The 576,716-nt window shown below is 40.2% G+C and overlaps 1 protein-coding gene across 1 annotated transcript; it reads left to right on the forward strand.

Annotated features, from left to right (window-relative positions):
• The first annotated feature begins 210 nt into the window (after positions 1 to 210).
• On the forward strand, positions 211 to 436,985 carry LHFPL3 (LHFPL tetraspan subfamily member 3). Its single transcript, XM_052638387.1, has 3 exons — positions 211 to 652; positions 436,430 to 436,734; positions 436,971 to 436,985. Exons 1-3 carry the CDS (start codon positions 211 to 213, stop codon positions 436,983 to 436,985), a joined length of 762 nt encoding a protein of 253 aa, XP_052494347.1.
• Positions 436,986 to 576,716: the final 139,731 nt, after the last annotated feature.

A 576,716-nucleotide genomic window follows, 5' to 3' on the forward strand; every position in this document is an offset into this window, starting at 1 on the left:
GGCTGTGCCAGGCGAGCCGGAGGGGTGCTCGGCGCTCCCCCGCCCTCCTTCCGGGAGCGAGGATGCAGACTCTGAAACTGGCGCTACTGGGCTGAGGAGGAGGCAGGGGAGTTGCAGCTCGCCCGGCTCGGTGAGTGTGTCTCCCGAGCGCGGAGAGGCGGCGGGGGGAGGCGGAGGACGAGGAGGAGGAGGAGGAGGAGGAGGGGGAGAATGCCCGGAGCCGCCGCCGCCGCTGCCGCCGCCGCCGCGATGCTCCCGGCTCAGGAGGCTGCCAAGCTGTACCACACCAACTATGTACGGAACTCGCGGGCCATCGGCGTGCTGTGGGCCATCTTCACCATCTGCTTTGCCATCGTCAACGTGGTGTGCTTCATCCAGCCCTACTGGATCGGCGACGGCGTGGACACCCCGCAAGCTGGCTATTTCGGGCTCTTCCACTACTGCATCGGCAACGGCTTCTCCCGGGAGCTGACCTGCAGGGGCAGCTTCACGGACTTCTCCACGCTGCCCTCTGGCGCCTTCAAAGCCGCCTCCTTTTTCATCGGCCTCTCCATGATGCTTATCATTGCCTGCATCGTTTGCTTTACCCTCTTCTTCTTCTGCAACACGGCTACGGTGTACAAGATCTGTGCCTGGATGCAGCTCACCTCCGGTGAGTGCGCGCTCACCTCAGCGGAGGCTGGGGGACCCGGGGAGCCGGAGCCCGGGAGGGGCGGGAGTGGGAGGGACGCTGGCAGTGCGCGCCTCTGGGGGCCCGAGCAACTTAATCCGCTCTGGCGGGAGCCCTGGGAGGCCGGAACCCCCAGGGTTCCTCAGCCTCAGCCTCAGCGCCTAGACTGGGGCTTTCGAGAACCTCCCAAGTACGGGGGACGCCACCCAGAGGGACACGTCAGGGGCAGGGCGGTTGCTGGGCCGAGTCCGCTAAGAACTCGAGGTAGGGAGAGAAAGCGGCCGCTTAAGGCGCGAGCAGAGAAACTAAAGGAGGGGCTGACGGCGTGGCGAAAAGCGGATTTGGAGCGACTGTAGTGGAAGGAGGGTCAGCCTGCTCAGTCCCTCTCTGGGACTGTTTCAGTCATTGCTTTCTGAGCGTGGTTGGGGTTGGGGGCTGGAGTGAACTTGTTTCTCTCTGTCCCAGGAAGTTATAAAATTTTTATCATCAGTCTGGAGGTGAATAAACCTGAATTCTGTTTTGGGATTTACCCGTTTAAGAAAACTGTACCGTAGGATGTTCCTTTGTAATTCCCCAGTGTCAGGACTTCTGTTTGCTTCCTTGTCAGAGCAAAGGTCCTTGCATTCCATCTTTAAACAGAAATCTTGAGGGAATCAAGTTCTCAAGATCTCAGTTTTGGGGAAGTGGCTTTAGGAAGATGGACACAGAGGAAAGCTTGTTTCTTCGGTGTCTCTGATCACTCTTTGCCTATGGATGATAGATTGTTGCTAGCTGGAGAATGTGAAAGTACTTTTTCTGAGCGTCCGAGTTACTTTTAACCCAAAAAGGAGGGTGCATTTACTGGTGGCTCTGGAGAGTCCTGAAACTGACTCCTTTCTCTGCCTCCAGCTGTGCTGATTCCCTTTCTGCTAACCACCTTCGATGCCCTGCCTTCTAAAGGTAGATTCTATTCTCCAACACTGGACACCTTCTTGTTGCAACATGGTGGGGGTCCTTTTGATGTTATGGATGATCTGGTTGGAAAAGTAGAGGATATCTCAGGTAGCCACATTCTCATTTGTGTTTTAGTTTATTGTTTTCCTTCTTTAAAGGTATTACTTTTAAGCTTTTGTAGTTTTTCCTATGCCTGGGAAGGTTTTCTAGGGAGTAGGGCTTTGATCCCTGTGTTTACCAGAATGTTACAGGCTGATTAAGTTCTGAAGGGTGCCAGACAAGAGCATTAAGGTTCATGATCTTATGCTGCTAGTGAACTATAGGAGAAGCTTGTGGGAGAATAAACTTGTTTGGCAGTTACTTGCTTTGTGTTAATTGTGCTGCAGCTGATTTCCATTTGCCATATACTGTGAACATATGCATGAGAAAGGGGATCTTGCTAGTAGGGACCCGTCCCCTGCATATAAGTGTATACCATTATTCTTCTGAAATACAGTTTTCTGCTTTTCCTTCTGGACTTCCACTCTCAACTTCTTCAAGCATCCCTCCTCATGATTTTTCTATATAATGTTGTCTTTTATGGCCATCTCAAGAGCAGACTAACTTTGAGATTTGGAATAAATTAATATATTATTGTTGTTCTTGACACTTAGCTCTGGTTTGACTTTGAAGACAGCAGAACATTGAGGATGCAGATGCTTTAGCTATACAGGGTCAATTCTTTTTCTAATTTTAATTTTTCTGAGTTAAATGACCTATTTAGACTGGTGATTCAAATTAAATTGTTTTTTCAAAGGTCTGAAAGTGATTGTGGGTGATTTCTCAACATATTACAAGGTGTTTTACTTTTATGAGATTTTGTGTCTAAACTGACATTGTTGTTTTAAAAAGGAAAGAAAGTAAACTGTCTTTGGGAAAGAATTCCCTGCTTTGAAGTTAATACAAATTGCAACTATTACGATTTTTTTTCTTTTCTCTTCCTGGAAGACAGTCCCAAAAAAATCATTTATTCTTCAGTAGTGAAATATGATGTCATGTTTTCAGAAGTTTGACATTAGTATGCTATCCTGTTTCCCATACATCAGTGTAAAATGTGATGATAACTTGTACTGATGAAGCTATAAGGATGTTTACTTCATTTTCATGTAAGTTCAGATCCTTAAATTCTTGGCACTTATTTGCCATTTATATGGTATTTTATTTCTAGGTAAACCACCAAAGGACATAATTTTATTTATTAATGAAGTATATTAATTAAAGAATTGATTATGACTCAATTATATTAAGAGTTAAAGTTAGTTGTATTCACAGATTTTTTAAAAGATGGGATAAAGAAGGTATTTCTGAAGAAAGTCACATTTAATTTGCTTTTCAGATTTTTTACAAAAGTCTCAATATTAACAATATATTTGACATAACTGTAAATTACTGTCAAAGTTTAGTTCCTAACCTTTAGACTATTTCTTTTTAATATTAAGAATAAATTCTTATAATTTACCTAGGTCTCTCAACTGTAATTTGTTAACTATTAAAGATGAGACTTAATGTGCCATTTGCTTATCAGAGACTGTTTAACCTTCATTGGAAGTCAAATTATTAAGTTGTGTATTTAGTTATCTAAGCATTTTAATATAGTAACCTCATAAATTAGAGCCAGGTAGACTATAAAATCCCATATTAAATACTATACTAAGATGAAAGCAGAAGACTTTCTTGTGGCAATACAGCATCAAGAATTATTCTTTTATGATTCTGAACAATGAACTAGGAAACGAACTTAATTTATTGGGCCTGAAAATGATGTTGCTTTCTACCTAGATGTGCGAAATGACCATAATTAACGGTGCTATTATGAACACCTGCCCCCTCCCTCTTCCTCTCCCCTCTGAATCATTATTAACCTCAGTGGAATGAAACTACAGACTTAGGAGCTAATATGTCACACTTCTTCAAGATGTAATCCTATGCATAGGGACTGTGCCTAACATAAAGAGTGAAGACATAAAAATAGTGTGTAAAATAAATAATAACAATTAGAAATGTAAAATTTCCCAAATCCACAAGGAAATAATTTCTTGAGGAGAGAGTTGTTTCTTTTTTGTTTGATTTCTCTACTAATAAAAAGAGGTAGATCTGTAATTGGCAAGTAGGGCAATAAAGTCCAGATCTTTAAAAAAAAATCTGAATGGAAAGGGGATTTTGTCTTCCTGGGAGCGTGATTCTCTGATTTCATGTTTTTGTTTTCAAATCAGTATTTCAGTCTCTGTTTCCAAGTCTGTTAATAGCCAAGTCTCGTAAAGGTGGAGTTTTTTTGTTTTGTGGACTGTAAGTCATTATCTTATTTTCAGAAATGCAAGTTTTACCAATTACAAGCCAATGAGATCTTTCTTTTTCTTTTCCTTTTCAGTTCTTCCTCTGTTTATGGCTCCCAACCCATCTCCCTCCACCCCCTCTCCTGCATGTGTGACCCCATGGACTGCAGCCTGCCCTCAGGCTCTTCTGTCCATGGAATTTTACAGGCAAGGATACTGGAGTGGGTTGCTATTTCCTTTCTTCTCCATCTTTTTTTTTTTTTTTCTTTTTAATAAGCTAAAGCATTGAAGCAGAATTTGAAATTTTTAGACATCTACCATAAACTTTGGTGGAATATAGCAGATGAGGAGGGTCTTGGTTTCACCTGGGAAGAAGGAGCACCTAATCCTGATTGGATTTCGGTATTTGGGAGGGGTAAGATGGGAAGCGGTGGGGGGGGGGGGGGGGGGGCGGTTTGCATTCACTAGATCCCTGTCGCTAGTCATTCTGAGTTGTACCAAAAAGAAGGGCCTCCAATAAAGTGAGCCTTGATTGTATGGCAAGTATGGTAAGAACTGAAGACTGAATTGCTTACTTACCTTCCCCAGCTTCCCAGCCTTAGTTTTCCTCAGCTCTTTTTAATCAGCTTGCGTTCTTCAGTTTTATACCTTTCCATTTTGGTGAGTTGAGAATCACCATAGGTAATTATCATACTTCTTAGGCAGCAGGAAGAGCCTTGGCATTGTTATACCATCCTATCTCAAGGCACTGTGCTCTTTTCTTATATATCTTATCAGCATTTGGGATTACAAATGTGTTCATTTGTTTAATGTCTGCAGTACATTGAAAGTTCTACAAACCCATGTCCTTTTCTCATATATCATAGTGGTCAAGATCATGGACACTGGAGTAAAAAAAGGTGGATGTGAACCCTTGCTCTGGTAAAGGTGGAGTTAATTAATCTTTCTGTACTTCAGTTTCTCATCTGCAACGTGAGCATATAATTGTACTTACCTCAGGAGATTGCTGCAAGGATTAAATAAGCCAAGGTGTATAGGAGAACAGTGTTTAGTATATAGTGAGAGTGAAAGTCGCTCAGCTGTGTCCGACTCCTTGCAACCCCATGGATTGTAGTCCACGGAATTCTCTAGGCCAGTATACTGGAGTGGGTAGCGTTTCCCTTCTCCAGGGGATCTTCCCAACCCAGGGATCAAACCCACATCTTCCTCATTGCAGGCGGTTTCTTTACCAGCTGAACCAATGGGTAGGGTTGCTGTTCTTATTATTACTGCTTGTCATACAGTAGTATCTATATGTATAGCACATAATAAGTATTCATTTTTGTTAAGTTAATGAATTAAAAAATGAATGATTAATGGCATGAAGAATGGGAAAAAAAGGAAGTTACTTAAAATATCCCACATGCCAAGTTGAGAAGTAAATAATACCATATACTTTGAAAGCCATGATACTCATTTTCCTCATGGATTTGTGACGCCAGCAGTAACTGCACTAAAGGAATTCTTCCAGAACTTTCTGATGGCCTAATTTATGATGAGCTTATTCCTAAATCAAGGGTTTTTCTGATGCATAGGTAATGATCTTTATTACAGTGCTGGGATATAATCAATTATGTATTAGGATCCAGCAAATTTCCTCTTACCTTTTAGTTTCTCATGAAAAAATATCATGTTATGAAAAATAGAGTTTTATGTAAGAATCAAAAGGTTAGACTTTCTTTTTTAAGACTGAGGACTCCTGTTCCACATTGGATTTCCTTACATGCCTGTAGGAGCAGTTGGCACAGAAGAGGGTATGTCTTCCAAACTTTCCTTTCATAATTTTGAGCATCATTGTAGATGTGCTCTTCTTGGATATGCAGGCCTGCTCAGCTGTGTGGCCCAGCATGTGCAGAGCTCTGATGGTGGAACTCTGAAGAGACAAGATCAGGATTTACTCAAGTTCAGAACAGTCACCAGGTTTCACCATTTGGCTCGTGCTGAGCATATGACAGGAAAAGGCAATGGCGACCCACTCCACTCTTGCCTGGAAAATCCCATGGATGGAGGAGCCTGGTGGGCTACAGTCCATGGGGTTGCAAAGAGTTGGACACGATTGAGCGACTTCACTTTCACTTTTCACTTTCCTGCATTGGAGAAGGAAATGGCAACCCACTCCAGTATTCTTGCCTGGAGAATCCCAGGGACAGAGGAGCCTGGTGGGCTACCGTCTATGGGGTCGCACAGAATTGGACATGACTGACGTGACTTAGCAGCAGCAGCAGTAGCAGGGCATATGACAAAGTAAGGTCTTGCCTCTTAGAGATGCTAATCCATCCTAAGTTCAGAGTTATGGAATGGCCCTGAAGGGGGATTTTCCTCTGCTAGAGCATTTCAAATATTCCCCCAGGTGCAGAGAAGAATGTGTACCTTCAGGAAAGGTGGTTTTCATTTTCTAACAACATATTTCACTTACAAGAATTTTCACTCTGCCAAGCCAAACTTACAAGAAAATGATTTTAAATGAGAATTTTGAAACTTTTTTCTTTGCTTTTATGTAGTGTGAGAATTGAAGAGATGTTGGAAAATAAGTAATGTGAATATCAAATGAATTTTTATAACTGTGAGATTTTAAGCAAATATTTGCAAAAAATAATGGGCCCTATATAACCCATATCATATTTTATTACATGTTTTCTTTGGTGCAAGGCTACATGTACATGTAAAAGCTTTTTTCCATCATCAAATGTTAAAAAGGTGCTTATATATTTTTATAAATAACAAATATGTATACATACATAACTAGAACATTGTATCAGATGCTTAATATGGAAATGAATTTTTAGTGATTGGTGCTTATGTTTTGTGTGACTATATCATGCAGTAAAAAGAATTCAGATGTCCAGGCCAGTGTATTACATTTTATATCTTTACTTTAGAAACTTTTCAAAGTGAGCAAAGTTTTCAATGAAAACAAAAAGACCCAAACCTAGCAGAGCATATAGCTGTAGTTGCAGCCTGTGGCTCAGTGCCCTTCTGTGTGTGGTATGAGGAGATAAACCATGGGGACAGGAGTAGAGAAAACTTCATCTCACACTGCATGAAGCAAAGAACTCTCCAGGAGAATTCCAATTTGGGGGCTTGAAGAAGGCTGAGTGCCAAAGGATTGATGCTTTTGAACTGTGGTGTTGGAGAAGACTCTTGAGAGTCCCTTGGACTGCAAGGAGATCCAACCAGTCCATTCTGAAGGAGATCAGCCCTGGGATTTCTTTGAGAGGAATGACGCTAAAGCTGAAACTCCAGTACTGACTCGATGGACATGAGTCTGAGTGAACTCTGGGAGTTGGTGATGGACAGGGAGGCCTGGCGTGCTGCGATTCATGGGGTCGCAAAGAGTCGGACATGACTGAGCGACTGAACTGAATAGGATGATAATTGGGAAAGTTTTAAAGTGTAATTTCCATAATATATATGAAATTTGAGGGTCAACACAAACTTTCATTAATGTGATTTTTTTTCCTTATAATGAGTCAACTGGAGTTTTTATTTAATATGAGGAAAGACTAAGAAACTGACCTTTATTCTTAATAGTAACAAGAAGATATTACCGATGACAGAAAACTAAGAGGCTGGTTCACATGGCAAATAGTAGATAAGTTATTCGGTGGTTTAAACATAAACCTGTTATGAAAAATCACCAGGGCATTTCAAGAAAGGAAATAAGCAAAACCATCCTCCCCCAGCATCCTATACATTTATGCAACTATTATCATACAGCTCTCAAATTATTACTTCAATTCTATGACACATGTACTGCACAGGATCACAGCACTATCCTTGTTAAACTGTCCTAAGTGTAATCTTGAGCACATTTCTCATTACTTCTACTAAAATAAAACAGAAGAATGAGTAGCTTGCAAGAGGAAGATAAATACTTTTTTGATCAATATAGACATGAACCATATCTAATTACTATTGAGCACAATGAAAGAAGATAGCAAACCTTTTTGAAAGAGTTGCTGACATAGAGTTACCAGAATGGGTCTCTTGTGCCTGGATTCTGCTATCTTTCCTAATGAAACTAGGTGTGCAGCAGTGTAGGGACTGTCTATGTGTTCTTAATAGGAGAAAATATCCTAAATGATAGGCTGTGTGAAGTTAGTCTAGTTGCATGAAATTTTGAGATTATGACTTATCAATGAAAGGGCTAGTGGAAGAGTAGTGAAAGGTAGTAAAATGAATGAGAAATAGTTGTAGATCAGAAAAAAGGCCTTAGCTCAAAGGCAGACATGAAGAACTTAACTAAGAAAGAACTTAACTAAGAAAAATTTCACATTAGAAAATCATGGCAGACAGGAGTCGGAAGGGAACTCAGCTTTGGATTTAGTATAGAATGCATCATAAACCCATTTACTCAAGTGTCTGGGAAGCCCTAGGGTGTTCTGCATGGTCTTTTTGGTGTCATACGAGAAGTTGTAAAAATCAGAATGGGAAATATATATCATCATTGACATAAGGCTCAGTATTTGAAACATAGGGAAATACATCCAGGTATGCAGAATGACCGGGATGTAGAAGAGTGACAGCAAAAATAAATGAAATATGAACAGAGAAGACATAGAAATTCAAGGCTGAAAAGCCTGTGAACTTGATAACATCAAAAGCCTGTTGAATTTGATACTATCAATAGCTTAAAAATATATTGACATGGGACAAACAGAGAGCTGAAATATGCATTACAGTCCAAAACTGTGAGCTAATCCCAATTATCAAGAAAGAAAAATTATGACTACACCCCCCTTTTTTCCCATAAGAAGTTGCCATAGATTCTGGGATAAAGGTATACAAAGAAAGATGATAGAACTTCTTGTATGATAGATGCAAACATGGAGGATTAAAATAATTCAACCTAAGAAAGAAAAAGTCATTGTAAAATTGGATAAAGAACATTCCTACAGTTTCTCTTTGAAATTCTAGTTACAGATTGTGAAGCTAAATTGATGTCTATAATGCCTTTAGAAGAAGAACTAAAGAGCCTCTTGATGAAAGTGAAAGAGGAGAGCGAAAAAAATTGGCTTAAAGCTCAACATTCAGAAAACTAAGATCATGGCATCCAGTCCCATCACTTCATGGCAAATAAATGGGGAAACAGTGGCTGATTTTATTTGGGGGGGGGGGGTTCCAAAATCACTGCAGACGGTGACTGCAGCCATGAAATTAAAAGACACTTACTCCTTGGAAGGAAAGTTATGACCAACCTAGACAGCATATTAAAAAGCAGAGACATTACTTTGCCAACAAAGGTCCGTCTCGTCAAGGCTATGGTTTTTCCAGTAGTCATGTATGGATGTGAGGATGGGACTATAAAGCAAGCTGAGTGCCAAAGAACTGATGCTTTTGAACTGTGGTGTTGGAGAAGACTCTTGAGAGTCCCTTGGACTGCAAGGAGATCCAACCAGTCCATCCTAAAGGAGATCAGTCCTGAGTGTTCATTGGAAGGACTGATGTTGGAGCTGAAACTCCAATACTTTGGCCACCTGATGTGAAGAAATGACTCATTTGAAAAACCCTGATACTGGGAAGGATTGAAGGCAGGAGAAGGAGGGGACGACAGAGGATGAGATGGTTGGATGACATCACTGATTCAATGGAGATGAGTTTGAGTAGACTCTGGGAGTTGGTGATGGACAGGGAGGCCTGGCATGCTGCGATTCATGGGGTCGCAAAGAGTCAGACACGACTGAGTGACTGAACTGAACTGAACTGAATGCCTTTAGTGGGAAAAGGGAACTTATAGTGAGCATTTAGGGTAAATATATTTCTAGAGCATTTTAAGAGCATAATATAGTTATAAGCTAGATTAATCGAAGTTGTCTAAATTCCAGTTGATTAATGACCAGGCAAATTGTGATCTATGTGCGACATATTATTTAACTGAATGTACATTTTTTTTTTCTTTTTGAATGTACATGTTTTAAGCAGCTGACTGGACAAGAAGTAGTACTGACTAGTTGACGTTTTTAAATAATCTTCATAGAGAAAGAATTGCTGTACCATAGTGTTTTACAGATAGTGGCTGGTGACCCTTCAATGGGTCATGATATCAGTTTAGTAGATAATAATCATCATTAAACCTTAAATTAAAAAAGAACAGAAAATATGAATGCAATGCAGATAGTTTGTGAAACCTGTATTTCTTATTTTTTTAAAATATTTGTGCATGTGTGTGTGGATTAGATTGCAATGGGTTGTAATCAAAATGTATGAAACATACTATTCCAGAGAAAAGATGATATAGTATGAATTTAGAAAAATAATTATTTCTTGTTTGGAAAATTGTGAAAGTTTTGCACCAATTCATAGGTGATTTTTCACTAGAGGATAGATTAGGTAAAATATACTTAATCTAAGCAATTTGAGACATTTTTCTTATCTCACTTCCACTAATGACTTAATGCTAATGTACCCCAATTGGATTGTGGGTTGATTGAAAATAAGAATTATTTTCTCTAGATGTGATTTGATTGGCCTTTCATGCTATAAAAATGACATGGTCATTAAGCAACAATCTGTTAAAGCAAACATTTGAACAAGTGTACTTAACCCAGTGCCAAGTAGATATAGACTCATGTGTATGTGCACACTAAATTGCTTCGGTCATGTTTGACTCTTAGTGATCCTATGAAACGTAGCCAGCCTGGCTCCTCTGTCCCTGGGACTCTCCAGGAAAGAATATAGGCTTTTAAAAATTGGAAGGATATGAAAAATTATTTAGTAGTCTCCTCATTTTCTCAATAAAGGATAATAAAGGTAAATACTATTAAGCAACTACTATTTGCAAAGACCTTAGTATATTTCAGTTCAGTTCAGTTTCGTTGCTCAGTCATGTCCGACTCTTTGTGACCCCATGAACCGCAGCACACCAGGCCTCCCTGTCCATCATCAACTCCCGGAGTTTACCCAAACTCATCTCCATTGAATCAGTGATGTCATCCAACCATCTCATCCTCTGTCGTCCCCTTCTCCTCCTGCCCTCAATCTTTCCCAGAATCAGGGTTTTTCAGATGAGCCAGTTCTTCACATCAGGTGGCCAAAGTATTGGAGCTTCACCTTCAACATCAGTCCTTCCAATGAACACTCAGGACTGATCTCCTTTAGGATGGACTGGTTGGATCTCCTTGTAGTCCAAGGGACTCTTAAGAGTCTTCTCCACACCACAGTTCAAAAGCATCAATTCTTTGGTGCTCAGCTTTGTTCATAGTCCAACTCTCACATCTATATATGACTACTGGAAAAACCATAGCCTTGATGAGATGGACCTTTGCTGACAAAGTAATATCTCTGCTTTTTAATATGCTGTTTAGGTTGGTCATAACTTTCCTTCCAAGGAGCAAGTGTCTTTTAATTTAGTTAGTATATTTAACCTTTACAGTAAACCTACAAGGTTAGAATTTTTTTTATCCATTTTATATATGAAAAAATTGAAGGTTAAAAATTGTTCAAGGTCACAAAGCCAGTAAATGGCTTGAGCCAAAATCAGATTCTCCCCCTATCCAACAGAATATTTTGCCTCTGAGGCTGAGATAAGTTGTCTTGGCAAAATTATACCTTGATAGAGTTGAAACTAACACATCTGATTTCCAGTGCAGTGCCTTTTCTATCACTTTCTTTGCCTCCTAACTTGAATGTTCATTTGCTTAGCTTAAATCTTCAGTATGTATTTGCAACATTTTGTATCAACATGAAGAAAACGAGCTGGTATTTACAGGGAAATATCTAGTACATGTTTATCAGGCTTCCCTCTTCAAGCATGCTTACGTGAGATGAGGTACTCCTCATCCTATTTGTTTTCATAACCTAGAGCCTGGGTGGTTCTTTACCCATTATATCCCCTTGGTTGTACCTCTGATCTCCTCGCTATTATTAGTGTGAATTCCTGTAGGAATGTTGGCATTGCTGGCTCTGTGACATCCATTTCTGCCCTGCATCAAATGTAGAAATCTTCTTAGTAGATTTGTTTATTGATGGTGATGATAAAGGTGGTGATGGTAGACAGGATTATCAGGGCACAGACATAGTTAAAAAAGGGTAAAAATAGACTTAGGCAGCTTTAGGAGGCATTAGGGAACTGGGTGTAGATTTGTAGTTTGACTTGACTGTTTATTGGCTGGATTATTTGGGGCAAGACATCTAACTATTCTTGATTTTTTCGTTTTCTTGATGTTATTTTTCTAAAGTTTACATTAATTGTATTTGGGATACATAGAGATTGCAGGTTTTATGGACATTAAAACATGTCATCTGCTAACCAAGTGTTGCTACCTTTACCAATAAAGTAAATATTAGGAAAACCATCAAACACAGGGTGAAGTTAGAAGAGAAAGCAAGTAGGAAACAATAATAAATGTCTAGAGTTAGATTTCCTCAATATAATGGGACTTTAAGTAAAATCACATAGCACAGCGCTGTGTTCTTCAGTTCAGTTCAGTTCAGTCGCTCAGTCGTATCCGACTCTTTGCAACCCCATGAATCACAGCACGCCAGGTCTGCCTGTCCATCACCAACTCCCGAGGTTTACTGAAACTCATGTCCATCGAGTTGATGATGTCATCCAGCCATCTCATCTTCCGCCGTCCCCTTCTTCTCCTGTCCCCAATCCTTCCCAGCATCAGGGTCTTTTCCAATGAGTCAACTCTTTGCATGAGGTGGCCAAAGTATTGGAGTTTCAGCTTCAGCATCAGTCCTTCCAATGAACACCCAGGACTGATCTCCTTTAGGATGGATAGATTGGACCTCCCTGCAGTCCAAGGAACTCTCAAGAGTCTTCTCCAACACCACAGTTCAAAAGCATCAATTCTTTGGTGCTCAGCTTTCTTCACAGTCCAACTCTCACATCATATATGACCACTGGAAAAACCAGAGCCTTGACTAGACGGACCTTTGTTGGCAAAGTAATGTCTCTGCTTTTTAAAATGCTACCTAAGTTGGTCATAACTTTCCTTCCAAGGAGTAAGTATCTTTTAATTTCATGGCTGCAATCACCATCTGCAGTGATTTTGGAGCCCCAAAAATAAAGTCTGACACTGTTTCCACTGTTTCCCCATCTATTTCCCATGAAGTGATGGGACTGGATGCCATGATCTTATTTTTCTGAATGTGGAGCTTTAAGCGAACTTTTTCACTATCCACTTTCACTTTCATCAAGTGGCTTTTTAGTTTCTCTTCACTTTCTGCCATAAGGGTGGTGTCATCTGCATATCTGAGGTTATTGATATTTCTTCAGGCAATCTTGATTCCAGCTTGTGCTTCTTCCAGCCCAGTGTTTCTCATGAGGTACTCTGCATATAAGTTAAATAAGCAGGGTGACAATATACAGTCTTGCCATACTCCTTTCCCTATTTGGAACCAATCTGTTGTTCCATGTCCAGTTCTAACTGTTGCTTCCTGACCTGCATATAGGTTTCTCAAGAGGTAGGTCAGGTGGTCTGGTATTTCCATCTCTTTCACAATGTTCCACAGTTTATTGTGATCCACACAGTCAAAGTCTTTGGCATAGTCAATAAAGCAGAAATAGATGTTTTTCTGGAACTCTTTTGCTTTTTCAACAATCAAGCAGATGTTGGCAATTTGATCTCTGGTTCCTCTGCCTTTTCTAAAACCAGCTTGAGTGTCTGGAATTTCACGGTTCACGTATTGCTGAAGCCTGGCTTGGAGAATTTTGAGCATTACTTTACTAGCATGTGAGATGAGTGCAATTGTGCAGTAGTTTGAGCATTCTTTGGCATTGCCTTTCTTTGGGATTGGAATGAAAACTGACCTTTTCCAGTCCTGTGTACACTGCCGAGTTTTCCAAACTTGCTGGCATATTGAGTGCAGCACTGTCACAGCATCATTTTTCAGGATTTGAAATAGCTCCACTGGAATTCCATCACCTCCACTAGCTTTGTTTGTACTGGTGCTTTCTAAGGCCCACTTGACTTCACATTCCAGGATGTCTGGTTCTAGGAGAGTAATCACACCATCATGATTATCTGGGTCATGAAGCTCTTTTTTGTGCAGTTCTTCTGTGTATTCTTGCCACCTCTTCTTAATACCTTCTGCTTCTGTTAGGTCTATACCATTTCTGTCCTTTATCGAGCCCATCTTTCATGAAATTTTCCCTTGGTATCTCTAATTTTCTTAAAGAGATCTCTAGTCTTTCCCATCTTGTTGTTTTCCTCTATTTGTTTGCATTGATCGTTGAGGAAGGCTTTCTTATCTCTTCTTGCTTCTTTAGAACTCTGCATTCAGATGCTATATCTTTCCTTTTCTCCTTTGCTTTTTGCTTCTGTTCTTTTCACAGCTATTTGTAAGGCCTCCCCAGAGAGCCATTTTGCTTTTTTGCATTTCTTTTCCATGGGGATGGTCTTGATCCCTGTCTCCTGTACAATGTCATGAACCTCATTCCATAGTTCATCAGGCACTCTGTCTATCAGATCTAGGCCCTTAAATCTATTTCTCACTTCCACTGTATAATCATAAGGGATTTGATTTAGGTCGTACCTGAACGGTTTAGTGGTTTTCCCTACTTTCTTCAATTTAAGTCTGAATTTGGCAAGGAGTTCATGATCTGAGCCACAGTCAGCTTCCAGTCTTGTTTTTGCTGACTGTCTAGAGCTTCTCCATTTTCTGCTGCAAAGAATATAATCAATCTGATTTCGATGTTGACCATCTGGTGATGTCCATGTGTAGAGTCTTCTCTTGTGTTGTTGGAAGAGGGTGTTTGCTATGACCAGTGGGTTCTCTTGGCAAAGCTCTATTAGTCTTTGCCCTGCTTCATTCCGCATTCCAAGGCCAAATTTGCCTGTTACTCCAGGTGTTTCTTGACTTCCTACTTTTGCATTCCAGTCCCCTATAATGAAAAGGACATCTTTTTTGGATATTAGTTCTAAAACGTCTTGTTGGTATTCATAGAACCATTCAACTTCAGCTTCTTCAGTGTTACTGATTGGAACATAGGCTTGGATCACTTTGATATTGAATGGTTTGCCTTGGTAACAAACAAAGATCATTCTGTCATTTTTGAGATTGCATCCAAGTACTGCATTTCAGACTCTTTTGTTGACCATGATGGCTACTCCATTTCTTCTGAGGGATTCCTGCCCGCAGTAGTAGATATAATGGTCATCTGAGTTAAATTCACCCATTCCAGTCCATTTTAGTTTGCTGAGTCCTAGAATGTTGACGTTCACCCTTGCCATCTCTTTTTTGACCACTTCCAATTGGCCTTGATTCATAGACCTGACATTCCAGGTTCCTATGCAATATTGCTCTTTACAGCATCGGATCTTGCTTCTATCACCAGTCACATCCACAACTGGGTATGTGCTTTGGCTCCATCCCTTCATTCTTTCTGGAGTTATTTCTCCACTGATCTCCAGTAGCATATTGGGTACCTAATGACCTGGGGAGTTCCTCTTTTGGTATCCTATCATTTTGCCTTTTCATACTGTTCATGGGGTTCTCAAGGCAAGGATACTGAGTGGTTTGCCATTCCTTTCTCCAGTAGACCACATTCTGTCAGACCTTTCCACCATGACCCGTCTGTCTTGGGTGGCCCAACATGGCATGGCTTAGTTTCATTGAGTTAGACAGGCTGTGGTCCATGTGATCAGATTGGCTAGTTTTCTGTGATTATGGTTTCAGTGTGTCTGTTGTCTGATGCCTCTTGCAACACGTACCATCTCACTTGTGTTTCTCTTACCTTGGACGTGGGGTATCATCATGGCTGCTGCAGCGAAGTACAGCCACTGCTCCTTACCTTGGACGAGGGCTATGTCCTCATGGCTGCCCCTCCTGACCTTGAATGTGGAGTAGCTCCTGTTGGCCCTCCTGCACCCTGCGCAGCCGCCACTCCTTGGACGTGGGGTTGCTCCTCTCGGCTGCTGCCCCTGACCTCAGATGTGGGGTAGCTCCTCTCGGCCGCCTCCCTGACCTCGGGAGTGGAGCTGTGTTCTTAGGATTATTTAATTAATGCATGTAAAACACTTAAAACTGGACCTAGCACACAGTAGTTCAGTTCAGTCACTCAGTCGTGTCTGATTCTTTGCAACTCCATGGACTGCAGCATGCCAGGCTTCCCTGTCCATCACCAACTTGTGGAGCTTGCTCAAACTTATGTCCATCGAGTCTGTGATGCCATCCAACCATCTCAGCACACAGTAAGCACTCAATAAATGTTAGCTATAATTGCTGCACTAAAGAGTGCAGGCCTGGAGGAGTGGTCAGTATTCAGAAAATTTAGTAGACAGAAAAATTGGCCTCACAATACACAAATTAAAGAAGGACAATTTCATTTCACAACTTGTATGTTTCAGATCTACTTTGTCCTGAGGATCGAGAAAGAGAATGGCTATGAAAGCCTTTCAGAAACTGCAGTGTTATATAAATGCCATTGTGATTCCTAGAATGAATTTCGTACATTACTAAGAAAATACCATATTCAGTTAAGAGTTTAATTTTGTGTTGACAGGGTCTAGCTCTTCCATTTTATTTATCTACAATAGTGACTCAGAAGTAACAAGAAGATGTTGTAGAGATATGTTGAACTGTTTAGTAAGTTCAGCTGAACTAATCTAAAAAACAGAAGCCATGTTTTGAAGGCAATGTGGACCAGACAATCTTTTGATTATGTCAAATACTTAGGCATTCTTGTGAAGTTTCACCAAATTACAGAGAAATATTATTCGTGTTACCCTCTTCACAGTTATCAAAAGAAAAAAATTGAATATTCTTTATCTCTAATAACATCATGTTATAGGAACAAATCAGAAGCTGCATTTTATTATCTGATATTTTAAAAGTAACTGTAATACACTGAAAATTAGGTTTCTCAATATGATATCTGTGAATCATTATTTTTCTTCCTAGGCAAAAAAAGTAGGATTTATGGTCAAATGAAGATTGTGTTGCTCTTTCATTAACATGTTAATTCTTTGTATTTCTTTAGCTTTTCTAAAGAATATTTTTAAAGCCCAACATTGCTTCTTATTAATATTTTCCTTTCATATTTGAAGTCATTAGTTTATTGAAAAATTAGAGTATTCATTTGTTATGACTACATCTGTGACTATGACCCAGACTGCTAGATTGAATAATGAACAAATGAACATTCTCCGTTCTATATCCACAGTATCAAGATCCCTTTTGTGGTGAGTATCCAGAGTTGAGATTGACAGGAGAACTTGTAAGCATTCTTGCTCAGATCATTTGCTTCTAAAGATGCTGGTGAAGAGATTTTGGTTAATCTCTTCTGGGCAGCCTCCAAATTACATCCTTCAGGGCATGGTGAATAGCTCTGCCCTTGCAGACCTCTTCATCTGCTGGAAAGGGCTCTTCAGCAAGGTGAGCTGGGATGGGGAAATGGGCAAGGATCCGTCCAGCCCTAGGTCACTATACTGAAGACCCCTCCATGCACTGCAGGATGGGCTCTAGAGGGAGCTCCAGCCTTGTCATCTTGTGCCTCTCAGAACTCTCTTTTTTATAGAGTCAGATCCAGTCATTTCCCCACTAACACTGTGTGTAAGATAGCATCTTGATGATGGAGGGTGGAGGATAAAATGTGAAGGGTGAAAAAGAATAAGAAAAGGCATTCATCCAGAATCCAGGCAGTAGAAGGAAACACTCAGAAAAGGTCAGCTCCTCCTGGACTTTTTTGCAGTCCTTTGCCTTGATATAAATTCTTTTAAATTACTCTCTATAAGGGGACAACAGAGGATGAGATGGTTGGATGGCATCACCGATGCAATGAACATGAGTTTGAGTAGGCTCTGAGAGTTGGTGATGGACAAGGAAGCCTGGTGTGCTGCAGTCCGTGGGTCACCAAGAGTCAGGCACGACTGAGTGAACTGAACTGACAACTTACCTGTCTTGTTAAGAATCTGTTGTGACTTTCCACTGGCCTATGTTTTTCAGAGGACTCATTGAATTGGTCTTTCTCCCATCTGAACATTTTGGTTATTGTTTCTCAGCTGGAGATGGACACTTTGGAATAACTTGGACATCCCTGGAGAATTAGCAGCTCACTGGAGACCTGCTAATAGTAGGTTATTGTAGAATTCAAAAAAAAGCTGAGAAATTCAGAACTGGAGGATTCTAAATAGCTGTTTGATTTTGGTTGTCACAAACTATGCATTATAATTGTGGGTCTCTGTGTTACTGAACCTAATGAATCCACACAAAGTAAAACCAATCTGCTAACATCAGGTTGTTGTGAAGCAAAGTACAACATTTATTGCAAGGTGCCAAGCAAGGAGTTCAGGATAGCTAGTGCTCAAAACACTTGAACTCACTGATGATTTCAGCAAGGCATTTTTAAAGGCAAGGTGAAGGAGGAAAGTGCATGCTATCAGCTTATGTGCGATTTTCTGAGTGGTTGATGGTAAGATAACAGGGTTGTAGTAGTGTAATGTAAGTCGCTCAGTTGTGTGACTCTTTGTGATCCCATGGACTGTAGCCCACCAGGTTCCTCTGCCCATGGGATTCTCCAGGCAAGAATACTGGGGTGGATTGCCATTTCCTTCTCCAGAGGATCTTCCCGACCCAGGGATTGAACCCAGATATCCTGCATTGCAGGCAGATTCTTTACTGTTTGAGCTACAGGGAAGACTAACCGGACTACAGGGAAGACTAACAGGGCTGTGTCACAGGTTACCTTTATCAATCCTTAGGTGCTAGTAGGTCTGGGGGCTACATGCTCATGATCATCAAGTAGTTAATTTTTTCCATTTGGTGGTGGTTTTAGTGTCTATAAAATAATTCAGGAAATGTGTAGCAGATATTAGGGGCTTCAGAGAGGAACTACAGCAGAGAATATGGGGGAGGGGCCTTTCCCAGGAAGAGACTCCGTAAGGTTCTACTCTGTTGCATCTGCAGCAGCCTGATCATATTTTGAAAATTAAAAAAAAAAAATAAAAGTAAAATTGGGAATAGCATTTCTTGGGAAGCTTTAGGGACTTAGCAGACTTTAAAAATAATGTTTACAGTAACTTAGAACGTGGACCCCAGCCATAGGCAAGTCATGCTTCATATGATCAGAATGAAAACTTGGGCACCTAATTTCATTACTACTGTCTACCTACATATTCTAGTCCTTAAACACAATGACAACAAAAAGGAGAAAATGAATGAGTGCCTACTTTATTCATATATACCTTACTCTGCTGGAAGCCACTCAGAGAACACACAAATTCTGTTCCTTTGTCCCCTTTTCCTTTTAAAAAAAAACAAACAATGGAACCTGAACTCAGTGTGGTTTCTATTTTGTCTTCTGTTTCTACTTTGGGGACCAGAAGTTCAGAAAGTTCTTTAGAGGAAGGCTTTTGAAAAGCACACTTCCCTGCTCAATATCAAGCCCCCTTTTCCATCTCATACTCAGAAAACATTCTTGTTAATCCTCCTCAGAGTTCCCCCTCATTAGCCCCATTGCTCCACTCTGGCTCCAATTCCCACTAAAGTGTCTGTGCCTGAAGAGACAAAGCAGAAAATCTTGAACTGTCTGAATACTGCGGTTTGATACATCACACTAGCATTGCTCTTAGGATTTGGTCTCTTAGAATTTGGCCTCTTAGAATTTGGGGGCTGAATATAATGTGCCTAGAACAAAGGGGAAGAATTCTGCAATCAATGTGAGTTCATTTGATGAAGGCTGTTCCTTTCCTTTGTGTACTGTTAAATAATTGATTTCTTTGCAAAAGGTTTCTAAAAAAACCAACGTAATGATGTGGAAAGTGGTCCCTAAACATAAAGTTTTAATTGTGATAGATTTACTCAGGAAATAGAATGAGTCTGCACATATAATTCTTTTTAAGTCTTCATGGAGATGTGAGCAGTTCATTTGAAATTTATTCCCAAACATGTTAAACTATGACCTTAGTGTACAAATATGACTTACATGAAGACAAGCTTGAACTTGTACAATGGAAGATAAAGTGATTTAAATTTCTATTATAGTTATAATATTATTTAGACTAGCCATCATTCTGGATTTGTTTAACATTTGCAGAATGAATCATTGTTTCAGTTCATCTGCAAACATGTTATGAATAATATGTTTTATATTCTGGATATGTGCTTGTATGTGTTTGTCTATAATGACCCTTTGTGTATCTACCGTCCATTATCCTGATTATAACCACCCAGACGTAGCCATTTCTCTGAGTTTTGTGTTGCTACCCTATATTTCTTAGTTTTATCACTAAAGTACATATTCCCAAGTAACATGTTTAATTTTTATCTTTTTCTGTTTTTAAAGGAAATGTTTTTAATATTTCACTGTGACACTATTCACTATGACATATGCTGTAGATTTTTTTTGCAAATGCTGTTTATTAGGTTAAGGAAATTCTCTTATATTCCTACCTTGATAAGTTTTTAGATTGTGAATATATATTGAAATTTATCAAATGAATTTTCTGCATCTTTTGAGGTGATCAAATGACTTTTCTGACTAGTATATATTGATGAGATGAATTACAATACTGGATTTTCTGATGTTGAAATAATGCATTTTTAAAAACACAGCCAACTTTCACATATCTGATAAGACTTAGCAGTCTCTAGCATTTTATTTATTATTTTTACAGTATTTTCATGAGTAAGAGTTTTGATTTTTTGCTTTGTCATACTGTCATTATCTAGTTTTGATATCAAAGTTATGTAAGATTCATAAAAGTAGTTGAGAAGTCTGTTTCTTTCCTTTGAAAGACTTTGTGAACCATTGGAATTATCTATTCTTTGAATGTTTAATAGGATTACTGTGTAAAACTGTCTGGGCCTGGTATTTCCTTGAGGAAGACTTTAAACTACTGATTGCATTTCTTTAATTGTTATAGAATTATTCAGGTTTTTCATCTTCAGTTTTTAAAGATATATTTTTCTAAGGATTTGTCCATTTTATCTACCTTGTCAACTTTGTTGGCATAAAGTTGTTCACACTATACTTCAAAAATCATTGAAAAGTTCTTCATTGATGTCTTCTCTATTTTCTCTAAGTGTCAACTTTGCCAAAAGTTTGTCAAATTTATGAGTCTTTTTAAGAGAACCAACTTTATCTTTGCTCTTCTTCTCCATTACATTCCTCTGTCCTATGTGGCATTAACTTTTGCTTTTATGTTTTACTTCCTGTTTTCCATTTTCTTTGGGCATATTCTTTTATTCTTTCTCTAACTTCTTAATTGATTACCAAGCTCATTGATTTTTAGCTGCTACAAATTTGTAGAAAAAATGGCTTATCCATAGTGAGACTTTTGAAAATATCATCTTTAAAAGATTTTATTAAGAATTATATGCAACTATCTCAAGCATGACATAAAATGAAAAAATATATACGTTCATGAAAGAAAGTTCAAGTTACTTTAAAAATATTTGCAGGGACCTTCCTAGTGGTCCAGTGAATAAAACTCTGGGCTTCCACTGCAGGGGGCACAGGTTCAGTCTCTGGTCGGGGAACTAAGATCCCTGAAGCCACATAGGGCAGGAAAAAATAAAAAATTAAATTAAATTTAAAAAAATCTACAAATTTTCTAATGTCAAGTTTATACAACTTCAGTATATTTAGCATTGAGTATTTATTCAATATATTTAATACTTTATATTTTATTTTTCTTATGTGAAGTAAATATGATGAATGTTTTTGCAGTTACATATCAGTGCTCCCAAATACTCTCCCATTTTTTTCTAGCAGTTGCTATTATAATAATTTCATTTTCTACATGTATCATGATATGAAAAATATGAGGGAAAAAACCTCAGTCACTAAGGGTCAGTTAATGCCACCAAATTGCCAACATCCACTGGATCATAGAAAAAGCAAAAGAGTTCCAGAAGAACATCTGTTTCTGCTTTATTGACTTTGACTGTGTGGATGACAACAGACTGTGGAAAATTCTGAAAGAGATGGGAATACCAGACCACCTGACATGCCTCTTGAGAAATCTGTATGCAGGTCAGGAAGCAACAGTTAGAACTGGACATGGAACAACAGACTGGTTCCAAATAGGAAAAGGAGTACATCAAGGCTGTATATTGTCACCCTGCTTATTTAACTTATATGCAGAGTACATCATGAGAAATGCTGGGTTGAATGAAGCACAAGCTGGAATCAAGATTGCCTGAAGACATAACAATAACCTCAGATATGCAGGTGACACCACCCTTATGGCAGAAAGTGAAGAGGAACTAAAAAGAGCTTCTTGATGAAAGTGAAAGAAGAGAGTGAAAAAGTAGGCTTAAAATTCAACATTCGGGAAACTAAGATCACGGCATGTGTTCCCATCACTTCATGACAAATAGATGGCGAAACAAAGAAAACAGTGACAGACTATTTTTTTGGGTTCCAAAATCACTGCAGATGGTAACTGCAGCTATGATATTAAAAGATGCTCCTTGGAAGAAAACTATGACCAACCCAAACAGCGTATTGAAAAGGAGAGACATTATTTTGCCAACAAAGTCTGTCTCGTCAAGGTAATGGTTTTTCCAATAGTCATGTATGGATGTGAGAGTCGGACTATAAAGCAAGCTGAGCACCAAAGAACTGATGCTTTTGAACTGTGGTGTTGGAGAAGACTCTTGAGAGTCCCTTGGACTGCAAGGAGATCCAACCAGTCCATCCTAAAGGAAATCAGTCCTGAATTTTCATTGGAAGGACTGATGCTGAAGCTGAAACTCCAATACTTTGGCCACCTGATGTGAAGAACTAACTCATTTGAAAAGACCCTGATGCTGGGAAAGATTGAAGATGGGAGGAGAAGGGGATGACAGAGGATGAGATTGTTGGATGGCATCACTGACTCAATGGACATGAATTTGAGTAAACTCCGGGAGTTGGTGATGAACAGTGAAGCCTGTTGTACTGCAGTCCATGGAGTCACAAAGAGTCGGACACAACTGAGCAACTGAACTGAACTGAATGCCACCAAGGTCAGTGTTAGTATTAAGTTGCTTCTCTGAATTTTTTTCTTACTTCTAAGTATTTCTCTTACTTAACAATTGATAAGTTATGCACATTAAAAAATATTTTGAAATTTTATTCAACATTTTCAGATATTCTATTTGTGCCATTTTGTGGGGGATATCTGATCTATCATGTTGCCCAAAATGTAAATGTTGTGGATAATATTTAGTTAACATTTCTCTGTTCTATGGCCATATGTCCTTCCTGGTGGCTCAGCTGATAAAGAATCTGCCTGCAATATGGGAGACCTGGGTTCGATCTCTGGATTGGGAAGATCTCTAGAGAAGGGAACAGCTACCCACTCCAGTATTCTGGTTTGGAGAATTCCATGGACTATATAGTGCATGGGGTCTCAAAGAGTTGGACACGACTGAATGACTTTCACTTCACTTCACTTTCATTGGCCATATAGAATCTAAATTTCAAAGTGCCAAGTCAAACAATTTATGCCATTGCTGAAAGGGGCCATGATTGGCAAAGTGTGGATGGATGCATGTAAGCCAGTTTTAGTTTTTGAACCAACTACTCAAAACTCATGAATCTCCCATGGTGGAAATATCATATTTTTATTATTTTATTTTATTTTATTTTGTAATTTTTATTTTTACTTTATTTTACTTTACAATACTGTAGAATTCTATATTAGGAGCAAGGAAGTGAAGGTCTCCACTTCCAATACCTTATGCATGCAATGTATATTTTCTTAGTTTTAATATAAAAGTATCAAATTTAGTATAGAAATACTGTGATTTTCTCAATTTTCTTTTATCATTTCATTTATTCATTTATCCTTCCCTGTTACATGCCTGTTACATGTATTAGAAAAATATGAAGACTAAAATGCTCTCTAACATTAAGGATCTCTTTGTGATTGATTTTCTTCTCAAGTTTGGAAAGAATTTTGCACTACTTAGAAGAACTTGGACCAATTTCTGAGCCTATTATACCTCAGTTTCCATATCTGTAAAATGAGGATAAAAATAATACCTTTCTCATCTGGAACTTCAGAGAAGGCGATGGCACCCCACTCCAGTACTCTTGCCTGGAAAATCCCATGGATGGAGGAGCCTGGTAGGGTGCAGTCCATGGGGTCGCGAAGAGTCAGACATGACTGAGCAACTTCACTTTCACTTTTCACTTTCCTGCATTGGAGAAGGAAATGGCAACCCACTCCAGTGTTCTTGCCTGGAGAATCCCAGGGACAGAGGAGCCTGGTGGGCTGCTGTCTATGGAGTTGCACAGAGTCGGACATGACTGAAGTGACAGCAGCAACAGGAGCATCTAGAACTTGTAAAGAAATAAAGTGAAGTTGCTCAGTTGTGTCCGACTCTTTGCGACCCCATGGCCTACCACGCTCCTCCATCCATGGGATTTTCCAGGCAAGAGTACTGGAGTGGGTTACCGTTTCCTTCTCCAGAGCATCTTCCCGACCCAGGGATCAAACCCAGGTCTCCCACATTGTAGGCAGTAAAGGCATTGTCTCACTTTACTGTCTGAACCACCAGGGAAGTCCTGGTGGAACTTGTAAGAGACCCAAATGTTAGATAATAGTATCACCATCATCATCTCTGTGTTATCATTATCACTCTGGAAGTGGAAAGTATATAGTAGGTTGCTGTTCCATAAAAGTCTTATATTACCTCAAAATTTTATTTCTCTCTTAAACTAGAAGAGGAATCATGTACATTTTGAAGCTGTCAATCCATTGTTAGTCCATTTTTTGTTCAGTAAGGTTAACCCTTTCCATTCTAGGCTTTTGTGAGAGCTTTATGATAGTAAATGGAGAACAGAGAAGGTTGTGGAACCTGCCTGAAGTGGATTCCCTTTTAGCCCTCTTTTTGGGTTTGGAGATTGAAATCTGTAGAATCACATCTTTGGGGGTTCAGACAGAAGTGTAGCAATTAGCAGTTTAGCTCCTTGTGCTCTTCTTACTGGAAGCCTCCTGAGGACAGGGATCATGGCTGTTTTATTCACCATTGCATTTAGTGCCTAGGATACTTGTTTTAAGTTCGCTTTACATTTCAATGCTTTAAACTGATGCCACAACTCAAAGCGCTGTCCTAGGAACTGATCTAATGACAGCTTCTTAGCTCTTTTTAGAGAGGGATCAACATAGTGATTTCCACACAGGGTCAGTGCAACTAGAGATCTTATCACTTCTATATGATTTAAGCATTTGGAAAAATAGGTCCTATTTTTTATTTCAAGTTTCAAAACAATGAACTATGAACCAAACTTGATTATGCCTTTATATCTTATGTGTGTAAATATGGAAAGACACATTCTAAACAGCTCACGTTGACCAGAGCAATATGGCACTGAATAAACAGATGTTTTATTAAAATCAGATCTGTGGACCCCATGATTTTGATTTTTGACCTTAACATGAAGGATGAAAACACTACCAAACCAAGTAAATGTTAACATATGTGAATATAAACCTTGTTTTTAAACAATTTTCCAAAAGAAATTCTTTCAGCTCTCAGCCTTTAAGGTAATGACCATCAAATCTGAGAGTAGAGCAAGGTGAGATATTCTAGAGAACAAAGGAGAAAGGCAAAAGAGAGCAATATAGTTCAAGGAACTAGATAGATGGGTCTGGCATGTGAAAGAGGCATGTGTGGCCTCTGCCATCCCTGCTCAGGTTATGGACATTTATATAATGGTAGCAAGAGAAGAGCTGATCAGGTAAAGTCTAATCAAGGAGCAAAATAACCTTTTTTAGTTCTCTTCTCCCCCATCCTCTTCTCTTTTGCAGTTTTGACTTGACATTCAAATTCTCTGGGAAGAAAGAAAAGTATGAAGTGTATAAAGAAAATAAAACCTGCAGAGGTTGTGAAAGTCATCTCATTTGGAGGCTCACAAAAATACAAAATACTAAAAAAATTAATTCAAACCTCCTTCAAAATACAATAACGTCAGTTTGCTGCTTCCTTGGGCAATAATAAAGTGGTGTCACAAGCTATCCTTCATAATCCTGTTTTCTTATAAAATGATCATTTTACCATTTCACTTTTGTGAGTTTTTAAAAGACATCTAAATAGACCCTCAGAAATAAAAAAGAAATGTGTAGAATCTTGGGTATAAAGTAGAGATGGGAAACTTGGAGAAAAGTGTTGGGAAGTGAACTATCCTCAATGATAAACACCAGACATAGAAGGGAGCCCTTTTATGATATTGCTTAGTTAACATTGTTCACAAGGATTCTTTAAGAAGATATTCATTGTCTTTGATTCTGAAATGACTTTGTAATGCCTGGCTGCTATGGTAACTGTTCTTTTATTAAAGAGTAACATTACAGTCATTGGAAGGACTGATGATGAAGCTGAAACTACAATACTTTGGCCATCTGATGTGAAGAACTGACTCATTAGAAAAGACCCTGATGTTGCACATAATTGAAGGCAGGAGGAGAAGGGGACGACAGAAGATGAGATGGTTAGATGGCATCACTGACTTGATGGACATGAGTTTAAGCGAGCTCTGGGAGTTGGTGATGGACAGGGAACCTGCCGTGCTGTAATCCGTGGGGTTGCAGAGTTGGACATGACTGAATGACTGAACTGAACTGAACATTACAGTCAACTAAAATTGTCAACTTGTTGGCATGTGATTCTAGATTTCTTTTACATTTACCCTATTTTCTGAGTTATCACATATTTGATATAATCTTACTTTCTGGAAATGCCTATGTTTCTATTTACTTATTTATATGTTAGATTAACATTGTTGTTATGTCTGGATGATTCAGTGTTATTGCAAAGCTAGCTCCTTTTGCCCACAGTAGTACCACTTATTTAGAGCTCAGTATGTATCAGGTACTTTTTTATGGTCCTGCATATTGTCTGATTTACTTCTTACAAAATCCTATGGGTGCTCCTATCATTACTGCAATTACTATTATTGCCATTTCACTAATGAGGAAATGGAGGCATAGAGAAATTAAGAAATCTTCTCTAGGGTTACACAGCTATAACTGTGCTATGTAGTACAGTAAGCGCTAGTTACCTGAAGCTACTTAAATTTACATTAAAGTTAAATGAAATAAAAATTAAGTTCCTCAGTCACACTAGCCACACTCGAAGTGCTCAGTAGGGCCACATGCCTCATGTCTACTGTACTGGACAGTGTAGAAAAGAAGACTTGTATCATGGCAGAAAGATCTATTGGACAGTGCTGTCAAGGAAGCCGAGAAGCCAAGCTTGAAGCCAGGTGGTTTTGTTCTGGTGTCCACACTCAGAACTACACTGAACTGTCTTATTTTCCCCCTTCCATCAACAATAAAGGGACTGGTACCCAGAGTCTATGAATTGATGTTAACCTGAAGGAGAAAGGAAAGCTCATGACTAAAGATGGCATGGGTCACCATTCATTCTACAAATATTAATAGTGCCCCTGTGGAGTGATAGATACTGTTCCCGATGCTGCTGCTAATGCAGCAGTGGATCAAAAAGATGGATTCTCCTACCTCACAGAGCTTACGTTCTACTGGGAGCAGACAGACACACAACTAAATGTATAGCATACTGTATTAGGTGGTGAAAAGCACTATGGAGAAAGCCAAGCATGGTAAGGATGATGATGGGGAGTGCTGATGAAAAGTCTGTCTGATAAGACCCCGTTTAAAAAGAGACCTGGGAGAAAGATACACAGAGAGGTGAGAGAGGAACAAGCCAGGCAATGGGAGCAGGGATCCTATTGGATCCTGTTGGATCCATCTCATACTTGGTGCTATGTCACCTTTCTTCCCCAGTTTCTGTACAGTTTCCTTTGAGTCAGATAGTATAGATTTTGCTGCTGGCAAACTTTGCAACAGAAAGCAAATCTTGACACCCTTCTATGATTAACCTTTCTCAATGGGATAAAAGGATCATATTTGTTGGAAAAATGTTTCTGCTTATCATGGTCCCCTCTCCCCAGTAAATAGAGAGGAGCCTACCAGATTACAAGTTACTATATATAAAGCCAGATACATTTTCTTCTTTTTAGAAGAAAATTAGTGACTGGGATAGAGAGAAGTTAGGAGTTTGGAATTAACATATGCATGCTATTCTATATAAAATAATCAATAAGAACCAACTGTATAGCACATTATTCTGTAATAATCTATATGGGAAATCTGAAAAATAATAGGTATACACACACACACATATATAAGAAAATAACTGAGTCACTTTGCTGTATACCTGATACTAATACAACATTGTAAATAAACAACACTCCAATATAAAATAAAAATTAAATTCAAAAAAGGAAATTAAGATGAAAAGAAACTGAGTCATAGTCTAAAATTTTACTTCTAGAATCAACAGTCTTATGATTTTGTTTATAGTTTCATCAAACATAGAAAATGAATCCCAAGCTTCTGAGTAAATTTGAATTTTTTAAGACAGCCACTACTGTGGCACCCCATAAAGATACATTCAGCCTCTCATTTGGCAAGTATTTGCAAAGCTTGAATTCATAAGGCAATTCCTAGAAATTTCTGTGCACCCTCCCTTCTTGACTATGGCACTGTTCCTCCATTGGTCTCTACGTCCTGTAAGTCCAAGTACATACTTTCCTTTTCTCTATAAAGATCTAGTACAAATTACTCCTTTCTCTTCCTATTAATAAATTAATAGACAAAATAAATTAATGAATTAATATAAAGTATTAATTTTATATTTATATTCCAAGCATTTTACATGTAAGATACTTTTACATGCAAAATTATTTGCATAGTACCAAATACATTGATATTATTATAATGCTAAGAGCTCCTTATGTGTTAGTTGTCATCATTACTCCCAGTACTCTAATCCCGTCCTCTGGGTTGTTTAAGACCTTAAACAACCTAGCATCCTATCCTTTTTTACTGTAGCCTACCTATATCTTCCGTCCCGGCCCTGTGTCCCTGATGGCTTACACACAGAGCAAATCTCCTTTGGTGAGCACTGATTCTCCTCCTAATTCTCCTAACCTGTCTTGCTAATGGCTGTTCCTACACCCTGAAAACTCTCTGATATCCTGTATGAAGCACTGTTAAGATTTCACCTGTTTATAATCTAAAGGGAAGACCTCAAGACAGAAGACAATAAGCCTGTTTCTCCAGAGTGGAGCTTTCTCCATCCTTCCCTCAATGTAGGGGGAGGATCATGTGGGCCCATAACCCAGACTCCAGCCATGAGTCTGGGTCCAGCAAGTGAGGAGGGGTCCAGGTAGAACCAGCCACATGATCCTGGCTAATCTTCCAGTAACAGCTGGGGCTCCCCAACCCCATTTAAAAACAGTCTAAAAAAGCTTGAAAGTTGGCAGCTGAAAGGAGGTGCATCTCCAACTGCACTGGACAGGTGCCTGATTTCAGTGGGGTGCCTGTGAAGGCTATGCAGAAAGGCTGTTTTTCCTCTGCAGTTCTGGATGCCTGACAAAGGCCCTGAAGGGCTTGAAATGTACTGATTTCTGTTTGCAGTGGATTTGTGAGGAAGCAGTAAAAGCTCTGAAACCAGGCATTTTTGTCTAGTTTATATTATTAAATGTCATATGTGTATCATTTATATGTAATATATATGCATTATGTTGCACTACAACACTATGGACCACTCTGTGAGGAAGGATAAGTTATGCAACAGGAGCCAAAGCTGGAAGAATTCACATTTTAAAGCTAGCTGAGCTTATAGGTGTGTCACTGAAGAGGAGTAAATCAGGGTGTGCCATCCTGCTGGGGATGTTAGCTGAGACTAAATGAGGAACATCATATATGGAAAGGATCACCATTTTCTCAAAACTTAATATTCTGTCATTGAATAACATTAATTCTTTTTATTTATGTTTCCTCAGGCCTTAGTTTGGGTCTGTGTTTCTGATAGATACAGTGATAAATTATTCATTTGCATAGTATATAAATAGAGAGAGCAAATTCTGGATGGAAGAAGTATTTGCGAAGGGAGAGTAATTCCTGTAAGACCAAGGATAATCCTTTCAAACTACCTAAAATCTGAATCATGGCACCTTAGTTTCTTCATCAAGGCCTGATTAGCCTGGAATTAAACAATCTGTGAACATCAGTGCCTAATAAAGAGTAAGAGGATGTGCTTCAGAGGGTGTGCAGAACCTGTATAAACTCCAAGTGATAATCACTGTTGCTGTTTTAGGAGCCCCGGGATATACCAACACTGTGCTTGGTGCTTTATTTGTGGCACCTTTACTTTTACTAGCAGTCATTCAAGTAGATTTTATTTGCTGACGATGTAACTGAAATTCAGAGAGCTTATGTCATTTGTCTTATATAGGCACCATATGAGCGTGTACTAAGTCACTTTAGTCGTGTCCTGCTCTGCGACCCCATGGACTGTAGCCCACCAGGCTCCTCTGTCCATGGGATTCTCCAGGCAAGAATACTGGAGTAGGTTGCCATACACGCCTCCAGGGGATCATCCCAACCCAGGGATTTAACCCATGTCTCTTATGTCTCCTGCATTGGCTGGCAGGTTCTTTACCGTTAGTGCCACCTGGGAAGCCCAAAGCACCATGGAAAGTGCAGAAGCATGACTTGATTGTCTCTTTTCTTTGATATATTTTTTGGTTAACCCCTTTCCCCCTCATTTCCAGCTCCCATTGTCTTCCTCACCCACTGGCAAACCATTGTAAGAAATCTGCAGTATATCCTTTGGAATGTATAGATACTTCTTTAAAAAAAAAAAGATTTCTCTTTTGTATTTCTCTAGTTTTTTAAATTTCAGTAAATGGTATACTGCTATAGATTTCTCTCTGTTACCCATTATCTAAGTGAAACATTTTTTCGTGGAACCCCAGGTTCTGAAGATCCATCCATTGGCTGTAGGGACTTGTGGTCCATTGTTGCTGACACCTGCACAATACTCCACAGAAGTATTTGCCACATTTTATCTGGTGACACCTGGATTGCCTTTAGATCTCCACCTTGCATTGAGCATCTTGTCCACATCCCTTGATGCATCTGTGTGGGATTGTTTGGGAACTGAGGTCCATAGGGCATGCATATACTAACTTTGATCATACTGGGTCAATTTGCTGTCTAGGCCAACTGCTGCAGTCCACACATCCACCTTCAGGGAGCTCTCCTCTACCCTCTCATCTCCACTGGTACCTTCAGTTTTCTCAATTTTATAATTTCTTCTTTTTGTCAGTCTGTATATGTAACTGATATCTCACTGTTTTACCTTTCTCCAGATTTTTAATGGTTTTTAAAGCTCATCTTTTCATATACTTGTTAGCTGAACTTTTTCTACTGTTATACTGTGTTCCAGTTCATGAGATGAAGGTCATGGTCAGGGCCCTGCCCATCTCTCTAGACAAACACTGCTCATTCAGAATGTAAGCTGTATATATAATTTCTAATTCTGTAGTATCCATAGTAAAGAAAAAGGTAAAAAAAGAGAATTGAAAGCATTTCCCCTAAAGTCAGGAACAAACAAGGATGCCCACTACTATTCAACACTACTATTCAACATAGTTTTGGAAGTTTTGGCCACAGCAATCAGAGCAGAAAGAGAAATAAAAGGAATCCAGGTTGGAAAAGGAGAAGTAAAACTCTCAGTTTGCAGATGACATGATCCTCTACATAAAAACCCTAAAGACTCCACCAGAAAATTACTAGAGCTAATCAATGAATACAGTAAAGTTGCAGGATACAAAATTAACACACAGAAATCCCTTGCCTTCCTATACACTAACAATGAGAAACCAGAAATAGAAATTAAGGAAATAATTCCATTCACCATTGCAATGAAAAGAATAAAATACTTAGCAATAAATCTACCTAAAGAAACAAAAGACCTATATATATAAAACTATAAAACATTGATGAAAGAAATCAAAGATGACACAAATAGATGGAGAAACATACCATGTTCATGGATCGGAAGAATCAATATAGTGAAAATGAGTATACTACCCACAGCAAGCTATAAATTCAATGCAATCCCTATCAAGCTACCAACGGTATTTTTCAGAGAATTAGAACAAATAATTTCACAATTTGTATGGAATTACAAAAAGTCTTGAATAGCCAAAGCAATCTTGAGAAAGAAGAATGGAGCTGGAGGAATCAAACTGCCTGACTTCAGGCTATACTACAAAGTGACAGTTATCAAGACAGTATGGTACTAGCACAAAGACAGAAATATAGATCAATGGAACAAAACAGAAAGCCCAGAGATAAATCCATGCAGCTATGAACACCTTATCTTTGACAAAGGAGGCAAGAATATACAATGGAGAAAAGACAATCTCTTTAACAAGTGGTGCTGGGAAAACTGGACAATCACTTGTAAAAGAATGAAACTAGAACACTTTCTAACACCATACACAAAAATAAACTCAAAATGGATTAAAAATCTAAATGTAAAACCAGAAACCATAAAAATCCTAGAGGAAAACATAGGCAAAACTCTCTCTGACATAAATCACAGCAGGATCCTCTATGACCCACCTCCCAGAGTAATGGAGATAAAAGGGAAAATAAACAAATGGGACCTAACTAAACTTAAAAGCTTTTGCACAACAAAGGAAACTATAAGCAAGGTGAAAAGACAGCCTTCAGAATGGGAGAAAATAATAGCAAATGAAGCAACTGACAAAAAATTAATCTCAAAACTATACAAGCAGCTCCTGCAGCTCAATTCCAGAAAAATAAGTGACCCAATCAAAAAATGGGCCAAAGAACTAAACAGACATTTCTCCAAAGAAGACATACAAATGGCTAACAAACACATGAAAAGATGCTCAACATCATTCATTATCAGAGAAATGCAAATCAAAACCACAATGAGGTACCATCTCACGCCAGTCAGAATGGCTGCTATCAAAATGTCTACAAACAATAAATGCTGGAGAGGGTGCAGAGGGAAAGGAACCCTCTTACACTGTTGGTGGGAATGCAAACTAGTACAGCCACTATGGAGAACAGGGTGGAGATTACTTAAAAAGCTGGAAATAGAACTGCCATATGACCCAGCAATCCCTCTGCTGGGCATACACACCGAGGAAACCAGAATTGAAAGAGACACGTGTATCCCAATGTTAATCACAGCACTGTTTGCAATAACCAGGACATGGAAGCAACCTAGATGTCCATCAGCAGATGAATGGATAAGAAAGCTGTGGTACATATGCAGATTGGAATATTACTCAGCTATTAAAAAATGCATTTGAATGAGTTCTAATGAGTGGATGAAATCAGAGCCTATTCTATAGAGTGAAGTAAGTCAGAAAGAAAAACACCAATACAGTATATTAACGCATATATATGGAATTTAGAAAGATGATAACGATGACCCTATATGTGAGATAGCAAAAGAGACACAAATATAAAGAACAGACTGTTGGACTGTGGGAGAAGGCGAGGGTGGGATGATTTGAGAGAATAACATTGAAACATGTATATTATCATATGTGAAATATGTCACCAGTCCAGGTTCAGTGCATGAGGCAGGGTGCTCAGGGATGGTGCCTGGGATGACCCTGAGAGATGGGATGTGGAGGGAGGTGAGAGGGAGGGTCAGGATGGGGAACAGATGTACACCCACGGCTGATTCATGTGAATGTATGGCAAAAACCATCACAACATTGTAAAGTATAGCCTCAATTAAAATAAAAAAGAAAGAAAGAAAATACTACTTGTTGAGTACTTTCTTAATTCTCTAAGCCAGGCTTCAGCAATACGTGAACCATGAACTTCCTGATGTTCAAGCTGGTTTTAGAAAAGGCAGAGGAACCAGAGATCAAATTGCCAACATCCACTGGAATCATTGAAAAAGCAAGAGAGTTCCAGAAAAACATCTATGTCTGCTTTGTTGACTGTGCCAAAGCCTTTGACTGTGTGGATCACAATAAACTGGGGAAAATTCTGAAATAGATGGGCATACCAGACCACCTGACCTCCCTCTTGAGAAACCGTATGCAGGTCAGGAAACAACAGTTAGAACTGGACGTGGAACAACAGACTGGTTCCAAATAGGAAAAGGAGTATGTCAAGGCTATACGTTGTCACCCGGCTTATTAAACTTATATGGAGAGTATGTCATGAGAAATGCTGGGCTGGATGAAGCACAAGCTGGAATCAAGATAGTCAGGAGAAATATCAATAACCTCAGATATGCAGGTGACACCACCCTTATGGCAGAAAGTGAAGAGGAACTAAAGAGCCTCTTGATGAAATGGAAAGAGGAGAGTGAAAACGTTGGCTTAAAGCTCAACATTCAGAAAACTAAGATAATAGCATCTGGTCCCATCACTTCATGGGAAATAGTTGGGGAAACAGTGTCAGACTTTATTTTTCTGTGCTCCAAAATCACTGCAGATGGTGACTGCAGCCATGAAATTAAAAGATGTTTACTCCTTGGCAGGAAAGTTATGACCAACCTAGACAGCATATTAAAAAGCAGAGACATTACTTTGTTAACAAAGTTCCATCTAGTCAAGGCTATGGTTTTTCCAGTGGTCATGTATGGATGTGAGAGTTGGACCATAAAAAAAGCTGAGTGCCAATGAATTGATGCTTTTGAACTGTGGTTTTGGAGAAGACTCTTTAGAGTATCTTGGACTGCAAAGAGATCCAACCAGTCCATCCTAAAGGAGATCAGTCCTGGGTGTTCATTAGAAGGACTGATATTGAAGCTGAAACTCCAGTACTTTGGCCACCTGATGCAAAGAGCTGATTCATTTGAAAAATCCTGATACTGGGAAAGATTGAGGGCAGTAACAGAAGGGGACGACATAGGGTGAGATGGTTGGATGGCATCACCAACTCAATGGACATGGGTTTGGGTGAACTCCAGGAGTTGGTGATGGACAGAGAGGCCTGGCATGCTGTGGTTCATGGCGTTTCAAAGACCCCTGCTTATTTAACTTATATGCAGAGTACATCATTGAAATGCCCAGCTGGATGAAGCAGAAGCTGGAATCAAGTTTTCTGGGAGAAATATCAACAATCTCAGATATGCAGATGATACCACTCAAATGGCAGAAAGTAAAGAACTGAAGAGCCTCATGATGAGGATAAAAGTGGAGAGTGAAAAAGCTGGCTTAAAACTCAACATTCAAAAAATGAATCATGGCATCCAATCCCATCACTTCATTGCAAATAGATGGGGAAAAAGTGGAAACAGTGATATAATTTATTTTCTTGGCTCCAAAATCACTGCAGACAGTGACTGCACCCATGAAATTAAATGACACTTGCTCCTTGGAGCTCCTCTGGTGGCTCAGACGGTTAAGCGTCTATCTATAATGCGGAAGACCCAGGTTCGATCCCTGGGCTGGGAAGATCCCCTGGAGAAGGAAATGGCAATCCACTCCAGTACTATTGCCGGGAAAATCCCATGGACGGCGGAGCCTGGTAGGCTACAGTCCATGGGGTCGCAAAGAGTCAGACACGACTGAGCAACTTCACTTTCACTTTTGCTCCTTGGAAGAAAAGCTATGACAACTTAGAGTGTATTGAAAAGCAAAAGTCCATACAGTCAAAGCTATAGTCTTCCCAGTGGTCATGTATGGACCATAAAGATGGCTGATGCTTTCAAAATGTGGTGCTGGAGAAAATTCTTGAGAGTCGCTTGGACAGCAAGGAGGTCAAACCAGTCAATCTTTGGGAAATCGACCCAGGATATTCATTGGAAGGGCTGGTGCTGAAGCTGAAGCTCCAACACTTTGGCCACCTGATGCAAAGGCTGACTCATTGGAAAAGACCCTGATGCTGGGAAAGATTGATGGCAGGAGGAGAGGAGGGCAACAGAGGACTAGATGGTTGGATGGCAATTCCAACTCCATGGACATGAGTTTGAGCAAACTCCAGGAGATACTGAAGGACAGGGCAGCCTGGCATGATGCAGTCCATGGGGGCACAGTGAGTTGGACACCACTTAGCAACTGAACAACAACGTTGATAGAAAATAAAGAAGTGAATGATGTTTGAATACCTAAAAAAAAAAAAGAGAGATGAATGAAATTAATTTCAGTAATGTATCTTATTTAACTCAATAGGTATAAGTTATGGTTTGCATATGTAATTGAAAAAAATTATTCATGAGGCATATAATATTATTTTTCCATAATGAATCTTCAGAATCTCATATGTATTTAACAGTGAAAGTACTGTTCAGATGCTAAATTTTTAAGGACTGAAGTTAAATGTCACTTTATATAAGTAAAGTTTTGTTTAATGGAAACATACTTTACATTCTTAAGAAAATATAGGATGTCCTGATTTTAGAAAGTCAGTCTTATATTGAGCCCAAATTGGCATCTCTCTAATTTGTATACATTTGTCTAATTCTGCTTTCCCAGCCACACATAAAATATGTAGTCTGTCTTTGAGAGGACATTCTAATGACCCTTGGATTATGGATCTTGAATTTCACTTTCCTCATGACATCTTCTCTTCTTGGTTCTCGTCATCCGCATTTCCCTGAGTTGTGCCTCACGTGACATAGTTCTTTCATTTAATCACACTGGATCCTTGGGCTGATTACATTCCAGATTGTCCATTTTATTTCTAAGATGGGGCACTGGAAGCAGAATGATTCTTTAGATGGATGGAGCAGTGTCCAGCTGATTTCTAGCTCCTCTGACCCAGACACTCTGCTACCATCACAGTAACCCAAAATTAAATTAGCTTTTAGTCCATTCACATTTGGCCTTGGTTAACAATTTCTTGTTCTCTGATAATTCTTCTGTTGGTATTTTTCAAGCATCCCCTGTATGTTTAATACAAAAGTATAGATCATATGTGACCTCCTACTCACAATATCTAAGGGAACAGAATTAAGCTTATAAAAATAAATTTTTTTAATAAAATAATAATACCCCTACATTAACTAGCAACACTCCCCCCCCCCCAAACTTCTCAGAAATAACTATAGCGTGTCTTAAGTGACTGGAGAAACTTCTTGGACATTAAATTAGTAGAAAACCTCTTCCTCTACCAGCATCTATCCAGAATGAATTAGTAGAACAATCTTTGAATATTTTAATCTAATATAAGGATTAGTTAGAGGATTTTACTGCACAGGCAAAGCCAGTGCACAATCTTATTTTACTAAGAGAAATATGATATAGAGAGATAGATTTTCATCTTGATGTTATTGATATAGTTCATTACACAGATGTACCAAATTAAGAAATAATGATATGCAATATGGCAAGCATTAATAAAAAAGAGAGGTTGAAAAAATGTTGGATAAATGCAGTATCAGTAAAATGATTGTATCCAGATATAGCTTTTATAACAGAAGGAAATATGCTGTAACAAAAGGATGAAAAATGTGGTTGCTTGCAACTTGCAGTCACTACTCAGCCCTTGGGTGAATAGAAATGTTCAGAATCCAGACTCAAGGCAAGAATATAACAGATGAAAGTATTTTCTTCCTTGTTTTCTCTAATCCTTAATGTTGACCACAGACTTTCTATGACTAGATATCCAGAAAAAGGGGTAATAACTTTAACTGTTAAACTTGGTGAGGACCAGTTTGAGAAACAGGTGATGGAAAGGAATAATCAAGAAAATGGGAAGATATGTGTGCTTGGAGTCATCCTTACTTGACCCTTTTGAATTCTCCCATTTTTCTTTTTATCATTTCCAGGAAGAGTTTCATTTGGATCACGGCAGCTGTGGGATTCAAGTATTTCCTTTCAGTTCAGTTCAGTTCAGTCGCTCAGTTGTGTCCAACTCTTTGTGACCCCATGAATCACAGCACACCAGGCCTCCCTGTCCATCATCAACTCCTGGAGTTCACTCAAACTCATGTTCATCGAGTCGGTGATGCCATCCAGCCATCTCATCCTCCATCGTCCCCTTCTTCTCCTGCCCCTAATCCCTCCCAGCATCAGGGTCTTTTCCAATGAGTCAACTCTTTGCATGAGGTAGCCAAAATATTGGAGCTTCAGCCTCAGCATCAGTCCCTCCAATGAACTCCCAAGACTGATCTCCTATAGGATGGACTGGTTGGATATCCTTGCAGTCCAAGAGGCTCTCAAGAGTCTTCTCCAACACACAGTTCAAAAGCATCAATTCTTTGGAGCTCAGCTTTCTTCACAGTCCAACTCTCACATCCATACATGACCACTGGAAAAACCATAGCCTCGACTAGACAGACCTTTGTGGCAAAGTAATATCTCTGATCCTTTAGTTTTGGTAAAAACAGGTGACAGGGAGAGCAGGCAAAGGAGTGAAGGAGCAGAGAAATGATGAAGAAAAGACAACCCAGTTCTGACCCAGAGAGATTAAAGATGGGCTCTCATTTCTCCCCAGACTCCTAGGACTTAATTCACTTCAGCAGACAATCTCCTAGTAGACACTGTGCTAGTCTTCATGGGATCCCAAAGATGAGTGATCCATCACTCACATAATCTGATGGGGAGGAGATGGCACCTTCACATGGACAATGAAAATCAAGGGCAGACTATGCTGTGTGGTCTAAGAGAGGCATAATGTGTTGTAGGAGTTCAACAGGAAGCCTTCACATTTAATTTAATTTGGAGATTTGGAATGAACTATTGAGTAGATTGGTCTTTGAGGTGAATTTTAAATGAGTCAAATTTCCATAAACAAAGATGAGCTGGAAAAAGCACGTGAGGCTTCTTGTTCCAAGTGGTATAATGAAGCCTGAATTCTTTGCTCACTGTACTTGGAGTAAAGGGCTAATGAGTGAAGGCATTCATTTCTGTGCCCTGCATGTCTCATAGCTTTGTGAAGATAACCCAGGGTAATCTCAGAGCTCTCAAACAAGTTGTGTGTAGTATTGGCCAGAAACCTGGGCCCCAAGTATGAATCTAAACCCAGGATACAGAGTCAGACATTTTTCTTCCTCTTAATGTCAATAGTTACTGACAGAGGCATCTGGACAAAGACTATCTAAAACAACTATTTAAGAGCTCTGTAAGCACTAACTTTTAGGTAGCCAACTTCAGTAGACTAGAAAATTCAGAATACCCTGTATTTAAGCCTCTCTTTCTCCTCCTGTGTCAGTCAGGGTTCAGCCAAAGAATCAATACCAGTAGGAGATACATGTTAAGAAAGTATATAAGTCAGAGAATTGGCTTACATGGTGGGGACAGACTAGGCAAGTCTGAAATCTATAGGGCAGGCTGTCAGGAAGGACAGGCAGTAACTCTTGGGCATGAGCTGAAGCTGCTGTTTATGGTGGAATTTCTCTGTCATCTTCAGGTAAGCCTCAGTTATGCTCTTAAGGCCTTTGCTAACTGATTATGGACTTTAATCACATTTATGCAATGCCTACATGGCAACACTTAGATTAATGTTTGACTGAATAACTGGGGCTGTAGCCTAGCCAAATTGACATGTAAAGTGGACTACCACATCTCCTTTAGATGAGCCCCAGTGTTAAGGGGAGAGCAGATAATATTAACAGTGGAATAAGTCATCTCATAGTGATGGCAGAGAGGATTCAATCAGAGATAATAAAACAGTATTATGTGAATCTATTCCTAAGAATATCTGGAATAGATGAATCCACAGAAATAGAAAGCAGATTTCTGGGTGCCAAGGGCTGGGGGTAGTGGGGAATGGGGAGTGAGTGCTTAATGAGTACAAGTTTCCCTTTAGAGATGATATAAAAGCTCTGAAACTGAGGCATGGTGATGGCTGCACAACCTCATAGGTGTACTTAATGCCATTGAATTGTATGTTTTAAAATGATAAATTTTATGTGAATGTATTTTTACCATAATAAAAATAATTAAAAGGAACTGTCATTAAACAGTGCTCTGCACAGCCAACTGCAGAGGGTCGGAAAACTGGAACACACCTGTCATTGTGGATTGGTAGGATGTAATTTAGAAGTGCCAATTTAGTGTGTTTACCTTTGTTTAAGCAAGGAATTCAGGTTCTTGACAATTGGCAGTTTCAGCTCCCTGACGCACTTGAGATGGACATTGTTCAAGTCTATTGTTCTGAATTCCCAGCTTATAATGTGAGGGCACAGGTAGGCTTTTCTTAGACTACTTAAAAGTGTATTGAGTAATAAAGACAGAACAAGATTGGGTGGCTTTCACAGGGCCAGTGATGGAGATCTTCAGATACAACGAGCTTCTGTTTAGAGTGTGTTAACTGGGAAGATGGTCATGAATCTCTGGGCTGTCAGAAAGAAAACTGAGATTTAGCTTGGCTGTTGTACTTGGGTTCCTGGGAATATTTTACTGCCATGGCTCTTTTATTCTCAATAAATGCTTTTCAGACTTGCTTTTTATTGGGAACTGTGATGTGTATGTCCTTTCCTCTGTGTATAGCATGAGCTTTTGCTTGGTGTATGGTGGATGTCAGCATAATGATCCTTTTGCAGTGGTGACAGTTCAGAGAAATGTTTTTCAAATTTGTTGCTACTGACAGACATAGATGAATTCCCAACCAGAGTTATGGATCACCAAGAAAATGGGCTCTGACAGTGCCCTGGGGCCAGGGAGTGAAATGGGCCTTCCCTGGAAGAGGCTGCATGGGGCATATGTTCAGAGCCGATGTGCAGAGCTGCACAGAGAGGGCCAGCCTGGGATGTCCTTCTGTTCATGTTCATGCTTCTTCCTTCTTAACTGGAAACAACATATTGCATGCCTAATGTTCTCAATACAGAGATTTCTCCTTGGAAATGTTTCCAGCTTTTTTTAAGAAACAACATTAAGTATTTGAAGCCTTGAAGGAAAATTTATTTACTAGTGTAAGTGGGACTTCAGGCAACTGACAGAATCTTTGGGAAGTCTTGTGTTGGGCTTCCTTCATGTCATTTTTACAAGTTAAAAATGAAATGTAAAAGATACTATTAACCATCATATTGCTGATTTCATAATAGCTGATTTCAGCCTTTAAAAAGCAAATTTTAGACAAAATTAATTTTTTGAGATGTGAATGTTCCCATCATTAATGACTCAATAAATATATCAATTTATTTATCAAAAAGCTAAGTATAATTTAATGTACAGTTTTCCACAAAACTGAATCAGCAAATTTACACATCTTAGGCCTCCACTGACTTATTCAGGTCCCTGAGTCCTGCACATGGGGACCTAAGGAGCAGCTTTATAGAGGGAGAATTCTGCCCAGCTGTATCACTGGTGCCACAATTAGGCTCCATGCTTCAGAATGGCCTAACTCTAGGGGTCATCTTTTAAAAGATGACTGTTTGAGTGTGATGTAGTATGTTGGATGTCTAAAATGTGCTAGACACTCTTTACATATGATTTTACTTTTCTTTTTTAAAATATAAAACAAATATTTTTTCTATCCTTTAATTTCCAAAGCATGCTTATTCACATTTGACTGACAATATGTGAATATTCCTGGAATGTGAAGTCAAGTGGGCCTTAGAAAGCATCACTACGAACAAAGCTAGCGGAGGTGATGGAATTCCAGGTGAGCTATTTCAAATCCTGAAAGATGATGCTGTGAAAGTGCTGCACTCAATATGCCAGCAAATTTGGAAAACTCAGCAGTGCACACAGGACTAGAAAAGGTCAGTTTTCATTCCAATCCCAAGAAAGGCAATGCCAAAGAATGCTCAAACCACCACACAATTGCACTCATCTCACATGCTAGTAAAGTAATGCTCAAAATTCTCCAAGCCAGGCTTCAGCAATACGTGAACCGTGAAATTCCAGATGTTCAAGCTGGTTTTAGAAAAGGCAGAGGAACCAGAGATCAAATTGCCAACATCCGCTGGATCATGGAAAAAGCCAAAGAGTTCCAGAAAAATATCTATTTCTGCTTTATTGACTATGCCAAAGCCCTTGACTGTGTGGGTCACAATCATCTATGGAAAATTCTGAAAGAGATGGGAATACCAGATTACCTGATTCCTCTTGAGAAACCTGTATGCAGGTCAGGAAGCAACAGTTAGAACTGGACATGGAACAACAGACTGGTTCCAAGTAGGAAAAGGAGTACATTAAGGCTATATATTGTGACCCTGCTTATTTAACTTATATGCAGAGTCCATCATGAGAAACACTGGGCTGGAAGAAGCACAGGCTGGAATCAAGATTGCCGGGAGAAATATCAATAACCTCAGATATACAGATGACACCACCCTTATGGCAGAAAGTGAAGAACTAAAAAGCCTCTTGATGATAGTGAAAGAGGAGAGTGAAAAAGTTGGCTTAAAGCTCAACATTCAGAAAAATAAGATCATGGCATCTGGTCCCATCACTTCATGGGAAATAAATGGGGAAAAAGTGGAAACAGTGTCAGGCTGTATTTTTCTGTGCTCCAAAATCACTGCAGATGGTGATTGCAGCCATGAAATTAAAAGACGCTTACTCCTTGGAAGGAAAGTTATGACCAACCTAGATAGTATATTCAAAAGCAGAGACATTACTTTGCCAACAAAGGTCCATTTAGTCAAGGCTATAGTTTTTCCAGTGGTCATGGATGGATGTGAGAGTTGGACTGTGAAGAAGGCTGAACGCCGAAGAATTGATGCTTTTGAACTGTGGTGTTGGAGAAGACTCTTGAGAGTCCCTTGGATTGCAAGGAGATCCAACCAGTTCATTCTAAAGGAGATCAGTCCTGGCTGTTCTCTGGAAGGAATGATGCTAAAGCTGAAACTCCAGTACTTTGGCCACCTCATGCTAAGACTTGACTCATTGGAAAAGACTCTGATGCTTGGCAGGATTTGGGGGCAGGAGGAGAAGGGGACGACAGAGGATGAGATGCTGGATGGCATCACTGACTCGATGGATGTGAGTTTGAGTGAACTCCAGGAGTTGGTGATGGACAGGGAGGCCTGGCATGCTGCGATTCATGGGGTTGCAAATAGTCGGACACGACTGAGTGACTGAACTGAACTGATATGAATAGTCTTTTACAGTAAGCCAGGACATCTATGTTATCCTGATTATACAAAACTAGATACAAAATAATGTTGAGACTTCCTTGTCTAAAATTACAAGACTAACCATGTGTGCATATATTTAAAAAATCTCTTTATTTCCATTCCATCCTTTTGGCTAAATTTTATTAATACAATATCTATCCTTCTTCTTATATTCCTCTCTCTTGTGGAATGCATCACTATCCAGTCACCCAAGCCAAATCTCCTTTGTCATCCACTCCCCCAACTCCAGTAGTCATTAAGTGCTAATAAGACATCTTCATAAATCTCTCTGGAATTGATCTCTTCCCCGTTAGAGTTCCCTTTTGCAAGTCCGTTTCTTCATAAGTCTGACAGTGAACTCTTAATTGCTCTGCCTCAGTTTTCTCTTCTTCAGTCAGTGGTAATAGCATCAGTTTCAGCTTATCCACCTCTGCCTCCATGTTGAGTAGTTGACATTCCTCTGATTTTACTTTTTCTAACATTTTATGCACTATGTGTCATATCACAAAACTGGACACTCAGAAAAGTGAATAACTTGCCAAGCCACACAGATATTAAGTGTTAGAGTTGGCCTCAAACCCAGGACAGTCTGATTCTCAAACCTTGTCACTTTGCTTTGCATCATGCTAACAAGTTTTAGCTATGAAGCTAATGTCTGAGTCTCTTTGGGCTGCTGTAACAAAATGCCACAGACTTGATAGCTTATAAACAACAGAAATGTATTGCTCACTGTTCTGAAAGCTGGAAATCTAAGACTAGGGTGCCAATATGGTTGAGTGGTAACTCCCTTCAGGATCACAGACTTCTTTGTGTATCCCTGCCTGGTGGAAGGTGCAAGCAAGATCTCGGGGCTTCTTTTATAAGGCACTAATCCCATTCATGAGGGTTCTACCCATAAGCACCATCCTAAGGCCCATTTCAACATATGAATTTTGAGGGGGACACAAATATTCGTCCCATAGCAGCTAGTCACCAGAAAACAAGACATGGGGCACCTACAGCTGTAAAGGAGACAGGGCAGTCCAGATGTTCCCTGAGAGAAGACCAAGGCAATGGCTAGTGATACGCTTGAAGGGTTTCTGTTCTTTAGAAAGCACAGCTTAAGCATAACCTCCTCTTTGGAGCTTTGCATCCCCAGGCGTCATGTCCAACAGTTAACCACACCCTCCTCTATACTGGCTGTACACCTGACCAAGTGTCTGCAGCATACACTCATCGTCCTGTACGGTGCCTGGCACAGAGCCTGTCGTAGAAGAAAACCTGAATGAGTGCTTATTGAATTAATCAGTTGAGAGCATCCAGGTGCATTCTGGTGGACGGGATGGCTGGAGGGAGACTGGACAGGGGAAGTAGGTGACCAGACGCCTCTAACCAGACTTGAAGACAAGTCACCAGTTTCTATGCCTGAGGATGGATCAGCTGGCACCTGAAATATAAATGCAGTGACAGACTGGAAGATGAAACCCAGGTTTTCTATTCATTGTATTTTCAGCTTTGAGGAAGTTGACTTCCACAGAGGATATATATATTTTAAATAAGTGCTTTCTGTTTTGTGTGTGTGTGTGTTTGAACATTTACAAACATTTTTGCCCAAGATGAAAACAGTGACAGAGTGTGGAGAAAGACTTCAGGGAGAGTAAAGATGTGGAGATCATCTGTGCTGAAGATTCAAAAATCCCCATTTTGGTCTCTAAGCTAATAGTCAGGCAACTGTATAGCCTGTGGGCCAAATTACTCTTGCTATCTGTTTTTCTACAGTTCTACAAAAACTGAGCTAAAAATGGTTTTTACATTGTTTAGTGGCTGAAAAAATAGAAAGAAAAATATTTCATGTCTTGAAAATTATATGAGATTTAAATGTCAGGTTCCATAAGTATAGTTTTATTGGAACCCAGCCATGTCCACTCATTTATGGCTGCTTTTTTGCTACAAGAGCAGAGGTGAGTAGTTGCCACAATGATGTTATGGCCCACAAGCCTCAAATATTTACTGTTTTTTTGCATAAAAAGTTTACTAACTGGTGCTTGAAGCCAGAGTAGTGTCATCCCCTTATAAGGCTGGTGGGAAAACAATAGCATTGTTTCCATTGTTGCAGGAATCTTCCAGCAGAGCAGAATGATTTTGTTTATAGATTTCTATTGATTTTATGGTGTAACTTTAATCTGTGTTGGCATGAAAGTCTGGAATAATTGCTGTACATTGTGAAGGTACATTCTAAATAGCATCTGGAAAATCTCTCATGATTGATTTTGGTAAAATAACTTTAATTTTTAAATTGCTTTTGAGCTTTTCCATCTGAAAGTAGGCACGGAGGAGAAAAGAGGGATGGTTACTAGCAGCTCTCGCCCCACACTACCTCACGGGCTGTCATGAGAATTAATGAGATAATGTATAGGCAGTGTTTTTGCTTCTCGAGGAAAAGTGGTGATCAGTATAAGACATTATTATTAATGACACACAGAAGGCCTTGAGGTAATGATCTTCATCTCTGACTCACAAAATAATAGGTTTCTAGTAAAACAGTGCAGATTTCCTGATTAAATGCATGTTTGTAATGGGGCCAAACTAGCAAGGAAATCTTGGAGCCATGAGAGAGACTATTGTGATTTCAAGATACATAAATCTGTTTTGATTGGTAAAAAGACAGTTTTGGGGAGGTACTCCTGGGAAATAAAAATAAGGAAGATGGAGATTAGGAGAAGGAAGAGGAAAAGCCAATAGAAGGTGTTTTCCTGGGATAAAATCCAGGTGTTCTATTCAAGTCTATTCAGGGATGGTTAACCTGTGGACAACCTGGGCTCCATCTTCTAGATTAAGCCTCGGATTCCTAACAATGTTGAAATTAGTAAACTAATCATGTATGACAGATATGACCGTTACCAGGTTTTGAGGTCGTACATTGTTCCCGGATGTTTGTCTAAGTAGTTTTGTTTAACTCTGGGGGAAAAAAATCTGAAAAAGTATCTTTAGTAATATTTTACAACCAGACACTGAGGAGTTAGTATAAATTACACAGTCACTTACTGGTAAGCATTAGCCCTAGGATCCAGGTCCAGATCTACCTAAAAGCCCTGCTCATGCTTTTTCCTCTATGCTGTGTTAGAGTTTTTCCTACAAAAACTCTTAAGTTGTTTTAAATTTGTAATGTTGGGAGGATGGGTGCATGTTGGGAGTTTATGCTCCAGTAACAAATAACCCTCAAAATCTCAGTGATTTAACCACAACTTATTCCTCTCGCTAATGTCCATGTGGGTGGCAGGGTGGCTACATGGGAAGCATCTTCCCTTAGGGATCCAGGCTGATGGGGCAGCCCTCTCTGGTGGGGCTGTCTTTCACTCTCAGATCATATAAGTGCCAACCTTACATTTATGTGGCTCTGTGAGTACCTCCTAGATTTTACACCATAGGCTTCTTTGTTTATCATAGTCCAGTCCAAGTGGCAGAGGGAAGAGGGTCTGGTGAAGTATATGTAGCCACTTAATGCTTTTCTCCAAGGTGACAGAGCTGCTTCTGTTCTCTTCCTATTGAAAAAGTGGGAAGACCAGAAAAAAATTAAAAAAAACAAACAAACAGATGTTAGAGAATGATAATGAGAGTCTCCCAGAGTAGATTTGATTTAATTCATTTTCACAAGTTTCCTCCTTTTCTTGTTACTAGGTTAACTAGTTTAAGCAATTAGAGAAATCATTACAGCTAGGTATATTTTTAATTCAGATGTTGACCTTCCTATGTGGTGTCATATAAATTCAGAGAAACCAAGTGCTACAGCTGAAAGTTCCTATATTTCAGTCTTAGAAGTTGAGTAACAAATAGGTTGCTCTGTAAAAATTCCTGCCCCCAGATCAGCAACCCACAGCTAATCTTAGGTTTTAGCCATTTCCAAGATCGCCTGAAGACAGAGGATACAGACAAGCAATTATTACTCAAAGATTTCATTCTAAACATGTAATAATAGCCTTTGGCAGTAGGCACAGTTTGATAATATTACTGCATGATGGTGGTGGGGGGCTTGGGTTGCCCTTTTCAGCCTGTGGTCTAGTAACTTCTTTTGTTGTGAGCTGTATTTTTTCTGTGAGTCGGAAACACAACCAAACAGAGTAAATGTGAAAGGAACATTAACCACACACACAACACACACATTTTGAAGTTTTGCAAGAAGAAAAATGGCTTTGAACAAGTAACAGCAAAGCTGATAGTAGATATTAGATTTTTATGTCTGTTTAGCACTATTCAGAAGTCCAGAGAACCCAGATCTTCTACCAAAATTGTACTGTTGTCTCGGAGGCAAGTTCTAGGCATGGAAAATGGTGTTCACAATCATGATTCGAATTTAGGCACTGGAGGAGAGAGTAGTGTTAGGAGGAAGGAAGTTATCAGGGTGAAGAACTGTAGTAGTATCCTTGTGTTTGGGTCCAATTCTCACATGCACAGATTATGTAACCAGGACATTTAACTTTGCTTTCTTCACTTGTAAGGTGAAACTGTAGAAGATTGAAGCTCTAAAATTGGCAATGAAAATAAAGGGAGGGATTGTGAGTTTAGAGGTACAGTAGAACTGAGAAATTTCTTTTTTAGGCTAAAAGAGACTTTAGAGTATTTTTACTTATGCTGAGTTAGTTGAGAGAGTTACTGAAGGTGTAGGAGAAAATTTCTGCCATAGCAATCTTGTGAAAGAGGTGGGAGAAAGTGACATCAGGAGATCACTCTGAAAGATTCAGTCCAGAAAGGTGAGGCAGGCTGGTGTGGGGACACAGTGGGTGGAGATACAGGTAGTGAGGAGGATGAGGCAGCGTCAAGAAGATAAAAGGTCTTGTACCAGCTTGGTCATCTGCTAGAATATGTGAGTAGGGAGGGAAGATGGCCATAGTAGAGAAAAAGTTTAGAACAACTATGTGGAGAGATCAAGAAAGTTACCAAGAAGGGAATAGCAACATTTTGGAGGACATCAAGGACTCACCTGAAACTAAACAACAAGAATGGCAGTATAATCATTTACTGTATTTTCACGCTTCAAAACACAAGGACAAGTGCTGAGGAGGTCTGAATGAAAGATGGGGCCACTTTGAAATGATTGCCCTTGGCAACTTGGCTAGGAAGGGCAGCAGAAGAGTTTGAAGTTTCCTGTGGTCTCTAGAAGAGGGTAGAGAAGGATCAATTGAAAGGAAAGTATAATTTGAATATGCAGGAAATACTAGAGGCAAAACAATACTCAGCAAAGATGCTCTAAGACCCCTGAGTGACTGAAATAGCATGGAAATTACTTTCTCCTTGTGAGAAGGTTGAGCAACAAGGCAGAGGGCCCAACTATGAGCCCAATAAAGCCAAGGCCAAAGTCGCTTTTATTTTGATATCCCAGGCCTTAGTATGTTGTCAAACACAGAGTAGTTGCTCAGTTGATCATTTTGGAAGCAAATTAAGCTGAATGTAATCTATGATGATGTAAGAAGATGAAATCAGGAAAAAAAATTCTTCAGTGACTGGGATGTAGGTTGACACACAGAGTTCTTGTCTCATTTAGAGGAGGTGATCTGTTTATCCTGGCAAGTACCCCATCATGGGCTTTCCTTTCCTCTCTATGACTGGCTCCACACATAAGGGGTAATTTCCCTAACTATACCAGCCCCACTTCTATAGGAAGGGTTTCTGCTCTCGTCTTGATAGAAAATTATATTCTTTTGCTTGCCTGTATGAATACATTTTATGGTTATGGATTTGAATACATTCTTAATAGTCATTTCAGGAGATTCAGATAAGATATAAAAAATGAAACAGAAATGAGAACCCAACTAACTTATATTAGAGATGGGTGAATCCATTTGTGGGTTGTTGAATTTTGAAAAATAGCCAGGAAAGAAAAGACAAATCAAACAGCCAGCCCTGCCAAATGTAAGATTTTTTTCCATTTATTTTGCTAAGTGTGGATGATTATTACATATTTATGAAAATATTCACAGCTTAGTTGTGAATGTCCTGAAGCATTTTTTTCTACATGTAATGAAGTCTGGGCTGCATGGGGCTCTCTTGCTCCATTATTCTGCCCTTAAAATATATCTGAGAAGTGTTTGAGGTTTGATACAGAGTTTATGGGTTAATTAGGGGCTTTGCTGGTAGCTCAGCTGGTAAAGCATCTGCCTGCAATGCAGGAGACCTGGGTTCAATCCCTAGGCTGGGAAGATCCCCTAGACAAGGAAATGGCAACCTACTCTAGCATTCTGGCCTGGAGAATTCCATGGACAGAGGAGCCTGATGGGCTGTCCATGGGGTCACAGAGTCAGACATGACTGAGCAACTTTCATTTCACTTATGGGTTAATTATATTGGAGTAGGTTTAGCTAGGTTCTGACAATCAAACTAAAATACCAGGGAGACATTTTTAATTTTTGAGAGATACTATGAAGTTTCTACCTTTAATGCATACAAGTAACATGTTTGATCATCAGACAGAACTATTTTGATGCTGAGTTCTGAGGGCTTTATGAGCTATAAATGTAAGTATAGCACTTTTATTTCCAGCTTGGGAACTAAATACCCTGTGTTTAAGTCATAACCTGAACAAGCATCTTTCTTATTCTATTTCTTAATCTATTTCTATTAGAGAATTGGTGCGTTTTTATACTCAAGCTCTGTCTTAAGATGGGATTCAACTTTAATTTCTATCTAGTATTAATGTTAGGCCAGATACAATGGGCTGTTTGTGGCTTTGGGATATAGATTGTTGAATATTAAGCAGGTGCAAGAGGGAAGCTGCTGTCATGGTTGTGACCACAGTTAGAAATAGTGGGATTGGAAACATCAGCACAGTGGATGTGTGTTTTCCAACTTGGAAATTCTAGAGCTAGAAAAAAATGTATTTGGGCTTATTTGTTTGCTTTTGGGTACCCAGGCAAATAAAATTGAGTTATTATGACTTGCAGATGAAAGTGGCTATTGCTGAGAGATTGATGGAATTTAAGGAGGGAGAGTATCCCACAGTAAAATTGTTTTTAGAATTTCATGTAAAGACACAAGGAAAAATTGCATCTCTGTAATTGTCCATTTACTAAAAGTAGCTATATTCCCAGTGCTTACTTTCCTCTTGTACTTCTGAACTTTAAGCCTTTAGCCCAGGAGCACTTAGGAATTTGTCATTGTAATTCTCTGGCTATCATTTCTTGCCTGTGGACCCAGCTTTCCTCTCCTTGGGCAGTCAGTGCTCTTGCTAGGTTGTTTATCCATAGAGAGTAGTATAGAGTCAGCTCATTAGCAGTGGGGCATGTGATTTAGGTGTACTGTGGAATTCAGGAGGGCTGTATTAGGAGACTCACCAGACAGCCTTTGCCGTGGGCGCTGCACTTTATTTTCCCCAACAGGACAATTTGGGTTTAAATAACATTTTCCTTGTGGTCAAAACCTCCCTCCAGCTTCTTTTGGGGAAAAAAAAGTGTTGGGGAGAAAGGAAGGAAGAAAGGAAACTTGATGGTTTAGTTTGGAAATTTCAAGGCTCTGATTTTAGCTTAGCAAGAAGCTGCAAGACCTTGGCCAAGACAGATGTTTATAGACATGTACCTGCCTGAGTAGCAGGGGGGAGAGAGGCGGGGGACCCACTTTTCTGGTTTGCAGTCTGTTCCTTTATGCTCACCAGTACTTCCTGCCTTTCATTTATATCTTTGCTCCTGCCTCTGCCTCAATCTTTCCTCTCCTTTCCTGTCTTTGACTCCTAGCCCAGTATATTTGTCCTGTTTTGAAATATGGTGTGTGTGTATGCATGTGCTGTTTTGTTTTTCTTTGCATAGTATTCCCACAGACCAGTGATTCTGTCATTTCAATATGGATACCTCCATACTGGCCTTTTACAAGGGCATGGTCAGCTTGTTCTGCACTGATACCTACTATGTGCCAAACAGTTTTCCAAGAGCAGTATACATATAGTGTTTAATTCGTGGTAGGACAAAGTAATATAATTAAGAGTTAACATATACATAGCACTTACTAAATGCCTGATGCTATTCTACACACCTCCTTGTTGTTGTTCAGTCGCTCAATCATGTCCAACTCTTTGCGACCCCATAGGCTGCAGCACACCAGGCTTGCCTGTCCTCACCAACTCCTGGAACTTGCTCAAACTCATGTCCATTGAGTCAGTGATGCCATCCAACCATCTTGTCCTCTGTTGCCCCCTTCTCCTTCTGCCTTCAATCTTTCCCAACATCAGGGTCTTTTCCAATGAGTCAGTTCTTCACATCTGGTGGCCAAAGTATTGGAGTTTCAGCTTCAGCATCAGTCCTTCCAATGTATATTCAGGACTGATTTCCTTTAGGATGGACTGGTTTGATCTCCTTGCAGTCCAAGGGACTCTCAAGAATCTTCCCCAAAACCGCAGTTCAAAAGCATCAATTCTTCAGTGCTCAGCTTTCCTAATAGTCCAACTCTCACATCCATACATAACTAATGGAAAAAGCATAGCTTTGACTACATGGACCTTTGTTAGCAAAGTAGTGTCTCTACTTTCTAATATGCTGTCTAGGTTTGTCATAGCTTTTCTTCCAAGGAGCAAGCATCTTTCAATTTCATGACTATAGTCACCATTTGCAGTGATTTTGGAGCCCAAGAAAATAACATCTGTCACTGTTTCCATTGTTTCCCCATCTCTTTTCCATGAAGTGATGGGACCAGATGCCATGATCTTAGTTTTTTGAATGTTGAGTTTAAAGCCAGCTTTTTCACTCTCCTCGTTCACCTTTATCAATTTATTTTATATTCACAGAGATCCTATGAAAGTTATATCTGTCAGATCTGTCCAGGAGACAGAAACCATACTATTTTAATAGCTCTGTTGGGTACAGTTTTATACACCATAAAACTTACCATCATAAGTTTACATCATAAGTTTATATAAGTGATTCTTAGTAAATTTATAGATGTATATAATTATCACTATAATCTAGCTTTAGAGCATTCCCATCACCCCCCAGAACTCCCTAGAGCCTGTTTGCAGTCTGTACTTGCTCCCATTTCCAGCCTCATATGCTCTGTATCTGTATAGATATATTTTCTGGATATTTCATAAGTGTGAAACCCTATAGTCTGCGGTATTTTGTGTTGTTGTCTTTCACTATTGTTGTTGTTTAGTTCCTAACTCATGTCTGATTCTTTGTGACCCCATGGGCCATAGTCTGCCAGGCTCCTCTGTCCATGGGATTTCCCAGGCAAGAATATTGGAGTGGGTTGCCATTTCCTTCTCCAGGGGATCTTCCAGACCCAGGGATTGAGCCTGTGTTCCTGCATTACAGGCAGATTCTCTACCACTGAGCCACCTGGGAATCCCTTGTCTCGTGCTGGCATAATGCTTTTAAACATCACACATGTAGTTGCATATATCACAGGTTCATTCCTTTTTATTGCTGAATCGAATTTTCTTAGAAGGATATACTTACTACATTTTATTTATTAACTCCCCAGATGATGGACATTTATGTTTTTTAGTTTTGACTATTATGAATAATGAGTGGGCATGTGTTGTCATTTCTTTCAGATAGATTCCTAGGCCTGGAATTACTTGGTTGTATGGTAAGTTTATAAACAACTTTCAAAGAAATTTCCAAACTATTTCCATACACCAAAATGGTGTATGTACCATTTTGCTTCCCAGGTGGCACAGTGATAAAGAGCCTGCCTGCTGATGCAGGAGATGCAAGAGACAGATGTGGGTTCAATCCCTGGGTTGGGAAGATCCCCTGGAGTAGGAAATGCCAACCCACTCCAGTATTATTGCCTGGCAAATTCCATGAACAGAGGAGCCTGATGGGCTACAGTCTATGGGATCACAAACTAAGCACTGCACAGCATGTCCCATTATACATTCCTATGAACAATGTGTGAGAGTTCCAGTTTCTTGTACATTCTTGGTTCAGTTCAGTTCAGTTACTCAGTCGTGTCTGACTCTGCGACCCTATGAATCGCAGCACGCCAGGCCTCCCTGTCTATCACCAACTCCTGAAGTTTATCCAAACTCATGTCCATCGAGTCGGTGATGCCATCCAGCCATCTCATCCTCTGTCGTCCTCTTCTCCTCCTGCCCCCAATCCCTCCCAGCATCAGGAACTTTTCCAATGAGTCAACTCTTTGCATGAGGTGGCCAAAGTATTGGAGTTTCAGCTTCAGCATCAGTCCTCCGGTGAACACCCAGGACTGATCTCCTTTAGGATAGACTGATTGGACCTCCTTGCAGTCCAAGGGACTCTCAAGAGTCTTCTCCAACACCACAGTTCAAAAGCATCAATTCTTTGGTGCTCAGCTTTCTTCACAGTCCAACTCTCACATCCATACATGACCACTGGAAAAACCATAGCCTTGACTAGATGGACCTTTGTTGGCAAAGTAATATCTCTGCTTTTGAATATGCTATCTAGGTTGGTCATAACTTTACTTCCAAGGAGTAAGTGTCTTTTAATTTCATGGCTGCAGTCACCATCTGCAGGGATTTTGGAGCCCCCAAAAATAAAGTCTGACACTGTTTCCACTGTTTCCCCATCTATTTGCCATGAAGTGATGGGACCAGATGCCATGTTCTTCATTTTCTGAATGTTGAGCTTTAAGCCAACTTTTTCACTCTTCTCTTTCACTTTCATCAAGAGGCTCTTTAGTTCCTCTTCACTTTCTGCCATAAGGGTGGTGTCATCTCCATATCTGAGGTTATTGATATTTCTTCTGGCAATCTTGATTCCAGCTTGTCTTATTTGGTAAATTGCCTATTAAAGTCTCTTGCTTGTTATTAATTTATTTATTTGGCTGGGTTGGGTCTTCACTGCTGTTCAGGCTTTTCTCTAGTTACAGAGAGCAGGGACTACTCTTTAGTTGTGGTGCACTGGCTTCTTTGCCATGGCTGCTCTTGTTGCTGAGCACGAGGTCTGGGGCACTTGGGCTTCAGTAGTTGTGCCCCATGGGCTCAGTAGGTGCAGCTCCTGGGCTCTAGAGCACAGGCTCAGTAGTTGTGGCAGGTAGGCATAGTTACCCCATGGTATGTGGGATCTTTCCGGATCAGATATTGACTCTGTATCTCCTGGATTGCCAGGCAGATTCTTTACCACTGAACTACCAAGGAAGCCCTTATTGTCTTATTTTTGAGTTGAAAGACTTCTTTATATATCCTGAATGTAAATCGTTTATCAGGTACATAATTTGCAAATGCTTTCTCCCAAGCTCTAGATGATTTCTTCATATATCAATTGTTTTGAGATAATTTAATATGAAGAATTATTAGCCGTTTTAACATACACATTAACCATGTACTGAAAGGCCGAAAAAGAGTGCAAAGGCTTCATGGAGGCAACCACTGCAAGAAGCAGCAAACACCTCTAAGGATGGAGAACAAAGGGAAGAGGTTAAAATCATAAGACTTAGAAGCCCAGAGAATGAGCTTAGTCCTCTCGGGAAAGGATGCATCCTTGTTGGTGCTAGTCTCTATGGGGAAATACAATGAAGGCTCTTGGAATGTTGGAAAACTGCAAACTGGAGTCAACTGCAGGCTTTGAAACTAACTGCCACTGATGAGAAGAAGAAAAAGATTAGAGCAACTGACAAGAAGGTCAACAAGAAGTCCCATTTTCCTCCTCTGACCTTCCAGGCTCCTCCCCCTTCCACATTGGCAGAGCCTAAAATGGGCAATATGACAAAGCAGAAACGTGCCTTGCAGAGTTCTATCCTTAGCATTAAAGATTAGAGTATAAAAGGGAGGGCTGATAGAATGTAGCTTAGTAACCAGCATGTGTAGATGGAGCAAGGAAATTACATAACTTTCCCAAGATATTAAAGCTGATAAGGAACAGAGCTGGATTTGAACTCACATATCTGGCTCCAGATTTCTTAACTGCAACTAGTCCATTTTCTTAACAGCAATTATTCTGCCTCTCTCATCCAACCACATGTTTTAATAAGGCATGCCGTTTACAAACAGTTTTTCTTCCTGTTTTGTACTCTTGGATCTTCTGTGATCCTGTGATCTTGTTAGCTGAGAAAAGCTACCATAATTTTCTGGAATTCTTGAATGCATAAGAGAATCATAAAATTCTAGACCCTAATTAGAGAGACCCCAGACAGTGAGCTTTGGCTTCAGCCTTCAAAACAATCCAATCTACCTGATTTATTCCTTTTTTAAAAAAAACTGTGTCTTTTACTTTCAACTCTCAGCTTCCTACAACATCAAAATGATTTACTAACAAGAGCAAATGTTTTTCTCCCAGAATGACTCATGGGGGTTGGGAGAACTTAGCATGAGGATATCATATCATTTGGATATGATTCTCTCAGAGGGTAAGAGTCTAATTCACTTGGTTCTGTGTTTTCCAGTTGATCATGTCTTTCCTATTTTTTAGTTGCTTTCTAGTTCTCTGAGTTTCAGAATATAGTTCACCGTTTTTACTTTGGACTTGAACTTGATGCTCTCATTCCTTAACTTGCAAGTTCTAGAGTAGTAATATTACCATCAATTTCCCCAAATGAGAGATTTGGCAAATTTTCTTTGTTTCCAGATGAGTCACAATATAGATATTATACATAAATAATTGGTTCACAGGTTGTTTGGTAGCTTTATGCTAAGATTTTGAAAGTGACATTAGAGAATACTTACAAGAGTACAGGTACATAATTTAGCACAGACAAAATAGTGTTGCAACAAAATTAAGTAAGCTGTCTGGGATATGCACATAGTAAATGAACATCCTCCAATTCTATGAATTTACCTGTAGGATTTATCCAGACCAAAATCTGGACCAGAATTATCTCACTACACATTGAAAACATCAGAAAGGATAAAATTTAATTTAGTGAATGGCTTGTTAATGGTCAGTTAATTCCTTTTTCCTTTCAATGAAAGTTGCAGTCCATTTAAGAATAATCTAGCTCTTTCAGAATAATTTCCCCTTTGGTGATAAATTGTTACTGTTTCAAACAGCCATTAAAAACAATATGAATTCAGCCAAACCAGTCAGGACCTAAAAGATGACTTTAGTTTTGTAGCTGGAAATACTCAGATGTCCACCCACAGCATAAACGTCTCTAATGGTCTGGGAGATGGTGAGGAAACTACTTTCTCACATATACTTTGACTTTTAGGATTTTTGTCCTTTTCTGGCCAGGGAGCCTGTGAAAGGAAATTCAAGGGTTGTAGGTTCTGAATATATGACGTCTATGTGGGACCAACAGGAGTAGTAAATCTGGTACTTGCATCTGAGTATTAGCATAGTTCTTGATTCATCATTGGCTTCAATGTTTCCAGGATCTTGTTCACATGTGATTTGTCCTAGGGTCAGCTGGTTGTGATTTTATTATACATTTACCAGCAAATGGTTGATAATGAATTAATACAAATAAAACACTCTGCCTGACATTGACTATACTTCTGAGTAAAGGAAAATGTCCATAGCTTAAACATGCAATTTTTTTCTTAGATACTTTTTAAGAAAAATATTTCTATAGGCAAATGAGTTTGTGAATTGCTGCATGTCTCTTGCTCTACTAATGATTCATAAGCACACGAATATCTTAAAGGTTCTGAGAAGTCCCACAGTACCTAGTGCTGGTGGATTTTGTTAATCCAGTGTGCTCACCTAATTGACTTTCTGTTTATTGATGGTGTGTTATAACCTGCTACCCATCAGCTCCCAAACATGTCTTGAATATTTGTTTATTTGAAGAATAATTCTGTTATCTATGAATGAATATTAAAGTTTCTTTGTAGAATAAGGATGGGTGGGTGGGAGACACATATGAAAAATGGAAAATAAGATGGCAGGAGAAGTCTTATCTGGATGTTGTCTGAGATGTTAAAAACACACCGGGCCCTGCCTTGATCTAATGGGATGGTTTTGTAGTAAATTCTGGTGAATGGTATCAGAGGGATTAATGCTATGCAAATAGTTTGGAGCCCACTAGAAGTATGGGTTCTTCCATCAGACTATGAGCTTCTTAGCACTGACTTTATGTGGGTTTTTTTGTCTCTTCTATCCTAGCACAGTCCTAGGCACATGGTAAACATGAAATTATTTTTTTGAATTTTCAATAAATCAGTAGAATTGGAAGCAGAATGTTTTGATTCCCACCTGTCATCATATTTGTCTCCCTTACTAATGTTACTTTCTTAGAGCAATAAATACACACTATTAGTTTATTTAAAATTCACAGTGAAATAAAAATTCAAAGTGAAAATGAAAGTGATAAACACTGCATATGGTAAAAATTGGCAAACAAGTTGTAGGACCAAATCTGTTTGGTAAAATTGAAATTCGTAAAAATTGACCTGGGAAAAACTGGACTTGATTAAAAGTAATCAAAGTAATATAAAACTAACGAGACTGAAAACTACACATTTCAATTTTTTATTGGTGGAGAGTGCTTGACAACATTTAGCTTTGTAAGATTTGACCCCAGAATCTGGTAGAAACAGTGTGTGCAAAGGAAACCTCATAGTTACTATCCTGGGTCCACCACTTCAGTAATGTGTTTCTGGAGGCAAACCTGCATGGACTAGTATTTTTTCTTACTCCGTTTTCCAGATTGTGCATTATTACTGCTCTCTAGTAATCCTGCACTGTCTTACCATTATCATAGCTGCCTGCCTTCATCTTCTGTGTTAAACTATACACAAGTAGAAAGTATGTATTTTCAGATATGCTAACTCCCATGAATGAAGTATAAGGATGTTTTCATATAGAACCTTTCACTGTATCATCAGATACCAAGAGCCTACAGGAAGCGTGATGTTAGATGAGATCTCTGAAGTCAGTCATCTCCCCAGTTAGGGCAAGGGTAACATTAGAAGTTGTCTCCTTTCCATTCTCCTGATGATATCCCTGCTGCTTTTCTTGGGATAAGGTTGTCATGGTGATAAGGCTGAACTGGCAAGGGGTTGTGAAAAATTACATTGTGAGAAGGAATTTTTGCCCTATAAAAAACTGTCAGAATATGCTCCTTGGGTGGACATCAAGAAGAAAATAAAGTTGGTGAAGTGTCTGTGTTATGCCCAAGTCGTGAAATCTCCCAATGACCACCAGGGAGCCGATATCCGATGCAAAAGCAAGAGTTTTTATTACCAAGCTTGAGCTGGGGCTCCCACCGATACCGACGCAGCGGCTATGGGGAGGAGCCCCGGGTTTTGGGTTACATTGCTTATATAGGGAGTATACATGGAAAAAAAAGGATTTCTAGGTAGGGAAATGTCTGATTGGTCACTTTCTTTTGAAGGGTTGTGTGTTGGTTCTTGATTGGTCCCTATTGTCTAGGTAGACCACAAGTTCCTGAGCGTTAAGTCAGGAGATTTTGGTCTGGGGTCCGATTGGCTCGTGGACGGTGGGGTGAGGTCAGGGGATTTCCAAAGGAAAGGCTCTTTTCCTGGAACCTTACAAAGTGGAGTTTTTCTGTTAACAAAATGGAGTAGCTTAGATTCTTCATCTGCAGGCCATTCTCTATTACTCAAGGCTGGGCAGGGAAGTTGTGGCTATGCTCCTCATCCCCATTGCTAGAATATATTGATGAATTATGCTATTCTAGTCATCTTCCCAGTAATATTTATACATCTATAATTCAGAATATGCAGTTTTTTCCTTAAAAGTTCTAGGAATCCTACAAAGCAAGATAGCATTGTCATTGTTATGTAGTATACCTGGGTTATGACTTTAAAATTTTGATATATGATGTAGGAAGGAAGTTTTGCTTGGTGAGGGCAAAAAGGAAATATCACAGGTTGGCTACATTTCCCCAAATATCTGGACAGTTTCCAGTTCCCGACTAACTCTATTAGGACTGCGGGAAGGTCAAAAATATCCCTGTTGTTGTGGGTGGCAGGGGATGAATTCACCATGACATCTTGTAAAGTTCCACGCCTTTTGTAATCACAGGAGAGAAGGGAAGAATTTGCTGAGTCACCTCTCATCCTCGCAGGTGCCTGATTTAAACCATTGCTATGAAAGGTGACCCAGAGAGGGATCCTGGAGTGCTGATAATCCTGAATACCTCTTGCGAAATACATTTGATTGTTAAAATGTCCTAGTTTCCCTGCTTTTTTGTTACTTGAAGGGAGACATAGCTCTGTTCTTTATTGGAAAAGAAAAGAAATCCGATTTTGATGTGTCACAAATGCACACATAGGTAGGAGGAAAGGAACAGGAAGAGTTTAAGGAGTGAAGCAATTCAAACCGAATGCTTTGGAAAAGCATCTCTTCATCACAATATCTTTTTATTCTTTGGAATCAATTTTTAAAGAAATGACAGAAGCCTCATTGCTTGGAATACTTAAAACTGTCTATTGGCTTTTCTAAAGAATCAGCTTGCACCTGTGAGAACTGGGTCGATTAGCATAAGTTGTCTCTCACCATTTTCTGTGACAGTTGGCACAATAGTGACTGCTCCTCCTTTCACATTTATCCCCTTCCCAAATCATCTCAGTGTCTTCTCAGCAGTACATAACCCCTGGGAAGGAGAAATCTGCATACTAAAAAAAAAAAAACAAAAAACCAAAAAACTAGTAATGCTTCCTGACTTTTCCTGTGTCTTCTCAATAATGTTAGTTAAGTTTTAATTTGCCTTCAACTTAGAAATCTAGTTTCCTTGCTGGTGGCTTATTCTTATTGTTGTTGTTCAGTCACTAAGTTATATCTAACTCTTTGCAACCCCATGAACTGCAGTACGCCACGTTTCCCTGTCCTTCACTATCTCCTGGAGTTTGGGCAAACTCATTCTTATAAAAATTCTAAAAAATGAAATGGGTGGAGCACTGCAGTAGAATTCTGAGATTTACTTTCAGCTTAGTTAAAAAAAAAATTCAACTCTTTGGGGGTATAATTTTCATATAACAAAATGCACGTATTTCCAGTGTGCAGTTGTGAGTTTTGATAAACTACATGCCTAAATACTTATCACAATCAAGAGGTAGACAGATTTTTTCATCCTCAGATCTTTCCTTTCACCCCTTTGCAGTCATTCCCCTCATCCTTGACTGAGGCAACCACTGAGCTACTTTCTGTCATTATAAATGAGCTGATATTTTCTTGAATTTTAGAGAATTGGAACATGCAGTGTGTAGTCTTGTGCTTCTTTTGCAGAGCCTTTTCAAATTCATCAGGATGATTGTGTTAATCAGTAGTTCATTTCCTTTCATTGCTGAATAGTGTTCCTTTGTATGGATGTACTACTTTTTGTTTTTCTGTTGATGAGCATTTATGTTGTTTCCAAGTTTTAAATGTTGTGAATAAAGCTACTATGAGCATGCATGTGCAAGAGTCTAATGACTCATGCTTTCACTTTTCTTGGGTAAATACCTAGGAATGGAATTTCTTAGACATAAGGGTAAGTGCATGTTTAACTTCTATGAAATTTCTAAATTGTTTTCCAAAATGGCTGTGTCACTTTACATTCCTACCAGCAGTGTACAAGAGTTCCACTTTCTTCACATCTTCAGTCACACTTGGCATTGATAGTCCTTTGTATATGGCCATTCAATGGATGTATCATGGTATTTCATTGTTTTAATTTGCATTTCTCTGATGACTAATGATGATGTTAAGCATCTTTTTATGTATTTCTTGGCCACTAGTGTATCTTCTTCAGTGAAGTATCTTTTCAAATCTTTTGTAAGAGTTTGGTGTGAGAGCTCTTCATGTACCCTTGGTACTACTCCCTTGATATAAATGTAGATCTTGAATCTTTTCTCCTAGTCTGTGAATTGCTTTTTCATTTTTGTTAATGGGGCCTTTCAGTTCAGTTTATCAATGTTTTTCTTTTACACTTTGGGTTCAATTTATTCTTGTCTCTCATCCAATATATTGCTCCTGAATTCTGAAACCAAGAACCAAATTATGTCTGGCAAGAATCTTGACTTTTATTTTATAAACTTAGCATAGAAGTTTTGAAAAAAATAGTGCCAGATGGCCTGGAGGTACAGACCTTGCTCCTTCTTGCCAACTTCAGTGCAACCAACTTGACTTCTAGAGCAGACTTGAAAACTGAGATAGTTTCGCAGGTCCCTGATGCTGCTGCAGGACAAGACCAGGTTGCCAAATTGCTCTGTCAGGGAATGTGAGGTAATTTGGGGAAACTTTGTAAAATTCCTGGGCATTGCTCATTGAAGACTGGCCTGAACCAGAACAAACTACCTGCTGACGTTGGTAGTACTTCCTGTGTAAGTTTGTAAATGTGCCTGTCCATTTTGATGTTTTCTTGAGTATGAAAATGGAATTCCTTCCTTATTTCAAGAGGCCGGTAAAGGTTTCTTAAGGATCATGATGTATCTGAGAGAAGCAGTGTATCTGAAATAAAAAAGTGCTCCTTTTCTAAGATCTTGAACAAGTCAACTATTTTAATTTTCCAAGCTGGCGGTGAGGAAGTAGGACATCTGAGGAGGAGAGTGGCATAACAGACAGACACATTAGCTAATGGACATTCCTGGAGATGCATCAACTAATGCTTGTAAGACAAGATCTAATAGAGAAGAAAGCCACTGAACTATCAATCACAGGAAGTCACAAAATTTCATGTGTATGTGTAGATCCATTTTCAACTTTAGGGGAAATAAAGATCGGGGAAGAGGGCTGCGCGTCGCTGTAGAGGAAGAAGTGGATGTGGTTGAAGCCACAGTCTGGGACTCTTAGTCATAGTGCTATCCTCCTGCTGCTAAGTCGCTTCAGTCGTGTCCGACTCTGTGCGACCCCATAGACAGCAGCCCACCAGGCTCCGCCGTCCCTGGGATTCTCCAGGCAAGAACACTGGAGTGGGTTGCCATTTCCTTCTCCTATAGAGCTATCCACACATGGTGCGGCCAAGAGGAACTACCCCACGTCTGAGGGCAGGGGCAGAAGCCGGGAGGACCCCATGCTCAAGGGGCGGTGGCCGAGAGGAGCTACCCCGCGTCCGAGGTCAAGGGTGGTGGCCGAGAGGAGCTACCCCGCGTCTGAGGTCAGGGGCGGCAGGTGAGAGGAGCTACCCCACGTCCAAGGAGTGGAGGCTGTGCTAGCGCAGGAGGGCCTAGCAGAGCTATTCCACGTTCAAGGTCAGGAGGGGCAGCGGTGAGGAGATACCCCTCATCCAAGGTAAGGAGCAGTGGCTGCACTTTGCTGGAGCAGCCATGAAGATATACCCCACACCCAAGGTAAGAGAAACCCAACTAAGATGGTAGGTGTTGCAAGAAGGCATCAGAGGGCAGACACACTGAAACCATACTCACAGAAAACTAGTCAATCTAATCACACTAGGACCACAGTCTGTCTAACTCAATGAAACCAAGCCATGCCTGTGGGGCCACTCAGTATAGGCAGGTCATGGTGGAGAGGTCTGACAGAATGTGGTACACTGGAGAAGGGAATGGCAAACCATTTCAGTATTCTTGCCTTGAGAAGCCCATGAACAGTATGAAAAGGCAAAATGATAGGATACTGAAAGAGGAACTCTCCAGGTCAGTAGGTGCCCAATATGCTACTGGAGATCAGTGGAGAAGTAACCCCAGAAAGAATGAAGGGATGGAGCCAAAGCAAAAACAATAGCTGTGGATGTGACTGCTGATAGAAGCAAGGTCCGATGCTGTAAAGAACAATATTGCATAGGAACCTGGAATGTCAGGTCCATGAATCAAGGCAAATTGGAAGTGGTCAAACAAAAGATGGCAAGAGTGAACATCGACATTCTAGGAGTCAGAGAACTAAAATGGACTGGAATGGGTGAATTTAACTCAGATGACCATTATATCTACTACTGCGGGCAGGAATCCCTTAGAAGAAATGGAGTAGCCATCATGGTCAACAAAACAGTCCGAAATGCAGTATTTGGATGCAATCTCAAAAACAACAGAATGATCTCTATCCGTTTCCAAGGCAAACCATTCAATATGACAGTAATCCAAGTCCGTGCCCTGACCAGTAACACTAAAGAAGCTGAAGTTGAACGGTTCTATGAAGACCTACAAGACGTTTTAGAACTAACACCCAAAAAAGATGTCCTTTTCATTATAGGGGACTGGAATGCAAAAGTAGGAAGTCAAGAAACACCTGGAGTAACAGGCAAATTTGGCCTTGGAGTACAGAATGAAGCAAGGCAAAGACTAATAGAGTTTTGCCAAGAAAATGCACTGGTCATAGCAAACACCCTCTTCCAACAACACAAGAGAAGACTCTACACATGGACATCACCAGATGGTCAACACCAAAATCAGACTGATTATATTCTTTGCAGCCGAAAATGGAGAAGCTCTATACAGTCAACAAAAACAAGACCAGGAGCTGGCTGTGGCTCAGACCATGAACTCCTTATTGCCAAATTCAGACTTAAATTGAAGAAAGAATGGAAAACCACTAGACCATTCAGGTATGACCTAAATCAAATCCCTTATGATTGTACAGTGAAAGTGAGAAATAGATTTAAGGGCCTAGATCTGATAGATAGAGTGCCTGATGAACTATGGAATGAGGTTCGTGACATTGTACAGGAGACAGGGATCAAGACCATCCCCATGGAAAAGAAATGCAAAAAAGCAAAATGGCTGTCTGGGGAGGCCTTACAAATAGCTGTGAAAAGAAGAGAAGCTAAAAGCAAAGGAGAAAAGGAAAGATATAAGCATCTGAATGCAGAGTTCCAGAGAATAGCAAGAAGAGATAAGAAAGCCTTCCTCAGTGATCAGTGCAAACAAATAGAGGAAAACGACAAAATGGGAAAGACTAGAGATCTCTTCAAGAAAATTAGAGATACCAAGGGAACATTTCATGCAAAGATGGGGTTGAGAAAGGAGAGAAATGGTATGGACCTAACAGAAGCAGAAGATATTAAGAAGAGGTGGCAAGAATACACAGAAGAACTGTACAAAAAAGATCTTCAAGACCAAGATAATCAGAATGGTGTGATCACTCACCTAGAGCCAAACATTCCGGAATGTGAAGTCAAGTGGGCCTTAGAAAGCATCACTACAAACAAAGCTAGTGGAGGTGATGGAATTCCAGTCGAGCTATTTCAAACCTGAAGGATGATGCCGTGAAAGTGCTGCACTCAATATGCCAGCAAATTTGGAAAACTCGGCAGTGCACACAGGACTGAAAAACGTCAGTTTTCATTCCAATCCCAAAGAAAGGCAATGCCAAAGAATGATCAAACTACCACACAATTGTACTCATCTCACAAACTAGTAAAGAAATGCTCAAAATTCTCCAAGCCAGGCTTCAGCAATATGTGAACCGTGAACTTCCTGATGTTCAAGCTGGTTTTAGACAAGGCAAAGGAACCAGAGATCAAATTGCCAACATCCGCTGGATCATGGAAAAAGCAAGAGAGTTCCGGAAAAACATCTATTTCTGCTTTATTGACAATGCCAAAGCCTTTGACTGTGTGGATCACAATAAACTGTGGAACATTCTGAAAGAGATGGGAATACCAGACCACCTAACCTGCCTCTTGAGAAATCTGTATGCAGATCAGGAAGCAACAGTTAGAACTGGACATGGAACAACAGACTGGTTCCAAATAGGAAAAGGAGTATGTCAAGGCTGTATATTGTCACCCTGCTTATTTAACTTCTATGCAGTGTACATCATGAGAAACGCTGGGCTGGAAGAAATGCAAGCTGGAATCAAGATTGCTGGGAGAAATATCAATAACCTCAGATATGGAAATGACACCACCCTTATGGCAGAAAGTGAAGAAGAACTAAAAAGCCTCTTGATGAAAGTGAGAGTAGAGAGTGAAAAAGTTGGCTTAAAGCTCAACGTTCGGAAAACAAAGATCATGGCATCCGGTCCCATCACTTCATAGGAAATAGATGGGGAAACAGTGGAAACAGTGTCAGTCTTTATTTTTTGGGCTCCAAAATCACTGCAGATGGTGACTGCAGCCATGAAATTAAAAGATGCTTACTCCTTGGAAGGAAAGTTATGACCAACCTAGATAGCATATTCAAAAGCAGAGACATTAAATTGCCAACAAAGTTCCATCTAGTCAAGGTTATGGTTTTTCCAGTGGTCATGTATAGATGTGAGAGTTGGACTGTGAAGAAAACTGAGCGCCGAAGAATTGATGCTTTTGAACTGTGGTGCTGGAGAAGACTCTTGAGAGTCCCTTGGACTGCAAGAAGATCCAACCAGTCCATTCTGAATGAGTTCAGCCCTGGGATTACTTTGGAAGGAATGATGCTAAAGCTGAAACTCCAGTACTTTGGCCACCTCATGCGAAGAGTTGACTCATTGGAAAAGACTCTGATGCTTGGCGGGATTGGGGGCAGGAGCAGAAGGGGACAACAGAAGGTGAGATGGCTGGATGGCATCACTGACTCGATGGACGTGAGTCTGATTGAACTCCGGGAGTTGGTGATGGACAGGGAGGCCTGGCGTGCTGCGATTCATGGGGTCGCAAAGAGTCAGACATGACTGAGCGCCTGAACTGAACTGAACTGAACTGATAGTGCTCTCCTAGGTTTTACCAAATCTCATGTTAATCATGATGGGAAATGCCATATATTTATATTTACATTTATATTTATTGGATTGATTATATGAAATTCTCTGACTAGAGCAGAAATATTAAATTCTGCTTATGGCATAGACCTAATGGGAAAAATACTTTCTGCTTATCCTATAAAGTCTTATCTGTTTCATTATGATATATATCATATTCTTATCAGTAAACATAGTGGTTAAGAGCACAGCATTAAAAATCGAGAATAATTGCCTTCCCATCATAACTCCATCCCTTACCCACTGTGCAGCCTATATCTTCTCTGAGCCTTAAGTTTCTCAACTGTAAAATGAGGATACGACAGAACCCATTGTCTTATGAAAATTCATTCAGATAATTCATGTTACTAGCATATGGTAACGGAGAAGACAATGGCACCCCACTCCAATATTCTTGCCTGGAAAATCCCATGGACGGAGGAGCCTGGTAGGCTGCAGTCCATGGGGTTGCGAAGAGTCGGACACGACTGAGCAACTTCACTTTCACTTTTCATTTTCATGCATTGGAGAAGGAAATGGCAACCCACTCCAGGTTTCTTGCCTGGAGAATCCTAGGGTCGGAGAAGCCCGGTGGGTTGCCGTCACACAGAGTCAGATATGGCTGAAGCAACTTAGCAGCAGTAGCAGCAGCAGCATGTGGTGAATCCTTCCTAGATATTAACCATTATATTATTTAAAATAATATCCTTGTAGATGTGTGTGTGTGTGTGTGTGTGTGTGTGTGTGTATAGAGAAATGAGAATTAAGAGATGTTAGAGGTGGAAATGAGAAACCACAGTCTAGCTTGTGGTAATTGATGTTTCTAAATAGAAGGTTCATGAAGAAATGGAATGTCAACAAAATTCATAGATATAAATAGAAAGTTTTCCAAGGTCCTAGAAGATCTGAATCTACTGAATGAGTTTATTGTATTTCAGGAAAAACTAATGAAAATAGCTGTAGTCTAAACATATCTGTGTAATTTTTTTGAATTCCAAGAGTAAAGAAAAATTCTGACAAGCATTCAATAAGGAAAAAAATAAGTTTCCTACAGTGGAATAAAAAGTCAAATAAGTCTTAGAATCTCCATAAGATGAAAACCATGTGTCAACAGAATTTTAGGAGACACATTTGTGACAGAGGAATTCTAAGCCATATTTGCCTGAAAGAAACAGAAAGACATTCTCAGATTTAGAAGGCCTTAGAAAATATGTCATTTATATATAATGCTGAAAATTTTTCTTACAGGCATTCTCTAGCCAAGAAATAAATGAATAAAAACAAAGAAAACAAGAAAGGGGAATTCATGTCATAAAAGGAATCACTAAGAAAATTGATTTGTGCAGATTTAATTCTTAATTGTGAAAATGTGTTTACTGGGAATGTAATTGTAATAAATCTTGAAAGAAAACAAATACTAGTTTATTATTTATAAGCTTATTGGGAAATCCTAAATTATTTTTAAAATAGCAAGTGTGAGGAATAGTAAGGAGAAAATTAGTAAATAAAGGGCTTCCCTTTATACTGACTTCCCACTCTAGTATTCTTTTACTTCTCTGGTGGCTCAGGTGGTAAAGAATCTGCCTGCAAAGCAGGAGACCGGGGTTCGATCCCTGGGTCAAGAAGATACCCTGGAGAAGGGAATGGCCACCTATTCCAGTATGCTGGCCTGGAGAATCCCACGGACAGAGGAGCCTGGTGGGCTACAGTCCAGGGGGTCTCAAGAAGTTGGGCATGACTGAGCAACTAACACTTTAACATGAAGAGAGGGAGTTAATACTGTTTCACTCTCCTGCTGATAATTAGTATCATAGGCTCAGTGTATTTTCTAAAGCTGAAAGCTACTCACAAGTAGAATTTGAAATAGAACTATACCTTCCAAAAAACAGAGAGACTGCAGATAGGCATGTATAACAGGTAAATTTTAAGTAATATAAATTGTACTACAAGAAAGCTGTTTTTTAAGTGTAGAAAAATAAAACATAATCCATGTTGCAGAAACAGACCATAAAGGAAATATTAAACTACTATATAAAGTAAAAGTCAACCCACTCTAGTACTCTTGCCTGGAAAATCCCATGAACAGAGGAGCCTGGTGGGCTGCAGTCCATGGGGTTGCTAAGAGTCAGACACGACTGAACGACTTCACTTTCACTTTTCAGTTTCATGTGTTGGTAAAGGAAATGGCAACTAGCTCCAGTGTTCTTGCCTGGAGAATCCCAGGGACGGGGGAGCCTGGTGGGCTGCCGTCTATGGGGTCACACAGAGTCGGACACGACTGAAGTGACTTAGCAGCAGTAGCAAACTACTATATAAAGTAAAAGTCATAAAGCCTGATGACAGGATTAAAATCCAGTGTTCACATATGACTATATTCACTTTTGGCTATAAATTAAAGTGGATGTCATTTCTCTGTGTGTTGACCAAGATTTACAGATCAAGTCAATTAACAGGAGAGTTCAATGGAATACTGTATATAAGAGGAGACAGCTTCTAGTATTTCTGCCTTATATGTTAAAAGTTTTTCTTTTCCATATTTCCATGTTATGCATTTCAATACATAAGGGTCAATGACTGTTTTCTCTTTATTGTGGACAATATTAACTTAATCGTCTTTGCTCCATTTGTTGTTTTTTGCCTTGCATCATGTTTCTTTCCTCTCTTTCTCCTCCTCCCGTCCTCCCTTCCTCTTCTGTTCAATGTACAGCTCTTGAATGTTTGCTGTGTATCAGGCACTGCACTTATTCTGGACATGAAGTGTAAGTGAAACAGATATGTCTTTGCTGTCATGGAACTTAGAATTCAAGGACAAGTTAGGACTGTAACTCCTCTTTTCACTATTTGCTGGATGAATCTCTGCTTATCCATTAATACAAAACATTTTTGTAAATGAATAGCAGTAAGTGGGTTGCAACTTAAAAAATATCCAATCTGAAAGTTTGGTGTTGAATGAAATATTACTGCTTTCACCAGAATCGATGCACTGGAATGGTGAGAGACACTAATTTGATTAAAAGTACCAAAGATGGCCATAAAAATGTCAACTTTTGAATGAGCTTTAGGAGAAAAGGTGGGCAGGAGTGTGTTTTGTTCCCTACTGTGTCTCTAGACTCCAGTCTGGTATAATCAGCTCCTCCTGTCTCTGCATACACTCATCCTCCTACTATGTGCGGCTCCTCAGACTTATCCAGGAAAATTTCTAGAAATGCACATTCTCAGGTCCTATCCCATCTCCACTGAATTAGAAACTCTGGGGTGGTGGGCAGGGGGAGGGGGATGTGTGGCAGAAGTTTGAATTAACAAGTTCCTCCAGTGATTCTGACCTGACAAGGGTGGGGAGCTTTACTAACTACTGATGAATGGGTCCCACCTCCAAAGATACTGGGTTTAACTGTTCTTGGATGTAGCCTGATGATCAAGAGCTTTGAACTTGTGCAGCGAGATTTGAGTATCCTTGACCTAGATCTTTTCGGATTGTCATTCTCTTTATACCTTACATCTGACCACAGTTTACATATCCTGTGTCCCATTTCCACAAAGAAATCTGAAAAACATAGCAGCCAGCTTCATAAGATCTTACTATGGGGAGATGATAGGCAAAGTGCATGCCCGGGTTTGGAGACAGATGGCCCTGATTGCTGCTCAGGGATCTGGCAGAACTGCTGTGTGATTTTCAGTAGGCATCTTACTTCCTTATGGCTCAGTTTTCTCATCTGAAAAATAATAACCGAAATAATGGTTATGTTCTTACCATGTGCTCAGTTCAGTTCAGTTCAGTTCAGTCGCTCAGTCGTGTCTGACTCTTTGCGACCCCATGAATCGCAGCACGCCAGGCCTCCCTGTCCATCACCAACTCCCGGAGTTCAATCAGACTCACGTCCATTGAGTCGGTGATGCCATCCAGCCATCTCATCCTCTGTCGTCCCCTTCTGCTCCTGCCCCTAATCCCGCCAAGCATCAGAGTCTTTTCCAATGAGTCAACTCTTCGCATGAGGTGGCCAAAGTACTGGAGTTTCAGCTTTAGCATCATTCCTTCCAAAGTAATCCCAGGGCTGATCTCCTTCAGAATGGACTGGTTGGATCTCCTTGCAGTCCAAGGGACTCTCAAGAGTCTTCTCCAACACCACAGTTCAAAAGCATCAATTCTTCGGCACTCGGCTTTCTTCACAGTCCAACTCTCACATCCATACATGACCACTGGAAAAACCATAGCCTTAACTAGACGGACCTTTGTTGGCAAAGTAATGTTGGCAAAGCTTTTCAATATGCTATCTAGGTTGGTCATAACTTTCCTTCCAAGGAGTGTCTTTTAATTTCATGGCTGCAGTCACCATCTGCAGTGATTTTGGAGCCCAAAAAATAAAGACTGACACTGTTTCCACTGTTTCCCCATCTATTTCCCATGAAGTGATGGGACCAGATGCCATCCACTCTTAAAGGCAACTTATCTGTAATAATTAATCTACTGCTCACAGCAGTGCTAAAAGTACATTATTTGCCCCCTTCCACAGATGAAAAGGGCTTCCCTCATAGCTCAGTCGGTAAAGAATCTGCCTGTAATGCAGGAGACTTGGGTTCGATTCCTGGGTCGGGAAGATCCTCTGGAGAAGGAAATGGCAACCCACTCCAGTATTCTTGCCTGGAGAATCCCATGGACAGAGGAGCCTGGCGGGCTACAGTCCAGGGGGTCACAAGAGTCAGACACAGCCGAATGGCTTTCACTACCACTACAGCTGAGAAAACTGAGGCAAGTAAGGTGCTAGGCCATGACAGATCCAGGCTTCAAGTCCAGTTAGTCTCCTTGTATAGCCCGTGCTCCTGACCAGCAGGCTGTAATGGCTTGTCTTAATGACAGTAACAGTTGCATCTCAGGAGATTTTTGTGAATATCTTACGTAGTGATAGGATCACTTGTAGTCACAAATGTGAAAAACCCCTCATAGGACTTTAGTATCTATGCTTTTCCTCCCTGTACCTTTTTTTTCCTCTTGTCAGTTGTTCATATTTTAGTGTCAGTTCTTATGGTGGCTCCTAACACAATGCCTTCCCTGGTGGCTCAGTTGGTAAAAAATCTGCCTGCAATGTGGGAGACCTGGGTTTGATCCCTGAGTTGGGAAGATCCTCTGCAGGAGGGTATGGCAACCCACTCCAGTATTCTTACCCGGAGAATCCCCATGGACAGAGAAGCCTGGTGCACTTCAATCCATGGGGTCACAGAGTCAGACAAGACTGAGCGACTAAGCACAACACAACACAGTGACAACGTGTGGAGGTTTCAAGTACCAAGATAATCTGTGGCTGGGGTCTTAGACACAGGATTGCCAGCATCCCTCACAAATTAGCACTTTCCTAATCTGTTTAGACATAGGCTGGCCTTGTCAATCATCATTAAAGTTAATGTTTAAAATGTCCATGCTAATTGGCCCCTGTGAGTGTATTTATTTAACTATAGATATTTATTTAACTAGATATTCAGATAGTTGAATCAGCATTTGAAGGTCTTCAGTTTGACAGTTTATGCCCTGAGATCTTAGCATTCCATTAGCATTTGCTGATTAAATACACAGCACCTGGCTTCTCTTTCAAACTGTTTCTATGAAGGAAATGGTCTTTTGTCCTAAAGAGCAACGTTTTAAATTCATTTGATTTCTAGATGGAAAAATATTGCTTTCAGTAAGCCTGGACCTTGTTGCAAGTTTGTTGCTCTTTTTGACAGTCTTTAAAGTCTAAAAGTAAGATTGCAGGAATTGCTGTCTTGTTTTTTTTTTTTGAAAAAAAAAAAAAGCTATAAATATGCAAGAAAGTGACACTCTTTTCATTCTTTTCTCATCAGGGAAATGGAAAAAGTCCATGGGCCCTCATTAAAGGTTAGTTTTGAATCTTGAATGTCAGTAAGGCTTGTTTCTGTGTGTCCTGTGGAATTATTTTTGAGGCAAATCATCAGTTGTCTGACTTCTAGCCATAGCCCCTTTCAGCAGTTTCAGAGGGTGTCTTGTGAATCCTGGAATCATGGTGGACGTGAGTACTATTCACTTCACTTTTCCTTTTCCATCTGCAACCTATGCAAGTGGGAAAAATGGAAGTGAGGGACATTTTGAATAATTAGAGCAGAGTGTGTGGGGAGAATAAGTTAGAAAGTGGGCAATAATGATGGCAACAGAAACCAAGTGAAGCCAACTGTGAGGCTGTTGAGGAAGGAAGAAAGAGAAGACCTAGTGAATAAGCACATTAGGACATGCTATCAGCATCAGCAACTGAGGGAGACTGAATAAAAGATTTAAGAATAAAAGGAGCAAAGAAGACTAAGCAGAGTGTACAAGGTGGTGCTAGGGATAAAGAATCTGCCTGCCACTCCGATAGTGAAGTGGGTTCCCTTCTCCAGGAGGTCTTCCCAGCCCGGGATTGAACCCAGGTCTCCTGCATTGCAGGCAGATTCTTTACCAACTGAACCACCAAGGAACCCCAATAAAAGGAACATAGAGGACTAAACAGAGGGCACCAGGTGCTCTAGTGGTAAAGAACCTGCCCGCTAATGCAGGAGACACAAGAGACACAGTTTGAATCCCTGGGTTTGGAAGATCCCCTGGAGGAGGGAATGGCAACCCACTCCAGTATTCTTGCCCGGAGAGCCCCAAGGACAGAGAAGCCTGGTGGGCCACAGTCCACGGGGTCTCAAAGAGTCAGACACTACTGAGGAGACTTGGCATTCACACAAATGGGAAAGAGAGAGATCTGAAGTCTTTTTAGACAGTTATTTTGAGACTAAATGGCTCAGGAACCTGTCTGATGCAGATGAAGTAGACACAAAACTGAGAAGCAGGATCAAGAGGTGGTGATAAAATGAGACACCTCCTAGAGCTTGGGTTGGAGCAGCTCTGTTATGGAAACAAAGCAAGGCTAAAGAATGAACACATCAAAAGAGGGATTGTTCAGAAATGGTACATATTAAAAGAGGGATCGGCAAAAAGGACCTTGATGAGAACCATTTAAACTTTGCCCAGGAGAAGGTAGTCTTTCGCACCAGAAAAGTGAGGAGCAGTTGGGAATTTAAATCTTAATCATATTTTCCACTGAGGAATTCTACAGATTACAGGGAATTCTCCAGGTTCTAGAGAAGTTGGGCCTCCCATTTTTAGTCTGCCTTTACTCTCATAGCTGGAACGGTCCATTTGAAACTTGGGGTTTCTAAGCAGATAGGTACTAAATGCTCAGCTTTCTGAAAGGGGGCTGTGGGCCTCGGCTACTTGTAGAACCACTTTCCCAAACTCTGTCCCCTCTTTACCTTTCTCAGGCTCAGGGAAATCTTGTTCTCCCCAGGTCAGACCACTTCCTCTTCTCATGCAAGGATCTATCTCCCTCTCCATCACAACTGGGCCCATGCCAGCCTAACTCCATGCTGGGCTCAATTTTCTAAACAAAGACTGTTGGTGCCCCCTCCCCCTGCCAAAAAAAAAAAAAAAAGAAGAAGGCATTTGTTGCCTTTCTTTCATTTACCTGTCTACTAACTCCCTCCTCCAGGTAAAAAGATCTTAGATCTTATATGGTGAGATTACCTTTTCATTATTTCTAGTCTCCTAAGCAACAGGAACAAGGCAGAAGCTAAGTTTTAATAGATTCTCAGGCCTCAGTAGCTCACTGTCATTAAACATTTGTGTTTTATAATAATTCTTGTTGTGTTTCTGTGTGCACCTGGCAAACATCTCAAAAGGATTTGTCTTTCCATCTAGATCTACCTCCAAAGAGAAAATGCACTAGGCCTGCTGAATAATTATTGTAGTCCTCATGGTATTTTGGCATCCCACTCCAGTACTCTTGCCTGGAAAATCCCATAAACGGAGGAGCCTGGTGGGCTGCAGTCCATGGGGTCGCTAAGAGTCGGGTGCAACTGAGTGACTTCACTTTCACTTTTCACTTTCAAGCATTGGAGAAGGAAATGGCAACCCACTCCAGTGTTCTTGCCTGGAGAATCCCAGGGACAGGGGAGCCTGGTGGGCTGCCGTCTATGGGGTCTCACAGAGTCGGGCACGACTGAAGCGACTTAGCAGCAGCAGCGACAGCATGGTATTTATAGTTTATATAGTAAATTAATAAGTTGACTTTCTGATCTTTCTCAGCTGGGTTAATGAGAAGCTGTCGGAGGGATGTAGCCCCACTTATAAGCTGACAGACTAGCTTTAAGCTGAGTCTGCAAATCCAAAAGCCAGACTTGGCATCAGGGTGAAATCACCAAGATAATAATTGCCTCCCTAGAAGGCATCTTGGTAGGCTGCCAGCCTGCCTCGCTTGGTCACACTTGAGCTTCTGGGGAGGAAGGACATTCATCAATTATGCATGTGTTCACTCATTCATTCATTTATTTAGTCAGGCACCAATTCAGTCATTCTGTCCTTCAAGAAATAGAAGAATGAGTTTTACTTTAATGTTAGGATGAGCTAAGGCAACTGTACTTTCTTACCTGGATTAGAATACTGTGAACTATAAGTGTTTCTAAATTGAAGATCATTGTTTCAAATGTCATGTTCTCATTTTTTGTTATTTTTAGTACAGGAAAAAGTTTTACAATACTTATTTTTTAAAGTGTAAAGGGATGAAGAACTTTGGGAATGGGTCTTTAAAAATTACACCTCCATAAAAGCAGTGAGATAGCTAGCAAAGTTTATCAAAATCAAATTTTTCAAAGCTCTAGAAGGTAACCAAAGGCTTACAAAAATCTGAGAAGCATCTATTAAAGAAAAACAGCTGAATCTCAGTAGTAACAGTGACCTTTGTGGCATTCTTACTTATCCTATACTCATTCTCCTTCACCCAGTTCTGTGGTAGCCTTGATTACTAGGAGTCTCACAATTAACAACCTAGTAGCCACTGGGCTAATGGGTTTGAAACTCTCCAAAACATCCTCTCTCCAGAGTACTGTCATTACTTGACTTTTTCCACAGTTACCAGGAAAAGCTCTCTTCACAGGGCATTTGTAATTGACTGATTTGGAGCTTGCTGCTGCTGCTAAGTCACTTCAGTCGTGTCTGACTCTGTGAGACCCCATAGACAGCAGCCCACCAGGCTCCCCCGTCCCTGGGATTCTCCAGGCAAGAATACTGGAGTGGGTTGCCATTTCCTTCTCCAATGCATGAAAATGAAAAGTGAAAGTGAAGTCGCTCAGTCGTGCCCAACTCTTAGCAACCTCATGGACTGCAGCCTACCAGGCTCCTCCTTCCATGGGATTTTCTGGGCAAGAGTACTGGAGTTGGGTGCCATTGCCTTCTCCGGATTTGGAGCTTACTATCTAGGAAAATCACTGTCCTCTAGACGTGTGTAAAAGATAATCATTGGCAATTGTTTAATGCTACTGCTGTCCAAGGCTGCAATGCTGATTGGGACAACCAACAGCCTGACTACAAACTTAAAAGGAAGATGTGGGAAGCAAGATGTCCATGGGAGTTTTTGTAAAGCTTTTCCATAGTCTTGGGGACATACAAGGCTACACACGTGTAAGGCTGTGGTCATGTCAGGAAGGACCAGAGAATGTCCTGATTTATCATGTCTGACTGACTCTGAGGCTCTGTACAAGCAGGAAGTGAAGGCACTAAAGTTAGAGTTGTAAACTTCCAGTGCCTTGCAGCTCTGCCCCAGTACACACATAGAACCCCTCAACAAAGGCTGGGAAACTTAGTTTAAGGCAATTAAGAAAATCCCTGTCCAATTATTAACCAGCCATTAGACTAACTGAGCAGAGAATTCTGTAGCTACACGTAACCTACAATACAGACTCTATAGAATTAGTTCCGGAAAGTCAGTAAACAAACAACAACAGCAGAAACAAAAAGAGCAACAGCAAACCCTGGAGAGGGGTGAGAATCTGATTTCCAAAGTTGCTACAGTATATTACTTAAAATGTTTACTTTTCAACAAAAAATTGTAAGACACACAAAGAAATGAGTAAGTATGGTCCCTACAAAAGAAGAAAAGCAGTCAATGGGAACTATTCCTGAGGAAGCCAAAATGCTGGAATTATTGAGCACAATTCCTTTAGCTATTATGTTTAATAGACTTTAGCTATGTAAATATATTCAAAGAACTAAAAGAAATCCATGTCTAAAGAATTAAAGGAAAATAGAAGGATGATATCTTACCAGATAGGGGCTATAAATAAAGAGCAAGATTGTAAGGATCTGAATAGTAACTTTGGAATTGAAAAGTACAATAGCTGAAATGAAAAATTCAGTAGGGAGTTCCAAAGCAGGTGTGAGCTAGCAGAAGAAAGAACCAGCAGAACTGAAGCAAGCCCAATTGAGATTATCCAGCCTGAGAAACAAAAAGAAAAAGAATGAAGAAAAATGATCAGAGTCCCAGAGACCTGTGGATGTTATCAAATGTATCAATACATGCATAGTAGGGGTCCCAGCAGGAGAGATGTGAGAGAAGAGAGAGAAAAAGGAAGGGACAGAATATTTCAAGAAATATTGGCAAACTTGCCCCCAGACTGATGAAAAACATCAATCTGGGCATACAGGAAACTCAGCCAGTTCCAAGTGGGATAAATTCAGACATCTACACCTAGACAAATTAGTCAAATCATTGAAAGACAAACAGAATCTTGAAAGTAGCATGAGGAAAACAGTTTATTATATATAATGGATGTTCATTCACTAAGATATACAGCTCACTTTTCACTGAAACTGTTAACTGGAAAACCAAAAATGATGTAGAGTCCCCAAAGAATGTCACATTAGTCCTTCATAAATTTATGTAAAAAAAGAACTCCCAACTCAGTCTATGAGAGCAATATTACCCTGATATCAAACTCAGGAAGACTCACAAGAAAACTATAGACCAATATCCTTTGTAAATACAGACACAAAAATCCCTAACAAAATACTAGTGATGTAATATATCTTATTAATAGAATAAAGGACAAAAACCACATGAGCATTTCAATAGACACAAGAAAAGCATTTGATAAAATGTAACATTCTTTCATGATAAAAGAAAAAACATTCAACAACCTTGGAATAGAAGCCTTCAACTAACATCATACTTAAGAGACTACTAAAAGCCCTGAAAGATTGAATGCTTTCCCTGTAGGATCAGCAACAAGACAAGAATGTCTGCTCTCACAACTGCTCTTTAATATTCTACTGGAGGTTCTAATCTGGGAAACAGGGCAAGAAAAAGAAATAAAAGGCATCATGATTGGAATGGAAGAAGAAAAACTTTATTTGCAAATGACATGGTCTTGTATATTGAAAAAGTTAAGGAATCTGGAAAAAATAGAGCTAATGAATGAATTTATCAAAGTTGTAGGATAAAAAATTAATATATGTCAGTTTTATTTCTGGACACAAGCAACCAACATGATGGAAATGAAATCAAGAAAACAATTCCATTTTAATAGCATCAAAATATACTTAGGGACAACTTTAGCAAAAGAAATTTAAGACTTGTACGCTGAAAACTACAAAACATTGTTGAAAGAAATTAAAGGACTAATATGGAAAGGCATCCCATATTTATGGACACAAAGACATGATATTGTTAATACAGCAGTACTCCCCAAATTAATCTGCAGACAATGCCACTCCTGTGAAAATCTATTTGCTTCTTTGCAGGAGTTGGCGTGTTGATACTAAATGTCCTGTAAGTGTAAGAGACTCAAGAAAGCAAAAATATCTTGAACAAGAGCAGAGTTAAAAGACTCACACTTCCCAATTTCAAAACATGTTACAAAGCTTTATTATTCAACACAGTGTGATACTGGGATATAGATCGGGAAATAAGATTGAGAGTCAAGAAATATTCCTATACATCTATTTATGGTCCACTTAAAATGACGTTAAGAGTATTTAATGGGGAAATAAGTCTTTTCAAGAAATGGTAGTGGGACTAGTGGATATCCTCATGGAAAAGAATAAGTTGGGACTTCTACCTGACACCATATACAGAAATTAGCTCGTAATAGATCATAGATCTAAATGTTAGACCTAAAATTGTAAATTTTTAGAAGAAAATACAGTTGTAAATCTTTCTGTCCTCGGATAACAGTTTGTTTGCTATGTTTCCAACAGCACAAACACAAGAGAAAAATATATATAAATTGAATTTCATCACAGTTTACACCTTTTTTGCTTCAAAGAACATCAAAAAGAAAGTGAAATTACAACTCCTAGAATGAGAGAAAATAATCATTTATTTGTTAATGGTCTATATTTTAAAGAACTCGGTAATAAAAAAGACAAATCAGTTCAATTCAGTTCAATTCAGTCTCAGTCATGTCTGACTCTTTGCGACCACATGGACTGCAGCACGCCAGGCCTCCCTGTCCATTACTAACTACCGAAGGTTACTTAAACTCATGTCCATTGAGGCGGTGATGCCATCCAAACATCTCATCCTCTGTCCCCTTCTTCTCCCGCCTTCAATCTTTCCCAGCATCAGGGTCTTTTCAAATGAGTTAGTTCTTCACATCAAGTGGTCAAAATATTGGAATTTCAGCTTCAACATCAGTGCTTCCAATGAATATTCAAGACTGATTTCCTTTGGAATGGACTGGTTGAATCTCCTTGCAGTCCAAGGGACTCTCAAGAGTCTTCTCCAACACCACAGTTCAAAGGCATCAATTCTTCTGTACTCAGCTTCCTTTATTGTCCAACTCTCATATCCATATGTGACTACTGGAAAAACCATAGCCTTGATGAGACAGACCTTTGTTGGCAAAATAATGTCTCTGCTTTTTAATATGCTGTCTAGGTTGGTCATAGCTTTCCTTCCAAGGAGTAAGCATCTTTTAATTTCATGGCTGCAGTCACCATCTGCAGTGATTTTGGAGCCCCCCCCCCAAAATAGTCACTGTTTCCACTGTTTCCCCATCTATTTTCCATGAAGTGATGGGACCAGATGCCATGATCTTACTTTTCTGAATGTTGAGCTAGCTTGAAGCCAACTTTTTCACTCTCCTCTTTCACTATCATCAAGAGGCTCTTTAGTTCTTCTTTGCTTTCTGCCATAAAGGTGGTGTCATCTACATATCTGAGGTTATTGATATTTCTCCTGGCAATCTTGATTTCAGCTTGTGCTTCATCCAGCCCAGCATTTCTCATGATGTACTCTGCATATAAGTTAAATAAGTAGTGTGACAATATACAGCCTTGTCGTATGCCTTTCCCAATTTGGAACCAGTCTGTTGTTCCATGTCCAGTTCTAACTGTTGCTTCCTGACCTGCATACAGGTTTCTCAAGAGGCAGGTCAGGTGACCTGGTATTCCCATCTCTTTAAGAATCCCTAATTTAAAAACAGGCAGAGTCTGAACAGACATTTCTCTGAGAAAGATATACAAATGTCCAGTGAACATGTGAAAAGATACTCAGCATCATTAGCCATCATTGAAATGCAAATCAAAACCACAAAATACCACTTCACACCTACTGTGATGCCTAGAATCAAAAAATTCAGATAATAACAAGTGTTGAGGATGTGAAGAAATCAAAAGTCTCATATACTGCTGGTGGGAATGCAGGATGGTGGAGTCACTTTGGAAAACAGTCTGGCAGGACCTCAAACAATTAAACATAGTTACCCTATGACCTAGCAATTCTATGAAAGAGAAATGAAAATATACATTCACACAAAAGCTTTTACATGAATGTTCATAATAGCCAAAAAGTGAAAAAAAAAAAGTTTATCAGCTGATGAATAGATTAACAAAATGCCATGTGTCCATATAATGGGGTATGTTCTTGCTTGGAGAATCCTAGGGACGGGGGAGCCTGGTGGGCTGCCATCTATGGGGTCACACAGAGTCGGACATGACTGAAGCGACTTAGCAGCAGCAGCAACAGTTCATCAATAAAAGGAAATGAAGTAGTGATACATGCTACAACATGATGAATATTGAAGACATGCTAAGTAAAAGAAGCTAGCCACAAAGATCACATATTATATGATTTTATGTATGTGAAATTTCCAAAATAGGGAAATCTTTAGGGGCAGAAATGGGTTAATGTTTACTGGAGACTTGAGGGTAGGAGCAGTGGGGAGTGACTGCTAATGATAATGACAATATTCTAAAGTCATATATTAGCAATGGCTCAACAACTCTATGCATATACAAAAAGCCCATTTGTATATTTTAAAAGGTTGATTTTTATATAGCATGGAAATTGTATCTCAATAAAACTGTTATTAAAAATTCTGGTTCAACCTTTTGTCAAAGCAGACTGAAAAATCTACCTAGTATAGGAGTTCTCAACTTTTTAGTGTAGTCTGGGAAGGATAATTTCAGGAATATCAATTAATGAACCTAGTGATGTAACATAGGTCATTTAAATTTTCTTTTTTATACCCTTCTAAGTTTTCTGATTCTTTGAAAGTTTTTTTTTTAAATAATCAGAAAGATACAAATAGCTATTTCTAAAAAGGAAAAGAAGTCTTCTGCGAGCATGTTATACTTGTTTTAGGCTAGTGTTAGTTTTCCTTCAGTCCTACATTTCTGTCAGGATAATTAATTTTGTAAAGAAGTTATGGGTGAATATTTAAGTATATAATTAACATTATTATTATTTTTAGATTACTTTTTAAACATTCTGGTTATCATTAATAAGTCAGTTGAGGTTAATTAGTTATGATTAGTAGCCATCATTTTCTAAGGCTCAACACTGCCACATGTTGTGCCTAGTTCTTGTCCAGTGAGCTAATTTTATATTACGATGACCCCACATCTACTCTATGCCTCATTGCCATGAAAGACATCAGAGAGGAAGAGATTCTAAAGATTTGATTTAGAACAAGCTTGTAGTTATTTTATTAAGTACTGGATGGATATTTTAGCATGATCCACAAACACGGAGATTTTAAAATTAACTCTAGTTTTTCCTAAATATGTGTGTCTAGTCCATTAACAAAGCTGACTTCAGAGCTGTTTAGCTGTGACATAGCTGTATTTTCCCATTTGCTGACATGCCCCTCATTTTTTGAGTACATTCAGTGACTTTCTTGTGTGCTCTAGCCACTCTGCCACTTAGTGTCACTCATATCATTACAGGCAATTTTTTTTTTTTTTTCTGAAACTGGCAGCCAGTTTCTTTGCCACCCACTCTCAGACTTCCTCTTCCACTCCTACCCCAGAGACACTCTCCACAGGTTTTATCTACTTAGTTATCAGAAGGGCTGGTTGATTGACAAGAGAAGCAATAGTTAGGAGATGTGGGAGGAACTGGACAACAGGTGGAAGAAATAAATTGCCCGCCACTGAGATACTGACATTCTTCTGCATTTTTTTGTCTCAATTTCTGCTCTGCCTCAAATATACTTTATGAGACTAAATTTCAATACTTGATGAGAGTAAATTTCTTCAGCTTGGATTTTTCTAGGGTGCCAGGTAATTTCATATATTGGATTAAGTCATAGTGAGATTTGCTCTTTATTTCTAATGTGGATAGTGTTTATCGAGCTTTAGATTTTGCAAACCCTCAAAAATAACTTTGCTTTTTATAAATGTACATGTACTAATAAAAGCTATCTCTGGCTAAACGTGGTAGAAATAGGCAAGTAAACCTAAAACCCAGAGGGGATCCACATTGTCTCAATGGCACAACACAGGAAGGCACATGGGCCTGAAAGAATGACATATTGGAAGAATGCCAAGGCTCCTCTTCTTCCTTTTCTTTCTCTGTAGGGCAGCTTTCCTGCGCTTGAGTCCACATAGAAAGCATAGCAACTCTATCACCTCTACTGACCTGAAATAATAATAAACTGCCAGACATTTCTCCTACAAAATTGAGTTTATTTGGGATCAGCAGAGAAGTGCAGTCATGGTCTGCAATTATGAGCCACATGCAAGTCTCCCAAGGGCAAGGGAAGGAGCCGCTCTTTTCGAGGGGAAAAGGAAGTTGGGAGGGCTCAGTAAACAAAGAGCCCATGGGTTTTCATTGGTGGAGTCCTTGCCAGGGAAGAATTCTTCCAGGTGGACTCTGCTATGGTTGCAGGGTGTGAGAGCTCCCCCTTCTGGTCTCCCAACTCTGTAATAATTGAGGTTTCTGTTTATTAATTTTTTGCACCTTTGAATTAATGTGCTCTTAATCCTATATATATATATATATTTGTATATAGGATTCTTAGTTAACTTATATGCAGAGTGCATCATGTGAAATGCTGGACTGGATGAAGCACAAGCTAGAATCAAGATTGCCAGGAGAAATGCCAATAACCTCAGATATGCAGATGACACCACCCTTACAGCAGAAAGCAAAGATCAACCCAGGTCTCCCACATTGCAGGCGAATTCTCTACCAGCTGAGCTACAAGGGAAGAACTTCATGGCAAATAGATGGGGAAACAGTGGAAACAGTGCCTGACTTTATTTTTTTGGGTTCCAAAATCACTGCAGATGGTGACTACAGCCATGAAATTAAAAGATGCTTGCTCTTTGGAAGAAAAGCTATGATCAACCTAGACAGCACATTAAAAAACAGAGACATTACTTTGCAAGCAAAGGTCTGTCTAGTCAAAGCTATGGTTTTTCCAGTAGTCATGTATGGGTGTGAGAGTTGGACTATAAAGAAAGCTGAACGCAATTGATGCTTTTGAACTGTGGTGTTAGAGAAGACTCTTGAAAGTCCCTTGGACTGCAGGGAGGCCCAACCAGTCCATCCTAAAGGAAATTAGTCCTGAATATTCATTGGAAGGACTGATGCTGAAGCTGAAACTCCAATACTTTGGCCACCTCATGTGAATAACTGACTCATTTGAAAAGACCCTGATTCTGGGAAAGATTGAAGACAGGAGGAGAAGGTGACGACAGAGGATGAGATGGTTGGATGGCATCACCAACTTGATGGACATGAGTTTGGGTAAGCCCCAGGAATTTCTGATGGACAGGGAACCTGGGGTGCTGCAGTCCATGGGGTCGCAAAGAGTCGGACACTACTGAATGACTGAACTGAACTGACTCCTATGTATTCAGCGACACTAAAATAGGACCCAAATCTCTCTTGGGCTTACTCAGTTTTTTCAGTTGCTCGCCTTATATTTAGTTCAGTTCAGTTCAGTTCTGCCACTCAGTCATGTCATGGACTCTTTGCAACCCCATGAATCACAGCACGCCAGGCCTCCCTGTCCATCACCAACTGCCGGAGTCCACCCAAACCCATGTCCATTGAGTCGGTGATGCCATCCAAACATCTTCTCCTCTGTCATCCCTTTCTCCTCCTGCCCTCAATCTTTCATAGCATCAGGGTATTTTCAAATGAGTCAGCTCTTCACATCAGGTGGCCAAAATATTGGAGTTTCAGCTTCAAAATCAGTCCTACCAATGAACACCCAGGACTAATCTCCTTTAGGATGAACTGGTTGGATCTCCTTGCAGTCCAAGGGACTCTCAAGTCTTTTCCAACACCACAGTTCAAAAGCATTAATTCTTTGGCGATCAGCTTTCTTTATAGTCCAACTCACATCCATACATGACTACTGGAAAAACCATAGCCTTGACTAGATGGACCTTTGTTGACAAAGTAATGTCTCTGCTTTTTAACATGCTGTCTAGGTTGGTCATAACTTTCCTTCCAAGGAGTAAGTGTCTTTTAATTTCATGGCTGCAGTCACCATCTGCAGGGATTTTGGAGCCCAGAAAAATAAAGTCAGCCACTGTTTCCACTGTTTCCCCATCTATGTACCATGAAGTGATGGGACCAGATGCTATGATCTTCGTTTTCTGAATGTTGAGCTTTAAGCCAACTTTTCCCTCTCCTCTTTCACTTTCATCAAGAGGCTCTTTAGTTCCTCTTCACTTTCTGCCATAAGGGTGGTGTCATCTGCATATCTGAGGTTATTGATATTTCTCCTGGCAATCTTGATTCCAGCTTGTGCTTCCTCCAGCCCAGCATTTCTCATGATGTACTCTCCATATAAGTTTAGTAAGCAGGGTAACAATATACAGCCTTGATGTACTCCTTTTCCTATTAGGATCCAGTCTGTTGTTCCATGTCCAATTCTAACTGTTGCTTCCTGACATGCATATAGGTTTCTCAAGAGGCAGGTTAGGTGGTCTGGTGTTTCCATCTACTTCAGAATGTTCCACAGTTTATTGTGATCCACCCAGTCAAAGGCTTTGGCACAGTCAATAAAGCAGAAATAGATGTTTTTCTGGAACTTTCTTGCTTTTTCCATGATCCAGCGGATGTTGGCAATTTGATCTCTGGTCCCCTGCCTTTTCTAAAACCAGCTTGAACATCAGGAAGTTCACGGTTCATGTATTGCTGAAGCCTGGCTTGGAGAATTTTGAGCATTACTTTGCTAGCGTGTGAGATGAGTGCAATTGTGCAGTAGTTTGAGCATTCTTTGGCATTGCCTTTCTTTGGGATTGGAATGAAAACTGACCTTTTCCAGTCCTGCGGCCACTGCGTTTTCCAAACTTGCTGGCATATTGAGTGCAGCACTTTCACAGCATCATCTTTCAGGATTTGAAATAGCTCAGCTGGAATTCTATCACCTCCACTAGCTTTGTTCGTAGTGATGCTCCCTGAGGCCCATCTGACTTCACATTCCAGGATGTCTGGCTCTAGATGTGTGATCACACCATCGTGATTATCTGAGTCGTGAAGATATTTTTTGTACAGTTTTCTGTGTATTCTTGCCACCTCTTCTTAATATCTTCTGCTTCTGTTAGGTCCCTACCATTTCTGTCCTTTGTTGTGCCCATCTTTGCATGAAAATTTCCCTTGGTATCTCAAATTTTCTTGAATAGATCTCTAGTCTTCCCCATTCTATTGTTTTCCTCTATTTCTTTGCATTGGTCGCTGAGGAAGGCTTTCTTTTCTCTCCTTGCTATTCTTTGGAACTCTGGTTACGTTGTGTGAAATGGCATTCAGAGACCATTTCTACAGGGAGACATGAAGGGGGTCAAATATAGTGAAATAAAGATGGTACAAAATGACACAAAATGGTATTGACATAAGAGAAATAATAGTCCAGAAATGAAAGGCTCCATGGCAGTGATTATGGTAAGGTACTGGAGAGAGTTGATGTTGACGGAAAGCAGAGGGCTTAGCTAGCAAGGGTAGAGTTATGATGCTATAAATCTGAGTTTCTCAAGGGAAGGAATGACAGAGCTATTACATTAAAGGTTTGTCAAAGCTCAATCTAGGAAAATCAAAGACATCCTCTTTTCTCAAACCCATGTTCTTTATTAGATCCTCTGTTTCTACAATGAAATATGGTACAAAAGCACAACACTGAAGAGTTAAGAAAAACAAAGGTGGAAAATATGCAGAGATCTTACTCTTTTTTTTTTAGTTGTAGTGTTTTGCTTGGTTGAGTTAAAAATCATTAGATTAATATATCCAAGGAGTCCCAGTAAAACTCTGGAAATCAAAGAAGACTGAATAAAATCAAATGCAAAAGTAAATTTCTTAGAGCATGAAGAACATTCTTATAGCACTTGAAACACATTTAAAGTAATTAGTAATAAGTGAATTTTCTAGTAAAATTGTACAAATTCCATTAAAGTAAAATTTATAGGCGATAATTTTATATCATGTAATATTCTCATCTAAAAAATTTCTCTAGAGCTGTAGCACTAAGAGTAGAGAATCTTATTATTGTTTTTTGGATTTTGTTATGTGATAAATCATTTCACCATGTTCTTTTTAACTTCCATAGTTATTTCATTAAAAAAATATTTTTTATAGGCTTACCTCAGAGATATCACAAGTTTGGTACCAGACTATGGCAATCAAGTGAGTACTGCAATAAAGCAAATCACATGAGTTTTTTGATCTCCCCGTGCATATAAAAGTTACCTTTATATTATGCTGTAGTCTGTGTCTAAAAATGCATTATGTCTAGAAAGTAAATAGCATTATGTCTAAAAATGTAAGTACTTTAATTTAAATATAATTTATTGCTAAAAAATGCTAGCAATCATTTAAGGCTTCAGTAAGTCATAATCTTTTGTAATTCAAAGATCACCAAACAGAGATCACCATCACAAGTATAATAATAATGGAAAAGTTTTGATAATTGTGAGAATTACCCAGACCTGATACAGAGAAGCAAAGTGAGCAAATGCTATTGGAAAAATGACACCAATAGATTTGCTCAATGTAGAGTTGCCACAAGCTTTCAGTTTGTAAAAAACAAAACAAAACACAGTAAAGCAAAGCAAAATAAAAGGAGGCATGCCTGTATATGAATCTCGATTAATTTTTGGCTGTCTCATCACCCACACCACCTAAGAAAATCTGAGACCCTTGAGAAGTTCTGAGACTTCCTGGGATGCCATGGCTTACAGTGGAATGCTTACAGTGGAACCATAGAAGGAAAATGTAACTGTGCATCAGGGAGTTTTCAGCCACTACATCACATTATCCCCTCCCTTCCCCCAAGTTACCACACTGTCCTTTGTTTCCCTCTTCTCTACAATCTGTCTTTCTCCCCCTATACGTACCTCATGGTATGAAAAGAAGGCACATTTCTTACCCTCCAATAACCCACTTATTCAGCAAACACTTACAGAGCATCTGTTATTTGAAAGGCAGAAAGAGGAGTGTAAGCAAGCAGAAAAGAAGCAGTGTCCTAAACCAAGGTGCTTTGAACTAAACCAAGGACCATTTAGCTCAAAAGGGACTTGAGTCTTGAGGGAGAGTGGGAATTTGATAGTAGACAGGGAATAAGGGTTCCATGTTAAGCAAATAGCACAAATAAAGGCTCCCATGGTTTAAAACTTTATCTTGAGCCCCATGGAAAAGGGGTTCTGGCAAAAACCAGAAACACTTCAATAGTTTCTTGTGATGATAGATGGGGTGAGCCTGCTCGACAGCTGCCATATCCCATTCCTCTCCCTTACTCTCTGTTCTTCACTGGCAAACTTCTCTTTCCCCTCCTTCAGGAAACCTTTCCTAACAAAAAGAGCATCCTCTAGGTACTCTCTTGGTGCTTCCCAGGTGGCACCAGTGGCAAAGAACCTGCCCACCAATGCAGGAGACATTAAGAACAGCGGGGCCGATCCCTGGGTCAGGGAGATCTCCTGGAGGAGGGCACAGCAACCCACTCCAGTATTCCTGCCTGGAGAATTCCATGGACAGAGGAGCCTGGAAGGCTGCAGTCCATGGGTCGCAGAGTTGGACATGACAGAAATGACTTAACACACACGGGTACTTACCGAAGCTACATGTCATTGTTTCACAGCTCCTATCACACTGTTTTACTATGATTTGTTTGTCTGTGTTTTTCGCTGACCTTAGTGGCCAAGACACTTGCTGGCCTTAGTGCCTTGAGAGCATGTGTTAGGTCTTATTTGTTTCAGTGTCCTCAGTGCCTCCCATAGGGTCTGACATATAGTAGATATTTACAAACAGTAAGGGGCTTCCCTGATAGCTCAGTTGGTAAAGAATCCGCCTGCAATGCAAGAGATCCCTGGTTTGGGAAGATCTGCTGGAGAAAGGAAAGGCTACCACTCCAGTATTCTGGCCTGGAGAACTCCATGGACCGTATAGTCCATGGGGTTGCAAAGAGTCGGACATGACTGAGTGACTTTCACTTTACAAATGGTAAATTCCCTTTCTGTTGACTGGGGTTTTAGTCATAGGTCATAGTGGGAGTTCAGTTCAGTTCAGTCACTCAGTCGTGTCCGACTCTTTGCGACCCCATGAATCGCAGCACGCCAGGCCTCCCTGTCCATCACCAACTCCCAGAGTTCACTCAGACTCACATCCATTGAGTCAGTGATGCCATCCAGCCATCTCATCCTCTGTTGTCCCCTTCTCCTCCTGCCCCCAATCCCTCCCAGCATCAGAGTCTTTTCCAATGAGTCAACTCTTTGCATGAGGTGGCCAAAGTACTGGAGTTTCAGTTTTAGCATCATTCCTTCCAAAGAAATCCAGGGCTGATCTCCTTCAGAATGGACTGGTTGGATCTCCTTGCAGTCCCAGGGACTCTCAAGAGTCTTCTCCAACACCAGAGTTCAAAAGCATCAATTCTTCGGTGCTCAGCCTTCTTCACAGTGCAACTCTCACATCCATACATGGCCACGGGAAAAACCATAGCCTTGACTAAATGGACCTTTGCTGGCAAAGTAATGTCTCTGCTTTTGAATATGCTATCTAGGTTGGTCATAACTTTTCTTCCAAGGAGTAAGTAAAAACACCAATTTCCAGAAGCTTCTTTGCACTGCTGAAAGATGGCAAGGTACTGGGAGGAAAAAGTCACTTCCTGGAGTTTTCGGAGGGATGGAGAATTTCTGTAAGCTGGCCCAGAAGCTGTTAGCCCTGTTGTCTCTCACTTCCCTGGACATCCTGTGTCCTTGGGTGGGCAAGGCCGTGGTATAGCTCTTAAGATGCTAGAGTAAGCATCTAGGTACTAAGTTGTTGGAAATCAGAGTGAATGTTGGTATTTTGTACAGTTTTAATTTTCTGGGTAATTTAAGACTTTCACTTATCATTTATTATTGCTCTAATGCTGTTTTTCCACATCTGCTCTGTTCACTGAGATCACAGTTGAGAACTCCATTGCATTTGTCTATTCTTAAGGCAATTATGTTACCCTAAAGTGGCTGCCCTGCCCAGGGGTTATATGGAGGGCTATAGAAGGACTCTCTGAGAGAACTAGGACTTGATCTGCCATGTGTTTTCACAGATTGATGTCTTTCAGCAGTCATCCAGGGTCAAGTTCCTTACTGACACTCTAAGAAGATGTCTATTCTCAATGGTGATGATGAACACTAGAAGTGTCTGAACCTGCCCATTAACTATTGTTAAAAAGAACAATTTGGCATAAATTATACTGTAACAGAAGTTGTTTCTGGCAGATTTTTGTTCATCACTTAATGGGAGAATATAATTAGCCGTATCTGGTAGGTCAATTCTTTCAGTTACTTAGGGGCATAGTCTTAAGGTTATTCATATTGACAAGTCATTTGGTTGCCATTTTGCTAAAGAAAATCAAATATTCTACATAGAGTATACTGAGGTTCCTTAGTTTATGAGTTATGCTTGAAAAATTCCAGATTTCAATTACTTGTCATCTGGTTTTTACCATATTTCATAAATGTTTTAAAAAAAATCTAGACATTTGACCTCAAAGACAATATCCTTTCTACTGAACCAAATTAACAAATTCAAATATGCTTTAACACTATCTAAAGCAACCCAGCCTCTATAATTTCTGTGAAACACACAGACATTTCAAATTTTTTCTCAATATTTTTAGCTCAAAAATTTTAACCCTCTTCTTCTCCAAACTGTTCATGAGAACTATTTGTGAATTTTCCATTTTACATCATTCTCCTTGATGGTGAAGGACAGCCACCATCTGTAAAGGTTTACTGGACTATCTATGTGTCTCATTACATTGTTTTAAGTAATTTAGAGCTATGAATTTTATACTGATATCTGCACTGAAGTGTATGTGTGTGTGCACACGCATGCTCAGTCACTCAGTCGTGTCAGACTCTGCGACCCCATGGACTGTAGCCCGCCAGGCTTCTCTGTCCATAGAATTTTTCAGGCAAGAATACTGGAGACTGACTGGGTTGCCATTTCCCACCCAGGGATTAAACCCACATCTCTTGCGTCTCCTGCATTCTTTACCACCTAGCCACCTGTGAAGCCTCTCATTTAAGTCCTGTAGAAGTAACAAAATGTATATTTTCTTGTCCGTTATGTACAGAGGAAGTTCTAGGGTCATTTGTAGTCTGGGGCTGGGCTCCAGTCTTAGGTGTGGCTGTTGGGTCACTTCACCTCTCCCCTCTCATCGGACAGGACTCTCACCCCCTGTGTAGTGTTTGGAAGTAGTCCAAACAGTGAATTATATGTTGAGAAAATAAAAATTCTCAGCTGCAAACTCTAAACACAGTATAGCATGGCTACTATTGGCTCATTCCTAGTATTCATTCCAAATGTGTTTATAAAGATTCTTGAAATTCTTGGAGGAAAAGAAAACCTCAGAGAAAATATTGTTTTTGAACATTTTTCAAAGGATGGAATTTTTAGAAGTGTATTTGGCAGAATATTTAAGCTAACATTTTCATTAAATAAAAATAGCCAAATTACTTTCAGCAGTATTCAGTAGACCAAAAAGTAAGTTGTGTTTACCAAATAGAAAATGACAGAGACCAATGGGGAAGGGAAAAAAAAAAAAAAAAAGTGAGCACAGCCGTTTGGGTGATTTAGAATTTGAGAAACAAACGCAAAAATCCTAAACTCATATTTTATATAAGGAAGAAGAAGCTACCCAGTGCCAGATATTTTTCAGAAATTCAATTTGGAAAGGAGAATATTTAGAAAATATAAGTCAAGAGAAACTAGGTTTATACTAAAAGTACCCATCAATAAACTTCTATGTTCTCTATTTCTGCTATTGGTATTTGAGTGGCTCATGTGTGGACATTTCATCAAGAGAAAGATTCAGAAAACTGAAGATAAAACGCCATGAAGAGAAAACAAATAATAAGAATTATTAAGGGAACAATGGAATTAAATTACGAGGAAAGATTAAAGTAGCAAAGAATGTCTAGCTTTGCTTAGAAGTGACTCAGGGGAATGACAATAGCAGTATACAAACATTTAAAAGGTGTAAAACACTGAGAGAAAGAAGAATTATTTAGCATTATGCCACATGGATACAATAAAAAATTAAAGGATAAACTCAAAAAGGTTATCGAAAAAAGCCTCCAACCAGTGAATACTTGTGGATGACTCAATGTTTACTCCCACTAGAAGCGCTTCAGGTTTTAAACAGTGAACTTTCTGAGCAAATAAATCAGAGAAATTCCTCTTTGTTATTACTTATTAGTCCCTTCACTTGGGGGAGATTCCACAATCTAATTAAATTTATATGAAAGTTTAAAGTAAGGAATTGGCTTGCTTAGCCAAGGGCTTTTGCCAGTAGACTTTGCTTACTCTGTTCTGGTTCACCTTATCTGGCAAACTCTTTGAGGCTCAGCTCACATATCCTATGAGAAGGCTTTGCCACACAGGCAAGGAGAGGGCCTTTGAGTTGGACCCTCCCAAGGCAGAGGAGGATCCCTGCTCCCTAGCACAGAGCACAGAATGTGGCATCTGAGTTTACTTGCTTGTCTCACCCACAGCACCCTGGTCTCCTTCAGGGCAAGGACTGTGTTCTTACACCTCTCTGTACTCCTGACATTTCTCAAGGCATCAAACACAGAGTAGGCACTCTGAGAATTTTATCACTTGGATGAATGAATGAGAAAAAAATATATAATTAATGATGGAGCTATTTAAATTTCTCCTTTTGAGTACATTACTTTGGTCTTTGGATAACTTTGATAATGTTTTTTACAAGTGTGCTTAAAGATGTCTTTGGAGGGGAAAAAAAAAAGAGAAAGAATATGAAGTGAACCTCAGGATCTCTCCGGAATAGATTGTAGTTTTGATGGCACTACGGATCAAAGCATGTCCTTTGTGAGCCTAGGTGCTCGATTTCTGTTATTACCAGACAGTAAATCTATAACATCACAGTCCTTTGTGATGGCTAGAAACAGGGTTGGATCACTATAGCTACCTGGCCAAATTTGGTCTACCACCTGGTTTTGCATGGCTTAATGTCTAAGAATGATTTTTATATTTTTACAGAATTGAAAAAAATCAAAAGAATAGTTTGTGATATGTGAAAATTACGTGAAATTCTTATTTCAGTGGACATAAAGTTTTACTGGAACACAACCCTACTCATTTGTTTACATATTATCTGTAGGTGCTTTTGTAACAGCATAATTTGAGGAGCTGTGGCAGAGATCATATGGCCTGAAACTTCAAAGATCTCTCTGGCCCTTTAAAGAAAAATTTGGCTGATGCTTGTTCTAGAGAATAGTTTTACCATACTCTTGAAAAGGGCTTCTCTGGTGGCTCAGATGGTAAAGAATCTGCCTGCAATGCTGGAGACCTGGGTTCAATCCCTGGGTTGGGAGGATCCCATGGAGAAGGGCATGGCAACCCACTCCAGTATTCTTGCCTGGAGAATCCCCATGGGCAAAGGAATCTGGCAGGCTACAGTCAATGGGGTCGCAAAGAGTCAGACATGACTGAGCGACGAAGCACAGCACATACTCTTGAAAAGAATATGTTATATCACAGTCGATAAATTAAATCTTTAAACATTTATTTTAATGAGATCACTTAGACAATTATTTTCTGGTTTTCCTACTTTCTGTAATAGGGGTGAATAACTACGCTTAAATTTGACACTAAACATTTAAAAAATTTCAAAATATAATTACATTTAATTGAATGTCTTTGGAGTTAGACTCAGCCCAAATGAAGCAAAGATTTCTAAAAAAAAAAAGTGATTGTGTGTTTCATTAGAGATCAATAATGATGTGATTCTGGTCTATTTTTGCTGAAGTAGAGTTGTTTGAGAAATGCACAGTATATTTCAGAGAGAGTACTTTAAAAGGTAAAATCTGGCTTGAAAATCAAGGTTACTGACTTTTGATTCTGGTTAGTAGCAGTAAATCACTGTAGTCACCTCTTCAGTCATAAAAGGAATCAGAATAGAGCCGTAAAAGTATAAGACAGAATGCAGTGGTTCAAATAAGTACTTTGTCTCCATGGTTTTCTGTCTCTGTGTCAGACAAGAACTTTTTTAGGAGGTAGAGGAGCTGAGCTCCATGAATCTGACCTGAAAAACTCAAGTGAGTGGGTGGCTTTTTTTTTTTTTTTTTGGCTAGAAACCAGCTACTTGTTAACTAGGTAAATATTTATATTGAAATACTTTGTATTTTCATCCTGTGTTACCTTATAGGGACTCAAAGTTACTTGACTTCATAGCTTAGTACTCCTATAGTTTAAGTAAAAATAAACTTCTCTAGAATTACCAATGCAAAGAAGATGAAAATTAGGTTGTTCTCAAGCTGGTTGTTTCACCCTGGTCTTTTATTGATATTTGGCATTAACAGATCAGACCCATCGAAACTACTCAACGAGTTTTTACACTTACTTTAGTTACTTGAGTTTTTAAGGAGGGGTGTGTGGGTGAGTGTATGTGTGTACATGTGTATGATTTATATGTTTCTAAATTCAGATGTATAGTTTTTCAAAATAGTATTGATCCTTTTTGTGAAATCTTTTTTTTCACCTAAGGTAAAATCATAATGGGCTTTGTCAATATACTTTGTTGTTGTTCAGTCGCTCAGCCATGTCTGACTCTTTTCAACCCCATGGACTGTAACCCGCCAGGCTCCTCTGTCTATGGGATTCTCCAGGCAAGAATACTGGAGTGGGCTGCCATTTCCTTCTCCATCTACTTTTCTAGTGATTAAATTTTTGAGCCTAGCAAAATTATTTCAGTACTATAGAATTAGAGAATGCAGAAAAAATGACACTTGAGATAATTATTTTCTCCTGTTTATATTTCATGGTATAAAAACTATTCTCCTCCCTTGCACTTTTACTTAGTAATAATGTAAGATTGATGGGAAATAAAGTGTTTTTCATTGCTGACTTTAGTAATGCATTTAACACTTCAGTTATCAAATGAGTGGCAAAGTAAGAATAAAATCCAAGAGATCAGCTGTATGGTAATGGATGGAAAGTCATTTTTTGGTGGTAATCATGCTTTAGTGCATATGGAAATATGAGTGGAATGTTGTATACATGAAACTAATATAATGTTATAAACCAGTGTTACCTCAATTAAAAAAAAAACAAGTACATACCTGGCATTCTCCGAAGTGCTCAACATAAAGTTTTACTTTATCCCATCAGTAGCGTAATGAACCGAGTACTCTATTGTCTTCCTCATTTTAGAAGCTTGGCAAAGAGTGTAAGTTGTCTAAAGTCACACCGTAATGGTGGATTCAGTTTTCAAATTCAAACTCTTTAAATCAAAAGTCCAAGATTTTAACTACTATGCTATATTACCTACCAATCATTCCTGGCAACTTTTTAATCATAAATTTTGGTTTTAGATCTTTGGTACAAAACATAATATTTAAAGCATGAATATGTTTGAGAAGATATAGTCGACATATATTGAGAGTTTATTATATGTTAGACTGTAGGCCTGTGGCATTCACTTCTTATAATTCCCTTTATTGTACACGAGAGCATTGAAATGTAAGATTCATAATTCCTGTTTATGAAATAGGAAATGGAATCTTTAGGAGGTTAACAAGTTTCCCTGAATTAAACAGATAAAGTGACAGCTAGAATTCTAGCACAGAGTGACTCATTTCTGGATGAATCTGGCTAGGAATTTCTTTTCCCTTTATTGTCCCCTAGATAAGGATTCAAACCTTTTCACAAGCATGCTGTCAAGTCATAGTCATTCACAAATTTAAAGCTTTTCATTTATAACCCAGCCACTCCACTCAGATCCTTGCCAGCTGGGAGCTTCCTAGTGAGCTGGGACCCAACTGAATGGCAGTGTAATTGTGCAGCAGATATATTCCTATTTATGTGGAGAATTTGAGTCCAAAGATCATAGACTTGGATAAGCAAAGCATCTCTGCAGGCAGGAGAGAGAGGGAGCGTTTTACCTGCAGAATACAGGCTGAGCTGGACATGTTAAGAGAACAGTTTCATAGCTGACATCAGCAGTGGTTATCCAAGGAAAGGTCAAAGAGATAGCGAATATGCACTGCTGCTATAGACTGAGTTTTTGTGTTCCATCCTGCCACCGGCCAAATTCATATGTTGAAGCCTGGTCCCCAGTGTGATAGCATTAGGAGGCTGGGTCATTAGGGGATGATTAGGTCAGAAAAGAGACTCTGGAAAGTTCCCTCATTCCTTCCATCGTGTGAGGACACAGCAAGAAGATGATCGTCTATGAACAGGAATCAGGCCCTTCAGTTCAGTTCAGTCGCTCAGCCGTGTCCGACTCTGAAACCCCATGAATCGCAGCACGCCAGGCCTCCCTGTCCATCACCAACGCCCAGAGTTCACTCAGACTCACGTCCATCAGGTCAGTGATGCCATCCAGCCATCTCATCCTCGGTCGTCCCCTTCTCCTCCTGCCCTCAATCCCTCCCAGCATCAGAGTCTTTTCCAATGAGTCAACTCTTCGCATGAGCTGGCCAAAGTACTGGAGTTTCAGCTTTAGCATCATTCCTTCCAAAGAAATCCCAGGGTTGATCTCCTTCAGAATGGACTGGTTGGATCGCCCTGCAGTCCAAGCGACTCTGAAGAGTCTTCTCCAACACCACAGATCAAACGCATCAATTCTTTGGTGCTCAGCCTTCTTCACAGTCCAACTCTCACATCCATACATGACCACTGGAAAAACCATAGCCTTGACTAGACGGTCCTTAGTCAGCAAAGTAATATGTCTGCTTTTGAATATGCTATCTAGGTTGGTCATAACTTTTCTTCCAAGATGCCAAATCTATGAGTGCTTTCATCTTGGGACTTCCTAAGTCTCCAGAACTGTGAGAAATAAGTTTCTATCATTTAGACATCATCCAGTTAATAGTACTCTTTCAGCAGCCCAAACAGACTAAGACAATTGCCTGTCTATCAGGTACCAGAAAATTCATGTATCAAATTCTACAATCAGTTCTATTATTGATTCCTCAGAATCACCCTAGGATGTGGTTATAACTATGTCCACTAATTGAAATTGTTTCATTTAATTGATACATGAATTAAAGTCAGAGAGCAAATAACATTCCTGTAGTTGTGTAGTTAAATTCAAATTCAGGCCATCAGACTGGAAGCCAGTGATCTTTCTACTGAACTAAATATGTTCTTTTGGAGAAAGACATGGGTAAGTGTGCAGGAAGAAAGTGTGATGTCATTGATGCTGTGTGACAGCCAACTCATGTCAGATATGCCAGGTGAAATGAAATGGAGACAATAGATACTCACTGATTTTTTCTTGGAGTTAAAGGCAGTGTACAAAAACCAGAGGGATTCAAAAAGACATGCAACACACACTCTGCTTTCAAGGGATTTATAATTTAAGGAATATTTAAGGGTATCCATATTGTTTGTCTTTCTGGAAACCTGTGCTTGTTAACCTCTATTTGTTGGTAGAGGTTGGAGTTAGAAAGGCCTTGGACTTTGGAGTCCAAGAAATGGGTTGGTTTCCTCCTGGTCATTTAATAGCTATTGGATTGTGAGTACCCTGAGGAACCCTTCTGATCCACAGATGCTGTGTCTGTAAAATCAGAAAGACCTACCTCATGAGGCTGAAGTGAGAGTTCAATGACATCCCATATAAACAACCATGTCTGACCCTCTGCTGGATAGAAGAAGTTCTTTTCCTTTCTTCACCTTACTCTCACTTGGATGTTAATTCTAAAAGATTTAGAATTCTAAAAGGTCACCCTGCTAGGTTCTGTGGTTGGTGGAAGATTATAATACATAATCCTTGTTCTTAAGTGGGTGTGGTTGTGTTGTTTTTTTTTTTTTTTTTTTTGCCATACCATACTACATATGGGAGCTTAGTTTCCCGACCAGGGATCAATCCTGTGCCCCCTTCAGTGGAAGCACATTCTTAACAAATGGACCACTACAGAAGTCCTTGCCATTATGTAATTAAAGTTTTAAGGGGATAGTCAAGAGCAAAAATAGCTCTAATGGCAGATAAGATAAATTCTATAAGAAAGGCACAAAGACTGCTATGTGGATCTTAGGAAGCAAAAGAAATGGTGGATGGGGTCTTGAAGGATGTTTAAGATTTCTACATGAGAGATGGTGGGAACATAATCAGTAGAGATCAACTAAGTTCTTTGTGCCTCAATTCCCATTTGGGGTGAAATAGTTTTATTTAAATTATCACATTGTCTTACATGGCAACCATCTGGAAATTTTAAGTTAAATTGGACAACTTGGATATGAGGTGATATCTCATTGTGGTTTTGATTTGCACTTGCAAGAAAAAGGAGGCCAAAAAGGCAAAATGGTTGTCTGAGGAAGCCTTACAAATAGCTGTGAAAAGATGAGAAGCAAAAGGTAAAGGAGGGAAGGAAAGATATACCTATTTGAATGCAGAGTTCCAAAGAACAGCAAGGAGAGATAACAAAGCCTTCCTCAGTGATCAATGCAAAGAATTAGAGGGAAAAAATAGAATGGGAAAGACTAGAGATCTCTTCAAGAAAATTAGAGCTACCAAGGGAAAATTTCATGCAAAGATGGGCACAATAAAGGACAGTAATGGTGTGGACCTAAAAGAAGCAGAAGATATTAAGAACAGATGGCAAGAATACACAGAAGAAGTATACAAAAAAGATCTTCATGACCCAGATAATCACGATGGTATGATCACTCACCTAGAGCCAGACATCCTGGAATGGGAAGTCAAGTGGGCCTTAGGAAGCATCACTATGAACAAAGCTAGTGGACGTGATGGAATTCCAGTTGAGCCATTTCAAATCCTAAAAGATGATGCTGTGAAAGTGCTGCACTCAATATGCCAGCAAATTTGGAAAACTCAGCCTTGGCCACAGGACTGGAAAAGGTCAGTTTTCATTCCAATCGCAAAGAAAGGCAATGCCAAAGAATGCTCAAACTATCATACAATTGCACTCATCTCAAATACTGGTAAAGTAATGCTCAAAGTTCTTCAAGCCAGGCTGCAACAATACGGGAACCATGAACTTCCAGGTGTTCAAGCAGGATTTAAAAGGCAGAGGAATGGGAGATGAAATTGCCAACGTCCACTGAATCATCGAAAAAGCAAGAGAATACCAGAAAAACATCTGCTTCATTGACTATGCCAAAGTCTTTGACTGTGTGGATCACAATAAACTGTGGAAAATTCTGAAAGAGATGGGAATACCAGACCACCTGACCTGCCTCCTGAGAAATCTGTATGCAGTTCAGGAAGCAACATTTAGAACTGGACATGGAACAACAGACTGGTTCCTAATGGGAAAAGGAGTACATCAAGGCTGTATATTGTCACCCTGCTTATTTAACTTATATGCAAAGTACATCATGAGAAATGATGGGGTGGATGAATCACAAAGTGGAATCAAGATTGCCAGGAGAAATATTAACAACTTCAGATATGCAGATGACACCACCCTTATGATAGAAAGTAAAGAAGAACTAAAGAGCTTCTTGATGAAAGTGAAAGTGGAGAGTGAAAAAGTTGGCTTAAAACTCAACATTCAGAAAACTAAGATCATGGCATCTTGTCCCATCACTTCATGGCAAATAGATGAAAACAATGAAAACAGTGAGAGACTTTATTTTGGGGGGCTCCAAAATCACTGCAGATGGTGACTGCTGCCATGAAATTAAAAGACACTTTCTCCTTGGAAGAAAAGTTATGACCAACCTAAACAGCATATTAAAAACCAGAGACATTACTTTGCCGACAAGGTCCATCTAGTCAAAGCTATGGTTTTTCCAGTAGTCATGTATGGTGGTGAGAGTTGGAGTATAAAGCAAGCTGAGTGCCAAAGAATCGATGCCTTTGAACTGTGGTGTTGGCGAAGACTCTTGAGAGTCCCTTGGATGGTGAGGAGATCCAACCAGTCAATCCTAAAGGAAATCAGTCCTGAATATTCATTGGAAGGACTGATGCTGAAGCTGAAACTCCCAATACTTCAGCCACGTGATGCAAAGAACTGACTCATTGGAAAAGACCCTGATGCTGGGAAATATTGAAGGCAGGAAGAGAAGGGGATGACAGCAGATGAGATGGTTGGATGGCATCACCGACTCAATGGACATGAGTTTGAGTAAACTCCAGGAGTTGGTGATGGACAAGCAAGCCTGGCATACTGCAGCCTGTGGGGTCACAAAGAATCAGTTATAACTGAACGACTGAACTGAACTGAAGAAGGTAAGAAAAGTTTAGCATCTCTCATCATCTTATTATCCTGGTTTAAGTACTGTGAGCACGTGTTTTCTTGTTAGCTGACTGTCAACATTTCTCATTTGTTCAATAGTCTTGAAAATAAAATGAATGCATACTATTTCATTGTATTTATGATTAGAATGTGTAATTATTGCCTTATCTTTGGATGTCTAGGTGATTTCAATTATTTGCTGTCATAAATAACATGATAAGTATCTTTGGACATAGATCTTTGCCTGTATGTTTGAGAATCAACTGGATAACTAAAATAATGAATGTGTAAACAAGTTAAAAGCTAACATAAATTTAGTGGCAGAGGAGAGTAATAATCCATAAATTGAAATGATTCACCATTAAACTGGCTGACTAAGTCATTTTTGGTTATAACACATCTTATTAAAGATTCAAACAAGGTCATGCAAAGGACATAGTTCAGTTCAGTTGCTCAGTCGTGTCCGACTCTTTGCGACCCCATGAGTCGCAGCACGCCAGGCCTCCCTGTCCATCACCAACTCCTGAGTTCACTCAGACTCACATCCATCGAGTCCATGATGCCATCCAGCCATCTCATCCTCTGTCGTCCCCTTCTCCTCCTGCCCCCAATCCCTCCCAGCATCAGGGTCTTTTCCAATGAGTCAACTCTTCGCATGAGGTGGCCAAAGTACTGGAGTTTCAGCTTTAGCATCATTCCTTCCAAAGTAATCCCAGGGCTGATCTCCTTCAGAATGGACTGGTTGAATCTCCTTGCAGTCCAAGGGACTCTGAAGAGTCTTCTCCAACACCACAGATCAAACGCATCAATTCTTCGGCACTCAGCCTTCTTCACAGTCCAACTCTCACATCCATACATGACCGCTGGAAAAACCATAGCCTTGACTAGACGGACCTTAGTCAGCAAAGTAATGTCTCTGCTTTTGAATATGCTGTCTAGGTTGGTCATAACTTTTCTTCCAAGGAGTAAGCAAACAGTGTAGTATTTTGCAGCAGAGAAATAAGTATGTGTAATAATGTACATAATATTTTGCTGATTAATATGGATCATACAAAGATAATCAAATGATCTTAATAACTCTACAAGGAAGCAGCTAAAAAGGATATTAGTAAACATGTAAATTAAAACATTTGAAGGATGGATTGGCACAGCAAAATGTCTAATAATGAAGAATATTGAGCATCTCAATGTGATTTTGAGTGGTTTTCAGAAATGACTCATTTCCTCAATCATGTAAGAGTATTATAGAACCCAACCAGAAATTATTTTAATGGAAAATTTCTTCTGTGCTTTAAACACTGCAGAATAGAGAAGGTATATTGACTATGTCCTCATAAAAATAAACTCTTTCCAAATGGATTGTTTTCAGTGAGGGTATTTAAGGGCTTTCCTCATAGCTCAGTTGGTAAAGAATCCACCTGCAATGCAGGAGACCCTGGTTCAATTCCTGGGTTGGAAGATCCCCTGGAGAAGGGATAGACTACCCACCCCAGTATTCTTGGGCCTCCCTTGTGGCTCCGCTAGTAAAGAATCTGCCTGCAATGCGGGAGACCTGTGTTCAGTCCCTGAGTTGGGAAGATCCCTTGGAGAAGGGAAAGGCTATTTTAATTAAAAGGCAATATGAGCTTGTTCAGTTGCTAAGTTGTGTCTGACTTTTTGCAACCCCATGAACTGTAGCACACCAGGCTTCCCAGTCCTTCATCATCTCCTAGAGTTTGCTCAAACTCATGACCATTGAGTCGATGATGCCATCCAATTATCTTATCCTCTGTGGCCCTATTCTTCTGCCCTCAACCTTTCCCAGCATCAGGGTTGTTTCCAGTGAGTTGGCTGTTCACATCAGGTGGCCAAAGTATTAGAGCTTCAGCTTCAGCATCAGTCCTTCCAATGAATATTCAGGGTTGATTTCCTTTAGGATTGATTGGTTTCATCTCCTTGCTTTCCAAGGGACTCTCAAGAGTATTCTCTACCACCACAATTTGAAAGCATCTATTTTTAAGTGCTTCACTCTGTTCTCATGCTTATTGGTGATAAGTTGGTTTTGAATATGTTAGTTCAGTTCAGTCACTCAGTCGTGTCCAACTCTGTGACCCCACGAATTGCACGCCAGGCCTCCCTGTCCATCACCAACTCCCAGAGATCACCCAAACTCATGTCCATCAAGTCGGTGATGCCATCCAGCTATCTCATCTTCTGTTGTCCCCTTCTCTTCCTGCCCCCAATCCCTCCCAGAATCAGGGTCTTTTCCAATGAGTCAACTCTTCGTATGAGGTGGCCAAAGTATTGGAGCTTCAGCTTTAGCATCATTCCTTCCAAAGAACACCCAGGACTGATCTCCTTTAGAATGGACTGGTTGGATCTCCTTGCAGTCCAAGGGACTCTCAAGAGTCTTCTCCAACACCACAGTTCAAAAGCATCAATTCTTCGGCGCTCAGCGTTCTTCACAGTCCAACTCTCACATCCATACATGACCACTGGAAAAACCAAAACCTTGACTAGACGGACCTTTGTTGGTAAAGTAATGTCTCTGCTTTTGAATATGCTGTCTAGGTTGGTCATAACTTTCCTTCCAAGGAGTAAGCGTCTTTTAATTTCATGGTTGCAGTCACCATCCACAGTGATTTTGGAGCCCCAAAAAATAAAGTCTGACACTGTTTCCACTGTTTCCCCATCTATTTGCCATGAAGTGATGGGACCAGATGCCATGATCTTAGTTTTCTGAATGTTGAGTTTTAAGCCAACTTTTTCACGCTCCTCTTTCACTTTCATCAAGAGAATGTGTTAACCTCTCAATTTATGACTTATAATTTCAGTTCTCAGTTCTAGTAATTTTTTAAATTAAAAATTAACATTTAATTTTAATTTAATTTTGGTTACTTATGTTTATGAAAGGAATAACAATATAATAGATAGTTATGGAGCCATTGGCTGTATTATGAATATCTTGATGTCGTTGTTCAGCATGGCATTTGGGCTAGGTATATTCTTCACAGGAGAACAACCAAAAAGGCTTATTAGTACAACTTTTTGACAGAAGGTGGTAGGATGGAAAGATAGTTTATATGGCTTTTGTATGCTTTTGAAATTTAATAGTCTTAATTCTTTGAAATATGCAGGTAATATGGATCTTCATAAAGGACCCTCATCACTCTTTTCCTAAAGTCATCCATTATGGACCTAATTGAAATTTAGAAGTAAGTTTCAGAACAATAGAAATAGGCTGCCCAGAAGAAGTCCTCAGAAAATTAAATTTGCTCTTTTCTACTCCTTTAATGATTGTGGATTTGTTCTAATTTCATTGTTGAGTCTATCAGAGTATCAGCAGGACAAATAGCACACACATGAAAAGCAGTTCAGACAAGGGCAATATTGAAAACAAACCAAAGAAATTTTTTGCCTTTTAGAAGTAATACTGCAGTACTGCAATTCAGATGTTAGAAAGTAAAAACATTTATTTAAATTGGTGGCAATCTGTTGAACTAGATATGCTAACTCCAGAAAACAGATACAAGGCAAGTAGCAATATTTTATATATATTTATTTTAAATCTGCTTCGAAAGATGTGACTGAAGTTCTACATGCAAATTTCTTTTCTGATTGTTCAAATCAGAACAGGAAGCACATTAGCATAAAATTAAGGTGAAAGGAACAGGGTCTTTCTTATTTTACTATCTCTTTCCTCCCTTTTGTCTGCCAACAAGAGGCACTGATCTAAAATTTAGTAAGATCTCTCCCTAATTTCAAGAACTGTGATTTAGCAAGTGTTTACTGTAGTTTTAGGTGCTGTATTAAGCCATATATGTATATATACACACACACACATAGTTAATTTCATCCTCACAGCAGTCCCTAGAGTGACTCTCTCCATTTGACAGATGAGGAAGCTGAAATGAAGACAGATTAAATAGCTGATGCAGAATTGTGAGAGGTGGTGTCACACCCAAAGCCCCTGCTCTTTTCCAATCCACTCTACTCTCCCACCTCCCTGTGTGTGGTTGCTATGTAAAGATTGTCATAGAGAGGAAACAAATGAAACTAGAATTTTTATCAATCACTCAAATACAGCTAGATTAACACAAAACAACAAATAGTGAAATGTTACACATTGTAGAAAAAATAGTAAAATCTTATCTAGTATCAGTTACACTAATAATTGGAGAAGGAAATGGTAACCCACTCCAGTATTCTTGCCTGAAGAATCCCATGGACCTGGTGGGCTATGGTCCTTAGGGTTGCAAAGAGTCAGACACGACTGAAGCAACTTAGCATGCACGCACTAATAATTGTAAGGATTCAAGTAGTTGCAGGGCACAGACAAAGCAGGAAGTGGTCTGGAACCTCCAGTTTGCACCCCAGGTCTTTCCTTGCTGCACCAATATGTATATCCTGGGCCAAGATAAACAGGTGTGTAAGTGATGTGTGCAGTTTGCATCACTTAGAAGAATCTCCATTGTGTGCTAGAGAGTTCCATAGTTTATGTGACATTTTCTATCCCATAAATCTATAGATTCCAAGTCTGTTTACTATAAGCAGTCCTGGGTAGTCCAGGTACATCTTCCTATAAGTATTCTATAGATAAGGACTTTTCTGTTAGTAAATACCATTTGTTTGTTTGTTTGTTTTTAATTGAAGTATAGTTGTTTAAACAGTGTTAGTTTCAGGTGTACAGCAAAGTGATTCACTTGTACATACATATGTATCTTTTTTTTTCTAAGTAAATACCGTTTGTCATCAGAGGTCTGTCATTAGCATGTTGACAAGGAGATTTCTTTCTGAAGTTCTTCATCCCCTTCTAGTCCACTCCACAATTCATACACAATAACAGAAGAGAATGGGTTGCAAACCTACTCTTTGTCCCTTTTCTACCTGCAAGCTTAGAGGAAGAAAAGGTAGCTAGTGTTCTCACTTCAAAATCAACTACTGGGTTAGAATCCGTCAGGCAAAGAAAAGGAAAAGGGTAGGCTCTGGCTTATTGCCACCTGCAGATTCCTTCCTCATCAGACCAGTCAGAGTGAGATCCCAGGTTGTGCTAACCAACTTCTTTTCTCAAATGGATTTGATGTTTTTAAGCCGGCATTGGCATAAAGGGATGTGATTACATCCCTACCTTGTTTGCCTAAGATGTGCCTGTTTCTCCAGTTGACCCCTGCCATTTGGTTCTTTTCTGAATCCTCAATGTCCACAAATAATTATACTAAGATTTAGAAAGCGCTTATTTGTCAGGTACTCCTCCAAACTCTTTTTACAGTAGCTCATTTAATATTCAGAACAACGCTGTGGGGAAGATGCTATTTTATCTGTTTTATAGGCAAGGAAACTGAGGCACAAAGCAGTAAGATAACTTGCTTACATTAAGGTCACATAGTCAGTCAGAGGTAGAGTGAGAACTGGAACCCGGTGGTCTGGCTCTAGAGTCCATGCTTTTGAGCACTGTGCTCTTGCTTTCTCTATGAGGACAGCTCTGTGTGCCTCTCCTCCGGTAAAACCTTTCTGGGATGCTCCAGGCAGCAGTGTGTTTTGCACTACAAACAGTGTTTACTCATGAAAACACCATCTCATGTTGGTTTTAGTATCTTAGGGTCATTGTTTACAACTCTTTTCTATTCCCATCATAGTCAAACACGAGGCAAAGTGTCCTATTCGTGGCATCACCTCTTTTCCTCTAGGAATCTTTTTTTTTTTTTTTTTTTTTTACCACATGACCTGCTGGTTGATTAATTTCTTTTCTGTAGAAAAAGTGATTTAAAATATAAATCTCTCTTGCTTATTAGATAGAGACATTTTTAAAAGTACAATTTACAGTAGAGATGGGAGAGTTAAATGAATCCCTTTATCTCCTCTAAATGTGGCACTGTATTTCTCCATTACGTCAGTGAAAGAGAATTGTGTGATACACAGTGTATGAACTGTGTATCACACAAAAGTTTATTTTTCTTTGAAACCTGTTTGAGGGCATTAGTGTGAACAGTAGGTAGAGAATGATAGTTATACTAAAAATGGTTAACCATCAGACATAGTAGCTTTCATATTTTATCCATGTAAAAACAATGCTCTTAATTAGAATTTCTCTTTTGCTTTTTAAGAAACACATACAGCTTTAGGAATAAAAAGAGGAAATTGCAGCTGATGAGTTTTTCAGGATCTCTAGCAGAGGAATTTCTGTGTGGATTTTTTAAAGGATTCTGTAGAAGGAACATTGTTAAGCATTTCACAGAATTTCTTAGGAGCCTCTATATTCTGAGCAAAACATGATTGTGCCTCAATCTGAGGACAGGGAACTCTGAAATGAAACACAGCTGGCCTGATATTTTTAAGAAAATTGTAAGGGAGACACTATTGCAATCAATTAAATTGTTCTTTTCCCCTTTTCAGAAGACAAACAAATTGTAAAAGCGGAGTTGCTGCTGAGAATGTAAATTGGCTAGAGTATCTGTTTATGCTGTTAGATTTATGCATAAACTGTAAATGGCACAAACAAAGTCTTATTGACCTTAGTAGCTAAGCAGTGATCCAAAACAGGCTTGTTGCATACAGTTTCATGCCTTAACATTTCAATTTTGAGGGTTGAATTCTCTTACCGATTTAAAAAGAACTTTGACAAGTTCCTATAATGTTGCTGTCTAAACATTTTTATTCACCATTTCAAATGAGTGTATTTCCAATGTTTAATAATGGCATTGCCCAGGATGTGTTTGGATTTAATGGTTGTTAGCATTCACTCACAAGTCAGCCTGAAAAGAAAACAGATTGCCCCATATCATGATACCACTAGTAAATGTTAACTCCGGTTAGCATATAATTGAGATCATGATGAAAAACAATCAGCGCAGAAATTGATTTAAGAGCATAAATTTCTATTCATCAACTAGTGTCAGTTTGAGCAGAGCCAAGAAATTGGAAATTGAAGTAGAAAAGTGGGAGAATACATTCTTACTCCCACATCAAGGACGCTTGCTTACTCACACAATTATAAGTGATTTAACTGTTCAACAGCAAATACTTAAGCACGTTCTGTCTGTGATGCCTACGCTAGGTACGAATAACAAAATAGTTAAGATGCAATTTCTGTCTTAAGATCTTGGTTAAATGGCCATCACTCTTAACCATTCTGTGAATGATGCTTGATATTTTTTTCTTAATACCAAAGTGGTAGATGGATTCTCTATCCCCAAACACTGGTTTGAAATTCCTACTAAGAAAATAATAAATTATAGTATTAGATTGGAGGTACTCTGAGTCATTGTTTCTTTCCTTCTCACTTCTTCCAGAATTTTTGAAAATTAAGAAAATTATATAAAATTAAGAAATTTTTGAACATTATATAAAATTAAGAAAATTATATAAAAATATGGGAGACAGTTGTGAAAAATTAATAAAACAGAGCTGTCACCCCAACCCCAATATAATATTTCCCTAATTTCCCTAAGTACAGATATTTCCATATGCTTACAATCATATAACATATTCTATTTTCCATCCTGCTTTTTTTTTTCACTCGATGTGATACATAATTATACATTTTAATTAATAGATTCTTGGGGAACAGTTTTAGGTTTACAGTAGAATTGGGCAAAAGTATAGGGAATTCATGTATTACCCTCACCCCATGCCCCTTACAGTTTACTCTACTGATTTCTTGCATTAGTAAGGTGTGTTTGTTACAATTGGTGAGCCAGCTGTACATTGTACATTGTTAACTAAAGTCCACAGGATACATTGGGGCTTACCCTGTGTATTCTTTGATTGATGGATAAACAGTGGTACATGTAGAATATTATTCAGTAGTAGAAAGAAGTCAAGAAAAGACATGGAGAAATCTTGAATGCATATTGCTAAGGGAGGGATACCAATATGGAATGGCTAAACACTGTGTGATTCCAACTCTATGACATTCTGGAAAAGGCAAAAATATGGACACAGTTTAAAGAGGTATCAGTTGTTCCAGAGGAGAGGGGGAAGGGAGAGATGAATGAGTGCACAGCTGGATTTTTAAGACAGTGGAACTTTTCTGTATAACACCATAAGGGTAGATACATGCCATTAAACTGTATCAAAACCCATAGACATATAATTGTTGTACTTCTAAATAGTGTACAGCATTCCTGGTTGAAAGCAACAGAAATGTAGCTAATTTAAGTAGAACATAACTATTAAAGGGTATTGCTACTGCTAAGTCACTTCAGTCGTGTCCAACTCTGTGCGACCCCATGGACAGAAGCCCACCAGGCTTCCCCGTCCCTGAGATTCTCCAGGCAAGAACACTGGAGTGGGTTGCCATTTCCTTCTCTAATGCATGAAAGTGAAAAGTGAAAGTGAAGTCACTCAGTCGTGTCTGACTCTTAGCGACCCCATGGACTGCAGCCTATCAGGCTCCTCTGCCTATGGGATTTTCCAGGCAAGAGTACTGGAGTGGGGTGCCATTGCCTTCTCCTTAAAGGGTATTAGATAACTTCTAAAATTGCCAGGAGGGCTGTAATTGGCTAGAAAGCCCCAAGCAAGGTCCCAGTCAGGTCTCCAGCATGAGGAGGAAGCCACCAAGCACTAGACATTAAAGCTTGCACTGCAGATAGACGGGCATTGATTGGTAGATACCACCTGTAATGGGTTGCATTGAAGCGAAGTGAAGTGAAGTGAAAGTCGCTCAGTTGTGTCTGACTCTGCGATCCTATGGACTATACGGTTCACAGAATTCTCCAGGCCATAATATTGGACCAGGCAGCCTTTCCCTTCTCCAGGGTATCTTCCCAACCCAGGGGTTGAACCCAGGTCTCCCACGTTGCAGGAGAATTCTTTGCCAGCTGAGCCACAGGGAAGCCCCTGTAAGGGTTGCATTGGGCCCCGCAAAAACAGAGGTTGAAGTCCTAATCTCCAGTACCTCTGAAAGTGACCCTGTTTAGAAATAGTTACAGAAGTAGGTAGTTACGGTGAGGTCAGACTGGAGTGGGGGCCCTGATCCAATATGAGCGGTACCCCTGTAAGAGGAGAGAGACACATAAGGAAAAGATGGCCACATGAGGATGAAGGCAGAGAGTGGGGGCCAAGGGTCACCAGCAAACATCGGAAGCTAGAATAGACAAGGAATTATTTTCCCCTACAGGTTTCAGAGGCGGCATGGTGCTGCCCACAGTTTGATTTTGGACTTCTGGCCTCTAGAACCATTAGATAATAAATTTCTGTTGTTTTAAGTCACCTAGTTTATGGGTCTTTGACATAGCAGCCCTGGCAAACTAATACACTACCGACCACCACTGTCTCTAGAGAGAAACCTTCCCTGGCTCCTCTTTCTGACTCAGCAGCTCCTCCTTAAAGCATGGCAGGAGCATCTGAACAGTGACTTGTAGGACACATGTCCATGCCCTAGCTATAGGGAAGGCTGGGAGAATGAGGATCTGGCATTTTACATTTCTATAGCCTCTTACTGACACTCATAAGATATGGAATTCTCCCAACATTAGGGAGGGGCTCAGATGCCAGGCAACCGAAAGGAAGGACAGGAATCTGCTATAATTGACTTTATAGTTATGAATTTTAAGGGCTGTATAATATTCCATCATGTTGATGCCATTTCTAAAAAGCTTTTTCTATTTTTATTGGGCAAAATAACTTCCAGATTGATATTATTTTATGTGGTAACATATTTTGCCTGTATGATTTTGCTTCTGTTGGGCCATGTCTTGAATGGAATATTAGAGCCTTCATGACTCCCAACTACATATTCATAGATTTATTTTCAAAAAATGTCTTCTCACTTTATAACTTAATGGATAGTATGTGTGTGCCTGTTTGATCATTATCTTAGGTTATATTGCTGAGGTTTAGTTGCTAAGTTGTGTCTCTCTTTTGCGACCCCATGGACATAGCTCGCCAGGCTCATTCTAGTGTTCTATTCACTGGCAGAAGAGACTGGTGGGCTACAGTCTATGGGGTTGTAAAATGTTGGACACAGCTGAGCATCATCATCATCATCATTTCCTTAAGGCTGTGTTGACTTGCATTTACTTGACCTTTAGAAAAGATAGATGTTTTTCCATGCATAGTTTAGTGCAAGTCACTCAGTCATGTCCAACTCTTTGTGACCCCATGGACCATACAGTCCATGGAATTCTCCAGTCCAGAATACTGGAGTGAGTAGCCTTTCCCTTCTCCAGGAGATCTTCCCAAATACATAGTCTACAATTTGAATTTCTTCTGATCTGATTTTATTGGTGCCTTGCTATTTCTTGAAGGCTGTATTTAAACAAACACTTTTTAGGTATTAGTCCTGAGAGGCTTTAAGTTGCTGCCAGTGTTTTTGCTGAGAATCAAACAAATTGTATGTGAAATAGCTAAGAAAATAATCCTTTTCCCCCCAAGTTGTATTAATTAAAATACATGAGGAAGTCCTATTTTTACGGCATGCCTAATATGCCATAAGATGCTTAACAGTGCCTGACCTAGGGGAAGTACATTGACATACTCAATAAAATATCAATAAAGCCTAACTTTCATGTTATTTTTATGTTGTGGGTATTTTCTATTTTTCTTAAGGGAAGTGAAATCAAAACTTTATTAATTCATTGTTTAAACAAATAATTCCTGGAGTCAAGAGACTGCAGCAGCACAATAGATGATTCAACAATGAACATGGGTCAAGTGGCTTTGAACTGAGTATAAGAAATGAGAAAACTTGCAAAGTTTACATTGTGATAGTTTCTTAAAATGAAGAACTGCGATGCAATATGATAAGCCTCTTAAAAGTTATGCAGATTTTCTTAGGATTTTGGAGAAGGGGCAAGTCACTTCAGAGCTTAATGAGTCCAGAACACTTCTTAGAAGGGAAGGATTTCAACCTAGTCTTTAAATGAGAGTATGATTTCAATGAACAGAGATGGAGTGGAAGCATTCCATGCAGTGGGGATGGCATGGGGAAGACATAGATAGGAAAGCATAAATCATGCTCCAAGAAGGAGAAATAATTAGTAGTATTCTAGATAAAAAAAAACTCCCTGGTGGCTCAGTTGGTAAAGAGTCTGCCTGCAGTGTGGGAGACCTGGGTTCAATCCCTGGATCAGGAAGATCCCCTGAAGAAGGAAATGGCAACCCACTCTGGTATTCTTGCCTGGAGATTTCCATGGACAAAGGAGCCTGGTGGGCTACAGTCCATGGGGTCATAAAAAGTCAGACATGACTGAGTGACTCTCACTTTTCATTCTAGCTAAAAGATAGTGAATCCCTTCTAATGTGTTGGGTACTGTGCTAATTCTGCACTTAAATCCTTACAGCAAGCTTATAAGACAAATACCATGATTGTGTCCATTTTATTGATGAGAAAACCATAGCTCAGGAAGGTTATACAGACTACAAATGATGAAGTCCATAGCTTGAATTCTTATCTGTCTGACTCTAGAGCCCAAGCTCTTTACTCTGTGTGAGGAAATTGCTTTAAATAGTAAAACTAGCAGATCCAGTTTGGTTGCAGTCTAGAATGCAAGTTGGATAGCAACGAAAGAGAAAACAGAAGAAGAGGTATATTGGTGGAAAACCATGCAGGGTGCCAAAGTGTCAGATGAAGAGGTTTGAACTTCATTCAGCAGAGACTAGAGTGCCATGGGTGTTCTGAGTAGTAGAGTGATAGGTTCACAGTGTTACTTTGGAAGGGCAATCTGGTGACATTGTATAGGATTACTTGAAAGAGAAACCAGAGCTAAAGAGATCAGTTAAAGAAAGAAATTGTCATTGTTAAGGTAACAAGAACTTGAAATACGGTTGACAGATTGATATAGAACAGTTGTGAATTTGAAAGACACTCCTAAGATGAGTGAGCAGAATTTAGTGACCCTTGGAAAACGGGAAAGGGAAAGAAAAGGAAGAAGTCAAAGATGGATTCAGGTTTCAGATCTGGGTGACTGGAGGATTATAATACCACTAAAAACAGATCTAGATATTAAAAAGGAGAGTGGATTTTAGGGGGAAGATTATGAACTTGGCTTTAGACATGTTTATTTTGACGTGGATATCTTCAGCAAAAAGTTCAAGATTCCAAACTATAACTGGGAAGAAGGATGAAACTAAAACTACAGATTTAGGGGTCCTCTGAGTGGAGATTTTAGTTGAGGTCAGTGGCCATATATGTTTGCTGAAGGAAAGGCAGAATAGGATCATATTAAAGCTAGAAGTTCAGGAATATCACAGTGAGAGGAGGGAGGAAGAAAAGGGGCCAGGAGGAACATAGAGAAGTAATCATCTTCTCTGTGTTATGAAGGCATGAAAATATGATTGAGCTGGAGTAGGGCACTAGAAATTTCCCCATCCTATCCTTGACAAGTTTACTCTCATCCTCAAATTCCAAGTGAAAAGAAAAAGTTCAGAGAAGGCAAAGAAAAGCAGAGGAACACTTACTAGTAGAGAGCTTTGGCTCTGACCCCAGGGAGAGTTTCAGGGGCCCAGACTTGGTCATACAGAAGACTGTGTCTGCCTTGGCTGATAAGCCTTAAGAGCCAAGAAGCAAAGCAGAATGGAAAGCGCTTTTCTGGGCTTTCTTCCAGGGGTCACAGCCAGACCTTCTTCCTGCTTTTCCTGCACAGGAAGGAGAGAACCAGAGGGAGCCACACTAGTAATGGGCCCCAACCCACCGGCACAGTGCTCAGCACAATGTCTGTGGCAGCCTCTCTCCCTGGCAGGTGGAGTAGAGGCACCAGATAGAACCCTTATCACAATCCTCTGCCTTTTATTTAATAAAGAGACAAGACAGGTAGATGACAAGGAGGCCTGTCAAAGAAGAAGAGGAGAGCTGAGAGGAGAGGTAGTGGTAAGTGTTGAATTCCGTAGAAGGGTGGAGGAGGATGAAACCTGAAGACATGTTGCATTTGAGACATCTAAAATTAAAATTTAGATGGCTGCTGGCAGCCTTCCCAGGGTTGGATTTAGTAGAATAGTATACTTAAAACATAGTGACAGGACTGGAGAATAATCAGGTGGGACGCATGGAGAAGAGTAATGTGGATTACACTTTGGGGTAATTTGAGTTAAGAAGAATGAGAGAGATGACCAGGAAGTCAAGGGCACAGTATGACAGACATTCGTAGTTGCTAACTGTTCGAAAGATCAGGAAGACTGACAGAGGGAGAAAACAATAAATGTAGTAAGTTTGTGCAAAAGAGAAATACACACTTTATGAAGTAAGACGCTGGACGACATGAGAAAAGATAGCATTAGAAAAGGATTTGTCGTTGAAATTTTTTAAAAAAGGAAAATGCTGTGAGTTTGAGATATAACTGTAGTAGGTGAGCAAGAATAGCTTTGCTAAAGTAGATTAAAGGAAGAAAGATAAGATATAGGCAGATTTGGTTGAGTGGAAGTAAGTCCTAACCAGATGAGAGGCACTGGGGAAGGGGAAAACTGGATGTGCTGCAGATGGCCACCTGTTAGCAGCTACTTTTATGGAATGTTATCAGAGTCTCAGGAGTCAGAAAGAAAAGACCCAAAGGAGCACACTGGAGAGAAGAAAATGGACTGCAAATGTGAGATGAGGTCAACGAACATTACATAATGTTGGGGGCAAGTCACTTAAAAATCTTCTTGGAAAGAGGCCATGAAGATAATTTTTCTGCAGCATCTTAAACTAGAGGAAATGAAGTCTTCACTGAGTATTGGAAAGCCTCAGCCAGGGAAGCCAGAGAGGATGATGGCTGTCAGCACTGGAGATCAAAGCACTGGAAGAGAAAAAGTGCTATAGAAAAATAAGAAAAGGGGAATAATAAGTTAAGTTGCCAAGATGAAAAGGAGGAAGAAATGGATTTGGAAATTGTTCAAGTGCAGAAAGCAAAGATTGCCATAGTCCTAATGCTGATCTCTCTAGTTTCCTTCTCCCCAAATGCATTAAAGTAGAGCTGTGTGGCTTATAGAGATTTACTTATCTTCAACTAACTTTTATAACACAATGGTTGAAGAAGAATTCTAGAGTGAAACTGCATGGTCTTGAATCCCAACTCTGTCATGAATTGTCTATATGACTTGGACAAGTTACTTCATCTCTGTAAGCCTTAGTTTCTTCACCTGTACGAAGGGGATAATAATGTAATAGATCTCTCATGGTGAAGATGAAATATGGTATTGTACCCCCCCCCCAAAAAAAAGGGTTTCAGAGCTGGCAACTTGTACACATTCATTATTATCCCCCATTACCCTGATGATGGTTATGGTGATGAAAAATACATTGGGAATTCAGAGATAAATAAGATAGATCCTTAAACCCAAGGACTCAAGGGCTATTGGGAAATATATTAATACCTTTGAGTGAATCAACAATTATAATCAAATTAATTGATTCACTGGACAAATAGTTATTAAGCTCCTTACAGTGTTTCAGGTGTTGGGGATACATTGTTGAGTGAAACATACCAAGATTCTCAGCCTTCATGGAACTTGCATTCTACTGAGAGAAAGAAAAAAATAAGTGTTAGAGTAAATAACTCTAGTCCATTAGGAAGGACACATTATGTGTTGTGAGAGGAAAGGAGAATAAGGTAATGGTGATAGAGACCAGTGTGGGAGAGGTGGTGGGGATGCCAGTTAAAATAAAGATTAAGGGTAAGGTAGGCCTCATTGAGCAAGATGTTTGGGGGTTGTCACTGGGACATTTATAATGAAGTCATCAGGAAGGCTGCTGCTCATAGAAGCAAAGAGGTGAGCTATCTAACTTGGCCCGGCCTTGGAGGAAAGGCTAAACTATTAGGAAGGGTTAGTTATGGTGAGAAAGGCTGGCAGAACCGTGGAAAACAGTACAGAGGTTCTTCAAAAAATTGCAAATAGAAGCAATTCCAACTGTGGATATAAATCCAAAAGAAATGGAGTTATTATCTTGAAGATGTATCTGCACCCCCATGTTCATTGCAGCATAATTTACAATAACCAAGATGTGGAAACCTAAATGTCCATGATGAATGGATAAAGAGAATGTGGTATATATATATATATATATATATATATATATATGCAACAGAATTACTCAGTCATTAAAAAGAAGGAAATCCTTTGTCATTTGCTACATTGTAGATTAACCACAAGGATATAAATCAGGCAAAGCAAAATACTCTATGATCTCACTTACATAGGAATCTTAAGAAAACCCATCTCATAGAAACAGAACAGATTTGTTGGAAGTGGGAGAGGCTGTCAAAGATACAAACTTCTGGTTATAAGATGAATAAGTTCTGGGTATCTAATAATAGAGCTTCGTGTCTATAGTTAAGATACATGGAATTTGCTAGGTGGGGCAGTAAAATGTTGTTCAATCAGTAGATTGTAGAGTCCAGTGAGAGAAAAGGCATGTTGTAATCATGGTAGAGAAGGAGATGAGATGGAAAGCAGATGTGAAGTTGGAGGCTGGGGATGCTTGGAATGGGGATGTTCAAAGGGATTGTCCAGGTGTTGATATTGACAAAAGGACGTATGTGTGCCACGTACACATAGACCTGAACTTGAGTGTCTATTCCAACATGTAGTAGTTTGTAATCTTTCTTAACTTCACTGAGAATAAGATTTTATCTGAAAAAAAAATTGCCTCATTTGCTTGTTAGGAGTAGTGAATGAAATAATGTATGCAAGCTCTTAATATGGTACTACCTGGCACATATTAGGTGCTCAATAAATATCAGTTCCTATTATCACTGTTATGATGATTAGAAAGACAACTATGGTTTTTAGCTATCTGTTATCTGAGGGAAAAGAAGGACAGGTAATGAAAGAAAAAGAGTTCAGATGAAATGCTTTTCTTAAAGATTCAGCTTTCTTCTTAGCTCTAATGTCACATCTGTAGGTGATTAATTATGTTACTAATTTCTATTTTTAGTAATGAAGTTGTTTTGATATTTTCACAGTTGGGAATGCCTGAGGGATTATCTAAACTCTGGGAGATGATTTGGTGAAATTATTTCCTAGAAGCTTTTTCTGGTGATTTTTCATATAGAGGGCTAAATGAGGTATTTCTTCTATCTTCTTTTTAACCTTTTACTTACAAAATAGATACATTCTTATCCTTTCCCAGCTCTCCCTTCCACTGGGCTGGATATTCTTAAAATAAATCATTATACTTAAGAGAGACATTTCAGGGAAGCCTCTGTGTCATTTTAACTGCTGTTTCACCAACAGTACCCATTACTTCTGTTCACAATGGTAAAATTATAACTTAGCACCCATAAAATAGTGTAAACTATTTCCATTGCCCTATTGATGCTGGCGCAGTGTGGCACTAGGATGTCTCCTAGTTTATTGGCATGGCATTTTCTACACTGTCCATTTTAGCATTTTATTCTAATATATGGAGGGATTTCAATTTTAATTTGTCTTGCTTGTTAAGGATTGGAATTTCATCAGCTAACTTATATGTGACATTTTAATTTTTATTCCTGTGTTCTACACTATGTTCCAAAACATAGTGAAGCTCTTAAGAAAATGAAGTCAGTGTTTATGAAGGAAAGAAAGAAAGAAAGTGAAGTCACTTTACTCGTGTCTGACTCTTTTGCAACTCTGTGGACTGTAGCCCACCAGGCTCCTCCGTCCACGGAATTTTCCAGGCAAGAGTACTGGAGTGGGTTGCCATTTCCTTCTCCAGGGGATCTTCCCCACCTAGGGATGGAACCCGGGTATCCTGCATTGCAGGCAGACACTTTACCAGCTGAGCCACAGGGAAGCCCAGTGTTTATGAAAGGAACCCAAATAAGAGCAGATCAGAGAATTTAAAAATAAACGTGCCAAGGGTAATTTTGTTAGTTCTCTATCTTATATACATTTTCCTAAGAATTCTCTTTCCACAAGACATCCTTTGTTCTTTGGACAAACCTCATGCTTTTATTTACATTATTGCGTTAAAAAATGCTTTTCGATGAATGGCTTAGCATTGAACTCCACATTGCTTTATAATTAACCTCTGTGGTCTTTCGTCTTTACTAGATGAGAGAGGAGGAACTATGTATTATTCACTGCTCTCACTGTCACCCCAGCCACCCCCCAGCCCAATGTGTGACACATAAACTTTCAAAAATTTTTATTGAGTAAAGTTAAAGTGATGAATAATTAGCAAACCTTTTTAAAGTACCTACTGTGTTCTAGGTACTGTGCTAGGGATTCAAAAACATTTTATCTCAAGGTGTTCATAGTCTGTCTAGTCAAATCCAGGAGAGACTTGTCCATTTTCAACATTCAGTAATGTTTATGGAGAGATGGAAGGCAAAGTAGAAGAAGGGAGGACGGAGAAAAACAGTGTCCTTGAATATCTTCACGGCGACCAGTCCTGTTCTCCCATGAAACCTCTTGAACTTGAAAAGCTGGCTTTATGGGTTAGTGAAATATCATTATTCCTATACCTCTTACAGTCTACACTAAACTATCTAAGTGGAAGAGTTTGCTAAGAACTTCACCATCAGAGAGCTTCCCTCCTAATTCCTAAAGGAAGCAAATTATTCTTTTAAATCTGTTAGTTGCTTATATAAAATGAATTGTGCCAATGTCAGATCATTCTTTAAAGCAGGCCTGGCAGGGTCATTTTTGTCAACATGTAATTTGAATTCCTATGTAAAGTTAATAGAAGCAAACTACATAACTTAACAAAACATTCTATGATCAGATTTTGCACTGACTTTGCCTGACTTGTATCCTGATTGATTTGCTCTGCGTTAGGGCTCTTCTTTGCTGTGAGTTGAAATCATTTGTACTCTCTCTATCTGGGGTTATAAGCAGACCAGAGGGTTGTGTGGAATCAGTTTTAAACCCTGTTTCAAATTCAAATCATCTAGTTTTTCAAGTATTTGACATTTTTATATGCAGGGTCATGAACAAAGTAGCTTCGATTGTTCACTTCAAGCAATCACAACTTGAAACACCTCATGCATCAGTTTTGGCTATGATGAGTATCAGGGATGAGGACTATTGCCCAGCAGTCCCAACTGCTCTTTCACAGTATAAAAGCTGAGGTTATGCAGCATATGCCAGGATACGACTTGTCTAATGACAATCGATGGAAAGTGCTATCCCGGTAAAGCAGCAGATAATACATTGTGTCATAATGCATCATGTAGGTAATGATAACATTTCACCCTGCTCGTTTTTAAATGGTCATTTAGCCCCTTGGAGTTGCCCTTTGCCTAACATCATCCTAAACGATGGCCATCTTGAAGATGTCTGTCCACAATTATGTTAAAATCTGGATATATAACCCAATAGTGTGATCCCATAGTACCAACTTTTCCTCACTTAGGAAGAGACAATAGAACAATGCATGTATGAAAATGGGATCCTAACATAATCATTAATTAAATTGTTTCATCATATCTGAGAATCTGCACTATTATCTCTGTACATTTTATTGTAGTCAATATTCTTTTTTCAAAGATGAGAACACTTGGATCTTCTTGAAAACTAAGGAAATAACCAAAGTAGGCATTTTCTTTTCATGTTTGATAATTTAGCCAATTCTGTCACCAGTATCTGTGTATATGTATTTGACACATTAACAATCGCTGTCCTGATTATGTTGTCTGATTAATGTTGAACCTAAAATGTTTACTTAGATGTTCACAGAGCTTCATATAGTACTGAGAGGGTAACAGGCAGGAAGGCCAGGGGTCTCCAAAGGAGGAAATAGCCTGCAAGTGGCAAACATTTTTTTCTCTCTTAAGCGGCAGGAGGAAACAAACTAGTGATATTTTTTTCCTTCTCTATACAAATTTAAAAGAAGGTTTCTCTTAAAATACTGTGTTGCCATAATGACACCTGGTTTCACCTGAAGTTAACTATTCTCAGACCTTGAGATAACCAACGCATTTTTCTTATGGAAATGTTTGTCTTAAGCTATGCTAATATACTATGGATTTACCCCAAACTGTCTTCAAGTCCGTTCTGCCTAATGGCTCAGAACCTACTTGAAAAACCAGCATGTTATACTCAGATATTGTTCCCCTAATCTATGTAACCGAAACTATTTGTATGGTGATCTGCCCGTCTACAAGATTTAAGCTAATCATTTTATGGCCCGGGATGAACCTTTTGGTGCCAAGATTATCTCAAAATGCATCTTATGGGTGAGGGGCCTGGTGCCATTCTGAGTTTTAAGACATTCCTTTCTTTCATTAACAGACTGCTAGTGACTATATAACATCCAGCTGAAGACTAGCAGGGCGGTACCCTTTCCTCCCCCTTCTGATGCCTATGTCAGAAGCTTTCTCTAGCTCCTTTATACTTTAATAAAACTTTATTACACAAAAGCTCTGAGCGATCAAACCTCGTCTCTGGCCCCGGATTGAATTCTTCTCCTCCGGAGGCCAAGAATCCTGGTGTCTTTTCGTTCAGCAACAACCTTTCAGTACTAAAACGTCTATCTCAAGTCCAAGTCATGGCTTCTGGCTTCTTGCTCATAACCTGTCCTTGTGGGACTATTAGAATTAACCACTTAAAGTACAGGGAAAATTGGACAGCTACATGTAAAGAATGAAATTAGAACATCCTCTGACACTATGTACAAAAACAAACTCAAAATGAATTAAAGACCTAAATGTACAGCTAGACACTATTATACTCTTAGAAGAAAGCATAGGCAAAATACTCTTTGACATAAATTGCAGCAGTATCTTTTTGGATCCACCTCTTAGAATGATGATAAAATTTTAAAAATGGGACCTAATTAAACTGAAAAGCTTTTGTACAGCAAAGGAATCCATGACCAAAATGAAAAAACAACCTGCAGAGCAGGGGGAAATATTTGTGAGTGAAGTGACCAACAAGGGATTAATCTCCAAATATACAAACAACTGATAAAGCTCTATACCCAGAAAACAAACAACCCAATCAAAAAATCTGTAGAAGATCTAAATAAACATTTGTCCAAAGAAGATATACAGATAGTCAAAAATCATGCAAAGACGCTCAACATTGCTAACTATTGGAGAAATGCAAATCAAACTGTTGCAGGAAGGGGGAACCCCTTCCAGGGCCTGAAACTGGGCTCTTGTCTAACACTCGGAAATGAATTGTCCGAGGAGACACGTGCTGACAAAACAAGAGATTTTATTGGAAAAGGGCACCCGGGTGGACAGCAGTAGGGTAAGGGAACCCAGGAGAACTGCTCTGCCACCTGGCTAGCAGTCTCTGGTTTTATGGTGATAGGATTAGTTTCCAGGTGGTCTTTGGCCAATCATTCTAATTCAGAGTCTTTCCTGGTGGTGCACACATCGCTCAGCCAAGATGGATGCTAGCAAGAGGGATTCTGGGAAGTGGACGGACACGCCGTGTCTCCTTTTGACCTTTCCCGAACTCTTCTGGTTGGTGGTGACTTATTAGTTCCGTATTTCTTATCAGGGTCTCCTGTCATAAAACAACTCATGCAAATGGTTACTATGGTGCCTGGCCAAGGTGGGCGGTTTCAATCAGCATGCTTCCCCTAACAAAACCATGAGATATCCCCTCACACTGGTCAGAATGGCCATCATCAAAAAATCTGCAAATAATAAATGCTGGAAAGGGTATGGATAAAAGAAAACCCTCCTATACTGTTAGGGGAATGTAAATTGATACAGCCACTATGAAGAACAGTATGAAGGTTCTTTAAAAAACTAAAAGTACAACTACTATGTGATCCAACAATCCCACTCCTGGGCTATATCCAGAAAAATACTTAGTTCAAAAAGATGCATGCACTCCAATGTTCATTGTAGCACTATTTATAATAGCTAAGACATGGAAGCATCCTAAATGTCCATCAACAGATGAATTGATCAAGAAGATATGGTACATATATACAATGGAATATTTTTCAGCCATAAAAAAGAATGAAATAATGCCGTTTGCAACAAGGATGAACCTAGCGATTCATATGAACCTAGACTTCATATACTCAGTGAGGTCAGACAGAAAAAGGCAAATATATGATATCATTTATATGTGGAATCTAAAAAAATTGTACAAATGAATATATTTACAAAATAGAAACTGACTCCCAGATTTAGAAAACATTCATGGTTACCGAAGGGGAAAGATAGAGGGGAGGACTAAGTTAGAAGGTTGGAATTAACATATACATACTGCTGCTGCTGCTGCTGCTAAGTTGCTTCAATCATATCCGACTCTGTGCCACCCCATAGATGGCAGCCCACCAGGCTCCCCCGTCACTGGGATTCTCCAGGCAAGAACACTGGAGTGGGTTGCCATTTCCTTCTCCAATGCATGAAAGTGAAAAGTGAAAGTGAAGTAGCTCAGTCATGCCCGACTCTTAGCGACCCCATGGACTGCAGCCCACCAGGCTCCTCTGTCCATGGGATTTTCCAGGCAAGAGTACTGGAGTGGGGTGCCATTGCCTTCTCCATATACATACTACTATATATAAAATAGATAATCAACAAGGACCTACTGTATAGCACAGGGAACTCTACTCAGTACTCTGTAATAACCTATGTGGAAAAAGAATGTGAAAAAGAATATATATATATATGACTAAATCACTTAACTGTAGACTTGAAACTAACACAATATTGTAAATCAAATATACTGCATTAATTAATTAATTAAAAATAATTAACCACTTAGGATTATAAATTTTATGACTCTAGAAAGTTTTATTTTGTAACTATTTTCATATTTCTATTTTTTAATTGTTTAGAAATGCATAAGAAAATAACTTTCCCTATCCAAAAGTCTAGCTGAAATGTGACATCAGTATGTTTTTTTTTCTGGCAGGAAAATAGATTATAATTTTTTATTTACTTATTTATTTAAATTTTTTTTTCTTTTTAGTGTACTGAGTCTTCATTGCTTGTGGGCTTTTCTTTAGTTGTGGAGAGAGTGAGCTACTCTCTAGGAGTGGTGTGCTGACTTCTCATTGCAGTGGCATCTCTTGTTGCAGAGCACACACTATAAGGCATGCAGGCTTCAGTATTTGCGACTCATGGGCTTGGTAGTTAGGTTTCTGGGCTCTAAAGCACAGGCTCAACAGTTGTGGGTGCATGGGATTAGCTGCTTCTCGGCATGCGGGATCTTCCTAGAACAGGGATTGAACCCGTGATTCCTGCACTGAGCCAGCAAAGAAGGCACAGATTATTATTTAAAATAACTCACTTGATAGGAAGATATTCTTGGAAGATTTCCTTGTGTATATATACTTGCCTCTGGGAATTAAATACTGGTGTCAGAGCTAGGTTTAGAATTTGACCCAAAATAAGCAAGCAAAATGCTTGCACCAAAAGAAAAATCCCTGTGATAAACTGAAAATCATTAAAAAATCAATAACTACTAGTGATGTTATCTATTTTTCTTCTTAGTTATGAGTATTTCTCATTTTAATCAGAGATGTATGCTTTTATTGATGAAATTGTTGGTGTGCAAACATTTAAAAATTATCCTCCCAAAAGGCAATTGAGGTCACATCTGCCCTATTTTAAAACAGCAGCCTAGCTTTTTTCTTTAATATAGAAAGATAATATAACACAACATTTCACGTTCCATCTTCCGCAAGAGTGGGGCAAGTTTTCACCCCTTCCTACAGAAAAAGTTGTCAGCATCTATCAATGTGTCCCTAGTCTTCGTTCAACTTTCTGAAGCAAACAAGAAGTGCCTTCCAAAACAACCATAGGATAGACATTTTCCCTTCACATTCTCACTAGGTACTGTGAATAGACTTGCTCTTCTAGCTAGAAATTTATGTTAACCATCCCTGATGTTATTTAAACCACCGTCACCACCAACAAACAAACAGACTAACATAGAAAATGCCAGAGCAGAGCAACAACCATTTAAAGACCCAGGAAAAGATCCAGGGACGTACACTCAGAGGCCTATATGTGTTATTCCTTAATCGTTTCTTACAAAAAGATTGGAATCTCAGCACTACTCTTTGGGCTATAATCAGTACAACTCAGGCAAGTTACTCTGATTTTATTTTTCCTTATCTATAAAGGTAGAGTAAATAACAGAGTTGTTTGGAAACATGAAAGTGAAACTGAAGGTCGCTCAGTTGTGTCCGACTCTTTGCGACCCCATGGAATTCTCCAGGCCAGAATACTGGAGTGGGTAGCCTTTTCCTTCTCCAGGGGATCTTCCTGACCCAGGGATCGAACACAGGTCTCCCACATTGCAGGCAGATTCTTTACCAGCTGAGCCACAAGGGAAGCCCAAGAATACTGGAGTGGGTAGCCTATCCCTTCTCCAGTGGATCTTCCTGACCCAAGAATCGAACCGGGGTCTTCTGCATTGCAGGTATTCTTTACCAACTGAGCTATGAGGGAAGCTCTCATTTATGTATGGAAACATAAATGAAATTATATATGTATATGAATTTGAGACATGAAATGAGGCAAATCAACAAAGGAAAATGAAGGTAGACTTAGAACTTTAATCCAGGAAAGAAAGAAAACAGGTAGCTAAGGTGGATGCATGGTTTATGAAAAGGAACATGCCTATTGATATTTGAACTATTCTTTGAAGACAAGGCTCTTGTTCTACTTGAGATTGGTTCGGTTTAGTTCAGTCACTCAGTTGTGTCTGACTCTTTGTGACCCCATGGACTGCAGCATGCCAGGCTACCCTGTCCATCACCAACTCCTGGAGCTTACTCAAACTCATGTCCATAGAGTCAGTGATGCCATCCAACCATCTCATCCTCTGTCATCCCCTTCTTCTCCTGCCTTCAATCTTTCCCAGCATCAGGGTCTTTTCCAATGAGTCAGTTTTTCACATCAAGTGGCCAAAGTATTAGAGTTTCAGCTTCAGCATCAGTCCTTCCAATGAATATTCAGGACTGATTTCCTTTAGGATTGACTGGTTTGATTTCCTTGCAGTCCAAGGAACTCTCAAAGAGTCTTCTCCAACACCACAGTTCAAAAGCATCAATTCTTTGGTGTTCAGCTTTCTTTATAGTCCAACTCTCACATTCATACATGACTACTGGAAAAACCATACCTTTGACTGGACAAATCTTTGTTGGCAAAGTAATGTCTCTGCTTTTGAATATGCTGTCTAGGTTGGTCATAGCTTTTCTTCCAAGGAGCAAGCGTCTTTTAATTTCATGGCTGCAGTCACCATCTGCAGTGATTTTGGAGCCCAAAAAATAAAGTCTGACACTGTTTCCACTGTTTCCCCATCTATTTCCCATGAAGTGATGGGACCGGATGCCATGATCTTAGTTTTCTGAATGTTGAGCTTTAAGCCAACTTTTTCACACTCCCCTTTCACTTTCATCAAGAGGCTCTTTAGTAGTTCTTCGCTTTCTGCCATAAGGGTGGTGTCATCTGCATATCTGAGGTTATTGAAGTTTCTCCCGGCAATCTTGATTCCAGCTTATGCTTCATCCAGCTTGTGTATCTCTACTTGAGATACAAAAGGACAAAATCAAGGAGAAATGGCTCAATGGCTCCTCAGACTGCTCTGGTCTTTACTCCTAGCAGGGCTTCAGTATCAACTGAATGTGATGGCGATAGCATTTAGAAAACATGAAAAAATAAAAGACAGTGGAAACAAGATAGGAAAAAAAAACTAAATTTAAGATATTCTTTTAAAAATATGGTTTGCAAAAAATGCCCTTTCAATCTTTGTCTTGTCTGCTTTCAAGTTGGAGTAGCTGATGCCTTACCGAGGCAACATCTCTTCTCTGTGGAAAATGATGAAGACATGGGAGTAGAAGAGTGATGGACCAAGGCAAGGGCTTGGCCAGCTCCTCTAGGGCCTATTGCACCATCTGTGTGGATGCAGATAGAGGTTATAATTGAAATTCATGTTTACGTGGGTTTATTTTTAAGCAAATTGCTCTCTTTGATTGTCTGCAAGGAAGCTCGGCACAGTCCTCCACTTTACAAGTGTATAAGGTATGCATGGTGTACATCTGATGACTTAATTTCCCCTTTCACTTCCCCTTTATCCTAATTTGCTCGTCTGATTTGTATGTCTTTCAGAAACACCTTAAATCTATTTTGTGATGATAAATAAAATAAAAAATGCTCACTTCCTTCCCATCTCAGAAGCCTTCCCTCAACTCAGGGTTTTCACCTATCTGTGGTTTCCTCTGTCTGTTCCATAAAGGCAATTTCACAAGAGTTTTCTGCACTTGTCTGTTTCTTCATCTCTTGGTCTTTCCTAAATCCACTGCTGTCTGGCTTTTCTTAAATTGATCATCCAAGTAGTCTTAAATTGATTATCCATACATATAGTCAAGAATGAGCTCTGTCAGCAGACACCTCTCAGGCTTTCTCCTGGCCTCTCTGCCATAATTGTGCCATTCTTACTGTATTCATAGTTATCGAATTCTTAACCTAGCATCACCCACAGCTTTCTCCAATGAGACACTGTCATCCTTTTAGTGACCCCTGCTCCATCCCCACACTATGTTGGTATCTTGTGATATTTAGAACTGGATTGTTTGGGGCTATAGTTCGTTTTTCTGTTTCTTTTCTTTGGTCCTTCCCTTTTTAGAGGGTAATACACTTTCCTAATTTTTTGATCATTTTTATTTCCTGTATCTCTTGGAGGATTCTCATGAATTTATTTCTTGTCTTTTTAAAGTACTTCCTGTAAGAATATTTCCAAAGTGGGCCTTTGAGGTGCAGTTTCTGAGACCTTATCAGCCTGAGAGCATATTTATTTTACCGTCACAGTTATATAACAATTTGTAGGACATAAAATTGTAGGCTAAAAGTTTTTCCTTTCAATACTTTTAAATATTACTTTATTCTCTTTCTACATCCTTGTTTTCCTATTTGGAGACATGGTTTCATTATCCCTTTGGAAATGATAAGCTCTTTCTTCAAGGCTTTAGAGTTTTCTCCTGTGTTTCATTTCACCGTCATGCCAGTCTCCTTCATTTGTCATCATTCAATCCTGGAGGTTTAAAGGGGAGAAGAGGAGGAATAAATGTCCCAGGGTCAATCAGCTTCACTGTTGTACTCCAGCTCCCTGCCCCACTACGATTCTGGGTGCATGATGTTATACCCCAGAAACAGGCTACTTGTGCTGGTTTTTGTGATCTTCCACAGCATTGCCAGATGGAGACTAGAGCAGAATTTAAAAGCTTCGACTCAACCTGTCCTCCCATTGCACCAGACTGCACTTGACCTTGCTGATTCATGATAGCTTTTGGCATCCCCACGTGTTTCTTTGTTTTAATGTTCCTGATACCTACGTAGTTTCTCCAGGGTTGATTTAGGGGAAGGAGCTCAAAGATCAGGTCTGGTTTGTCATCTTGCCGGAACTGGAAGACTCCTTTCAGCAGTGTTTTGTATAACTGACTCATATCTTCTTCCTAAAACACCCTCGCCTTACCTTCCTGATAGTACATTTTTGCGTTGCTTTTTTTCCCCCTAAGAGTCCTTTTCTGCCCACTCCTGTTTCTCCTAAGTCTTGCTTTCTTGTCATGTTCCACATTCTCTAGAGATGATCCCATCTCCTTTAAAGACTTCAGTTACCACTTACATGCTGAGGCTACCTAACAATCTAGTTCCAGCTCTAGACACTACTGCTCTCCAGACTTGAATAGCCAGCTCTCTAGTGCACATGACCAAACAGATGTAAAACACACCCCAAAAAAATCATCCTGCTCCTGAGAGCTCCTCCTGGTTGCTCTCTCTGTGAGGCTTCCACTTAACTTTCAAAGCCAGAATCTGAGTGTCCTTCTTGATCTCTCCCTTATAGCCTACATTTAATTAATTACTAAATTCTGTTGATTATGCCTCTTCAACATATCTTAGACTTATCTCCTTTTCTCTGTTCCTACTTTAAGCCTTAATCCAGGTCATTGTCATCGATCACCAATGATGCAAATGACCCTCCTAACTGTTCCTCTCCTTCCACCCCTGTTCCATCCTATACAGTTGGAGTGAAACCTTTAATTCAGCAATTCTGAAATATTCTGGTCTCAGGAAACCTTTACATTCTTAAAATTTGTTGAGGGCTTTGTTTATGTGCAATGCATAGATATAGATATAGTTACAGATATTTACTTCATTAGAAATAAAAGTGGGAAAAAAAACCAAGAATAACACAGGAACATCAGATCAATGATGTCATCACTCAATTTGTAGCCTCTAGAAAACTCCAAGGTACGTGAGAGAATGAGAGTGAGAAAAGTAAACAATGTCTTACTATTACGAAAATATTTTTGACCACACAAACCTCTGAAAGTTTTACCAATGTCCTAGGGCTTTGTGGACCCCAGTGTGGGAACCACTGCTTAATCCATTCATCCCTTTGCTTCCCAGTTTCAATCACTTTATTACCTCGCCACAGTCTTTCAGGATGGAGTCCAAAAGCTCCAGCAAGATATGGAAAATTCTTTATAATCTGGCCTCTACCCATCTCTCCAGACCCAGCTCTTATGGTGTCCCCATTTTGACCTCTGCGTCAGCCAGGTTGACGAGCTTGCCAGCCTCAGCACTTCCTCTCTTCGCAGGCTGTCACTCCTGCTTTTCTCATGACCTGGGATGCCTTGTGTCCCTACTCATTCTTCTGGACTCAGCTTCATCTTCAGTTTTGCCTAAAACCTTCCCTGAAAACCAGGCCCCTCCTCTGGTTTCCTTCTGTTATAACTGTTGTTTACTTATGTTTCCTTCATTGGACTATAAGCTCCTTGGGTCTTTGCTGTAGCTTTCTAGTGCCAGACAGTATGAGTTCAAAAGCACTGCCGCATCATTGGATGAAAAAAGAGATGTATAGTAAATAAGGCTTGTATAACTGACTTACGTATTTTTCCTTTGGACGTTTAGTAAACTGACATTATGGTTTTCTATAATATATAGTAATTCACCCCTTTTGTTAAAAAAAATTCCAATTAAAAAATGCCAGTAAAGCATATACCCCAAGGATATCATAATTGAAAAGAAGACATGTACCCCAGTGCTCACTGCAGCAGTACATTAGCTAGGACATGGAAGCAACCTAGATGTCCATCGACAGATGAATGGATAAGGAAGATGTGGTCCATATAGACAATGGACTCTTAATCAGAAAAAGAGATGCATTTGAGTTAGTGCTAATGAGGTGGATGAACCTAGAGCCTACTAAACAGAGTGAAGTAAGTCAGAAAGAGAAAAACAACTATCATATATTAGCGCGTGTATGTGGAATCTAGAAAGACGGTACTGACAATCTGGTTTGCAGGGCAGCAAAGGAGACACAGACATGGAGAACAGACTTGTGGACACAGTGGGGGAGAAGGAGGGTGGGATGATTTGAGAGGGCAGCATTGAAAACTGTACATTACAATATGTAAAAGAGATAGCTAGCGGGAATTGCTGTCTGACTCAGGGAACCCAAATCTGTGACAACCTAGAGGGGTGAGAGGGGATGGGGGAGGTTCAAGAGGGAGGGGGCATATTATACCTATGGCTGATTCATGTTGATGTATGGCAGAATCCAACACAATATTGTAAAGTAATTATCCTCCAATTTAAAATAAAACTTAAAAAAATAAAAACACCAATAAGATGTTAGTGTGATGCTACTGGGTATATACTATGGACAAACTTATTTGATAGTTACAGATAACTAACTGTCCCTAACTGAGTCTACCTTCCCCCTACCAACAAGGTAATTGGTATGGTGGGGCTAGGGCATAAGGAGAAGCAGTTGCCTGTGTGTAACTACTTTCTTGGCTGGTAGAACTATGGAATGTTTGCCTATGGGTGATCTTTCTGTGCCACCAGTAGATTAACCTAGGGTTAGAGGAGTGAGGAGGCACAATGAAAATTGCATAATTTTTCTAGCTTTCCCCTTTGAAAGGGCTCAAGGATTCAGAAAAGGCTCAAGGATCCTGAGAGACACTTTACAATTAATGACTTGCTTTTCAGTGTGTAATGGGCTATTTTATTTTCAATGAAAAAGAGTGAACTTAGTGCAAGATCTATTAGTATCCCAGGTCCATTTTACGATTGCATGTTTATACCTACTATGATTCTGTGAGGATTCTGTGTTGTATTTGTAGAATTCTGTACTGTATGTAATGTAAACTGAGGATGTGAGTGTTTCTAAATTAGACATTTACTGTGCAAATAGACTTTAAAAATGATTAGAGGAAAATGAAGACCTAAATTTTCAGGTTAATACTAATAAGTCACATTCAAAATAGCCGTATGCTCAGAAAGTTATTTTGTAAGAACAAAGTTCAGTTATTGATCAATTCTTTAGACAGATAATTTCAAAAAATGAATATTTTTCAAAAATAATATTTTTCATTAACAATCTGATTCACTTTATTAAATATTTATTTAAAATTAATTTATTTATTAACATATTATTAATTATTTATTGAGTATATTCAGTGTTGATTAAATATTTTATTTTCATCTTGGATATATCTTTTTTGCTAAATATATAATTTTCTCATTTGATAGCACAACAACATTAAATGAAAGAAGAGTAAGCATCTAAAAACAAAAATGGATGGGAAAAAATGGGATCAAATGCTTTCTATAATATTCTTTTCAGTATTTATTTATTAAAAACCTTTATACTTTGCTTTTTCCCTCCCAGATTAGATTTCTTTACTTATTTTTTATCACCCCTTCCCACCTAAGGTTTACACACTAGTTTTTATGATTGAAATATATTCTGGATTTTTTAGAACATAAAGTGTCCTTAATCATGGCTCCTTGCTTGGATTGTTTAATACCTTTCATTTTTTTACCTATTTTGAAAGTTCACCTCAAGAAAGTCTGTTTCTTATTGAATTCCTATCTAAATATACATTTCCTTCTGACTGATTATTTACAGACTAGCCCCATGGCCTGTGATTCAACCTTGTAAGGTCAACTGGTTGCTTATGATTTTCAAACAACAAAATAAGGCCATCGCCAAGATCCAAAAGGAGAAGTAGCAAAGATAATACTATAATAGTTGATCTGGGAATATGTTTTGGATTTGAATTTGAATGTGAGGATGACTGGTGCTTTGAAAACTATAGTAGTAATAACAATACAAATTTTCAGATTATACCTATTGTATGTTTATTATCTTCTAGACCTGCACTGACCAAATATGATAGCTCCTAACCACATATAGCTACTGATCACTTGAAATGTGACCCATGCCACATGTCAAAAAATAATATTTTGGAGGGTTTCCCAGGGGGTGCTAGTGGTAAAGAACCCACCTGCCATTGCAGGACACATAAGAAATGTGGGTTCCATCCCTGGGTCAGGAAGATCCCTAGAGAAGGGCATGGCAACTCACTCCAGTAATCTCGCCTGGAGAATCCCATGGACAGAGGAACCTGGTGTGTTACAGTCCATAGGGTCGCAAACAGTTGGACATGACCAAAGCAATTTAACATGCATGCAATATTTTGGAGTTATAAGGTTAAATAAATTGTACTATTAAAGCTGTTTCACCTGTTTCTTTTCACTCTTTTAATGAGGCTACTAGAGTATTTCAAAGTTATATGAGTAACTTACATTATATGAAGTTATATAATGTTAATTATAATAACAATATAAAATAATTGTTAATATAATGATACATAATAATATTTTTAAAATAAAATTACATAATGACCTTGAGTGATCTAGGTAGTTTAAATGCATTTTAGTCTCATTTAATCCTTACAACAATCCCTAAGAGGTATATGTTTTTAATATTCTTATCATTCATAGAAGGAAACTGATTATTAGAGAGATTAAATAACTATCCTAGGATTATTTATGATAGAACCAGTACACAAACCCAATTTGTGTTATTAACCAGTAGTCTCTTAGCTTTTTGATAGCATCACCTGTCAGTTCTTTTTTGCTACCAGCGACAGCAATGTGATTGAATAGGCTTCTTTATTTTTTTAAATCTTGGTTTCTTACTTTGTGATGGAGCAGCTTGAAAGTCTCATTCATTTTAAAGATGTGTGCATTTAATGGCTCTGATGGCTGAAATACAGATCTATAACAACATGTGCATCATGTGAGGAGGGGCACCACTGACTGAGTGCACTTACTAAAGCATGATGCTCAGTTTTTTCATCTACTAATTAATTATGCAAAGGCTTTTATTGAAATTCAGCTAGTAGATTTCTATCTCTTCTCATGTCATTAAGTTGTTCTGGCACACTAATTGGATGATGTTGCAGTTTTATATTTCAAATGGTTCCTACTAAAATTCTTTAAAAGATTTTAAAACAGGTTTAAAATGATGTGAGACTTTTTAAAGGTGACACATAATTTTTATGAAGAAAAAAATGAAAATATTTCCATATGTTATTTCTTAAAATCCATATTTTTAAACATGTCCATATGTTTGTCTTTCAAATGTTTCTGCTCTCCTTGCTAAAAATGACACCTTTGCTTTGAAGAGACAGATTAAGTGTAATTATATTTTTTCAAAGTATCTGCTATGTCACATACTACTTGTCATTACAGAGAAACTTGGAAGATTTGTAACATTTGTCCTTTGTCAAAAAAATGTGCAACATCTTTATGTTTGACAATTTTCTTCAGTTCTGCATTTTTCCACAGGATACTAGAGATGAAACAAATTTTATGGTTAGCAGCAATCTTTTTTAAAGTACTAGGAAGATTTTACCAAAGTATTGTGAAGATTCTACCAGGTTCTACATTTTTAAGAATGTTTATTCAGAATGAACTGCATTTGATGACACTGATACGTTGTGCACCTGGGCTGCTCTTAGTGGCATTAGTTTGACTGCAGTGAATGATTTTCGTGTCTGGTGCTTTCTCTGAAATGTGACCTTGGAAATATTTCTTTAAAAATTTAATTTAAAAAGTTACTCCACCGCTGGTTATACTTGCATAGATTTGCAAATAATTCACATACTATGAGCATATAGATTTTCTTGTATAGCTTGCCTTTAGAGGCTTATGAAAATAATTCTTCATGATTTTGTCTTTGTGTAATTTGTACATGAAGGGAATTAGAAAATATTTAAAACTGGATGAAAATGAAAACACATCATAACAGTTTGGGGATACAGTTAAAGCAGTGCTTAAGAGGAATTTGTAGTTTTCAATGCTTATATTAGAAAGGCATTATATTGCACATGGAACTATATTCAACATCCTATGACAAACCATAATGGAAAAGTATGTAAATGAATACAGAACTGAATCATTTTGATGTATAACAGAAATTAACACAAAAATCAATTATACTTCAATAATTTTTTTAAAAAAAGAAAGGAAAAGCTTAAAAATCAATGATTTACATTTCCTTGTTAAGAAGGCAGAAAAAGATGAGCAAATTAACCCAAAAGTAAGTAGCAATGGAAGAAAGGAAGTAATAAATCTTAAATAGAATGCAAACAACAGAGAGGATTAACAAAGCCAAAAGCTGTTTTTCAAAAACATCAACAAAATTATTACATTTAATTATGCTAATTATTATAATTTAATAATTATGTTAATTAGTAAATTTCTAGCAAAGCTGTTCAAGAAAAAAGAGAGAAAATGCAAATTACCAATATCAGGAAGGAGAGGGGATTTCACTACAGATTTTACAAACTAAAAAGAATAAGAAATAAATAATATGAACAAGTCTATGTCAATCAACTCAACAAGTTCAATGAAACGGACATTTTTATGTCAATCAACTCAACAAGTTCAATGAAATGAACATTTTTTGAAAATTATAATATATCAAAATTAACACAAGATGAAGTAAAAGATATGAACAGGCTTATATCAATAAACAATGTTAAATTTATTTTTAAAAAATCTCATAAAGTAAACTTCAGATCTTTGTAGTTGCACTGATGAATTTTATCAAAGAATTAGGAAGATATAATAAGCTTTAAAAAACAGAAGCAAGAAAAAGAAATACTTCCTGACTAATTTATGAAGCCAGAGTAACCTTGGATACCAAAGTCAGGTAAAGATATTACAGAACACTACAAATGAAATCCCTCATAAACATAGACATAAAATCAATTTAAAATTAGCAAATCAAATCCAACAATACAGATAAAATACTATGTATGAGATATATAATATATATGAGATATATATGGGCTTCCCAGGTGGCACAGTGTTGAATAATCTGCCTGTCAATGCAAGAGACACAAGACGCAGGCTCAATCCCTGGGTTGGGAAGATCCCATGGAGAAGGAAATGGCAAACTGCCCCAGTATTCTTGCCTGGAAAATTACATGGACAGAGGAGTCTGCTGGGCTGTAGTCCAGGGGTTTGCAAAGAGTCAAACATGTCTGAATGACTGAGCATATGCGTACACACACACACATACAATATGTGTATATATATGTATATATATATGTGTATATATATATATATAAAATAAGCTTTGAAAAACAGAAAAGAAATACTTCCTGACAAATTTATGATATAATATATATAATATACTAATATATGTGTGTGTATGTATAGATAGATGATGAATATAAAATGTATATGTATGACACCATATACATATATATAATATATATATATATAACCATCAGAGCTTTATCCCAGGAATGATTCAAAAATCAAACAATTTTACTTACTGTATTAACAGACTAAAAGTTAAATATCATGCAATTATCTCAAATGATAGAGAAAGACCATCTGACAAAATTCAATGTTCATTTCATGACGTAAAAAAATTAACAGTCAGTAAACAAGGAATAGAAGTAAACTTCCCCATCTGATAAAGTGCATTTCCAAAAAGCCTATGGTGGCGCTAGTGGTAAAGAAGCCACCTGCCAACGCAGGAGATATTAGACGCAAGTTTGATCCAGGGGGTCAGGAAGATCCCCTGGAGGAGGGCATGACAGCCCCCTCCTGTATTCTTGCCGGGAAAATCCTATGGACAGAGGGGCCTGACAGGCTGCAGTGTGTTCTAGAACTGACAGGCTACAGTGTGTTCTCAAAAAGTGTGAAGTGACTTAGCATGCAGGACGCATAGCTAAAATAGTAAAAGATGAAAGTTAAATGTTTTCCCCCTTCAGATCAGGAACAAACCAAGGATGTTTACTGTCACCATTTTTATTCTACATAGTAGTAGAAATCCTAGCCAATGAATAAGATTTTTTTTAAAAAAAGAAGTAAAACAAAATTGGTAAGAAAGAAATAAAGCTATCCCTGTATATAAACAACATGATTTACAGAGAATTCTAAGGAAGCAACCACAATCTCAGCCACCATGACAGATCATACTAAAACTACTATATGTTTCACAATTCAAGTCAGTATACAATTATTGTTGTTGTTCTTTGGTCACTAAGTCATGTCTGACTTTCTGTGACCCCATGGACTATAGCACAGCAGGCTTCCCTGTCCTTCACTGTCTTCTGGAGTTTGCTCAAACTCACTGCCACTGAACCAGGGATGCTGTCTAGCCATCTCATCCTCTGCCACTCTTCTCCTTTTGCCCTCAATCTTTCCCCAGTGAGTCAGCTCTTTGCATCATCAGGTGGCCAGTGTATTGGAGCTTCAGCTTTGGCATCGGTCCTTCCAATGAATATTCAGGGTTGACTTCTTTTAGGATTGAGTGGTTTGATCTGCTTGCTGTCCAAGGGACTCTCGAGAGTCCTTTCCAGCACCACAATTTGAAAACATCAGTTCTTTAGTGCTAAGCCTTCTTTACGGTCCAACTCTCATATCTGTACATGACTACTGGAAAAACCATAGCTTTGAGTGTACCAACCTTTGTCGGTAGAGTGATGCCTCTGCTTTTAATACACTGTCTAGGTTTGTCATAGCTTTCCTTCCAAGGAGCAAGCATCTTTTAATTTCATGGAGATGGTCACCATCTGCAATGATTATGGAGCCCAAGAAAATAAACTCTGTCACTGCTTCTATTTTTTCCCCTTCTATTTGCCATGAAATTAAGGGACCAGAGCCATGATCTTAGGTTTTTGAATGTTGAGTTTTAAGCCAGCCTTTCACTCTCCTCTTTCACCCTCATCACTAAGCCATAACCTCATCACCCATAGAGTATGGTTTTAAATGAAACAAAGTATAAGTTTGGGCATATGAAATTTTGAGCAACCTGAACAGCAATTATATGGAACAGCCTAATAATGAGGGGAGGGGAAATTTGAGAAATTGAAAATTTGCATGTAGCTCAAGCGAAAAGCAAAGGAGAAAAGGAAAGATATAAGCATCTGAATGCAGAGTTCCAGAGAATAGCAAGAAGAGATAAGAAAGCCTTCTTCAGCGATCAATGCAAAGAAATAGAGGAAAACAACAGAATGGGAAAGACTAGAGATCTCTTCAAGAAAATTAGAGATACCAAGGGAAAATTTCATGCAAAGATGGGCTTGATAAAGGACAGAAATGGTATGGACCTAACAGAAGCAGAAGATATTAAGAAGAGGTGGCAAGAATACACAGAAGAACTGTACAAAAAAGATCTTCACGACCCGGATAATCACAATGGTGTGATCACTCATCTAGAGCCAGACATCCTGGAATGTGAAGTCAAGTGGGCCTTAGAAAGCATCACTACGAACAAAGCTAGTGGAGGTGATGGAATTCCAGTGGAGCTGTTTCAAATCCTGAAAGATGATGCTGTGAAAGTGCTACACTCAATATGCCAGCAAATTTGGAAAACTCAGCAGTGCACACAGGACTGGAAAACGTCAGTTTTCATTCCAATTCCAAAGAAAGGCAATGCCAAAGAATGCTCAAACTACTGCACAATTGCACTCATCTCATGTGCTAGTAAAGTAATGCTCAAAATTCTCCAAGCCAGGCTTCAACAATACGTGAACCATGAACTTACAGATGTTTAAGCTGGTTTTAGACAAGGCAGAGGAACCAGAGATCAAATTGCCAACATCCGCTGGATCATCGAAAATGCAAGAGAGTTCCAGAAAAACATCTGTTTCTGCTTTATTGACTATGCCAAAGGCTTTGACTGTGTGGATCACAATAAACTGTGGAAAATTCTGAAAGAGATGGGAATACCAGACCACCTGACCTGCCTCTTGAGAATCCTGTATGCATGTCAGGAAGCAACATTTAGAACTGGACACGGAACAACAGACTGTTTCCAAATAGGAAAAGGAGTGCGTCTAGGCTGTATATTGTCACCCTGCTTATTTACCTTATATGCAGAGTCCATCATGAGAAACGCTGGACTGGAGGAAACACAAGCTGGAATCAAGATTGCTGGGAGAAATATCAATAACCTCAGATATGCAGATGACACCACCCTTATGGCAGAAAGTGAAGAGGAACTAAAAAGCCTCTTGATGAAAGTGAAAGAGGAGAGTGAAAAAGTTGGCTTTAAGCTCAACATTCAGAAAAAGAAGATCATGGCATCTGTTCCCATCACTTCATGGGAAATAGATGGGGAAACAGTGGAAACAGTGTCAAACTTTATTTTTGGGGGCTCCAAAATCACTGCAGATGGTGACTGCAGCCATGAAATTAAAAGACGCTTACTCCTTGGAAGAAAAGTTAAGACCAACCTAGACAGCATATTCAAAAGCAGAGACATTACTTTGCCAACTAAGGTCCGTCTAGTCAAGGCTATGGTTTTTCCTGTGGTCATGTATGGATGTGAGAGTTGGACTGTGAAGAAGGCTGAGCGCCGAAGAATTGATGCTTTTGAACTGTGGTGTTGGAGAAGACTCTTGAGAGTCCCTTGGACTGCAAGGAGATCCAACCAGTCTATTCTGAAGGAGATCAGCCCTGGGATTTCTTTGGAAGGAATGATGCTAAAGCTGAAACTCCAGTACTTTGGCCACCTCATGCAAAGAGTTGACTCATTGGAAAAGACTCTGATGCTGGGAGGGATTGGGGGCAGGAGGAGAAGGGGACGACAGAGGATGAGATGGCTGGATGGCATCACGGACTCGATGGATGTGAGTCTGAGTGAACTCCCGGGTTTGGTGATGGACAGGGAGGCCTGGTGTGCTGCAATTCATGGGGTCACAAAGAGTCAGACACGACTGAGCAACTGAACTGAACTGAACTGAACATATTATTGTTGTTTGGTCACCAAGCTATGTCCAACTCTGTTGCCACCCCATGGACTGTAGCCCACCAAGCTTCCCAGTCCATATTTCTCAGGCAAGAATACTGGAGTGGGTTGCCATTTCCTTCTCTCAGATGTCTTCCTGGCCAGGGATCGAACCCATGTCTCCTGCATTGTCAGCCAAATTCTTACCACTGGACACCAGGGAAGCCTGTGTGTGTATAGTCATAGACACATAAGCCAATGACATTCAACCTACAGTTTAAATATCCTCTCTTTAGCAGAAAATTAGTTGGAGGAGAAGAGGTGTGAGGAAAAAGGAAGAGAAGTTGCATAAACTATTATTGCATGTTGATTGAATTAGAATGCTAAGTAGAGAGTTCAGGAAAGATGACCACTGAGACTTTCTGATTGATTCATGACATATGAACTATGGGATTCTATTTCTAAAGAATTGTGTGACTGCATAAATTAAGCATGAATCCTAAGAAAGATTGGGTATGTACTTACTGAATATTTACATACACTAACATCTGATTTACAACTTAGACATGTGAATGGTTCATTTGAACTCCTTTTCTTTACATTTTTAAAAACAGCTTTATTGAGATGTAATAAATACAAAAAAATTGCACAAATTTAATATATGTCATTTGATGAGATTAGAGAGATAAATACATCCATAAAACTATCACTACAATCAAGACATATCAGTTACCTCTAATAGTTGCCTTATGCCTCTTCTTTCTCTGTTTTGTGTATGTGGTAAGAATCTTTAACCTGAGATCTACCCTCTTAATAAATTTTTTAAGTGTGCAAATAGTGTTGTTAAGTATAGCATGATGTTGTGTGGGCTTCCCAGCGTCTCAGTAGTAAAAAAAAATGTACCTGCTAGTGCAGGAGACGCAGGAGACATGGGTTTGATCCCTGGGTCAAGAGGATCCCCTGGAAGAGGAAATGGCAATCCAATCCAGTATTCTTGCTTTGAAAATCCCACGATCTTTCCTGAACTCTCTACTTAGCATCCTAATTCAATCAACATGCAGTCACAGTTTATACAACTTCTCTTCCTTTTTTCTCACACCTCTTCTCCTCCAACTAATGGATGTGAGATAATATGTCATTGTGGGTTTGATTTGCATTTTCCTGATGATTAGTGATTTTGAGCACCTTTTCATATAGCTATTGGCCATTTATTTGTCTTCTTTGGAGAAACATCTATTCACGTTTTTAGCCAAGGTTTTGAGTTATATATAATATTTGCTATGGTAGGAGTTCCTTATATGTTTTAGTTATTAACCCCTTATCTGTTTCACTTCTATTTAAAAAAATTTTAGCCTTACTGTAATTCTTCTCCATTTCAGCCTATGTATAAGAGACATTTACATGAAGCTTTGGTACAAGGATTCTTGCTTTTTAAAAGATAAAAGAAATGGCACATTGTATGTTGAATGAACTGGATGATAAATTTATAGAAGCTGAGGGACAAAAATCTAAAAGAGTAGATTGCTGAGGTTTTGTGAATCATTATTATTTTCATGAAGCAGTTTATATCTAGGAACCTAGATTTGTAGCCTACTGGGTAGAATCTAGGTTTTTAGGTTGATGGTTTTCTGAATATTTCTTTGGCCAGATGGTTCTGCAGGCTGGGTGCCATCTGACCAGGCAATGTTTGTTAGATTATTTAATTGTGTGTTTATTAAACCTTGCTCTTTCTGGCAGCATATTGTACTTTTTTTTTTTTTTTTTTAGAGTCTCCTTGGCAAACTGCTGGGTTTGGGTGGTGATTATTTTTTTAGGTATATCACTGAGGCTGCCAGAGATCACTACTTACTCTCCTCTGCTCTAGAATGCCAAAGAATAGGACTTCCTTATCTTTAGAACTCACTGTACTTCTGCAGAGATACTTTTTATTTTTAAGCCAATCTTTCATTTTTGTGATATTTGGAATTGTCCTTTGGAGTGATTGTCATAGGTGATCTGCTGCTGCTGCTGCTGCTGCTGCTAAGTCACTTCAGTCGTGTCCGACACTGTGCGACCCCATAGACGGCAGCCCACCAGGCTCCCCCGTCCCTGGGATTCTCCAGGCAAGAACACTGGAGGGGGTTGCCATTTCCTTCTCCAATACATGAAAGTGAAAAGTGAAAGTGAAGTCGCTCAGTCGTGTCCGACCCTCAGCGACCCCATGGACTGCAGCCTTCCAGGCTCTAGTGATTGGTAATTAAATCTTGAATCACCCTTGTTGACTTGGGTTATCTTGGAGAGTAAGAAAGTTTATACCTAACAGCTGGAACTATGTCAGGACCCCATTTTTAGAAAGTGTGGTTAGGAAATTAAAAGACAAAGATCAGTATGGCTAGCAGAAACTTGGGAGACTTTTTGATCTTTTTTAGCCAGTGAAGAGGGTGAGAGCCAGGCAAGATGCAGTCCTAAGCCTGTCCCCAAAGCAAACAGCACAGTGTTACACAATACTCACGTCCCCCAATAATACCCATTTATCAGGATAGTACCCGCCCTGGATGGTGCACTTGGGTGTAAATTAGCAAGAGGAGTCAGGAGGAGTCCATGACCATTATTTCCAATGTGTGGATCCTTGACCTCCAGGGTCTGTGTTCTGTGGGCTTGGATTATTTTGTGACTGACCATTAGCACTGAAGGATACAAACACCATTAGTCATCTTTGCATGAGTCCTTTGACCCAGCTGGCCCACCACTCATAGATCAGCAAATGGTTCAGAAATGTCTAGAATTTTTAAGGCTTCCCTAGCACCTCATCTGGTAAAGAATCTGCCCACAATGCAGGAGACTCTGGTTCGATTCCTGGATTGGGAAGATGCAATGGAGAAGGAATAGGCTACCCATTCCAGTATTCTTGGGCTTCCCTGGTGGCTCAGCTGTTAAAACATTTTTAAAGACCCTCTGTAAATGTCACAAGAAAATTCAGAAGCATTCAAGATAAAAGTTATGGAGGCTGGCCCCACATGCTTCTGTTTAACCACCAAGGATGTGTAATTGTAAAATTCCTTAATCTCAAAGCCACTGTGACTCTTGACCCCTGTTAAGTGGTCTAGGTGAGGAGTCTGGAACTCCACCCCATTTCAGTCTAATGCTACTCCATGATATTCTGAAGATACTGGTGGTCTATACTTTTGTAGGTTTTTTGCAAGAGCAATTCAGAGATGTTCTTCAGTGGTCAGAAAAAGAGGTATGGGTGTATTATCTTTGGAAACTGGAAGACAATAGTAGAGGAGCATACAGAGAGGATAGGAGAAATTATAGGGTGCTTCCCTGGTGACTCAGTAGTAGAAAATCTACCTGCCAATGGGGGTTTGATCCCTGATCCAGGAAGATTCCACATGCCATGGACCTACCAAGCCCATGTGCCATAACTATGGAACTCGAGAACCCAGGAGCCGCAACCACTGAGTCCATGTGCTGCAATTACTGAAGCCCACGCACCACAGAAGCCCACTTCTCTTGTTGCTCCACAAGAGAAGCCACAGCAAGGAAAAGCCCATACACTGCAAGGAAGAGTAGCCCTGCTCACCCTACTTGCTGCAGCTAGAGAAAAGCCTGCACAGCAACAAAGAACCAGTACAGCCAAAAATAAATAGTAAAATTATATTTTAAAAAAAGATACAGAGGGGCATGAAAGAATTAATAAAAATTTTTAAAGAAAAATTGTAATAATAGGAAGATGACATATTGAAATCAAGCATCTCGATGGACTTATTGAACTGAAATGTAGATTAATGCAGTATTCATCCCCGCTAAAGTTGACTGATGATTACCATAAAAAAAGGGTTGTTGGCAAATTAATACAACCTTTGGGCATTTTAGAGAGGATGGAGAAACCGTCATTCCACCTGCAGTTAACAACTAACTGAGAAACTGGATTCCTTGAGTGCACTTCCTTTCTCAGGCATGATTCAGAACAGAAGTAGAGAGAGAGATACCAGCCAGGGCCATTTGTAACCAGCAGAATATCTGTGACATGCCTGCAGAGTGACTTCACCACTCATTGAGGGAGGGAGATCCATGTGTGTGTTCTAGCCAGGTGCACATCCCTATAGAGAGCAAACAATAGCTTTTTTTTTTTTTTTTTTTTTTTGCATTTTCAGGACAATTAATATGTGTGACAGTGAAGTGAGTGCTAGGTTATGTTTGCTGTGAAATCCCTTGTATTAAGTGTTATTTTAATTGACCCACTTTGTGAATGTTTCAGAAGCCATTCTTTTAAGAGATTTGTTGTTTATGGATTATGCTTAAAGGACTTTTAGAACTTTTCATGGAAGGCTTGGGGTACCTCCACCAGATTGGTTTATAGAATACCTTCTGTCAACCCAAAGTTGTTCTTTTCCAATAATCATAAATATGGACTGGCAGAACCTAACAACAAGGAACCTGATTTAGGTAGGCGATGATTCTTTTTAAAGAATATTTGTTAATAATGCTCTATAGTTGCTCTGAAGTTTTGTGTTCCCTAGGTAGCTTTTGATTTGTTTGTTTTTGGTTTATAGTAGTTATTGTTTTTATTTTTAATACTATATTGGTCATCTGGCCAATATGTGGTAGTCTTGTGTATTTATTTGTTCCTAGGACACTTAAGTGCCTTATATTATTAAAACACAGGTAGGCATTTTATGGAACTGAAATATCAATTTCACAAGCATTAGTGTATAAGGTAATGGTATAACATGATGGATAAGAAGGCTGGAGTCAGCCTTCTTGAGTCCAAACACAGCTTCCCTTCTTACTAGGTATGTCCTTGGGCAAGCTAGTTAATCTTTCTGATCTTTGGTTTCTTCATTGTTAAATGGGGATATCAAAGAGCATCTACCTTGTAGGGTTGTTGTGAAGATTAAAGAAAGTAATACACTTAATACAAGGACCCAGAATACAGTAAACGTCCAATAAACTTTTATCATTTCATCTATTAACGTTCTCAAAGCTTGAGAAATGGTACCTGTCCCTAGAGTTAATTCTCCCTTTTCTGGTTACTGCATTTCTTTTAAGGAAGTGGCACAAAACAATCAGGCTTCTAGACTAGTGCCTCCTTTCTCTACAGATAACTTCTTCATCTATAACAAGCAAACTTGTATGTAGACAGAGTTGACGATATCAGACATGGAAACAGTTGATTGCATTTGTTTATATGTCTTTTAAAAAGAGAGTTTTGCATATTGTAATACTGCAGTAATTTTTCAAATTCCACCTCACTTAATATCTCTCCTGAATGTTAGTAGTAGCAAAGGAGAGAACGAAGACGAATTTTTTTCTGTCCTTTGATTTAATCTGAGCCTCTTGACCCTGTGAGCAGGATATTTCATCTTCTGCAGGAGCTGCTAATGAAAGTCAAGTGTTATATGACATTGTTTTAATCACCAGGAAGGTTTATTAGTTAGTACCTTCTCAGAGGGACACAGGGATTGGACAAAGCTGGATATTTATTTCATAAAATACCTTGTAGGTCAGTTTCTATCAATTTTTTCTCAAGAGGAGTGGAATTATCCCAGAAATGAAAAAAATTCTTCGGGCTTGAGAAGTAATCTTCAGTAGAAATTGGCTTAAGGGAAATCAGTTCTGTTTGTGTTTTCCGCTTTCTAATCACTTAGAGTGATACCTTGCATTATAGAAGGAGGGGGCAGGTGGAAAAGCAGATTAAAAACCAAAACAGTGAAGATGTGGCCACCAGAAGATCACACTGAGTGTTCTATTTTCTTTCTGTATCTATAAACCTTTTCAATAGGAAGATTCTTCATCAGAGCTATTCATAGATGACAGTTTTATTTGGCATGCATATCATATTTAGATCTTAGCATCTTAAGTGTTAAGTTTTTTTCAAATTTAATCAACTGTTTTTTAAGCTATCAGTTACAAGATAGCATACATTCCTCTGACTGGTTAATAGTAATAGATAAGAAAATTCTTAACTTTAGGAGAATCTTAGTTTTCAGTCACAAAGATATGGAAGCTGTCACATTATGAGCAGTATTGAAATCTGTAGTTGTTATTTTGCATTTGGGTTCTGATTGCAACTTCATAGTATGTTTTGTCCTTTTTCTACAACTTTTTCTAATGTGTTATATTGATATAATTGATATAATTGAATATCAAATTGCATTTGAGCTTGGCTCTCAGACTGCAGAGTGTGAGGACTTGACCATATTGTGGAGATAAACACTAGGTGAAAAACCACATTTCTAAAACTTCTGATGATAACTTTAATCAGCAGTGAAAGAAAGTTTCACTCCCCAGTTGTCTTTGGGATTCATTCTATAAATAATGAATTTAAAAAGAAAATGCTTTCTCTAACTGGTCGATCAAACTACTATTTTTTTTTAATTTATTGAAGTTTTTGGTCTTCCCTGTAGCTCAAACAGTAAAGAATCTGCCTGCAATGCAGGAGACCTGGGTTCGATCCCTGGGTTGGGAAGATCCTCTGGAGAAGAGAATGGCAGTCCACTCCAGTATTCTTGCCTGGAGAATCCCATGGACAGGGGAGCCTGGTGGGCTACAGTCCACGGGATCACAAAGAGTTGGACACGACTGAGTGACTAACACTACACTGTAGTTGAGTTAGTTGTGTTAGTTTCATGTGCATAGCAAAGTGGTTAAGTTTTGGATATATATATACCTATATAACTATAATACGTGATATATGTTTATTCTTTTAGCTTTCTTCCCCCTACAGGTTATTAGAAGGTGCTGAATATAGCTCTCTGCACTGGACAGTAGGTCCTTGTCCGTGATCTATTTTATATGTAGTAGTGCATGCTCAGCTGCTCAGTCACGTCTATTTGCAACCCAATGGATTGTAACCCGCCAGGCTCCTCTGCCCGTGGGAGTTTCCAGGCAAGAATACTAGAGTGAGTTGCCATTTCCTACTCTAGGGGATCTTCCTGACCCAGAGATGGAACCCATATCTCTTGTGTCTCCTGCATTGGCAAGGTGGATGCTTTACCACTGAGGCATCTTGGAAGCCCATATATATAGCAGTATATATATTATAATCCTAAACTCCTAATTTATCCCTCCCTGCTTCCCCTTTGGGAACCACACATTTGTTTTCTATGCCTTTGAGTCTGTTTCTGGTCTGTAAATCAGTTCGTTTGTATCATTTTTTTTTTCAGATTATCAAAACACTTATTGAACTAGATGAGAGAATCAAATAATTACAAGTTTATCACCTTCCAGAATTTTTTCATTTAATTGATAATACAAGTGAAAAAGCCAGTTAGGCTCTATATAAGTCAAGGCCACAAATAGTCGTTAAGTCCAATGGCATTTGCTTACTACTGCTTTCTGTAGCTCTCAGGCATGTTTAACACCAATGCCTGCTCTTCATTTGGGGAACCCTAGGCTGACAATCTCTTACCTTTCTCACTTTTGTGTTTCCTAAATAGAGATTTCATCAAGGTTCATATCTTAGGCATTTTTTAATTCTCCCTGAAACAAATATTTGTTTCTAAAAAAATGCTTTAAAAACATTACTTTATACATTTTTTTTCTTTTTTCCATCAGTCAATTTAGATAAATGAAAATATCCACTTACCTGGAAGTAAAAGTTTGGGACACATGTATGATATTAAGTCAAATCATATAAAATTACTATTTTTGTAAGTCAGGAGTGGTCAAATACTGGCAGTTTCCTCTTTTTCTCTTATATTTTATTGGTTTTTTTCCTACTATGTAGGAAATCCATCTTCTGCTGTATAAGTTGAGATATGATTTACCTTTAGGCTTTCCAATTCATGGTAATGAAAAAATTCTCATTTTCAGCTAAATTGATCTATTTTGATTTAATGTTTCCCTCCTCAAGACATGTGGGTAACTTCCATTATCATTAATATGGTACAAATATTGCAAAGGAAGATGGCATCCTTGCATTCTTTCTCAGTAAAATAATTTATTGGAATCACAGTCTTAACTGGTAAACTTCTTTTTCTCCTAAAAAGTATTGAATAGTGAAAATGACAGGGAAATTCTTTTCCTTCTTTTACTTTACTTCAGGATATAGTTTATTCATTCCTATCTGCCGTGCCAGAATTAGAAATAACTGTGGCCAAATTTCAAGGTCTCATCTTGTAGCAGGTTCATCTCGCTCCTTGGCAGGCACAGACAGTGCTTTATATGATGACTCTATAATTACTCAGTTTTGGTAAACACATATTATTTAGCCAATACAGCAGAATGGCTCCTTCAGAGCCATTACATTGCAGTTCATCAAGTAAATAGTGATTTAGCCATTTTCATGAAAAATGTGTGTTATTTTGTTGATAGCCTGTCAATCCACAGCATTCAGTTAATTCCCTATCACCCTTTATGAATATTTTGGAACCTGTTTTTGAAAACCATCCTTGTACTAAATGAACATTGTACAAGGCTCTGTTTCAATGTAAAAAATCACCTAGTGTTATTGTTTTTATAGATATTTCTATTATGAATCTCTTAGTGTCAGAGATACCAGGACACAGTGCTCAGACTGTTAATGTGAATTGCTTTGATAGAAAAGAAAATGGCTTTGATTGCCTTTAAAGAATGGGAAGAAATGATTTTATAATGTTTAGGCCCTAACAATTTTTATTTGATCATTTAAATTTGAAATAACTTAATGACAGAAGTGGGGGCTTCACTGATGGCTCAGCAGGTAACGAATCTGCCTGCAGTGCAGGAGATGCAGGAGACATGTGTTTGATCCCTGGGTGGGGAAGGTCCCCTGGAGAAGGGCATGGCAACCCACTCCAATATTCTTGCCGAGAGGATCCCACGGACAGAGGGGCCTGGCGGGCTGAGGTCCATGGGACCACAAAGAGTCAGACACAACCGAAGAGACTGAGTATGCGTGCAATGACAGAAGTCTGAAACCCATTTAAGAAGATATACTGAAGTGTCTATTGTTGCTTTTTGAAAGGAGGTGTGCACTGGCAAGATTGAGCTTTAATACTAATAGATGTAGTTTCACAAACCAAAATGCCTTTCATATTAAAATTAAGATGATGTCTTTATCTTTCGAAAGGGTTCATTTCCTTTCAGATGAAATTACGTTGTGGAGTTTTTGGTCTGGCTTCCTGAGGAGACAAATGTGAAGAAGTAAACTTCAGAACTCAAAGACAGAATTCCATGGAGACAGTGGTGAGGAATCTGTGCTCATTTGTTATTGGAGTGATGCATCATGTGAGGATTTCTAACAAAGCCATGCATTAGGATGTACAAGGAATCCCTGCCCAATGTAATTATTTTTTTTCCCCCCTGAGAGCCAAAAATAACTGCCCTGCCACACTGTGCTGCTGGGCTTTGATGGAAAATGTCATGCTGTTTCTTGCTTCTTCCCTTGATGGCATGATACATATACTGAGTACAGGTGTGACAATCTCAGTATATTTAGCAAGTCTCTGCAGGGCACAGAAGTGGGGAATTAGAATGGGATCATGTAAGGATTCTGAAATGGAATCCCATAAGTCACATCAGCCCTTGCTGCATTCAATAACTCAGTGAGGACAGGGCAAAGAATAAGATTTTGATTGCTCTTCACATTTGTGGTTTGTGGTATCTCAATGTATCATTTTAGGCCTTTGTGTGAGGGTCTACCTTGATCCGTTTACATTTCCAAGGGAAGTCCTTCAGTCCATCTTGCTAATCCGTGTGTGATTTAATCAGGGTGGAAAACTGAGTTTGAGGACAAAGAGCATCTCTCCATGGTGCTTTCCCATCATTCCTCACAGTGATAATGGCCTTAAACTCTGCTTTATCTCTCCAGCTAGTGATTCTGGGCTCTTTTCCCCAAGAACGTGAAGTGTCAGTAACATTTTCTGTCTCGGATGACCACTTGCTTGGGTGTCTGCTTGAATTCTCTTGGTAGGTGCATATGAGGAGGCTAGTTCCTTCACTTTCAGCTGCTTCCTTCAGGTCATACAACTTTCTGGTTTTGTATTTTCATCCCTCATTTGAGTGGAAATATTCAAAGAAAAGGGGCAAAAGAAAACCCCCTCATGATGGATGGATACCTTAAGGCAATTAAATTTCTGTTTCCTCAGAAACATCTGTGGTCTTCTGGGTTTTCCTAAGGACTCTGAGGAAGAAAAAAATCACCTGAACCTATCTGAGAAATCTAGAGAGTAGGGTGAGGCAGAAATGAAAGAAAAAAGATGTTCTGCTTATGGAGTTTAGCATCAGAAGTGCTATCCTTGGGGTTAAACGACCCTTCCTGACTTACAGATTTTAAATAATGTCTTTTAAAAAGCAGTTTATGGAAACAAAGTCAATCTTCTCGAAAGAAACAAAGAGAAAAGGAATGGCCTCTGACTCTGTGTTTGCCCTCATGACTTCCCTGGGAATGTCCTGTCTCCATTCTGCAGTGAGCTCTTTCTCTGCCCGCACACCTCTCTGAAAAGCCCTTACTAAATTGAAGAGACAAAGTAGCGTGGAAATGAAAAGATCAGGCTCCTATAAACCCTCTGCTTCTTCTCTTCACCCTTCTATCCAGGGCAGGTTCTCAGAGGTGCAGGGCTTATAATAGGTGGACCAGAGCCCTTTCTTAAAATCCAGTGGGATTAGGACCAGAGAGAACTGAAAGTGTAATCAAAACTTTAGATTTTCTTTTCCCAGAAAGCATATGTATGCAATGGCTCATTATTTGTTTCATGGAGAATGTCAGGGAGAGTGTCTTATGACTCATACATTTTAGAATGTCTTCCTGGTGATAAGCTGGCAAGACTGGAAACGGTACTTGGCTTCCATGTTCCAAGTTAAGATAACTGAAGGAACTGGAGTCAGTAAGGCAAGCCAATCAATTATAAATTCATTTAAGTATACCTAATCTTTAAAGTACTAGGGTATGAATAAGGAAGGAAAAAAATGTCTTTTTGCTTTGCTGGTGATGAAGAGGTTTTTTTTTTCTGTTTGTTTTCTAATGCAATGGCTTTTTCTGATTTTAAAAGTACTATATTTATGAAACCAAACAATATAGAAAAAATATGAGAAAAGTTAAAATTAGTAATCATTTTATTGATGGATAACTATCAACACTTTGGTTAAAACATGTTGTTCTGCGCCTGAATATATATGATAAAATTGGTTTTAGAATATATATTCTATATTTAAAATATTTTTATTGAGTTGGCAAAAATGATGATGCTCATTGTTTAACATTTTCAAATAATATAGTCAAATACGAAAGAAAGAAAGTAAACATCTTCTATAAGTCTCACCCAGAAATAATCACTGTTAACATTTTGGTGTTCTTTCCTTAGAATCCTTCCCCTATTGATGTGTAGGTATGAATTGATTTATGTGACTTTCCACAAATGGGATCTGCTTATTTAACTCAAAGTGTAACAAGGCAACTTCTCAAGTATCAGCTTTAATGGATGCATTATATCTTAATCAACAGGTGGGGAATTTTAATTTACCATGACACTATTGATGTACATTTAAGTTGTTTATAGTTTTCATGGAGTGGTACAGTAGGCATCTTTACACCTTTTTTGTTAAAGCTCATTCTTTCTTTTATTTTCTTTTTAAGATTCTTTCCCCTTATAGGTTATTGCAAAATATTGGTTTAGTTTCCTGTGCCAGACAAGTTGGTCCTTCCTATCTACTTTATATGTGTAGACACATATAAACAGACACAGTAATATGTGTCTGTTCATCCCAAACTCCTAATTTATCCCTTGCTTCTCCCTCCTTTTGCCCATTGGTAATCGTAAGTTTGTTTTCTATGTCTGTGAGTTTATTTCTGTTTTGTAAATAAGTTCTTTTGTATCATTTACTTTTAGATTCCACACATAAGTGATATATGATATTTGTTTTTTCTCTAATTTGTTTCACTTAGTGTGATCATCTCCAAGTTCCATCCCTGTGGTGGCAAATGGCATTCTTTCATTTGGTTTTATGGCTGAGTAACATTCCCTTATATATATGTACCACATGTTCTTTATCCATTCCTCTGCCGATGGACATTTTGGTTGCTTCCATGTCTTGGCTTCTGTAAATAGTGCCACTATGAACATTGAGGTGCATGTATGTTTTAGAGTTATTGTCTTCTCTGGATCATGTCCAGGAGTGGGATTGTTGGATCATGGTAGTTCTGTTTTTAGTTTTTGAAGGAACCTCCACAATATTCTCCATAGTGATTGTACCAATGTATATTCACACCAACAGAGTAGGAGGATTTGTACCTTTTTTAATATGTAAAAGTTATTTATTTAGTAGATATTAACCTTGCGTTTGTCATATGCATTTCAAATACTTGTTTTGTTTGTAATTTGTCTTGAAAACTTACTTAATAGAGCCTTTACAGTTGGCTGGCTCTTGATCTAAGTAAGACTTGCTTACATAAGAGAAGAGTTGCAACTGGATCAGCTAAATAGGCAAGGAAGACTTTATTCAAGACTGTTGTAGTATGGCAGAGAGATTGAACTCAACTTCACTGAAACAAAAGGTAGTGAGTTTAAGCGCTGGAATGAACTAGTGGAAAAGTACTGGAGGACTTCTGGGATGAGAGTAGTTAGACTCTGTGATTCAGGCCGTACATGTTTGCTAATTGGTGCTTTTTTTTTAACATAAATTTATTTATTTTAATTGGAGGTTAATTACTTTACAATATTGTATTTAATTGGTGCTTTTTTATGTTAGGCTCCAGCACTCCCGCAGAGACTGAGAGATGGGGGTTGTATCTTTCCTGATGATTACATTTTGAAGGGATGGCTCCCAGGCCCTTGAGAAAGATGTTCATGCATTGTAGAAGACTTAACATCTCAAAGGGGCAGAAAAAAAAAATTCACAATTACAAGTTTTCTAGAGTAGATGCCCTAAGAAAAGAGAAGTTTAAAGGGCCTATCATCAGGAAGAAACCTGTCTAATGGTTAGTAAAGCTGAGGGGGCTGTTAAGACTGTCTTGGTTGGTAACACCCATCACAGGAAGGTGATCAAGGAAAGAGATAGGGGTGAGATGAATAGCTCTGACTTTTCCATTGACTGGTTGAAGTGCTTTTCAGGCAGAAGCTAGGACTGAAATTCATGTCATATGTGTACAAATGGTTGCTGAAGAAAAAGGAAGATGGTGAGGAGGGGTATCAGTCAGACAACAGTTACAGTCTTACCCATTGCTTATCCTCTGAAACCCTCCACCAAGGTCAAGTTGTGGTAAATAAAGCAGGCAGTCAAAATCTATCTTGTAAGATTGGTTCTAACCTCTGAGAAATGAGTATTGTCCTTGGGCACTCAGAACAGGGATTCTGCTAGTTTCTACTCAGTTACTATATCCTCATCTGCCACACATTGTAGCTGTCAGGGGTATGCATAACATAGCAAAAAGCTGGAGTCCTGAGACATGCAGGCCTAAGTTCTGGTCACAGCTCTGTTATTACTATCCTGTAGACAAGTCATTTAACCTCTGTGAGACTCAGTGTCCTTCCCAGTAAAATGGAGACAGTTTTATTCAAGACTTTTAGAATAATTCAGTGGGATCTTGAATGTAGAATGCCTGGCCCAGATCCCTCACATACAATGAGCTCAAATAATTATTGTTTCCTTCCTATTCTGTTGCCTCCCCAACCCATTAATGCCATCCCATTGCTTTGATGAAAACACATGAGGGGCATAATTGCCTAACTGTTCTATTTTTTAATTCCTCTATTGCCCAGCTATATATTGTATAAATTGTGTGGAAACCCTATCCTTTGGTATCATGGTCTAGTCTATACTGTGTGAATGATGAATGAAAAGGAAATGAGGTGTGTAACCCGCTTCTTACCTCTTGTCTTAATAGGTGTGATCAGTTAGCTGATCTCTTCCTTGTGCCTCTGTCATTTGGCCTCAGAGCCTCCTCAGTGATTTTCCTTTGTAGTTCCATTTAATCTTAATCTACGAACTAGGTGTGGATTGCAACTTTTCACTTCATCATCATTACCAGCATTGACTATAGGCAGCCCTGTTCACTGAAAATGGATTTTGTGATTTAAAAATGCACATTAATGATCATTTTTCTTTTAATGAGTTACTGGTGATGAGGTAAATTAATTGAGTCACAGAATGCTTATCTCAGATCTATAATGTGCACATTCGTTGATTCACAACTAATTGAAAAGTTTATGATCTGAAAATTCAGACAGTGTATGACAAACACTTTCAAATCTAAAACCCAATTCATAAAAAAGAAGGACTTAGAATTTGAATTCTATGTATTAATGGTTATTTCTCTCAAACTTCTAAGAATTAGCAGCTCAAGATAATGACCAAGTATACTCCTTATAGATTGTTCAAATATTTAGCTTATTTGTAAGAAAAAGAAATTCAAAAAGTCAGCACAACCTCTATTTTCATAAATTATTATATGTATTATTTTGATAATTATTTTATATTTTAAGTGTTCACAATGGGAATTTAGTTGATTATGAAGATTTTGGTTTCATTTTGTTTTCTGTTGTCCAACAGAGCATGGAGTTTCTAAGTGCCAGGAATACTCTTGTTATCTATGTTTGTTAGTGCAGTTGCAGAGTCAGTTTTTAGTGAGTTAACTATTACAGTTCTGTATATATAAATGAACATTGTCTTTTGCAATTTTATGTACTCTATTAGTGAAGAATATATAAATATACATGTACATTTAATTTATAAAGTTTTATTTATACAATGTGCTGCTTTAAGTATTTTTAAGCTCAAAAATTTTGATGAAATAGTTAACTCAAAATAGAGCTATTAAGATGCTCTCAGAAAAACTTTATGTTTCCCTGAAAGATTGAAGGGTGGAAGGGGATAATGCATAGATAGAGGACTAATGGTATACACCTTTAATAATATATTTACAAAATTGAAGTACTAGTGAAATATATGTGTGTTCAGACTGCAGTTTCAAAAATAAAAAATTTCTGTATTAAAAACTAAGTTGTGAGATGTTGCCAAAGATCTGGAAGGATCCAGTGGCTTCACATTTAGGCTTTAAATACTTTATGATTGTTTTCAACTTTATCACCAACTCAGTTTTAAAGGGTCTCTCTTCTGCTATATTTAAAAAACCCTGTATTCTGTTATTGGCCTGTTTGCTCTCAACTAACCTGTGCTCTTCTAGGTCCCAGCACTCAAATTGTGTTGCTCATATCTTGTTATCAGTGGGCTTTCCATGAGGTTCTGCTAATGAAAGACATTGTTAGGAGATGGGGAGATAGGAAGAGGGGAGGATTTCTAACAGTGCAGGAGGGGTAACAGCATCATGGCCTTGGCCACAGGGGTGAGGGGTTGTCTAGACAGCAGGTTCCTGGGCTCCTGCACCCATAACCAAGCTACAGGGATAGCCGGAAACATACCACATGGAGCCCTGGCCCCGAGAATATTCCTGTTTCTCCAGCCCTGGGCAGCAGTTAATCTTTGAGCAACGTCTGGTTTGGCTTCTAAGATGCTTCCAACAACTGCATAACCAAATATTAAATTTCTTCTTTTAAAAATATATAGAGTGGTTCCTGTTTTCATATCGGTTCATAATTTACTGTGTTCAGCCCCACATTTAAGTATCACTTGTTACTTCTTAATGTGTCCAAATCCTAGTATGCTAAGTAGTATTTTATGTATGCTAAGTGAATTTTACCTGAAGTAACAGATTTAAACCCCAAATAAAATTACAACCTTGGCTTCATTCATAAGGCTTCACTCTGAGTCTTCTTCAAAGAAGCCTGTATAACAAAATGGAGAGGACAGAAATAATGGTTGGAGGAGATCAAAATTCTTACAAACAGCCACCATTGACCATCTAAAGAATACTTTAATGTTTGGCTGTGAAGAGTGTAGAAGGTAAGAATTTATAATGATCCAAGTACTTTTATATCTGGTTCTACCCATCTTGTTCCTGGACACATCACATCACCCCCAAGCTATAGCCTTGACAAGTGGGAGAAAGAGAAGTGTCCCGTTGATGACAGGTACTGGAGAGGAGATAAGTAGCTAGGGAGTGATATACTTGTCTTTTTTGTTCCAGAATTAATAATGGAATCTAAGATTTGAGCAAGGTATCCTCCTTTTTGTATATTATTTTCCAGGGACATGTTAACTTTAATTTTAAAGAAGAATTCATCTTTACTGCTTAAACAGATTTACCAAAAAACTGTATCAGTGATACCTTTCAGTTCAGTTCAATTCAGTCACTCAGTCGTGTCCGACTCTTTGCTACCCCATGAATCGCAGCATGCCAGGCCTCCCTGTCCATCACCAACTCCCAGAGTTCACTCAAACTCATGTCCATCGAGTCAGTGATGCCATCCAGCCATCTCATCCTCTGTCGTCCCCTTCTTCTCCTGCCCCTAATCCCTCCCAGCATCAGTCTTTTCCAATGAGTCAACTCTTCTCATCAGATGGACAAAGTATTGGAGTCTCCGCTTTAGCATCAGTCCTTCCAATGAACACCCAGGACTGATCTCCTTTAGAATGGACTGGTTGGATCTCCTTGCAGACCAAGGGACTCTCAAGAGTCTTCTCCAACACCACAGTTCAAAAGCATCAATTCTTTGGCGCTCAGTTTTCTTCACAGTCCAACTCTCACATCCATACATGACCACTGGAAAAACCATAGCCTTGACTAGACGGATCTTTGTTGGCAAAGTAATGTCTCTGCTTTTGAATATGCTATCTAGGATGGTCATAACTTTTCTTCCAAGGAGTAAGCGTCTTTTAACTTCATGGCTGCAGTCACCACCTGCAGTGATTTTGGAGCCCCCCAAAATAAAGTCTGACAGTGTTTCCACTGTTTCCCCATCTATTTCCCATGAAGTGATGGGACCAGATGCCATGATCTTCGTTTTCTGAATGTTGAGATTTAAGCCAACTTTTTCACTCTCCTCTTTCACTTTTATCAGGAGGCTTTTGAGTTCCTCTTCACTTTCTGCCATAAGGGTGGTGTCATCTGCATATCTGAGGTTATTACCTAACAATAATTGACATATCTGAAAACTGACATCTCTTTAACTATGGCTATTAAGAGTATGCAAAAAGAAACAAACTAAAAAATTCCTAGTGTATTTACAATAGTTAGGACATGGAAGCAACCTAGATGTCTATCAGCAGAGGAATGGATAAAGAAGCTGTGGTACATATATGCAATGGGCTATTACTCAGCTATAAAAGTGATGCATTTGAGTCAGTTCTAATGAGGTGGATGAACCTAGAGCCTATTATACAAAATGAAGTAATTCAGAAAGAGAAAGACAAATATCATATATTAATATGTATATATGGAATTTAGAAAGATGGTACTGATGAACCAATTTTCAGGGCAGCAGTGGAGACACAGACATAGAGAACAGACTTGTGGACCCATAAAGGGGAAGAAAAAGGTGGGACAAATGGAAAGAGTAGTATGGAAACATATAAATTACCATATGTAAAATAGATAGCCAGTGGATATTTGCAGTATGACTCAGGGAACTCAAACGCATTCCCTGTGACAATCTAGAGGGGTGGGATGGGAGGCGGGGTGGGAGGGACATCCAAGAGGGAAGGGATATATATATATATATATATATATATATATATATATATACCTATGGATAATTCATGTTGATGTATGGCAGAAATCAATACAATATTGTGAAGCAGTTATCCTTCAATTAAAAAAAAAATTCCTAGTGCTGTTGGAAATTGTAGGTATGTTTCTGATTTCAGCCTACTAAAAAAGTTGTTTTGGGGGATTTCCTAGAGGTTAGGGATCCATTGCAGTTCATCTGAACTGCAGAAGCTCATCACATTAATGTGTTTTTAGACAGTACTTACATCTTTATCCTTCCTCAGGAAAGCAGGAAATGTCAACATTGGAAAAAACAAATAAGTGGACTGTGTTTCCATGCTTCAGACAACTGTGGGCATGTCTTAGTCCAATCAGGCTGCCTTGACAAAATACCACAGACAGAGTGGCTTATAAACAACAGAAACTAATTTCTCACATTCCTGGAGGCTGAGAAATTCAAGGTCAAGGCACTGGTCCCATGTTCGGTGAGGATCAGCTTCCTGATTCATGATGGTGTCTTCTCACTGTGTCTTCACAGGGCAGAAGTGGCGAAGGAGCTCAGTGAGGTCTCTTTTATAAGAGCACTAATCCTATTCATGAGGGCTTTGCCCTCATAATTGAATCACCTTTCCAAGGCTCTACCTCCTCCTAATACCATCAACTTGGGAGGTTAAGATTTCAATATATGAATGGGGGGAGACACAAACATTTATTCTGTAGCACTACACTAATGCTACTACTGGATTTCCCTGGTGGCTCAGTGATAAACAATCTGCCTGCCAAGCAGGAGACACGGGTTTGATCCCTGGATTGGGAAGATACCTTGGAGAAGGAAATGGCAACCCACTCCAGTATTCTTGCCTGAGAAATCCTATGGACAGAGGAGCATGGAGGGCTACATTCCATGGGGTCGCAAAGAGCTGGACATGACTTAGTGACTAAACGACCACCACCAATGCTACTACTAAAAATACCTGGGTAATTTGGGAACAGTCTGCTCTTCCATTGCTAAAAAGCAACTGTTGTGTGTTTTTGCAGTCTGCAGAGTCTGGTTGAGTGCCCATGGTGTTGTCAATTCTTGTTCAGTCATAGCTCTGCTAGTATTTCCAGCAGTTCTACTTGACTGAAGCAAACTGGCTTTTATGTTGTTGTTTTGTTGTTGGGTCAAGACTTTATGGATAAGTGGAACTGGATGTTTGACCTAGATCTAATTCCTGTCTATGGATTAGAAAGGACTTTAGCTGGAGTTAAAACTCTTCTGATGAGAATCAAACAAAACCATGGTTTAGGACTCCATATGTTCCAACAGCATAGCATTTACCCAGAATTATCATCTGAGTTGGATCTTATTTCCATTTTTCTGTTTCTCAAGAACTATATATCTGATGCTCTCTTTTAATTCTACCTCCCACCCTCTAGGATGCTCACCACAGTAGGAATCAACGCATCCTAATAATTCTCCAGTGGTCATCTCTGTTATTAACATCACCACACACATCAATGCCCCTCTTTCCTAACATTCTGTATAGAATTAATTATTTTTATTTTTGTACTTGTATCTTGGAAGTCCAGTGGTATCTAAAGTTAGTTGTAAGTCAGGATAAAGGCAGTGACTTGTTCTTTGATGGTGTCAAGATTTCATTGTAAAAATGCCAGGGGAGTCATTCCTTGCCCTTACTGTCTCACATGGTTGGTGTGATGGTCAAGCAAGAGTAAATAGGATGCACTTAGGATTGGGAAAAGGACAAAAATCTTTAGCTTAACTCACATTTCTGCCACACAATAACATGGGGTCTCCTTGAGTATCTATTCCTTCCATGGTCAAACAGGAGTGAAAATAATTCCTACTTGTCTATTCCACAAAATTGTATTAGGAGCAAGTGAGAAAGGGTATATGAATATCCTTTGTATTAATACACTGTAAAGTGCTAAAAACTCAGGTTATATAGGCTTATCTCTGTTCAGAATAAGAGTGGCAAATTAACTATGTGGAGCTAATCCATTCCATTATCCCTGTATTAGATTGTGCTGCATGACAAACAAGCCATCTTCTGTTATTTGGCAGATGGCATTCAGATGCATATCCAATTTAATAACATTTCTTGGGTTGATTTCTCCTCATCCAATCAAGAAATTAGATGCATTTGGACAGGAGCATATTTGAGAAGGGACAGACTGAAAACACGGATTGGCAATAATTGAGAGTTTGCATTGAGCAAATTATCAATTTGGGCACCAAGTCATTTGGTTTCTTTCTTTCCTCCTCCCTTTCTTTCTCCCTGCTTTATGTTCTTCTTCCTCCTCTCTCTCTCCCTGCCCTGCCACTCTCTCTCTTTCTCTCTTCTCCAGATTGTTTATGATGTTTTTCACTGGTAGACTGACCCATGAATCTCCTTAGTGTTCAGTGTTTTTGTTTTCCTATAACATTAGCAGTAGAGGGCAGGTCTTTGTCCAGCTTTCACCCAGGAGATGGCCTTGTCGGTTTTCAGTGTACTTGAGATATTTTAAAGAGAAGAATTTAGTATAGAGACGTAGGTGTTTACAAAATTATCAGAAGAGCAGGAGGAGCAGAAATCAACTGGACAATTGATTTTGAGGTTAAAATACCATAGCTGCAACCCAGAGGTCAAGAAGCACAGCTGCTTTCCTACCCCACCTGCCCCCTTCCTCAGTTTTCTTACACCCTTGAAGCTGTGGAATATGGAATATGGAATCCAGTTCCCGAGGTTTTAACGACCTATGTTGCCAGCAAAGGCATCTTGTTGGCAGAATATATATTGCATCCAAAACCTTAGCTTCTAAGGAGTCTAGAAATGTACTTTTTAACTTCCTACCTTCTTCAAGAATGGGGTGAAAATGGAAGCTATTGGCAATAGCTTCAGCTTGGGAGGCTGGCTGGCTTATATTGGCAGGCCATCCTGAAGTTTTCAGAAACAAAGTGGGGGGAAATAATGACTTTCCGTTATATATATTAAAAAAAAAAACACAATAAAATGGATGCATCATTTGCACTCCTATGTGTTGAGAGCAAAGATGTGAAGATCTGCTCTCAGATTGAGAGATGTATAGGCATGTTTCAACATGGAGCAGTTTCCATGGAGAATGACAAATTCCCAAGGTAAGGAGGGCTTGTCAAAACATTTCCTACCTTCCCAGGAAAGAGAACTTTGATTCACTTAGCTTTCCTGTCATTCATTCCATGGGAGACTCCAACTTAATGAGCTCACATCAGACCTTTGCCCTCTGGACATAGGGATGGTTTGATCTAACCTCTGGTCACTGGAGTAAATAAAGTGTGTCGACAGCTTCAGAACGGATGGATTAATGTCAGAAACGGCTGCCACAGATTATTGTAAGTGCTGTGTAGAAACAGAGAAGCAGGGGGGCTCAAAGCAGACCTCCATCCTGTCCCCAGCTCATCAGCATTGTTTTATTCAAGTAGAGAGAGGATAGGACCCTTTTAAACCCCTGCAACCTTTTGTGCCCTGTCATGTGAAATCATCATGTCTGACTGGTATAGCTTTACAGCACTGTGCAGGGGGCTTCATTTTGTATTTCCTGGGACGCATTAATTGGAAATGGTGCCAAACTGGGTTTTGTTTACTGGTATCTTAATGAATTAGCTTATTTTTTCTTCATTTGGCTCCTTCCCAAATAAATAGCCTATTAACTGTTCTTAGTATTATTTAAAAGGGTTCAAATAGCTCATAAAACTTGGTATAAATCTTCTCCAAAGGCTGGTCTTGTGACTGAGATACACATTAACTGAAAATATGCATTTTCCATCAGTTTTCCTGCCCATCCTATTTGAATTTAGCTCTTGAAGATTTCCTGTATTCCTGATGTTACCCCCTATAGAACTCCATTCCCTAATAGTAAACATTCAATTTTGTTTCTTGTTTTTGAGAAACCCATAAAAAAATGGTTATCAGAGAAACTTTAACCAACTCAAATCAATGTAGCCTTTTTTGTTGACATTGATTAGAGACAGTTGACATTTCTTAACTTTGTGAGCACAAATGAGGTACAATCCATATTCTATATGTGAGATGAATAATGTACTAATCTATCCCTAATCTGGCACTCCCTTTGAGCACAATTATAGCACAGATACGGAAAAGTGTAGTGAAGTAAGTGGCTGTACACTCTGAGAATGCTCACACCCCAGGTGAGAGCACTGTGTGGGGTCAAGTGTTAGATTAGCACGTACATTGCTTTGTGCTTATTTTTGAAAGGACAGAACAGTTGATGAGAGGTTGAATAATGGACCAGCTGGGAGATAATGAGAAAAGGAGAAAGTGTATATTCTTGGCTTTTTTCCTCTCTCTGTTCTTAGTGTCTGTCCTCATATTTTCAAAAGCAAGAAAAGCAAAAATAATCCATTACAGTAGTATTCTTAGCCAGAATTGGCCTTTGTTGATAATTCCATGCCATGTCTCTTGCAGGATTATTCTGAATTTGAGAAAATGAACTGTTTCACAAATGGGTTAATCTGTATTGATCCTCTTATTTTTATTTCACTCTTTGTAAGCCTCTATTTCCCACATGATCTCATTCATATAACATACTGTGTGTAAAACAAGATTTTGAAGTGTTTTAACCTTGACTGAGAGAGCAGCTCATCTTTGTGACCTTCTCCATGCCTGGCCTGGGAACAGTCCCAGCGTGCTACATTTACCCAGCACTTAAGTTTTCGCTTTGTGCAATCACAAACCGCACTACAAATACTAATTTGCTGAATTCTGATAACAACCCTATTACTCTCTGTTGTACAGATGAGAAAACTGAGGAACAAAGAAAGTAGGGAAGTTGATCAGGGTCACATAGCAAAAAGACACTTGTTATATTCTCCTCACTGATGCTTTCTCTTTGCAGCCATCTCTCTGGCTTTTCCATCTCTTCCCTTTCATCCCAGCCATCATTTCCATAATCTAATTTCTGGTGGGATCTTTTTGTCCAGTCCACGTGTCACAGCCAGAATACTGCCTCCCATCAGTTCCCAGCCCAGTTAACAGAGTAATTATTTCTACCCTTTGCCTTGTTGAAGCTTTCTCAGTTTCAAGTAAGTCCAAGAAATCTCAGCTTTTCTACAAAGACATCTGTCAGCAATAAGAAGACAGTTTTTCTTTATAAACATGAAGGTTCCACAATTTTCTCACTCATTGTATTCCTGATGCATGATCATTATGCTATACAATGACAATTACGTACTTCTTTCTAGAGGATATGCCTGATTATTTTGGTTTATTTTCTATGTGTTTTTATTAATGTCTGCTGGACTCTAGAAGTCAGGAATAGTCTTTGTAATTCACTTTAGAGCATCCCATGGAATATTCTAAATACATATCTCTGATGGCAATGGTAATAGTTATCCACGATGACAATACTCAGTTTCAGAATAGGATATGATGTTTTATTGTCACTGTTGAAACAAAGTGATGTGGCTTCCTCCTTGTTTCTATCTTATCTTCCTTCCTTTCTTTCTTTATTTTGACCATGAGCTTATACTGTACCAGCCACAGTGATAACTTGTTTCGTTTAAGCTTCATCACCAATATAAGATGAATGTCATTACTCTTGTGTTACACATGAGTGAACAGATGTTTAGGTTACTTGCCCTAGTTTGTGTATGGCAATGCTAGGGATCAGAATCAAGACAATGGCTTCAAAATCTGTGATCTTGACAATTGCTGTGTATAGTTTACAGAAACCTTAATCAACCTCAGATAGAAGGTTCTCTACTCTGTGACCTTTGGCAAGTTACATAACCACTCTGTACCTCATTTTTCCTGACTACATTTTATTTTTATTAATAGAATCTAAGAGCTGCATGATACAATTTCACATTTAATACTTTTCATTTGGATTAATATATTGAATTTGAATTATATTAATAAATGCATATAGATGCTTTTGAACTGTGGTGTTGGAGAAGACTCTTGAGAGTCCCTTGGACTGCAAGGAGATCCAACCAGTTCATTCTGAAGGAGATCAGCCCTGGGATTTCTTTGGAAGGACTCCAGTACTTTGGCCACCTCATGCAAAGAGTTGACTCATTGGAAAAGACTCTGATGCTGGGAGGGATTGGGGGCAGGAGGAGAAGGGGATGACAGAGGATGAGATGGCTGGATGGCATCACCAACCTGATGGATGCGAGTCTGAGTGAACTCTGGGAGATGGTGATGGACAGGGAGGCCTGGCATGCTGCGATTCATGGGGTCGCAAAGAGTCGGACACGACTGAGTGACTGAACTGAACTGAACTGATAGATACTATGAGAAATCTTACACTAAGTTGGATTGTTAATGTTTTGATCAAACATTTTACTTAATGTAACATTTTCATTCCTCAGGGTTAGTAAATGTATACTGTTTTAGTCACTGCTGCTGCTACTGCTGCTAAGTTGCTACTAGAACTGAGTAAAACAATATAGATCAGATTTGTGCCACTGATGAATTTTATGTGCTTTCAAGAGGGAAAGATGAGAGGTGGAAAGAAGCTACATTTTTAGAAATCCACTCTCACTTTCCACGAAATGGATAATATGAAGTTCTGTCCTGAAAAGCCACTTCATTCTATTTTTAGTAACTTTAAACACTAGGGGTTTCCTAGAATATTAGAAAATATAAGCAAGCGAAAATTAAAAAATATGACATTCTTAGAACTCAGAAATCATCACTGTAGTATTCTCCTGCATGTGTTTTCAAATCCCTTTGCATGCAGATATGCATATGAGTATTTCCAAATATTCATTTTTAACTAATCAAAATGTTATCCTATTATGCCCACTATTATGTAATCTGTTACTTTTACAACCAATGGTTTCCTTTTCATTTAGATAAAATTTCATCTCATCTAAATATGGACTTCTAAATCAAGTCCATATTCATATTTTTCCAATTGACCCAATATTTTTCTGTATTTATTTAAACCAGTATCATTATATTTGGTTATTATCCTTTAAGTCTCTTTTAATTTAACACAGTCCTTTTTTTATGACACTGGCTTGATTTAAAAAATGCAATTTCATTGTAAAATGTCACAATCCAACCCTTGATTGAAGATTTTGAACCTGATCAAAGGACAATTTGATGTGGCATTACAGGAGCCTCCTATGTTAAACCTTCTCGGAGACTGATAACAAGTATTAATGATTCTAATAAAAGAGATTTCTAATTTCAAATAGCTCTAATTTAAACAAAACTAAGATTTTATCCTTTGTGGACCTAGAGGCAGTGAAATGGAGAACTGTTTTCAAAGAAATGGCTCAGAATTATACTGACATTCTATGAAATAAAAAATCCAACCAACATATTGTCCATGGTGAGAACTACCAGAACCCTAAAGGGAATAAATGCTTTTTTCAAATGTAAGTTTTACAACCTGTTAAAATATTTTCCAGTGCAAATTATGGCTGGTCTTTCTAAAGCTTTCCTCTTAATGACAATAAAGATTTTCTTTATGAGGATTATTCCCATTTGGACTTTTCAGTCAAGCACCCAACATACCCCACATTTTTTTTTAACTTGTATTCTACTACAGAATGAATAGCAAATGACAGGCAAGTCAACTAACATTATAAAAGATTTAACACAATTGTGCTTATCTTATAATCTTCCTGTCTTATCAGTTGATTCAACTCTTTGCCAAGAAAACAAGTATTTATTCAATCCTAACTTTGTGTATTTCTATTCATGCACGTGGTGCAGAAGTTGAGGCTGTGGAGTCAAAACAGCCTTGTTTTAAATCTCTTCTCTGTGTGTGACATTGGGCAAATTATATAAGCACTCTGTGCCTTGTTTTTCCTGGTTGGAAAATGACAATGAAACAGTCTTTATCTTGTGGGGTTGTTGTGGTGATCAGATTAGATACCCATGCCAAGCATTTAGAATAGTGCCTGGCACATAATAAGCACTAAATAAATCTTAGAGTAAATTTATTTTAGAAATTGATTTTGACAAATGGCATCATCCTTCACTAAATAAGAAAGAAGTAAAACATTTACTTGAGGTAAAATATTTATAAAGCTCTGTGACGTACACATCCTCTTTCTCCCACCTAGACACACACACACACACTCTGTGCAGTATTTGCCAACAAGCTCACCATGCTTCCTTCAAACCTGCCATTATGGAGGGACAGGAAAACATACCAAGCCAGGAGGCACAAGTGATCTACTCAGCAGAGTCATATAAAATAAATAAATAAGACCTCGTCTTCTACCCACATTCACCACAGTACAAGAAAATCATTGCAGCTGGTTTAGCTCATCCCTTGCCTTGTGGAAGATGCAGCCATAAGTCATCCCTGAACAGTTAGAATTCAGTCTGCTTCTAAAAGACCTTCAGAGGAGGTCTATCTAGGGATTCAGTTGTACTAACTTTTGAGTATTTATTATGAAAAGACACTGTGCTAGGATTAAGGTGAATAAAAAGATTAAGGCATTATCCTCAACCTCAAAGACCCTGTGGCTCTGAATAGTGGATGTAATAGCAGAATGAATTATGTGCTGAAAAAATAAGCAAGATATCATGGAGAGGCTTTACTTCCTGTTGCACAGAGAAGGTGGCTTCTTCTTAGTGGAGAACATGGAAGAAGCCCATGCTCAGATAAAATCATAAAAAGAGATAGAGGCACTGAGATCTAAAAATAGCATACAGCAGACAGAGGACTAGCGGGATGTATGAAGCAGTGAGTACTGAGAAAAAAGACTAGAAATTTAAACTTGGACAAAATCATGGAGCCACAAAATACTTACAAAGAAACTTATTTTCATGTTTTAGGCCATCAGAGTCACTGCAGAGAAGAAACATGATACAATAAGTTTAACAATAATTTTCCATGGTAATTCTTCCTTATATATAAAACAGCCCTTGTAAACTATAAGCTTCCTCTCAAGATGTTCTTAGTACAGATGGAAAAACCATTGTTTCTAATAATATCAAAACATTATTCCCTACTTTTGTTCTCTGAAACTCATGCCTGCATGCATGCCTGCTAAATCGCTTCAGTCATGTCTGACTCTTTGCAATCCTTTGATGTAGTCTGCCAGATTCCTCAGTCCATAGGAGTCTCCAGGCAAGAATACTGGAGTGGGTTCTGAAACTCATGATAGTAATGATAATCAATAGAGACTTTGAAGTAATGGTGCAGATGGGGATTCAAAAAGATGTGACCCATTATTGTCAAAGAAAACCGCTAAATAATTTTAGTTAAATCATCCACTTCATCTGTCCTGGTAGTTTTAATCGTGTAACTAATCCAGATTTTTTTTTTTAGCATATTACTTGAAAACTTGTTTTTTGGTATATTAAAAATCATGTCTTACATAAGTAGAAAGGTGGTTGCCAGAAAGGTGGCTAATGGGGAATGGGGAAGGAGGAAATGGGGAAATAGTTGTTCAGTTTAGCAAAATGAGAGAGTTCTGAAGATCTGTTGTACAGCAATGTGAATATACTTAGCATCACTGAACTGTACACTTCAAAATGTTTAAAATGGTATATTTTATATGTTTTTTAATAACAGTTTTACATTTTTAAATTAAAAAAAATCATGTCTTACAGAAAGGGCTCTGTGGTTAAGTATGTTTGTGAAAATATGCATGTTTATAATTCCATTTTGGTGATGTCAGTCAGTCAGTCAGTCAGTTCAGTCGCTCAGTTGTGTCCGACTCTTTGTGACCCCATGAATTGCAGCATTCCAGGCCTCCCTGTCCATCACCAACTCCCGGAGTTCACTCAGACTCACATCCATCGAGTCAGTGATGCCATCCAGCCATCTCATCCTCTGTCGTCCCCTTCTCCTCCTGCCCCCAATCCCTCCCAGCATCAGAGTCTTTTCCAATGAGTCAACTCTTCGCATGAGGTGGCCAAAGTACTGGAGTTTCAGTTTTAGCATCATTCCTTCCAAAGAACACCCAGGGCTGATCTCCTTCAGAATGGACTGGTTGGATCTCCTTGCAGTCCATGGGACTCTCAAGAGTCTTCTCCAACACCACAGTTCAAAAGCATCAATTCTTCGGCGCTCAGCGTTCTTCACAGTCCAACTCTCACATCCATCCATGACCACAGGAAAAACCATAGCCTTGACTAGACAGACTTTTGCTGGCAAAGTAATGTCTCTGCTTTTCAATATGCTATCTAGGTTGGTAACTTTCCTTCCAAGGAGTAAGCGTCTTTTAATTTCATGGCTGCAATCACCATCTGCAGTGATTTTGGAGCCCCCCAAAATAAAGTCTGACACTGTTTCCACTGTTTCCCCACCTATTTGCCGTGAAGTGATGGGACCAGATGCCATGATCTTAGTTTTCTGAATGTTGAGCTTTAGGCCAACTTTTTCACTCTCCTCTTTCACTTTCATCAAGAGGCTCTTTAGTTCCTCTTCACTTTCTGCCATAAGGGTGGTATCATCTGCATATCTGAGGTTACTGATATTTTTCCCAGCAATCTTGATTCCAGCTTGTGTTTCTTCCAGCCCAGCGTTTCTCATGATGTACTCTGCATATAAGTTAAATAGCAGGGTGACAATATACAGTCTTGAGGTACTCCTTTTCCTATTTAGAACCAGCCTGTTTTTCTATGTCCAGTTCTAACTGTTGCTTCCTGACCTGCATATAGGTTTCTCAAGAGGCAGGTCAGGTGGTCTGGTATTCCCATCTCTTTCAGAATTGTCCACGGTTTATTGTGATCCACACAGCCAAAGGTGTTGGCATAGTCAATAAAGCAGAAATAGATGTTTTTCTGGAACTCTCTTGCTTTTTCGATGATCCAGCAGATGTTTGCAATTTGATCTCTGGTTCCTCTGCCTTTTCTAAAACCAGCTTGATCACCTGAAAGTTCACGGTTCACGTATTGCTGAAGCCTGGCTTGCAGAATTTTGAGCATTACTTTACTAGCGTGTGAGATGAGTGCAATTGTGTGGTAGTTTGAGCATTCTTTGGCATTGCCTTTCTTTGGGATTGAAATGAAAACTGACCTTTTCCAGTCCTGTGGCCGCTGCTGATGTAACAGTTCACAAAGGCTCTGATAAGTCCTGCAATACAGGGCACCATTTAATTCTGTTTAGTGCTAATTTTTGAAATATAGTAGCACACACTAGTTTTTCTCAAAATATTCAGGAAATGCTTATCTAGATGTTGTGACTAGAAAATAGTTTTCTGTTCCTTCTTGAATGGAATATATGAAATTGATCAATGTTTTTTTCAGTTAATTTTTAGTCTCTTAATTTTAAGAAAAATTCTTAACACATATTGTCACTGACACTTGTCTATCTTACAAGTAATTTTTCTTCCTGCCTGAGTGTAGCATGTCTTGAATCTGTGTGTACTGAGCTTAGAGAAATTAGACTGGTAACATGTGTTTATTATTGCAAACGTCTATTTGATGTTCTCCTAAGCATTTTTCATTGACAAACATCTATCTTCTTCCATGTAGAATGGACATGCCCAAAGGAGCTTCTTTGTTATTATGAATAGGAAAATAAAACAAACACAAAATCCCATCAAAAGGTTTTCTGACTGGAAATACCACATGGGAGACATAAAATAGCAAAATAATGTGACAGGACTTTTCTGGTGAACGGATTTGGAAACTAGATTTCAGATGATGTTGAGTATTGATATTGTTCCTGACTTTTGTCACCCTTTGAGTATTCTAAGATCCAAATGTTGAAGGGAATGGATGTATATAAATGACTTTCACTGAAAGTTTGAAATGACTCCTTAGTCTCCCTCTCCATTTTATTGCTAAAGGCAAAGAAAAGTTTTAGAGGAATTATTTTCACTCAAGTCTTCATATTAGATAAGCTAAAAACAAATATACTTCATAGGCACACACATTTGGAGCAATATTAACTTTAAAACAGAAGAGAGGTCATTTGATAAACTGCTGTTGATTTGTGTTGAACATTTCATTGTGATCCTGGTCTGTATAGATCATAATTTCTTATAGGTACTTTCATTCATTTTTTTACTCATTCAGTAAATATTTATCAGGTATTTGCTATGTGCCAAGAATTGTGCTATCAATAGGCATAAGTTGGTGAGCAAATCAGGTGTGGGTTCTCCTCTCATGCAGCCTTCCATGAAGAGAAGATGAACATTAATCCAATGATCATGCCAAAGAGTGGGTAATTACAAGCACAGTGATGTGCTTTAAAGGAAGGAATGGTGTCCTACCCTGAGCATTTGACAAAGGAGTCCAGTGCATCCCAGACGGCTTCACTGAGAAAATGACACTTAACTGAGATTCGAGGGATGCCGAGAAATTCACCAAAGGGGGAAGAAAAGCTTTCCAGACTTATGAACAGCTTATGAAAAGTGCTAGGGGCTGGTCCATGTTGAGCCCCATGCCATGGGAATTAATTACTGAAATCTCCAAAGCTCTCTCTACATTTTGCAATGGAGGAAAGATTGGCAGAATAAGAATACAAGGTTAAATGTAAATTTTAACCTTTCTGTTTTTATCATTTTATAATAATGAAGATAATATTTTTAAAGTTGAAAGTTATCAAAATTCTCATGAATCAAAATGGGGATTTATTAGATTGATATTTTTATAGGAACCCATTGTGAGGCTCCATTATCTTTAAACAAACTTCTGACTGGTTGAGGAATTATTTTAACTTCCACAAAATTACCTGGCACGTGAGGATGTATACTCTTGTTGGTTTCTGGGTCTTCAGTCTCTAAGGAGTCTTAGAAGCCATAGCTCCTGAATGAGTAAAAGCCAACATGATGGACCTTGGGGCAGTTTTGATGTTTCCTTCTTTAGTATTCTCTCCACTGCTGCACTTCCCTGGACCCAGAAAATCTTAATGAATCCTCCAGGGGGAAACTGGCAGGGGTGGGGGATTGGGAAGAAACAGGCACCTCAGCTCGTCTTCATCCCTAACTGGCCAGCACTTTACCCTTTTACTTGTCTTTGTCTCACTCATGTCCCTGGTATAAGCGTCCTGTTGAGCTGGAATTTGTTCTGTGAGTGCTGCTGAGAGGTATGCTCCGTGTGTTCTGTCCCTGCATCTTAAATCTCTCTCCTAGGGAAACTCAGGTGGATAGTTAAAGGCTACTAGTAAGGAGCCTTCTCCAGTTTCAGGCACTCCCTTGGTATGCTGCTGCACAGTTAGCTCTCGGCTATTATTAGTCTTAACTCCAAAGCATGATAAATGTACCCTGGGCAGCAAGAATGTTCAGTGGAAACAGTGAGCACTGACTGAGGGTTGGGTGGTAACAGGACAACATTGCTCCAGAACCCAGAACCTGATGAAAACAGGTTGTTGTTTTTTTCTTGTTAAAAAGATTTTATTCAAGTATAGTTGATTTACAATGTTTTAATTTCTGCCCTACAGCAAGGTGATTCAGTTATACATATATATTCTTTTTCATATTCTTTTCCACTATGGTTTGTCACAGGATATTGAATATAGTTCCCTGTGCTATACAGTAGGACCTAGTCGTTGGCTAAAATAACTTTTTGAGAGCTGTGCAAAGTGACAGGTGAAACCACACCCTTGTGTTGTTCAGGGAGATATCCCTCCACTGTTGAATAGAACTGTTTCAAGAAAGCCTGCCTTGGCTGGAGTCTGCACTGCTGCTGGGCTCAGCTGAGGCTGGGCTCGGCTACTGTCTCACATAGTACAGAAGGGCTTCATGCTAGAAAAAAGCTCTAAGAGCCCATAGATCCATTATCTGAAAGGAGAGAATTTGACTTACTCAAATCTAGTCACCATAGATCCTTCATAGTGGACAGTAACATATAAGCAGTTTTCATTAAGGAGTTATTACTTTCTTCAGGTGCTTAACTCTCTAAAGGCCATTCTGAAGGGTTCTGTAGGAGCTCTTAGGTCTGATAGTTCTGTACCACCCTTGAACTAACTCAGGATGTTGAGTGGTCATCTTGGGTGCTTCTTCCACTTCTGCTGACATTCAGCAGCCCCAAGGGGCAAATCTTCAATTCCCAGACTTCCTGTGTCTGCCAAACCTGCCAGTTTTTTGAGCTCTCCGTGCCCCTAGCATCTGTTTTCTACTCCCAGCCCCCACAGTTGAGCCTACTGTAACTATATGTAGAAGAACGCTTCCCATATGTGTAGCAGTTTATTATTTTCTGAGGCTTTCTTATTGATCATCTCATTTGTTCCTCACAATTAGTTTGTAAGGCTGTAAATTGTAATGAAACAGGTTTCATTATTGTCACATGCAAAACAGAAAGTGGAACTTTAGGATGAAGTTTATAATGTTTGGTATTTACTCATCACAGGTTTATACCAAACAAAATTTTGAAGCATTCTGTCATGGAAACAGGTAGGGAGAGAAGAAAATATCACACAGGAGGGAAATCAAAGCCTTGGAGCAAGACAGACCCCAGTGTGAATCCTGGTGCTCTGGGACCTGTGGTTAACCAGTGACTCTCTGAGCCATGCTCCTTAACTGTAAAATCAGAATAATGATTCTGCCTCACAGAATTGTCATAAGGATCAAATGAGATTAAACATGCAAGTCATTTAGTTCAGTGCCTGATGCATAGCAGCTGCTCATCAAAGGACATTCCTCCTCCCGACCCCTCCCTACCATCTCCCCAATTTCCAAAAGGCATAAAGTGACAAGATACTCAATGCTTAATTGTGAGTAGCTGGTTGCAGGCAGTCCTTTTCACCTGCAGGTGAAAAATTATAGAGAAAATACCCTTCCATGGAATGGAAAGTGTATCTCAAATAGAAAAGAAAATAAACAACTTTACCTGGACAGTTTGGAGTGGACTCTTCTGAGAAAATACTCCCAGGATGAGTAATTGTGAGGCCCAGATATGTGTGCTTATGCCCAATTGCCATGTTGAGAGTTGCTCCTTTGTGCAGATTTCTGTTGTAGGCTATTTTGAATCACTTCATTACAAAGTTAAGCATCCGCAAAAAGATAACAAATTATGAAACATGTCGTAGAATTGTTCTACAGATAGAGTGTCCCAGAGCTGAAATTATGGCCAGAACAGAGCCATGCATAAAACAGGTATTCAGTATGCAAAAAAGCTAACAATAATGAAATTCTGACTAACCCGTGGGCAAAATTAGGAATTTTTTTCAGTAGATATTTGCAGCTGACATTTAAACTAGAGTTGCTGAGAACGGGGGTGTTGGGAGTTCTGATTTACTTAGAAAAACCATGAGACTCAGCCATTCATGAAATAAAGCACTAGGTCTAGTCTTTTAAGGAACCACTTGTGGGAGAAATACCAGACTGAAGCAAGGAAGCCAGCTCTCTAGTCTCATTTCTGCCACTGGTCAATCATGTCACTTTGCCTTCCTAGGGGACATGATCCTCGCCTATTAAACTCGGGGCTCTCCTAACACATATTCTGCACTTCCATGAATAAGGCCCATGAATAAGGCCATACGAGGCCTTCCATGATCAGGCTCTTCAATTATCATTCTTGTCTCTTCTCTCACTTTCACTCAGCCTAGGCTTCAGCCACATAAAATTATCGATACTTGCAGGTCTCCAGCTCACCTGGGTGCATATAACTGGCAGTTCAGAACCCAGAGACCAAACTCAGTTAATTTTGTGGAGATGAATGTGTTTTGAAAGGAGACGCCTTCTCTGTGGGGAAAGTACCGAGCTCTGTTCTGCTTCCTTGTCCTTCCTTCTTTATAAAGTGTGGATGCTGCCAATGAGGAGCAAGTAGGCCAGAGCAGGGCAAGCCTCATGAATCCAGGATGACATGGAAAATGAAACATGGGGGGAGGTTAGGAATCAGAAAAGAGGATGAGAGCATGTGAGCTGGTGAGGGATCTAACGTGTTCATGAAAGTATTTGAAACAGTATTGCTCTGCATAATGGGAAGTTGAAATTTATATAATAAATGTCTCATGAGTATAAGATATATGATGCCCCACTTCAACCACTGAGTGGAAAAAGAGCCATTGCTAGTGAAGACGGCTCTTTTATTTGTTTTTTAATAATTTATCTCTTTATTTCTTTTATTTTTGGTTGTGCTGGGTCTTCGTTGCTGCACGTGGGCTTTCTCTAGTTGTGGCAAGCAGGGCTGCTCTTTAGTTGTGGCGTGTGAGCTTCTCATTGCTGTGACTTTTCTTGTGTAGCATGAGCTTGAGAGTGCACCGGCTTCGGTAGTTGCAGCTTGTGAACTCTAGAGCAAAGGCTCAGTGATTGTGGCACATGGACTCAAGTGCTCCTTGGCATGTGGGATCTTCTAAGACCAGGGATTGAACCTGTGTCCTCTGCGCTGGAAGGTGGATTTCCATCCACTGTACCACCAGGGAAGTCCAAGATGGCTGTTTTAGAAAGGATGTAGGGTCAAGGACTAAGTGGTTGACCTTGCAAGTCTAGGATGCGCCACGCTGTGTAGCACGTCGGTAATGGGGCACCCACCTACTCCTCTCAGTCTGTAAATGTTAGCTGCTATGAACTCACATTTGTACCTTTCCCTGGAGAACTGCCCTTATTGGAGGATAATTGCTTCCTTCCCTTCATAGGTGGCCCTCCCCTGTCATCTCCTTCCTTCCTCATTTCCTTACAAGTGTTTCTCTTGAGAATACTCCTCATAAATCACTTGCAAAATTACTTGGCTCTGGCTCTGCTTCTAAGGACGCAGTCTAACCCTCTCGTGGAGGCAGACTTTCCTGATCACGGGGCTCCAGAGGATTGCTGTCAGTTGTGCATTTGCCCAGATGGAGCCTCTTTTAAGCTACACTTTTCATCCCATTAGTGGTGTAGTTAGCAAAGTTCTTTTCTAAGTTGGATCCATCCTTTTAGGCTCTTAGGTGTTTATGCCCTGGTGACTCTCTTCCTGCTGCAATGTCTGTAGTAGGTAAATGAGTCAGTCATTCATCACGAAAAGGGCTGAAAGAAGATATTGCCTTTCCGAGCTTTGCTTTTTCTTGTTCCTTCTCCTTGCCACCTCTTCAAACCCTGAAACAGCAATTGCTTTCATCTCATGAACACTGAACAAATTTAGGACCCAAAAGGCGGCTGGCAGGTTGCCCAGTGTGCCATCTGCCATTCTTCCCACACTAGGTGGGCCCCCTCTTGACTGGCAGCTTGTGGGCTGGCTGTGATCCAGGCTGAGGATTAGAGAAGGCCTGGAAGATACGCTCAGCATCATTCTTTGCAGAACCAGGTCTCCATCTGGGTTTTAATTTGTTGGACAGTTTTATTATCTGCCCAAAGGGAAGGAAATGTACATGGGAATACAAGTATGCAAGAATATATATAATATACAAGAATATATTTTGTGAACTGATGAAATAGACACATGTGAAACCACATGGATACTCTCAACCTTGGTTTTGCAGAGAGACTGAAGTGTTCGCTGAACTGAGGTATTGACTCCGGAGGTGGAAGTCATTAAATTCTGTGAAAATGTGCTCACGGCGACCAAAACAAAAGTTTGAGGACCCGTCCATCCACTGATCAAAGGACAGGAACCAGTCATTTAATTCCAGTCTTACTCCTGATTTGTTTTGCAAGATCGATTCTGTTCCTTCATATGCCCTTCTTGTCCAAAAGCAGGGTGGCAAATAATCTTCAGCAAGTGGTAATGCTTAATTAATTGTTGATAAATTGTTTGGGGATGATGGAATTATACAGAAAATGTATGAATCATGATGATGCCTCTTTCATTTACCATTTTATAACTTTTATGTTCAATTATGATACCTTTTCTTAACAAAAGGACAAGATTTTTAAATCAATGATCCACAGACTTCTAAAGCTATGCAGAAAGTTGTTTGTCTCCCCCAAAAATGTGTATCATGTAAAGGAGATGTAAGAGTGAATATGTGGGTGAGATACCCTTGATACATTTTGAAATATTTGTAGTTGTTCCAAGTAACTTAGTAAACAAAAAAATCTTAAACTTGTTATTTTGGACATAGTCATTTTACATAAGATAATTGGTTCCAATAAATGAGCAGAATTGGCTTATGTGGCAACTTTATTGATTTGTCTCTACACAGTATCTTTGAGATTTTCACATCTTATTGATCATAGTAGGTCTGGAGATTAGGATTGTTAATTCCTTCCCCCCCCCCCCCCACGCCCTCCCCCCACCCCCGCCGCCTTTCCTCTCGTTCAGTGATTTGGGGCTCTTTATTTTAAGTTATCATGTCCTTTCGCTATTAAGAAAGCTCATCTGTGAAAGTAGAGGCGTTCCATTTCTTCCTCCATCTGATTTTGAATGGTACTTGCAGGCTCCAAAAGATCAAGGGAAGCAGGACTGAGCAGACAAGCAGTAGTGACACAGAGGGTCTCAAAGCTCACTCCACACTTACCCACCCTGACATGGAGGCATTTCCACCTCCTTCGCGCCATCCCTCAGAGCATGAACATTCCTGGGACAAAGTGCTGAGGATACAGCATGATGACAGGCGAGAAGGGGAGGAGGTTAAAAGCTCTGGGTCTGCAGGAAGCGTGCTCCTGTTGATCCCTTTGGCTTCTGGATTCCTTTTGGACTTACCTCCTTAAGCCTGTCTTCCCTACCGAGGCAGGTGAGGCAGAGGATTTAAGGCCCCTCATACATGGCTGGAGGGTTTACTACAGGTGAGAATGGGGTTGTGGACAGAAAGCCTGATGAGAAGGCCGTTTCTTTCTTAACGTATTATTCATACAGTTTTTAATAGGTAATTCATTCATGCTATTTAAACATCATGAAGACAGTGAAAAATCTGTCTCCCATGTCTTATTCCCGTCCTCTCAGTTTCTGGATGTGATGTTGACTTTTGCACTAAGAGAAATATATTTTATTGTGAAAGTCAGTGTCTTTAATTCTCATTTCAAGGAATGTTCTTTTTTAAAAAAATTGAAAGTGGTGCTGATCCTATATTTTAATTTTCTTGAAACTACTAGTATGATGAATTATATTAATATAATTCTAAATATTAGATCATCTTTTTATCATTATTCCTTAATGTACTGTTGGATTCCATTTACTAATATTTTATTTAGGATTTTTACATTGACATCCATAAGAGACATTGACCTTTGGGAATTTTTTGTGGACACTCTATCATCTTTTGGTATTAATATTATGCTTACTGTATTAAAAGAATTTGGAAATGTCCCTCTTATTGTTCTTTCCTGGAACAGTTTAAGTAGCATCACAATTACATTCCTTTTCAGGGTTTGGTAAACTTTTCTGGTAGAAGCATGTTGGCCTGACTCTTTTTAGGGATGGGGGAGATCACTTTGATAGTTTCCTGTGAAAAATGGATACTATAGATTTCCTATTGCTTTTTTGAAAATTGAAGGCAGGAAAGGATAAGAGTTGTACTGCTTGATAACTGGGATTCACAGACCTGCGGCTCTTCTTGGCTTCCTGTATATACAGCTGTGTCCGTGGTTGATGGTGTAGCTCCTTCTCCTTTGCTTCTGTGAACTAGACCAGGTCAGCTCACTCCCATTTCTACCTGCAGCGCTGCAAGCACAGTCCTCTTGGAATGGGCCTCTTGACTTAAGAATGTGTATTTTTGTTAACACTTTCTGAGACCACCATAGCTGAGCTCTTGCATAGAAATCGCTGCCTGGCTCCTCTCCAGTTTCTTTCATGCAGCTTCTGAGTGAACTTGATTGTTTTTGGTAACCCCTACAAATATTTTAGAGTTTCTTCTCCTAGTTTTGCCAAAAATTGAGTGTGATTTTGGATGACTTTCAAGAGGAAAAAGGAAAATGCTGACCATGTACATATTAAAAGCATGTACATATCAAAACTCCGTGTTGATCTTTGGGGAGCAATACTATTTTCACTGATTCACTTTTCCTTTACTAGTATAAAAGGGCCAAGAAGGCCATCATACTACTTTTCATCTGGTCCACTTGAGTTTGGGATCCTGAGACATTTCTCTTCAGCCTAAGGGAATGACTTCATGATATCTCTCTCTCTCACCCCCAGAGCCTGAAGAATTTGGAAGGTCCAGGACCTGAATTATACCTACCCTTTCACCCCCTCAGGCGGGTGTCAGATGGTCAAAGGAGGAGAGAAAGTCCATCCATCTGACTATGAGAGAGGTCCAGCTAATGGGGGCTGTGAGAGGGCAGGTCTACATATAGCAACAGGTTGCAGGGGTGGTTCTGTAAGAATGTAGTGTCAGGGAACCCCAGCTTCAATGACACAGGTTTGTCGAGAGTCTAGAGCATGCAACAAAGCTCCAGGCAGGCAGCTAAGTCTGCCAGCATTAGCAGGATCCAGAGTCTCCACTGAGAATGAGGGGCAAGTGATGAAAGACATGTTCTGAGATCTTGGGAGACTGGACTTTAGGCAAAGAAATAAAGGTTGTGTAATTAGGGCTGGCTTCCTGGGCATGCAGCCTGTGTCATGACTGTTTCAGGCTCAGAAGGGGCCCCCATGATTTACTGCCCTGCTGTCCCCGTCTTGAGATCCTTAATACTTTCTGAACAAAGGGCTCTGAAAGTTCATTTGCACTGAACCTTGTGAATTCCGTGGCAGGTGCTTGTGTGTAACTCAGGATAGAGCTCAGGGAATTCCTATGCATCCTTTATATTTCAGTTCAAGTCTTCAAATATATTCTATCTTCCTTTTTGTCCTCATCATCTAGTGTGCCTCAGTAAACATTCAATAAATTAGTGTAGTGGTCACCAGAGGGGGAGCACAAGGTTTGGGTAATTGCCCTTGGGCTCTTTCAGTTCCCCTTTGTCAGGACTAAGATGGAACTCAGAAGCTGAGTTGGGAATAAACCCCAGGTTTCTGAACTCTAGGTAGTGGGATGTGTAAGGACCAGGAGCTGGCCCGTTGAAGGTGCACAGATGAGTGATGCAGTGTGGTACCATGTATGTGATGTATGTGGTACCCTAGTACCCTAATACCTTGCCCCCAAATCCAGGTAGATATAGCACTCTAGTTCAGCGGAAAAGTTTGGAGATGAGGAATTTTTGTGGAGGATTAGCTTATTCTTATTTTCCATGTGGCTGGTACAAATAGTTCTGCAGTTTAAAGCCTCTTCACTGTTGATGCCCTAAGTATTTTCACACTGTGGCCCAGTGTAGGCTTCCTGAGTGCTTATCAGGGGAGCCTTTTTTTATGTGCCAACCGTTCTTCCCTGGTGGCTCAGACGGTAAAGCATCTGCTGCAATGCAGGAGACCCAGGTTCTATCCCTGGGTTGGGAACATCCCCTGGAGAAGGCAATGGCACCCCGCTCCAGTACTCTTGCCTGGAAAATCCCATGGACCGAGGAGCCTGGTAAGCTACGATCCATGGGGTCGCAAAGAGTTGGACACGACTGAGTGACTTCACTTCACTTCACATCCCATAGGAGAGTGTGGGGCCAGTATGGGACTTGCACTGAGATCTCTATGTCTGCCTCATTATCAAGCTCTTATTAAGTGGTTTTGTAGCTAACTTTCAGATAGTTTCTGCATTTTTATAATCAGTCCCACCTTTAACCTTCCTAGCAGCCCACTATCTTTTTCTTTAGAAACTAGGTATTCTTGCCTAACCCTCTTTTCTTTTCTTTTTTTTAATAGGTAAGATAAACAGAATCCACAAGTGAGTGATCAACATTCCCCCATCCTTTTAGGTACTTCCTTTTTGTTCCTGTACTACCGTGGGATACATAGAAGCAGCCCAAATCACCCCCAGTAGAGTGATATTTTTTCTGAATTTGTAAGAGATTTTACAAATAAATAATGACCCTTCTTTAGAGAAACCAGATGGAGTAGGACATGCATAGGGATGTTAATTCTTCTTGACCCCAGCAGAATATCTGAAAATCAACCCCTTACTCAGATCCAACAGTTCCCCCTGGTCATATTCAGTTCAGTTCAGTTTGGTTCAGTTGCTCAGTCATGTCTGAATCTTTGCAACATGGACTGCAGCACACCAGGCTTCCCGGTCCATCACCAACTCCTGGAGCTTGCTCAAACTCATGTCCATCAAGTCGGTGATGCCATCCAACTATCTTATCCTCTGTTGTCCCCTTTTCCTCCTGCCTTCAGTCTTTCCCAGCAACAGGGTCTTTTCCAATGAGTCAGTCCTTCACATCAGGTGGTCAAAGTATTGGAGCTTCAGCTGGTTGTATTAGGTAGCCTTAAAATTTTTTGGAGTTCTCCACTCTCCATTGGGTGCATGGAAAACCACAAAAGGGCCTAAATACCTAAAGCTACTAAAATACGAAAAAGCAATTCTCTGTATGTTTAAAATATATTAATAATGATCCGAAAAACATGCAGGAAAAGTTGATTTAAATGTTTTGCCAGAAAGCTTGCTCTAATTCTTTTTCCAGGTAGAACAATGTATAATATAAAACCTAAGCCTCTTCTATCTAAACACTGCTGTCTGGAATTCACTCTTTCCTCCTCTCACATGTTTCCTTGTGGGGTGCCACCTCCTGTTTTTAAGAACTCCTTATGGAGCTGCAGTTACAATGGCCACAGATACCCATGCTTGGTCGTCCTCCTGCCGTATCCTAGGTGTTGGTGACCCCTGTAGAGGGTCTAGAATTTACATTCATTTACATACTGAGTTCATCTGGAACTCAGTGAAAGTACCCAGGGACCCAGAATTTATGCTGAGGGGGCTCAGAACCAGAAGAGTAGGTCTCAGAGAGCAGGAGTCTTGGGCTTGACTCCAGCTGTAGCTCTGACAGATAATACAGGGTTTAGATTGGACCGGAGACTCAGATATGCAGCTCTGTTGTTTCATTTCTATCCTGACTCCTTAGATTTACCTTTGCATCAGCAGTCAGTTAACTACAAATGCTGGCAATACTCTGCTGCCCCACAGAACATAGAGTTGAGAGAAATGGACTGGAAAATGACCACTTTCAGCCGAGTTTTAGGGGCTTTTTGATGTGTTCATAGGTGTGTGTCTCCCGTTGTAGATCATGGTCTATTCCAGCTGAAGTTCCACATTCCTATTCCTTTGTAGGTATTTTCCCTTAGCATTGCAAATAAAGAGATGACCCTATCAAGCTTGGCAAGATAGCAGGAACTTTTCCATGTGCAAAAACTCATTGTAGATTGAGAGGCATTAAAAACAGCAACCCACACATTGCCTCAGGGAGGGCAGGCAGATATCAGGGCTCTACCAGATACATGCTGGGGAGCAGTACATCACTGGGGAAGACCAGCTGCTCAGGGCTCCCCTACCACCCGCCTTCAGTGTAGAGGTGGGGGCCTAGAGGCATACAGTAAATTAAAGTACAGAATTGCATTCCTTTTACATGTAAAAGTGATTTCCATTGTAGTCTGTTTATCTCATCCAAATTAAACATTCTAATAGTATATCCAAAATAATCAATAAGTTTTCCTATGCAAACTAATATGACCAACACAGCACACAAAATACAAATCTTCCAATTAGAAGTGTTTTATGCTTACCAATTTACAATTTCATTCCCATCACATTTAAACAGTATTCTCATTAGCTTTGAATGTTTCTTTCCTTTAGTATGTGCTTATTCATCAGGAGTTAATTTAGTTTAAAATTATTACAGGTTTTTTGTTCCTGCATAAATTCTCAACTAGCAAATGAGAACTATAGGGTCATTTGAATAACAATGCTATTAGGAATTGGACTTTATTGTAAGATTTTGGTTTTGCATTTGTGTTTCATTAAGTGATAGTTTCTCTTTTCTTATTTACAACAGTTGACAGGAAACAACATCAACATTCCTGTGATAGAAACAGGATGGTTTAATTCTTGAATCACTGGACTGTCCTACCCCAGATTGTTTACTGACTCATTTTAGGGAGAATGTTTCAGTTTCAAACTGATTATCTCTGAAATGGATTCATTCAGAGCATGCCTGAACCTAGCATCAGACCATAGACCATACTGAATTTACCAAAGAAATGGTGCTTTGCAGGGAATACTGGGCAATAGCTGTGTCTTCAGGCTTTGCCTGGCGCATGCAAACTGTTTTCTTGGCTGTGCTTTCCATTTGGAAACTTGTACAGTTACACAGAAGAGCTTAATAAATATTGTATAATAATAAATATTCAAGACATATGGTTCCGGTTCTTATGTAAATCACATGAAAATATATTCTGTTTTCACATTCATTTATAACTACCATGTCCACCAATTTAAAGGATCTATGACTTGCGAGAACCCTCAAATTTCTTGCTTTCCAATTTAAAACGGCTGTCTTAACCTACCCTCTCTCCCTTCTTTTCTGTCTTAAAGAACAATGTAGATGTTCACCTGTTCCCTCCACTTGCATCTTTGTTCCCTTTCCCGCCTGCCTCTTTGAGGGCCTTCATCTGTCCATCATCACTCGTTCATTTCTCCTTTGCCACCAAATCATTCTCTTAAGTCTCTAAAGAGGAACATAGTTCACTAATCCTAAAAGACAAAGCATCAAACCTTCACTTTCTCCTTCAAGCAATTCTCCTGTATTCCTCATCTATTTATTCTTCAAATTTATTTAAAGAGTAATATATGTGCTGTGCTCCACTTCATTTTCCACATGACCTTTAACCTTCTACAATTGGCTACAGTTCCCCCTATGACCTGGGATCCTGAAGGATTACCAGTAATCTTGTTAAAACCCCTCCATGTCCATATCTCTCCATAATAAAATCTTCCCTGTTTCCCATGCCAAAAAAAAAAATGCTCCCCAGCTCCTTTTGGAGAAGGAAATGGCAATGCACTCCAGTATTCTTGTCCGGAGAATCCCATGGACAGAGGAGCCTGGCGGGCTACAGTCCATGGGGTCAGGAAGAGTCAGACATGACTGAAGTGACTTAGCACAGCTCCTTTAATGCTCTGTGCAGTGTATGCAGATTGCTCCATAATCCTCAATACGATCATGCTTGCACGATCCCTTTGTCTTTCAAAATCCACAGCAAGAAGTGGAAGCCAAGATTACAGTCGGTTTCCCAATCTGTCACCCTGTTTCCTCTATACTTCTTTCTCTTATAAGGTGTTTATCTAGTTTACACATCTCTTCATGGACGCCCACCCCCTTTCTCTTCTACCCCTACTGGTCAGATAGTTACTACCTTCTTTGGCTTTTGTGGACACCTTTTACTTGAGCAGTGTTTCAGTTCATATTGTTTCTCAGTGTACGTCAGACACTGTACATTAACTCACTTAATCTTCACTTATTACTTCACTTTGCAATGATAAACTAATGGTCAGAAATCGCACAGCTTGTAAATACAAGAACCAGGATTTTAAACAATATTTGGAATCTTGCTGGTTCCAAAGTCTGTGTTAAGGCATTAACCTGTTTTACTTCAACTTAAATGTAATTAATACATGCCCTTGAAAATCTATCTTGTCCCACTCATCAGGCAGGAACAGTGCTCACCCTCTGGGCCCCAGCGCAGACCATTCCATAAATAGGACGTGAATACAAAGCATTCCCGGAAAGGGAGGGAGCAGAAACCTAGAAAAACTTTAGTCTAGATTCTTATAAACTCTCCTGTTCTTATGAACTTTTCTAAACTGCTTTTCAGATATCATTTCTGCCTTTTTATGACATAAAATTAAAGGCCTAAGTGAAGAACAAGATTTCTTTTGCTCGTTTTATCATTCCTGTCCTGAACATCTTCCTGTCTCCATAGAACCAAGGGAAATCATCCCACGGACTATTCTGTGATCAGAGACACTGGTTGTTATAGGTGATTTGCTGGGTAGCTGGGCTGCCGGGGGTGTGAGAATGGAAGAGAAAATGATCTGATTACCGTTATTATAGTCATCAAGTATGACTGACAAAACAAAAAACAAAAGCATTCTTCCCACAGCATGTTTTATGCATTTGCAAGGTTTACTTATGTGTCAGAACAAAGCACTGCTAATTCATTTCATAAAGAAGATTCTTAGGTTTCAACCTCCCAAAGTAAAATTTTCTTTTGAACAGTATTATTTAAAAATATATATATACATTGTGAGGATATATATATATAGTCAAAAAGCATTTGTAATTTATCTAATAAGAAAGATTCTTTGATTTCAACCTCAAAAAGTAAAATTTCCTTTTGAACATTATTATTAAAAAATACACAGGTATACATAATGTAAATATATATATATATATATATATATATATATGATGGAACAATAGTAAAGCCAACTGGAAGTAACCTTACAAGGCTTTGTCTTCATCTGTGAGGGTAAGCAGATCTGCCACTTTATTAAATAGCCTATGATATGCATTTTCAAGGTGAAATATCATTTCTCTTACTTTTCTGTTACTATGGTAACCCTCCTACAGAATTTCTGCACACACCAATAAAAAAGGAGGGAAGAAAGCATAAACATAAATTTCAATATTAACGCCCTTCCCTAAGTGTGTAACACTGGATACAAGATATGCTGGAGTGTGGAACGTGCTGGTCATTCCTCCTTCCAATGATGGCTTTTGCTGGGAACCTGCCTGGATCCTCTTAACTCTTAACTCTGGTGGGCAGAAATCTCTTAACTCTGATGTCCCAGTCTTTTCCACCAATCCCATCTCTACTGCCACCAGAGAAGGCAGCAGATGCCTCGGGGCAGAGAGGCAGGGGCAGAGAGGCAGAGCCAGAGCCCTGCCTGGCTCATGTTGATAACAGAGTCTGGATGCCTGAGTCACAGAGTCCTAACCTGTCAAAAGCAGCACAGCCACCCTGTGAAAAGTCAGGATCCAAAGGCCTGGGTTTTAAGGAAGACAGAAGAGCTAGGCCTGGGGTGAGGTAGGCATTGGTGCCCAAGACCCAAGTGATTTTTGCCAAGTTTCTTTTTTTAAGTCAGATTTATCTTTGATCTTCAGTTTCTCGATCTCTAACAGGACAGAAAAATACTTACCATAGAGTTATTGTAAAGATTAAGTGAGGTAATCACCATGGATGTTTTTTGTGGACTTACAGTACTATAAAATGCAGTTTTTCATCGTTGTGCTTATGATTGCTACTATGATAACAAAATCAACCACAACTACCATTACTGGGGGAAAAGAATCCCCATGTGCCCTATCAAACCCTAAGTCATTGGACCCTAAGTCTTCCTTGTTATCTGCCTCTGTTCTTTATTCCAGATGTCTTATCTTTGCACTAGAAGATAATTGGTCCAGGATCTTTTAATCTGAAATGAATTTTAGTCTTCATTTGTTGCATTCATTTATGCTTCACTGTCTGTACATGGCCAGAATGTTTAATAAAATTTTCTTTTCCCTTGGCAATAAGAACGCTTAAAAACACCAGCTGGTAGGATGAAAAGGCATCCACTGTCAATTCTAAGCTAAAAATAGAAAGTGTAAGTAAATTTTTAAATGGAAAGGTGTATTTATCTATTTCTCCTTTGAGGATCAGTTCCAAAACTGTTCAGTGAATTTCCTCCCATGAGGACAATGGGTTTTGGGCTTTCGGCATGAACATTCCAAGTATAATAACTCATAGAAGGTCAGATTCAGGGAAGCATGAATGAAAGTCATTTTTTACTCCAAAAGCAATAGCATAGAACATGGTTAGAAAGTGTTCTTATTGTCTTAATCTTATTCTTGAAGGGAGTATTATCATGTTTACCACTTTATGGGGAAAAGAAAGATATAAGGATAAGAGTCAGGATTCATGAAATCCAGTCTCCACTGTGACATCAAATTTATGGGTGACCTTCGGAAAACCATTTAATGCTTGTTTACCTGTTTCCTCATTTACAAAATGAATCAAAATTTCCCTACTCATATTAGCAGAGTTCTTGTTGTAAAATGACTGGTGCGATGTACTTTGAAAAAATAATTTTTAATATATTTCAAACCTTCATAGTTTAACTTTGTGTCAGCATTTGCTCTTAAGGGAAGAAGCCCATTCTGTTTACAATGAAGCATGACCCAGCTCTTATTCTTTTATACCCTCCTAATAGCACCCTGGCAAGTCCTGTTGAAAAGTTTTTCACCAGCTAGTCTCAGTGGCTCCCAGGCCTTTGGAGAAAGGCCTTCAAGAGAATGAGGGAGTATGTTGTGCTTGTGTTAGCTTTCAGTGCACCAATATTGTGTCATTAATTACAGAATGTTTTCCCTCCCCAAAGAGGCCTATTGAGTAGTAATAAGATGAATTAGCTCATTCTGTTATGTTAATTTCTTTTTATTGGGAGGTTTAAATCATTAAACTAATGATCTCATCTATATTTTGAAGCAAGATAATAAACCATATGCAGTTATAATCATATTTAACACCAAAACTGTTCAGAATTTGGTAAATTGCTTTAAAAGATTCCATTATATTTTAATAGTGCTTTCTTAATGTAAAAGAAAAAGGGAAATACTGATAGAAATAAAAAAAATAATGAAATGAATCAACAGGAAGATGTTTCACAACTTTTATTCTTCCAAATGCAATAAATGTATTATTGTGTAAAGGAATTCTTTAACAGAATAAATAGAGGATTGAATCATAAAGATGAGTACAGTACATGTAAGTGGGTAAACACTGGCTGTACATCATCCCTCATTGGATGGCTGTTTCCAGGACTGATTCAGCCCTAGAAGAAATGGTAATGTGGGTGAATATTGGTGCCTCAAAGATTCCACAGGTAATCATAAATCTTTGTGACAAAGTTCTTCTGAGGTTTGTTCTTCTCAGAGATAGTTGAGGCGATTAGACAGCTTCTTTTTTTTTTTTTTTTTACTTTTTTTTCTTAAATTTTACTTTACAATACTGTATTGGTTTTACCATACATTGACATGAATCCACCATGGGTGTACATGAGTTCCCAATCCTGAACCCCTCTCCCACCTCTCTCCGCATATCATCTCTCTTGGTCATCCCAGTGCACCAGCCCCCAGCATCCCATATCCTGTATTGAACCTAGACTGGCGATTCGTTTCTTACATGATAGTGTACATGTTTCAATGCCATTCTCCCAAACCATCCCACCCTCTCCCTCTCCCACAGAGTCCAAAAGTCTGTTCTATAAAATCTATTTCAGTAGGCCTGCTGATTTTAGCAATATTTTGGTGATCCCTTCTAATTATGTCGAAATCAACACTAGATATTTTGAAACATAAAATGAAAATAATTTGTTACAAACTAGTTTGTGATTTTATAAAGAATGGGTTACTAAAGTTTGCTTCATAAAGCTGAAAGTATGTTAACATTTATAATATATTTAGTATAACAATATAAAATTATATAACAATATAAATATATATGTTTATTATATATGTATATAAAATTACATATTAATATGTAATGATCCTTTGATATGTGGATGCGGGTTGAAGTCCTTGTTGGTTTTGCACTATCTCTTAAATCCACCCATCTTCTCTCTTTTCTTGTACCTTCCGGGCTGCCTTGGGCTTTCATCCTCTCTCACCTGAACCACTGTAATTAGCCCATATTAGTCCCCCTGCCTCGCATCTTTTGCTCTCCTACACCCTTTCCTCTCCACAGAATACAGAGTGAATCTTCTACAAGCAAATCAAATCAATCCTGGCCTAAAATTCTTGAGCAAATCCTTGCCCATGGGATAAACCCTCTTTTCTGTTCATGTGTGACCATGCACAGTTCTGGGAATGGTCTATGCTCCTCTATGTCTCCCAGCCTCCCTTCCATGGAATATTCTTATTGACCTTTCAAATACCTTTAAGCTGTCACATGTTTCTGAGATGCCTTCTCAAACCTGCCTGGTCTAACCCTACACTTCTAGTAGCTTTACCCTCTAGCTTACTTGACATTTAGTTGTCTTGGTCTATACATTTATCATTTCATATTGCAACTTTGTATTTACCTCTTGCCTTCTCATCTTTAATGACTTAATATATCCTCACAGTTTTTCACAGTGTCTAATTAAAGTGCAAATTAAATGTGTATTGACTGAAAGAAGGAAAGAATAAACGAAAGAACAAACTTCTTCATTGGTGTAGGACTGGAAAAGTTTTCATTCCAATCCCAAAGAAAGGCAATGACAAAAACTCCTAAAACTACCCCACAATTGCACTCATCTCATATGCTACTAAAGTAATGCTCAAACTTCTCCAAGCCAGGCTTCAGCAATATGTGAACCATGAACTTCCAGATGTTTAAGCTGGTTTTAGAAAAGGCAGAGGAACCAGAGATCAAATTGCAAACATCTGCTGGATCATGGAAAAAGCAAGAGAGTTCCAGAAAAACATCTATTTCTGCTTTATTGACTATGCCAAAGCCTTTGACTGTGTGGATCACAACAAACTATGGAAAATTCTGAAAGAGATGGGAATACCAGACCACCTAACCTGCCTCTTGAGAAACCTATATGCAGGTCAGGAAGCAACAGTTAGAACTGGACATGGAACAGACTGGTTCCAAATAGGAAAAGGAGTATGTCAAGGCTGTATATTGTCACCCTGCTTATTTAACTTATATGCAGAGTACATCATGAGAAACGCTGGGCTGGAAGAAGCACAAGCTGGAATCAAGATTGCTGGGAGAAATATCAATCACCTCAGATATGCAGATGACACCACCCTTATGGCAGAAAGTGAAGAGGAACTAAAAAGCCTCTTGATGAAAGTGAAAGAGGAGAGTGAAAAAGTTGGCTTAAAGCTCAACATTCAGAAAACAAGGATCATGGCATCTGCTCCCATCACTTCATGGGAAATAGATGGGGAAACTGGAAACAGGGTCAGACTTTATTTTTGGGGCGCTCCAAAATCACTGCAGATGGTGACTGCAGCCATGAAATTAAAAGACGCTTACTCCTTGGAAGGAAAGTTATGACCAACCTAGATTGCATATTCAAAAGCAGAGACATTACTTTGCCAACAAGGGTCCGTCTAGTCAAGGCTATGGTTTTTCCTGTGGTCATGTATAGATGTGAGCGTTGGACTGTGAAGAAGGCTGAGTGCTGAAGAATTGATGCTTTTGAACTGTGGTGTTGGAGAAGACTCTTGAGAGCCCCTTGGACTGCAAGGAGATCCAACCAGTCCATCCTAAAGGAGATCAGTCCTGGGTGTTCATTGGAAGGACTGATGCTAAAGCTGAAACTCCAGTACTTTGGCCACCTCATGGGAAGAGTTGACTCATTGGAAAAGACTCTGATGCTGAGAGGGACTGGGGGCAGGAGGAGAAGGGGACAACAGAGGATGAGATGGCTGGATGGCATCACTGACTCGATGGACATGAGTTTGAGTGAACTCTGGGAGTTGTTGATGGACAGGGAGGCCTGGCATGCTACAATTCATGGGGTCGCAAAGAGCTGGACATGACTGAGCAATTGAACTGAACTATGAATTTCAAATATCATTCCTTGGTTAATAATAAGTGTCTTTGCACAGACTGTTTACAAAATTGTAACGCAATTCCATATACTTCTTTACTGCTGTTTTTCTTTCAACAACATTCATTCTACTAATTTAAAAGCTATTAAGTAAGATGAAGCCTTCAAAACTAGTCAACTAAACCACTCCGGTCACTTGTGAGCAGTAACTGCGCTATACAATTGCTAATATGGTTTAAACTGAAGGCAAACAATTTTATATTTGAAGTTAATAGCAAATAAGATGTTAATAAAATTTGGAGCTCCATCTAAATGAAATTTTTCCTGTGGTTTTATTGTTGTGAACTGTAGAACTGAAGACATATATCCCTTAAGATATATTTATTGAAGGGAGCAATATATATTTATATTGCTAACTGAAGACCCCTATCCCTTAAATGTAAGGGTGAGCCTTATTGACAAGCCACTCACTCCTTTTCTGGGGGTATGGGGGCTGTATTTCCCAAGGCCTGCTCCCCTCTGATGTCTACCTTAAAATACCATGAGTTCCAGAAGTTCTGGGCTAATTGACCTGTCAGAGCCTAGGGCTCAGGTATATTAACAGAAATAAAAGAGAATTCTGGAAGTGACAGGTTTCCATTTGAATTAGAGGGAAAAGGAAAGATTGTAACTCAAGGAAAATCTCAAAGAAAATAAAATTTATTCTGGAGCTCTGTCTACTCTCTGTTATTGAACTAGCTGTAGCGTAGTTGATTTCATGGTTGTTGTTCTTTTTCTTCTCATTTCTCTTTCTGGCTGTAATAACTGAATTTCTAAACAATAAATTAGATCAATTTTACTGTGCTTGGAATAGGATTAACTGAAAGAATTTGAAAATTTTGGGTGAATGGCATTGAAACATGTATAAAATCATATAAGAAATGAATCGCCAGTCTAGGTTCAATGCAGGATATAGGATGCTTGGGGCTGGTGCACTGGGATGACCCAGAGAGATCGTATGGGGAGGGAGGTGGGAGGGAGATTCAGGATTGGGAACATGTGTACACCGTGGCGGATTCATGTTGAGGTATGGCAAAACCAATACAATATTGTAAAGTAAAAAATAAATAAATAAAATCTGGAAAAAAAACCCAAAAAATAATAATAAAATAAAATAATCAGATTGGGTCTGCTTATTGTAAATGCATTTGGTCAAAGGGGTAGAAATTAGATTCCTAAAGATACCTATAAAGAAAATGATTCAGTGAAAATAGACATGAATCATCAAACCTTCACATATCATTATTGAGATTTTAGGAATATTGAAACAATTCAGAATTGTTCATGTCTACCAGACCAGTATAGTACTTTACTTTCTATGTTATATATGAAATATAATAGTGTAAAACACAATTGACTTGCTATTAATGACACCTGAAAATTTGTCATCTTTGTCCACAGTTTGGAATTTGGAAGTAAATGCCACTTTTACCTAAAAAGTAGGGAAGAAGTCAGTTTTTAAAGCTTCAATTCTTAAAAGATATGATGCTTACCACCAAATTGAGGAAAAAATGGTATTAAGCTCTTCTAACTTGAAGTCATAAAGATGTGCAGAAAAAGACCACAGAATCAGAATCCTTGTGTAGGCTAAGTCATGTGCCTACTAGGTTTTTACAGAGTTCTTGACTCTATTGGCATGAATGATAACTGCCTCACATTAAGATTACAGAAGATTGTACCTACTGTCCAGGGTAGATCCAGGATGCTGTGTTCTACCTGTCCTCATCACATAGATCACTTCTTCAGGTGTTTGAGTATGCTCTTTACAAGGAAGGTGAAATGCACTAATGTAGTGTAACTTGTCTAAAAGTGTCTTTCTAACCCTTACAACTCAAAAGGTTTCCAATAACCTTTATTTTTCCAGTGTCAGTATTGTTAAGGCATAGTTAATATTTCTTACTGTTTATTCAACTCTATTCTATACTAACGGTTATAGGATGATTCTGGTATGTCTGGTTTTCAGTATATTATGTTTAAAGTTGTAATACTCAGTTATATCTGAGTTTTTAGAAAAAGTCATTCTTTCACACTGTCAGTGGTATTAGCAATCATTTCAGATTTTATCAAAGATAATTAAGAAATAGTTACTGATGCCCTTAGAATTTGTTTTTTTCTCAACAATAGTTATTTTACTTTGAAGAATTTCTTGATTATAGAAATATATAGAGAGAGTAGTTCCCACGCATTCTATCACCTAGTAGGAGAATTATAAACATGTCTTTTCTCTTTAGCTGGAATGTTTTGGACATAGAAAATTCCCAATCAAGCTGAAGTTCTGTTTGTGTCTTTCTACATCCTTTCTATTTGCTAGGCAAAGTCAAGTAACATCTTAAATATGTTATATACCTTTAAAGTGCATGCTTTTATATTATTGCCACATGTGTTTATGCATAAGTTTATATTTTTAATTTAAAAACATGTAAATTCTGCAAATCCTTGATTCAACAATTTGCTTCTAGAAATTTATATTAGAAATATGGCTTTGATCCCTATGTCAGAAAATTAGATTATATATATATATATATAATATAAATTTATATTAGAAATATAATTATATATAGCTTCGATCCCTGGGTCAGAAAAATCCCCTGGAGAAGGTAATGCAAACCCACTCCAGTGTTCTTGCCTGGATAATTCCATGGACAGAGGAGCCTGACAGGCTACAGTCCATGAGATCACAGTCAGACACAACTAAGCTTTCACTTTAGGGGACAGTAGAATACTATAAAGGTGTGAAAAAGTGTTCAAGTATGATTTTAACTGGAGGGATAATTCGGTCAAAAATAGAACAGACAAAGGTATCCTGTTTTGCTAAAAACACAACACACACACACACACACACACACACACACATATGTGAGAAAACAAAGACTGGAAGGATTTAGCTCTCTCTAGTTTGTGGAATAGATGCTTTTTATAGTCATCTCTTTTGCTCATTATTTTTTCTAGATTTTCTATGATGAATGCTTGTTTATTATATAAAAAACAAAAAATATTTTTATGCGCTCGAGGCAATGATTTGCAAAATGTTTTCAAGTAATTCTATTTCATAGTTTGATATTTTCCGTATTTCATAAAAAAATTATCTGTCCAATATTTCTTTAACATTCATGGTAGCCCATTTCTTTTCATTCGAGTCTTGTTTTATTTTCATTTGATTAATAATGAAAATAACTCTTCGGCACACTGACATGATCCAGCCTGTATTTGAAAATAGTAATCAAGCCCCCTATTACTTATTTTTCTCCCCAGGCCTAAAGTGACCCCATTTATTTCATCTTTCTTTGTGAACCAGTTTTCTATTCCTTTCATCTTGATTTTTCGCTCTTCTCTGACTGTTCCCTACTTCCTTCACGAAGAATTTAAAATGTAGTAACTGAACTAGAGGCATCCATAGAAAAATGTAGCTAAAACCAACTATAGTGGAAGGAATTATCCTTAACCCTTAGCTCTTCATGAACATGTTTTTTTAATAATCATTGTTACTTGTGCATTCACTTTATATTTATAAACAGTTAATATTTCCCAGGATATTCTTTTTTTGATTTTTAATATCTGCTGGTAGATTTTTGTTCCAAATGTTCTCTTATTTATATGCTTACCCTTATGGCATTAAATTGCATTCTTTTGATACTAAAATATCTCAGAAGTATTAAAGTATTTTTGAACACAATCAGTGGTATTGAGAGCAGTAACAGCCCTTCTGACTGAGAATTCGCCACAGGTCTGTAAGTGCATTTCTGATTCTGGGTCATAAATGTTGAATATAAATACAGTGGCCTCAGGACTGATTCCAATACATACCATACCACCTCTTCCACCCTGTTCCATCCTTGATTCAGGTATCTGCCCCCATTGTAAGAGGGCAATAAACACCTTACTTTCTACCTTGTTGATGAGAAATGGCATGTAATGGCATTAAAATCACTGCCATATTTCAAGATAAATTACTTGTGTCACTATTTCTTTGTTTTTTCTTGTGTGGCATTGATGTAAAAATAAATGTAATTGGCTTAGCATTCTTTAGTCCTCAAAGAGTTATTGTGGTAGATTTCGGTTGGCTGATCCTCAGCAATGACCCGATGAAATTTCCCTAGTCTTCAAGAACTGCAAAGTCACACTGCTTATAGGTAGGAAGTAGTGCATCAGAGCAGAACTCTTCAACATTTGCAGTTGTATCAGAGTGACACTGGCCCCACAAATCAATATTCAGAAAGATGGGCATTTAAGAAAGTATATGTTATTTTTCTGCCTGTGGGATATAAGTCATGCTACTAGTGGAATTTGTGTCTTCTAACTCCATGACTGCACTCAGTCATGAATGGGGAGAAAACATTTTACCTGGGCTGCATTTATTTTTAAAGTCATCACATTAAAATAAGATATGGAAATGGAAAGCTCTTATATTGCCAATGTTGAAGAGCAAGTTAGAAGCAAATGATGATAATTGCAAAGCACACTGTGCATTCTCCTATAAGTACTTAGAGGTAATGCGAGAGCAGAGGGTAAAAAGTTGGAAATGGTTAAGATGGAGAATCATGAACTGTAGGTGAGTTCTGGATGAAAAAGGTATAACAGTGGTGCTAGATGTTGTAGGGAAAACTGTCTGAGCATAGATGACTGAGTTGTTTTGTTCATGAAGTAAAAAATTAAAACTCCTTGGGAATATTGAAATTGGCCAGTTATCATATATATAACATATTTATATATCCAAAAAAGATAAACACAAAATGATGAAAGAATGATGATAGTAAAAGAACCTAATCAAGTATTCAAATAAGAATCAATGCAATTAATGGAATTAGTCACCATTATAATTATGTCATTGTAATATAAGAGCTAATCTGTCTCAAATAGATTAATGAAAAGTCTTTTAAAAGTTACTCTTTTCCATTTTCAAAAATCATGGTTGTAGACCAAAATTACATAGTGAAAAGACATTTTGTACGTATTTCTTCCTCCAAAGCTGAGAATCGAGTTGATTACACATAATATATACACATTTCTTTGAAAGTGAACCTCACTTTCAGCTTGTTGGAATAGCATGAAAGCTAGTTTCCTGACTTTATAAGGAAAAGATTCTCTTTTTTCTAGTACCTCAAAGTATGCAGAGCATATCCCATATATTATCCCATCACTGAACTCCTACTCATACATCAGAACTCAGTTTATATCTACTTCCTCTGAGAAGCCTTGCCTGAGCCCTCAAGTTTCCTAAGTGTACCCATGACATTGCTGAGCATATAATGTTCCCTTCCACTTATCCCATGACCTGTTCACTTATCTCTATCTTAGATTAGTTCAAGTCCTTGAGGCTGTATTATGTTGTATATCCAGAGCCAACCATAGTGTCTGACACTAATTGATGTTCATTAAATAAATATACGTGATATCACTTGGGCCTCAGTTCAGTCCTAAAAAGTATAGGTCCAGATTATAACCCCTATTTTTTAATGAAGATAAATGAGACAATGATTTGCACAAAGTCGTATCGACAGTTAGTGAAAGAGCTGGAATATATAATGTTAACAGCAGTAACCAAACAATACTAAATGCAGCAGACACTTGGATTTACTTTAAAGAAAAAAGGTTTGGGGGTGAACTGGTAATCTTTGAGAGCAGTCTCAGTAGAACTGCAAATCCAGGAAATTTAAGGAAAACCAATTGCAGTGAAGTGGAAGTAATAGACATAACTAATTCAAAAGTTTTCTGGCTATGGCCATAAAAATGTGAAGGTTACTGAGGTATACTAAGAAATTTCTTTAGAAGGAGAGACATGGTACACATTTAAAGCACAAAGCCAAGTTCCACCTCAGAGAAGATGATTTTCCAAATACATTTGATTTATTTAATAATGTATTTATTACATTTTCCAAATATATTTTCCAAATGCATTAGATTTATTTTCCATATACATCCAAAGCACCATGGGGGCAGCCCAGCAAGATAGAAAACTTTTAGATTCCCAAGTGGCACTAGTGGTAAAGAACCTGCTGCCTGTGTAGGAGAGGTAAGAAATGCAGGTTTGATCCCTGAGTCAGGAAGATCCCCTGGAGAAGGGCATGGCAACCCTCCCCAGTATTCTTGCTTGGAGAATTCCATAGACAGAGGAGCCTGGAGGGCTACAGTCCATGGGATTGCAAAGAGTCAGTCCCAACTGAATAACCTAGCATGCATACACAGTCCATTCCAGCCAACATCACAGAGGAAACTGTGGCTCCACCTCCACCCATGCCAGCAACAGCCAACTGGAGGCTTAGATTTCCACTCTATCCACGCTTTAATTAGTCCTTACCTCAAATTGCTTCGGTGTCAGTGGAGACCACACAGGAAACCTGGACTTCCATCTCCACCCAGCAGTAACCAGGTGCTTTTATCCCTCCACGCTATGTGGTATCAGAGAAGGTCTAGTCTAGAGTCAGAACTTACATCATCACCCAGTAGTAACAAAGAACCCACACCCTTGGGTGTCAACAGATCTAAGTAGGGAACATGGAGTTCTACCTGCAACTACCCCTACCTCTGCCAGAGTGATGACAGAGAAAACCAGTTAAAACAGGTTTAAATGAGATCCAGAGCCTCATAACACAACATGAAAAGTCCAGATTCCTACTAAACATTACTTGTCATACAAGATCCAGGAAGATCTCAAACCAAGGGGAAAAAAAGAAAATCAATAGGTGCCAACATCAAAATTACAGAGATATTAGAATTATTTGATCAAGATTTTAAAGCAACAATAATAAAATACTTCAATGAATAAATACTAATAAAATTGAAACACATGTGAAGATAGAAAGCCTCAGGAAAGAAGTATAAAGTCCCAGAAAAATAAAGACTATAAAAAAAAGGTAGAGATTTTAGGACTGAAATACTCGCCAACTGGAATGAAAAGTTCAATGGATAGAATCAACAGCAAAATGTAAGGTTTGGAGTATCAGTGAACTGAAAGACAACAAAAATTACCAAATCTAAAAAACAGAGAGGGAAAAAGAAAAAAAAAATGAATAGAGCCTCAGGGACCCATGGGATTATAACAAAAAATCAAATATTTATGTCATCAGAGTCTCAGTCAAAAAGGAGAAAGAGGATTGGGCTGAAAAAGTACTTGAAGAAACCTTGTTGAAACTTCCCAAATTTGTCAAGAGACATAAACCCATTGATTCAGGAAGCTGAGCAGGGTAAACAGGATAATTAAACTTTTGAAAACTAAGAAAAAAATGTTTAAAGCAGCCAGAATAAATGTCACTTCACCCATACAGGAAAAAAAAAAAAAAAAAATCAAATGGCAGTGAATTTCTTTTTAGAGACCATGGAGGAAAGAAGGTATTGGAATACTATTTTTCAAGTGCTAAAATAAAAAACACCAAACCGGCAACCCCAAATTCTGTTCCCTGCAAAAATATACTTCAAGGATGAAAGAGAAATCAAAACAATGTCAGGTAATGAGAAACAAAGGTAGACCTATCCTAAAAGCATGGCTAAGGGAAATTTTTAGAACAAAAAGGAAACAAGAGAAGGAGTGTTAGAACATTCAGAAGAAAGAGAACATGATAAGCAAAAATGTGGATAAATATGATAGACTTGTTTTCTCCTCTTGAGTTTTCTAAATTACATTTGACAATTGAAGTAAAAATTAAAATACTGATGCAGTTTTCAATGAATATAGAGGAACTATTGAAGACAATTTTATAAATAAGGGAGACTAAAGGGATATCGAAGGAGGTAAATTTTCTATACTTCAGTCAGACTCGTGAAATGATGATAATGGTAGACTGTTATCAATTAGTTATGTATAAATAATGGAATACCCAGAGCAACCACTAAAAAATCTATACTAAGAGATACACTCCAAATCACTATAGATAAATTAAAATGGACTTCTAAACAGATGTTCAAGTGACTGTAGGATGCCAGGAAAAACATGACAAAGAAGTAAAAATGAGAGAGAACAAACAAAAGATTAAAATGACAGACTTAAGCTGTAACATATCAATAATTACTTTCAATGTAAATGGTCTAAACACAGCAAATAAAAGATTGGCAGAGAGATATTAGCAGAGGAATAGATGGAATAAAATAAAAAAATTCATACTGAAAAAAGGTACAAAAGCAATTTAATGAGGAAAGATAGCTTTTTCAACAAGTAATGATGAGGCAGTTGTACCTCCATAAGTATAAAAATATATCGACCTAATTCTCACACCTTATATGAAATTATTTCAAACTAGATTATGGAATTAAATGAAAATTTATAAGATCTTTTAGGAAAAAAATCATAGAAGAAAATCTTTTTGATCTAGGGCTAAGCAAAGAGTTTTTAGACTTGACATCAAAAATGAAATCCATAAAAGGAAAAATTTACATTGGATTTCATCAAAATGTAAGACTCTTGCTCTGTGAAAGACTTGTTAAGAGCACAAAAATTCAGGCTACACAGTAGAATGCATTTTGAAAACTGCATATTTGACAAAGGACTAGTATCTACAACAAATAAAGAGCAATCAAAGCATTCACATTCCACAGTAAAGATATGAAGAATCCAATTAGAAAACAATCAGAAGACATGAAAAGACGTCTCATTGAAGAGGATATACAAATGGCAAATAGACATTTAAGATCTTCAACATCACCAGCAGCTAATGACATGCAAATTAAACACAAGACATCACTAGACCCCTATCAGAATGGCTAAAAAAAAAGATAATGACACCGTCAAATTCTGGCAAGGATATGGAGAAATTGCATCACTCAAGCATTGCTAATGGTTATATACACTGGTGGTATAGCCACTTTGGAAAACAGTTTGGCAATTTCTTATAAAACTAAATGTTTAACTATCATAAGCCCCAACACTTGTACTCCTAGACTTTTCTCCCAGAGGAATGAAGACATATGTTCACACAAAATCCTACATACAAGTATTCATAGCAATATCATTTATAACACTCAATAACGGGAAACAACTCAGGTTGTCTTTTAATAGGTGAATGATTAAGGTAAACAGTGGTACATTCATAGCGTGGAATACCATTTGACGGTTAAAAGGAACAAACTCAAAGCAACAACCTAGATGAATCTCCAGAGTGAAAAATGATAATCCCAGAAAGTTATGATTTTATTTACATAACATTCTTTCAGTGACAAAATTGTAGCTATCGAGACCAGATTAGTGGTTGCCAAGGGTAAAGGAGTACGTGAGGGTAGAGGGAAGGGGCTGTGTTATTAAAGGACAAGATGAGGGATCCTTGTGATGGATGTTCTGTCTTTACTGTATCCCTGTTGCAATATTGTACTACAGTTTGTAAGATATTACCTTTGGGGGAAATTGTGTGATGGGTATTGAAGTTTATGCATAATTTCTTACAACTGCATATTAATCTATAGTGATCTCAAAATATACAATTCTAGCTTTTAAAACAAAATGCACTGAGTCAGTAGAAAGGGCAAGATTAAAGATGAGAAGAGAGAATGTGAGGGAGAAACAGGAGCAGGGAGTTTTACTTTTCATTTACGAGCTCTTCCTGGTGTTCCTGCAGTTTTAATTCCAATCCAGCTGTTCATTAAGAAGTTATAACACAGAGGAGAACTCCATTACATGTTGAGTTGTTATGCATCCAGTGGAGGCAGTAATTGAAGATGAAGAAGAGCAAATACAAACAATTTTTCTGTTCACTCCTTATATTTTCCCTGATCAAATCCTCAACCTAGAATAGGGATTCTCAATCTGGGCTGTACACTGGGACCACAAGAAGGTGTTTAAAAATACCAATACCCTCTCACTCCCTCCCTAAATTCTGATTAAATTGATCTGAGGTTTCTCTTTAGCATTAGTGTTTTTTAAAATCTTGAAGTAATTGGACCTGGTAGCCAGAGGCTGAGAATCAGTGCCAAATCCAAGGTCCACAGTCTGTTTGAATCGTATTCGTGGGTTCACATCTTGTGTTTGTTTCAAACTGAAAGAAAAGGGACAATGTCATGGTACATGTGACTCTTTTCACTATTTCTACAGTGAACAGGTTAAGTCCATCTTTTAAGGTAGGGGTTATATTGTAAATGAAATCAATGAACAGAGTTGGTTGTTAGCTCCCCCAAGACTTCCCTTCCTGTCTCACTGGCCTTCTTTCAGTTCCTGGAACTGTTCTCTCGTGCCACAGATGCCATTCTACACAGATCAGGAAGTCCCTTCTCTGCCCTTTAGCTCTCTCACCCCCTGCCACCTCTCCCCGCTCTTTCTCTACCCCCTCCCCAACCCCTTCTTCTTTTTCTCCTGTGCCAAACTGGTCTCATTCATATCATGTTCAGTCTTCACCTCCTCAGGAAAGTCAGCCTCTTTTGCTACCATGACCCTCTCCTTCTCAATACTTAACACAGTGATAATTTTGCCATTATTTTATCACTAATCCATTATGTCTGTCTTTCCCACTAGACCATAAACTCTATAAGGGCAGAAATCTCATCTGTTTCGTGCACTATTTTATCCTCAGCTACTAGCCCAGCATCTGGCATATTGTAGATGCTCTATAAATAATTCATAGCCTGAAGGAACCAGCTAGTCTCTTGTTTAGAAACTTGGGGAGTGTTCACCAGAGACAGAGGATGTCAGAAGAACTGTTGCCTAGGAATGGTTCCACTGAAAACCATTTAATGTGACCTTGGACAGGTCACTAATTCTCCCTGGGGCTCCATGTATTTATCTGTGAAACAGAGATCGTTCTCAAACCCTGCTGTACATTAGAACTGGGAAAACTTTTGAAATACCAGGGTCTGGAAGACTCAACACAGATGTTCTCATTTAACTGATCTGAGGTTGCATCCAGGTATTAGACATTTTGAAATGCTTTAGGAAGACTGAATATGCAATCAAAATTGAAAACCACTGGACTTAGCTTAATGGTGCCTAAAATCTGGCACAATGATTCTAGGATCATATAAAACAGCCATTTCCACTTCTTTTTTTGGCAAATAGTCCTTCTTTTCTGTTAAAATTATTTGCACCCAAAAAAAACCAAGCCCGTGGTAACACAGGGACATACATAAAGTGAAAGGTCTTTGTAACCTATCACAGTAATGTTTGCTTGCTGTTTTTACCTTCAATAGTGGTAGTGTTTGCACTGCCATCTTTCAACAGGCTTGGCTTGCTGGGATTCTGTAAAGTGAGATTATGGAATGGTGCTGTGTGAGGGATAAGTAAATTGGGAATTAATTATTGGCATAAAAACAGAGCAAGTAAAATTTTGCTCTTTTGATTTTTTATTTTCTGATTTTCAAAATAGCAGTTTAGAAACACATTTTTCTATCCAAATGCCCAGAGGGGCTAATCTGCATTGAAGATTAATTCCTTAAGATATTTCACTCTTTAACAGTCTCCTGGTTTGGTTTTCAATATTTGGCACTAAAAATAAAGTCTGATGACAAATTTCATTTGTTGTCACTTTTTAGCTGTAATTGACTCTAAGATCTAAAAGAACTCACTGGGTTCCATGACTTTTATCCATAACAGACCAGTGCCCCTGTTCAAAGAACTGGGATCACAAGATGCAAATTAGGAAAGAGCTTGTTACCCAGGCATAGGAGAGGCTGCTCCAGAAGTAAAAACCCAGGGCTGCACCCTCCAGCTTCCTCCAAGTTGTATTATTTTTAGCTCTTGTTTACTGGGATTGTAATATAAATCTCAGCTGATTAGTAGAATGACTAGAATATTTTTTTTAATTGTGCTTTGAATTATATGATTTCTTTCTAATTAGAAAGTTCATTGGATAAGAAACAAAAACATTATGAAGAGGAAGAATATTTGAAATTAAGTGTACTTCCATGATGGTCCATTCACAAGGTGTATGAGGAGAATGCCAGGACAATTTAAGTTGTTGGGTGTCTATCAGGAAGATTTCTCCTCTTCATTCTTGAGCAGTGTAGACAAATATATTTCCTTCTCTGCCTGAGTCACTGATAGCCAGGTGAGTGTCTAGGAAACCTGTTCATTTCTTGAAATCAGAAGGATACTATCTGAGCTCATTCTTCAGTAGTTCAGTTACTTCTATCATGCCTCCTTAAGTGTTTGACGTACTGGTAAAAGATAAAGGCCTGAACATACACCCAGTTCATCTCAGTTCAGTCACTCAGTCGTGTCCGACTCTTTGCAACCCCATGAATCACACCATGCCAGGCCTCCCTGTCCATCACCAACTCCTGGAGTTCACTCAGACTCACGTCCATCGAGTCAGTGGTGCCATCCAGCCATCTCATCCTCGGTCGTCCTGTTCTCCTCCTGCCCCCAATCCCTCCCAGCATCAGAGTCTTTACCAGTGAGTCAGCTCTTTGCATGAGGTGGCCAAAGTACTGGAGCTTCAGCTTTAGCATCATTCCTTCCAAAGAAATCCCAGGGCTGATCTCCTTCAGAATGGACTGGCTGGATCTCCTTGCAGTCCAAGGGACTCTGAAGAGTCTTCTCCAACACCACAGTTCAAAAGCATCAATTCTTTGGTGCTCAGCCTTCTTCACAGTCCAACTCTCACATCCATACATGACCACAGGAAAAACCATAGCCTTGACTAGACGGACTTTAGTCGGCAAACTAATGTCTCTGCTTTTGAATATACTATCTAGGTTGGTCATAACTTTTCTTCCAAGGAGTAAGTGTCTTTTAATTTCATGGCTACAATGACCATCTGTAGTGATTTTGGAGCCCCCCCCCAAAAAAGTCTGACACTGTTCCCACGGTTTCCCCATCTATTTCCCATGAAGTGTTGGGACCAGATGCCGTGATCTTCATTTTCTGAATGTTGAGCTTTAGGCCAACTTTTTCACTCTCCACTTTCACTTTCATCAAGAGGCTTTTTAGTTCCTCTTCACTTTCTGCCAAAAGGGTGGTGTCATCTGCATATCTAAGGTTATTGCTATTTCTCCTGGCAATCTTGATTCTAGCTTGTGCTTTTTCCAGCCCAACGATTCTCAGATGTATTCTGCATATAAGTTAAATAAGCAGGGTGACAAGATACAGCTTTGACGTACTCCTTTTCCTATTTGGAACCAGTCTGTTGTTCCATGTCCAGTTCTAACTGTTGCTTCCTGACCTGCATACAGATTTCTCAAGAGGCAGGTTAGGTGGTCTGGTATTCCCCTCTCTTTCAGAATGTTCCACAGTTTATTGTGATCCACACAGTCAAAGGCTTTGGCATAGTCAATAAAGCAGAAATAGATGTTTTTCTGGAACTCTCTTGCTTTTTTGATGATCCAGCGGATGTTGGCAATTTGATCTCTGGTTCCTCTGCCTTTTCTAAATCCAGCTTGAACATCAGGAAATTCATGGTTCATGTATTGCTGAAGCCTGGCTTGGAGAATTTTGAGCATTACTTTACTAGCGTGTGAGATGAGTGCAATTGTGCGGTAGTTTGAGCATTCTTTGGCATTGCCTTTCTTTGGGATTGGAATAAAAACTGGGCAATTCCAATTTTCCAGTCCTGTGGCCACTGCTGAGTTTTCCAAATGTGCTGGCATATTGAGTGCAGCACTTTCACAGCATCATCTTTCAGGATTTGAAATAGCTCAGCTGGAATTCCATCACCTCCACTAGCTTTGTTCATAGCGATGCTTTCCAAGGCCCACTTGACTTCACATTCCAGGATGTCTGGCTCTGTATTACTGATCACATCATCATGATTATCTGGGTCGTGAAGATCTTTTTTGTACAGTTCTTCTGTGTATTCTTGCCACCTCTTCTTAATATCTTCTGCTTCTGTTAGGTCCATACCATTTCTCTCCTTTCTCAACCCCATCTTTGCATGAAATGTTCCCTTGGTATCTCTCATTTTCTTGAAGAGATCTCTAGTCTTTCCCATTCTGTTCTTGTCCTCTATTTCTTTGCATTGATCGCTGAAGAAGTCTTTCTTATCTCTTCTTGCTATTCTCTGGAACTCTGCATTCAGATGCTTTTATCTTTCCTTTTCTCCTTTGCTTTTCGCCTCTCTTCTTTTCACAGCTATTTGTAAGGCCTCCCCAGACAGCCATTTTGCTTTTTTGCATTTCTTTTCCATGGGAATGGTCTTGATCCCTGTCTCCTGTACAATGTCACGAACCTCATTCCATAGTTCATCAGGCACTCTATCTATCAGATCGAGGCCCTTAAATCTATTTCTCACTTCCATTGTATAATCATAAGGGATTTGATTTAGGTCATCCCTGAATGGTCTACCGGTTTTCCCTACTTTCTTCAATTTCAGTCTGAATTTGGTAATAAGGAGTTCATGATCTGAGCCACAGTCAGCTCCTGGTCTTGTTTTTGTTGACTGTATAGAGCTTCTCCATCTTTGGCTGCAAAGAATATAATCAATCTGATTTCAGTGTTGACCATCTGGTGATGTCCATGTGTAAAGTCTTCTCCTGTGTTGTTGGAAGAGGGTGTTTGCTATGACCAGTGCATTTTTTGGCAAAACTCTATTAGTCTTTGCCCTGTTTCATTCCGCATTCCAAGGCCAAATTTGCCTGTTACTCCAGGTGTTTCTTGACTTCCTACTTTTGCATTCCAGTCCCCTATAATGAAAAGGACATCTTTTTTTGGTGTTAGTTCTAGAAGTTCTTCTAGGTCTTCATAAAACCGTTCAACTTCAGCTTTCTCAGCATTACTGGTTGGGGCATAGACTTGGATTACTGTAATATTGAATGGTTTACCTTGGAGACGAACAGAGATCATTCTGTCGTTTTTGAGATTGCATCCAAGTACTGCATTTTGGACTCTTTTGTTGACCATGATGGCTACTCATTTCTTCTGACGGACTCCTGCCCGCAGTAGTAGATATAATGGTCATCTGGGTTAAATTCACCCATTCCAGTACATTTTAGTTCGCTGTTTCCTAGAATGGTGACATTCACTCTTGCCATCTCCTGTTTGACCACTTCCAGTTGGCCTTGATTCATGAACCTAACATTCCAGGTTCCTATGCAATATTGCTCTTTATAGCATCGGGCCTTGCTTCTATCACCAGTCACATCCACAGCTGTGTATTGTTTTTGCTTTGGCTTCATCCCTTCATTCTTTCTGGAGTTATTTTTCCACTGATCTCCAATAGCATATTGGGCACCTACTGACCTGGGGAGTTCCTCTTTCAGTATCCTATCATTTTGCCTTTTCATACTGTTCATGGGCTTCTCAAGGCAAGAATACTGAAGTGGTTTGCCATTCCCTTCTCCAGTGGACCATGCTCTGTCAGACCTCTCCACCATGACCGCCCGTCTTGGGTTGCCCCGCGGGCATGGCTTAGTTTCACTGAGTTAGACAAGACTGTGGTCCTAGTGAGATTAGACTGACTAGTTTTCTGTGAGTATGGTTTCAGTTTGTCTGCCCTCTGATGCCCTCTTGCAGCACCTACCATCTTAGTTGGGTTTCTTTTACCTTGGGTGTGGGGTATCTCTTCACGGCTGCTCCAGCAAAGCACAGCCGCTGCTCCTTACCTTGGACGAGAGGTATCCTCCTTACTGCCATCGTTCCTGACCTTCAACGTGGGATAGCGCCTCTAAGCCCTCCCATTAGGTTAGGTAAATCTTTTTTTTTTTTTGGTGAGTGGGAAGGAATCAGGCCAAGGGCTGATTTTCAGTTCTGTATTTGGGAAGGAAGAGCAAAATAGGAGAACACCCCTTTCTTACTTCTACCTCTCAAGTAAAATAGCTCTGTTCATAATCCACCAATAACTCATCTTTGAGAATGAATGCAATGTCAAGGAGAATTAAGCTTTTTAATCATTCACACTTTACCGTGAATTAGAAAATCAGGTCACCTTCTTCCTCAGGGAAGTCAGACATAAAGAATGACTGAGAGTTTGGATTGGGAGGGAGATGAAGAGTGGGGTTAATTTCAAGGCATAAGGAAAGTAGATTCAAATGGGGCTCCAGTGTAGGGAATTTCAAATCATTAGAAGCAGTCTGAGAGCTCCTGAGATTAGCCATGGGACTGTGATCCTGGAGTTGGGTGTGTTACCCTCAGGGCAAATTAGAGGCCTTTTAAATAAGATTTGTCTACTTTGTTCTTTTGCCTAAATTTAACTATTAAACTATGTGTCTGCAAAAATACATACTTCCTGATGCACTGAGTGTGTACTTTGCTGCTGGCAAAAAAAGAGGTTTTGTTCTCTTAACCTGAAAATTAGGAGGCATGACTTCTTTAGGAAAACCCGTGCAGTTGGCCAGAATGTACCAAGCTGCCCTCTCAATTTCTCTGATTATAAGCACTGCCTTCCAGCCTTCCTTTGGTTTCCTAAGGAAAGAGAGCTCCACACCTTTGTTCACATGCTCCTAGGACTTGCAGAGGGTGTCCATGAAGTAAGCACACACAAGGGAATCAATTTCTGGAGTGTCCATACAGTCTTTACTAAAACTGATCTACCGAACAGGAGATTGTAGCCAGTATGTCTGTCTGTTATGAGAGTTCTTCTTTCTCATCTCCTCTTTCATGCTTGCTCTTTTCCTGCTTTATAAAACAAACTCTCTTTAAACCCTCGAAAATCTCACTGTGGTAACCCCCAAAATGTCAAACAAAAGGACAACTGGACATATTGAAGTTGGGTAACTTCCGTTAATCAAAGCGTTTAGGTAGGGCATCTTCCCTGTTTTAGACACATTTCTGTTACAGGCCAAGCATAGTGTTAGAGGCAAGTGTGCTGGTCCTTGTTGAGATAGTCTGGATCCAAAGTGATGGTAATCTTTCTTTAAGGACCTCATTGTTTCCATCCCCCACTATTATTAAAGAAAGCATTGTTCCTGAGGGAGAGTTCTTTGAGAACAAAGCCAACAAAGCATAAAAAGAAACAGTGAAGATGGCAGTATATTATTTCACCCTTGCAACAAACTCTTGGCAGAACTCCATGCCCTATCTACCTCTTAATCTGAGAATTAAGAATCTGGAATGAGGTGGCTGTACATATTAACACATTTGTTAGAAGGTAAACATGAGGCCAAAGTGTATCTAACAAAAAGCGTGGCCGTCAAGCCAGTTGTTTGACAATAAGGACTACTTAGCCAACTGCATTATATCACAGCCAACTTTCATAAATTGAATGAGCTAAATCTGCAGCTCCAAAGTTATGCCAAAAATTTAATTGTCATGTTATTGTTTAAAAATCGGTTGGCAAATGAGTTTTGAAATTGATGATAGTTTACCTCCTCCAGTCATTTCTGAGTACACTGAGATAGATAAGATGTCTTTAAGTGAAAGGGAAACAGTTACAATTGACAGTTATTTGAAGAATCTTGGTAAAATCTTTCTGGTGTACTTCCCAGAACCCGATAAAGTTAATTACTCTAATGAATAAGTATCAAATGCTTTTGTAAGATGAGTTTCTGTTTTCCAAAATAAATTAAAAATTGCTAAAGGTAGGGCATGGTGGTAGGTGAAGTGAGTGAGGCAGGTCAAAAGGTACACAGTTCCAGTTATAAAATACTAAGTGTTGGGAATGTAATGTATAGCATGGAGATTATAATTAATACTACTGAATTGCATATTTGAAAATTGCTAAGAGAATAGATCTTAAAAGTTTTCAGCACAAGAAAACATTTGTAACTATGAAGGGAGATGGAGGTTAACTAGACTTACTCTGGTGATCACTTCACAATATATACAAATACCAAATCATCATGTTGTGCACCTGAAACTAATACTGTATATCAGTACACCACAATTTAAAAAGTAGATTAAAAGATAATAAGCATTTAAATTATTTTAAATAATTATTAATATTAAATTTAATTGACAAAATTTTAATGGTTAATTTTATTAATTAAATTATTAACTAACTTTAATAATAAATCACCCTGTGATTTGGGGCATATGACTTAAAATTTGTTCAAATAATTGGTTGGAATTACTGTAATACAATCCCATCCACTTATTTACGTGAGCAACATTTCATAGTATATGTCTATAAAATGAAAAAGAGGAATCAAATTTGATAATGAACTCTATTCATTCCAATAATAAATATTAATCTAGGAATGTATAAGCTAGATCAACAGTAAAAATAACAGACCATTAGAGCTGCATTTCCAGAAGCAGTTTACTTTGATATTTTATCAAAACTTAATCTACAGGTATCATTTTGATCTCTTTTATAATACTGATAATATTTGTGTATTACTACCAATAATTATCAATATTATTTCTTTATTCAAAAGAAAAATTTTAAACCTGTTGCCACCTGTAGTAATAGGACATTAAAAAATTCTAATTCATATACTTTTTTTTTCAGACAGCTATGATAAAATCATAAAAGCTTTCCAAAGATGAAAATATAATATTTTTGAATAATGACTAGAGGGGAAGTAGAAGGCAAATACAACTTAAAGGAGCAAAGGAATGGCATAAAAACTTTGACTAAGAATTTGGGTCTAGTTATACTAAATAAATGACAAAGATTATCCAGTCTCTATGCTACTTAAATTCCACTGGATATACTTAAAAGAGTAATATGAGAGTGTTTTGTTTTAGAATAGTAATATACTTCCTTTATAGCTGTTTCATTTTGTAATAAATTATTTAAGATGTTTAATCTAAAAATTTGCAAAGGGGCACATAATTTTTCAAAATTTGAAGGGATTGGGATATATGAGCAAAAATGTTTTGGAGACCCTCGTCTTAGGGCTCTCTTTTCTCTTCCAACAAAATTCACCTCCTCCTGTTCCCTCAGGACCCTCACTGCTTCCTTCTAGTCTGACATGGTAGCACCCACTTTGGTGTGGGTGACTGTTTTGTTGTTGCTGTTGTGGTTGTTTATATTGCAGTATATTTTATTTACAATGTTGTATTTCAGGTGAACATCAAAGTGATTTAATTTTATATATATATATAGTTTTTAACATATATGTATATATATGTATATCTGGGCTTCCCAGGTGGCACTAGTGGTAAAGAACCCACCTGCCAATGCAGAAGACATAAGAGACAGAGATTCAATCCCTGGGGCAGGAAGACCCCCTGGAGAAGGGCATGGCAATTCACTTCAGTATTCTTGCCTGGAGAATCCCCATGGACAGAGGAGTCCGGCGGGCTACAGTCCACAAGGTTGCAAAGAGTCAGACACAACTGAAGCGATTTAGCATGTAGTCATACATATAGCTATTCTTTTTCAGACTCTTTTCCCATATAGTTATTACAGAATATTAAGTAGAGTTGCTCATGCTGTATAGCAAGTTGATTATCTATTTATATATAGTGGTATGTATATGTTAATCCCAACCTAATTTGTCCCTCCTCCCCCTACATTTCCCATTTGGTCATCATAAGTTTATTTTCGAAGTCTATGAATCTATTTCTGTTTTTTAAAAAGTTCATTTATATCATTTTTTAAAAATTACCTCTATAAGTGATACCGTATGCTACTTGCCTTTCTCTGCCTAATTTGCTTCACTTAGTATGATCATCTCTAGTTCCATTCATGTTGCTGCAGATGGCATCATTTCATTTTTTATGGCTGAGTAATATTCCATTGTGTGTACATACCACATCTTCTTTGTTCATTCATTTGCTGGTAGACACTTAGGTTTCTTCCATGTCTTGGCTATTGTAAATAGTGCTGCAATGAACATTGGAGTGCATATATCTTTTCTATGTATGATTTTCTCCAGATATATGCATAGGAGTGGGATTTCTGGATCATATGTTAGCTCTTTTTTTAGTTTTTAAGGAACCTCCATACTGTTCTCCATCGTGGCTGGCTATTCCTATTTACATTCTGGTGTGGGTAACTGTTAATCAGTTATTCTAACCCCAAAAGCATTTGTTCTGTACAAAGACTCCCTGGAAATAATGATGTAACCTGAAAGAATGATGTTAGGTTCTTTTCCATGAGAATTTTCAACCAGACAATAAAGGCATTTGAGGGAAGAAGGAAAGTTCCCAAAACTTATACGGGTGTTTTGAGATTTGCTGGGCCTTCTTGATTGCAGGTAATGCAGAATGTTCAGAATTGTCCAACCACACAGACAGGAGCCATTGGCAACTTCATGTACCAAATCAAATTTTGGCTAAATTCATGACTGAGAAAATTAAACTCACTATATATGTGTTTCTTTTAGTATTTTAACCATGATATTTCTGATATGACTGTTCCAGTATATGTGTGTGTGTTAGTAGCTCAATCGTGTCTGACTCTTTGCAGTCCCATGGACTGTAGCCTGCCAGGCCCATCTGTCTGTGGGATTTCCCAGGCAAGAATACTGGAGTGGGGTTGCCATTCCTTCTCCAGGGGATCTTCCTGACCCAGGGATTGAACCTGGGTCTCCTGTATTGCAGGCAGATTCTTTATCATCTGAGCCATCAGGGAGATATATAGATACTGAAAATATAATTGAAACTAATTCAGTTTGGGGGGCTTCCCTGGTGGCTCAGACGGTAAAGTGTCCGCCTGCAATTCGGGAGACCTGGGTTCGATTCCTGGCTCTGGAAGATCCCCTGGAGAAGGAAATGGCAATCCACTCCAGCACTCCTGCCTGGAAAATCCCATGGACGGAGGAGCCTGATAGGCTACAGTCCATGGGGTCGCAAAGAGTCAGGCACGACTGAGTGACTTCACTTCACTTTTAGTTTGGGAGTAGAAGGGAAAGCAGCACCTTTAAAAGAAGCTGATCATTTGTGTCCTTGGGTTTGTCTTTTTAAATTATGTTAACTCAACCTTCCCCCAACCGTACTCTGTGTCCAGAAAACACCTCTGATTTCTTTTTCCATTACAAAAATATCCAAGAAGCAGGCCAAGATTATGGCTTTGATTATGTGTTGACTATTAATTTTATGTTACTTGGAAGCTATAGACAATAATCAATACAGAGGAGAGAAGCCAGCTGTGCACACATGCCTCCAAGTACTTGTGGGGAAACAACTGTAAATGTATTGAAAGGTAGTCAGGAGCATCATTTTTACAAGTGAAGAATTAGAAATCATACATATGGTTGCCCTTGGCACTTGTGAAAGTTGTCCTGCCTTTTTCTCTGGACTTCTGCAATTGTCAAGGTCTTATAGCATCTCTCCCAGGATTATCTTCATGCTTGTCAGTGTTTACTGAACTGAACTGAACTGACTCTAGGACCCTGATAGACTCTGACACATGGTATTGCTCAAGAGTCTTATAATATCCACCAGAAAAAATTGTGTTTTAATTTTGGAATACTCATTACAATGCTACTTAGGATAAGACCAAGAATAATGGGGACTCAGTGCTGAGTCATATTTGACCCACAATTCTTCCAATTTCTTCCAAAATGTATAGATACTGTGCCTCTCCTAAAGTATTGTTTTATCCCTGTTAATCTCATTTTTATGCTCCACAGTTTACTTTTTAAAAAAATCTTCATTCATTTTATTCTGGTTTGGCTTCTGCAGTACTTCAAGCTACTGAAAAGCTATATAGCCCCAGTATTTCTGCTGTGATTCCAGCTTTCTAGAGAAGCAGACTGTGCTGTGGACATATGCATCATCCTGGAAATATGAGAACTGATTCAACCGCTCCTTCAGCTTGCATTGGAGTTTAACAGCTCCCCTTAAAGTAGCAGTGGGTGTTTGTTTCCCACTCAAGAGTTGAGCTCCTCAATGTGTATCACACTTCTTAAATCTCAATATGCTGCTCACTGTTTTAGCTCCCAAATCATTCCAAGAAAAGCAGTTTCTCTCCTTTTCCAACTGCTCATGTCACCATTTCTATATGTACTTATTCACTTGTAATGAAACATAATGACATTAGGCATTCTGAGGATTAACAGCGTCAGTATAAATGTATATGATAAGGGCTTCCCTGGTGGCTCAGTGGTAAAGAATCTTCCTGCCACAGCAGGAGACATGGGTTTGATCCCTGATGCAGGAAAATCCCACATGCCACACAGCAATTAAGCCTGTATGACACAACTATTGAGCCTGCGCTCTAAAGCCTGGGAGCCACCAATACTGAGGCCACAAGCTACAGCCACTGAAGCCTGCACACCCTGGAATCTAAACTTCACAAGAAAATTCACAGCCATGAGAAGCCCGCACACAACTGGAGAGCATCGCCCACTTTCTGCAACTAGAGAAAAGCCTGCGTGGCAGTGAAGACCCAGCACACCAAAAATAAATAAACTTTTAAAAAAATTTTTAATGTATATGATAAAGATTCTAGTAGCCTTCTAGAGCCTCCTGGGCATTATTTTACTCTGATTCTTATGGGCATTATTTTACTCTAGGGTAGTGAGGATTCTTTTGGAAGTGACAGAAACCCAAGTTAATGAATTTAATCAAAAGGAGAAAGTGTTGGTTCCTGCAGCAGAGAGGGCTCTGAGAGGATTCACAAGACTGGAAGAAGACCTGAAGGAATCAAGTCACAGGGACCAGTCCACAGGAATTGCCTCCAAATCTCTTGAATCTCCTTATCTCTCCTTGGCTTTATTCCGCAGGTTGGGAGCCTCTCCCCATATGTGAAAAAGATGGTTGGTGGAAGACCCAGATTCATTCTTTCCAGATCAGCAACTCTAGTATAAAAAGCATCTTTTTCTCAGCCTTCATCTAGCAATCCAAAGCAAGATTTGGATTGGTCCCCTCATGAGCCCTTTGCCTACCCCTCTAATCAAGTTTTCTGACCTTTTACTATGCATAAGAATTATCTTGAGTACTTTTGAAAATTCAGATTCCCAGTCCCCACCAGCAGAGATTCTAATTTCAGTGGTTAGGAAAACCACATGAAATGGGGAAGAGGTGGTTTTCCAAAACATAGTGAGAGTAACCAAACAAACACAGAGAAAATATCCATAAAAGAACTTTACTTAGTATATGTAACTATGAAAATGTCAACAAGCATCTTTATGGCACAGCAGTGAGACCATACAAAGATAGAGGTGGGCAAAAGGTATGGAGCTTTTTGTATGGAAGTGTCATAACAGTCTTCACCTCTCTAGTTGAAAATGACAAATTCATTAGCTATTTACTTAAGTAACATGAGTATATAATGACCAGTATCAACCTGAAAATGTGACACACCCCTTTTTGATGTTAGTTGGTGGCGCTAGTGGTAAAGAATCTGCCTGCCAATGCAGGAGACATACGATCAGTCCCTGGATCGGGAAGATTCCCTGGAGCAGGGCATGGCAACCCACTCCAGTATTCTTGCCTGGAGAAACCTATGGACAGAGGAGCCTGGCGGGCTATAGTCCGCAGGGTTGCAAAGAGACAGACACAACTGAAGTGACTTAGCACGCATGCACAAGCATTTCTTTAGAATGTTGGTTTCTGTGTTCTGTGTGTTTGTATTCCCTCCCAAATTCATATGTTGAAAATCCTAATGCCTGACTGGTATTAGGAGATGGTACCTTTGGGAGGTGCTTAGGTCATGAGGGTGTGGTGTTAATGCCTTTGTTAAAGAGACTCTAGAGAGCTCCCTTGCCCTTTCCGTCATGTGAGGAAAGAACAAAAAGGCACCAGCCGTGGAACAGGAAGAGGCCCCTCACCTGACTATGCTGGTACCTTGATGTGGGCTTCCCAGTCTCCCAAACTGCGAGACATAAATTTCTGTTGTTTAAGACACTGGTAAACAATCCTATTGACCCACTTGAGAAATGTTATCTAGACTTTTGTTGATACTGCATTTAAGATTTCTTGGTGTGCTGATATCAGAGGCCAGGAAGCAGTTTTAAGATCTCAGAAACTAGTTCTGATTCTGTGGACTCAGGATTAATACCAAGGGATTAATCAACAAAGACAGGCAAGATCTCATTCAATAGTTGTACTGAGTAACTAGTAGGTGAGAGGCACTATCCCGTGATGAGGAAGACTCAGAATCTCTACCCTCATGGAACATACACTGTAGTCAGGAGACAGGCAGTAACTAAACACACTTATGTAATAAAATGCCCAATAATGCTGAGTACAATGAGGAAGAATGAAGCTGGGTAATTAGAGTAACAAGGGTGCTAGTTCAGCTGAAGGGTTAAGGAAGGCTCTTCCAAGGAGATGACTCAGGAACGAAGTGAGGGAACAAAGCAAAGGCCTTGTTCTGAAAACAGTCTCAGAATGTTCACAGCACTGTGGCTACAGCAGTCTGTGGTGGATGATGATGTTGGAAGGGCAGGAAGAGAATATATACTGTAGGGCCTTTTAGTCCTTTGCAAGGAGTTGAAGTTGTGCTCTAAATGTGGTGGAGACCCACTGGAAGATACGGCGGTGATCATGGTGAGAAAACTTTACAATTTTTAAAGAGCTCTCTGGTTTTTGTGTAAGGCATAAATGAACGAATGATTTGGTGGAAGCTTTCATAAAAGTTGTCCTTAGGTGGTAGCAATGGAGATGGTGTTTAGCTTGGACAGATTTGGATGTATTTTGAAGAATGATGCAACTGGGTTGGAGACCAAGGGGAAGGGAGTTTCAATAAGAGAAGGATAGTAACAAATGTTAAGAATCACCCCAAATAAGGAGAGTCAAGACTGAGAAAAGGGCCTTGTATTAGACAATGGTCAATTTTATTTTTAAATAGAAAGAAGAATAACAGTAGTGACTGGGGAGAGGTACAGGTAGGATTTTGGGGAAGAAGCTAGACAGAGAGGTGAGAGGGCAGCCGCAGGTGATGAGGAAGACCAAGCAACAGGCCCAAGGTGTCCCCAGTGAAGGTTTTGGCTTCACTATGGCCATGAAGCTTACTTTGTCTTCAGTTATAGGTTGGAATACAGGGGAAAATTCACTTCTTATCTTCTAAACTCTTTAAAGAATATCTATTTAGTTCTGCCTCCCCACCTGATAGAGGATAGCTTGGAACTAAAAAAAAAAAGTGGGGGGACAAGGGCAGAAACTGTACTTTTAAAAAAGGGTGACCATGTTTATTTAAGTGTAAATCAAATAACAAAATTTATTCATGGTTATCTTTGGGAACATTGATCTCTGTTCTTCTCTATCTCTTGGAAATGGATGTTCCAAATTAATTAAACTCTCAAGAAGTAGAGGATTTATGTAGAAGGCTGATAATTAGATTAATAGCTCCTTAGACATTGTGATCCATTTTTCACAAAGGAAAATGAAATAAGTTGCTTTTACATCAGAAACTCTGTTAGTTTGATCATTTCATAGGGATTGATGTTTTCCTTTTGGTTTCAGCAATCATCAGCAGATTCATCAATGCATTTCAATGCAATTAGGTGAGGTGCTTTGATTGGCAGAAACATATACAAGAGCAGGAGAGTTAGCAATTCTGTAAATAGAGTTGTTTAGCTTCCTCTTCAGAGAAGACAGTGGCACCCCACTCCAGTACTCTTGCCTGGAAAATCCCACGGATGGAGGAGCCTGGTGGGCTGCAGTCCATGGGGTCGCTAAGAGTTGGACACTACTGAGCGATTTCACTTTCACTTTTCACTTTCATGCATTGGAGAAGGAAATGGCAACCCACTCCAGTGTTCTTGCCTGGAGAATCCCAGGGACGGGGGAGCCTGGTGGGCTGCTATCTATGGGGTCGCACAGAGTCAGACACGACTGAAGTGATTTAGCAGCAGCAGCAGCTTCCTCTGTGTTGTGAAAAGGAAATTGAAACTAAACTTGGTGAGAAGGGTTCACAGTCTCCAGTAAAAGAATTTTGCCTTTTTTCTCAGCCTTTTTACCCCAGGCAGTTAAGCAATTGAAACACACCTACTGTATCCTCAGGACTGTGTGTTGCACACAGAGTTGTGGTCCCGAGTATCAACAAGAGAAGAGCTAGCTGAGTGAACAAGACAGGTGTCTAAGAACCAATGATAAACTGCCTAAGGTAACATATAGTGAAGGGCTATAAACCATGTGCAACAGACCATGTTAACAAATGTAAATCAAACAAATCTAGTTTTAAGGAATGGCTTATCATTCCCTAAGATCACCAGGCCTTTCTTCAGGATTATGAAAGGTTAATTATAACTTTAATATTAAGAGAGTCATAACTATGTAGATCCCATACCCTCACATGTTCTTTTTATCTTCTAGAGAATTAAGTCCAAATACCTTGTCTGAAGACTTTTGGGGATGTAAGGCAGAGGTCCCCGACCCCTGGGCCTTGGGCCAGTACTGTCTGTGGCCTGTTAGGAACCGGCCACACAACAGAAGGGGTATGGCAGGTGGATGAGTCAGCCAAGCTTTATCTGCTGTTCTCCATCACCCCCCATTGCTTGCGTTACTGCCTGAACTATCCCCCACATCCCCACACCCCAGCCTATGGAAAAACCATGTTCCAAGAAACTGACCCCTGCTGCCACAAAGGCTGGGAACCATTGCAAGGTATAGGAAACCAGCTCTGGTTTTGACAGAAAAGGAAATTGGTTAGCTCATATAACCAATCTAAGATTGGGTCTGTTTTCACACATGGCTTCATATAGGAGCTCAGTTTCTCCGCATGAAGCCTTCTCCCTCACTGCTTTCAGTGTCTGACCCTACATGTTAGCTCCTGGCAGCCCCAGGCTCATAGTCCCAGGGAACAAAGAGCATGTGCTTTCTTCTCTAGAGGTTCAGCAAAAGGTTCACGGCATCTCTTGATTCTGATTGTATCACATGTCCAACTCTGAACCAAGGACAAGAGTCATAAGGATGTGATGCTCTGATCAGCCAGACCTTTTAAACACAGCTTCCCTTGGATATTCTTTTGTGGGCTTTGGGACAGCAAAACCACACATCTTAAACGCAAGATCCTCCCTTAGGCCTTATATACCCAACTTCATTTCTTGCTGTTCCTTGTTCAACCCCCAGTATTCTTATTGCAAGGAGTTAATTCCTGTTTCCTAAGAACCCCAAGCCCTTTTCAGAATGATGAACCTGTGTTTATATAGTTGCCGCTGCCTGTGTTGTCATCTCCTCTTTTAGGAAAACTCAGTCTCATGTTCAAGATCCAGCTCCTGCCTGACCAGAGCTGGTGACAGGTCTTACAAGAAGTGTGATAAAGAACATACATCAAATATTGGGTATAACACCCCCTTCAGTGAAAGTAGTGGTGAAGTGCTTCCCATATCCTGTCTGTGGGTAATGACATCTCTTTCTCTACAGAAGGCCAAAAGTCACGTTGAAAGATTTGGCCGACAGTTTGAGGGCCAGACTCATAGAAGAAGTAGCAGGCAAGAAGCCAGGCAGATTCTTCAGCTGGAGCATAGCCTGATGATCCAGAACAAGGGTGGAAAGTATCTGTGCAGGGTCATTCCAGAAAAGGCTTGGTCAGCACAGGAGGTGGAGATACTGGATGGGAGCTCAGTATCTTATGACACTGAGACTGAGTAACAGCCTCAGATGAGGCTGGGGTAACCCAACAACAGCAAATCTGAGAGTGAGACCCAGCATGAGTCAGGCTCTGAAGGGAGTATAGACACAAGAGAAGTGAGGATGAAGTCACAAAACTCGTCCATGAGAGTATTGCTTTAGTTACTTCTCATCCAAAAATGTAGAATGTGATTTTCTCCTCCCAGACTAAATGGTCCTCAGTACAACTTCTGTTGAAATGTTAACAGTAGTGTAATGTCTGAAGGGGGCCCTGACATTAGGAAGGAAAAGATGATGCACTGAATAATCATTATTGATTGCAAGTCAGTTTGAGATTTGGGCCTATAGTTCTAGATCTAAGTCATTTTATATCCCTTAGAAATGAAAGCAAGTGAATTGCCACAGACTTGCATGAGATATTAGTTCTGTTTTCCAATGACTCAAATACAGCCCAGATCACTTTGCACTAGAGGCCATGTAGCTCTTTATGGCCACAAACAGCAACCATATGGCCTAGAGAGCACTTTCCTACCCAGCAGTAATATTTCCAGTCCACCCGAGGCCCAGAGCAGCCACAGCTGTAATTGGCAGACAGCTAGTGTGCCTGGTTGTTCACTTGTCCTTGCAAAATTGAGCGTGACAAGCCAATGAGGGGTGGAGCTGTGCTTGGTGCAAACATACTTAGAATTCAAGAAAAGCAAAGTGTAGATTTGAGAATTTGATTTGTGATGCTCATAGCTATTCATTCATTTCTTAACCATAGTTCATTAAATTTAACAGTTTTGTGACTCTGAATTCACAGATGACAACAGCAGCATATTTTAGGCCATAAATTACTAACTGCTTTAAGAAAGGGGACTGATTTAACAGCAAATTGTAGCATAGTAATAGAAGCACTAAAATCTGTCTTTGTACCTCCAAGGGTTTTGTTTTAAAGGTTTGTATTGCAACAATAAACATTCTTCTAATTCTTACCACACAAGCAAGTCCACTTTCAGAGGCAGTCATTTACTTGTCTTGTAATAAAAAATAATTTATGATACTCAGTATCAATTTACATTTATACTTTCTCTCCATGGCCAGGGCATAATGGTCTTTGGTTGTTCTGGTAGAAAGTGCTTTACAATTATGTAAGGTCTGAAACAACCATATTGCCTGTATTTAAAAGATAAATTAAAATTCTGAAAGTAGAAACACAGTCTGGAATAGGTCTGAGTTACAAAGTCTGAAGTCAGCCCTGAAGGATGCCCACTTAATGTTTACTTCTTGCTCTAAACCACTGATGTTCATTTTTACAACAATTATTGCATCTCTTTTCATTTGATTTTATTCCTATCAGTGTTGAGTATTATTTTCTTTCCCCCAACAACCCTTTCTTCTTCCCTGAAGTGTCCAAATTAATCAGTTCACTTTGTCAGCTGAGAATTTCAGGGAGTAGTAGGACTCCAGTGAAGATACAAGTAGCTCTCACAAGCCAACAACCACAACATCTGTTAACCGCTAGATAAAATAAAAGTTGGCAAAGGCCGCTGGGTCTGAACTGATTATTTTCCTAGTGGGAGAGTTAAGCGTCTGCTGATTAACACACTCAGGATCCTGATTAACTTTGTGGCATGAAGCTAACATAATTACGTCATTGGCCTTAAAATGAGACTCTTACTTTCAGAGATGCTCCAAAGGCAAGTGTTTTACTTTTTTCTGGAGCATGAGACCTTCACAAAGACGGTCTGGCCCACCTGTTGTGTGAAAGCCTGTCTTTTAGGATTTCCCCAAGAATCATATCTAGACATATAACAAAGGGATTCATGTGGGGAATGTGGGTCTGAATAGAGGGCCACAAACTCATGAGTACAGGAGATACCATGTTCCTTTATTTTTTAGTTAGCAATTTAATTCTGACTATTCTTAGGTGGCACCAGTGTTAAAGAACCCACCTGCCAATGCAAGAGACTAAGAGATGTGGGTTTGATTCCTGGGTCAGGAAGATCCCTGGAGGAGGGCATGGCAACCCACTCCAGTTATCTTGCCTGGAGAATCCCATGGACAGAAGAGCCTGGCGGGCTACAGTCCATGGAGTCACAAAGAGTTGGACACGACCGAAGTGACTTAGCGTGCAACACATGATACACTACATTTTGCTGGACTATAAACTCAGCTATCCATAAGTCTTTTCCCGCCATGGTTTTGCCAGGAGTCAGGGAGGTCCCTCAGCCATCATATGTCTGTCCCTACATTATCCTAGCTCATGTCATCAAGCCCATTGATTGATGGCTTTGGTCTGACGCTGAGCACACAAGAAGCCGTGTCAAGGCTGGTCCTGGGCTGACTTCTCCTAGGCTCTGTTGTACTCAATACCGGTTCTTCATAGTTTCTAAAGCCCAAGAAACCATACATGTGTCGCTTCCTTCCAGCATAGATAATGTTCTTGGCTTTGGGAAATATTTCCCTTTCTTCCTATTTCCATCAGAAGCATGCACACAGCCTTTTCTTTCTTGTTCCTCTGACTCTGGGGAGCCTATCTTTAACTTGGGAAAATCTTTCTCTCTTTGTGTTTTCTTCACGATACCCCTATCTTCTGACACCCCATTACTCTCAATGGATTTTGCTTCTGGAAACAAGCCAAGAAGAGAAGTTTTTAATAGGCAGTCTTGGTTTCTCTATCTGTAGAGGAAGAAGAAATAGGAAGTATGGAGCAAAAATTATAAATTAGCATCCCAAAAATTATCCTACCATAGACACATACGTATATTCTCAAAAGTAGATGCCTGACTGATTCGTTTTTGCACTGAGCAACGGGACAGACAGACAAAACACTAGACAAAAGAACCTACAAATCTCATCACATTGAGTAATTTATACATTTGTCACAGTGTCCAAGGTAAAAGAGAAACTAAGTTTAGTTTAGTGTGTCAGTGAGGAGAAAGTGAAAAGATCAGCTTCCCAGTAATCTTCCCAGGTACTTATAACTGCCATGCTTCCACTTCCAAATTAATAGTTTTATTTATATGATTTTATACATGCCATGCTGCGCTTAGTCACTCATTCGTGTCTGACTCTTTGCAACTCCATGGACTCTAGCCCACCAGGCTCTTCTGTCCATGGGGATTCTTCACGCAAGAATACTGGAGTCGGTGGCCATGCCCTCCTCCAGGGAACTTCCCAACCCAGGGATCAAACCTAGGTCTCCTACATTGCAGGTGGATTCTTTACCAGCTGAGCTACCAGGGAAGCCCATGATTTTATATATAATGCAATGATTTTTATAGTCATCTATTATCTATTAGATTTAGACAAGTCCTCTACATTATACTGTTTTTTAATAGAGGTACATGTGTATAAACAGAAACACCATAAAAAAATGAGCCTTCTTGTGACGTTTGACTGTGCTTGGCATGAGTGATCACTCTTTTGTGAAACTCTCTCTCCTGCAGACTCCAGAGAAGCACTTTGTCACAGTTCTTGTCCTGCCTTTTCCGATCTTTCTTCTTTGAAATCCTTCATGAGACTATTCCCTTTATCAGCATCTGTATATTCATCCCTGTACAAATCCAGCCTTCCGTTCTTGGTCCTCTGTTCCTTTCACAAGGTGATCTTAATCACTCTCCAAGTTTTAACCACCAGCCATCTGCTAATGACTCACTCCTGCCCAGCCCAGTGCACTCTGGACCCTTACCTCCAAATGTGCCCTGGACACCACCATTTGAATGGTTCCTAACACTTCAAGCTTGATCTTTCCAGAGCAGATTGCCTCAACTTCTATCCCTCTAACCTGTATCTCACTTTAGGCTTCTTTTTATCTTCCACATGATTATAATTCCCCTCCCTCCTTCTTAATCTTGACCAGTCCACTCACGCACACGAAATTTATACTTGTTCTAAATAGTTGCTACATTCCCTGGCTCCTTGCTATTGCTGTCACTCAGCTGGCTCTGGGATGCCAAGTTTAATTTCATCTTTATTTCTACCCCTGCCAGCTTGGTAGTCTTTGGTCTCCCTTTTTGCTTCTTGGACTTCAACTTCTCTTTCTGACTCTATCTCTCTGATTATTTTGTCCCATACAGTCTTGGAAGAAACTCCCTAACTAGTTTCTAGTGAAAGATGGTGGAGGATGTCTTAACTTCTAGACTTGACTTGAAATCTTGGCTCCTCACTTTCCTTCACGTCCTCAAACTGCTAAGCCATCATTGAACATGTTTTGGATTCTCCTTTATACTCTTTCTGACACTGCCTTAACTTAAGCCCTCATCCCCTCTTCCCTGGGTTATTCAGGCAACTTCCATGTGGTTTCCAGTCTCCAATTTTGTTCCCCACGTGGCAGCCAGAATGATTATTCTAAAAGGCAGCGCTGATTATCCCTTTGCTTAAAACTTATCAGCAAATATTTGCAACCCTAATATCTCATCAGGAAAAGAAATTCCATGAAATGTTTCAAATATATTGATTTTGGCTTTGACTTCAAAGATGCTAACTCAGTAGATCAGAGACAGAAACTTGGCACCAATGTACTGGTAGAGCTTCTTGGATAACTCTGATGTGCAGCTTCCTTAGCATGGCTCCCTAAATCTACCATGACCTACCTGTACCCACCTTTCCACCTCACCTTCTGTTCTGAAAGAGCTGGAGAGTATTTCTTACCCTTGTCTATCCTGGGGCCTGTTTAGTCTTGATATTCACTGACCTGACTGGACAACTGTAGGATGACAGCAGGTAGTATCAAAGAGCCAGAGCTGTTCTTCAGGTCATTAAGTAACCTGGGACTACAGCTTAAGAATTCCTTTATAATTGTTCACGATATAATTCAGCGTATTCCTTTCCTTAATTCTGTGTTCAGTGCTATTTCTGGAGAGTACTAGACAAAATAATTCCTCACCCTACTTGGTATTTACACCTTTAAAGTATTTATAGGCTGCTTTTATACCCTCACTTAGTCATCGCTGAACTGAGAAGTATGCATTTTGCTTCTACACTATTAATTTAGAAATCTGTTTCTCTATAAGGTGATAAATTTCCCAAATTATTCCATTATTTTACGCTAGTCTTTAACTGTGGTTTTTCTGCTTTGAATAACTAGACCGCAAGCCCATTGAGGATAGCAAACAGGACTTACAATTATGATTTCTATTCCATTGTTGCCTCTTCCATGCTGGACACAGACCTGGGCATAAAATATTGGGTGAGGAGGAAAGAGTCAATTTACCAAGACTATATACAGACAGTAAGTCCTGACTCCCTTTCTGTCCTCTTTTTGTCCTGTTAACCTGTATTTAAGATACTCATTAATCCTATCACCAGGTATTTTAGGCATAAGTATTTCTCTGACTGAGCTGCAAATGAATTATTCAAGATAAATTATTCTTTGATCAGAGAGAAAACCTAGGAGAAAAATGAAATACTTTGTGTTATTTTTACATCTCTCAGAAGGGATTGATCATATTACTTGATGAGAATTTGCGAAAAATCCAAATGATGCTTCTGTCAGGCAGTAAGAATTGTCATTCTGGATCTGTATTACATGAAGTTGTATTTGGCTACAATCCAATGAAATGCACCCAACTGCAATTTGTAAGGCATTCAGAAATGTACCCTTCATTTTATTCTGTGCCTGCCCATGGAATATCTGGAAAATATTCATTTTCTATTACTGAGTGAAATAATAAAGGACCCACTTCAATAAATCCATGGTAACTTATAGACACCCTCCTCACCAAGAGCCCCCTCAAGAGTCTGGTTCTGCTGTAAACATGGTTTCAATTTGAAAAGGACCTTTACCAGCCGAGGAGTAACCCTTGAGCCCAGCAACAGTGAAATCCACAGAACACCTAAATTTCAGACAGGGAACACTGAGATTAGTTGTTAGGCATATTACAAAGAAAAGGAAAAAGAACCCCATGCCTGTGCAGTAATGTATCAAGACCAGGCCAACATTTGAGAGCTAAGGAACAGGAGAGAAGCATGGGCATCCAAAGAGACAAGAAAGAAAAATGCAGAGAGAAGAGAGTGGTGAGTATAAAAATCAACAGGGATAACAAGCTGTGCAAATCATAACCTTTTTCTAGATGCTGGGAATGGAAACCAGGGAAAGAAAGAAGAGAGAGTATTGTAAATAATCCATAACCATAAAGAGGACCCAAAGTCAAACCAAGATCAAATGGCATTTTGTTTTCCTGCTTAGGAAAGTGTAGGTGTATTGATACATATTATACCTTTCTAAAGATTTCTAATTATAAAAATATTTCGAGTAGTGGTGTGCTTGTGTTCCTTTCTGTCTAGTTTTTGTGTATCTGTCATAGGTTTTTGATTTCTGGTTATCATTGGTTTCAGTTATGTTGATCTATGACTAGGGGGTCGCACAGAGTGGGACACAACGGAAGCAACTTAGCAGCAGCAGCAGCAGCAGCATGACTATATTTAATATCTATCTCTAATGAAACTGGTAGACATCTGTAACTCCACAGTGCAGTAAATGAAGATGGAAAGTAGATGAATGGGAGAGGACAGTGAAGTCAAATTTTGACTAATTCACATGCTTTTTAATGGTTGACTTGGGAATTCTTGACATTTCATCTCCAGGTCAACTTGAAAAAAATCATCTAGACACAGTTTCCCAGACCATTACATCAATCAAGTCTTTCCCTAAAGTAGGAGTAAACAATTGGCTCTTTTTCAATATCAATTAAAGTTGTTCAGTCAGAGAAGCTATTGATCTAATCTTCTGTGATCTGATCTTGCTCAGGAAACATGAAATGTGATTTTTGACCTCTGATTCCTCATGTGTTTCCGCTGGAGTGCTGGCCTCAAATTTTCCATTTAATGTAATCCTTTTACACTGATGATAAGATGCCCCTATTGTTGATTTCCCTTATCCAGCTTGTGCTGGTTATTTCAGAATGGTAATAAATTAAGCTTGAATTTACACAAAACGTCTTCCGCTAATTCGCTTCAGGTCAATACATTAAAAAATTTTTTTTATTGAAGTATAGTTGCTTTATAAAGTTGTGTTAGTTTCAGGTGTTTAGCAAAGTTAGTTACATATACATACATATACCACTCTTTTTAAGATTCTTTTCCATCAGGGAAACCCCATGTATATACAAAAACCACTCTTTTTCTCATATAGACTATTAGAAAGTACTAATAATAGACCACAGCAAAACATTCCAAAGAACAACAGCATTAGGCTTAAATAGCCATCCTTTAAACCCATTCTTTTTTATCCATATGCTTTCCTGTAGTCCTTGATATCAATATTGTGGGCTATTAAATTGCCCAACTCTGGTCAACCTTTTTTTTTTTTGGTTGCAGAAGATGCTTCTGTCCCTCAGAATGGGAGGCTAAAAAGGAATTTTAGCTGCTGAACCCTTGCAACTTCTTTAATGAGCCTGGCTGATCTTTAACCTGAGAAATCAGTGGTCCATCTGTTCAAGAGGAGCTTGACTCCTGCAATTGTTTGGCAAGCATCACAGAAGGCATTTGAATACACAGCCTCCATCTGGTCACTGCTGCTTGCTAATCTAAAAAGATATGGGAATGTGGGAGAGAATGACATTTCCACTTAGCAGTAATTATTTCTAAAATCTCTCAGCTTCTTTTCACGTTACCTCTTCCTTCTGACACTTCCATTTCCCATGGAGAACTTTTAGAAAATGAGGTTATTAGTAGAGCCTTTGAACTATTTATTAGAAAGATATTCTTATGCTAAATTTCCTGTTTTAGGCCACTTTGGTTTTGCTTTTTGATTGTTTATCTGTTATCCCTTCTATTCAATTGTTGTGGGTTCCAGCCCAATTGTTTGATTTTGCTAGGTAGATCGCCCATATCTGAAGCACATTATGAAACCGGGTGATCTCACTAAGCCTACATCTGAACCTCAGCCCCTCTAGCTGTTTTATCTGTCTTGATGGTCAATAAAAGTTGTGTATGTGAATCTATGATGCATCTGTTTTAATTAACATGGATAAAATTGTTGGATTCTCTCCTTCATGGATATGAACATTTTGAAGCTCAGATAATCATATATAGGTGGAAGATTATCATCAATGACACTTTGCTACTTAAGACAGCACTCTCAAAGGTAGCATATATTTGCGATGGAATATTATTCAGCCTTTAAAAAGAAGGGCATTCTACCATGTGCAAAAATATGGATGGATCTGGAAGGCATTATGCCAGGTGAAATAAGCCAGATACAGAAAGACAAATACGGCATGATCTCACTTAAATCTAAAAATGAAATAGTTAAACTCATAGAGGCAGAGAGTGAAATGGGGATTGTCAGGGACTGAAGGGCAGGGGAAATGGAGAGTTATTGATCCAAGCATATAAAGTATCATTTATGCAAGAAAAATAAGTTCTGGAGAGCTTTTGCACAGCTTGGTGTCTATAGCTAACAAACCTGTATCATACTTAAAACTGCTTAAAAGGTAAATCTTAAATGTTCACCCTATCAAAAAAAAAAAAGTGAGAGAGAGACAGAAAGAAAATGGTAGCTTTGTGAGGTGATGGATATGTTAATTAGTTTGATTGTGCTGATCACTTCACAGGTATACATATATGAAAACATACTTGTTAATTATACTTCAGCAAGGCTGGGGGGGAAAGGAAAGAGCTGTCTTTCCCTAGTAGTCTCTAATGCAAGTGGATGAGAGAAATTAGAGAGACTTATCTAGGATATACAGCCCTGCCTCTAAACAGATGATTTCTTTAGAACCTTGCCTCCAGGGTCTTCCTCAGGTAGGTGAAGACTATTCTGAAGTCAGGGGCAGTTTTTAGTATTGTCTGACTGGCTCAACAGTCTGTAGATCATAGTGAATGGAAATCATGGCAAGGTTTCTACTGTAAGAAACAGTCTCTACTAAGCCCTGCTAGAGAAAAAAAAAGCTTAGTAACTCTAGATTTTAGTTCAGTTCCAATTAGTTATGAATTCTGCCACAGAGGCCTTACTTACCATGCACTATTATATTAATTAAACCTTGAAGTACCCAAGCCATGAATCACCACTGTATAATAAATGCTAAATTTTTAAACAAAAATGGCCCTTCATACTCCACACGGGCTTTGCAGATCGGAACCCTGTGACAGCTAAAGGGAAGCTTGTGAGAAATGTGTTCTTAGATCAAAGCTTAGGAAGCCTAACTGTGTAAGGTTCCAAGATGCTAAAAATACATTGGCAACTAGGGATGAGTGTCACCTTACCATGCAGAGATGAATTACAGAAGCTGGAATCCAATTTACAAGAGTGTCTTTCAGATGTCTCATATGACCATGAACACTTGTCTTTGAACACAGAACCACAGACTCATACAGGGGCTGGTGGAAAGCATCAGTGCATTTTCAAATGCCATCTAAAATGTACTCAGAATAAGGTACTTCATTGCCTCATCACTTGCTTCGCATGGTGGCCATCCACAGCACAAGACACAGGTTTTCCATCACTTTCTTCATCGCAAAGGTATTAGAGGGAGTTTTGTGTCCACATAGAGCTAGCTTCAAATCCTGATTCTATCATCTATTATTTTTGTGATTGTGAGCAAGCTTTAGATGATGAGTAAAGAGTGAGGAATGTGAATTGATAAAGAACAGTGAAAGTGGGTAAAGATGATGAGATAATAGCCTCAAAAAATGTCCACAGCCAAATCCTCAGAACCTGTGAACATGCTGCTTTCTGTGGTAAAAGTAACTTAACAGGTGTGATTAAATTTAAGGAACATGAGGTAGAGGTATTCACCTAGATTAGCCAAGTGGGCTCTATATCATCACATGCATACTTACAATCAGAGGACTTGTTATGGCTCAAGTCAGAGTCAGAGAAAGATGTGACTATGGAAGAAGGGTCAGTGAGATGCAATGTTACCAGCTCTGAACATGGAGGAAATGGGCTCTGGGCCAAGACATTCAGGTGGCTTCTACAAGCTGGAATTTCGGGGAAAAACAGCAAATGGAATTCAGCCTCCAAAAAGGAAAACAGCCCTTCCAACCACCTTGATTTAGGCCCCAGGAAACCTGTGTAAGACTTCTAACCTATAACTATGAGGTGGTAAATTTGTTCCATTTTCAATCACTCAGTTTGTGGCAATCTATTATGGCAGCAATAGAAAACTAGCAGAGTAGGTATTCCTGGTGGAAGCAATGGAATATCCAAAGCCAGAGTCTATCCAATCACTTGATACAGCATGCACTTATTAGATGCCTGCTATTTACCTGCAGGGTCAAAGGTGAGGAGATGCTGCTGGTTATAGCCTATGTAAACATTCCTCCAATAGGTAGACTATGGAAGTTCTCCAAGAAGTAAAGTAAGTAAGAGAAAGCTTGCCTCTGATTTGGACATAATTTAATTTCTATATGCTGACTTTGGAGTAGGAGTGGAAGTTTCCAGCAGAGATGGGTGGGAAGAGCATATTGGGTGGCTGCATACAGAAGCCCATGGGCCAGGAAGGTCTGGTCAAAGAAGAAAGAACCCTAGTCTGGTCAGCCTGGAAATGAGACTGGTGGTTTTTGGAAGCTGCTCCATGATGAAAGCTGTACCAGTTTTCTCAGAAATGAGGAAAATAAGAACAATGTTTTGAGTCCTTTCATAAAACTAAGTTCAATCCATTTAAATTATTTTCTTTTATCCCGAGATTATGTTCTTTTCTATTTTTCTGAAAATTTCCTTTCACAGAGTGATAGTGGGATGCTTGCTGCTGTTATTGTTATTGAAATGTTACTACCTAGAAAAATAAAGTTGGTGAATCTATGTTGGTTTTCTTTGTGTGGGTGAGCTGAGGTTGAAGGTGGGGCGGGGAGAGGCCCTAATCTACAAAATGTTGAAGTCTGGAAGTATCATGGCAAAGGATGAATTGGGGAGGGAGGGTAATAAAAGGAGATAATGACTCTCAACTGGAGAGTTAGAGGGGCTAGGCCTTTGCAGTATTGACTGCATGCTAGGAGTTTGGGCTTTAATCTCCTGATAATAGCGTTGATGAAAATATCATTCAGTGATATTCAATGCTGTGTTCTTGGTATTGTATATGGTGTGGGAAAAATTAGGTGGTATGAAATGAGAATGAGATTGTAAGATACTTACCTGGCTAGAGTGGTGGTCCATGGAGGAAAGTAACCAAAAAATCTGTATTTGGAGGGATGGGAGGTGGTATTGAAAGTCTGGCTGGCTAAGGGACAGGAAATCCTAGAATAATGGTTCTAAACTACAGCCATTTCCCACTCCCTCCTCTTCAGGTTGTGGAGAAATTTGGCAATGTCTGGAGACATTGTTGATTGTCATCACTGGGGTTGGGGTACTCCTGGCATCTAATGGCACCTAATCAGGGAACAGGCCTGCATCCACAACAATGAATCATCAGGCCCCAAATCTCAGTAGTGCCCAGACTGAGAAACATTGCTCTACAGGAAGTTAATTTCAATATAATCAAATAGCATAGAACTGCTGTGTTCTGGAGTAAGGTATTATAAAATCAATAAAATGTTTGAAGAGGGAAAGAAGTGAAAATTTATTGGCAACTATCTATTCAGGCATTCTCATATGCAGCAAATCCTGATTTACCATCATAATGATCCTGGGCATTAGTTATTGTTATCTCCCTCATAGAATGAGGACACTGAGGCTAGGGAAGGTTGTGATTGGCTTGCATCCAGTTAATGATCAAGATCAGATCTGAGCCTCTGTTCCATTTAATCACTCGCCAAGGCCAGTCAATTATTGATCATTCCACTTCCGTCCATCCCCACTGCCACTGTCTTAGTTCAAAACCACCATTATCTGTTGCTGGTTACTGAATTCAACAGCCTCCAAATGACTTTCCTCTCAATCCTTTTTCTAACTATAGTCAGAGGGAGTTTTCTAAAGAGAGCTTCTGACCTTATCACTTTCCTGCTTAAAACCCTGTGGTGAGGAGACTGGCAATTTCTCTGCCTCATTGTGCTGATGCTTGTTTTCCTCATGTGCACATCCTCGCTGCAACACACACACACACACACACACACACACACACACACACTCACACCTCTGCTAACTCTTGCTCCAATTCTTTCAGTCCTCACTGTCAGGGGTAGAACTTCTCTGATCCCAAGGCTAGTGCCCTTCCCGTGTTCCCACGGCACCTGTGCGTATTCCGTTATCGCCTTTACCATCCTCTAGTGCTTTGTTCATTTTTATGCCTCTTCCACCAAGATATCAACAACTTGAGAGCAAGGGCAGTGTGATTCCAAATGGCACTAGGCATGTAGTAGGCCCAAATGATATGTGTTGAGTGAATGACCCCCACCATCACTCTGTATGAACATTGACTTGGGCTCAGTATTCTCCACACCAGAGGACCAGGTAAAAGTCTGTTTTCTCCCCAGAGGCAGAAGGTGATGAGGATCTTGAATAAGATTTTGACCAGGAGGAAGGAAAGAGGAGGTGTGAAAAACACAAAAGAAGCACGTTTTTAAGACTTGTTGACAGATTGGCAATGTGGGCTAATGGAGAAAGATTACTGAGGAGGATTCTTAAGTGAATGAGTGTGTACAACCAGGATATTAAGGTTGTCAAAATGATAATATAGAAGCATGCCCCTGCTTTGCATAATCTCAATAAATGTTAAATGAGTAAACATCAACATTTTTTCTTTAAATTTGAGAGCCATCTAAATAAAACATAGATGACATTTAAAACCACAGGAATAAATGGGATCCCCTAGGGAGAACATCCAGCAAGGCAGAGAAAGGAGCCTGAGATGAAGCACAGGGAATGCCAACAATCATAGGTCTTTAGAGGAGGAGCCTGAAAAGGCAATGAAAAAGCATATGCCAAACAATCAGAGAAAACCAGAAGAGTGAGAGCCTGCAGGGGAAGACAGAAGATGGGAGTGTTTGAAGAAAGAAGTGATCATCTCATTGCAGTGCAGCTGCAAGCCTGAGTAAGATAAGGGAGAGAGGTGACTAGTCAGCAGAGCTTCCCCTCGTGGTAAGGAGTAGTACCAGGAGTGCTAGCAGACTTGGAGAGAAGAGAGACAACAGCTACAGGGGAAGGCAACTTGTATTTTTTTGGCCCCAGTTCCAGGACTTGGTCACAAAAACTCAGTTTTGAAAATTTTCCTTTCTTGTATCGCTTTGACTTTGTTCCCCTGAACAAGATAAGGCAATTCAACTAGTGAAGATTAAAGCTCTTCACTGGTCTGAATGGTCTTAAGGAGCCAGAGAGTACTTATTCCATAATTTTAATGGAAAAGCCAGTGAGGAGTAGCCCCATCTTCTGAAGAACAGATGCAGTATTTGGACTGCCATAAAACACCTGAGACCCAATCTCAGCCCTGGGCTGCTCTTTGAGACTTCCCAAATAAGTCCCATACAGAACGTGCTTTGATACCCCAGTTCTATCGTTCTGTCTTCCCCAAAGTGGAATCTTGGATAAAAGACTCTGCCCAGACAAGTCATGGTCTTCAGTGAGACATTGCCCTTGCCTCCTCCCCAGATGCACCCATTCCCACATGGGAGGCTGCTAGAACCATCCCAGTGCAACAGGGAGGGAAGAGACAGTTGATGCTGTTTTCTTTTTCACTGACTTTTCTCAGTGCAAGAACTCTTTTAATAAATATCTTCTTTTTGGAGTGTTCAATTCATTCAACCCCAAAAAGTGGGTGAGGAAGTACAGAACTATCTGATTTTAATTCTTCTAGTTAATCTAAGTTAACTAAGTTCCATTCAGAGAAAATGGAAATAAAACCAGTATATTATACCCAAATACTGATGGTTATAAAGCATCACTAATAACTGGAATTTCAACCCTCTTCCAGTGAATTTTAAGATCCCACTTTTAGAGGATGAAAGTAACTCCAATAGTAAATTCAAACTCACATTTACAAGTTTGGGGGAAGATGTGCATGGCTCTATAGTTATCTCAGGATATAAGCTAACCACGCACACAAGTCACGAGTAACACGTGGTGGTTAGGCAAGCAACCCCAAGATTATAATTTGCCTTCACAAAGACAGAAATTTGGAATATTATAGGGTCAGATGTACTTTGATGGGACATCTGTTTTCCTATCTCAGAAATGTAACATTTTCTTTTCCCAATAACCCCAAGGCCTGAAGTCATTTCTCTTTCAGTTCTTTCTAGGACAACCAGAAGTTTTAGATGAGAAATGATGAATGAGAGCTCTTGACAAACAAAAACACCCCCGCCATGGGTCAGTTCCCTGCCACTCCATCCCTTCATACTGCAAATCTATCTGCAAAAATGATTTCTGAAGGGAAATAGGTCCGTTTTATGTAGTAAATAGATGGTGATTTGAGGATAAGGAGTGTGCAGTTGTGAAATTCTTTAAAATGAGAGATCCTCTTCCTGCCCTTCCCCAGAAGCGAAACTGTTGTTATAAAACAGGCTCTGGAAAAAGAGATTCAGCCATTTGAAAATGTGTCTGGTTTAATTGAGGGTAACATCATTTAAGCCTCAAATATAGGATTTCTGGATTAGTTCCATTAGATAAAACCTGACAGTTTGTCCATTGTGACTTATACTAAAATGAATAGTGCCTCTATCTTATCTTGAATTCAAGCCTTTCTGTTCTTCAGTTCAGTTCAGTTGTCACTCAGTTCAGTCGCTCAGTCGTGTCCAACTCTTTGCGACCCCATGGACTGCTGCATGCCAGGCCTCCCTGTCGATCAGCAATTCCCAGAGTTTACTCAAACTCGTGTCCGTTGAGTTGGTGATGCCATCCAACCATTTCATCCTCTGTCATCCCTTTCTCCTGCCTTCAATCTTTCCCAGCATTAGGGTCTTCTCAAATGAGTCAGTTCTTCATATCAGGTGGTCAAAGTGTTGTAGTTTCAGCTTCAACATCAGTCCTTCCAATGAATATTCAGGACTGATTTCCTTCAGGATGGACTGGTTGGATCTACTTGCTGTCCAAGGGACTCTCAAGAGTCTTCTCCAACACCACAGTTCAAAAGCATCAATTCTATGGCACTCAGCTTTCTTTATAGTCCAACTCTCACATCCATACATAACTACTGGAAAAACCATAGCCTTGACCAGATGGACCTTTGTTGGCAAAGTAATGTCTCTGCTTTTGAATATGCTGTCTAGGTTGGTCATAGCTTTTCTTCCAAAAAGCAAGAGTCTTTTAATTTCATGGCTGCAGTCACCATCTACAGTGATTTTGGAGCCCCCCAAAATAAAGTCAGCCACTGCTTCCACTGTTTCCCCAACTATTTGCCATGAAGTGATGGGACCAGATGCCATGATGTTAGTTTTCTGAATGTTGAGTTTTAAGCCAACTTTTTCACCCTCCTTTTTCACTTTCATCAAGAGGCTCTTTAGTTCTTCTTCACCTTCTGCCATAAGGGTGGTGTCATCTGCATATCTGAGGTTACTGATATTTCTCCTGGCAATCTTGATTGCAAGTTATGCTTCATCCAGCCCAGCATTTCTCATGATGTACTCTGCATAGAAGTTAAATAAGCAGGGTGACAAGATACAGCATTGACATACTCCTTTTCCTATTTGGGACCAGTCTGTTGTTCCATGTCCAGTTCTAACTGTTGCTTCTTGACCTGCATACAAATTTCTCAGGAGGCAGGTCAGGTGGTCTGGTATTCCCATCATTCAAGAATTTTCCACAGTTTGTTGTGATCCACACACTCAAAGGCTTTGGCATAGCCAATGAAGCAGAAGCAGATGTTTTTTCTGGAACTCTCTTGCTTTTTTGATGATCCAACGGATGTTGGCAATTTGATCTCAGATTCCTTTGCTTTTTAAGCTTGAACATCTGGAAGTTCAGGGTTCACATACTGTTGAAGCCTGGCTTGGAGAATTTTGAGCATTATTTTGCTAGCATGTGAGATGAGTGCAATTGTGCAGTAGTTTGAGCATTCTTTGACATCGCCTTTCTTTGTGTTTGGAATGAAAACCGACTTTTCCAGTCTTGTGGCCACTGACGAGTTTTCCAAATTTGCTGGCATATTGAGTGCAGCACTTTCACAGCATCATCTTTCAGGATTTGAAATAGCTCAACTGGAATTCCATCACCTCTACTAGCTTTGTTCATAGTGATGCTTCCTAAGGCCCACGTGACTTCGCATTCCAAGATGTCTGACTCTAGGTGAGTGATCACACCATCGTGATTATCTTGGTCAGTGAAGCTCTTTTTTGTACAGTTCTTCTGTACAAAACTGTACTTCTTTTGTAGTTCTTCTACAGTTCTTCAGTTATTCTTGCCATCTCTTCTTAATATCTTCTGCTTCTTTTAGGTCCATACCATTTCTGTCCTTTATTGTGCCCATCTTTGCTTGAAATGTTCCCTTGGTATCTCTAATTTTCTTGAAGAGATCTCTAGTCTTTCCCATTGTTGTTTTCCCCTATTTGTTTGCATTAATCTGAGGAAGGCTTTCTTATTTCTCCTTGCTATTCTTTGGAACACTGCATTCAAATGGGTATATCTTTCCTTTTCTCCTCTGCCTTTTGCTTCTCTTCTTTTTCAGCTATTTGTAAGGCCTCCTCAGACAACCATTTTGCCTTTTTGCATTTCTTTTTCTTGAGGATGGTCTTGATCCCAGCCTCCTGTACAATGTCATGAACCTCCATCTATAGTTCTTCAGGAACTCTGTCTGTTTAGCAGATCTAATCCCTTGAATCTATACACTTCCACTGTATAATCATAAGAGATTTGATTTAGGTCATAACTGAAAGGTCAAGTGGTTTTCCCTACTTTCTTCAATTTAAGTCTGAATTTGGCAATAAGGAGTTCATGATCTGAGCCTCAGTCAGCTCCCTGTCTTGTTTTTGCTGACTGTTAGAGCTTCTCCATCTTTGACTGCAAAGAATATAATCAATCTGATTTCAGTATTGACCATCTGGTGATGTCCATGTGTAGAGTCTTCTCTTGTGTTCTTGGAAGAGGGTGTTTGCTATGACCAGTGCATTCTCTTGGCAAAACTCTATTAGCCTTTGCCCTGCTTCATTCTGTACTCCAGGGCCAAATTTACCTGTTACTCCAGGTATTTCTTGACTTCCTACTTTTGCATTCCTGGAATGTAAGGTCCATGAATCAAGGCAAATTGGAAGTGGTCAAACAGGAGATGGCAAGAGTGAACACTGACATTTTAGGAACCAGTGAACTAAAATGGACTGGAATGGGTGAATTTAACCCAGATGACCATTATATCTACTACTGTGGGCAAGGATCCCTTAGAAGAAATGTAGTAGCCATCACAGTCAACAAGAGTCTAAAATACAGTACTTGGATGCAGTCTCAAAAACTACAGAATGATCTCTGTTCATTTCCAAGGCAAACCATTCAATATCACTGTAATCCAAGTCTATGCCCCAAACAGTAATGCTGAAGAAGCTGAAGTTGAACAGTTCTGTGAAGTTCTACAAGATCTTCTAAAACTAACATCCAAAAAGATGCCCTTTGTGTTCTTATTTCCCCTGAAAAGGTCTCAAATAATTTTTACCTTTGAAAGTTGTCCAACTCCTTCTTTGGTGTGATTAGGGTCACTGAATAATGTGAAAATTATTCCCACATACATCATTCTTGTAAAAATGCACTCTTCTCCACAGTCACAGCTTTTAAAAAGTTTTAGGTGTAATTAGAATGTAACATTGCATTAGTTTCATATCTACAATGTAAAGATTCAATATTGGTGTACCCTGGACATCACAATGTCTAGTTACCATCTTCAGTTCAGTTCAGTTCAGTCACTCAGTCATGTCCCACTCTTTGCAACCCCATGAACTGGAGCATGCTAGGCCTCCCTGTCCATCACCAACTGCCGGAGTCTACTCAAACCCACTTCCATTGAGTCGGTGATGCCATCCAACCATTTCATCCTCTGTCATCCCCTTCTCCTGCCCTCAATCTTTCCTGGCATCAGGGTCTTTTCCAATGAGTCAGCTCTTCGCATCAGGTGGCCAAAGTATTGGAGTTTCAGCCTGAACATCAGTCCTTCCAATGAACACCCAGGACTGATCTCCTTTAGGGTGGACTGGTTGGATCTCCTTGCAGTCCAAGGGACTCTCAAGAATCTTCTCCAACATCACAGTTAAAAAGTATCAGTTCTTCAGCACACAGCTTTCTTTATAGTCCAACTCTCACATCCATACATGACTACCTGAAAAATCATAGCCTTGACTAGATGGACCTTTGTTGACAAAGTAATGTCTTTGCTTTTTAATATGCTGTCTAAGTTGGTCATGACTTTCCTTCCAAGAAGTAAGCATCTTTTGATTTCATGGCTGCAGTCACCATCTACAGTGATTTTGGAACCCAAAAAAATAAAGTCAGCCACTGTTTCCACTGTTTCCCCATCTATTTGCCATGAAGTGATGGGACTGGATGCCATGATGTTAGTTTTCTGAATGTTGAGCTTTAAGCCAACTTTTTCACTCTCCTCTTTCACTTTCATCAAGAGACTCTTTAGTTCTTCTTCACTTTCTGCCATAAGGGTAGCATCTGGTATTATACAAAAAAAGGTTTTTCCCTTGTGATGAGAACATTAAAGATTTACCCTCTTGATAACTTTCAGATGTGCACTACAATATTTATTAATCCTTTTAGCTTATTTATTTCATAACTGAACTTTTATACACCTCTTGGCCTCCTTCACCCATTTTGCCCATCCCCCAAACTCTTTGCCACTAGAAGCTACCATTCTGTTCTTTTATCTATGAGTTTTGTTGTGTTATGTGCTGCTTGTTTGGATTTGTTTTTTTGGATTCCACGTATAAGTGAGATCATACTGTATTAGTCTTTCTTCTTCTGACTTATTTCACGTAAGGGCACTTTGGGGGTCCCCTCACAGTCCACTCATGCCACCCAAATGGCAAGATTCGTTCTTTTCTAAGGCTGAGTAGTATTCTAGTGTATATGTACCACACCTTTGTACAGTCATCTACCAATGGACACAGGTTGTCTCCATATCTTGGCCATTGTAAATAATGCTGCAGTGAATATAGGGTGCATATATTCCCAGAAGTGGAATTGCTGAATCATGTGGTAGTTTTAGTTTTAATTTTTTAAGGAACCTCCATACTGATCTCCATAGTGGCTGCATCCTTTTGCATTCTCACCAACAGTGCACTAGGAATCCCTTTTCTCCATATCCTCTCCAACACTTGTTATTTCTTATCTTTTAGATAATAACCATTCTAACAGATGTGAGATGATGTCTGATTGTTGTTTTGATTTGTATTTCCTAGGTAATTAGTAATGTTGAAAATTTTTTCATGTGCCTATTGGTCATCTGTATATGTTCTTTGGAAAAAAATGTCTATTTAGTTCCTCTGCCAATAAAGAAAAATCAGATTGTTTGTGTATTTTGGCTATTGAGTTTTATGAGTTCTTTATATATTTTGGATATTAACTCCTTATTAGATATATGATTTGCAAATATTTTCTCCCATTTAGTAGGCCTTTTCATTTTGTCAACAGTTTCCTTTGCTGTACAGAGGTTTTTGAGTTTGAGGTAGCCCTGTTTCCTGCTTTTTACAATTCTTTTTGCTTCTGTAGTCTTTGCTTTTGGAGTCAGATCCAAAAAAGAAAAAAACAAATCATTTCCAAGACTGATGTCAAGGAGCTTACTGTCTATGTTTCCTTCTAGGAATTTTATGGTTTATACATTCAAGTCCTTAATTAATTTTGAATTAACTTTTATATATGGTGCAAGATAGGATACAAGAATATACAGTGGGAAAAGTCTAGTTGCATTGTTTGGCATATAGCTTTCCAGTTTTCTAAACACTGTTTATTGAAAAGAATATCCTTTTCCTATTGTATATTCTTATATCCTTTGTCATAAATTAATTAACCATATATCCATGAGTTTATTTTTGGGCAGTGTTTTCTGTTCCGCTGATCTCTATGTCTTTTTTGGTGCCAGTACCATATGGTTTGATTACAGTAGCTTTGCAGTATACTTTGAAATCAAGAAGCATGATACCTCTACCCTTGTTCTTCTTTCTCAAGATTGTTTTGCTACTCATGATAATTTGTGGTTCCATACAAATTTAGAATTGTTTGTTCTAGTTCTGTAAAAATTGCCACTGGGATTTTGATAGGGATTACATTGAATCTGTAGATTGCTTTGGGTAATATGTGCATTTAAATAATATTAATTCTTCCAGTCTATGAGGAAGGACTATCTTTCCATTTGAGTCTTCTTTAATTTATTTCATTAATGTCTTAGAGTTTTCAATATATGGATCTTTTACCTCCATGGTTAAATTTACTCCTCTGTATTTTATTCTTTTTGATTGTAAATGAGATTGTTTTCTTAATTCTCTTTTTGATACTTCATTGTTAGCATATGGAAACATAACAGATCTTTGTACATTTGCTTTATATCCTGCAACTTTATTGAGTTTATTAGTTCTATTTATTAGCAGAGTCTTTGCAGTTTTATGTATATAAAATCATGTTATCCACTAATAACAACAGTTTTGTTGGTTTTTTTCCAATTTTCATGCCTTGTATTTCTTTTTCTTGCCTAGTTGTTCTGGCTAGGACTTCCACAATAAAAGTAACAAGAGTAGGCATCCTAGTCTTATTTCTGATTTTAAAGGAAAGCTTTGAGCTTAATTATGATGTTAGCTGTGGGCTTGTCATATATGACTTTTATTATGTTTCAATATGTTCCCTCTATACCCACTTTGTTGAGAGTTTTTATCATAAATAGATGTCCAATTTTGTCAGAGGCTTTTTCCTTCATTTTGTTAATATGGTGCGTTATATTGATGGATTTGTGAGTATTTAACCATGCTTTCATCCTTGGAATAAATAGAGAAGAACTATAAAATAACCAGAAAACAATGAACAAAATGGCAATAAGAACATACCTTTTAATAATTTAAATGTACATGTACTAAATTCTCCAATCAAAAGACATAAAGTGGTTGAATGAATGAAAAAAAAAAACCTATGTGTTGCTTTTAAGGGACTCATTTGGTTGGAATAAGGACACACAGAGAATGAAAGCGAAGCAATGGAAAAAGATGTTCTACACATATGGAAACAGAGCCAGGTGATCAAGACGCATGCCCTGTGTGTACTCCGCATGCCTGCTGGCTTTAGCAAGTGCCTGGAGAACACAGGGCTGGGCACACTTGCCAGTGCTATAGGGCAGAGTGAGCGCTTTAAAGTGATGCCCGCCAGCGCCTTCACCCTGAGGAGAGCCCCATCAGCCCCCTGATATCTGGCAGGCACTGAGATTAGCAAATGAATCTCCTTCACATATAGTCTAGTCACTTCTCAAATTGTTGCTTTTGTGTTGGTCCCCAGAGTGAGAGAGAAGCTTCAGTTCCCTACAGCACTTTGAGTCTCCTGGTCATGAGCCCCATTTTGTCTTCCAAAACAGATGTTCTTGGGGCTTATCTCTCCACTGCAGGTCCCAAGGGCTACATGTTTGATGTGGGGCACAAACCCGTTGCTCCTCAGAGAGAAACCCAGATGTATGAGCTCCCTCCTGATTGGAGCTCACCATGCCTCGGGTGGAGTTTCGGCAAGACTTCATCTCTGCCTCTGCTACCTGTGTTGGTGTGGCCCCTTTACTGTTTGTTGTGAAGGAACTGTTCAGCTAGTTTTCAAGTGTTTTTAAAAAATAATTGTGCCATGTGTGGCTATAGATTCATTGAGTATGTGGGAGGAGGTGAGGTCAGGATCTTCCTACACTGCCATCTTGGACTGCCCCGGTTCCTTTTTCCTGTAGTTCACTACCTTTTAATTTTTGTCCTTGTCTGGCTTTGTTTTTTGTCACTGAGGAGAATGATCAAATATCAAATTAGCCTCACCAAATGGTACCAGCCCTGGGCTTTTAAATGTTCGTCCCTGCCAGTTTCCGTCACTCCCTAGATTCTTGTTCTCCTCTAATACTGACCTCCAGGGAATATCCAGATCTTGTTACCAGTCAACTCATCTGCATCTTTCCTGCATGCTCTGAGTAGAGTATGAAGAGGGGTTCTAATGTTTCAAGAGCTTTCTTCAAGGTGAGTTTGATCAGGTTGACTTCTGGTAGAATACTATGGAAGCCACTCCCTCCCTTCCAGTTGGATGGGTAGTCCCCAGAGATGTCAAGGAGACAATTTAGCCTACTGCATCTTTCCAACCAGCAGCTCCTTCCTAGCACTCTCCAAAGGGTCCCATAATTGGAGCTTACTGCTTTAGCAAATCTATTTGAAAAGTCTAAGAGCAAGGAAATTACACATTCAGTCTTCCTGGGTCAGCCTCCTGCCTCCACCTGGCCTTCTTCCACTAGGGCATTGCAAACTGAAAAGTTTACAATAGGCAAGCACCTCTCTTTTATATGGAACAGGCAGGCAATTTTCTTTCTTCCTCAACTTGTGTGAAAATATGCACACACTGAATCTTAATGGATTCCTGATTGCCTTTGAGCCTTCTGTGAGTCAAAACTCTTATGAAGGATAATACGTGTACACAAACACACACACACACACACACACACACACGCACACATACACACACACTGCCAAGGAGGAAAATTTTGACCTGGTAATAGCAAATGAAATTTTTGTTTCAGAGGCTGTTTCTGAGCTGTATTGCAGTGTGTTTCATTATAACACAACTTTCTGAACCACATCATTTTTAATGGGTCTTAGTGGATGAATGCTGTTTGCAGCTTGACTTTTAAAGAAAGTATCCCAGGGAAGGAACCATGGAATTTAACACCTCATTTGTAGTTTGTATTTAATTGTATATTTCTAGTGGAAATACATGAATCCATAACAAAATATTTAACCTAGTACCTTTGGGTCAGTAAATTTATCTTCGAAATCCCCCTGATTCGTAGCCCAGACTCATTGCCAACTATTATTAATCACACATTGCAGAATAAAGGTTAATAAGGCAGCAGATAACAAATGGAGTTTTGTGTTTTGAGAGGCAGGGGGAGAGGAAAGTCAATCAAATAAAGTCAGGTAATGAAGCTAATAATTGACATGAACACTGATCTTTTAATAAATGGGCTCCTCCCTGTAATGAAAGTGACAATGTAGAATTCATTGTAGTACAAATTGTTACTATTGCTAATGTCCTTGGTAACACACTGAATTAAAGATTCACTGTAGCTATAGAGGATTGTATAGGGCCTCAACACCTACAGTAAATTCCTGAGTCCTGTAGAAGGTGTGTAACTGAGTTATGAAAGTTCTTACTTTGGATTTGGAGGTTTGGGTTCAGATCTTGGCTCCATTGCCTGGTCTCAGAAAGCTATGTGACCTTGGTCATTATTCTGAGTCATAGTTTTCTCTTCTATAAAGTGAAGGTGGTAATATGTACTGACCTCAGAGGGTTGTTGAGAGGATTAAGTGAGATAATGTAAGGTTTCTGGCACATGTACTAATAAGAATTCAACAAATGCTGGCTTTAAAGAAGTATAGTCTATGCCAGTTTAATTCTTCTGCTTCCAGGTGGAATTAATTTATTCACTTGTCAGTGTAGATAGCTGCATTGGTTACTTTACAGTACTTGAGGGATATATTGTAATTATTTTTCAGTAGTGTATTCCAGGGATTGGAATCTGGACTTGGGAGGGAGCATGAGAATTATAAAGGGTGTTTATTTGAATTATAATGATGTGGTTCCAGAATGATCCCTCAAGGTTCCCTCTTGAATAGATAAGCAATTTGTATGTATATGTACCCTCTATGGGCTTCCCTGATGCTTCAGTGGGTAAAAGAATCCACCTGCAAGGCAGGGACACAGGAAACATGGGTTCAGCCCCTGGGTCAAGAAGATCACCTGGAGGAGGGCACAGCAACTCAGTCCAGTATTCTTGCCTGGAGAATCCCATGAACAGAGGAGCCTGGCAGGCTACAGTCCACTGGGGTGCAGAGCTGGACACAGCTGAAAGATTGTTCATACACATATCCTGTATAAATAAATCATGACTGTGATGATAAGAGTAGACAAGATTCCTTGGCTGTCTAGAGGCACATGTTCTGGCAAACTCCTCTTAGAAAACTTCTACATGGTACACTGACCTTCCAGTTCATTGGCCTTTCTCATTCCACAGGACATGAGGAAAGTAGGAGAATAAGTGGAGATTTATACCTTTCCAAGTTTCAGGAGCCTGAAAAGCTTATGGAAGGAATATTTGGGCCATCCCTCTTTAATTTTCCTTTATATTAAATACATCTTTCCTGGTGGTTCAGCAGTAAAGAATTTGCCTTCCAATGCAGGAGACATGGGTTCAATACCGGGATTGGGAAGATCCCCTGGAGAAGGACATGACAGCCCACTTTAGTATTCTTGCCTGGGAAATCCCACAGACAGAGGAGCCTGGCAGGAGCTATAGTCCATGGGGTAACGAAGAGTCAGACAAGACTTGGCAACTAAAAAACAACACTATAATAAGTAATATGACAACCAGCTAGATTTTCAGTATTTTAGAAAAAATATTTTCATTTGCTCTCACGGTAAATATCAGCAAATACAAGTTAAATTCCAGCTATTCCAAGTCTGGAGAAAATGGTTTAATATTACATGACTTTTCAGAAATATAAATACATCTAGACAGCTGTCTTCAAGACCAAGATAATCACGATGGTGTGATCACTCACCTAGAGCCAGACATCCTGGAATGTGAAGTCAATGGGCCTTAGAAAGGATCACTACAAACAAAGCTAGTGGAGGTGATGGAATTCCAGTTGAGCTATTTCAAATCCTGAAAGATGATGCTGTGAAAGTGCTGCATTCAATATGCCAGCACATTTGGAAAAGTCAGCAGTGGCCACAGGACTGGAAAAGGTCAGTTTTCATTCCAATCCCAAAGAAAGGCAATGCCAAAGAATGCTCAGACTACTGCACAATTGCACTCATCTCACACGCTAGTAAAGTAATGCTCAAAATTCTCCAAGCCAGGCTTCAGCAATACGTGAACCGTGAACTTCCAGATGTTCAAGGCGGTTTTAGAAAAGGCAGAGGAACCAGAGATCAAATTGCCAACATCCTCTGGATCATCGAAAAAGCAAGAGAGTTCCAGAAAAACATCTATTTCTGTTTTATTGACTATGCCAAAACCTTTGACTGTGTGGACCACAATAAACTGTGGAAAATTCTGAAAGAGATGGGAATACCAAACCACCTGACCTGCCTCTTGAGAAACCTGTATGCAGGTCAGGAAGCAACAGTTAGAACTGGACATGGAACAACAGACTGGTTCCAAATAGGGAACGGAGTACATCAAGGCTATATATTGTCACCCTGCTTATTTAACTTCTATGCAGAGTCCATCATGAGAAATGCTGGGCTGGAAGAAGCACAAGCTGTAATCAAGATTGCTGGGAGAAATATCAATAACTTCAGATATGCAGATGACACCACCCTTATGGCAGAAAGTGAAGAGGAACTGAAAAGCCTCTTAATGAGAGTGAAAGAGGAGAGTGAAGAAGTTGGCTTACAGCTCACCATTCAGAAAACATAGATCATGGCATCTGGTCCCATCACTTCATGAGAAATAGATGGGGAAACAGTGGAAACAGTGTCAGACTTTATTTTGGGGGGCTCCAAAATCACTGCAGATGGTGATTGCGGCCATGAAATTAAAAGATGCTTACTCCTTGGAAGAAAAGTTATGACCTACCTAGATGGCATATTGAAAAGCAAAGACATTACTTTGCCAACAAATGTCCGTCTAGTCAAGGCTATGGTTTTTCCTGTGGTCATGTATGGATGTGAGAGTTGGACTGTGACGAAAGCTGAGTGCCGAAGAATTGATGCTTTTGAACTGTGGTCTTGGAGAAGACTCTTGAGAGTCCCTTGGACTGCAAGGAAATCCAACCAGTCCATTCTGAAGGAGATCAGCCCTGGGATTTCTTTGGAAGGACTGATGCTAAAGCTGAAACTCCAGTACTTTGGCCACCTCATGCGAAGAGTTGACTCATTGGAAAAGACTCTGATGCTGGGAGGGATTGGGGGCAGGAGGAGAAGGGGACGACAGAGGATGAGATGGCTGAATGGCATCACTGACTCAATGGACGTGAGTCTGAGTGAACTCTGGGAGTTGGTGATGGACAGGGAGGCCTGGATTGTTGCAATTCATGGGGTCGCAAAGAGTCGGACACAACTTCAGACTGAGCTGAACTGAACTGAGACAACTGTGAGAACATATACACAATTAATTATTACTTAGTGATTTAAAAGTTCACTACATTTTTAGAGTGTTATTTTATTCTGGGTAACATTTTGTCCTATGCTTAAACTCAATAAGAATTAAAATGTCTGAAACCAATATTCATCTAAATGATAAAATTCTTTTGAATAATTAATGCAGTTTTCCTCTCAGTCTTGATTACTTGTTTTATTATAAGCATTTGTCCTCCAGTTGCATGTCTGTGTATGAACACATAAATAGTTCTGTGCTGCAAAATGAAAGTAACAGAGGGAAAGGAGCAAATGGAGAGCTCTTGTAAATGTAAATTTGTATTATCTATCTATATCCAGAAATTTTTTTTTTTTAACTGGTGACTTTTTAAGCTAATCATTATATTTGTATTATTGTAGAAAATTCCCTTCTGTAAGTGTTCCAATAGTGATCTCAGGTGACCTTGGCCTACAGTTGGCTTGAAGCAAGATTTCAGTTCCTCAGCCAGAGAGTGAAGTCAGGTTGTGGCAGCAAGAGAGCTGAATCCTAGACACTCGACCTCCAGGGCCAGTGGCCAGCGCAAGGCCCCTGGCCTGTCCGCTTTGTAGAGATGAATTCCCACAAAGAGACAGAAAGGGCCGAAGCAAGTAAAGTGTTAAAGAGGAAAAAGAGTGCATGGAACAGGCGCACACAGGCAGACTTAGTCAGGCCTTTTTGGTAGTTTGAATCACTTACATGAAGTATTTCTTCTGAGTTTCCTCTGGCCAGTCTTCTCGCTTTGCCTGATTCTGAGACTGTATTTGGTTTATCTCGGGATCCTCCTGTATCCACAATCTCAGTTAAGATTGATTCTAGTGAAGAGGCCTATGGGTAGGTTGACATCACCTACTGTGGGGTGGCACCCCCTCCCTTTTTGACCTCTAAGGAGCCTTTCTGTGCATGTGCAGTTGGTAAGGTCTCCTTGACCTCAAGAATGAGAATTATGTCTCTTTATATTTATCTAGGCAGGACTCAGCTCCTCTCTGCCCCTGCCATTACTGTTAAAGTGTCCATGGAAGGCAAAGTCCAGCTATTTACCCTGTTCCTGTTATTCCTATCTACAAGTATGATCAAGAGGCTGGCTGTAGATGTCTCACCTGGAGCCCATATATCTCCTGCCTCAATAGGCATCCCGGCCCAGGAGAGATACAGTTTGGCCAAACTTGCACTGATTAGCCAGCCCAAGTGAGTGGTAGGAAGAAAGTGGGGCCCACAACTCTTTTCTTTGTCTTCCTGTGAGAGAGACACAAAGCAGCAGTTCTCTGACAATTAGCACACAAGTACTAGCACAGACTGTGAACCGGCCCTGGGAGGAAATGAGGCAGTCGCCATTGTTCTTGCTTTCCTATACAAAACAGCTAGACAGTAACTCAGTGCATTATTTTAATTGTTTGATAGCGCTCAAGGGATTCTTAGAGCAGAACGGTAGAGTCAAGAATATTTTGGGAAAACTGGACTTTACTTCAGCTTTGGAGAATCTGGTAGGTGGACCTGTGGGGGAAAGAGACATCTATAATGAGCTCTAAATAGGAAATAATGGGGGAACTTGGTGTGTGAGTGGAAAAACAAATAAGTGGCAAAGATTTAAAAAGTAGCATCAAAGTTCACACTTGATGCAAGAATCAAGGTGGGCTGCTGAAGTTTCTTGATCAGGAATGATACTTTCTAGTCCTTACCATATTGTAAGTATACATATACTATACATATATACGCATATATGTATACTTTTTTATTTTGTTTTAATCATTTTCCTGATTACAACCCAATGAAGTGGATATTGTTAAGCATTCAAGCACAGATAGGTAAAGAACACTGCTCTAGGTTGTACACCTAACCTATAATGGAGTTAGGATATGAATCCAGGCAGTTGGTTCCAACTTTCAGCCACTGTCTTATGGTGCTTGAGGTGAAGTGCTGAAAGGAACATGATGAGTGGTGATTTTCTGTCATTGGGCTCAGTTTAGTATAGGGGATGATTAGGAAACTTGTCCAGGAAACCTGAAGAATCTTAATAAAAATCATGTGCAAATGAAAGCTCAGTTTCCTGCCATGTAAAATTATATAAGATGAAGATGCAACTGTTTTTAGTATTCTTCAGTGCTAGGCACATGATAACTATCATTGCTTGGCACGGAAAATTGAAACTGATTAGAACAGGGCTAGAGGAGTCACTAGCCTAGTATTTTGGTACACTCTTTCAGCACCCCCTGACATGCTTACATATGCAATACTCTTTTGGTATGTACTTCTTCTTCCCAAATATGTATTGGGATGATAGGAACCCACAAGGGATATTGCTTTAAGGGTTTTGCTTTTGTAATTGGCACATAGTGAGGAAGAAGGGATGAGATTTAAAAACAGAAAAATTATAGCAGCTTTTTTTAATCTGAGGATGTCTTTACACAATGCAGACATTTTTTGCTTAACTTCTGTATTTATCTATCTGGAGATCTTGATTGTTTACAGTTCAACTTATTATGTACCAGGCACTGTGGTGAGTGGACACTGTCCTCTTGGAATTTACAGCTGAGGGGAGGACAAGGATGTTGATAAATATGAAAAATATTCTGGGTGTTATTTTATGGGCCTGTAAAAGGTACAGTGGTGGCCAAAGGGAAGAGACAATCATTTTTGCCCTGGAAAGAGGAACAAAGGGTGAGACGAGCTGTAAGTGGCGGTATTATTGAGGAAATAACAGTTCAAGGATAAGGAAGAGTATACAGATAATGTGGGTTCACTTGTCCAAGGTTCACAGTTATATCACAGGTCATTTGAAGTACCACAGAATGAGTGGGAGTAAAACAACATAAGAGGGAGCTGGAAACATAAGCATTGGCCAGAAAACCAAAAGCCTTGATTACGTGGCAGAAGGTTGTTGGACTTCATCCCACAAGCCATGAGGAGTCATTGGGGTTTTAAACAGCAAAGTACACCAGTCAGCTGTTGTTTCAGGAAGGTCACCCTGACCTCGGCTCTCACAAAAGCAGCAAGATTACCAGTTCTATTTAAACCTGTGAAGATGATTAAAGTTTCTTAGAGAAAAGATAGACAAGAGGAACATAGCATTATTTGTATGATTTTCTTCAACAGTGAGAAATTATTCTAGATTTCTCTCTAAAGCTATTTGTCTAAGAAGTTTCAGTTGTCCTTGATACCTCTTTTTTGTCAATCATACACTTCATAAAAAGAGAATAAAATCCCTTCACCAAATGTTCGTATCTTCCAAACAGTGGAAAGCCTCTCAAAATTTTCCAGAGTGCTCCTAACTCCCTCTTACCAGGTTATATTTAGCTCAGCTATAGACCTTGACCTTTTCAATAGACTGCACAACATGATATACTAATCAGAACATTTCTTAATAGACTTGAATGAGGTTAGTGGCCCCAACCCCGGCCCTGTCCACATGCATGCATGCACACACTCATTCATGTTTTGGAGTATTTTGGAAAAACAGCTTTTAAGTTGGTCCAGAGGAAGAGAGATGTTTTGTGATTTGGGTCACAACATAGGTTTTAAATAGTCTTTATTTCTTTGAGCTTAGGTGAGCATAGATTTGCATTTCATTTTTCACAGGAAATTTCTCTGTTTGAATAATGTTGGCATGTTTATAATAGCTATAAATTTTGGATAGCTCACCCTTGGCTTCTATTTCTCAGGTATGGTTTGATTTGCAGGCAGGATCTACATGCAGAGATTGACCTGCAGGAGTGTAGTGTTTCTCCTAGGAACACGATTCCTTCCCTCTTGTTTGTGCCCTCCCCAACTTTGCTGCACTTTTCCTGTGGATTGATTTTGCTCAGGGAGACATCTGTCATGTTGTCAAGGTACTTTGAATGCAGAATCAAATTTTTTTCTCCCCCATAAATGCCTCTACTGTTTATTTATTATTGTAGTATTCATAGTAATAGTAATTACAGTGTTGGTGAGAAGATGGGAAAACAAGCATGCCTTCCTATCCTTGGCAACATTAATACTTAAAACTTAACCTAAACTTAACAATCCTATTTAAAATTTAGGTGTTGGTGATTCTTGGAAATAAAAATAAAGGAAGGTTGAATAATCAAAGGAAATGCTGGTAGTTCTCCCAGGGAAGAGCATGAGAAAAGGAAGAAGGACTCCTTTTGAAGCACACTGGTCTCCAAGAGGAGATCCTTTCTTTATAGAAATGTGGACAGCTGGCCATTTGCTCCTTTCATGGTGTGCTCTCATCAGTTCAGTTGCTCAGTCGTGTCCAACTCTTTGCGACCCCATGCACCACAGCATGTCAGGCCTTCCTGTCCATCACCAACTCCCAAAGTTTACTCAAACTCATGTCCATTGAGTCGGTGCAGTGATGCCATCCAACCGTCTCATCCTCTGTCATCCCCTTCTCATCCTGCCCTCAATCTTTCCCAGCATCAGGGTCTTTTCAAATAAGTCAGTTTTTCACATCAGGTGGCCAAACACTGAAGTTTCATTTTCAGCATCAGTCCTTCCAATGAATATTCAGGACTGATTTCCTTTAGGATGAACTGATTGGATCTCCTTGCAGTCCAGAAGACTCTCAAGAGTCTTCTCCAACACCACAGTTCAAAAGCATCAATTCTACAGCACTCAGCTTTCTTTATAGTCCAACTCTCAGATCCATACATGACTACTGGAAAAACCATAGCTTTGACTAGACGAACCTTGGTTGGCAAAGTAATGTCTCTGCTTTTTAATATGCTGTCTAGGTTGGTCATAGCTTTTCTCTTAGGAACAAGCGTCTTTTAATTTCATGGCTGCAATCACCATCTGCAGTGATTTTGGAGCCCAAGAAAATAAAGTCTGACACTGTTTCCACTGTTTCCCCATCTATTTCCCATGAAGTGATGGGACCAGATGCCATGATGTTAGTTTTCTGAATGTTGAGTTTCAAGCCAATTTTTTCACTCTCCTCTTTCACTTTCATCAAGAGGCTCTTTAGTTCTTCACTTTCTGCCATAAGGGTGGTGTCATCCGCATATCTGAGGTTACTGATATTTCTCCCGGCAATCTTGATTCCAGCTTGTGCTTCTTCCAGCCCAGCGTTTTTCATGATGTACTCTGCATATAAGTTAAATAAGCAGGGTGACAATACACAGCCTTGATATACTTCTTTCCCTATTTGGAACCAGTCTGTTTTTCCATGTTCAGTTCTAATTGTTTCTTCTTGACCTGCATACAGATTCCTCAAGAGGCAGGTCAGGTGGTCTGGTATTCCCATCTCTTTCAGAATTTCCCACAGTTTGTTGTGGTCCACACAATCAAAGGTTTTGGCATAGTCAATGAAGCAGAAGTAGATGTTTTTCTGGAATTTTCTTGCTTTTTTGATGATCCAGCGGATGTTGGCAATTTGATCTCTGGTTCCTCTGCCTTTTCTAAAACCGCCTTGAACATCTGGAAGTTCATGGTTCACGTATTGCTGAAGCCTGGCTTGGAGAATTTTGAGCATTACTTTTGTAATTGTATTGTGCTCTCATCAATAGCCACCATATCTGCTCCAGAACTCTCAGTTTCACAGTATGGCTCTTCCTGCCTGTTTCTATGCAGTGTTTAAGCCTTGTAGACCTTTATTCATGGAAGTGATTCTATGTGGAGGTTGAGGGTATGATCTTTGCTGCTGGCCTGGCTGGGCTTGAATCCCAGCTTCACTACTTACTAGCCATAGGCCTTGGCAAGTTACTTAACCTCCTTGTGCTTCAGTTTCCTAATCTGTAAAGCCCTGCCTAAATAGGCTACAGGGATGAAAGTCATCCACAGCAACATTGGAAAGGTATCAGGGAGCAAGACATGAACCAAGTAATGGAGATGAAGAATTATAAATACCAGCAAGACCAATGTGAGTAGCCAGGCTCAAAAAGAGATCAGCATCATAGACAGCTCCATGTGAGCCAGCTGTGAGTTCCTTTTCCAGAAAAGAATGGTTGCCTTTATGACTTACCACTGCAGTGATTTCCTTCTAATTGATTAGGCCTCATCCTGTCCGTGGTTGGGCTGTTTGAGATCTTCCAACTTGACAGATGTTGCTGAGGGTCCTGTAAGAAGGGTTTAAGTTTCCTCAGAGGGGAGTAGGAATGGGAAGGCAACTCTTTCTCCTCTCAGAAAATTTATTTTGGGGACTTATTGTCGCTTTTGGATTAAACAATAGAGGTCTGAATCAAGGTTGGAGCCTTATAAGGAATAAATTCAGTTCTTGACCATTTCTTAGAAAGTGCATATATTACCTATAATTAATCTGTTATGAAATTTATGTATATGTAGATTTTATAATTGATATATCTTTAAGTGTAGCGTATTTTTAAGGTTAATGATTGTAATCTAATGAATCCAATGATGAAAATTACCATCTCCTAATTTTCTTCTTTCTTAAGCTACATTTCTATAATCTTGAACTATGGAAAAACGCATAAAGCTTATGTTTCAGATTCTGGTTCACCCTTTTATTAGCTGTGCGACCTGGGCATGCTACTTAACTTCTCTGTTTTAGCTTCCCTTCTTTAAATGATTATGTGAGTGGTATGTATTTTGTGTGTTATTTTGAAAATTGGATGTATCTATAAAGGACTTAGACTGCTGCCTCATTAAACATTAATCTGTATTATAATTATGATTATTTATATATTAGATTTCTTTATTGGAAGGTGCTTGTCCACACTCTCAGCTCGGTGTGTAGCTTTCTACCATGTTTTTTTGACCCTGAATCTAAACTAAGAATTCAGGTCTTGTTCTATAAATGTTTTGCAATATCCTTGCCCAAGAGAAACAACATTTCACATTCTCAGAGTTCACACCTTTTGAATTGAAGCCAGAGTTTGGCCTTCAGATTAATAACTCAGGGCAGAAAGCAGCCCACAGAAAACTATGTTGTAACACAAGAATATGCTCTCCTCTGCTGCTTTGCCACCTGTCTGTTTGATAATAAGTTATAAAGGACCCAATATCCTCAGGCTAGATAGAGTTAGGTCCTTTCATAACATAGATGGGAAGGAATGACTTGAGACCATTTACTACTTCTTAACCTTTGAACATCTTTCAGAAAATTTTAACCCTAACTCTCCCCATTCAATATGAAACTGCCCCTAGGCCCAGTGAATTTAGGAGTGTGAATCTTAAATGTAAGTGGCTTGAGGTCACCTTGTTCTCATTTCTCATTTCAATTTAACTTTTGTTTTGCTGTGCCTTACTGATATGTATCACATTTTTCATGAGACTAAGGTGATTTACAAATTAAAACCACAGAATATTGAGATTATTTCATACCCTAAAAATAATGAAATCCCTTCTGTTGCCATATTAACATCCCAGCTGTTATTAACATTTTGTGCTGAGAAGTAAACACTGGAACTTAATTAGTCCAGGCTTGGAGGAATCTTCCTTTTCCAGTAACTAGTGTCTGGGCAGACTGACTAGAGGCTCAGGTGTTGACTGTGTGAATGTGAATTACTCTGGATTGTGTATTCATTCTCATTCATTGTGTCCCCTAGTATTCACTTGTGATGTCTCTGCTCTTGAGTTCTTTCCATGTGATACCTAAGATACTTTATGATGTGTCTATTTCCGGCTGATGACAGTTCATCTAAAAAATCTCTGATCTTTTGCACCATACTTTATATTGTCCATCAGTCTTACAATGAGTTATTCTTGTCTATTTAATTTTGATAAATAAGTCAATATTTTGGGGTTTTGTTTGCTTCCCTGGTGGCTCAGAAGTTAAAGCCTCTGCCTGCAATGCGGGAGACCTGGGTTCAATCCCTGGGTCAGGAAGATCCCCTGGAGAAGGAAATGGCACCCCACTCCAGTATTCTTGCCTGGAGAATCCCATGGATGGAGGAGCCTGGTGGGCTACAGTCCACGGGGTCGCAAAGAGTCGGACACGACTGAGCGACTTCACTTTAGGGCTTCCCTGGTGGCTCAGACGGTAAAGTGTCTTGCTTACAATGCGGGAGACCTGGGTTCGATCCCTGGGTTGGGAAGATCCTCTGGAGAAGGAAATGGCAACCCACTCCAGTACTCTTGCCTGGAAAATCCCATGGACAGAGGAGCGTGATGGGCTACAGTCCACGGGGTCTCAAAGAGTCGGACACGACTGAGCGACTTCACTAACCAATCTTAGTTGATTTGACATTCCTGTCTTTATCTAGGAAAAGGACTATAATAACATTATAATTGTTTTCATTAATATTTATTTTTCTTATCATGCCTTCTAGATGTTTTCCAAATCTGACTTGTCATCAGTTCTACATTGTGCAAGGCAACTAACCAAATTTCAAGCTGACAACCTGATTGGAAGATCCTTGGGTTATGTTTTATCGCCTTGAAGTATAGCATTTTATCTATAAAAAGAATTGTTAAAAAATCATCTGGCTAAGCAGAAATATTAAAACTGGCATTCAGCCAAGAACTTAATGATTATTAGGTAAATGGAGTTGCAATAATTGACCTTGCTGTCATAGAAGATTTCTAGTAACTATAGTACTAGCTACCACTTATGAGTTCTAATTCACTATTAGTATTGTATGCTTATTATGTCAGGCATTATGTTCAACACTTCATATGTAATATCTCATTTGATCCTTTCAACATTCCTATGGTATAGCCGCTATTATTCCATATAAGAAGAACAGAGAGATAAAGTAATCTGGCGAAAGTCACGCACCAGATAGAATCAAGAATTTAAACTTTTTTGTCTAACTTTTGTGTTCATAACCCCTAGGTTATGTGATTTATTGGGTCTCCTTTTACTGGTTGATGTTCCGATGTCAAAATTACAGTCATAGCTTTGCTTGTCATAGTCAAGACTTAGTAATTCTTGATGTGATACCACTTTTAGAAAATCCTTCCTTGCATTACAAAATATACCACTAAGACAGGTAAACTAGCCAGGAGTAGGAAATCATGACATTAAATTATATTTCATTTATTTCAGCTAATATTTATCAAGGGCCTGTGGTGTGTAGGCTATAAAAGTTGATTATTGCTAACGATAAGATATTTGAATAATGTCATAAACTCATCTAGGTACTGCAGTGAATCTGATCACCTAAATAAAAGTTTTTATATGAGAAAGAAACAAAACAGGAAAAATTAGACAGAGAGAAATGTATTTTTCTGAATGTCTTTCTAGTCTGGTTATGTTCTATGACCAAGACAATCAGAAGTGACTGTGCAACCAGTTCATTTCAGAAGGCAAGGGAAGAAGCTGAGGATGGGAAGGTTGACCTTGAGTTAACAGACATTGCTGAGTTCTCTGGTTCTGAAGTCTGGGAGAGCCACCCCATAACACCCAGCTTGTCCATGTAGGAGAAAACTGTGCCGATTCCCAAAGTGAGTAGAAGACTGGGGAGGAGGGCACCATCTTTCTTTTGGTGCTGGAGCCAGAGGCTTGGATGCTGGCTGTGTGTTGTGAATTATTCATGCTCACTATTCCCATTAGTAACCACTCTCCAGTAGTGACAATGAAATATAAACTGAAAGAAGTCAGTGATGGAATCTTGCAAAAATGGAAAATTAAAAAACAATGTGTAGCTTACATATCTAGAAACTCATTTTTCAGATGGCTTATCATCAATAGAAAATATTATTAATGAGTTAAAATTACAGACAACTAGTAGACTTTTAGAAAAGTGTAAATAAGTCTTTACAATCACCTAAACGTTCAAACATGTGAAACATATTTCATGAAAAAATGTTTAAATCCTGTGGAGATAACCTTATTTAGTGTGTGACTCATAGATATTTTGAAAGAAACTGAAGCCCTCCAGAAAATCAAAAATTTCAGTCTACCTCCTGTTCAGAAAGCTCTGTGCTTTAAATAACACATGGAAGGGACTAATGCAGAAGATGAAATGCTGCTATTTACTTGAGTACTTTATTTAAAAAAAAAACTGTATTTAAGAATCAGGACTAAGCTGGCCTATTAGTTAAATTGGTCTAACTTGTCTAAAACAGATTTGTTCAGTAGATATGAGGGAAGGTTGTGTTAAGAGAGGAGAGAAGAGAAGAAAATTGACAGGGAAGACAGGAGGAGAAGTGAAAGCTGTGTGAATGTTTAAATCCAGGGAAAATACTAACTTAAAATCAAATTACTTATTGCTTGGCACTTGAATGAAAGTCATTCAGCATATCCATGCACTTCATCCAGATGAAGATAGATAATAGATACCGTCCTTTTATTTCTCAAGTTACCCAGTGTTTGTATAAGTGACACCTTGCTTTACCATCCTGTCTCAATACAATTTCCAATAATCTTGTCATGTGACCCACCACTTAAAAGATCAATTCTGGAACAAGGTATGTCTCATGTGGCATCTTGATTCATTAGAGGAATGATAGTAAGTGGGTTTTATATAAAAATTTGGTCTGTCTTCCCTGGAAAATCCCATGGATGGAGGAGCCTGGGTAGGCTGCAGTCCGTGGGGTCGCTAAGAGTAGGACACGACTGAGCGACATCACTTTCACTTTTCACTTTCATGCATTGGAGAAGGAAATGGCAACCCACTCCAGTGTTCTTGCCTGGAGAATCCCAGGGATGGGGGAGCCTGCTGGGCTGCCGACTATGGGGTTGCACAGAGTCGGACACGACTGAAGTGACTTAGCAGCAGCAGCAGCACAGGTATTGAAGACATTTCTAGTCCATTCTTTTTGTAACATTTATATTATCAGTCAACACATCCTCAAGGCTCCCATTCTGAGGAAGCTGCTGGTGAGTGATGATCATTTGGGACTATATGTGGCAGGGCCAACAACATGATGCATTAAGGCATACAGCCATCCACTCACAAAAGGGAAAATGTATTTTAATTAGAAGAGCTAAACAGAGGTAGGAATTGGGAGGTAACCTCTAATCAGTTTGGTGACTCAGAATCTGCCTTCTCTCTGCACTCAACACCTACCCTCAACTTCCACATCTGGAAATAAAAATACTCTGATTGGTCATGACAAGTCAGTTTATTCATGTTTAGAAACTGAGTTGTCAGTCATAAATTTTATACAAGGGCTTTCAGGGTTTCTTTTTAAAAGAGGGAAAAATAATGAATTTTCAAGTAACATCCAAAGATTATGCGTATTATTAAAACTGAGAGATGTACAGAGGACCATGACAGGACACAAAGCCTTTTTTCTGACCTCTTTCCCACTGGTCAATCCATGGCTCTGAAAGTCTCACCTTTCTTCCCAGTGGCGACAATTATGTTTGTATATAATTGTATATTTTTTTAATGAAAAGTTTTGAGGAAGTACTACATGAGATGGAACCAAGTCACCTCTATACCATTTGCTGATTCCTTTCTCTAAGCACCAAGGAAAAACATTATTTATCTCTTACATGCAGTTTTCCATTTCATAACTATGTTGTATGAGGTACTTCATAAGGAATAAAATGTTCTAACTTTCAAGTGAAACCAAAAATTCTCCTTGATCTTCTGTCAGGGTTTCTGTTTTCCAGATAATGTGTTTGTAGCTCACCCCTCAGACTCTTGTGTGCCAGTCTTCCCCCAATGACTGAAGTAATTCTAGTCAAATTTGGTTTTATTTGCAGCACTTCTTCTTAGACAGCTATGTATTTTCTGTATTTTGTATACAAAATGGAGTCAACTTTATATCAAACTAAAATTTTTAAGTAGTAAAGTCTTTCACTTAACTTCTGTGACAGCAGTTTCCAAAGAGAGAGACCATACTTATTCTGTTTCCTTTATCAATGAACTCAATGACTTCTTCTCAATACTCATATCCAAAGGAACACACATGCAGTAATGCACTGCTTAATCATAGTAATGTTTTAGACCCTCTAAAAAAATCATTCATTCTTGGCTTGTGCCACTGACTTGACATGTATTCAGAAGGTTCCAATACAGCTTTCATTAACCTTGGTTATGTCTATGCCCCAACCAGTAATGCTGAAGAAGCTGAAGTTGAATGGTTCTATGAAGACCTACAAGACCTTTTAGAACTAACACCCAAAAAAGATGTCCTTTTCATTATAGGGGACTGGAGTGCAAAAGTAGGAAGTCAAGAAACACCTGGAGTAACAGGCAAATTTGGCCTTGGAATGTGGAATGAAGCAGGGCAAAGACTAATAGAGTTTTGCCAAGAAAATGCACTGGTCATAGCAAACACCCTCTTCCAACAACACAAGAGAAGACTCTACACATGGACATCACCAAATGGTCAACACCAAAATCAGATTGATTATATTCTTTGCAGCCAAAGATGGAGAAGCTCTATACAGTCAACAAAAACAAGACCAGGAGCTGACTGTGGCTCAGATCATGAACTCCTTATTACCAAATTCAGACTCAAACTGAAGAAAGTAGGGAAAACCGGTAGACCATTCAGGTATGACCTAAATCAAATCCCCTGTGATTATACAGTGTAAGTGAGAAATAGATTTAAGGGCCTAGATCTGATAGATAGAGTGCCTGATGAACTATGGAATGAGGTTCGTGACATTGTACAGGAGACAGGGATCAAGACCATCCCCATGGAAAAGAAATGCAAAAAAGCAAAATGGCTGTCTGACGAGGCCTTACAAATAGCTGTGTAAAGAGAGGCGAAAAGCAAAGGAGAAAAGGAAAGATATAAGCATTTGAATGCAGAGTTCCAGAGACTAGCAAGAAGAGATAAGAAAACCTTCCTCAGCGATCAATGCAAAGAAATAGAGGAAAACAACTGAATGGGAAAGACTAGAGATCGCTTCAAGAAAATTAGAGATACCAAGGGAACATTCCATGCAAAGATGGGCTCAATAAAGGACAGAAATGGTCTGGACCTAACAGAAGCAGAAGATATTAAGCAGAGGTGGGAAGAATACACAGAAGAGTGTACAAAAAAGATCTTCACGACCCAGATAATCATGATGCTGTGATCACTCATCTAGACCCAGACATCCTGGAATGTGAAGTCAAGTGGGCCTTAGAAAGCATCACCTCAAACAAAGCTAGGGGAGGTGATGGAATTCCAGTGGAGCTATTTCAAATCTTGAAAGATGATGCTGTGAAAGTGCTACACTCAAAATGCCATCAAATTTGGAAACCTCAGCAGTGGCCACAGGACTGGAAAAGGTCAGTTTTCATTCCAATCCCAAAGAAAGGCAATGCCAAATAATGCTCAAACTACCGCACAATTGCACTTATCTCACATGCTAATAAAGTAATGCTCAAAATTCTCCAAGCCAGGCTTCAGCAATACATGAACCGTGAACTTCCTGATGTTCAAACTGGTTTTAGAAAAGGCAGAGGAACCAGAGATCAAATTGCCAACATCCTCTGGATCATCAAAAAAGCAAGAGAGTTCCAGAAAAACATCTATTTCTGCATTATTGACTATGCCAAAGCCTTTGACTGTGTGGATCACAATAAACTGTGGAAAATTCTGAAAGAGATGGGAATACCAGACCACCTGACCTGCCTCTTGAGAATCCTGTATGCAGGTCAGGAAGCAGCAGTTAGAACTGGACATGGAAAAACAGACTGGTTCCCAATAGGAAAAGGAGTATGTCAAGGCTGTATATTGTCACCCTGCTTATTTAATTTCTATGCGGAGTCCATCATGAGAAACGCTGGACTGGAAGAAGCATAAGCTGGAATCAAGATTGCCAGGAGAAATATCAATAACTTCAGATATGCAGATGACACCACCCTTATGGCAGAAAGTGAAGAGGAGCTAAAAAGCCTCTTGATGAAAGTGAAAGAGGAGCGTGAAAAAGTTGGCCTAAAGCTCAACATTCAGAAAACGAAGATCATGGCATCCGGTCCCATCACTTCATGGGAAATAGATGGGGAAACAGTGGAAACAGTGTCAGACTTTATTTTTGGGGGCTCCAAAGTCACTGCAGATGGTGATTGCAGCCATGAAATTAAAAGACGCTTACTCCTTGGATGAAAAGTTATGACCAACCTAGAGAGTATATGCAAAAGCCAAGACATTACTTTGCCGACTAAGGTCCATCTAGTCAAGGCTATGGTTTTTCCTGTGGTCACATATGGATGTGAGAGTTGGACTGTGAAGAAGGCTGAGTGCTGAAGAATTGATGCTTTTGAACTGTGGTGTTGGAGAAGACTCTTGAGAGTCCCTTGGACTGCAAGGAGATCCAACCAGTCCATTCTGAAGGAGATCAGCCCTGGGATTTCTCTGGAAGGAATGATGCTAAAGCTGAAACTCCAGTACTGTGGCCACCTCATGTGAAGAGTTGACTCACTGGAAAAGACTTTGATGCTGGGAGGGATTGGGGGCAGGAGGAGAAGGGGATGACAGAGGATGAGATGGCTGGATGGCATCACCAACTCGATGGACATTAGTTTGAGTAAACTCTGGGAGTTGGTGATGGACAGGGAGGCCTGGCGTGCTGCGATTCATGGGGTCGCAAAGAGTCGGACACGACTGAGCGATTGAACTGAACTGATGCCCACATTTTATCAGAAGATGTAGACATTCTTATGTTCTTCTTGCTAATGTACTGACATCCCCAAAACTGATATGTCGGTCCTTCTATGGTGTCAGATGTGGATCTGGACAAGCTTTAGAGTCAAAACCAATAGATAACTAGGACAAAAGCATTCCTCTAGTCATAAAACTATGTTTGTCCATTCCTCTTTGGGGAGGAATCCTTTTAGACAGTATAAGAAAGCTGTTTTGTCAGAGACCAGACCACAGTGAAGAAAGTGACTGGTGCCGATGATAATGGAGGGGGATTCTTTCCTTATAATTTGTATCATGACTGTGCCTCAAGGATCTAATGCATCCTTCCACATGCGCCTATAGATCCTGGCTTTGTAGAGGCCTTACCTTCAGTACAAACAGATGAACCCTGCTATTGAACTAATTGTTATGCCAGCTGCATTGTCCTGTGGACCCTCACACCCCTTTCACACCTACGACACTTTTCCTCCAATCCCTCTAAGCCCTGGACCCTAATGCATATCTGTTACCCTCTCGATCAGGTCTTGTAGTACCAATAATGGCTTCCCCAGGAGCCATGCTTGGTTCTTCTGTAGGTTCAAAGATATCAGGTTCGAAGGAGCCTGAGGCTCATACTCTTGTCTAAATTACCCTCCTTTTCATTCTCCACATCCTTCCTATGGGCCCTGAAGGGACCCTGGAGACAAAAAAAAAAAGAACGAACAAACCAACTTCTAATAGAATCCTTAATGGGTATATACCTTAGGATTAACTTGGGGAGAATTTTCAAACTCAGGGTCCACAGAGAGAGGCTAACTTGGTGGTTTCCATTCAAAATTGAAATCCCTAGGTGATTCTGATGTGCAATCCCAGTTAAGTGTCTGATGCCATGCAGCACTTTTCCTTTTGTGCTAAAGGTACTTGTGTTTTCCCATCTCCCTCACTAAACTGGAGGCAAGGCCCATGTCCTATTCTTCAGCTGAGAAAGCCAAGACTGGTGAATGTTAAATGACTTAACCAAGGTTACATATGGACTTTTTGCACAGTTAATACTAGGACTGTGATCATCTCACTTACAGTCCATTCTTCTTTCTATTATTCCAAGACTGACATCTTATGCTCACCCTGTAACCTTATAGTATCCATTGAGCTTCTCTCTTGTAGGACCTAACTGATGCCTGGCTGTAGCCTGTAAAACATGCTAAAAATCATACCACCTTTCTGACAGCTTCCTTTTCCTTTCTGGTTGTTTCTGCCTTCTTACCACCAATGATATGGTACAGATTCTTGTGTCCCCAAAACTCAGTGGTGGTTTCCTACCAAAGGCCAGAGGGACCAGAATTCATTCCCTAAAACATTATAAATCAAGAACTAAACTTTTCAATCAGTTCCTCAGATTCCTGTTCAATTTCCCATGGCTCTATTCCTTGAGATGTAAAACAACATAATGTTCGTTTTTAAAAAGTGGGCTTTTTTTTTAAGTTATGTGAATTAAATGAGAAAGAAACTTTGTTTTGAATGAAACATATAATCAACATACATGAAAGTGACAGGCTAACATAAATATAGTTTAACAAGAACAAAAAAAAACCCCTAAGAATTAATAGAATTGATGATTCAGTTCAGTTCAGTCACTGAGTCATGTCTGGCTTTTTGTGACCCCATAGACTGAAGCACACCAGGCTTCCCTGTCCATCACCAACTCCCAGAGCTTGCTCAAACTCATCTCTATTGAGTTGGTGATGCCATCCAACCATCTCATCCTCTGTGTAATTGATTGATGATTCAGTTCAGTTCAATTCATTTGAGTTCAGTCGCTCAGTCGTGTCCGACTCTTTGCGACCCCATGAAGCGCAGCACGCCAGACCTCCCTGTCCCTCACCAACTCCCGGAGTTGACTCAGACTCATGTCCATCGAGTCAGTGATGCCATCCAGCCATCTCATCCTCTGTCATCCCCTTCTCCTCCTGCCCCCAATCCCTCCCAGCATCAGAGTCTTTTCCAATGAGTCAACTCTTCGCATGAGGTGGCCAAAGTACTGGAGTTTCAGCTTTAGCATCATTCCTTCCAAAGAAATCCCAGGGCTGATCTCCTTCAGAATGGACTGGTTGATGATTAGTCTTCATTGAAAGATTCAACACCTCTATTGCCATATTTTTATTAAATAATGTTTTTCAACTCATCTTTTATGTTGTAGCCCTGAATAGTATAGACTGTGTAGTGACTGAAGGACAGAGAAGCAGAGGATGAAGTTTTCCTCTGCCCTTACCTTCCTTCTTTGGACCATGGGATCTCTGACATTTATCTCCAGGGTAGCACCCATGACATTGTACAACAAGTATTTTTATGACTGTGTTAGTTCCTCTGTTAGACTCTGAAGAACATAAGGACAAAGAAATGCCTTATATGTCTTTATATTACTGGCATCTCACTGATACTCAATACACATTCAAATGAATGGATGACATTTGACCTGTAAACTAAAGATAAATATTCTTACTTTCATGACAAAGGTAGAAAGAATTGTACATGACTGTCCATACCTTCTCATTCATCATCTCTTAAAAGCAACAATTGTAAGTGTATTATTCATAATGACATCTATTTATAGAGGGTTTATTATGTGTCAGGCACAGTGCTTAGTTTGGGATGTTATGTCATTCAATTCTGATAGCAGACCCTATGAGGGGGATGCCATTGTTTCCCCTGCATACATGATACAAAGCAGGTTTAGAAAAGTAACTTTCCCAGGTTACATAGTCTCTAAATAAGATCCAGACAAACTCTACTTTCTGTTTGAGACTAAAAACTATCTTCTCAACCATTGTGCTATATATACTATCTTTCATTCCTTGCCACCACCCAATTTTCCTGATTATCTTCAAGGATAATCTTAAGACAAGCTTATAAGAATCATAAATATTTGCTGTAACAGAGACATGACTCACTGTGTTTTGGAGCATAAGAGTCTTATATGAAAATGCTGATTTCTCCAAAATCTGTTTGCTCTTACATGTTTAAAGTGCTGACTTAAATTAGACTGTTTCTGTGTTATGAAAGCTCTATTTTCCAAAACCACTGAAATATTGTGGGATGGGTAAAATATATCTTACAGAGTAAATATTCAATTGATTTTGATAATTGAATGATTGACACCTTCCCACTTCTACCTTTTGCCTGCTCTTGTCAAGCCTTGCCCATGTTGAGCAGTCATCAGCATTGCTTACATGCCTCATGACAGCACCACACTTTGGCTAATGACAGCTCATACCTTTCCTGGCGACGTATTACAGGAATGCTTCAGCTGGAAGAAGGACTTTCTGCAGTGAAATTTCAGAGCTCAACTGGCTATGTCCTCAGTGACACTCAGTCAATACGTTTGGTAGTGCATGCATACACACTAAGTCACTTCAGTCGTGTCCGACTATTTGTGACCCTATAGACTATAGCCTGCCAGGCTCCTCTGTTCATGGGGATTCTCCAGGCAACTAATTTCAAACTGAAATTTGAACCTGATGATATGATTTGCATTTTTTATTATGTCACAAGCCAAAAAGATGGAGCAATTTTCTTGAATTTCAGTCTCCTTGATAAATGAGCAGATGCTCTATCTGAAGCAAATAAAATAGAAAGCAAAGCAAATAAAAGCAAAAGTTTATTTCCAGTACCTGTCCCTGTTTATCCAGGAATGAGGGCCTAGCAGTTGCACTGTCTCTATTATCATCAATTTCCACGAATTGAATTGCTCCTAATAAGCTCTATGCTGCTTTCTTATGAACTCTTCTATGTAAATATATACCCTACCCAAATAACCCTTCTTTTCCTTCTAATAATCACTCTGAAATAGTGGCTGTTCTTACCTTACAATTTATCAGACATTTTCACACTTGTCAGACATCCTGCACTCAGTGTTCCCCTGGTAAAAAGAGCTCTTTTTGAGAAACCAGCAAATGTGAATCAGAGTAGCATCTGAATTAAAATATTAATTTGATTGTATTTCATATTCTGCTTAAATTCGTCTTGCCTCAGTGTTTCAAAACCTCCTTCAGCAGCTCCATCCTAATGGTTTATGATGTCAGTAATTCATACTTCTCATTTTTACATGATTCCCTCAAGTGTCTACTTTAGACTATATAATAAAAATGGCCATGAAAAAGTTAAGAATTTGTCATTTCATCCAATTAAGAGACCAAAAATAATTTTCCATTAAATTAAACTCATTCCTCTGTTTTTTCAATCTTCAATCAATGGCAGATGATGAGGTGTGGAATGAAGCTATGTGTTTCAGCACAAATCAGAGAATCTTCTATTTGGAAGGAGCCTCCAAGTTCATGCTCCATTCTCCATCCTTGACTTCCTCACACTGCAGCTGCCTCATCTCTGAAGCCCCTGGCATGTGGTTCCCAAGTCTTTTAAGTACATTTAGTGAACAGAAGCTCATTCCTTTGAAAGAAGTGAAAGCCACTGATGAGTGGCTCAGGTTATAAGAAAAATGTTCCTTGAATAGAAACAAAAATCTGTTTCCCTGCTATTTCTACCAGTTAACCTGAGTTCTGCCTTCAGAAGAAACACCACTCCATCTTAGGTATTTGCAGACAACCAAGTCTTCCCAAGGGTAAATATTCTCACACTCTCATTCCTTCCTCAAAGGAATGGTGTTAACTATATTTATCACCCTGATAGTTCAATGGATGCATTCTATTCTTGTTTTTAAATTATTTTTTAAAAATTATAGTTCTTTATATTTTTTAGAAAACCTAACAATATGCAATATGTAAAACAGAATATAGTTCAGTTAAGTTGCTCAGTCGTGTCCAACTCTTTGCGACTCCATGAGCTGCAGCAATCCAGGCCTCCCTGTCCATCACTAACTCCTGGAGTTTACCTAAACTCATGTCCATCGAGTCGGTGATGCCATCCAGCCATCTCATCTTCTGTCATCCCCTTCTCCTCCTGCCCCCAATCCCTCCCAGAATCAGGGTCTTTTCCAATGAGTCAACTCTTCCCATCAGGTGGACAAAGTATTAGAGTTTCAGCTTCAGCATCAGTCCTTCCAATGAACACCCAGGACCGATCTCCTTTAGGATGGACTGGTTGGATCTCCTTGCCGTCCAAGGGACTCTCAAGAGTCTTCTCCAACACCACAGTTCAAAAGCATCACAATTCTTCAGCGCTCAGCTTTCTTCACAATCCAACTCTCACATCCATCCATGACCACTGGAAAAACCATAGCCTTGACCAGACGGAACTTTGTTGGCAAAATAATGTCTCTGCTTTTGAATATGCTATCTAGGTTGGTCATAACTTTCCTTCCAAGGGGTAAGCATCTTTTAATTTCATGGCTGCAGTCACCATCTGCAGTGATTTTGGAGCCCCAAAAAATAAAGTCTGACACTGTTTCCACTGTTTCCCCATCTATTTCCCATGAAGTGATGGGACCAGATGCCATGATCTTAGTTTTCTGAATGTTGAGCTTTCAACCAACTTTTTCACTCTCTTCTTTCACTTTCATCAAGAGGCTTTTTACTTCCTCTTCACTTTCTGCCATAGGGGTGGTGTCATCTGCATATCTGTGGTTACTGATATTTCTCTCAGCAATCTTGATTCCAGCTTGTACTTCTTCAAGCCCATCATTTCTCATGATGTACTCTGCATATAAGTTAAATAAGCAGGGTGACAATATACAGTCTTGAGGTACTCCTTTTCCTATTTAGAACCAGCCTGTTGTTCCATGTCCAGTTCTAAATGTTGCTTCCTGACTTGCATATAGGTTTCTCAAGAGGCAGGTTAGGTGGTCTGGTATTCCCATCTCTTTCAGAATTGTCCATAGTTTATTGTGATCCACACAGTCAAAGGCTTTGGCATAGTCAATAAAGCAGAAATAGATGTTTTTCTGGAACTCTCTTGCTTTTTCCATGATCCAGCAGATGTTGGCAATTTGATCTCTGGTTCCTCTGCCTTTTCGAAAACCACCTTGAACAGCTGGAAGTTCACGGTTCACATATTGCTGAAGCCTGGCTTGGAGAATTTTGAGCCTTACTTTACTAGCATGTGAGATGAGTGCAATTGTACAGTAGTTTGAGCATTCTTTGGCATTGCCTTTCTTTGGGATTGGAATGAAGACTGACCTTTCCCAGTCCTGTGGCCACTGCTGAGCTTTCCAAATTTGCTGGCATATTGAGTGCAGCACTTTCACAGCATCATCTTTCAAGATTTGAAATAGCTCAACTGGAATTCCATCACCTCCACTAGCTTTGTTCATAGTGATGCTTTCTAAGGCCCACTTGACTTCACATTCCAAGATGTCTGGCTCTGTGTGAGTGATCACACCCTCGTGATTATCTTGGTCAGTGAAGCTCTTTTTTGTACAGTTCTTCTGTACATTCTTGCCATCTCTTCTTAATATCTTCTGCTTCTGTTAGGTCCATACCATTTCTGTCCTTTATCGAGCCCATCTTTGCATGAAATTTTCCCTTGGTATCTCTTATTTTCTTGAAGAGATCTCTAGTCTTTCCCATTCTGTTCTTTTCCTCTATTTCTTTGCATTGATTGCTGAGGAAGGTTTTCTTGCTTCCTCTTGCTATTCTTTGGAACTCTGCATTCAGATGCTTATATCTTTCCTTTTCTCCTTTGCTTTTCACTTCTCTTCTTTTCACAGCTATTTGTAAGGCCTCCTCATACAGCCATTTAGCTTTTTTGCATTTCTTTTCCATGGTCTTGATCCCTGTCTCCTGGACAATGTCACGAACCCCATTCCATAGTTCATCAGGCACTCTGTCTCTCAGATCTAGTCCCTTAAATCTATGTCTCACTTCCAGTGTATAATCATAAGGGATTTGATTTAGGTCATACCTGAATGACCTAAAATGCCTACCATAAATGCCTACCAAAAATGACCTCTAGTGGTTTTCCCTACTTTCTTCAATTTAAGTCTGAATTTGGCAATAAGGAGTTCATGATCTGAGCCACAGTCATCATAAAACAGAATATAAAAACTTTGTAAAATCTTGAATACCCCTCCCATCCAGGGATAACCACTCTGAGTCATTGGCTGGTTTGGTGGGTATTCTGGCTGTCAATTTGCCTTAAAGTACAGCTTTTAACTGAGTCATTATGTTCCTCTCAAGAGATGTACCATATGAGTTTTGAAAGAAAGAAATCTGTTAGATGAAAGGAAAAAACTGTGGTGCTGTTTTTGAGTATTTTTCTCACAGATTTAAATCTATATTTTGTTATTAAAAAAAATAACATACAATTATAATTTTAGGATCATCTATGGTCCAACTATTAGAGATGTCACTTTGGAAGCAAGAGAGAAATACGGAACTTGGTTTGGCAAGTGATCAAGTCTGTTTTAGTTCAAAACAATGTTTATTTGAGAAGAATTTTACAGCACACGGATACAATTGGAAGTGTCCAAGCATAGAGAGATTTCCTTTTCTTCAAACACTGAGAACATTCATAATAATGTTGTCCAACTTTTTTTTATACAACCCATTTTCACAAGTACATTTTCTATCTTTCTTTGAAAACTGTGATCTACCATATAGTACATCTCCCGGATTATTTTACAGAAGAGTCTTACTGCTCTGCTTATTTTGTTGTTGTTGTTTAGTGACTAAGTTGTTTTCAACTCTTTTGCAACCTCATCACTGTAGCTGGCCAGAATCCTCTGTCCATGGGATTTCCCAGGCAAGAATACTGGAGTGGGTTGCCATTTCCTTCTCCAGGGGAACTTCCCAATCCAGGGGTTAAACCTGCATCTCCTGTGTTAGCAGGCAGATTCTTTACCACTGAGCCACCTGGAGAGCCCTGAAGTCTATCATATGCCCCTAACTACTTTGAAAAAATCAACCTGGAAAAGAAATTTGGAGATTAGTTTACTTAAAGACTATGGTAATAGAAATTGACTATGACTAGCTACACAATTCTGACTAAAGTTCACTGAAAGGGTTATGTGCATTTTGAATATATTGTTGACAAATAAGCCCATTTTTAACATGTGGGAAGCGAGTGATAAAATAGCAGATAATATTCCCAATAATTTTAAAAAACAGAAGCAAACAAGCTGCCTAGGCCCCTGTGGTAGGCTTTTTCGCATTACCCTTGAAACATGAAGAGGGAAACTACTTTCCCCTACCCCAGCTGTTCTTGATCTGTGGTTCTTGAAAGCACTATCTCCAGAACTTCCAAACAGAAGGGGCTTGAGTGAGGCCATTCTTTTAGAATGGGTGGTTAAGGAATTTGTCTTGTAGCAAAGACTGCAAACACACTGTTTATATTTAGGCTGTATTTTCGTTTTGAGTAGTATGAGGAAGAAAACGGATGATGATTATAGGCAGTCACAAGAACCACCAATATCCCTCCATTGCTAGACATTGTTATTAATTCTTCAGCTTCAAGATTGCCTTCCTATCTAAATAAAGGCTAGATTTCTGTGTCCCACCACCATGGTAAACACAGGTCTTCCTCCCAGGGGAGACCTGTGGATCCTCTGTCCTGTTGGAGAAAGTTGCTGTCCTTTCTTACAGGACTTGTACTGTTTCATGGGTTTCCCTCGTGGCTCAGATGGTGAAGAATCCGCCTGCAATGCAGGAGACCCAGGTTCGCTCCCTGAGTCAGGAAGATTCCCTGGAAAAGGGAATGGCTACCCACTCCAGTATTCTTGCCTGAAGAATTCCATGGACAGAGGAGCCTGACAGGCTACAAAGAGTTGGACACAACTGAATGACTAAGACACACTATACTGTTTCATGGACATTCCTTCCCCAGCACCCCTTAGTCAACAGTTTTAAACCTTGACCTTCAGTTTCCTTGAGAAATAAATAAGTTGTGGCTATATCCATATCACAGCTTAAACAGGAGAATGACGAGCACCAAATTTCCAAAAGCCATCAGTTTAATCTGCCATCACTTCCTACGGGTCTTTATGTATGTATTAATCTCTCTTGACACTCTCTCACTGAGTTCTTGTCCATAATTAATCTGTCTCCAAAGATTCTCTCCTTAACATTCCTTGGGCCTTGGGCTTTAGCTTAATCTTCTGTTTAATCAGTTGCCTTCTGAAGATTCTTACTTTTATGAAGCACATCAAAATCAGTTGAATCCATATAGCCTCAGCTTTCCTGTATTTCATGAAAAGGCTCCAGTGGTTCATTGATTTATTCATTCAATATACATTTACTGAACCTTAAACATGAATCAGAAACTGCAGTTCTAAGGATATAAACATTCAGTTCTTGTCCTCAGGAAAGGGACATATTTTATAAATGGGAGAGCTAGACATATTAAATAATCAAAGATAAGGTGCTCTTAGAGAAGCTATGGGAGTGTGTAGAGAAGCAAGTGGGAGCATGGGCATGTCAGGGAGAGCTTCCTGGAGGAAGTCACTAGTAATCTGATTCTTAAGGGATAAACTTGCTTGAAATAAAGGTTAGCGAGAGAAAGGTGTCCAGGCAGAAAGAACAACATAAGCAAAGGTCTGGATGTAAGAATCAGCACAGAGAATATGGAGAATGTCAACTCGTTCAGTGTTTGTAAACATAAACTATCAAATTAAGAGGACGTGAATGACTCGGTAATCAGTGGGGAGTTTTAAGCATGGGAATAGTCCAGAAGCTCACATTAAAGAATTAGATGTGCAAAGTGGGAAGTAGAGAGATAAGTGAGGAGGCTGTGGCTATATCTAAAGATAAAATTATAAGAGCCTGAACTAGACAAGGGAAAAGACAAATATAAGAGCTATGTAAGACTCAAGATAGGCAAGCTGTGGTGATTATTTGGCCTTGAGATATATGAGAAAAAAGCAGTTGTGAAATTAGGACCCTGCTTGTTGTAAGATTTCAGTAGATGGTGAAACTCCTCACCAGGGAAGTTAACTTAAAAGAGGAAGGAATTTGGAAAAGTGAAGTATCACCAGTTTGATGTTCAATAATGTTTGAGTATTTTAAAGGCTGAAGGGCTCCCATTAGATTTTGCAAGCCAGTGCAGGAGGATTACATAGGGTGGGCAGGGAGAGTGTGTGTGATAAAAGCCAGATTGCAATGGGCATGTATGTGAACGGGGGTGGAAAACGACTAAGGGTGTATTTGAGAGTTTTAATGAAAAGGGAAGAGAAAGATGAATCTTGTAATTAGAAGAAAACTAAAGGAAAGAAAAGAATTGTAATGATTGAAGATAGGGGCAAGGGATAGGGAATATAAGATAAAATATGGTTCTAGAGTTTACTGGAGAAGATATGGTCAAGGGCACAGAGTATTGGACCTGACCCGTTTCATTCTCTGAAACCTGAATATGCATATGAGGATGAGTTGAATGTAGGTAAATTGGGGGGACATTAAGGAGAACCTGTTGCTTGAGATCATTCCCATTAACTGGCCCCTTGTGAGGTGAGTCTAACATTCCAACTGAGGGGGAAAGAGAGAAGGAGTTGACTGAAGACAAGTCAAGAGATTGATGGGAGATAATTCCCCGGGCATTTCTAGGCACTTGGGAGGCAGGGATATTGATGCTGGGCCCAATTAGTAAATAAAGGGCCAGAGTGGTTTTCCTAGTTTCAAAGACATCCCAGTAGGTGATGGCAGCAGAGAAGCCGTGATGGGGTCGGGGTTGGTGCTGGGATGAAACAAGTCACTTTTCCAGGAGAGGGAAATTTATTTGAAGCTGGCAATTGGGAAATAAACCTACTTTTATGGTGATGTTTTGAAGATCTGCTGTCAGTGGGAAGCGTGTGTGTGTGTGTCTGTGTATTTGTGTATTAACTAGTTGAGTTTAATGTTGTAGTGTAACATAGTTTAATGTTGTAGGCTTCTTATTCTCCTCTCTTTATTCTAACCCCTTCTTTCCCTGCCTCTCCTGAGTCTTCCTCTTCTGGATCTAAATTTGTTCTATGATTCTTAATTCCCTGCACCATGAAAATAAGAGCTTAAACCATTTTTGTTCTAATGTCAAATGTATTTTTCAATGATATCAAAGAAAAGTATTTGATGTCCAAGAAAGTGTTTGAACTCTAGCAGTTAAAATTCAAGCATCAGCCTTCACAGGGCTACAGACTGGCAGTACCTGCACAAGGTTTCTTTCTCAACTGTGACCTGGCCTGTCCCTTGTTGCAAAATAGCTAGTATATCAGAGACACTTTTTACTTAGTGGGTCAGATACCATCACAAAAGGAACAAGTGAGATTGTTTGACTTGAGCAGTTCTCCCTTCTAAGAATACTTGAAAAATTCAGAATCGCTGGTCCTATTGACTTCGTAGTTTGCACATCAGTCAGAATCAAGGGTAACCATCACTGTAGAGAATGTTTCTTCATCAGTTTAATTGTTGTGTAAGCCATCTACCCTCATATTAAAACCATCAGGAAATAAGAGCAAAGAACGGGAGTTCCACCAAAGTCCTTGGGGAGAGTGTCTCCTTTGGAACTCATGATCTGGAAACTTTCCACACATTTAGATTGTATTTTCTTTAGTTAATTAGCTAAACTCCTCCTTGAAACATCCTCTTTGAAAATATCTATCAGTTCTATTATTCAGCAAACCTTTATGAACACCTGGCATGTGCCAGACTGTGGACTGGGTGCATGAGATGTGAAGGTGAGCAAAAGAGGAGCCTGGCTTCAGGGAGAGAGATGTGGCCCCATCCATGTCCTTGTGTGTGATGACAGCTGTGACAGCAGGATGTTTGGGGAAATAAGTGATAGTGCCACCATCAGATTTCTGTTCTGAAACTCATTCTTCCTTAGAAATTTAAGTGGTCCAGAGCCAAGACTCATAAGCCCTTGGCTGATATTACCCAGGAACAGGTAGTATGATCAGGATTGGAAGATCCCCTCACAGTTTAGTGAGAATATGGTTTACTAGATTTTCTGATTATCTCACCTGATGGGATACCTACAGAACTGAAGAAGTGAAGTCGCTCAGTCGTGTCCGACTCCTTGCAACGCCATGGACTGTAGCCCACCAGGCTCATCCCTCCATGGGATTCTCCAGGCAAGCGTACTGGAGTGGGTTGCCATTTGAACTGAAAATTAGGGCTAAATCTCTATCATCAGCACACAAAGGATTGAAGCTCTCAGGCAGTCCCCCTGCGTCTCAGTTTCTGTATAGCATGAAAGTGAAATGGCAGTGGAGCCACTGCTGTCTTGTCTCAGATAAAATCCTCAGCCTGCTTTTCTTTCCCATGGTACTGGGTTACACATGACCAGCCTATACACAAGAACTACCCTTAATCTTGTCTCATAATTCAATCACCTTGTGTTAATCACTTTGCTGCGGCAGTTCTTTGAATTCAGGCCAATATTTTTACCTCATCTGACACTGAAAGCTCCATGTTCTACTTAGAGTTTTCTTGATGTGTGTGAAGAAAATAATCATAACCTCTACTGTGTTTACCTTTCTGTTTACAGAGTCTTAAACTTCTAGCCACTATAGTTGCATTTTACTATAGAACCGCATGTAATTTACTTTCTTTCAATGTTCCCAAATATTTTAACCTTTTCTAAGGATTTTCTTTCTATTCAGTGTCTGCAAACTGCATTATCTAGTCCCTTCTGCCTTATAAATCAGTACTTCCCAAGTGTGAATTAACTCCTATTGGATGATAAACTATCCAAAACTTTAATCAAGAGGTTTGATCCCTTTTGGTCATGTCAGAGAAATTTATTTTTGTATTCCTAAGCTGTATTGTTTTATTTGTGAAAATCCACTCTTGCCTCTCAATAGATTGTGACTAGTAAGAAGCACTTGATCTTTTAAGGGGGATCAGATCAAGATGGCGGAGTAAGAGGACATGGAGCTCACCTCTTCCCACAAACACATCAAAAGTACATCATGTAGAGCAATTCTCACTGAAAACAAACTGCAAACTGGCAGAAGGACTCCTGTACAACCAAAGCTGTAAGGAAGATCCTCATGTAATTGGGGAGAAAGGGAAGAAAAAGGATCAGATCAGGACCTGTACCCCTGGGAGGAGACTCAGAGGAAAAGAGAGAGAGTTACACAGGCAGACACCTGCCCTATGGGGTGAGCAGTCCAAAACGCAGATTTGGCGCACCAGTTCTGGGTTCAACATGAGATAGACAGGCCCTCTTGTTTGGTTGGAGAACCACAGAGAAGGGCAGTGAAGAGGACAGATTCCACTCTCGAGCTAGCTGGCTCGCCTTTGAGGCAGGGGAGAGAAAGGTATGATCTAGCATCTTCCAGTTTTCCCACAACTGCCTGGCTAAATGCCCCAGCTCAAACTGAGCAAATGCTCCTTATCACACTACAGCGCTGGATCTGGGGCAGCCATGACTGAATAAAAGACTCAACTAGGGGACAGAGAGGCAACCTGGTCCCAACAAGGAGCTGGGGGGGAGTGGCAGCGGCCCTCTTGGTGCTTCCTCAAACAGAGCCCCAGAAGCAGCCCAGATCACTGACGGTAGTTGCTCTACCACAGCTCATTCCCTGTGATTCCATATAGGGCGATGGCGGCAGAGGCTGGGGGCAGTGATTGGCTGTGAGGGATAAAGGGGACTTGCGCTTAACACTGTGTCTTAGCAGAGTGACAGGCCCCTGTGCATGCATAGCAAAGGATCAGAACTCTGTCTGTGGCCAGCACAAGTCAGGAGCCACATGTGAATTTTATCCATTCATGATAAAAATTCTTGTCAAAGTGGGTATAGAGGAAAAATATCTCAGCATTATAAAGGGAACATATCTCAACAAAATATGACAAACCAACAGATAGTATCATACTCAACAGTGAAAAGTTGAAAGTCTTTCCACTAAATTTAAGAACAAGACAAGGATGCCCACACTTGCCACTTCTGTTTAACATAGTACTGGAAATCATAGCCATAGCAATCGGAGAAGAGAAGAAGTAAAGGTCATCCAGATTACAAGAGATGTATTAAACTGTCACTGTTTGCAGGTGGTAGTGGTGGTGGTTTAGTCACTAAGTCGTGTCTGACTCTTGTGACACCATGGACTGAAGCCCATCAGGCTCTGCTGCCCATGAGATTCTACAGGCAAGAATACTGCAGTGAGTTGCCATTTCCTTCTCCAATTGCAAATGAAATGGTGCTTTATAGAGAGAACCCTAAAGTCTCTGCACAGAATCTATTAAAACTAATAAATGGATTCAACAAAGTTTCAAGATACTAGTTTAATATACAGAAGCCTATCATTTTTCTAGATACCAATAAAGAACTATCAGAAAGAGAAATCAAGAAAACAATCTCATTTCAAAACAAATCAAATAGAATAAAATACCTAGGAATAAATAACCAAGGAGGTGAAAACCTATCCTCTAGAAAATTATTGGAAAGAAAATAGAAGACAATAAAAAGAAGTGGAAAGATATTCTGTACTCTTTAATTGGAAGAATTAATATTGTTCAAATAGCCAAGGAGAAGGCAATGGCAACCCACTCCAGTACTCTTGCCTGGAAAATCCCAGGATGGAGGAGCCTGGTAGGCTGCAGTCCATGGGTCACTAAGAGTCAGACACGACTGAGTGACTTCACTTTCACTTTTCACTTTCATGCATTGGAGAAGAAACTGGCAACCCACTGCAGTGTTTTTGCCTGGAGAATCCCAGGGATGGGGGAGCCTGGTGGGCTGCTGTCTATGGGGTCACACAAAGTCAGACACGACTGAAGCAACTTAGCAGCAGCAGCAGCAAATAGCCAAACTACCCAAAGCAATCTATAAATTCAGGGCAATCTGTATCAAAATATCCATGACATTTTTCACAGAAACAAATAATCCTTAAATGTGTATGGAACCACAAAAAACTGAATTGCCCAAGCAATCTTGAGAAAAAAAGAGCAAAACTGGAGGTATCACTCTCCCAGACTTCAGACTATACTGTAAAAACTACATTAATCAAAACAGCATGATTTTGGCACAAAAACAGACACATAGATCAACGAAACAGATTAGAGAGCCAAGAAATAAATCCAGGTCTTTAACAGTTCAGTTCAGTTGCTCAGTCATGTCCAACTCTTTGTGAACCCATAGACTGCAAGCACGCCAGGCTTCCCTGTCCATTACCAACTCCCAGAGCTTACTCAAACTCATGTCCATCAAGTCAGTGATGCCATCCAGCCATCTCATCCTCTATCGTCCCCTTTTCCTCTTGCCTTCAATATTTCCCAGCATCAGGGTCTTTTCCAGTGAGTCAGTTCTTCACCTCAGGTGGCCAAAGTATTGGAGTTTCAACTTCAGCATCAGTCCTTTCAATGAATATTCAGGACTGATTTCTTTAGGATGGACTGGTTGGATCTTCTTGCAGTCTAAGGGACTCTCAAGAGTCTTCTCCAACACCACAGTTCAAAAGCATCAATTCTTCAGTGTTCAGCTTTCTTTATGGTCCAACTCTCACATCCATACATGACTACTGGAAAAACCATAGCCTTGACTAGACAGACCTTTGTTGGCAAAGTAATGTCTCTGCTTGTTAGTATGCTGTCTAAGTTGGTCATAACTTTCCTACCAAGGAGCAAGTGTCTTTTAATTTCACGGCTGCAGTCACCATCTACAGTGATTTTGGAGCCCCCAAAAATAAAGTCTCTCACTGTTTCCATTGTTTCCCATCTACTTGCCATGAAATGATGGGACAAGATGCCATGATCTTAGTTTTCTGAATGTTGAGTTTTGAGCCAGCTTTTCACTCTCTTCTTTCACTTTCATCAGGAGGCTCTTTAGTTCTTCTTTGCTTTCTGCCATAAGGGTGGTATCATCTGCATATCTGAGGTTATTGATATTTCTCCTGGCAATCTTGATTCCAGCTTGTGCTTCATCCAGCCCAGCATTTCACATGATGTACTCTGCATATAAGTTAAATAAGAAATATACAGTGACAATATACAGCCTTGATGTACTCTTTTCCTGATTTGGAATCAGTCTGTTGTTCCATGTCCAGTTCTAACTGTTGCTTCTTGATCTGCGTACAGATTTCTCAGGAGACAGGTAAGGTGGTCTGGTATTCCCATCTCTTTCAGAATTTTCCACAGTTTATTGTGATCCACACAGTCAAAGGCTTTGGCATAGTCAATAAAGCAGAAGTAGATGTTTTTCTGGAACTCTCTTGCTTTTTCCATGATCCAGCAGATGTTGGCAATTTGATCTCTGGTTCCTCTGCCTTTTTGAAAACCACCTTGAACAGCTGGAAGTTCACGGTTCACGTATTGCTGAAGCCTGGCTTGGAGAATTTTGAGCATTACTTTACTAGCGTGTGAGATGAGTGCAATTGTGCAGTAGTCTGAGCATTCTTTGGCATTGCCTTTCTTTGGGATTGGAATGAAAACTGACCTTTTCCAGTCCTGCGGCCACTGCTGAGTTTTCCAAATTTGCTGGCATATTGAGTGCAGCACTTTCACAGCATCATCTTTCAAGATTTGAAATAGCTCAACTGGAATTCCATCACCTCCACTAGCTTTGTTTATAGCCCATTCGACTTCATATTCCAGGATGTCTGACTCTAGGTGAGTGATCACACCATCGTGGCTATCTGCATCGTGAATATATTTTTTGTATAATTCTTCTGTGTATTCTTGCCTCCTCTTCTTAATATCTTCTGCTTCTGTTAGGTCCATACTCTTTCTGTCCATTATTGTGCCCATCTTTATATGAAATATTCCCTTGGTATCTCTAATTTTCTTGAAGAGACCTCCAGTCTTTCTCTTTCTATTGTTTTCCTCTATTTCTTTGCATTGGTCACTGAGGAAGGCTTTCTTATCTCTCCTTGCTGTTCTTTAGAACTCTGCATTCAAATGGATATATCTTTCCTTTCCTCCTTTACCTTTTGCTTCTCTTCTTTTCACAGCTATTTTTAAGGCCTCTTCAGACAACCATTTTGCCTTTTTGTCTATTACAAATGAGGCAAAAGTATACAATGGAGAAAAGACAATCTTTTCAGTAAATGGTGCTTGGAAAACTGAACAGCTGTTTGTGAATCAGCGAGATTCGAACATTTCTTCACATCACATACAAACATAAAATCAAAATGTTGTAAAAACCTAAATGTAAGTCCTAAAATTAGAAAACTCTAGAATAGGACATAGGCAGAACACTCTGATATAAATTGTTGCAATATTCTATTGGATTTGTCTCCTAAGGCAAAATAAATAAAAGCAAAAATAAACATATGGGAACCAATTAAACTTAAAGGTTTTTGCACAGCAAAGGAACTCTCTGAGGAAACAAAAAGATGACCTACTAAATGGGAGAAAATATTTGCAAATGATATGACCAACAAGGGGTTAATATCCAAAATATATAAACACTTCATACAATTCAAAATTTTATAAAGCAAATAGTCCGATTGAAAACTGGGGAGAGGCTATGAATAGACATTTTCCTAAGGAAGGCATACAGATGGCCAACAAGCATATGGAAAGATGCTTACCATCACTAATCCTCAGAGAAACGAAAGTTAAAACCACAATGAGATATCACCTCACACCTGCCAAAATGGCGGTCTTCAAAAAGAATGTAATAACAAATGTGGTGAGAACGGGGAGGAAAGAGAACCCTCATATACTGCTGTTGGGAATATAAATTGATGCATCCACTATGGAAAGCTATATGGAGACTCCTCAAAAAACTAAAAATTGAACAATATGACCCAGCATTTCTACTCCTGGAGAATGCAAAACCATGAATTTGAAAAAATGGCCATAGAAGAGAATGAACTTCTGTCACTTGCAGCAACATGGATGGACCTAAAGAATGTTGTACTTAGTGAAATTCAGGCAAAAATAGACAAATACTGTATGATATCACTTGTATATGGAGTCTAAAAAAATAATATAAATGAAGATATATTTCAAAGCAAGCAGACTCAAAGACTTAGGAAACAAACTGGAGGTTATTCGTGGGGAGAAGGAAGGGAGTGGGGAACATTGGGGTAATGGGATTAAGAGACACAGATGGATATGTATAAAATACACAAGCAATGAGGATATATTACATAACATGGAATTATAGCATTATCTTGTAATAACTTTTTGGGGATAATAAATAATGTAATAATTTTTAACTTTTATTTACAGTTTATGCAAATGGTAAAAATGCTGTATACCTGAAACCAATATGATATTGTAAATCAACTATATTTCTATTAAAAACTTTAAGATGTTTTCCAAATAAATTTATCCTTATGAAGTGCTTCAAAGACTGGGAAAATAGGCTGTCATATCAGAGAAACAAAAGATTTCCCTATATACAAACTGCTTGACGGTCCCATCAGGCTCAAAGGTGTGTTATGTAGCACCACCCTTTAAATGATGTCATTCTGGTTTATTTGATAAATAGCTAAATACCTTGTTGTTAGCTAAATAGCATTCACTCACCTAGAATTACTTCTGTTGATTAGATCCATTTTCAAGAAAATTTTGATTATTATCAAAGGCAGTATATTTTATAAGAGGCTTCCGAAGAATATTAATGAGAAAAGGCATCCTTGAAGGCAGTGAAGTTATGTCCTTGTAGTTTCATCCGAGGATAGAAGAGTCAGGACTGCATGGCAATTCAGCCATGGACCTCCTCATGATTTTATTTCTTTTAGTTTTAACAAATCAACATTAGGAGCTGGTAGAAGCCTGGGAGCTCACTTTGTTTACTTTCTTTTGTAAATGAAGAGCCTGAGCTGCAGGTTGGCAAGCTTTCAGCCCAGGGGAGAACCTGGTCCTGAATTCCATACTGTGTTGATTAGTCTTAAAAAATATCATCCACACAGCATTTTGATATTCTAAGCCAAGAATCAAGACCATAGAGGCATCTGATTGAACTAATTGAGGTATTTTTTTTTTCCATTTCAACTATACCACTTGACATTTCAAATTTCTATTTCATGATAACTTTGGAAAGAACTAGTTCATTTTGTTTAATTATTCAGCAGATGTTCACTAAAGACCTAGTCTGTATCAGTCATTACGTTCAGTGCCTTATTTAGTCTCATTAAATGATATCAAAATACCTTAAATTTAATCGATGGTTTAACTTGGCCTCTTATTTAAAAAGTAGCCAATAAAGGTTCACATAAAACTTTCTTCTGTAAGTTCATCATTTATTTGGAGATTAATTCTATAAATTTTTATTCTCTGTATGTCGTTTGGAAGGGCCATAGTTGTGGGGTTTAAAGATACAGATATCAGAGGAGAGGTTTTTATTATGTGCACCTCAGAAATGCTGGTCTGTGAGGGTGTCTCTTACGTGACCAGGGTACCAACACAAGTGCCAGAGATATAGTCATTCTGTCCTTTTTGCCAATAGCTCACCCAGCCAAGTGGAACCCCCATGCAATGTTGCAGGCTCATTCAGTCATTCGTTATAAACATTCCACCTGCCTCCAAACAGAATTTGAGGAGCCAACAATACAAAACAGATACCATATCTTATCAATTCTAAGAATGCATTTTTTTCTCATTTTTCTCTCTCTGAAATCAATGTGTGTTTTAATATCAACAGATCTTAGCATAGTTTCTTGGGCTAATTGACAGAATTTTTTCTTTCTTTGTGGTTCATAGACTAATATTGTTTTATAATCTTAGATTGATAAAATAAAGCAAATTAGGAAAATTATAATAAGGATTTTTAAAAATAGATGAAAAATAATTAGAAATGAAACAACCGAGGCTAAGGCTAGCTGCTGCAATGCAAGTGTAAATTTGACTCTAGGTTTTTCTAAAAACATACCAATTAAATGTAGCAGTCTTCCCCTGAAACCCCAATAAAATGACAGGGCAGGAATAAAATAATACAACTACCACCTACACACTCTGTGCAAAAAACTAGAAAGACCACTTCAGTAGATGAAAGGTTTCAACATATTTTCACAGGATAGAAAGTCAAGCATGTACAGAAGTGATCACTGACACGGTAGAGCCAAGGTGCATGCGTGCTCAGCCATATCCGACTCTGTGCAACCCCGAGGACTGCAGCCCACCAGGCTCCTCTGTCCCTGGGATTCTCCAGGCACGAATACTGGGGTGGGTTGCCATTTCTTCTCCCAGGGGATCTTCTCAACCCAGGGATCGAACTCTTATCTTCTGTGTCTCCTGCATTGGCAGGTGGATTCTTTACCACTGAGTCACCTGGGAAGCTCAGTGCCAAGGTAGTAGTAATCTAAACCCTTAGAGAAGGGAAACTAGTGATCATGGTATTAAAATGCAGTTTTGTGGAAGTGTTTCTAGGGGCAACTAAAATTAGATAGCTCATGTAAATGAAATTTTCATAAGTACCTGGAGGGTCTTTCTAATCATGCCTTGAGAAGAATTCTCCAAGCTAAGAGCACGGAGGTACGGGAAGCAGGACACAGGCAAAGTAGCTGCATACCTTCTCTTGTGTCCATGCTGAAATATGTTTCCAACCAATGTAAATCTGATTTGTACTATTAATATCTCACCTTTAATATAGCTTTTAACACTTATTTAAGATTTTATTTAATTTGGAATAGTTTTAAAAGTCTAGTCAAGTAGACTTACTATTTCAAAACACATCACATTCTACACTTGGGAGGATTGGCTACAGTGGTTTAAATTCCAGCATTATGTAATGTAAATATGAATATATATAGTTTGTATATTTATAAATGTATGTATGTAAACATATGGGTACATGTGTATAAGTGAATATGTGTGTATGCAAAATCAATTATTTCATATAGAAGTTCTTAGACCTATAGATGGTATCCCCTGCTCTCCTTCTGATAATCAGTTTTGTTAGAAGTTTCATAATCTGTGCCTTCTATAAATGCTAATGGCTAAGTTGGAGGTGGACTTTATTCTCCATAATGCGAGGCATATTGAGCTGTGGCTTCTGTGAGTGGTCACTCTCATTACCACCCTGTATTCTCTAGAAAACCATCACTGTGCCCATTTTGTCTCAAGGCCCCTAATGCATTCTGACATCTTTAATAAATACTTAAAGCTTTTCCGCAGTAATACAGATTCTCCTTCTGCCCTCAACCATGAAAAAGTGAGAAAAATACATTTGGGTCTGTTTTTCTATGGAAAAACAAAAAGAAATTCTGCTGGCATATCGTCTTCTATTGTGGCATATATAGAGTATCAGGAAAAATGGTACCTCAGATAAAGAAATGCAATAAAGGATAATTATTTAAGACTTTTTTCTAAATCACTTAATATTGGCTGTTTGTGTGTCAGATGTCAAGAAAAAGTTATAGTCAGTTGGGAAAGAGGTTTCGGAAAGAGTCACTGTGTTTTGTGTTTGAAGATTCACAGTATTACAGACTTCTTCTGAAAAGGTTTCTTCCAGGCACAGATAACTCCTAGTGAGCCCCCCTACTGAGAGGCCCCAGTGGCGCTGCCTTGTGATGAGCCCACTTCAGTTGTAATCCTTGTCACTTTCCATCCCACTTCATGAGACATCTGAACACGGATTACCACCTTTCACAGACAGATTCTGCCTTTGGCTGTTATATCCACACCCCCAGTCCCCAGCCAGGGGTCCTGAAATTGTTAACTATTGATGTTAGATTCTGTGCTATAAGACCTCTCAATGTTCAGTTCTAAGTTGAAAGGTGATATACCCAGGGGTGTACTGGCAAAGACTCTCATGGAAATTAAAACACTCGCTCATCTTTAGTCAAATAAGTTCTGAGAATTTTTTCATGCTTAATAAACTCCTTTCAGCTGACCAGTCAGGTTTCCTCTGAAGTGCTGACATAAGCTAATTATCAGTGACTATTTGTGTAGCCCAGGAGCACAGTCTATCACAGGCAACAATTGTAATACATGTTATTATTTTTTCCTATACATTTTATTATGAAAATTTTCAAACATAGGCAGAGTTGGAAGATTGTGCAGTAATCACCCTTGTACTTGCCATCTATATTCTAGAATTGTTAACATGTTAGGCTTTATCCTATACCTTTCCATCTATCAATCCATCTTACTTTTTAGACATTTCAAGATGAGTTGCAAATGTCAGTGACTTTCACACCTCCACACTTCAGCATGCATATCATTAGCTAGAGTTCAATATTTCATTATAAAGTATGGATCTTAAGCATACCATTCAAATGCTGTAACTCAAACACCCATAAAAATGATAGAACATTTTTATCACCCCAGAAAGTTCACCCACACTCTTCTCAGTCAGTCGTAACTTCTACTGTCCAAGGCATCCACTGTTTTGATTTTTTCCACAACAGATTACTTTTGTGTGTTCTAAAGCTTCATATAAAATATTGGATGAATTCTTTCGTGTAAGGCTTCTTTCACTAAGTGTAATGTTTCTGAGATCCATTCACGTTGTTGCATGTATCCTAGTTATTTTTATGTTGATTAGCATTCCTGTGTATGAATGTCTGTTTACATACTCTCCTGGGTTATTTCCAGTTAACAAACATTGCAAATAAAGATGTCATGAATTTTTTTTCATCTTTTTGTGAATATGTTTCATTTCCCTTGTGTAACAAACTAAGAATGAAATTGCTAGGTCACAGGGTAAGGTATGTAAGTGACTGCCAGAATGTTTTCCAAAGTGGTTGGACTACTGCACACTTCCATCAGCAAAGTATGAGAGTTCCACATCTTTACCAGCATTTAAAGTTATCAGTCTTTTTAGTGTCAGCCATTCTGGTGGATGTGTAGTGAAATCTGGTGGATATTTAGTGATATGGTTTCATTTGCAAATCCCCAAAGCCTAATGATGTTGAGCACTTGTTCATGTGCTTATTGGCCATTCATATACCTTCCTTTATAAGGTTTTGATTCAGGTATTTCTCATTTTTATTGATTTGTTTGCCAATTATTTTTGAGTAGAAGATTTTTTATGATCTAGATATAGGTTCCTTGTCTTACGCATGTTTTATAAATATTTTCTCCCATTGTGTGGCTGGCATCTTCATTTTCTTAGCAGTGTCTGTTGATGAACAGAGGTTTTAATTTTAATGAAGACTTTTTACAGGTTTTACAATTTATCAGGTTTTACAATTTTATGCATATTTACTGTATCCAATCTAAGAAACCTTTCCAACCCCCAGTTTATATAGATATTCTCCTATGTCTCCTTCTAGAGGTTTTGTAGTTTTAGCTTTTACATTTGAGGCTATGATCCATCTTGAATTAATTTTTGTGCATGATGAAGTTTACAGATATCCACTTGTTCCAGTCTTATTTGTTGAAAGACTTTCTTTTCCCTGTTGAGTTATCTTGGTACAACTTATCAAAAAGCAAATAACCATATAAATGTGGGTCTATATTTGGGCTCTCTATTCTGTTTAATTGATCTGTTTTTGTCTATTCTGATGAAATGCTACACTGTATTAATTAATATAGCTTGATAGTAGATTTTAAAATATTAAAGTCCATTAACTTTGTTCCTTCTTTCCATGTTGCTTTGGATGGTCTAGATACTTTGCATGCCCATACAAAATTTTTAATTAACTTGTTTATTTTGTCAAAGAAAGCCTCAATGGTGTTATTATAAAAATTGCATTAAATCTATGACCAGTTTCAGGAATATTGGTATCTTACCTGTCTTCCAATCCAAACATACAGTATGTCCCCTGTTTGTTTAGTCTTCTTTAATTTCTCATGATGGTACCTTGAGTCTTTAGTACAGAGGTTTACATCTTTTAAAAATCTGTTCCCCTTTTCAAATCATTTTTAAATTGTTATTTGAAACTCATATTAAGAGAAATAATCTCAATTTTCATTGCTAATATATAAAAATGTTATTGATTTTTCTGTGTTGACCTTAAAACTAACTTACTAAATTCTAATCATTAATTTTAATATAGTTTTGAGGTATAGCTGATGTACAATGATAGTTTTACTTCTTCCTTTCCTATATGGATTCCTTTTGTTTTTTTCTTCTCTGATTGCTGTCGTTAGGACTTCCAATACTATGTTGAGTAAAAATGATAAGAGTGGGCATCCTTGTCTTCTTCTTTACCTTAGAGGAAATGCTTTCACCTTTCCACCATTGAATATGATGGTCACTGAGAGCTTCAGTTCAGTTCAGTTGCTCAGAGATGTCCGACTCTTTGCGACTCCATGAATTGCAGCATGCCAGGCCTCCCTGTCGATCTCCAACTCCCCGAGTTCAGTCAAACTCATGTCCATCGAGTTGGTGATGCCATCCAGCCATCTCATCCTGGGTCGTCCCCTTCTCCTCCTGCCCCTAATCCCTCCCAGCATCAGAGTCTTTTCCAATGAGTCAACTCTTCACAAGAGGTGGCCAAAGTACTGGAGTTTCAGCTTTAGCATCAGTCCTTCCAAGGAACACCCAGGACCAATCTCCTATAGGATGGACTGATTGGATCTCCTTGCAGTCCAAGGGACTCTCAAGAGTCTTCTCCAACACCACAGTTCAAATGCATCAATTCTTCAGCAGTCAGCTTTCTTCATGGTCCAACTCTTACATCCATACATGAAAACGGGAAAAACCCTAGCCTTGACCAGATGGACCTTTGTTGGCAAAGTAATTTCTCTGATTTTTAATATGCTATCTAAGTTGGTCATAACTTTCCTTCCAAGGAGTAAGCGTCTTTTAATTTCATGGCTGCAATTACCATCTGCAGTGATTTTGGCCCCCCCCAACACTGTTTCCACTGTTTCCCCATCTATTTCCCATGAAGTGATGGGACCGGATGCCATGATCTTCGTTTTCTGAATGTTGAGCTTTAGGCCAACTTTTTCACTCTCCTCTTTCACTTTGACCAAGAGGCTTTTTAGTTCCTCTTCACTTTCTGCCATAAGGGTGGTGTCATCTCATATCTGAGGTTATTGATATTTCTCCTGGCAATCTTAATTCCAGCTTGTGCTTCTTCCAGCCCAGCATTTCTCATGATGCATAGAAGTTAAATAAGCAGGGTAACAATATGCAGCCTTGACATACTCCTTTTCCTATTGGGAACCAGTCTGTTGTTCCATGTCCAGTTCTAACTGTTGCTTCCTGACCTGCATACAGGTTTCTCAAGAGGCAGGTCAAGTGGTCTGGTATTCCCATCTCTTTCAGAATTGTCCATAGTTTATTGTGATCCACACAGTCAAAGGCTTTGGCATAGTCAATAAAGCAGAAATAGGTGTTTTTCTGGAACTGTCTTGCTTTTTCCATGATCCAGCGGATGTTAGCAATTTGATCTCTGGTTCCTCTGCCTTTTTGAAAACCAGCTTGTACATCAGGAAGTTCACAGTTCACGTATTGCTGAAGCCTGGCTTGGAGATTTTTGAGCATTACTTTACTAGCGTGTGAGATGAGTGCAATTGTGTGGTAGTTTGAGCATTCTTTGGCATTGCCTTTCTTTGGGACTGGAATGAAAACTGACCTTTTCCAGTCCTGTGGCCACTGCTGACTTTTCCAAATTTGCTGGCATTTTGAGTGCAGCACTTTCACAGCATCATCTTTCAGGATTTGCAATAGCTCAACTGGAATTCCATCACCTCCACTAGCTTTGTTCATAGCGATGCTTTCTAAGGCCCACTTGACTTCACATTCCAGGATGTCTGGCTCTAGGTGAGTGATCACACCATTGTGATTATGTTGGCCATGAAGATCTTTTTTGTACAGTTCTGTGTATTCTTGCCACCTCTTCTTAATATCTTCTGCTTCTGTTAGGTCCAGACCATTTCTGTCCTTTATTGAGCCCATCTTTGCATGAAATGTTCCCTTGGTATCTCTAATTTTCTTGAAGAGATCTCTAGTCTTTCCCATTCTGTTGTTTTCCTCTATTTCTCTGCACTGATTGCCGAGAAAGGCTTTCTTATCTCTTCTTGCTATTCTTTGGAACTCTGCATTCAGATGCTTATATCTTTCCTTTTCTCCTTTGCTTTTTGCTTCTGTTCTTTTCACAGTTTTTTGTAAGGCCTCCCCAGACAACCATTTTGTTTTACATTTCTTTTCCATGGGGATGGTCTTGATCCTTGTCTCCTGTATGATGTCACGAACCTCTTTCCATAGTTCATCAGGCACTCTATCTATCAGATCTAGGCCCTTAAATCTATTTCTCACTTCCACTGTATAATCATAAGGGATTTGATTTAGGTCATACCTGAGTGATCTAGTGGTTTTCCCTACTTTTTTCAATTTGAGTCTGAATTTGGTAATAAGGAGTTCATGATCTGAGCCATAGTCAGCTCCCAGTCTTGTTTTTGCTGACTGTATAGAGCTTCTCCATCTTTGGCTGCAAAGAATATCATCAATCTGATTTCGATGTTGACCATCTGGTGATGTCCATGTGTAGAATCTTCTCTTGTGTTGTTGGAAGAGGGTGTTTGCTATGACCAGTGCATTTTCTTGGTAAAACTCTATTAGTCTTTGCCCTGCTTCATTTCGTATTCCAAGGCCAAATTTGCCTGTTACTCCAGGTGTTTCTTGACTTCTAATTTTTGCATTCCAGTCCCCTGTAATGAAAAGGATATCTTTTTTGGGTGTTAGTTCTAAAAGGTCTTGTAGGTCTTCATAGAACCATTCAACTTCAGCTTCTTCAGCATTACTGGTTGGGGCATAGACTTGGATTACTGTGATATTGAGTGGTTTACCTTGGAGACGAACAGAGATCATTCTGTCGTTTTTGAGATTGCATCCAAGTACTGCATTTCAGACTCTTTTGTTGACCATGATGGCTACTCCATTTCTTCTAAGGGATTCCAGCCCGCCGTAGTAGATATAGTGGTCATCTGAGTTAAATTCACCCGTTCCAGTCCATTTTAATTTGCTGATTCCTAGAATGTCAGTGTTCACTCTTGCCATCTCCTGTTTGACCACTTCCAATTTGCCTTGATTCATGGACCTAACATTCCAGGTTCCTATGCAATATTGCTCTTTACAGCATCGGACCTTGCTTCTATCACCAGTCACATCCACAACCGGGTATTGTTAAGAGCTTGTCTTATATCACCTTTATTATGTTGTCTTATTTCACCTTTATTATGTTGATGTATATTTTGTCTATACCACTTTATGGAGAGTTATATCGTAAAAGTTAAATTTTTTCAAAAGCTTTTTCTGCATCTATTGAAATGATCATATGATTTGCATTCTTCAATTGTTAATATGATGTATCATATTGATTGATTTGTCAATAGTGGAAAATCTTTACATCCCGAGGATAAATCCCACTTGATTATCATATAAGATCCTTTGGATATATTACTGGATTTGGTTTGCTATCATTTTTGTTAAGGATTTTTACATCTATGTTTGTCAGTGATATTGGCCTGTAATTTTCTTTTTTTTATGATATCTTTGTCTGGTTTTGGTGTCAGGGTGACCTGGCTTCCTAGAATGAATTTGAAAGCATTCTTCTCTCTGTAATTTTTGGAATAATTTGAGAATGAGAGGTGTTAACTCTTCTCTAAATGTTTGGTAGAATTCACCTGTGAAGCCATTTGGTCCTGGACTTTTGTTTGTTGGAAGTTTTCTTCGTTACTGATTCCGTTTAATTACTGGTAATTAGTCTGTTCATATTTTCTATTTCTTCCATGTTTGGTCTCAGAAGATTGTATATTTCTGCAAACTTGTCCATTTCTTCTAGGTTGTCCTTTTTTTTTTTTTTTTTTAGCGTATACTTGCTCTTAATAGTCTCTTTTTCTTTGTATTTCTGTGGTGTCAGTTGTAACTTTCCTTATTTTGTTCCTGATTTTATTGATTTAGGCCCTCTTTCTTTTATTCCTTATGAATCTGGTTAAAAGTTATTTAATTTTATCTTTTCAAGGAACCAGCTCTTAGTTTCAATGATCTTTTCACCTTTATTTTATTTCTACTCTGATATTTATGATTTCTTTCATTCTTTCCTCCTAACTTTAGGGAATTTGTTGTTGTTATTGTTGTCATTGTTTTTCTAGCCTCTTTAGATATAAGGTAAGGTTGTTTATTTTATTTTTTTCTTATTTCCTGAGGTAAGCTAGTATTGCAATAAACTTCCTACTTAGAACTTCTTTTGCTGTACACCATAAATTTTGGATCATTGTGTGTTCATTCATTTATCTCCAGGTATTTGTTGATTTCCTCTTTGATTTTATCAGTGATCTATTGATTCTTTAATAATAATTATTTTTAAATTAGTTAATATATTCTTCTTAAATAATTGTGCCGTTTGTAAATAGAAGTAAGGTTTTAAACTCTTTTCAAACTCTAAGCCTGTTATTTCTTTTTATTACCTGAATGCCCTGACTAGTCTCCAGAACAATGTAAGCAGTGAGAATGGACATCTTTGTTTGGTACCTGGTTATTGGAAATGTACTCCATGTTTCTCCACTGAGTGTGATGTTGTGTGTGCTAAATCACTCCAGTCATGTCTAACTCTTTGTGACCTTATAGACTGTAGATTCTCCAGGCAAGAATACTGGAGTGGGTTGCCATGCCCTCTTCCAGGGAATCTTCCTGACCCAGAGATCAAACCCTTGTCTCTCATGTCTCCTGCATTGGCAGGCAGTACTTTGCCACTAGTGCCACCTGGGAAGCCCGAGTATGATGTTACCTGTAGGGTTTCATAGATACTCTTTACTGGATTCAAGAATTACTCTACTATTCTTATTTTTGCTAATATTCATTATGAACCAGTTCAGTTTAGTGGCTCAGTTGTATCTGACTCTTTGCGATCCCATGGACTGCAGCATGCCAGGCTTCCCTTTCCATCACCAACTCCCAGAGTTTGCTCAAACTCATGTCCATTGAGTCAGTGATGCCATCCAACCATTTCATCCTCTGTCATTGCCTTCTTCTTCTGCCTTCAATCTTTCCCAGCATCAGGGTCTTTTCTAACTAGTCAGTACATCACATCAGGTGGCCAAACTATTGGAGTTTCAGCTTCAACATCAATCCTTCCAATGAATATTCAGAACTGATTTTCTTATGATTGACTGGTTTGATCTCCTTGCAGTCCAAGGGACTCTCAAGAGTCTTCTCCTACACCACAGTTCAAAAGCATCAGTTCTTTGGTGCTCAGCTTTCTATATGGTCCCATTTTCACATCCATACTAGAAAAACCATAGCTCTGACTCTATGGACCTTTGTTGGCAAAGTAATGTCTCTGCTTTTTAATATGCTGTCTAGGTTGGTCATAGCTTTTCTTTCAAGGAGCAAGTGTCTTTTAATTTCATGGCTGCAGTCACCATCTGCAGTGATTTTGGAGCCCCCGAAAATAAAGTCTCTCACCATTTCCATTGTTTCCCCATCTATTTGCCATGAAGTGATGGGACCAGATGCCATGATCATAGTGTTTTGAATGTTGAGTTTTAAGCCAGCTTTTTCACTCTCCTCTTTCACCTTCCTCAAGGGGTTCTTTAGTTCCTCTTTGCTGTCTTGCCATAAGGGTGATGTCATGTACATATCTGAGGTTATTGATACTTTCTCCTGTCAATCTTGATTCCAGCTTGTACTTCATCCAGCCCAGCGTTTTGCATGATGTGCCCTACATGTAAGTTAAATAAATAGGGTGACAATATATAGCCTTGATGTACTTCTTTCCCAATTTAGAACACGTCCATTGTTCCATGTGCTATTCTTACTGTTGCTTCTTGTCCTGCATACAGATTTCTGAGGAAGTGGGTAAGGTAGTCTAGTATTCCCATCTCTTTCAGAATTTTCCACAGTTTGTTGTGACCCACACAGTCAAGGACTTTAGCAGAGTCAATGAAGCAGAAGCAGATGTTTCTCTGGAATTCTCTTGCTTTTTTGATGATCCAGCAGATGTTGGCAATTTGATCTCTGGTTTTTCTGCCTTTTCTAAAACCAGCTTGAACATCTGGAAGTTCAAGATTCATGTACTGTTGAAGTCTAGCTTGGAGACTTTTGAGCATTACTTTGCTAGCGTGTGAAATGAGTACAATTGTTCAGTAGTTTGAACATTCTTTGGCATTGCCTTTCTTTGGGATTGAAATGAAAACTGACCTTTTCCAGTCCTGCAGTGACTGCTGAGTTTTCCAAATTTGCTGGCATATTGAGTGCAGCACTTTCACAACATCATCTTTTAGGATTTGAAATAAATTACCTGGAACTCCATCACCTCTGCTAGCTTTGTTTGTAGTGATGCTTCCTAAGGCCCACTTGACTTTGCACTCCAAGAGGTCTGGCTCTAGGTGAGTGATCACACCATCGTGGTTATCTGGGTCATGAAGATCTTTTTTGTATAGTTCTTCTGTGTATTGTTGCCACCTCTTCTTAATATCTCCTGCTTCTATTAGGTCCTTACCAGTTTTGTCCTTTATTGTGCCCATCTGTATATGAAATGTTCCATTGGTATCTCTAATTTTCTTGAAGAGATATCTAATCTTTCCCATTTGTTGAATTTTGTCAAATACTTCTTTGTATGTATTGAGATTATATGTCTGTTTGGGGCCTGTAGTATGATGAATTACATTATTTTGGTAAGGGTTTTTTTCATTTATTGTATATTGTTTTTAATAAAACCAGATAAAAAACTGACAATCATTCAGCAGCTGGTCTGCCACTTCTAGAACCATCTTACAGAGTATCTGGATAGGTGATATTTTAAAGTACTGCCAAGATCGACTTGTCCAAACCAAAACATTGCAAACATTCCTTTTTACCCCTTTAGTCAAGCAGGTAAATAGAAAATAATGCACTAAATCTTTATTAATAAAATTTTAACATGATTTTATTCTGTTTCCTAGCATTTAACTAAAATTATCATTTAAGTAGGTACCTAGAAGAAAAAACTCACTGGTCATAGTGGTCCGCAGAAGAAACAGGAGTCACCAAAGTAGCTCAATGAATTTGATGAACCTAAATCAACTAGGAAATGTTGAGCAGGCTTACCAATGTAGATGCCATCTTTTGGATTTTATTTTGGTTTTATGTTTTATTTTTACACTAAACCCTTCTGCACATACATCAGTCAGTTCAGTTCAGTTCAGTTGCTCAGTCGTGTCCGACTCTTTGCGACCCCATGAATCGCAGCACGCCGGGCCTCCCTGTCCATCACCAACTCCCGGAGTTCACTCAGACTCATGTCCATCAAGTCGGTGATGTCATCCAGCCATCTCGTCCTCTGTTGTCCCCTCTTCCTCCTGCCCCAATCCCTCCCAGCATCAGAGTCTTTTCCAATGAGTCAACTCTTTGCATGAGGTGGCCAAAGTATTGGAGTTTCATTTAGCATCAGTCCTTCCAATGAACACCCAGGACTAATCTCCTTTAGAATGAACTGATTAGATCTCCTGACAGTCCAAGGGACTCTCAAGAGTCTTCTCCAACACCACAGTTCAAAAGCATCAATTCTTCGGTGCTCAGCTTCACTGTCATCCCTCAGTGGCTCCTGAGCCTCATGTGTGTCTGCCATGATTAGCACTTTTTCATTTCTCATATACTCTCCCTTCTCTGCTACTAACAATCTTGTATCATCTGCTTCCTGTACTTCCTTTCTTCATTTTATTTTCTGCCTTCTGTCTCTTCTGTACCATGGGCTTGTCACAGATTCTTGTAGCACCTGGTGACTCCCATTCTACCCACAAAAACATTTCAGCTAACTATTTGTTCCTCTAAAAGAAGATGTTGACATTTACCATGAGGTGGCTCAGATGGTAAAGAATCTGCCTGCAGTGCAGGAAAGCTAGGTTTGATCCCTGGGTCAAGAAGATCCCCTGGAGAAGGACACAGCAACCCACACCAGTAATTTTCCCTGGACAATTCCATGGACAGAGGAGCCTGGCGAGCTACAGTCCCTGGGGTCACAAAGACTCGGACATGACTGAATAGTAACACACACACACACACATACACACACACACCATGAACAGGCCTTACTTTTGTCAAGATCTGCATGGGGCTCTTCAGCACTCTACATCACTTGCCTTATCAATTTAATCCAAAGCTACTGTATTTGAACATGATGCAGCTCGTGCTGGAAGTGGAATAATGTACTAGGGAAACATACCCACACACACACACTAACTTAGCTTTGTCCCCGACACACACACATACACACATGCATACTAACCTGGCTTTGTACTGGGATAAGGGATGAAGAAAGCAGAAGCCTTTGCATGAGGACCTTGGCAAGTTACATTGTTCTACAATTTATCAGCTGATAACTTTTGCTGCCTCCAAGTCATTGTGTTTTCCCAAGTGAAGAACCTTTGACTGAGCCCTGGAAATATACACACTGCACAGAAATGAAAAGTTATTAAACCAAGACTGCAGGGGAATTCAGAAGATTGTTCTGCTTATAATTCTGGGGAAAACAATTTAGAACATACTTTTTAAAGCTTAGCAGAATTACTTAAAATCTTGCAGGGAAACAACCAGCCTTTTAAAAATCTGGTCCCTAAGGATTTAATTTATCTTTCATATCTAGTTACTGCAAAATACTGATAATGCACAAATTCGGTGAGGTGTTAGTTTTGCGTCTACCAATGACTTGCTGAATTAATCAAATTACCTTAAAGTTAACACAGCCAGTGAGAAGAGTTTAATGATATTCAAAACCTTCATGGTAATAATTACAGATGAAGAGGGTCAGTCAGTTGAGAATTAATGTGAAAAATGAATAGAATGAAAATCTGAATTAGGATATCAGAACATGTATAAATTATGGGGAAGGTGAAGCATGAAAATAAAACTCATTTATGTTCATTTGAAAGGAGGACATAAAAGAAGGTGTGTTCGAATTTGAACCTAGAGAAGCCTTAAGAATTAGACAGTTCTAATGAAGAAAGAGAAAGGAGGAGTTGAGGGTTGTGGGGAAAGCATGATAGAGAAGGTCAAGTGTTCTTTCATCTACTTCTTGCATCTTTTAGAGAGCCAAAAGCAACTTTTATAATTCACATACAACTTGCCCCCCGCCCACTAGTTTTTCTTCCCTGATGTTATCTGTGCCCACATTTTTCTTCTATATTTTAAAGAGAAGAGATAACACAACATATAAATTATCCTTCCTGCTCAAAAAATAATTGATTGTACAAAGTATTACAAAGTAGGAATTTGAAATGACTTAAATTATGTTTTTTTCATCTCCCCTGTCCCAGATTCCCTTTCTTTTTTCAATATTTATTTATTTGGCTGGGCTGGGTCTTAGTTATAACATGTGGGATCTAGTTCCCTGAGAGGGATTGAAACTGGGCCCCTTGCATTGGGAGCTCAGAGTCTTAGCCACTGGACCACCAGGGAAGTCCCCAGATTCCCTTTCTTAAAAGTTGTATACTTTTTAAGAAAATTTAATTTAAATATTCTATTAAAATTTCCAAGGAGTGAAAACATCTTAAATATTTGAGAATTAGCATTATCTATTCACTTCATTTTTATGGAAGGCAGTCACAACAGATGAGTGTAGTAACTTTTTAAAAAGTGATTGATTTGGTAAACAGAACTTCCCTGTTGGCTTAGGGGGTAAAGAGTCTGCCTGCAGTGAGGGAGACCCAGATTCGATCCCTGGGTCGGGAAGATTCCCTGGAGAAAGAAATGGCAACCCACTCCAGTACTCTTGCCTGGAAAATCCCATGGATGGAGGAACCTGGTAGGCTACAGTCCATGTGGTCGCAGAGTTGGACACGACTGAGCGACTTCTCTTTCCTTTTCCTTTCACTTTATAAGTCTCCTATGTTATATGCCAGGCAATATAGGGGTGTTTTATAAAAAGCTCTTCTAGCAGAGCACAGGAACCCAATCTGTAGGCCCCAGATGAGTCAACTGGAAAACTACTGGAGAAGTTGGTAGGCACTTCTGGCAGTATGTGAAATGTTGAAAAGGACCTTTCTTTTCAAATGTATCTTGTTGAGAGATTCTTTTCCATATCAGAGACATAAAACTTGGAGGTTAGTTTGTGTGTGAAAAAAAGAGACAAATTATTCTTATTTTGATGCCAAAAATAACACAGAGAGAAATGCTCATTGGGTTATTTATTTATTCATTTAGTCTGCTTGAGCATCTACCATATGATATGCACTTGAGATGCAGAAATGGATATGAAAGTGGCCCCAGACAGGAGGCCTCTAGGCCTCTGTCTAAAATTCAGAGATATCTTTGTTAACTAACAAATTCAGTGACACCTTATGCATGCCTCTGAAGAAGCGTGTACAAGGCCATCCAGAAAGGGAGAGTCAGAGACTTGTTCAGAGTGGAGTCTTACAAGATAAGTGAATGTTCAATTGCTCAGCAAAGGGAGGAAGGCAAAGGAGACAGATAAACAGCAGCCTAGGGCCCCATGAAGTGGCCCAGTTGTGGAAATTACAAGTAGCTGAGTTTATGCAGAGTCAAGTCTCTAAGGGGATGACAAGTTGCAGAACTTCGTAAGTTTCAAATTATGAAAGCTGTCTTAAGCTCTGTCAAGGTGTGGACTTTATCTGGTAGGTATTTGACAGTCCTGAAGGTATTAAGCAGGAGGAGTAATACCATCAGTTATAATATCAAGATGACTCTGGTGATAGAAAAGAGGACTTAAATATAAGCTACAATGTTTAAGGATATTTTATTTTTACCAGAAATTAAACATTCAGCAATCGTACTGTGAAAGTCATCTGAGTGACATGGAGGGCAGGTCACAACACCCACCATGACTGCAGAAGCCTTGCTGCTTGCCAGTTTTCTTGCCTTCACCTGGGAGTTCTAAGGCTGCCTAACTTCCTATTGCTTCTCCACCACCCAGCTCAACAAACATAATATTCATTTATTCAGTGAGTGCTTGTATACCAGGCCCTACAATGGGCCCTGGAGATGGCGAGACAAAGTAGCTTGTGGTCCCTGCTCAGAAGATGTTCACTGGATCCATCCCCAGATGGTCTCTCTGGAGCCAGACATGGTCCATGAAGAGTCGTAATCTCATTCCTTCCCATGTAGCCACACCTGAGCTTTCCTTCTACCTTCACAAAGTCAGTTTCATTTGTTGCAACATCATTTTTGTGCACCAACTGAAAAGTGAGAAGATGCACTGGGAATAACCACAGCGACCAGTTCCATTTTGAGAGTTGCCAGCAGCATATACACACTGCAAGCATACTCAGTCGCTCAGTCATGCCCAACTCTTTGGCAACCCCACGGACTATAGCCCACCAGGCTCTTCTGTCCATGGAATTTTCCAGGCAAGAATGCTGGAGTGGGTTGCCATTCCCTTCGCCAAGGGATCTTACCAACCCAAAGATTGAACCCAGGTCTCTTGATCTCCTGCATTGGCAGGAGGATCCTTTACCACCACCTGGGAAGCCCTAACATACACAGACTACTCTATATAAATATAGATAACCAACAGTGACCTACTGTATAGCACAAGAAACTGTGCTCAATGTTTTGTAATAACCTATAAAGGAAAATAATCTGAAAAAGAATAGATATGTATGTATCAATGAATCACTTTGCTATATAACTGAAACTAGCCCAACATTGTAAACCAACTATACCTCAATTTTAAAAAAATGAGAGAGACTTGCCATTAATGGAAGGGTGGGAGTGTTGAGTAAGGGGACTCTTAATGGTCTACTAGCAAGCCAGAGCCTCATACACCAGTGGAAATAGTTTAAAAGATGACTCTGCTTTTCACAAAGTTGCTATATATGAATTTGCAAAAAGTTCTATGTATCACTCTGTCTCTCAAGGATTCAAAAGCTTCAGATGCCCATAATGGAGTTTTAGGTTAACATATTAATTATTGTTTTGGTAGCTAGAAAAACCACCCACTCAAGCAAAAATCAGAGTGCAGACTTGATTACATAAGCCACTGGCTCACTTAGTATTAGAGAAAGATAAAAATCATAAAATGTGGTGTGAGGGTAAGAGGAGTCATTAAGCCCAAAGAAATATTATTTTATAATCATTTTTTTTTCTATTTTGAGCCTTGTTATAATAGGATAACAAGCTAGTACAAAGAGCACACTTGAGTAAGAGGGTACTTTTGATTTCCTGACAAATCTTTCCTACTTGGTTTGGTAAATTAAACTATAGCGAAAGGTGTGCTGCGCATGGAGTGAAGGGAATCATATTTTGGACTACCCTGCGTATGGATCATTTGCCACAGTTTTAGACTGTTGTAATCTGCAGTACATATGACTAAATTCACGCTCAATGGTATAGTTTCCCCTTGTATGCTCTCAGTCTGTGGGGAACAGCTTCAGAAATCTCTTGACAACTTCTTGGGGTCAAGTTGCTCTAAGGGCATGAATTTCTTGGATACTGACTCTTAGTAGTGTGAAACAATTCCTGCAGGACTTACACGGCACACCTCATAATAAATAGAAACTTGTCTTTGAAGCTGCTGTAGAGCTCACAGCGTAGCTTCCAGCAGTGAAAACTTATGATCATAGCCTTGAAGATATCATGGTGCCCTTGTCAGCTTTGGCAAAAGGCTAAAGAGCCCATGCTGTTGCATTATTAATTAAGCAATCATTTATTAAGAGCCTACTATGTGACAGGCAGTGTTCCATGCGCTGTTTTCTGTGCCTCCCCCGCAACCCCACTTCCACCTAGTCATTCTCCAGGTCTCTACCTAAACATCAGGGGAAACTTCTCTCAGCCCTCTTGACCAAACTTAGGATTCCTGATGGGTGCTCTCTTAGCCCTCCACAACTCTTCTTAAAAGCACTGAGCACTATTTACAATAGCTAGGACACAGAAGCAACCTAGATGTCTGTCCATTGACAGATGAATGGATAAAGAAGCTGTGGTACATATACACAATGGAATATTACTCAGCCACAAAAACGAATTCATTTGAGTCAGTCCTAATGAGTTGGATGAACCTAGAGCCTATTATACAGAGTGAAGTCAGAAAGAGAACAATGAATATTGTATATTAACACATATATATGGAATCTCGAAAGATGGCACTGATGAACCTATTTGCAGAGCAACAGTGGAGACACAAGCATTGAGAACGGACTTATGGACATGCCTGGGGTGGGGAGGAAGGAGAGGGTGGGAGGTATGGAGAGAGTAACATGGGAACATACATCACCATCTGTAAAATAGACAGCCAATAGGAATTTGCTATATGACTCAGGGACCTCAAACTGGGGTTCAGTAACAACCTAAAGGGGTGGGTGGGGAGGGAGGTGGGAGGGATGTTCAGATGGGAGGGGACATAGGTAAACCTATGACTGATTCATGTTGATGTTTGGTAGGAACCAACACAATGGCATAAAGCAATTATCCTTCAATTAAAAATAAATAAAGTTTAAAAAAACACTGAGCACTATTAAAATTTTGAAATTCTTTCTGTAATTCAGATGGGGAAGCCCATTTTCCCCACCAGACTATAAGCTTTGTGTTAATGGGAATTGTTTGCTTTTTTTACACTTAATAGCATCTGGTTAGGAGAAGGCAATGGCCACCCACTCCAGTACTCTTGCCTGGAAAATCCCATGGATGGAGGAGCCTGGTAGGCTGCAGTCCATGGGGTCACTAAGAGTTGGACATGACTGAAGTGACTTAGCAGCAGCAGGCCAAAAGTAGGAACAGTGAAGTATCAAGCGTGAAAATGAAAACCTTATTTTGTAATTAAGTTCCATTTATAATACTATGATTACAATATTTCCAATGAGTAATGTTGTAATAAGTAGCAGAGACTCCTAAGGTACATCATATGACTCTCTATTTTTTAAACAATCAAGATTGCTGAATGCTGAGTGGTATGAACTGCTTTGATAGAAACTGGCTTTTTTAAAAAATAGTTTTTGAATGGAATACTCCCACAAAATGCCCCTTCCTCTTGTGGAATCTGCTTCAAACATCCTTTGCTGGCATGTATGAAAATAATGGCAGATATGAGGACAGTTGTTTACCTGATTCTTCTGAAAATGGTTTGGAGCAAGCCTTCCCTAGGCTTCCCTGTCACTGCAGGCAAGAGCCCTCTATCTAGCTGTGATGTACCCAAACTTCTAATTGCTACTGCTACTGCTGCTACTGCTAAGTCGCTTCAGTCGTGTTCGACTCTGTGCGACCCCATAGACGGCAGCCCACCAGGCTCCCCCGTCCCTGGGATTCTCCAGGCAAGAACACTGCAGTGGGTTGCCATTTCCACTCCAATGCATAAAAGCGAAAAGTGAAAGTGAAGTTGCTCAGTCATGTCCGACTCTTAGCGACCCCATGGACTGCAGCCTACCAGGCTCCTCCGTCCATGGGATTTTCCAGGCAAGAGTACTGGAGTGGGGTGTCATTGCCTTCTCCGAGTCTCTTATGTCTCCTGTATTGGGAGGCAGGTTCTTTAATTGCTTCTTTAATTTTCATCACATAGGATCCAGTCTCCCTGCATAGGACCTTCTCAGAGCTCATAAGCATGTGTTTAGTCAATAGGTGTCAATGAAGACCTTCACCGTGAACTCCAGTTCCACAGTGAGCCCATGACATACTTAAATATGTAGAATTGATCAGCTGAGACAGATCACATAGATCCTACTCAGAAGGAACAGTATCTTCATGAAGTGTAGTTTCCTCCATTTGTGAGTTTAATCTCAAGTTGATTGGTGAGTAGCTACTAGCTACTAGTCTAAGTGAACACTTTTCAGGTTTCTTTGTCCAATGTGAAAAAGAGATAACAATAGCAATCCTGTATCTTTTAGAATGTTATCAAAGATTAGGAAATAAAAATCACTTTATTCAGATCTGTTTGTATCAAGGTAGATTAAAGGCACATTAATGACAAAACATAGCTCATGACACAAAGCTCTTCATTGAACTTCATTCATACCTGCCTTGGTGATCATAGGATCTACTCTTACAGATGGAGGTTGCATTCAAATACCTAATAATACAATTTAAATCTGCTGGATCGTGGAAAAAGCAAGAGAGTTCCAGAAAAACATCTATTTCTGCTTTATTGACAATGCCAAAGCCTTTGACTGTGTGGATCACAATAAATTGTGGAAAATTCTGAAAGAGATGGGAATACCATACCACCTAACCTGCCTCTTGAGGAATCTGTATGCAGGTCAGGAAGCAACAGTTAGAACTGGACATGGAACAACAGACTGGTTCCCAATAGGAAAAGGAGTCCGTCAAGGCTGCATATTGTCACCCTGCTTATTTAACTTATATGCAGAGTACATCATGAGAAACGCTGGGCTGGAAGAAGCACAAGCTGGAATCAAGATTGCCGGGAGAAATATCAATCACCTCAGATATGCAGATGACACCACCCTTATGGCAGAAAGTGAAGAGGAACTAAAAAGCCTCTTGATGAAAGTGAAAGAGCAGACTGAAAAAGTTGGCTTAAAGCTCAACATTCAGAAAACTAAGATCATGGCATCTGGTCCCATCACTTCATGGGAAATAGATGGGGAAACAGTGGAAACAGTGTCAGACTTTATTTTGGGGGGCTCCAAAATCACTGCAGATGGTGACTGCAGCCATGAAATTAAAAGATGCTTACTCCTTGGAAGAAAAGTTATGACCAACCTAGATAGTATATTCAAAAGCAGAGACATTACTTTGCCGACTAAGGTCCATCTAGTCAAGGCTATGGTTTTTGCAGTGGTCATGTATGGATGTGAGAGTTGGACTGTGAAGAAAGCTGAGCGCCAAAGAATTGATGCTTTTGAACTGTGGTGTTGGAGAAGACTCTTGAGGGTCCCTTGGACTGCAAGGAGATCCAACCAGTCCATTCTGAAAGAGATCAGCCCTGAGATTTCTTTGGAGGAAATGATGCTAAAGCTGAAACTCCAGTATTTGGCCACCTCATGCGAAGAGTTGACTCATTGGAAAAGACTCTGATGCTGGGAGGGATTGGGGGCAAGAGGAGAAGGGGACAACCCAGGATGAGATGGCTGGATGGCATCACGGACTCGATGGACGTGAGTCTGAGTGAACTCCGGGAAATGGTGATCCACAGGGAGGCCTGGCGTGCTGCGATTCATGGGGTCGCAAAGAGTCGGACACGACTGAGCGACTGAAATGAACTGAACTGAACTGAAGATTTACACTCTTAGACTTGGCCAGCATTCACTGCCAGAAGATAAATGGCTAGACCTTTGCACTCTTTATTGGAGTGACTAATGAGCTCTAAATTATTATCTTTTGTATGTCCATCCTCCCCAAGTGACTACAAGCTCACTGAGGGAATCAGTGACCTTATCTTGTTCTTCTTGTTTATCCCCAGAATCAATCCCAATGTCTAACCCATATTTGAGTACTGAATAACAATGTTGGTTGAACTAAAGAATTCACAAATACTATCACTTCTGTTCTTCCCTCATTAAAAGCAAATATAGTCATCTGCCTGCCAGACAAATTCATGCAGAGTGTAAGTCACAAAGCTGCTGCTGCTGCTAAGTTGCTTCAGTCATGTCCGGCTCTGTGCGACCCCAGAGACAGCAGCCCACCAGGCTCCCCCATCCCTGGGATTCTCCAGGCAAGAACACTGTAGTGGGTTGCCATTTCCTTCTCCAATGCATGAAAGTAAAGTGAAAGTGAAGTCGCTCAGTTGTGTCTGACTCTTTGCGACCCCATGGACTGCAGCCTACCAGGCTCCTCCGTCCATGGGATTTTCCAGGCAAGAGTACTGGAGTGGGTTGCCATTGCCTTCTCCGAAGTCCCAAAGCTATGGCATGATAAATGGATATATGAGGTGACACAGCCAATAATACTTTGCTTGATAGAAGTAACATTCTCTTATTAATTTGTATACGAAGCATGTTAAGGTATTTCTTGCCATTTAAATTTGTTTTTGCATAACTGTTCTTTTTGTATGTCTTTTCCACACTGCTTAATTCAACTCAGTCATTCTTTTTGTGAATATTCGTTAAAGCTGCCTTTAGAATTAGCTGCAAAATGAAGTTTCCACTCTACATTTCAAGCTTTGATACAACTGAATCATTAAGCACTTTAGTTAAGACTTGCAGATGCATCTTTAAATTGATCTGCCTTGATTAAAGGTAGATTGCAGGCTTGCGATAATAGTCATACCAGAAGAAATTAAATGCTTATTATTCTCATTAGATTATCAAAGTCTACTCTACTTTACGTCACTATACATATAAATAGACAAGTAGAGCCTGCCTCTACTGACATATGTGGAAGAAAATAAAATGTGGTTACTTACTTGCATTAATTCAGAGGGAATACAATTGTAATTAATTAAAGTTTGAAATAGACTTAATTTTTAAGGAACTGGCGTTATCTCTGCTGGAATTCTGACTAGAATCTGTCCTCTTTCAGTCGGTATATAAAGTTGCTTTGTTTATTCACCATACTGGCTGCTGCTTGCATTGTGATTTCCCCTTTTGCATGTATGTGAATGCTTCTAAAGGCCTTGAAGGCTTTTCTTTACTAGGTAAATATTCTCCCAACCGTGTCTACTTTTTATTTTTAAAAGAGAAAACTTTGCTCTTGCTCCAATCTGAATGATCACAAGTTGAGAGTTAGTGACATAATAAATGAGAGTAATTCCTATAGATTTCTACTAGTTTGTGTGATTTTTAAACCTATGTATGTAGAATCACCATAATTACCACTAATAGTTTCTATCACAGAAGGGTTCCATATTTACTGTCCTTTTATTATCATTTCAGTTAAATGTGGCATTCAAGTCCTATTTTGGAAATAAACTTTTTCTTATAGGTGTAACTGAAACTCTTGGACTGGCTATAATGGGGTAGAAGTAGTAGGACAGAGTAACGATGTTAGATGTTCCTTAATTGATTGATGAATCCTTTGTCCTCTCTTTAAAGTGAGAGCAGCATTGGGGTTTGAGAGTGAAAGAACCTATCACACATTTTATCCATTCTCTCCCTCATTCATTTAACCAGTATAGAACCTTTTCTATGCCAGAGATTTTGTCCAGCATTGGGGATGTGAGGATTAACTAAGCACCTATCACTGTCTAATGACAGAAATATCAAAAATTTAATACTTGAATATGCTGAAGAAGATCTGTGTTGTAGATGAGTACTAGGTGTTATGACAACATCACAGAGGACCTACACCGGGCTTCTTTTCCTTGTAGCAGTGGTGAGAAAAGGCCAGGGACCCAGTCTCTTTTTTACCCGTCCAAGCAACCAAAGTGCCAAACATCAACAGTGACTGATGTGAAGCCCCATGATAACCATAGTCTGGTTACACAGGCAGTCCTAAGCTGCTCTAGCTTAATTTTGTAAAAGCCCTATACCTCTTAAACTAGACACCACCCAGAGTTTCCCTTGTCCTGCAACTACAGCTCATGGCACTGATCCTCAGGCTCTGGCCCCAGCCAGGCTAGTAGACTCCCCATCCTCTACCAGGAGCCACAAGAAAGGACTCAAGCCTCTTTGCCCTTGGCCTGATGACTGCGTAGGGTAATGTACCCAGGCCTTCCTCACCACTCTTTTATTTTGTGTTTAACCCTTGTAACTGTGACCCACTGACTCACACATAACGCTGGGAAGTGAGGGGAAAGTAAGATATCTGGATTCATAGTAAAAGAATTGTTTAGTAGATTTTATCACCATAACATTACTTCACTATTGAATACTTTCTGAGCTGACTACTTTTGAGAATTAAGCCCCCATTCTTTCCATTCAACAAATATTTATTGAAATATTGAGCTCTGTTTTGTGGAGAATACAAACCCTCAGAAGTATATGGAACTTTCATCCTTTATACTTTCCAAGCCACCAAGTTGATTTATGACTGAAAGATTATTGTCATGCAGGTTCTAGTAGGACCTTTACTGTTTATCTGAGTTGTTACCAGAGCCACTGAAAGCATCATTTTGATGTTGATGGTGGTGATGACAAAAAACTCACATTTCATAATACTTTTTACTTTTAGCATTTTCCAAACCTTTATTTCATTTTATCCTCAAAGTGAAGAAGTAGATAATGCAGATAAAATCCTCTTTTTACTGATAAAGATTTAAAGACACCAAAGACTGATGTAGTCACTTAGCTCATGACAAAACCAAAAACAGAGCCTCATGCCTGAATGTTCATAAGAGGGTGTACTGTTATTTCATTCATTCTTCACAGTTTCCCCATGAGTTGGAGTTAGTACTCTTTTACAGATAAGGACACTGAAGTACATAGAAGGGCTATAGCTGCCCAAAGTCATGCATATTCATATCCAGCTAAGAGGTATCAAGATGCTACTTTGTGTCAGACACTGTGCTGAGTGCATTCATATATAATGTCTTATCTAAACCATAATGGTCCATGAAGTAGGTACTGTTATCCATATCTGATGGAAGAACAAACCAATTAATTACCCAAGTGTCCATTTACTGGTAGTAGATGCAGTTCTGAAATTCATTTCTGATGTTCTTTCCATTAAGCCAGAGGTTTGCAGTATTTTTCCCATCTCCAATCCATTTATAAGCCGAGCACATGGTCACTGATAATATCTCTTCTTACACTACGGAGATTTTTCATAAAGGATTTGGTCACCTGAAAGATATATCAGAATCTGTTGGTAGAGGAAGGGGGTGAGGAGAGAGGCATTCAGGAGACAGGATAGTTTAAGATTCTTCCTTTCCCTATTAGCGACTAAACTTATCTCTTAACTCTTGTAATAGGCTAAAAAGCCTATTTTTCTAAAAAGAAAAAAAAAATCCAACTTAATTTTATCCTTTCAACATAAAGTTTTTGAGTATTTACATGTGCCAAGTGTGTTCTAGGTGCTGAAATTGCAACAGTAAACAAAATCCGCGTGGCTCCAGCTCTCATGAAGCATATATTCCAGACAGTGACAAGTTCTCCGAATGAAATTAAACAGCATAAGGAGATAGACTTTGGGAGAGTGGCTGCTGGATAGAGTGGTCAAGAAGTCCTCTCTGAGGAGGAATCAGACCAAGGCTTGAACTTGGCAAAAAGCAGGCAGCCATGTGGAGAGCTGGAGTCAGGTTTTGGACATTTTTTTTCCCTACAGCTGGCACTGGCAATGCTTTTCCTCATCCCACAGAAGCACCAAGCATGAACTCAGACCACTCAACTCCCAGCTAGGGCTGGAATGCCAAGAGCACCAGGCAAGCCTGGTCGTCACAAGCCATTCTCTATGTCAGAGCCTACAGCTGGCTCTGGTCCACATGACCTGAAATCGTGGCTGCCTTGCACTTGGCTCCACAGCTCCCCAAACCCATAGAAAAACGCATTCCATCTTCAGCAAGGGTGGGAACCTATACACAGAGAGCCCCTGATTCGTGATTTTTTAAAAAACTGAAAACCATTTACATTGGAGGCTTATTTTTCTGTAAGCAGTTTGATTTTGTTAAAGATCCAGATTCTTTTCTTTCATTGCCTTCTGAATGGAACTTAATATACAGGAGGCAAGCAGCAACTGGAGTGGGTAGAAGTAGAAGATTCCAGAAAGCAGTTTGCCTCTTGAGTCCTTGCTTGACATGTCTGTCCCTGGTGTCCTGTAAGTTTTACATGTAAGGTGACTGGCAACTGTGATTCCATTCAGTTTTTATTATAGAGGAAGGCTGAGTGGTGAAGTTCCCCATAATTAAACATCAAGGACACAGAATCAGTGGTGCCTTCAGAATGAGGTCAGTAGAAGTGATTTGTACAAACCTATCACTGAAATACATTAGTCAAGGACTTACAGTGAATGTTTGTATAAAACTGAAAAATAGACTTTAAAACATAATCTAAAAGATTGGGGAACTGGAGGGGGTAGCAAAGGAGGTGATGACCTTTAAGGAAATTTTTTAAATTACTCCATTCTTGCCTTGTGAAAAACCATGATGCATATACTGGGGATATGACTCCTTTGGCAATAGTCATTATACTCAGTTCTGTTATTCATGGTCTGTGTTGGAGCAGAAAGAAAACTCTGGAACCTATTTGAAGAGCATTTTTCACAAAAACAAGCTTTAAATAAATTATAACTTGTAGAAACTGCCAGGCCAGGGTCAGGATTTATACAATCTTCTCTGATGACCACAAGTTGGAATTAACACACTCCCACCCTTCCACAATACTTGCTGGGTCTACAGTGGCACCTCTGTATTACATGGCACTTAGTATCTTTCCCTTATGGCCCCACAGTGCCTTGTACACAGATGCTGAAGATTTGTTGAATACAATTTCTTATATTCAGACCCAAAGAAATTTCTGCATTTGGACAAAATTCTGAATGTCTACGATAAGCTTCTCAAATGGGGCTTGGACACTAAATTGGTTTATTCATCCCTTCAGCAAGTATTCATTAACATGTACTATGTTGATCAGCTTACACCTCCATAGATTTTTTAAAATAAAATATAACATACTAAAAGCATACTAAAATATAACAGTTAATTTTTTTTTGAAATCTGTATAAGTTCTGATGATTTAATTTTAAGGTTTTTATGACTTAAAATGCTTAAGTGTATAATTTGAATCTACCTGGATTGGCAGAAGCTCTGAAATAAGCTCCTCCAGGATAACATGAAAAAAATGTGTCGGTCACGAAGATAGGTTTTTTTTTTTCAACTTCTTGGAAAAGCAAATAGCAGGAAGATCAAATTCCTTCAATAATGGATTTTTCCACTCAATTATTCAGCTGCTGAAGCTGCTGGGCCATGCAGAACTGGTTTCAAGACTGTTCCCCTGCCAGATGAAGCTATCAGTATTGTCAGTCTCCAGGGAGCTGATGAATTACTTCAAAATGGTCACAAAGGACCATCAGAATTAAATGGACTTTACTGGGGGGAAATAGTTGTTTTCCTACTGGGATTTACCAGCCATCTCCTTCATCCTTTAAGGTTCTGAAATGCCTCTCACTAAACACAATTCTGTTATTTTCAGCTGTTCATACAAGGTATTGATAACTAAATACTCAAATAACCTGGGTTTTGGCAATGTAAATTCAGAAACTATCCTTTCTTTTAACCCATAAGAAAAAGTCTACACATCTAATAAAGTTCTTAAACCTTTGACAGGTCTCAGTCAGAATAATAACTTTCCATTTATTTAATAAGGGCAATCCTTTTATGTGCCTCTCCTTTCTAATAATCCAACTTTACAAAGAATTCCATCCTAGTAATGGAAAAAAAGAAATGAAAAGTTTTCTCCTATCAAAGCAAGTGAAGAAAATGGTCAGTTCTTCTAATTCCAGTGACAGTGATAAGCATGTATATTAGTTTTCTAAATGGCTATACAACCTGTATTTGGTTAAGTCTTTCAAAATCATGCTCACTCATATTATAACTACTGTAGTAGCACAAACTTATAACTTAGTAATTCTGGCTACAGAGTAATGAGTAAAAAATATTTTATCATTATGTACTTACAAATTATACATGCATACACAGAGAGAGAGAAAAATTCTAAGGTCTACTCTGGTTTGATATTATAACACATCAGTAAGTGATATTTCTTATCAAAGCAGTCTTCACTTTAAGAGCCTCCATCACATTTTTGGTGATTCAGTTTACAGATAACTTTCAAGAACATCCCCGATACATAAAGCAATATTTATCACTGTTGCTATATCTACAGAAATGACACCAAACTTACTTTCATATTAAGAGAGCAGAAAATCCAAGCTGCTTTTGAAGCTGATCAAAATCAAAATGTCAGTTACTGAAAAGAAACATCATAAAAAATATTTAAAAGCTACCACAGATTTTGTCAGACTCTTGTTTTTTAATATAAATATGTTGGTTACAGCCAATGAAGAACACTTTAGATGACAGAACTAGAGGCTCGTGGGGACTGGAAATGTATTGTATGAACCACACGCCCATCATAATTATCCATCTCTAGTGATAGGGTTCCATCAGCATGGTTGGTTTTTGACCAGACAGTAGTGAGTGGGATTTGGAAGTGAGACAATAAGCAGAGATATCAGAAAGCAGTATTGCTTTGATCATGTTGTTGTCGTCATTTTCAAATCCATCATTTGTTCGTGTCTACAGAAGAAAAAAAAAAAAAAAACTAGCTTTGTTGTTTTAAGCAGCCTGACATGTATCCAGGGCTGACTTGCTTTGACTCTGTATTTGAAATGCTTCACATTTTGTGAGCTTGACAAATCACTTATCCTCTTTGAATATCACATTTCTCTAAATATGTAAAAAAGGGAGATAATGAGAATACTGCTCCTGCCCGCCTCAAAGGATTGGGAAGAAGGTCAAGTAAGATTCTATATGTTAAGGGACTTTGAAAACCACAAAACACTGCACAAATGTATGGTTTTGTTCTAATGGTCTCAGGAGAGTTGTCTGCCTGAAATGCACCAAGCAGTCCCTGAAGCTAACTACTTGCAAACCCCTGTGTTCAGATCAGAGGCCTTTGTGTGTCTGCCAAAGGCTTTGCAAAGCTCCCTGTGTGATGCCCCCTCTATAAACCATCACCATGGCTAGGTCCAGCATGACTGAAGATTGAGAGCTCATGGCAGAGAGTCAGCACCCACAGAGGGCCAACCCTGAGGCCAGAGGCATCACGGCTGGCATTTAAAAAAACAATAATATTGCCTTAGAGTGAGTATAAAGAGTAAAAGATGCTGACACTGTTGTGAACATTGTCAGTCCTGTAGGAAGTGTTAGGACACCTCTGGTAGAAATCCAACCTGTTAAGCAAATGCATGCAAGTCTAGGCATGGTAATTCAGTCTTGTACAGAACACAGTTTAAAAAGTGAATCCTGCTCAATCTACCTTTGTGAGCAAGTTACATAACCTCCCTGTGCCTTGGTCATATCATCTGTGAAATGAAGATAATCATAATGCACATTTAATGGGGTTGTTAGTCAACAAAAGAGTCCAAAATGCAGTACTTGGGCAAAACCTCAAAACCGGTAGAAAGATCTTGGTTCGTTTCCAAGGCAAACCATACAACATCACAGTAATCCCAGTCTATGCCCCAATCACTGATGCTGAGGAAGCTGAAATTGACTGGTTCTATGAAGACCTACAACACCTTCTAGAACTAACACCAAAAAAAGACGTCCTTTTCATCAAAAGACTTTGGAATGCAAAAGTAGGAAGTAAAGAGACACCCAGAGTACAGAAAATTTGGCCTTGGAGTGTGGGGTAAAGGCTAACAGAAATTTGCCAAGAGAACACACTGGTCATAGCAAACACCCCTTTCCAGCAATGTGAGAGATTACTCTACACATGGACATCACCAGATTGTCAATTCTGAAATCAGATCAATTATGTTCTTTGTACACAAAGATGGAGAAGCATTATACAGTTAGCAAAAACAAGAGCTGGAGTTGACATTGGCTCAGATCATGAGCTCCTTATTGCAAAATTCAGGCTTAACTTGAAGAAAGTAGGGAAAATCACTAGGCCGGTCAGGTATGACCTGAATCAAATTGCTTATGATAATACAGTGGAGGTAATGTATAGATTCAAGGGACTAGATCTGGTAGACAGAGTGAACAGAGTGAACTATGGACACAGAAGAACTATTGTACAGGAGCCAGTGACCAAAGTCATCCCAAAGAAAGAGAAATGCAAGAAGGGTTGTCTGAGGAGGCTTTACAAGTAGCTGAGGAAAGAAGAGAAGCAAAAGGCAAGGAAGAAAGGGAAAGATATACCTAACTGAATGATGGGTTCCAGAGAAGAGGACAGAGAGATAAAAAGACCATCCTAAACGAACATGCAAAGAAATAGGGAAAACAAATAGAATGGGAAAGACTAGATATCGCTTCAAGAAAATTAGAGATACATTTCATGCAAGGATAGGCATGATAAAGGACAGAACCAGTAAAGAACTAACAGAAGCAGAAGAGATTAAGAAGAGGTAGCAAGTATACATAGAATAACTACACAAAAAAGGTCTTAATGACTCAGATAACCACAGTGGTGTGGTCACTGCCCTAGAGCCAGAAATATTGAAGTGTGAACTTAATGCTCAAACTACTGCACAATTGCACTCATATCACATGCTAGTCAAGTAATGCTCAAAATTCTCCAAGCCAGGCTTCAGCAATACATGAACCGTGAGCTTCCAGATGTTCAAGCTGGTTTTAGAAAAGGCAGAGGAACCAGAGATCAAACTGCCAACATCCACTGAATCATTGAAAATGCAAGAGAGTTCCAGAAAAACATCTATTTCTGCTTTATTGACTATGCCAAAGCCTTTGACTGTGTGGATCACAACTGTGGAAAATTCTGAAAGAGATGGGAATATCAGACCACCTGACCTGCCTCTTGAGAAACCTATATGCAGGTCAGGAAGCAACAGTTAGAACTGGACATGGAACAACAGACTGGTTCCAAATAGGAAAAGGAGTACGTCAAGGCTGTATATTGTCACCCTGCTTATTTAACTTCTATGCAGAGTCCATCATGAGAAACACTGGACTGGAAGAAGCACAAGCTGGAATCAAGATTGCCGGTAGAAATATCAATCACCTCAGATATGCAGATGACACCACCCTTATGGCAGAAAGTGAAGAGGAACTAAAAAGCCTCTTGATGAAAGTGAAAGAGGAGAGTGAAAAAGTTGGCTTAAAGCTCAACATTCAGAAACAAAGATCATGGCCTCTGGTCCCATCGCTTCATGGGAAATAGATGGGGAAACAGTAGAAATAATGTCAGACTTATTTGGGGGGCTCCAAAATCACTGCAGATGGTGATTGCAGCCATGAAATTAAAAGACGCTTACTCCTTGGAAGGAAAGTTGTGACCAACCTAGATAGCATATTCAAAAGCAGAGACATTACTTTGCCAACAAAGGTCCATCTAGTCAAGGCTATGGTTTTTCCAGTAGTCATGTATGAACGTGAGAGTTGGACTGTGAAGAAAGCTGAGGGCTGAAGAATTGATGCTTTTGAACTGTGGTGTTGGAGAAGACTCTTGAGAGTCTCTTGGACTGCAAGGAGATCCAACCAGTCAATCCTAAAGGAAATCAGTCCTGAATATTCATTGGAAGGGCTGATACTGAAGCTGAAGCTCCAAACTTTGGCCATCTGATGAGAAGAACTGAAAAGACCCTGATGCTTGGAAAGATTGAAGGCAAGAGGAGAAGGTAACAACAGAGGATGAGATGGTTGGTTGGTATCACTGACCCAATGGACATGAGTTTGAGTAAGCTCTGGGAGTTGGTGATGGACAGGGAAGCCTGGCATGCTGCAGTGCACTGGGTCGCAAAGAGTCAGACACGACTGAGAGACTGAACTGAACTGAACTGAAATCAGTGCAGTCGGTGACTGCAACCATGAAATTAAAAGATGCTTCCTCCTTGGAAGGAAAGCTATGACAAACCTAGACAACTAATTAAAAAGCAGAGACATCACTTTGTCGACAAAGGTCCATATGGTTTTTCCAGTGGTCATGTACGGATATGAGAGTTGGACCATAAGCTGAGTGCTGAAGAACTGATGCTTTTGAATTGTGATGCTGGAGAAGACTGTTGAGAGTCCCTTGGATTGCAAGAAGATCAACCAGTCAATCCCAAAGAACATCAACCCTGAATAGTTAATGGAAGGAATGAAGTTGAAGCTCCAATAACTTATCCACTTGATGCAAAGAGCCAACTCACTGGAAAAGACCCTGATGCTGGGAAAGACTTAAGGCAAAAGGAAAAGCAGGAAGCAGAGGAAGAGACAGTTAAATAGCACCACAGACTCGATGGATATGAATTTGAGCAAATGCTGGAAAACAGTAGAGGACAGAAGAGCCTAGTGTGCTGCAGACCATGGGGTCACAAAGAGTCAGACACAACTTAGTGACTGAGCAGCAACAACAACAATGGGGTTGTTGAAAGGATTAAAAAAAATTTAACAAGCAACAGAGTGAGTTTTCAATAAATGTTAGCTACAGTTATTATTTTTATTATCTTAATTGGGATTTAAAGTCCTGCACTTCTATTTGTCCATCTATAATATAAATGCAAGAAACTTCTCATCTCCTGCAAGTAGAGGATTTTTTCAGTAATTGAGATATGTCTTGAGATACATACATAGATATTTTTTTATTTTGAAATAAATAATATTCAAAATAAATATTATCTTTGATTTGAGAGGTTGGGTATGACAAGGGGCTTTAGCTTAAATGAGCAGGAAGAAGCACAGAATCATCAGTAATGGAAATGGCAGAGAGTGTAAAAACCCATGAGAACAGTAAAGTACATTTAAAATGACAGTATTGGTATTATACGGTGCCCATAAACAGTTAAACATGCAGCTCCTGCCAAGCTTTGTTTGCCATCACTTCCTAAATTTGGCTGGTAAGCAAGGAAGCCATCTGGAGAAATAGTTAAAACAAAACAGTGTCTAATTAGTTTTAAAATATTTTAGTTAAATAGTACAGTAATTAGATAATGCAATTCTGAAGATAAAAGGAAGAGACTCTTCTGGGAAGATATGATATTACATTCTCAGACATTGCCAGTGGAGACATTTAGGGCTTATGAGGGAAGCATAGTTATTCTTTAATTTTTCATAATGAAACTATTCAAACTAAGAAAAGTACCAAAAATAAACATCTTTCCCCCAACTAAGATTAAATAGACATCATTTTGCCATAATTCCTTCATAGAATTATTGCGAAAACCAAAATTATATCTCATTAACATGTTAGCAATGGACAGGGAGGCCTGGCATGCTGCAGTCCATGGGGTCGCGAAGAGTCGGATAGGACTGAGCAACTAACTGAACTGATCGTGTTAGCTGATCCCTATTCTAGTATTGATTCCAGTTGGCTGTATAACTATTTTCTGTGACTGGAGATGCAATACAACAAATTAAAGCTTGGGAGTAAATGTTAGACTTTGACTTGTAAATAAGAAATCCTCCTTGTATCCTGAATCTTCTAAAAGACTCACTAAATATCTGGGTATCTTTGATTGAATTAGTCAGGTTTGGTTTTTTTTCCCCCTTTTAATTGACTAAAGCAAAGCCAACTCTCTACATTAGGGAGTATGATTTTAAGTACCATAAAGGGACGTCCCTTGCAGTCCAGTGATTAGGACTCCAAGCTTTCACCGCCAAGGGTACAATACCTGGTTGGGAAACTAAGACTCTTCAAGCTGCATGAAAAGGCAGAAAAAAAAAAAAAAAAACCAGTAGTGCAGGAAGAGTGAGAAATAAAGCAGCTCTTAGCTGTATGGGGGGCTTCCCTGGTGTCTCAACGGTAAGAATCCGCCTGCAATGCAGGAGCTGCAGGAGATGCAGGTTTGAGCGCTGGGTCTGGAAGATCCCCTGGAGGAGGGCACAGTGACTCACTCCAGTATTGTTGCCTGGAGAATCCTATGGACAGAAGAGCCTGGCAGACTACAGTCCATACGATCACAGAGAATCAGACATGAAGCAACTTAGCACAGCTGTGCTGCTGCTGCTGCTGCTGCTAAGTCGCTTCAGTCATAGCCAACTCTGTGCGACCCCATAGACAGCAGCCCACCAGGCACCCCCATCCCTGGGATTCTCCAGGCAAGAACACTGGAGTGGGTTGCCATTTCCTTCTTCGATGCATGAAAGTGAAAAGCGAAAGTGAAGTCACTCAGTCGTGTCCGATTCTTCGAGACCCCAAGGACTGCAGCCTACCAGGCTCCTCCATCCATGGAATGTTCCAGGCAAGAGGACTGGAGTGGGGTGCCATTGCCTTCTCCAGCACAGCTGTATGGACCAGGAAATGTCAACATAGGCTGATAAGGGAGTTGCGGAAAACCCTAGGATGATGATTGTAAGTGTTGCGTGATGGTAGTGGTGGTAAGGATAGCAGATACTTTATTAAATGATCGTAATGAGTTAAGATAAGATGATAACACAAGTTTTATTTAATTATCAGAGCAACCGTATGAGGCATGTACTATTACTGTCTCCAGTTTACAAACAAGGAACTTGAGATATCTGAAAGTTAGATCCAGTCACAGGTCAGTTACAGAGCTGGAATTCCAATGCACCATGTGATACTGTTGGAAGGAGATATCAATACGAGGCAGCAGGCTGCATGGGGAGAGATCCAAGCAGAAACTACTCCAGGGCACACGTCATCCTCTACACAGTTTTGCCTTAGCTAATTAGAGGAAGGGTGTATTTGTTAGAACACTTGAAAGTGTCTGAATTAAAAAGCAAGCAAAGAAGACTAGGGTCTGATGTTTATCTCAACTGAGAAAAGTTGGCAGTGCAGATAGTTGATTGCAGCAAAAGAAAAATAAAGGGAAAGAGTAAAAGAGAAATAGAATCATCTTTGCTCAATCTCCCTATCCTCATACTTGAAATTAATTATAGAAGAGGAAAGAGAAACATCAAAATAAGAGAGTTGATTAAAAGGCAGAAATGTTAGAAAACAAAATTTAGATGGATTTCTATATAAGGATAATGCTAGAATGAGGGTATTATAAGTATCTGAAGTAAATCCCAATTTAAATAATTTGAAAGAAAGAATACAAAAGTGCTGAGTTTTGTACAATTAGATGATGTAATCCTGGCTGCCTTGTACACATCAGCTTGTCTGTAGGCTCTTTGGAAGCATGTCATCCGCAGCTGACATCAGCTTCTGACATAGTAATTTGCCTACAGTCAGTACTCAGTAAAATATTGTCATTCTCCAACATTGAATTGGATAATTATCACAATAACTCCTCTTCCATCATCAGGCAATAAGCTGATTTTGTTCTTTTGGAGTTACATGGTGTGGGAAACATTAGGGAACAATTACATAAGTAGGTTTAGAAATTCAAGACCAGAGATTAAGAATATAGACTCTATGTGTCTTAATGTGTCAAACCACATTTTTAATCCCAGATCCTTTGCCTTTTAGCTATAGGACTTTTATATGTTATTTAATCCTTTGTACCTCAGTTTGCACATCTGAAAACTAGTGCTGATTTTAGCCAACTGCCAGGTTGTTGAGGAGTGAATAATTATGTTAAGTATTATCCTGATGATTCAGTAGTGATAATAAATGGATGGATGGTCTGATGGATGGATGGACTGATTGCCAAGAAGCAGAACAAAACAATGAATGCCTCAAAAAGAATTGAGTGCACTTACAAATACGAAAGTTTAGAATAAAGAGAAGTCCCTCTATTATAGCCATTAGTAGGTTTAGAAGTATTTGAATGCCCACACAATGTGTTTGGGCTTCTAAAATTCATCTATGAATTAAAAAGAGTACTTGATGAAAGCCCCACAGTGACATGTGCTCAGATCTAAATTTTCACACCTCTCAACCAATTAATCATGTAGTTTGGGGCCAGTACAGGGCAGTGGAGGGCTATGAAGGATGAAGGCACGGCTTTACTTAGAGAGACTGACATTTCGTTTTCCTAACTGCCTTGCCCAGTGATTCTCTTCCTCCTCTTCCATAAGGCTATCTTTGAGAACCCAAATGCTGTGAGTTAACCTATGCCATTAATCATAGCTTCTTTGTTCCTAAATTTTTCATATCAGTGTTTTCTCTTACCACACTCAGTTCTCATGTGTATGACCGAGAGGTAGAATTTGAGTTCAGTTCAGTTCAGTTCATTTCAGTCACTCAGTCGTGTCTGACTCTTTGTGACCCCATGAATCGCAGCACGCCAGGCCTCCCTGTCCATCACCAGCTCCCGCAGTTCACTCAGATTCATGTCCATTGAGTCAGTGATGCCATCCAGCCATCTCATCCTCGGTCGTCCCCTTCTCCTCCTGCCCCTAATCCCTCCCAGCATCAAAGTCTTTTCCAATGAGTCAACTCTTCGCATGAGGTGGCCAAAGTACAGGAGTTTCAGCTTTAGCATCATTCCTTCCAAAGAAATCCAGGGCTGATCTCCTTCAGAATGGACTGGTTGGATCTCCTTGCAGTCCAAGGGACTCTCAAGAGTCTTCTCCAACACCACAGTTCAAAAGCATCAATTCTTTGGCGCTCAGCCTTCTTCACAGTCCAACTCTCACATCCATACATGACCACTGGAAAAACCATAGCCTTGACTAGACAGACCTTAGTTGGCAAAGTTATGTCTCTGCTTTTGAATATGCTATCTAGGTTGGTCATAATTTTTCTTCCAAGGAGTAAGCATCTTTTAATTTCATGGCTGCAGTCACCATCTACAGTGATTTTGGAGCCCCCAAAAATAAAGTCTGACACTGTTTCCACTGTTTCCCCATCTATTTCCCATGAAGTGATGGGACCGGATGCCATGATCCTCGTTTTCTGAATGTTGAGCTTTAAGCCAACTTTTTCACTCTCCTCTTTCATTTTCATCAAGAGGCTTTTCATTCATCCAGAAATAAATATTCAAAGAAAGGTACCTAATGATAATCGTGCTTGTAAAACTCCTCATATGTGGAATCCAAAAGGTCAAACTCAAAGAATAAAATGGTATTTACAAGGGATTGGGGCAGGGGTACAGTAAGTGGGGAAATGTTGGTCAAAGCATACAAGCTTTTAGTTGTTAGACAAATAAGTTCTGTAGACATAGTATACTACACAGTGCCTATAGTCAACAATAGTGAGTTGTATACTTAAAATTTGCTGAGGGAGTAGATCTCATGTCTTCTCACTACACACCTCACCCCCCACATACATATGGGGGGTGACTATGTAAGGTGGTGGGTGTGTAAATTAGCTTGATTTGTGGTAATGATTTCACAATGTATGTGTATATCAAAGCATGTTGTACACCTTAAACATATACAAATTTTCTTTGTCAATCATACCTCAGTAAAGCTGGGGGTGGGGTGAAGGGAGTCAGTATTAAATGATGCTAGAGCCCCAGAACTTTTTAAAAGCTCAATGCCCAGATGGGAACTTCAAAGATCAGCTAAGTGAAAAGCAACTTTAGCTATTTAAAAATTTTAAGAACAAAACCTTTATTACCTTGAATCTTAAAATGGCTTTCCTGTGTAATTGCAAATGAACCTCAATGCCATTTAATTGCTGCTGTCAAAGAAAGGAATCCAGGGCTTATAAAATGATCATGCTTTTGAAATTACCTCTTCAGAACCAGTGGGAAGGCTGAAATTGACCAAGGCTGATGAAAGGCTATGACAAATAATAATGTATCCCTTCTAGCCTTGCATACCTCCTCCATCCCCAACACCAACCCACCTACACTCCACTCATCCCCCATCAGCATTTGCCTAGATAATCTAACTATCAGACTTGTCTTAATCATCACTTTCTTTGTGAAGCATCGCTAGCCACTCTGCCACTCAAATTAGATCATTCCCTCAAAGAAAAACTGGACCATACAAGTTGAACTGGCAGAGAAGACTATTCAAGACTACTGCAAGGGATTGAACTCAGTTCTATTGAGAGAAAAGGAGGGAGAGGTTTCAAGTACTGAAGTGAGCTAGAGGAAAGGTTGGTGAATGTGATTAGGCCATCTATGTTTGCTAATTGGCAGTTAAATTAAGCTTCTAAACCCCTTCACGACCCAAACTGGGAGATAAGCGTGCTGTCTTTCTTGATGAGTACACTTCCAAGGGATGGCTCGTAGGTCCTTGAGAAAGACGTTCTTACCTTAAACTAGCCAGAGGTAAATGCTGATGTAAATGTTCTAAGAAAATCGCAGCAGCCTGTCTAAAGTTTAGACCAGTTAGGAAGAACGCTAGAAACATCTTGGTCGTGGTCCTTCCGTATGTTCTATGCTTTCATGGCACTTTCATAATAGTTGCTTCAATTACAGTTACTTGTTTGGGCCTCTTCAAGTTTGTGAATTTAAAAACTTAAGTAGAGGTTTTGATAAGAGCCCCAAAGGTACCAGTCTTGAGTATGTTTAGTGGACAGGAACAGGCTCACTCTTTTGTTTACCACTGTGTCCTTAGTACAGAGCACCCGACACATACGAGACTCTCATTAAATATTTGTGGGAAAAGGAAACATTTCAAAAAGAATCCGGTTTCTTCAGAATTCTTCCCTGCTCTTCTTTGTTATCACAGGGTTAAAGGTCCATTTGGATATTAGGTAAAAGAAGAAGGACTTCATTTGTTAATTTATAAATATTTATTCCCATGACTACAGCTCTGTCATGTCTGAATAGCATGCCTTTTATTTTCCCTTGGTAAGTCAAGTAAACACTGATAGAATAAAAGTCTGCACAAAATATTTTTTTTTCATATGTATGAGCTGGCTCAAACTAATGGATGAGCCCTGATAAATGTGGAAAAATTTTGCATACCCTCTTCAAATTTATAAAGATGCTTTCAGGAGATAAATGGCAATATGTCTCTTTTAAAATTTACTTGGAAACATTTGTACTTATGTCATTTTTCTTCTCTCAAAAATATTTCCCCCACAGCAAGTAAAAGCATTTGCAGTTACCCCATTCATCATTGTTTTTCAGAAATAGTCATTGTAGTTTTATAAACATTTTAAATTATCACTCAAGTCTAGCCTTGGACTAGAAGAGTGAGTTCTGATAGAAGAGTTAAAGTGTTTACAGACCCTGGAATACAGCCTCCTCAATAAGGATACTTCCCCTAAAGTCAGTGATTCAGCTGTCTTTTAAATAAAATAAAGATGATTGTTAACTGAATGTGAAGCCATGAAACAGACTTTAGTAAAATAAATCTAGAAATTTAAAATGTTTTTCTAGCCACCAAGAATCAGCTTTTCATGCATGACATGAAACAACAGCATTCTTAAAACATAACACAAGACTTTCTTCTTCTAGGACTCTCAGGGGCCTTGTAAAGACAACAAAGCTAATTTACTCCTTTATATATTTAATTGGTTCTTTCCAAAGCTTCAGATTTGGAAGAGTTCTAATAATGACATCTTATATTTCTTTTGTTTTTCCTAGATATAATTTATGTTTACATAATGCTAAAACACCTGAATGTAAATTTAAAAATCCAATTAAGAGCTTTATTATTTTTCCTAGATAATATCTACTCTCCAGATATTTCCAGATACCTGAATCACAGCAATACACAGATGTGAAGAAATAATTATTAAATAAATGATTTGCCTTTCATCCAAATGGTTTAACTTTGAGTAGCCCCTGAGTTTACTACTCCTGTGGCTCCAGAAATGACTTTGAGCTGAGATTTTAGAGTTTTATGGCTTTCTTTAAGATATTTATGACAATAGTAATCCCTACTTTGTTGAAGACAAAATCCTAGCCAATTGTCTGTGTATGTGGAGGAAACATGCAATCTATACATACTGTATCAGTTACAGTGCTTTTCCTGCCAAGCAACAGAAAATGAACTCAGAATAACTTTGGCCTTAAGCTTTGATAATAAGAAATCAAATGATCTCACTGAGCAAGAACTCACTGGTGAGGCAGTACGAGACTAGTTGAATCTGCAGCTTAACAATTTCATCACTGTCCATTGTTTATGTTCTTCAGTCTTCCAGGTGTCTTCCTTGTCCTCAGGAGCAAAAGGCAACTGCCCCAGCTCCAGATACTATGTTGAGGGAGAAAGGACTTCTCTTCCTATATGTCCCTTTTTTATCAGCCAACTTTTCCCAGCAATTTTCATATTGCATCGTATTATTCAATCATTTATGCAGGGCTATACTAGTCACTGACAAGAAGAAAGAGACTATGGATGAAGGAATAATCAGGAGTTTCCCTAACTGGATGTCCAGGTTCTGCCATCAAAGAAGGAGGGGTGGCTTTGGATATTCTGACATCCTATACATATGCAACTATTTTCTGAGTGCTTACTTTAGAGACAGAGGATAGAGCAGTGAGCAAAACAGATTAACCCCTGTTCATGTTAAGTTTATGGTCTAAAGGCAGGAAATATTTAAAAACAGAAACAAAACAAAAAGCAAGTAGTCAAAGAGATAAGTACCTTGGAGGGGAAAAGGGAGGATGAAGGGGTTGAGGGATTTCTGGAACAGGTACACATTGGGGACAGGAGGTAGGAGATACTGCTGTATTATATGGGGCATTTGGGGAAGACCTCATTGAATAAGGCATCATTTGAGCAGAGACTTGGGATGTATTTCCGAGTGAGATGAGAAGACATTGGAGGGTTTGTACAGAGAAGTGATGTGATCTCACTTAGTATTTTTAGAAAGTAATAAGTGGACAAAGGCAATGCAGGAACACTCTGAAGACACCAAAGACATTCTGCAATGAGAAATGATGAAAGTCTTCTTCCTCTATTCAGTGGAGGAAGAAGAGAGAAGTGGTGGCATTCTGGACACATTTAATTTTGGAAGATTGGGCATGGTGTGTGAGAAATATAGAAAGTCAAGGATGATTGGAGAGACTTTGGGCTAAGCAACCAGGAGGACAGGATCACCATTAACTGAGACGAGAAAGATTGTTCAGGGACCGGCCTTGGGGGAATAGGAGCAGGTTTGGATGCCAATCACTGGACTTAGAATCGAGAAGGTCATTGGTGACTCTGACAAGAGGTGTTTCTTTTGGTAGAATGGTGAGGATGGACATCTCACTGGGGCACCTGCATACTCCTATGGAATGGGACTCTGAGAAGGACAACTTTGTGTTATGAAACCTTAAGTAGTGAAAAGACAAGCCCCCCAGTCAACACTCTGCCCAGTAATGTACATAGGTCAAAATCATGTCTCTCCTGCCAAAACACTTGATGTCTGCAGAAACCAACAGCACATCCTGAAGTTGACATTAGCAGCTTGCACCAGTGTTCAGAGGTTTGGTAGTGATGGTATTGTTTTAACAGGGGTTCCACTTTCCCAACAGCATCATGAGCAATTCCTTTATTTTCTTTTGTGCTACCTGTTTTATTCACCATTGTATCCCAGCAACTAGAACAGTGTTTGGCACAATATAGTATTTCAATACATATTTGTTGACTGAATACATGTTTCTTCACAACAGGACTCCCAGGTGTGACTGAAAGGATTATGTTCAGTCCTTGTTTGCTGTTTTTGTTTTTTTTTTTTTCCCCATAATCTCTTTTCATACTAGCTCCATAAAACAGCTATTCCTTTTTTCTTAATAGTTTTTTATTTTTTTAATTTTAAAATCTTTAATTCTTACATGTGTTCCCAAACATGAACCCCCCTCCCACCTCCCTCCCCATAACATCTCTGTGGGTCATCCCCATGCACCAGCCCCAAGCATGCTGTATCCTGCGTCAGACATAGACTGGCGATTCAATTCTTACATGATAGTATACATGATAGAATGCCATTCTCCCAAATCATCCCACCCTCTCCCTCTCCCTCTGAGTCCAAAAGTCCGTTATACACAGCTGTGTCTTTTTTCCTGTCTTGCATACAGGGTCGTCATTGCCATCTTTCTAAATTCCATATATATGTGTTAGTATACTGTATTGGTGTTTTTCTTTCTGGCTTACTTCACTCTGTATAATCAGCTCCAGTTTCATCCATCTCATCAGAACTGATTCAAATGAATTCTTTTTAACGGCTGAGTAATACTCCATTGTGTATATGTACCACAGCTTTCTTATCCATTCATCTGCTGATGGACATCTAGGTTGTTTCCATGTCCTGGCTATTATAAACAGTGCTGCGATGAACATTGGGGTACATGTGTCTCTTTCTATTCTGGTTTCCTCGGTGTGTATGCCCAGCAGTGGGATTGCTGGGTCATAAGGGAGTTCTATTTGCAATTTTTTAAGGAATCTCCACACTGTTCTCCATAGTGGCTGTACTAGTTTGCATTCCCACCAACAGTGTAGGAGGGTTCCCTTTTCTCCACACCCTCTCCAGCATTTATTGCTTGCAGATTTTTGGATCGCAGCCATTCTGACTGGTGTGAAGTGGTACCTCATTGTGGTCTTGATTTGCATTTCTCTGATAATGAGTGATGTTGAGCATCTTTTCATGTGTTTGTTAGCCATCCGTATGTCTTCTTTGGAGAAATGTCTATTTAGTTCGTTGGCCCATTTTTTGATTGGGTCGTTTATTTTTCTGAAATTGAGCTGCATAAGTTGCTTGTATATTTTCGAGATTGGTTGTTTGTCAGTTGCTTCATTTGCTATTATTTTCTCCCATTCAGAAGGCTGTCTTTTCACCTTGCTTATATTTTCCTTTGTTGTGCAGAAGCTTTTAATTTTAATTAGATCCCATTTGTTTATTTTTGCTTTTATTTCCAGAATTCTGGGAGGTTGTTCATAGAGGATCCTGCTGTGATTTATGTCGGAGAGTGTTTTGCCTATGTTCTCCTCTAGGAGTTTTATAGTTTCTGGTCTTACATTTAGATCTTTAATCCATTTTGAGTTTATTTTTGTGTGCGGTGATCTAGTTTCATTCTTTTACAAGTGGTTGACCAGTTTTCCCAGCACCACTTGTTAAAGAGATTGTCTTTACTCCATTGTATATTCTTGCCTCCTTTGTCAAAGATAAGGTGTCCAAACTTTTTTCATCTTGGCTTCTTACTGCAATATGATACCTGTTACTGTACTTTGATAAAGATTATGTTTTATAAACATGAAAAAAGTGAAGAATAAAGAAAGTCTGTAATGTAGAGAACAGATTTGTGGTTGCCAAGGGGAAGGTTGGGGGAAGGATGGATTGGGAGTCTGGGGTTAGCAGACACAAACTATTATGTTAGAATGGATAAGCAACAAAGTCCTACTGTATAGAGCAGGGAATTATATTCAATGTGCTATGATAAACCATAATGGAAACAGATATGAAAAAGAAAGTGTGTATATGTAACTGTATCACTTTGCTGTACAGCAGAAACTAACACAACATTGTAACACAACTATATATAATTTTAAAAATTGACAAAAAATTCCATGATGAAAAAAAATAACACCATCAGTGCTTCCATGAACAGATGCTTGACTAACAACCCCCACTCTATGCAGTGTTTATTCTAGGTTTTACAACACAAGCTCATATAATCCTCATCACAACCCTATTAATAAGGTACTATAAATTGTCCTCCCCATTTTACAGATGAGGAGGTTGATGTTTCAAGGGGTTAAGTGCCTTGTCCAAAGTTTCATGGCTGGTAAGTGCCAGAATCAGGATTCAAACCCAGGTAGTCTGGCTCTAGAGCTCTTGTTCTTAACCACCATGTTTGGCTGCCTCCACTTACACCCCTTTTAAGGCCCTACCTCTTCCAATTCATTGTATATTGTTTGATTATGTTGGCTTTACTTGTCATCGCATTTTTTAATGATTCACTTGGACTAAGTCACAGACCTTAATAAACTAGAGTAACTACTATTTCTTTTAAAAATAGTTCTTATTTTCAGAGAGAGGAGCTCTATACTAAACTCTGAAAAGGAAGTGTAATATGAAAAAAATCACTAGATTCAGATTATTTGATTCAAATGGGAAACTCTTTAAGATCCAGAAAGGTCATACGATAGCCAAAGGAGTCCCACTCCTCTTAATAGAGCTAGGACTAGTACACAAATATCTGGCCAGCTACTTTGCTGAGTTTAGGGAGGGTTACCTTCACTGAGTTCAAAATGATGTCTAATCCCCTTTCCACGAGCAGAGCAGATCACTAGAATTCAGGACAGCTGAAACAACAGTGCCCTTGGTAGCTTCTCAACTCATCCCCACCTAGTAATCTTTTACTCTTTGACCAAATAAAGCCATCAGTTTTAGTTGTCTCAGGAGCACTGTTTAGGCTTAATGCCCTCCCTTTGGACTCCAGGAGAAATGAGGCAGCATGCTGTGTGTACTGTGGAGAGTAAGACACTGGAGGCTTTTTAAGATTGTACAAAGGGGTGTTTTCAGATGTAAATGACTTTAGTAAGAATAATATTCAGTCTCTCATATGTAATCACAAATTACTGTCTCTTTTATTTGTCACTATTAATGTTTATTTCTGATACTATTTTTAGAACACAGTGTGAAAACTGTTCTTTCATTAATTTCATTATCTTTAAAAAAAAAAAAAACCCTCTTTACTTCTGTTACTGTTCATGCACTCCTTTACCATGACTTTTTCTAAAATTTCTAGTCTAATGCCACTGATATTTTAATGCTACATATCAGGTTGCAAATTGTAATCCTTGTTCTAGTTTTAGAATTTTTTTTGGCCAGTGCTCATCATATTAGCTTTATAATTTAATTAAAGTTTCTATTAATTTGGAATTATTTGTGTGAGAGATATCCTGGTTAATAGAATAATATGTATTTATTCTAGTTGGTAGAATGCTACATTTTTTTCATCTATCCTCTACTATTTTATTTTTTAATATAAATTTATTTATTTTAATTGGAGGTTAATATTAAATCAATATGCTGAAGTATCAGTTTTCAAATAGTGCAAATTAAATATACCTAATCACTTAATGCTCATTAATTTTTCCTTTAATCAGAAAATATGTATTAGTTGAATCAACCAGTGTTCTAGATATTGAGAGATTAACAATGTCATAATGTCTTTATCCAGGGAGTGTGTGGTCTACTTGGGAGCTACGCAAGCATCATACAATATGGCAAGTGTCGTATGGTAAGGGTAAGAACACAGCGCTTAGGGGACTTTCAGACAAGCCTGTGACCAGGCTTGGGAAATTAGAGAAGCAGGAAAATCTTGTTAAGTACAGTTTGATCCTGGAAGACCCAAAGGACACTCACAGGTCTAATAGCACTTCAGACTTATTAGAAACAGTTGTCACTCTAGCATAGATTCATAAAAGTGTTTAAGAGTTTTAGATGGACCAATTATGCAAAAACCCTTTTGTCTGTGTAGATCGTGTTTCATATTTTTTGCTTCTACCTCATCTTTTGCTGTATAAAATTGTGCAGTTTTTGCTTCCATTTTGACCATTTATCGCTGTGTGACAGTCAGTGCTTTACTCCTTCAAGTCTGTGATTCTTTGAATATATTCATAAATCAACATTCATTTCATTTCTACAGGGACTCCTTATCAGTTTTAACCCCTCATCTAATTCTCCAATTTGGTCTTTTGTTGCACATGGCAACTCTAGCCAAATAGAAATACTTTTTATCTTTAGTGTAGCACTTTTTCCCTCCAGTGAATTTCCACTTTTAGTTACATAATAATCCAGACTCATCATTGAGGATCTTGAAACCAATACTTTCTGTGCGTCAGAGCTCAGTTTGGGAGTTTATGATTAACAAGAAGGCTAAATGAAGTATCTGACTGCTTTTTTCATAGCCAGAGTGCAAATATAGAGAAAGATATCATGTAATCATGACTGAGGTTGACCTTCAGATGCCCTGAGGTTGAGGAACCTGTCTTGTTTCCTTCCTCAGAAAGAAAGCCCTCTGTACAGTCCTTCACATGATACATCTCCACCCGTTTTAGGAAAACCCATCCTCTGCTCCCAGAAGTCAGCTCTGCTCAAGCATTTGTCCTCCATGTCCTCTCTTACACAGACAATCCAAGGGGCAAAGTGAGGATTACGGTTTCAAGTTTCTTTATCTTCCTAATCGGAGGACCCATCCCCAGATCTCCAAAATTTCAGTCTCCAACCCTACCCATTAAATAATCCCATGAAGCATCCGCTGCCCATCCAAAGTCAAATGAGATCTGGCTCTGAAAATTAATTTGAGGGCTCTTGAGATTTAGTTGAATTGTTTTTTTCCCCCCCTCTTGAGGTATTAGGAGAAAAGCCTAATATTTCCATGAGAGAGGTTTTACTGAAGGAGTTTGCCACTTCAGAAACAAGAACGCTCATGTTTTTATATGTGACCTTTCCTAAAAGCACGATGCTAATATGTAATTTCCCAGAGTTAACACATTTCCAAACTGAATTACTGCCCACTCCATCAGATTCATATGAAAAGAAGCAGCCGCAACAAAATGATGACGAAAACCAGGGAACAGTGAGCTGGGCAAGAGGGGCACCTAGTACTTCCAAACAGAGGTGATAACATTGACACCTTTCCCTCCGTGAAGCTGGGAGACCACTTAATCTTACTGCCATCATGAGGATAATGACAGACTAGGGAATTGATCTCCCTCACACAAGGGGATTGTAATTGGCTTTTTAGTTGCATCTGTAACTAGGGTAAGAGATGGTAGTATGTACACTCCAAATTCAGTTCTCTCATTTTATCATAGAATGTTAAAAGGAAGGAGGGCAAGAAGAGAGGATCCCTCCACTGACAGAGGTCACAAAACTTTAGCTTTATAACAACTTTGAACTCAAGGTCTCCAAAGAATTTTTTTTTTTTTTAATAGGCCTCTCATGCCTAGTCTTCTGGCCTTTTAGTAATCCATGCTGACACAGAAAACGTCATCTTCTACCTACCAAAAAGTACTTCTTCCCACTCAAGATGGTAAAGCATATGTGTTTACAACTTATTAAATTCCCTAGATTTCTACTTATTGTGGCATAAACAGTGAATCCCTCTGAGAGTGGTAGATTGCGTTTTCAAAGATGGCTGCAACAATATCCCTCATCCCACTAAAATCTTTGTTGAGATATAATTTATATACCTTAAAATTCACCTAAACTGTACAATTCTATGGCTTTAATATAGTCATAAGTGTACAACTATCACCACAATTCATTTTAGAACATTTTCATTACCTTCTCTCCGCCAAACCTCATACCCAATCACTTTCCCTTTCCTCTCCATCCTTTGCACCACAGCCCTAAGCAATCACTCATTTACTTTTAGTCTCTATAGATTTCACTAATGTATATTTCTGTACATTTCATATAAGATGGAATCATACCATATGTGTTATTTTGTGATTAGTATCTTTCACTTAAAATTAATCCATGTTATTCCATGCCTCAGTACTTCATTTATTTTTATTGTCAAATACTATCAAAGAATCAGACAGGACTGAGCAACTGAACTGAACTGAACTGATTACACTGTATGGATAGACCACATTTTTTACATCTCTACCCGTTTTAGGAAAACCCATCCTCTGCTCCCAGAAGTCAGCTCCAGTATTCTTGCCTGGAGAATCCCCTGGACGGAAGAGCCTGGTAGGCTACAGTCCACAGGGTCACAAAGAGTCAGACACGACTGAGCGACTTCACCTTCACCTTCATCAGCTAGTGAACATTTTGGTTGTTTCCACTTTTGTGTTTTGCTATTATGAATAATGCTGCTCTGGATATTATGTATAAGTTTGTGTGGTCATATATTTTCATTTCTCTTTGTTTTATACCTATGACAGTAATAGAATTGCTGGATTACATGGTAACTCTTATGTTTAATCTTTGGAAAAATTGCCAGACTGTTTTCCAAAGTGGTTGCAACATTTTATATTCCCATCAGAATTGAATGAGGATTCTAATTTCACCAATCCTTACCAGCACTAGTTATTATGTCTCTATTTCTGTAGCCATTTTAATATTTAGGAAGTATTCTCAAATTGTGGTTTTTATTTGCATTTCTTTGATGACTAATAATACTGAACTTCTTTTTGTGTGTTTATAGGCCACTTATGTATCTCTTTTTGAGAAATTCCTATTTAAATCCTTTTGTCCATTTTTAATTCGGTTATTTGTATTTTATTATTGAGTAAGGGTCTGTTATATATTTTAGATACAAATCATATATATGATTAGCAGACATTTTCTCTTCCCACGAACTCTTTTGCAATGTGATTTTGACATTCTTTTTTCAATCTGGGCTGACTCTTTGGCTCGTTTGACTGATACATAGCAGAAGTGACTCTGAGCAACTTCTGAGTCTGAGTCTGTATCTTAAAAGATTTTCAGACTATGCCTTCAAATACAGATAAGTTTCCTCTTGGAACCTAGCTGCCATGCTGTGAGAAATCCCAACAGCCATGCAGAGAAGTCCTCATGAAGGATAACTGAGGCCTCTAGCCAACACCTCTAACTAAGCTCCCAGCCAAAGTCAGCATCAACTGCCAATCATGTGAGTGGGGCCATTTTGGATCTTTTGGGAATTCTGCTGCAATGTGAAGCAGGAGAACCATGCAGATGTGCCCTGTCCAAATGCCTGACTCAGAATCATTAAAAAATAAGATGATGTTATTTTAAACCACCAAGTTTTGAAACAGTTTGTTCTGCAAATGTAGGTAACAGAAACACTGAGGAAGTGACTATGTCTAGTTCACAAATAAAAGGTTATGTTTACTGAAGAATTTACTATAAAAAATGATGTTCTTTGGCATTATGATTGTGATCCTGAGTCTTGAATATTGTGGATGCTGGAAGTTTTTCAGGCCTTTAGGCAGTAGTGATCCCTCAACTGCTTGCTACATCACCACAAACTTAAACCAAATATCCTGAGACTTCTACACACATCTGAAAATGGAGCATCTACTTTTAAAAACAATTCAGGGTGCAGTTTGTGGAGCTGTAGCTATGATCAACAACCCAGCTACTAGCTAAATACCTGATATTGAGATTCAGAGGCTTCCTCTAATTAAATTCTGTGGTTAGTATATAATAGAAGACCGCTGAAAGCCAGGAACTCCTATAGGATGCTAGCTGTTCTAATAGTCACTCATGGATTAGTCACTTCATCTCCTTGGAACTCATCTTCCTCCTGAACTCCACGGAGTCCCATGGGGTGTATGGTAGTGCTTCAGCTACACTCCCAGAGGGAAGAAGGGGTGAGAAAGAAGGATGAGGCCAGTGGGTGGGCCTCCTCATCACCATCCCTACAGTCAAAGCAGCTCTGCTTTTTTTCTGACTTAAACACTGGAATAAAAGAAGGAGTCGTTTTGAATTATTATTATTTTGAAGAGAGAGAGGGTGGATGGATAGATAGAAAGGTGGATATGAGTAGGGCTACATGTCTGAATGGATAGGAGAATGGATAGAAGGAAAAATAATATTCTTTGAGAGACCATTTAGTAGTATCCCTTCAACTTAAAAAAAAATGAAGGTTTACAAAAAAGGTTGAAATTTATTAGATTTTCTTCTGTCTTTCCCTAGTGGGAAGTGTCTTTGGTTTATCATATATGAGAGACACTTATCTCCAGAGATTGATTAAAGAGCAAAAGGAGAATAAATCTGAGTTCTGGTATAAACTTGAACTTTCTCATCATATGTAGTGTAAATCATTAAGTTGATTTATAGATAGTAAGCACTGTGTTTTCACCTCCTTAAAGATTATGATGAATTAAATATTCATGTGTTAGTCACTCAGCTGTGTCCAACTCTTTGTGACCCCATGGGCTATAGCCCACCAAGCTCCTCTGTCCATGGAATTCTCCAGGCAAGAATACTGGAGTGAGTAAGCTATTCTCTTCTCCAGGGTATCTTCCCAACCCAGAGACTGACCTGGGTCTCCTGCATTGCTGGCAGATTCTTTACTATCTGAGGCACCAGGGAAGCCTTCCCATATTCATTTTTCATCTTTCCATAATCATTTATGTGACAGCTGTATGTAGAGGCCCCTTCCTGCTTCTAATTTATTAAAACATCCCTGAAAATCATACATAATCAGATAAACTCTTTACAAAGATAGTCCTTGCATTAAGTTTCCACCTAGTGTTAAGTATCACGCAAAGACAGGAATTACATTGAGTATGTTATCTCCCTTCACCAAACAAAATGTGTGGAAAAGGTGACAATTCTGACCTAAGTGTGACATTTATTTAAAAACAATAACTATAATTCCATTTGACATTTTGTGGCCTATCACATGAAACAGGTAACTTAAACAACAAACTTAAAATTTTACCTTTTTGTTCTTTAAGCATAATGCCACGTGTCTCAGTTCCACAGTACAGGGGACCAGAATCCTCCCATTCATGACCCAAAATCCAACAGCAGTAATAAGTGTGGCAAACGAGCAGAGAAAGTAGCCACACTTGGCATTTTCTCTGGACAGAGGAGCCTGGGGGGCTACAGTGCATGGGGTGGACACGACTGAGCACACACACGAGCACACTCTCCAAAGCATCCACCATGCTTTCCTTAGTTTCGTACCTTTATATCTTATCCGTAAGACCGTATTTTTCTTTTTATCATTGATAATTTCTGTGAAGACTACCATCACCAGGCATTCGTGATGTGAACAGCAGCCTCCCTTGCTCATTGGCTGTCTTCCGTCCCCCAGTTACAAATAACTTTGAGTCACAAAGGTCCATCTAAACTTGAAATCTTAAGAGGAAATTTTTACCAATCTGTGAATTCTTCCCTAGGGTCTTTCATGTCCTGGATGTGACTTTATCAACCAAATACAGTCAAGTTTGCCCACACAGAAATGGCAATGTTTAAAATATTCACACAGTACTCACATCATGAAGCTTCTTCCAAGTTTCCAAAATAACACCCCAGCCAACTAGCTGTCATCTTCCCTCCCATGGCCCTGCCAGAGCCAATTTTCCTGACAGGCCTTAATAAGCTCCACTTTCACACTTGGCATGTACTCAGAAAGAATAAACAACACAAATGCACTATAGTCATTCCTTTCATATAAATAAGACAGCAATATTATAGGAAAAACATCTCCACACTCATGTAATTTTTTCACTTTAATCAATATATGTGCTAACTCCAGAGCCTCACATATTTGACCTGAGTGCCTGTTTCTTACAAGATTGCTTTCCAGAGAGGGTGGTATATGTGACTCATTTCAACCCCCAAAACACGCAGGGCTCTGAGCATCAGACTTCCTGCCTCTAGAGTCCAGCTGTTCACAGTTACAGGTGTCAATGTTAGAGGCAGGCGGTTTTAAGCTTCCATTCTGTTTTTTCAGTTTCCCAAATAAGAATCTACAATAAACTGAGTTGCTCTGATTTGCATAATGTACTCTCTCTGTTCTCTTATTTAAGCACTTTGAAATACTTACCTCCCCTCCATCCCTCATTTTGTGGCCCTCTTTGTTGTGATCTGGGGTCCTCAGTCTCCAGGACTTCCCTAGTGGCTCAGACAGTCTGCCTGCAGTGAAGGTCTGCCTGGAGTGTGGGAGACCAGGGTTCAATCCCTGACTGGGGAAGATCCCCTGGAGAAGGAAATGGTAACCACTCCAGTATTCTTCCCTGGAAAATTCATGGATGGAGGAGCCTGGCGGGCTACAGTCCATGGGTTGCAAAGAGTTGGACACGACTGAAGGACTTCACTTTCCTTTCCTTTGTTGTGATCTGGGGTCCTCAGTCTAGGATACAGATCTTTGTAATATAGAATTTTTGACATATGGATGCTGGACACTGTAAAGATGCAAAAGAATTTGAGATATTGTAGGTATTGGAGTGTCTTTGTTGGGAACATCTAGAAACTAAATTATTTAGTTGATAGAGCACTATTCCTGCTGCTTTTATAACCAAACTACCTTTTGGTTATTATGGTAAGAGAAGGAACATCTTCAGGAAGAACTAGAAGAAGATATTGTAATATTGGACAGATCTGGGGTGAACAGGATTCACCACAAAATTAGGTCTCCTCCTGAGCTGTTTTTCCAATGTAGAGACCTACTGATTTTGCTTAACTTCCATGAAGAGACCATCGCTTTCATTATTGCACTGAGTGTTCTTGTGAATAACAGACTAGGAAGAGGTCAGCACCAGGATGGTTCCTTGCATACATCAGCTGCTATATGTTGGGAATCTGGGATTAGAACTCTGGTTTCTAAAATTTAATCTACAGACTGCCAACCTATATTGTAAACATGAATTATCCAAATCAGATGTCTAACTCCGTTAAAGCTAGTAAATTTATGACCCTTTTCATCTGGAATCTTCAGAGCAGAGGAAGTTCGTAACATTCCTCTGGGGTCAAGGATGCCATGCCCTGAATCTTGAAGTCAAGGTAACTTTTGATTGAATGCCTTAGATGGAAGGGCTTGTAGAGTAGAAAGAGGGAAGCACAAGTCTGGGGTATATGACAGTGATAACTGTCCTCTTGTCCAGTGAAAGTCAGATACACATGGCTCACTGCTGTCTACATCAATACTGACAATTGTGCATGAGTATAAAACCTCATTGGAGGTAACGTTGTATTAGGTACATTACTGAGCAAACTTCAAATAGAACAGTACTTTATTGCTACAGTGACTACCCTAGACTAAGGCTTTCCTAAATCACTGCCATATTCAGCTAAGATAAAGCACCAGAAGCCAAAATACAGCACTGCCCTGGAATACACAATCCTCAGACACTGGCAAATCAAGCTGTAGAATTTGATGAACAGCAAAAATCCAATGCTCAATGATTTGTTTTAATCTGATGATGTATGAAGGATCCTCCTATGTTTACAAAATATCTCTTGGGAAGATATCAGAGATGATGTAAATAATATTTACTTTGAGAGTGTGATGCTAGAATATTAAATTTCTTTAATAAATCTTCCCTTGTGGTTCCATCAGGTGAAAACTGCCAAGGCTCTTACTGCATGTACAGATTGCTAACTTATTGCAACGAGTGGCAGTCTTTTCCGTTCAGTGGAAATAAGTGGCTGTGTGTGAGTGTGTGTAGTGAGAAAAGGAGATTAATGTTACTGAGATTCCCTACACTTAAACTTAGGCTTTTTCAGTTAAAATTAAATGAACAATTTTTATAGAATTTTTCTATGTAATTTTAATTAAAGTTTGGTTCTTTTTAAAGAACTTAAGAACTGACCCCAGTTCTACTCTTATGGTTGGTGCCTTTGGACATTGAGGCCCTAATTTGGGCAGGCTTTCACATTAAATGGGAATGTTTCTTGATTTCACATTTGAAGCAGACTTCTCAAGTCCAGAAGATCAATGACTGTCCTCAGCACCAGTTATATTAACCTTAAGATATCTTGAAAATGTTTTTGCTTAAGTGTCTGAGTTCAGTTCAGTTCAGTTCAGTCGCTCAGTCATGTCTGACTCTTTGTGACCCCATGAATCGCAGCACGCCAGGCCTCCCTGTCCATCACCAACTCCCAGAGTCCACCCAAACCCATGTCCATTGAGTCGGTGATGCCATCTAGCCATCTCATCCTCTGTCGTCCCCTTCTTCTCCTGCCCCCAATCCCTCCCAGCATCAGAGTCTTTTCCAATGAGTCAGCTCTTTGCATGAGGTGGCCAAAGTATTGGAGTTTCAGCTTTAGCATCCAATGAACACCCAGGACTGATCTCCTTTAGGATGAACTGGTTGGATCTCCTTGCAGTCCAAGGGACTCTCAAGAGTCTTCTCCAACACCACAGTTCAAAAGCATCAATTCTTCGGTGCTCAGCTTTCTTCACAGTCCAACTTTCATATCTATACATGACCCCTGGAAAAACCATAGCCTTGACTGGATGGACCTTTGTTGGTCCAAAAATAATGTCTCTGCTTTTGAATATGCTATCTAGGTTGGTCATAACTTTCCTTCCAAGGAGTAAGCGTCTTTTAATTTCATGGCTGCAATCACCATCTGCAGTGATTTTGGAGCCCCCCAAAATAAAGTCTGACACTATTTCCACTGTTTCCCCATCTACTTGCCATGAAGTGATGGGACCAGATGCCATGATCTTCATTTTCTGAATGTTGAGCTTTAGGCCAACTTTTTCACTCTCCACTTTCACTTTCATCAAGAGGCTTTTTAGTTCCTCTTCACTTTCTGCCATAAGGGTGGTGTCATCTGCATATCTGAAGTTATTGATATTTCTCCCAGCAATCTTGATTCCAGCTTGTTTTTCTTCCAGCCCGGCGTTTCTCATGATGTACTCTGCATAGAAGTTAAATAAGCAGGGTGACAATATACAGCCTTGACGTACTCCTTTTCCTATTTGGAACCAGTCTGTTGTTCCATATCCAGTTCTAACTGTTGCTTCCTGACCTGAATATAGGTTTCTCAAGAGGCAGGTCAAGTGTCTGAAAATATTGCTAAATAAAATACCATCTTGCCTTCTATCACATAAATTTTGTTTAGATTTTTTTCTCTTGTGTAATTGTAGTACTATCATTTAAGCCACCAAAAACATCTTGTATGTATTATTACTTGCTGCTGATGGGAAATGTTCCTCTCTCCTTTACAATGTCAGTTCTCTCTTATTTCTTCTGACATCTTAGACTTGTCTCCTCACTTCCCTTTGCATTCATAGAAGGATGCTGTTGACAACTCTGAGGCTCATGTGCTTTCACACGGTGATGAAGAGTGATAAAGAGAGGTCAGCAGCTCCTTACTTATTGCATTTTCTGGAAAGTTAGCTGTTGACTTGGTCACTGTTCACAATTCTGCTTATTTACTCTCTAGAGTTTGTGGTCCCACAGTTTAAAATGATTTACTTGGCATCTGAGGGCCACAAGCGAAGCTGACTAGCTTCTGCAGTATTTACAGTGTAGGTAGTAGCACCTAGCTCTTCCTTAAGAAGTCTTTGCCACATTTCTTTTGCCTGCCCTCATGTCCCCACATGGAAGCTGGCTAGCAGTCCTTGTGTTATCTGTCATTTGTACATTTCCAATCCTGCAGAACTGACACTATTCCAAGCCTGGCTCCAGTGCTGATAGAGTGGCTGTGTTCCAGCTCACCACTCATGACTCAGACGTTCCAATTAATGCATAAAATGTGTTGAGTAAACTATTTAAGGGAGAAGGCGATGGCACCCCACTCCAGTACTCTTGCCTGGAAAATCTCATGGGCAGAGGATCCTGGTAGGCTGCAGTCCATGGGGTCGTGAAGAGTCGGACACAACTGAGCAACTTCACTTTCACTTTTCACTTTCATGCATTGGAGAAGGAAATGGCAACCCACTCCAGTGTTCCTACCTGGAGAATCCCAGGGACAGGGGAGCCTGGTGGGCTGCCGTCTATGGGGTCGCACAGAGTCGGACACAACTGAAGTGGCTTAGCAGCAGCAGCAACTATTTAAGAAACTGCTTATAGTAGCTATAGCCAGTGTGTATCCCAGCCATATTGTCTCTTAAACATGATTATTCCCTACTCTGTAACATTTTGCTAACTCCTTAAAGCAGAGACATTACTTTGCCGACTAAGGTCCATCTAGTCAAGGCTATGGTTTTTCCAGTGGTCATGTATGGATGTGAGAGTTGGACTGTAAAGAAGGCTGAGCGCCGAAGAGTTGATGCTTTTGAACTGTGGTGTTGGAGAAGACTCTTGAGAGTCCCTTGGACTGCACAGAGATCCAACCAGTCCATTCTGAAGGAGATCAGCCCTGGGGTTTCTTTGGAAGGAATAATGCTAAAGCTGAAGCTCCAGTACTTTGGCCACTTCATGCGATGAGTTGACTCATTGGAAAAGACTCTGATGCTGGGAGGGATTGGGGGCAGGAGGAGAAGGGGACGACCCAGGATGAGATGGCTGGATGGCATCACGGACTCGATGGACGTGAGTCTGAGTGAACTCTGGGAGATGGTGATGGACAGGGAGGCTTGGTGTGCTGCGATTCATGAGGTCGCAAAGAGTCGGACACGACTGAGCGACTGAACTGAACTGAACTGAACTAGCTTGACACAGTGTTTATGTTACACTGCATGAATGCTAAGTCACTTCAGTCATGCCTTGACTCTTTGTAACCCTATCGACTGTAGCCCGCCAGGCTGCTCTGTCCATGGGATTCTCTAGGTAAGAAAATTGGAGTGGGTTGCCATGCCCTCCTCCATGGGATCTTCCCAACCCAGGGACTGAGCCCATATCTCTTAAGTCTCCTGTGTTGGCAGGCAAATTCTCTACCAAAAGTGCCACCTGGGAAGCCCTTATGCTGCACTGCATGGGGTTATTTCTGACCTGTACTCTTAAGTGGGAAATGTATAAACTGGACCATAGGCACTGCCTCAATGTCACATATACCCCAAGGAATGGATACGTCTTTGGGCATATTTCTTTTCCTGCAGCAGTTGTCAGCACATCATTTGTCAAAGAACTGACAAAGAACTGAAGGTTCTGGCTGTCCGTAGTCATTCAGCTAGCTCTGACTAAGTAAGAAACCTCCAATGAGCTCTGTACCAGGCCCCTCCAAGAAAGACACACAGGACAAATTAAAGACAAAGTCCCTGCCTTTGAGGAGTTTGTGATTTACTGTCAGAGTTTAAACAGACTTAAAAAAGAGACTGCAAACATTTAAAATCCATACTTTACATTGTACATGTACACCAAAGCCACAAAAATAGCAACATCAGATGCAGGACAAATGAGCAATTAAAATGTGATAAAAATTGATTAGAAGGTTTTTTTTAGAGGAGTGGAATGGTAATCCAAGTTTATAAGGAAATAAGACTGGTTCAGAGGAGGAAAACAAGCATTCAAGAAAGAGGTAATCACATGCAAAAGAGGCAGAGATGGGGCAGAGATGGTTGTGAATATAGGTCACCTTGTGGAGAACAGCATACAGATTTGACTGCTGACAGGAGAAATCTGAAAACTAAGATTTCTAAGATGGTAGCGACTTCACTTTCACTTTTCACTTTCATGCATTGGAGAAGGAAATGGCAACCTACTCCAGTGTTCTTGCCTGGAGAATCCCAGGGACGGGGGAGCCTGGTGGGCTGCCCTCTATGGGGTCGCACAGAGTCGGACACGACTGAAGTGACTTAGCAATAGCAGCAGAGCAAAAATAGAGACTGTCAGTGGGAGGCCTGGAGCACCATGCACAGAATTTGAAACTAGCACCTCAGAACCACTTGATTCAGGACAGGGAACAGCTCCATTATTTTCTTTTGCCACCTTTGTCAGGTGTTATGGAGATATTTACTTGCTTGATCTTTACAAACTGGAGCCAGTTCTTTTTCATGACCCTTGTATTACAGTCAAATTCCAATTAGGAAAAAAAAATCACACAGTAACTTGAACCGGAATGTTGAATATAAAGAACTGTTATTTCTAAAGGGGATTGGCGCAACAAGAGATTGACTAGTAAAAAAATAAAGAGCTCTACTGTTGTTATTGTTGTTTAGAAGCAACTGGACAATAACAAAAACGCTTAGTCATGTCTGACTCTTTGCAACCCCATATACTGTAGCCCTCCAGGCTCCTCTGTCCATGGGATTTTCAAGTCAAGAATACTGGAGTGGGTTGCCACTTCCTTCCCCAGGGAATCTTTCCTACCCAGGGATCAAACCTGCATTGGCAGGTGGATCCTGTACCTGGGAAGCCACCTGGGAAGCCCAAAAAGCTCTAAAGAAGATAAGAAAATCAGATATAAGGAGTAGCCACTCCACTTAGAGCTTAGAGTCCAAGAAAAAGTCTCCCTATCCTCTACTCTTGCCTGAGGATTAAAATCCAGACCTTGTTGAAGAGGGACAAACTGTGGCTCTCTGAATGGCAGAGAAGTCACTGGGGTCCCATGATGATGGGACTTGCTAGAAATCTGCTCTCGGAGTACCGAGAAAAGCTGTTCACAAGGAGATGTCTCGTCCCCCTCAGTATCTCTGCAATACCTTTTACTGACCAAGCTTAACATCTTACTAGCTGACAAAATAAAATATTTAAAAGGTCCAGCTCAATTTTTGCAAAGCAGGTGATAAATATGAATTTGCAGCTGAGTAATAAATTGGTAACTGGAATACCTTGACTTCTCATTTCCTGAGAGTTTTCCAGTGTCTCTTTTTTATTTTTCAAATATATGACCATGTAGACTATGCTTTTAAAATTAGTCACCTGTGTGTCATCCAGTCACCCAACTCTGCCCCCTCCAGAGATCCTGATTAGTCCTTGGAGGGGAGCATGACTCATGACGGGGAATCAGTAGTCTAAACTAACATGCTTATATTCAATAGGACTGAATTCAAAGGATGGAGGGAGAATGGATTTGTCAGTTTTGTGATAAAGATCTGGGAGTAGAGGGTTAGTTTGCTGAAAGTACACTGTGGGCCCACAAAATGATGTGATCCCTTAAAAAAAAAGCAAATTCAATCTTAGGATGCATTAATGGGATTCAAAACAAGAGAGATATTGGCCTAGCTTTTATCTGTAGAGCTTTTGCTATAGCCTAAATACTGCATTCAATTCTAGGCACCACATTTTAAAGAAAGACAATGAACTGATTCAAATGCATTCTTTTTAATAGCTGAGTAATATTCCATTTTTTACATATACCACAGCGTTCTTATCCATTCGTCTGATGATGGACATCTAGGTTACTCAGCTATTAAAAAGAATGCATTTGAATCAGTTCTAATGAGGTGGATGAAACTGGAGCCTATTATACAGAGTGAAGTAAGTCAGAAAGAAAAACTTCAATTCAGTATATTAATATATATATATGGAATTTAGAAAGATGGTAAAGATGACCCTATATGTGAGACAGCAAAAGAGACACAGATGTAAAGAACAGATTTTTGGACTCTGTGGAAGAAGGTGAGGGTGGGATGATTTGAGAGAATAGCATTGAAACATGTATATTACCATATGTGAAATAGATCTCCAGTCCAGGTTTGATGCATGAGACAAGGCACTCAGGGTCGGTGCACTGGGATGACCCTGAGGGATGGGATGGGGAGGGAGGTGGGAGGGGAGGTTCAGGATGGGGAACACATGTACACCCATGGCTGAGTCACATCAATGTATGGCAAAAACCACTACAATACTGTAAAGTAATTAGCCTCCAATTAAAATAAATAGATTAATTTTTAAAAAAGAAAAGACAATGAAGAACTATGGCAGTTGCAAAACTGCATATTAGCCTAAGAAAATGAAGGCAGAATGAAGGTTCCAGCCTTTATAAGCTCCCATATCAAAAAAGAATTTTAACTTATGCATTATCATCCCAAAAGGCAGAAGAGGAACCATCAGGAATACATTATAGGAAGGGACCTGAGACCTAATCCAAGGAGGACTTTCTCAACACTGGCATTGCTTAGAAAAATCAGAGACTGATTTAGTGGGTAAGGAGTCACCTCTCTTTGGATCGAGATGGGACACATTTATTTGAGATTCCTTCTTTCTCTAACCCTTTATGAGATTCTATGAACAGGCCAACGTGACCCTGCTTATTATCCAATGTTCCTCCAAAGAGACAAGGCTCAAATCTCATATTTAACCCATCCTCTAAGTTATTAATGCCTGATGAGGTCATAGCTCTTTTAGAAAGAAAACAATGAAGAAATCACTAAGCCCAGCTTTTCATTTATAGACAGCAATAAGATTTGCAGTCTTCCTAGTCCTAAAGACACAAATGATTAAATTCCTGTACATAACTAAGTTGCATAGAACCATTCTAATACCACTACTTGAATGTGGTCTTCAGAGTATAGATATTATTATTACAATAAAAGGAAAGGATTTGGTGGTTCATTTTAAACTATTATACAAATTCTTAGCCTAACGATTATTACCGTGTTATAATGTGAACAATTTATAATACACAACTACTGTGAAATAACCTAGTTACATTTTAAAAGGTGAACAATGGCTATTTTAGAAATGTTTTCTAAGAAACTTGACTCAGTGCCTCTAGTTTTCTATACAGATAACCCTTTTAAATTAAGTCAGAATTATATACAATCCAGGGCACCAGGTTAAATGTTAAATGTTAAAGGTATGGATATGAAAACTGTGAATATTATCCAAGTAATCGTATAGCATTACTAATGCTTCAAGCACCTCAAAATAGGCATTTTTTGGTAACCACAAAGGGTGATGATGATATTAATCATGAAATCTACAGACAATTTTTAGTGCTGTGAGAGGCTTCTGAAACTTTTCCAGCCCTGGCTAAGCCTTCTATTTTTATAACTATAGTATAAAAATAAATATAGAATAAATATAAAACTATTTTATAACTATTTCCAACTATTATAACTTGTTATAATACTTTAAAGTAACTATTGACCAAGTTACTCAATTTATCAATGTCAGATATTTGAAAACATCAGTCAATCCTGAATACTAGTTAAACATTTGGAGGAATAATTGAGTGATTTATGTTCCATTGTAAATTCCCAAGATTATAGTCACCAAAAACAACTTTCTAGAGAAACAATGTTCATTTGTTCCACAACCCATACCTCAGTACCTACCTTGTGGGACATTTTGTTTGTCTGTTTCTATTCAGGTGACTGGGGAAACCACTGGTAAACTGAAAGCAAACATAATTTTGGACTAAATAAGTCTATTCATGACCTTCCCCTAGGGTGATGATCATAAGTGGCCTATAGTACCTCCATCCCCAACAGACTGGCTGAAGGTTACCACCATAATGAAGCAGGAATAATTTGGGGTTTTTTGTTTATTTATTGGGTACAGTTGCTTTATAATGTTGTGTTACTGTCTGCTACACAGCAAAGTGAATCAGCTTTATGTATACATATATTCCCTCTTTGGGGTTTTCTTCCCGCTTAAGTTACCAGAGCATCCAACAGAATTTCTAGTGCCGTATGGTCAGTTCTCATTAGTTATCTACCTTATAGAGCATATCAATAGTGTATATATGTCGATCCCAATCTCCCAAACCACCCTGCCTCCCCTTACCCCTTTGGTGTCTGTACATTTGTTCTCTATTAATTTTGTTTCTATAAGCATAGAAGCCACCCAATATCTTCATCATTGTAGCTTCCTTCCTAAAACTTGATATTAGATGGAATGGCCACGTGTTTTATTAGACTGTGACAGTAAGGGGTCATTTTTCCAACATGTACAGCTTGTTACTGTGTTACATAATTACATTAGTGGAAACAATATTTAATCCATCTTTTTAATCTGTCCTAGATATAAACCTTCTCACTTGGGAAAACTTGCCATCTGTATATTTCCATCTTCTTAAAAGAGTTTCATCTTTATTAAAGTAATGCTAAAGCTGCCATCATTAGGCTCATTTATTTCACTACGGAGTAGCCATTTTTTCTACCCATTCTCCACTCATTTCTCTGGCACCAACCTTGTTGGTCCAGCCCACTTGTGATACCTGACAGCTGGCGTTGGATATAAAGACCACTTTAGTAGTGTTAACCTCTCCTGTCTGTTCACCTATGTAATTCAGTGATTCTACAATAGCACTAAGTACCACTAACATCCTAAACTTTCATGGCTACATAACAGATATCTTTCTTCACTGATACCTTCTTTATTTTCTGAAGTAAATATGTAAGTCCAATAGCTAATTAACATTTTTCATAAAACATATAGTCACTATAAATATATTAATCAGCTTGAGCTTCCATAACAAATCCCATAGACTAGATGACTTCCAAAACAGAAATTTATGTTCAGTTCTGGAGGCTGAAAATCTGAGGTCAGGGTGCCAGCATGGTTGGTTTTGGCTCCTGGTGAGTTTTCTGCCTTTGTAGACAGCTGCTTCCCACTGTGACCTCATGTGGTGGACATAGAGAATTCTGGTGTCTCTTTCTCTCCTTATAGGGGCACCAGTCTATCAGGTTAGGGCCCCACCCTTATCACCTCCTCACAGACCCTATCTTCAAATATAGTTATATTGAGGGTTCAGGCTTCACCATATGAATTAGGAAGGGACACAGTTCAGTCCATAACATCATGTCTTTAGGATTCCCATACTATTCGCTGAAAAGTCCCAGACAGTGTACTAAAAATTTTACATATATTCACATAATCCTTACTACAACTCTGAATTTAGTAGTAATGCAGAGAACTTAAGGTCAAAGAGGTTAAGATAATCAGTGTGCTCTAATAATTTTCTTCAATGGAAGGATCCACCAGAATGTAGAACAAGAAAAAAAAAAAAGAGACGGGGAAAGGTAAGAAAACAGAGTATTAACTCAGAATGCCCAACACCCAGCTAATAAGAGTTACAGAAAGAGGAACTTAAAAGACAGTGAGGAAGACACTTTCAAAGAAACGAAACAGAATTTCTAAGAAGGATGGTGTTGATTTCTAGTTTGAAAAGCTACCAGGTACTCAGACAATGAATGAAAACAAGGTATCCTCCAAGGTACATGATAATGAAATTTCAAAATACCAGGGAGAAAGAAAGTATGCTAAAAAATCTTCTGGGGAGAATAAAGGGACAAAATGTAAAGGAAAAGGAATACAGGAGTATGGAATTTCTCTACAGAAGCATTGGAAGCTGGAAGACAATAGAGCGATGCCTTCAAGATACTGAAAGAAAATGATCTTTAACAGAGAATGCTATAACCAGACTATCATGTAAAGAAGATAGAAAAAAGACATTTTCCGACGTGGAAGCACACAAAAAATTTTCCCTCTCTGCACCATTATTCAAGAAGTTACTAAAGCATGTGTCCCATGAAACCAAAGAGAGTAAACCAAGAAGGAGGAAGACAGGTAGAGATCGATAACGGGAAAGCAATGAAGGAGAGCGTGTGAGAGAGAAAGGAAATCCAAGCATGGTATCTCTCCCACCAGCCAGAACACAGTCATCCAAGACTGGAGCAGGAAACTAGAGGACCCTAATAGGTATATCTCCAAGAGAGAGAGATGGACCCATAAATTAAATGACAGTTTGACCATGTTGAAGGTCATACTGAAAGGCATTTTATAGAGCTGTTGGAGGTTGTGAGAAACATTTAGTCAGATGCTCCCCCATCATGAGTAAATAAAAAAGGGAGTTATAAGCTACATGAACAATAAAATATAATTCAAATAAGGAAATGGAATAATATTAACTGGTTCAGCAGTGAACAATCCTTATGTTGTCATTATAATGGGAACATTGAATACATATGGACCTAGCCATAATTATATTAGCAGGAGAAGAATATTTACCCATCATAAAGGAAATTAAGCATTTTTCAATAGTCAGTGTCTAAAGCAAATGTATTAAGAGGTAGCAGTATATATATATACTTAGAAACATGGAAGTTAATGCTAGAAGAAACAGCTCAAAGAGTTGAAAGGGTTTACCTCTGAGGGATGGGGGAAATTTTTATGTTTGGTATTGGACCGTATTACTTGATTTTAGAAGCATATTTGCCCCTTATACGGTGCTTCCTTAAGTTGACTCATATTAAAGACAGGTCTGCTTCTCCTCAACATATCCTGTGGGTGGGGGGACAAGAATAAGGCACATTGCATTGAAAGTAGTACAAGGAATAAGTAAGCATGCTGACTGTATTTTGGTACCACATATTTTCCCAGACAGTATCTTATTTCCAAGTGAGATGCCAAATAACTTGAGAAATATCAATAACGGTGAATGTCCAAATAAATCAGGCATTATTTTTGATCACCAGCAATGCACAAGATAGGGGAAGTTGGCAATATCAGACTTTTAGATCATCAGCCAATGAGTTAAATTAGAATCACTAGTAGCTTCACTTGAATGGGACTATGCAATTCCCTCTCTTATTGCAACTTGGAAAACATTGCATGCTCAGCGAACTCTGTAGAGAGGATACATGAGTGAGCCAGTTTTTTACAAAAGAAGATCCAGCTGATTATTTATGCAGTAATTACTTCTCAGTAAATATCCTTCTGTGGTCCATTTTCATTCCAGGTAAACTTGGGAATCAGAACTTATTTAGATACCTCTCTTTCTTGGCTGTTTCTTTTAAGTAAAACATGAGAGGGTTCCTTCAGGTGACTAATTATCCTTTTTTTGCTCTGGCCTGTCATTTCAGTGACAAATTCCTCCTTAAATTGAGTGGGAAAAGTTTTATATGAAAGGAGAAATAGATGGGAGAGATTATAGAATATTTGGAAGACCACTCATTCACATCCTCAGAAGATTAGCTTCTGAATGACATTTTTTCATGTTGCACTTCTTAATTACCATAGCATTGTACATATCAGAACTTTTAAATTATTATTATTTACAGGCATAGAAAGAAGACCTTATGAAAGTGATGGTTATCTGTTCTCTGCACCTCATTATGTTAGCCAATGTTTTTGAAGTAATATGTAAATGGTGAAAAACAACCTAAGTTTTTATAACCAGACGTGACAAAATAGACATGAAGAATAATAAATCTTTTGGTTATTGCTCTTAAAGATTCCTCAGGAACAATATTTAAATTGCTTCACACTGAGATTTTTCTGCTGGTCCATAACTTCCAAGTTTCACAAATTAGTTTATTTTCTGTTCCTCCCCTAGAGTAATTTGGTTGTTCAGGAATAAATATGGTAGAGAACAAGCATAAATGAGAATGTTTCCAAACGAAAATTTTGTTTTACTCCTCGCTTCCATTTTCAGAGCACAGTACTTCTCATGTTTACAAAATGAAGCTTCTTGCTTGTGAAGTTTCTCTCTTCCTCCTCTTTCTTGTTAGTCATAGGAAGAAGGTATTTTTTTCCCCTCCAAGTGAAAATAAAAGCCACTTTTTACCCCCTCCCACATTCTTCTCAGTAACCTGGACTCCCACTCTCCCATGCAGGGTGTGATAGGAGAGGACTGGGGAGCATCCTGCCTCCACCAGCTGCCAGATCTGATTATAAGACCTCAGCTCTAGAGGTCTTTCCTCCTTACCACCTGGCATTCTGAACACTAATGCATTATCGAACTATAACCCAGCAACTGTCTCTTGAGCTGTTATTTTCAAAATCCTGTAATGCACAGTGATTTTTCTTTAGTTTCATGAAATTAAAAGCTTACCCCCTTTTTAGTTCAACTTCAGTGATACTTAGCCAAGGGACTTGTGAGCTTATTTGCTTGTAAGCTCTACTGTTTTAGATTGTTTTTTGCAAAAACTCAGCTTGATCTTTACAGGGAGGTGGAGGGCAGGTAGGCCCACAAGAATCTGATGTCTAAACATCAGGTACAATTGGCTCATCAGGGAGGCATTTACCCGTCAGATCTCCTCTGTCGGTGTAGCCTTGACTTCTTTTCTGGGCTCTGTCTGCAAGAAGGCAGCTCTCCTGGCCTAATCTCCTTCTGACCCCTTCTCTACCAAGTTCTCACATAGGAAATAAAAGAGGGACATGCCAAATAAAGGGGCTTCCCAGGTGACACTAGGGTAAAGAACTTGCCTGCCAGTGCAGGAGATGCCAGAGATGTGGGTTCGATCTCTGGGTTTGGGAAGATCCCCTAGGGAAGGAAATGGCAACCCACTCCAGTATTCTCGCCTAGGAAATCCCATGGACAGAGGAGCCTGGTGGGCTACAGTCCATGGGGTCACAAAGAGTCGGACATGACTGAAGTGACTTAGCAAGCACTCATGCCAAATAAAAACTTCTCTGAACGTTCCTGCAAACTCTTACACCCTTCATAGCCTCAGTTTTCTTATTTTTAAAGTGAAGGTAACAATAGTACCTACCTCACATGACTTTTCTTATGACTGAATGAGATAATTCATAGTATTAGTTTTTTTTTGTTGTTATTCTTAACTGCTTCTACTACTTAGTACTACAGGGCCTGTTATATATAGAATCAAATATCTTCTGTATACGTTATATACACTATGATTATCATACACATTATGATTCTTCTGGATAGATTGTCTTGAAAATTTCCTAGCAATTTTTGCATGTATCTTGCTATCTCCAGGGTAAAGCAGGAGCAGTGGGAGAAATTGAGTGACCCATGAAGAGCTCTAGGCTATTACTGCTTAACCCTAGTCACACGTTGGAATCACCTGGAGAGTTTTACAAACTACTGTATTGATGCCTGGGCCCGACACCCAGAGGTACTTAAACTGTTTGGCCTGGAATAAAGCCTGGATCTTTTAAATGCTCCCTTTGTCATTCTAATGGGCAGCCAAGGCTGAAAACATTTTTTTTTAAGACTTTTTTTTTTTTTTTTGCTGCACCACACAGAATACAGGATCTTAGTTCCCCAGCCAGGGATCGAACCAGCAGCCCCCGCAGTAGAAGCACAGTCTTAACCACTGGACCCCTAGGGAAGTCCCTGAAAACTCTACTTTTGTTTAAACTTAGATTCAAACAATCTGAGCAAAATCCAGTATGGGGTTCTGTCTTCAGGAAACAGCTTGTAAAAATGCCAGCATAAAGCCCATTCACATAGGAATGCTTCAACTACTTGTGGTAAAAAATTGTAAGATTTCCTTGTGTGGCTATTGAACTATGATCTTATCCATGAGAAACCTTGAAAAATCTATTAATGAGTTCTTATCCACTAACATAGTTCAAATCCAAGCCCCGTTAATGGATGTCAGCTACTAGTTCTTTGCTGAATGTTAACCTGTACCAGGAGACTGCAGCCACTGATAAGACATTTCTTGTTTTTGAATTGACAGTAGTCAAAATAATTTGTCATTGATTTCACAGATTAGTCAAAATACTAATTATCAAGTTTCTCCTTCATCACCAGTCAAATATTTCACTGATGCACTCATAAATTGCAATTGGTGTTTCTAACAGGCTCAGGGACCTATGTCTGTAGAATGATCTGCTGCTGTAGTTGAGAGCTTCACTTGTCTTCCACACCCTCTCACCTAGAGCTCTTGCTCAAACACCAACCCAGGCTCAAACTGCTAGCACTGTGAGAGTTCTTTACTAACTTTCTTAAACCCAACTCTTCCCAAGAAATCTCTTTTTTCACACTGCCCATAACATAGTCATTGCCATATAAATAGTAGTGGGTGCTTACAAGGGAGCAGACATACACACACACACACACACACACACACACACACACCATGGATGAACTGGCAGCACCCATGCTCACTCTTGGAAAATCCGCCAAGCTGAGCACTTTATGGTGATCAAGATGATTTTCTCAGTAGAAAGGCTTCTTGATATCTGGCAGTGTGTGACATCCAACAGGAGTAAAAGCTTTCCATCTACCTAAGAAGTAGGTTCAGTGAACGGGGATCTGTAAATTTAACGGACGAAAGACTGCTTGCTTCTCTACAATTATTCTCTTGAAGCCCAGGCCCTCTTTTCTTTGTTAAAAAGGGTATATAACCTCATCTAACCACTTCTTTGAGTTTCACTTTTTTTCTGTGAACTCCCATGCGTGTAAAAATATTAATGCACTTGTCTTCCTATCAGTCTTTTATTGGTTAAATTTACAGACCCTTGTTCACTGAACATAAGAGGATAGAGGGAAAGATTTTACTCCCCAACAGTATTATTACCCCTCTCTTAGATAACCAAGCAATCTGAGGCTCAGAGAGATTAATTACCTTATTATTGGTTAACTGGCTAGTACAAAGTGCTGCCTGGAGGCAAACCTAGCCCTCATATTCCCCTAAGCCATGGTGCCTGGAGTGTTATGTAGAACCTTCTGCATCAGGCACTGCTCTGCTTTTTGAGGATGAGAGATCCTGATTTTGAAGAGCAATAGTATGGAAAACCTACCCCCATTGAGCAGAAATGTCCAGAAATTTACCGTATATCACGGGAGGAGCTGGACAGTATAACTGGGAAACATGCAGCTTCATGGTATCTCAGTGGTAAAGAATCTGCCTGCAGTGCAGGAGATGCAGGAGACCCAAGTTCGATCCCTGGGTCAGGAAGATCCTCTGGAGAAGAAAATGGCCACCCACTCCAATATTCTTGCCTGGAGAATCCCATGGACAGAAAAGCCTAGTCGGCTACAGTGCATAGGGTCACAAAGAGTCAGACACTATTTAGTGACTAAACAAAGCAAAGCAAACTAGGAAATATACGGGGGAATTAATGGAAGATTAGTTTATGGAGACTCACAAACACATGAGACTCTTGGTGCCAGCTCTCCATCTCCAGTGATAAGGGTCATGCCCCTCATCCTAGAGCAGCAAAGGGGAAAATGTGTGCCCTATTCTTAGGCAGACAAAAGCCCTCCCCATATCTGTTGTTTCTTAATTGCCTTCAGTTCAAAATTATCTTTGTCAAAGGGCACATATGGGGATGGCATATCCTGATCCCCTTCAATGACTATGTGAGACTTGAGTAAATTTTGAACAGCAAACAGCTCCAATGCCAGGTGTATTGTAGTCAATAAATCAGTTGTTCAGTTTATACACTTGTATTTTAGAGAATTTGTTCACTTCCACTTTGGTTGCTAGTTGCTCACTGAGGACTCTAAGGTTTATCTTCTGTAGCACACTCTGGAACATTCTTTAAATGATCACCAGTATCATTGTAAAGGAAGGAAAATAGTGCTGTATCTATGTGCAATGAGGAATTATGATTCAAAGTTATATTTCTGTGAAATAGAATATAAAAATTCGCAAACAGCAAGAAAAGAGACCTGAAATCTTTTTAGCTGCATTATCCAGTTTCCATTAGAAAAACAGATCATAAAACTCAATAAGAAAATTGTTTTAACTGGAATGACACTCCAAGTTTACTTGTAGTATGTATTGTACTAAAACAAATTAAATGGGCAGGCACAAATTGTAGTTGTCCTAATCAAAGATAAACATAATTATACAGGACTGCGCTATTGAATGTTTATATAATATAAATCATTTGTCACTAAGATGATTTTCTGCAAATATAATACATTTAGAGTACAGCAATGAGATTTGAATTACCAACTCACTATTAATAGAAATTACTCCATTTATTCAGCATTTAGCAAACTTCTGTGGAGTATCAGATTCTGGGCTAACTGCTTAAATACAAAGTTGAATAAGCACGGTGCCTGCTCCCCCCAAACTCCTGCCCTCAGGACCCTCCCCCCATGGAGTTGTGAACATGAATACCTTGATTCAGTCCACTGAGTACAGTGGACGCTTAGAAAGATTGATTATTGTGGAATCACAGACCCCAACTGCTGCCTAGTGAAAGAGATCAGAAATTGCTTTGGGATACCCAGGACAAGCTAGGAGTCTTAGGGGAAGTCTCACTTATTTACTTCTTTTCATTCAGCCTGATGAAAGCACAAGTCTTCTTATTCATTTGTTTCTTTTACTATTCATAATATAGTTGCTAAGATGTACAAGTTGTGAACCTGAGTTTTTCAGAAAAAGAATTCATCTGTTTGGATCAACTCTAGATAGCTTCCTCCTTAGTTCATAAGGTTCAGGTCACCCAGAACCCCAAGTGAAATGATCTGAACTAAGTAAGGCTGACATATGTCAACTTAAGATTGGACCTTGGATAGCTGAGTTTAGCTTGAGCTAGTGGTTCTTGCCTAAGGAAAGTGTTCATTTTGCCTCCAAGGAAACAGAGTGAATTGGGGCTGGATTTATGAATATGAGTTCTGCAGGGATCTAGGAAGAGTCTGGAATAAGTAGTTAATTTGTCTTCCTTTTGTTGCATTAGCACATATTGGTAGGGTTTATATGACAAATATTAATTTTTAAAGCACCACAATGTATTTATTGTACTGTATTTATTTACTATTGAAGTATAGTTGATTTACAGTGTGGTGTTAGTTACTGCTATACAGTAAAGTGATGCAGTTATACATATATATAGATAGATTCTTTTTATATTTTTCATTATGGTTTCTCATAGGATATTATATACAGTTCTTTGTGCTCTGTAGTAAGACTGTGTTGTTTATCCATTCTCTATATATAAAAGTTTCCATCTGCTAACCCCAACCTCCCACTCCATCCCTCCCCCTAGGCAATCACCAGTCAATTTTCTGTGTCCAGGATTCTATTTCTGTTTCATGGGTAGCTTCATTTGTGTCATATTTTAGATTCCACATGTAAGTGATACCATGTAGTATTTGTCTTTTTCTGATTTACTTCACTTAGTATGATCATCTCTAATTGCATCCATGTTGCATTACTTAGATATTCATTTAGCTTCAAGTAGCAGCACCCTCCAGGGCTTCCCAGGTAGCTCAGTTTATAAAGAACCTGCCTGCAAAGCAGGAGATGCAGGAGATACGGGTTCTATCCCTGCATTGGGAAGATCCTCTCGAGGAGGGCACGACAACCCACTCTAGTATTCTTGCCTGGAGAATCCCACGGATAGAGGATCCTGATGGGTTATATAGTCCATCAGTCGCAAAGAGTTGGACACAACTGAAGTAACTGAGCACGCACAAGCACAAGCAGCACCCTGCACTAGAGTGACCTAAGCAAAGAGTTTTCATGTAACAGTACTGGAATGTGTTTCAACAAATCTACAAGGCCAGTGCAGAAATCTCCTTGATTCTCTGTCCTCTCCTCATAATCACTGAACAGCTGCTGCAGTTCCTGACATCTTTTTCATGTTCCTTTAGGAAGAAGGATGAAGAGGAAGGGGCAGTATCTGTATCAGAAAAATAAAAGCTCCAGGAAGCCTACAACAGGCTTCATCTGGCAATTCATTGAGTCAGAAAGGGAAAGGGATTTGGGAAGGGATGAGTCAGTCAACCACCAGTGTCTGCTGTACACTCCTCTCATCATTGGAGTGGATGATATTGAAAGAAGTGTAGAAGTGGGCTCAGTTCAGTTCAGTCGCTCAGTCGTGTCCGTGTCCGACTTTTTGCGACCCCATGAATCGCAGCACGCCACGCCTCCCTGTCCATCACCAACTCCCGGAATTCACTCAGACTCACGTTCATCGAGTCAGTGATGCCATCCAGCCATCTCATCCTCGGTCGTCCCCTTCTCCTCCTGCCCCCAATCCCTCCCAGCATCAGAGTCTTTTCCAATGAGTCAACTCTTCACATGAGGTGGCCAAAGTACTGGAGTTTCAGCTTTAGCATCACTCCTTCCAAAGAAATCCCAGGACTGATCTCCTTCAGAATGGACTGGTTGGACCTCCTTGCAGTCCAAGGGACTCTCAAGAGTCTTCTCCAACACCACAGTTCAAAAGCATCAATTCTTCAGCGCTCAGCTTTCTTCACAGTCCAAACTCTCACATCCATACCTGACTACTGGAAAAACCATAGCCTTGACTAGACGGACCTTTGTTGGCTAAGTAATGTCTCTGCTTTTTAATACACTATCTAGGTTGGTCATAACTTTCCTTCCAAGGAGTAAGCGTCTTTTAATTTCACTGCTGCAATCACCATCTGCAATGATTTTGGAGCCCCACAAAATAAAGTCTGACACTGTTTCCACTGTTTCCTCATCTATTTCCCATGAAGTGATGGGACCAGATGCCATGATCTTCATTTTCTGAATGTTGAGCTTGAAGCCAACTTTTTCACTCTTCACTTTCACTTTCATCAAGAGGCTTTTTAGTTCCTCTTCACTTTCTGCCATAAGGGTGGTGTCATCTGCATATTGATATTTCTCCCAGCAATCTTGATTCCAGCTTGTGCTTCCTCCAGCCCAGCGTTTCTCATGATGTACTCTGCATAGAAGTTAAATAAGCAGGGTGACAATATACAGCCTTGATGATACTCCTTTTCCTATTTGGAACCAGTCTGTTGTTCGATGTCCAGTTCTAACTGTTGCTTGTTGGCAATTTGACCTCTGTTTCCTCTGCCTTTTCTAAAACCAGCTTGAACATCTGGAAGTTCACAGTTCACATATTGCTGAAGCCTGGCTTGGAGAATTTTGAGCATTACTTTATTAGCATGTGAGATGAGGGCAATTGTGTGGTAGTTTGAGCATTCTTTGGCATTGCCTTTCTTTGGGATTGGAATGAAAACTGGCCTTTTCCAGTCCTGTGGCCACTGCTGAGTTTTCCAGATTTGCTGGCATATTGAGTGCAGCACTTTCACAGCATCATCTTTCAGAATTTGAATCAGCTCCACTGGAATTCCATCACCTCCACTAGCTTTGTTCATAGCGATCCTTTCTAAGGCCCACTTGACTTCACATTCCAGGATGTCTGGCTCTAGGTGAGTGATCACACCATTGTGATTATCTTGGTTTTGAAGATCTTTTTTGTACAGTTCTTCTGTATATTCTCACATTTCTACTAATTAAAGCAAATTGACTCGTATCAGCAGTGATACCTGACTTCTGAGGAAGGCTTCTATTCTAATGATTGGAGAGTGAAATATCTACCATTTCTATTAGATATTTAGATATGTGTTCTCCACGTTCTTAACTGAGTAACTGGGCCATTTCCATCTAACAGATCTGAACATCAGTGTAGTTATCCCTGTAGAACCTTTGCTATGTAGGATGCCAGTAGCAGAGATGCAAGTCCTGAAGTGTGCTCTTCCCATTCCTGGGCCGCTTCTACTCGTAATAGTGATAATAGCATCTCCATGTACTGAGCACTTCCCCACTGCCAAGCACTGTGCTCAGGAGTGAGCTTATCAGGAATGGCCTAGAATTCTCTTGTTTTTTCTGTAATCCAATGGATGTTGGCAATTTGATCTCTGGTTCCTCTGCCTTTTCTAAAGCCACCTTGAACATCTGGAAGTTCTCGATTCACATATTGTTGAAGCCTAGCATGGAGAATTTCGAGCATTACTTTCCTAGCATGTGAAATGAGTGCATTCATTCAGTAGTTTGAACATCCTTTGGCATTGCCTTTCTTCCTCAGATTACCATGGTGCTTATATAGCATGTGGTAACAACCATGTACAGAGTGCTTGCTTGGTGCCAGGCACTGACTAAGTGCTGGTTTAGAGAAGCCCATTCCATCCTCACAACAGCTGCTTGTGACTACTAGTGCTGGTGAGTACCAGTCCTGTCGGGAGAACTGGCTTTGAAAGTAAACCTGCTCACTCAGATGAAACCCAGGATGTCTAATCCCACACCCCATACTCTTCACCATGATGCAATAGTGGCTCGTAGAGTAGCACATGGGGATGTTTAATTCTGCTGTATGAGACATGTCTTGTCAACCCCCCAGCCCAAACCATAGGGAACTTCATGAACATACCCTGGCCTTCCATCCTTTGAAGAGCTCCTCCCATTTCTCTTTATTCCGTGAGCTTCAGTACAGTGGGTCAGTGGACAGCATCACTTGGATCTTGCTTACCTATGATCTAGGAGTTGAGAAAGGATTTGACTGTTCTGAAGAGCAAATAGGTTAGCTAGCAGAATTCACTTTATTGCATTAATTTGGAGATCAAGGAAAGGCATTGGGATTGATGCTAGGAATGATAGGACACTTTGCAGGCCCCTCAAGAACTCACTGGTGGCTCAGACAATTAAGAGTCTGCCTGCCATGCAGGAGACCCAGGTTCAATCCCTGGGTTGGGAAGATATCCTGGAGAAGGAAATGGCAACCCACTTCAGTATTCTTGCTTGGAGAATCCCATGGACAGAAGAGCCTGGCAAGCCCAGTCTATGGGATCACAAAGTGTCAGACACGCCTGAGTGACTAACACTTCACTTCAAGAACTCACAGTCTGGAGGATACATTTGGGGAATAGACACAGGCAAATGAACAAAATAAAGCAGATCTTTCCTGGAAGCTGTTGGAGCACAGAGAAGGATGCCAGGCGGCCCTGCCTGGAGGAATCTAGGAGGGCTTCCCAGAGGAGGTGGCATGGACCTCTTGTGCCTAACAGCAGAGGAGGGGAGAGAGGACTCCTGGCAAAGGAGTAGTGTATTCAAGAGCCTTGAGGAATGACAGAGCATGGAGAGTTTGCAGGGTCCAAGGGGCAGGACCTGGCCTATAGCAACCTCTCAGCCAGGATCGGTCACTTAGTAGGTGATTAGAACTAGAGGGGAGACAAGAGACCAGCCCAGAAAGATAAGTTGTGATGTTCACTGCATTTAGGATTTTGACAAACTGAATACAAGCTCTTGCTGAGAGGGTACACCTCTGCCAAAGGTGGGTAATCCAGGGTAGAGGATGGATTTGTGTATGACTAGCACAGAGGTTCCGGAGAAGGCAATGGCACCCCACTCCAGTACTCTTGCCTGGAAAATCCCATGGATGGAGAAGCCTGGTAGGCTGCAGTCCATGGGGTCACTGAGGGTTGGACACGACTGAGCGACTTTACTTTCACTTTTCACTTTCATGCATTGGAGAAGGAAATGGCAACCCATTCCAGTGTTTTTGCCTGGAGAATCCCAGGGATAGGGGAGCCTGGTGGGCTGCCATCTATGGGGTCGCACAGAGTCGGACACGACTGAAGTGACTTAGCAGCAGCAGCAGCAGCACAGAGGTTCATGGGATTCATGGTGAGGGACATGGAGGCCTGGCGTTCAGCAGTCCATGGGTTTGCAGAGTCAGACACGACCTGATGACTGAACAACAACAAGCACAGAGATGTGAGTGATGGAGAGCACCAAGAGCAAAGAAGGTGCCTGTACATCCCAATGGGACCATGAGCTTCTGGGAGGGATTCCCTCCCAGAAATTTTAATTTCACTGAAGCTAATATCTTATACTCAAAAGTGTATTTGGTGGTTCACATTGGCAACACCTGGAAGCTTGTTAAGGATGTAGAAGCTTGGGCTTCCCCGGTAGCTCAGTGGTAAAGAATCTGCCTGCTAATGCAGGAGACACAAGTTTGACCCCTGATCCAGGAAGATCCTATATACTGCTGAGCACCTAAGACCATTTACCACAACTGTTGGGCCGAAGATCAGCAACAAGAAACCACCACAATGAGAAGCCTGCTGGCCACAACTAGAGAAGAGCCCCCACAGCAGCAAAGACCTAGAACAGCCATAACTAAATAATTTTTTTTAATTAGGGGAAAAAAAAGGAGATGTAGAATCCCAAGCCCCACCTAAGATCTGCTTATTCAATCTGCACTTCTGGTAAAATCCTCAAGTAACCCACATGTTGTTTGACATTTGAGAAGCACTGCTCTAGTAAATGGGCAAGAGAGAAAATTTTTATCAAGGAATCTATTTTAAATCCCATCCAAGAATGGGCCCCAGTAGAAGGCTTTTACTTGAGGGGAGACAGCAACTAAGAATGGATATCTGCCTGTTGCCCACATAAGTGCAAAGGAGCCTGAAATGCCAGGATCAGATGCCATGTGCTCCTGCACAGTGATCTGGAGAAGGTGTGTATAATAAGAGGCTGCAATTAAGCCACTGAAACCAGAAGACACAGCTTCTCCCAGGAGCAACTGAGTCATCCTTTGAGATGGATGCACATGTCCCCAACAGCCTCAAAAGTTGCTAGAAAGCCCACAAAATGGGGCCAGGAGAGGCACTCTGGTAGACAGCTCCCAGATAATAAGGATGACGGTAAAGATCATCCTCACTACTTCTTTCTTTCTTCCTCCTTAGCAAACAGTCCCTTTTGTGGGAGTGAGCCAGTTAAATGCTTCAAGATTTTATGATTCTAAATTTATTAGAGGAATGTTTCATAAAGGGCTAATAATGACAATGCAGAACTTTACATACAAAATTCAGATTATTTCATTCAGATTGGTGAATCCTTTGCTAAAAGCATTGTTTTCTTTATGCCCGAGTGCCTAAAGAGTTTGTAACCTTCAGAAAGCATTTACAACCTGAAGAAAGTGAGCTCTTCAATGCAAAAAATTTCTGAGTACGCCTTCTCTTGTCAACACAAGCCCGTTTGGAGAGGGGTAAAAAATCCGCAGTGTGGAGGGGGAGTTGCCCTTGACACTGCAGAGAGATGCAAAGGAGGTCTGTGGCAGGAAAGGGGGGAAAGCAAAGTGGACAGTCACTTAAGGTGATTCAAAATTTCTATGGGGCATCACAGTGAAACTTCTAAAAAGAATGATTCATACTCTGAAAGAGAGTCTGGTTAAAAAAAAAAATCTGACTCAATAGTGACTTATTTCGATAGAAGTCTATCTTCATCTCAAAGGACTTATAAGAATCCAATTGTCTTCATGTGACAGGGTCACCTCTGAGTGTAGTAGGGGGTGGGGAAGCTGCTGCTATGAGAATAATCAATCAGACTATTTAACACCCCGTGGGGTGTGGGAGAGGGTGAGTTTAAGCCAAGTCAGTGAGGGAAGATATTTGTAAGTGGGGAGAAGGCTGCCCTTTAATGGTCTATAAGGAGAAGCATCGTCCCTGGTGATGTTTCTTCCCTGAGCTAGAAATCCAAGCTTCCTCAAGCTCTGAAACTGATATAAATTTGAACAAAGCCTTGATTGTCTGGGCTCCTTATGGCTATTATTCTGGAATAAACATTTTAAGCCATAAGCTATCTAGCTGGATGGCACTGTGAGCTCTGGGAACCCGAGCGTTAAGTATCCCTGGGAAAACATGTTCGTGTGCAACCCTGAGCCCCCGGGGCCTTGGCCCCTGCTTCCAGGTGCCTCTGTGCCTGGCAGCTGATCAGATGCTCACATGCCCTCAGCAGTGTAGTTTGTGAAAGGAAGGCAAACGGGGCACTTGCCTTTGTTTTTTATTCAGACTGGGCTGAGCTAGACACAAGAAATCCAGCATCATGATTCTTTCATGTGCTGTGCTATGCTTAATCTCTTGGTAGTATCTGACTCTTTGCAACCCCATGGGCTGTAGCCCACCAGGCTCCTCTGTCCATGGGGATTCTCCAGGCAAGAATACTGCAGTGGGTTGCTGTGCCCTCGTCCAGGGGATTCTTCCATAAAGGTGTACAAAAGAAATAAAAATGATTTCAGCCATGTCCTCTTCCTTCTGCAAGATGATACATTTCTGGTTCCACTCTCTGTGCCTCTGGCATATAGCACCACCTTGATTTTGCCTGAGAAGCACATCAGGGCATATGCTCTAGAATCACTCTGCCCTCATTAGCAGTAATACCTTGAGGAAGGTATTAATAGTAACGTCTCAGCCTCAGTTTCCTGATCTCTGAATGGTGTTTATAGATTATGAGGATTAAATGACATCACCTAGGTGAGGTGTCTAGCATTTCTCTGACCCAAAACAGATGTTCAATAAATGTCAGCTACCTTATCTATATCATCCAGATGATGGAGAGGTTTTGTGATAAGATGTGGGAAAGGAGCAGAAGAGAGGTGTCTGAATTTCTAAGCTTGACAACTAGGTAAATGGAGTTACTTTTAACTGAGAAAGGAAATGTAACAGGAGGAAGAGGAAGTCTGAGTGAGATGTTTCATTTGACACATCGCTGAGATTAAGAGGAGGAAATGTTCAGACACACGTGAAAAGATGAATCAATATCCTGGGACAGTAGATGATGTTGGTTGTATAGCCATTAACAAGGGTGAGTAGCATGTGGAGAAAAGGTTAAGGAAAAAGCCCTAGAGATTGCTAACACTGAAGGATAGATTGGAGAACAGAAAGCCAGATTAGTTAGCAAAGTAGGAATGGAACCAGCTCATGGCAATGCCCTGGTTTCTTGGGACATTTCAGAAGGAAGATCTTTTATGGGGTCAGGTGCTGCACACACATGGGAGGAAAAAGATTAAAGGAGGTCACTAGGAGGACAGTCTCTCCCATTCTATTTTTTCCTCTATTTCTTTACATTGATCACTGAGGAAGGCTTTCTTATCTCTCCTTGCTCTTCTTTGGAACTCTGCATTCAGATGCTTATATCTTTCCTTTTCTCCTTTGCTTTTTGCTTCACGTTTTTTCACAGCTATTTATAAGGCCTCCTCAGACAGCCATTTTGCCTTTTTGCATTTGTTTTTCTTGGGGATGGTCTTGCTCCCTGTCTCCTGTACAATGTCATGAACCTCTATCCATAGTTCATCAGGCACTCTGTCTGTCAGATCTAGTCCTTTAAATCTATTTCTCATTTCTGCTGTATAGTCATAAAGGACTTGATTTAGGTCATACCTGAATGGTCTAGTGGATTTCTCCACTTTCTTAAATTTCAGTCTGAATTTGGCAATAAGGAGTTCATGATCTGAGCCACAGTCAGCTCCCTGTCTTGTTTTTGCTGACTGTATAGAGCTTCTCCATCTTTGGCTGCAAAGAATATAATCTGATTTTGGTGTCGACCATCTGGTGATGTCCATGTGTAGAGTCTTCTCTTGTGTTGTTGGAAGAGGGTGTTTGCTATGACCAATGCATTCTCTTGGCAGAACTCTATTAGCCTTTGCCCTGCTTCATTCTGTACTCCAAAGCCAAATTTGCTTGTTACTCCAGGTATTTCTTGACTTCCTACTTTTGCATTCTCAGTTCAGTTCAGTTCAGTCACCCAGTCGTGTCTGACTCTTTGCGACCCCATAAATCACAGCACGCCAAGCCTCCCGGTCCATCACCAACTCCCAGAGTTCACTCAGACTCACGTTCATCGAGTCAGTGATGCCATCCAGCCATCTAATCCTCTGTCGTCCTCTTCTCCTCCTGCCCCTAATCCCTCCCAGCATCAGAGTCTTTTCCAATGAGTCAACTCTTCGCATGAGGTGGCCAAAGTACTGGAGTTTCAGCTTTAGCATCATTCCTTCCAAAGAAATCCCAGGGCTGATCTCCTTCAGAATGGACTGGTTGGATCTCCGTGCAGTCCAAGGGACTCTCAAGAGTCTTCTCCAACACCACAGTTCAAAAGCATCAATTCTTCGGCGCTCAGCCTTCTTCACAATCCAACTCTCACATCCATACATGACTACTGGGAAAACCATAGCCTTGACTAGATGGACCTTAGTCAGCAAAGTAATGGCTCTGCTTTTGAATATGCTATCTAGGTTGGTCATAACTTTTCTTCCAAGGAGTAAGCATCTTTTAATTTCATGGCTGCAATCACCATCCACAGTGATTTCGGAGCCCCAAAAAATAAACTCTGACACTGTTTCCACTGTTTTCCCATCTATTTCCCATGGAGTGATGAGACTAGATGTCATGATCTTTGTTTTCTGAATGCTGAGCTTTAAGCCAACTTTTTCACTCTCCACTTTCACTTTCATCAAGAGGCTTTTTAGTTCCTCTTCACTTTCTGCCATAAGGGTGGTGTCATCTGCATATCTGAGGTTGTTGATATTTCTCCCAGCAATCTTGATTCCAGCTTGTGTTTCTTCCAGCCCAGCGTTTCTCATGATGTACTCTGCATAGAAGTTAAATAAGCAGGGTGACAATATACAGCCTTGACGGACTCCTTCTCTTATTTGGAACCAGTCTGTTGTTCCATGTCCAGTTCTCACTGTTGCTTCCTGGTCTGCATACAGATTTCTCAAGAGGCAGGTTAGGTGGTCTGGTATTCCCATCTCTTTCAGAATTTTCCACAGTTTATTGTGATCCACACAGTCAAAGGCTTTGGCACAGTCAATAAAGCAGAAGTAGATGTTTTTCTGGAACTCTCTTGCTTTTTCCATGATCCAGCGGATATTGGCAATTTGATCTCTGGTTCCTCTGCCTTTTCTAAAGCCAGCTTGAACATCAGGAAGTTCACAGTTCACGTATTGCTGAAGCCTGGCTTGGAAAATTTTGAGCATTACTTTAGTAGCGTGTGAGATGAGTGCAATTGTGCGGTAGTTTGAGCATTCTTTGGAATTGGAATGAAAACTGACATCTTTTTTGGGTGTTAGTTCTAGAAGGTCTTGTAGGTCTTCACTGAACTGTTCAACTTCAGCTTCTTCGGCCTTACTGGTCAGGGCATAGACTTGAATTACCATGATATTGAATGGTTTGCCTTGGAAACGAACAGAGATCATTCTGTCGTTTTTGAGACTGCATCCAAGTACTGCATTTCGGAGTCTTTTGTTGACTATGATGGCTACTCCATTTCTTCTAAGGGATTCCTGACCATAGTAATAGATATAATGGCCATCTGAGCTAAATTCACCCATTCCAATCCATCTTAGTTCACTGATTCCTAGAATGTCAACGTTCACTCTTGTCATCTCCTGTTTGACCACTTCCAATTTGCCTTGATTCATGGACCTAACATTCCAGGTTCCTATGCAATATTGCTCTTTACAGCATCAAATCTTGCTTCTATCACCAGTCTCATTCACAACTGGGTGTTGTTTTTGCTTTGGCTCCATCCCTTCATTCTTTCTAGAGTCATTTCTCCACAGATCTCTACTAGCATATTGGGCACCTCTGACCTGGGGAGTTCATCTTTCAGTGTCCTATCTTTTTGCCTTTTCATACTGTTCATGGGGTTCTCAAGGCAGGAACACTGAGTGGTTTGCCATTCCCTTCTTCAGTGGACCACATTCTGTCAGACCTCTCCACCATGACCTGTCTGTCTTGGGTGGCCCCATACGGCATGGCTTAGTTTCATTGAGTTAGACAAGGCTGAGGTCCATGTGATCAGATTGGCTAGTTGTCCGTGACTGTAGTTTCAGTCTGTCTGCCCCCTGACCCCCTGTCTCAGTGCCTGCCGTCTTACCTGGGTTTCTCTTACCTTGGACATGGGGTCTCTCTTCACGGCTGCTCCAGCAAAGCACAGCCGCTGCTCCTTACCTAAGGCAGGGGTAAGAAAAACATCTATTTCTGCTTTATTGACTATGCCAAAGCCTTTGACTGTGTGGATCACAATAAACTGTGGAAAATTCTGAAAGAGATGGGCATACCAGACCACCTGACCTGCCTCTTAAGAAACCTGGATACAGGTCAGGAAGCAACAGTGAGAACTGGACATGGAACAACAGACTGGTTCCAAATAAGAAAAGGAGTATGTCAAGGCTGTATATTGTCACCCTGCTTATTTAACTTATATGCAGAGTACATCACGAGAAATGTTGGGCTGGAGGAAGCACAAGATGGAATCAAGATTGATGCTTTCAAACTGTGGTGTTGGAGAAGACTCTTGAGAGTCCCTTGGACAGCAAGGAGATCTAACCAGTCCATCCTAAAGGAGATCAGTCCTGGGTGTTCATTGGAAGGACTGAATTTGAAGCTGAGACTCCAATACTTTGGCCACCTGATGCGGAGAGCTGACTCACTGGAAAAGACCCTGATGTTGGGAAAGATTGAGGGCAGGAGGAGAAGGGGATGACAGAGGATGAGATGGTTGAACAGCATCATCGACTCGATGGACATGGGTTTGGGTGGACTCCAAGAGCTGGTGATGGACAGGGAGGCCTGGCGTACTGTGGTTCATGGGGTCGCAAAGAGTCGGACATGACTGAGCGACTGAACTGAACTGAGGAGGACAGTTGGGACTTCCCTGATGGCTGAGTTGGTAAAGAATCTGCCTGCAATGTGGGAGGCCTGGGTTTGATCCTTGGGCCAGGGAAGATCTCCTAGAAAAGGAAATGGCTACCCACTCAGTATTCTTGCCTGGAGAATTCTGTGGAAAGAGGAGCCTGGCAGGCTACAGTCCATGGGGTCACAAAAGAGTCAGACATGACTGAGCAACTTACACAAACAAGGAGGACAGTGGGGACTTTATGGAGATAGCACTCTGTTTTCTGGGGACTGAGGAGTGGGTGGGAGGTAGGAACTTGGAGGTAATAAGCAAGGACCATTTGGCTGATAGATGAAAGTTTTGGGAGGCATCAGAAAGAGAAGTTAGATGTTAGTAAAAAGCAAATAAGGCTGATTTTACTCAGTAACTACCATAGTAGGGAAGAGAGTCCAGTGTAAGCTGAGCTCAATTTTTATCTGTGTAGCGGTGACTAGATATTTTAAAAGTAGAAGGAGGGACTAGGCAAGGGCAATGATTAGGGCTCAAGCTGGAAAAGTGGAAAATTACTAAACACAGGTAAAGCGGCAGCTCTCTGTAAGTAAGTCATCTGGACTTGCTGACATGCTTATCAGAGGTAGGGTTTCTGGTGTTGGCTGGGATGCAGTAAATTTTTTGGCAGCCTTGAGCTTTCTCAGACATGAACTTAAGAGGGGATGGAGACGAGGCCTTGAGCTGTGAGAAACGAGTTGGTTCAAGTCTCTGGTGGAGCAGAGGAGGATGAGATCCTTCACTCTGAGTCTGCTGTCTTTATAGGCCAAGATTGAGGCCTCATCTAGAAGAAGGCTCAGAGGAGCCTGAGTTTGGCCAAGGGCAGAGTCTTTCAAAGGAGGCAGGGTCTTGGAAACATAAAGATATTTTTAAGCTGAGTGGAAAGATCCAAGAGAGAAGCAAGACTGAACCAGAAATTGAGGAATGACTAAAAAGCACAAGTGATCAAATCCCCAGAATGGGACTGAGGCACAGAGGAGTCCTAAGTCCCTTACCAGTGGCATTCAAACCAGGGATCAGCAAATTTTCTCTGTAAAAGGCCAGATAGTAAATATTTTAGGTTCTGCAGGCCACATATGGGCTCTGTCAAACATTCTTCTCTTCTCAAACCTTTGAAAACGCACAAGTCATTCTGGTTGTATGAAAACAGGTTGCAAGCCAGATTTAACCAGCTGTCACTTGCTGACCCCTTTACTGAGCTCTGGCTTGACCACATATGTGTGTGGAGGTCACTCTTTTCACCCCTCAAATTTACACAGAACACTTTGACATTCCCCCATCTGTGGGGACTTTCTCAGACCATTCACCTGCAAAATTTCATCCCCTCCTCCCCGCCAAGGAAAGGAAATTACAACCTCACCTACTGGATGCAGAACTAATTTGTCACTTGGCATCTCTCCAAATCCTCAGGCCCAATTCATTCTCTTAAGCTGCATGCTAGCAGCCTCCATTCAGAGCCAGGTGATGCTGCCTCCCTGGAGATGGCCGTTTTTTGCCCACTACTTAAGCTTAATTGGGAGCAACTTCCTGCATGACAATGCTCACATTAAAAATATCTTCAGATGGTACCTAAGGTCTGCCCATTCACTGTGTGCCAAGAAATTTCTGACTTGCTTCCAAAGAGAAACCACAAGTAGGAAGTTCCCCTTGGATTGCAACTCCACATGCGATTTAATTAGTAGGTTTCTTAGTTGCATTACCTAAGAACAGAAATAGGAAAGTAGATGTGACAGCCGTCCATGGCATCATGCTGGTCCTTCTGCCCCATGTCATTGGCAGAAAATGCAAGAACTGACCCAAAGCATTTGCTCCTTTTGGCTAGTGATAATAATGTCTGAGCGTTTTTGTTTGTTTTAAATATTCAGACATGTTTCTAGGATCAGAGGATATAGGTGGGCTGCCATGAGTAAATAATTTCCTGAATCTTGCACCCTCTGAAATGTACCTCTAAGGAAAGCAGCAGGTTATATTGGGAACATTTGAAATTGGGAATCAGACTTGGTTGTGAATTCCAGATTCAATTATCTGTGTGACCTTGAGCAAGTGACCTAAGTTTCCTGACCCCAGACTCCCTACCTGTGACATGAGGATGATTGTGCATACCTTGCAGGATTATCATGAGGATTAGACATAATATCTGTAACCTCTGAGTGAGGCATCCAGCACCCAGAAGGCACTCCATATATGGTTGTAATAATATTTGTAAGGTCAAAGAGTCTCATTTCAGAACATGCTGAAAGAAACTAAGTACCATCTATGCCCAAGAGTCTGGCTATTACTCTGCCTGGAGATGAGTCAACTAAGCAATGTGACTTTTCTTCAAAGTCTGTTTTAGTTCTAGTTCTATAAACTCCAGGTTTCTAACCACATGTTTCTTTACCCCACAGCCCTTTCTTATAGGGCAGCTATACTCCATATACCGGCTAAGTGAACCTTACACATATGCATACAGACACACATACATTCACTCTCTTACACTAAGTACAAATTGTTCTCTCCTATTAGCAAGCATTCACACCTGAAACGTTCCCTACCTCAGGGGCTTCTTATGCTTCTTTCCATCTTTGCTTCCTTTTGTGTCTCCAACTGGTTCAGGAAGCCATCCATGAGTGATGACAACCCTTGTTCCAGCTCTCCCACATGTATGTATGGTGCTGTGTAGCTGGTTTTGGCAAAGTGTAGTTGCTATGTTTTCTCTTGCTATTTTTCCAGTTGGATGTCTTTTATCTTTTCACTCCATATGTCTGTTCTGTCTCTTATGGTTATCTTGCCCCAGGATTTTACATCTTATTTCTTCTCTCAGTGCATGGTGGCATCCTGTGAATGCATTTGACTGATAATTAAAACTGGAGAAAGATGACTCTGTGGCAGATATCTGGATGCGCATCATGAATAGATGCAGTTGATAATGTTATTATGTTCCAGGAATGATAACTTGGCAATCACACAGCAAATGAATATTTTGGCAGGAAAGAGTGTTTAGTATGCACTTTGGGGTGACAGCCCTTGAGGGCAAAATTGGGGATATCTAAAGGGCCTGGGATTTCTTTGGAAGGAATGATGCTAAAGCTGAAACTCCAGTACTTTGGCCACCTCATGCGAAGAGTTGACTCATTGGAAAAGACTTTGATGTTGGGAGGGATTGGGGGCAGGAGGAGAAGGGGACGACAGAGGATGAGATGGCTGGATGGCATCACTGACTCGATGGACGTGAATCTGAGTGAACTCCAGGAGTTGATGATGAACAGGGAGGCCTGGCGTGCTGCGATTCATGGGGTCGCAAACAGTCGGTCACGACTGAGCGACTGAACTGAACTGAAAGGGCCACAGGCAAAATGAAATATTAAATGGGTTTTATCATAAACACAAATCTTCTGTGGACTAAGACCAAAAATAAGCATTGCTTGTGTTGAATTGTTTGTGGCAGGTGATTTTGTTACAAGAACTCAGCAAAATGCAAATAGAGATGGTACTAACAGGATACCTGAGCACAGGGCATCTTTTCCTGCAGTGGGATTTAACCTGTGTTCCATTCTTTCTCCTGCCCGTTCTTGTCTTCCTTTGAAAGACAGCCAGCCATTCACTGTTAGTTTCCTTGGTTACCGATGACTTTCAATTTTTCATTTGTGGGTTTCTGATGTTAAACAAAATATGTCTGCTTTTGTGCTGCATTGACAAAGGTTAGAACTAATGATGTGCTTTTGTCTCCAGAGAAGCACCGCATTTTGTTTCTTCAATAAAATGAGTACAGTAACAAAAAAACAGAAAATGACTGGTAGGGGTTTTCTTTACTGGGGAAGTTTTATTTCTCTTGTCACAGATTTTATTTTATTATTATTATTATTAATATAAATTTATTTATTTTAATTTGAGGCTAATTACTTTACAATATTGTATTGGTTTTGCCATACAGCAACATGAATCCACCACATGTGTACACATGTTCCCCATCCTAAACCCTCCTCCCACCTCCCTCCCTATACCATCCCTCTGGGTCATCCCACTGCACCAGCCCCGAGCATCCTGTATCATGCATTAAACATGGACTGGCGATTCATTTCATATATGATATTATACATGTTTCAATGCATTCTCCCAGATCATCCCACCCTCGCCCTCTCCCAGAGTCCAAGAGACTGTTCTATACATCTGTGTCTCTTTTGCTGTCTCGCATACAGGGTTATCATTACCATCTTTCTAAATTCCATGTATATGCAGTAGTATATTGTATTGGTGTTTTTCTTTCTGGCTTACTTCACTCTGTATAATAGGCTCCAGTTTCATCCACCTCATTAGAACTGATTCAAATGTGTTCTTTTTAATGCCTGAGTAATACTCCATTGTGTATATTACCACAGCTTTCTTATCCATCTATCTGCTTATGGGCTATTATAAACAGTCCTGTGATAAACACTGGGGTACATGTGTCTCTTTCAATTCCAGTTTCCTCGGTGTGTATGCCCAGCAGTGGGATTGCTGGGTCATATGGCAGTTCTATTTCCAGTTTTTTAAGGAATCTCCACACTGTTCTCCATAGTGGCTGTACTAGTTTGCATTCCCACCAACAGTATAAGAGGGTTCCCTTTTCTCCACACCCTCTCCAGCATTTATGGTGTGTAGACTTTTGGATCACAGCCATTCTGATTGGCATGAAATGGTACATCATTGTGGTTTTGTTTTGCATTTCTCTGATAATGAGTGATGTTGAGCATCTTTTCATGTGTTTGTTAGCCATCTGTATGTCTTCTTTGGAGAAATGTCTGTTTAGTTCTTTGGCCCATTTTTTGATTGGGTCGTTTATTTTTCTGGAATTGAGCTGCAGGAGTTGCTTGTATATTTTTGAGATTAATTCTTGGCCAGTTGCTTCATTTGCTATTATTTTCTCCCATTCTGAAGGCTGTCTTTTCACCTTGCTTATAGTTTCCTTTGTTGTGTAGAAGCTTTAAGTTTAATTAGGCTTCATTTGTTTGTTTTTGCTTTTATTCCAATATTCTGGGAGGTGGGTCATAGACGATCCTGCTATGACTTACATCAGAGAGAGTTTTGCCTATGTTCTCCTCTAGGAGTTTTATAGTTTCTGGTCTTATGTTTAGATCTTTAATCCGTTTTGAGTTTATTTTTGTGTATGGTGTTAGAAAGTGATCTAGTTTCATTCTTTTACAGGTGGTTGACCAGTTTTCCCAGCACCCAGCACCACTTGTTAAAGAGATTGTCTTTTCTCCATTGTGTATTCTTGCCTCCTTTGTCAAAGATAAGGTGTCCATAGGTGCGTGGATTTATCTCTGGGCTTTCTCTTTTGTTCCATTGATCTATATTTCTGTCTTTGTGCCAGTACCATACTGTCTTGATGACTGTGGCTTTGTAGTAGAGCCTGAAGTCAGGCAGGTTGATTCCTCCAGTTCCGTTCTTCTTTCTCAAGATGCTTTGGCTATTCGAGGTTTTTTGTATTTCCATACAAATTGTGAAATTATTTGTTCTAGCTCTATGACAAATACTGTTGGTAGCTTGATAGGGATTGTGTTGAATCTATAGATTGCTTTGGGTAGTATACTCATTTTAACTATATTGATTCTTCCAATCCATGAACACGGTATATTTCTCCATCTATTAGTGTCCTCTTCGATTTCTTTCACCAGTGTTTTATAGTTTGCTACATATAGGTCTTTTGTTTCTTTAGGTAGATATATCCTTAAGTATTTTATTCTTTTTGTTGCAATAGTGAATGGAATTGTTTCTATTTTCTCATTATTAGTGTGTAGGAATGCAAGGGATTTCTGTGTGTTGATTTTATATCCTGCAACTGTACTATATTCATTGAGTAGCTCTAGTAATTTTCTGGTGGAGTCTTTAGGGTTTTCAATGTAGAGGATCATGTCATCTGCAAACAGTGAGAGTTTTACTTCTTTTCCAATTTGGATTCCCTTTATTTCTTTTTATGCTCTGATTGCTGTGGCCAAAACTTTCAAAACTATGTTGAACAGTAGTGGTGAAAGTGGGCACCCTTGTCTTGTTCCTGACTTTAGGGGAAATGCTTTAAATTTTTCACCATTGAGGATAATGTTTGCTGTGGGTTTATCATATATAGCTTTTATTATGTTGAGCTATGTTCCTTCTATTCCTACTTTCTGGAGAGTTTTTATCATAAATGGATGTTAAATTTTGTCAAAGGCTTTCTCTGCATCTGTTGAGAAAATCATATGGTTTTTATTTTTCAATTTGTTAATGTGGTGTATTACATTGATTAATTTGCGGATGTTGAAGAATCTTTGCATCCCTGGGATAAAGCCCACTTGGTCATGGTGTATGATCTTTTTAATGTGTTGCTGGATTCTGATTGCTAGAATTTTGTTAAGGATTTTTGCCTCGATGTTCATCAGTGATATTGGCCTGTCGTTTTCTTTTTTGTGGCATCTTTGTCAGGTTTTGGTATTAGGGTGATGGTGGCCTCATAGAATGAGTTTGGAAGTTTACCTTCCTCTGCAATTTTCTGGAAGAGTTTGAGTAGGATAGATGTTAGTTCTTCTCTAAAGTTTTGGTAGAATTCAGCTGTGAAAACGTCTGGACCTGGGCTTTTGTTTGCTGGAAGATTTCTTATGACAGTTTCAATTTCTGTGCGCTTGATGGGTCTGTTAAGATTTTCTATGTCTTCCTGGTTCAGTTTTGGAAAGTTGTACTTTTCTAAGAACTTGTCCATTTCTTCCACGTTGTCCATTTTATTGGCATATAATTGCTGATAGTAGTTTCTTATGATCCTTTGTATTTCTGTTTTGTCTGTTGTTTTCTCTCTATTTTCAGTTCTAATTTTATTGATTTGATTTTTCTCCCTTTGTTTCTTGATGAGTCTGGCTAATAGTTTGTCAATTTTATTTATCCTCTCAAAGAACCAACTTTGGCTTTGTTGATTTTTGCTATGGTCTCTTTTGTTTCTTTTGCATTTATTTCTGCCCCAATTTTTAAGATTTCTTTCCTTCTACTAACCCTGGGGTTTTCATTTCTTCCTTTTCTAGTTTCTTTAGTTGCAGAGTTAGGTTATTTATTTGACTTTTTTCTTGTTTCTTGAGGTATGCCTGTATTGCTATGAACCTTCCCCTTAGCACTGCTTTTACAGTGTCCACAGCTTTTGGGTTGTTGTGTTTTCATTTTCATTCGTTTCTATGCATATTTTTATTTCTTTTTTGATTATTTCTGTGATTTGTTGGTTATTCACCAGTGTGTTGTTCAGCCTCCATATGTTGGAATTTTTAATAGTTTTTCCTCCTGTAATTGAGATCTAATCTTACTGCATTGCGGTCAGAAGAGATGCTTGGAATTATTTCAATTTTTTTGAATTTACCAAGGCGATTTATGGCCAAGGATATGATCTATCCTGGAGAAGGTTCCATGTGCACTTGAGAAAAAGGTGAAATTCATTGTTTTGGGGTGAAATGTTCTATAGATATCAATTAGGTCTAACTGGTTTATTGTATCATTTAAAGTTTGTTTTTCCTTGTTAATTTTGTTTAGTTGATATATCCATAGGTGTGAGTGGGGTATTAAAGTCTCCCACTATTATTGTGTTATTGTTAATTTCCCCTTTCATACTTGTTAGCATTCGTCTTACATATTGTGGTGCTCCTATGTTGGGTGCATCAGTTCAGTTCAGTTCAGTCGCTCAGTCGTGTCCAACTCTTCGCCACCCTATGAATTGCAGCACGCCAGGCCTGCCTGTCCAACACCAACTCCCGGAGTTCACTCAGACTCACGTCCATCGAGTCAGTGATGCCATCCAGCCATCTCATCCTCTGTCGTCCCCTTCTCCTCCTGCCCTCAATCCCTCCCAGCATCAGAGTCTTTTCCAATGAGTCAACTCTTCGCATGAGGTGGCCAAAGTACTGGAGTTTCAGCTTCAGCATCATTCCCTCCAAAGAAATCCCAGGGCTGATCTCCAGAATGGACTGGTTGGATCTCCTTGCAGTCCAAGGGACTCTCAAGAGTCTTCTCCAACACCACAATTCAAAAGCATCAATTCCTTCGGCGCTCAGCTTTCTTCACAGTCCAACTCTCACATCCACACATGACCACAGGAAAAACCATAGCCTTGACTAGACAGACCTTTGTTGACAAAGTAACATCTCTGCTTTTCAATATACTGTCTAGGTTGGTCATAACTTTTCTTCCAAGGAGTAAGCGTCTTTTAATTTCATGGCTGCAATCACCATCTGCAGTGATCTTGGAGCCCCCCAAAATAAAGTCTGACACTGTTTCCACTGTTTCCCCATCTATTTCCCATGAAGTGATGGGACCAGTTGCCATGATCTTCGTTTTCTGAATGTTGAGCTTTAAGCCAACTTTTTCACCGTCCTCTTTTGTGTTATTGTTAATCTCCCCTTTCAATCTTGTTAGCATTTGTCTTACATATTGTGGTGCTCCTATGTTGGGTGCATATATATTTATAACTGTTATATCTTCCTCTTTGATTTATCCTTTGATCATTATGTAGTGTCCTTCTTTGTCTCTTTTCACAGCATTTGTTTTAAAGTTTATTTTACCTAATATGAGTATTGCTACTCCTGCTTTCTTTTGGTCTCTATTTGCATGTAATATCTTTTTCCAGCCCTTCACTTTCAGTCTGTATGTGTCCTTTGTTTTGAGGTGCGTCTCTTGTAGACAACATATATAGGGGTTTGTTTTTGTATCCATTCAGCCAGTCTTTGTCTTTTAGTTGGGGCATTCAACCCATTTACGTTTAAGGTAATTATTGATAAGTATGATCCCATTGCCATTTACTTTATTGTTTTGGGTTCGAGTTTGTGCTCCCTTTTGTGTTTACTGTCTAGAGAAGATCCTTTAGCATTTGTTGGAGAGCTGGTTTGGTGGTGCTGAATTCTCTCAGCTTTTGCTTGTCTGTAAAGCTTTTGATTTCTCCTTCATATTTGAATGAGATCCTTGCTGGGTACAGTAATCTGGACTGTAGGTTATTTTCTTTCATCACTTAAAGTATGTCTTGCCATTCCCTCCTGGCCTGAAGAGTTTCTATTGAAAGATCTGCAGTTATCCTTATGGGAATCCCCTTGTGTTTTATTTGTTGTTTTTCCCCTTGCTGCTTTTAATATTTGTTCTTTGTATTTGATCTTTGCTAATTTGATTAATATGTGTCCTGGGGTGTTTTGCCTTGGGTTTATCCTGTTTGGGACTCTCTGGGTTTCTTGGACTTGGGTGATTATTTCCTTCCCCATTTTAGGGAAGTTTTCAACTATTATCTCAAGTATTTTCTCATGGTTTTTGGTTGTTTTTTTTGTTTGTTTGTTTGTTTTCTTCTCCTGGGACTCCTATGATTTGAATGTTGGGGCATTTAACATTGTCCCAGAGGTCTCTGAGATTGTCCTCATTTCTTTTAATTCGTTTTCCTTTTTTCCTCTCTGATTCATTTATTTCTACCATTCTATCTTCTACCTCACTAATCCTATCTTCTGCCTCCGTTATTCTACTATTTGTTGCCTCCAGAGTGTTTTTGATCTCATTTATTGCATTATTCATTATGTATTGACTCTATTTCTTCTAGGTCTTTGTTAAACCTTTCTTGCATCTTCTCAATCCTTGTCTCTAGGCTATTTGTCTGTGATTCCATTTTGTTTTCAAGATTTTGGATCATTTTCACTATGATTATTCAGATTTCTTTATCAGGTAGATTCCCTACCTCTTCCTCTTTTGTTTGGTTTGGTGGGCATTCCTGTTCCTTTACCTGCTGGGTATTCCCCTGTCTCTTCATCTTGTTTATATTGTTGTGTTTGGGGTGGCCTTTCTGTATTCTGGCAGCTTGTGGAGTTCTCTTTATTGTGGAGTTTCCTCGCTGTGGGTGGGGTTGTACAGGTGGCTTGTCAAGGTTTCCTGGTTAGGGAAGCTTGTGTCAGTATTATGGTGGGTGGAGCTGGATTTCTTCTCTCTGGAGTGCAATGAAGTGTCCAGTAATGAGTTATGAGATGTCAATGGGTTTGGTGTGACTTTGGGCAGCCTGTATATTGAAGCTCAGGGCTATGTTCCTGTGTTGCTGGAGAATTTGCACGGTATGTCTTGCTGTGGAACTTGTTGGCCCTTGGGTGGTGCTTGGTTTCAGTGTAGGTATGGAGGCGTTTGATGAGCTCCTGTCGATTAGTGTTCCCTGGAGCCAGGAGTTCTCTGGTGTTCTCAGGATTTAGACTTAAGCCTCCTGCTTCTGGTCTTCAGTCTTATTTTTACAGTAGCCTCAAGGCTTCTCCATCTGTACAGCACCATTGATAAAACATCTAGGTTAAAGATGAAAAGCTTCTCCGCAGTGAGAGACACCCAGAGAGGTTCCCAGAGTTACATGGAGAAGAGAAGAGGGACAAGGGAGATAGAGGTGACCAGGATGAGATGAAATGGAATCAAAAGAGGAGAGACGAAGCTAGCCAGTAATCACTCCCTTATGTGCGCTCCACAGTCTGGACTGCTCAGAGATGTTCACGGAGTTATACAGAGAAGAGAAGAGGGAGGAAGGAGACAGAGATGGCCATGAGGATAAAGGGGAGAATCAAAAGGAGAGAAACAGATCCAGCCAGTAATCAGTTCCCTAAGTGTTCTCCACAGCATGGAATGCACGAAGAGATTCACAGAGTTGGGTAGAGAAGAGAAGGGGGAGGGAGGAGATAGAGGTGACCTGGTGGAGAAAAAGGAGAGTCCAAAGGGGGAGAGAGCAGTCAAGCCAGTAATCTTGCTCCCAAGTAAAAATGGGTACTGAAGATTGGGTTCTTAAAGGTACAAAATTGATAACAAATACCAAAAAGCAAAGATTAAAAATCTAGAGTAGAGGTTGTATTTTCAAAAATACAATATTAAAGAAAAAAAAAGTCACAAAATTATAAAATAAATATATATGAAGTTTGCTTTAAAAAATAGGGTCTCTCTTTTTTTTTTGCAAAGTAATAGTAGGTTATAAAAATGAAAAAGGATAAATAGAGGACTTAAAAGAAAATTTTTAAAAAATTAAAGAATGATAGTAAAAATAGTAAAGATACATCTAAGACTTTCTCTGGTGGTGTTGTGGGCAGTGTGCTATCAGTTCATTTTCGGATAGTTCCTTGATCCGGCTTCTATTTCTCAAGCTCTACAGGCCCCTTCCTATGTAGTTGGTACTAACTACAGGGTTTTAATCTATTGAACCTGTCACTTCCAAGGAGGTTCCCTCTGGTTTAGCTTCTTTTGTTTGCTGGTCTCTTCAGTGTCTAATTTCCACCCTGACATAAGGGGGCGGTGGTGGACACTTTTTTAGGCTCACTTGTTCAGTCGTGCTGTGGGGAGGGAGGGATACTGCAAACAAATAACACTGGCGTGTGCTGGCAGTGTCTCAGCCACACTGGGTTTGCCCCTGCTCACGGTATGTGTGCTTTCCCTGTCTATGCTGCTTAGGCTCTAGGTTGCTCTGCCAGGAACTGTCTGAGGCTGGCCCTGGGTTTTATGGACTTCCCAGGTCTAAGCCACTCAGGTTCAGGTACTCGGGTAGTCCTCAGAAGCGTAGGCTTGGTTGGGCCTGCGTTTTGTGCCCTTCCCAGGTGCAAGCAGCTCTGGTGACCAGGTGTTTGGCGAGCATGGTCGCTGCAACTTATCGCCTCCCCTGTCCCTGCCTCTCGGTTTTCTGGGTGTACAACCAGCGCACCTTCTCAGGCGGATGTTGACGAAGCCTTCTTGCAGTTTGGTAGATGATGCCTCTCTGGGGTCGCGATTGCCTCCTTCTGGCTCTGGCTGCCCTCACCTGCCTGTCACTGGAGGGGGATGGGCTGGCCTGCATCCGGCTAGCTCTGCTCAGTCCTTTGTTCTGTGAGCGGGTCTGACTGTGTCTTAGGTTAGGGCTTTTCGCAGGGTAGCTATCTCACAGTCTGGTTTGCTAGCTCAAGTTAGTTCCCTCAGATTGCCCTCGGGGCATTCAGGCCCAGTCCTTACTCTAAGCAATGCACCCGCGCCTCCCTGCCCAGCCCCCACTTGCTAGTGGTGGATGCAGGCATCTGCGCTGCTTCTCCTCTGGAGGAGTTACCGTTGGGCACGTAATCTGTGGGTTTTAATTATTTATTTATTTTTCCTCCCAATTATGTTGCCCTCTGTCACAGACTTGGCAGTGAGAGTGTTTCCTGGTGTTTGAAAACTTCTCTCTTTTTTAAGACTCCCTTCCCAGGACGGACCTCTGTCCCTACCTCTTTTGTCTCTCTTTTTATCTTTTATATTTTTTCCTACCTCCTTTCGAAGACAATGGGCTGCTTTTCTGGGTGCCTGATGTCCTCTGCCAGCATTCAGAAGTTGTTTTGTGGAATTTACTCAGCGTTCAAATGTTCTTTTGATGAATTTGTGGGGGAGAAAGTGGTCTCCCTGTCCTATTCCTCCACCATCTTCTGGAATATCTCTTGTCACAGATTTTAGAATTGAGACATTTTATTTAAAACTCTGTATAATCAATTTAGTTGTACAAAATAGTAATTTTGAGCTCCTCCACCTAAGTAAAGTAAACAACATGTCTATTGCAATTTTTTTATTATTATTATTATTCCTTCCAATATCCCTGAATTGGCTAATTGTGTGTTACATGATTCCACGGGAAAATAGATGCGATTGGAGCTAGGGTGTGCAGGGGAAAAGCCTGTTCCATTGAGGCTTTCTTTGTTTTTGCATGATCACCATGTACTCTTCTATACAAGTTCAGTTCAGTTCAGTCACTCAGTCGTGTCTGACTCTTTGCGACCCCATGAACCGCAGCATGCCAGGCCTCCCTGTCCATCACCAACTCCCGGAGATTATGCAAACTCATGTCCATCGAGTCAGTGATGCCATCCAGCCATCTCATCCTCTGTCGTCCTCTTCTCCTCCTGCCCCCAATCCCTCCCAGCATCAGGGTCTTTTCCAATGAGTCAACTCTTTGCATGAGGTGGCCAAAGTATTGGAGTTTCAGCATCAGTCCTTCCAATGAACACCCAGGACTGATCTCCTTTAGGATGGACTGGTTGGACCTCCTTGCAGTCCAAGGGACTCTCAAGAGTCTTCTCCAACACCACAATTCAAAAGCATCAATTCTTCGGTGCTCGGCTTTCTTCACAGTCCAACTCTCACATCCATACATAACCACTGGAAAAACCATAACCTTGACTAGATGGAAATGAGCTTAATTCAGATGCATCCATTAGTCTAGTGAGGCCTGCTGTAGGTCATAGAGGAGGGCAACATAAGCTGGAGTGGGTCTTGCTAGGAAATAAGTGTCTGTGAACTAATCTGGGGGCTACTTCCAGCGATGTGATACTGATGATCCCCTGTTCCCAACCCCACTTCTTGATGCTGTCTAAAACCTAATGACCAGTCTCTTGGCATAGGAGTTGACACACAGAAGACTCCTCCCCCTTCATGCTTCCTGAAGAGGGTGGCCCCTTAGTCCCACTCAGCCTGAGATGGGCCTGCCCACAGGAAACCCACTGGCCTTGTACAGGATTCCTCTGCCCACCGTCCTCACAGCATTCTCCTCCTACCTCTCAGACTTCTTCAGGACTCCCTGAGATGAGGAAGACCTGTCTGGATGAATATCTGCTGACTGTAAGACCATTTGCAATCACATTTTATTTTCTTTCTAAGATATTACATGGATCTTCTCATTCTCCATCTGGTCATCTTTTTTAAAAAGTTCATGGGTGTCTACCACTTCCCTTTGGAGCCCATGTTAACTTATGAGGTTGTCCACGTGTCCACATGCCTCAGAACAATATGCCTGGCTAGAAACAGAGCCCTGCCCTCCCATTTACCCTTTTTTAAGGGTAAGAATAGGGGTTTGGCTGATTGTGATGACTCACTTTCTCTACATTCCCCTTTTTATTTTCTTTCAATCATGTATAATCTAGTGGAACATAATACATGCTGAGCAATCTTATGTGTATGCTAATTAATTTTATGGATCCCTCTCCAAGTGGTTCTTAAGAATCAAAATATCCCATCATCAACATATTTTCCAACTCTATATTTTAAAACTGGTAGCTGTTGGCACAACCTTGCCTTTGAAGAATTCAAACTAGATGAAATGCCACCAGAGGGAACCCTGGTTCCTGAAAGCATGCTCTGCAAAGCCCACCTAGCAGTGCTTTCAACTTCTCTAAGTCATATGTAGCTAATGACTTCGGAAAGGTCAGGTTTAAGTTTGATTCTTCAAACAACAAAGCATTGGTTGAAATTCATTCTGAGGATTAAAAATAAAATCTAAGGTCTCTTTTTCTTACATTTCTGTTCTATATACCAGTGATTAGTCTTAATAGTTATTAGTTACTAAACATCTAGTATCTGCAGAGATTGAATCCTCATAGCAGCCCAGCAAGATAGACAATACTCACTTTACTGAAGAAATTGAGAATGCTATTATTAATTACCTTGCCAAATGCATGAAGGTGCCTGAGTGTGAGTATGGATTTTATTCCAAATCCCGCACTCTTTCTGGTATAATTGACTCTCCCTTGAAGCGTTTCATTCTCACTCACCCTTCTGTCCACTGTCTTCCTTCCTTTGGAAGGAAGCTTCCTCTGGAGCTTTGCTTCAGCCCCTTACAGACTTCCTCTCCCCCAGCTCCCAGGTCATGGCTTTAAACTGTCTCTTTCCACCATACTGAGAACTTCCACAATCACAGTCAGCTTGAACGGTTTCAATGATAGTAAATCCTGAGTCTTGACAGTTGAATAATATCCCATTTTATTTGGCTACTAACTTGCCAGTAGAAAGCAATTACAGTGATATGTGGGCCCATTTAATCAAGTATTTTTCCATAGATACTAGTACAATTATTTTCAATGCTACGACTTTGGCAGAAAAAAAAATAAGGCCATAATATTAAATCACCAAGTGTTCGTTGAAAGAAAATAATACATGATTTGAAGTAAAATTATGGAGAGCCTTCAAATTTCTTGCTTCCTTGCAGTTAGAATTGCTTGGTATTTAATGCTGACTTTGTAAAAAGAAAATATGCATATAGTATTTTATGCACCATTAAATATATCTTTATACATATATATGTATTATTGCAAGTTCTCAGCTCTGACTTCTTTTAAATATCAAGCTTCTTTTAAATATCTCAAGATAGACTGAGAAGAAAGACTTTAGGGAAATACTTTGCCCAATCTATCTACACAGACATCTTCCTGATTTTTTTTTTTTCACTTCAGCCCAACTTTGAAAACATGCTGACTTAGTCCTTTAGCTACTCAGTGAGTCTGTGAAGTCAGGTTAGCTCTTTCAGAATTGCTCAGAAACACTATAGATGGCATCGGTGGTTCTCCATCTTTAGCACCTGGAGTACTTACTGAAATGTCATCTCCTTGGGCTGCACCCCAGATTCAAACTCAGGGTATCTGGGTTGGAGCCCAGATGTCTGCCTTTTTGACTAGTAACCCAAATAATTCTGATACAGGTTATCCCCAAACCCTACTTGGAGAAAAACTGGAAGAGATATAGGAGCTAGCATAACAAACATTACATTATCTTATTTGTTTCTCAATACACGCCTGTGAGGTGGAAATTTACCAGTGGAAAATCTGCACCATCTGGTTACCTGAACCCATCACATACCTTTGCACACAACCTTCTTGTGACTGGAACCCCATTCATCCTTCAGCACCCATGGCTCTATGTGAGCGGAATGCATCATCCACTCCTTGCCCTTGGCTTGCTCTGATGGTTTGGTATGTAGATGCCACATTTAACATGTTTCATTCTTCACCTGTCTGTGCCCCTATAGACTGTCAACTCCTCCATGGAAAGCTTCATCTGAGATACCCTGTGCCTCCCTCTGTGCCTAGAGCATAGGGAGTACTTCCTACATAAAGCACTCAGGTTTTAGAGCCAAAATCTGAAACACCATCTTCTGTCAGCCCTTCAGGGCTCTTTCCCTCTCACCAGGAAATTCCAGGCTGTACCAGCAGGGCAGGAACTTTCAGATGCCGACGAGGAGTGCTGCATAACATGCAGAATAGCCATACGCTTTTTATGGATGCTTCTGGTGGTGGTAGGGAATTCTTAGTAGGATTCGGGAAATGATTTGAGGCCCTGTAACAGACCAAAGAGACTACCTTTTAGCACAAAAATTGAAACCGTTAACATGGGTACCTTAGTGAAATGTTCTAAATAAGCAACTGAACAGAATGGTGCTGCTTCTCAAAACTTCAGACAGTGAAGTCAGGGAAGAAGTTGTGCTGCTACCATAGAAAGCTGTCTTGCTTTGATCTGAATTAGCCAGGAACCCTATTTCTGAGCCAACTAACACTAATATTAGCAAGAAAGGGTTTAGTTAGAAGTGGTCCCCTATTGTGCCCTGCTGGCCCACTGTCCCCCAAAGAAGGTCCTCGTTGTCACTTTCTTCCTAATCATCATGAAATGTTTCAGATTGTTTCCTGGTCCTCAAGTTTCCCACAGTAACTTTTTTTGTTTAATTGAACCTAATGTAACAACAAGTTCAACAAGTGATCCGTTTACCATCCGCTTTGTCAGTGCAACCAGCCCGACTCTGTCCATCTCCAACCTCAGGCTGAGATCTCTTTCCAGTTGATTGTGGCTTGGACTGATAAAAGGGGGGTTTTTTTCTTCCCTCAGTCAGTGTGGGGGTGAGTGTTATTCATACCATGCTGCCTGTTTTTACTATGCCAAGTTGTCCATTTCTATCAACTAGATGCAAATTTAGCAGAAGGTACATGATTTCCATGTCAGAGTGGGTTAGAAAGTTGCTGTATCAACAACCCCATGTGAACTTCCTAGTCACCTTCTGTTGTATGTACAGGTGTTAAGGAAATAGATTGCTCTCTAGTCAGTGACAATTAAATCATCGTTAAAGACTTTCATCTTTGCTTTGAAGGTTATATTAACAGTCACATTTGCATAGCTCTTTTTGTTTTCAAAAACCTCCACATTTGGCCTCTCAGCAGCCCTTTGGGCATCAATATTCATCTCTTCTTTCATAACACATAAAAGTCAAAAGGTTTTCCCAAGGTCATATACTCTATTGTACACCATTTGTCTGGTCCCCTTTTCATTACTCTCAAACACATTCTCTGAAACTAGATGCCATACATCTCATATTATACCTATAAAGGTAAACTTGGATGGGGTTAAATCTTAAAAGTGGTGTTGTGCTGACTGGGAGTGTGGTCAGGGAGACACCACACTTCTTTAGTAGTACAACTAACTTTCTTAAGGAAGTAGATGCTTCCATATTGAGATCATGTGAACATTGATATCAACCAGGCTTAAGAATGGTGCAGTAATGGTCCCTGAAGTTGCTGGATCCAGAGCACAGTAAACCTAATTAAGACAATGGCAAAGGAAATTCAAGTTTCCGTGAGGTGGTGATGGCAGCTGTATATAAAGATGTAAACTACAGAGAACTCTCCTTAGCCTCCAGAAGCAGTGTTCTGCTGACTGAGGGGAAGGTGGTTGCCCTAACCATTCTACCCAAGTACACTTTTCCCTGGAGTCTTTTCCCCAAATAGTTACAATATCCATGACGATATTAGTAACTAATTGAGCTAACTCATATTAGACCAAAGCAAGCCATCTGAACTGCTCTTCTCTGTGTTGTTGTTATGCTTAGTGGCTTCAGTCATGTCCAACTCTTTTCGACCCCATGGACCACAGCCTACGAGGTCCTCCATCGATGGGGATTCTCCAGAGGTCCTCTGTCCGTGGGATTCTCCAGGCAAGAATCTCCTTCAGGGGATCTTCCTGAATAGGCAATTAATTCAGGAATCCAAAATGCCTGTATCCTGACTTTTTGTCTTGTCTACTTGATTGAGAAGATAAAAGGATATTTGTATGCCATTTTGGGATGGGGACAGGGAGAAATAGATGATAAATCCAATATGTGTTTACCTCATAATATGTAGATACTAATAACTGTGATGCCAGGACGTGGCTTGTGTTTATGGTTCAGTTCTGGTGATATATTTGAACTGAATCATCTTACAGATTATTATTACAGTAGAAAGCAAAGAGGAACTTAAGAGCCTCTTGATGAGGGTTGTGGGAGGAGAGTGAAAATCTGGCTTAAAACTCAGCAGTCAAAAAACTAAGATTATGGCATCCAGTCCTATCACTTCATGGCAAACAGAAGGGGGAAAAGTAGAAACAGTGACAGATTTTATTTTCCTGGGCTCCAAAATCGCTGCAGATGATGACTGAAGCCACGAAATCAAAAGACACTTGCTCTTCGGAAGGAAAGCCATGGCAGTCCTAGACAGTGTATTAAAAAGCAGAGACATCACTTTGCCAACAAAGGTCCGTATAGACAAAGCTATGGTTTTTCCAGTAGTCATGTAAAGATGTGAGAGTATATTTTGGCATAAACTCTAACTCTCCTTGGTTTTCCCATGACAGTAAGGCTGTTAGCAGGGCATATGAATATTTATAACTCTATGAAAGATATATGTTTCATATAACTTTCATATGTTGTATATGAATTCTCCAACCAGATGGTATAGCTATGTTTCACTTGAAGTTAGCAGTCTGGATCTATATACTCAGTTAAGGGTGAGTGAGCCTGTAAAGAAGGTTGAGCCCTGAAGAATTGATGCTTTTGAACTGTGGTGTTGGAGAAGACTCTTGCGAGTCCCTTGGACATCAAGGAGATCAAACCAGTCAGTCATAAAAGAAATCAACCCTGAATATTCATTTGAAAGATTGATGCTGAAGCTGAAGCTCCAATACTTTGACCACCTGATGAGACTAGCTGACTCACTGGAAAAGACTCTGATGCTAGAAAAGATTAAGGGCAGGAGGAAAAGGGGATGACAGAGGAAGAGATGTTTGGATGGCATCACTGACTCAATGGACAGGAGTTTGAACAAACTCCAGGAGATAGTGAAGGACAGGGAAGCCTGGCATACAGCAGTCCATGGGGTCACAAAGAGTCAGACACAACCTAACAACAGCAATGTTAGTATTCACTATTTACCTTCACCACTCCAGATTTTTTAACTAGATTATTTCATTGAATCTTCCTAAAGACTCAATGATGTAAGTACTATTATTAATTTCCATTTTGCAGATGAAGACAGTGAGCACAGCCATCTTTAGTAACTCATCCAAGGTTACACAGCTAATAAACGGAGCTGTCTAGAATCAAATTCAGGGGCCTTGACTCTGGAACCTAGTCTTTTTAACTATGTGCTCCTTGAAATATGATAAGTGATACCCAACTGCCAGAGTAATGATGGTGATTTGTAGGCACTTTAATGAGTATTTGTTGGAGGGATGATACAAGTGAGTGAACAAACAAACAAAGGAATATTCAACCAGCTTGCAAAGAAAACAAAGAAGTTTCTTCTTTTAGGACTTGTAACTGTTGACAGAACCTATCTTCTCAAATATTGGATCAAAATAATTTAATAAAAGCCAAAACTCTGTAGAATTACCATTAGATGATCAATCTTCAAAGTTTTAAATCAAAATATATGGTTGTCCTGAAACAATCTTTAGGCATTTAAAAAAAAATAAACACTTTTTACTATTTTTTTTTTTTTTGTCTGTGCTGGGTCATTGCTGCTTCATGGGCTTTCTCTAGTTGTGGCCAGCAGAGGCTACTCTCTAGTTGCAGTGTGCAAGCTTCTCATTGAGCAGCTTCTCTTGTCGTGAAGCATGGGCTATAGAGTGAATGGGCTTGAGTAGTTGTGGCACATGGGCTCTGGAGCACAGGCTCAACTGTTATGGCACACAGGCTTGGTTGCTCTGCAGAGGGATCCTCCCAGATCAGGGATCGAACCCATGCCTCCTGCACTGGCAGGCAGATTCTTTATCACTGAGCCACCAGGGTAGTCCCTGTCTCTAGACATTTTTAACTGATTCTCTCAGTTATCTCAAATAAATCATGCTCTTCTGTATTTAAAAGTATTTTCCTCTTCAATGCAATTTAAGTCCCAATTCCTCATGTAAACTTTCTTTACAAATCCAGTCATGACTGGTACTTTTTAAAATATATATATTTAATTGAATGCTTATTCTTCCAGTGTTAACTTCAGAATATAAAAGAAAATAATAACCTTGATCATAAACTCAAGAACTTGAAGGTTCAACCTCTTGAGTTATATAATCAAACTTGTTTACAGTGCATGTGAATTTGAATCTGAAATGCTGTAAGGATTTTAAAAACAAGTTATTTTAACTATATTCTAGAGATCAACTCAAACACTGAGAGAAAAGAAACATCAGAAGTAACATATATCCAACACATAGAATCTTCATCAATTTTTCTTGTTTTCCTCGACATCGATGGGCAGCAAATGTTAACATTTCAATCCAAGAAGAACTGAACTTTTATCTGAAGAGATTCAACTAAAGAAAACCATGCATTAGCTCTGACTTGGAGCTCCCTGTCTGCAGGAGGATCCAAGGCTCACTCACCCTTAACTGAGTATAGATCCAGACTGCTAACTTCAAATGAAACATGGCTATACCATCTGGTTGGAGAATTCATATACAACAACATATATCTTTCACAGAGTTGTAAAAATTCATATGCCCTGCTAACAGCCTTACTGTCATGGGAAAACCAAGGAGAGTTAGAGTATATGCCAAAATTTTCTGGGTTACCATATGGGAGATCAGTTTAGGAAACTACATATTTTATGCTAAAAAAAAAAAAAAAAAAAAAAGAGCGACCAGAAAACTAAAATAGCTGAGATTTCGTGGTGTATTACCAAGATAAATTTGTATTTACTATCATAGAATATCACATTTCTAGATTTGGATCCATTGTATCCATTGTAACGTTCCATTAAATATAATACTGCATGTAATATTCCATTCTATATATGTACTACATTTTCTTTATCCATTCCTCTGTATTTAGGTTGCTTTCATGTCCTGGCTTAATGAGTATTGGGGTGCATGTATCTTTTTGGATCATGGTTTTATCCAGGTATATACCTAGGAGTGGGATTGCTGGGTCATACGATAGTTCAGAAAACTAAGATCATGGCATTTGGTCCCATCACTTCATGGGAAATAGATGGGGAAACAGTGGAAACAGTGGCTGACTTTATTTTGGGGGGCTCCAAAATCACTGCAGATGGTGACTGCAGCCATGAAATTAAAAGATGCTTACTCCTTGGAAGAAAATTTATGACCAACCTAGATAGCATATTGAAAAGCAGAGACATTACTTTGCCAACAAAGGTCCATCTAGTTAAGGCTATGGTTTTTCCAGTAGTCATGTATGGATGTGAGAGTTGGACTGTGAAGAAAGCTGAGTGCTGAAGAATTGATGCTTTTGAACTGTGGTGTTGGAGAAGACTATTGGGAGTCCCTTGGACTGCAAAGAGATCCAACCAGTCCTTTCTAAAGGAGATCAGCCCTGGGTGTTCATTGGAAGGAATGATGCTAAAGCTGAAACTCCAGTACTTTGGCCACCTCATGCAAAGAGCTGACTCATTGGAAAAGACTCTGATGCTGGGAGGGATTGGGGGCAGGAGGAGAAGGGGATGACAGAGGATGAGATGGCTGGATGACATTACCAACTCGATGGATGTGAGTTTGAGTGAACTCTGGGAGATGGTGATAGACAGGGAGGCCTGGCATGCTGTGATTCATGGGGTCGCAAAGAGTCGGACACAACTGCTGAACTGAACTGAACTGACTGATGATGGTTCTATTTTTTAGTTTCTTAAGGTCTTTGGAATTGGATATTCAACTAGGCAGTCACTCAGACTCTAGGTATTCATTCACCTTGCCTATAAGACCAACACAATTTGAAGCAGGCAAAAGTTTTTTACTGCATGCGTTTTCAGCATTAGGGGACATGCTAGTGAGCAGAACTGCCTGGGGATTTTATCTGATTTTCTAAGAGTGTGTTCGTTTGTTTAATTTCCTTTTTACTGTTGATTAGTAGTAGATAGAGAATAACTTTTAGAAAATTGATAGTGATGGAAATGATTCTTATCCGATGGCAATCCAACTAATTTTATAGAGTAGAGATAGAAATTAACTTATGTCCCCTATTCTGTCCCATAGAAAATATAAGCATTACATTTTTTAAAAAATTTATTGGAGTATAACTGATTTACAATGTTGTATTACTTTCAGGTGTACAGCAAAGTGAATTAGTTATACATATACATATATCCACTCTTTCTTTTTTAGATTCTTTTCCTATATAGGCCATTACAGAGCACTGAATAGAATTCCCTCTGCTATACAGCATGTTCTTATTAGTTGTCTATTTTACATATACCGGTGTATATACGTCAGTCCCAACCTCCCATTTTATCTCTCCCTCCCATCCCCTAATAACTAGGTTTGTTTTCTACATGCATGACTCTACTTTTGTTTTGTAAATAAGTTCATTTGTATCTTTTTTTTTTAGATTCCACATATATCAGTATCATATGATATTTGTCTTTCTGTGTCTGACTTACTTCACTCAGTATGACAATCTCTAGGTTCATCCATGTTGCTACGAATGGCATTATTTCATTCTTTTTATGGCTGAGTAATATTCCATTGTATATATGTACTACATCTTCTTTATCTATTCCTCTGTATTTACATTGCTTTCATGTCCTGGCTTAATGAATATTGGGGTGCATGTATATTTTTGGATTATGGTTTTATTCAGGTATATGCCTAGGAGTAGGATTGCTGGACCATATGATAGTTCTTTTTTTAGTTTTTAAAAAAAAGTCTATGCTAGTCTCCATAGCGGTTGTATCAGTTTACATTGCCACCAACAGTGTAGGAGAGTTCCCTTTTTTCTATATCTTCTCCAGCATTTATTGGTTATAAATTTTTTGGTGATGGCTATTCTGACCAGTGTTAGGTGACACATCATTTTCGTTTTGATTTTTATTTCCCTAATAAGTATCAATTTTTAGCATCTTTTCTTGTGCTTTTTTGGCCATCTGTATCTCTTCTTTGGACTCCCCTGGTGGCTGGGTGGTAAAGACCCACCTGTGAAGGACCCGCCTTCCCTGGAGATGTAGGTTCGATCCCTGGGTTGAGAAGATCCAACTCCAATATTCTTGCCTAAGAAATCCTATAGACAGAGAGACCTGGTAGGCTACAGTCTGTGGGATCACAAAGAGTCATACATGACTTAAGGACTGAACAACAATGTCTTCTTTGGAGAAAGATGTCTATTTAAATCTCCCACCCATTTTTTTGATTGGATTATTTGTTTTGCTTGGTTTTTATACTGAGCTGCATGAGCTATTTGTATATTTTGGAGATTAATCCCTTGTCAGTTGCTTTGCAAATATTTTCTCCCACTCTGAGGATTGTGTTCTTGTTTTGTTTATGGTTTCCTTTGCTATGCAAAAAAATTTTAAATTTAATTAGATCTCAGTTGTTTACTTAGATCTTTGTTTTTATTTTCATTACTCTAGGGGGTGAATCAAAAATTATCTTGCTGCAATTTATATCATCAAGTGTTCTGCCTATGATTTCCTCTAAGCGTTTCATAGTGTCTGGCCTTACATTTAGGTCTTTAATCCATTTTGAGTTTATTTTTGTGTATGGTGTTATTTAGTGTTCTTATTTCATTCATTCTTTTACATGTAGCTGTCCAGTTTTCCCGGCACCACTTATTTAACAGACTGTCTTTTCTCCGTTGTACATTCTTGCCTCCTTTGTCATAGATTAGGTGACCATAAGTGCATGGGTTTATCTCTGGACTTTCTAACCTGTTTCATTGATCTATGTGTCTGTTTTTGTGCCAGTACCATACTGTTTTGATTACTGTAGCTTTGTAGTATAGTCTGAAGCCAGGAAGCCTGATTCCTCCAGCTCCATTTCTCTTTCTCAAGACAGCTTTGGCTATTCAAGGTCTTTTGTGTTTCCATACAAATTGTAAAAATGTTTGCTCTAATTCTGTGAAAAATTCCATTGGTAATTTGACAGTGATTGCATTGAATCTGTAGATTGCTTTGGGGAGTATAGTCATTTTCATAATATTGATGCTTCCTATCAAGACCATGATATATTTCTTTCCATCTGTTTGTGTCATCATTGATTTCTTTCATCAATATCTTATAGTTTTCTGAGTACAGGTCTTTTGCCTCCTTAGATAGGTTTATTCCTAGGTATTTTATTCTTTTTGCTATGATGGTAAATGAAATTGTTTCCTTAATTTCTCTTTCTAATCTTTTATTGTTAGTGTATAGTAATGCAAGAGTTTTCTACGTATTAATTTTATATCCTGCAACTTTACCAAATTTGATTCATTCTTGTAGTTTTCTGGTAGCATCTTTAGAATTTTCTATATTTAGTATCATATCATCTGCAAACAGTGATAGTTTTACTTCTTCTTTTCCAAAAGGTTACATTTTTGTTGTCCTAAAACATTAGCTAATTTTGCACCAAATTTCATTTAAGCATTCTTTCAGCCATATAAAAACTTTGGCCTTCCAGTTCTCTTTGAACATATGCTACAATAATACAAAAAAACTTTTACTTAAAAATTTTACAATGCCTCAAATGCAAAAGTTTATTTCTCTGTCACTCCTTTAGACCCAAAATGTGTATTTCTAATCAGGCACTTTTCCTCATGATGATGCAAGTAGGCAGGCTCATTTCATACTTTGTCTCCAGTATTCCCTATGACAAGAAATGGCAACTTTTTTCTTTAAAGAGCTAAAGAGTGAATATTTTAGGCTTTTATGGCTACATACCCCTCTGCCATTCCTCATTTCTGTAGTTGTAGCACAGAAAGTAGCCATAACATGACTAAGCAAGGCTCTATTCCAATATAACTTTATTTACAAAAACAAGTGGCAGGCTAAATTTCCGACCAGTATATATTTTGCTGACCCCTGTCCTTGGGTCTCAGAATCTTCTCAAAAAATGCAGAGAACACACACACTCTTTACTGAGTCATCTTGCCTTGAAAGTGTCATCACTGACAGTTTCATTAGTGAGAATTAATCCAGGGCTCCACCTAGATGCAGGGGTGCTTGGGAAATGTAGTCCCTGGCTGAGAAGTCACTTCCTGGCAACACTCTTACATCATGAAAGTGAAATATGGGTCCCTGATAGACATTTAGCCACCACAGCCATAGGTGTATCATACACATAACTACTATTCTGCTGGTCCTGTAAAAGGAATGTATGTTGAATTTCAGATTTCTTAAAAGCAACACAATTCATGGGATGAATTTTAGCACTTAATTACTAATTTACTAGTTATGAATTTCTTGCCCTAGATTGCTATTATAAAACTAACTTTCAAAAGAGGTTAATTCATTCTATGTTGAAATAATAGGTCATTTTTATGGAAACATTTTTTGTTATCTCCAAGTGTAGCACCTATTGGAAAGTGGTGGTTTGCATGTCTATAATTAACTGGTGACTTTTTCTGTATAGTTTTCATCAGAACTCTCAGTAGGTGGGTCCATAAATGAAGACTGGACATTGAATTGTTTCCAAAGTTAAAATGTTTTCTTCAGAAGATGAGGAAAATATGGTTCAGAGATTTAAAATGCAGATTTAAATTTAATCCATTCAATTTAAAAATAAAACCATATTGAGATTTTATTTGTAAAGAAAAAAAAAATCCAGGAAAGTCCAAACTGTAGTCTCCATGGTCACTTTGACTTGTCTTTGTACAGAAACTCTGCTTTGCATAACTGCAAAGCAATTATGTCAAGATAGAGTTGTGTCCAAGGCAGCAAGAGCTAAATTATAGACACCCTAATTCCCATGTATCCATTGTTCGTAACTTGAATGAAAGAAAATGTGATTATTTTTTTAGTGAAGCTTTCCATAGGTTTTATCTCTGCTTAAAGGTGAGTTGTTTCAGATGGATGAGCAAAGAATGACCTAGCTAATGGACTTGCAATTGAGGAAAGAACTGATCTGCTATTTTTTATTTTGTCCAGTGCCTAGATTGACAGATATCTTCCTAATCTCTTAACTGTCAGAAAAGACTGCCTGACTCAGACAGTGTGAGGATGGGAGGTCTCCTGCTTTTCACTTCTATTTCTGCATGGAGTTCTCCTTCTGGGCACAAAAATCACAGACTCCAAATGCATTGCAGGTATATCTTGCTTTATTTTTACAAAACCTGTTTAAAATATTCCATTATAGTTTCTAAATGATTTTAGGTGAAACATTTTTAAAGGTGCAAATTCTCAATGAAAATATCTCCTCCTATAATTATCCTTTTTTTGTGTGGGGAAAAATCCTTAGTTGGCTTACATGGCACCTGGTATATGTGAGTGCATAAAGATGTTTCATGGTGGCTATGCCACATTCTTGTAATCACAAATCACTTTCACACTCCCCGCCTGTATTAAACATCATCACATGCCATGGGCCATTGCTGTCACTTTATAGATTTGACTTTTCAGGGCTCACAACCCAGTGGCTGCTTCCATCATCCTGGGTGCTTATGCTTATAATTTAGATTAGTTGCCCCAGCAGGATCAATGTTTCCTGAGTGATGAACTTGCAGTCAGATTAGCCAATCTTCCTCCAAAGCCTTGTAATTGGACCAAATGTCAGCATTAATGAATGTTTAGTGTACAACACTGAACTTCTCAAAACAGCTAAAAGTAAATAGTGACTAAGGTTAACATATCGTTATATTTGCAACTTACAACTTAGAGAAATAATTAAACAAATATAAGGAAAAATTACAGGCTCTCCATTGTATGATTATATAATGATATCAAATTCTGGTTTCAGCACTAACTAGTTATGTAAATTTGAACAAATTGCTTAACCTCTTTGAGTCTGTTTCCTCATCCGTTAAAAAGACTTTGAGTCTCCATTTATTCAGGGCCCTGTAACTGCTAAGTATGGACATAGTTGGTCTACATCCTTTATTTAGTTTATTCCTATTAATAACCCAGAAAATGTTATTATATGCATTTTATAATTTAGTTGAAGAATTGATGTTTGATTTTTTTCTCTACTAATATCAATGTTCTTTCTTTTGAAAGAATTATTCTTTCTTTTCATTATTTTATTGATTATGATGGTAGTACTAAAGAGCAATTTATAAAAGCAAGTGGAAGAGTGTTGAATTTTTTTCGTAAAAAATTTCCCTTCTTTAATTCCCAAGTGCATATTTTGTTGTATTGCTGCTGCTGCAGTAGTTACTCATCCAAATTTCCTACTTGAAGGGATGTTTTCAGGGCTGACATCCAACCAGTAGGCAGAGGAAGGGCCTAACTGATGGGTTATGGATTGATTTTTTATGGCTGCCTCCCCTGTGACTCAATAAAACCATATTAATAAGAGAGTAAATATTTTTAATATCATCACAGGATAAATGGTCTGAGTCCACAGAGTTCCTCTCTCCTAGTTGCACTAACCATCTTGTTTTATAATATACCTGCTAGGTGTGTTTTTCCCCCTTCTAGACTGAGGGCTTATTGGGGCCAGAGTCCATATCCTTATTCATCTTTCTGTTGTTGATTCCAAGCACATTGATTGATACAATGAATATGATCAATAAATGTTGGATGAATGAGTAAGTGGCTAAAGAGTGATTGGCATGCATGAAAACAAGGCTCAGAGAAATGAACAATCTCTTCAAGGTCAAATGCTAAGAAATGGCAGTACCAACTCTGACTCTCCTCCCCACTCCTCTCTTGATGAAAGAACCAGCATCATAAGACTGTGATGTGCCTAGGATATGCCTTGCACTTAGTGGGGACTCAAACGATTTTTCCCTTCCTCTGCTATACCAAAGTACAGTTAACTATCTCAGTCCCAGACCTGGGTTTTTGAATCAGAACTTAATCTAGTTTTGTCTTCTGTGGAGAAGCACATCTTTTCAGTTCATCCTGAATCCTCATGGAGTTTGTGCTGATTTCCTTCACCTTTCTTCTTCTCCCAACATTTTGGTTGATCCCAGGAATGAATTACTACCGTCTTCTTTAGAATAACTGGGCTCTCAGGGTCCCCATGTCATTTTTCTCTACTCAATCAGTAAAGGAAAAAATGTGGTCATTTCTCTACATGACTGTTTCAAGACATTTTATTCCAATGTGAATGAAATAATGTTCCCCCCACTTTTACTTGACTTTAGATGTTGATTCCTTGCAGTACTAGCTCACTTACTGATTAATTTATATTTATGTCTAATCTATGATGACTTTCAGCAGACCCCCTGCAAGTTCACAGCCTGCCCTGTAAGTTGGCTCTATAAATTTAAAGGCTGAGAATGACTTGAATTATGAACTAAATTAATCTTTAATTTTTTTAAACACTTGAGCAAAACATAAAAAGTGTCTATACATGGGTCAAAAGTTACCTAGCCACACATACTATGAAGTTCTTCAGTTCAGTTCAGTTCAGTTCAGTCACTCAGTTGTGTCCGACTCTTTGCGACCCCATGAACCACAGTACGCCAGGCCTCCCTGTCCATCACCAATTCCCGGAATCCACCCAAACGATGTCCATTGTGTCAGTGATGCCATTCAAGCATCTCATCCTGTCGTCTCCTTCTCCTCCTGCCCTCAATCTTTCCCACCAACAGGGTCTTTTCAAATGAGTCAGCTCTCTGCATCAGGTGGCCAAAGTATTGGAGTATCAGTTTGAACAGCAGTCCTTCCAATGAACACCCAAGACTGATCTCCTTTAGGATGGACTGGTTGGATCTCCTTGCAGTCCAAGGGGCTCTCAAGAGTCTTCTCCAACACCACAGTTCAAAAGCATCAATTCTTCGGCACTCAGCTTTCTTTATAGTCCAACTCTCACATCCATATGTGATTACTGGAACAACCATAGCCTTGACTAGACAGACCTTTGTTGGCAAAGTAATGTCTCTGCTTATCAATATGCTGTCTAGGTTGGTCATAACTTTCCTTCCAAGGAGAAAGCATCTTTTCATTCATGGCTGCAATCACCATAGGCAGTGATTTTGGAGCCCAGAAAAATTAAGTCAGCTACTGTTTCCACTGTTTCCCCATCTATTTCCCAAGAAGTGATGGGACCAGATGCCATGATCTTCATTTTCTGAATGTTGAGCTTTAAGCCAACTTTTTCATTCTCCTCTTTCACTTTCATCAAGAGGCTATTTAGTTCTTCTTCACTTTCTGCCATAAGGGTGGTGTCATCTCATATCTGAGGTTATTGATATTTCTCCCAGCAGTCTTGATTCTAGCTTGTGCTTCCTCCAGCCCAGTGTTTCTCATGATGTACTCTGCATATAAGTTAAATAAGCAGAGTGACAATATACAGCCTTGACGTACTCCTTTTCCTATTTGGAACCAGTCTGTTGTTCCATGTCCAGTTCTGACTGTTGCTTCCTGACCTGTATACAGGTTTCTCAAGAGGCAGGTAATGTGGTCTGGTATTCCCATCTCCTTCAGAATTTTCCACAGTTTACTGTAATACACAAGGTCAAAGGCTTTGGCATAGTGAATAAAGCAAAAAATAGATGTTTTTCTGGAAATCTCTTGCTTTTTCCATGATCCAGCAAATGTTGGCAGTTTGATCTCTGGTTCCTCTGCCTTTTCTAAAACCAGTTTGAACATCAGGAAGTTCACAGTTCATGTATTGCTGAAGCCTGGCTTGGAGAATTTTGAATTACTTTACTAGCATGTGAGATGAGTGCAATTGTGCGGGAGTTTGAACATTCTTTGGCATTACCTTTCTTTGGGATTGGAATGAAAACTGACCTTTTCCAGTCCTGTGGCCACTGCTGAGTGTTCCAAATTTGTTGATATATTGAGTGCAGCACTTTCACAGCATCATCTTTTAGAATTTGAACTAGCTCAACTGGAATTCCATCGCCTCCACTAGCTTTGTTCATAGTGATGCTTCCTAAGGCCCACCTGACTTCACATTCCAAGATGTCCAGCTCTAGGTGAGTGGAAGTGATCACACCTTCATGATTATCTGGGTCGTGGAGATCTTTTTTGTACAGTTCTCTGTGTTCTTGCCACCTCTTCTTAATATCTTCTGCTTCTGTTAGGTCCCTACCATTTCTGTCTTTTATTGTGCCCATCTTTGCAAGAAATGTTCCCTTGGTATCTCTGATTTTCTTGAAGAGATCTCTAGTCTTTCCCATTCTGTTGTTTTCCTCTATTTCTTTGCATTGATCATTGAAGAAGGCTTTCTTATCTCTCCTTGCTATTCTTTGGACTCTGCATTCAAATAGGTATATCTTTCCTTTTCTCCTTTGCTTTTCACTTCTCTTCTTTTCACAGGTATTTGTAAGACCTCCTCAGACAGCCATTTTGCTTTTTTTCATTTCTTTTTCTTGGGGATGGTCTTGCTCCCTGTCTCCTGTACGATGTCACGAACCTCATTCCATAGTTCATCAGGCACTCTATCTATCAGATCTAGTCCCTTAAATCTATTTCTCACTTCCACTGTATAATCATAAGGGATTTGATTTAGGTCATACCTGAAGGGTCCTAGTGGTTTTCCTCACTTTTTTCAATTTAAGTCTGAATTTGGCAATAAGGAGTTCATGATCTGAGCCACAGTCAGCTCCCAGTCTTGTTTTTGCTGACTGTATAGAGCTTCCCCATCTTTGGCTGCAAAGAATATAATCAATCTGATTTCGGTGTTGGCCATCTGGTGATGTCCATATGTAGAGTCTTCTCTTGTGTTGTTGGAAGAGGGTGTTTGCTATGACCTGTGCGTCCTCTTGGCAGAACTCTGTTAGCCTTTGCCCTGCTTCATTCTGTACTCCAAGGCCAAATCTGCCTGTTACTCCAGGTGTTTCTTGACTTCCTACTTTTGCATTCCAGTCCCCTGTGATAAAAAGGACATCTTTTTTGAAGTTCTTGGGAAACACTAAATTAGCATTATCTTGTTGGTTTGCCTCAGGAAGTTCCGAAATAGAATATTAAGTATAAAATTATTTGCCTCTGTTATGTGCTCTTCCCTGACATTTGTTGGAGAGTCACTGATTTTGTGTAATCTTATCATTAAGATTAGAATGACTGTTGTATGATCAGAGAGCTTTGTAATCAAAGGCAACATGCAGGGACCCTTCTGGCTGGTAGTTACTGCTTGTCTTTGCACCTTTGTTGCATGCACTGTGTGAAATGTTAGGTCAAATCAAGTCAGATGTGATGCTTTCTGATATTTTCCAAAAGCTGTGTGCGTTAAACTGGAGAAAAAAACCTTTCTCTTTGGGGCAATAGGGCATAAAGGTATGGAACAATGAGATAACAGTCCAAAAAAGAGGATACAATGAGAGAAAAAATTGCCTACTACAGACTGTGAGTGTCATGTAAAGTTAGAGACATTGCTTATAGTAAGCTCTGGATATGATGGCTTGAAGCCAAACCAACCTTAATCAGTGGCAAAAGCTCAGAACTGGGTGAGAACAATAAAGACAGTTATTTGTTTTGAAGTTAGATCCTCAGACCTGGGAAAGCATGCCCACTCTGTGTTGGAGCTATGTCTGTGTGATACTTGCTGCCTGTCTATATATTTCATCAATAATATTGCTCAACCCATTTAATAATGGAAGAAACTGGGTTGCCAGTGAAGACTTCTGCAGGACTCTTAGATTCCTGATGAGCAGACATGAAATGGAAATAGCTCAGTTCTTCAGCAAGGCTTCTGGGCCACATTGAGGCTTTTCCAAAATCAGCTTAGAGAGATGAGAATCCAGTAGCAGGCGCATCTTCTAATTTGTCCATGATTTGAAAAAGCTCAGAATGCATACTCTTCAAATATCAAAACCAATTATGTTCTAGAACCCCTGGTTTCTTCATCTTGTTCTGGTCAGTTCTCACATACCTTGGTCTTATTGTCAGCTACTCAATCTTCTTGTCAATTACACCATACAGCAAAGGTCTCAGATAGACTGAAAAGTTAAAAAATTTAAGAACACTCTACATGAAAGCATATGTGATTATGTTATTAAATTTGAAAGGGGAAAAAACTTCATAAGGCATAAAAGTAACTAAATAAATGATAAGGAAGAAAGATTGACACACACAACACAAAATTTTAATATTTCTATACTTCAGGGGGTATCATAAGTAAAATTTTAATGCAAATCAAAATCAGGAGAAAATGTTGCCCACAAAGTGTAAATGTTTCCCAAATATAAATCAGTCATTTAAACAAGAACACTAAAAATTTGAAAGAAAAAGGAATCAAAGATCTGAGCAATTCAGAGAAGAAGAAATAGAAATGTATTCATTAAACAAGGCAATCAAAATAAAGCAGAGTAGAAACGGTAAGGAATCCCAGGAATTGGGAGGTTGTGTGCCTAAAAAGATAACATTTGAGCAGAGAAGAGGAGGAACTGACTTTTTGGATATCTAAGAACAGAGGTTTCTGGAGAGAAATAGCAGCTATAAATAAATGCCCTGAGGCAGTGAGTACTTCGTGTCTTCAATGTAAGAGCTACCAGTGTGGCTGCGCAGAGTGGACAGAAAGGACAGCAAAGGACAATGAAGTCAGAAAGACAGTAGATAAGAATGGTTCTGCAGGATCTTCCTGCTCACCCCTGCCTTTGCTCTGAGTGAGATGTGAAGCATTTGGGAGATTGGAACAGAAGAGAGACATAGTATGGCTTAAAATTTAAAAGGATCATCATTCTGTAGAAAAAAAGATGGAGAGGACAAAGTCTAAAGAAAAGAAAGCAATTAGCAAGCATTTGTAACAACCCAGATAGCACATGAAAGTTGCTAGGTCTAGGATGATAATAAAGAGTTGTGAGAAATAGTCAAATTTTGGACATATTTTGAAGGCAGAGTCAGCAGATATTGCTGAAGGATCCAATGTGGGGGTGAGAGAGAGAGGAGCCTCTAAAAAGACACAAGGGTTTTTGACCTGAGTAGCTAGATCAGTAGTTTGTAGCATGAGGGAGTTTGTGGGGGAAACTGATTTGGGAGGAAAACCCAGGAGTTTACTTTTACACATGTTATATTTGAGATGTCCCTCGAAAGTGGTTGTATATAAAGTCTCGAGTTCAGAGGAAAGGATGGGACTAGAGGTGGACACTGGGAATCCTCAGCATATGGGTGTATTTTTAAAGCTGAAACCAGATGTGATCTTTGGGAAATACTGAAGAAGTAGAGAGAAGGAAAGCTGTCTGAGGCTGAGCCTGGGGCACCCTAACCTTAAGAGCCAACTAATGAGGAGCAGCCAGCAAAGATAACAGAGAACTATACAAGAGTAAAAATTTTATGTGGTCAGATGTGTCAAGGTTTGCTTCGTGGTTTGCCTGGTTGCTTTTATGCTCCTTTAGTCATTTTTTGAAAGCTAGTTTTATCTGTTTATTTATTTTTGGCTTTGGTTGGGTCTTCATTGCTTGCAAGGGCTTTTCTCTAGCTGTAGCAAGCAGGGGCTACTCTCTAGTTGTGGTGCGTGATCCTCTCATTGCAGTGGCTTCTCTTGTTGCAGAGCACAGGCTCTAGGGCACATGGGCTTCACTAATTGCTGCTCCCAGGTTCTTGAGCATGGACTCAGCAGTTGTGCTGCACAGACTTAGTTGCTCCACGGCATGTGGGATCTTCCCGGATCAGGGATCAAACCCTGTCTCTTGCATTGGTAGATGGATTCTTAACCAGTGGACCTCCAGGGGAGTCCCATCACTTAGTGGGGTGTCCACTTAATCATTTTATTTTTATTAAGAGTTCTCTACTTCTAAGTACATTGCTAATTAAGTCTGAAGGCAAAAACCAAGATCAGAGGAGAAATTTTTGAGCAAAGGTTTAATATTCCTGATATATTTAAAAACTCAGAAATGTCTAGGAGGAACACTAACACTTCAATGGTTAAAAAAAAAAAAGGTTATACATGTAAACAGATGTGAATTTAGGAAGTCATAGCTTCAAGCTTATCACCTTTTAAAAAAATCATCTTTGGCTTCCAAAGGAGTGAAAAAAAATAGTATTTTAAGCATATAAAAGCAAAGATGTAGATAAGGTGTCCATAGGTGTGTGGATTTATCTCTGGGCTTTCTATTTTGTTCCATTGATCTATATTTCTGTCTTTGTGCCAGTACCATACTGTCTTGATGACTGTGGCTTTGTAGTAGAGCCTAAACCTACCTGTAGTAGGCAGGTAGATTCCTCCAGTTCCATTCTTCTTTCTCAAGATTGCTTTGGCTATTTTAGGTTTTTTGTATTTCCATACAAATTGTGAAATTATTTGTTCTAGTTCTGTGAAAAATACCGCTGGTAGCTTGATAAGGATTGCATGAATCTGTAGAATGCTTTGGGTAGTATACTCATTTTCACTATATTGATTCTTCCGATCCATGAACATGGTATATTTCTCCATCTATTAGTGTCCTCTTTGATTTCTTTCATCAGTGTTTTATAATTTTCTATATATAGGTCTTTAGTTTCTTTAGGTAGATATATTCCTAAGTATTTTCTTCTTTTCATTGCAATGGTGAATGGAATTGTTTCTTTAATTTCTTTTTCTGCTTTCTCATTATTAGTGTATAGGAATGCAAGGGATTTCTGTGTGTTGGTTTTATATCCTGCAACTTTACTATATTCGTTGATTAGTTCTAGTAATTTTCTGGTGGAGTCTTTAGGGTTTTCTATGTAGAGGATCATGTCATCTGCAAACAGTGAGAGTTTTACTTCTTCTTTTCCAATTTGGATTCCTTTTATTTCTTTTTCTACTCTGATTGCTATGGCCAAAACTTCCAGAACTATGTTGAATATTACTGGTGAAAGTGGGCACCCTTGTCTTGTTCCTGACTTTAGGGGAAATGTTTTCAATTTTTCACCATTGAGGATAATGTATGCTGTGGGTGCGTCATATATAGCTTTTATTATGTTGAGCTATGTTCCTTCTATTCCTACTTTCTGGAGAGTTTTTATCATAAATGGATGTTGAATTTTGTCAAAGGCTTTCTCTGCATCTAATGAGATAATCATATGGATTTTATTTTTCAATTTGTTAATGTGGTGAATTACATTGATTGATTTGTGGATATTGAAGAATCTTTGCATCCCTGGGATAAAGCCCACTTGGTCATGGTATATGATCTTTTTAATGTGTTGTTGGACTCTGATTGCTAGAATTTTGGCAAGAATATACAATGGATTGAAGACAATCTCTTTAAAAAGTGGTGCTGGGAAAACTGGTCAACCACTTGTAAAAGAATGAAACTAGATCACTTTCTAACACCATACACAAAAATAAACTCAAAATGGATTAAAGATCTAAACGTAAGACCAGAAACTATCAAACTCCTAGAAGAGAACATAGGCAAAACACTCTCCGATATAAATCACAGCAGGATCCTCTATGATCCACCTCCCAGAATACTGGAAATAAAAGCAAAAATAAACAAATGGGATCTAATTAAAATTAAAAGCTTCTGCACAACAAAGGAAACTATAAGCAAGGTGAAAAGACAGCCTTCTGAATGGGAGAAAATAATAGGAAATGAAGCAACTGACAAACAACTAATCTCAAAATTATACAAGCAACTTATGCAGCTCAATTCCAGAAAAATAAACGACCCAATCAAAAAATGGGCCAAAGGACTAAATAGACATTTCTCCAAAGAAGACATACAGATGGCTAACAAACACATGAAAAGATTCTCAACATCACTCACTATCAGAGAAATGCAAATCAAAACCACAATGAGGTACCATTTCACACCAGTCAGAATGGCTCCGATCCAAAAGTCTACAAGCAATAAATGCTAGAGAGGGTGTGGAGAAAAGGGAATCCTCTTACACTGTTGGTGGGAATGCAAACTAGTACAGCCACTATGGAGAACAGTGTGGAGATTCCTTTAAAAATTGCAAATAGAACTGCCACATGACCCAGCAATCCCACTGCTGGGCATACACACCGAGGAAACCAAAATTGAAAGAGACACGTGTACCCCAATGTTCATCACAGCACTGTTTATAATAGCCAGGACATGGAAACAACCTAGATGTCTATCAGCAGATGAATGGATAAGAAAGCTGTGGTACATATACACAATGGAGTATTACTCAGCCAGTAAAAAGAATACATTTGAATCAGTTCTGATGAGATGGATGAAACTGGAGCCGATTATACTGAGTGAAGTAAGCCAGAAAGAAAAATACCAATACAGTATACTAACACATATATATGGAATTTAGAAAGATGGTAATGATAACCCTGTATGCGAGACAGCAAAAGAGACACAGATGTATAGAACGGACTTTTGGACTCTGTGGGAGAGGGAGAGGGTGGGATGATTTGGGAGAATGGCATTGAAACATGTATACGATCATGTAAGAAACGAATCGCTGGTCTATGTTCGATACAGGATACAGGATGCTTGGGGCTGGTGCACGGGGAAGATCCAGAGAGATGATATGCGGTGGGAGGTGGGAGGGGGGTTCAAGATTGGGAACTCATGTACACCCGTGGCGGGTTCATGTCAATGTATGGCAAAACCAATACAGTATTGTAAAGCAAAATAAAGTAAAAAAAAAAAAAAAAGCAAAGATGTAGAAAAAGTTTCATTAAGAAACTTATCATATTATGCACTTATGATGTGCAAATTCTTTTCTGGTAGATGATATTTCTGGTACCATATCCGGTCTTTCTAAAAATTATCTGAAAACCACATTGGATGAAGCAAAGCATCTTAGGCATACCATTGGTAAAGACTTGTAGATGTTTAGCCTCACTAGTAAATAAATACATATGAATGAAATTTAATTTTCCTCTTACCAAAGTGGCAAATAACACAAAATTTTTAAAAATCCACAGCTTACTTGGAAATAAAAGACAGGGTCCTTCTGAAATAGCGTTGGAGGGTTTGTCAATTAATGTACATATTCTGGAAGACATTGTGTCAATTTGTATCAAAAACCTGAAAACTTTGGTATTCTTTGACTCAGCAGTCCCAACATTAGAAATACTGATTCTAGAAATGTATTAAAGGCAATACTAATTGATTTATTAAACAATAAATAAGTTAACTATGAGAATGTACACTATATCCAAAATTAGGGTGGTGATAAGTTGGGAACAGCATGAACAATACAGAAATATCTATATGATAAAGTCCTGTGCAGCAATTAAGATGACGTCATGACCGGGACATATGAAAATATTGACATAGAAATGACATAGAGAAATATCTCTCTCTCTCTCTCTCTCTCTCTCTCTCTCTCTCTATATATATATATATATATATATATATATGTATGTATGTATATATGTACACACACACACATACACAATACACACACACACATTCTATGACCTACTTCTCTTTACATTTGCTTGGAAAATAGACTGGAAGGAAATAAGCCAAAACATGGTCATCTCTGGGTGATGTCAGATAAATGATCTTAATTTTCTTGAATTTGCCTGTTTAAGTTTTTCTGCTTTTCATTTATTAGTTACGTTGGCACGTGGAGCAATGACAGAAGACAAGGCTGGGAACTTTTCATGGAATAGCACAGAAGCAGCATTCTAGAGTAGCACATCCATTAGAACCTTCTACAGTGATGAACATGCTCTGTCCCTGTGCTAGGCAGCAGCCTCATGTGGCTCCTGAGCACTTAAAATGTAGCTAGTCCAACTTAGAAACCTGTTCTTCAGTTTAAGTTAAATCTGCAGAACCAAGATACAAGTAATGGCCACGGTATTGGCCAGTGGGGTTCTATGGCAGTTTGACATGGGGCATGAAGGAAAGCCTCTGCAGACCCTGTTCAGTATGAGAAAAGACAAGATCCAGAGTAGATGAGATTCAAGACTATCAACCCCTTTGGAGTTTGGATCCCATCAGTTTCCTATGAGAAACTGGAGGTGCACATAATTTAGGTATAAATTAACTGTTAAATGAACCATATAGAGTTCTCATTTCATAATGTAGGTTTTTTTCTTAATTTCTATAGTTGGTAGTTGTCATTAAATGCATAATTATAGAATTATTCTGGATCCTGGTACAGATAGAATTCTGTACAGGGTAAACACTATCCTAATTTTACAGGCAAGAGTCTAATGTTCGGAGGAGGAAGACAACAGCACTTCTCAAATGTTTTTTTAAAAAATAGGCTTATTTCTTGAAAATCAGAAGTACAGTGTGGAGTTCGCTGGTGATCTATTGGTTATGATCTGGTGCTTTTACTGCCATGGCCTGGGTTCAATCCCTGGTTGGGGAACTAAGATCCTGCAAGCTGTGTGGCACAGCTGGAGGAAAGAAAGACAATATTTACAACAACAAAAAGCTACAATGAAGTATCACCTCACACCAGTCAGAATGGACACATCAACAAGTATACAAATAATAAATGATGGAGCGGGTGTGGAGGAAAGGGAACCCTCCTACACTGTTGGGATAAATGCCAATTGGTACAATCACTCTGGAAAACAGTATAGTTTAGTTCAGTTTAGTCGCTCAGTCGTATCCAACTCTTTGTAACCCCATGAATTGCAGCACACCAGGCCTCCCTATCCATCACAAACTCGTGGAGTTCACTCAGACTCGCGTCCATCGAGTCCGTGATGCCATCCAGCCATCTCATCCTCTGTCGTCCCCTTCTCCTCCTGCCCCCAATCCCTCCCAGCATCAGAGTCTTTTCCAATGAGTCAACTCTTCACATGAGGTGGCCAAAATACTGGAGTTTCAGCTTTAGCATCATTCCTTCCAGAGAAATCCCAGGGCTGATCTCCTTCAGAATGGACTGGTTGGACCTCCTTGCAGTCTAAGGGACTCTCAAGACTCTTCTCCAACACCACAGTTCAAAAGCATCAATTCTTTGGCACTCAGCCTTCTTCACAGTCCAACTCTCACATCCATACATGACCACAGGAAAAACCATAGCCTTGACTAGACGGACCTTAGTTGGCAAAGTAATGTCTCTGGTTTTGAATATACTATCTAGGTTGGTCATAACTTTTCTTCCAAGGAGTAATCGTCTTTTAATATCATGGCTACAATCACCTTCTGCAGTGATTTTGGAGCCCCCCAAAATAAAGTCTGACACTGTTTCCACTGTTTCCCCATCTATAGAGATTCCTTCAAAAACTAAAAACAGTCACTGTATGATCCAGCAATCCACTCCTGGGCATATGACAAAAAACTCTACTTTGAAAAGATATTTTCAACCCAATGTTCATAGCTACACTATTTATAATAGCCAAAACATGGGAGCAACCAACCTAAGTGTCCATCAATAGATAAAGAACATATGGTGGGTGTGTGTGTGGGGGTGTGTGTGTGTGTGTGATGGAATGTTACATGGCCATAAAAAATAATGGAATAAAGAAAAGAGAAAACATTATGGTTATGGAAGGAAAAAGAGGAGGTTGAGGGATAAATTAGGAGTATGAGATTAATAGGTACATATCACTATATATAAAATAGATAAGCAAAGATTTACTCTGTAACATAAGGTTATTACTATCTTCTAATAACCTATAATGGAGAAGAATCTGAAGCTACATGCCTGAAATAAACATCATAATGTAAATCAACTGTAGTTAAATTAAAATAAATAAATAGGTTTGTTTCTGTCTGCATGTGCTACATGTTAGAGTTACAGATGAAGAACTACCCTCTTAAAAGAAGGAGGGAAAAACCCTTTATTTTCTGATATTTTGCTTTGTGCCTGGGGTTTTAAGAGCTATTTTCTTCTTGTTAACATGTTTAAAAGCTTCCCCCCAATCTACTGCCATCTCTGTTTTTAACTAGAAGAAAATGGCAGAATTCTTAATTCTCATCAAGATTATATAGCATTTAACGTAATGTAATTATTATATTCTGATGGGAGAATAATATTTTAAAAATAATGAAATTATGGCAGAAGCATTTAGATATATAGCCATGAAAAACTTTAAATTAGACTTTCTTTACTTTGAGGTTAATTCTGCTGAACATTGAGATTTGTGTGGCCTTAGGTTTCACTTGTTTCTTGCTTTTCAAAAATAACAGGAAATCTTTTTTTCTTTTTGTTTTCATATTAATTTGAGGATACTCATGGAAAATTTTATTAAAATCTAAATAAGTTTTCTATAAAATAAGCAAAAAAGTAAAAGAAATATACTTTATGACTGATAATTGTACATTATAATCATTATTTATTGCTGTGTAAAAAATTAACACAAAACTTTGCAACCTAAAATATGTATTAATCACAGTTTTGAAGGTGAGGAATCCTATGGCAACTTGGCTGGGTGGTTCTAGGTCAAGGTCTCTCATGAGATGTTAGTCAAGCTGTCTGACAGGCTGCAGGCATCTGAAGCCTTAACTTGAGCCTCCAAGTGGAGCATCCACTTCCATTACGGCTGTTGGCAAGAAATCTCAGTTCCTTCAGGGCATTGGCAGAAACAAAGACCTCACCACATGGATCTCTCCCCAGGGTTGCTTTACTATCTTCACCACATGGCAGTTGACTGCTGCCACAGTTAGTAATCCAAAAGAGAAAGTCTGAAACTTCATTCATCTTCTGTGGACCATCCTGGAAGTCACACAGCCATGTGTGTGCTTTATTCTGTTCATTAGAAGAGTCACTAAGTCCAGCCTGTATTGAAGAGAGAGGGAATAAGAGTCCTCCTCTTGAAGGCTCTAAAGCAGTATCAAGGGATGTGTGTACTTTAAATCAAAACATACATGAAATTAGCCTGTTAACTAGCTTGACTGGTCTGTGTTTATTATACCTTTGTCGAATAGCAAAAGACAAAGCCATACTTAGAACCTGAATAGAATTTACAAGCCAAGGTTCATAGTCAAATGTCAGATTTACAATATACTTTTTCTCCCCCATGTTTCTTAAAGTTCTGTTATACAGTAATTGTAATTTTGTGCATGACACATTTTTCCCACTAAGAATGTACCTTTGTGAGATCAAAAGTCCAAAACTGCATGGTACTGTCTGTTTCCTAAGACTTCTTCTAGGCTCATTGTGAAAGAAGAGCTCAAAGAAATCTCAGATGGTCTCTCAATTCTGAAGGACAGGGGCAGAAAAGTCTCACAGTGGAAGCTCTACAGCTTGGCTTTGGCAAATGGAAGACATTTTATTTGAAATAACTCCTTGTCCTCTGTTTTTCCCTATCTGTATTCTTTTTCTGGGTGATTTCATGCAATTCAATGAGGTTCAATTTTATTATTCCCAGGCCAGACCTCTCCCTGATCTTCAGACTTATATATCCAGCTGCTTCCTCAACATCTCTGCTGAGATGATTAATTGGCTTCTCAAACCTGCCATGTCCAAAGTAGAATATTTCCTTCAGCGTCATGGGGAAGAATAAAAGCAGTGAGATAAGCATGCAGGACAATGAGCCCTCCTTGCTTCACCTGAGAATGGGCTGTTTCTGCCCACGTGGAGTCATGGCTACTCAGCCTGCCATCCCCACCACGCTGCTCCTTATGCAGAGGGGACGAGAGGAGATGTATCCCACTCCTTTGACAGCAAGAGTAATGTCCTGACTGGTTTCCAAGCTGAAAATAGATTTCCCCTATTTGGACATCATGGCACTGCCTATGTGACGGCATTCATCACCCCTCATGGCTATAGAGATATTTGCCTACACAGGGGATTACTCATCAATCACTTATGCTCAGGATTGTGTGGGTGACATGATAAGAAATTCTGATGGTGTGACTTGAGGATACTTGAAACCCTCTTTGCTCCAAAAATACCTCCCTATCAAGTCCTACCGTTTTCTGGTTCTTACCATATCATTCATACCTCCATAAAAAGGAACTCCCCTTGCAGGACCTAACAATTTTCCAGTCCTTCCAGGGAAGTTTGTCCCAAAGGCCTATCATAGGTTTTGTTCTGTGAGTATAGGAAAGACTATTCATGCTATAAATGTATACATTAGCCAAGACAATTGAAAATGCAATGCTTACTGTAATAAGAGATCCTTGCTTGGAAGAATCAGGACCAAAAAAAAAAAAAAAAAAAAAGATAGACTTGAAGGAGATGAAAGAAGAAGTAAAGAAGGGAAGCTTGGGGGTGCCCACACAAGGTAAATTCTACCAGAGGAGAAAAACGTAGGAAGGGAAGCATCTAAAGGAGGAAAAATTAGTCTGGTTTAAATGTTTATTGAATGAAAGAGTTGCTGACTGAATACATAGAATGATAGTATCCATACAACCTAAACTAAGCTTATAAAATATTGCTGTTTCCTATGGAAAAGTGAGCATGTACTTGAATAGATTGTGTTCCATGAGACACAGCCTCATTCCCCAGTGTACTGATAATATTTTAATTTAATAAGCAGTTATTAAGTGAAAGGCACTGTTGTACATGCTTAACATATTTTACTGGTTTTGAGAGGCTGGCTTGTTTGCTTGTTTGGCTTTGGCAGGGGTTGGCGGGGGCCGGGGGGCTATGCCCTGTCTGTTGTCTGTTTCCTCCAATAGAATGTAAAGCCCATGAGGATGAGGACAGGGATTCTTGTCCGTCTCATTTACTGCCATATCTCTAGGCAACATGTACAACAGTTCTTGGCACAGAGTATGCTTTCAAACATTATTTATTGAAAGAAGAAGGAAAGGGGTCAAAGGGCGCAAACATCCAGTGAGAGAATGAGTAAGTCCTGAGGTCTAATGTATAGCATGGTGACTTTAGTTCACAATACCGTATTGTGTATTTGAAAGTTGCTAAGAGAGTAGATTTTAAATGTTCTGTCCTCCAGAACAACAAAAATGATAATTATATGAGGTGAAGAATATGTTAAATAACATTACTGGGATAATCGTTTGTCAATATATATGTGTATAAAAGTGTCACATTGTATACCTTAAACTTATAAAATGTTACATGTTATGTTTATCTTAATAACACTTGGGGGGTAAGATGAAGGAAATAAAAGAGGGAGGGAGGATAAAAGAGAGGAAGCAAGAGACAGGAACGAAGGAAGGGAGCAAAGGATGGGTTAATAGAGGAGGGAAACATCATCACATTTAATCCCCACAAGACCTTTTTATCCCTGTTTTACAAATAAGAATATTAAGGTTTAGAGAGGTTAAGTAATTTGCCTAAACCACACAGCTACCAAAGGACTTGATTTTAACATTCAACAAATACCATTCTTCTAATCTTTAAAAGACAACACTAATGAGATGGCTGGATGGCATCACTGACTCGATGGACGCGAGTCTGAGTGAACTCCGGGAGCTGGTGATGGACTGGGAGGCCTGGTGTGCTGCGATTCATGGGGTCACAAGGAGTCGGACACGACTGAGCGACTGAACTGAACTTAACTGAAGGCACTTGTGGGCCAGGTCCCACCCACATTATCCTGGTCTGTGTTCTCATACGTGTCTGTATATAATACTTGTGTTTAATACTTTCATAGTGTAAGTTAAATCCAGATTCCACCATCAGCCTACTATAAAGAACTGAAAATACTGTATACAATTAACTGAGCTGTGATGATAGTTACCTCCCTTCAAGATAAATTGTTGGATGAGCAAATTAATAGTTACAGAAAAGCTTTGAAAATATAATGAACTACATAAATTGTCAAGCATTGTTATTAGCAGCCTGAATAGTTATGGAAAATAATTCATCCTGGGAAAGCTAATGTTTCACACATCCATTTTTCAAACTCATTTCAGGTTTGTTTTTAAAACAATCAAAAAAGTAGAAAGCTACACCCACACACATTTTATACTAGCTGTTTGACTTGGACAAGAGACCTCCCTCTGGAAACCCTTGCTCCTCAAAGTATCACTGTTGGGGGAGTGGAGGGGTAGGAGGGTGGGCAGAGGCTAGCAGTACAGGTTTTGCCTGGGAGCTTGTTAGAAATGCAGGCCCTCTGGCCCCACCCCAGACCCACTGAACCAGAAACTGCATTTTAAGATCCCCAGGTGACTCACAGACACATTGAGAAACCCAGCTGTAGGACTCAAGGACCTCATCTGTCAACATAGTGTCTGACAGTGCTCAATTGAATTCTGTTCCTTATACCCCATTCTGTTCCCTACAATAATGGGGAAACTTGAATCTCTGGGAAGATCAAGTGTTCTGGTGCTACAGAGTCAAAGTAAGGGGCTTGCTTTAGAGAGTCTTGGACTGGGACTATGCCAACAGGGAGGACAATTTTTAGATAATTAGGCCCCTTTCCTCTGCTTCAATGTATATTTGCAAGTTTATTTTTATCCTCTCAACTGCTGAGCCGTTGTTAGGATTTGATTGTGTCATGTGCTTTGACATTAATTTTAATAGGCAACAGTTTGAATTCAAGTTTATATTTAATTCAGATGGGATGTTGTTTTCTTCTTATGGTACTTATTTATACCTGACTACAAAAATAATACATGCTTATTGTAGACAAGTTAGAAAATACAAACCACTGCTGCTAAGATGCATTTCTTATCTATCTTAATTTAAGCAAAAGTGGTATTATATGGGTGGATTTTGTGACCTGATTTTTTCACTTTTCCTGGACACTTTCCCACCCCATATAATTTGAAGATAATTAAATGGATCTCTATTATTCTACTTTGTGATTATTTCAAAATTTAATTACCCCTAATTGAAAAGGTATATGGTTTCTAATTTTGTTTGCTATTTAAATCATTGTATGGTGAATGTTCTTCTTTATAAATCTTTGTCCATGATTGTTAATTTCTTAGTATTTGTTCCCCTACCCCACTTTCCTGAGTCAAAGGAAATTGATATCTTTACTTTGAAACATAATGTCAACTTCCAGAAAGACTTATGCCAACCCCTGGTCCCCAAAGCAGTTTAAGTACTAATCTAAATTATATTTCAGAGTTTCTACTAATAGGGAGGTAATGCCAATATAGTACTTACTTATTTTAATTTGCTTTCATTGTTTCTTAGTAAACTTCAACATTATCACCAAATTACTAAAACAAAAACAACTATCAAAAGTCCATGCCCCTTTAATTTGGTTTGGGAAGAATTTACATTTTTACAACAGTTAGCCTCATTAGCCAGGAACTTGACATTTCTTTCCATTTATTCAAATTAAAGACTTAATCAAAAAATTTTTATCAGCTTTTATGTATGCTGTTATTATCGATAAAGAATTATTTCTCTCTGTAATGTTTGTAAAAAGGACACATCTATATTTAGGGGGCGTACTTAACCCCCTATAGTAAAGAAAATGCTATAGTAAATGCCAGGTTACTTCTTTTAGGACTTATTTATTTTTGGCTGTGCTGTGTCTCCATTGCTGTGTGCGGGCTTCTCTAGTTGCAGAGAGCAGGGGCTACTCCTCACAGCAGTGCTCAGGCCCCTCATTGCGGTGGTTTCTCTTGTTGCAGGGCATGCACTTTAGGCGCCAGGGCTTCAGTAGTTGCAGCACTCACGCTCAGTAGTTGCAGCTTGCAGCCTCTAGAGCAAGGGCTCAGTAGTGTGGCACTGGGGCTTAGCTGCTCCACAACATGTGGGATCTTCCAGGACACAGGAATTCTCAGACATAGGAATCAAACCTATGTCCCCTGCATTGGCAGACAGATTCTTAACCTCTGGGACCACCAGGGAAGCCCCAGATTACTTTTGAAGTTTTAGTTTCTAGAACATATATCAGTGCCGTTTGTTAATCCACAACTCTGAATTCAAGTTTTGCTTTCTAGTTATTTCCTTTTATTACCATATTGTTGTTCAGTTAATAAAATAATAATAGGTGTAAGTCAATCTGCATCACTCAGATAATAAACATCACATTTATTTTCTCTCTCTAGATCTAATTTGGTCTACCATGAACCCCAAGTGATGGTGAATTTCACCTCAATCATTATGGGCATCCTCTCACCAGAGATAAGTGAAAATCTCCTAGGGCTCTCTAGTCAAGGGTTCATGATTTATAAATGGGAAGATAATGAATATCTCAGGCTTTACAGGCCATCGTGGTCACTGTTGGAATTGCTTGGTTCTGATACTGTAGAAACCAGCCATAGACAATGCATATGTTAACAAATGAATGTAGTTGTGTTTTAGCAAAACTTCATTTATAGACATTGAAACTTTGAATTTCATGTAAATTTCAATTATCATTGTGTAGGAGAAAACTTGGATTTCCCAAGTGGTGCTGGTAGTAAAGAACCTGCTTGCCAATGCAGGAGATATAAGAAACATGGGTTCAATCCCTGGGTTGGGAAGATCTCCTGGAGGAGGGCAACCCACTCCAGTATTCTTGTCTGGAGAATCCCTATGGGCAGAGGAGCCTGGCAGGCTACAGTCCATAGTGTTGCAAAGAGTTGGACACCACTGAAGCGACTTAGCACACATGCATGCAAAAGAAAGCTTAATCCTCCTTCCTCCTGTCTTTCTCCTTTGCTCTCAGATTATTACACAGTCACAGTACTTCTGACACCATGTGTGTGTGTGTGTGTGTGTGTGTTTCCCCACTCCAAGTAATTTTGTGACACCAGCTTGGTGTCCTACAATTTAACTCAATTCTGACTTTATCTACCTGGAGATATCATCAGATCCACAGATTAAAGGCTGAGTCCACAAGACTCCCCACCCTCAGATGCTGGTCACATATCCAGGTGGTCACTTGTGCTTCTGATTGACTGGCCATAACACAGAAGTTCCAATACCCCCCTTTTGATTTGGATTAATTTGCTAGAGTGGCTCACAGAACTCAGAAATAACAGCTTATTTATTTGTTTACCACTTTATTATAAAAGGAAATGACGAAGATACAAATGAATATCCTAGGGTGGTGTCATCTGAGTATCTGAAGTTACTGATATTTTCTCTTGGCAATCTTGATTCCAACTTGTGCTTCATCCAGCCTGGCATTTCGCCTGATGTACTCTGTATATAAGTTAAATAAGCAGGGTAACAATATACAGCCCTGACATACTCCTTTCCCAACTTGGAACCAGTCTGTTGTTCCATGTCCGGTTCTAACTGTTGCTCCTTGACCTGCATACAGATTTCTCAGGAGGCAGGTAACGTGGTCTGGAATTCCCATCTCTGTAAGAATTTTCCACACTTTGTTGTGTCTACACAGTCAAAGGCTTTGGCATAATCAATAAAGCAAAAGTAGATGTTTTTCTGGAATTTTCTTCCTTTTTTGATGATCCAATGGATGTTGGCAATGTGATCTCTGGTTTCTCTGCCTTTTCTAAATCCAGCTTGAACATATGAAAGTTCATGGTTCATGTACTGTTGAAGGCTGGCTTGGAGAATTTTGAGCATTACTTTGCTAGCATGTGAGATGAGTACAATTGCACAGCAGTTTAAGCATTCTTTGGCATTGCCTTTCTTTGGGATTAGAATGAAAACTGACCTTTTCCAGTCCTGTGGCCACTGCTGAGTTTTCCACATTTGCTGGCATATTGAGTGCAGCACTTTCATAGCATCATCTTTTAGGATTTGAAATAGCTCAACTGGAATTCCATCACCTCCACTAGCTTTGTTCATAGTGATACTTCCTAAGGTCCACTTGACTTCCCATTCCAGGATGTCTGGCTCTCCTTATCACACCATCATGATTATCTGGGTCATGAAGATCTTTTTTGTATAGTTCTTCCACGTATTCTTGCCACCTCTTCTTAATATCTTCTGCTTCCATTAGGTCCAAACCATTTCTGTCCTTTACTTGAATGAAATATTTCTAAACTTAGGGGAGTACTTTCTGAAATGACTCTCTATTTAAACGGGTACATTCTGAAATTTTTGGTTAAGGGAATAAATTTTTACTTGAACTCCTTGCACTCTGCACTTCTTAGTGCCTTGCCCCTCTTTGGAGAAGAGCTATAAAAGCAAAGTTCCAAACACTCAGCAGATGGTACAAGAAGTTCTGCTTGATCTTCAAGGCCAGGTTCAGAATAAATTTCCCCATGTAACTGGTATGTCCAAGATTAACCAGGCTCTAAATGTGAATGGCCATCATTATGCTCTTCACCTCAGTCTTGCTACAACCACAAGAAGAAGTCTGTCTCTTTCTGGATTGCAGTCCACAAATATCTCTAAGAATGATCAGATGCAAATGGGCCAAATCGTTTCTTCGCCACCATCTGAGGCCTCAGACTGAAGTTAGGCTTCTGCTTCCAAAACCTAGGTTCCAAGAATAAGTTTAAAGTCCAAGAAACACAACAGATTCTCAGAAAGCAATAAGGAAAGAAGGATTCTTGCGTGGTGTATGCATTTTAGATATAAATGGGCACACCTTATTAAATTCACAAGCAGTGGTTACCATTGATTCTTAAATGGGTAGGCCATGCCTTGCTCTATAGAAATACTTTTACCAACGGAAATGTGTTAAGTTTAGAAATTGTTATAGACAAAATGTTAAAAACTAGTCCTTTAGAGTGAGAAATATGCACCCGAGAATAGATGAGACCCTGTTTCAGAATGGTAACTTACATTTGTTCCTCTAGTCTTTTACGTTACCCTTGCTTTTTCCATATTTGGGGCAGCTGGGCAGAACTCTGCCTTCACTCCCTCAGATAAAGGACAGTTTAGCAGATAACAAGGGTCAAATTCTTGGCTTTTGAGTTTCAAAAGCCTAAGCCCTGGTATAAGACAAAAGATGTGAAAGGAACACTGTGAATAGTGAGAGCAAAGTGCCTTCAGGATGTAAGGAGGGTTGAAGGGAGTAAAGGGAGCCCCTAAAGAGAAGTCCTGTTCCTTATCACACCCCAGGACCATGTCCTCAGACCCTCAAAGTGGGCAGAGGTAGCAAGAGCCCAGTCCTACAAGCAGCACGAAATAGCAGACAGGTCCCAGACAGGTCCAGGTCCCCTGCACCACCTGCTAGGCATGCCCAGTGAGCCCTGATGCCAGATTGGAATAGAGAGGTGGACTCATGGCAGCAGCACCATGAGGGAGCCTCCCTATACATCCTACACACTGAGTGGAACCGCTGAGGACAGAGAGCTTTGCAGGTGGATATCAAGAAACTATGGGCTTCCCAGGTGGCACAATGGTGAAGAATCTGCCTGCCATTGCAGGAAACACAAGAGAAGCAGGTTTGATCCCTGGATTAGGAAGGTCCTCTGGGGTAGGAAATGGCAACGCACTCCAGTATTCTTGCCTGAAAAATTCCATGGACAGAGAAGCCTAGCGGGCTACAGTTCATGAAGTCGCAAAGAGTCGGACATGATGAGCGACTGATCACACACACACAAAGAGAATATAACAGTGCCCTACCTAAACCAGCAGCTGGAAGACAGGGCATCTCAACAGATACCAGTCCTGATAGGAAATTCAAGACCAGAGGTCTGTAAGCCTGCCTGGAGTTTAAATGAAACCCCAGAGAAAAGAGGAGTGACGGCCTTGGGTTGCCTGATATCAAATGTCTACCACACAGCAACTGGGAGAAAGAAATAGAAATTCCTTTCATTATAGAAAAATACAGAAAGTTGGGTTTCTTGTACACCTCAGTTTTTCATCTGATATTCTTTTTTCCTTTTTTAAAATTAATTTTAAAAATTTATTAAAGTATAGTTGATTTACAGTGTTGTGTTAATTTCAGGTATACAGCAAAGTGAATCAGTTATACATATATATAGACAGTATTTTTTAGATTATTTCCCCATATAGGTCATTACAGAGCACTGAGTAGTTTCCTGTGCTATACAGGAGGTAGTTACCTATTTTATTTATATATATATATAGTAGTGTGTTTGATCCCTGAAGTGGGAAAATCCCCTGGAGGAAGGCACGGCAACCCACTCCGGTATTCTTGCCTTGAGAATTCCATGGACAGAGGAGCCTGGCAAGCTGCAGTCCGTGGGGTCACGAAGAGTTGGACATGAATGACTGAGTGACTAAGCATAGCACAGCACAGTATGTATATATGAATCCCTATCTCCCAATTTATCCCTCCCCTCCCACCTTACCACCTGGTCACCATAAGTTTTTTTTTTCCAAATCTGTAACTCTTTCTGTATTGTAGATAAGTTTATTTATATCCCTTTTTTTTTTGCATTCCACATATAAGTGATATCATGTGATATTTGTGTTTTTGTGTCTGACTTCCTTCACTTAGTAGGATAATCTCTAGGTCCATCTATGTTGCTGCAAATGCCATCATTTCATTCTTTTTTATGGCTGAGATATATCCCATTGTATATATGTACCACAGCTTCTTAATCCATTCCTCCACCGGTGTACGTTTAGTTTGCTTCCATGTCCTGGCTATTGCTGCAACGAACATTGGGGCACCTGTATCTTTTCAAATTATGGTTTTCTCTGCATGTATGCCCAGAAGTGGGATTACTGGATCATCTGGTAGCTCTATTTTTAGTTTTCTAAGGAAACTCATACTGTTCTCCACAGTGGCTATACCAGTTTACATTCCCAACAACAGTGTAGGAAGGTTCCCTTTTCTCCACACCTTGTCCAGCATTTATTGTTCGTGGATTTTTTCATTATAGCCATTCTGACCAGTGAATTGGTACCTAATTGAAGTTTTGATTTGGATTTCTGTCATCTGAGATTTTTAATAACCACACACATAATTAGTAATTGGTTTATAGTCTACATAGCTGAGAAGTAGCTAGGTCTAGTGGTAGGGTCTTGAAACAGAAGGAGAAATAAGGAGTGTTTGCCTCTCCTTCCCTATTCAGAAACGGCAGGAATCATAAAAACTGTTCTAGAATTTTTTAACACCTAACCATAATGTTGTCAAATTTACCTTGGTGGTGTCTGCATTCATTATCAATGGAGGCAATATCAATTTACAGCAATCTGTGAGCCCTTCCCAAAGGGCTGCAACTTATAAACAGATACAGAATGCACTTTGGTATTAAAATTTCTTGTGAAGGGGGCAATTAAGAAAAATATCTAAAAATGCTCCTTCAGTTCAATTCAGTCACTCAGTTGTGTCCAACTCTTTGCAACCCCATGAATCGCAGCACGCCAGGCCTCCCTGTCCATCACCAACTCCCAGAGTTCACTCAAACTCATGTCCATCGAGTTGGTGATGCCATCCAGCCATCTCATCCTCTGTCGTCCCCTTCTCCTCCTGCCCCCAATCCCTCCCAGCATCAGGGTCTTTTCCAATGAGTCAACTCTTTGCATGAGGTGGCCAAAGGATTGGAGTTTCATCTTCAGCTTCAGTCCTTCCAGTGAACACCCAGGACTGATCTCTTTTAGGATGAACTGGTTGGGTCTCCTTGCCGTCCAAGGGACTCTCAAGAGTCTTCTCCAACACCACAGTTCAAAAGCATCAATTCTTTGGCACTCAGCTTCCTTCACAGTCCAACTCTCACATCCATACATGACTACTGGAAAAACCATAGCCTTGACTAGATGGACCTTTGTTGGCAAAGTAATGTCTCTGCCTTTTAATATGCTATCTAGGTTGGTCATAACTTTCCTTCCAAGGAGTAAGCGTCTTTTAATTTCATGGCTGCAATCACCATCTACAGTGATTTTGGAGCCCAAAAAAATAAAGTCTGTCACTGTTTCCACTGTTTCCCCATCTATTTCCCATGAAGTGATGGGACCAGATGCCATGATCTTCATTTTCTGAATGTTGAGCTTTAAGCCAACTTTTTCACTTTCCTCTTTTACTTTCATCAAGAGGCTTTTTAGTTCCTCTTCACTTTCTGCCATAAGGGTGGTGTCATCTGCATATCTGAGGTTATTGATATTTCTCCCGGCAATCTTGATTCCAGCCTAGACAGGAATAATAAAAACAAATGTTGAGAAACACTGATCTATTGCAGTATGGAAGCCTTGGGAACTAGATTTAATAGTCTTAACCCAAGTACACCAAAAAGAATAACAATTATTAAAGGCACTGTGACAATTATATTGAATTAACAAAATTGATTCACTTATCCAAAAAGCCAAAAAGCCCCCCTTTTTTTTTCTGTTTCTGAAAGTGGAAGCAGTGGTGATAGAAATCTGTGTCAATACAGACCTAATGTCAAAATAGAGTGAAAAATTCAGATTTGTATGGAGGTCTACCACCACCACCCCTTCCCCAAAAGAAAGGGAAAGAGTTTGTCAGGTTTTTAATTGAGTAATTGAATCACTTAACTGTATTAATTCAATGTAATTGTCACTGATGGGTCATCTCCAACCAGAACTGAGTGATACAGTGAAAGATGCAAAGCAACAAAGAAGTAAGAAGACAGAGAGACTCTTATCAAAAGGGTAAGTATTGTTTGGGTTTCCTTGATTTTTGAATCCTCAATATTCTGGTAAAGACAATTAGCTGGAAAGAAATTCAGATGAAAAGGAGCAAATATCCTAATTGTAAACAAGGCCAAAGAAGCTGCTGAGACTAAGAAAGTCAAGGGCTTTGCACATGCATATTTCACATCTGGAATATTTGCACACTATTTCTGCTGAGTGAGATCTGTGTAACAAAAGATGAAGTAAGGTGACAGGAGGAATATAAAACATCCAGAATAAACTTACCACTTACCCAAGGGACCTACAGCACTAGCAGTAAATGTGCTAAATCTAGCACGTGTCTACCTTAGATAGACAAGGGCTAGCAATGAGCCGAAGGCCTGGAAATTGTGCAGAACACCAGGTACAAATGTTGTGGGCTAGAGTAGAAACAGCAGCAGGCTTGGGCTCACCTTCTTGTTTGCCCACTTCTGAAATATGCATGCTCTTTGCCAGATGATTTGACTCCCAAGATTCAAACCTCTCATTTTTAAACCAGGATTAACTCCTACTTGTGCTTCCCTGGTGGCTCAGACGGTAAAGCGTCTGTCTACAACGCGGGAGACCTGGGTTCGATTCCTGGGTTGGGAAGATCCTCTGGAGAAGGAAATGGCAATCCACTCCAGTACTATTGCCTGAAAAATGTCATGGACAGAGGAGCCTGGTAGGCTACAAACAGTCCATGGGGTTGCAAAGAGTCGGACACGACTGAGCGATTTCACTTCACTAACCCCTACTTACAAGATCATTTTGAGGGTTAAATGTGAACTGCAAAAGCAACAGGGTGTAAAATATATGCTCAACAAATGGGAGTTTAAAAAGAGATAAGTTTAAAAGGATAAAACAGAAAATAAATTGTGTCACTGAACATTTATGTGTGTGTGTGTGTGTACATACTTTGTACGTACAAATTTAAATTTTGTAAATTTACCAAATTTACTTTATGAAGGCTACTGAGAATATGAGCTAAATTAGCTAAGGGAGTGGGGAGGAAGTCTTAAAAAGGAAGATAGAAACAAGTGTAGGTCCCTGCTTCACCATCACCAAAGAAGTGGACTGAACACAGCAAGAACTGAAAAATTCAAATGTGTGCCACAAAATATAAAAGAAATCGATGGCTCTGAGGAATTTTCAGCATCTGGTAAACTGGGTATTCCTGTAGAGTTCCAACCCAGGAATTTGTTTAGGGAGTTGGTATTGGAGCTGCTTGATAAAAATTAAATGCACAGTGTTAGGGTAAAGGTCAGTGGACAGGCTCATTAGAGAGGGGTCTCAAAGGATGGGAATGAACTTGAAACATGGCACTCTTTGGGAAAAGGTGAATAGGAAGCATAAGGAAAGATAAGAGTCTTTCTTTAAAGCCAAATCAGCTGGTGAAGTTAAAATGAAATAATCCATCATTTTATCCTTTTATTAGAAACTGTTTCCATAGACAAGCTCTGGAAGAGGATTTCCCTGGTGGTCCACTGGTTAAGAATCTTCCTGGTCCAGGAATGTCGTCGCCCCATATGCAGTGGGGCAGCTAAGCCTGTATGCTGCAACTACTGAGCCTATGTACCCTAGAGCCCGTGCTCTGCAACAAGAAAAATCATTGCAATGAGAAGCCCATGCATTGCAACTAGAGAGGAGCCCTCACTCCCAGCAACTAGAGAAGTGCCCACGCAGCAACAAAGACCCAGTGCAGCCAAAAAAGAAAATAACAAGCTCTGGGAGAGGCAGGTCAAGTCATTCTGGGTAGGATTTCTCTCTTCCATGTCAAAGGAATCTTTCCCACAAAAAGGAAATAGTTATCAGGTCAGGAAAAAAGGGAAATGATGCAAAAAGAAGATACTCTCCTGAAATAAAGACAAGCATTAATGGCTAATAAGAGATAAGCTCTGAGCAAGGACTTATCAAACAGTTTGAGTTCAGCATCTATGTGAAAACCTGGAGTTTATTTCAAATTGGCAGATATATGAGGAGGTTCACATGATTTATATGCTTTAAGAATCCATAAATAAGGATAGAACAAATATACTGCCTGAGAATATTAATAGGACATGATCAAAAAATAAATAAAATATACAGTGATGTTTCCTGCCAAAAGGAGTTTTATAGCCTTCTTAGAAGCATCAACAGAACAGAAATCAGATTTGCGGTATATTAAGCCAAAGAATGTAAGTGTAATAATTCATAATTCATTTGCCTTTTCAAAAACAATGAGTATGTAGTATACTTTGGAGATTGAAACAATTTCTCCATACCTGATTGCAAAAGTCTAACAAAACTAAAAGAGCAAAGCTTTTATTTTGAGCTTTTCATCTAACTTGTCTTTATAATTGAGTTTTACCCTAGTGCCAATGCAATATTTATGCTCTCAAATACGAAAGGGAAAGAAAGCCAGTTCGTCAGGTTCTTTAACGTGGCATTCCTGGAAGCAGAGCAGCGCAGAGAACACCCACTTAATGAACTTGTGTCCCATGGATCTGGTGGGAAGGTAATGGATGCAACAGGGCACTGATTTCTTCTGAAATTCTGTTTTGCCTTTTATGACTTTCAATTTAAATTCCCATCTCTAGCATGGTTGTATTACAGGTTTCTTATTCCCAGGGTGATGGTTTTCATGTTCTTGAGAAAGAAAAACAAACTAATCTAAATAAGTTCCAAATCCTCATCCAACATCACAGGGCCTGTGTGTGAGCAGTATGCTTACCAGCCAGGGCTTGTTCTTGGTGTGAAATGATATTCTATCAAAGTTTTCATGAGGCTTTTGCCACATTTTGCTTCTGAATTTTCTGCCACCTTTTTGATTAAGGGCCAAAAATGTACACACTAAAATTCAGATATACAAGAACAACAAAAAAAGCAACATGATCATATTTTACAGTAGAGCTCCCAATGTCACTCAGTAGCAAAATATAAAAACTAAAAAAGGTATGAATTTCCCAATTAAAGTTAGCCATGTTTCTTTCTGCTCATTAAGCTTTGGAGGTGTGTTGACAGATTCTTTGGGGTCTCTGTCAGTTCTAATTTTAAAATTCTATAAGGACCAAAAGCACAACCAAGAACAACAACAACAAAAAAAAAGAGTAGGTAAATTGAACTTCTTCAAAATTTTAAACTTTCATGCATCAGAGCACACTGTCAACAGAGTGAAAAGGCAATTTATGAAGCAGAGAAAATGTTTGTAAGTCGTGTATCTAATAAGGAATTGATATCTAGAATTTATAAGGAACTACTACAACACAAAAACAAAATGACAAATGACCTGAGAGAGATGGTATGGGGAGGGAGGTGGGAGGGGGGTTCAGGATTGGAAACATGTGTACACCCATGGTGGATTCATGTTTATGTATGGCAAAACCAATACAGTATTGTAAAGTAAAATAAAGTAAAAAATAAAAAATATAAATAAATAAATAAAATGAGCAAAGGATTTGAATAGACATTTCTCCAAAGAAGGCATATAAATGGCCAATAAGCACATGAAAATATGCTCCATACCACTTGTCATCAGGGAAATGCAAATCAAAACCACAGCATTACCTCACACCCATTAACATGACTACTATCAAAAAAAAGAAAGAAAAAAAGAAAAGAAAGGAAGACAGAAAAGGAAAATATCAAAATATCAAATGTGGGTGAGGATGTGGAGAAACTGGAACTCTTGCATGTAGCTGGTAGGAATGTACTGGGTTGGCCAAAAAACTTGTTCAGTGTTTCCTGTAAGCTGTTACAGAAAAACCCAAACAAACTTTTTGGCCAACCTAATACATGATGCAACTGCTAAAATAGTATCATTTTTTACAAAGAATAAAAAAACTTAGAAAATCTATATGATCCCAGTTCTACCTGTGGGTATATAATGAAAAAAAAAAAAAAAGAAAGAAAGCAGACTTGAAAAATATCTGATGAACAGGTACACCTGTGTTTATAGCATGATTCACAATAGACAGAAGGCAGAAGCAGCCCAAGTGTCCACTGACGATGAGTGGATAAACAAAATGTGGTGCACAAACAATGGAATGTTCAGTTCAGTTCAATTCAGTTCCGTCGCTCAGTCATGTCCAACTCTTAGCAACCCCATGGACTGCAGCACACCAGGCCTCCTTGTCCATCACTAACTCCTAGAGTTTACTCAAACTCATGTCCATTGAGTCGGTGATGCCATCCAACCATCTCATCCTCTGTCGTCCCCTTCTCCTCCAGCCTTCAATCTTTCGCATCATCAGGGTCTTTTCCAATGAGTCAGCTCTTCGCATCAGGTGGCCAAAGTACTGGAGTTTCAGCTTCAACATCAGTCCTTCCAATGATCACCCAGGACTGATTTCCTTTAGGATGGACTGGTTGGATCTCCTTGCAGTCCAAAGGACTCTCAAAGTCTTCTCCAACACCACAGTTCAAAAGCATCATTTCTTCGGTGCTCAGCTTTCTTTATAGTCCAATTCTCACATCCATACATGACTACTGGAAAAACCATAGCCTTGAATAGACAGACCTTTGTTGACAAAGTAATGTCTCTGCTTTTTAATATGCTGTCTAGGTTGGCCATAACTTTTCTTCTAAGGAGTAAGTGTCTTTTTATTTCATGGCTGCAGTCACCATCTGCAGTGATTTTGGAGCCACCCCAAATTAAACCTGCTGCTGTGCTCACTGTTTCTCCATCTATTTGCCATGAAGTGATGGGACTGAATACCATGATCTTTGTTTTCTTAATGTTGAGCTTTAAGCCAACTTTTTCACTCTCCTCTTTTACTTTCATCAAGAGGCTTTTTAGTTCTTCACTTTCTGCCATAAGGATGGTGTCATCTGTATATCTGAGGTTATTGATATTTCTCCCAGCAATCTTAAATGTTACCCAGTGTTAAAAAAGGAAGGAAATTCTGACACATGCTACAACATGGTTGAACCTTGAAGACCTTATGTTAGATGGAATAAACCAGCACAAAAACCCAAATATTGTATGATTTCTCTGCTGTGAAATTCCTAGAGCTGTCAAATTCATAGAGACGAAAGTTGAATAGTCATTGCCATAAATTGGGGTGGGGTTGGGGAAATAGGGGAATGGGAAAAGTATCATTTTAGGAAATTGAAAGGTTCTGGAGATGGATGGTGGTGATGGTTATATAACAATGTGAATGAACTTCAAATGCTACAGAACTGTACACTTAAAAATGGTTAAAATGGTAAATTTTAAATTATGTATATTCACTCATATTTTAAGAGCAGTTTCCCCTACTTTACAGGTCCTCCCTCAGGAAACTTAGATATCTTCATAGCATTGGCGCCACACCCTTGGTTTGCATTCTGATGTCAGATGAGGTGCCTTGACCTGAAGAAGTTCTGGCCATACTGCCTCCAGCATTATAATATCTTTGGTCTGTTCTCCCAAGGAGTTTGCTATCTTCCTTTAATGAGTAGGTCCCAACCTCAGCCATCAGGCCTCCCAGATTCTCTGGGGTCAGCTCCAATCTCTACTCATTTCCCAGTCTGGGAATCTACCCTTCAGTCCTTGGCTGTAAGGTCACTTCTTTCCCTGCTGTATTGATCCCCAGCACCCCAGCCCCAGGCCATAAGACCACCAGACAACATCTTAAGCTTCTTAAACACCCCCCACATGTGGGGACCATGCAAGATCTACATGCTATGTAGAATCAATAAGAGCTGCCTTGAGTCCTCTGTTAATATCAACATGTCATACCACCATTTCATTTTTTTCCTGTCACTTCTCAATATTGGCATAAAGATAATCGGGAAAGAGCTAATTGATCCCCTCTGTTTTTGGTTTTCCTCTTAGCCTACCAAAGTCTATTATTTCTCTACCCATTCACCCTCCTTGGCCAGGGGGTGAGCTAGATTGGTGAGCTACTGGATTCATGAGGACCCCAGTTAAGGCCTTCACTCTTCTTTACTCATTGGCCATGAAACTCCCTCTCTTGATTCCACCAGCAGAAGGGTTCTCCGCTCTTTCTTTGGGGGATGAGGAGCATATGGAACTTCCCATGTATCCTGCAAACACTATTAATCATCTCCACTTTGTCCATTGGTTGACTCTAAAAGTTGAAAATGGCTGAACTGCCTTTACATTAATAAGGCTTCAAATATGCTTTTGTCTTGGGTCACATGGTATATCTAATCATATTTCCTTCCTCTGTCAGCAGGAAAAAGGGGAGTGTTTTTAGCACTGAAGGTAATAGATTCCCTCTTCTTACAGTCCAGAGGTTTAAACTCATGCCATATTTAGTTTAAAGTTTTGATTTTTCTATTTTTAACTGCTTTTTTGTCTTCTACTATTTGATTTTACTATATCCTTTATTTTTTTCCCTTAAACAGCCATCATGTTTTCTGTCAACTTTTTTTTTTTCTAGAGCCCTCCATCCCCCAGGACCCAATCTGTGCCAGTCTGTCTCTGGGTCTGCTGCACATTCAGAAGCATTGTCCCTGCAAAAAGTTGTTGAGATGCTTGAAAAAGTAGTAGTACGTTGGCGAGAGGTCAGGTGAATATAGCAGATGAGGCAAAACTCTGTAGCCCAATTCATTCAACTTTTTGATTTTTGGTCAGCTCATGAAGCACCCACTTATCGAGTTTTTTCACCTTTCCAATTTGCTTCAAATGCCAAATGATGGTAGAATGACTGATGTTGAGTTCTTCAGCAACTTCTGTAGTTGTAAGAGGGATCACCTTCCTTGATCCTCTCAATTGGTCGCTGTCAACTTTCGATGGCCAGCCACTATGCTCCTCATCTTCAAGGCTCTGTTCTCCTTTGCAAAACTTCTTGAATCACCACTGCATCATATGTTCATTAGCAGTTCCTGGGCCAAATGCTTTATGTTCCAAGTTTTCTCTGTGGCTTTATAACCCATTTTGAATTCAAATTTAAAAATCGCTCAAATTTGCTCTTTGTCTAACATCATTTCTATAGTCTGAAATAAATATGAACAGCAAGCAATGTCATTAGCAAAAAAAAAAAAAGCTAGAAATGCACATAAAAATGATGTACAATATAACTGCATTTATTTAAGAATGTATTCCAATAACAAATGACAAAGTTCAGCAATGCAAAAACCACAATTACTTTTGCACCAGTCTACTATAATAAGCCTGCCCATGTACCCATTTCTTGGCTTTAGAAATTATCAATACTGCAGTTATCAATACTGCCAATTTTGTTTCGTCTATTCCCCTACCAGCATATTTCCTGGAATAGTTTAAAGCAAATCCCAGATAACATTTTTAATGATAAATTCTTTCATATATCTATCTGATATATAGGGACTTAAAAATACATGCCTAACAAAGCTTATTACCTAATAAAATTATTTTTAATGCTGTCTAATAAAAAGCCATTTTTGAATTCCCCTGATTGTGATGGTGCTTTCTCACAGACAGAAATTTTGATCCAAGCAAAGTCCATTCTATTGCATTCAGTTCACATGGTCTTAAGTATTTTTCCTTTGTTTATTCTATAATAGTTCCCCTCCTTCCATTTTGCCCCATATCCTTGATTTAGTAAAATTCTAAATATTATAAAACAAATTCCAAACATCATTAGCTGTCTAAATACTTCAACATGTGTCGCTGAAAACTGGAATTATTTTTCCTCCTTGGCCTCTTCCCTGACTACCTAACAAAACAATAATTCCCCAACACAATCTAATTTTCAGTTTATGTTAAACTATACCTCATGTTTCTCAAAATGTCTTTCGTGCAAACCAGAACCCAGTTAAAACCCATGCAGGATATTTTAGGGATGAACTGTCTCTTAAGTTTCAGCACAGTGATTTAGCATAGTTCTGACCTCACCGTTTAATAAATTGCTTCTTGAAATGGACTCGTTGCAAACTAAGACAGTTTCAGTGTGACCTAACCCAAAATTTTAAGTGACCTCCAGATATCAGCCCCTACTCTGAGGCATAGGCTTCCCTGGTGGCTCAGAGGTTAAAGCATCTGCCTGGAATGCTGGAGACCTGGGTTCAATCCCTGGGTTGGGAAGATCCCCTGGAGAAGGAAATGGTAACCCACTCCAGTACTCTTGCCTGGAGAATCCCATGGAGGGAGGAGCCTGGTAGGCTACAGTCCATGGGGTCGCAAAGCGTCGGGCACGACTGAGCGACTTCACTTCACTTCACTCTGAGGCATACAAAAGAAAGGAAAAAAAGCCCTCAAAATCCTATCTCCGTAGAGGCACCTAATGCCACTTTGGCTTCCAGAGCCTGCAGTAAGCCTGCCCTCCATCAATCGACCAATCAGCCTGAAGCATAGAAGCCCACGCCGTGACGTGATCGCACGTGTGCCTCGCCTACGTGGAGCCACCGGCTGGAAAAGGCTTTCCGAACAGGCCTTTTCTGCAACAGGAGGGCTCAGCTTCGTTTTCCACCCCTGTGGTTCCAGAGTCCCTTTCCCTCTGACTGGAGTACAGAAGGTTAGTGTCGCTGGTCCTGTGGCTCCTCTGGACGCAATTCTCCCGCTGAGCTCTGGGGAGTGTGGCATCTTCTGCACTCCTCGCCTGCATCTGCACTAGCCCGCATCCACTAGTGCAGAGGGCTTTCCCCCGGGGTCTCTCCTTTCTCTTCGGTTCTTCAGAACTGCGTTTTGGAAGTTATGCTCATCTCTGGGGAGAGCACTCAGGAAAACTTGAAAATGGCTGTGGGGCCCAGGAGAATTAAGAAAAAGGTGGAGATTTACTGATATTTCATCAAAAGAAAGTAAATTTTAGTCAAATGGTGCACACAAAAAAATTTTTTTTTCAGTGAAAGTGGTTATCTTTTTATATTGGAGCTTTCACACTATTCTTTGTGTCAGTCTAGACTTACTGTTGAAATACCAAGAACTTGCGCCACGAGGGCAGGCGGTTATCTGTGGAAAGACGAGACAAAGGTGTCTGTGTTCTCCAGGGGTGGAAACTGGTGGGAGGAGGGGGGCAGTTAACTCACCCCCAACAGGCCTTGAATTGTGCCTGGAGCTGTGTTGCAGGCAATTTGATTTCACGTGTGACCCAGCTACAGCTCTATATGTCACACCTAAGTGGGAAGGAGGCAGGATTGTGCTGAGTTATCAGGTAGGGAGCATTCCACCTGAGTGTGAAGACAGGAGGCACAGGTGCTCAGAAAGGCCCGGTACTGGGAGGGGTGGGGAGGTGAAAAGGTGCATGGATGGGGAAGGGCGTGGAAAGGAGGAACAGCGAGACCGCAAGAGTGAGGGCGGCTATGGAAGAGGCCATGCACAGAGTGTGTGAAGTTTGTGCATGTGTGTGTAAGAGAAATACACACACAAAGAATTCTTGTAATCCCCAGACGTCACTAGCTCATGGCTGCAAGGGACCTTCCTGTGCTCAGTATCTTCAGAAATGTTCCCTGACTTTATTCGGAGGAGGATACAGCCATATACGAATGTGCCAAGACCGGGCTGTTTGAGGAGCAGGGCTGACCTCAGCGAACCAGGAAGGTAAAGGAGGTAGGGCACTTGGTTGATCTGTCCTGGGAGCTCTTCCTGGGCTCTGATGAGGCGAGCACAGAAGGCCCTGTGGAGAGGGGCGACAAACGGATGAGCCTGTACACGGCCAAAGGGGTGGTAGAGATCTTCATGAAGGTACAGACTGTCTGAGCTGGCAGGTGACCCTGGCCAGGCAAGCGGCCAGAGGCAGAAAGTGAAAGTTGCTCAGTCGTGTCCGACTCTTTGTGACCCCCACGGACTATACAGACCATGGAATTCTCCAGGCCAGAATACTGGAGTGGGTAGCCATTCCCTTTTCCAGGGGATCTTCCCAACCCAGGGATCAAACCTAGGTCTCACACATTGCAGACGGATTCTTTACCAGCTGAGCCACAAGGGAAGCCCAAGAATACTGGAGTGGGTAGCCTATCCCTTCTCCAGAGGATCTTCCTGAACCAGGAATCAAACTGGGGTCTCGCGTTGCAGGCGGATTCTTTACCAACTGAGCTATCAGAGGCTGAAAGTGAAAGTGAAGTTGCTCAGTCATGTCCGACTCTTTGGGACCCCATGGACTGTAGCCCACCAGGCTTCTTTGTCCATGGGATTTTCCAGGCAAGAATACTGGAGTGCCATTTACTTCTCCAGGGGATCTTCCCGTCTCAGGGAGAGAACCCAGGTCTCCCGCATTGTAGGCAGACGCTTTACCCTCTGAACCACCAGAGGCTGAGGTCCCACTGAATGCTTTTGACTTTGAATTGTGCTACTTCTGCTTTCTTTGTATGCATTAATTAGGTTTAACTTTGTCTATATCTTTATTTTCAACCTATCTTTTTTATTTTCCCCCACCTATTTATTCTGTATATCTGTAACTCTGTTTCTGTTTTGTTTGTTGATTTGTTTTGGTTTTTAGATTCCACATGTAAGTGAAATCATACAGTGCAGTATTTGTCTTTCTCTGACTTATTTCACTTAATACCATCTAGGTTCATCTATGATGATACAAATGGCAAGATTTCATTCTTTTTATGGTTGAGTAATAGTCTATTGTATACTAATGGATAAAGTATAAAGTTATGGATAAAGTCTAATGGATAAAGATGTATCAACTCTTTATCAATTCATATGTTAATGGGTACTTGGGTTGGCTATTGTAAATAATGCTGCGGTGAACATAGGAGTATATATCTCTTATAATTAGCGTTTTTGTTTTCTTCGGATAAATACCCAGGAGTAGAATTGTTGTATTGTGTGATGGTTCTATTTTTAATTTTAATTTTAATTTGAGATATCTCCATACTGTTTTCCATAGAAGCTACACCAATTTACATTTCCATAACAGTGCACAAGGATTCCTTTTCTCCACATCCTTGGCAACATTGGTTATTTGCTGTCATCTTGATAATAGCCATTCTGACAGGTGTGAGATGATATTTCATTGTGGTTTTGATTTGCATTTCCCTGATGATTAGTTATGTTGAGCATCTTTCCATAAGCCTGTTGCCATCTGTATATCTTCTTTGGAAAAATGTCTGTTTGGATCCTCTGACCAGTTTTTAATCAGGTCATTTGTGGTGTTGAGTTGTATGAGTTTTTTGTTTATTTTGACTATTAACCTCCTATCAGGTAATATTGTTTGAAAATAATTTCTTCCATTCAGTAGGTAGCCTTTTCTCTTTCTCTCTCTCTTTTTTTTTTTGTAGTTTCCTGAAAGCAAAAGGTTTTTAGTTTGATTTGTCATATTTGTTTAATTTCGCTTTTGTTTTCCTTACCTAAGGAGACATATTCACACATATGTTTGACATATCTTTGTCTTATCTTACTTTCAATTTTTATTAACATATATAACTGGATTTTGTCTGAGTATGATGATGTGTTTTGATAGGGAAATTCAGACTTTTATATTTGTTCCATAGCTGATATTCTTTGTGTTGTTTCTTCCATTTATTTTAGGTTTAATATTATCATACAGCATATTTTCTTTTTGCCTCTACTTACTTTTCTTTATAAGTGCGTGTCAATTTTTCTGTAGCCTTACGTGGAACAGGATGGCTAGAAGAGGCTAGTGTTGAATATTTCCTTCCTTCCTCAAGGGTTATTAACCTCTGATAAAATCCCAATGGTTTAGACTCTGGTAAAACAGTTTTCCTTGAAGATAGGTCCTGTTAAGGTGAACAGACGCTCTGGCAATTTTCAGAATGGTCCCCTGTCCCATCTCTCTGCCAGAAGCATGCAGTGATTTTTCTCCAGTCTTTGTGGTGGGGATCTGGCAGAGCTCAAGAAGGTAAAACTCACCAAAGTGTGGGGGCCATCTTATGATAGGGTCCCCTGGGGGTTTTAGCCCTCAGACTTGTCCACAGTTCAGGTTTTCCTTCCCCAGCACTGGTAGCTGAGGTTTCCACTCACGGATTTCTGCTCTTATCTATGGTGAATCTTTGTGTCCACCTGTATGTCTCTCCAAATTTGGGAGCAGTGGTCTGCCCTGTGACCTCGCTTCCCTGACAGATCTAAGAAAGCTTATTGACTTTTTAGTTCAAATTTTTACTTATGGCTCGGGTTAAGTGGTGACTTCCAAGCTCCTTGTGTGGTGGACTGGAAACCAGAAGTCCCTCTTCTTACTTTTCTGACTTGGTCAGTTCTCTCCTTATTGCATTTTGCCCTATTAATTTGGAAGTGCAAATTAATTGTTTTCAAGTCTTCAAAGGCTTACCTTCTTAGCCCAACAGCAATAATCACACCTGCATTTCTGCATTTCTCTATTAACATATTAAAAATGTCCTCCCACTAAGGTATTTTCTTTGCTTACTTATCCAGTATTCCTCAAAAATGGTATGTTTAAGCTGTAACTTCTCTTGTCTGCATTATCTCTTTTGTAGAGGGATGTCCTAGAGCTGGTTTAAACTGACTCATTTCTTTTCAACTCTGTGTTCAATGACATCACTTTGATAGCTTGAAATTGACCATGGAGGGAGTATTTACACCGTGAAATTGGCAAGCACTACAAAGCAAGGCTTCATTTTTTTATCATTCTTCTGTAGAGTTAGTTGTTAATCATTTCACTGTACCACTGCATTTCTACTTCCACTAAAATGTGTAGGATTTGCTAGACTGCTTCAGAATTTTAGTTGAGGGATTATTATTTTCCCTTTCAGTATGTTTTGTTTCAGAATTCAGTAGCACATTGTAACCGTTGCTTTAACTAATTTTTGTTGTCATAATGTTCTTTGTGGAAATTTATAAGATATTTTTTAGTCCAAGGAATTTGTAAACTTCCCCAAGGTATAACTAGGTATGTGAATGTTTCCCATTAATCCCATCTGAGTCTTGGTAACCATTAATAACTTAAGACCTTGTCTATCCAAAGAACTTTTCTTCTTTTTAAAAAAATTATTTATCCATATATTCTCAGAGTTCTTACTATTTATATTTTAAGCTTCTAAACTTCAAGTCTCTTGTCTTTCTTCCACTTTTTTCAGTTCTATGGCAATACACCCCCCAGGTCCAGTTCAGCTTTGCCTTCCTTCCTTGGGTGTCTGATTCCCCATAAAAGAAGTATCATTCCTTTGTCTCTTTATGGTTTATTTATCTTCAGCATCAGTGAGGACCCTGAGGTTCCCTCGGCCCTTGATGTTGATCATGAAAACTTATGCTTATGTCAGGTGATAAGCATTGAGCTGGCACTGAGCACTGCTGGGCTGAGGCAGGAAGGAGGCATTTCTGGGAACAAACAGCAGTCCTCTTTTCAGCGACCAAATATCTCTCCTCCAGGATGTGAAATCTGATAGTTCTCCCAGGAATATAAGCAGCATATGCAAGCAAGCTGGTCTGACCCCCTCCAGGAGCGGGAGATTTAGCGTCTCCACAGCCCTCTCCAATCTTCCTCAATAGGGAGCAACTCAGGTTGGCACACACCCTCCTGTCTCTGCCAGCACTCTCAATTTGTTCATTTTGTTTGCAGGAATGGGTCAGGGATGTGTTGTCAAGCTTTCATCTTCCAGTACCTTATTTTAGTGGCAAAGCAGTAGACTGTATGTTATAGGCATACAGCCTAACTGTATTTCATGACTATACTAGCTAGTCAACACCATCAGACCAAAGTAACCACAGGCATGATACCTGGCATTCCCTTAAACATTCCAAGACATCAGCTGCTGCCAGCAAATGCCACCGCTGGCACATAAACCAGATAGGGCTGTCACCGACAGGCCTCAACAGGGACAGTGCTGCATAACATCTAGCTCTGGCCTATGACTCAACATCCCAAAGGACTACTGTGGGCATTGTTGCAGCTGGACAAGTCAGACCAAGTGGGCAGTATTCTCAATATTTTGACCATTAAGTTCTCATATTCAAGACAGTTGGCATCCATAATAGAGCTCTTACTCTAGATTGAAGCAGAGCCAGAAATCAAGTTCAGTAAAGATTGTATCCCAAAACTACATTGTTTGAGGATGTATGAACTTACTGCATTGAGATGATAAAAAATCATAGGTAATAGCTATTTACTAGAAGTCAAATTTTCAGTTTAGTAGGACATATCTTACAATACCCCATGCTGGCCTCCTCTTTTATTAATCTTCAAATAGGAGAACGATCATCATGGATGATGTTTGTGTGATGAAATTTCGGTGATCAGTACTGATGTCAATACCATTCCAGATTGAGTGGCCCAGCCACAATTCTCATTTTTGGCAACAATTTAAAAAATGACCAAAAAAATGTGAGAAGCTGCAATTATGAGAGTTTTCCAGGAGCAGGGTCAGCAGCAGTGGGGCAGGGGTGCAAGGGTGGGTAATAGCTACAGAATCCAACACCCAGCTCAACTAATGTATGATGCTAACCAATATCCCGGTCCCTCAGGGCATGATGGTAAAAAAAAAAAAAAAGAAGAAGCCTTAGGTCTTCATTCTAAACTTGACACCAAGCATTCAGCATCCCAGGTGTGCCAGAGGAGCAGTTGCATCATCACTCAACCACATCTAAAGCGCCATTTCAAGTCAAACCAAATATATGAATGTGCTTGACAGCAGATGGATAGAGACCTAAGTTCATGCTCCATTAGGCTTAATTCACTCCAGAGCTCACCATTTCCCAGGGTACATTGTGTTCAGTCAGGGAAGACCCAAGAGCTTAGGGTTTCTAGCCAGTTCACTGAAAAATATATTCTATCAAATTTAACATTATATCAGCCCAGAATGTGTAAAATAAAACACATACCCCCTCCTCAGGTGTGGAAACATTCTGGTCAGGTGGATGTACAAAATTGGGACCCAGTAGGAACCATGAGAATGCACGGGCCACCAACCATAGAAGAATAATGTGTAATACTGCAGCTGTTGTTATCTGGGGAAGACCAGTCTACAACAGCTCCATGACAGCTGAAACTTCAAGGAACATTTACCTTAAGGATTTAATCATCCCTGATAGAGGTCTTGCTGGAACCACAAGGAGGATGTTGCTTCTCTCTCTTTGACCCGTGAGTAGTTTTAGATACAGAACTGTGTGCCTTTTCCATTTTCTCTAGTACTTTTTTTTTTTTTTAAGATTTTTCTGTATACTGGCTCCATTCTGGCTTATAAGGCTGTGCTGAGTTCTCCATTGATTGTATCTGCATGACTGAAAACACTTCCTGTAGAATTTAAGAAACCAGTATGATTCTCCCTACCCCGTGCAGGAAGAGGGATGCTCAAGGAGAAGCACTCGGGTTTTGAGGGGCATATTCAGCCATGATACTACCAGCAAAGTAAAGGCAAGCAAGTATAATTTAAAGCTATGAAATGGTGCTTGATTCCAAGAAATGCTAATAATGTAGTCTACAGGGATATCAGAGAGACCAAAGGCCTAGAATGTGCCAAAAATAAAGAAATGGTAAGGGGAGAACAGGAGTATCAGAGTCTAGAACTCTTATCCTTGCTTCCAAGAGCCAACTTGGAGGGCTGCTAGAAACCAAAAACCCATCACCATGAAGAAACACCCAAGAGTGAGGTTCTTGTCAGCTTTTATCGATCATGTAAACCATAGATCACATCAGGTTTCTAGGCAGCATTCTAGGATCTGGCACTGAGGAAATATATGAAGTATTCTCATCTAAAGAATGGCAATTGTAAATCAGTTTTCCTGCTACTTAGAGGAAACATAACTTTCACTCTGGAAACATCTAGTCCTGATATTCACTGTACTTTCAGTAGAAGAGATGAATAACATACCACGCTAGCGGTAGGGAACTTGAGTTTGAATCTTATTGTCACATATCAGAGACTTCCACTGGCAATTGTAAGTTTTACTGCATATTCCTGTTTTGGTACTAATTATCTTTCTATTCTTAACAGTTATATCCGTGAAAGTGAAGTGAAGTCGCTCAGTCACGTCCGACTCTTTGCGACCCGTGGACTTTAGCCCACCAAGCTCCTCCATCCATGGGGTTCTCCAGGCAAGAGTACTGGAGTGGGTTGCCATTTCCTTCTCCAGGGGATCTTCCCGACCCAGGGATCAAACCCAGGTCTCCCACATTGCAGGCAGACGCTTTAACCTCTGCACCACCAGGGAAGCCCTTGAATACAACAGTACAGTCTCTCAGAAAACCTCCTATAGAGACACAGAACTTCAGATCCAAGTACTAACATCAAAGATTTCAAGGTAGGAAAGGAAGCCAGGTTGAAAGAAGAAGGGGGAGGAGGCGGGAGGTGGGGCAAAAGGGGTGGCCTTACAGACATCTCCTGCCACCTACAGATACCCAGGCGTTATGGGACTTTTCCCTGGGCCTCCAGAGAAGGGAGGACTGGAACTCGGCCCTAGCAGAAATCAGACCAGACCAGAACCAGAATTCGGGTTCTCTGCCAAGAGGAGATGATCAGTCTCCAATCCTCAGCTCAGGCTGAGGGCCCTTCAACCAGATTCCTGCGTCCATTACCGGGGGACTAGAAAAACAGGGAAGGATAGGAAGGGTTAAGGAGAGGAAAGAGAGAGGGAAAGCTAGAGAGGTCAATAAAGTCTCTTGTTCTTACCGGTTGGGGTACTCTGGCCAGTTGTCCGCGTCAAGAGGAGACCAGGGACAAAAGGGTCCCAGTTGCGGCCGCTGGGTCTGGTCCATTGGCAGGCAAGCTGGCCCCTGAGTACCCCGAGTGGTCAGGATATCAGTCTCAGCGAAGAAGAATCCCCACCAGAGTCGCCATTTGTTGCAGGAAGGCGGATCCCTTCCAGGGCCCGAAACTGGGTCTGTACCTATACTTTATTTTATATACTACAATTAAACAACCATGCCCCCACACACATTCACACACATACTGTTTTACTTGTCATCTCCAGCTGCTAGTTCCTCTGTGTTCCAGTACTCTTCCGACTCTTGAATCTGGTTGAAAGAATAATGATGTGGGACTAAATATCTTAAATTTCCCCTTCCAGTAAATTTTGAGATGTCAAAACATAGATTGCAGATTTGGAAGTATATGTTCAATTATACTCAGTTCAGTTCAGTTGCTCAGTCATGTCTGACTGTCTGCGAACCCATGAATCGCAGCACGCCAGGCCTCCCTGTCCATCACCAACTCCTGGAGTTCACTCAAACTCACATCCATCGAGTCGGTGATGCCATCCAGCCAGCTCATCCTCTGTCATCCCCTTCTCCTCCTGCCCCCAACCCCTCCCAGCATCAGAGTCTTTTCCAATGAGTATACTCAGAAGCCTATACTTCCCTTTTTTTCTAATTACAGCAGTTAAACTGGGTACCCTTTTAGATTAAAAGTCCCTTGAGAAAAGGATTTAGATATGTCTTAATCACCTGCTATCTCCAGGAACATATATAATAGTACATGACTGAAGAGGCTGTTTGCCAAGGAAATTAAAATAACTTTATGTCTGGCCATACAAAAAATGGCACCTCTTAAGATTCTCATCAACTGTTGACAGGAACTCCCTTAACTGTAAATATATTGCTCTAAAGTTCAATAACAACAATAACAAAAATCGATGAAGTACCTTCATTTCAGTTTACTTTGATTTTGCTGCCCGTTATTTCTAGAGATGGCATTTTGACAACTCAGAATGCCAATACTTTAAGATAAGTTGGTCCATTTCTTGAATTTCGTAAGAACTCCAGTACTATTGCACCACAAGACCATTTCTCAGCAACAGACTTCTAGCCATGTGCTGCAATACAAGTATTTGTTGATAAGTCCAATTTTTACCTTTTTTCCAGCCTGCTTTAACCTTAATTGTTGACTGTATTTAATTAAGTCACAAACCTGTCTTTCGTCATATTATCTACACCAGTCTCATCAGTTCTAGGTGACTCTAATTCTTTTTTGGTATTCTGATTTTATTGTCAGAGGAAAGCTCCATATTTTCCTGAAATAGCAAAAACTAAACTCTATCATTGTAGATTGGCTAAGAAAACAGCAATCAGCTTGCCGAAGGTGTCAGTCTTGGTAACTCTGACATTTTTGAAGAATTTAAGCTCTCTGTTCTTGTTTCAACTTCTTTAAAATGGGGATGATGATAATACCCACTTCATAAGGTTGGAATGAAGTTTAAATGAGTTGATTCATATATGTCTGATACAGGTGGTTACTAATGTTAGCTATTATTTTTACAGTATTAAAATTTAGGAAAATGAGGAAACTAAAGGTGTTTGCTCCGGTTTCTCTGACAAATTTATTTTCTTCAACAGTTGTGCAAACTGCTTATTTTCACTGAGGATTCTGAATTCTCAGAAACTTAAATGATGACTTTGGCTTTATATAAAAATAATAATACTAGTAATGTATTGTCAATACATTAATAGAGATTAGAACATGGAAATAATGGGTAAAAACTAAGGTCCTGAGTTCATGCTACACACTAGACCAATCACTAACTTCATGCAACTACATCTGAACCTCCCAGTATATTGCCTGTCTTTGTGAAAATAGATTAGAGGTGTGAAGGTTGAGCCCTCAGGTTGAGTGCAACAATACCTAGAGGTTAGGCTACAGGGCCCATATGCATTCTTATTCAAACTTCCAAATGCGTCATATGGCAAAAGTTTCAGGAAATTTTTGCTTAGCTCTGTCACCCTGTAGACATCAGAGGTACTCATATTGATCACCCACATTTTTAGGAAGGAAGGAGAAAATAATATTCTTTGCTAGTCACCTCTACAAGTCTGGAGCTTTTGAAATGGACTTGTTTGCTGCAGTTGAGATAGGTTCAGCCAAATGGTATGCTCTGATCCCAGTGGGGAGCCAGGACTGAAGGAGAGAAAGTAGGGACTAGCAATTCTGTGCTTGCAGAGAGTCGCTAAGAGGAATAGCAGATAGCCCAGAGAATTCCAAATTTAGGCATGATTCAAGCTGAAGGCAACATCCAAGGCAGAGATGTGGCTGAGCAGTGGATTTGATCCTATAACAAGAAGACCCCCAAGTCATGGCCTTTCTGAGCATCACTTGCTTTGGTCAAGATACTCCATATTCTTGAAACATGACTCAGGCTTGCCTTTGAGGGCCTAAGCAGAAGGATGTACACAGTCAGAGATAGGGAAAGTATCAGGACTTCAGACAAGCAGACTCAAAATAAAGTCAAAGATTGGTCCCAAGAGGAAAACAAGGCCAAGTAAGAAATCAAGAGAGAACCATGTCATACGGAGAAAACCCAACAAAGATCCATGGAAAGCCAGCCTTGTGAGGCACAGGTATTCAGAGTTTATCCCACACAGTAGATCTGCAATTGACTTTATGTCCCTCAGTCTGTACCACAGCAACTATAAATCAGAGGACAGGAACAGGATAATAACAGCATGGCAACACTCACCACTTTTATTCAGCGTGGTTTTGGAGTTCTAGTCACAGCAACCAGAGAAGAAAACCCGAATAATAGAGTCATCCTAGGCTTTCTATGTGTTCTCACAGACCAGTCTCCCAAGTTTCAACCATGAAATATCCTAGCCCTCTCCTGCTCTGGCCTCTCCAGGGTCACCACATTCATGCCCTCTGATCCCTCATGCGGGCCACGTTCACCTTGAGGTGCTGACATCTTCGAAATGCTAAAGCTTACCTCTGGGGTAAATTCCCCATATGCCAGAGCTGTTAAGGGTCTGTCCTTGGACTTAGAAAAGTGCTCCTCATCTTACTTTTGAGTGACCATTAAAGAGGACCAAAACCAAACTTTTGGTGCCACAAATTATTCAGAGTATTTAGTAATCAACCACCCTCACCCCTAACTCTTACCCTAGCTTCCTACCTCAACACTGCCTCCCCAGAACTGGGCAAAACATGATATGAATGGCCATATCCATAGCACCCATCCAAGGCCATGAGCCATGGCAGTCCCTCATGCACAAATGAAGCATACATACCATGTGGTCCCACTAACTGATCACAGCTATGGGTCAGGGATGGATACTGGGGCCAAAGGCAGCCATCTAGAAAGAGGTCAGCCAACTGGCAGACTGGGGAGAAGCTCTGATCAACAAGACACTATATGCTAGACAGCGACTAACCAGATCATTCCTTGGGGAGTTTGAGCCCAAGCTCCATGGCAACTTGATGACTTGACTGCAGAGGTAGAGAGGTGACACAGTACCCCAGTGGTAGAGCCCTGGAATAGAGGAAATCACAGGAAGCAAGGTGGTTTGTGTTTTGTCCTATATGGCATTATAACCCTGGTAAAGAACAGTCCTTTTTCACATCTTCTTTATCCATTCACCTATTGATGGACATATATACAGTGGAATATTACTCAGCCATGAAAAAGAATGAATTAATGCCTTTTGCAGCAACATTGATGGATGTAGAGATTATCATACCAAACGAGGTAGGTCAGAGAAAGGCAAATATATGATGTCACTTATATGTGGAATCTGAAAAAGTGATACAAAAGAACTTATTTATAAAACAAACAGGCTCACAGACTTAGAAAACAAACTTCTGGTTACCAAATGGGAAAGGTGGGAGAAAGGGATAAATTAGGATTAATTTATCCTAATTAAATTGGGATAAATTGGATTAACACATAGCCCACAATTCTTTATAAAACAGATGAACAAAAGGACCTACTTTTTAACACAGGAACTATATTCAATATCTTGTAATAATAGAATTTTGAAAAAGCGTATATGTGCATATATATATATATAATATTTGAGTCACTGCTGTATACCTGAAATATTATAGACCAACTAGACTTTAATTTTAAAAAAGATTATAATGACACACTACTGTGTGTCCCATCATATACCACACTATACACATACGCAGAAAGAGGTCCACACGCTAGTCCCTATAACCTCTAAATATGTTAGGTCACATGGAAATAGGAAATTAAGTTTGCTAATAAGATGATGTTGTGATGGGGAGATTATCCTTGATTATCTGGGTGACTCCAGTCTAATCACATGAATTCATAAAAGTGGATGGAGAAGAGGCAATAGAGTTAGAGAGATGATACATGAAAAGGACTTCACTTGCCGTTGCTGACCTTGAAGAGGACTAAGGGGCCAGGAGCCAAGGACAGCCAGTGGTCTCTAGAAGCAAGAAAAGGCAAGGAAATGGACTGTTGCCTATAGCCTCCGGAAAGGAATGCAGCCCTCCAAACAACTAAAATAGCCCATTGAGGTGCAAATGAGAATGCTGATGTACAGGATTATAAAATAAAATATTTGTATTGTTTTAAGTCACTAAGGAGAAGGCAATGGCACCCCACTCCAGTACACCTGCCTGGAAAATCCCATGGATGGAGGAGCCTGGTAGGCTGTAAGGGTCGGACACGACTGAGCGACTTCACTTTCCCTCTTCAGTTTTCATGCATTGGAGAAGGAAATGGCAACCCACTCCAGTGTTCTTGCCTGGAGAATCCCAGGGACGAGGGAGCCTGGTGGGCTGCCGTCTATGGGGTGGCACAGAGTTGGACACGACTGAAGCGACTTAGCAGCAGCAGCAGCAAGCAGCAAGTCACTAAGTTCATGGTGGTTTGTTACAATAGTCGTAGAAAACAAATACACATTGCAAATGAGGAAATGTTTAATCTAAATTGTGTTTGATTATAGAATCAACAAACCCTCAATTTGTCCCAAATGATATGTTGACTTCTCTTTGAAGAATACAAACGGTACCTTGAAGAGGGAGAGTAGACAGGGTTGTAAGGTGGAGAATGTGTGTTCATCTTCTTCTTATTCCTTAGTTCAGTTCAGTTCAGTCACTCAGTCATGTCTGACTCTTCGTGACCCCATGGACTGCACCACGCCAGGCTTCCCTGTCTATCACCAACTCCCAGAGCTTGCTCAAACTCATGTCCATCGAGTCGGTGATGCCAGCCAATCATCTCATCCTCTGTCGTCCCCTTCTCCTCCTGCCTTCAGTCTTTCCCAGCATCAGGGTCATTTTCCAGTGAGTCAGTTCTTCGCATCACATGGCCAACGTATTGGCCTAGAGCTGGGCTCAAGTTAAGTTCGGACCAGGACCCAAGCCCAGATCATGTCTGCTCTAGACTGTTCTGTTTCCTTTCAGGAATTTTAAGCTCTTCCGCTGGTCATTTATTTATCTCTAACAAAAATTGATAGCCCCTACTCTGTCTGGTCAAATAGAAAACTGGTATTCTGGATTAATATATTGGGGGTTTTTTTAAGTGAAAGCAGAACAAAGAAATTCTTTAGTGAAACATCTTGAAATAAGTCTACCATCCTATCACTTTATGAAATGTTTCTAACTAGCAGAGTTTATCAGTAATTCATGTGGCCATCATCTCAAAATTCAAAATAATTTAGATCATCATAGTCCTGTAATTCTGTCAGCATACCCCAGTCTTGGTTATGAGAATGGCAAATGAATCACAATAGATTTTTTAACCCCCAAGTAGGAACCTGGTGGTTAAAAGGTGAAAGTATTGAACCCTGAGAGGAGGAATGATCCCCAAGGGCAGAGAGCAAAAGCCCAAGCTACTCACTGAGGTTCCAGACTTTCACACAGCCCTGCCTCGGGCCATTCTGGCACCTGAGTTCAAAGCAAAACCACCTTCTGGCAAGTTAAAACTGGGTTACATTTTGTTTTAGTCAAGGGCAGGCATTGTTCTGGTTCAGGCATTGTTCTTCAAATGTCACAACGGTCAAGGTTTTATCTACAAACTTCTGGCTTTCAGAATCTGAAGTTGAAAGATGCGTGAAAATCTTTTGACAGAACATTTAACACGCTGACTTGTTTCACCCTCCCTTGACCTGTTTTTCTCCTATTCTTTTTTTGATACCTACTGCCAATTCCAATTTGGTTTCTCTGAGTCCAGTTTCTTGTTCTAAATCATAAGCATTCTTCACAAACATATAAATAACTGGAAGATTTTACTATAGATTGGTTAAAGCCTGACATAGCTCACAGAATTTCCCCAAGTCTAATAAACTGTTTCAGAGACAGAGCAAAAGAATGGAAGCATTTTTTTTTTTTTCAAGGAAAATCTAATGGGGAAAGGGAACAAGAAATAAAGAACCAAAAAAAAAGGAACTCAAACAGTTTACCATAGTTGTCTTTTTCTTTAGCAGTTTTTTTTTGTTTTAGATGTAATAAAGAATTCCTCAGAATCCACATTACCTTGATCTTAAGCATCCAAGGGGCGAGGGGATGGAAGAGAGGAAGTGCCACTAAAGAGGAACAGAATAGACGTCAGGCACAGTCAGTTCGAAAATTTTGTTATCCAGATTCAGAGCCCCATTCTGCTGTTCTGCCTTTCTCAACATGGTGAAAAAATAATTCAGTGCCTAGACTATATCATGTCTGTCCTTAGTGATGTTACAAGCCCTTTCTGCAAAGAGGGTGACAGCACTCTATCGGTTATATGACTGTTCTTAAGCTGTGTACGCACCAGGAATGAAGCAGATGGAGATCTCTATAGATCAATATGGATATTAATATTGATATAGATATAAAAAAGGACAGAGAGTAATGAGGTGGGGGAGAAAAACAGGGAAAGAGGATGAAAGAAATATCTGCTAAGCTGTGAAAAATTCATAATCTGGGAGCCTATTAATAACGTGTATCTGATACCTCCTTGAAAGTAAGAGCCTTCCTGACAAAGGATGGTTAGGAAAGCACCCATCTTGCTCAAGCTTGGTTCCACTGCTTAACATCTTTAGTATGTTGTAGTTTTTCCATATGTTTTCTTTGAACAATTGATTTTTGCCAGTTGAAGTTTCTAAAGCATTCAAATGTTATTTCAGGAGAATAAAATAAAAAGTAGTCAGGCTGTGTAAAAGAAAAGCTCACCACCTTAAAGCTATATTGGTGCCAAACTCTGTTTCAGGAAAGTTTATACAAATAGGCACATGGCTTCCAGGGAGTCTAGCAGGCTTGGGAGAGCTCCTCCTCACTGACAAGGAATTCAGTTGCTCCTAAGTTTACCCCTTTTACTGAGAAATAAAGTGTTGCAAGCTGGATTGGCATGAGATTCCTGACTTTGTCTCCAGCCAATGGCAACTTTTCCCAAGTTAGGGCAGAGAGTGAGGGTGTCACATTGAGTCCACTCAGGAATCGCTTCTACAAATGTGGTTATTTCCCATCATGTGTGTAGGTATGGAGCATCAGGTGAATACAAATGTATTCCTAAATACGAATGATATAAGGTAAATAGCAGATGACCACTCAATCATCTAGACCAGGGCTCCCTGTTTTACAAATAAAGTAGCTCAGCACAAAGAGCCACTTGGAAAAGTGCTGGCAAGATAATCATTGGTCTCTGCTTTGGGTGTTATCATGGCTGAAGCAGATTTTGCTGGGAGAACGGTGATTGGTGTATGGTTCATATGGTTGTGGAAAAAGATGATATTTTCCTCTATTAAGATCCTGTGTCTGAAATGCAATATAGATTTTAGCACTTGAAAATGTTGCATGAGTCAAGAGCTCTCCTGCAATTTTTCAGACAAGTTTGTGACCTGCCAGCATGTTTGGTATCCTGTTGATTGAAATGATCATTAAAACAATGTGTCTGTTGACACCCAGAGAGTTACTTAAACAAAGCTTCACAGAAACTTAAATAGAACTGGATTGATTCATGTCTTTATTTGTACCTGAAGCAGAAATTATTCTACATATATGTAGCCATATATAAATGAATAAGATACATATATTCTTAGTTATGCATACACATAAACACATATATACTCTTAAAAGGAATATATTATTAAGTGAAGTCGCTCAGTTGTGTCTGACTCTTTGCGACCCAATGGACCCTTTCCCACCAGGCTCCTCCGTCCATGGGATTCTCCAGGCAAGAGTACTGGAGTGGGTTGCCATTTCCTTCTCCAGGAGATCTTCCCAACCCAGGGATTGAACCCAGGTCTCCCACATTCCAGGCAGCCGCTTTAACCTCTGAGCCCTGAAGGAAGCTAAAGGAATATATGCCTTTTAAGAACACAGAAAATGTTTGGCTTACGTGAAGCCAACTTAAAATACCAAGCCAAAAACTAACTCAAAATATCAAGCCAAAAACTCACTCAAAATATCAAGCCAAAACAAACAAAAAAAAGGATGCATTTTTTGTGAAATGTGTATAAAACCAAAATATACATATATTTATTTATAATTAATCTCATTAATTCCAATTTCACACATTTAGAATTTATAATGTTCTTGGCACTACATAAAAGGTAAAATTCTGATTAGGTGAAATACTGGTGTAAACAAAAAAAAAATTCATATAAAAGCTAGCAGTTTCTAAGCATCATTTTAGCAGTTCTTGTACTCAAAAAATAAATGTCTAATTATAAACAATAAGCACTGCCAAGATTTTGTAAGTGTTCTCATTTTAAGAAAAAACAATACTCTGAAGTAATTTGGGGACTGCCTTTGTAGTCTGATGGTAAAGGCTCTGCGCTTCCACTGCAGAGGGTACAGGTTCCATCTGTGGTCAAGGAACTAAGATCCCATATGCCCTGCTGGGTGGCTGAAAAAAAAAGAAAAAACTGAAGTCTTAAACTCTAAGATAAAGTAATTTCATATGCATCATTATTGTTGATAAATAAAAGATGATAGGGTATATGGTGTTAAAAGCATAGATTCCAAAGCTAGACTGCTGCTGCTGCTGCTAAATCACTTCAGTCGTGTCCGACTCTGTGCGACCCCATAGACGGCAGCTCACCAGGCTCCTCTGTCCCTGGGATTCTCCAGGCAAGAATTCTGGAGTGGGTTGCCATTTCCTTCTCCAATGCATGCATGCATGCTAAGTCGCTTCAGTCGTGTCCGACTCTGTGTGACCCTGTGGACAGCAGCCCACCAGGCTCCTCTGTCCACAGGATTGTCTAGACAAGAATACTGGACTATCTGAGTTCAAATCCTGTTCCACCACTTGAGGGCTTTGTATGACTTTGAGCAAGCTATATGGAATTTCTGTGCTTCAGCTTCCTTTTTTTCCTATATGTAAAAAACAAAATAATGTTGGGGTTGGTAGAGAAGCAATGAATGACAACCCTCTGTTTCTGCTCTGCAAAGGACTGAATGTTTATGCCTCCCTAAGATTTATAGGTTGAAACCCAAATCCCAGTGTGATGATATTAGCAGGTGGGGCCTTTGGAAGGTAATTAGGTTCTGAGGATGGAGCCCCCATGATTCACTTGTAGAAGAGGCCACAGAGCTTGCTAGCTCCTTTTCCACTGTGTGTGAGGGAGGATCCAAAGAGAAGTCAGCTCTCTGTAACTCAGAAAAGGGTGCCAACCAAACCCACCATGCTGGTGCTCTGATCTCAGACTTCCAGCCTCCAGAACTATGGGACACTCTCAAGCTCTGAACCAACTGAGAGAGAGGAGAGCTGGCAGATGCAAGCCAAATATGCCCTTTATGTGAGAAAGAAGAAATGACTGATGATGACTGAAGAAATGACTCTGAGTCTCTGAGCCAAAAGGACTCCCTAATTTGCAATGTCAGAATTAAGCATAGTCATCTTCCTACTCCTGAGCAACACTGGAAAATCAAGTTCACCCTGTATAAAATGTACAGCACAGAGGAGTGGAATATATGCTTCATGAGGGCAAACTGCTCCTAAGGTAAGTAGAGGAAAGGGCTGGGTTGGTACAGCCAGTAATGCTTCAGGTATTCCTTGGGGAAGTCACTTCATCTCCATGGGAAGGAAGAAAGAATGGGATAAGAAGCCAAGGATATTTCAGGGAAAATCCCTCTTTCTGGAAATTAGAGAAGCCAGGAAGTAATGCTCTTGTGTTTGTCTTAGCTTTACTTGAGAATTAGATGATGTATGTGCAGTGTACCCCATTAATGATGTTCATTTAATGTTAGTAATTATTATGGTGCATACTGTTATTAACTATGTCATAGTAAGATTTCACAGAGTCTGACTGGATCCAAGATAGACATCAAAAGCCATCTGCTGGCATTCTAGAGATCAGAACTGCATTGTATTTTTAAGTCCTACATTCTGGTTTATATTATATCTGGCTAGTAACCCTCAAAATTTGAGCAAAAGTAGCAAGCTACATTGTACTTAGTTAAATGTTTTTCCTCTTGTCTGGTATCCTATTCCAGAAAAGCAGTTTCTCCACCCCTTGGTTCCCAGTGCAGGGGGCGGGGGAGGTGGACTCCTGATTCTCCTCTTTCTGATTCCACCCCGTGGTGTAGGTTCCACAGGTGACTGAGCCCAGGGTACAGGTGAATGGATGGCTCCCTTTACTGGGGCAATTAGAGCTGAGCACCTGCATAGAGAAACTCCTCTCTCCATCACACGCAACTTTCTAATACTCTTCTTTTGAGAGCCCATTGTTTATTTACGTTTTCTCTTTCTCCCCTTTCTAAGGAATGTTGTTATCTTTTTGTGTTATGACCCAAAGTTAAATGCCACAAAATTATAGTAGGTTTAAAATCAGAACTGATCAGGAGAAAGTTTTGTTTTCTCCATTGGACTCTAAACCACAGTATTTCATGTCCTGGATTGTCTAGCAACTCAGTTCTCCAGAGATAAACTAAGGTATAAATACAGGACCTTTTCCAGATGTATGAATACTGTGGTTCATACAGAAGTTCGGTTCTGTTGACCATGTGCTAATGAAGAAACTGTAGGAATGATTTGCCTCTCCTCTAGCAGGTGTGTAGAGTAACAGTCCTCGTGTAAAAGTCCCCCCTCCATAGCCTGGCAGCTCTGCTGGCATCAGTTTCTTCAATTACTGTATGCCTCAATAATTGATAGAGTTAAGTGAGTGCAGGTTCGTTTTTTTTTTCACTGCGTTCCCCTTGAGTGCTTCACAACATGAGGCAATTTATCATGCTTTCTGTGCACCAGTGCATAAACTTTTAAAAGAGTGAATTAGACTTTCCCTTCCTGTCCAAAAAATAAGCAATTCTCAGGTTTGCAGTGTTGAAAGTCCTGATTGGATAGTTGGTCCAGCAATATCAGCAGTCCAAAGTGACCCAAATCATAGACCCCTCTATTGCTTTTTCCCTCTTGCTTCATTTCCCTTTGGAGAAAGACTCAATTAAAAACATTTGTGGACTTTTCTGAGGCTGTTTCTTTCACAGAGGTTAAATTCAGCTCTTTGGCAAAGAAAAATGCCAGAGCAATTAGTGGCTCTAGGGAACCACTAGTTGTTTATGTACTATTTCAGAAGAACCCATTGTGGGCAGCAGTAGCCTCTACACAGAGGTTCCTTTTAGAGTGTGAATGCTTCCTCACTATTTGGAGTACGCTTAAAATTGAAATCAACAGTGCTGCCTTCACAAAGGTGCCTTGATTGTATATTCCAGATTAGAAGATGTCATGGCAGCATTCGGTAACATGGGTTTCTTTTCATCATTCTTCTCTGCTCACCCCCAGCTTGTGAGCTCTTGTTTCTCTTTAACATTCAAGAATATTCTGTGATACACCTCCGGAAAACCTGCTGCCAAAATGAAGGAATATATAACTGCAAGTAACTTAGTCATTTCCTAGGTGACATCCTAATAAGAAAACCATTTTTGGATACCAGCCCAGTTGGAACTAACTCTCCACTATCCCTCCCAGTCAGGAAATAGCATGTCCAAATTAATCAAATGTTCTGGTGCCAGTATACGCTAATGTTTAGTGTCATGATGGTGGTGCCTTATACAACATGATCAATTTGTTAAGAATTAGAAATAATTAATTATAGAACCAAGAGGAATGTTATTTAATCTTTCATTTATTGAGACATTAGCCTAGGATCTTGTAAGTACTTCTTAGTCAAGATTACAAATAGCTGTTAGTTTCCAGCAGCTCTCAAATTGTGCAGGTTGGTAAGGTTCTGGTTAATAGAATGCCAGGAAGCAGAACTTATAATAGCATCAGTGCATCAATGCAGAATGTGATACCCATACCTTTCTAAAGAAACCGATAGAGCCCAAACTATCTTAATGGTTTAAATTAATCTTTAATACACTGTAATTTGGGGGAGATTTACCTTTCAAAAATAAAACAGCCAAATTGGGGAAGTTCAGATAGGATGAGAAGAAGATGTGTATTTAATAATACATAATCAGAAGATAAAATTTGCTATTCAGTGGCCATTTGAAGTAGAAGTGCAGCTTCAAAAAGATAGGATTTATTTCTGTAAAAATTGGATTTTAATCACAGACTTCACTTACAGAGTTTTAAAAGCTTTTAAATGCAGTTGAATCTCGTTTTATTATCCTACTATATAACCATTCAGATTTTCAAACCAGACAAATTTTTTAAAAGATCAGACCTTTCACTTTATGAGAGAGCCAACAAGAAAAGGTTAGAGAATCCAGTACCAATCCTAGTGCTCCATGGCCTGAAGGACACACCTGTGGGGTGGGGTGGGGGGACCTAAGCCCTTCCCCCGACCCTGGGAGGCCAAAACCCAACCTTATCAGCCCAGGTTTTATCTTAAGATTTCTCTGAATAGCCAACTTGCTTAAACTATATGGAAAATGAAAATTGCATTTCAAAAATTGTTTTTTTGTTACTTTCAGGAGAATAGCAATTGTATAAAATGAAGCACAACAGTATATTATATAGTCTCTGTTTTCCCAGGTTCTTTACTTAAAATTTGATTAAGAAAATCATATACTTTGAAGGGGAATAATGAATTGCCACTCATATTCTCCTGTGGTTTTAGCTTCAGAGTGTGAATTCTATCTTTGCTCTTTTTATCCCAGTATGATATTCAGAGTTTCTAGAAATGGAGGGTTTTAAGACAGTCTGCCTTCAGTGCAGAAAGACCTTTAGAAAAGATGTCTGTTGATTTCAGCATTCCACAAATATCCTATTCTAGCAAAATTGACCCATAATATCCAACACCCTGCCTGGGCCTGGGTCACTTGGTGATGTCTGTTAAGTTTAGGTAAAACTACAAGTTACCATTCTCCAAGTGATTCCCATTCATTAAGTTTTTTAATTTTCCTCTTTTTCTTATAAGAAAGTAATTGTCTCATTGATAAAAATTGTTAAAAACCAATTAGGATATTTTAAAAGATATTCCGAGTAATGTAGCTTCCTTGGAGGTGTTTTTCTGAAGTATAGTTTGTATTTAAAAACCTGGGCCTTTGCAAATAAAATGAATTTTCACTCGTGGAAACCACATATTTTTAAAATACAAAAATGATTACTACTAGAAATGCCCTGGAGAGCATGCTGGTACCAAATGCTAGAAACTACAGAAGGAATGGGAGTTTGAAATATTTTTCAAATCATTAGCTTCACTTTTTTCTAATCTCCCAAGCACTTGTAATCTGTTGTCTAGTTATAACAAAATTGTTTGTTAAATGTCACTGAAATATGAATCCATATTTAATGAGATTTGTGACCTTTGGTAGTTGTGATATTGACGTTTATAAACTATTTTTTAGAGTATACTGTCTAGGTGCTATAATTTGATTATTCCTTTATTCACTTTCCCATTCAAAAGTATTTTAATGCCAGCCTGTACAAGGTACTGATTTAGGTGCTATAAATATGACTTAACCCAGGAGTCTTTCCTTAGAAAGTTTATAGTCTGTGATTGAGACAATGCTTGTAAATAAATAACTATAGAACATGTTTAAAAAAAAAACCAAAATGTTTAAGATCAATGCAGTCAATAGCTATGTGAGTTCAGAGAAGGACAACAGTGTAGGTCAAGAAGAATTTGAGATGGTTCGCTTTGTGAAGAATGTTGCTTTTGACTGAATGTTAAATATTTAAGTGAAATTTTGAGATTGGACAGAAAACAGCAAAATTCTGTAAAGCAATTATCCTTCAATAAAAAATAAATTAATTAAAAAATATTTGCGTGAAATTGATAAGTCATTTGTTGTTCAGTCGCTCAGTTGTGTCCGACTCTACAACCCTATGGACTGCAGCCCCAGGCATCCCTATCTTTCACTGTCTCCCAGGGTTTGCTCAAACTCATGTCCATTAAGTTGGTGATATCATCCAACCACCTCATGGTAGTTTTATTTTTAGTTTTTTTTAAGAAATCTCCATACTGACCTCCATAGTGGCTGTATCACTTTACATTCCCACCAGCAGTGTGAGAGCATTCTCTTTTCTCCACACCCTCTCCAGTATTTATTGTTTGTAAATATGTTTTTGATGATGGCCATTCTGATCAGTGTGAGGTGGTACCTCATTGTAGGTTTCTTTTTAGTACTTATTTAATTTGGCTGCACCAGGTCTCAGTTGTGACATGTGGGATCTAGATGCCTGACCAGGAATGGAACCTGGGCCCCTTGCATTGGGAGTGTGAAGTCCCAGCCACTAGACCATCAGGGAAGTCCCCTCATTGAGTTTTGATTTGCATTTCTCTAATGATTAGTGGTGTTGAACATCTTTTCATTTTCCTTTTTGCCATCTGTCTGTCCTCTTTGGAAAAAAGTCTATTTAGGTCTTCTACACGTTTTTTTAATTGTTTTTTTGATATTGAGCTGCATGAGCTATTTGTATGTTAACACATATGTGGAATCTAGAAGAATGATACAGGTAAATCTATTTGCAGAGCAGGGAAAAAAAAAAAAACCAGACACAGAGAAAAAAAACGTATGGACACCAAGGGGAGAGGGGAGTGGGATGGATTAGGAGAGTGGGGTTGACATGTGTACACTACTGTGTGTGAAGTAGATGGCTGGTGAGGGCCTCCCGTAGAGTGCAAGGTGGGGAGGAGAAGGGGCAGTATGTTTGTAGGACATAAAGTTAACCCTAAAAATGCTTTCCAGTATACATTAGGTGTGCTTCCCTGGTGCTCAGACAATAAGGAATCCACCTGCAATGCGGGAGACCTGGGTTTGATCCCTGGGTTGGGAAGATCCCTTGGAGCGGGGCATGGCAACCCACTCCAGTATTCTTGCCTGGAGAATCCTCATGGACAGAAAGCCTGGCGGGCTGCAGTCCATGGGGTCGCAAAGAGTCAGACACGCCTGAGCGACTAAGCACAACACATACATTAGGTGCAGACAAGTACTGTTAGATTCCACTTGTGCAAGTTACCTAGAGTAGTTAAATACTTAGGTCAAACAGTACATTGATAGATACCAGGGGTCAGAGACAGAGTTTTGGTTAAGGAAGGTGAAAAACACAGGAGAAGGATGATGGTGAGAGTTGCACAACAATGTGAATGTACTTAGTGCCACTGAACTGCACAGTTAAAAATGGTTAAAGTAGTATGTTTTATCGGAGAAGGCGATGGTATCCCACTCCAGTACTCTTGCCTGGAAAATCCCAGGTACAGGGGAGCCTGGTGGGCTGCCATCTATGGGGTCGCACAGAGTCAGACACGACTGAAGTGACTTAGCAGCAACAGTGGCAAATAATCTAGGCAAAAGAGAAAACAGAAATCCAAAAACTTGGTGCGTAGACAGGCAATCATGCATATTACAGCCCACGTGAAGTGGAGAGTATAGAGGGGAGGAGGACTGGAAAAATAACTAGGGGCTGGTCCGTGGAGCCTTGAACACCTGGCTGAGTATTCAAGTGTTCTTCAGCACCAGTGGGAACCAGCATGACATTTTGAGTATGAGCAGTAGTGTCTGATCTGAAATAGAGTGAAGGCAAACAGAAGGCAGAGGGAAGTTAGGGTTCCCTTTGAGAGATAACAAAGGCTTAAGGTAGGTGCATGTATATAGAGATACAGCACAGATAGATAAGGCAAGCATGTTAACATCTGGGACGTGGGCAAAGAAAAAAGAGCAACCAAGTGTGACCTGAAGTTCTGAAGTGTCATTCTGTAAAATCAAAAGGAGCACTAAAGCAGAGTTCTCCCAGGCTATCTTCCTTATTGTTACCCACCTTGGTATCTGTCTTCTCTAGACCTGCCTTGTAGACCTGTGCTTCTGTTAAGAAGTAAGAAAGTAGTTGTCTGCTTCTGGCTTGTTCAGTAAATAGCAGTGAGGCAAGAACTATACGCAACTTCCTCTTGCCAGCCTCGGGATTGTCTGCCTCTGACAATCACAGAACTCTTAACTTGGTTATGCCATCATAGTTTTCTTTAGTTACATGCCCCACAAATGGATAGCCTGCAAGGATGCCTCAACATAATCACTTTCTCCAGCCTCATCACTAATCTCCTGGTAGCTTCTCAAACACACCTTTTCAACTTCAGGGCCTTTGCACATGCTGTTGCCATTTCACATGTCTAGTGCTTTGCTTGTTTGGGGCCTTAAATATCATCCCCTCAAGAGTCGTTACCTGTTCACCTTCTCTGAAGAAGGTCCCACTCTCTGTTCTCTAAGCCCTTTGTTTCTTTCCTACCTATTACTTATTACAACTTAAAATTACTTTATTTGCATGCTTATTCATTTTTTTGTCCTCTTTCCGACAAAACATAGTCTATGGTAGTATAAGCCATGTCTCTCTTCTTGATCCCTGTATCCCTAGCACCAAGAACTATGTCTGGTACTCCTTCAGAGACACTCAGTAAGTGGTTGTTGAATTAATGAGTGAGTGAATTAATGGATGAACCACCTATTCAGAATATAACCTAACACTGTCACCACTTACCCCAAAATAATTTGATTAAATGTAAGGAGAGTAGCAATGAGAGCCTTCAAATCAACATATTCTTATTAAAAAGCATTTGTGTATTTCACATGGTGATTTTTGGGAACTAGAGCAAGTATTAAGCATTCTCCTTAAATACCTGAATTTACATATTATATAAAAGCTCTGCAGTGCCACACTGTGTTGCCATGATTTTCAACCTTTTAAAAAATGAAATAGAACAGAGAACAGAATAGAAAATATCAGAGTGCATTGCATGTGGTAAGCATAGTTTCAAGAAACTTCATAGTGTGTGTTGGTCACAATATGAAACTATTTTTTACTGTGACTCAGAGTCAATATATGCTCTTGTATCTCCATGTTATCCCACACCTAATCCCTTATCTGACTGCTGTCATAGCTCTTAAAAGCCAGAATTGAATTGTCATCTTGCAGTGTTAGGATTGGGAGAAGGCAATGGCACCGCATTCCAGTACTCTTGCCTGGAAAATCCCATGGATGGAGGAGCCTGGTGGGCTGCAGTCCATGGGGTCGCTAAGAGTCGGACACAACTGAGTGACTTCCCTTTCACTTTTCACTTTCATGCATCAGAGAAGGAAATGGCAACCCACTCCAGTGTTCTTGCCTGGAGAATCCCAGGGACAGAGGAGCCTGACGGGCTGCCATCTATGGGGTCGCACAAAGTCAGACACGACTGAAGCAACTTAGCTGCAGCAGTGTTAGGATTGCTTGTGGGCCTATTTGCAGTGGAAGCCTTCTCACAAATGCACGCCACAGTTTGACTTTTTTTTTTTTTAGTTTTCTTCTTATTGATCAACCTACCTTGGCCTCTCTTTTAATGTTCTGTCCTACCGTAAAGAGTGTTCCCCGAGCCCCTTTCATTGCAGAGTGATGGGCTGCTTTGAAGTTAACTGGTGGGGAGGGGAGAACCACTCAGGGTTGGACAGCAGTAAGACATGCTGTTCTTCACATCAAGAATTTGGACAACGATTTGACACACAGTGGCAATATTTGCTAAAATGAAATTTATGTTAAGTCTTTTTCTCTTTTTTTCCTCTCTCTAAGCTGCCTGCCTTGTGCTTGGCTGTATGATTTTCCCTGATGGCTGGGACTCAGATGAAGTAAAACGGATGTGTGGAGAGAAGACAGACAAGTACACTCTTGGGGCTTGTTCAGTCCGCTGGGCCTACATCCTGGCTATCATTGGGATTTTGGATGCTCTCATCCTCTCGTTTCTGGCATTCGTGCTTGGTAACCGACAAGACAGCTTGATGGCAGAGGAACTGAAGGCAGAAAACAAAGGTAAGATTGCTTTGGGGAACTCTTACCCCAAAGCACAAAACATGGCATTCTCCATCCTGTCCCATCTGGTAGCGTACCCTATTGGTCTAATTTGCTGCTTTTTTAAAAAAAATAGAAGTATAGTTGATTTACGATGTTGTTTTAATTTCTGCTGTACGGCAAAGTGATTCAGTTAGACAGTGTATCTGCATTCTTCTTCATGTCCCTTTCCACCATGGTTTACTATCAAATACTGAGTATGGTTCCCTGTGCTATACAGGAGGACCTTGATATTTATCCACTGTGCATGTTTTTAAAACTCTAGTTTATTGAAATATAGTTGATTTATAACTACTGTACATCAAAGTGTACATTCTTTTTCATATTCTTTTCCATTATGGTTTATCACAGGATATTGAATGTAATTCCCTCTGCTATACAGTACAACCTTAGGGTTTACCAAGGAGGTGGAGGGTTGGAGAAAGGATGATTTGGGAGTTTGGCACAAGCAGATGCTGCATCTTTTCATGGTGTCTAGTTTAGACTTTCTCAAGCATAACTCAAGACATTCGCACAATTAAAATAGTGTAGTTTTGCATTTACCTTTCTGAGGCTCTCTGAGTCCATTATATTTCAATACTTTTTCCAGTTTCTTTTTCCTTCCCTCTCTGAGTTCATGGCTATGATACAACATAAATATATATAGGAGAAGGCAATGGCAACCCACTCCAGTACTCTTTCCTGGAAAATCCCATGGACAGAGGAGCCTGGTAGGCTGTACTCCACAGGGTCACTAGGAGTCAGACACGACTGGGGAACTTCACTTTCACTTTTCACTTTCATGCATTGGAGAAGGAAATGGCAACCCACTCCAGTGTTCTTGCCTAGAGAATCCCAGGGACGAGGGAGCCTGGTGGGCCGCTGTCTCTGGGGTCGCACAGAGTCGGACACGACTGAAGCAACTTAGCAGCAGCAGCAGCATATATATATATATATATGTATGTATGTATGTATATAGAGAGAGGAGAGTATTCTCTACTTGGCTAAACTGTAAGTGAAATAAATGCCTGGGGAATCTTTGAGAATCATCTATAAGCATCTTTACTCAGCTACTCACTATGTTTGAATTTAGACTCGGTCTCTCCAAAAGAGGTAGAGGTACCCCAAATAGTTAGAGTAAGCTATTTAAGTATTTGCTTAATTAGATGAATTTTAAATGTGTTATCTGGGTAATCAAAGTCCTCAAATTTCTTTTCAAAGAGAAAATTCCTTCTGAAACACACACACACAACACACAAACTAGAATAGAGAATAGGACATTGACTAGTGAATGATATGTGAATATTATAGTATCCTAATAAGAGGTAACAAGTCATTATTCAAGGTGAATCTTTTAATTTTCTTTCCAGATTTCTAAACCAATTTCCTGGGATAGAATTTTACTGTCTCTGTTTTGTGAAAGCCTTAGTTTCCTTAAACTGTTTTATCTTTATATTTAATACTTTGGAGCCACCTTCAATTAAGTGGCGCAGCCTTCTAGCTTTTCTCCCTAATTAAGAACTAAATCTATCCTTGAATTATGAAATTCAGTTTGTTTCGAGTAGTGTTTACTTCAAAACTCTTTACTGCCTCAAATATAAGTGCACGTTAGTACCTACATGAATGTCACATGTAATGATAGTGTAGTAAGCTTTATGTTTAGAGCATCACTCTTTATGCTGGTAAACCATGAACCATAAAGAGATAAATAGAGAAGTCCAGGAGAGCAGCAGTCACCCACGAGCCCTTTATCTCCCTTATTTATAGACAGAAAACATAATGGTTTACTCAGGTCTATCAAAAATATTCTAAACACAAAAATAATCCTTTCGTAAGGGAATAGTGCTGAACTTCCTAAAAACACAACTACTTCCCTCTCAAAGTTGCCTATTCTACATAAAAAGGATGATGTGAAGATGGTAATTACACTAATAAAGCATGTTGCAGATTTAAAGTGCTTTCACATGTACTCATTAATTTGGTGCCCTTGGCTATTGTCTTTGGGACTTGTTGTTTGTACATGGGTCTTTGTCCTGTTAACTTCACTTCAAATTTCATGGTAAAGATAACTTAATATTAGAATAACTTTCCCTAGAGAATGAATTTTTAAAAATACTACTTTGTTCTGCAAATGCTTGTTTCTGACCACCACCCAGAATGCTATTTATTCACTGTACAAATCAAAGTTACATTAAGAACCTTTAACTTTCCAGGTACTCTTTGACCACATATAACAAGAAGAAAAAAATAGCAAAACCAGGAAAGTTTTCACTTGACTACTGAGAATTCTAACTCATAATCTCATATTATGAGAATCTGACAATTCCTGAATTCATTCCTCAGGAAGGAACAGGATTATAGAATAATAATAAACAGTTTTTAAGATGAATCTTTCCTTCCAGTTGATTCAATTAAATGTGGATATCTGATCCCTTCCATCTAGGTCTTTATTAAAGAAAGTATTATTTTCAACTCAATATGTTGGAAACGCCTTAGTAAAAGCTTTAATGGGAAAGATTAAAATAAACCAATATGAGGTTTAGGGACTATCTGTATATAATTTTTCGTGTTGATCTTCTGCATTTGGATGTATCATATATGGATGTGGACCATAGTTTCTTCCATCTGATTCTGAAAAACTAAAATCTGTAGCAGTTCATCGATGTCATGTCAGATGGATCTAGTAAAGCAGCAGAGAACATCAGGCCATACTGATAAAATATTTCAATTCTACTGCATTTTTATTTCAGTTGCAATTCCTTTTCCTAGAACTCTGAGAATGTGTCAACAGTTCTATTACCCAGGCATTTCTTAAACAATAAGGTCTGTTTAAAGTCAGAGCAAGGTTTCTAAGCCTTGTATAAAATGTATGACACCTGAATGTTTCTGAGAAATGATAGATTTACAGTTGTACAAAGTAGCTTTTATTGTTATTGTTCAAACACTTGTTCAGTGTTAAAACTTGCAAAAACTTAGGTTGTTTGAGAGAAAGCCTGTCAGTGGTTTGTTTGTATGTTTGTGTATAGACATAGTTTCACTAACCAGTAGTTTAATGGCTTTGAAGTGCAAGCAGTAACCAAAACTAAATACCTTGATGTTACCTTCTGTTAGATCTCACTTCCATGAGGATCTATAAAAATAATTCGTAATTATGAAATTGGTTATATACAAATAGGGGCTTTTACAGTTTGCATGGCTATGTTAATATAAGTTCTCCCTTACTGAAACTGTTTCTCATGATAAATTTTTTTTCTGATAAAACTAACATTATGTCCTTTGATAGCAAAGGCCTCCTTTGGGTTCCAAGGCAATGCAGTAAAACAAGAGGCAGACCTAGCTCATGGAATTTTAGGAGATTTTATAAACTACATGATGCCTTCTAGCATCATGGAAGCAGACAGTACCGTAATTGAAGCTTTGGCTCAGAAGAAGAAACCTTTGTACATTCGTGAATAGGTTATATCACCACACGCACTGTAATACTTTTTACAGTCTTCGAGTTTTATGACCTGCCAATCATCATAACAAACTACACCCTATAGCAAGTAGTGGGACCATTATAGGAAGAATAAACCTGCACCTGCGGCATATGCCCCCTAATTCAAAGAAGTCTGTCCTGAAAGGCCTTATCATTCTTCTTCATTTGTTTTTTATAATTAATGTTAAGAACACGCTTGCCCTGTATATCTAGAGAAGCCACCAAATGGGTTCAGTATAATAGGATACCGCTTAGATCTATGAGTCCTTCCCAACAGCCACCCCAGTGGTCAAAACAAGAATCACTGTTACAGACTATAGCAGAGAAAGGAAGGAAACTCAGTTCTGATTGTTGGCCTGCATGCTCCAGAATCATGAATTAATCTTCACCAAGGTGCTTTTCAAAGAGAAAAGAGGGAGAGGTGCCCAGATGAACACGTCCACCTCTGCCGCTTAAGATGGATTTCCAGTGACCTCACCCCAATCCCATTTCCATGTCCCCATACCACACCTCTCACAGCATTTCATAAGACCCTCCTTTTCAAAGAATGCAAACATAATTTGAAAGAGCTCTAAGCTAAAATTTATCATAAATTGTGAAATGGCAAAATTTGAATGAAGGAGTTGTGACATTCTTTCACCAAACCAAAAGCAACAGCTTTGACAATGCAAGTGTTATCTTAGAGGGAACTTCTGTAAGAGATAAAGTTAATCAGCTGTGGCAGTCAGTCAGACTCCTGGAATATTTTTATATGCCCCACAAAAGCTTCCACTGAAAAACAAAAAAAGGAATGAAAACTTAAATACCCAGCTCACTGTATACAAGAGTTAGCATATGCAAGAAAACATAGCTGTGTCCCCTGACTCTGGGGAGCCAGCCCTGCTGGCTGTGTGCTGTCCCTGGCTCTAGGGATAGTTGCAGACAGGCAGGTGTTCATTCTTATTGGGAGTTGGACAGTGTGATTTCTAAATGAGCCAACACTAGCCATTTAACCTCGATATGCTACTTAATTGCATATTGTAACACACTGAACTGTGAAGTCAATTTAATTATGTAAAATTAAAGTTTCCTCCAGATAAAAAGGATTTGAAATGAAAGCTTCATTTTCAGTTTCTTTCATTAATTGTGAAAGGATAAATAATTACATTTTCCAGAGCTCCTTTGCCACAGATATCTCTTTCCTTATCAGACACCACTCATAAAGAGGTCTGTTTCTGCATTTGTTCGTATGGTCTTTGGAACTGCTTATCAGATAATTGGGGCCTCTCAAGCAGTTTTAAAGTCACTTTGTCTTCTAACACTTTAACTGCAAATGAGAAAACATTATTCATCAAGAGGTGGCTTCAGCTACCATTTATTAAGTGGTTTAAGCTCTTTTTAATGCTATAATAGGGGGGGTTACAATAAATCCATTTTACGTAAATAACTAATCGAGAAACACTTCAGAATTTTGTCTGAAGGTACCATGCCATGCCACGACCTCATTGTGGGTGGCACTGTGGTCTGTGGATAGAATGCTCACTGCCAAGAGCTGGTGTGAGTAACCTGAGGGGCCCTGTGTTCATATCTTAACAGTCCCAGAATTCAGCTTCCTTGTCCGTAAAATGCAGGCTTGCCTAAATGGCATCTGAGGTTTCTTCCAGCTGCAAAATATTCCAATTCAAGGGACACCTTCAAAACTGTCCTTTAAGGATGTCCTTAAAGGCTGTCCTTAAAGACTTCTTTAGGGATGTGTTAGCAATGCAGGGGAGACTAGAAGGGAAAGAAAGTTCAAAAGGAAGGAGGTCAAGGATGCCTCAGTGTTTCTTCCTTAGCCATGTACCTCCCCACAGTCCCACTCATTCATACCATCAAGAGGAGAATGAGTCAGATTTAGAAACTCAGTCCCATGCAGAGGAGGCTCCTTGTCCCACTGGATTCCATGTGGATGCCTTAACAGCGAACAGAGGCCCAGGTCACAGACACAAACTCTATTTCTGGTCCCAACTTTGGCACTTATTAGTCATGTGACTTTGAATAAGTGTCTTAACATCTCAGAGCCTCTGCTTCACTTTCTTTAAAATGAAAACAATAACACTCAGCTATGCCTCCTCTGTAGAGTTGGGAGAATCTGACAAAAACATGGGTATAGAAGCAATTTATAATCAGTAATGTTGATACAGGCTTTACTTATTGCTAATCATTTCCTCCAAATGACATTTTATTTGATCTTTGGAATAATCCTGTGAGATAGTTACTGTCATCCTAGTTTTACATGTCAGAACCTGAGGCTTGTAAAAGTTAAATATTTTGTGTAAATTTTCACAGCTAAGAAGGAATGGATTCAGGACTCAAACACAAATCATTTTACTCAGAATTTCAAGTTCTATTACACAACACAATGTAATCAATTCTTAGTGCATGCTGATTCTGTTGCTTTCTACTGACTAGTCAGCCCTGTACAAGTAAGAGTTTAGTCTTATTTTCATTTGGTAGCTTTTAGATAATGGTATTCAGTCAAAAGCTTAATACACTTGAGAATAGGGAATAGCCTTGGTTTAAAACTCATCCTCTTGCTTGACTCTGTAACTTTATAAAAACCCTAGTGAGATAAGATCAGGAAACCTTCCAGTACTTTGAATTAAAATTTTAGCAAGGCCGTAGTGAATTGTGTTTCCCATTGGGATTTGTACTGAATGAAGTCCTTGTGGTCACTGAAGTATCTCAGAGTGTACATCGAAAAAATAGCATATATCCTGACACTTTTTCAGAAGGACTCAAATCCATCTGAGAGTTGAAACAGACCTCGGTGCTCACAGAATGGTTTTATATACTTGAAGCTTCTCACTCTTTCATAAGCTCACTTCACATTTTCTCCCCCAGCACTGCACGGACCCCATCATATGAAGATCGCCCCTAGTATCCTAACTGCTCGATTTCATAGTCAGATGTCGATCCTTATACTAACTTGCTGTTGTTGTCATTTAGTTGCTCAGTTGTGTCAAAACACACCCAGAATGCGCACCCTTCTCTGTCCCATCACTGCTGCTACCCTGGCGCAGGGCAAGTCTTAGCAGAGCAGAACCAGTGCAATCCTGTTAAAGAAGGGTAGCTGGATCATGCTGTTCCTCCGCTCAGGACCCTCCAGTGACTGGATGGTGCACTTGGAGTGAAAGCTGGAATCTTTTCCCAGGGTGTACAAGACCAGGCAGGTCTGCCTCCATCCTGGCCACTCTGACCTCCTCTGAGCTTTTTCTCCTTGTTTCCTCTTCTCCAGACTCATTGACTTTCTTGCTGTTTCTCAGACACTCCAGGGGTAGTCCCATCTCAGGGTCTTTACATTTGCTGTCCCCTCTGCCTGAAATGTTCTTCCTCAAAACCGCAAAGCTCGCTCCCTCATATCTTTCATGTCTTAGCCAAATATCACCCTCTCAGTGGGCTGGCTGTCCCCTGGCCAACCTCTCTAAAATGTTTTCTGACACATGTATGTTATCCAGCCCACTGGATATTCTGCTTCTTTTGTTGTTGCTGCTGCTGTTGTTAATTGTCTCCCCAGAAAAGCTCCACAGGGGCAAGGATTTTTCTCTCTTGTTCTCTACTGTATCCTCAGTGCCTAGAATAATGCATGGCATTTGTAAGTACACAATAATTATGTATTGAATGAGTGAATTAATGAATTCATCTCTAGCTCATGAGATGGTCATTCCAATGTTATACAGATCTTAACCTTGGAAAGTTTTTATTTCTATTACGTTGAAACATGCCTCCTTGTAATGTTTAAAGTAAAAGTAAAGTGCTAGTCACTCAGTCATGTCAAACTCTTTGCAACCCCATGGACGGTAGCCCACCAGGCTCCTCTGTCCATGGGATTCTGCAGGCAAGAATACTGAAGTGGTTGCCATTTCCTTCTCCAGGGGATCTTCCTGACCCAGGGATTGAACCCGCATCTCCTACATTGCAGGCAGATTCTTTACCATCTGAGCCATCAGGGAAGCCCACATCCTTGTAATATTTATAGCTAACCCCTCTTCTACTTCAGACTCTTGATTTATATGGAAATAGTTATTGTGTCTGTAATGGTTAAAGTTACACATTCACCCAGCAGCATGATACTCCATGTCTCGCTGGGCATCTGCAGGCACCCATGTAGTCAGTGCTGTCCACTGTCTACCCTAGGTGCCAGGGCAGAGTACACCACTGGGGAGGGGGAGGGGGAGGGGGAGGACATCCAAAAGTATGGGAGAAGGAAGAGAACTTTGCAGTTGCTCATGGATGTGTTGCTAGAGATTGTCTCCTTCAGTTGACCCTCTATGCCTCAAGGTAACTTGGACAACATCTGAGATGTTGTTGTGAGACTGACTCTAGTCCATCCAACAAATGCACACTGAGATCATGAGTGTACCATGGTGCGCTTGAAGAGGAAGTGCTCCCTTTGATGGGTACCCAACCTGAAATGATGCCCTCTGAGTAAGTGTCTTCCTCCCAGCCCTTCCTGATTAGACTGCCAGTCTGAAGTAGTTTAAGAATCTGAGGGCAAAGGCAGGACTGACTTTGAATGGCTGTCACACATGCTCCATCTCTAACCACTTTACTCCAATATCCAAAACAATTTTGACATTTCAGTGATCTTTTCAGTCCCTGAAATCAGGACAGATCTTTTCTGTCCCTGAGAAAGAATGTCTAGGTAAATATCAAAGCAGCTAAAAGAAAGGAAGAAGGAGGGAATGAAAAATGAAAAAGAAATTGTATACAACAAAAACATGAAATCTAACACTTAGCCCTACCAGTAAATTTTCAACATTCCAGCAAAACTTTATCCTGCAGTTAGGTTAAAAGTTACCTGCTTCTCCCTACCCCTTACTTCCCCGTTTTAACAGTATCATCATGAGAGCTGAAAATTTAGGGAATATCATAACCCCACCTCCCAAGGTTATGTTTACTTACTTCTAAGCTACTAATCTGTGGTCAATTATTTTTTAATTTTATTTTATTAAGACTGAGTCTAATTTCAGATCTATGTACTCTAGATTGTATCAGTAGGCTCCTCAGTCTTTGAAATTAATGATCCAATAAGTTAATTAATTAAGATCCATTATCTCTTCCTAAATTTGCTGTTTTTAACATGTAATACAGACTCAGTCATTAAAGTAAACTTTATTTCAGGGAAAATCTCTTATTTCTGGTCTTCTCATCTACACATTTAAGTTTCTAATCCATAAATATACCTCTGAAAATTTTTTCTCCCCCATAAATATGCTCAAGTAATTTAGCTTCTTCCTGTTTATCTAGTTAGTTTCCTAACAATGAACCCCTCTAGTTTTTTTTCTTATTCACGCTGAAGTCTCTAATTCTCTTTATGTTTCCTACCTGCAAAAGAATGGGTACCAAATGAAATGTTAGTGTTCTTAACTTTAATTCTAGTTAAATCTCCTTGGGCCTCAACCTCCTTACTCAGACTTCTTTTTTTAGTGTACATGAAACTTTTGGCAAGTGATGTTTACATTCTTGCTACATGCTCACTGACATTCAATTGCGCAGTCAGAGAACAAACTGACAATGTAACCTGTCACTTCACTTGCCCCTAAGTGTAACCTGATACTTCACTTGGCCCTGCCAAAGGAGAAAGAGTGTTGTTTTTAATATCTGGTAAGGAAGGTAATGGCACCCAACTCCAGTACTCTTGCCTAGAAAATCCCATGGATGGAGGAGCCTGGAAGGCTGCAGTCCATGGGGTTGCTAAGAGTCGGATACGACCGAGCGACTTCACTTTCACTTTTCACTTTCATGCACTGGAGAAGGAAATGGCACCCCACTCCAGTACTCTTGCCTGGAAAATCCCATGGACGGAGGAGCCTGTAAGGCTGCAGTCCATGGGGTCACTAAGAGTCGGGCATGACTGACCAACTTCACTTTCACTTTTCACTTTCATGCATTGGAGAAGGAAATGGCAACCCACTCCAGTGTTCTTGCCTGGAGAATCCCAGGGACGGGGGACCCTGGTGGGCTGTCATCTATGGGGTCATACAGAGTCAGACACGACTGAAGTGACTTAGCAGCAAGGAAGGTAAGGACACAGTTCCAAGCAAATACTCTTGAGATAAATAAATGTTGGGACTACTTGCAGAAATAGGAGTTCTTTGTTAGTATTTCAGGGCTTCTCTGGTGGCTCAGGTGGTAAAGAATCCACCTGCAGTGTGGGAGACCTGGGTTCGATCCCTGGGTTGGGAAGATCCCATGGAGGAGGGCATGGCAACCCACTCCAGCATTCTTGCCTGGAGAATCCCCATGGACGGAGGAGTCTGGTGGGCTACACAGTGCTTCACAGAATATGACCACCTCTCACAAAAACCCTGCAAATAACATTTTTTACTCTAAGTTTCTTGAAAATAAAAACTATATCTTATTTATCTCTTATCTCCAGTATCGTAGTTCGCAGTTCAGTTCAGTACAGTCGCTCAGTCATGTCCGACTCTTTACGACCCCATGAATCACAGCACGCCAGGCCTCCCTGTCCATCACCAACTCCCGCAGTTCACTCAGACTCACGTCCATTGAGTCGGTGATGCCATCCAGCCATCTCATCCTCTGTCGTCCCCTTCTCCTCCTGCCCCCAATCCCTCCCAGCATCAGAGTCTTTTCCAATGAGTCAACTCTTCGCATGAGGTGGCCAAAGTACTGGAGTTTCAGCTTTAACATCATTCCTTCCAAAGAAATCCCAGGGCTGATCTTCAGAATGGACTGGTTGGATCTCCTTGCAGTCCAAGGTACTCTCAAGAGTCTTCTCCAACACCACAGTTCAAAAGCATCAATTCTTCGGCGCTCAGCCTTCTTCACAGTCCAACTCTCACATCCATACATGACCACAGGAAAAACCATAGCCTTGACTAGACAGACCTTAGTCAGCAAAGTAATGTCTCTGCTTTTGAACATGCTATCTAGGTTGGTCATAACTTTCCTTCCAAGGAGTAAGCGTCATTTAATTTCATGGCTGCAGTCACCATCTGCAGTGATTTTGGAGCCCCCAAAAATAAAATCTGACACTGTTTCCACTGTTTCCCCATCTATTTCCCATGGAGTGATGGGACTAGATGCCATGATCTTTGTTTTCTGAACATTGAGCTTTAAGCCAACTTTTTTACTCTCCACTTTCACTTTCATCAAGAGGCTTTTTAGTTCCTCTTCACTTTCTGCCATAAGGGTGGTGTCATCTGCATATCTGAGGTTATTGATATTTCTCCCAGCAATCTTGATTCCAGCTTGTGTTTCTTCCAGTCCAGTGTTTCTCATGATGTACTCTGCATAGAAGTTAAATAAGCAGGGTGACAATATACAGCCTTGACGTACTCCTTTTCCTATTTGGAACCAGTCTGTTGTTCCATGTCCAGTTCTAACTGTTGCTTCCTGGTCTGCAAACAGATTTCTCAAGAGGCAGGTTAGGTGGTCTGGTATTCCCATCTCTTTCAGAATTTTCCATAGTTTATTGTGATCCACACAGTCAAAGGCTTTGGCATAGTCAATAAAGCAGAAATAGGTGTTTTTCTAGAACTCTCTTGCTTTTTCCATGATCCAGCAGATGTTGGCAATTTGATCTCTGGTTTCTCTGCCTGTTCTAAAACCAGCTTGAACATCAGGAAGTTCACGGTTCATGTATTGCTGAAGCCTGGCTTGGAGAATTTTGAGCATTACTTTACTAGCATGTGAGATGAGTGTAATTGTGCAGTAGTTTGAGCATTCTTTGTCATTGCCTTTCTTTGGGATTGGAATGAAAACTGACCTTTTCCAGTCCTGTGGCCACTGCTGAGTTTTCCAAATTTGCTGGCATATTGAGTGCATCTTTCACAGCATCATCTTTCAGGATTTGAAATAGCTCCACTGGAATTCCATCACCTCCACTAGCTTTGTTCGTAGTGATGCTTTCCAAGGCCCACTTGACTTCACATTCCAGGATGTCTGGCTCTAGATGAGTGATCACACCATCATGATTATCTGGGTCGTGAAGATCTTTTTTGTACAGTTCTCCCATGTATTCTTGCCACCTCTTCTTAATATCTTCTGCTTCTGTTAGGTCCATACCATTTCTGTCCTTTATCGAGCCCATGTTTGCATGAAATGTTCCCTTGGTATCTCTCATTTTCTTGAAGAGCTCTCTAGTCTCTCCCATTCTGTTGTTTTCCTCTATTTCTTTGCATTGATCGCTGAAGAAGGCTTTCTTATCTCTTCTTGCTATTCTCTGGAACTCTGCATTCAGATGCTTATATCTTTCCTTTTCTCCTTTGCTTTTCGCCTCTCCTTTTCACAGCTATTTGTAAGGCCTCCCTAGACAGCCATTTTGCTTTTTTGCATTTCTTTTCCATGGGAATGTTCTTGATCCCTGTCTCCTGTACAATGTCATGCACTTCATTCCATAGTTCATCAGGCACTCTATCTATCAGATCTGGGCCCTTAAATCTATTTCTCACTTCCACTGTATAATCATAAGGGATTTGATTTAGGTCATACCTGAATGGTCTAGCGGTTTTCCCTACTTTCTTCAATTTGAGTCTGAATTTGGCAATAAGGAGTTCATGATCTGAGCCACAGTCAGCTCCTGGTCTTGTTTTTGCTGACTGTCTAGAGCTTCTCCATCTTTGGCTGCAAAGAATATAATCAGTCTGATTTCGGTGTTGACCATCTGGTGATGTCCATGTGTAGAGTCTTCTCTTGTGTTGCTGGTAGAGGGTGTTTGCTATGACCAGTGCATTTTCTTGGCAAACTCAACTAGTCTTTGCCCTGCTTCATTCCATATTCCAAGGCCAAATTTGCCTGTTACTCCAAGTGTTTATTGACTTCCTACTTTTGCATTCCAGTCCCCTATAATAAAAAGGACATCTTTTTTGGGTGTTAGTTCTAAAAGGTCTTGTAGGTCTTCATAAAACCATTCAACTTCAGCTTCTTCAGCGTTTCTGGTTGGGGCATAGACTTGGATTACTGTGATATTGAATGGTTTGCCTTGGAGACGAACAGATCATTCTGTCGTTTTTGAGATAGCATCCAATACTGCATTTCAGACTCTTTTATTGACCATGATGGCTACTCCATTTCTTCTGAGGGATTCTTGCCTGCAGTAGTAGATGTAATGGTCATCTGAGTTAAATTCACCCATTCCAGTTCATTTTAGTTCACTGATTCCTAGAATGTCTACGTTCACTCTTGCCATCTCTTGTTTTACCACTTCCAATTTGCCTTGATTCATGGACCTGACATTCAGTAAATGCTTAATTAATTTAAAACACTATTTTTATTGAATCAATTACATGAAAAAAATTTGTAAACAGTGTCCCCTCCTAACATGTTTTCCATACATGAAGCAATTTTTCCTTCACATGTATTTTTAAAGAATCAAAGAATGGCACATTAGAACAATGTACTGTAACTCTGCCACTGTGGCCCACTAGTGCACCTCTTTAGGCCTTATTTCAACAGCCACAAAAATGTGGCTGTGCAGTTGCTGTGTGCTGAGTGATGGGAAAAACTAGGGCGGTCAACTCATCAAACATTTCTTCCTCTCCTTGTGTGTGCCAAGCCTCATGATAGACACCAGGAATTCCAGAATAAGTGGGGCAGGGTCTGCCCTCTGTCTCTTTGGGAAGAACAGGTAGTGTTACATGTATTAGGTAATATTTCTGAAGTCCAATCCCATTCTCATACCTGTGGCTTTGGCAGGTAACTTTGTTGGTACCTGGTCTCTGTAAAGTGAGTGCATGCCAATCCCTGAGCTACCTCACTCCAGCACCAGTGAAAGATGATGCTATAATAAGCAGAGACTGCTTCCCAAGGACAATTGGATAGACAAGGTTTCATCTGCTGAGAGGCTTTAAAAAAAAATCAGCTTGCAGAAAAGCATCGAATCTGTTAGTGTTAGATAAACAAAAGAGAACACAACAGTGAAGAAATGAAAAATGCATAGATGTGTTGTGGACAGGGCCAAGTCAGGATGGAGAGGTGGGGAGTTTTCTCTTACTGCTAAAACGTTCATTTTAGAGCAGGCTGTTGAAAAATCTAAGCTCCGGAAACTGAGGAAAAGTCCCTTGTAACTGCCAACATTGTCACCCTGAACCACGTCTTTCCAGTCAGTCAGCCAGCTGATCCTCAGCAAGTGCTGTTTATGATTTCACTGACTTTTTCTTCCTGCTTTACTGCACATGTAATCTGGGCCTTGGGTTTGGTAGAGAAAGATCAGTTTGGCCTGACTAGATATCATCTCTCTAGCTTAATTCATCCATGTCGCCTTTGATGATGTGCCTGGAATAACCAGGAGGTGAAATGTGCATTCTGGCAACTGCCACACAACGCTGTCTGCAAGTTGACGTGCTGTCGAGCCCACGAGAGTGAGTGACAATATTGTCAAGAGATCTGGAGGGCAGGATTCGACCAGGGAGAAAAAGTAGCTGTGGTGTTGGTGTCAGCCACCCCAACACATGTTCTGACTGAGCCACTTGACTGGTTGGCCACTGGAGAAAAGCCAGCTACAGCCCCTCAGGGCAGCAGGTGAGGCTGCGGCCCTCGCTGAAGGGGGGCTCTGACCCGGAGCCCTGACGAGAGGCAGTTCTCCACAGAGAATCTAGAACACTGTCCCTTGTCCCAGAGAAGGGGACAAGCCCAGAAGTCACATGGGCAAACTCCATCTGCTGGCCAGATAGTTCCTCACGGGGGCTGGCCTTTTGGTGCCAATGCCACTCACAAAATGAAAGAGACATTCTCTGACTCTCCTGACGGGAGAAGTGCAATTATCTGGGCTCTGGGAGCTTTGTTTCCAGTTCACCCATTTAAAAAGAAAAAAATTTAAACCCTTCCCTGACCTTGGTGAGGGTGTTCAAAGGTACTATGTTGATTAGTACAAGGTAGCAGATTACCAGCTGACACTGTCTTGAAGTCTCATTTTCAGAAAAATCTTCTAAAAACATGAGTGACTGGTAGGTTAGTTTTGGGTTTTTTGTTTTAATCAACCTGAGAGGAAGTCTTAGTGGTGGGCTTCATAACTCTTCAGATGTACAGTGAATGATCAACTCTCCCTTCTCATGTATTGGGTGGGGGGTGATCAAGCTAAAGAAGTGCTGAAATACGGAGAGTGAGGAATTTTCGAGGTGTAAATCACTTGCCTCTTTGCAATCACCCGGGGAGCTTTAAAGCAGATTCCAGGGCTTGGGCACCACTGCAGAGATTCTGCTTCAGTTGCCATGAGGTGGATCCAGGTACAAGAACTGCCAGGAGTTTCTCATGTGCAGCCAGGGCTAAGGACCAATAGCCCCATCCAGCACCTCATTTTACAGATAAGGAAGCTGAGCCACAGAGTAGGGAAATAAAGACCATCTCAAATCATTTCTAATTATTATAATTGGAAATCAGCAAGGAACCCATGAAAATAGTAATTTCATTCTATAATAAGCTAAATAATCACCTCTCTGATATAGTCTGGGCTTCCTAGGTGGTGCAGTGGTAGAGAATCCACCTGCCAGTGCAGGAGACGCAGAGGACACAGGTTCAATTCCTGGGTCAGGAAAATCCCCTGGAGGAGGAAATGGTTGCCTACTTCAGGATTCTTGCTGGAAAAATCCCATGAGTAGGGGAACCTGACAGGCTACAGTTCATGGGGTAACAAAGAGTCAGACACGAGTGAGCATGCACCCACAATATAGTTCTGTTGTTAACTCTTTTTGGAAACAGAGCTGTCTGCCAGCCCTGGGAAATATATTGTGCCACCTGCTGGCCCTGGGAACTTGGGTAAACCTCTGTAAGCCTCAGTGTCTTCCTCTGTAAGGACATTCATAGTTCCTGCCTCACAGAGATTTGGTGAAAATAAGATAAAGCATGTAAACCGTCTGTCACAATGTCTGACACCTATCAACTGTGTTTATTTTGAGAGTTTGATTTTATAATTTTAATTGTATTAACACATAATATAGAGCTTATTTGTATGCCATGGTTTATGTGGTGCAGAGCCACACTCTAACCACTGTACCAGGGTCTCCCTCTGTTCTTATCAACTCTGTGTTGTAATGGGGACCTCATTAATATCTAGAGCTTGCTCCTTCCACATGTTTAAATGTGACTTTTTTAATCTGGTAGCTTGCAAGTATTTTTAATACAACTGGTGAGGGTTGGTTGGTTGGAAGTTTCTTTTTCCTTAGTTTTTTATAATCTTCCTGCATATACTCATATCTCAGGATAAGCAGGGGTGGGATGTGGGAGGAGTTATTCCTTTACATGTGCTGCTCAAGAGCTCAAACCTTATAGCTGGCTCTGTAAACTCAGTGGCCGTCACCAAGGAGAGTCCCTGACCCCCTGATGGAAATGAGACTCACTCTTTACCATGTTACCCAGTTCCAACCTGGCTGCGAAGTCCTTCACTGCATTGTGGAACTATGAGAGGCAAACTCAGGGCCTTAAAAATGTCTGTGAGAGGTGTCCTTCAGGAGTGATAGAGGGAAGGGATTCCACCAAGGCAGAAAATGCAGTAAAGACAAGAATCTACTGAATACAGGAGAATGTAGTCCCTTCCGTTTGTCCACAGGGTGATAAAAATTTCACGCCACTAGGCTAGTGAGTGACTGTGTCTGGATCAGAGCACATCTTTAGTTTCCTCACCATACACATGGCAAATATGAGCCACGAGTCAAACAAACATAAGTGATAACATTTTATTCGAAGCTAAAATGGGGAGAAATCCTCCCTCATTATTCGAAAGCTGTTCCTCTCTGGCTCTCTCTCCTGACGCACTCTAAATTGATCCTTTCCCTCACCAGCTAATTTACAACCACGAGATAACAAGCTTCATTATTATTAAAACAATACATTTCAGGTTGTTGTTCAGTCGCCAAGTCGTATCCGACTCTCTGCGAGCCCATGAACTTCAGCTGTCCGGTCATCCCTGTCCTTCACTATCTCCCTGAGTTTGCTCAAGCTCAAGTCCATTGAGTCAGTGATGCCATCCAACCATCTCATCCTCTGTCACCCCCTTTTCTTGCCCTCAGTCTCTGTAGCTATCAAACTTCTCTGAGAAGAATATGTACCTGGGGATGCTTATTTTAAGTAAAATTTAAAAATGAAAAGATGGCCTCAGTAATCCCAAGAAACAGCTCTAAGGAGTGTTTCTTGGGATTAATAAACTTTATCTTTTAAGGCAGTTTTCCGTTTACACCAAAACCAAACAGAAAGTCTGAGTTCCCTCACACTTCCATTGTGTACGTATGCCATGCCTTCTTTCATTGTGCATGTATACCACAGCTTCTTAAGCCACTTATCGCTGATGGGCACTTGGATTGTTTTTATATCTTGGCTGTTGTCAACAGTGCTTCTGTGAGCATTGGGGTGCATGTATCTTTTATTTTTTCCAAATATGTACCCCCAGGAGTGGGATTGCTGGATCATATGGTAGCTCTATTTTTAGTTTTTTAAGGCGCCTCTATGCTGTCTCCCTAGTATATGTACCAATTTACATTTCCACCAACAGTGTAAGATGGCACCCTTTTCTCCACACTCTCCCCAGCATTTATTGTTTGTACATTTTTTGATGGTGATCATTCTGACTGGTATTAGGTGATACCTCACTGTAGTTTCAAATTGCATTTGCATTTCTCTAATAATTAGTGATGTTGAGCATCTTTTTTCTGTGCCTGGTGGCCATCTGTGTATGTTCTTTGGGAAAATGTCTGTTTAGGTCTTCTGCCCACTTTTTTTTATTGTATCGTTGTTATTTATTTATATATATATGTATTGAGTTGTGTGAACTGTTTGTATACTTATTTGCAAATATTTTTTCCCATTTCCAAGGTCATCTTTTTGTTGTCGATTTCCTTTGCTGTGCAAAAGCTTTTAAGTTTGGTAAGATTCCATTTAAAAATTGTTTTGCTTTTACTTATATTTTGCTTTGGAAGACTGATCTAGGGAAATATTGCTATGATTTATGTCAGAGAGTGTTTCACGTATGTTCTCATCTAGGAGTTTCATGCTGTCATGTCTTATATTTAGGTTTTTAAACCATTCAGAGTTTATTTTTATATATGGTGTGGGGGAGTGTTCTAATTTCACTGTTTTACATGTAGCTGTACAGCTTTCCCTCAGAGAAGGCAATGGCACCCCACTCCAGTACTCTTTCCTGGAAAATCCCATGGACGGAGGAGCCTGGTGGGCTGCAGTCCATGGGGTTGCTGAGAGTCGGACATGACTCAGTGACTTCACTTTCACTTTTCACTTTCATGCATTGGAGAAGGAAATGGCAACCCACTCCAGTGTTCTTGCCTGGAGAATCCCAGAGACGGCAGAGCCTGGTGGGCTGCCGTCTATGGGGTTGCACAGAGTCGGACGTGACTAAAGCGACTTAGCAGCAGCAGCACCAGTACAGCTTTCCCTACACCACTTGTTGAAGACACTTTTCTCCATTGTATATTCTTGCCTCCTTTGTCATAGATTAATTGATGATAGGCATGTGGGTTTATTTCTGAATTCTTTATTCTGTTCCATTAATCTGTGTATTTGTTTTTGTGCCAGTACCATGCTATTTTGATTACTATAGCTTTGTAGTATAATCTGAAGTCTGGAAAGATGATACCCCCAGCTTTGTTCATTTTTGTCAAGATTGCTTTGGCAATCAACACATGAGTGTATCAAAAACAAGATGCTTAGTGGAAAAGAATAATATGATTAGTAATAAAATACCATTTACAAAAGTTGAAAATAATACACATCAAACAGTGATCCCCAGTGTAATATAAAACATATTAGAATAAAAATACACTCATTATTGTGTGTCTGTAGAGTGGGTGAGGAAAATGATGGTGGGAAATGGGGACAAGGGGATTCCACACAAGAAGGCAGTGGAATGTGAGGGGAAAGAACCCAGGCTGTGACATCAGGCTGCCTGGATTGGAGCCTCAGCTCCACCACTTACTAGCTGTGGGTCTTGATGTCTCTTAAGCTTCTTCAGAAGTAAAATGTAAATCATACTATCTATCTTACAGCATCACAGTGAGGTTTAAAAGATAAAATCTAAGTAAGGTACTTAGCTCAATGCTTAATATATCTGGTTAGTATCAAATAAATGTTAGCAATAAATACAATAAAACTTCAGCCTCATTGTGAAGATTGATTGTGGGACCAATGTTTATTAAGGGTAAGAAATTAGGACTGGGGGGTGAGAAAGGAGATAGAAGAATTGAGGCAGGAGCAGGCTGAGTATGGTGACAATTAAGTTTTTCCTCCTCCTAATAGGAATCTCACAACTAGCATCAGTCTTCTCCTTTGCCGTTATATCCTGCCCTGATTTCCTCTTCCACTTCCCCAGTGCCATAGAAGGTCACACTTTTTGCCAATGGTTGCTGGGACATAGTGAAGTTAGGTGGAAAAGAAGCCTGTGAAATAGAGAAGAGGAGAGCTGTCCCTTGTGGTAATGACAGAGTGGGAAGGATGGGAGTTATTGCTGTGTACACACCATCCCAACACTCAGTGGCTCAATACAATCATTTATTATTCCTTACGAGTCAGTGGGTTACCTGGGTTTGGAGCATCTGGGTTAGATTTGTCTGGGGGTATTCTGCGCCATGTGTCCCTCTTGTTCTTCCTGAAACTAATAGGCCAGCATGTCCTTCACGAGGTGATGACAGACACACAGAAAAATCGATGCAGGATACAGGATGCTTGGGGCTGGTGCACTGGGATACCCAGAGGGATGATACGGGAAGGGAGGTGCAAGGGGGGTTCAGGATGGGGAACACGTGTATACCCGTGGTGGATTCATGTTGATATATGGCAAAACCATTACAATATTGTAAAGTAATTAGCCTCCAATTAACATATATAAATTTAAAGTTAATTTTTAAAAACTCAAAAAAAAAAAAAGAAAAATCAAGCTCAACAGCTCAGGATGTTTGAGCCTCTGCTGTGTCACACTGCTAACATTCCATTGGTCAGAGCAAGTTGTATGGACTCTGACAAGTAGTCCTGAGTGACAGGAGAGAGGGAACACAGCCTAGCTGAAGAAGCAGGAAAACTGAATGCCAAACAATGCAAAAAGTGGGCCTGAGCAAGTCTCTCTCACAGAGAGAAATACCCACACACAGTAGGGCAGAAGCCCAGTGACTAGTGTGGTATTAACTTTAATATAGTAACTAAAGTAACCAAAGGTAGGTCAGTCTTACTCTGGGCTCTGAGGGTGGGAGGTGCAGAGGGTTGGAGATCTATCCTTAAAGTAGACAACTGAGTAGAAAGTGCTATTTGGGGGTATTATTTTAAGAAATGAAGAGGTAAAAAACCGTCTCTTGAATCCAGAACAAATGCAGACATATTAACCAAGTTCTGAGATGAAATTAGAAGTTTTTAATAAAACTTTAAGTAACAGTACCTTGCCCTGAACCTTTGGTAGACTGTCATGGACTGATGTTAATATTCATACTAATATCAATACCTACAGTCTGGCATATATAAACTTTAAATGCAAAACTGTCAGTTGATGAAATGGACGAGTATCCTCAAGTCTCTTTTAAGAAAAAAAAAATGAATCATTTGTCCTAGGGTAGGGGAAACCTGCTTAAGCAGCCTGAAATGTGCATTCATATTACAATATAATGCAACAATTTTACCTTCAAAGAAGCATTCATTCATTCAAAAAAGGCATTTTTGTTTTAAATACTAAATATAGACTCTAAAGACTTTTCACTATTGTGTGTAAAATATCCCTTTCTCTGTTGCTAAAATTAAATTTAAATATACCTTTATACTCTAAAAATGTCCCAAGGGCCAATTACCTAGAATGGTGCCTTGCAAGCAAGGAAAAAAAGAAAACAATGAACTCTATAGATGAAAATCAATAAAATAATAATCATGGATATATAAAGGGGATTGTCATCTATTTCTGTTTTAGCCAAGCTGGACCTCAGACTGTGTCTCTTTCAGTTCTGTACCCTCAGTGCCTGGCAGAGTGGCTGGCATCAGCAGGTACTCAATATTTATTTCAGCTTAGCTAGCTGGGAACTTCCTGCACCCCATCAAAACAAACCCTTGAAATGAAAAAAGAGTGATCAGATATTACACATATTAGACATACACGAGGTCACCTGTCTTTACTGCCTGGTGCTTTTCTCATGTTGAGGGTCTTCTTTCCAGTTTTAGAACACTCCCTGAGTCTCATGTAAGAGTTGGGTTCTTCAAATAACTCTAAATATTTGAAACACAGAGTGCCAAGTTTCCTTAATCCTAAAATCTTTTTAAGGATTAGAGCAGACTTGTGTTGTCTTGAATAATTGAAGAGGTGCAAGTACAAAATTGTCATTTGAAACATCTCAGCTCACGTAATTCCATGACTGTTTCTCTCTGTAATATACTTGACTGACAGATGATTTCCTGAGCCAATTTTTAAGTCGAACTGAGGACAAATAGACATCTGAGGGAATTGCCTTTCACAGTCTTTTGTTAAGCAAGAGAAGATAGAGTGGGCTGAATGCTGAAAGAACTCTCATTTCCTGAAAACTGACTTTAAAATGCCTGAAGCGTTAATCAAGTCTCTAGATTCTGCCTGTAAGAAAGCATGGTGGAGTGGGGAGAGGTGATGCCACAAGGGATACAGGGACCACTCAGTGAGCTTTCCCTGGGGGAGGACATTACTAACAAGTGCAGAGTACTCTAAGTCAGCCCCACCCCCACCCCAGACTCTTCTTTGTAGTTCTTACCATTCCTTTGCTGTTCCATTTCTCCACTGTGTGAGGGTATATGTCTGTGGAGGCCTCCACTGACCTTTGAATGATGATCATTTTAACGAGCCTCATAACTTAGCAGTGACCTGCCTCACAAACTCTGTCCTGAGGAATAACTCATGAAAAGATTGTGGAATCCTTTGCAGCTACAAAACGCTGCAAAGACTTTAATGAGGAGCAATTCCACAGAGATTATAAATTTTGTAGCCAAGAAACTAATAAGCAGTTTTTATCAGCAGTTTTTATTCCCTGGTCTCCTGGGTCTACCATGAGGACAGTGCCATGCCAGTCCCTGGGATGCCTGGACCAACACTGTTCAACAGAAATATCATATGAGACACAAATATACTTATGCATTTACCTGTCGCCACACTTTTAAATGGGCTTCCCTTGTGGCTCAGCTGGTAAACAATCCATCTGCAATGCAGGAGACCTGGATTTGATCCCTGGGTTGGGAAGATCCCCTGGAGAAGGACAAGGCTACCCACTCCAGTATTCTGGCCTGGAGAATTCCATGGACTGTATAGTCCATGAGGTTGCAAAGAGTCGGACACGACTGAGCAACTTTCACTTCACTTCACACTTTTAAAAGTTGTTTTTTGTGTTTTTTAAAAAGGTGAAATTAATTTTAAGAATATATTTATTTAATCCAGGATATCCAAACTTTAAGTTCAATATGTGAACAATATTGAAAAAATATGAATTAATATTTTTACATTTTTTCATACGAAGTCTTAAAAATTTTGTGTGTATTTTATTCTTGCAGCTCATCTCTGTTCAAGCAGCCGTATTTCAAGTGCTCAGTGGCCACACACGGCAGTGAGGCCTGAATAGGACAGCACAGGCCAAGGCAGCAATAGCCTGCCTAATACAAGTTATCCGACTTTCATTATAATGTCCATGAGTATACAAAAATGCTCTTAACTTTCCACAAATATTGATGAATCTGACCTGCTGGATTTCCTAGCAGGAACCCAGCTTCAGGGAAGGGAAGAAAAGAAGCATCAGTGTTTTCTAATATACTGCATGAAGAAGGACTTAGGTCATCTCATTTGCCCACAACAGATCTGTGGGGAGGGAAAATGGTCCTTATTTTTCAGAAGAAAAAGTCAAGATCAGGAAGGCCAATGGCTCACCACATCACACAGCTAGTGCTAACAAAGCAAGGAGGAGAGGAACTCAGTCTTGGCACTTTCTACTCTTATCACAGTCCCTGCTTAGACTTCGCTGGGTAGCTGCTGCTGCTGCTGCTGCTGCTGCTAAGTCGCTTCAGTCGTGTCCGACTCTGTGCAACCCCAGAGATGGCAGCCCACCAGGCTCCCCTGTCCCTGGGATTCTCCAGGCAAGAACATAGGAGTGGGTTGCCATTTCCTTCTCCAATGCAGGAAAGTGAAAAGTGAAAGTGAAGTCACTCAGTCGTGTCCGACTCATCGCGACTCCATGGACTGCAGCCTACCAGGCTTCTCCGTCCATGGGATTTCCAGGCAAGAGTACTGGAATGGGGTGCCATGTGGTTCTCAAACTGGTGAGCACGCAAATTGCCCAGAGGTCTTATTCAAGCACTGGTTGCTAGGTCTTACCCCCAAAGTTTTTGATTCAGCAGGTCAGGGTGAGGCCTTAGAATTTACGTTTTTGACAAGTTCCCAGGAGATGCTGATGTTGCTGGCCCAGAGACCACAATTTGAAAAACTCTGCTATACCATCTGGATGTAATATCTTTAGTAGGCATCTGTCTTAAGCTAAGAATGATGCTTCCCTATGCTGCCAGAAACTGAACTTTGTTCTATAAAATTTGCATTTTTGTTCTGTTAGCTAAATTTAGCTACCCTGTAATGTCGACTGGGAAAGATCCACTCATTCAGTTCAGTTCAGTCACTCAGTCGTGTCCGACTGTTTGCGACCCAATGAACCACAGCACACCAGGCCTCCCTGTCCATCACCAACTCCCGGAGTCCACCCAAATCCATGTCCATTGAATTGGTGGTGCCATACAACCATCTCATCCTCTGTCATCCCCTTCTCCTCCTGCCCTCAATCTTTCCCAGCATCAGGGTCTTTTCAAATGAGTCAGCTCTTCGCATCAGGTGGCCAAAGTATTGGAGTTTCAGCTTCAAAATCAGTCCTACCAATGAACACCCAGGACTGATCTCCTTTAGGTTGGACTGGTTGGATCTCCTTGCAGTCCAAGGGACTCTCAAGAGTTGTCTCCAACACCACAGTTCAAAAGCATCAATTCTTCTGCGCTCAGCTTTCTTTATAGTCCAACTCTCACATCCATACATGACCACTGCAAAAACCATAGCCTTGACTAGATGGACATTTGTTGATAAAGTAATGTCTCTGCTTTTGAATATGCTGTCTAGGTTGGTCATAACTTTCCTTCCAAGGAGTAAGCGTCTTTTAATTTCATGACTGCAATCACCATCTGCAGTGATTTTGGAGCCCAGAAAAATAGTCAGCCACTGTTTCCACTGTTTCCCCATCTATTTGCCATGAAGTTATGGGACTGGATGCCATGATCTTAGTTTTCTGAATGTTGAGCTTTAAGCCAACTTTTTCACTCCCCTCTTTCACTTTCATCAAGAGGCTCTTTAGTTCTTCTTCACTTTCTGCCATAAGGGTGGTGTCATCTGCATATCTGAGGTTGTTGATATTTCTTCTGGAATCTTGATTCCAGCTTGTGCTTCCTCCAGTCCAGCGTTTCTTATGATGTACACTGCATATAAGCTAAATAAGCAGGGTGACAATATACAGCTTTGACATACTCCTTTTCCTATTTGGAACCAGTCTGTTGTCCCATGTCCAGTCCTAACTGTTACTTCCTGACCTGCATACAGATTTCTCAAGAAGCAGATCAAGTGGTCTGGTATTCCCATCTCTCTCAGAATTTTCTACATTTTATTGTGATCCACACAGTCAAATTCTTTGGCATAGTCAATAAAGCAGAAATAGATGTTTTTCTGGAACTCTTGCTTTTTCCATGATCCAGCAGATGTTGGCAATTTGATCTCTGGTTCCTCTGCCTTTTCTAAAACCAGCTTGAACATCAGGAAGTTCACAGTTCATGTATTGCTGAAGCCCAGCTTGGAGAATTTTGAACGTTCATTTACTAGCATGTGAGATGAGTACAATTGTGCGGTAGTTTGAGCATTCTTTGTCATTGCCTTTCTTTGGGATTGGAATGAAAACTGACCTTTTCCAGTCCTGTGGCCACTGCTGAGTTTTCCAAATTTGCTGGCATATTGAGTGCAGCACTTTCACAGCATCATCTTTTAGGATTTAAAATAGCTCAACTGGAATTCCATCACCTCCACTAGCTTTTTCATAGTGATGCTTCCTAAGGCCCACTTGACTCATCCACTCATTATGACCCTTTTTATTAATTTGTAGTTAACCATGAAATTTTAACCAATAAAATTAAGTATTTTATTGCAAGCAGGGACACATTCACCTCTTCACACCATTCCTTCAGGGATGAGGAAATGATCCATGAAGATGTCTTGCATCATGTACACATCAGGTAGTCTTTTCTAAAGCACTTACTTCTAAGTCATCCCTACTGTTGAAAAATTCATACAGTATCTTTTATTTAAGATGGAGCCCCATCATTAGATATTTTCCTGGTGGCATTTTTTAAAAGCAAGTGATAGTCACTGTGCACTCAGCACAGCTTTGAGAAATCCTATTCAGGTCAGATATTTAACTTTTTGTATTTTAACCACCACTGCTGTGCTTAAGAAGCAAGAAATTATTTATCTTTCAACTACAGCAAGTTCCACCATCTCTTGATTTATTAAGTGTCTTGGGGGCACTTTCAATCTTTCTAGCCACTGACCTCTAGACCTTTTCAGGCTTGCAAGGGAGAGCCCTTTTCTTTCCTCTTATTTATTTTTAATGACTCTTAAGCCCTCTTTTCTAACACAACTCCCAAACCCTGTCAGTATCTGAAGGAAAACAGCAGATTACCTCATTCATATGATGGAGCCCATCATTTTCAGAAGATGACAGCCAACCCAGATGTACTGATTGGATAGGAAGAGGTCAAACTGATATCGGCACTGAGAATGGAAGACTTATTTTCCTTAAATGCTTCATCAGAAAAATGGGTAGTATCTATGTGTACAAAACCAAAGTGAAGGACAGACTGTGTTTTTTTTCCTCAGTCACGTAATGTCAGTATAGGTCGAAGTGAGGTGGTGTGGGGCAATTAGGTGGGAAAGACAACTGTGTCTCTCAATATCTCTATACCTTTCATAAGATGATTTCTTTTTGCTTATGTTTAAGATAGTTCATCCTTACACCACTTAGAGCTTTTAAGAAGGAAAGGGCAGGGTTTTGGTGTATCTGGATAATTGAAAAAGGATAAAATTATAATACCCCAGTATCAGCAAGACATGTTTTGAATACAAACACAGGATACCAATTCAGTGATGTAACTTCAAAGCTTTCCTCTCCCATGAACCTTAGGACTTCCTGGCTCTGCTGTGTGCTTCGGTGCTAGTTCTGAAGAACTGGTAAAAGGAAGGTTTGGGGGAAGCTGGAGTAGGAAGAGGGCAAACCAAAAATAAAAAATGGACTTCAGGAGTTCTTTCTCTTTATAGTATAATTCACAAATGCAGGATTCCTTCATTTGATTTGATCCAGAAGCAAGTATAACTGCCTTAGAGTCAACATCCTACCAGAGTTTTCATTTAATGGCTTCTTAACTTAAGTCTGGATTTCATCCTTCAAGCGCGAAAAGCCCATGCCCTGATTGAAAAGGCGTGGAAGACCGCACTGTAGTCCTTCTGATGGAGGTGCAGCAAGCTCTATGAGAAAACAGCAATTTGTCTCTAGAACATCACAAGGAAAAAGATTATAAGATTTTGCCAGACACTACCAAAAGATTTTCTAAGCTAGCTGCATTTCCTTGCTATGGGTCCGTGCTTCTCAACTCTCATGTGACTGTGAATCACCTGGGATCTGGTTAGAGTGCAGATTCTGATTCAGAGTAAGCTTCAGGCGATGCCAGTACAGCACAGTTTGAGCAGCAGGGACCTGGAGGATTCTGTATCATACCTGACATGAGAAGGTTAATATCCAGACTCTGAGAGCAGATATGTTCACTGAAGCCAGAAAGGAAGAGAGGGAGATACAGGTAGCAAGGAGGAAAAGTAAGGACCCAACTAAAAGTGACGCGAGGAAAGCCAGGTAGAGCTTGGCATCCAGAGAACAACATGACAAATAGGAGGTGGCACCTCAAGCCAGCAGTGGCAGTTAAGGATGTCGTGACCCTAACGAGGGTGATTGATATAGTGCAGAATCTCGAAACTATCAGATGTCTGTGTGGCAAGCAGCTGAGTAGCAGATTTCTATAACTGAGACACAGACTCATACTGAGGACAAGACAGGGTTCCATTGACCAAAAGTAGGGCTTCAGAAACATGGCTGAGCCCCCAAATATCAAAGCTCCAACCCTAAAAAAGCTAGTATTTAATACATGTGGTCTGTGTGCTGAGCACTGTTACAGAGGGCTGTGTAATTACTATCTCACATAGTTCTCACAAATATCTATATCAGGCATTGCTGCTCCATCTTGGACAAGCATCTGAGGTTCAGAGAGATTGATTTCTAGTCTAAGGTCCCTTACTATTAAGTGCCAAAGCAAATGACTCACATTCTATGCACTTTCCATGACTCTATGCAGGCCTAGCACTGCACTAATGGCTAGCTGAGGGCTCCTGAAATCTGCCCCCAGATCCACAGAAGGTGGGCTTTCAATGCAGCAAGTGGCCTGAACTAAAGGTGGTGGGGTGAGGGAAGGGTAAGGTGCCCGGCATTGCAGGACGCAGAAAAACCTGCTGTTTTACGAAGACTTCAGTTCTTGTGATGATGCCAGAAATGTTCTTGTCGGTGTTAATTCTTCTGCAGTTATGCCGTATCATGTAGGAAGTGCCTGCATCTTAAGCTCTGGGCTTGCCAACAGAAATTCAGGGCAAAAAAATTGTTAAAAGAGTACAGAAGAGACATCATAATGATCACAACTTCCCAAGCAGAGCCAGACCTTGTCCTTTTTTCTTTATGTTGGCCTCTGAAGTGGCCATCCCTGAACATCTCATTGAAAGAAACCTAATGGCTCCATTGTAGCGAATCCGGAGCCTGGCAGGTTCACTTGGGTGTGTTGATGAGTGCTCTTCGGTTCAAATGAAGAGAAATTGACTGGACCACCTTTGAGGAGAAAGAGTCAAAGTAGCTATGATGGGGATATGCAGATTAGCCCACTGAACCCCATCATATCCCATGCCTGGTTTGCTGCATGCCACAGACTGAAGCAAGAGAGCTCACATTGCTCAGATCCTTAGAATTTATGAGGTTGGGTTGGAAGTTGAAAGTAGTAGCAGTTATCTCCTTGACCAGTCCTCAGCTTCACAAGTATAAAGAATCTTACCGGTATGCCTCCTGATAAAACCAGTGCAGTCCAAAGCCAGTGGCTGTGGGAGCAGCTTCTTGCTTCCCCAGCTTTCTTGCTTACCAACTTTCTGGAAGGGTGTTAACTCTCGCAGTGGGCCACTTCTGTTGGGGTCATTTGGGGGTTTTCCTGAAAGTTTGACTTAAAGCCTGATCCTCTCCCTACCAACAACCTGGTAAGTACCCAATTCCTGCATTAAATCCCTTTCCACTTAAACTAGTTAGAATGGATTCTCTTATCTACCTCTGAACCTTGACTAATCCAGAAGGAATTTACAAAAAGGATACTTAGGGATGTCACCTACAAATGGAAGAGTAAAGAAGTCAAGAGTCAGGAGTAAAGAAGTACATACGCAGTACTCTGTGTATGTGTGTATCTCTGTCTTTCTCACGCATTTCATTCTTCCTCATCAGTAAACCTGCTTTCTTTACTAATCAGCCCTTTATACAGGGTGGTTCAAGTTCTTCTGTCTCACATCCTTGTTCAGAAATGAATGACAGTCCTTTAATCCTAATCCCAAATTCCCAAGGGAAAATAACTGATTTGCGTGGGTTAGGCTAGACGTCTCCCCCTGGTTCACTTGGCTATTATTTCAACTACAAAGTTTTTTTGGTAGTTTAATAATCCGCATTTACCTGTGAAGAAAGTGGGTCTTCCCTAGTTTACAAGACTTGCCCCAAATCACACAGCTGCTAAGCAGAAGATTCCAGATTTATACCTATGTCTCCTGATGTCAAATTTGATGCTCATCCCACTGTACTATCACTGTTTCTTTAGTATTTATATCTGTGGGGCACTCTACAATTTACACTGTGTTTTTATATCCTCTATCTCATTTGATCCTTCCAGCAATCTTCATTTTATTGTCCTTGTTTTACAGGCAAAAAAAAATTCATGCTCACAGAAGCTAGGTGACTTGTTCAAGGTCATACATTTCATAAGAGCTGGTGCCAAGGTTCACACCTTCATCTTCTAGTTCTTAGAGGAAATAATGTTGGGGTATGGGTGAGGGAAGCTAAAATGTAAATGGAGCTAAATTTCATAGGCTATCAGATGTAAAACTTCAAAGACACTTCGTATAATGGGTTCCTTAAAAGCATCTGGGAGATGACACTTAGCTTGTTGTTTTGGTTTTTGATGAAGTGGATGGGGAAAATTCTGTTGAACTCTTAAAATTTTGATAGGTCTAAATGAATGACCATTTTAAGGGAAAGGATTCCAGCCTAGTTACAAGAAGGAGGAAAGGTTATGACACCAGTAGTTTACTAGGGAGCTGATAAAACACATCTGAAATCAGGTTAGATTATTTTCTTAGAAGTTTACAGTTCCACATAGGCTGCAGTATGCTGTTGAACTTGGTATTTGACCAAAAAGACCTTGCTGTGGTTTCTTGCTGTACTCCAAAGAGATGCCAAGATGACCTTCTAATTTTAATAGACCTTGGGAATTATTTATGTTGGGGAGGGACAGCATTAGCATAAAGGACTCTTTCTTGTCATCACTTTCAGAAATAGTTATGCTTTCCTTTCAACCTAAGTTTTGCAAAGAAAGACATTTCCCAAGAGAAATTACAAAGGCGTTCTCTGCCCCATCTTTAACAGTTACCAAGCTGCTGTCACATACAAAGTGCAGTGCAGGGCATGTAAAAGACCAAACACTTCTCAGTTTTGTAAGCTGCTCCATCATTCCTCCCATGGTGACCTTGTGGCAGCAGGGCAGAGGCCCGTGACTCAATTATTGTAATTCTGTCTCAGCAGAGCTTTCAGCAGGTGTTTCCGCTCCCCACCATTTATGTGCAGTGCGGATGTGTGATGACTGGCACAGTAGTGGGAGTCCAGCCTCCAATCTCTTGGGCAGAAATCCTGCACTTTTGGAAAAGTTCTGGCAGCTCTTTCATGGTTGACATCAGGCTCTGTCTACCCCCCTTGCACTTCTTGCACTACCTGGAAACCCTTTTAAAACTCCAGCACGTTCTTCCATATTTTATAGTCAACTCCAGTAATTCTCTAAACCCTGGTCTATGGCTTGCTTCAATATCTTTTCTATTATCCCATCATTGTGTAACAAAATTCTTTGTTCTTGAGTTGGCACAGAAATCCATGGTGACCATCTGGAATGACTTTAAAATAATTTGTGTGAATCGTGAAGCTGAGACTTGCTGCTATCTTGGTTTTCTAGAAAACAAAAGAAACTTAGGAGAGGTGGGAGACGATGTAAACAGTGAGAAGCGGAGTGATCTACAGCTAATTTGTATTTTCTTGTGAGTCTGAATATCATGGGAACGAGACTTCGGAGAGGCCAATGTGAGGAGTACCCCCTTTGTCAGCTTGGAAAGTCCAGCCATGATGGGTGTGAACCGATAATGACAGGATGTTTCACTTGGATCATTTCTAATCGTTGTTGATTTTCTCCACCTTGCTCATTTTGTGATGATCCTAATTTTAAAACCAAAATGCTAAATGGATTAAATTTCATCTGGAAAACTACAATTGGCTCTCCCTTTAGCATTCTGTTTTGTTGTCAAGTCCATGAAAGATCTGGAAAAAATGGAATGAAGCCTTTCTCTCCTTCTCCATCTATGAGACAGCCCCAGAAAAGAACTGCTGGGGTTCCTTGGCCTGCAGTTTGAAAACGACTGCGATACTTCTAGCTTTGTGTGTGATCCCCTGATTCTGAGCCGCTAAGGTGAGTCACAAAGTGTGACATAGAGGATGAGAAAGAGAGCAGACAGACAGTTTTTCACTCTACTCCCCAACGTCCTGCTCCCACTGTTTTTCTGATGCCCCTTTCTTCTCAGTATTTTTGCCGTTATCACTCTGTCAATCTTCGGCAAAGTTCAAACTGTGGGTTTGGGAAACCATACCAGATGGCCCAGAAAAGTCATACTCAGAACACATAAAGTGACCGTTTGGGGAAGGGAAACTCATTTCAAGTGTTTGCAACCAGTATCTCTGATTGACACCAAATCCAAGGTAGCTTAATCTTGGTTTGGATACCAAGTTCATACAGTTTATTTCCATTATTATTTGCATTCAACAGAGCTTATAATTATGGGAAGCATTGTAATTGCTTATCTTTATCTTAAGATACTTGGATTTTCTTTTTAGAAAGTTAAAAGCAAAAATCACTGAATGTCTCCAACTTTTTTTTTTAACTTTTTATTTTTACTTTATTTTACTTTATAATACTGTATTGGTTTTGCCATACATTGACATGAATCCACCACGGGTGTACATGCGATCCCAAACATGAACCCCCCACCCACCTCCCTCCCCACAACATCCCTCTGGGTCATCCCCGTGCACCAGCCCCAAGCATGCTGTATCCTGCATCGGACATAGACTGGTGATTCGATTCTTACATGATAGTATACATGTTTCAATGCCATTCTCCCAAATCATCCCACCCTCTCCCTCTCCCTCTGAGTCCAAAAGTCCACTATACACATCTGTGTCTTTTTTGCTGTCTTGCATACAGGGTCATCATTGCCATCTTTCTAAATTCCATATATATGTGTTAGTATACTGTATTGGTGTTTTTCTTTCTGGCTTACTTCACTCTGTATAATCGGCTTTTGAATGATGAAATTATAATCCAAACCAGTTTAAAAATGGGTCAAAGTCCTGATGAAATGGGATAAACTGGGACTTTCTGAAGATGCTATTTGTCGAGATAACGGTCATGTCCATTCTCTGCAGTCTTCTCACTTAGTGCCCTCAGTATCGAAGCTGTTAGAACTAGAGCTGCTGGGGAGTGGATGGGGCTGAGAGAAGTCATTTGGCCCTGCAGTCAGGGAATGGGCTCTGGAAGAAGTGGGGATGCTGGAGCATTTGTAAACCCAGAGATGCTTCCACCCTGGAGAGGGACTGGAGAGAGCGGCTGAAAATTCTGGTAACACTCAAAGGGACAGGATTAACAGAGTTACCCTATCTCTGATATTTTGAGTCCTGGGAAAGCTGGTCTTACTCTCTCCAGTTGGTATTTATGTAGCCTCTGGGCAAAGTTTGCTTTTAGGCTTCTCTGAAATGAGTTTTAGGTACCCTGTGTGTATTTTTAATCTTTTTATAAGATGCCCTCAGCTTACTTTGTTACACTACCTTGTCTAAACACCTTTCATGAGCCTCTCAAAGTACAAACTCTAATTAAACCAACTTGCAACTTCCACAGGTGGCAGGGAGTGATTTTGTTGAAAAAAATCATGAAAGTTAAATGAATGGACCAAAATATATCACCAGATCCACAGATTGGCTTGAGAATAAAAACCCAGAGTTCAGTGGCTTCTGACTATGGCTTTCTAACATCACACCTCCAAATTTGAGTTCTTTTTCTCCACTTGCAAAATAATTTTTATTTATACTGTCTTTATGTGACATGACTTCTAAGGAAATTGTAGAACAAAGCAGAAAAAGAAGACATGAGATTTCATCTTTACCTAAAAGTAAGCACTCCCAGATTGCTTTCTACCTCTTATCTCCATTACGTGGCATCTTCTGTTCTCTAATACCTAAAGCTCTGAGACAATGACTGTCTGAGGAAAGAAAAAGAAGCTTCTGATATCTTTCACATCAACCTCCAAGGAGAAGGCTCATGAAAGACTGAAGCAGACATTCAAACACTCTTGTGATTCTTCTACTAGAAAACAAAACCAGGAACAATGCTTCTTCCTTCCTGTTGCTGGGAACATCTCAGATCTTTAGTTTTGATCTTCATGCTTCAGGTCATCTATCATCTTTAAGGACCAGGACCCGGACAGTTGGCAGCGGGAGTCTGAGACTTTGCTGAGAACCCTCTTCTTGGCACAGTGAGAAAAAGTTGACACCAAAGGACAGCGTCTCACTAGCCTTTTGTGAATTGACTTCAAACACACTCCTGTGTCTGGGGAGTGAAAACCTCTGAGTGCTGCCATTTTTATTAGTGACATCAGCAGAGCTGGGCTTCAGCCTGCTCCTTTGCCCAACACATCTCATACGTGTGACTAAATAATATGAGATGACAGTGCAGGGAGCCAAGGTCGCTTAGTGTCCCTTTGTCATCCATAGATGCGCCCCTTCCCAGCAGCAGAATCCCTGCTAATTAGCCAACTGGCTGCATTATTTCTATGACTGACAGTTTTCAGACAATGAGAAGTAGGTCCAGTGAGCAAAGTTCATGTCACAGAGAGATTGGTTTGGCTTTTATTTCCAGGAACAGCAGTACTTCCAGCATCCCCCTTTAAGAAGATGGGTTAGTTGCCAATTTCCAGCAAACTGGAACCGCCCTCTCTCCAGTTGCCTGTTACATTGCACTCCAGCTGCACTGCAGTCCTTCATACAAATATTTATCGAAACATCCAGTTACCTCCATACCTGCATGCACAGTCTCTGGATTACATGAATGAAATAAAAAGACATGATCAGACAGAACTCCCTGAACACCAGCCTGCAAGGTCTGTCAGCTATTAAACATAGATGCTATTCAGTAGTTAATCCAGGAACCAAATTGCCCTCAGGCATTTGGGAAACAAACAGAGTTGTTAATATCATTTCAAATATCCCAGAGTTTCTCATTAAATACTTTATTTTTTCCATCCAACCAGTGAATACGAAAGGGGACAATCTGCCTTCTGGCTTTCAGTTATTTACAAAACCTGAGTTGAAGGGCATCCAACTCTTCAAGTTTTGGAAGAAAGGCTTTTGAGCAACTTTTCTTACTGTCATAATGAGGTAACAAGAAGAATGGGCTTTAAAGGCAAAAAGACATGTTTTAACAAAATATTAACATTCATTTCTCTTTTGCCTTTCTAAGAGCAAGACAGTCTTCCCTAATATAGTCTAAAGCTCAGATGCTCCAGATTAGGATTGCTAAAGAAGGTATGCAAACATACCTTGAACCATAGGAAATTTTTGGCAGCCTTTTTGACCTAAAATATGGCAATTTCCTATAGTCTGCTCCAATAGGAAGAAATGGACACCCTTGATATCCAAAATAAATTTTGCACTAACATGGTAGCCTGAAAGCAGTACAATCTCAACAGAGAAAGGATTTTCTAAATTTATTTATTTGACTCATCAAAGCCTAAGTAGTAGGGTTTCCTCCTTTGAGGCCCATCTAGGCAGCTGGAGTCATTCTGGTATAAGATATTCTGAAACCCCAACAAACTGTAAGAGTTATGAAGCAAGGATGAGCCAACAAGAAGGGCTGCATAGTTTCTTTAGGAAACTTAAAGGAAAGAAATCTATCATTCTCTAAAGTGCTATGAATGGGATAAATTAGATGACTCCAAACAGAAGACAGGAATTAAAAAATAAGCAACTTAAAATTCTGAGAATCTTTAGAGGCTGAAGATCACTTTGAGCAGGGGTCCAGGAAGCCAAAGAAGTGAAACTGCAAACAGAAGCCAGTTCTATGAAATACTGCTGCATTACACACCTACTTGTGATCTCAATGTAGAGGAGATAAAAATTAGAGAAGTAGGCCAGTAACACTTCCATGTATGCATGAAAGCCTTGCTGGGAGAATAGCCAAGTGCTGGGCTTCATAATACTTGCTTATTGAACTTCAAAACATTCTCAGGAGCCTGGAAGAGCACAGACCACAGTGGCACAAGTAAAATCTAGCCACATGAGAATGGCAAACATCCAGCACATATCCTCCCATTCTTGCTTTCCACACTCATTACAGACATCATTAATCAGCCCTGCCCCTCATCCACCTGAGCCAGAAGGAAGTCTCAGAATTCTCCTCAGCATCAGTTCCAGACAGCCACTACCAAATAATCTGAAACAAAACCAGAAGTGAATTTTCTGGTATTTTTGTTGCCCCTGTGAGTTCCTTTTCTGTTATCTTTGTTAACACTGCTGTCTTCCCAGGATGATCTCTCGCCCTCATGACTTGCATCTTCTGACTCACCTGGCCCTGACCTTCTTCCACTAGAATGTAAGTTTCTTAAGTGCAAGGATATTCCTTCTGTTAATCGATAAACTCTCAAGTCCCTAGAACAATGCTTGGCACAGGGTTGGAGGTCTGCAATTACTGATTTAATCAATCAATCTTTGCTTGAAGCTCACACATAACCTCCGTAATGAACTATTCTCAGCCCTTCCACCTGAGATATTTGAAAATTTTTTCAAATTAGTGTTTTCATCCTCTTTGGATAAATTCTGAGAAGTGGAATTGCTGGATCATATGGTAGATCTATTTTTAACTTTTTAGAAACCTCCATTATGTTTTCCAGAGTGGTTGCAACAATTTACATTTCCACCAACACTGTAAAAGGGTTCCCTTTCCTCCATATCCTTGCTAACACTGGCTATTTCTGCTCTTTTTGATTACAGCCATTCTTGACAGGAGTGAGGTAATAGCTCATTGTGGTTTTGATTTGCTTTTTCATGATGATTACTGATTATATCTTCATATGCTTGTTGACCATCTGTATGTCTTCTTTGGAAAAATGTCTGTTCAGGTCCTCTGACGATTTTTTTAAATTAATATATTTTAATTGGAGGGTAATTACTCTGATGACTTTAAAATCAAATTTTTGAGGTTTCACTGTTGAGTTGTGTGAGTTCTTTATACATAAAGTAGTAGTAATGGTAGTGCTCAGTCATGTCTGACTCTTTGCGACTCCACAGACTGCAACCAGGCTTCTCCATCTATGGCATTTTCCAGACAAGGACACTGGAGTGGGTTGCTATTTCCTACTCCAGGAGATCTTCTCTAGTTGAACCCATGTCTCCTCCTTTGGCAGGTAGATCTTTATCACTGAGCCACCAGGAAAGCCCTCTTTATACGTATAGATATAATATTAGCCCCATATTAGGTATATAATTTAAAGATATTTTCTCCCACTCATTAGGCTGCCTTTTCATTTTGTTGATGGTTTCTTTTACGTACAAAAGCTTTTTAGTTTGATGTAGTCCCAGTTACTTGTTTCTACTTTCATTGCCAAAAAAAAAAAATCACCAAGACCAATGTCAAGGAACTTACTGCCTGTGTTTTCTTCAAGGAGTTTTATAGTTTTACTTTCTACATCCAAATATTTAATCCATTTAAAATTAATTATTGTATGTGGTGTAAGATATTGATCCAATTTCATTCTTTAGCATGTGGCTCTCTAGTTTTCCTAACACCATTTATTGAAGAGTATGTCCTTTCCCCATTGCATACTCTTGACTCCTTTGTCATAAATCATATATGAGTGGATTTTTTCTGGACTCTCTATTTTGTTCCATTGATCTATATATCTATTTTATGCAAATATCATACTGCTTTGATTACTATAGCTTTGTAACATAGCTTGTAATCAGGGAGCATGATGCCTCAATAACTTTGTTCTTCTTTCTCAAAATTGCTTTGTCTGTTTGTGTTCTTTTGAGGCTCCACACAAATTTCAGATTGTTTGTTCTGTTTCTTTGAAAATTTTCATAGGGATTGCATTGAATCTATAGATTGCTTTGTGTAGTATGGACATTTCAACAATATTAATTCTTCTAATCCATGAGCACATAATATCTTTCCATTTATTTGTGTAGTGTTTCTCTTATTAATGTCTTACAGTTTTCACTGTGTAATACTTTCACTTCTGTGGTTAAATGTATTCCTAGGTATTTTATTCTTTTTGATGCAATTGTAAATTAGATTATTTTCTCAATTTCTCTTTCTAATAGTTCATTACTAGTGTATACAAACAGATTTTTGCCTATTAATTTTATGTCTTGCAACTGTACAGAATGTATTTATTTGTTCTAATAGGGGTTTGGATGGAGTATTTAGGGTTTTCTATTAATATATATCATCTTATCTCATATGCAAACAGTGACAGTTTTGCTTCTTCCTTTCCAATTTGGATGTCTTGCATTTCTTTTTCTTGTCTAATTGCTATGGCTAGGACTTCAAATACTTTGTTGAATAAAAGTGGCAAGAGTGGGCATCCTTGTCTTATTCCTTAACTTAGAGGGAAAGCTTTTGCCTTTTCAGCATTGAGTATGATGTTAGCTATGTGCTTGTCATATATGACTTTTAATATGCTGAGTTACATTCCCTCTATACCCACTTTGTTGAGAGTTTTTAATCATAAATAGATGTTGAATTCTGTCAAATGCTTTTCTGCATCTCTGGAGATGGTCATAGAATTTTTATCCATTATTTTGTTAATGTATCACATTGATTGATTTGTGGGTGTTGAGCCATCCTTGCAACTCTAGAATAAATCCCACTTGATCATGATGTGTGATCCTTTTAATGTAATGTTAAATTTGGCTTGCTAATATTTTGTTGAGAATTTTCACACCTGTGTTTATCCCAGATATTTGCTTAATTTTCTTTTCTTATGGCACCCTTGTCTGGTTGTGGTATCAGGGTAACACTGACCTTGTAAAAGAAGTTTGAAAGTGCTTCTTCCTTTTCTATTTTTTTGGAATTGATTAGAATTAGTATTAATTCTTCTTTGATTCTTTGGTAGAATTCATTAGTGAGGCTATGTGCCATGGACTTAATGTTTGTTAGGAAGTTCCTTAATTTTATTTTTGATTTTTATTAGTTTCTATTTTATCTTTTTTTCTAATATCCTAAAATGACAACTTCCCTGCTAGCCAATCAATTAAAGCTAAAAATAACTACTTATACTCATGGTACTTCCATGCCTATTATTATTATTATTATTATCTCATCCCAGAGAGTTAGAGTGGATTTTTTTTTTACCTCCATTTGACATATGAGGAAAATGAGGCGTGAAAAAAGAACCTGGCTTGCCAAAAATCAATCAATTATTAATAACACACTGGCTATTAGAACCCAATTCTTTTGACCCTAAGTCCTGTACTCCCTCTGCTCAAACTTAATGCCCTTTGTGTGAGCTGTCTCACAGCTTTGCAGTTCCAGGGCATGCAGACAGGGCAGCTCAGACAGCACTCAGACTGTTTCCTTGCCCCGGTCCCACAAGGACACTGAAACCCATACAGTGGTATGAATTCCTGTTCTGATGCCACCTCAGCTCACCTTTCAAGGAAGAGGGCAGGCTGTGCTAAACTGCACTGTGCCCTGCAAAGTGAACAGAAACATCATGCAGAGATAAAATAGAAAGCAAAAATCTCGTTTTCTTGCTGCCTTAAGGTAGAGAAGAAAGCATCCTTGAGGCTCCTCCATCCAAGAGTGGGTTCACGTCCAGAATATAAATGACAGCCTCCTTCCTGAGACGGTTCCTCCTCTCAAGGCAGACACATCATAGGTTCAGTGGGTAAGACATATGACTCAGGTTTCCATCCTGCAATCAGATATATTTTTAACTCAAGTTTTGTGCAGTTTGACTAACACTAACTATATTGGGTAATTACCTTATTCAGAATGCTGTTAACAGCACTGTCGACAAGAATGTCAGCTTGCTATGAAAGATGTGCTTGCTGACAGCAACACAAAGCAAAGCTGAGGCAGGTATTTCTTTCAGCCTATTTATAAAATTTTATGAGTAAGTCATTTTCTCCCTTATGGGCTTTCCCTTCTAGTTTGCATGGGATCATAGCTACTTGAATGTAAATGCAGCCGCCCAGTCTCCCTGTCACCCACACCAGCTGTCTCTGAGCCAGAAAGGGCCTCTTCGGGGATGGGAGTGGGGGGCTCTCTCCCAACGAAAGACTGACAGGGCAATGAGGGGCTGCTGGCTTGGCTTCACCCATCATCCCAGCAAGTTAGCCACAGATAGGCGGGGTGCCAGTGGAGGAGAGCCAGGATGGGCTCTGCCCTGAGATGGAGGGTGGACATTCCAAGCTGGGTTATGGTCAGCCCTAATTCTCATATTCATGGTAGGGAAGTCACGGCCCCATCAGCATTGTCCACAAGGGTGTGATGATTAGTATGAGGCCATCAGGATTCTCCAGAGCAGAACAAAAGTGCTCTCTAGTTAATTAAGTTGGAGAAATACCATGCATGCTTTATGCCCCTCTCAAAGAATCACAGAGCACAGCATCATCGAGAAGACTCTGAAAAGTGTCCCCTTTATTATAGGTTGTATTGTGTGTCTTGCCCCACAACCGTATTCACATGTTGAAGTCCTCACCCCCAGTACCCCAGAGTGTGAACTGATCCAGAAATAGGGCCCCTGTAGATATAACTGTTGAGATGAGGTCACACTGGAGTAGGGTGGGCCTCTAATGCAGTCCTTGTAAAATAGGACATTGGGATACAGACCCCCACACAGGGAGAACACCTTGTAACCACGGAGGCAGAGAGCAGAATGATGCTTCTACCAGCCAAGGAAGGCTGAAGATGGCCAGCAAACCCCTGGAAGCCAGCGAGAGGCCTAGAGCAGATCTCCCCTCACAGCCTTGGAAGGAGCCAACCCTGCGGACACCTTTCTTTGGACCGCTAGCCTCCAGAACTGTGAGACAAGACATTTCTGTTGTTTTAAGGAAGTGATACTTTGTGAAGGGAGCCCTAGCAAACTGATACAGAAGGCAAGCAAACTTCCCCGCAGTCCCATGGCTATTAGTAGTTAACGGTAGAGCCAGGAAGAGAAGGCAGCCTCATTGCCTCCAGACCAGGGCTGCATCCACACGTAACTCTAAGCATGCTCAATGTCACGCCTCAGCTTCAGATCCCTTTTGGAATGTGGCAAAGAACTAGAAATGGAAAGAACGAACGGTGACAGAAAGAAAGGAAGAAAGCAATGCTGCTTCTTTCATCTTCTTACAGAACTCTCATTCATAAAAAATAAAATAATATTGGTAGTAGAAGCTGAACTTATTGAATTTGCTATGTGCAAGCCATGGTTCTAAGCACTTTACATCATTACCCAACCCCAACTTTGAGTTAGATCCTGCTATTGGCCCTATTGTACAAATAAAGGAATTAATGCAAAAGATTGTTAGGTAACTTGTTCAGTGTCACTCAGCTAATAAGCAATGGAGTCAGAATTTGGTCCCAGTCAGTCAGTCTCCAGAGCCCAGTTCCAGCCACTTTGCTGTTCACTTCTGTACCTTTATTCAGATAATGTAGAAAGAGTCTTTGCACTCTGAGGTCAAATAAAACCTTTTGCTTTTCCAGGGCTTAAACCTCAGTAAAGCCTCTAAGCAAATGCCCATCAGTAGGCCCCAATGTTTTTCCAGAATGTGGGCTTTATTGACAAAGAGTGCTTTGATTACTTATATTCTGGACATTGAGATATGTTTTGTTTTATTCAAAAACTTTTGTACATTCAGTTCTTTCTGATCATGCTCTTTAATGGAGTTTTGCTCTGAGGATCTCTGTTTGCAGTACAAGGAGCATGCTGGATGAAAGACCTCATTCAGGAGGCAAAATATGTGAGTCTTAGCATCTTTATGCATTAGTGCAAAACTGTACTGTAAAATTTCCACTTGCCCTGCCTCTTTGATGCAAATGCTGAGATGTCAGCACTGGTGTTACAGTTACAGTACATCACTGGGCTTTTCTGGGGCAGGTTCAATTTCAAGGGTCCTGCCGCACTGTTCATGCACATGTCAAAGGTTGGATCACACCAAAGCTCAAAAACAGGATAACCAAAACATGATGTTTTTTAGGCAATTAAATACAGCTACCAATTTTTTATAGGTTATTAACCTAGGATATCTCCAAGGAAGCCTCAGCTCTACCCTTGTATCCAAATACCAACATTCTTTTGTACAATTTTTTTTCTCATTTGCCTGCCAGGTGTGTGAGAATGAGGGACCAGGCAGAGAAACGTTACAAAGATTAAAGAAATCATTTGTAGGAATTTAAAATACCCTTTCCTGCCAGACTGAAAAATGTGATTTAAAACCTCAAAGGTTTTTTGCTCGCCCTGAAGCAAACAGTCACTGTAATAATTTAACTGGAACCTTTTATTACTTTAGTCATTAACTTTAAAAATGCAAATCTTCTGAATGTAACCAACAACCAACAATCTTTTTTCTTAGCCAAAAGGCTTATTCTTCAGGGTTTCTTCTTCTAGATTCCCTGAACTGTCTTTCCCATCTTTTTTTCTCAGCTTACCAGAATATGAAAAAATGCATGTTTACATTTTTCTTAAATCTTGATTTTCCATGTGTACTCTAAAATGCATCTGATTTGTATCAGAATCTTAGAATGCATTGTTGAGAAGAAAAGGAAAATATAATTCCAAAAATAGCCTCTGTCCATATTTCCCAGTGGGGGACTGGTTAGTACCCGACTAAAGCCAAAGAGGTATGTAAATCCAGTGGATATAGCTCTAAAGGCTTTCCTGAGAACATCAAGGCTTCATCATGGTGGGCATGGTAGATACAAAGCACTGGAAGGGAAGTCATCTCTGTGTGTCCAGGGTCATACGGGCTACAGCTGTAACTCTGTGTCTATACTGATAAGAAAAGTGTATTTGGAAATAGGACACTTTAGCCTATTGCCATGACTAAATGCCAAATACAGCAAATTTTAAAAATTCATATTGCATATGCATGCTACCAAGCTACCTGTGGGTCTCCCCACTCCCACTGGCAAGTCAGCCCTCTTTCCTCCCCTCCTCCCAAGCTCAGACAGCCTGTGTCTGAAAGGCCCTGAAGTCTCGTTCAAGTACAGGAGCCCCCTGCCTGCTCCCTCTTTTTCTCAGGTCAGTGTAAACCAGTGGTTCTCACCCAGCAGTACACACCAAAACCACCTTCCAAGCCTTCTGCTCCACGGGGCCTCACCCCAAAGTTTCTGACTTGGAAGGTCTGAGGTGGGGCCAAGGATGTGCGTTTCTGACAAGTTCAAAGGTCATATGGATCTACAGGTCCTGGGTCCACACTTGGAGAATCTGTGGTCTTAATCCAACAAGAAATAGCTTTTTTAACATCCCAGATATTTGTATTGACAGTTAGATGCTGCATTTTCATTGAGAATTTCCCTAGTGTTGGTTTCTTATTTTACAGCATGTAGAACTATGAAGATCACATTGGATGGGTGGGCTGCCAGACTGAAGGGCAACTAACCCCACATTGTAAAAATCTGTGACAGGTTTTTATAACAAAGGGAACAAACATATCTACTTATGGATGAACACCCCTCACTCCTGATTCAGCTGCAAAAAGCTCCATTTGAGAAATAAAATGATGCTTAATTTAGTGAACTATGTCCTGAGACCACCTTGCTGAAAAAGAGCATTATGTTCCAGCATCATCCAGAGGGCACTGTGCTGTCTGATTCTGGGTGCCATGACCTCTAGGAGTCTCAAGTTGTCTGGGCCAAAGGAAAGAGGTGCAGAGAGTGGAATATAGCCCCACAGACTTCTGGTGTGGCCTTAGGAGAAAGAAGCCAGCTCCCTTGTTATTATTTTCTGCCTTGAGGGAGCAGTGTTCCATGTATGATTTCTAATGGATCTCTGCACATTCTTTGGTGGCTTAGTCAGTAAAGAATTAGCCTGCAGTGCAGTAGACCACAGTTCAGTCCCTGAATCAGGAAGATTCCCTAGAGAAGAGAATGGCTACCCATTGCAGTGTTCTTCCCTGGGAAATACCATGGACAGAGGAGCCTGGAGGGCTGCAGTCCACGGGGTCGCAAGAGTTGGACATGAGTTTAGCGCCTACACCATCACCTCTGAAGATTCTTTGATATGTTTGGAGATGCCCTTAGGCTTGAGCACTTGGTATTTTCCTTCCAGGGCCTCCTAGAAAACAGGATTTAAGAAGTTAGCAAGGAATGGCACTCAAATAAGCCCTGAAGTCTTTTAGCAGAATCCCTGTGTGGCCCATCAGGCCTGATTCTGTTGCTGCTATGGTATCGAGTCAGGGAGTGCTGCAGGCTCAGGCTCTGATGGGAATGAGGAGCCGCAAGGCTTTTCCTGAGGATACCTTCTAGTTGCTATGTTTGCAGTTTCTTATTGTCCTTTGCAGCTATTTATTCCCTTGCCCGGATCCAAATCCCCAAAGGCAACGTTCCCAGAAATCCCCAGTGCCTGATCACATCACTTGTCTTATTTAATTACTCTGCAGAACCTGAGGGGACCACTGCACCATCCTCTGTGGCTCACTGATATGCAGCTCAGTGGCTGTAGATTAACCACTTGTTCTTTCTCCTTCCCTATCTGAATGACTGAGCTGGAGGCAAAGTCGGGACAAGAACAGCAGAAATCACTTTCTCTTGAGAAATTCCTTCCCGTGAAAAGAAGGGAGGACGGGGGTCCCTTGTAATTTAAATAAATCAGTTCAGCAGCCTTTCTCCCCCTGATGCATGTTGGCCTGTGTAGGATTTGATGTCTAGAAAGAATCTGGCATGTGTTCAATCTGTTCTCCTTACCCAGGCAGTGCTTACCCAAGCTCCTTCCATAACAACCTGGGCTCAGCTTCCTGGGACCAGAACACTATCTTGGGGAAGGACTGAGAAGGAAGCAGACCAGGTTCCTATCCGGGTGGCAGAGCCAGAGGTGCTATGGCTGGAGAGATCCTAAGCCCACATACTTCTCACAATGTCCTTCATACATGCTTTGCACCGGAGTGACTGAGTTTAGATTTGCATAGTTGTTGGCTCTCTGTGGTCCCTCCTCGAGTCACCAGCAGCCCAGCAGTACTGTGAGTAGCTCATTCTCCCACAACCTTGTGCAGAGGTGGCAACCATACCCAACTCGGGCTTGAGTGCCTTGTGCAACCATTCCCTCTCTAAGCCAGAATCAGCTGACTACTGGAATTGCTGAGTCACATGAGTTAGGGATGTATGCTTGGTGTGGGGAGGGGGGCAGGCAGGAGCACACCAACCACAGATTCACCACTTCACAAATTTATCCAAGAGGCACTCTTGAGCTCCATGTATTCATGGGGAAGGAACAATTATCCTCATTCCCAAGTGGAATCAAAATTCTTCACTCTGCATTGTCCAGTCTCCCAGCTATGTGCTCCCTGCAGGAATCAGGGCATTTCCCACACACACCTCCTCCTACTTTGGCCAACACACTCCCTCTGCCCCAGGCCCCTGTCCCCTCTCACCATTACCTGCCATTTCTCCCCTCTGGAGCTGCTGGACTGACGCACCTGCAGTGCAGTGGCTGGGTGCCCCAGTTCTGGCACCAGACTGCCTTAGTGAAGTCGGTCTCCAAAATATGCCCTGTCACGTGCAGCCAGTGCTGAAGCATTTTGTGTCTCAGTGTCATCTTCTCTAAAATGGGGTTGATGATAACTGAGCTTCCACGGAGGGATGTCAAGAGGGTTCAATTCAATGGAATTATTTTATGTAGAATATAAATATTTGCCAAAATGCCTGACTCAATAAATGTGAGCTGTTCTTCTTCAAAGGCCTATTCAAATGCCACTATGTCCTCTGGGAGCCCTCCTTCCCTCTTTTGTTCCCTACTCATGAGCCTTCTATAGCTATTTTCACACATACTATAATTACAGCTTCCTGTGGTAGAGCACAAAGTCTTCAGCCTGACTCCCTGGGTTCAAGATCTGGTTCTGCCGCTTATCAACTGTATGATCTCTGTGCCTTTGTTTTTTTCTTCTGTGGAATGAATAATAATAGGTCTTAACTTCATAGGGTGGTTGTGATGATAAAGAAAGTTACACATGTAAAGCATCACCAGGGCCTAGTAAGTGCCACATAAGCAGAGCCTCTAATCAGTGTGGCCTCACTTCTCTGTCTCTCTCATTAAACTTGGAGCTACTTGAGGACAGGGAGATGCCTTATTGATTTTCTGTATCTTCTGTACCTAAAATATAGTTTAACAGATTATAGTCTAGAACTCCTGATCACTAGTTTTCATTTCCTTCCTCTTTTCATTTCTCCTGGAACATGGATTCTACTCAAGCTCAATAGGCATGTGCAGCAAATCTGACTTAACCACAGTTCATAGGCTTCTTATCATAACAGTGTTTGATTTCTAAGAATCCATCCCTGCAGCACAGTTTCATGACTAAAATCCCTAAGTGGAATTCTTCAAAATAGTATAAAGTTGTTATTTTTATTTTTTTTTTCAGTTTTGAAAAAAGTGTATTATAATGTGCTTTACACAGAAAATATTGAAGCCCTATAAAACACTATAAGAAAGATTTTCTAGTAAGCTATAATATTCAGGATAATTTAAACAAATTTAAAACTAAAGTAGGGCCTGTTATTTGTTACTGTGGAATACAAATTTTTTTTAAGGTTCTACAGAAGGAATTGGAAGAAAGAAATAATCTGGTAGATTAGGTACTTACAGGTTATTGATTGTCAACTTTCAATTTTATGCCATATAGTTCTCTCAGAAAATGTATGAAAAGCAGATAATTATATTCTAAATTATTTTTTCAAATATGCATGCATGCTTAGTTACAAAATCACATCTGACTCTGCAACCCCATGGACCTGCAGCCCAGCAGGCTCCTCTGTCCATAGGATTTCCCTCTGGATTGGGTTTCCATTTCCTTCTCCAGGGAAATTTGTTGTTTTTAAAGTAATCTTTAATCTATTTCACAACTTACAATGTTGCCTATAAATGAAGGAATTTTGCAGTTTTGCAGGATCCAGTGCCCCTCCTCTTCTACAAATCTGTATAGGTGTGGCTTCATCCTTGAGCAAAGAGATCCCACCCCACACACTGGTGGCCACTTCTTCCTCCTGAGCAAGTGCTTGTGCAGAAGTCTACTTTTCTTTCATGGGAACCAGGACTCCCTGGATGGGAGAGAGCCATACCAGTGTCCCAGGCAGGGGTCGCACTCACAGTGTCAGAAAGACCCTGGAACCACCATAATGCAAGAGACATCTGACTTTGCACAGTGTCTTCCTTTTTTTCCCCTATGATTAAAAAAAAAAGAAAAACTCCCTCAATTTCCTCCTTGAATCTTCCCCCACCTCCTTGCCTCAAGCAAAGTCCTGCTCTGCCTTGAGAGCCCCATTCTGAAGCTCCTGCTCACCATCCCACAGCCTTTTAAGGACACTGCCTTCCTTGATTTTGAGTGCAGATTCCAGGGCATATTCTGGCACCCCCAGGTTAAAAAAAAAAAGACACACAAAATAAAAAGACTTGAGATTGATGTCACCAAGCTGCCTCTTTCCCAGTCCCTCATCACTGTAATTTACAGCCTCTCAGACCTGCATGCTTTCTGAGCATTTGAGCCCCGGTCCCAGCTTCCCCAGTCTTCCTTCACCTTCAAGCCCTGCCACCTTCATAAAGAGTTTACCAATGATCACACACACAAGTGTGGACTCAGTTCTTTGATTTCTTCTGCTTAATGCTCTTCAGTTCCTTGCCACTCCAGTCACCCACTCTAGATCCTGGACTCTGCCATTACCTCTGGCCTCCAGGAAAAAAAAAAGCAAAAAAAAACCCCAGATATCCATTCTCTGTCCTTCAAGCTGATCAAGACCTTGATCCCTCAGGCTTGACTTTATCTGTCATCACTTGTTTCTGACCCTCACTTCAGTCCTTTCTTTGTCAACATCTTCAATCCTTTGCCTCAAATCCTTGTCCTTGTATAAATCCACCGAGACTGCAACTGAGTCCTTTGTAATGTGTCACTGCTGACACCTCCCTGTCAGTACTTCCTACATTCTACACTCGACAGCATTAAAGTCCCCAAGCATGTCATGCTTTCTTTATCACCAAGCCTTTAGAATACTTCTACCCAGCACTCCCCTTGTTTCATCCACCCCCGTGGGTGAGCACAAGCACACATGTGCACACACAGACACACACACACTCTTTCCATCTTCACCCTCCTTCATATCGTGACTTGAAGAAGTGATTCTTGGGACTTTCCTGGTGGTCTAGTGGCTAAGAATCTGCCTTCCAGTGCAGGGGGTATAGTTTGATCCTTGGTTGGGGAAGTAAGATCTTACAAGCTGTGGGGCAACTAAGCCTGTGTGCCTCAACTACTGAGCCCATGCACCACAACAAGAGAGCTTGCACACCACAACTAGAGAGAAGCCTGCACGCCACAACAAAGAGTCTGCATGCAACAACTAGTAATAAGATCTGGTGCAGCTAAATTTTTTTAAAAAGTGATTCTCAAAATGTGGCCCCAGAGTAAGCAGCAACAGCATCAACTGGTAACTTGTTAGAAATGCGAATTCTCAGGCCCCACCCTAAATGTACTGAATCCGAAATTCTAAAGATGGGGCCCGGAAATCTCTGTTTAACAATCCTCTCAGGTGATTCTAGTGTGCAATAAAATCTGAGAAACACTGGTTTAGACAACAGTTTGTCCAAGCAGCTTTCCCAAACATAACCCTCCACCTCACTCCTGGAATAGGGATCTCTTCCATGTGTTTCCATAGTCCCCTTGCTTCCTCCTGGCCACAAGGTAGTGTACTTGCCTCCTCACTTGCTAAGCCCCAGTGGGCTCTCTCTGAGCTCCCGCAGACAGGGACTGTATCTTGTTTACTGCTGTGTCATAATGCCTGTCATATTAGCAGCTCAATAAAAACTGGTGAAGCCAGAGTTCAAATCTAATTGTGTATATTGATCTTCCAGAAAGATAGACTACAAGCACCAAAGAGAGTTAATGCAACGAGGAAACTGGTAATGAGCAGCTAGGATTAGGCTTCAAGTAAATGCTTTCATCCTTGCCTAATAGAAAGGAGACACTGAGTAGGTACCGTGCCTACAAAAGACTTTAATAAAACCCCAGAGAGGAAAGATACACACTGTTGAATCAACTTAAAATCCCGAGAACAGACTACCTGCCTCGAGCCCTCCAATCAGATAAACTAAGCTCATCATCATCCTGCCTCTGTGTGGCCAGTTCCTCCATTGCTTACATTTTAATGCACTGTGTTTACTGGAGTTTCTAAAATGCCTGAATCTTTGGAAATTTGGCAGAAAAGAAGAATCTGGGTCGTGCAACTGTGAAATCTAAATAAGGTGTAATTAACATGTCCATCAACTTTCACAGAAGTGATGCTAGTTTGCAAACTATTCATTAATTTTGCACAATAACAGCAACTGGATACAAGGCAGACACCAAGCTGGAGATGAGAGGCTCAGTGTAGTGCTAACCTGGAGTACTATTGGTGATACCTAGGAATGAACTGCTTCTATTTTCTGCACAGAAGGATATGACTATTTAAGAATTTGGGGCCCACGTTATCAGAGTGGCTGTATAATTACTGACTCTAGATCCTTTTCAGTGTAACTATGTGATTCACAAAATACTCCCCAAATTATGAAAAACTGTTCATGAATCAACCGGAAATTTGAAAAAAAAAATGAGCCCTTCTTGTTAGAAATATAACAACAAAATGGCTATATCTGAAAATCAGAGCAACCCGAAGCGAAGTCCCATGGTTTAACTAGCTATATGGACTACTTATTGTTTCTGTATCTCCTGTAAAATATGGTAATAATACCTCTTTATAATGTTGTTTTGAGGATTATGTGAGATAATACATACATTCTCCTCACCACACAGTTAATATATAAAATAGCTCTCTTTTCTATTCTTCCCAGTCAGAATTAGAGAGGGATATCGAAAACCAAGTAAACTATAGAAAACAGTATGGTGATTCTTCAAAAGATTAAGACTAGAGCGACTGTATGATCCAGCCACCCTGCTGCTGGGTATATACCCAAGAGAACTGAAAGCAGAGACTCCAAGAGGTATTTGCACACTTGTGTCTTAGCAGCATTATTCATAATAGCCAAGCGGAAGAAGCAACCCAAACATCCATCTACAGGTAAACGGATAAATAAAATGTGGTATATACATACAGTGGAATATTATTATTCTTTTAAAGAAAGAAAATCCTATCACATGCTATGACATGGATGTGCTTGGAGAACATTATGCTAAGAAAATAAGCCACCCACAAAAAGATAAATACTGTACAATCCCACTTACTTCAGGAATCTAAAGTGATCAAACTCACAGCAGCAGGAAGTATTAGAATGTTGGTTACCAGGAGCTGGGGGCTTCCCTGGTGGCTCAGATGGTAAAGAATCTGCCTGAAATTCAGGAGACCAGGGGTTCGATCCCTGGGTCGGGAAGATCCCCTGGAGAAGGGTATTGGCAATCCACTCCAGTATTCTTGCCTGAAGAATTCCGTGGACGGAGGAACTACTGTCCATGACAGCGCAGAGCGGGCGCTATAGTCCGTGGGGTCGCAAAGAATCTGACACAACTGAACAACTAACACTTTTCGCTTACCAAGGGCTGTGGGAGAGGAAATGGGTAACTGTGTAAAGGGCATAGAGTTTCAGTTTTACAAGGTGAAAAAGTTCTGGAAATCCTTTGTACAGCAGTGTGAATGCACGTAATACATGAGCTGTACACTTAAAATAGTTTATACGATGGATTTTAGGTTATGTGTTTTTTAAGCACGTTAAATTTTTTTAAACTTAAAAAGCAGACCTGAGTCCCTCCCTTTGTTCCAGCTAACACTGTGTGCTCCCGCCCTTGTCACCACTCCTCCTCAGCTCCCTTCGCTGCCCCCTTTTCCTCTCCCACCCGCCCTCTGGTTGTTGAGGTTGTTCAGGACTCCGTCTTTGGCCATCCTCTCTGCTTGTCTCACACTCCCGGGATTCCAGCCACCCCTGTGACCTTACCAGACGCTGACATGATGATGACTATTCACTGCTCTTGCGCAAGTCTCTAAAAGAGGGCTTGGAGCTAAAGTAGGCACTCAATGAATTTGTTAAGTCAGTGAGCATCTAGAGCTCTAGCTCTACTCAGTGGACCCTGCCAGCTGACTGTCCCACTCGTCTGGCAAACCCAGCATATCCAGATTTTCATTTATTTAACCTCTCCTAGAACCCACACCCAGAGAAGGCACTGGCACCCCACTCCAGTACTCTTGCCTGGAAAATCCCATGGACGGAGGAGCCTGGTAGGCTGCAGGGTTGCGAAGAGTCGGACACGACTGAGTGACTTCACTTTCACTTTTTACTTTCTTGCATTGGAGAAGGAAATGGCAACCCACTCCAGTGTTCTTGCCTGGAGAATCCCAGGGACGGTGAAGCCTGGTGCGCTGCTGTCTATGGGGTCTCACAGAGTCGGACACAACTGAAGTGACTTAGCAGCAGCAGCAGGTGGCACTAATGATAAAGAACCTGCCTGCCAATGCAGGAGATGTGAGAGATGTGGGTTCAGTCCCTGGGTCCAGAAGATCCCCTGGAGGAGGGCATGGCAATCCACTCCAGTATTCTTACCTGGAGAATCCCATGGACAGAGGAGCCTGGCAGGCTGCAGTCCACAGGGTCGCACAGTTGGACACAACAAAAGTGACTTAGCATGCATGCAAGGAAATAAAGAAGCTCCTTGTCATCTTGCTTAATATTATCCATATTTTCCCAACCTTCTTTCACACTGATATCCAAACCCTGTTCATCTCAAACTAGAGATGTCTTGAGAATCTGACCACTGCTTTCCTTCCCCAGGGCCACATCATCTCTCAAGTGGACTATGGCAGTAACTTCTTCCTTGTCTCCGTTTGCTCCTCCAAGAAGTTCCTTCCATGCAATAGTGCCAAATTTTTCTTTCTGAAGGGCACATCTCATTATGTAGCAAGGTTGCTTAGGCTTTAACCCCGTGAGCACATCCACAGACTCCTATCGCCTACGGAGTTATTCCACAAACACTGGTTGAGCCAGTAGCGCACCTGTGTTCTGGCCCCCCACCTGCTCGGTCCGTTTCTCCTCCCTGACCCCAGATCCCCCGTACGGCAGACACACTTCCCCTCACACACCAGGCCCATCTCTAACTCCAGGTCTGCGTCCCTCTGTGTGAACAAACTCTCCCCCACCCCCAACTTCTCTTCGTGGAAACAACTCATGCCTCATGGATATTGGGTGAACACTTACAAAGGAGCAAGACGGATGAGGTATAAACAATTTCACTGTGAAAAACTTCCCCCCTGAGCACAGTAGTCCAGTCAGCTTAGCTACTGACTACAGATTGAAATAAATATTTATACAAAGTTCACATACCCACAAGGAAAGATGTAGGAGCAGGGACTGGCTCGCAATATTTAGAATTAAAATAATCAGTATTATCAACATCAAAGTAGAATAGTGGTTAGGAGCCAAACTTTGGTATCTTCTATAGGTAGATTGCTATTTGCTCAGTCTCCTCATCTGCCAAATAAGATTAAAAATAATACCTACTTCATAGAGTTGTCAAAGTTTGGACAAGATGATATATAAAGTGATTAACCCAATACTAGACCTATGTAATGCCTAATAAATGGCCGCAACTGTTATCATAGAATGAACTTTCTTATTCCACTACTTTAGCGTGTGTTCTCACTAACAGACCTCATTAACCTCTTGAGTACTATTACTTCCTTGTAGGTAGGGGAGTAAGAGGGCTTGAAATAGTAGGTGCCATACTAAATAACATGGTAAGATGAAGGTTCATGACCCTGGGGAAGACGTGTATGTGTGTGTGTGAGCAGGAGCATGTACACTGTACGAAACTTGAACGAAGATTTATATGCCTAATAACATTGTTATATATGGTTGGTGCAGTTCATTCTGCTCATTTTTTTCTGGTTACCCAATTAAGTTTAATTACCCAGATCATATGAATGCATTTGTACTATTAGAAAAATAACTTTTAAAGAAACAATGTAATATATCCTAAAAGCCCAGTATTGTTCAGAGAACCAAGATAATTCTAGAAAATTCTCTCATTGCACCCTGTATATTTCTCGGCCTTTCTGCAGTGTATGATTATTCAGGTAGATCTTTGCTATTACAAGCCACCTAACATTTATGCTTTGTTTTGTTGTAAATGTTTTCATTGCTGGGCACTGTGGCACATACTCTCCCATTCTTTCTAAAAGGGGCTTGTTCTCACAGTTGCGTGGAGAACCACTCAGAAACCCTCAGCTTCATGACTGAAGCCTCATTATTCATCTTATGCTCTCTGCCCTTCAAGTATAGGAAAGTGAAAGTGTTAGTTGCTCAATGTGTCCGACTCTTTGTGACCCCATGAACTGTAGCCATGCCAGCCTCCTCTGTGCATGGAATTCTCCAGGCATGAATACTGGAGTGGGTTGCCATGCCCTTCTCCAAGGGATCTTCCTGACCCTAGGATTGAACTCACATCTTCTACATTGGCAGGCAGATTCTTTACTGTCTGAGCCACCAGGGAAGCCCCTTCAAGTATAGGAGAATCTTGTAATTCCTTTCAGTATAATTTGGGTGACTTGTTGGAACACAGCAGCTGTGAAGCCAAAAATTAATGTTAGCTCATTCCCAGGGTAGTCACATGTCCTAAAACAATAGAAAGAATGAGAACAGTAGATTTGGAATGGTTATCTACCTTGCCTTCTTTTCACTGAATTTTTAAAATCTGGGCAGTGCAGCCTATCCCTAATGAGGCTTTTTTATTGATAAATTGTGTACAGTACCATAGGAGGAGTAGAAACCATTTCTTTCTGATCACACATAGGAAATTTAACTCCTTGATGAAGAACCTTCCCAGCAGTTTCCCTGGTTCTGTTCTTATAATCTCTGACGCATGATGTAGGTCAACTAGTTTATAGTCTGAAACGCAGAACAAAATCACCTACAGCCTATTAGGGAGCTCAGCGTATGTATATCCAGAGATATGAACAGACTATTCAAGACTGTTCTCCACAAAGCATCATAGGTGCTCCATCCCAAATCCTGTCAGCTGCAGCCTCTCAGACTGACTCCTCCGTTAACTTTGCTCATTCTCTTCACACACCATTTCACACTTTATCTTTCCAGTCTACTGTAGGGCTTTATCCAATGGGACTATAAAACCTTTTCCTGTTACTTTGCTCTCACACTGTTGAGAAAGCACATAGTACTCTATTTTATGCCTCAATTATGTATGTGAGAAGATAAACTGAGCCTGGAGTTCCAAGTCTAATGCTTTCTCTCTGACTAAGGCCAGCTGGTCCCATGACTTTCTTGCTTTTCTACTGAGGCTAAGGCTGTCTTCTCCCTGCCTTCTTCAGGTGAATGCTGTGAGAATTGCTGAAGCCCAAGAGAAAGAAACTGTGTCAACAGTGTATGGAGATGTGGCCATTCATGGGCAAGGAGGCATTTTCCTGAGGCGTCTGTGAAAGAAGTGTCCAAATTGTACTGCCTACCTCCTCTGACTTTCTCTTCACCTTCACCAGGCTCTCTCTCATTTTTGGGCAAGACTGCTTGCTCATGGGAATTGTGGTGAAAGTCAGCAGCAGAATAAAAATTATAGCCAGAGTTACCCTGGAAAACTCCTTTAGGAAAGCACTGTATCTCTAAATCCAGCACATCCAACTTTGCTTTCTGCTGGTATGGAAAGCAATTGCTGCCTGTTGGTTGAATGCCATTCTTGTATTTATAGACTATGCTTTAAAAAAAATGTTTAAACTCCAAAATATACAATAGACCAAGATGCTTCCAGTATGAAAAGCACAGGGGAACTGAGAGGGACAAAGTAAAGACAGGGATTCACAGCCCATCACATGCTCATGACAGCTTCCCTTCCAGAACTCCTCTGGAAGTCAGTAACCACCCTGAACCATTTAATTCTGCCTACCTCACCCCCAACTCCCTGTCTCTGTGTCTCCCTGTCTGTCTATCTCTGTCTGTCTCTCTCTCTCTCTCTCTCTCTCACACACACACACACACACACACACACACGTATACATTCTCACACTACAGCTGATAAGCACATGGTGTTCTTAGTGAATACACGGAGAGAACTTAGCACAGTCCTAAGAACAGAGGTCAGGGAATAAGTGAATTTTAAGGATAGTAAACTCCCAGAGAAAAGAGGATCGCTAAGGGGCTATCTTTATATGGATTGGGTTTCTGGGCTTCCCCATGTTCCCAGCCAGCCTTCAGTTATCTGCATAGGAAGCCACCATGAAGGAAATAAAATTAATATAAAAGCATAGATTCTGGTGGTGTTGGAGAAGACTCTTGAGAGTCCCTTGGACTGCAAGGAGATCCAGTCAGTCCATCCTAAAGGAAATCAGCCCTGGGTGTTTATTGGAACGACTGATGTTGAAGCTGAAACTCCAATATTTTGGCCACCTGATGCGAAGACCTGACTCATTTGAAAAGACCCTGATGTTGGGAAAGATTGAGGGCAGGAGGAGAAGGGGACGACAGAGATGGTTAGATGGCATTACCGACTCAATGGACATGAGTTTGGGTAAACTCCGGGAGTTGGTGATGGACAGGGAGGCCTGGCATGCTGCAGTCCATGGGGTCGCAAAGAGTCAGACACAACTGAGTGACTGAACTGATATATTCTGGCTTCCTGTCCCACTGCCCAGCCTACTAGAAATAAAAAGCTTTGACTCCTATTTTCAAGCATCAATTACTCTTTTCCCACTGTTTCCTACTAAATCCATATGTACCTTAAAATGGGTTTGGACAATTCGAATCATTGAGTAGTAAAAAAAAAAAAAAAACCAGAAAAATTACCTAATGTAGCCATGTATTCATAACTATGATTTTCCTTAAAGTATCAGTCTTCAACATTGACTGTTACCAGCCCTGGGTTCAGGTGGCTGTGGCTGACTTAGATATTTTTCGAGAGAATCCCCCTCCATACACATCTCAATGGGGGAGTGAAGCCTTGACAAGACTCTTTGTCAACTTTCTGACTGATTGTAGGCCCTAACTGTTTCTAGGAGCTCTTTTCTTCTCTGTTAAATAGTGAAAGCATTGAATTTACACTATATACTGTAGAATTTGCCATCCAGGCAAGTATGTCTCTGGGTTTCTGAATTTCCTGATTTATCCTGCTAGGTTGTTTTATTCAAAACTGGCTTTCAGGACAAGAAGAAAGCTGGTGATGGCACTTTGCTGAGTAGCATAAACCAGATGGACTCTGTGTGTTCACCAGGGCTCTGTGCTCCAGCCTGGCTCCCTGACTTCTTCCAAACGCAATTCCAAGTGTTGAAATTTAGCCTGAAGCTTTAAATGATTTGAGTCCTTGTAGTCTGACCTATTTTCATTGGAAAAGACCCTTTTGCTGGGAAATATTGAAGGCAGAAGGAGAAGGGGGAAGCAGAGGTTGAGATGGTTAGATAGCATCACTGGCTTAATGGACATGAAATAGAGCAAACTTTACAGTGAGATAGTGGAGCAGAGAAGCCTGGGATGCTGCAGTCCATGGGGTCACAAAGAGTCGGACACAACTTAGTGACTGAACAACAAAAATCTGACCTATTCACCACCTCAAGGCAGCTCTCCCCACAAATTCCAAAATCTCTTTGTACACAACTTAAAATCAAGATGTTCCTCAAGTTGACCTTTTGCTCTCTGGGCCCAAATGACACATTCACTGGTCTCCCCACAAGCACTACTTTTCTACAGTGCCTGGTTCCTATAGATCCTGCCTCCTATCTGAAAAAAACCTTCCAGCATTGCCTGGCCATATATATGTCTCCTTTCTGGAATTTGCTTGCTTTTTTGATACCATCCAGTTTTGTGGTGTCTTGTTCATCCCTTATTTCAGGGTCACTCTCCCCAACTAGATTGTAAACCATGTGTGGGCAATCCTCTTTTCCTTTTGAAGCTCATGGTTCAGGCTACAGTAATCTGAGTAGTTCTTTGATTATGTTAGGATGCTGAGCCCATCTTCTAGAATTCACCCTTCTGAAATATGTTGAACAAGACATTGTAGTGCATTGCAGTTCATATCTGACTGACTGCTAAGTGACAAGATTCCTAATTATTTGTGACTTTGGACAAGTCACATAATCTTTTTGAGCCTCATTGTCCTTGCATACAAAATTAATATATTGCATACCTTTCTAGCTCCAAAGTTCAAATAAGGATCAAAAAAGAATAAGCAAAGCAATTTACATCAATAAAACACTGAAACACGTACATTTAAGTATGAAGTTATCGGCTTTTCTATGCATTGTTGACAGGAAAGTGTGGATAGGGCATCTTGAACTTTCTAGATCTTCCACAAATCTAAGGCTTTACCACTGATTTTCTGATTGATAGTCTGTTATTTTTGCCATAGCCTGCTCCCTTTTTTTTTAATGCTTCATGTTGGTGTAACTGGAACTGTCTTTCTGAGCTTTTCTTCTCAAGTAACCAAGTTATCACCGTCGTGATCTGATCTGAAAAAGGGGGAGGGTGTCATTGGCTTAGACTTCCTTGGCATCAGAGAAACTTTCTCATTGCTCAAAACAAACACAAAGAAGTACAAAGGAAATTTTAAAAGACTGGGCACTGAGCCTTTGGGCAATTTTTCTATTGACAGGGCTATTTCTGGCATAATTAAAAAAGATTCAATTAATCATGAAGTTAAATAGAGAGAAAGACTTTCTGGCAGCCTTACATCACAGGCTTCTTGATATTTTTAGCTTCCAGCCATGTGATCCCTACAATTCAAGGGTCTTCCCACCTGCCTGCATCTTTGGCGGCATGGCCAGAACTGCTGGTTGCCTTGCCATCCTTGGGGACCTCAGCTTCTTTGGGCTACTGCCACTTCTGCCAATCAAAGATGGAGGTAGTTTCTAACTTTCAGGCAAGGATATATTTCATGCCTGATTAGAAATAATATTCTCTCAGGAGTGCAGAGCCTTGGTATTCTTGGTTTCCAAGGCAGCTATGTCTGATTCGCCTGGCCTATCAGACTAGGACAGTCTTTATCTGACAGTTAGCTTTTACAAGTTTTCAGTAGTAGCTACAGGATGATTTCAGGTTTTTCTTCCTTGAGATACTATGCTCTCAGGAACCTGAGAGTTTCTCTGAGAGAGCTCACCTACTCCCAGTCTCCCAATGGATTGTAGAAAGATACTGGATCTTTAAGAAGTTCAAAATAGCAAAGTTTCCATACTGCTGATGGAATGAAAACATCACATTCCCATTCAAAGTCAAGGATGGAGCATTTCCCCATCTGTATCATTCTTGCCCTCTTTCCCACTTCCCTTTTCCCTCTTCCTTCACCCCACAAAAGCAAGAGGGCCTACAACCATCCAGTGGATAGGGAGGCATGTTAGGAAGGATAATGGATAGAAGTGTATGCCTTTAGTCCCCTTATTAGCTGAAGACTTGTAGCCTATAATTTTTTTTTTAACCTGAGGGAAGAACTATCTATGGCTAGCTTCTTCCCTAGAAACCATAACATGTCTCTTCCCCACTTGAAATCAAAAGCTACTAGAATTCTCTGTGAGTCCAAACTCTATTACAGATGAGTTAATCACTTCTGTCACGGCTACTTATTTCAGTTCACTTTTACATGGTACAATCCATGACTAAATAGCTTGTTCACTATTGGCTCTTTCAGAGTTCTTCAGGACTCAAATGGCAAAAGAATCCTGCTGCCTCTGGGGAAGAAGACACAGGCTGCATAAAATGCTCTCTGAAGAGCAAACCCAAGCACTTTGATCCTGTACCTTGCTTCTGCTACTGTAACTTGATGTCCTTCAGACAAGGAGGATCTATTCTCTTTCTCCCATATTCAGTAACTTGTAGAGCAGAAAAATAAGATGATCCACAGATAAGCTGAAAAGTTTGAACAGCTGATAGACTGAATCTTTAGCCACTTACATTTCCATACATAAAAAACTGTTTTGGAAAAAGTTTCTGACTATGAAAAAAGGGATGTGTGACCGAAGATTTAAGTCTCACGAATATTTTGTGAGCTGACCGTTACTCTGTCTCAGACCCTGCTATTTGCTCGCGTGTAAAAGTTGCAGTCAGCTGTACAATGGTATGGTAAATGAAGCATGTAGATTTTCATTACCTCCTGGATAAAGGGGAGAAAACAGAGGAAGGATAGTAAATGTCTGTCATAGAAACTAAGTGTTTAAATCAAAAAGAAAACAAACAAAAAGACTAACATTGCATTGTAGGAAATGAGACAGAAAGTTGGCTGTTTATTGTGAAGAAATTGAAAATGTACTCAAATGATATTTCCGTCTCTGGATCTACTAAGATCAGCAGTGAAAAAGCAATATTGTCAAGGGGAGTAATATGTCAGGGTGAAACTCAATAGCAGCCACAAAAAGGTAATAAGCTTTTCTAAAGAGTGATTAGAACCTCCACTTACAGAATTATAGCTGTCATCAGAATGGCCACGAAGAAAAGAGGTGGCCCTGCGCTCCACAGCTGATTGAACAGGAGCTGCTTTGGGCTTGTCCTGTTTTTCTGTTTTGTTTTGTTTTTTTAGCGACTGGGCCCCAGTAAAGTGGCATTTTCCCTAACTGTTAAAGATCATAGCACCGCCAACTAGAATATGATGGAAATTTGACCTCAGAAAAAAGTTAGACTCTCCTTCCAGCATCATTTTCCAAAGTGCTAAAGTTTTATGTTATCTCCTTTAGAAGGTATCTCTCTTCCAAAGAAACTCTGGCAGTGGTAGAAGGAGCACTGAGTTAAAGGCTTTGGGATCTGTTAATATAAAGTCTGATACAGACAAAATTAGTCTAGGGTGTTAGAAGTCAAGATGAGGTCATCTTTGGGAGGCGCAGTATTGTTGGGACGGGAGTACGGATGTATGGATTCTGTTTCTTGAACTGGGTGCCATCCGGCTAGGTGTTCCCACTTTGCGAATTCACTAAGCTTACATATATGATATGCATACTTTTCTACCTATACTACAGAGTACAGTACACATTAGACTTTAATAAGACATTTACATTAAGAAATCTTTGCATTCTCTTGCCAAATTTTCTCTAAATAACCAAGATTTGGGGGAGGTCACTTGAGCCCCAGTTTCTTGGGCAAAATGAGAAAGTGGACCAAATGATCCCAGTGCTGAAGCTTCTCAGGCCGTCATCCTTGGCACATGATGAATGCAGAGCATTCACTTTCCTGCTATCAGTGACTCGAATAATAATCAGAACATGGGCAAAGTTGCCACAGGGCCTCCCAGAAGAGGGAATGAACTGAAGGCTGTGTAAATTTTCTGCATGGGGAGTGATGTAGAATAATAATTGGAAGTACAGGGCTCATGTTGATAGCAAAGATGGAGAATTCAGGTGGCTGTCAGTGTGGGCCCCTGCTTTTAATAGCAGATATTCATCCCACAACTAGTGATGTTGCAATCACGTTACATCCAAGAACCAATGTTTCTCTAATAGTTTCTTCTCAAAAGTAGCTGCTAGAAAGTGTGATTCTGTTAAAATATATTATAGGAACTTCCAACCAATCCTCCGGTTTGGTTTGAATCCTCCAGTTTCAAGCATTTTCTTTCCTTTCTTATTTAGTATACAGTGAGCTTGAAGGTGACCTGTGACTGTCAGCTAGGGAAAATTGGTAGTCTCTGTCATCAGTGAGAAGTTGCCAATCACACCTCACAATGGATGGGGAAAGCCCAGGGCCTGGACTGGAAGGTCTTTGCTGTATTGACAGAAGAAAAGACTGCAACCTCCCTTTGATAAGAAAATGAGCTATACCTAACTCCCTGTGGGCTTTTCCAACAACTTGAGTCTCTTGGAAGGCAAAACATGTTTAGTAGAGCACCAAAAGGAAAAATAAATGATTTTGATAATCCAATGTACAATGAAACAAATTAGCACCTGGGTGCACAGGGAAATTCTTAAAAATTTTATGATCCTTTTCTCAAGTCTCTAAAGTCCCCTAGAGATGGGTCACCTGATTCTGTTAAGCCACCTGCCTGTCTTCCTGAAAACCATTCTGGGAAACCAGGCCAGACATGCTCGCTGATGGCCATCCCTCTTCTGAGTCCCAAGAATAATCCTTTGGTACAAACATAGAAGTGTATTATTTCATCCTCCAGCAAACGTGAAGGGAAACAATGAAATGAAGGAAATGCAAATCATGAGCTGCCACATAAGATTCTAATTACCATAATTTGACCCATCCTCCTTTCCACTACCGGAAAGTCAGCCTTCTGGATGAGAGGGAGCCAAGAGGGCTAGATAACAGCCTTCTGTTCTCTCTCCCTGTCCCTCGTCTCCTTTCTTTCTTCCTCTCTTCCTTAAATGATGTTCATTAAGACAGTGGTCCTTCTGACAGTTTGTAAGCCTCAACTGTATTAGTGAAAGCCTTGCGTGACTCAATAAAATGAGCTAAAGAAAAGGAATAGGGAGAAAAAAAGCAGACACATGCTGTCTCTTTATTCCCAAAGCAACTGTCAGTCTCTGAGTATTTTCCTAGAATCTGCCAGAGATCTCTTTGGAATCATCCCTGTTAGATACAAGGACAGTAAATATAAGAGGTCCAGGTCTTCCATGGTTTGGTTTTGGGAAGTATTAATAATTCAGAAAAGGACCAGTTAAGACCCCACATGTCCAGTCACACCAGGACCTCCACTCTGACAGCTCCTAGAATATTTCTGGTTTTTAGATCACTCACAGCTTTGCCTCATCCCTGACTTCTCCAGAACTACTTGAGGTCAGTTATCTTGGCTCAGCTTCTTACGTTTATGGTGGTAAATGAGCCAGGCTGGGAGACATACAAGATGTGTTAACTTCAGTCCTATTAGAATTCTCCTAAAATATCCCCATTAAAACCTGAACCTTCAAGGCACATCCCTGCTCACTGAGTGCTGGGGCTTCTGCCTTTTGCTGTGACAAGTGCCAGAGGAACGGGCTCTGCCGTCACCCTTCAGCCCATGTATGAGATGTGATGGGATGCTTCAGTGGCAGCTTTAAGTCAGATGGCTGAGGCCTTGGGAGCACAACCCCAATTTAGGACTCAAACAAGTCATTAAATCACAAAGCTGGCAGCTCTTTGATAGTATGTGCTGCTGACAGAGTAGGGGTACCGCTCCACTGACCTTTTGTATTGGACAGCAGTTGACCAGGTAGGCTGTTTTAGTGTCAACCACTGTGCAGGTAAAATACAATTTAACAACACGAAGGACATGTTTTCAAGAAGCAAAAATGTCCTCAAGAAGCTGGTGTCCTTCTTAGCACTGGTATGGGGGGCTGCTAATCAAGGGAGACCAGAAACAGTCCACGTAGTTGGAGGCAGAAAGTAAAATATCAGCAGGCTACATATGAAGATCATGAAGTTGAAAGCAAGGGGAGGAATCCATAAGATATTAGGAATTTAAGGCAAATTTATATTCTATATCTGAGTGAACTGTGACAAGAGAGAAAGGCAGCCAGTAGGGTATGAATAAGAAGGCCAGGTTGGAGTCAAGGGCTACAGATCAAGCAGGAAGGATATGATAGGAGGCCTGGTTAGGCAGATGTATCCGTTTGGATGTTTTTGGCAGCAAGTAACAGAAAATCCAACTCAAAGTGGCTTTAACAAAAAGGACATATCTTGGATAAGATAACTAGAAGTCCAAAGGTAGGATAGGCTTTAGGTTTGGCTGACCCAGAGGCCAGTTACTTCATCAGGGCCCCAGGTATTTTCTGTCTCTCTGTTCTACCATCCTCAGTGTCAACTCCATCCTGAGACTGGTTCTCCTCTTGGTCACAGAATGGCTGCAAGTTGCATTTGGGCTCTCATGCCTTCTCTTTCATATCCAGAGAGAACAAGGGAGTCATTCCTAGAAGCTGTCCCGGACAAATGAAAAGAAACTTTCCCCAAAGGCCCTACAACCTCTCACTCCATCTCATTGGCCTGAATTATGTTTCATGTTCCTTCCTGAACTGTTACAACCAGGTTGAGATTATCTTGATTCACTTAAATACATCAAGGTTGATTCCTGGAGTAGGAAATAGGGTCAGATTTGCCTATCGCCATGGGCAGCCTGGGAGAGACAGATAACTCATCAAAGTCGGCATTTTCCTAGGAAGGAGACAGTGAATGCATATTGTGTAAGTGACTCTAATAATTATTAATGCTGTCCACCAAGTGTTTCTGGCTTCCCACCTTCTTGGCACATGATGAGATTGTACTTTCTGCTTCCTAGAGATTGAGTGAGGTCATGACACTGTTGTTGTCAGTGAGTAGCAAGTATTGTCCAGACCAGACAATTTTAACAGACAATGGGATGCCTCAAGACCTATCTTCAGTTCTGCTTGTGAGACAAATGAATGCTCAAAATTGTGGCTGCTGATTTGGTCCATGTCTCTGAATAAAGAGGCATAGAGCAGAGCCCCCAGCCAACTCATGTGAAGATGAACAGAAATAAACTTTGTTGTTAAAACCCACTAAGATCTTTTTTTCTACTCCAACATATCTGTCCTTGATACCTCTATAAACAACATCTATGACAGCAACTAGTATTAGCTCTTGGAGTCTTGTCCTAGGTAAGGAGGCCAGATGAGGTGGAATCAGTATCACATATCAGTTAGTATGAGCAGAGGAGAGTGAACAAGTCTGTGCCAGAAAAACAAAACAAAACACTGTCCTGAGAATCCCCTTCTACAGACAGAGCTGCCAGTTATGGTTCTTGTCCTCAAGGGAAATGAGAGAAAAGATTATTCCTAATTCATCTCTTTTAAATAATCTAATGATCTTAAGGGCATAAATACATGCCTGGCATATCAGAAATAAAAAAAGAATTTACTTTCTGTTGTATTTTTTAATTAAAGAAGTTACTCAAGAAATTTGGGGAAAAAAGGATTACCCAAATGAAGGAAATCTGAATTCATATAAATAGTTACTTAGGATCAGAAATGTATTCACAGAAAAAATAACCTGTGACATAGAAAAAAATTTTAAGTCTTACATTTATTAAAATAAGTTTTAGTTTTGAAATGCATTTGAAATATGTAAGTATCACTAACTGATATGTATATATTACTACACATAGGCAGTGTTTATTGCTCTAATATATAATCTACCAAACAAGTATGATTTTGGTTCCATTTCATCATATAATTGGCTTTTTATTGAAATGTGATTGACATACCACTATGAATTTAAGGTACACAGAATGTTGATTTGATATATTTAAATATCACAATGTGATCATCACTATAGTATTAGCTAACATCTATATTCCATCACTTAATGATCATTTCTTTTTGTGGTGAAAACAATTAAGATCTAATCTCTTAGCAACTTTGAAGTTTGTAATATGGTATTGTCTATGTATCAGATCTATAGGACTTATCCACTGGTTATAAGTTTGTACCCTTAAAATCTCCCTAATTCCCCCAAACCCTGGTAATCATCATTCACTCTTAATTCCCTTATTTATAAAATGTCAGCATTTTTAAAAGTATGAACAAATAGGCATATAATATAGATTATCCTAGTACCAAAAGTGTAAGTGCTATAAAGTCTGTGGATATTTTCTGATTGTTGAAAGCTTCATTGTCAAATGAAATATAAAACAGAAGAAGTCTCAAATTTTTAGTGATTAATAATTAAAATACCTCTTCCATATATTCAAATATATTTTCTTAAAAAAACTTTTAAAACCAACTCCTGTCTCTGTCACTTCTTTTTTATCTGGATTGACTCTGACCTGTATATATTGAAATTTTTTTCTTAACTAATTCAAAATGAACTGGTTGGAATCATATGGAATTCCCTGGTATATAATGAATCATATGGAGTTCCCTGGCATATAATCTGAGAATGGTTTGGAGGATGATTTTTTTTTCCCCTTGAGAGTAATGTTTAAGACTCAGTGGTTTTCCCTCATATAGTAATTTATATTGTTGCATTCAAAAACACCCTGTCTGCTTGTTGAGAGCTTCCAAAAGAGCATACCTGGATAGTTTTGATTAGGTCATAATCTTCAAAACATGGCATGATTTCAGTGACAAGGTGCTCATAGTTTACATTTTTTGTCCCTATTCTAAAATGCAGTTAAAATTGTGTGCTTTAGAGCTATTTTTTACTATCATAATTTCAGAGGTGAAAATGGTCAGGCACATAAACGGTTACTGGGCTGTCTACTGGCTTGTGAAAGGGCACTGGCCTGGAATCCAGAAGGCCTGGGCTCGGTTCTGGACCTGGCTGGCTGATGCTGCAGCCAGCAACGTCTGGGTGGAAGTAGAGTCTCAGACATGTGCTGGAAACACATACTGCATGTTCACATCCAGACAGCTGCACCAGCCTCACCTCAAGAAGTGATCCCCTTCCCTTTGACAAATGACCCTCGTGGGTCTGTCTGGTCAACATGACATGGCCCATGTCCCACCCAGTCCTCCCCTAATTGTTAGTCCAGGGAGAAAAGCATCCCAAAGCTCCCAGACCCTGGCCTCCCACTTTTTTCATGACACTGTAGGGAAGAATCAGATTCCTCGAGGACCACCCTTGGGCATTGACAATCCCAGCATCTAACCTTAGGAGCTAGCATCAGACAGTGGTAACAAAAGGGCCTACCGGGCAAGGGAGTCCCAGCATCTCTCCTAATGATTTCCATCATGCCCTTGCTTCCCACACACTGTGTCCTGAAGCACCTCATTTTTCTTTTGCTCTTACTTGATTAATGCCCTTCATAAGTTTGCCTTTCCCACAACTCACCCTGCTGGCGCTGCTCAGGCATAAACTTGGCTGTCATGAACTCCGGGAGTTGTCTTCCATCTTCTTTCCTGGCAATTGCATTGGCAGCCTTCTATCTCCTGACCCACAACCAGTTGGTGTTGGAGTCTCTTGTTCTGCTCTTCCAGGTGACCTTCCTTTTTTGTAAGCTCAAGACACCAGGTCAAGGCTTTGTCCTTTGTTGCTATTTTGTAAGTGAGCTGAAATTTTAAACAATTACAAAGGCAGATCATGAAGAGGCTGCTGTCCCTAAACCAGTAATGTTCTAGGCCTAAGGCTGACAGTGCCTTCCCTTTGAGAATTTTGCTCAGTGATAATTGAGTTTACATCTCAGTTTGCCAGACATACTTCTCTCTTATTGAAAGGCAAAATGAACTTTGTATTGCTGCTTAAGTAGATTTTTGTGAGCTTTCCAAGAAGCATCAAGATCTCTGGGGTCTGGGCGGATGGATGAATGGATAGATCTGTATGAATATATATGTATGTATGTATGTGTGAGATCTCAGGCTTCACTGTCAAGCAGGATGGAGAACTCACCTCCTACCTATCCAATACCCCCTCCCAGGATCCTCCCAGCTTCTGTTTCTCAAACCTCTTCTCTTCTCTTCCTTACACTCATCCACTCCTATTATTTTGACTACTCATAATCAACCACTCTGACCACAACCACTGCTGAGCTCCGAATCCTGTTCCCAATGGCCAGTGCAGGGTGTCTTGAAATACCTTGTTGTTGTTTAGTTGCTAAGTCAGGTCTAACTCTTTTGCAACACCATGGACTGTAGCCCACCAGGCTCCTCTGTCCATGGGATTTCACAGGCAAGAATCCTGAAGTGGGTTGCCATTTTTCTTCTCTAGGGGATCTTCACAACCCAGGGATCAAACCCATGTCTCCTGCATTGCAAGTGGACACTTTACCACTTAGCTACCAGGGAAGCCCCTTGAAATGCCTTGTTTTTGTTTAGTTGCTAAGTCGTGTCCTACTCTTTGCAACCCCGTGAACTGCAGCACGCCAGTCTTCCCTTTCCTTCATTATCTCCCTGAGTTTGCTCAAACTCATAACCATTGAGTCAGTGATGCCTTTCAACGACTTCATCCTCTATCACCCACTTCTCCTGTTGCCCTCAATCTTTCCCAGCATCAGGATTTTTTTCTAATGAGTCAGCTCTTTGCATCAGGTCACCAAAGTATTGGAGCTTTAGCTTCAGCACCAGTCCTTCTAATGAATATTCAGGCTTGATTTCCATTAGATTGACTGGTTTGATCTCCTTGCTGTCCAAGGGATTCTCAAGAATCTTCTCCAGCACCACAGTTTGAAAGCATCAATTCTTAGGTGCTCAGTCTTCTTTATAGTCCAACTCTCACATCCATTCATAGCTACTGGAAAAAACCATAGCTTTGACTTTGTCAAACCATGGACCTTTGTTGGCTAAGTGATGTCTCTGCTTTTTAATACACTGTCTAGGTTTGTCATAGCTATTCTTCCAAGGAGCAAGTGTGTTTTAATTTCATGGCTGCAGTCACTGTCCGCATTTTTTGGAGCCCAAGAAAATGAAATCTGACACTGTTTCCACTTTTTCCCCATCTATTTGCCAAGAAGTAATGGGACTGGATGCCGTGATCTTCATTTTTTGTATGTTGAGTTTTAAGTGAGCTTTTTCACTCTCCTTTTTCACCTTCATCAAGAGGCTCTTTAGTTCCTCTTCACTTTCTGACGTAAGGGTGGTGTCATCTGCATATCTGAGGTGATTGATTTTTCTCCTGGTGATCTTGATTCCAGCTTGTATCTCATCCATTCCAGATTTTCACATGATGTGTTCTGCATATAAGTTAAATAAGTGGGGTGACTATATACAGCCTTGATGTACTCCTTTTCCAATTTGAACTAGTCTGTTGTTCTATGTCCAGTTCTAACTGTTGCTTCTTGTCCTGCATACAGGTCTCTCAGGAGGCAGATAATGTGGTCTGATATTCCCATCTCTTTAAGAATATTCCACAGTTTGTTGTTATGCACACAGTCAGAGGCTTTAGCATAGTCAGTGAAGCAGAGGTAGATATTTTTTTGAAATTCCCTTGCTTTTTCTATGATCTAACATATATTGGCAATTTGATCTCATTCCTCTGCCTCTTTGAAACCCAGCTTGTACATCTGGAAGTTATCAATTTATGAACTGCTAAAGCCTAGCTTGAAGGATTTTGAGCTTAATCATGCTAGCATGTGAAATGAAAGCAGTTGTACAGTAATTTGAACATTCTTTGACATTGCCTTTCTTTGGGATTGAAATAAAAAGTGACTATTTCCAGTCCTTGGCCACTGCTGAGTTTTCCAAATTTGCTGGCATATTGAGTGCAGCACTTAGACACCTCAAATTCAATCTAAGCTGAATGAAATGGCCCTTTATCTCCCACCCAAACCTTTGCTTGCTACCCCCACTATCAACCTACCTACCCAAATACCTCTTTGAGTATTCTTAGAGATCTAGTTACTTTCCTTATTGGCCAGAGAGACAGTACGTGAAGGAGGAATTGGAGAAGTGCGTGGCAGTTGAGATGCTGGAGTTTCTACACATACACACCCAACTCTGAGACCAGAACCAGGGAGTGGACAGGAGTCAGAGTACAATAGAAGCTCCAAATAAGTTCTGGAGGCCCCAGAATAGATAGGACCTTGTCCTAGCTTCTCTTTATGAGACCTCCAGCCTTGTGCAGAAAGCCACATCATCTGTCCCCTGAGCCACAGACTATACAGAGCTGAGGGAGAGTGACCAGGCAGATGGGCCTAAGGATATGCTTCCAGTTTCCCAAGGGCTGCTCGAGGCATATAGGGATCTCAGAAGTTCCTGCTTGTCCCAGGGGAGACCAAAGAGATTCTGAGAACATCAGTAGTCTAGCAGAACCTTGAGCTCTATACAAAGAGGCCACAGGGCATGAAGACTTCAATCTAGAAGGAGGTATCTGAATTGGTGAATGTCCACAGCAGGGGACCCCGCAGGTCATATTTGTCATAAATATGCTCTGGAAGAAGCTCTCAATTATTGTGCAGGTTATACATATCTGGGACCCTTCTGTTTTTCTAGGCTGCTTAAAACAGAAGAAAGTCAAAGACAAAAGAAAGGTGATAATTATGGAAGCCACCTCCTTTATCTCAAAGCTTCATGTGTACCTCATGTTAGGGCAGTTCATTAAAGGCTAAATATTTTAGGTAAAATATTTATCACTGTAGGTGAAATACTTTGTCAACTCTAAAACCACAGGGTTCAAAAGTTGCCTTCAAAAGGAACTAAATGTCAAACAACAAAGTTGTTGGAAAACTCCGGTCCTTGTTTTTGAAAGATTGCAATCAAAAACAAGAATATAAACACTCTGAGCCCACTATACCAAAGCAAAGAACTGTCACAGTCACTTAGCAATAGATAAAGTAAATGTCTAAAAAAATTCACAAATGCACTCAACCTCACCAATAGCAAAGTAAATCTCTTTGGCATTAAAAAAAAAAGTTGCCTTCAGATGGGATGTAGGATGTTCATGACCCCTAAATGTGTCCGATAAATGTTGGTTTCTTCCCTTGTGTCAGTTAGGACCCTTTCAGTTGCAGACCTCAGAAAACGATCCAAACTGGATTAAGTACGTCAGGAATGATTCACTTAAAACACAGCTGAATTCAGGGCTGGTTCAATAACAGCATCAGGACTCTTCTTGGTTCTCCTTCTGATATGTCACCTTCAGTCTTGCTTGTAGAAGCAGAAGCTCCCAGCCCAAGGTTCTCTCTAGTTTTAAGTCAGTCTAAAAAGTGGGGCATATCCTTCCAGGATTCCCAAGAAAGTTTCATTGTTTTTCATTGGCTCTTGTTGGGCCATATATGCAGCCCTAAGCCAATCACTATCACCAGATGTGTGCTATTCTAGTTGAGCAGACTTGACTCGCATGTCCAACTCTGCAGCTAGGACTGCCAGAATCACGTTGGGGATGATGGAGAGGGAAAGTCTAAGTACCAGAAGAAAGATGAAAGGATAGAAAGCAGAAAAAAAACAATAGATGTCTACCATCCTTCTTGATTCCATATGGTGGGCAGCCTCTTAAGTGGCTCCTCTTAAGTAACCCCCAACCCCTGGCATTCTGCCCTTTTGTAATGCCTTCTCCTTGAGGACCCTAGGGAAGGCTCAGGACTCCTGCTCCCCATACATTCTCCTCACTCATCTGTACACTAACCTCAGTTTACTGTTCAGAGAAAGCATCTGACTGGGCCAGTTATCACAGATTCCTGGTCTTAACCCAAAGGAAAGGACATTCAGTGACATTTTTCATTGATGATATCTGGGGTCCTTTCTGGCATCTCTTTTAAGTTCACCTCCAGAAATCAGCTCCACATATAATGTGATGGTGCAGAGCTAAAGGGTAAGGAAGCATTTTGGAGCCTCAGTAACTGCTCTTCAAGAGAGAAATGACTCAAATGAAAACAGTCCTCGTGAATAGAGGTCATGACTGCCTGTGATAATGGAGACAGTTATCACCTGTTACTGTGTTTGACATCCTTTCCTCTCTGGAGCCATCATGCATGGCCAGAGTTGACCTGAATGGCCCCACATCAGTCTTCCTCCTGTCTCAGTCCCTTCCTCTTCCCCTCCATCACTCTTTCCAGGGGCCCTCAGCTGCAACCCTGTGGGGCCTGGACTGCAGTGGCACTGAAGGAGGATTCACAGCACCACAGAGAGGCTTCCAGCCACCAAAGCACAAAGCGTCCACCCTGGAGTTGGGCCCCAGGGTCTCCCAGTTCTTTGGAGAACCATCATCCCACATGGAGAGTCATATTTCCTCTTTCCTCTGGGAATTTTAGGCCTCCCCCAAACACCCTTTCTACTTACACTCATTTCCTCTGAGCCCAATCCACAGGTTTTAGACTGGATCGCTCACCCCTCAGGGAATAAGATTCACCAGGTTTATCCCAGGCATTCAGTTGCATCCCAAACCTGGGCTTTATTCTTCCATGGATTCTGAGATTCTGTGACTCAGTATAGTGTTTCAGGCTTGTCACACAGTAAACCGTGATATATTTTGTGATTACTAAAAAGGCAACAGGTGGTACCTTTACGGGTGATTAAAGCTTGCTGCAGGCCATGTACAATGACTGAGACTGACCGCACAGAATTACAGCAATCCTGGGTGAAGCCACAGCTCTGCCCGGCACGTGGCACTGAGAGGTGCAAGCTTTCAGACAAAGAGCAGCATTCCGGGGGAAAGCTCGCTAACTTTTTTCTAGTTGATATTTAGGTCATTTGGGTCAAAATGACTTGAAGGTTCTGGGTTTTAATTACACTTCTTTTTTTTTTTTTTCAGAGTTCCTATGCTAACTCTTGCAAAGCATAATGATTCTCTCATATTTAAAATATTAAGTTCTTCAGGACTGAGTTATTCATGGATTGTTTAGAGATGCATTGTGTGTTTTGAATTATTAACTCAGAATAAAATTCATTCTATTAGGGGAAAAATTTCTACAGCAGTTTCTTCCCAGCATCCTCAAATGGTTCTAGATCTCAGCAGATTCCTAAACCAACAAAGGGATTGCACTGACCCCAAAGTTGTCTTTGATACAAATACAGCTTTTGGATTCTCAAAACCAAAGCATCAAAACTCTCTTTTTAGTAATCATAGATGCTCTTTTGATGACTGTGAAATTTTCTCTGAAGTGTCTACTAAAATGGCGAGCACTTAGGATCTGTTTAAAATGGTTGTCCATTATGTTCTTTGATCTGAACATCATCTGAATGTTTGCAACATGAAAAAAAATATCAAAATGATTAAATTCTGTTGACATTCCTAGAATGAATATTATTTATTAATGCAAGCAGGTCCTTTTTCTTTATTCAATTTGAACAAAATATTTATCTGTAGGGCTGGGCCCTGGAATGAGGAAAGGGCACCCAACCAAGTCCTACTATGGGATGTGCCTGGGATCAGCCATCTGCCCTTCACCCTTCTGACTGTCAGAGCCAAGGGCCTCATTGTGCTCATGGTGCCTCACAGGCAGGCAGTAAACACTGCTTTTGGAAATTCTCAGCTCCTTTTCTTAGTCCTCTCCTCCTTCTACATGTTCTTCCTAATAATTTCACTTATTCCCATTACCCTGTTGGGGTGAATTTTGTCCCTCCCAAAAAGGATATATTGGATCCCTAGTACCTTAGAATATGACTTTGCTGGGAAACAGGGTCTCTAAAGAGGTAGTAAAATGCAGTCCTAGAGTGGAGCCTAATTCAGTGTGACTGTACCCTTATAAAAGGGGAAATTTGTACACATGTGTGTGTGCACACACACACTGCCACCACCACCGCCGCCATATGAAGATGAAAGCAGAGATCAGGATGATGCTTCTACAATTCAAGGAAGGCCAAAGATTGCCAGCAAACTACCAAAGGGGAGAGGCCTCAAAAAGATCTTTCCTTACAGCCATCAGGAAGAATCAACCCTGCTAACATCTGAATCCTAGACTGGTAGCAGTACAGAATTCTGTCATTCTGAAGCAATAAATTTATTACGTAAGCCACTCAGTACATATGGAAACCCTAGAAAATGAATACAGATCCCAGCTCCCAAATTACTATTTCTAGCTCAAAACCCTCTTCTAAACTGTCTGCTTGACAAGAGATACACAGGCATCCCACAGGGCTTATGTAGCCTAATGCCTCAACCATAACAAGTTTTCAATAAAAGTTAATGGTGCTGCTACTGCTACTGCTGCTGATAATGATGCTAGTGATGATGCTGGTGAAGTGGCAGAAGAAGAAGGGGGAGGAGAAGCCGAGCAGTGAAAGGAGAAGCAAAAGAATCAGCAGGAGGAAGAAGAGAATGAATTAACTGAGCCTGGCTCCCCTCTGTAAAATACAAAAAATGTAAACAGTCTCCACAAGATATGTATTTTTTTCTATCTTTGTATTTCACTCATCCACCCAAAGAGAATAAAGCAGACTCATTACTTAATCTTCTCAATGTTTATTCTTACTAATTATATTGGTAGACATTAGTGTTTAATCATACATGGATAGTCCTTGAGAGGAAAGCATAGTTCCTGGCCCCTTTGTGCACTCAACAGAAGTATATACTTGTGGTCAGGCGGTCTGGATCTCTGCCTCAGCCAGCATTGTACTCCATCCTAAGCGGAGAGGTGGTCTGTGTTCACATGAGGGCTATACCTGTGGCTTTGTGCTCTCGCAACCTCCTCTTCTTCTGCTTCCACAGTCTTCCTCCAGTAGGCATGAGGAGGCATGAGACAACAAGCTATGCTGACCTCCTGCAGGGACCAGAGTGCCCAGGTTATTTTAAATAGTACCATTTATCAAGCACCTACTAGGTATTTAAAACATTATGAGACACTTATTACATAATCATTATTCCAGTCAATTCCACAACCCCCACTTTCAGCATGGAAGAATTATTATTCCCATTTCAAAAATTGCCACTCATTTCAAAGGTGGCTGGATTGCCCAAGATCATCCAGCAAGGAACTGACAAAACTAGGATTTGAATTTATGTCTCAGGAATGCCCTGCTTAGAAGCCAGACCCTGTAATGGTGCTTGGTGCGTCATAGTGGTCAACAAGTATTTTGTGGCCTGAATGACTCCAAGGCGCACACTCTTTACAACATGGTGGAAATTCTCTAGAATTGGAAGAGAAGAGGTGAAGAAGAAAGAAACTCAAGGCCAGAGCTTTGGGTGACTGGGGTCTGGATATTGAGGGAAAAATATTCATTCTTTTTGCTCTACCAGTGGCTGGTTCTACCAAGTTGTAATAATTACACACACTGCAAGGCAATATTTATTAGATACCTTAAAGCTAATGAGCCTTAAAACAGGTAAATGGCAACAACAACAAAAAAAAAGGGTATGATTATTATTATTAGGACTATCTGTTGATTTTAGGGTCCATGCATGGATGCTCAATCATGTCTGACTCTTTGTGACCCCGTGGACCATAGCCTGCCAGGCTCCTCTGTCCATGGGATTTTCTAGGCGAGAAGACTGGAATGGGTTGCCATTTCCTCCTCCAGGAGGTCTTCCAGATCCAGGGATCAAATCCATGTCTTTTGTGTCACCTGCTTTGGCAGGCAGACTCTTTACCACTGCACTTCCTGGGAAAATCCCTCACAAAATATTTATTCATCACTCTGTGGTCAGTTGCTGCTGTCTCACACAAACCCCATGGACCTTGGATCATCTTATGAGAAGATTAGGAATGAATCTAAAGCGCAGGTCTTACAGAAAAGTGAATACATTTATATGTGGAATGTAAACAAACTTATAAAAACAAATAATAGAGTGATGGTTACCAGGAACTGGGTGGTGGAGGAAATGGGGAGACGTTGGTCAAAGAGTAGGCATTTCTAGTTATAAGTTCTGGGAGTCTAATATATAGCATGGTGATTGTAGTTAACAATGTTATATTATATACTTGAAGGTTGCCAGGAGAGTAGATCTCACCATAAAAAAGAAATGATGTTAATAATTGTGGACAAGATGGAGGTGTGAGCTAATGCTATGCTGGTAATCATTTAGCAATAGGTAAATGCCTCAAACCAACATGTTGTACACCTTAAATAGTCAATTATATCTGAATAAAGCTGGACAGAAAGTGTTTTTTAAAAAATGAAGTTCAAGCCCTTCAGCCTGGAGCTCTTCATAAGTTTATAAATCACTGAACTCCTTTTTCATAAATGTCAGTTTTCTAAGCCAGGCAGAAGATGAATATATGCCTTCAGATTCTTTTCTTAGCACATGTGCTGAAGGGAGTGGACAAAATGGTAAGCGCCCTTTACAATTTCTCTCTAAGAGAACAGATTAGTGGATGCTGCAGTGAGTGCTGGGGGGACTATCCACATCTGCCTCTAAGGGACTGAGCCCAGAAACCAGACAGGTTTTCTATGAGGCAAAGTCCTGAGGCCATCGATCTAATACACAGTGTAACTGTGTATACTAGTTCTTGATACATATTCTTTTTTAAAATAAATAATCAGCAAACACAATATTTTTAATTTAGAATTATTAATAAATAGCTTTTCCTATCATTAATCTTGTATAATATATACTGTCATATTTAAAGCCAGTTGGATATTTTAAAAATTTTATTCTAGTTAATTTATAATCTTGCATTACTTTCAGAAATCAGCAAGGTGATTCAGTTATATGTTTATGTATATATCTTTTATTCTTTTCCATTATGGTTTACCACAGGATATTGAATATAGTTCCCTGTGCTATACAGAGAGATCTTGTTGATCCATTCTGAATATAATAATTTTCATATGCTAGTCCCAAATTCCTAGTCCTTCCCTTACTCACTTCCATCCCGTTTGGCAACCAAAGGGGAGGTTGGTTGTTCTCTATGTCTGTGAGTCTGTTTCTGATTTGTAGATATGTTCATGTTGTATTTTAGACTCTACATATAAGAGATATCATATGATATGCCTTTCTCTGTCTGACTTACTTGACTTAGTGTGATAAACTCTCAGTTCAGTTCAGTCACTCAGTCATGTCCAACTCTTTGCGACCCCATGAATTGGAGCACGCCAGGACTCCCTGTCCATCACCAACTCCCTGAGTTCACTCAGACTCACGTCCATCAAGTCAGTGATGCCATCCAGCCATCTCATCCTCGGTTGTCCCCTTCTCCTCCTGCCACCAATCCCTCCCAGCATCAGAGTCTTTTCCAATGAGTCAGCTCTTCGGATGAGGTGACCAAAGTACTGGAGTTTCAGCTTTAGCATCATTCCTTCCAAAGAAATCCCAGGGTTGATCGCCTTCAGAATGGACTGGTTGGAACTCCTTGCAGTCCAAGGGACTCTCAAGAGTCTTCTCCAACACCACAGTTCAAAAGCATCAATTCTTCGGCGCTCAGCCTTCTTCACAGTCCAATTCTCACATCCATACATGACTGCTGGAAAAACCATAGCCTTGACTAGACGGACCTTAGTCGGCAAAGTAATGTCTCTGCTTTTGAATATGCTATCTAGGTTGCTCATAACTTTTCTTCCAAGGAGTAAGCATCTTTTAATTTCATGGCTGCAGTCACCATCTGCAGTGATTTTGGAGCCCCAAAAAATAAAGTCTGACACTGTTTCCACTGTTTCCCCATCTATTTCCCATGAAGGGATGGGACTGGATCCCATGATTCGTTTTCTGAATGTTGAGCTTTAGGCCAACTTTTTCACTCTCCACTTTCACTTTCATCAAGAGGCTTTTTAGTTCTTCTTCACTTTCTGCCATAAGGGTGGTGTCATCTGCATATCTGAGGTTATTGATATTTCTCCCAGCAATCTTGATTCCAGCTTGTGTTTCTTCCAGCCCAGCGTTTCTCTTGATGTACTCTGCATAGAAGTTAAATAAGCAGGGTGACAATATACAGCCTTGACATACTCCTTTTCCTATTTGGAACCAGTCTGTTGTTCCATGTCCAGTTCTAACTGTTGCTTCCTGACCTGCATACAGATTTCTCAAGACGCAGGTCAGGTGGTCTGGTATTCCCATCTCTTTCAGAATTTTCCACAGTTTATTGTGATCCACACAGTCTCTAGTTGCATCCATGTTGTTGCAGATGGTATTATTTCATTCTTTTACGTGGCTGAGTAGTATCCATTGTATATATGGACCATATCTTCTTTATCTATTCATCTGTTGATGGACATTTAGTTTTTTCCATATCTTCAGTTGAGTTCAGTCACTCAGTCATGTCTAACTCTTTGAGACCCCATGAACTTCAGCATTCCAGGCTTCCCTGTCATCGCCAACACCCAGAGCTTGCTCAAACTCATGTTCATCGAGTCGGTGACGCCATCCAATTATTTCATCCTCTGTCATCCCCTTCTCTTCCTGCCTTCAAACTTTACCACCATCAGGGTCTTTTCCAATGAGTCAGGTCTTCACAATAGGTGGCCAAAGTATTGGAGCTTCAGCTTCAGCATTAGTCCTTCCAATGAATATTTAGGACTGATTTCCTTTTAAGATTGACTGGCTTGACCTCCTTGCAGTCTGAGGGACTCGCAAGAGTCTTCTCCAACACCACAGTTCAAAAGCATCAGTTCTATGGCAATCAGCTTTCTTTATGGTCCAACTCTCACATCCATACATGACAAGCGGCAAAACCATAGATTTAACTAGATGGATCTTTGTTGGCAAAGCAATATCTCTGCTTTTTAATATGCTGTCTAGGTTGGTCATAGCTTTCTTCCAAAGAGCAAGTGTCTTAATTTCATGGCTTCGGTCACCATCTGCAGTGATTTTGGAGCCCAAGAAAATAAACTCTGTCACTGTTTCTATTGTGTCCCCATCTATTTGCCATGAAGTGATGAGATTGGGTGCCATGATCTTTGTTTTTTGAATGTTGAGTTTTAACCCAACTTTTTCACTCTCCTCTTTTACTTTCATCAAGAGGCTCTTTAGTTCCTCTTTACTTTCTGCCATAAGGGTGGTATCATCTGCATATCTGAGGTTATTGATATTTCTCCCTGCAGTCTTGATTCCAACCTGTGCTTCATCCAGCCCGGCATTTCTCATGATGTACTCTGCATATAAGTTAAATGAGCAGGGTGGCAATATACAGCCTTGACGTACTCCTTTCCCAATTTGAACCAGTCCGTTGCTCCATATCCAGTTCTAACTGTTGCTTCTTGATCTGTATACAGATTTCTTAGGAGGCAGGAAAGGTGGTCAGATATTCCCATCTCTGTAAGAATTTTCCAGTTTGTTGTGATCCACACAGTCAGAGGCTTTAGCGTAGTCAATGAAGCAGAAATAGATGTTTTTCTCTAATTCTCTTGCTTTTTCTATGATCCAACTTATATTGGCAATTTGATTTCTAGTTCTTTTGCCTTTTCTAAATCCATCTTGAACATTTGGAAGTTCACGGTTCACAAACTGTTGAAGCCTAGCTTGGAGAATTTTGAGCTTTACTTTGCTCACATGTGAAATGACTATAGTTGTTAGGTAGTTTGAACATTCTCTGGCATTGTCTTCCTTTGGGATTGGAATGAAGACTGACCTTTTCCAGTCCTGTGGCCACTACTGAGTTTTCCAAATTTGCTGACATATTGAGTGCAGCACTTTCATAGCATCATCTTTTAGGATTTAAAATAGCTCAACTGGAATTCCATCACCTCCACTAGCTTTGTTCATAGTGATTCTTTCTAAGGCCCACTTGACTTCCCATTCCAGGATGTCTGGCTCTAGGTGAGTGATCACACAATCATGGTTATCTGAGTCATGAAGATCTTTTTTGTATAGTTCTTCTGTGTATTCTTGCCACCTCTTCTTAATATCTTCTGCGTCATAGTATCTTCTGCTTCCTTTATTGTGCCCATCTTTGCATGAAATGTTACCTTGGTATCTCTAATTTTCCTGAAGAGATCTCTAGTATTTCCCATTCTACTGTTTTCCTCAATTTCTTTGCATTGATCACTGAGGAAGTCTTTCTTACCTCTCCTTGCTATTCTTTGGAACTCTGCATTCAAATGGGTATATCTTTCCTTTTCTCATTTGCTTTTGTTTCTTTCCTTTTCTCAACTATTTGTAAGGCCTCTCAGACAACCCATTTTGCCTTTTTGCATTGTTTCTTTTTGGGGTTGGTCTTGATCACTGCCTCCTGTACAGTGTTACAAACCTCCGTCCGTAGTTTTTCAGGCACTCTGTCTATCATATCTTATCCCTTGAATCTATTTGTCACTTCCACTGTATAATCATAAGGGATTTGATTTAGGTCATATCTGAATGGTCTAGTGGTTTTCCCTATTTTATTCAATTTAAGTCTGAATTTTGCAATAAAGATTTCATGATCTGAGCCAGTCAGCTCCAGGTCTTGTTTTTGCTGACTGTATAGATCTTCTCCAGATTTGGCTGCAAAGTATATAATCAGTCTGATTTTGGTATTGACCATCTGGTGATGTCTATGTGCAGAGTTGTCTCTTGTGTTCTTGGAAAAGGATGTTTGCTATGACCAGTACATTCTCTTGCCAAAACTCTGTTAGCCTTTGCCCTGCTTCATTCCGTATTCCAAGGCCAAAGTTACGTGTTACTCCAGGTATCTCTTGACTTCCTACGTTTTCATTCCAATCCCCTATGATGAAAAGGATATCCTTTTTTGGTTTTAGTTCTAGAAGGTCTTGTAAGTCATCATAGTGTAAGTGAAATCGCTCAGTCATGTCCGACTCTTTGCAGCCCCATGGACTGTAGCCCACCGGACTCCTCCATCCATGAAATTTTCCAGGCAAGAGTACTGCAGTGGGTTGCTATTTCCTTCTCCAGGGCATCTTCCTGACCCAGGGATCGAACCCAGGTCTCCCACCATGCAGGCAGATGCTTTACCATCTCAGCCACCGGGGAAGCCATCATAGAACCATTCATCATAGAACCATTCATCATAGAACCATTCAACTTCAGCTTCTTTGGCATTAGCAGTTGGGGCATAGACTTGGATTACTGCGATATTGAATGGTTTGCCTTGGAAACAAACAGAGATCATCCTGTTGTTTTAGAGATTGCATCCAAGTACTGCATTTCGGACTCTCTTGTTGACTATGAGAGCTACTCCATTTCTTCTAAGGGATTCTTGCCCATGCTAGTAGATAAAATGGTCGTCTGAATTAAATTTCTGATAAAACGTGGTCCACTGGAGAAGAGAATGCAAACCACTTCAGTATTCTTGCCTTGAGAACCCCATGAACAGTATGAAAAGGCAAAAAGATAGGAGACTGAAAAATGAACTCCCCAGGCCATTAGGTACCCCATATGCTACTGGAGAAGAGTGGAGAAATAGCTCCAGGAAGAATGAAGAGGCTAGGCCAAAGCAAAAATAGCGCCCAGTTGTGGATGTGACTGGTGATGGAAGTAAAATAAAATGCTGTAAAGAACAATATTGCATAAGAACCTGGAATGTTAGGTCCATGAATCAAGGTAAATCGGAAGTGGTCAAACAGGAGATGGCAAGAGTGAACATTTAATTCCATATCTTAACTATTGTAAATAGCGCTATTATGAACACAGAGGTACATGTACCTTTTCGAATTACAGGTTTTTTTGTAATCTTATTTATTTATTTCTGGCTATGCTGGGCTTTCTCTAGCTGCAGCAAGCGGGGTCTACTCTCTGGTTGCAGTGCCTGGGCTTCTCATTGTGGTGGCCTCCCTTGTTGCTGAGCACAGGCTCCAGAGTGCACAGGCTTCGGTAATCGTGGTGTGTGGCCTCAGTAGTTGTGGTTTCCAGCTTTAGAACAGAGGCTCAGTAGTTGTGGTGCACAGGTGCAGTTGCTCTGTTGCCATGTGGGATCCTCCCGGACCAGAGATCGAGCCCATGTCTCTTGCATTGACGGACAGAGTCTTTACCACTGAGCCACCAGGGAAGCCCCTCTAATTATAGTTTTATCTGAGTATATGCCCAGGAGTGGAATTGCTGGATCATGTGGTAACTCTGTTTTTAGTGTTTTGTAGAACCTCCATACTGTTCTCCATAGTGGCTGTTCCAATTTACATTCCCACAAACAGTGTAAGAGGATTCCCCTTTCTCCACACCCTCTCCAGCATTTACTATTTGTGAACTTTTTAATGATGGCCATTCTAACTGGTGTGAGGTGGTAGCTCTTTATAATTTTGATTTCCATGTCTCTAATAATTAGCAACGATGAGCATCTTTTCACGTACATATTGAGCATCTGTGTGTCTTCTTTGGAGAAATGTCTATTTAGGTCTTCTGCCTATTTTTCAATTGGGGTTGTTGTTGTTGTTATTATTAAATTGTATGAGCTGTCTATATATTTTGGAAATTTAGCCCTTGTCAGTTGCATCATTTGTGAATATTTTCTCCTACTCCATAGGTTCGTTTTGTTTATGGTTTCTTTTGCTGTGCAAAAACTTGTAAGTTAGAATGGGTCCTATTTATTTATTTTTGCTAAGGAGATTATTATGGAAGACAAAAGGTGTCTGACCCAAAGAGCACAGAAAGGGTTCATTCTTCTGTGCCTCAGATGCCCTGGATTTGAATGTTAGTCATTTCACTGATGAACCCTTTGTGAGCACCAGTGATACTCACTGAGTCAGGTGTTGGGTTTTGGTGAAAAACAAGATGAACACAGTTCTAGCCACTTGGAGCATATAGTCTATAAGTAAGCAATGAGAATAAATTATGGTCAGTGCTCCAGTAGGAAAGATGCAGGCTATACCTGGCAGGAACACATATTCTAGTCTAGAAGGGCCAGAGAAAGCTTCCTGGAGGAAGCAGCAACTAAGCTGAAATCTGGAGGAGTGAGCCAAGTGAAGGGGAGGAAGGTGCCAGAGGAGAAGTGTATCTAGAGAGTGTAGGTACCATGCTCCTAACACCTGAGGTCCTGCACTCCTGGAGGGTAGAGGGTGACGTGAGCAGTGCCAAAAGGAGCAGCCTGCAGGTAGCCGTGATGGGCCCCCTGAACCATGGACTCCATCCAAGGTCAGTGAGAGGCCATTGCACGGATTTAATTGAGGTGACATGATCAGTCTTGTGGTTCAAAGAGGGTGAAAATCAAGTTACAGAGGAGCAATACTGGACGCAAAGGAAGCAGAGGGGAAACTTCATGGAAGCTCCCAGGCAAGAGATAAGGGTATGTGGAGAAGCACAGTGGCCGTTGGAGAAGTGCTTGGTGGGAAAGAGGCTTCCAAGGTAGAATCCACAAGGCTTCATGAGAGAGCATCATTCTTCTCCACTTTAAGCCACAGGAAGGATGATAGTGCCAGTAGCTGAGAAAGTGAACATCAGTGAAGTAGTAAATCGGAGATGTGGAGGGAAATTGAGACAGGGAGGACAAGAGTGCATTTTGGGTAGGGTGAGCATATTGTTTCTTGTTCAGACCAGCACACAGTTGGAAAGGAAGGGAGGTACTGTTCATGCTACTGGGACAGCAATGTAAACTGAGCCTGTGGCTGGAAAATCAGACGTGGTCATTCTAGTTTTGGGACGTATTGAGGTGGGAGCTACCAAGAAGATGTTCAAGTGAAGGTATCTATTAGACAGCAGATATATGTGGGCCTGAGTTTATATGGAATCCGTGACCAAAGGGTTTTCCACTAGGAAAGCAATTCAGGGGATTGTTTCTTTCCAATTGCTTTATGATGTTTAATTAAGGCACATTTTATGACTGTTGTCACCGTAGCTGCCAAAATAAACTGGCGGCAAATGATTATCACTCTGTCCTCTCCCTTATAGCATTTCTTATGTCAGGTGGTCCAGGAATACCCTGAGTGTGCCCAGGAGAACAGTTTCAAGTTAGAGTCAGGATGAAATATGATCAAAGGCAACTTGCCTGCAGGCAGACTTTTAGTGGGAGCTAGTTAAGAGAGCAGGGATGGTTGAGGACATATATTTCCCAATCCTGGAGGGGAAGAACCTTTAAAATTACAGTCTACTGACTCTGGATTAGTGGCATCATTTTATGTATGGATGGCAGCGTGTTGTTGCTTTGCCATGGTTGTTATAATCATTAGCAATTATCATCATTATTATTATTATGACAGATGCCACACGGATGCTTGGCATCAGTCTTTGTCAGTGCTAGCATAAATGAATGCATATATTAAAGTGCTTTCCACTTTTAGTTCATTCTCGTTTTGAAGGCTAAACCTGAAATAACATGAAGACATTATTGCTGTCACCTACTAGCTGATTATATCATCATGAGAGAAAGCTATTTTAGAGAATGCACACAACAAGGAAAGATTTGGATAGTAAGTCTGCAAAATTAATACAGCTCACAAAAAAATAGAGGTTTAAATTATTATTTAATAATTTGTAACCTGAATGTATCAATACAAAAAGTTATTAATCTAATATTGATAAAATTAGAGCAGGTAAAAATTTGAGTTGCTAATATAGAGACTCAAATTCCTCTCAGTATTGGAGCCTCTGTGAACCGTATTGTGCATTGTGTATGATGTCTTACTTGGAAAGTGATCGATAACACTTTCTCAGTGACTGATCTTTATTACAATCTGGAAAGTCTCCTTCTGAACTTTAATTATTTTTTTGGCATGACCACTACTGACGGAGAGCCAGCAGCTGCTGAGAAAACAATGATCTCAAAAAGGAAAGGGAAATGACCCAAGTGCCCATCCCTACTACGACAGATGGATAAATTGGTGTATTTATGCGATGGAATACTGAAATGAAAATAAAAGAAACATAGCTACCCACATCAATAGGGATGAACTTTACAATGCACAATGCTGAGAGAAAGAAAATATAAGAATATTTTTAGTATTACTCTAGCATCAAAAGTTGGACTTAGAATATTGTTGGAATATGTTCATAGCTCATAATGCCATAATAAAAAATGATTGTTAAGAAATGTAGAATGGTGTTACCCCCAGAGGCAAGACATAAGCATGTGACTGGGGAGGGGCACATGAGATTTCTAGGATGTCCTGTTTCTTGACCTGACTGGTGGTGACACCAGTGTTCACTTTAAAATAAATTATTAGTCTATGTATCTGTATCTTATGCACTTTTCTGAATGTGTACTCTATATCACACACAAAAATTTTAAGATAAAGAGTCTACTTGAATAACAATTTGAGGGAATTTAAAATATAAAATTTTAAAATTCTAATTATAGTGATTTATCCCCAAAAGACGAAGAATTATTCCAGCACTACCTTTTTCTCCTGTTCAGAACACTTCCCCAAAGCCACCTCCCTCTCAGATGGCCCTTTCTTTTAGTTCCACTCACTTCTTCCCTACCCCCCACCCCGCCCACAGTTGGTTCCCACGCTCTGAACCCCATCTCGGTTTCTGACACAAGGCAGGCTGCAGCTGTGGCTTCTGGAAGACACTGGGTAATCACCACATTGCCTGACAGCAGCAATGTGGGAAAGAAACTCAGTGGTGAGAACAGCTGGCAGTGTACCCCTCTCTTTGAAGAATGAGGGATTTATGCGGGGAAAGAAAGTGAAGTTGCTCAGTCATGTCCGACTCTTTGTGACCCCATGGACTGTAGTCTACCAGGGTCCTCTGTCCATGGGATTTTCCAGGCAAGAATACTGGAGTGGGTTGCCATTTCCTTCTCCAGGGGATCTTCCCAACCCAGGGATTGAACCCAGGTCTCCCGCATTGCAGGCAGATGCTTTACCGTCTGAGCCACCAGGGAAGCCTTTATGCGGGGAACTGCTATGTTTATTCAGAGTAGAGAGGCCTCATAGCTGTCCACAACATTCCAGACAGGCCAGTTCCCCCTTTCACAATGAGAAGAACTAGCCCTTGGGTGTACTTCCTGTCCCCCATTCTAGGACATTCCACCCTCCTTATAAATGAGATGGTTATCCCTGACTGAAAGAAAAACTTGAAGAACTGAGCTCTACTAGAAAATCTTTACTCTGAAGTCTCCTGGGAAAATATTTTTTTACAGTGACTGCCTTTGCTAATAGATGCCAATTCTCAACTAGACCCAGCAGGAGCAACAAGAATCAGCAGTGTCTGTAAAAATCATGTCTAAAAACCTCATACCTGTTATAAACCTCATTTCCTTTCAGCCTAGGATTCCGTCCTGTTACCCAGTACTGGGAGGGTTTGCACTAAGCTTCAGGGCTGCGTGAACCGCTAATACTGTCTCCTGAGATTGCTTCATAAAAGGATGCATTTGCAAAGGATTATCAGATAGTCTATACAAAGCATAAATGTAAGCTCTAGCTTGAACCTATTCTATTTCCTTGGATTTGAAATCATCACCTTTGATCTTAATTTTAGTCCTCTATGGTAACCATGGTTTCGGAATCCTTCTTCCAATTACTATGAGCAGTTACATAAAGGGGATGTTGGGTTTAATCTCTTAAGCCTCCTCTGAAATTTCTGCCGTAACCTGGGTGGCAACTCACGTATAAAATGAACTTTGGACCCTGCTTTCCCAGGCAGACGGGGGCTGTTAGAGCTGAACAGTTTCATTTTCAGGCCATTCAGCTGGGCAGTGGGCTCGGTCCTAAGCAACCTTGGCCCAGGTGTAGAAATAGCTCATCTTGCTCCAGTCACTGCCTCCCTGGGGCCTCCCAGCCTTGGGCTGTTTTAGCACCACTGCATTTGTCAAGAGAATGCCCTTGCCAAGCCTGCCGCATCAGCTCTCTGTCTTCTGACTTTTCCAGGGTCCTCTGGGTCAAGCCCACGCTTTTGACCATGACCACCTTAACTTTCGGACAGCCGGCTCCTCCAGTCATTCTGCACTTTCCCTCTGACTGTTGTCCCTTCTCCCGCCTCTGCTTTCCACCCAGTTAAACTCTTCAAGCCCAACCCCCCTGCACTGTGGCCACCCTAACCCACAGGGGTCTCTGCCTGCTCTGAAGCTGGGGGTATCCTGCTCTGCCTCTCCAGGCGCTGCATTGAAGTGTTGCTTTGTGTTGCTGTTTATCGCAGCTTAGGTAGAGCTGGTTTCCCATCTTTGTTATAATTTCCTGAGGGTGGAACCCTGTTCAATACTTCGTGCACAAATGATGCCTATCTCATGCTGGGCATTAAATACTGATAAGTCATGTAAAGACTCCGATTTTTTTAACCTCACCCCATAATCTTCAGTCAGCCCACACAGCCCCCCAACCCTTTCCTCTTCATCTGATTGACCTTCTCTAATCTTCTCTAAGGTTGTCCTTGACCCAGCCCAACCACAAATCAGAGAAAATCATGGCTTCCTTGTTCCTGGGAAGTTTTCTCATGTAGATGCCACCATTTTTAACAACCTTACTTTCCAGTGCTGTCTCTGGATTCCATCCCTTTCCCAATCTCTTGCAAAATGTATTTACTTGTGTTTTGGTCAATAGTATAATCTTTCTTCCTCTTCATCTCTCTCCGTTAGACTGGGAGAATCCTAAGGAAAAACCATGCCTGTGCTTTATTATATAGCCCCGAGGGCTTCACATTCCAAAGGAACTCAGAGGCCTTCCCTAATTTGCTTATTGAGAGCTTTAGGTATAGATTCACAGAAACCTTCTCCCTTGGAAGGCACCATTTGTATCATTTTAATCTCATATGAATTCCCTTAATCACACATGTAACACCCTCCTGCTCAGAACAATCCCTCCCTCACACCGCATCACCAACTGTCCTTTGCAATCCTCCCCCTGCTGACTCATCATGAAGTCTTCAGTTGTAATATTAAGGACTTAGACTTACACTGGCTAAATTTAAACTAATTAAAATTAAATACAATTTATTTCCTAAAGTTTCCAATTTAGTCACACTAGCTGCATTTCAAATGACCAGTAGTCACATGTGGCCAGTGGCTACCATGTTGGACAGCACAAATACAGAACACTCCTAGCATCACAGAAAGTTGTGTTGGGCAGTGCTGACTTACAGCAAGCCAGCGGGGTGATGAGAAAACAGGGGAAGGAAGGATGAGCTCTTCGGGTTGAATGTGCCTAAACTTCTGAGGAATATGCTAGCTCATTTTCCTGTTCTGTTTCATTTTCTGTCAATTACAAGGAGAGTCTTTTTACCACCTTCTGGGTAATCTGTTGAACCTATCACAATCCACACAAGTAGGGAATTCTCCCCGAAGTTTATCCTTACTTGTGGATTTCTTAGTGTGCCTGAGACAGCTGACCTGGGTAGCCCAATATATGTGATCTTTAAATATCTACTTGATATTTTAATTGAAGTTTCAGTTTTATGTTCTACTGAGATTCTTTTGTACTTGACCTTGAGGGAGCAAATCATTATGGAATCAAGTTTCTAAGTGAAATAATTGATAATCTAAATTTCAAATGTTCAAAAGCACTCAGAGTAGGAAACTGGAGCAAAGTCAGAAAAAGAAAGTTGTTTCACTTTTCTTATAATGTGGTTATTCACATGGGTTAGATTTGGGAATTTATTAGCTTGTTCTCGTCTCTGACTTAAATGTTTAAAAAAAAAAATGAAGCAGAAGGATTTCCTATACAAACTCAAGATCTTTGAGATAGCATCTTTAAGTGCTAGTGTTTAGGCTTCTTCCTCCTTTTTAATCTCAGGTAATGCCATTACCAACATTGAGATTCTCTCTTCTCATTGTATGTCTGCTACATAGAAGAAACTGCCTATACAATTCATAGCTGTGTAGAAATTTAAGAGCAAATATATTATGGCCTCCTGTTGGTATTCATAATTTTTATTTAACATGCATTAGGCAAAGCCCCAAACCATTCCCAGCATTACTAAATGGATTTAATATCAGCTTAATTTGATCCCTGTAAATGCAACTGAAAATTTTTCATCTTGATCCTGCTAAGAAAGTAGTAAATCATGTGAATGGTGGGGAATGTGCTTGCGTTTTTAATAACGGTTCTAAAACAGATGGTCCGTATTCACAACCATCACGATTAACAAAACACCACTAGGAACCCACCGCAGCTCACCACAGTTTATTTTTATGCAGACATCTTCTTCTGCCCTTTGTCTGTCATCAAAAGGATACATTTCTCTAGTCCATTTGGCTCTGAGGAAATAAAAACAAAAAACCCTATTCTCTATCCTCTGCTCCCTCAACCACTTACATTCAGTTTTGCACCAGAGCCTCCCATATGATTACACACAAAAAACTCTGACCCTGGATTCTGAATGATTTCTCAATATCCTAGCAGAAAATAATTTGCAGTAGGAAGCCTGTGCGTCTTTTCCCTCTTTTCTCATAAAAAACAGCAGTTGTATTACTCCTGTATTATAAAGTGTATATCCTTCAACACTAATACCCCATGTTACAGCAGTTAAATTAATCTCTTTAAATGCAGTTCACAGGGAAGCCCTTTGCTCAAAAATAATCACAACCATTCAGGATTCCAGTCGTTTTATATCAGAACTCGTTGATATTTGCATATTTTAATAGGGATTCCACATCATCTCTCTGAGTTCACCACTGCAGCCCATATATTTGAAAGCACCCAAACAGTTTGTCAAGGAACAACTCAGTTTCAAAAATGACATAGAAACAAACATGGCATGGCTATATAGAGAGGTTTCAGCTGCCACAATAGTCCCCCCTGTCACCAGGCCCCTGATGGGAGGGAAACTCTAGGATCAAAGCAATGCAAAAAATGAGCTGATTGCGACTCTTTTTAATGAGAAAGCTCTTTCTCTGTTCTTTTTCCCATTTGTGTTTAACAGTTTGGGCTCCATATTCACATTATTGCAAAATTCTCTCCAGGAAAATTAAGCTCATCAGGATATTTGCGTCTTCTCATTCATACACATCTGGACATGTTATATTTGAAAATTGGAAAATGCAAGTACATTCACGGACCATGCCAAAAATGAGAGCGGGAAACGCCAAGCCCATTTATCTTTCTCAGTGAAAAAATCATTCACGCAACTTCTTCTGCAAGAGAAGCAAATGAATGAAAGGGTGAGTGCAGTGCTAATAATGTGCCACGGTCCAGATTAAAGTGTCAGTGCTTCTGCTTGGCATCTGAGCAGCTGAAATGCTTCTCTGAGTTTGATTAGCAAAAGGAAGATACTCAAAGAGATGTGAGCTGAATGTCCAGAATACATTTTCATAAGCCAAGCATGCCTTGTCAAACTGGTAGCAGAGATGAGCTAGCAGAATTGTAAGGCAAATTAATCAGTGTTTCCAGGGATCTTTACTGAGGCTCCCCAGCCGCCTAACTACCTCATACCAGTTTTCTTCAGTTTACAAACAGAGGTCTACCACATATGGAACCAGCAACACAAGTGTCCTCCCAGCATCAGGTAGAAGCTATTTCTCCCTCTGTTCAGGCAGCCCACCTCACTCATACAGTGTGACCATCACTGCCTTAGTGAGTACTGACTTAGGGGAGACACCTTGCCTCCCCTGCCAGCATAAGAAGCAAAGACCTCTAGGAGGTCCAGGCCACACCCTCTCCAGAAGAGGAGAAAGTGCCTCCTGATCCTTTGCAGTGAGCCCACTGCCAAGGAAAGCAAATAGATAACTTCTCAACCAGTTTGTCCTGAGATTGTTGTTGTTCAAGCGCTAAGTGGTGTCCAACTCTTTGTGACCCCATGGACTGCAGCATGTCAGGCTTTTTGATCATTTTCAGGATTTGATCCCAGGAGCCTAGAGTGACACCCCCGGGGTTTCCCTGCTTAAATTGGCCTGCATTTCCCCTTTCCTGGGAGCTTCAAACATCTTCCAGGAGCCTTCTTCCCAACATTAACCCTTATGCTGCTAATTTACAAAACAGAACCTTCAAAGCATCTCCACAATCTTTTTTTTTTCTTTTTACCTCAGCTTTATTGAGGCATAACTGACATGTAGCATTAAGTTTAAGGTGTACAGTGTGATAATTTGATTCAGATATCTGTTTATGAAGTGATTGACAGGACAGGTTTAGTTAACAACTCCATTGCCTCACGTATTTATCTTTTTGTTTTAAGTGAGAGTATTTAAGACTGAACTGAACTGATTTAAGATTTAAGATCTTAAATGAGCAGCTTTCAAGTGTACAATACAATATTAACTATGCTGTACATTGAATCCCCAGAACTTATTCCTCTTTTAACTGGCAGTTTATACCCTTTGACCAACATCTTCCCATTTCCCCCACTGCCCAGCCCCAGGCAGCCACCAGTCTACAACTGCACTGTCTGTTTAGGTCATGCACTATTTGTCTTTCTCTGTTTTGCTTATTTCACTTAGCATAATGCTCTCAAGTTCCATTCATGTTCTTGTAAATGACAGGATTTCCTTCTTTCTTACGGGTAAGTTTATATATATTTTTTTTTTCATATCTTCTTTATCCATTCATCCCGTGGTGGACACTTAAGTTGTTTCCATGCCTTGACCATTGTGAATAATGCTGCCATGAACTTCAGAGTGCAGATATCTCTTCAGTATCCGGTTCTCATTTCCTTTGGATATCTACCCAGAAGTTACATTGCTGAATCATATGTCAGCTCCATTTTTAAGATATTGAGTCTCCATACTGCTTTCCATAGTGGCCATACCAATTTACATCCCCACCCACGGTGCACAAGGATTCCCTTTTCCTCATATCCCCACCAACACTTGTTATTTGTTGTCTTTTTGATAACAGCCATTCCTTTTTATTTTTTAATTATGAAAGTATGTTAACACATTTACAGGAGACTTGGAAAATAGAGAACAAGGTTACATATAGTGCCACTATATGTATACAATTATTTTTTAAGTAGGTAAGATTTTTAGTTAGAGTTTCAATATCAAACATTCAAAAATTAATAGAATGAATATACAGGGAAGCAGAAGGATATAGTAGACCTGAACCACACAGTGAACCAATTTAACATAATTAAGATTTATACAATTTTCACACAGTGCACGCATGCATGCTAAGTCGCTTCAGTCGTGTCCGACTCTGTGTGACCCTATGGACAGCAGCCCACCAGGCTCCTCTGTCCACGGGATTCTCCAGGCAAGAATACTGGAGTGGGTTGCCATTTCCTTCTCCAGTGTATGCAAGCATGCTAAGTCGCTTCAGTCATGTCCAACTCTGTGCGACCCCATAGATGGCAGCCCACCAGGCTCCCCCGTCCCTAGGATTCTCCAGGCAAGAACACTGGAGTGGGTTGCCATTTCCTTCTCCAATGCATGAAAGTGAAAAGTGAAAGTGAAGACGCTCAGTCGTATCTGACTCTTAGCGACCCCATGGACTGCAGCCCACCGGGCTCCTCCGTCCATGGGATTTTCCAGGCAAGAGTACTGGAGTGGGTTGCCATTGCCTCCTCTGATTTCACACAATAGTAGGATACAAATTCTATTCAAGTCCCCATAAACTGTAAACTAGGACACACTGGAACATAACCAAGAACAAAACAAGGCGCAAAAATTTCATGCTCTAAATGTATTGGAATTATAGAGCTGATAACAGCCATTCTAACAAATATGAGTGATATCTCATGGTTTTGATTTGCACTTCCCTGATGATTAAGTAATGAGAAGCATCTTTTCATGTGCCGGTTGGGCATTTGTGTTTCTTCTTTGGAAAACTATTTGGATTCAGTACCCATTTTTTAAATTAGATTGTTTTTATATTGATTTGCATGAGTTGTTTTTATATTTTGGATAGTAACCCCTCATTAGATGTAACATTTGCAAATATCTTCTCCCATTCAGTAGGTTGCCTTTTTATTTTGTTGATAGTTCTTTTCACTGTGCAAAAGCTTTTCAGTTTAATGTAGTCCCATTTGTTTATATTTGCTTTAATCACCCTTGCCTGAGGAGACAGATCCAAAAAAATTGTTGCTAAGACCAACGCCTAAGAATTTATTGACTACATTTTCTTCTAGGAGTTTTATGGTTTTGGATCTTATCTAAGTGTTTAATCCATTTTGACTTTATCTTGGATATGGTGTAAAAACAAAGTGGTCCAGTTTTATTCTTTTACATGTAGATGTCCAGTTTTTCCAGCACATCTCTTCTCCATTGTATTTTTTTTGCTTCCTTTTTGGTAGATTTTTGCTGTTCAGTAGCTAAGTTGTGTCTGACTCTTTGCAACCCCATGAGCTGCAGCACGCCAGGCTTTTAGATTAATTGATCATAAAAGCATGAGTTTATTTCTGGGCTTTCAAGTCTTGTGTCTATTTTATTTTTATGTCAGGACTATACTGTTTTGATTACTATAGCTTAGTAATATAGTTTGAACAGCAGAAGTATGAGGCTCCACCTTTGTTCTTTCTTAAGATTGCTTTGGTTATTTGGGGTCTTTTGTGGTTCCATACAAAATTTAGGATTGTTTTTTCTATTTCTATGAAAAATGCCTTTGGAATTTTGATAAGAATTGTATTACATCTACAGATCATTTGGAGAGTAGTGTGGACATTTTAACAATATTCATTCTTCCAATCCATGAATACAGGAAATCTTTCCATTGTTTGTGTTGTGTTCAGTTTCTTTCATCAAAGTCTTACAGTTTTCAGTGTACAGATCTTTCACTTCCTCAGTTAAATTTATTCCTAAGTATTTTACTATTTCTTTATTGTTATGAAAATGAAAGTTTTGTTTACTTTGTTTCTTTTTCAGATCATTTGTTGTTAATGTGTAGGAATGGAACTGATTTCTATATGTTGGTTTTGTATCCTGCAACTTTTCTGAATTTTTTATTAGTTCTAACAGTTTTTATGATGGAGTCTTTAGAATTATATATGTATATAAAATACCATCTACAAGCAAAGACAATTTTATATCTTCCTTTTCATCTTGGCTGCCTTTTATCTCTTTTCTTTACCTGATTCCTCTTGCTATGACTTTCAATACTAGGTAACAGGAGTTGTGAAAGTGGGTATCCTTATTTTGTTCCTGATCTTAGAGAAGATCTCAGCTGTTCACCATTGAGTATGATGTTTGCTGTGAGTTTGTCATATGTGGCTTTAACTTTGTTGAGGTACATTCCTTCCATACCCAATTTCTTGAGAGTTTTTATCTTGAAAGGGAGTTGCATTTTGTCAAATGCTTTTTCTCATCTTTTGAGATCATCATATGATTTTTAGCTCTCATTCTGTTCATGTAGTGTATCACATTTTTTTATTTGCATATGTTGAACCATCCTTGCACCCCAGGGATATGTCCAGCTTGGTCATAGTGTATGAGTCTTTTAATATGCTGTTGCATTCAGTGTGCTAATACTTTGAGAAATTTTACATCTGTATTTCTCAGAGATATTGGCTCATATATAAATATATATATATTTTTTCCACTAAACATCCTTATCTGGCTTTGATATCTGGATAATGCTGGACTTATACAATGAGTTTGGGAGTGCTCCCTCTTTAATTTTTTGGCAGAGACTGAGAAGGATTGTCATTTATTCCTCCTTAAATGTTTGGTAGAATTCACCAGGGAAGCCATCTGATCTTGGGTTTTTCTTTGTCAAAAGGTTTTTTATTACTGATTCAACCACCTTACTCATTATTGGTCTGTTCAGATGTTCTCTTTCTTTATGATTCTGTCTCAGTAGGTGGTACATTTCTATAAATTTGTCCATTTTGTCTAGATTGTTCAATGTGCTGGTGTATATTTTTTCATAGTATTATGATCCTCTTCATTTCTGTGGTGTATCTCCTCTTTTAATAGCTCATCCTTCATTTCTGATTTTATTAATTGGAATCATCTGTCTTTTTTCTTTGTTCAGTTCAGTTCAGTCGCTCAGTCATGTCCGACTGTTTGTGACCCCATGAATCGCAGCACACCAGGCCTCCCTGTCGATCACCAACTCCTGGAGTTCACTCAGACTCACGTCCATCGAGTCCGTGATGCCATCCAGCCATCTCATCTTCAGTCGTCCCCTTCTCCTCCTGCCACCAATCCCTCCCAGCATCAGAGTCTTTTCCAATGAGTCAACTCTTCCCATGAGGTGGCCAAAGTACTGGAGCTTCAGCTTTAGCATCATTCCTTCCAAAGAAATCCCAGGGCTGATCTCCTTCAGAATGGACTGGTGGGATCTCCTTGCAGTCCAAGGGACTCTCAAGAGTCTTCTCCAATACCACAGTTCAAAAGCATCAATTCTTCAGCGCTCAGCTTTCTTCACATTCTAACTGTCACATCCATACATGACCACAGGAAAAACCATAGCCTTGACTAGACAGACCTTAGTCGGCAAAGTAATGTCTCTGCTTTTAAATATGCTATCTAGGTTGCTCATAACTTTTCTTCCAAGCAGTAAGCGTCTTTTAATTTCATGGCTGCAGTCACCATCTGCAGTGATTTTGGCCCCCCAAAATAAAGTCTGACACTGTTTCCACTGTTTCCCCATCTATTTCCCATGAAGTGATGGGACTGGATCCCATGATCTTTGTTTCCTGAATGTTGAGCTTTAGGCCAACTTTTTCACTCTACTCTTTCACTTTCATCAAGAGGCTTTTGAGTTCCTCTTCACTTTCTGCCATAAGGGTGGTGTCATCTGCATATCTGAGGTTATTGATATTTCTCCCAGCAATCTTGATTCCAGCTTGTGTTTCTTCCAGTCCAGCGTTTCTCATGATGTACTCTGCATATAAGTTAAATAAGCAGGGTGACAATATACAGCCTTGACCCACTCCTTTTCCTATTTGGAACCAGTCTGTTGTTCCATATCCAGTTCTAACTGTTGCTTCCTGACCTACATGCAGATTTCTCAAGAGGCAGGTCAGGTGGTTTGGTATTCCCATCTCTTTCAGAATTTTCCACAGTTTATTGTGATCCACACAGTCAAAGGCTTTGGCATAGTCAATAAAGCAGAAATAGATGTTTTTCTGGAGCTCTCTTGCTTTTTCCATGATCCAGCGGATGTTGGCAATTTGATCTCTGGTTCCTCTGCCTTTTCGAAAACCAGCTTGAACATCTGGAAGTTCACGGTTCACGTATTGCTAAAGCCTGGCTTGGAGAATTTTGAGCATTACTTTACTAGCATGTGAGATGAGTGCAATTGTGTGGTAGTTTGAGCATTCTTTGTCATTGCCTTTCTTTGGGATTGAAATGAAAACTGACCTTTTCCAGTCCTGTGGCCACTGCTGAGTTTTCCAAATTTGCTGGCAAATATTGAGTGCAGCACTTTCACAGCATCATCTTTTAGGATTTGAAATGGCTCAACTGGAATTCCATCACCTCCACTAGCTTTGTTTGTAGTGATGCTTTCCAAGGCCCACTTGACTTCACATTCCAGGATGTCTGGCTCTAGATGAGTGATCACACCATTGTGATTATCCGGGTCATGAAGATATGTTTTGTACAGTTCTTCTGTGTATTCTTGACAACTTTTTGATATCTTCTGCTTCTGTTAGGTCCATACCATTTCTGTCCTTTATCGAGCCCATCTTTGCATGAAATGTTCCCTTGGTATCTCTAATTTTCTTGAAGAGATCTCTAGTCTTTTCCATTCTGTTGTTTTCCTCTATTTCTTTGCATTAATTGCTGAAGAAGGCTTTCTTTTATTGTTATTGTTTTTTACTTTATTTTACTTTACAATACTGTATTGCTTTTGCCATACATTGACATGAATCTGCCACAGGTGTACATGAGTTCCCAATCCTGAACCCCCCTCCCACTTCCCACCCCATATCATCTCTCTGGATCATCCCCGTGCACCAGCCCCAAGCATCCTGTATCCTGTATCGAACATAGACTGGCGATTCGTTTCTTACATAATAGTATACATATTTCAGTGCCATTCTCCCAAATCATCCCACCCTCTCCCTCTCCCACAGAGTCCAAAAGTCCATTCTATACATCTGTGTCTCTTTTGCTGTCTTGCATACAGGGTTATCATTACCATCTTTCTAAATTCCATATATATGTGTTAGTATACTGTATTGGTGTTTTTCTTTCTGGCTTACTTCACTCTGTATAATCAGCTCCAGTTTCATCCATCTCCTCAGAACTGATTCAAATGTATTCTTTTTAATGGCTGAGTAATACTCCATTGTGTATATGTACCACAGCTTTCTTATCCATTCATCTGCTGATGGACATTTAGGTTGTTTCCATGTCCTGGCTATTATAAACAGTGCTGCAATGAACATTGGGGTACATGTGTCTCTTTCAATTCTGGTTTCCTCAGTGTGTATGCCCAGCAGTGGGATTGCTGGGTCATATGGCAGTTCTATTTGCAATGTTTTAAGGAATCTCCACACTGTTCTCCATAGTGGCTGCACTAGTTTGCATTCCCACCAACAGTGTAAGAGGGTTCCCTTTTCTCCACACCCTCTCCAGCATTTATGGCTTGTAGACTTTTGGATCACAGCCATCCTGACTGGCGTGAAATGGTACCTCATTGTGGTCTTGATTTGCATTTCTCTGATAATGAGTGATGTTGAGCATCTTTTCATGTGTTTGTTAGCCATCTGTATGTCTTCTTTGGAGAAATGTCTATTTAGTTCTTTGGCCCATTTTTTGATTGGGTTGTTTGTTTTTCTGGAATTGAGCTGCATAAGTTGCTTGTATATTTTTGAGATTAGTTGTTTCTCAGTTGCATCGTTTGCTATTATTTTCTCCCATTCTGAAGGCTGTCTTTTCACCTTGCTTATAGTTTCCTTTGTTGTGCAGAAGCTTTTAATTTTAATTAGATCCCATTTGTTTATTTTTGCTTTTATTTCCAGTATTCTAGGAGGTGGATCATAGAGGATCCTGCTGTGATTTATGTCGGAGAGTGTTTTGCCTATGTTCTCCTCTAGGAGTTGTATAGTTTCTGGTCTTATGTTTAGATCTTTAAACCATTTTGAGTTAATTTTTGTGTGTGGTGTTTCTTATGTCTCCTTGATATTCTTTGGAACTCTGCATTCAGATGCTTATATCTTTCCTTTTCTCCTTTGCTTTTCGGTTCTCTTCTTTTCACAGCTATTTGTAAGACCTCCCTAGACAGCCATTTTGCTTTTTTGCATTTCTTTTCCATGGGGATGGTCTTGATCCCTGTCTCCTGTACAATGTCACGAACCTCATTCCATAGTTCATCAGGCACTCTATCTATCAGATCTAGGCCCTTAAATCTATTTCTCACTTCCACTGTATAATCATAAGGAATTTGATTTAGGTCATACCTGAATGGTCTAGCGGTTTTCCCTACTTTCTTCAATTTCAGTCTGACTTTGGCAATAAGGAGTTCATGATCTGAGCCACAGTCAGCTCCTGGTCTTGTTTTTGTTGACTGTATAGAGCTTCTCCATCTTTGGCTGCAAAGAATATCATCAGTCTGATTTCGGTGTTGACCATCTGGTGATGTCCATGTGTAGAGTCTTCTCTTGTGTTGGAAGAGGGTATTTCCTATGACCAGTGCATTTTCTTGGCAAAACTCTATGAGTCTTTGCCCTGCTTCATTCCATATTCCAAGGCCAAATTTGCCTGTTACTCCAAGTGTTTATTGACTTCCTACTTTTGCATTCCAGTCCCCTATAATGAAAAGGACATCTTTTTTGGGTGTTGGTTCTAAAAGGTCTTGTAGGTCTTCACAGAACCGTTCAACTCCAGCTTCTTCAGCATTACTGGTTGGGACATAGACTTGGATTACTGTGATATTGAGTGGTTTACCTTGGAAACGAACAGAGATCATTCTGTCGTTATTGAGATTGCATCCAAGCACTGCATTTCAGACTCTTTTGTTGACCATGATGGCTGCTCCATTTCTTCTGAGGGATTCCTGCCTGGAGTAGTAGATATAATGGTCATCTAAGTTAAATTCACCTTTCCAGTCCATTTTAGTTCGCTGATTCCTAGAATGTCGACGTTCACTCTTGCCATCTCGTTTGACCACTTCCAATTTGCCTTGATTCATGGACCTGACATTCCAGGTTCCTATGCAATATTGCTCTTTACAGCATCGGACCTTGCTTCTATCACCAGTCACATCCACAGCTGGGTATTGTTTTTGCTTTGGCTCCATCCCTTCATTCTTTCTGGAGTTATTTCTCCACTGATCTCCAGTAGTATATTGGGCACCTACTGACTTGGGGAGTTCCTCTTTCAGTATCCTATCATTTTACCTTTTCATACTGTTCGTGTTAGTCTAGTTAAATGTTTGTCAATTTGTTTATCTTTTTAAAAAGCCAGCTCTTAGTTTGATTGGTTTTTTTTTAGTATTATCTTCATTTCTTTCATTTACTTCCACTCTGATTTTTATTTCTTTCCTTCTCCTAACTTTGCGGTGAATTTGTTCTTTTTTTTTTTTTTCCTAGTTCTGTGAGGTGTAAAGTTTGCTTATTTGAAATCTTTCTTTTTGTCTAATGTAAGTATTTGCCCTGGAAGGTCTTTTTATCTCCTTCATTTCTGAAGAACAACGTTACTGGGTAGAAAATTCTTGGTTGGCAATTTTTAAAGTTTTAGCCCTTTGAATATATTGCTCCAAGCTCTCCTGTGATGTAACGTTTCTGCTGATAAACCCACTCTTAGTCTTACTGGGATTCTGTTGTACATTATAAACTTCTTTCCCTTTGCTCTTTTAAGGTCCTCTCTTTGTCTTTGACACTTGATACTTTTACTGTAATTTGTGTCTTCTTGTAATGTGTTTTTCTTTAAATTGAGTTTGTTTGGGAACCCATCTGCTTTATGGGTTCCATAAACCACTCCCCAGATTTGGGAAGTTCTCAGCCATCATTTATTTAAATAACTACTGCCCTCTTCTCCCTTTCTTCTCCTTATGGTACTCCAATAATTCACCAATTATTTCTTTTGATGCTAGCCCGTAGATCACATAGCCTTTCTTCACTCTTTCCTATTCTTTTTCCTTATTCTCTGATATAATTTCAAAGTTCCAGTCTTCTAATTCACAGATTCTTTTTTCTGCTAGATATTGTCTTTTTTTGTAATGTTTCTATCTACTTACTAAACTTTTCATTTTTCTTATATATATATATATTTTTTTTTTTTACTTTGGTTTATCTTTCTGTGTTTTCTTATAGCTCATTTAACTTCTTTAGAACAGCTATTTTGAATTGTCAAGTGAAGCATATATCCTTATTTCTTTGGGATCTGTTACTGGAAAATTTCTGTGTTCTTTTGGTAATATCACATGTCCTTGATTCTTTATGTTCCTTGAACTCTTGCATAGCTCTCTTAGCATTTGTAGTTGCCTCTTGCATCTTTACTAACTGATTTCAAGAGACAAATACTTTCTGTCAGCCCTGCTGTGGATCTGAGGCTTTCTCAGATCTTCTATAGCAATACCTGGTCCACACTTCTTGCCTCCTCTTGTGGTAGAATTCTTAAATTGGAATGAGTTCTCTCAACCCTACAGAGCCATCCCAGGTGCTGACAACCTCTCTTTTGCTTTTCCAAGGATAGTGCTAAATGTTCAAGTTTGTCAGTCTCCTGGGCCCGCTGATTCAAGCTCACTAGCCATCCGCAAAAGCTTGCTCTTGCCACTCATTAGGAACACATACAGGGAGTCAGGCATGAGGTAATGCGGCATGTGGATGGGCCCTGCAGAGCACTGGGGATGTGCGAGGGCCCGGTGAGGAGATCTGCAGGTAAGACATCCCCACTGACCCATGGACAGGTATCCCCTGTGGAGTACTTAATACTGTCTTTAGGATCTCATCCCCTTGACACATTGCAGCTTCCATCCTTGCAGCTAATGACACAGAGAAGTAAGCCTCTCCAGCAGCATCCTGCACGGCTGGGGAAGCTAAGCAGTCATGCACACACCCTCCTTTGCCCCACAGGAGTAACCACAGACTGAGAAGGGCTCTTGGCTCTGAGCGGTGCCACCTTGGGGAGGATTGACACAGGTCAAGTCAAATTGTTCCTTTTTTCCTCTCCACTGAATAGAGTTTTGAGTTGTTTTGCTCCAGTGAACTGCTAGAATTTCTCTTCTGGAAAAGCAGACTTCCACAAATGTGCTGTCCTCCATGGGTGATTGTCTAAGTCAGTGCTTACCAGGGGCTCCTGGACCATGGCCAAGAGTAGCTGGAGCCAGTTCACAGAGCACTTTACAAGGTCCACAGCCAAGACCAAGCACACAGGAGACTCAGCCCACAGGTGGATGAGACTTGTTCCAGGTCCCTAAGTATATGATGCATGAAAATGAAAGTGAAGTGAAAGTCGTTCAGTCACATCCAACTCTTTGCAAGCCCATGGACTATATACAGTCCATGGAATTCTCCGGGCCAAATTACTAGAGTGAGTAGCCTTTCCCTTCTCCAGGGGATCTTCCCAACCCAGGATTGAACCCAGGTTTCCCACATTGCAGGTGGATTCTTTACCAGCTGAGCCACAAGGGAAGCCCAAGAATACTGGAGTGGGTAGCCTTTCCCTTCTCCAGGGGATCTTCCCAACCCAGGAATCAAACCGGGATCTCCTTCAGTGCAGGTGGATTCTTTACCAACTGAGCTATGAGGGAAGCCCATGATCCATGAGACAGAACCAAAGCCTAAAGGGCCTGTAACCTAGTCCTCAGGGGACAGTGTTGTTCCTGGGTCTATAGGCATGACTGTGGTCAGCCAGTTAGATGCCTGAATGAGAGTCTTTCTCCTAAAATAGCTTCCTTCATTCTTAGACTGGTGTTTCATAGTCTCCACCTGGATCCCACAGTTCCCACAAAGGTACTTTGTCCATGGATGGATTCCACTTTGTTGTTGTTAAGGAAGGGATATAAGCAACAAACATCTTCTTCAGCCATCCTGCTGATGCCACTCATTCTGGATACGTAGATTAATCTTTTCTGCAAGTTTTCTGTCTCTAAAACAATGCTATTATGTTGTAGCAAATTTTTAATAAACATGCAACGGAGAACCTGCCAGAGAAAATCTATTCCATGGATTTTAGCAAGTGTACGTAGGTGTGAGGACATGCAGAAATGTGGCTGAGTGGGCTGCACAACATCCTCCTCCTCCTCCCTCCAGAGTAGCACAGGCCCCCTGCTCACAGTGTCCACCCCAGGGTCAGATAGACTGCCTCCATGGGAGCAGGAGAGACGGGAAATGAAGGTTTCTGATCCAGAAGCAATTGGAGCTATGGACAGGAGGTGGTGTAATGCAGATGCACTCTGAAGTGGGGAGAATCATCTTGGTTCTGAAATGAAATCCTGAATTATTCTTAAGTACATTTTACTGTCCCTGCTCCTCAGAGAAAGCTAAGTCTTCAAGTTCCAGGGGGGATAACCTTGTCAGCCCAAATGTTCTGGAAAACAAAGGCTAAACCCATTAAAGTCATTCCATGTGATGCTGAACTCAAGAGATCTGATTTAGCCTACAGTGCGACAACTCCCTACATTTCTTTATAACCTTGTTTTTGCTATCTTTGAAGGCCTATAAGTAGCAGGGCTTCTGGAGTTGCAAAAGCAGAGTTCACAGAGGAACAAATTAAATACCCAGTTCTCCCAGCTCCAAGTGAAACCTCATTTAGATGCAATAAACTGCTTAAATAAGAATATAGGTGAAGCACTTTGCAAACACAGATTAAGTGGTAGAATCAAAGGTTGGTAAATTTACTACAAGTTTTTTAGAGAGCTACTCAGCTGTGTTGAATTGTAGGGTGGTGATGATAACAACCTGCATATATCAAGAAGACATCAATACCAGAGAGAGAAAGCTTATTGAGTGAAGCATGAGGGGCTGAACTTAGAATTTGGTGACAGTATCACCTGGAGGAGGAACAGGGGAGGATCTCTCAATAATTCACAATCATCAATCATAACTGGGGCTTTGTGCATTTAAGGAGCTTTCCGTGACACCAAGTGACTGGATGAGACTTCTGTAGTCCAAGGCTCACTGTGCTCCAGAAGTGATCCTAGTCTGAAGGGTCTTTCTCGAAGGTGGAAACATAGAGCTTAAATAAACTCTAGTGTAGTCCTGATGTTCCTAAATACAGATGTTCTGAAGTATTCAGTCTTGGTCCAAATCAATATTTGACGCAGAAAATGCTAGATTCTTAGCATAGCACATTTACTAAGTAAAAACAAGGCCCCTCTTCGTCCTAGTCTAGCTCTGAACGTTTTCCTCCTGCTGCAGCATTTCTCAGTGTCACCGCTGTTGACGTTTTGGACCAGCTAATTCTCTGGGGCTCAGGGGCTTTCCTGTGCATCTCAGGATGTTCAGCAGCATCCCTGACCTGCACCCATTCTAAGCCAGTAGCACTCTTCAGTCGTAACAAACCAAATGTGTCCAGTTATTGCCAAATATCGCCTAGGATCCAAACTTTCCCCCTGACTGAGAACCCTTGGCAAAGAAGGAGTGATCTTTTTCTAATTCACATAAAGGCAGCCTGTGGGCTATCAGTAGCCTATTAGCAAATCCCTCTTTGTCCAACCCCTAAGACCAAGTAAGCCATAACAGCTTGGGGGAATCATAGATTGAAGAGAGGTTCAAAGTAGCTGTAACCTTCAGCAAAGGGCTAACACAGGCAGGACATGTGTGGAGAGTAAAAGTAAAGAATTTTAAGGACTGTGGGCTTGTACACGAAGATTGCTTTGTTCTCACTGTTCATTCTACCAAGAAGTAGCTGTTAAGTGTCTGCTATGTGACAGTCTTGGTGCTATACCAGCAAGGAATACAAAACCAAAGTAACACAGAGCCCCAAGCCTCTAGAACTTTAGAGTGTGCATGAAGAAATGAGCATAGACATGTACATCAGTAAGATTATGATCCAAGCAATATGTGATGAACAGAAATAGTGATACATGATAGCATATTCCATAGGTCTTGCAGCAAGGTATGTGGAGAATGTTATTAACAGCTCCCCAGATTAATAAATAATTTCAGAAAAAAGATAAATTTGTCCCCCAAAATTTCTCTCTTACCAAAATTTTTATTTTATAAGTATTTTTCATTTGAATGAAGAGTTTGGAATGCCCAGGTTCAAGGACTAGTTCTGTCCTAACCAGCTACGAGACCTACGACCTGTGTGACTTCTTTCTATAACCCTCCTACCTTAACTCATTCCCTGTCTCTCTCACTCACTTTCGCTCTCTCATACATGCCTGCTTGAATGGACACATTAAGTGCTGTTCCGTTTTGAGTTACTGGACCTATGGCTACCAGTGTCCTCTCTCTGTGTGTTTAGACAACAGCCAAATGACCACTCTAAGCCTCAGTTTTCCCTTCCCTAAAATGAGAGGGCTAGACTGGATGATCGCTCAGACCTTCCAGATACAACATTCTGTGGCTCTGAGGCCTTTAGGGCCATTGTCTCCAGGTGACTGTGTTTACTGGGCAGGTTTGGTTCACTCCACTCTGAGCTTAATTTTTCATCCTCTGAAGTATTTCATCCAGAGTGTTTTATATAAAAAATCATATTTGCAAATCTGCAATAGCTTTAGCTTGAAATATATGTTATGCCAGGGAGATCTCTGTAGATTTGTAAAGCAAAACTCCGAAACATTTGATAGCCCTTATGGGCTTCAAAGTTAATTTGTGCTTTAAAAATAATTTGATCCTAAATGTGTCTGTGAATGAATGGGCTTGACATAAGTCTTTCAATTTTTTGCTCCACTTCAGAGAGTGCACAAAGTACAAACTGTAAATCAATCTTCACATTTGCTAGTATGGCCACTAAGTTGAACAAAAAAAAAAAAAATGGAAGAAAAGAAATATAGCTAATAAACTATTCAAGCAAGATTTAGGAGCTTGGAAAGCACAGGGCTCAGCTGGTGACTTGCCTTCTTTGAGTTATCCTTGTTCGTGTGACTTGGCTGGTGTCTAGACATGGAGCGAATGGACATTGGAAGCAATAGGTCCACTAACTTAAAACAGAATAGCACTTAATGTTGAGTATCCATTTCAAGCAGGCATGTATGAGAGAGAGTGAGTGAGTGAGAAAGAGAGAGGATATGTTATGGTAGAAGGGTTATAGAAGGAAGTGGCATGGAGATTAGAAGGATGCAAATGATCACTCCCCTTCTCCACTCAGGTTGGCATGGGTCAGGCATAACAACAGTGAGCCTTATGAAGCATCTTTATCGTGGTATGGATTGCTACAGAATTTGCTGTCACACATTAGCTACTCTGTTAAAAAAGAGAGAGAGAAATAAGCAACAGGGAAATGTGATGAACTTGGGGTCAGATTGATCCAAGATCAAATCTTACCTCTACTGCTTTCTAGTTATGTGTTCTTGGACGAGTTATTTAACCTCTTGGAGATTGCATTTTCCTATAATAAACCCTATAATCCAGAATTGTTGTGAGGAATTAAATGAAATAATGTGTGTTTCCGGAGTGAGTCAGCTACATATAACAAAAAATCTAAATAATAATGCCGTTAGCACAGAGACATTGATTTTCCTTCAAATAGTATGAATTCTAATTGTAGCAGTTCATGACTGGCAAGGGGGCCCCACAACATCAAGAATCTCCCAGTTTCCTTCTTTAATTTGCTGTATTATGTTTAGCTGTGGCTTGTATCCTTGAGATTACCTTGTGATCACCTTGTGATCATAGGATGGTTGCAGCGGCTCCAATCATCACATTTGCATTTCAGATAGGAAGAAGGAAGAAGAAGGAAGGACAAAAGAAGCTTGCCTTCCAGCTAACTGTTTAGAACATTTTCCTAGATGCCCCAAGTCTTCCCTGTAGCTCAAACGATAAAAGAATCTGCCTGCAACATAAGAGACCTGGGTTTGATCCCTGGGGCAGGAAGATCCTCTGGAGAAGAGAATGGCAATCCACTCCAGTGTTCTTGCCTGGAGAATTCCAGGGACGGGAGAGCCTAGTGGGCTGCCGTCTGTGGGGTTTCACAGAGTTGGACGCAACTGAAGCGACTTAGCAGCAGCAGCAGCATGGTATGTAAAGCACCTAGCCAAAGGAAGCTATCAGTGAGTAAAAGCTATTATTTAATGAGTGTGGTGTTGTGTTAGTTGCTCAGTCGTGTCCAACTCTTTGCTGACCCCGTGGACTGTAGCCCACCAGGCTCCTCTATCCATGGAATTCTCCAGGCAAGGATACTGGAGTGGATAGCCATTTTCTTCTCCAGGGAATCTTTATTTAAAGTATTCTTAAAACTATTTTGGAAATGCTTGGCCCCTCTCATTATTCTGACTCCCTTAGAAGACCTATTCAATCTTTGAGTCAAGGCCCACCTCTCAGAGGCCTCTGCCACCCTTTGGAGACTTCACAAAAGAAGTCAGACCCTCTTCCAGACGACAACCCTTGGCATTTTGAAAGCCACTTTCCTATGCTTATTAGATTGTCTCAGCCCAAGACCAACCACACCCTGATCCTTAAAGTCAGATGATATTGTCAGAAGTCCTGAACATTCTGCTGTGAACCAGACCTCTCTTTAGCAGGGCCTCGCACAGCAGAACCAAATGATCCAGGTGAGGGCAACCCAAGAGGAAGCAGAGAAGTTCTGTCAGTTTCCTAGTTTCAGTCTCTGCTTTTGCAGCCCACTGCTGCTGTTCCTGACTCATAAATCAGCCCTGGCAAACTCTCATCAGAGGTTCTGAGACAGCCCAGGCCTCTTTCTATGGGACAGTCTAAGAAATACAGTTGACCTCCCTGGGTGCTGATGCTGTTAGAGCAGAGAAACTAGGCCGTTGGGTCTCTGTTCCCACTGCCCTCAGACTCCCCACACGAGGGTGCTGTCTGTTCACAGAATTAGCAGGCAAAGGGTTAAGGACATAGCCTCACAGCATGAGGAGGGGAGAACCCTGCCCCAGCAAGCAGAGGACTCTAACTCAAAGCTAGCTCCCTCCCTGCCCTCTTGTCAAAACCAAGAGACCGAGATGCCCATATATCCTTCCAGCAAAGGAGCCGTGTCTTGGGGTATAGAACTTATGCCTGAGGGTACTGGCCTGATGGCCCTTCCCAAGGCTCAGGAGCGCATAGCCAGCAGCCCTCCTGGCTATGTAGAGGGCTTTCTATAAGTGGAAAGGTAAGGGGAAAAAATTGTCTCCAAATATACTGATTCCCAAAGCTCATCCTTATGAGGCCCAGGCTGCAGTTCAGTCCCAAGCTCCTGGCCTCAGGGATTGCCTTCTGGAAAGACAGAGCACCGCCAGTCAAGAGCCTCCTAGAATAGTCCTATTCTCAATGACCAAGGGTCCACAGCCTACTGTCAAGGCAAGTAGAAATGGGAAATTATAAAGGGAGAGAATAGAAAAAATATAAAATGACCCACTCATGCTGTGAGAAGTGATAGAAGTCACAGGTGCCTTTTAAGTCACGGATTGCTGGATTTTCATGGAAGATATGGATGAAAAGTGGTTTTCCTTTGGCTAGCATGGGTATCCAAAGCATCTACTTCTGCTTCATTGACTACACTAAAGACTTTGACTGTGTGGATCACAAGAAACTGGAAAATCCTTAAAGAGATGGGAATACCAGACCACCTTACCTGCCTCCTAAGAAATCTGTATGCAGGTCAAGAAGCAACAGTTAGAACATGAAATAATAGACTGGTTCCAAATTGGGAAAGGAGTATGTCAAGGCTGTATGTTGTCACCCTGCTCATTTAACTTATATGCAGAGTACATCATGCAAAATGCCGTGCTGGACGAGGCACAAGCTGGAATGAATCAAGATCGCCGGGAGAAATATCAATAACCTCAGATATGCAAGATAACACCACCCTTATGGCAGAAAGCAAAGAGGAACTAAAGAGCCTTTTGAGGAAATTGACAGAGGAGAGTGAAAAAGCTGGCTTAAAACTCAGCATTTAAAAAATGAAGATCATGGCATCCAGTCCCATCACTTCATGGCAAATAGATGGGGAAACAATGGAAACAGTGACAGACTTAATTTTCTTGGGCTACAGAATCACTGCAAATGGTGACTGCAGCCATGAAATTAAGACGCTTGCTCCTTGGAAGAAAAGCATGACCAACCTAGACAGCATGTTAAAAAGCAGAGACATTACTTTGCCAACAAAGATCCATCTAGTCAAAGTTATGGTTTTTCCAGTGGTCATGTATGGATGTGAGAGTTGGACCATAAAGAAAACTGAGGGCTGAAGAATTGATGCTTTTGAACTATGGTGTTGGAGAAGACTCTTGAGAGTCCCTTGGACTGCAAGGAGATCAAACCAGTCAGTCCTAAAGGAAATCAGTCCTGAATATTCACTGGAAGGGCTGATGCTGAAGCTGAAAGTCCAATTCTTTGGCCACCAGATGCGAAGAACTGACTCACTGGAAAAGACTCTGATGCTGGGAAAGATTGAAGGCAGGAAGAGAAGGGGACGACAGAGGATGAGATGGATGGATGACATCACCGACTCAATGGACATGAGTTTGAGCAAGCTCCAGGAGTTGGTGATGGTCAGGGAAGCCTGGTGTGCTGCAGTCCATGGGGTCTCAAAGAGTCAGACACGACTGAGCAACTGAACTGATGAGCATGGGTATCCAGCCTGACTTTCCTCAGACAGCCTGGTTTATACCTACTGACCTGACATAATTATGAATAGCATCCACTTTCATTCTCAAAATGAACCTGACTGAATATTAAATAACATGTTGGCTTTACCTTGGAGAGGGACTAGAAAGAATAAAAAGTAACTCTTTTTCTGGCTTTTCTCTTATAACTCATATTTATAGCTACACACTGACCATTTTACCATGCGACCATGTTCATCTTTATAAATTAAAAATTATATTCTCATCTAAGCTCTCTTAATCAAAGTAATATGTCATCAATCTGCACTTTTATTCCTAATAAAAAAATATTATCCATGCATAGTGGTAATACTAAAATTAACTGGAGAGTTTAATAGTTTGAGTCTACAAATCATTATAATAGGTTTAGTATTTTTTGTTGAAGCCAATTCAATATCTTCATGGCTTTTTGATTATTTTTAACTTTGTTTTTGCTTTTTCAAAAGCTGGATTCATATTTTCCCAGACTTGCTTATTGATCTTTAAGGAGGGGCATCTCAGCATAGAGAAGGAATAGAGACTTTAGACTCAATACAGCTGGGTGTAAAGTCCAGTTTTTCATCTCTCTTTGCGGTGTTATTCAATATCATCCTCTGTTTCTATATTAATAATATGGGAATGACAATAAGGATGCTTATATTTATCAACTGTGAACTACTGATCAGGCCCTGTTCTCAGTGGCTCACATATATTAACTTGACTAATCCTCATAACAACCTGGTGAGGGAAGTACTGTTAAATAATCCTCATTTTTACACAGAGCAAACCAAAAGGTTAAGGCACTCACCCAAGACCACCCAGCTCACCCTTAACGCCTGAGTCCTTAACCACTGTGTGCTGTTGCCCATCTGATGGGGGTCTGAGGAAGATTTCATGAGGACTTAAATGTGTAATGCTCATCACTGTGCCTGGCAGAGCAGAAGTCTGATTAAGCATAACATGTTCCTGTCACAGCTGCTCCCTACAGCAGGATAGCATTCCAGTATCTACCTAAGCAGAGAGAGTTTTGGTGAAGGTGCAGGCTATGCGGTTTTTCCCTCCCAATTCAGGCAGTTCCATCTATGGACATGTAAAGAGAACTTTGGCAAGAATGTATCAGAAGTTTTTCCTTGAGAAAAACTAAGCTTGTTTCTTTTGAAAGAAAATCAGAATTTTCGAACCATAAAGCAAATATTAGAGCCTGGAGGTAGGTGTATGTTGCCCTATGAGTAACCGCATCCTGTATCAGGAAAAATCAGGGCTAAAGGACTGCCATACAGGAGAGTGACCTGTGGCCCCTTTCCTCCAGGAGGCCCTTGTCGCCTTCTCCCATGCAGTCCCTACGAGTGCCTGCCTACACCAAACCTATCAGACACCCCAGCCAGATTCCCAGATTCTCTGAGAGCCTCCCTTCAGCACAGTTTCCTCACTGAAGAAAAAGCAGATGCAGTGAGGATTTTCCTGCTTCACAAAAGAATTGTGAAGTTTAGTGATGTCAAGTCTCATAGAACACCTTAATTCATAAGAAAAAAGGTGCTTTGGAATGCTGTGCAATGCATGGGGCATTGGGTGGCGGCGAGGGGATGGTGGGTGGGGAGGGTGACAGGGGCTGCTTGATAGAGTATAGTCTTAAGAGCAGCCAGCCCTGAATTGGAATCACTACCCACTGAACCTGCACGACTGCTTACTAATTAGGTAATTCTGGGTAAGAGACTAAATTTGGACTTACTATCCTCATCTATAAATGGAGGATTAATAACACTTGCCTTCACAGATGTCATGGAAATGGACTAAGATGGCAGCTGTCATACAGTAAATAGTCTCAGTCCCTCTGCTTGATAGCCCTCCAGTTATTTAGGGACTAATGGTGTGTGTTCTATGTAAGTTCTTCCAGTCCCTTCTCTCTTCCTATTTTCCTATCTTTTGCAACTTCAGTATATATTAATGAAAACCAAGCTGGAACAGTGAGAAAACTTTGAAATGGAATGAAACTTACAGAAATCAGCATTGTCCTTTGTTATTTTCCGCTCCAGTTAAAGAGCTTGGCACAGAAGATAAACGTGAACATTTGTGAGTTTAACTGCAGCAGCAAACTGTCATAGGCCTTTCATAATGGAAAATCTAAAATTGGTTGCATTGTCCATCATCCTATGGAGTGATATTAGTGCTCATGGTGTTGCATTCTCTACTGAACAACAACAAAAAAAACAGGTAGCTGCAAAGGACCAAATTTTGCTCCCAGATACTCAATGACTCTGATTCATAGGGCTTGAGTACATATATCTGAGGAGAGAATAATTTTCTTCATAACCAATGTTCATTCTGTCCAAATGTGTCACAGAGTAATACTTCTGTAAAGAATATTTAACCCAGCAAATTGAGTCCTAAAGCATTTCTTTTACTCTGTCATTTCTCACTTAGAATACTTTTCATCTACCTCAAAAAGCTCTTTCCCTGTCATAGCTTACCACCTTGTCTTAGGAGCTTTCTGTTCAGTATTTCTACTTGATGCAAAGGTCAGACCAGATGGTGAGAATAACTAAATCCTCAGGAGGACTTTCCTGTCTCTGGATTCAGTCTGGGCTGAACCACAAACTCCTTCTGAATCCTCATCTCTCTCTCATTCTCTCTCTTTCTCTCCTGTATCTCCCAGATGCCCTTGGACAACTCCAGTGCTTTTGTTATTTGACCTTAAATATTTTGTAGCATCATTTGCTTCCTAAATTACATGTCTGGGCCTAGTAGACATCAGTGGGGTCTGGCTGCGCAGGAGGGATCAAGATGGCAAGTCCAGGTGACAGAAAGATGTGGCAGTTGCCATTGTCCAGTAGAGACAAACTCTTGCATGAAGAAAGGGGACAGAAGGAAGACTTAGGGCCAAAAGCTAGCCGACAGGCTCCCAAGGTAACAATGATTAGTTAATCAACATGCATGTGCACAATCCATTCAGCATGACCTACTCAGGTCTGGATGCTGAGAAGGCAGCTTCAGTTACATGATGGTTTGGGTGGGTCATGCCCAGTGAATTCCTTTAATAGATCTCCATACTGCTGAGATGTTTGTACATCTCACCAGATGTTCCCAAACCACTAAAGGCCATCGTAGCCTTGGAGAGGTAGGGATACTTATTATTTTGAGGCAGGTGGAAGACAGTTATCAGCCAGATTTATATGCGTTAAACAAGTATTAGTTCTAATTCTCTGGCATTTTCTTTTTGCCATTCATTCACCCCTTGCATTCTCTTCACTTGTGTGTGTTCCTTTGTGAATTTTCTGTAACAGTTAGCAGTGTTGTCTCTGGAGTCAGATGTCCTGTGTTCAAATCTTGACCTTTCCATTTACTATCTGTGTGGCCATGGGTGATATATTTAACTGTAAGGATCTCAGTTTACTGATCCTCACATTATAATGGAAATGAGAATAATGCCTGTCTGATTGATTTATTGTGATGAAATGAATGAGTGCTCATAAAGACCCTATTATCAGATACAGAGTAAGCACTCATTGAGTATTATTCGGTCAACCAACATTTGCTGTGTGTTTTGCTGGTAAGAGTGAGCTATAGATTTGCTCTTCAGGGTGCTTCACACTTTGCATCTAGGCAGTCAATATCCACAGCCTAGGAAATTCACTGTAGGCACAAATAGCACCAACAAGAAAGCTGAGATGAGCTATGATCCTCAAACAATTGTCGCTTGTTCACCCATTCATTTCAGTCAGTGAACACCTATTGAGCACCTACTATGTGTTAGCACAGTTCTAGAAGATGGAGATACAGTAGCGAACAAGGTAGACAAAAATCCCACTTCTCTTAGAGTTTGTTTTCTAATGGCGAGAGACAGACTTTAAATTTAAGAAGCAAGAAGATGTCAGAGTGAAACGTGCTACATAGAGAATTTAAACTAGGTTGTTTTTGTTGACTCTCTGCATGTCTGACTCTGCAACCCCGTGGACTGCAGCACAGCAGGCTTCCCTTGTCCTTCACTATTTCCCAGAGTTTGCTCAAACTCATGCCCATCAAGTCAGTGATGCCATCCAACCATCTTGTCCTCCGTCATCCCCTTCTGCCTTCAGTCTTTCCCAGCATCAGGGTCTTTTCCAATGAATCAGCTCTTCACTTTAGGTGGCCCAAGTATTGGAGATTTAACTTCAGCATCAGTCCTTCCAGTGAATATTCAGAACTGACTTCCTTTAGGATTGACTGGTTTGATCTCCTTGATGTCCAAAGGACTCTTAAGAGTCTTCTCCAGTACCACAGTTTGAAGGCATCAGCTCTTCAGCTGCATCAGCTCTTCGGTGCTCAGCCTTTTTTATTGTCCAGCTCTCACCTTTGTACATGACTCCTGGAAAAGCCATAGCTTTGACTATACAGACCTTTGTTCGCAAAGTAATGTCTCTGCTTTTTAATATGCTGTCTAGGTTTGTCAGAGCTTTTCTTCCAAAGAGGAAGTGTCTTTTAATTTCATGGCTGCAGTCACCATCTGCAGTGATTTTGGAGCCCAAGAAATTTAAGTCTGTCACTGTTTCCATTGTATCCCCATCTATTTGCCATGAAGTGATGGGACTGGATGCCATGACCTTTTTTTTTTTTTGAATGTTGAATTTTAAGCCAGCTTTTTCGCTCTTCTCTTTAACCTTCCTCAAAAGGCTCTTTAGTTCCTCTTTGCTTTCTGCCATAAGGGTGATATCATCTGCATACCTGAGATTATTGATATTTCTCCCGGCAATCTTGATTCCAGTTTGTGATTCATCTAGCCCAGCATTTCACATGATGTACTCTGCATATAAGTTAAATAAGTAGGGTGACAATATACAGCCTTGACATACTCCTTTCCCAATTTTGAACAAGCCGTAATGGGAGCTATTTTGTGTGTTCAGTCACTCAGTCATGTCCAGCTCTTTGCGACCCCATGGACTGTGGCCTGACAGGCTCCTCTGTCCATGGGATTTTCCAGGCAAGAATACTGGAGTGGATTGCCATTTCCTATCCCAGGGAATGGGAGCTATTTGATGACTGTAAACTGAGAGTGATATAATCTGACTTAAACTTTTAAAGGTACACCCTGACTGTCTTTTAAACTAGGTAATAAGTGGTAAAGGATCTGCCCGCCAATGCAGGAGACACAGGAGATGTGAATTGGCAACCAATTCGTTTTCTTACCTGGAAAATTCCATTCCATGGGCAGAGGAAACTGGCAAGCTACAGTACTAAGGGCTGCAGAGTCAGACACAACTCAATGACTGCGTACACACACAGTATGGTAGACAGTAACCAAGCAGCTCCCCTGGGTTGGTCGTTCAGGAAGAGCCTTTGAGGATGTGACATTTAAGTCAAAATCTGAAGAGACCCAACAACAGTCGTGAGAAAGACTTCAAGGCAGTGAGAGGAGCAAGGTCAAAGATCCAAAGATGGGAATGAGAAGCAGAAAGGTCAGCTTGGACAGTACTTTGTGAGAGGGAGTGTGATGTGAAATGAAGCTGGAAGGTAAGCAAGGGCCAGATCCAAAGGTTTCATAAGCCAGGGAAAGGAGTTTGGATTTTATTCCGGGTATGATGGGAGCCACTGGGTGACTGTAAACTGGGAGTGACATAATCTGACTTAAATTTTTAAAGGTGCATCCTGGCTGTCCTATGCCTCTCTTTACTGTCACTGTGCATGGCTGGCCCTCTTCACTGAAATAATTCTTGTCTTTGAGAGAAGATATCCCCTACAGCCACACAGGAAGAAGTACTCAGCAGACCAAGAGGCTATCACATTCTGAAAAGCCAATGGTTCTTTCATCATTTATGCTTTCAGGAGGTGACAAAATGAAAGCAAGTTTTGAACTGTGGTGTTGGAGAAGACTTTTGAGAGTCCCTTGGACTGCAAGGAGATCAAACTGGTCAATCCTAAAGGAAATCAGTCCTGAACATTCATTGGAAGGACTGTTGCTGAAGCTGAAACTCCAATACTTTGGCCACCTGATGTGAAGAACTGAGTCCTTGGAAAAGACCCTGATGCTGGAAAAGACTGAAGGCAGGAGGAGAAGGGGATGACAGAGGATGAGACGGTTGCATGGGATTACCAACTCGATGGACATGAGTTTCAGCAAGCTCTGGGAGTTGGTGATAGACAGGGAAGCCTGGTGTGCCGCAGTCCATGGGGTGGCAAAGAGTCAGACACGACTGAACGACTGAACTGACTGACTGAAAGCAGGAAGTTGACTATCTACCCTGAGAATTAAAAACAAGAAAGCTAGTATCAGGGCTATAGTGAACATGAAGATCAGATTCTGCCTTCCTGCACCTTGGTTTTCATTAGTTCACTGTGTAGTCACAGTTATTCCAGTATTCTGGAAAGAATTGAAGGTTTACCCCTGCTGACCAGTGATGAACCAGGTTGACCTTTACAGTGTTCCCCAAACTGGATCCCAAGAACTTGGCCATCATAGATTGTGAGCCTGCATGGAGACCCTCCTAGGAGTGATGTCTCATAGAATGTCAGTGTACTTCTGAGGACAAATCAAAATTGTACTCAGTGTGGTGTCTGGGTTCTGGAGCTAATGCAAAGTGTTTGGGAAAAAAAACACAACCCAGTGATAGTAAGATAAGCATCTTTCCTAATATTTCATGGTGATAAAGATTTCTCTTCCTTTTGGGAACTATCAATATGTATACGATGAACACTGGGCAGGGAATCAGGAATACCAAGGGATTATGTTTAAAGTTTGACAAAATACTCTGACTCTGAACCTTAGTCTGCTCATTTCTGAAGAAAGGAACTTGAACTGGCTCCATCTTGGATCATTCTCAGCTCTCACATCTAATTGTCCATATACCATCATCTTGATTTCCAGAGGCCCACATTTGTGAGATGGCAAGACTAAAGGCAGGGACATCTGGTCTGCCACACAGCTGATTGGCCCACACAGGGATTAAACCTATACCTTTGTCTTCTTTACCACCATTTCATATCAGTTGAACCAGGCATCTCTGCCCTGAAGTGTACAGATCAAGTGAGTTTATCTTCCTTACTAAACTATATACTCTTTAATAATACTGTAGTCACTAAATTTTACTGAATGTTGACTATGTAAGGTATATTATTCAATTCTCATAATAACCCCATTTGTAAACACTACTATTATCTCCAATTGAATGCAAGAAACTGAACCTTGGGGAAAAAAAGTTAATTAATTTACCTGAGATCATGGCTAGAGCATACCAGATTTAAATCCAGGCTGACTTTAAAACCTACACAGAAATTTAGCTGACATGCTGCAGCATCATCCCTTGTTTATTACTTAATCATATTCACAATACATGTCAAGATGTTTGACAGAGATTATTAGATGCTCAATAGGTGATTGTTGAATGAATAAATGTGTAATGCTCTGCTGACTTCCCTTCGGTCATCACTCACACTGCTTTGGAGAAGCACTATAACCTTGCTCACCAGAAAGCTTCACTCACTCTACTTATGTTATGCAGAATGGTCCATGAAACTGTCCCTATAACTGGAACCACCCATATGATCATTAATTTTATGATCAACTTTACTGGGCTAAGAGATGCCCAGATTGCTGGTAAGACATCCTTTCTGGGTGTGTCTGTGAGGATATTTCCAGAACAGAGTAGACTGAGTTAAAAAAGATTACCCTCACCAGTGTGAGTGGGCATCATCCAATCTGTTGAAAGTCTGAATAGAACACGAAGTTGGAGGAAAGGCAGATTTTTCTCTCTTGCTTTAGATGGAATGTCCATCTCTTCCTGCACCATTAGCATGCCTGATTCTCAGCCTTCAGACCTAGACTGGGACTTAACACCATCAGCTCCCCTGGTTCTCGGGCATTTGGACTTGGACTGAATTACACCACTGGGTTTCCTGGTTCTCCAGGCTGCAGACAGCAGATCATGGGACTCCTCAGCTTCCATAATTACATGAATCAGTTCTTATCATCAGTTACACCATGTATCTATCTCCCATTGGTTTGGCTTTTCTAGAGAACTCTAATACAACCTATATAAAGACTTACATACTTGATTTACATAAATTTTCCTTGATATTCTCTGATTAGGCATGTCTCCCCAACTAGTTTAACCATTTCAGGGAGCAGTGGTTCCCAACTAGAAGGATGGAATGAGGAGAAGCATGAGAACCATTTGATGAATTTTTTCAAACTACAGAAGTTCCAAGTGGAGCACCTCCTCTCCCCCAACAAATCCTCATCCTAGATGGGTAGGAGAGGAAATGTCTAAGTTGATATAAGTTTCCAGGTGTTTCTGATACGTTTCACCAAACACTTCCACCATCCCCACCTCTGCACACACACATCTCCGTTTAGAGAAAGTCAGTTCTTCAGTTCTATCTTTTCATTTAAATAAAGGCTGATCTTCTTAGAATTGAAATTAAATGATGAGGCTTTATGTGGCTGACTTGAACATAAAGACATCCAGACTTCTACTGTACTGCTTAGTAAAAATAAATAATTATCCTCAACACTTTTACAGGTGGGTTTTCGTGGAAGATGGAATTACATACTTACATACTGATGTTTTATTGTGTCTTTTTCAGAATTAGACTTCTATCACATAGTACACAGCTTACATTAAAGTTTTATGAGAGCTTAAGAAATGTAGAGCAGGACTGCCCCATAGAACAATAATGGAAATGTTCTCTCTCTGCTCTGTCCAGTACAGTATCCTAGACTAGACACATGTGGCTTCTGAGCATTTGGAACATAGCTAGTGAGACTGAGGAACTAAATTTTTAATTGTTTTTATTTTAATTAAGTTAAATATAAATAGCATCCTGTATCTAGCCATTTGTTGCTGTTGTTCAGTCCCTAAGCCGTGTCTGACTCTTTGCGACCCCGTGGACTGCAGCATGCCAGGTCCCTGTCCTTCACTATCTCCCAGAGTTTGCTCAAGTTCAAGTCCTCCGAGTTGGTGTTGCTGTCCAACCATCTCACCCTCTGTCACTTCCTTCTCCTTTTGCCTTCAATCTTTCCCAGCTTCAGAGTCTTTTCCAATGAACTGGCTCTTCACATCAAGTGGCTGAAGTATTGGAGCTTCAATATCAGTCTTTCTGATAAATACTCGGGCTGATTTCCTTTAGAATTGACTGGTTTGATCTCCTTGCAGTCCATATTGGAATGTGCAAGTACAGTGTAAAGAAACATCCTTCCTTTTTTTTTTAAGCCAAAATAATGTAGAACTAGGACCCATTCCGTTTCTATAAAATCCAAAGCAAAAACAACAATACTGTAAAAACCTAGAAGAAACTCTACCATGCTAACATTTCCACTGGGAAATGAATTCTTAACAAAAAAAGAAATTTCTGACCCAGGATAGACAAATGGAGATAGGAAGCAAAGAGGCATTCCCAAGGGGAGCTCCCTGGCAAATTCCGAGTTGTCTATGAGACATGGAGCATAGAAAGATTGTCAAGGAAAGAGAAATTCCCCCTCAGCAGAAAATCTAAATGTGTTTTTAGCCACCTGTCACCCCGGAGGGAGGACAGGATGGCAATGTTAAATTGGTAAGGTTGTAAAACAAGGAACTTAACTACTGTACAAGGTCAGCTGAGGTGTTTAAATGCATTTTAACCAATGCAACTTCATTGCTGAAATCCAGACAGAGACTGATGCTTCCTAGATGGCAGATTCGAAAGCTGCATCTGTTTCACCTTAGAAAACCAGCATTTCCATTAAAAATTCCATTCCACAAAAATAGAACATGCTGAATTTTCATCTAAATCAAATATTAGGAAAATCAGAAAATGACCCCAGATTCAGAAAGAGAGAGAGAGAGTGAAGAGAAAACAGGAATATAGGACACATAGGCTCCATTGCAAAAATGTGAGCCAGAAAAAAAAAATCATTCTGTACAAAAGAAGTAGCTACCAAAGGAACAAAGATGGGAGGGATGTAAACAGAAGTTTACTCACGGGCCAGACAGGAGAGCAGTGGTGAGTTCTAAGCTAGGACAGTATTTCTCAAATCATATTTCAGGCACGTATGCTTGCAGAGAGATGGGGGTCTTGGAGTTTAATGTGGACGTTTAGGTTTTCTGCTTTTGTTTTACCGATTATAAAGATAAAATTTGTCTTTTTTCAGTGAGACTTCTCAGTTGAAAATCTTATTCAAAAAATGAGACTTCAGCTTTCTTATGTAACTGTTTCTCAAGTGCTGATTAAGAAAATTTACCATAGGTCCTATAGAATTATTTTCCTTTAAAGAAGTCCATAGTTTATTCAAATTCGGGGATCAGTGGCCTAGTGGCAGACCACACAAACCCTTTGATTTGTATTTTGTTGGAGGAGTTAAATCAGTTTTCTAACTTTGCCCTTAGCTTGCTTGCTTGCTGCTGCTGCTAACTCGCTTCAGTCATGTCTGACTCCTCGCAACCCCAGGGACTGCAGCCTACCAGGCTCCTCCGTCCATGGGATTTTCCAGGCAAGAGTACTGGAGTGGGTTGCCATTGCCTTCTCCGTAGCATGCTTGTGAAGAGGTTAAATCTTCCCAAACTCAGAAGGCAAGCTGGACATAATATTCCTATTATATTCCCTGGTAGATATCTTTGTACTTTTCTATTGCAAATGGGAAGCAGTGTGGTGGGTGGGGTGGTTCTGGATCACTAGTCAGGGGCTCTGCCTCTAACCCTGACTCTCCCAATTGGCTTTGACTTGTCCTCTCTGAGCTTTTGTTTCCTCATCTGAAAAATGAAGCAGGGGACTGGATAATTAATGACCAAGGTCACAACCAGCCTAGATTTCCTTGATACTCACAATAAATTGCAGCGTCATCTCATATGTCTTCTATGAAAGGCCTCTCAGCTGAAATGCTAGGGCTCCCTTTCACTTCTGATCTTGTCATTGTTACACTCTACCACAGAGCACCAAAGGGTCAGGAGGTGATGCATCTGAAGGGAAAAAAGAAATCAGTCAACACTCAGCCTTCCATCTATTATCTGCTACCACCTAGGAAGTGGGAAATTAAACTGTAGAACCCAAACTCCAAGGACTCAGTGTAAATCACCCAGATATAAAAGAAATACTCAGAGGGACATTTGGGCTGGTTTCTGTAAAGTTTCCAATGAATGAGACAGATATTCATTCAAGTGTGAGTAAATCAAATGGAAATACAAAAACTGAGTCTGCTTTTATGTTTTGAGTACTATAGATATTAAAATCGTTTCATGAGTAGACTCTCAGCCTGCTGGTTGATCTTCCACTCTGCCAGTGACACACATTTAGGGAGCTCTCAGAACAAAGGTGCCGCATAGGAGCAGTGGCAGTATACAAGGCCTGTCTGCCTCTCGAGCAAAGAGAAGAGCATGCTGGCCACACATGGACCTGGGACCACCAAGCCGCTGCTGCCTTTTGGTAGAGGTGACGCAATCCCTTTTCTCTAAGAAGCCCTCTCCCACTCTTATGGAAGGATGCACATTAAGTATGCCCCACTGCCTCAGCCATGATTGCAATATCATACCTGTCATCTGTGGGGTCATTCTTAGAGTTCAGAGGGATCCAGAAGAGGTTTCCCTTGAGATCTGTGCAGCCAAGACACAGCACAGAGCATCAAAAGACTCTAAAGATTACTCTGGCATCAGCTCCTCAGCCAGCAATAGAACCCATTCTTTTGACCTTTTTTTACATTGGCTACCCACTAAAACTTAGCCTGAAAGCTTATACCTGGAAATACCTATCATACCTTGGGAGGCAAGCACTGGACTGTGGGATCCAGAGCAGGATTTAGAAGTCCCTGCAGTCCCTTCCCTAAACTTCACCCCATGTAGAATGACAGCGCCACAGCTGTCCTTCCTGCACCGAGGACTCCAGCCTTCCAGATGTGGTCCCATGGTCTGATGGGATCACTGTTCCTCTGAGATTCATGGCATTGCTTGTCCCATTAGCAAGAAAAATGTGACTGCCTCTATCTCTTCTGTTAAAATAACACCCTTCTGGTGAGCATGGAGTGAAAGCCCGCCAAGGCGAAAGAGGGACTTATTTCAACGGGTTCCTTTTGAAATCATCGTGTAGTCCCCATTCTAGTTATAGTGAAAGTGAAGTCGCTCAGTCGTGTCTGACTCTTTGCGACCCCGTGGACTGTAACCCACCAGGCTCCTCTGTCCATGGGATTCTCCAGAAGCCAAGAATACTGGAGTGGGTTGCCGTTTCCTGCTCCAAGGGATCTTCCCAACCCAGGGATCAAACCCAAGTCTCCCGCACTGCAGGCAGACACTTTACCATCTGAGCCACCAGGGAAATTTGGCTAATTGCTTAATAATTCTATTTAAATGTCTCCATTGCTGCAAGTATCAATCCATTAGACCTGCTTTTTCTGGTGAGAAATCCCTCTGCTCCCCTAAATATTCGCTTCCTCATTCTCCGTTTGTAATTTTGCCAGAGCAACTTTCCATGTGACATAAGAAGCATCCCTTCAAAGAGGTATTGGACACATCAGGGTCTCTCTCTGTGTTCCGGAGCCCAGGCTCTGTATTCTTTGTCCCTGAAGCAGTACCTGTGATTGGGAAAGATCTGAGAGTGTGTCTTTAAGAAGCTAGCTTCCCTGCCAGGCAAATAAAACTGCAGTCACCAGCAATCCTGACACACCCCTGCAGTGGGGGTCTGCTGTGCTTGACAGAGTGAGAGAGGCTGCCTGAGAAAGAACCCAGGCCCAGCCTCTAGGAGCCTACAGCCCAACTGGCAGCTGGGGTTATATTTACACCAAAGAATACCAGCGGAGCAGAGGCCTTCTCAGAGCACAGCAGTCTGTGGTTGGACACACATACACACACCACACACACAGAGAGACACACACAGTGCATGGTGGGAGAATGCACTCCCGTGGGAGCCGAGAACCATGGTGGGATCTGTGCTCCAGGGGTGAGTATGCTTCTTGCCCAGGAAGCCTATGACCCACCCTTTCTGGCAAAGGTCAGTTAAGCCAGGGTACTGAACAGTCCCTGGCATCTTCCTTGTCATTCTTCCTTTCTGTGTTTGAGCAGCTGAAGACTTCAATGTTGCTCTTAATTTTTCATTTGAAATGATGTTTTTAGTGCCGAATGTTCCAGCTTTAAAGAATCACATTGCTTCATCCAAATGGTCACATCCCATTGAATGCCAACACAATCCTTCCTGCCTTTGAAAGTGAGAAAGGGCGTGAGGGAACTTAGAGTAACAGGGGAGAGGCCTCCAGCTTCCACCCTGGAGACTTGCTCAGACCAGTGATGAATAAGAAGTGACATAGTCAGGTAACTACCAGACAAAAGAAGTCAGGAGAGGGTGAAAAGGAAAGCAGAAGATGCGAGGTGTCAGAGGGGAAGGAATCAGGTGTCCCTGGGTCAGAAGGACAGGATAGCCATTACTCTGGGTTCATGGAATGCCACCTGTTGTTTTTTTTTTTTAATTTTTATTTCATAGTGGAGTATAGTTGATTGAGAATGTTGTGTTAAGTAAGATGTTCCTAAAAAAACAAGGTTGTGTCTCAGGTGTACAGCAGAGTGATTCAGTTATACATATACATGTATCTATGACCAACCTAGATAGCATATTCAGAAGCAGAGACATTACTTTGCCGACTAAGGTCTGTCTAGTCAAGGCTATGGTTTTTCCAGTGGTCATGTATGGATGTGAGAGTTGGACTGTGAAGAAGGCTGAGCACTGAAGAATTGATGCTTTTGAACTGTGGTGTTGGAGAAGACTCTTGAGAGTCCCTTGGACTGCAAGGAGATCCAACCAGTTGATTCTGAAGGAGATCAGCCCTGGGATTTCTTTGGAAGGAATGATGCTAAAGCTGAAACTCCAGTACTTTGGCCACCTCATGGGAAGAGTTGACTCATTGGAAAAGACTCTGATGCTGGGAGGGATTGGGGGCAGGAGGAGAAGGGGACGACCGAGGATGAGATGGCTGGATGGCATCACTGACTCGATGGACGTGAGTCTGAGTGAACTCCGGGAGTTGGTGATGGACAGGGAGGCCTGGCGTGCTGTGATTCATGGGGTCACAAAGAGTTGGACACAACTTAGCGACTGAACTGAACTGATTCTTTTTCAAGTTCTTTTCCCGTTTAGGTTATTACCGGATATTGACTAGAGTTCCCTGTGCTATATAGTAGGCCCTTGTTGGTTATCTATTTTATTTTACTTTTAAATTAATTAATTTGTTTTTTGGTTGCACTGGATCCTCCTTGCTTCACATGGACTTTCTCCAACTGCGGCAAGCAAAGGCTGCTCTCTAGCTGTGGTGCGCGGACTTCTCAGTGCAGTGGCCTCTCGTTGCAGAGCTCAGGCTCTGGGGCACACGGGCTCAGTAGTTACGACTCATGGACTCTAGAGCTCAGTAGTTCTGCATGGGCTTAGTTGGCTCACACCATGTGGAATCTTCCCAGACCAGGGATTGAACATATATCCCCTGCATTGGCAGGTGGATTCTTAACCACTGGACCACCCGGGAAGTCCTGTCTGTTTTAAATATAGCAATGTGTACATGTTAATCCCAAACTCTCAGTCTAACCCTCCCCTCCCACCCATCCCCCACTGATAATCATAAGTTTGTTCTCTAAGTCTGTGAATCTGTTTCTATTTTGTAAATTTGTTTGTATCATTTGTTTAAGACTCTGCATGTAAGTGATATCATATGATACTTGTCTTTCACTGTCTGATTTCACCTAGTATGATAATCTCCAGGTCCTCTGTGTTGCTGAAGATGGCATTATTTCATTCCTTTTAATGGCTGAGTAGTATTCCACTGTAAATGTACACCATATCTTCTTTACCCATTTTATCTGTCAGTAGACGTTTAGGTTGCTTCCGTGTCTTGCCTACTGTAAACAGCACCGCTGTGAACATAAGAGTGCATGTATCCTTTTAAACCATGTTTTGCTCCAGATATATACCCAGGAGTGGGATTGCGGGATCATATGGCAGCTCTATTTTTAGTTTTTGAAGGAACCTCCCTGTTGTCTCCAAAGTGGCTCTTACCAGTTTACATTCCCAGCAACAGTGCAGAAGGCCTCCCTCTTCTCCATGCCCCCGCCAGCATTTGTTGTTTGGAGACTTCTTGATGATGGCCATTCTGACTAGTGTGAGGCGATACCTCATTGTAGTTCTGATTTGCATTTCTCGCATCTTTTCACGGGCCTCGTGGCCATCTGCCATGGTTTTAAATAAGACCTGTCTCCGTAAGCAGATGCAGCACTAGGCGATGGCGGTGGAGGAGGGAATTCGCTGTGGAGGCAGGTAAAGAACTAGCAGGACACTAGTTCTGTCCACTCAGGGACGCAGTGTCATCAGTGAAGGCAGTGTGGTCCTCCTCAGAGCACGCCACTTGCAGGTTCCTTTCAGGCTAAGGCCTCATACTTTCCTTGATCACAGTATCCTGCCAGTGAGGTCAAAGCAGACAGAAGGGATCTGGAAAAGAACAGAGGAGAGATGTGTGTCCTTCTGTGTGACTTGGTGCTCAGGGCCCACCCCTGTCCTCACACTGGTCGCTGGTGTTGTGAGGCACGGGGCAGAAACAAGGTTCAGTTCAGTTCAGTCGCTCAGTCGTGCCCGACTCTCTGTGACCTCATGAATTGCAGCACGCCAGGCCTCCCTGTCCATCACCATCTCCCGGAGTTCCCTCAGACTCACGTCCATCGAGTCCGTGATGCCATCCAGCCATCTCATCTTCGGTCGTCCCCTACTCCTCCTGCCCCTAGTCCCTCCCAACATCAGGGTCTTTTCAAGCATGTAAAATGCCAGCAGCCTGAAGAACAACACCTGGTGATGTGTACATAGCCTGGGATTGTCCAACGTGAACCAGGCCTCAGGGCTCTAATCAGTTTGTGTGTGTGCCATTAATTTTTATTTATCTTTCTTAAAAAGCAACTCTGAATTGCTTTGGCATTTGAAACAATGCCCTCAAAGAATTATAATACCATACAAACTATTGCTCAACCTGTGCGTTTCTAACTTTGTCTCTTTTTTTCTCCTAAATGTTTTTTATTTCTTTAATTGTTTTTCTTATTGAGCATCTAAAATTCTTACTGAGTCATTAGCTTTCTGTAAAGTTTTAATCGTCTAATCTGGGTGGTATTGCCTGAGGAAGCCAAAGATCAAAATAACAACAGTGATAACTAATACTTAAATGATGCTTAGCATTGAATAGAACTGTTTAGGTATTTCACATGTGTTAATTTATTCCATCCTTACCACAGTCTTATGAGGTAAGTGTTACTATTAGACCCATTTTACAGATGAGGAAACTGAGGCATGGAGTCACACAGCTGCAAGTGGCAAAACCAAGATATAAAACTAAACTCAGGCTGTCAGAACTGTGTTTCTCACCCCTATGAATCGTCACATGCATCTCTCTTCACACTGGGAATGGAATGGCCAGGAATGACACTGTTATTTTTAACCTTTAAAAATAAAAGTGCGAGCTCTTAATTTATTGTACCTTTAACCATTCTGTTTTTCCCTCCTAAACTCTCAGATGATGGAAATGCTTAAAGCGCACTAAGGTAGTGTGAGACTACGCCATGTAAGTGTGAGCATGGCTGCTGTGGGTCCGGCTGTGTTTCGTGCGCTTCTGCCTACCATCCCCGCATGCTTCCTCCGCTCTTCTGATTCCCGCTTCCGCCGCTTGGCAGTGGGGCCGCATGAACCATCCCTTTTAAGCCATAGAGCTCCTGTCTTTGTTCCTGATTCCGTATTTGTATTTCTCTCCCACAATCCCCAGAGAACTGCCGCTGTCAGCCTGGCACCTCCCTGGGAAGGAGCTGGGGATGCCTGGGGAAAGCGTTTGGTTATTGTTCTCTGACAATGAGCCCTCATATTGTCAGCTTTTAGGATTCTGGGCGTGCGTCCACATTCTCAAGGCAGCATTCTACTCCACCGAGTGAAAACGTGCGTAGGCTCCTCACGCAGGCAGTGGTCACCAGCGCCTCTTTGCTGTGCGGTGTTCTTCTGGGGCCACCAGCCTAAACAGATAATTGCTCTGTGAGTCTTCACAGGTGTGAATGCCATGTGAAAATAAATACCATGCAACAGGGTTGAAATGAGCTATGGAGAAAAGTGGAAATCTTCCCATTCGTTTATTGTTTTCTCTGTACCTGTGTATATGGTGGACACATACACATATATCGAACAAACATGTGATTATGAATGAGAAAGGAGAATGGTGTTTAAGCCACATATTGGTTATATTGGCCTTTCATTGTACACACACACGCATTCCTTTTTGGTGTTCCTTGAATCTACATAAACCGTATTTCCACTTTGAGTGAATTCAACGTGATAAACTAGATTGACCGAATAAGTAAGTTGGGGAGAAGGAATCTGCGCCTGACACAGAGTCCTGACTTCCTGTACAGCCTCCCCACCTGACTGTGACTTCAGGGATGGAACTTCTGTTCTCAGTCTCCCTGAAGTTTCAAATGTGTGTTGAAAGGGAATTGGGTAGAAGGAAACTTTACAAGTTACTTGTCATGGTGACAAGAATTGGAAATTGCAGGGACTTTCATGAGATGTGACTAAGCACTTATTCCCCCTGCAGTGTTGGGACCCCTACCCATCATTTAGACACACAAAGAATTGTGGAGCTTAAGGGTCCTTTAGAGATGAATGCTTCACTCCAGAACCCTTAATTCACAGATGACTGTGGGAAAGCAACCTGGCCAAATGGGGCAGAGCCTGTATTGCAACTCAGTTCTCTTTTCATCAAAGCATCTATTAATGTGCTGCCCCCAGCTCATTTCTCTTTGGGAGAGAACCTGTACACAACCAGGAAATGAATGAAGTGAAGGAGTCACTTTGATTTCATCCCAAGAAAGGACCCTAGGTCCCAATCCTGGCTCTGCCACTACATGTCTGGATGAGCCTGGGAGAGTTACACTGCCTCTCTGGACCTTGGGCTCCTCATCTATAAAATGACTTTGACAACAGCCAGTTTCAAAAAAGTAAATGATAAGTTTGCTTCTAACTCAGCTGTTTCCATGCAGCTTCCTCCCAGCAGTATTTATTTCTCACTGTAGGATTATGGAGAAAGTTATAGTTGGGCTATGTGCAAAGAGACAGCCCAGAGGAGCAAGAGCCCTGTGAGTCTCTTATTAAGTGAGGAATGATGAGGGCAGGAGGGACGAGATGCAGGAGAAAGGCAAATAGCCTGCCCTCCCCACACAGACCTACCACATCATAGGTGGACGTGGCTGACCCCAGGTTTAGTCATCCTGGTTATGCTGATTTCTGTAGTCTGAGGTTATCTAGCTGGTATCTACTTCTTTCCAAGACAGTGGTGATTAGAGCTCTGGAACTTAAGGACACTCAGTAGCTGAATTAAGTCACATTTTCTCCTTTTAGTGTATTGCTTAATGAACTAATGGGCCCAGGGAAGTCACTGAGGCTGTCCGAACATAATCTGAAAGCCACTTAAGGCAAGCGTAGAGACCCACGTGTGCAAACTTCCAGAAGAGTTTTCAGATACACTCCTTGTTTATGTAAAATTAGAAATACAGAGATAACCAGATGTGCCATGTCATGTTAATAGATTTCTTTTTCCATGGTAAATCCAAGGCATTTTATGATGAATCTTTTTTTAAAAGCAAAGGATCATCACTGATTGAACATTTGGCCCATTTTGGTTTCCATAGATCCAGTCTGGATTAACACGCAATTATTTCCAAGATAGTGTATCAGGTCTGCAGCCATCTTCCCTGTATCTGATGCTGATTTTGAGTTGGGTGGAAAGAACAGGACAAGGAGGTGGAAATACAGAAGTGGATAACTTCCTGTGCATGTCTTAGGTTCTTAATGCTGCTGGACAAAATGGAGAACTGCAAAGAGCTGTGACCTTGAAAAGCACTACCCGGACAGAATTTTAGCTCCAGCATTTTGGTGGAGTAGGGGCTTTGTAGGCAGCAAACCTGGCTGGAAAGGTTGCTCTAAAGGACTCTTAAAGCTACATTTGCATGGCACTTCACATAAGGTTGAAAAATGCCAGTAGACTTTGTCAATGGGAGGGGGCATCTTTTGGAAATTCAGGCCTGTGTTTCAGGCCTCTTCCAGCTCCTTCCCGGCCCCTTCAGGATAATCATTGTCCTGCTGAGCCCTCTAGTGGCCATACTGGTAACTACAGGAGACTGTGGTGGGAGGGGAGAAAGTCAGACCCTGTGAACAGCCCCAAAACACAGCCAGGCACGACTTTGGTGCTCCGTGGAGGCCTGTTGGCGCGGGAACATGCCCAGATGGCTACTACCATGGTGATGATGATTTTGCCTTCATGTCTGCCTCTGGTTATCCCAGCTTAGTTCTGGGATCTGTGGGACCCTTCAAGACTTGCCCTAAGACAATACCTTAACCCCACTGTTACCTGAAACCAAACTGAGTTCCCAAGAGCCTGAAGGGCATCTGACCGGCACATGTACCGACCCACGTTTGTCCCCCGGGGTCCCAGTGTTGACCCACCTGGCTTGGGGGTCAGGGGACCCTGTACTGGTTCCCCAGACATTCAGCTCCAAAAGGGGCAGAACACCAGCCTGCCACCCCCTCCCACACTGTTCCTCAGGGCTTCCCGGGAGCAGTAAGTAGGTGACACCTGACTGACACAAGGCTAAATTGTTTTTAATTGTTCTAACCCAGCGGTTTCCAAAGTGTGGTCCCCAGACCAGCAGTGTCAGCATCACCCAGAAACTTGATAGAAATGCAGATGCTCAGGCCCCACCCTGGACCTACTGAATCAGAAACTCTGTGACAGGGGTCCAGGCTTCCAGGTGACAGTGAGACTTGCCCTGGTTTGAGGCCCCCCGCTAAAAGTAGTGATTCACAAACATCAGTATATAAGTGATGGCAAACTCTCAGCTTATTTAAATGTGGATGCTAACCCCCTCACCCACAGGGATTTAGTAGTTCTGTGGTGAGGTTGCAGAAAGATGATTCATAAGCCATCATTCCATACAATTCTGATGGGAGAGATCCACACACCACCGTGTTGAGGAAGTCTGTTCTAAAAAGAGCAGGGCCAGCTTCACTAGCACAGGTTAGCTTCCACTCTTAAATAGTGTTCTCATATTTCCCTGGTCGTGGGAGAAACCTCGGTAAACCTATCAGATACTCCGGGTCTTTGACAGAGGTCTCGCTTGGCAGGTGAGGTGTTGCTGCAGCTGTGAGGAAGATCTCAGTGGGGCCTGTATCATAGTTCAACATGAGCCCTTCCTCTGGAAAGAGACACTAGTTACTGAGGGAACAGCAGGAGCAGGAGGCCTGCAGATCCTTGTGGGTCTGGATCTCTGGGTGCTATGTCAGACTCGCCCAAGAAGCTGTGTGCCATCTTGGCTATGAGCCCATCAGATAGCAAGTTGCCCTTTCCTTTTCCCTTCTTGAACAATTTGAGATTTAGTGGTACTTTCTCAGTGAGGCCCAAGACTTTGGTTCATTTTAATACTGTTAGGAGGAAAGCATTTTCAAGACTTGAGGTTATGAGTGCAGTTGGCTTCTAGGCACCTGCATTGATCACTCTAGAGAATAGAGTTCATTTGTTGTGAAGATTCTTGTGAATGAAAAGTCCCAGGTCTTCTCATCACAGCTCTGGGCCCTATTGGGAGATCCAGAGGGGGGTGGAATTGGCCGGTGTTCTTCTATCCCATTGAACATTCCCATGTAAACACACACTGCCCCCCACCCCACTTCTCTGCCAAGCACCCACACCTTCATGGGGTGCTAATTCATTGGGCTGTGCTCTGAGAAGATCTTAAGCACATTTCAGGACCCCTAAGCACTCACGGTTTCAAGAATCTGACAAGGACAGAGCGAGAGATGTGGTACTGACATTCCTTGTCTCCACCCAGGATTCTCAGTCCTTGTCAAGAGGCTTGTGTGCACGAGTGTGTCTGCTTGGGGCAGCATCTTTACCAGGTCAAGCCTCTAGTCTTTCAAACCACGTGGGTAGAGCAGGCAAAAATGCTCGCTCCCTTTCTTCCTTCCCTCCTCCTCCTTTCCTCCCTTCCTTTGTTGACACTTTCATTCCATCTTCTTCCCTCACCCATTTCCTCCTGCTTCCTTTCCTGTGTTTTCTGTGCTTCTGTGAATTTCTCCAGCTTTTTCTCCCCTCTCCTCTTCTTGTTGGGCCTCCCATAGTCCTGAAAAGCAGCTCCCCCACCCCACCCCAGGAGCCCCAGGAGCCTCACCAGGATTAACTGCTGAAACCACAGGCATCCTGCCAGGCAGGGAATGTCACCTTAATTTACTGTAAAGCATAATTAAAAGACAGATCTCCCGTCTCCCCTCGCTCAGACAGAGGGAGACAGCAGGGAAGCAAGGAAGGGAAGAGCAGCAAAGGAAAATTCAAAAAGAAGCCACAAACAGTGTCGAATTTTAAACTCTGTGTTCAGAAGGAGTGCAACCCACACTGTCCCCAGCCCTGGGGTCTGGTAAAAGCACCAGGCTTAAGTCGGCAGGAAGCAAGAGGAAGAAGAAAAGGGGGGAAATGCTGCAAACAGGGCAGTAGTAAAGAGAAGAGAAAGCTTTTGTCCAGAGAATAATTCTGCTCTTCCCAGGGCTGTCCCTGGGTCAGGAAGGACCCCATTTGCTAGTTGGGATGGGTGGGGCCAGCCTCGCAGGTGGGTAGCGCCGAGCCTCCTCTTGCTTCCTTGTTCTTGCTTCTGTACCTGGGGCACTATGAGTGCACGACCAGTGCAGTCCCACAGGATCCCAGGCTCAGAAGGGCCCCATGCTTAGGACTTAACGCTCTGCAGCCCCATCTTGAAACCGGGTCCTGCTGCAGCATGTCTGGTGGACAGTGGATAGGAGGCCGCAACTCAGTGAGGGAAGAACCTGTTGCCCGCCCTGACCCATTACCTAGTGCAGAGGTCGCAGTACCCGGAGTGGGGGGGGGGGGGGGGTCCACCCATCTGCTGAGGGCTGGTGATTCCCACCCGTGTATCCCATGATGGGAAGGGGAGAACCCCAAGGCCTTCCCCAAGCCAGGGAACAGTGTGACCATCAGCTAGCGAGAGGGGGAACAGCCATCAGGCATGAGAAGCATGCAGGACAGGGCTCCTGGGTGCCAGTGAGGCTCTGAAGTGTCCCCAAGCCAGAGGCCCAACCCAGCCACTCTCTGGAGCCCACTCTGTGCCTGGGGAACCCTCTCTTCCTTCATCTGTCTGTATTTACTTTTTCTGGCCAGCTCAAGGCACCCCCCAGGGACAAAATATATTTGTGTGATTTAAGTGATTACACAAATAAGTTAAATGCTCTGACATTTGCATTTAAAACTAGCGTTGCACGATATAAAAACACATGGTAAAATTCATGCTGTTTAAATTTTTAATTTTTATTTACTCAGAGGGACATTAAATTGGAAGTAAAAAGCACCATGGCCAGTGGTGTTTGCTCAACAATGGGAATGTATTTAATACAGCTGAACTGTATTACTTAAGATGTACATGGAAAAAAAAAAAGATGTACATGGAATGTGTAAATGTAAAAAAAAGGTTAAGTGGCAAATTTTATGTTACATGTCTATTACCAATAAGCAAAAAGAAAGAGTGGAAACACACATGAGGAGGCAAGAGAGAGCAACCACAGGAAAAAAAATGAAACAACTTAGTATTTTAATATCTTGAATGGGACTTTTTTCTGCTTTTTGGGCGATTTTCATCTAACACTGCGCCTGCAAATGGTGCAGCTCACAGTCCCTCCTGACTTGCACATGATCTCGTAGAGCTTACACAGTGTTACAGGGCAGATTCTAATCCTGGCGGCAGCGGATGGGGAGGTCCCAATCTATGACTAAAAGCAATTTCAGCCTTCATCAACATTCATCTACAGGCGGAAAAAAAGGAGGAAACGTAAAAATGAAAAAAACAGAGATTCTTGCATTTAGATGAGCACCCATCACATTCCTAGGTAACCTCAGATAAGCGCAGGGCAGTGTGACAGTTCTGGGGTGAGATCAGTTCGTTAATTGATGAGAAAATGTCTTCAAAAAGCTTCTCACATGTAACACAGATTCCTCTGTATTTCCAGTATATGGCAAATGATTTAGGTCATTTATCAGCCTCCTGTCTGAAGTCTGGTGCCTCAAAGATAATAAGATTATAACACCTCACCACTTTGGTATGATAAAAGGAAATAAAACAGATTTCAGTGCAGAAAATATCTCTGGAGTACCATTTGTCTAAGTAAAATTTGTGGTGCTACATTTTAAACAAGATTTTTTAAAGAATGTAGTAGCATTGTGATCCTTACAGGTTAAGAAAATTTTGGCTAAACTGAGACCTGCTATGTTTACAAATTCATCCTAATTACTCTCTGTGGACCAGTAATTATCCACCCAAACACACCTTTCTCTGCATTCCCATGAACTCTGGTAAGCTCTTTAGGCAGTCATGAGAAGCTTAATATGTATTTCCTGTGAAATCATACCATTCTCCTTGATCAGCTTATCCCAGCTTTGCAAATTTAAAAAATTTCATTCCTGGCATCAACAGCCTGTTAAATTAGTTCTGATTAATAACTGAATCTTAAGACCAGTTCAAGGCAACATCTACAACAAGAGATTAGTGGGGAAGGCAGAGTGGTACCTTGTAGCACCGTGTGGTAATAAAACAGACTGGTGACCTCAACTGGAGGTGAAAGGTAGTAGCCAGACTCTGGCAAAGTGTAATTCCTCAGACAAATCATAGAAATACACAGACATGTCTCCCCTACAGACTGATGAGCCTAGCATTTATTTCCTAGTAATATACATATATTGCTGATCTAGACGCATCCTTCCTGGACTTGGAGTGTGACTGCGGGTCATAAACCCTCTTGGATTTTAAATTATTTATAATGGCATTGCAGAGTATTTCTTTCTTTAATTCTGAAGTGGAAAACTCAGTCATCCTGAAATGTCAGACCGAGGAACAGATAGACTTCTAGCTTAACAATCGAAAGAATAGCCCTTCTGGAGGTTTTCCAGACAGACGATGTCCACATCACTCTAGATCTTTGTAGCAAACCCTTTAAGCATGTCCGTGCTTGTACCACCCAACTTCTAGGGCCCAAGTTCTGAGCCCCAGAATTTGCCTGGGCTCAGACCTTCCCAACCCAATACATGACTGAAGGGGATTTCATTTCTTTCACTCTTTCACTCACTGAAGAAAGAAGGCAACCTAAAGGTAAAAGAACATCAGCACAAATCACATTAAGTAACCCCTGGAGTTTCTCAGAGGAGGCCTTTAGGCTGCCCTAAAGTATTGTGTCAGAACCACTGGGGGAACTGGTTTAAAATCCTATGGCCTGCGTTCTGCCCAGATCTACCAATTCTGATTCTTTGGGCATTTCTTAGTTAACTAGGAGACTTCCCTGGTGGCTCAGATGGTAAAGTGTCTGCCTGCAATGTGGGAGACCCAGTTTCGATCACTGGGTCGCGAAGATCCCCTGGAGAAGGAAATGGCAATCCACTTCAGTATTCTTGCCTGGAGAATCCCATGGATGGAGGAGCCTGGCAGACTACAGTCCATGGGGTCACAAAGAATTGATCACAGCTGAGCAAGTCACTGTAGTTCCCAGAAGTCAAGAGCAGGTTTCTTTCAACATTCGTCCTCTCAGTAAGCACCAACTGAGGAAGTACTGTGACTTGGGCATGGTGCCGGCTTCTGTGAGTTAACTGATCCTCATGCCTTCTCTCTGAACAGGGACATCCTGCATGTTTGGTGTACTTAGGAAAACCTCAGGGTGCAAGCCAGGATTGAGAAGTCAGTCTTTAGGAGGATTAGAGAAAAATGTAACCATGATAATGGCTAAAAGACTCCCACTCCCTTACATCGTTGTGATTTGCCATATGCCAGAGGCTTTGCCTGTATTCTCTCATTCTTAAAAAAATCATCTGTGAAGTAGGCACAAGTATATTGTCCTACTTTACAGATGAAGGTAGCTCAGTGGAGCTGTCTGACGAGTCAACAGTTGAACATGGATTCACTCTCAACAGTCTACTTCCAGAACACAGGCTCTTCTTCACCACTACTCCAACCATCGTGGTTGTTTTCCTTTTCCTAATAACGCAGAAACTAGGAGGTGATGCTGTGAAGCGTGTACCACCATGTGGCCCCCCAGTTTCTATTCCAATGGTGATTTGTTGTGTATTAAACCCATGAAGCACCAGTGCATGCCAGGCTCTGGGGATACAAAATGAATCATCGTTTGTCAAGAAGTTCCCAGTTACCAAAATGTTGAATCATGTAGAAAGGCCAGAGTTAAAAATCAGAACCCCCAACTTCCTTGAGCAGCTTTGAGCCCATTGAGCTGCGTGGCTTGCCTTCCTAAAATTCTCTCAGGGGACGGAGCTTCCAGCTCCCTTGCATTAGTGTGATGTCAGAATAATTGCCAGTTTAGCTGTTCTTACTCAAGCAAAACTGCTCCTGGGGGCAGTAAATTTGGAACTGAAGCCTCTTTGTCATGCAAAAAGATAAATGTAAGATAAATGTAATTTTTACATCTTTCAGTGTGTTAAAGTCCATCATTTTCCTCCCTCCTGAATACTGATAAAAATTTACTTGGCTCCCAAAACTGGCCCCCTCATTGTCATCCCTAAAAACAAAGAGCGAAGCTATGCCTGAGAACAGCAGGGAGATTTTCTGACTGAAGGTTCTGCAGGAAAGAAATGGTGCATGTGGTTTGCAATCATTACTGTGTAGCAGCTTCTGCGGCAGTTAAAGCCTACTTAAAATAATTTGGTAAATTCTAGCCATGTCCCAGCCTGCTGTGAAGACTGAATACAAACCAGACTATCTCACTGTCAATAGGAAAACCTTGGAGTATCTTGGAGACCCTTTAGACTGGCTCTGAAAATAAGCATTGCAGATGTTTTTCACCCCAAACCACCCTAACCAATCTGTAAGACTTTTTCTCACCCCTCTTACATTACACGTGTTCCTATGGGGGCTTCCTGGGGGCAAAGCAGCCCTCGGGGCTCGAGTCCCTGACCTGGGGCACGCTCAGATCTTACAGCAAACTACAATTCACAAGCCTCCCACCCACCCCTCACAATTTGGTTCCTGAAAGCAAAGCTGCATCCAGAGACCCCTCCTCCTAAGCTTAACTGTAGACAGACAGCGTGTCTTGCCCTGCCCTCCTCAGACCTTGTCAGCACCCCAAGCTTCTTCCCCCACATTGAGAACCCCGCATGTAGGATCACCACCAACACCCCATCTGCTTTCCCCACCTCTGTTTCTAGGTAGCCAAGCATTGCTGGAGAAAGACCCAAGACAAACCACCCCTGAGCACTCATCCATCGCCCATGGTGAACTCCTTCATCTGTTCCCTGTTGCCCCTTCACATTTCCCTTCCTGAAATGACTCCAAACTGCTTCCCCTTTGCTCAGGTTCAAAATACACCTCCACCCTCAGTGGACCCGACCAGCCCCTCTGCTAGCATGATGCTCATCCAATAACAACTTCAGATCCCCTCCTGTCCATCTCAGATCTTTATTGGCACACTTTTTATCCCCTCACCCCTGAATCCATCCTATTTCTATCCCAGAGATTCCTCTTCCTCCTGAGTTCTTTTTCTTTCAACTCCCTATTCTCTCTGCCCTGCCCCAGCCCCTGGGAACTGCCATTCTACTCTTTGCCTCTATGATTTTGACGACTGTAAGTATCAGATAACAAAGCTGTGTGGAATGTCATATTGCTGAATAACAGTATATGGATCCAAAAGATTTTGACAGGTTGGCTCTAACAGCATGAAATTCAACAAAGGTCAATATAAGGATCTGACCATGGTTCTCACCATCCAGCCACACAGTCAGAGAGGTCCTAAGTCAAGAGCTATATGGAGGAAAACCACGGGGATTTAGTTAAATGGCAGGGCCGCTGGGCAACAATACTGTGGGGAAAAAAAAGCTGATGGAATCTCAGGCTGTAAAAGATAAAATGTCTAGAGCGAGGAAGAGAGTGTCCCCCATTTAACAGTATTTGAACCAGGTCTGCAGTGCTGATTTCAGCGGTAGACACCACATTTAAAGCAAGCCTAGAGAACACTCCTTGAGCGTTCAGAAAGAACTGAGACGATGAAAGTACCTGAGACAGGTCCTCTGGCCATGTCCTAAGGGCTCTCCAGAGGAAGAAAGACCTTCTAGGGAGGTGATTAGGGGAAGTTTCCAAGTCCAGTGAATATGGAGATGGAAATTCCAGCTTCCTCTCTTCACATCTCTTCCATCGCCAAGATCTTTGATGATCTGCACCTGCCCAGAACTAAACTCACCATATAGCACATTAAAGTTGAAAAGCCAACATTCATTCTTGTAGTCACAGAAAAAGAAAGTATTCAGCGATCTAAGGAAAGTTTAAAGTTTGGAAAACTTGGAATACAGGACAACTTTGTTGTGACCCTGTGTATAGGGCATCCACTACAAATCAATCAATGGCAAACGTCATTCTTAACTGTGAAACTCTGGAAGTCCTCCCTTTAAGGTAAAGGACAAGATGCCTTCACCACAAGCTGTCATTGAGCATCATTCTATAGGTCCTAATAAAGTGTCAAAAAAGAAAACACTTTGCCCATAGAAGAGAACAAGAGATGGGTAGAAAGGACGTAAGACAAAGGTTTGATACCTAGCTGTAGAGGTTACAGTTACAGGACCTTGTGAAATTTATTTAACCATGTCTTTTTCTCATCTATGAAATGAGCAAGGATGTCTACCCTAAGGAGGTTTTATGATGGCTGTGCCTCTGAGGGGACACAACCAGATTCCAAAAGGAAACAGACGCCCGCCATCAGAGTAATTAAGAGTTGACTGAAGCAACTATTTACAAAGATGTGGAGAGGACTGAAGAACAGAGTGGTGGTGAGGCGTCCCCAGGTCACCAGCAGAGGGAGCCGTTACGTAGGGCGTGGTTACAGAAAGCTGGAGAGACGAGCTTTGGTGGCTGGCTGTGGGAGAGGGCTTCTCCCAGGAGCTGTGGCTTTCAGCAGAAGGGTGCTACCACAAACCTGTGGCTCTTACGAGAAAAGAATCCCCTAACTGCTCTCTCTTCTGGCCTCCTGCCAGTGTTTCCTGTTGGCTGCAGCTAAGAGGGCAAAACAGGTGGATTAACGCAGTCGAAGGGGATCAGCCTCCTAGGATGTAGGGCTGGGTGGAGAAGGCATCCAGAGGAGCCACTGGAAAATATCTAGCGAAGTGTGTAATACACTTTCATCTTCTTCCTCACTCCTCCCAGTTGCATTTTCCTCATCAAGCAACAATGATTTGTACATTGAGAATGGCTGAACCATTCTTGTACTTCTTAAAAAAGCCTCAATTCAAAGGAATTCATTATTTTATTTGATTCCTGTAGCACTTTATTCAGTAAATGGGGCAGTGGTTTTTATACTGAGACTTGAGATTAAACAACTTCAAAGACCACAGAGGTTCTAAGGCTATAACCCAGATTTATTAGGCTTGTGAAATATCCCAAAGAGATAGATGCTAAAAAAGATTATTTGAGGATGGACTCTTTGAGTTCATTAATGAATCTAGCTTTAAAATTTATGTATTTTTGTCTGTGCTGGATCCTCATTGCTGCTCTAAGGCTTTCTCGCTGCGGGAAGTGGGGGTTCTCTTCGTTGCAATGCTTGGGCTTCTCATTCCAGTGGCTTCTCTTGTTGAGCACAGGCTCTAGGCACTCGGCGTCAGTAGTTGTGGCTCACCAGCTCAGTAGTTGTGGCTCACCAGCTCAGTAGTTGCGGTTTGCGGGCCCTAGAGCGCGGGCTCAGTAGTTGTGGCGCATGGGCTTAGTTGCTCCAAGGCATGTGGGATCTTCTCAGAGCAGGGATAGAACCCATGTCCCCTGCATTGGCAGGCAGATTCTTTAACCACTGGACCACCAAGGAAGTTCAATGAATCTTAACCGTTATCATCACCCAGCCACTTCTATTGGGCAGAAAATTACATCTCCAAAAAAGGCTCTGACTCCGCTTATAATAAAGTGTATGTGTATATATGTCTATATGTTACTTATAATAAAGGATATATATACAATAAAAGATACATATATTATTAAAAGAGAAAACTCAGAACCAAGGAATGGAACCAATTCAAATATGCTAATCATAAAAGTTACTCTAGTTGCTGCAGCTGAGCGTCAGATTTGATTCTGAGCTTCTTGGCATCAGTAAGCACAGTTCTCATTACACACTGATAAGGCTGCATTGGAACCCAGCTTTCTCTGACCTCAGGCACAGGATCACACTGCCATTCCCCTCCAGCCAACAGAAGGTTTGATATTCTGGCCTCAGTTATTTGGAGAAGGGCAGGTCTACCTTTCTGTGTATGAGCTGCCAATCTTGCCCTAGGTTCCCGGTCCCTAAGTGGGTCCCAGATCTGACTGCCTCCTCCAGCAAAGCTCAAAGCTGGTCATGGATCTGAACCTGCAGCACCCTAGGCCCAGCTTTTCAAGGCAGTTTATCCACACCTCCCCATGGTCAACCTGGAAGTAGGTATAGCCAGAGAACACTCATCCAGAGAGGGTCAGAGGTAAACCCTCTCTCTGTCTCTCTGTCTCTGTGTCTGTCTCTGTCTCTGTCTCTCTCTCTCTCTCTCTCTCTCTCTCTCTCTCTCTCTCTCTCTCTCACACACACACACACACACACACATGTGAGCAGCTGCCAATGTCAGAGCTAGGAGAGGAGCCCAGCTGTTTAGAAGCCCAATCCCAGGACAGCACATGTGGGAAGATGCTGTACAGCATCTGAGAGTCTGCAAATAACCTTCACTGCCTCAGAGGTGGACAGCAAAGCCCATTTATGCAGAGCTGGATAATGCTTTAATTTCCCTTCATATTTGGCTTAATGGGTTTCTCTAATTGGAGCCCCTAATCTGCCCTGAAAAGAAATAAGAATAGAAATGGCGTTGCGTTATTGATTCCAGATCATATTTTCCTCGTTTTCCTTGACCTCCATTTAACTTCTCTCTCTTCCTCTCAAAAACCCTATAAAGTGAATAATGCAAATGATGAGTAGAAGGTTGATCTTCTAGTTGGAAACATTTCGATTTATTTTTATGAGTGTATTGAATTCCATTCTGGCCAAACAAAATTGACTCCTCTGCCTCCATTTTCAAAGCACATCTACCGAAAGGTGTGGTCACTAACCAATTGGAAATAGAGCAGCACAGTGGCCACCTCTGCATTTGCTTCAGTGACATCAAAGGTTGTCCAGAGTGAAGCGAGCCAGAAAGAGAAACACCAATGCAGTATACTAACGCATATATATGGAATTTAGAAAGATGGTAACGATGACCCTGTTTGCGAGACACCAAAAGAGACACAGATGTATAGAACAGTCTTTTGGACTCTGTGGGAGAGGGAGCGGGTGGGATGATTAGGGAGAATGGCATTGAAACATGTATAATATCATATATGAAATGAATCGCCAGTCCAGGTTCAATGCATGATACTGGATGCTTGGGGCTGGTGCACTGGGATGACCCAGAGGGATGGTACAGGGAGGGAGGTGGGAGGGGGGTTCAGGATGGGGATCACATGTATACCCGTGGCGGATTCATGTTGATGGATGGCAAAACCAATACAATATTGTAAAGTAATTAACCTCCAATTAAAATAAATAAATTTATGTTTTAAAAATAAATAAAATACAAGCACTGTGTTTGCAGGATCTTTGCTCTTATACCAGCTCCTCTTCAGTTGAGGTCTGTGTGGCAGAAACCCTGAGCTGCCTTGGGGCAGCTTGTAGTCAGAATGTTAGGGTGCAGTGAAACAGGCAGATGACATTTTTACTGAATAAGTACTGCATGCCAGGCACTTTCTTTCAATTGTCATCATTTAGTTCTAACCTAACCCTATGGGATAGGTGAGATTTATTATCCTTATTGGAGAGGTGATAACACAGGCCCAGAGACATCAGGTTACTGGCTCAAGCTCACACCGTGAGTCGCTGGCTGGGTCAGGATTTGAACCCAGTTTTCTCTGATTAGGAAGCCCATTTCCTCTTCCTTTGGCCATGCTCCTCATTCCACTTCATCTCTGGTGGAAAGAACTTCATAAAACTGGGATCACTCGTTCATAGTACACAGGCAGCCCTAGAGAGGAAGTTTCTCATGTTTTGCTGAGCAGGTCTCCTCCCTGATGCGGACACATGTGTTTTTCTGAGAGGACAACCGAAACTCCATCTTTTAACTTAGTGTTATTTTTAATTTAGGTCCTACTGTTCTTTTTCTCACAGTCTCATCTTTATCTTTCCTGTCACCTTTTGTCCTTCTCCTTCTCATCTCTAAAAGTATTTCTCAATTTCCCTTTTCCCCTCTTAGCTAATTTCTTGCACAGTCAAGAAATGTGTGGAGGAGATTGCATTTAGCTGATTATTCACTTAAAATGTACCAAATCAGATACTAAATGCCAAGGAGCAATAGACAAGAAAGCCATTAAGTACCAGATGCTCCTGGAACTCAGCAGGGGAAGTGGCTGAGCAGGCCTACAAGAGCCAGGATAGCGTCCAAGAATACTTTCCTCATCCAGAATAACTCTCCCTTACACCATCAGAGTGAAAGCCTCACGGCCACTTTTTGGATGTGCTGATGCTCGTTCAGGAGTGGGAATATGTGTCATGTTCAGGATCACAGACTCTGGACCAGTCAAACCACCCACGATAACATCCCAAGCCCACCACCCTAGCCGTAGGACCTTGGACAAGTTCCTTTCCATGCCTCCCTTGTCCATCTGTAAAACGGGGATGTTAATACTTGTCTCTTGGAATTGTTTAGGTGTGTATGTTCATAAAGTGCCCAGATCATTGCCTGGCATAAAATTAGCAGTGTAAAACTGTTAGTTCTTCCCCTTCACTCAGTCAACAAATATTTTGGGCCACCCGGTCTGCAAATGTTCTGTGCAGCAAACAGCCCTGAATCTGAGAAGCAACAACCACTAATAACTAACAGCGTGGTGTTTAGTAATCACACAGACAGTGTGCAAATCCTAGTGGGGCCACTGGCCAACCCAGTGACCACAGTCAAGCTGCTTCCCTTCTGTATGCCTGCTTGCACGCCAGTGAAATGGGAATATTGATACATGTCTCATGGGGCAAGGGATAAGGTGAAAATGTATGAAGGCTCTGAGCACAGAGCCTGCCTCACTCATGACAGAAGCAAAATAAATGGTAAATGCTAAATGCTAATGTCATTGTAGGCACTGTCCCAGGTCCAAGAAGTGACTTTATGTAATTTCAGCTAGTTGGAAAAGCCCAAGCAGAAAATTCTACCAGTCCTAGAGCAGGGGGCCTGGGACAGCAGGAACTTCACCCAAGACTAATGGCCCAGTTTGTGTATCGAGGAAAGAACCTCAGGGTAGTTTCCTTAAGGACTCTGACTTCCTCCTGGATGACCAACTTGAGATGTATCCAAACTGGAACTTAGAACCTGGGTGTCTGGAGGACTTGGCCATTCCCACACCTTCCTGTGTAAAAGATGTGTCTTCAAAAACCCTGCAAAGAGGAGGAAAGGATCTCAACTGGGAAATCTTCTTCTCACCAATGAGTGAGGCCAGGAGGCACTCTATGGGCAGTGTGGATGTACCCAGTCCTGAGAGGCCCAGTTCTCTAGTTCAGCGTGGGGTGGGAGCAAGTAATAGCCGTGGACTGAGAGTCAGCCTCACTGGCTGAGGCCCCCCGGCCACCCAAATGCTTGATAAGGGTGTCCTTTTTATAGGCAGCGCAGGTGGAAGCACTGGGCTGCTTTAAACTTTGCAAACGAAGAGAAAATAGGAGAGTGTGTGTGTTCATACGTGTGTACATGAATATTTCTGTCAGGTTTATTTAGTCTTCAGCTCATCTTCCCAAAAGGATCATGTGTCAAGTAAACATGTTGTTGCTAAGATTATTTTCAAAGAAAAACAGCAGCAGATGATCCTATTAAGGAAAAGAAAAACCTGAAACCAGTTTGTTGATTTTTTAATTCTGATTTTTAACAATATATGATTGTGCTCATTCCTTCACATACACACACACATTTTATTTATTCTTCTGCATATTCCCAAGGATTCAAGGATTTAGAGCAAACTGCCTTCATAGAGTGGGAGATCTCAGAATGGGAGACATGGCCCTTGGCAAGACTTTTAACTGTGTTCATTTTACAAAGATAGTCTTGGTCTTCTCAGAATATCACAAAAAAAGTCTGACAGGGTTTTTGTGGGGGAGGTGGCAAAGGAGGGAAGGATGAGTCCTTTTGTAAGCTCAGAGATCCCTAATTGAAACCGGTCCGTGGGGTCTTCTCTCATTGATGAGACCACTGATGTTGGGGTGAGCAGAAGGTAACCCCAGAAATGTGATAGAACTCCCAAGAAATGTCATCCATAGCTGGCAGCTGCTCTAATCTCATTTCTCTCATTCTTTTTATTATTAGAATGTTCAAAATATTAACCTTACTCTGGATATTAAATTAATTTGGACAAATCACAGTTGATGCCAATTAGCTGTGCTGAAGAGCATTTCCTCTTAATACTACAGTTCATGGTTACACATAATTGCAACCTAATTTATTTGCTTTAATTAATATTTGACATATATAAAAAGAGATGGGTAAAGTAAAATAAAGTAAAAATAAAAATTTAAAAAAAAAAAAAGATGGGAGAGATTTTTCAAGAGTGTCTTTCTGCTGACAGTGTTTTAGTGCCTAAAAGGGAGCCTGTTTACATTAAAGTAATTCTTTCTTATGTTCAAATGAGCTGGTTTTCAGGAGGCCCTCAGAATCATAATACATACATGTGAATTCACACTTGTTCATTGCCCCTCATCTCATGACATTCAAACTTTGCAGTTTGATCCTTCTTGCAGAGAATACTTTTATGTGAATTATCCTTTCAACTTATAAGGTGAAATGCTCATTCCCCATAACAGGGCAGGCCTGGGGCACAACTGTGCACTCAGAATGCATCTTTGGTGGCCCATCCCACCTTGTCAGTGCACCCTTTGCCCATCCTCACACTCCTGCCACCCTCCCTCCAACTCACCAGATCTATGGATCTATGCGGGCTCTGTGCTTCCTGGCCTGAGTCTTTCGAAATTTACTACTCCTGTGTTCTGGCAGGTCATTAAATCTGTTACCCAACTGATAATAGCTCCCAGATAGCATGTCTTCATTGTAACCAAGACCAAAGTCTTAGGGATGTTTAATGGTGATAATGTTGCTTGTTACAAGCCGTTTAGAATTCTTTCAATTATGTGGCAAATAAAAACATCACAACTCAACACCCAGGAAAAAGGCAAGACGATCCCCAGTTTATAGATAGCTACTGATTTAATCTTTATTTCAATATTTATCAATCATTTCTGTGTGTTCTAAATTGCACCAAATACTAGAGATAGCTGAATATCTATATTTCTAAAGCTTTCCCCACCCCAGTCTTGCCCAAAATCATTTCCTTGCATGTTTCTCACCCACCCCCGACAGGCAAGACTGTGAGCTCCTCCTGGCAGCTCCTTTTCATCCTGGGAACCACACTGCCTGGCACAGTGTAAACTCAATGTTTGAAAGATGGTTGGACTAAAGAATTCCACTGTTCCATTTGGGGAACACTAGGTGAAAAAGAGATTTCTCAGACAAACCACAAATAGAGGGAAAGTATTTGGAAATTATGTACCTGATAAGTACATACAAGTACCTATGGACTTGTATCCAAAATATGTTAATTCTTTTTTTTCCCACTATTTTTTAGTGAAGTCCAATTGATTTATAATGTGTTAATTTCTGTTCTACAGCAGACTGACTCAGTTATACATATATATATATACACACACACACACACATTCCTTTTTATATTCTTTTCCTAAATTACAGTTTACCCCAGGACATTGAATATAGTTCCCTGGGCTATACAGTAGGATTTTCTTGTCCATCCATTATATATGTAATCTACTAATCCTTAACTCCCAGTCCATCCCTCCCCTTCCCCTTGGCAACCACAAGTCTGTTCTGTGAGTCAGTTTCTGTTTCATGAGTTTAGTTCAGTTCAGTCACTCAGTCATGTCCAACTCTTTACGACCCCACAGACCACAGCACACCAGGCCTGCCTGTCCATCACCAACTCCCGGAGTTTACTCAAAGTCATAACCAATGAGTTGCTGATACCATCCGACATCACATCCTCTGTCGTCCCCTTCTCTCACCTTCAATCTTTCCCAACATCAGGGTCTTTTCAAATGAGTCAGTTCTTCGCATCTGGTGGCCAAAGAATTGGACTTTCAGCTTCAGCATCAGTCCTTCCAATGAATATTCAGGACTGATCTCCTTTAGGATGGACTGGTAAGATCTCCTTGCTGTCCAAGTGACTCTCAAGAGTCTTCTCCAATGACACAGTTGAAAAGCATCAATTCTTCGGTGTTCAGATTTCTTTATAGTCCAACTCTCACATCCATACATGACTACTGGAAAAACCATAGCCTTGATTAGATGGACCTTTGTTGGCAAAGTAATATCTCTGCTTTTTAATAGGCTGGCTAGGTTGGTTGTAACTTTTCTTCCAAGGAGTAAGCGTCTTTTAATTTCATGCCTGCAGTCACCATCTGCAGTGATTTTGGAGCCCAAAAAAA

The sequence above is a fragment of the Budorcas taxicolor genome, chromosome 4 (assembly GCF_023091745.1).
Source record: "Budorcas taxicolor isolate Tak-1 chromosome 4, Takin1.1, whole genome shotgun sequence".
Classification (NCBI taxonomy): Eukaryota; Metazoa; Chordata; class Mammalia; order Artiodactyla; family Bovidae; genus Budorcas; species Budorcas taxicolor.

Excerpts from the sequence above, each read along its gene's own strand:
- LHFPL3 (XM_052638387.1), top strand. The coding sequence starts at position 211 with ATGCCCGGAGCCGCCGCCGCCGCTGCCGCCGCCGCCGCGATGCTCCCG. Across the intron at positions 653-436,429 it reads CTGGATGCAGCTCACCTCCG|CTGCCTGCCTTGTGCTTGGC; the intron begins GTGAGTGCGCGC and ends CCTCTCTCTAAG.